Source organism: Chlamydotis macqueenii, chromosome 2 (genome assembly GCF_036417535.1).
Source record: "Chlamydotis macqueenii isolate bChlMac1 chromosome 2, bChlMac1.mat, whole genome shotgun sequence".
Lineage (NCBI taxonomy): Eukaryota > Metazoa > Chordata > Aves > Otidiformes > Otididae > Chlamydotis > Chlamydotis macqueenii.
This window is the reverse complement of record NC_141557.1, coordinates 17970026-18546741: the sequence shown is the minus strand read 5'-3', so window position 1 is coordinate 18546741 and position 576716 is coordinate 17970026. Positions and strand designations below refer to the sequence as shown.

Genomic DNA, 576716 nt, shown 5'->3' with positions numbered 1-576716 from the left:
GTGACAAGATCCATGTTGTAGCAGTAGGGCATGTGTGTCCGAGCAGTCACAATCTTCTTGTTAATGATGGGTAGAAAGCAGAAATTCGCTGCTGTTCTTTAATCATCCAGAACTGGAGAATCTAACCAGACCTTCGTATCACTGGGATAGATAATAAAATGATAGTTACCGTTTGTCATGGGGCCTTGTAAGAGGTTCAGCCAAATCCTTTGGCAGCTTCCCCAAGCTTATTGAGATGTGGGGTTTGGGTAAGTAGTGAGGCCATTAAAGCAGCTGGCTCTAGTAAATAGCCTTGGATTGAGTCCTCACAAGTTAAAATGAAAGGAAAGATAAGTACAAACATGCATGTAAGTAAAGGTTTGGGATTGGAAAGGACAGACTACATTAATCTGATTCTTTAGTTTATCTAAGTCTGCTGGGTTGTGCTGCTCTTATATAGTGGCTTAAATATAGAAGTATTTTCTTTTTTTCTTCCCCCCCCCCCCCCCGCCACCCCCCCCCAAATTAGAAATAGTACATATCTGGAATGCATATCTGAAGCCAAGGGAGACATTTTGGAGAACAAAGCATTGTATTTGAGTGACATTTTAAAATAGAAATTAAAAAGAACAACTCAAAAAAAAATATTGGAGGATGAGTTTCCAATATTGGAATGAGAGTTTCAAGAGCAAAAACCATAAGTGCTTTTAATATGGAACTCTGCAAATTAATTAAAAGGAGCTAAATACGGTGCTGGAGATAAACAGCATACTGGGCTTGTTTAGTGAGTTGTGCTTTATCCAGTTGCCATAATTGTCTTGATGCTGTGGCACCCTCAAGACTTGCCCGGGCATCAGCAAAGCAAATCACATTGAGATACAGTTTTGTGTTCGGTCAGAATGGAAATTGGTCCTGTAGTCTACACCTGGACTGGGAAGCAGGACCAGGGCATGGGTGTGAACACCAGCAGCTGATCAGGGCTCAGTATGGCCTGGAACAACCTGTGGCTGACCAGTTGTTCCCAGTCAGCAAGAGGTCACCCTGTTTGGAAGATAAAGGGGCCAGACCTGCGGGTGCAGGGCTCCACCAGCTGCAGAGAGAGCAGATGGGCCCTGCCCCAGACTGGTGCAGAGAGAAGAAATTTGGTGTGGGGCTGCTGCCCCGGTCCACGGGCTGGGTCAGGTCTGCTGGCATGATGCACGTACATGCTCCAGACTAACGCTGCACGATTCTGCTGGTGCTTCCCTTCTGTGTCAGCCGTATTCCTGTGGGTATGTTTTTCTCTTAATGTATGCAAGAATTAATTAAGTCAATGATTTCATTAGCATTAATTGATTTTAAGTGTCTATATCTTCTCATAACATACTGTGTGTATTCTGATGGTATAGGAAGAAGGAAATGTTGTAGCATAATATTTTGAGATAATTAAATCCTTCCTAGAGTAACATATGTAAGATTTTTAAAAACTGATTTTTAATACTTCTGTCTACAGCTCTATTTAGTCTGCTCCCTGTGTACTACTCTCTTAGGCTTCTCCTCCTCATGTTGCACCAAGCTGTATTACATCTCTCCTGGCTGTCTCTTCCCTCCCAGTCACTGAATCTCCTATGTATCATGTAATCACTGTAATAATCTCTTTTTCTATTCTCAGAGTGTCTTTTAACTCTTATCCGAAGATCTATTCACCCAGCAGTCCTGCGCTCTCTAATGCTGCTCATGTGCCAGTTCAGTGTTTGTTCTGGGTTGGAGGTTGTCTTCTGCTTTTGCTTCAGCCATGGTGACAGGGTTTGACCCTAGAAAGATGCAGTTCCTACTACATGGGTAGTTTAAAGGCAGATCAAAGGTTACCCTGTGAGGCCATCTTACCTCTCTTTTTTTTTTTTTTTTTTTTTTAAATCACATGATTTTTTAGAAATAGAAATGCATCTACTTTTTTTTTTTTTTTTTCCCCCCCCCCCCACAGGCAAACGTCTGTCCATTTTTTAGGGATAACTGTAGTTAACTGAAGCTAAAGGACCAGTGGTCACACAGGCAGAGTTGACCCTGGAAACCTTTGTGTAGGCAGAATAGTAAGAAGTTTGCTGTAATTGGTGTCCCTGTGAAGGACAGTAAGAGTCAGGGACATAGGGACAGAGCCCTTTAGAGGGCTGAATATTGGCCTGGATAGAAGCAAGGACAAGTCAAACTTGATATATGATGTAGAGTACCATGAGGAGGGTAAAAGTAGTGTTTGCTATTCCTGAATATCCCTGTTAGCACTCTTTAGAACAGGAGTGGCATCTGTGGCTCCCACTTGTGGGTAATCTTTTAGGATGCTCTTCTCATAGCCAGTGCCTAACAGCGGCGTGACACAATCCCACGCAACAGGAGAACAGTGGTTTGGGTACCGTCACTGATGACTACATCAGAACCTCTTGAGGTAGATATCGATGATGCTTGCAGTAATGCAAAACCAGTTTATTATGAAATTGCTTTTTTGCCTCTCCATCCCCCTTTCTTCCCCCTTCTTGGAAAGTTACTTGTAATAATGATTTATGAGAGTACTATGCATACTCTTCCCACGGGGCTTCTGTTGAAGCAGGATAAACAAGTAGCTTGTGTTTTCCTCTCAGCTACCTGTTTTACAATAGTTCATTCTAAAAATATATAAAATCATGAACTCTAGACAGTTGTTGATAAGAACTCCTGATAAAGTAATTCTGTGCATCTGTTGCCAGATAGTCTGGCTCCAAAAGTATCGCCGTCATGTATGTGAACTTTTAAAAATAAAGCTGAATGACCTCTTAATTTGAGTCTGTAACTGACTTACTTGGCATTGAGTTATAAAGTAATAATGACATACCTTCAAATGTAGCTCCCAAATAATTTTAAAATATGAAGCTGTTACCAAATTCCCAAGGAACTGCTCGCTAATGATGGGCACTTCACTGAGGAAGTTGCAAGGGAAGAAGTAACCATCTGAGAAGGGAAAAAGCGGAGCTTGGAAGACTCTCAAGAGCAAGATAGTTGGGAAGTTAAGGGAAATAAGAAGGAGAAGAGGAAGAGCTCCAACTGAAAAGAAAAAACCCAAGAACAGGGGCAGTAACAGGAGAGGATACTGTGAGAGTAACTTTCTTAACTGTTCTTCCGTAGAAAGTGGTAGTGAATTAGTTTAATTGTGAGGAAATATTTCCTACTGATAATTAAGAAAGGTGGAAAGGGTTCTGTTACCATCGTGAGTATAAGGTAATGATATTTTTCTTGTGTTCTTAAAATAGAAAATAGCCAAATGTTTGTGTAATTCACAGTAATATGGAATTCAGTATTGTCTCTGCGCTTTCAAGTTTGGAAGGAATAACTGTAGTTTGTAACTGAAAGCTACAGTTCAGAGGTAATATAATGAATTATCAGTCTTATGTAGTAGTCTGTTAAATCACCCTAATAATATTTTCAGTGTGGTAATATAGGAATATTCAACCTTCGATTTTTTTTTTTTTTTTTAAATTTTGTTTTCTTTTGTCAGCTTTAAGCTGTATTTAATTGAACTCTTTTCTTCTTCTTCTTTTTCTTCTGACCTTTTTTACCTTATACTGCTATCATTTGTTTGTGAAGTGGGGAAGACGATACGTTTTTAAATAATTGTGCTTGTTCCAGTATTCATTTTATCTTGTGTTGTAACTTGTATGACACAAGTCACATGGATTTACTAGTTTTTGTTTAAACTTTGATGCAGTCTTTATGGTAATTTTTTTTATTAAAGAGTAATTAATATCATAATTGTCAAGAGCTGGAAAGATGTTTTAAAATGTCTGTCCTTACAGTACTTTCTTGTTCTGTTTTTTTTCCACTTGCTTTCAGTGTTTTTTTTCTTGTTGGATACAGTTCTGCCTCTTCTTTGTTTTCTTCCTTTTTTTCCTGATCTTTTTACTTGATCATTACTGGCTATCTTCTGAGCAATCCTATCTTCTGGCTATCTTTTCATCCTCAGCTGGTTATGTCTTCCTTTTCAGTTTTACTGTGAATTTAATTTTATATCTGGAATATTGGAAAGAAAATGATAGGCTTTCCAGGAGAACTGAGAACTTGGGTTTTATGAACGGTCAGATGTCCGTGAGGCTGTGATGAGAGAATGGGAGCTCAGTATCCCCATACACTTATCTTTTATGGGAAAAACCACTATTTGTTAGCCATCTGTGTGCAGAAGGGGAATTTGGTGGCAGCAAGTCAGTTAGTTAAATGGGAGCTTCTTGCAGCAGCACGTTTTGGAGTGGACTGTCCTTGTAACTGGCTGTAATTCAGAAGCTGGCTGTAAGAGGTGAAGCTAAATTAAAAAAAAAAAAAATCCTCCCCTACTCATTCAAAGCCATAACTGTTTTGCTTTGCCTGATTGTGGATGGGACCATCAATATCTCTTGGAAAGCAATACAGCTGCTCTATGTGTGGGGCTCTCCCCAGCAAAAGAGCCTGGCTCCAGTTTGTTGGGCTTTCCATGCCACTCCGGAGAGCTTTCTCCTGGGTCAGCCCTAGAAGGTCTCCAGGTCCTCTCTGCTTCACTGGTCCTCCCCCCTCCCTTCCTTCTTGCACCAGATTTTCTATTTCAGCTGTGGGCCATGTGGACTTCTCAGTTTCTCCCTGTGCTGTAGAACATGCTCAGTAGTACTTTATGGTGTAGTATTTTGTGCCACTTTTAATTTATTCAGTTGTTTCTGTTTATTAGTCAGTGGGGAATTAATCTTTTTCTGATTTAGATCATGTGTACTTGCTTCAAATTTTTTCAACAGTCTATAGACTTAACATGCTATTCAGCACTGAAAAGTGCCTAAAAATGTCAGTAGGATTTAATGGCTGTTGTCTTAATGCTTTCTATTTTAATATGTGCCTAGATTAAAAATAAGTGAGGATTATGTTTTTTTTAATTATTATTATTATTTATTCCAGACTCCACAAGTTCATTCAGTGATCCAAGAGTCAAGCTGAGTTCGTTCCTTCTCACTTAATAATGCAAACTTTTCTGAAGAAATTATGTCTTAATTAACAATTGTGTTGTACATGAGCCTTATCAAGTCCTCAGCGATAACTGTGTAGATCTTCTGAGGCTAATTCTTACAAAAGAATAAGTGTTGAAATTTGTGTAGCAATTCTGATAATTAATTTCCTTCCCTCTTCCCCAGCTCACGTCGCCATGGCTCTGGGGAGAGGGATGGAGTGCTGTGTTGTGCCCATGAAATGGGACTGATCAAACCCTAGGGTTTTTTGCATTCTTTTGTGCTTCCCAGGTTTTTCTTTTTTGTTTTTCTTTTTTTTTTTTTTTTTTTTTTTAGCTGAAGTAATAAACTAGCATGCTTAATTTTTAAGGCCATTCAGTGGATAATGGGATTGCAGTGTTACTGTGCTTGTCCTCCTGGAGAACTAGCATGCACACATCCTGGGTTAAACTAGTGCTCTGTAAGGCATGCATTTTGGTTTTTCTGTAAACGAATTCTTTCTGTTGGAAGGGAAGAGAATTGCAACTGAAACTCAGGGAAATACTATTTACAGAATGTATATTTACTAATAATCTAGAGAGTTCCATGTTCCGCACCATCTAGTGGAAACTCCTTGTGTCAGCAGTGTGAGGTCAAGGATCTGAAGGAATCTGGAAATTTGAGAGTGGGAGAGACTGTGGAGATGGTGAATCTGCTTTCCCTCAGCTGCTATATAAAAAGTGCCACAGGGATTAATGATGGATTTTTACTCCACTTCCTTGAAAAACACTTCTGATGGCTCATAAGAGGGAACCTACTGACGAATATTTATCGTTAACATTAAACAGATCCTTATTGGAGCCTTTGTGGACAAATGTAAACTGGAAAAGATAGGAGTTGGGAGAGCAGCCAGGCAAGAGGTTAGAGCCTGTGGTCTTTAAAACCCTGTGAATGTTGGGTGGGGATTGGCTGTGCTGTATCTTCTGATATCCCGTGATAGTTCTTACAAAGTATTCAAACACTTTTTATTACACAAGAGGAGTGCTGACATGTGTATACTGCAGTAGCTGTGTAGATGCCTACTGCTGCCTGGCAATCCGTGCGAACGCTCAGGTGTAGCAGCGCAGGACAGCTGGCAACGTGCGGCATGGTGTTTTCTCACAGAAATCCTTAGGTGAGTATTATTTCATCAGGAATAATAAACCAGGTGATTTTTATGAAACTATCGCTGGGTTTCTGGCTCAAAGCAATAGCAAAGTACTGTGCAGTATGTAGGCTTTTCAATGTGGATTTTGCCTTAGCAGTCACATCGTTTACTCTGTAGTGCAGAGAGCAGAAGTTGAGGATTTTTTCATTACATCACATTTAGCAGAATGTCCTGCCATATGGATAGCTATGTTACTATGAATTAGAAAGGAAATCACATTTTCTTAGGTAATGGAATTTTTTTTTTGTTAGTAATTTAAAAAAAAAATAAAAGAATTAACATTCTGAATTTTGTGATGCATTTCTGATATGCATCAGGTGAAGTCTGGTTTTTTCAGTCTATGTTGCTGTCAGAATTGAGATGACAGGCTGCGTACTGTAAAACCTGCAAATACTTTATTCCCTCACATCCTCCTGAAAGGCGGATCCTCCTGCCACTTTGAGGCAGAAGTGGAACTATAGTTTGACTTCAGATTATTTTCTGAAAACTTCATTTTTCTGTGAGCAGTATATGGAGACAAAAATATGATGTCCCCAGTTTGTGTTAAGAAGGGGACTGACTGGATCTGGACTGCCCTACTTTGTGCAACACAGGAGATGCAGGAAAGGCAGTTGCTTGTAGATCTGTGATACCCTGATCCATGCTGCTGTAGCACTATAGTTTCTCTTCATGTACCTTCAACTCCTTCACTCATGTAAAGTTTCTTCCTTCAAAACAATTAAAGTAAGTGCACAGAGATGTTAGTGGTCTGGAGAGTAGCTTACGTATCTGTTGCTACCTTTACATACAGATTTATTTCTTTTGATGACAGTATATGTGTGCTTTATTAGCTAAGTGTTATGAAAGAATGCTTTGGATAACTGCAAGTGAATTTTGGCCAAATAAGGAGGACATATCGGTATCACCGTTCCCTGACAAATGCCAGAAATCTGAAAAGAGCTGACCCAGCTGAAATGAAGTTGTCGTCCTGCTTGTATGTACTGCGTAGCTGCAGCATTTTCTCTCTTGCTTTGTGCCAAGGCAGGACCCTGATGCAAATGTGCAATGCAATGACCTCAGCCTTCTGGCTTGAGAAGACGCGTAGCCCCTGGAGGCGTCTAGGAGTTACTGTGTTGGACCACTCTCTGACCAGCTCTGTCCTGCACTTTGTCCCAGAGCAGGAGACAGAAGTGCTTTTGCTTTGCCAGCTGCAGCTAACTAGTGTCGTGGCATTGGTTAGAAAGGGGCAACTCCTGAGAAAGCTTTTTGGATGGTTTCTGATTCTAGCATAGAGCCTCTGGCCAGAAGCAGCAGTGGCCCTTCACACCTGACCTCAGGATTGTCACTTCTCTGTTGAATAGTCACTTTCTCATCTTGGATGTTGTGCTACTACTGTGTAATGGTTGCAAACTTACACAGACAGTGGCACTGAGCTGCAGTTGCAAAAGAAGTATTGATAGCTGATAGCTGGCTTTATATGGAGAAAAAGGAGGAACAGTGAAACTTAGACAGAGTTTAAGATTGACTGGATGTTATCATCTAGGAATGACTTTCTGGTTTTTGAATTTACTTTATCGTGCTTTGGAATGTGCATTATGATCTAACATTTAATATCACCTGAGCATTTTAACTTAAGAAATTCTCTGCTGTTCTGGTAACACTCTTCGTTGGTGATGCCTTTGGCGGTTCTTCCTGATCGTTGTAACTTAGACTTGTGGCATTTTGTGTCATAGGTCCTGGGTCTGGCATAGTTGTGTGTGTGCTTTGAGTTCGGTGTGTGAGTAGATGGTTTCTGACCTTATCTGGGCTGGACGCATGGGCTGCTTTGTGGGGACTCAGTAACACAAGCAGCCTCTTCTGATGTCTTATTGGACTCCAGCATGGCATTGTTCTTAAGTCTGAACTTTATATACCTTGGTGTGTGCAGTTCAGAGGAAGATGAACCTTCTTCTATATAGCTCTATATTAGAAAGCCTATTTTCTTGTATGACTGGCGTGAAGGTGAGCCATATGGAGAAAACCAAGAAAAGAAAAACCGTAATTCAACAGTGAAGCAGTTAGCTACTTACAAACTATGAAATACAATTTATTGAGCAGGGTTTTTATGCTGCCTCTGAGACTAAGAGATTCCGTTTTAATAAACTCTAAGCCAAACACATGTGATGGCAAGCAGTGCTGGCTTTTGGAGTCTGCAGGTTGGAGTCTGCCAGCTCTTATTTGAAGTTGCAACTTCTTGCTATAAAGGGAGGAGACACCAGCTTGCAAGAAGGGCAGTCACTGGAAAGTAGTTGCTGAAATGGAGACCTACCTGAGGTGCTGGAGGCTGCAGTAAGTATAATCTGCTGGACGTACCTGGATACTTCTTTCCGAGTGCTGTGTGCTACTGTTAAAAAAAATAATAGTGAGAACTCACACGTGTGCATATCACAGTGCTTGGTACCCATCCTCAAATCTGGATTTTGTTTTGGAGAAGAGTTCTTTCTGCTCTGAACAGCTTGAGCTGAGACTGGAAGGAGAAATAGAAAAAATAAAGTGATAGTTGCAACTTGGTTGTGTGTAGAGAATAGCTTGAAGAAAAGGAAGTGGTTTAGGTTAGGAAGGAATCTTGTGCAGACTGGCTGTGGTCAAAAATCTGTAGGTCACTGCAGTGAAAACACTGATGTTAGGATTGAGGGATGTGAGGACAACAATGGAGAGAGAAACTTGCACTTATACTATGACATCTTTCTTGTTTCTGAGATGGAAAAATAATTTTATGCCTTTTTTTTTTTCCTGTCTAAATTAAAGGATTTTGAGTCCTGTAACCAGGAGAAAGAAAAACACTGAATGTAGATTTCAAAAATGTTAGCTTTAAAATATATATATGTATATATGTGTGTGTGTGTGTATATGTATAAAAATCACCTGGCAGCATGTCTGTGGACTACATTTTCTTTCTTCAAATAAGAATTGTACTTCCAAGAGACTTTTCTGTTTTACCATATATTTTCTGTGCAGAAGTTCCTGAAAAAAAATTGTGTTGGGAAAAAATGTGCCAACCACAGGCTTCAAAATGAAACAGCGCAGTGGAAATGAAGTTTCCTGTACTTTGATTTCCATACCTGGGTGATTGAGGGGGTGAGAACATGGAGGAAGGCGTTTCTTTTTCATGTTTCTTCCTTTTAGAAACATAGCTTAGTTCCTGAGAGTTATAAATCTCATTCCTTACAAAATAAGCATAGGTTTTATCCCATGGATTTTCTAAGCATGGCTTATGTTTTCCTCTTATAATGTTGACAGCAGACCTTCGATTTAATGTTTGTAATGGTGAGCTAAGGTGTGTTTTGCTCTGTGCTACCTATGTCTTCTGTTATGAAACAGAGATGAAGATCTGTTTCTTTTTTGAATAAGTTGATGGTATCACTATATGGAGCTTTTTTCTGACTTGCGTCAAAATCTCAGCAAACTGCTTTTCAAGAGATTTTATTTTGCTTGTTCCTGTTTCTCTCAAATCACTGTCACATGAAGCCAAGTGTAAACATTTTTACATTTATAAACATTTTGTAGCATTCATAAAAACATGGCATGTTCCGCCTCATGCAACCATCTGCCGTTCTCAGTTGAAGGCTAAATTAATCTCTGCTTTGCATACTGTGGTGTCTCGAAGTCTATCGTGAGCATCTGCAGGATGGAAGAGGTCTGTCAAAAAACGTGGAGCAGTTTGATCTCAAAAGGCTCAAAGCTTTCTGCCTCCAGTGTGTTCTTCTGGTAATGCATTCGTCGAGGCTGGCCATGGCTGCACGGCCCAGACTGCTGGCAGCGAGCTGGGCTGTGCTCTGGGGCTTTTAATCTGGTGTCAGAAAGTGCTTGTTTAAAACAGTCACGTTTTTCAGCATTTATTAGTTCCTTCTGAAGACATAATAATAAACTCACCTCTTGCTAGAGATATAAAATTACTTAATTTCTGAAATTGTCACCTGAGTTTGAAGCTGAGCGTGTTACTTTCCTGTGGCGACGACAATTTCTAGCCGAGGTCCAGCTGCTGTAACCTGCGACTCTGCTGGCTGCAGTGTCTGTTCATTAAATTCCAGAACATCCAAGTGGGGGTTTCCCAGTGCCTGGTGGGCCGCTACTGGCCTGGGGAACTGTGAAAAGCTCTGTTTGGCTGTCTCCAGACTGGCAAAGCCTTGAGACCTGCGTGTTTTAGCAGTCCCAGCCAGTGAGATTTGTTGTTAATATGGACATTCATGGAAGAGCTCTTTCACTCAATAGCTACTTTTGTTTCTTAATAAACCGCAGTTAAAAAGTCAGTGTTTAGTGATGAAAGAGGGAAGAGTTTGACAGTATGAAGTCCTTCTGAAGGTGAGTATCTGACTGTCTCTGTTAATAGCCACAGTTTTAGACTGATTTCCAAATTCAATTTACGTTACCTCAAAACATATCATGCCTTTCTGCCACTTCAGGGAATACACGCATTGTGAATCTGTAGATACTGATTTATGGGGAGCGAATGCTCTGTGTTTGTGGTACAACCTTGGCGTCTCACACATTCATCTACGGAGTGAAAAGCAATTGACTTCTCATTTCCTGTGTTTCATATTATTTTATGAAGCAGAAAGAAGCTTATGATGAACTATTACAACATCTTGTTTAATACATATATAAAATCATTATGCTGAAAGTTTAGCCCAGTAAATGTTTCAAGGATGGTTAGCTGCAAGGTGTGTCGGCATCAGACAGTAGCTCTGTGGCAAGCAGAAATGTTTTTGACCTCAGTGATAGGCATAAGAAACTTTACCATTATTTTAACTTTCTGAGCTTTTTTAGCAGATTTGCTATTTGTTTGGAAGCTGATCAATCTGCGCAGGACCACTAATGAATGAAAGTAGAAGATTGCTTTCCTGGAGAGAGGTATTTATACATGGAGGTATGGCTGCTCCTCAGCTTGCTCAGATTGGATTACTTGTTGGATGACTCTGGCTCTGCAAAACAAATTTGTGGGAGGTCAAGATGGGTGAGAGTGATTTACTGTATGTGGGGAGTGAAGGTGATCTATGTTGTCTGTTCTCCACGTAGCAGCTTGGGTCGTGCCTGGCAACTCCACTGCCCATAATAGCTGGGGGCTGTACTTGTATTCTTTGCAGGATCATTTCTCCCAGTTCTGTTTTCACATGATTTCTCTGCAGGAGGGGCACCGAAGAAAAGATTTCTAAGTGAGTTAATATGTTGCATAGATATCTGAAATTAAATCCTTTGTTGTAAAGCCTGTTTGTTGTTGTTGTTCTCTTCCTCTCACCCTGCCTTTGATATGTCTAATAGATCTTTGCCTTGTTTAGGCCTGAGCAAATATAGATTTAAATTATGTTGAGGATTTAGTTATATTCATGTATTATTATTATTTTTTTTTTTTGGTGCCTGTAAGCCCAAGTGTGCCACCTCCTTGGCATGAATTGAACCTCTTGGTTAAAGGATGTCTTGTAGTGAACTTGGTGAGGAACATACATTTTATATGAGAAGTTGTCTGTTGGATATTTTAAATACTTAATGGGCAGGAAGATTGCTGAGAAGGGCTGTGTGTGCTGGTGATTAGAGCAGGCATAGGAGACCCAGGGATCCTCGCTCCCTGGGTTGGGAAGGGAAATGAGTTGGAGTTTCCTGCAGAGCCCAAGAGTGCTGCAGCCACTGAGCAGCCATCTGCAAAGGAGGGAGACAGGGCAAGTGGGACAATGTTGCTCTAGTCTTTTGTTTGCTGCTGCTTTGGGACCAGAAGTCCAATGATGAACTTGACAATGCCTTCTGGGGGGGACCCTGCAGGGAAGGTTATGAAGCCAGTCTCCATTTGGGAATTTCTCCTGCACTTAGGAGAGGTCTCTGAGCAGCTCCGCAGCTGGGAGGCTGTCCTGGTGATTGAGCTAAATGCTGAGGGGCCTTCACTTCTCTGCTTGTCTGTAATTATTTACCTATGGCTTTCATTGCTGGCCAGTGTTAATTATTTTTGTACTGGAGCTCCATGTCAGTCAATACTTTCCTCACTGGGTATTCTCCAGCAGCCTTTTTAACAGTTGCAGTTTGTTTTCTTTTTCTTCTTTCCATTCATTCAGTAGTTTGAGCTAAAATATAAATAAATCAATATATGTAGTTAATCAACTGCTAGATCATTGTTAACATTTAATATTTACATGGAAGATAGAAATATATATCCCTCTGCTAACAGGAAAGAAATTGATCTCCCGCTGTGAAACAAATAAATAACTAGGGAGAAAAATGTTAAAGCTTACTAGTCATAGTAATTAGGTCAAAGAATCCTCCTGTAGTGCATTAAGCTATCTGTTACCTTCTAAATAGAATTTCATGTGAAAGAGTTTAAGAGCAGGAAGCATTAGAATCTTCTGCCAAAATCCCATTCAAATAGGTAAGAAAACAAATCTGGATGTAACAAATTAGTTTGGAGAAGTTTAATTTAATCTCTAATCTTACGAAAAGAAGCCACACCATTCTGGTAGTTATGATGCAAATAATAGTGGATTTCTGTTTCAGGAGAATATTTTATTATTATTTATATAAAAATATTTTGTAAGCATTAATGTTTTGTTTCTAGCTTTGTGATCTTCTGATTGCATTACACAACTACATTAATATTTAATCAATGTCCACTTCAAATCAACTATATATTTTAATGGAGAAATGATTCTACTACATAAATGAAAATAAAACTAAATTTCATAATTTAATTTTCAGAACTAAATACTTAACTCTTGAGTGATGTTAGCTGTAGCTACTTCTGGTGTATAGTCAAGAACAGTAACCTGACTTGAGGAAAATAATAAACTAAAGCATGAAGTGTAGAAATACCTAATTTGTCTTATTACCAGGTCTCTGTATTACTCAGCCTATCTTCTACTAAATATGATACATTATTACTAAATTTGTAAGAATATAATTTATTTTATTCCTACAGTTTACCTCAGTTTTATTAACTTAAATGTGCTAGAAGTAATCTTACGTGGGAAAAATTGTAACTGTCTAGGGCTAGAATCCGTATTTCATTTTTCATTTTGTTTACTGTGTTTTGTTATTTATCTTTCCTAAAACCAGAAAATATAAATTGAAGTGTGATTGTGCACTGTAGCTGAAAAACTAGTAATTCTTGCTTAGTGATTTTATTGACCTTAGTGGGCTTAAAAAATGTGAAAAAGGATGTGTTTTAGCCTTGCAAATCAAACTTGTCTATGGAATTCTATTCATTACTGTAGTATAATCTGAAATTTATAGATTGAAACTACACAGATGCTCTTTGGAGCTAGATGTGATCTTGGATGTTAATTGGGTTTGTGACTGAGTGGAATCTAGCTCAGTCTTCTGGTTTGTCACATTACAAACTTATAAAAACATCTTTTTCATCAACATAAGTGGATAAACACAGGAAACAGATTTGTTGACTGGGAAGTTGCCGTGTGTGTTGCTGGGTTTTGGAGAAGAACAGGTATTATCACTTATGCAGGATTTCTGTTTGTGGGCTTCACGGCAACGCTAGTTATAATCAGGTCTTCTGCCTGACTCCAACTTTGAGCAGTTTTTCCAGGACAGCACCAACCCCTGCTTGCTGCAAAGAGGACCTCCATGCCAGCTACCCAGAGGCAGTAACTCAGAACCCACTCAGAAAAATGAGTGCTAACCCTTGTCTGAAGAGGCTGCTCTTGTGGGAGCTTGAGCAAGTCTTTCAGATCAGGCACCACACAAGCTGCAATATGGGCTTGAATAGATTTCTTCTGTTACCTTGAATGACCTCTGTTGGCACGATCATCTTATGACATATTCAGGCTTTATATCAATAGAGAAGGTTTAAGTATTTGATGGTCATACACTGACATAAAAGCGTAAGAGCCAGAAGTGTGGTCCTGGATGCAAGTGGGTGCTACATAATCCCACTGATATAACCAACAAGTAGACAAGAGCACCTGTAACTGGAGATGTATTTCAAAGCACTTTCTTAATTTCTGCTACAATTGTAACCCCAAATTGTCTCTTGATTGTAATTTTTCAATAATTTTATAGATCTTAATCATGGTCCTGTGCTAGTGAGACTCTCCCAGGTACACCAAGTTTGACCAACAGTTGTGGTTCACCCTGTTCTTTAGAAAGAAATATGCAAGTTCAGTCAAAAGCAGGAGCCAGTTTTCTTTCTTTTTTTTTTTAGTGTGCCTGTACAATATGTCAATGAAGCAATCCCTATTTTTTATCAGTTTGTAAAGAAGATAAAAATGAAGGCAAAATAACCTTGCTCAACTACTTGTACTACATTAAAACATCCAGTTCCCATTGCTCAGATGTTCAGAGTTATTCTGCAGTGCATTTTCAAGAAGGGGGAAAAAAAAGTACAGAATCATATCATAGAATCATAACATAGTCTGAGTTGCAGGGGACATTAAAGATCATCTAGTTCCAACCTCCCTGCTATGGGTAAGAACACCTTCCCCTAGAGCAGGTCACTCCAAAGCCCCATCCAACCTGACCTTGAACATTTTCAGGCATGTGGCCACCACAGCTTCTCTGGGTGACCTGTTCCAGTGCCCCACCAAGAAGAATTTCTTCGTTATATCTCATCTAAATCTACCCTCTTCAGTTTAAAGCCATTACCCCTTGTCTTGTCACTCCATCCCCTTGTCAATTGTCCCTCCTCAGTTTTCTTGTAGCTTCCCTTTAGGTACTGGAAGGCCGCTGTAAGGTCTCCCTGGAGCCTTCTCATATCCAGGCTGAACAACCCCAACTCTCTCAGCCTGTCCTCATAGGAGAGGTACTCCAGCCTCATCTTTGTGGCCCTCCTCTGGACTCACTCCCAACAGGTTCACGTCCTTCTTATGCTGGGGGCTCCAGAGCTGGATGCAATACAGCAGGTGGGGTCTCAGGAGAGTGGAATAGAGGGGCAAAATCACCTTCCTCGACCTGCTGGCCACACTCCTCTTGATGCAGCCCAGGATGCGGTTGGCTCTCTGGGCTGCAAGTGCACATTGCTGGCTCATGTTGAGCTTCTCATCAACCAACACCCCCAAGTCCTTCTCCTCAGGGCTGCTCTCAGTCCGTAGCTCTTCTAAGCTTGCAGATTTCCTCCCTGTACTGAAACAATGAGAGATGTAATGGCTGTCATTTTTAATAAGATGATGCTGAATAAGAGTGAAATAAATTGAAAAAAAAAAACAACTCTAAAACTTGAAATCATTTTATAATTAATGTGACAAAATGTCTCTCCTTTTTTTTTTTTTTTTTTTCATTTCTGAGATGTTTTACAATAATCTTGTAAAATTTAGTGGAGGTAGTGTTAGAAAGTTTAAGTATAAAAACGGAGAAGAGCCTTCCTAACAGCAATTTAGGGAGTGCTTAGGGAAAAAAAGTGTTCAGTGGAAGATATGAAATTAATGATAGAACATTTTGAGAAGATACAAAAGAGACAATTAAAAAAATACTGGCTTTCTGCAAATGAAAATGGGCACTGACTTTGTTAGTTTTGGGAAATACATGGTGGAAAGGTAACACCAAATTAAAATAGTAAAAGTACTTCCCCCCCATTGATATTAAGCACCCAAATAACTAGGAAAAATCTTTAAGAGCCTCAAAGGAGCGCTGTAGATAACATTTAAACCTTGCTTAGCCCTATCCCTGGAGACTTGTCGGGATAATGACACCGTTTAGGAAACTGCCTGAGGACGTGTTAGGAAATTACAGGCATTCAGTTGTAAACTAAGCTGTTAAAAACCATTTTAACATGTCAAGTGGGAGAACACTTAGGCACCCACAGCTGTGTGAAGTGTGGGTAGTGCTGGTTAGGGAAAAGAAGCGGTGTTTCAGCCAGGGGCAGGGAGGTGGAAGAGGAGATGCTAATTGATTGGGACTTGAATTTTAAGAAAATATTATCTACTTCTGTAGGAAATATGCACGGCAGCCTCAGAATTATTGGGAAGTTTTCAAGATACCAGAACAGCCCTGTGATTTCTTTTAAGATATTCCAGTTGACTTTTGCTTTTCTTAGGAAATTACACCTGCCAAAATTGTCAGATAGCTGAACCGTTTACAGTAGGAATCTGGGCACAGGAAAACTGCTCAGTTTTCCTTCCCCGAAGCAGAAACCTGGAGCAGGTGTACAGAAAAAGCCCATTTTTATCTGCTTGTCAACTGTTCTTGAAGCTTTTACTGCTCTGAAAAGCAGAGATGCTGTGTTTATGATTGACAGAAATCACTTACAAATAGATGAATGAGGGTTTAATAAATACTTAATGTGGGAAAATTGCTAACAGGAATATAGTTACAGATTAGAATTCTAATCAAAAGATGTTGGATGTGTTTTGTCCTCTCATAGTTCATGGCCAACTGCTAAATAAAGTGAGGGGAGGCACCACTGGTAGCTTTTTTGAAGGGTAGAGATGTTATTTAAAGGATGACAGTGAACTTGAAAGGTAATTGTTTTTAGAAAAGCAGTTAGAAGCAAAGATTAACAGTCTTCATGTGTCTGAGTCTTGTTGTCTATTTTGAGTTTGTAATAATGTTTTATTGATATCTATATATGTGTGTGTATTTTTTCTATATCAAAATATTTCGCCATCAGTAGAGGAAAGTACAAGTGTTTTGCATACTGAGGGTATTTAGTAAGGAAATGTGCATGATGTCCAGTTTACAGCATAAAAATGCCAAATTCATTAAAAAAAAAGGAAGAAAAACTACATCAATTCCAGTGATCCCTGAAGTCTAACTTTTGAATATTCAAGCAGATTGGATATTGTGAAGAGCTGTCAGTACTTCACAGCTATGGATGCCAAAGCAATTATGTTTGCAAACCTTGAGATGCATCAGCCTGGTTTTTCACCCTCTGACTTGGAAGCAGGGAAGCAATTTGGCTGAGTATTTAGGCAATTAATGCTGGAATTAGCTGCAACTTTTGAATTTTAAGGAGTTTGTAAAACTGTAACGAGATATAAATGAACTTTGTAGCACTTTTGAAAGAATCCCATTTTCCGACTCAGACGTTATCTTCAAATCAGCAAAGGTTGGACTTTAAAATGTGGGTGGAGGTAAGAGCAGGGCTCAGCTCAGAGCTGTTGCAAGACATGGAGGTGCTGGAGCTTCAGCCTCGATGTCTTGCTGACAGAACCTGGGACCTTGCAGCTTAGGGACAAAGTGAGTGACAGCGACCAGGGAAGATGACTTGGGAGTTGAAAGTTTTCTGACCTATATTCATTCTGCTTCCTACTCTCCCCTCCCTTTGGAAAGAAGATGCTGTCTCCTAGGTGGCTTTTCCAATGTTGACACGGCCTGTCTTGAGGTAAAGTTTTGTAGGAGCATCCCATTGGTTGGCCTCCTTTCCCCTCTGGAAAGTGGGATCAACTGCCAGGCTGGCTACGAACTGTATCTCACTGGAGAGGGGAGGTGACAAGGCATGACTATGGGGAGGGATTTGTGTTCAGTCACGTCAAAATACTGCTAGTGTTTTATTTTGAGAAGGCAAGTGAAGGTTTGTAAAGGTTCAAGTCTGCCAGAACCTAGAAGGAAATGTCACAACGTGACAGAAGATGCACATCTAAAGTCAAGGCTTTGTTATTGCTGAATTTTGAGGCCCTACTGCAGGCAGCAGAGAGGCAGAGTCTTTAGGGAAAGGTTAAAATATTTGTGTAGGCAGAATTTTAAGCAAATAAAAAATACGCGAGTTGCTACTTGTTCTGGCTTTACTGATAAGTGATGTCAATGGTGAGGTCATGTGAGGGTGTCTCCATGAATTCTCTAATTATAAATTGCATTCTCAGTTTTTTTTCAGTATAGTGGTGAACTGATGTCCAGGAACAATGAAAAAATAAGTACTGTGACATTAAAAACGGAATCCATTTGATAGATTTCCTGTCAGTTACGGCAAGGAGCTATTGCATGAATACGGAAGATAAAGACCTTATCTGAATGATTATTACTCTCTAAGTTTTAGATTCCGTATTATTAAAAAGATGCTCCCCTTCGCTTCAGGTTGTTAAGCTGGAAATGCTTGAAGGCTTTATTCAACACTTGCTCACCTAACGTTTGCCTTAGGAATGACTGCATGGCAAGAGGAACCTTTAGTAAGGCTGCTCGGGAGTTTGTTGTAGGTGTAGGCTGCCGTAGATGTGCAGCAGACTGGATGTGAGTAGGCTGAGGTTGATGGAAAGCAGCTTAATTCAAGTGCCATCTCTAACTTCCACAGAAATGAGAAGACTGTAAGTGGGAGTAATTTGCATGTACAGGAGCTGGGGAGAGTAGAAAGAAGAAAATTTACTGAGCTCAGACGAATCCTCACACTCATTTTCCTCCTAGCATCAACTGAAGTGTGGTGTTTAAGATTGTCACAAACAGCAATTTATATGTCAGCCTTGAGTCATGTAGCCAAGATGGTCAGCGAGTCCTGGGAGGAACTGCGGGGCAGGTCAGACTCCTACAGCAACACCCAGCCGGGCTGGCAGGCAAAGCCTTGAGCTCTCTTAGGACACCTCTGGTGTGCTCCGGACCACCCAAGGTTTGGGAATGTGTTCGCCCAAAACCAGAAAGGAATGTTTGTCTTAAGTAGCATTCCTAAAGTATAATCTTGATATGTGCATTAAATTTGCTTTATAGTGTCCTGTAAACAGTAATTCACATTTCCTTGTATCGGCTTTAAAGATTGTGAGTTAGATTTTAATGTATCAGTGCTAAAGGCCTGATAGGTGAGCAAGTGGGTCTGTGTCAAAGGTATTAAGTGTCATTTGATTGCAGAGCTCACTACTATTAAATACATGCTTTATGGTTTAGCTATTTCGGAGTTTATAGATGTTCTTAGAAATAATTTCAAATCTTTTTATTTCTAATAGTAATGTCTCTTTTTATCATTTAGATAGATCTGAACGACTGCAATATTTTCACCGCAAAGACTGATCACACTGCTTTCAAGTATGTGTAGTCCCTGGGACAAATCCTTGTTTTGATTTTGTTTGTTTTCTAAATAGAACTAAACCAGTGCAGCACAAGTCTTACTTGTCTGCTGGCTCTTTCAGTTTAGGAGCTCACGAAATATGGTTGTGAGTTGTTTGCAATTATATGGAGATCTTTTGACATTGATCAGCAAGGAAGGGACTAATACCATCACATTTATTATCATCAGTGACACTAAGGAAGATCTCAGTCTGGTCGTTTGGGCTTAAACAAGCCCTGCAGGAGCCACTGTCCTTTCTGTTCCTCTCTCATAGCTGGTTCCTAAGGTGACTCAAAAAGGTGATGATCCTCATATGCGAAACAGAGAAGATATTTCTGCTTTTCTACTCAGCCTTGCAAATCACTTAGCGAGAATCAGTGAGACATTCCAGCACAGAGAAGCCATTCATAATTTTTGAGAGATGAAGATTTACACGGTTGAAGTTTACATTGTTTTAACATCCTGTGCAACACTGGTGAAGGTGAAGACAAATGCCATTTATTTATTGTTCTGCTTTTTCCATTATGTCATGGCCAGAGTAAACCACAGGCTCTTGTGGCCAATATGTTATTTCCTCAGTATTAGAGTTGTAAGTCCCAGGCAAACTTTTTATGTGGATATGAAATGATCTTCTAAGATGCCCAAGTGAGTTGTTCCATTTAGTTGATTTATTTTTTTTCTTTTAATCTCATTAGAGGCTTTTTGTTTGAAAGTGGGGCACATGGAGCTAAAATGAACCAGGCATCAATACTAGACTTGGACTTCGTAGAGTTAGAGGCTGGTATGTTTGACTTGACTTTCAAGGATGGAGAAAATTTCAGATAAATTTTGAATACAGGTTTTGAAAGAAGTACTTCAAAATGTAAAGAATTTTGGACCTGTTTTAGAGAAGAGTATTATTATATCACAACTCCGAAGAAAATTTTTATATGTAATTATTAATATATAAGCTGTCAATATTAGCAAAATAGGCATACAGCTGCAAGTAAATTAATCATAATTTATGCAGTATGCAACTATACTTTTCTGATGGATTATGACAGCTGTTTTATTTAAATTTTTCTTTCCAAATTCAAGAGAGTAGAAGTTTGATTTTTTTTTTTTAAATATTTTTTTTTTGTGTGTGTGTGCATAAGCAGCCTTTGGTGACTTAAGATTAGATTCCCATTTATGCCAGGCACTTCCTGCATAACCTTAGGAAAGTCTTCATCATTGTGTGATTCAGTTCCTTACTCAATTCTTAAGGGTAGTAATGTGAAACCTGTAGCTGATACTCTAGCTACTTTGCCTGTAGATGCCTATATCTAATAATAAATTAATTATGCAACAGAAAAATAAATGTCCACTTTGGCAAAAAACCCTTCGTGAAGAACAACAGTCTATATGTGTCTCATAGTTTTATGTGATGATGTATAATGGTATAAGTAACTTGACTGTATTTATGAGAAATATTGTGAGGGGGTGTGTGTGAGGTGCTTTTATTTAAATAGAAGAATTTTTACTAATCCTCATCATTGGTGATATAAATTGTATGTAGAATTTGACAGTGTTGCAAGCAAAATACAGCCTATAATGAATTTTAGTATTATAGTAATTCCAAAATATCTGTGATCTACCTGACTATAAGCTTAGAAAAATATAATTAATTTTAATCAAGGAGTAAGGAGAAATTTCTTTTGCAATGTTTGGCTTTATACAGTGAGTGGGCAAAAATTCCTCTGAAATCTAAGACACTGTGATTGATGTGAAGCAAGAAAGAGTAACATACTGAATACTGTTACATCGAGAGATATTAATAATGCATGGAAATCGCTTGCTATTTTCCAAAGGCTGAATTCCTTTCCTTCCCTAGGAGAAGGGAAGAAACAGAGGTGTGCAGTGTTGACAGGAGTAAGTGGAGGATGATGCTTGCAGAACCCTGCTCCGAGTGGAGTTGCACAGATGATGGATTTTTGCTAGTTCTAGATTTTGGGCCGATTCTGTTGCATGCTAGGAACTGATCTTAAAGAAGAAAAGGGAGCTGATCTCTACACAGAGGAGTACCTGGATAGAGCTGTATGGAGCTTCAGGAGCACAAAAACACATACAGAAGCACAGATTGGTGCATGTGGCTCTGTCACTTTGAACTTTTTCTGTTACTGTCCAAAAGTTCCCTTTGAGCCTCAGAAGTGAGATGATGTATTACATGGCAAAGAGACACCGTAAGAAGTCATAGACCAGGGGAGGGAGGGCTGTTAGGGCTGCCTGGTGGTGCAAATATAATCTGCACAGATTTTTAGTATTATCTGAATACTGTTAGTCTCCCTACACGCTGCTGGTGATTTCCAAGTGATCTGTAATTTGTCACTGGCCGAAATTTCTGTCATCCCCATCACTCACTATAGCCCGGTTCTGCAGAGTGCTGTATTGCAGTGGTCCCTGCAGACATCTCTCCCGGGGGGTGGTGTTTTTAGTTTCTGTGTCTTCTCAGTCCGTTTCATGTGGGGAAAAAAAAAAAGCAAGGATGAGGATTTTGGTGGCGCAGGAGGCCAGGGTGGCATCCTGGCCTGGCAGAGGTCAGGAGAAGGGTTTCCATATCTTGCTGTATGCAGTGAGGTAGGAACTGAGTTTACCTCCTTAGTTTCTGAAACTGAATCAATGATATAAGTATAGTATTGTTGAGCTAAAAAGCTGTCTTCACAATTGTCTTAAAATGACTTATACTAATTCTGATTTCTGAATCAGTTGACTTAGACTAATTAAAATCTCTATTTAACCAAATCTGGTTATAAAGAATTCATGACAATCAAGAGATGGGAATTTTTTTTTTTAAAGGCGTTGTGTGTGTGGATTCCCTGTAAAGAATTTTCTGTCACTCCATATAAACTCTTTTTTTTTATTTTTCTGCTCCTGATTTAAGCTTAAATTTTCTTTTTGCAAGTAGTTTGAATATGTATGATTCTAATGATTGTTTCAGGAAAAAATTGTTGTAAACCAGCCATGCATTACTAGTGCATATTTATGGCGTACAGGAGGCTTGAATGCCTGGAGAGAAAGATTTCTTAGTTCTATGTGCATTATGTTTTATTTAGATCTGTGTAACAACAAAAACCCCATGCACTGTATGTTTTCTGATCATATGTATTATTTAAAAAAAATATATATAAGCGTGTTGCCACAACAGATGCATATGACGTGTCTTTAATTTCCTGACATACTCATCAAGGCACAAACCAGTTTGGTGAAGGGGCTGGGTTGCAGTTGCTGGAAGTTGCTCCATCCTGGTAAGGCAAGAAGCAGCGTCTCCGCTTCCTTCCCTAACGTGCCGGTACACGCTTCATCCTGTTGTTGTTCTCTCCCTCCTTTGAATCCTAGCTGATAAGAGCTGTGGAGTTTCTCCTAGGGTTTCTCCGAGGGTAACATTTGAAAAGCTACGGTAAGTGCATGGCATGTTTGAGCATATTGATGGTTAAGGTTATTTTTATCTTCTGAAATGCCAGTGGTGGTTGGTAGCTATCTGGGACAATTAGGTACTCTTAGCGATAAAAGTAGGCAAGGGTGGTGAAGACATTTTCTGCCTGCTTTAAATTGTTGATAGGCAACAAAACTACCTGGAACTCCTCTTATTTCCTGTAAGGCTCTGGTGATAGTATTGTGCAGAGCAGGAGACTTATATTGCCAGGGAAACGTGCAACTTTGTACCAGAACAGATTTCTCCTGGCTTGCTTAAAATACAGAAGGAGCTGTATATGGAGAAATCCATTTGACTGACCTTTTAAAATCAGAAGAGATACAGAGATTTATCTGCACCAGATAAGCTGTTGCTGCTACAGCACAAATACCTGAATAATAGTGGCTTTGTGGTGAGAAGGAACTGCAGTATTGGGATTATTCCTTCTGCGGTAGCAGGTGACTTCTGAGGTTTTGAGCTAGCTCAGGATTTCAGGCTAGAAGAACTCAGGATTTTGAGCCAGCAGAGCTCAGGGTTTTGAGTGGCAGAAGCTGGATTACTGCGGGGCCTGTCACACCGGTTTTAGATGGCAGAGCCCAGGGCTGGCTCGGGATGGACTCTGCACTGGTCCTGGTGGGCAGCAAATGTTTTTCAGTCTGTGGATGTTACTTTTGGCAGGTCTTCCTGGGAGACCTTATAGCGGTCTTCCCGTACCTCAAGGGGGCCTACAAGAAAGATGGAGAGGGACTGTTCAGTAGGGCCTGTTGTGATAGGACAAGGAGTAATGGTTTTAAAATAGAGGGAGGTAGATTTAGATTGGATGTTAGGAAAAAATTTTTTACAATGAGGGCAGTGGAACACTGGAACAGGTTGCCCAGAGAGGTGGTGGATGCCCCATCCCTGGAAACGTTCAAGGCCAGGCTGGATGAGGCTCTGAGCAACCTGATCTAGTTGGGGATCTCCCTGCTCCTTGCAGGGGGGTTGGACTAGGTGACCTTTGAAGGTCCCTTCCAACTCTAACCATTCTATGATTCTATGAATTTGGCTTGTTGTAGTCGAAAAAAATATTTGGGATCCTTGAACAGAGAAACAATAATGGTTCATATGCCAATTTGAAGGGGTTAGATGGAAAGAGAGAATTCCCTCTGCAAATTAATAATCATAATGTTTCCAGATGGCTTAGGTAATTTTGCCCCATTCGGAAGCAGCTGGGAATGAGCTGCTGGGAAGGTAGGTAGCACGCTTTCGTTTTGCTTTAACAGGGGATTTGTTGAAGTGGGAGACAGGGAGTCGAAGATTGTAATAGAGCTGTCTGACAGACAGCATGGCATACCTCTTGCCATTGCCACAGTGGGGACAGCTTTGGAGAAAGCAACAATTAGGTTTTTTTCATGCTGCTGTTTTTCTCCTGGAAAATGCCATTTGGTCAAAGTTATGTTTTGCTGCTGGAGAGGGAGACAGAAACAGTGTCCTGTTACACTGGAAATACCAGTTGCAGGGTAGTATATTTCTATATTTGTATTGACTTTTTTATTTTGAGTGTATGCATCTTGAAGCTAAAATCTCCTGAAATAGAACTACTACATACAGTATTTTAATTTACCTGAAATCCCTTTTAATTGTTCTGATTTTTTTGCCTCAGAAAATCCTGCTCTATGTTAATCCTGATTTGGAAGGTTGTTACTTTAAAAAAAATAAAAGGTGGAATTTTCCACTGAGATGAATCTCAGTTCTTCATCTTCTCTGTGTTGTTCAGGTGTTGAAATAATTAAATGGATGGTTGTTTTATGTCCTTAGTATTATCAGTCTAAGTGCAGACTACAATATCATATCATTATATTCTAATAAGGTAGTAATTATCCTTTTGTATTTGTTCTGATCCCCACCTGGGCTGGGCATGTCAAAATGTTCCATATGGCTATAATGTCACATCTAAGCCACACCCTTCTTGAATTTTGTCTTGTGGACATGTGCTAATTGATTAAACTCATTAATTTTAAAGTTCTTGATTCCTAGTGAAGATATTGGAATTGTGCGTCACGCCAACATCAACTTCATGTCATCAGCTGTTCGAAGGATTTATACTCAGTAGGCTTATTTTGTAGATACACAGTTCTTTATTTGGTGGATCCCTTTAATGGGTCCAGATTAGTAACTTTGGGAGAGGTGCACTATATTCATGACAGCAAGCCCTAACAGTAGTTACTTTGGATAACTTAACTCTTTTGGAGTTAATTGTCTTGAATGCAGAATTCTTGGGATTTGTGGTGGGTTTTTTGGGGATATTTTTTTTTGTTTTTGTCTTTGGAGATTTCTGTGTACTGCCTCAGAGCCTGGCACAACAGTGGGCCTGTGTCCAAACACTGCCATGTTATGTGTGGGGCAATGATTATGGATGGGAGCTTGCTGTAGCAGTTGCAGTCTGGAGTTGAGAAAAATAGATCCTTGGACTTCTAGCCACCCCTTTCATGCTACTGCCTGTCGCTTTCTGCTGGAAATCAGCGTGAGGCTGATGGCCGTGAGGCGCAGATCAGATGTAGAAACACAAAGGACTGGAAAAGAGCTGTGGAAACATAAATGGTTGATATTACAAAAGAGGCCAGAAATACCCTTCTTTTTTTTTCTTTTTTTCTTTTTTTTTTTTTTTTTTTTTCTACTGAGGGATGACAATTGCAAATTCTGCTTGGAACCGAGCTTGCTGCTGAAGTGTGGAATTTGTCTAGTATAGGATTAAGCAATGCATTGTTGCCTTGAGAACAGCACTTTAAAAACTGAAGCACTTTGCTTCAGATGGGAATTCTGAAACTTAGACAACTAAGGTCAAAGCCTGCATGGTGCTAAGCACCTATGACAAAAATGCTGTAACTTGAAACTGGAAATCTTCAACATCTGGTGGAAAGTAATCTGAAATTACCCACCACTCTTCAGAATCAGTGTAACTCTCTCTCTAGTTTTATTTTTAAAGATCGGAGTTCTTAAATTCATGTTAGTAACTCAGTAGTCTTAAGCCAAACTGTTATGCTTTCAAGTCAATGTGCAAGTATAAAAGAGTGATGAAGTCTTGCCAAATAAAACTGGGGCAAACCCCACCAGACCACTACTGAAGTGGCAGTCTCACTGATAGGTGGGTAGGGCTTACGTTCATAAATTGTGTTGCTGTCCGTATCAGAAATTTTGCCAAAGAAAATTTTCTAAGTAAGTTTGGCTCTCTGAAAACTGGTCATAGGCTGTATTTGCATCTGGATGAATTGGGATAAAGAAGTTGTTTGCAGCATATCCTTGGTGTATTTGAAATGTTATCCCTTGAAAATTACTAGGCATATCTAGGCTTTAAGCTTTATTCTTGTTGACTTGTGCAACCAACATTATTTTGTGCACCTCCAGATTCTCCCCTCTCTCTGCCAATTTCCCTTTTCTGTTGATTTTATCTTCTTTTTTACTTCTTCCTTCTCCATCATTGCTGCTTGCACACTTGTTTTCTTTCTAATCTTCGCTTCCCTTTCCATTAGCTCCAGGACACGTGGCTACCTAAACCAACAAAAATCTGATGTTGATGCCCTACTCATTTCAGTTCAGTGATAACCTTGAGTGTCTCCCTCTGGTTGCCTCTCTTCTTTCAAGCCTTAGTAGCAATTTAGACCAATCTTAAGTTTGGGATGGCTGAAACATCGTACCTGTGAACCACAACTGCTGTATGGTGCAGCGACTGGCTGTAGAGCAGGCGGGGCTTGTGCTGCTGAAGCATCCTCCTCCTGTGCAGGCTTCAGTCGACTGGTTTTGCTGTCTTTTCTCCAGAATTTGGCCTAACAGTTTCACACTTTTAACTACTTTCTCTAATAATATTAAAATACTCATTGATAACTGTGAGTGAACATTAGTAGATTTTTCCCTCCTCTCGATGTTTCCCATTTTCATTTAAAGTTGATGATTCACAAATACCTGAGGACAGACACTGGTATATCCTGCATTGGTGCAATGCACAGTGCTCGTGTTCTTGACTTCCACTTGACTGTTGATAAATCCCATTTTCAGTCGGGCCTGTGTGTATTTTTGTTTGTCATTGTGTTTATTTGTCCGTTAGCCTATTGTGACACTGTTTATTTTAAGCAGTAATTTGCTGAGCTTAAATAACCAAGTTTTGAACTTTCTGACCAGTATTATTAAATGGTGACAGGATTGATCAAGGAGAAAAAGACCTGTTCTTGATGAGCTGCCCTAATGCTATTGAACAGGCTAAAATTAGCCCTGGGTAATTATAATTGGCAAAGCCAGCCAAGCTATCTCTCAAATGAGCTGAAGTTTTAATGCATTTTTTTTTTTAATGATTTGCATTTCCCTCTAAGTAAAACAAAGCTAATAAAGATTAAGTTAATGACTGCTTTTTCTTCTAGAGTGTGTCTCAGGTAAACAATGAACTTCTGGTAAATTAAAGGCAAATATTCAAGCAGAATAAAATAATAATAATAAAAAACTGGAGTAGACAGCAAATGCAGCTGAGGCTAAGGAGGGTTGGGTCTAGTCCCACTTCTGATGTTTTGGTTAGTTAAAAGCCGTGATTATGTTCCATATGAACTGCAACTTCATATATGCACTTTGCATTTATTAACTATGTTATGAGGATGATACAGACAGAGACAAAACTGTTATGGAGGATTTGGGATGGAACAAGCATGCTAATAAGCCTATGCAAAAATGTATCTATTAGCCAGATGGTGAGTTACGCTGGCATTAGCTTCTGTTTACCATCTGTTTAATCCTCAGAAAGAGATGAGAAAGAAGCTAGCAGTGGTGCAGAGGAACAGCAAACAGTAATAGTGCAGTAACCTTCACAATATGTCCTGAATGTTGCCTTTCTTAAGTAGAGTGCAATACCCATTTCTTGTATCTGGTGGTGGATACCAAAATGCTGTGAATTCACTAAGTTTTTCGGATGCTCCTCTGCATCCCCAGCATTCCCCTGTTAAAGGAAGACAAGTGGTCCCTCCTCGTGAGCAAGATACTTAACATGGTCCAAAGCAAGTTACAATTAAAAAAAAAGGGGGGCGCGGGGGGCAAAAAAAAGGGGAAAAAAAGCTTTAAACTGCTAAATGGTGGGTATCACTGGGAGGAAAAAGAAAAAAAAAAATAGATTTTCTTTCTGAATTTAGAAAGACCTTAACGTCAACTAGCCCAGTCACCTCCTCAAGATAAATGTTTTTTTGAAAGGCAATTTGCAGTCTTAGGCTTCTCAAATTATGGAGTGACCAAGTCAGGAAAAACAGTTGCCAAAAGTGGTATTGACAGAGGTCTGGTTTTTGGGCTAAAACTGGAAAACGAAATTGATTAACATTATCCTTATGCAAAGGCACTTGGATCTTACAGTTAATTGTTGCTTGTTCACTAGAGGGAAGCAGAGAGAGGGAGCGAGAGCATTTCAGCACAGCTTGTGCTCAGCAGAAATGAGTTCACTTGCCAGCTTCTGTGCTCTTAGAGACACCTGGTGCCCTTCAGGCTCCTTGGCAGAGCAGAAAGGGGACACTTGATGCTGTAAGTGTAAACCAACAGCCTAAAACTTAATGTGACTGGTACTATTCTAAATCATTCCTGGTTACAGCATTGTTAATAATTCTATTTTTTTTAAGCTTATAAATATAAGCATTTTAAAGATGCACGTTTTTCAGGAGGGGTATATAGTGCATAGGGGACACCATCAAATTTATGTAGGCAGATAATTTTAAAATAATACCTTGACCTTAGAAGGTTATTGCTCTTGTAGGCCGTATTTGTATACATTCCACTGAAATAAACACTTGCAGTCCAAAATTTCCTGCTGCTACCACATTAAATACCTGACAAAATAAATCCTTATATTGTATACCAGTAATAGAGACCATGCGGCATGTCTACTGTTACTGCCTGAAAATTCAACAGATTTTAGTATGAGTTGCCTGTGCCCTTTCTGGGGTACAGCTCTCCAGTGGAATCTGAGGAGGACTTCAGAAAGCTGTGCTGAAGTGTGGCCGTCTACTCTTATGGTATTAGTAGACAAGCCAAAAATGTTGCCCTATAGCAGCACACCCCTGCCATCAATATTTATTGCGGTGACTGCTCTCTGGCATTTAAGAAAGATTTTAAAGTTACGCAGTTTTAAGAGGTGTTGTTAAAAGTAATACTTAACTGTCTGAGGCTGATGTTGTTACTATGTTAGAAATCATTCTTTTTTTTTTTCCAAAATAATTCATATTGTGGTTTGTCTTTGTTTGCTTGTGGTGTAGAAAAATGGATCAGAAAAAAAATCTGCAAAATTTTTTTGCCTGTCTTTGTTCTATGTGATCCGTTGGGCATATGATAATAAAAAGGGACATTTCATTAAGTAGTAGGACTGTTTGCCAACAACAGGAACCATTTGAAGTATTGCTCATTTCCCAAATAGCACTGAAAGTCCAAACACCTTTTTGTAATCTGTTTACATTGAGGTTGTAAAAGAACAGCATGGACTGAAAATCTGTGTTCCCTGCCCCCTTCCTGTCCCCATACACATGCAAAGATGAGATGTCCCCTCATGTGCCCGCTGCCCCTTGAAGTTTTTGTGTGTGCCTTTGTGCCAGCCCTGCATTGCAGATGGGAAGGCGGGGGTCGTCTTAGGTGTTGCCCAGCTTGATGTTCCGCCCATCAAGCGGTTTCTGTGGGAAAAAGAAATATTTGGGAATCCTTTGAATGGCTCATCCCTTTGCATTAAAACGTTTCTCAATTTCTACCTCACTTCTGCTCTGAATTCCGCAGAGAGACTGAAATCCATGGAGGGGATTCATAAATGTGCTCCTTATTAAATATTATACAAAACAAAAAGGAAAACATGTTGATGTAGAGAACCGTCCTCCTTGTTTTGCCGATTCAGATGTTTCACGATTAAGCACTTAGAAACCAAAACTGAAATATAAACTCACTTTGTAAGCTATATAAGAAATTAAATATGGTCTTTTTCATCAGATTGAATTACCACATCAGCCTTCAAAGACTTTGAAGGCTTTGGAAGCTTTGTGCAGCAGCACAGCAGACAGATGTCCTGCCTAGGGTTGGAGCTTTATTGTGTTTCACTTGTGTGATGGATCATGTCTGGACTCTGTTCTTTTATCTCTGTTATAGAAGACATTTTGGACTTTGATTCATACTGGGTAGTGTAAATAATGCAATTGGTTCTGATGTGCTCCGGTGAGAGGGAGGCATCAGACGAACAAAGGCCAGATAATACCTCATCTACCTAAAAACTGGATTGGGATTAGCTGCAAAACCAGATATATTGCCCATTTCAATGAGTTTCTTATGCATTTTTTATGAATCCTTTTAAGACAACTTTTAAAACCAAATTTCTAGCAAATTTCTGCACAATTATGAAATTCATTTATATGGATATACCTCTAGATACTTATCTTTACTGCAAAGCTGCTCAGAAGCTGAGATTTGAATAGCAGTTCTGGGACTGTCACTCTACTGCAGCGGTAATTAGTGCAGTCTTAAGCAACTTCTTACTACTCTTTCCTTCATCACAAGAGGCTCACATCTGCTTTTTCCCCATTGCCTTAAGTCTGTGGCTTTCAGCTCCTCCTCCTTCCCCCTTCCAGTCTGCAGATTTCTGTACAGCAATGTGTGGGAGCCTGCTGACAGTGTGCTCGCTTGTCTTCACTGGGGGTGAGAGGAACCCAATATATTCTATATGCACACTTGTTCAAAAAAGCATGTTGAGAAACGTGGGGAATATGAGCAGCTGTGGTGTGTAGGTAATAAGCACTCACTTAGTGGGTGCTCATCTTGAATGGGGTAGGTTTAAGACTTTCCCAGTCCCTGTCTCTGCAGTCATGTGCAGTATTCCAGTTAAAAATAACTGGTTTGAAGTTCATACTTATCCAGGATCCTGTTAGCAGTTGTCAAATGTGTATATGTAAAAACCCTTCTATTCCATGCCCCAAAACAACATGAGCATCAGTCTCTCCTAGTTCCAGGATTTTATCTCAGCCATTTTGGTGTTTGGGGCTGCAGTGATTCAGGGAATCTGTTTGAAATATTACCTCCTGCCTCTGTTTTTGTTTTATGGTCTTTTCTTCCATCCCTTCACCCTGTGCTTTTTGCCCAGAATTGCCTAGAAGATAAGCACCAAGCTGCTGCATTTTGAGTCCTGTCATCTGGGTTCTTAAACCTTTCCAGTAGGCTGAAGCCATCTCCATTTCTTTGGCTCCTGCAGCAGTTTTTCTACACAGAATTATGTATCTACTATTTAAGGACAACTTTTCACCAGAAGAGGCTGAAGAATTCTTTGCCGGTGTCATGCATGCCGTGATAATATCACGGTATGTGACATTAGTACCATTGGACACTGATGCTTTAAACCTCACTGCTCCTGTGGTTTGGGATCTAGCTTTCCACAGTGTCAGCCCTCTAGTGAGCCTGACAGTTTTTCTCCAGCTATTTCCAGCAGATGTTGTCTCAATATGGGGTGAAAAAGGGACCTCACCTTTGTAATCAAAGGGCAGCTTACGTAGATACACAGATCACTCTACTGTGTGTATTAAATAGAATTTACGCAATATCAAAGTACCTAACAGTGATGAAGTAGAAATGTAATGATTTCTCATTATCCCTGCTTATTTATCTCATCTGCTTTTTCCTTCTGTTTTCTCCTTTTTATAGGTCAATGTGTGTATGCTTTTTTTGAGGTTGAGCTTGTCTATTTATGTTTAGAAAATGCTAAAAATTTTATTGATATTGTCACATTGTAAGTAGTAGTAGTGTGATCCAATGTGCATACCATATGCATACCAGTATTTAAGAATTGTATAAATTTTCTTAACACTGTATTAATAAGCCCCTAGAGTATTTTGCATGCATTCAGGCCACTTCAGTTTCTGTGCTTGATGTAATTAAACTGGACTGTTGAATTCTTTTATCTAATCAACCTTGATGACCTCTCATTAATAAATAACTTGTCAAATGCGAAATTTCTGCAAGCATGGACTTATTATTCAAGAAGCTAGAGAAAAAAATAATTTGGAAGTCACAAAGTCATTTACAAATTTACAGTTTATGTAAGGATAGCCTAGATTATGGAGAAGTTTCAGTAGATTGAAATGTTTTGAAAGTAGGATGATCATGCAAAACCACGCAGGGGTGGCAAGTATGCCCATATGCACATTATTTCCATGAGCCATTCAACTAATTTTTGCTCAGTGCCAAACTTTGAATCACTGTTATTTCCACCTTCCAGTTCTTGATGCTGCAAATGTATGTTAACCAGTTGTTACTGGCTTGTTCTTTAGAAAGACCTTTGCCTTCTCCTCTCCCCAGCGCACTGGTGACATGTACACACCACACCTTCCTGTGTATCAGTCCATCTGAGATGTGCGAAGCCTGACAAACAGGCACGATGGATTTCAGCCTCTGTGATACAGTGATAGAACTGATGCCATTTGTTACGTATGTTGGTGCCTGCTCCCAGGATTATCCTCTGTGCCATGGCTGTGCATTTCAGAAGAGGGGGACAGTGGAGGGGTACAGCCAGGATTAATCCTGTCGTGAGGGTGCGCAGCTCCTACTGCTGTCTTCACACCAGTGTGAGGCAGCAGCTCAGTAATGGTGTCCCTTCTCCCGTTTTTTTTTTTTTTTTGTTCCCCTTTCAAATTGTCTTCTGTAAACTTCCTCCATGGCAAGGTGCAAGTTACATTGGTTTGTAAGGAAGAGGAAAAGAGAGCCTTACCTTTCTCAACCTTATCTACTGGAAGCTAAACCAAGTTATTTTAAAAAGATTTTGTATATTTACTTCACAGGGATGGGATCTTGTGTAAATTAGGTTTAATACACAGACATGTGTACGTGGCCATGTGTGTACAGCCTCATGCCTGAAGTGCATGCCTCTGCTCCAGCTTGCTGCAAGCTCCCTTTATTTTGATTCCTTGTTGTGCTGTGACTGAGTAATCTTACTAAAAATTATCCAAAGCACTGCACTTCAAAATAGTCCCATTGCATTGCTTCAGGTGAATGTAGATATCCCCTGCATATGGGAATCCTAGGGAAACTAGGATGATGTACTTCGTCCTTGTGGCATCTAGAAACTGAGTTTGGACACTAAATTGATGTTGATAGTGTAACAGCTTATTTAAATTCTTAATCTTTGAGCATTTTAATAAAAACTGTATATACTGTGATCTGTGAGTGCCTTTATCATTCACTATTAAGACCTTTTTCTGTCTGTCTCCCACTTATGTTTTCAGTTAAGAAGAAATGTGAGTTTTAAATTTAGTAAGTGACTGACTTCATATAGTCTACATAAATGAGAGTTATGAAAGCACGGTGTGTTTAGTGAGGGAAGGCCCGTGCTGACCTTGCCTCCCTGAGGACAAGGAGCATTTTGGATGCCATTCCACAATCTTTCATTTTTATTGGATATTTGGAATATCTTCATTGAGAAGTTACTGGCCTTTGTTACAGATTTTAAGGGTATGACCTATGAGGTATGGAGGCAGCATGGATTGTCTGCAGGGTGCCTGGAGGTTTTAATAATTTAAAATATTTAATATATCTGAGCTGTCAGGAATGTCCAGAGAAGGGAGTGCAGGGGAAGTCACTCTCACTAGCAGTGCTTTCTGTGCAGCAGTGGAAGCCCTTTTTCAGTGGGGATGAGAGAGTATTTTGACTATTTTAATTTTTTAATCTCCCTTGTACTTGTGGGGGAAGTGTATTTGGCACATCGTAAGCACTGATTTTCTCAGTAGGAAAAACAAGACAGCATCAAATGAAGCTGCACAACGGACTCCAATCCCTGGGGTTAGATCAGGAAAGTCCCCTTTATATCTAAGAGGAAGGGGGGTATTTAGGTACAGCCTTGCCTGCTTTGTCTGGGTTGAGCATGCAAACCCGTGGGATTAGCAGATGCAGTTTAAGTGGCCTCACTCTGGAAGTGGGACAATACTTTGTTGGTGCATAACTTGTGTCCGTTGACCTGTTCGCTGGTGCCTCGGTGCTAATGCCCAGACAGAGGAGTCAGCAGTCACTTTCACTGTGTCTGCTTTGCAGGAACAGTCAGGGGAATAAAGCAAATGCCCAGTGGAGATTAAATCTATACACACCGAGTCGTCATTCACAAAGTCCAAATGGTGGTGGTAGAAACAGGAGGGGGAATGACAGGTTTTTAGAGTTACTTGTCCTCTTTTGCTGAGGAAAAAGACGAAATGCAATCTCAGGAAGTTTGTCTGTCACTGGATGGCTTCTCATTCTTGTACGAATCTGGATGATTAATAGGTGGTGCAGGCAGCAACAGCTTTCTGGCGCACCTTCTGTCTGCCGAAGCCCTGACGTGTGAGTACGCAATATGCAGAGCTTCCACATCAGCTCTGGATTTCAGCCGTAATTTGTTTTTGCTGTCTCAAAGTAAAGCTAAATATGTTAATAATTTTATTTTTTCCTGAGTGTTTCTGAATCCAGCCATCTTTTATCTTAATGATTTATCTAACCTCCAGTAAGTTTTTTGAATAACTGTGTAGGCCAGAGAAACCTCAAAAGAAGTAAGGCAGTTGACTTCATTGAAGCTTTATGGAGCTGGAACACATGAGTTATTTATGCTCTTTTGAAAGTCTAATTGGTAGTACTACTTGTTATTTTTCTCTTTTCAAAAGAAGCACAAGAGTAGCTCTGGTAAGTTTTATGTGTTTGGTTTTTTTTTGTGCAAGATACTGTATTGCGTGCATCTCTTCGGGTCTGCTGCTCTGGCTCTACGCTGCAACAAAGAATATGCTTAATAATGTTAATTCCATGTTTTGATCGGAAATTTTTTTTTTTTTTTTTTGTTTTCCAAACAAGAATTAGCTCCTTCCTGTGTTTCTTTGTAGTCTTCTTGTAGCATTACAGGCTCCTTTGTTCTTTTCTGTTCTCGCTGGGGAACTACCCCAGTTTCAGCAGAAGGCAGACTGCTTGCCAAGCTGCCGCCTCCTGAGCCGAGCTCCAGCACCGCAGACCAGCTTTGGGTGTGAGATGAAGGAGCTGCTCTGCAACAGCAGGCAAAGGCACAGCAAGCAGCAGGAGCAATAATGAACTTTTTAAGGCTGTGTTTAAAAATCTGCTATTTGAATGTGCCAACAGACAGGATACATCCAGAGAAGAAGACATTTAAAAGAATATTTTATTTACACTGTCCTTGGCTTTAGCAGATTTTGCTGTATAGACCGTTTTTAGATATTACCTGGTGACAGTATTGTTGACTTTTAGGAATAACTCCAGTGAGGCTAGGGGAAAACTAGTAGTGGTAGGTAAATCATGCACTTTTTTTGGTGTTTTTTTGTAGTAGTGGGTCCTCTCCTCAGCCTTCCTGCTCCCTCCTCAGCACTGCGCAGGCATCCCTGGGCACCGCTGGCAGCAGCGGCAGGGAGGAGCAATGGCTCCCGCCTGCAAAGGGGACGCGGCAGGGCCTTTGATCACAGTCTGGAGGGCATAAGGAAAACATCGAGGAGAAGTATCCAAACAAGGACTTGAAAGAGGTTGCTGGCAGTAAAAAAGAGGTGAGGAGAAGAATTGGAAGAAAATTTCCTCAGAAAAAGAAAGAAACTCAGCCAACTCTGAGCTTAATGTGAGCTTTCCATCTGCAGGTTTTCCTTCTGATTGCGAGGAGGAGATTAAAAAGGAATCAGTGAGTGTGCATGTGTTTTTTGAGGGAGAGAGAGAAATAGAGAGGAATACAACCTGTTTTGTTCTTCCTTGTGTGGAATTTTCTTTGCTCAGACCAATAAAATACTGTAGAACACTGTTCAGTGTCATTAATGCTCTGTGCCTTCAGTAAACCCTCGGGTCATTCAGCAAGACTAATCCACTCTTTTCAGGCTTTAGGCATTCTCACATTTTTGTTCTTAGGAGCTGACCATTCTTCTTGAACAAGCATTGTTTATAACTATTTACATGCACTTTTATTTCTAATGCAAAAGATTAAAACTTACTTGTAAATAAAGTAATAACTTTTTCATTTCTTTTAAGTACAACTCAATATTTCCTATAATTTGTGCAAGGCTTATAGGAAGCAAATACTTGTATCTGTTACATATACGAGTATGAGAAACAATTCAAAAAGTTCAGACAATGGTGTACAACAGCTGCTTTTTGGAGAGAAAGCCTCTGATTAATTGGTATTTTAGAATAAGTCTTTCAAGAAAGCGCAAGTTTTGAAGTTAAAGCAAAGTGCTTTGTACTTCTTTGGAAGTGTTTGACCAGATTTAGTGATCTCATATGATGACTGCTTGGAAGGCTGGGGCTATATGTCTATGTTTGTAACTATATAGTGATAGTGATTAATACCACTTCAACAGCAGAATTCAGTAAAAATTCCTGATGCAATTGTTAAAGATACATTAACATAGTATATAGGGACATATTCAGCAAAGATTAACAGTCTTTCTCTAGCCTACTCTTGAAGTGCTCTTAAGTTTCAGAAAGTACTTCATGACTGGGTTGATATCTAGTTCATGTTATTAATTACTTAATTGGAATATAAATAGTAGCTATTCATGTTTACATCTTGCTGACTTGGTATTGCAAAACAGTTTCAGAAAAATGTCCCTTAAGAAAAAGGAGAGGAAAATACCGTATTGGTTCAATCGTGTGCATTGACTGTAGCAGCCTCTTGTAGTCTATGCCAACAGCCCCCTCCACATAGGCTGCTGCTTCTCTTGTCTCCAGGAAAGGGGAAAATGGCCTAGGATAATTGATGAAAAAATGAAAAATCTTCATGTAAAAAGGCTCCCTAGCAATGGCACAGCTTTTTTAGATGTACTTCAGAAATATTCTGAAAGTATCACCAATGATCTATATTTTGGCACAGTTAACTAAAGCCGGTAGTTTGAGATCCTAGTTGTGCTTTTACTGATGACAGTAACAGTGCTGATAGTAAAGATAGTAAAAATTTTATCAGGCAAGTCCAATTTAGCAAGCTTTAGCTTTCTTTAAAGCTAAGAAAACAATTTTAAACAACCCACTGAATTGGGATTTGGGATATGTTTTACTTTCAAAGTTGGACATCCAGCGTTTAGTGCTCATCTCGTGTACCAGATGTTACCAGTTTCTACGAATCACAAAGACTAGCAATTATTCTGTTACTTTCTGAGGAAAAGCACATAGTATGAAAATATTTGAAACACTACAAAATAATAATTAAAAAATCATATACATTTGAATATGTCTTACCTGATGCTAACCTGCCAATAGGCTAAAATCATGTAGCAGAAGCTGAGGTTGTATGAAGTGTTCACCTATGTGAGGTAAAAGCATACTTAAATTAAAAACATTAAATAATTTTGTGTGTCAGGGACCAAGTGGTTGAAACGTCTCCAAATTTGACTTCTTAAGACCTCTCTGAATTAAGTTCTCATCATTAATCCCTGGGGCTGGTGAGAGTTTTATCAGTGATTTTTAGGTATCTTGGGCACCCTTGGTGTCCTGTGGTGTAGCTGCTTGATGCTGAGCATTTCAGGAGAGCAGAGTTGCAACGATGTGAGCAGTTCCTTGGAAGAGACCCCAATGTTATCTGTGTTAATAAGCAAGATTCACTCTGCTGTCACAAGAAAGGAGAATTTTCTACCCTTTTAACTTTGGATTGTAGCAAAAAATACATGTTTTGATTGAGAACGCTAGGAGGTGAATGCCATTTACTGGATAAAATTACACCTTGCATCTGCCTGTTCAAATATTACCGACATTTTAATTTCCTGAGTCAAATTGCCTGGACCAGACTCCGAGTCTGACAGGTGACATAAATGGAGCTGAGCCAGTCGGTGTCTTTTGAGGATTGATCCTCTATATTTGTCTGTCTTTTAACATAGAAAATAGAGCTGTGCATAAATGGTATTTTCCATTGTTTCTAACAGTGTACTTTAATTACTGTAGCTGTTTGTGTTTGCATTTTCCAGTTCTAGGGTTCTTATTTGTTGTGTTTATGTGTGTATTTAATATAAGGATACAAATATTTGTAATTTATTAGGCTTTAGATTTGAAAAATGTTTGTAAATAAAGTTAAGTAGGTGTAAAAGATTGCAGTATAGAATAAATAAAAAAGGAGTAAAATATATTAACATCCTGCAGTGAGCTTATGCCTCATTGATGCAGCTCCTGAGGCTCGGTGGACCTGCAGTGATTCCTCACTTGCATTAGGGGTATAGAAAGTCTACCAGCAGAGTAAAGGAGATTAAACAGGAGATGAAGCTCATTTTATTTTGTAACAATGTTTTTTAGCAAAAGCCTGCTTTCATCTGTACTTTGGACAAAACTTGCTTTATCTCTCCTTCTTTATGATTTGCTTTCAATAAGATGCAGATAAAGTTGTTACAAATAATTCAATGCATACCATTGGATGGAGAAAATGCTTCCTAGCTTTTTTTTTTTTTTTCTTCAGACAAGACTATTCACTTCAATTTGTGGAATTAGTTGTTTTGTTTTGTTTTGTTTTTTTTAAGGTGTTTTATAAAACAAATGCTAGCAGAAAGTGAAAGCAAGTGCTCTTTCGTCTTGGGTCGATGTTGGAAACCACTAGGTTTGCAGCATCACTCTTCCCTCTCCCTCTCTTGAGGAGTATTTCATTATTTGATGCAGAGTGTATTTAGTTCACCAAGAAACCTTGTCTCAGCATTTCCCGCAGCATGTTGGTGAAACCTTGGTCTGGTTTGTTTGGGCTGTGGGTTCAGGCTGGACCTGGCAGAGGAGGATACTTGAAACTGTCTCTCCTGCCTTCTGCACCACTCGTGGTCTGGGGATTTGTGGTAGCGGAAGGCCATCGTTTCAGGTGTGCACAGGGAAAAGGCTGGTGTAAGCTCCTCCTCTCTCCTCTTGTTTCATGGCTGCTGGCTTAGACTCATCTCCACTGAATATGCTGGTGTCTGCAGGTTCTACCCTTCACACGTTGGGTTTCCTCCCTCACTGTAGTGACCTTAAGCATCTTCAGTAGGTGTGGAGAAGCTGCATGCAGCATGCCCGGTACTGGGATCTCATTCTTCTTTGAAGCTAAATTTAGGCCTAATAGGCACTATGTAATTGTGATTTTCCCAGCAAATGAAGGAGCAGATCTGGACTTCACCTGAAGAAGCATGCGTGAGTTTCTTGTATTTATTGAGTCAAATGGCGAGATTTAAAAAAAAAAAACAAAAACCAAACCAACAACAGGCAACCAACACGCTATTTACTGTTAATAGATTAGTTATTATAATAGCTAATCTTTTTGTAAGTTGTTTTTGATGCTTTAGAGTTTCATGGTAGTTCCTTATTTTAAAAAACCCTATTATTCGGCAGCTGAGTTGCATATGATAAAGGATTTGTGGTTGGCTGCCATGTGAAAGGGGTTGTTAATAAACCATATTCTCTGTCGAGTGTAATTTAGGTACGTGATGAATTAGTTTGTATGGTGATTAAAAGTGAGTTACTTACACACCTCGGCATGTGAACAAAAGGTGAAAAAATTGATAATTTTGGAAAGTGTTTTATTGATTTTTCTTCTTATTTAGATGGGAGTTTTTGTTTGATTTTAAAATCAATCTCAATAAATTACATACTCAACATAAAAACTGAAATTCAGGGATGAAGGCAAGAACTGTTATTTTGATATGACTGCATTACCTCACTAGTCTTCTTACAGATTATGTCCACTAGTAAAACTAAGGGGCTTATTGGAGACAGGGGCAGAGAGCAATGAAATACTAAACAATTTTACTTTCCTCTTCTTATATAATTTTGTAGTTACGTATCTCATTTTTAGTAGAAATTTTAAAATCTCAGTTCAATTAACCAATTACATGCTTTTGTTCAGAAAACTCAATTCAAAATCTGCAGTAAAAAAAGTAATGTTTTATGTTTATGAGATTATTAATTAATATTCTCAATGACCTAGAAAAGAACACAAGCAGTTAGTTTCTGTGGCTAAAGTAGTTGAGGCCCTCAGTTTCATTCTACATTTAATAATATATATTTTTTAAAAATTGAGTTTCCCACAAGTTAGTTATGATATAGCACACATTAATTTTGTGTGAGCATGGATAAATAACACTAACATCTGTTCCAGATGTTAAAATAACTGAAGTTTAAAATATGGATGAGGTGCAGCTATTGTGAGTTGACTTTCTAAGGGGGTGCATGGGCATCCCATGGGATTTAAGGTGTTTGCTGGAGTCTGCATGTCTTGGAGCACAGCTGATCAGCAGATGACTATTTACCATAAGCATATGTATGGGTAATTAAGGTTAATACACAGGGAACTTTTCCTAGAAACATAAGGAGTCACCTATCGAGTTTTAGTGCCTAGAAGGTTAGGTAGTTCCAGATAATGAGTGAATTATGTCCGTCCTACAACTTAAGTAGGTTTTAAGTTTCACCTTCATATTTTATTTCCTTGGCACTTTGTCTTTCTCCTACCTCCGGGCTCCCAAGGGAGCTCTTAGCACGTGGTGACTTTGCAGCTTCCCTCTCTCATCAGCAGGTTACCGGTCATCACTCACAGCTCTTCTGGGTGAAGGCTAAAATACCTGTATACTTCAGCTGGTGCTGTCTAGAGTTTTCTTAAATAGAATCTGCACCCCTCCTTTTTTTTTTTTTCTTTTTTTTTTTAGTGCAGGGGATAGTCAAATGAGGCAGATCTTGGAGGTATTTCTGAGCTGATATTCCTGGCTTCTTTGATATCTATCAAGGAAGGGATTGGTTATGTCTTTTATCTTGGCCTTGTGGGTGTTATCATATGTGTGTGTGGGAAGGAAGGGGAAGGGGAAAATGACAGAATGGGGAAAAAGGGATTTTTCTATCGAGTGAATACCAGCGCTGACAAATTGACATCGCTTGAATTGCACACTGTCTGTTCTCAGCAGTATACACTGAGAGCGTCCAGGAAAAAATCATTGCATTTTCCCATTATTAACTACTTTATTCTCATATGAGGGCAATCTTATGAGGTCTGCCTTGCCCAGGACATGACAAGTAAAGGAGTGACTGGAGCTGGCACATTTCTTTTAGATTGGAAGAAGTCAAGAAGAGAAGCAGCAGCAGAGAGTGGATGTTCCTGCTTTGCAGATGCTTCTCGTTTTCCTGCATTGATGCCCACAGACACTAAAACCAACATCAAAGAGACAAACGAATCAAGTGTGTGTGCCTCCATGCTTGTTCAATAGCCAAGGATGAGTGTAGTACAGTCAATCAGGATTCTGTGATTTTGTGATTCACTGACATAAAATGTAATTTGGTAGTTGGGGGTGACATTAATTTGGTAGTTGGGGGTGACGTTACTTGCTGTAAAATTTCTGCTTCAATTATGAAACACTTATAACATACTGAAGTACACGTATTAGTAAAAGTAGTAGTCTGAGGCATCAGATTTTGAAATGATACTTAGATATTGTGCCCAAAGAGTCACCTGAATTGATAATGTATTAGTTGAAATAGCGGACCCTGGTGTCCAGATCACTCTTAGGATGTGTATTTTTGTATTAGGGTCTGTGAAAAATACGATGTTTTCACTTATTTCCTGAAGTCTCAGCCATAAAATGTCATCATGGTTAATGAAGAATTGTAAAAATTATTTTGACGTTATGATTTGTTTGATCAGTTTTATGTGCTTACTTTTTATAAATAATAATACCTTTTAAAAATAAATGTAAATATTTTGGGAAGTAGTGTAAGAGCAAAGGTAGGATCTGGTTATCATATAATTTTTTAGCTAGATGATATGCTAGAATATCACTCTGACGAGAAGCTAAGTAAAAAAAAAGAGATTTAGTTTGTAGAGATGTGGTTTGCAAGATTTTGTCCATCTCCAAACAAAGAGAGGCCAGATCAAACATCGAGTTTCTTATGATACAGTTTTGTTCAGTTCATTTGCAATCATTTTCCCTTTACAGTAGCTTGGGACTAAAAGGCTTAGGAGAGGAAAGTATTTTTAAGGAAAAGTTTATTTTTCAGCCAAAGTGAGAAACTAGCACATAGGAATTGTGATAGACATGGAGGAAGGAATGAAAGTGGAGGAAGAAAAGGAGAGTGATTTAAAATAATAAAAAATAAGTAAGGGAGACCCACAAAAAATATATCACTTGAAGCAAAATTCTAACTAAATGATTACAGAGGGAGACTGAGAAGGAGGAGTAAAATTGCCACTTTTTTTTTATAATTCAGTTAAGGAAAATAAAATATGTAAATATCCCTAGTAGCATTATTGCCTCTTTAAAACTCACTTGATATGTGCAGTAAAAGAACAATACATAGAATGATTTCCTCACATTGGCCCTTCAGGTGAAGTTTATGGTGTAAACACAATGGGGTGTTACAGAAAACTAGTTTTCTCTTATGCAGTCTTATGTGTGAGCGTATGGAGATTGCAATGATGCTAAAGTAATAATTTCTTAGGTGTTACTCCATCTCCATTTAGATATTGTTGCAATAGTCATCGGCAACTTGTATTGTAAGAACCTTTGAAGGATGACTTGGGTAGGATTGATTGCTGGTACAACAAAGAACAAATGAATTATGTTTAACAAATATTCTAGTATTTCAAAATATAAAAAATGAGTAAACCAGAGAATAAAAAATCTGCTTCACAAACTCTATACTAGAGTTCAGTAAATGAGGTTATTAAGTTAATATTCTGAATTTCTATCTTGATGCTTTCAAACATAGCATCTAGTGAGTCATCCTTTGGACAAACTCTCTTGGTGCTGAAGATTGCTCATTAAGAGCAAACTTCCTGCTTCTGCGCTTCAAAAAGCCAAAGAATTAAGTCATTTGGTTCTGGACAGGGATATTTTTAACTTCACAGACCAGGAACTGTTAGCTTTATTGACAGGCTACAAAAGATGCCCTAGCAGTACTGGAGCACTGTGTATGCGAAGGACGAGACCGTTCCTGTCCAAGCAGTGCAGCAGTAGCATGGGCGGCTTCCCAGGGCTACTGAAGTTATAGGAAAGCTATAGGAAAGATGTGGAGAAACTCTTTAGCAGGGTCTGTTGTGATAGGACCAAGGGGTAATGGTTTTAAACTAGAAGGAAGTAGATTCAGACTGGATATAAGGAAAAATTTTTTTTACAATGAGGGTGGTGGAACACTGGAACAGGTTGCCCAGAGAGGTGGTAGATGCCCCATCCCCGGAAACATTCCAGGCCAGGCTGGATGGGGCTCTGAGCAACCTGATCCAGTTGGAGATGTCCCTGCTCCTTGCAGGGGAATTGGACTAGATGACCTTTAAAGGTCCGTTCGAACCCAAAAGATTCTATGATTCTAACTTCAGCCCTCTTGGCTATTTACTGACATCCTGCTTCGTTGGTCCTGCTGCAGACTTTTTTCTTTAGATACCCTAAATTATATCCACAATTACTTATTCTTCGGACCTATTAGATTATTTTAATTCAAAGTATGAAGGAAATTCCTCAGCAAATAGTGGTCTCCGTTTTGAACTAAATTAAAACTGATAAAATGCTTGTGTAAAAACAACCTTGGAAAAAATTGCCAGCTGCATTAGAATAGAGGATCAGTTGAATTTATTTCCCTGAACACAGTACACTTTGTGGATATTTCCTCCAACCACAACCAACTTGAAAGGAAGAGAAACTTTATTCATGGGAATGTAGGTCAGCCAGCAGTACAAAATCCTTTTTTATCCACAAAGGCCCCATATTTAACAGTCTATATATAATAAATAAGTAATGATTGTGTGTGGACAAAACAAGCTAAACAAGTTATAAAACTTGGAGGAAAACCAGCCAGACAGTCTTGATCTAGTCAGTGCCTCTGATTCACTTTGAGGTGGTCTCCAGAGCCTCCGCCGCAAAAATGAGCTATCGTTCGGCGTGCCTGCAGCATCGGCCCTCGCCTCCCAGGCATGCAGCTGGCTGTCTTGTGTGTCCCAGCCGCCTTCATTCTTGGCACAGAGGAGCATTTTGCTGCTGAGCTGGCCGCTGAGGTGGAAGTCCAGAGGCAGCCAGCTCATGGGGCTGGGAGATGGGGCAGGTGTGCTTGTTTTTGATTTCCCACTTGCGTCTCCATCTCTGAGAAGTAAGTACTTTATCTTAATGAGGATAATGAGGCAAGTCAAAGTATTTGAAGATGGCAGTGGTGTGACCCAAGAGATAGGAGAAGATGAGCTGCAGCATATTTCTTGATGAGGTGTTTCTGTATTGGGGGAGTGAAGGGGGCTGGGAAGGTGAAGGCTGCAGTAATGTGGGGCAAGGCGTGAATGAAGTGTACATGGAAAAGGATCATTAGCTTGTATGAGTATCATAATTCAGCTGGCTAAACTATTTGATGTTGATTCAAAGGTCTGTGTTTGCTCTATTGTGCCTTTCTATGTTCTCCATGATAGATGACTCCATCCCATGAAATCTCCTTCAAGCAGGCTCTTCCAAAGAGTCTCCCTCTGCTGCTTGTGAAACAAGAGATTTACACCCAAAGGATGATGTTTTTGGAAAGGCTTTTTTTTTTTTCTTGTAAAGATACTCTTGTCTTGGCCTAGTTGTTTGTCACTGCATTCAGATCCAATGATTTATCCAACAACAAATAGATATTACTGCTCTGTGAAGTGTGTTGTGGAAAAGGGACCATGTAAACTGATGTGTGTGTGTGTATATATATGTGCATATATATATATGTAAAACTGTCTTGTACTGTAAACTTGAACTCACTCTGGAGTAACTTCCAGACTTAATCTAGCTGGAAAAGAGCTGCTGTTAATAGTTTTGCATAGCATGCTGTACCTTTTTGTGACAGAATATGTATGTGATGAACTGAGATACACCTCTAGGACTGCTGGGCTTTTCCTTAGCAAGTCATGGCAATGTCCTGTGAGCTGATGGACAGCAAATAGATGAGAAAATGTATGAAAATTCTATGGACCCGTAAAGTGACAACTCTGTCCTTGCTACCCCATCTCATATGTAATTCTCTACTTCTACTGATGAATCATGCCAATTTAAAGGGCAGTTTTGTGGTATTAGAAGGATGACAATGTGATGATACCTTCCACTGAAAGCTTTGGTGACAAAATTCTAACGTATCTTCACCCAGTACTCTCCTAATCCCAGGTGTATTATGGTTGGGTTATTCTCTGCTCTTTCATTCTTTCTTTTTTCCCATCAAATTACGTATAAATATTTAAAAAATGCATCATAAACATCATATGTTATGGCCCCAGTATGCGTTCATATATGTTTCAGTGGGTCTGTTCTACTCAAGAGGAGAAATGTAAGTTTCAAAAAGGTGAGCTGAATGAGATGATGAAGGGAAAGAAGACTTATTTATTTACCTTTTGGTTAAGCTTCATCTTCTGAAAAACCTCTGAGTACGTTTGTAAATGCAAGTTTGTGATGCCCAGGTGTTATTGTTGTCAGCATCTAATGTGTTAAGAAACATCTAGTAGAAATTTATTTTTTAATCATGTGCAACTATAATCATAGATTATAATCTATGATCATAAGTGTGATACAACCCTTCTACATTTATGACATTAATTATAGCAACTCTAGTCTTAGCCCATTTAAAATGTTTGAGGCAAGTTGTAGAACCTGACTAAAGAAATTAAAGAAATGAGTAAGTTCTCTTCTCCTCCCTTGAACTTATGTGAAATGATCGCTATGTTCCCTTGCATGCCAGGCAAGGCTTTACAAGTTCTTGTAGACCATAAGTAAATGGATGTGTGGCTGAGATGGTGCCTTGGGGCTAAATGCTCATGTAATGATAAATCTGAACAAGGAACAAAGCAGCCTGTCAAAAACAGCACTCATTGTTAGATGTTCGTGCTTGAAGGCTAGGAGGGATGGGTTGCCTTAGGAATTATAAAAATTATGATGTTTACAAGAAGACATTTTAAGTTGTGTAGAATGACTACATATTTCAATGCAGGAAATCGCACTAATGCAACTTTAAGGTTACACAGTTAAAAATCATAACAATTCAAGGAATATTGAAGTTAAGTGTCCCACAGCAAAATTGGTTCTGGTTCCTGTGTGCCTGTTTCATGGCCCTGCATGCGTTCAGCAGTACAATTACTAGCCTAACCTGCCCTGCATCACGTTACATGCAAGAGCGAAGCAGGAGTGTGAAATTATACAAGAGCGCAGCAGAGATAACGCTGTTTTAGGAATCTTCCTTTATGTTTCTTGGCATAGCAATTAAACCATAAGTGTTCCATTACTACATTAACATAGTTTTAGCTTGTCTAATATCCTGCTTCTTCTAAAGCAAAGGAAAGCAATAGGTGCTTTCGAGAAGGAAGATAATTATTTTTTTTTCAAATAACAAGTGGTTATCTCTGGACAGTGTTCAACCATTACTGCTCCACAGTTACTGATGGTGCTGCAGTACTGTTTGCCTGCCTGCCCCACTCTAAATTTATCTAATGATAGATTCCCTCAACATGTGCACTGCAACTGAGGGGCCTTTCCTCATTTTAGGGGTCTGGACTTGTATCCTTTGCAGTTGTCTCCCTTTCTGTGACAACAAAGGTGGAAAGCAAACCCCGTCTGCCTCTGGCTTTGCTTTCCAGGCTGGGAAGAGCAGTTGGGCCGAGACCTGGGCTTCCATCGCAGCATCGTGACTTGAGGCATGGCAAGGTTCAACCTCTGTCTCCAAAAGACAGAGCAGGAGCCAGGCTTTAACTGGGTCGTGTATTCAAGAGCTTCCAAACTGGAGAACGATCTGTTCTGGTCTTTGAAATACCTGGAAAAATCACTCTCCTGCTGATTCTGGGTAGACTCCTCTGTCATAGCTTGTGCTTGGATCTCCCTCTATCTCTTGTGTGCACCTGCCAACAACCCAAAGCCACATTTTTTTCCCCCTGAAATGTTTCTGTCTATTTTTTGTTTATTTTGAAAGCATTTCACCATTTAAATAAGATATTTCATGTCCTAGAAGGACCTCTGAAGAACTTCATTTGTGTGTCTGCATTTTGGATGATGGAGTAAAGAGGCTCTGTGAAGCCTGTGCTCCATGGGTGAAGTATGGATTGTAGGTGATGTGCAAGTAATTTTCTCTGTACTTTCTAGGTCAACAAACACTTCCAGCCTCAAAGAAGCTTCCCTCAAAGTTCTCGATATTACTAAGATATGTATCTCTCTTGAGTTGTATAAACTGTATATGAACTATGTATAAAAAAAAAAGTTTGATTCTAATTCTTGGAATAGGTTTTGGTAATTGTTGTGCTGAGAGGGAGGGGGTTTTTCGCTTCTATCTGAAGTTTATCAGAAGTAGTCTATAAATGTTTCTTTTTGTACTCAGGTGTTGCGCCTCCAACATACATCACTGTAATTGTAGTTGTTCTAGGGGCAATTGCTTTTGGCAAGACTAGGAATGAGAGGCTCAAAGGTTATATGCCAGGAAGAGGTCTGCTGAGATAAATCGTGGGTGGGTAGGTATGTTAAAACTGGTTCTGCATCTTTGATAAAGAAACCATTGTGCTATTTTGGACTAGAAAGCTCTAAGCAAACACTCTTGGATGTTGAGAGAGACAATCCTGTTGTGATTCTTTTTTTTTTTTTTTTTTTTTTTCCCCTCCTCTCTGCAAGGTTGCTTTGAAACCTGGATACGACCCACATCCCCCCCACCAGCCCCAGAGGGGAGGAGGGCAGCATGGGTGCATGTGGCTGGCAGCTGAGGACAATGGCGTGGTTTCTCTTGGGACAAACATGTTGCATCTTTATTTCTTTTTGATGATTACTTTTACCTGAATCGTGTAAAATTGCAGACACACAAATTCAGATATGGGGGTAAAACTGCGGATTTAATTTTCATTTAGTGGAGAAATAGGGAGGCAAAATTCAACTTCTCTAGAGACTCGATTTTTAGAAAATTACATACAATAATACTTGGTGAAAAGCAACTTTTTCTACAGTATGCTCATTTTCTGATAATATGATGAGGTTTATAGCATGGCTTGAAATTAAGTACTAATTTAATCATTCATTCTTTGTGGCCTATAGCTGAAATGTAGTTTAATTTCAGTGCTAAACTTCAAACTTCTATTTTATCCAAGGTGTCAATTAAGTGGGAGCATTCAGTGAATAGGAAGAAAAGAAATATGAGTGCTTGTCTTCATCTCATTGGTTAATAGATTATTCTGGAAGGTTGATAGATAAAAACAGACTTCTCTGCAGGTTCTGCTTGGAAAGAGACGAAGTGCTGTGGTTGATGATAGGAGCTTCTACAGATTGTCATATCTCTCTGTAACATGTCTTTATGTAGGTTTTTATGCCTGATTGCTTAGAAGATAAACCTTATGTCTCCTGTGAAGAGATCTATTTCACCACTTATGTAATTTCTGAATTTTAATGTCAATACTTGCCCTCCTATACAAATATTTCTTTAGTGCCATTTCTTTTCCCTGGTCTTTGTGTTGTGAATCTGGGTTCTGCTTAATCTTGTACATACCAGAGTGTCTCATGAAAAGTAGCAGGGTAACATTTGGAATTTCCTTTAAATCTTTATCCTCTGATGTAATGCACAGATTTTGTTTTTACTCACCAAAATGCAGGAGGCCCAAACATCATGTTTTGCCAGAATCAGCATGGATTGTTGACCTCCTGCCTGGGATTGCTGTGGATAAACCCTTCTCTGGAATTTTTGGTCCTGTTACCAAGTGGTGCGCAGTTGTGGTTCCAAGCCAAGCATGGAGTTTTGCTCCTGAGGAGCAGTGAGTGGTGAGAGGTCCCAGGTTTACTTGAAGACCGCAGTTTCCCTGGCATTGATCATCCTGGTGATGCCAGTAGGATGGCAGGAAAGGTGCTGCCTTTCACTGCATGGCACTCTTAATCCAGTGAACTCGCTGACTGCTCCATGGTGCTGGATCCTCTTGGGAGAAATGTTGGGTGGCTCTAGTTATAGTAGCAGGAGGTGGTCAGCTCTTTCTTGTTATGTTTGATCTCATATTGTGCCGCAATGTCCAAAGACCTTCTGCAGGTCTGACAAGAAAGTACTGCTGGTTATGGGGCTATCCTTCCAAATGAGAGGCTGCTGCTCAGCCCTGGAGGATCTCCTGCCTCCAGAGTTAGACCTTATGAGTTGAAGAGCTGCAAGGGAAGCTCATTAATAAAGCTGATGAGTTGGAAGGTGAGTGCCAGGTTTCTGGAAGCCCTTCATCAAGTGTGCTTGTCTTCCTAACTAGTGCTTGGAGCAAACATTCCATGAAGGAAGGTTCCGTGAGTATTGCCACCTGACCCCTCGCCTTCCCAGAAGTCCAGAAGAGTGAATCGTTGCAACAGGAGCCTCTGACAATTGGTCTGTCCTGATGTTCTGGGTGCAGAGGGGAGATGCAGCTGTTGAAATGCAGGGAAGCCTGCCAGACATGAGGCTAGCTGATGGTGAGGTGATCCTTTGGCATTTACAGGTTTTGCTATCTAATAGGTGGAATGCAGAGGAGGATGGTTTATCTTAAATGTCACTTCATTAAGACAGTGATTAAAATACTTACGCTGGAAGTGAGATTTTGGTGAAATGCTTTTCTTTTCTTAAGAGAATTTCAACCCACCTCCTCTAAATTAAGTGCTTGAGAAATTAAGTTATTAGGGTACTCAGAAATCAACAGCAGAGTCTTTCTCTGCCGTTCTCTGCTGCCAGGCCTGCTTCTGTACTTTACATTTAATAATTACCAGAGTGCAAGTCCATTCCTTTATCTCACTTCAGGTTCATGAAACTTAGAAGCCAGACAAGCCACAACGTGAGAGGTTTTTAAAATAAGCTAGAAATGTTCATGTACGCTATCCATCTAGATATTAGTGCTATTCATATTGCTATTGTATTGGCGGTTCTGACATCTATGAGTGTTTCTCACAGCTGTGCTTCTCCATTTCATTTCAGCTGAGAAATAATGAAGGTAAGCTTGAAAGTGATGCTGTCCTTAGTGGGCAGGTTTGGAGCCCTTGGTAACGATGAGTTGTCCTTGGGCTGGTGCGAGTGCATTCAGTTGCTTGCATGGATGGGGCCTCCCCAGCCTGGGCAGCAGTTCCAGGATTTATCCCTAAAAGGAGGAGCTTGGCTAGGAGCAGCAGTGAGTTCTGAGGGTTGTTGCAGATGAGTATAAAAGGATTTTGATATTTTATATGCTTAGGTTAACAGATGGCAGATGCAATGCAGTATGCATTAACGTAGAATAAATAATGAATCTTAGAGAAAAGAATCAGAGGAAACATCTGCTGAATTGAAACATGATGTATCATATTGACCGAGAGAAGAAGGGCAAGTTACTATGGAAAAATTCTCAAAATAGGCAATACGAAGAGCAAAAAGCCCTGTTCCTGCAATTTTTTTTGTTGTTGTTAGAACACGATGTGTTCGTCTAGGGGTATATCATTGCTGTACAGGAACATATATATTAATTTACTGGTTTAAAGGGCTTCCCCCACTTGGACACTGAGTTGTAGAACCCGTACAGCCACACCTCACGAGTATTTTTCTGAGAAATGTGCCAGTCATTCAACAGATTCCCATCTGAATTAGCGCTGCAAAAGTGGGATGGTACAAGGGCTCAAGACATACGCAGCTTCATGCTTAGGGGCAGGATCTGGTAGCTCGCTTCATTGAACCCCTTTGCATGAACTCATAAATGAGCCCATTTCTGGCAATGCTGCTTCAAAGTAACTGGGCAGGGACTGATTTAATTATAAGCAAGCTAATAGTTTGAGTCTTGGGTTTGGTGAGAATGTTACTTCCTAGGGAAACAATCTTCTAGTTCCTCCCAGTGCTGATTATTGTTATATACTTGTTGGTTAATTTTAATTCTTTCTTGGTGTTTCTATTTTTAGATTGTGAAATGAAAGGTGGTATTGATATTGTTGACAGATTCAATCCCTCTCTCTTTCCTAGTACTGTATTTAAATACCAGTGCTGTAGATGGCTCTATGCAAGGTAAGTGGAAAAGGGGTCAATTTCCATCCTGTGAATCTTATGAACTAATAACAGAAATACTGGTAAAAAGATTCTTTTAATTTTTGAGCCTTAATTTATTTTGGTTTTGTTTTATGAATGTTAAATCAAAAAAACTTAATACAATCCCAGTTAACATTAAACTTGCATGTTAGCCCAGGGAAGATACATACAAACTCATACGCGCTGCATAGCTGTATATTGCTATACAAATTTCAGTGGAGATTTTGATATTTTAAAGATGTTATTGTAATGTTTCAATTTTAATATTTGTCCAAAAAAACGCAGTCAGTACTTTTAGCCTTTGTATCTAGAAACTGTTCTTATTCGCAGAATAAATGATCCAGAAATCAGTGAGACTGTGGTACACTTATTGTGTGTATTTCATAAAGGTACACTGACAGGGATTCTGAAATTCCTATCTCAGTTTTTCCATTTGAAAAATAAATTGAATAATGTGACATTTGCATTAGTATACCACTAATTATTTCAGTTCAATACTTGGATGCTGCTGAACAAGCACCATAGGATGGACGGGAAATTTCCTGGTTTACTAGGTCCAGTGTGATGCAGTGGAGGACAGCAGCACAGTGGAAGGGTCCACACAGCCTTCACTTTGTGATGCACCATTCCTCGATGACAGGATCAAGAACCTACAAAACTGAATGGTTTTAAGATGACCTCAGTAAGTCAAATGAAAATGTGAAGTTGTCTGGGAAGCTAAAAGTGCCAAATTCTTCTAGGACAGAGCTACTGTCGGCAGCAACCTTTAAAACTGCTCGTTTTAGTGGTTCTTTCCTGCCTGTGGCTTAAAATAAAATCAGGAATTATTTTTTAAAGAAATTAAAAATATCACAACACCACTATAACAGTGGGAGAAATTAATTTCTTGCTGGTGGTGTCCTCTCCAGCCTGCCCTCTTGCACCAGGTCAATGCAGAAACACAATAGTTCAACAAATAATATTCTTATCCCTGCCTCTGCACCTGTTTTTTTTCCTACTGTCAGGCTTGTTTCTGACTGGTTCCCTTATGGTGGAGCAGAATCTGAGTGTTGCAATTCTGATGTCTCTTGTTCTTTCTTGAAAGCTTAATGTGAATTAATGTCTTCATTCAGTGTCCTAACGAAAGAAGTACCACAAGAAGCCGCAAAACTGTGCACTGTTATCTCTGTAATTTTATGGGCCACTTGCAAGTGTGATATCTAATTCAATACATTTCAAAAAAATAGGAACCTGGTACAAAGAATGGAATATGATTTAAAAAAAAAAAAAGAATGAAAATGACTGGAAAACTTGCTGAATCAGTATGTCGTGTTTACTTGTCTGTAAAGTGTCCACTTTAAAAAAAGACCGGCAATCAGGCAAACAACTGTCTGGGATGTCATTCATAATAAACATACATGAGAATTGGATTTAACATTTAAGGAAAGCAGGCACTTTATGGTGTTGGGACAAGAAAATAAATAAAACTAGAGAAGCAGAATCATTGGAGAAAGCCAAACTAACTCTACTAATTCAGTGGAATACTGAAATTTAAAAATAGTGGGCTTCTGTGTATTATTAATGGTATCATGGTTAATAAATACTCTGACAGAAATACTAAAAGGCAATATAAGTTCTGCTGAGAGTTGTGCTGTTTTCTTTGGAAAGCAGGATTTGAAACTCTTTGTGATACAGTAAAAATAAGAATTTTCATGAGTCACTACAGACCCCATAAAACCAGTTTCCACCAAATGTTATTCTGTTTTGAACTGTTAATATCTGTGAATTATTGGCAGCTGTGACCTAACAATTATGCCATCTTTCCTTATTTATACTTCCTGCCTGATGTAAAATCTCAGCAGTTGTTGTGTATCATTTGGCCTTTTCCATACTTTATATTTTTCATCCAAGTCAACAAGAAAAGTATTTAAATTGGCATTACAGAATATTCCTGTAACACATAAAAATGTTTGCTGATTGAATGTACAGAAGAGTGACTAAGACAAAACAGTTGTTTTAAAATATCCCTCCTAATGTGAAAGACATGCATTTACATTTTTCAAACATTATGTTACTTGGGTAATTCAGTTTGACATGTGGCTGTAAATAAGTTAGTTGGAGGCTGAGTTGCTTTTGACATGGTCTGCATGTGTGTGTGTACAAAATGTTTTTGATAAATGTGTATGTCCATGGCAGAAAATGTGAAATATAGTACAAGGTATATGTACTCGTATGGTTTTGGCAACTTCAGTTGCAGTGTTTAGGGCACTAGGCTTATTTTTCACATTCCACGTCTCAGAAGGGCTTCTAAGGCTGCTAATTATAAAACAAGCCAAACCCCTGCTTGCTTTGATAGGTATTTGAGAAATAGCTCTGTGCTCCTTTTCCAGAGGAGAAACCCTATAATTTAAAGTGCTTGAGCTGACGCAGCGGGTTGGCAGCAGACAGTACTGGGGGGTTTGGGCTGCCCCAGTCTCCTGTACCTGAGGCTGGGCTCCCAACTGGGTATGGGCTGCCAGCACAGCCCGCCCTTATGCCCTGGCCTCCGCAGGCATGAACTGCACTGCAGCTAGGATTATTTATTCTGGCAGCAGTGGTTTATTCCCAGTCACTGTCTTCTTCCAGGGATTCTCCCTTGCCCCTTCATCTTCAGTAAATTAAAAAATTTTGTTCATGCGATGGGAGGGGGGCCGTGACTGCCAGAATAAGCTGTGTTGCCTGTGTAAATGAAAAGAGAAACAGGCTTGAATTCAGTAAAACATATCACAATATTTCTGTACAGACATTTTTATCTTTTTTGTTTAGAGGCTCAAAACCATTTGGTAAAATGCAAATAGTCTAATTACCTCTGAATAAGGAGCTGGAGAGTTGCTATCAAAAGTACCTGAGTCATAAGGTAGCTGCTTTATTTTATTGATACTTTACTTAAGTCTACTTAATTAAGGTTTGCTTAAAATTACAAGTGATAAGTATGTAACTATAAATGAAAAAATGTAGGGGTTCCCCCCCCCCCCAGTGCTTTCATTTCCATGATCAACCTGAGAGTTACACTGATGAGTTTTATCTTACACTGGGAAGCTCAGTGTCTCACAAGATCAGATTGTTATTGAACAAATTTATACTTATTTTGCTACCTGGATTTTGAAAGGGGGGAAAAAATTGTAGGAATATTAAGTAGAGTCAGGGAAGAATATTTTTATAGTGACTGAAAAGCATTCCACATGCTTTTTATTATTTTTATGTCCAATGTGACATCTTACCTATTCAACCATTTAAAGACATATTAAATGAAAACTCTCTGAATATGTGCAGTTATAAGGTACTCATAACATTCATATATTTAAATAGTTGGTGTTTTTAATGGATCAAGCTTTGGACAGGGATTAAAGATGCAAGGTCTGCTTTTGGTACTGCTGCTGACCTTCTGTAAGATCTTGACGGTCTCTTGCTCCTGTTCCTTTCATCGCAATTTACAGTCAAATACAAAGGATAACATCTGGGGCAAATGGCCCATCTTCAGCATTCAAAGCAAGTCCAATATAAAACCATCCCAGTCTTGACTGGAACGCCACTGCCCTGTGAAGACGCGCGTTGTTATTAACCCTAGAGTTAATAAAGCTGACTTCAGGTTTAAGAGAGGAAACGGTTGCATAAAATGTCCTCTTGGGAATTACAGGATTGTTGTTTGTAAGCTTTAAAGCTTACAGTGTCTGGCAGTACAATCCCTCATGTTTCAAATAATTAATTAACATGCCTCTTTACTGCATTCTGTGCCCATGTACAGAAGCAGCGCATACCACAGTCCAAGGACTTTAATGACTTTACAATGAAAGTGTCCTTAATCTGATAGGGTGGTTTTACTCAGACGTCCCTTGTAGGAGCTCACTGGGGCTGGCAGTCTCCCGTTGCTCCCTTTGCAGGACCTCTTCCCAGTACTGCTTCAGGGCAAGGCCATGTGCAGCTCCAGAAAGGCCACGAGAGCCCCATGAGAAATGGAGCAGGAAAGGAAGTCCATCACTGAAAAGGTGTGCTGCTTAAAATATGTTTGGAGAGGATAAATTGTGATTTGTGCACATTTTTATAAGGCTGCGAGAACCTGCTTCTGCTTTGGCCTTAGTTGCTTCAGGCTTTGTCCTGAGGACCGTTGTCAATGCTTCAGACAAGTGCGTGCTGTGGAGCGAGTCAAACGAGAAATGGTCCTCAAATTAGCCAGGCCGTGGGTTTTTTGCAGCATGGATAATCAAAATGTTGGATTCTCATCCTAGTAACGAGGCAGTAGTATAATGTGTTTGCATCTGTCACTTCTGCGTTATACTGGTATTTTGGGGGATGATCTCCTGTGTTTCGATTGTGCATCCTCTGCAGGGCAGCAGCCCATCCATCTGTAGACACCCAGCTCAGTGGAGCCAGCTCCCATCCCCTTCTGTTGAAGCCATGGAGACGAATCCCTATGGTTTTGTCTTCCCAGAAAAAAAAATTAGGTAACTTATGTGCATTTTAATCCACTGCTTTGTCATCGTCTACACAAGATGATCACAGGAGTACTGACTTTATTGTTAGGCTGTGGTAATTGTAACTGACTTAAAAATATTTTTTTTTTAAGACCAAGTATTTACTCTGATAACTGTTTCTTTCAGTATCTTAGTTTTGAAGATGTTAGTCTTCATTTTTGACTGCAGAAGATGGTGAGACACAGTTATTTCCCTGTGTTACCTATCTAATTTCAGAACCCCTAGTGGGTTTCTGTCCTGTGAGACATTAGGCTATTTCTTCTTCAGTTGCCCTCTAAACTTCATCTCTGACGTTGCTGGAAAGGCTTTGGGTTCATTTCCATCAGGAGTTTAGATAACACACATTTGGTGGCTGTTCTTTTCAGAGCTGCTGTTAGAAACCTTCACCTGGTAGAGGTTAGAAACTTATTTTGAGAGAGGCAGGCCTGACCTAAAGGCAAAATATAGAAATCAGTAGAGCTCAAAATTGGCTTTGCTGCTTTTGTGAGTTGTCTGCGTGTGCCACAAGCCCCGTGTTACGCACGGACTTATCGCTACCCTGCAAGAGCCTGCTTGTGGGGACGGAAAGGTGTCACTGCAGAGAGGCACAGAAGGACAGCATGAGGCGTGAGCACGGAGCCTGCGCTTTGAATTTGTGGGTTGGCTGCTTGCCTAGCTGATAACCTAGGCCAAGACGACCTCACCTTTGGAGGTATGTGGATTGCATTCCAATTTTGGGGGTACCTGCCTTGCCCTGCTAGCTGACACGTCCCCAGCGCCAGCGGCTGCTCCGATTTGCTGGGTGTCCCTGGGCAGAGGTGCTGCGACAGGCAAACGCTGCCTGATGCTGATGTAAGCTCTTAGCAGACAGCACTCTGTGGCTTGAAGGTGATTACATTTTTGCCAGAAACAGGATGTTTAAGATTAATTTGGAACCCAAACCATTAGTAGTAGTGTTGCAGTGAGATAGTGTTTGTGGGGAAAGTGGCACTTCTCAAAGTTATCGCAGCACTAGATGAAGAGGGAATCACTGGCTTTACTGAGCAGCTCCCAGACTTCAGGCTTTTTTTTTTTTTTTTAAATTGGTTGTGAACATCCTAAGTAGGTCAGTGCATATTTCAAACATTTCACAAAATACTAGAACTCTAAAGCCTGATTAGGAGAGGTTACTAAATGCTTGCTTTCAACATTTACTCCTTCTTTCAATGCGTCTTTTTTAAAGTTAGTATTCTTTGTACTGTAATATTGTTCTGTTACTTGTGGAACAGACTGCAAATTATTTTTCTTAATGATTTTTTAAAATCAGAATAGCTTGGGATTTTTCTGTTTGCTTTGGTTTTTTTTATGCAAAGGTTTTTAATACTTGCCATCATTTTATTACAGAGTGAAGCTTTCTATTGTTTCCTCATTTCTGTTTTCTAATACTTTGTGTCTATTAAAAATGCCCATTGAATATAACGACTTTCCTTTACTTAATCCCTATATTGAACTGCTGAGACTCATGTAATCTTTTCCTTTCCCACTCATGAGTTCTGTTTTCCTTTTTGGACATGGTCTCTCTTAGAATAACATTTTTCCTATCATATAACCTTCTTTGCTCTCTTCTTCATATTGTCTTTTGGAGATGGAGAAGTGGGGACAGCTATTAGCATGCTGTTTTTGTTTGGGTTTGGGGTTTTTTACTCTCATGCTGTGCTTTTATTGCAGCTTTCTTATATGGGATCTTCATAGTGTCCTGCACATGCAATTATTTTAGTTTTTCAATTGCTTTGTTAGGCTTTATTTTAGCTAACTTCCCTAGTTTTATGTAATTCCTCTCTTTAACTAGTCAAACAGGGACAGGCTCAGCACATGGTGACAGGGGCATTTTCTTCAGTGTCATGTTGAACAGCAGCTACTGCAGATGGAGAAGATGACCTGGGCTTGCCAAGTGGAGTGGGAGTGTGCTGTGCAAAGGGGAGCAGGAGCAGAGGGAGGAGGAAGTGGCAGGAAAGGGGCAGTAGCAATACCAAGTTCAAATTATTTAGAAAAATATGGGGTATTTGAGTCCTTATGGGAAAGGAGATAGACCTGTAAAGGAGAGAAATCAAAAGGGGATTTGGAGAAGGGAAAAGTTGTTAAAGACACTGTCTCTCCTATAGTATGGATGCATGCTCTACGGGAGACAATAGGAATATGTTTAGCCGTCCCCGCTGACCCAGAACCACTGATAAGACTTGATAATGCAAACAGTAGGGCTCACCCAGAGCTGTTGTCCCTTGTCCAAGCTTTACATAGTATGTCCGTACGCAACCTTATTTATATTTGTCATGAAGGGAGGAGCAAAAGGTATTTGCATGGCCCAGGTTGGTAAAGGGATCCTTAAACTTGGATTCCCATCCCTGCATGAAATGGTGTTTGTCTGACTTCCAGAGCTGTAGGAACTCGGAGTCCTCTGGTGGTCTGAAAGTCCACATGAGAAAAAATAAATGTGTATAAGTAACATATATACTTTAATAATATTTATACAGCTGTAAGAATTTTACTTTATTTAAAAATTTCAGCAACTGCATGTAATCTAGAAATATTTCCATCAGCCTTTTGAACAACAAACTTAAGGTGTTGTAAGTGGAAGTCCAACTATCTTACCCCAAAGCCCACGCACCTAACACATGTGGCATTGTGAGCTGATAAATCTGGACACCTGTTCCTTATTACTACATTTATTTTTTCTTTCTGAAGAGTATTTACCTTGCTGCCTTAAAACTGATACGATAAGCAGCTCAATAGCATCAATCTGTATTCCTGAAAGGTAGGATAGACATTGTAGCTGCAGATGTTATGAAAGTTTGACAAAATGTATCTGATAACTTCTGTAGTGTTCAAGGTCACAGAACAAAAATTTCTCACGTACTGTAGGAACTTGGTTTTAACCTGCGAGTCATAAAATAGAAGCTGTAAAACAAGTCTGAAATATAGTAGAGGAATATCAGTTGTTTTCAACTGACAATTCATTTTGTAGGTACTGAAGTAGAGTCAGCTGTGTATCGGTTCCTTCCTGGGGAGAGAGAAAGCGTACGGTCAGCACAGACTAATGTCTTTTTATGAGGAAAGGTTTTTATTCCATTAGTACAGTAGGTTGTTGAAATAATAAAATATGTACTCTTCACCTCTTATTTTCATTTCCTGATGTATGATAGCTTGAACTGCTGTTGAGTAAAATTTGCAGCAAATGTTCTTCCTTGTGCTCATTTGATATAGTTCACACTCCATTAACGCCCTGATGGAGAGAAGGACATTACTGCCTAACTTTTTATTTTCCTGTACCTCTGAGATGACTTTGGGGGACACCATACTGTGACTGCAGATGACTGCAGAACATCACACGGGTTTTCGGTAGTGGCAGTGCAGTGGGGTGGATTCTGCAGTGCTGCTGGTAGACTCTTAATAAACTTGCTCATCATATTCTGAATTAATTGTTTTGTTTAATTTTTTTAATCATTAGTTTATAGCTGAATTTATCCTGTTGTGCACACACTTATTGGAGCACTCACGCTGTGAATGCCACTCTGGTTCTGGCTTTAGCTAAGCATATCTGTAGGTCCCCACTTTAAAGCAAATTATTTCACATTGTTAAAAAAAACCCAGCAAAAATCACCTGTCCATGACATTGCAATAGAAAGGTATTTTCTGTAAAAACAGAATTTATTTTGTCTATTTCAGGTCATTTCATGCAATTAAATAGTCCTCATTTTTCAGCTGAAGCATTTTTTTTTGCATGTTTGTCTTTAGTCACTTTTTCAGCAGCAGATTACATAAAGGCAATATTTGTATTTGAAAAATTGTCTCTTATACAGGTAGGACAAAACTAGACTCAGTAAGTCACCTGATGGAGAGGAGATACTGAGTACAAGATTAGTTTGAATACCAACAATTGCTAAAGAGGTAAAGATCTGAAGAGAGATACTAAAGGAGCTGTCTGGCTGGAAAAGAAGGTGACATAGATTACTTTAATGAACATTTCAGCCTAAATTTAAAATTAAAGTGGCTAAACTTGGCACCAAGAAATGCTGAATGCTTTTCATTCTTTTTAACTGAAATGAAAATAGAAACTCCTTTTTTCATCTGGCAGGGTTGTGCTTATCAATCTAAATACATGGCCTGTCAGAAACAATAAGTATTTGCAGATTCCTTTGAGGTCACCGGGAGTTGAGTGTTAAGCAACCTTTCAAATCCAACCTGAGTGTCTGTGACAGAGTGCATGAGCCTTGGGGCTGCTGGCGTCAGGAAAGGGTTAATTAACCAGCTCTCTATAGTGGGGCCCAGCAGCTTATTCTTATCTGAGGATCTGCAGGGATGTTGGGTGGGATCTGTGGGTGTCTGTGACTCTCTCCAGCCTCTGTCAAGTGAAACAGAAGAGAAGGGAGTAAAATGAGGCTGAAAGGAGCCCAGCTCTTACTGGGTACGCTGAACTCCGGGACAGGGTGCCCACATTTAGAAGACCTCATTATTTAACTTTGTCTTTAAATGAGCATCACTCTGTTACAGTAAGAAGGGGATTAGCATCTGCAATAATATGTTCCACTGCATCACATTGGCCAGCGGGCTATAGTTTATTCTTTTGATTTCTTTGTGATTTGGGTACTATAAGATCAGCTGCATGTGCTTAGAGGAGACTTGAACTGGAGCTGCTGTGACCCTCTGCTGTTTTGCCATGGTTTTTTAAACTGAAGTCACAGAGGCTGCAAACCAGTGCCAAACTGGGCTCCTTACCATCTGTTTGATCCCCAGGCAATATGTAGAAAGTGTTTGTTGTCTGCAAAACAAGGCATAGAAAGAGACAAACCCCTTTGTGAGGTACCTGTGCTGTTGTAGTGTTTTGAGTCTGGGTAATACAAGCAGGGTAATACACCCCAGGGTGTGACTTCTGGCAATAGCTCAGCAGTAGCAGCATCGTTGGTCAGAGCTGCTGGCTTCCAAGAAGAGTAAGGAGGGGAAAATAAGGAGGCTGTAAGTTATTTTTTTTTCTTTGCTCATAAATATTTTCATTTCAATTGTTCTTAAAATAATTTTCAAGGATTTGTATATTGAATTCCTAATGTCATTTTACAACCAGCTACTCTTAATCAGATTTGAGAGTCCTGAAAATTAGATACCTGTCTTTTCGGTAGAGAAAACATGAGGTATTTTTCACTTGTGATTTAAGGTGAATTTTGAGTTGATATGTTTGAAGGATGACCTGAGTTAACCCTGGTGGGAATAAGTCAGAAGTTTACGATAGGGGCTTTGGATTAGATTGTGCTCAAGATCATCTAATTGTGTAAATCAGGAGCCTAAGAAGCCTCAGTTCGTGCTAGCAGCTGTCTGAAGAAGAGCTGAGACTGTCTCGACACCTCACAGAGCACCGTAGTCTTTGACAAACTGTTTTCTTGGCTCCTTCGTAAGTCTGTCGGGTGTGAAGCACAGTGCAGGGGGGAGAACATCTCCAACTATTTTCTTGATTGTGTTTCAGTTCCCGTTAGTTCAGAAAATGTCAAGATTTGCAAACTCATGATGTCTTGATCAGGTTTTCATCCTCATTCCTTAAAAAACAGTCAAACAAACTGAGGAGGTATCCCAGCCTCTTACTCATGTGATGTGAAAGCAAAGCCATGTCAATGTATGATGCGTGCCTGAACCATTGTTGAGGAGGGTGTCCTATGCAGTGTCAGGACCATACTCATGAGACTCAGGATAACGAGTTAGAACATACCCAGGATAAGTCACTTGAAAGGCTTTGGAGGCTGGGAAAATAGCCTTTATTTGACTTCAGCTGTTAGATGAGAATCTGGTTTCATCTTGGACTAAAGGTGAGCTGCAATTTTTGTTAATAAACAGAACATTGTGCAAAACTTCTGAAGAAGATAATGGACCCTCCAGACACTTTTAACTGATTTATGGCTTCTTTGTCATTATCTTAGATTTCTGTGTGCCTCATAGGGATAGACAGGAAATAGCAGGTGATGTCCTGATTTTTTAAAAGAAATTTTCTGAGAGATCAGGAGATGTGGCAGACCACCAATCTGGGCTGATTGTATCAAGTAAAAACTGAGTATTTGTTATGCCCAATTTCATTCTGTATATGCAATGATACATTTGCTTTCCTATCTCTGGAAATTTTACTTTTTCATTATTTACCCATGAGGAAAAGTAAATCCATTGGCACTCCTTGACAGCCTCCTGGAGTTTTAACACTTGCATCTAACTTGGAGTTCATGTTTTCTTCATGATTTGAAATGTTTCACATAATTTCTGTTTCCTCACTCTCCTTTTTGTTCTGCCTGTTTGCTGTAGGAAAAATTCTTCCAGTTTTATCTGGTGTGATCTTTTAGGAAGCTTCATTCTCTGGAGTCTTTCTTTAAATTGTTCAGTGATCAAAAAGCATTGCATTGTATTTGGAAGAAAATCCCTTTTCCTCTTAGTTTTGTATAATACATGAATTGCATTTTCACTCCTGGAATTTCTGAAATGTAACAAATATGGTGCTATCTAGAAATGATAGGTATCAAGCAAGCAGGCTCAAAGTAAACAATGCATTTGCTGATACTGCAGGTGTTGGGTCCGTGCTAATGAAATAAGTGCTGTCCTGGGGAGGCATTCCTTTCCTTTCCAGGACAGTCTGTACTTCTTTCTTTTGGAACACCTCAAAAAAATGTAGCCCTTTCTTCTTGCTGTACTATCTCAAGAAATTTCACTTGCTTGAAAATTCTTGCATATTCTGGAAGCTGGCAGGCCCTTAGAGTGTATCTGGTGACACGTTTTTAGTAGTGACGCTGTGTCACAACTCATCCATCCTGCACCACAGCACTGCAGACCAGACTGCCACGCGAGCAGTGTCGCTGGTGGGAATGATGAGCCGATGGCATACGTTCAGTCCCATTTTCATCAGAGTGCTGGAGTCAAAGTAGTGCTAGTTTGGCACAAACTGAACATCACCTGTTTCTCCATCCTTCCCATATGGCATTTATTGTGAAAAAGGGTTTAAATGACCATCTATATAAGATGTTGCTGAGTGGCCACGTGGAATGTGTCAAACCACTAGGAAAATGACCGTTTTTCATAAGATTAATAATGCCGAAAGAAGGAAGTGTAGTCTTTGTGATTGAAGACAGCTGTTTATTGGGGAAACATAAGCCTGGGGCCAGCTTGTAGGAGCCGAGTCTTGCTCTGGTTTGTCAGCATGGCCTCTATGGCAGTTCATTATGGAACAGTGGCGATGTTCTTGCCAAAAGTCGTGATGCTAAACTTGCAGAGTGTCTTTATTGTCAATGTTACTCCTAGTGACCTGGTAAAATAGGAAAAGGGTGCAAATGAAGTACCAAGAAGTGATTGGACACACCAGACGTTGCTGATCTCCTACTGCCCAGGTGGCACAGAAAGCAGTCTGCAAACTGGTGGCAGGAGCCTCATGCCCTTCTCTCTGTCCTGGACTTGCGAGGAGTCCTTTTTGCAGGGCAAGTAAAAAGTGCTGAAGAATTTTGAAGGTACCTGATACCAGAAGAAAACACATGCTTCAGCTCCATACCCCAAAGTACTTGATCTGGCTTATAGATTTACTTACAAGTACAGCATTGTGTATTTTATTGAGGTGACTGGTACGTATGCATTTCAGGCAAAGATCCAGCAGTTCACTTCTGTCTGTCTATTTTTTGCTGACACCTGAAGAATAGAATAAAAATCCCATGGGCACATAGGTTTTGTGCAAAGTTCTGGGTATAATGCAGCAAACTGGATCCAAATTCTGTGGCACTGTACATTTGTGTAAATGTGTGTTGCATAAGAATAAATGAGACAGTGAATTAATACAGTGTTCATAACAATATTTTTATGTTACTTTTGTTGTATGTCTTCCTTGTAGTATTGGATGATCTTCAATGGGGTATGGAGTTTAACTGTCTGGAGAAAGACTAGTGTCTGTGTGGAGACAGCATGTCTGGTTTGTGGCACTCGGTGAGAAAAGAAGTTTAAAAATCACAGTGTAAAGCATTTAATGATTGCTTAAAGGAAACAGACTGATGTTATATCTAATTAGATGAAAGTACAGGCTAAGGAGAAAACAGGGGCCCATTGCTGACTAGGCCCCTTCAGCTTCTCTTGTGTTATATCTAGTGCTCATGTGGATTCAGGGTAAATCAGTTAAACTAGCCATGCGGGTGGGAAGGTGACCACCAAGAGAGGGATCTAATGTTTTATGGCTTGCTTTGAAGGTTAGATGCAAGCTCTTGGTCTGTCTTGGAGGAAGGAGGAAAGCAGATCTCGCTTTTCAGCAGTCAGCGTTTGCACTATGAAGTATGTGTGATGTAAAACTTGATGGTTACAGAAGCAACAGCACACTCATTTATACACCAATTTGCTGTTCAAGTATTACCGTGTGAGTCAGGGGACTATAACCCTCCTTCCTGCCCCAGTGAACCCCATGTCTGGCACGTGGTTGCTCAGCCACCTTTGGTGGTTGTGGTTGGCTCCAAGGTAGGGAATTTGACAATGTATGTCGTGCTTGCAGTTTCATTTGAGAAATAAGTAAATAAGCACCATTTGCTCTTGATTTTTTTCTTCTTTTTTGGTAAACCTTTAATGGTAATCATATCTGACCACATTTTTTAATAATGCCAGATATATACCTATATAGATATGTATGCTTTGAAACCTTCTTGTACTACATAGTTCAACAAGGCATTTGTAAAACTTACACAGTCTAACCACTGAACATACAAAGGTTCAAAGCACTTTTATTTCCATGCTACTGGCAAAATAAGAATACCTCTTGAGTAAATTCTATAAAGAACTACTGTTTTTAAAAAGAGATTCTTGCGGTTCTGTGGAAAAAAAAATCATTCTATGGGATACAGAAACTTTGCTTAAGTTCCACTTTAAGCAAAATATTAACCTTTAAAAAAATCTGCACGTTTTAAGAGTTCTGGGTGATAGCTGTTTCTTTCTCAATGGCAATTTTTTTCCTCACGTTTGTATATAAAACAAGGAAGTCAGAACAGTCTGGACCCTCCAATAACACCAAAGGCACAAACACACAAAACAGTTTGTCATCTGGTATCTGATCCTGGTCTAGGAGAAGTTGTGTAATAGGACTCTTTCCTCTAATAGCAAAGGTCTCATTTTAAAATCTTTTTGAAGTGACTTTAATATGCAATGCATTTAAATAAGTGCATAAATAATGGAAAATTTGATTTCATAAAAATAAAAATGCTGTAATGTAAAATTAGTTTAAGTACATCCTTATTTTATACATGGTTTATCAAATTTTAGTGTTTTTTGTAAACTGTGATTCACTCAATTGGAGTATGCATAAGACTGCCATTTAACACAGACAGAAGTTTATATCAGGTGCTGGACCAAAGAATAAGAAAAAAAGTACTCTCAAATTAATATAGCTAAAGTGGATAACAGATAGTTAATTCTCTTAATATGAAGATTTATGCTTTTTTTTCTTCGTGCTTAAAACTTGCTTCCTCTCTGTCTGTTGACATGTTTAAGTTTAGACTCTAGCCTTGAAATGTCTCTGAAAATACACAATGCCATGTAAAGAGCTGGTCCTGAGTAGTGCTCATTCATTCCTCCTCTCTATCTCTCCTACAGCTTTCATGCCTATTATTGTGATAACTCCATTAAAGACCCATTTCTTGTATTGCCTTTAGTTTAAATTAAAAGGTTTCATAATTGTAACTGAGTCAAATGTCCAAATGAAAAAATAGTCTATCCATATGCTTGTGCCTGCCTATTTCAGAAGTTTTTGTTCAGGTGGAATTTTTGTTCTGCCAAAATCAGTAGTAAAAATGTGCACAAGCTTTTGGAAAAAAAAAACAAAACAAAACAACACAAAACCCTTTGCCTTTTTCATAATTTCTCAATTTTTTTCTTATCTATCTGTCATTACCATGGGAGACATGTTTTTGCTCATTTTGTTATCTTCTGTAGCCAAGTATTTATCCCTGACCAACCCAACTGTTTTCTGTGGCAGAATGACTGGATTTGGGGATGAGCTGTCAACACCTTTATCCTGATGTTAAATGGTCGTTCTATGTGGACTCCCACAGTGTTTTTGTGCTTAAGTTGGGCCATGGCTGGGATGGGCAAAGCAATGGTGGGATGGTAGGGCTCTCGGGGGTGGTGGTTAGTGCTGCACTCTGCCTGGAGACTGGTGACAGGGCAGTCCTGCTAGGGCTCATGTGGGACATGTCATGTTTAATCTGTCCATCAGGACCTAGAGGAGGTGACAGAGGGCACCCTTACTGAGTTTGGAAAGGACACAGCTGGGGCGACCTTAGGGATAGGGCTGCCATCCAGAGGGACCAGGACAGGCCAGAGGGATGGGCCCAAGAGGGACCTCATGAGATTCAACAGCAGCAAATACCAAGTCCTGCCTCTTGGAAAGGAGAGGCCCTTACAGAGCCCCAGGTCCTGGTGTCGGTGAGGGACAGCAATGCCCCAGGTCCCATGGACGAGGGCATGGGCAGGAGATCAAGGGGAGGAATCAACCCTCTCTACTCAGCTCTCATTAAACCTCCTCTAGATACAGATTGGCTGCATGTTGGCAGCACAGACATTCCTGCATAATCTCTGCATGTCTTTCACACTTCACCGTCCCTTTTTTTAAGAAGCTGAGTGGTGTTATGTGTTATCTTAAAAGTTACTGCAAAGCTTTAAAGTGTACAGAGAGTCAATTTAAATGAAGAGGCATGGGGTATTTTCTTATCATTGATTGATGTGTTGCCTTGATACAGCAATGGCATAACTGGCTAAACACAAATAACTTCCACAAACCATCTAATGTGGGGTGCTGCCAACAGTGGTACCATCAGAGACTTGCTGTTGCTTTTTACTAAGCTTGAAGTTAATGAAAAGTTAATGAGTTGTAATTAAGGACTGAAGGAATTGAAGATTCTTTATCAAAGTTCCCAAATTCTGCTTGGTGAATAACAGTAATTGATAAATGCACACTTATTGATTTATCCCTTATCCTAATTGCTATTCTGTGAATAGAATGGGCATTTCCCCCCTAAATTAATAAAAGATTGCTTTTGGGGTTTTAATTAACTGTTCTTTGAATTCTTTGTTCACCTAAAATTGAACTTCTGTGACAATTATGCAACTTTAAAAACATTTCTTCTATGTAACATAAACTACAGAGGCAGACCTTGACTTGGCAGCCTACTCTGAGCTTGCGAGAAGGAAGACGTACGGCTGCAAAACTCCAGCTATACCTGTTGTTTTGCTGAACAAATCACCCTGAAGTGCACCATTGCTCCAGCCTGCCACTCTGTCATTCGTACTGCTAGGCAAGATTTTTTTTCTCATCCATAGTGTGGATTTTTTAGAAATTAGTAAAACCACAGATTTCCCTGAAGTCGAAATGGTATATTTATGATTTTAATAGGGTCTTTGGTAGAATAATGCACTTTGATTTATGAATAATGTTAGCTATAAAGAAAAGTGTCTTTAGTAAGGTTTCAGGGTGGTTTTTAATTTTTGACTTCTCACAGAGCAAATCTGAGATTTGTGCTTTGCAGATTGCATGTGTCCATTAGCACCATGTTGAAATTTGACCTTGTTTTTTCATAATAACCAAAATAAAAAGATTATCCAATTATAAACTTTATGTAAATAATGGATGGTAATCACAGTTGTGGTCAAGAAGGCTTCAGGGATCACATATGTGTGTCACTTGAGCATAGTTTTAAGTGAATTTTGTGCTGACCTCGACTGGTCCTCAGGGTTGTTGAGGGCCACGCTCCACTGGGGATGGAGGGGTGAATGGGGCCTCTTCCCTAACGCTCTGTCAGGCATTTGGAAAGGGGAGAGGGTCGAAGCTGCTGCATGAAGAAAATCCCCAGGGCAGCTCCTTGCATTCATGTCAGAGGGCAGATGGACATCTCTCTCACATTTCCACAGAGCCTGTTTCTGTAACAATTTATCATCCTATATTCTCTCCTACTTGAAAATAGGCCTAATGTGGTACAGCCATGATAATTGGCAGAATTTTTCCCCTCTTTCTTTGCACTTGCAAAGTATAGGATTAAATCCTGAATCTGGACCAGACTCTTGTTATGTGGTTAGGTTCTGCCAAATTAAAATTACCTGTGCAATTACATTTGAGTGTAGAACCTTAAATGGGTGGATTTAACCACTAGAATGAAATTGGTGTTTCTAAGGGATAAGTGACTGTGATCTTATTAGCTGCAGAATAGACCAACAGAGGTTGTTGTTGCCAGTGAAAGGAGATTACTAATTTGTTTGTGCTGTAGAAAATTGTGGAGAAGCTTGGGAGGAAGAGTTTAGGCAGAAAATGTCCCAAACCGTTGTTAATTGAAGAAATGTTTTTCTTTTTTTTTTGTTGTTGTTGTATAATATTGCTCTTCAAAAGTATTAAGATAGGTGTCATGCTACTTGGCAAGTGGCTGAGAATGGGATTATTTTATTCAGTTGAAGACATCGCCATATGTGAAAGATACATTAACTGAAGTCTCATGTTTAGACCTGGAAGAGTTACTTGCTTGAAGCGAGCTTTGTGGTCACTGCCTCCATTTTTACTATATTTTAGGGCTGTTAGCATTGCAGAGTTGTTATAAGTAAAGGAGAAGGCAGTAGTTTTCTTCAAGTTCATGCATTATCTGGGAGCTATTTGAATTCCCAGTCGCAAAAGTTAATGTTGATGTGGGAGTAAAATCATTTACAAACTAGTCTTTAAAGGCCAGTAAAGATGGAAAAGATCCATTTAATTCTAATATTAAATATGGAAGTTACTCAGATCTTATTCTTCCCCCTCAAAGGAGTCTTTATTGAGGTAAGAAACCTGGTTTTCCTGACCCAAGTTATTCTAGACTTCTGCCCATACAGACCTTTTCACTGAAAGGTGTTTTAAGGACTATTAAAATGAGGGACATCATGAAGGGTTGCTCTCAGAATTTATAACATTAATTTTTAATAGCTTCTGAATTATTCTGTTTATTTTATGCTTCATATAATAACATGGTAGATTTGGTGATTGTATTTCAGTGCAGGGAATTCTGGTCTGGCTTGCTGAAGCCTCCCTGGTAACAGAATGGTACCCGTTAATAGCACAGGAGGGCTTATTGGAGAGGAGTTATGGTCCTCCTTCCCATTCTTCTTGCCTATTTCCTTTCTGTCTCTCTTGGTTTGTATGTGTTTTGAAGGACACATGTCTGTCTGCTATTTATGTAGCAGTCCTTTTAGCATCATTTTTATTTTAACCTTTTAAGATCAATCAAGAACTTATTGAAATAAAATTATACTTGATTAAGATATCAGTACAAATGAAATTACTTGAACTAAGACTGTGTATTTTTAGCTATTTTAGTCATTACAGCCAACCAATATAGCATCAAGAAGAGCCAGATCACAAAACACTGCTTGGTAGAGCATAGTAAATAATGTGCACTTTGGGAAATAGAGTACTCATTCAAAACATCGTTTTACCAATTTCCTTCGTAGTTCTAGGCGGAAATACTAGTCATGCAGCTTCCTCTTTATTTTAGCTGGTGTTAACCTGCCTTCACAAATGTCCACTGAGCTTTCTTCCATGGAGATTTTATGTTTCCGTATTGCACTTGGCATGGTCACCAGTTTCGTTTTCCATGCAGAAAATAGTTTTGTAGGCCCTTATGTTTTAATGGTAGGGTTATTGGTTCTTTTCAAGGTTTTTCTTGGCTTGAAAGACTCTTATTTCAGCTTTTATTGCTTCACTGCCATCTACTACTGTCTATTGTTTGATCACTGTATTGCATTTTCCCTTTACGTTCCTGACGAGCAGTACCTAGTGATACAGGCTGGAGAAGCCATCAGAGTAACCTGAACCTCAAATACATACCACAAATAAATAAAACAGCAGTTGCTGCATTCCTGAAGCCTGCTCTGTGCTGCAGTCTTTTCAGACTTAAGTGCTGGTAATTGGGACCATTTGTTGTCATTTATGTAAATAAGGTAATGAATCATCAAATATGCAAAGCAGGATATTAAGTTATTTGCATAAAATCTCCAGATTTCAGAACACTTAGTGTCTACAAGTATGGGTAGATTGAAACCAAGAAATATCTTTCCAGATGGCTTGTGCACGTGAGAATTGCACTGCCTGGGCTTTTTAGGGGAGTAGTGGTAAATTCAGATTACCTGAACTATCATATATAGCTATATAAGCACAAATAAATCGAGTTGCAGATTTCTTTATTGTTGTTTTAACAAATATGTTCATCTCTCCTGAGATGCTCAGACAGCAAGGGGTGGAGCAGCTGCCTATTTGTAGACAATTGACCCATGCAGTCAGCGTTGTGGGGCATTTGATATGGTGCTCTGAGGGCAGCAAGTGACAGAAGGGATTGAATTCAACACTGGTCACTTGCAATTTTGACACAGAAGAGAACCTAATACATCATATATGTTGTATTGAGTTAACTAACACTGTGCAAAAAGTAAAGCTTGCTGTAGTGTGATGATACACGTCTTAAATGGGTCTTAGAGGAAAGATACTGCTTTTGTGGTCAAAACCACATATGCAAAAGTACAGCTCTCACATTTTTTCCCTTTGTCTTAACCCAAATACCCAAAAAGCACAAAAATCACAGAAAACTGATCAGATTAATGAACATTTCAAGAAACTAATACGTCTCAGAAAAAAAAATGCATCTCACAAATAGACAAAAACCTTTTTTTTGTTCTGCTGTTTGTTGGCTAAGTCATCGCTCCCAGGGCTGCTCCTGAGAAAAGGACGCTGGACTGGTATAACACTCCCTTCTGTGCCTCTTTGCAGTTTAGATAGTGGCTCTGGGTAATTAATTTTTTATTTTTTTTTCCCCAAAAAAGCCCCCAAATGAATTCTGCTTTGAGTTGTTATTGAAATACCTGTTTATAAAGAATCCTGTATCTGCTATTTGCCTTCTCACTTCCATGGACCTCTGGAGTTTTTTCTTTACATACAAGATCTATGGTGGAGAAAGACTGACAATCCAGTCAAGAGTGCCAGAGTGAGAGGCTGTTACAGACAGCTGTTCTTTCTTTCTTCAGAGAACAACCATTGTCTTCCCATTGTTCTCCTTCCTTTGCAGTTTGGCTCCTCCTTATGAGAGCATCCACTGCAGCAGCCGTTCCTGAGGGTGCCGTTGATGGGACTTTGCTGGATGGGAAACTGCTAGAACTCTTCATGTGGCATATGAGTGCATTACCTTCACACCTGTAGTCTGTCCTCCTTTCAATCACTTCTTTTTCTTACTTTTCCTATTTTTTTTTGGCCCATATGGATGATGTAGAACTTCAGGCTAAGAGAGGAATATTGAAACAATTAAATCGGATTATCAGTGCATTACTCATAGGGGCAGGATTCTGTCAGTCAAGGATTGCCTTTCTCTCCTGGCTTATCCAGTCTGTTCTTGCTTCCTACCTGTTTCCTTTTTCCTTTGTTCCAAGATTTCATTGAAACCATTGTATGGGCTGATTTCTGTAAGGCATATTTTATCTTCATTAAAACATTAAGCTCTCCATGTATTTTTGATGTTTTAGAGCTCTTCAAAAGGTTATGCTTTTATTAAGAGGTGGTCATTTGAAAATGATGATGCAAAAAGCTGGAGAAGGCTGCAGATACTCTAAAACAAATTAGCAACTAACATTTGAAACTAACATTTTCTCCAGAGTGAAATGTCAGTGCAGTGTTTCATATCGCTCCTCTCCCTCCCCTTTTTACAGTGGTGTTAAAGACCAAGCCAGCCATAGTTTCACTTACATAATTTCAAAAGAGATTTTGAAACTTTGGTGCTTTTCTCTTTCATTAAAAAAACTACTAACACTATAACTTTGACAAAAGATATTTTTGTGCGCATCTTTAAAGTGCTTTAAGAATCTAACGTGAAATAACTGCAGATGTGGAAGGCAATATTCACATGTTATTTAACAATGAAGTAATAATGGTAACGATCCGCTGGGCTTTGTAGCTAAGGGGTATTCCTTTAAGAACGTATTGAGCCTGAATCCTTATTTGATTTGATGAAAACATTAGAACAAGTGAAACAACGTTGAATCAGAATTGTATAAATTTTAGCTCTTTTAGTCGTTACAGCCAAACAGTATAGCACCAAGAACAGCCAAATCATAGAACACTGGTGGAGTTTTGTAATAATTTACATATGGAATGAATCTTTTGATTTTGTATTCTTCTGTGAGTGGTTGATATACAGAAAAAGGTAACATTCTGCAAAAAAAAAAAAAAAATTGTTATGAGGTGCATGGGCAGCTGCTCACAGCTGATTGCTCCTGCTGGAATTGCTTGGTGATTGACATCATCTCATCAGGATAATGTGCCATCACGGTTGGCACCAACTAGAAATCTTAGCAACAGTCTTGGCAAATAGTTCAAACATTACTGGCTGTGCTTGCACACAAATGTCCCAATGCTTTGTTCTTCTGCGCTGCCAGTCCGTGGGTGAATGTGGGTACCTGTGTGCAAGGGGGCTTGGGCTGCTATAACCCTTCAGGTGGGGATGGGAACCAAGTGGGGTTGTCAAAAGGCACCCTGAGAACTGAACACCACCAGATGAGGGATAGTACTGATGTAACTATACTGGTTTAGAAAAACCATAATCATGATATAGTTCAATATGTGTAAACACTTTATTAGTAGGTCACAGACCTGTGTACTCAGGCAAATACAGGACTTCAAAGGTCTTGAACCAAAGCCAAATACAAGATGCAGAAGTGACAGAATAATAAAGAAAATTCGTTCTACCCGTATTGATGGTATTTCTGGTTTTGGAACAGAATAAGGTGTTCAGATTCCACACCTGTAATGTCTTCTGTCTTAAAGAAAGGTTTTGCTGTGGTTTAATTTTCTAAAACTTGAAAAAAAAAAAAAAAGAATTAAACTAGACCTGAAGGATTTTTTTTCTGATTTTGACTTTTTTTTTTTTTTAAAGTCTTGGAGCTGAGATTAAATTTTTATGGCTGAGTAGTAAATCTTTGTAACAGGGTTTTCTGATAGAAATGAGAACTCTGCTTTAATTATAGTGTCTTCTAGGTAGCTATTATATTACAGCAGGACCCTTAACAGACTTTTCTTTTTAAGGCCATATTAAAGAGTAACTGGCCATAATTACAGCTTGCTTTCTGTTGATGGGTTCACCTGTCATAGAATGACTGACTAGGTTCCTTTTGCATGGTTTATTTTTCCAGGAAGAATGTTTTTAGATTTGTGTGAATGTTTAGAAATGGATCTCAATATATTGAACACGAAGCACCTTCTGTATTATGCAGCTATTTCAGAAATCATATATGGAAAAATAAAGCACCGGCACATAGTTCTAAGAAAGCTTTAACATCTGCAAAATTAACTTGTCACTAATTTTGCATGCTTCAGTTACTAGAAAATGTACCTCTCTAAAGCACTAAATTTTTTTTTTTATTACATTACATACCTATCTGTGACTTGGCATCTGAAATTGTTTTCATCACTAATCTTGTTCTTTTGGTGCCTATACATTTATTTCTCATTTCGCGCTGAAAATGTTATGCCATCTGGTTACTTGCTCAATTTTGTAAAGAGAAGACTTCATTAATTTACTGTTTTAACTTCTGCACCTGCAACTTCCATTTATTCGTGTAGCAGTTGTTGCCTCTCAATGGTTTAGAAACAGTCGGCTGGATTTGAAGTATTTGTATATGTAGGCTTCTCTCGTCTTTAGATAGTTGCAGGCCAAAATACGGGAGAGGATTTGGTGAGGCTGAGAAAACACCATGTCCTAAACCGTACGGCATCAGCTACCAATTTTTCCTGATTCGCATGCAAGGGATCCTCTCTCCTCCTCAGCTCTTTATGTGCAAATGTAAACTAGAACTTCATGGGTGCCCGAAAAAGGAAATTTCATGCTTGCAAATGCTTTGTTTGGATTAACAACATCTCTAGTCGTGTTTCCTTTATCCCAGGGGGCACAAACGTTATTTAAGTTAATAGCAGTATAATAACGTATTTAATATGCTATGATAAAAATGCTTTCTACTAGCTAACTCTTATCAAATTCTTCTTGTCATATTTCAGCAGTTATTTATTTTATAGGCAGCGAAGAGGAGACTTGTATTTTGAAACTAATGGACATCATTTTAAACAGCGTATGGAAAGTGTATGGTATTCTAAAAATATTACTTGTTTACATATATGTGATTATTCAAAAGCATAGACTGCGCTGTTGGTCCATTAATATTAATTTCTGCTGTGTGAGGCAGTGACAGAGTTTATTCATTGACCCAAAGCACTAGAAAACTTCCCAAAGCACTTCACGAAAACCTGACAAACTGAACTACTTTTTGCTTAGTGGTATGTTACATCAATATGATGTCGCTACCTAACTGAAGCTGGCTATCTGAAATCAAAGGGAAAAGGGGTTGGGTTTGTTTTGGGCTTTTTTGTTTGTTTGGTTGGTTAGTTTGGGGTTTTTTTTCTTTTGTGGGTTTTTTTTTAAGTTGTTCAAAGGAGTACCTTGGGGCTGAGAGCCCCTGAGAGCTGATGAAAGACTTGCTGCCTCCAGCGCTTCATTGGGAACCTGTGGTGGAGGGGGCGGGATGGTAGGGAGGGACCTGCCCCGCAGCCAGGGTGAGCCCAGGTCTTCAGGGGAGCTGGGGTGGGGAGAGGACCTGTGCTGTTGGGATGCGGGTGATGGGGAGCTGGCAGCCACCCTAGGCCGCGTGCTTTCATGCTGTTTCATGCCATGAGTGACGTGATTTACTATGTCTACATCCAGCCTGAAACACAATCAGTGAAGTGACATGGGCTTATGTTTTGGGGTGGATTTTTTTGGTTGTTTTGAAAGGTGTGATGCTTATTGCTGGAATCACCAGCTTCACATCTCAGAGCCTTTAAAACAAAAAAAAAAAACAAGGCCTTTTTGGGAGACACTGTGATACAGACTGCAAGAGGCTAAAAGGGAGTAATTACCAGAAAGGAAGCAAATCCTCGCAGAAACGGCCATCAGGCATGGGATAGTTTAATTGCTGGGACTTCAGAGAAAGAAGGCTGGGCATCTACTGTTGGGCAGATTTAAAGATATTTAAGCTTCCTTATCATACATAGGCTCTGAATATATTTGATAATACAGAATCACAAAACAATTGGGATGGGAAGGCACTTCTGGAGATCTCCTAGTCCAGCCCCCAGTGAGCCAGTCAGGGCCGTGCCTGGTTGTGTGTTGATTATCTCCAAGGATGGAGGCTTCATGACCGCTCTGGTCAACCTGTGTTGTGTGCTGGTGTTTGACCACCTTCACTGTATAAAAAGCTTTTTCTTACCTTCTTTATGTTTCCTATACTTCTGTTTGTGCCCGTTGCCTCTTGTCCTGTCACTCAGCACTACTGAGAAGAGCCTGACTCCATCCCCTTTCATGCCCACATCAGATGTTTGTGCACATGGATAAGATGCCCCTCGGTCTTCTCTCCCTCAGCCTGAGCAGTCCCAGGTCTCTCATCCTCTCCCCACATGACATAATGCCATTGGGCACCTGATTGCTATTCAGGCACTGAGATATTACTGAAAGTGGTTGGCTTTGACTGGAGTATTCTGGGAATTTCCCGTGTGTGAGAAACATGTTTGACTCGCCCCATTTCTGCATGGCTGTGTCTTTGCTGTGAGACAAAGAGCTTCTTCCTTGTCAAAAAATGGGTGTTGATCAGGATGTTGCTGCTGTCTCACAGTGAAGAAGTGTCACCGGGGTATCCGAATGGACAAGACTTAGGGCCCGTGCTTTTCCTGTCAGAAGCAGATGGATAATGTCTCCTTTTCCCATCTTTCGTGGCTGTGTTGCTATACAGAGGGCCTTAGGAAAAACTTGAATTGATGATGTCCTTGCTTTGCTTAGAAATTAAATTATTTTAAGTTTACTGGTAACATAACTGTCTGGATAGACCCCTGCTTCACAGATAAGGCTCCTCTTTCCAAGAGTACCCAGTGCTAAGGGTGCTCAGTTCTGGTGAATGTGCAATGTGCAGTAATCTCAGTAGGATTTCGCCTTAGCAGTACCGATTTGAAAACCAAAACACCATTGTTTATGTTGTCAGTCAGAGCTGGATTTTACATCACAGTTGTCCTGTGTTTAGGAGAGTTAAAATATGTCTGTGTAGTACCAGAGGCACTATTGTCACTGCTTAAAAATTCTTCTTAAGCACAGAGCTTTTGCGCTTGTTAAAGAAGTTGTAGTAGAAGATCTTCAAAATAACTGTTTATAAAACAGTCCAATATCTTTAGAGGGGATGACGGTCTTCCTTAGGCTCAGTACAACTAAGCTCTCACATACGTGTTGGCTTTCACTTTTTCTCTTCCTTCACTCATTCCTCACTCTGGTTATGTGATTAACTCTCCATTCATCTTGTTTCAGTCCCTTTTCTGTTGTCCATCTTCTTTGTCATGACCTATTGTGCCTGAGCACTGCTGGTCAGCCCAGAGTTACTCTCCTATCTGTCAAGTGCCACCTGGAGAGTTGAAGTCTTCCCACTCACTTAGAGCTCCTACTAGGCTGATAAAATAAGATGCAGAATATTATCAATATCACGGCAAAGCTTGCTGTATTGCACTTAATCTACCCCATTCTTGATGGGGCCACAAAGCAATAGACAATATGTTTTATAAAAGAAGCATAAACAATTACCTCTTTAATGTGGGATTCTTGAAAAAAATATGGAAATCATATGCAAAAATATTTTACTGCATTGCACAATTGCCATATCAGAAAACGAGGAATGTCTGTAATAATTTAGTAATGTTTTCCTGTCTTTTTGCTTGTTTAGCGTTTCTCCTAAATAACTGTTATTACTTAAGCTGTGGTAGTATTGATTTGCTTATGTTTGTTCTAGCTTTGAAATAAAATGGTCCCTCATACTCTGTTATTGATATAGCATACTGGTTGCCTGGGATATTGAAGAATATATTTAAAAATTCAGCATGAAGATTTTACTGTAACTGTAGCTGTGATGTTTTCTCTGGTTTACAGTGTGTTTTTTTTCTTTAGAAGTTGTTTGCAAAATTATGGTGAATAGAATTTTCTTCTCATGGGACCAAAGACTCTGTGTCCTGGCAGCATTCACAAGCACAGGGCTGGCAAAGAAAGTTAGGTGGGCTTTGCCTAGGCATTTTCAAAGAAAAGCACCCAGGAACTGAGGTTTGAAATAACGTAGCCTGAGGTCAAGAATTTTTTCTTGGGAGAGTCAGTAAAGAACATAGTTATCTGTAGTGTGCAAGAAGCCAAGTTTTTTTTTTAGGAGGAAGGTGTAATGGGCCATATTCTGTGCAGTGCAACTTCCTAAGCAATGTCAGTTAATAATGAGTGATTTGGGCCATTTTCTGAAAAGAGATTATATTCTCTGTCAATCCTTGGTTTATTTTGGCACGTTAGAAAATACAGTGATAGGAGAATATGCATCATTTAATCCAGTTCAAGTTCGCACCATGCTTAACTCAAAGACAAACGGATTCTTGACATCAGGCGTTTACCGTGTAGCGATGAGTGGTGTGGTTTTGGCGCAGAGTGAAGAAATCTGCTAAAACAAGAAAGCATTTGTTTGAGAGAGAGGGTTGGGAGAGGAGTGCGAGAAGGTCCCACACGTGGAGGTAACCCCACACTGGGTGGTTTTTCACGTTGTACTTGCGTAGGTGGGGCATTCCCCCTCTGCCCCAGTGCTGCCCAGCGCCTCGTCGGTGCACGCCAGGAGCTGGAGAGAGTCCCTGGGAGAGCATCTGGTCTCCACGGCGCGTTGGGACCCAGTGCCGGAGTGGAGTCATCTGTTTTACCGGAGCACGCGTTTACATTCCACAGGTCCGGGAAGCTGCCTGCGTGACCACCCTACGCTGGGTGTTTAAAACTGATCGGGCTGGCAGCACAGCACTTCACATCCAGCTGCGCTGCGCACGCAAACTCCCCAGCCTCTGTGCTGGAAAGTGAGCTGGGAAGGATTTTTTTTTTTAGAAATTGCTTTTGGAGCAGGTACATTCCTGCACAGGCATAATGTCCAAACCCTCGCGCTTGGCTCGACCTTTGTCAGCTAATACGGCTCCTAAATCGCCTTCGTCTAGGAAAGAAGATTTTAACAGTCGATCACGAAAAATTAGGCTAGGTGAAAGGATTTTGAGAGCTGGCAGTGAAGGAAACCTGATTAAACAGCATCAGCAAGAGCAGGTGGAAATCGCAGAAGGGCTTGTGCCACGGAGGGCTCCTTCCCTGAAAGGTAACCGGTTATTTCGCACTGCAAAAGAAATAATCAAATGCATTTGCAATTACTGCCTATTTAATAAACCCCAAATATCAATTATTGAAGAACAGGGGGTGTGCATGTATGTGTGTCTGTGTGTATTGTTTCTAAATGACAGATTCTGGTTCATGAAACATTTGTTTTGAAAATAAAAGGACTCTAAACATTTTTCTTGCTTGTTTGTGGCTGGGTGCTGTATACAAGCTAAAAATGTTGGTCTGTCTAAGTGGTAAATCACAGTCTTTTGCAGATTGAATGTGACCATGTATCGTGAAGCCTTATTTGAAATGATAATTTAAAATTATTAGCAAGCATGGGAAAGATTAAATAGCATGAGAAAATAGACATCAGCGCAGGCACAGAATCTCGTTCAGCCTTGCAAGTAAAACTCCTGTTGGTGGGTCCTGACAAGGGAGCTGGGAGTTTGTTTCTTGTATAAAAACTAAACACATCAAGTGCATTTAGAAAGGCTTTTATGCTTGCAGAATGCAGACAAATGTGGAGGATAACAGAAGATTACCATCTACTTTCACTGATCTGTTAAGCAGTGGGCTGCAGGGGCACTGCCTTTGCCTCTTTTTAAAATAGTTTTTGTGACAGGACTCCCTAGAACTGCATTTAAAAGTAGCCATTTAATCTGCATGCTGAAAAATGAGGGTAAGTTGCAATTTTATTAGTAAATAAAAGTAGTAGTATTCTAATTGGGCTTTTAATAGGTTTTATGTTTAAATATGAAGCAGGATCCTTTTAATCTAGAGTAGAAATTGCTGCCCCTCCATCCTAACTCCTTAGGAAAAAAGGTGTAAATCTTAGACCTTTGTAACTTGAAGCTGTGTATTTTCATTTCAGACACATGGCATCCAAGCTTACAGTTTTTATTCCTGGCTGAATAAGGTTTAAAAGATTTTTTTTTTTTTTTTCCTGCAGTATGACTTTTATTATTTCACAAAGAAGGGAGAAGTGATGACACCTAATCTTACTCAGGGAGATGGATCATCTGTTTTTTTCTACAAAGGAAACTGGATCTGAAGCACTTTATTAAAGGCAGAAGAGAGCAAATAGAAAAACTGGAGGTGGGAGGGCTTAAACGTCTGGTCTCACTCACAGAACATCTTGCTTATTTAGCGATGTAATGTGGAAACTTATTTTTGATCTTGTGATGTATGCAAGAAATTAAGACCTTTATTTCAAAAGCAAGCAGATGTACATTTATTTCTGCCCTGGTAACCAAGTATTTACTGATGCTATAGTAAATGATGTTTCCCAGTCAAGTTTTTAAAATTTGAATACTTTCATAGAAAACCCTGCAACAGTATGTTTTTCTCTAAGTTAAAGGATTTTAAACAGTAATTTGTCCCCTTTGTGTTCTCTCATTTATCTGGTGCCTTGAGAAAAGGAAGTTATGTGGGATTTGCAGAATAGCAAGTGTGTCCTTTTAAGGGATGTGAGTTTTATGGAGCTCTCGGGGCCTGCTTTTACTCATTTTATTTAAATGTTTTTGGGCTATATACTACTTTGCAACTAAAAACACTGCTTAGTGCTTTAGGTGAGAATTCTCTAAAAGAAAAACCTGGTGGTTATCAGTAGTGCTGCAACCTGGCATGTGCTTTTAGTATTTATTGCATTAAGCTTACTGTTTTCTGGAGCATGAATTAATCCCTGTTATGTACTGGCTTTCTGCATTGGGATGATTTGTGTACATTAGGCAAGATGTTACTGAGAGATGTTGAAGAACAAATATTGGTACTTCTGAAGGAAGCGTATTATAAGGGCGATGGAAACGCAGAGTGCGTCGCCTTTCTCTGAAAATGGGACTGGCTGGATGGCCCCCAGTGGAGTCCAAGCATTGACCAAAGTGATTTGGAAGATGTTTGTGAGAAGCAGGTGCAGAGCTGGATGACGGAGGGGCAGCAGATATGGCAGAAGCCAAAAGAAATGGTGAAGGGTATAGGAGCCACAGAGCAGTGCCCTGGGACGCGGCCAAGTCACAGAAGAGAGCACGAGCAACAACTGAAGGGTGTTCGTGTAGTCTTGAAGGGGAAAAGTGGGAGAGGTGCCCGAGGGCAGGTAACAGACTGAATGTGGTGGCTGAAATAGGGAGCATGGTGAGGGGAGGCTGAGAGCTCCTGTGAGAAGAGAACTGGTGCTTGGAGGAGAAAAAATGGTAAAGGAGGACTGGATTTTAGGAATGTGTGGGTCGGAGGGGCTGGGATGGGGAAGTGGGAGCAGGAGGCTCTGTCAGGTGGGGAGCAGCATCCTTAACAACCTGACGTGGAAGAGGGGGATCTGTTTGGCCAACCTTATCTGTTGGTGTGTAATGTTAGTGAAACCTCATGGCCTTGTGTGTTACCCCTTAAAATCCTGCTCTGTGCACAAGAGATCAAACTGCGACCGCTGGCCAAGTTCCTACTAGTGAGCTTTTCATGTCTTCATGAGCAACATGATGGCATTTCTGGTTTCTTTGAAATTCTTTTAAATTAAAACCAAAGAGATAACATGCATGAATGCTGTCAACAGACAGCAGTCTAGCAAAGCTCAGTGCTTCACAGCTAGGAATCAAAAACTGCAGTTACAATTTTAATGGGACTTTAAATCATGATGAGTCATTTTAATTATGATTATATGTTGGGTTTTTTTTTTCTACAGAATTCCTGCCCTGCATTGTGCATGGGTTGAGTTGCGCTTGACTGCTAAATTGGATTGTATAGGCAGAGGGGCAACTTGGGGCAGAGAGAAAAGTGGTCCTTATAGGTAAAGCCTCCAGCTCCTAAAGGCTGGAGTGGATCTCTCTCTGCCTCTGCCACAGAGGTCTGTGATATCAGATGTACTGCCTCAACTTGCCCAGGGGAATGCTGGCTGTGTGGATTTGCTTTTCATTTTAGTTTTTGGATGTGCAGATCTGAGACCATGGGCCTAATTTGCTGTGCTGAACATACATAACAGTAACTGAAGTCAGTGTCAGCTGTGATTTTGTTACATGAAGTACTGTCTAATACAAAGGACTCAGGAAGGTCATCTTGTACTTATCTGTTACTCTCCACCTGAATTTAATGAACGTCTTTGACCATAATTTCTCTGGATGCCAGCTTCTCATCTCATTAAAAAAGGGAGGAAAGGTAGAACAAGATCCTTACTTTATAGGATTGTGAGAATGGCATTTCACAAATATTTACCTACTTTAGTACAGTAAGGAGGAATACTGAGGCCCTGGCTAAAAAAATTTTTGCTTGGTCTTCAGACTCAAGGTCTGACAAGTAGGCACTACATGAACCCCAAGTCCACATCCAGAATAGTTAAGATGAAGCATTTGACTCTGTGCGTGTGAAATGAGCCCTGTTCATTTTGGGCAGGAACGAGATTATGGCCTGTATCAAGGACGAGGGGTGTGCGGGTAAGGAAAGCAGCACATGTGCACGTGAGGTGGGAAACGGGGTGGCAGAGCCAGTCTGAGTTTTGACATTTCACATCTGGCAAGTGACTATCTTAGCAAACTCAGCATCATTTTAGGATTTGCTGGTTTGAAGAAAAAATGGAGATGGGTAACTCATTTTTCATTCTCTCTTTCAAGACTGAATCAATTAAAAAATGATTTTTTTTCACCTCTGGGATCTGTTACTGATAGGAAAGCTTTATGAATTTCTGTCACCCATCCTTTCCTCCAAGAAAAGCAGAGAATGTACTAATGACCGTCTTTTCAATTTCCTTTCTCTGTCCCATTTTATTGAGTTTTGATATTTGCGTTATTATTTTGCTTCACATAGTTTTATTTTGCTTTATTTTTCACTCTGTTTTTTTTTTTCCATTAGATTTTCCTCCCTGGTTTCTCCTCTGCACTTTACTTTGCAGACTATGGTAACTGGAATGCAAGGCCAATACTTTTAGACTAACGCTCTTGGTATCTCATATTCAGTTGGATCCAAAACTAAACAAAACCTGTTTGTCCCATCCCTAGTTATTAGATAGGGGCCAAAGGACTTTAGGGATATAGTGGGATTCATGTCTATGGGTTCTTCATACAAGCAATAACAGTACCAGAAAAAGTGGAATTAATTATATTTTTCCCATTTTATTTTTTATGGCAAACTCCAACATTACAAGGACTATATAATCCAGATCTGTATTACTAATTATCTCCAAGCTTGTTATGGTTTTTAAATAAAGAGATATTGAATCATGGACAAAGTTTGGAAATTATTCTTTCTGACATTCAAGTAATATCTATGGAATGTTTAAGGCCAAGAACTTTATTTGTCAGGAACTTCCATTTCACAGCATTTCCTGACAGAGATGTACCTACAAATACAGAACACATGTAAGATTAGGGGTTAGCCTTCCAAGGAAGTTCATTATTTAAAGAACAGCAAAGCAAAGAATGTTTGTATTTAGCCTACAGTATTTTTTTTCCCCTGGAACTGTTTAATATTAATCAAGACAGAGAACACAGATCTTATAAGTACTTATATACAAGTGTTCATTATCTCACAAATTTAATGGTAGTTGTCTTCTTTACTGACAGTATTTTTTTTTTCTTTTCAAATGCAGAGTTTTTATTGCAATCTTAAACTAAAAACTCAGAAATTTTACTGTGTTGTACAGTAGTCTGAAAAACTATAGCGAAACTAGGGTTGGTATCAGATCTGTGCATCCTATTACAGCTCAAAATTTTGAGCTTGAGACACATAGCTTTGCAGATTGATAAGGAATGTATTATTTCCTTTTAGTATATTAGTGTTAGAAATGAAGAAATAACACGGACCATTTGATATCAAAACACAAAAGAAAGCTAGATAAAAAGTTTTCAAGGTGGAAAAGAACATTGTTAAAATAACTCTTGGAATTTATAGTTGCTGGGATCAGGTATGAGACAGTAGACATTCTTTCGTTGCCTGTGTATGTTTATTTCTATAGCCATTGGTGTATGACTTCATCTGGAGGATGAATAGGGCAACCAAACATACTTCCTTCCAATAAAGATTATATAGTATATAAACTGGAGTTATGGTTATTGAAAACTGAATGTCTGGACATTTGTTCAGGTAAGGAATGATAGGCCAACCTCTGCTCTTATTTGCTGTGAGATCATGATCCAGACCCAAGCATAAAGTATACTTTAGCTTTTTTTAAAGCATGATTTCCTGCAAAAATGGGTAATGTCAAAACACCCTGGCAGGCTTTCCTTCATTGGTAACCTTTCTACCCATTATCTGAATTTGTGCAATTATGATGGAGAGGTATATGTTTTAAAAATACTGCATTTCTATGATGTACTGTGTGCACTGTATGCTCTATAGGATACTCTGTTCTGTACCTGTCAAACAGTACATGTCTATATTTTTGCTATAATTTTGTGGAAAATTGCTGGCTGGGTGGAGAAGGAAGACCTGATTAATGTCATGTTCAGGGAAAAGCTGCAGTGTGTGCTTAACTCTTCTTACACATCAGAGAGTTCATGTGTGGGTGAGACCCTGGGCAAGCTTGGGTTGTAGCTCACAGCTCAGAGGATTCACCAGAGAAGCAAATTCAGACTGTGGAGGAGATTGCGTGAATTCTCATGGAAACCTTGTGGAGCTGAATGCATGCTGCAGCCTAAGTATAATTCAGTTTATGAAGTCAGTAGTCGATCACAGAAAAAAAAAAAAAAAAAGATGCATTGGAAACCAAGTTACAGTAGTTGCACTGCTTACAGAACTATTTTTCAATTGCAAAAGTCTTATCTGCTTTGAAATCTCTTCCTTTGGGACCTGGCAGGATTGAAAGGAGAGCACTATACATCCCCTTGGGAAGCTCAGGATATTCTGTTTCTTATACTATAAGGGCTAATAATATGAGATGGGAAAAAATTCCACCAGTTCCCTCTACAACTCAAGAAAAGCTTAAACCACCTAGATGAGGGAATTTTGGAGAGGATACAACTTGGGGGAAAATTAGGTATAATTTTTTCTTTAAATTATGTGTCTCTGAAATCAGTCAAAGGTTTTGAAGTTTAGAATAATTTAAGGAAATTAATAGGTGGCACAGATTTTAGGTACTTAAATGTTCATCATTTAGCAGATCCTTGTTGCATAACGTAACTTCAATATTATTTTGCCATATGTAGAATGTAAGTATATATTTCATATACAGTATATAAATTTTTATGTGTGTACAAAATTTATAGTGGTTTAAGAGTGTAGTGCAATACCTAAGTGCCATGGCTGAGTACCACATAAGCCCTGACTGATTTTGCAAAATTTGGATGAGAAGGCTCAGAAGTATTTGTCCGACTGTCAAAACCCCTGCCAGTCTGGTTGTTTCTGCAGAACAGGTTTTTTCAGTCCAGAATTGTCCCTATAAATATAACATGTATAATTTTTGATTGTGTCCTGTTATCAAAACAAGAGCTGGAGTTTTGAATTGAAATAATAACTTTCAGATGTATGCCTTTATTTAATGTTGCGGATATTCTAGTAGATTAAAATGTTACTTGTGTGTTCAGTTTTAGTACGTTTATTTGTATGTTATCAAGACAAGAATTGTTCTACAGTTGAGAGGTTATTGTTTGAAAGTGGAAACAACATCATGCAAGTATGATAAAAAGAAATAGCAATGCCTGTGTATTTAATATCCCTGGTAATTGATATGTTTTTGCATCTTTTTTTTGGTGTATAGACTGTAGTGTTCTTCTATACTGAAAGTGAGATCCTATCTTTTGTTGTTATTCTTGCCTGCTAATTAAGTGATGAGACTGATAGAACTTTCTCTAATGCAAATTCCCAGCATTATTTGAAGCCCCATTGCATGGATTTGAAAACCAATGTGAAAATTGTAGAAGAGACTTCAGTTTAGGGTGCTTGTGGTATGATGGGATTATGGGAGCAGCATGACAACAGTGGATGGCCGTTAGAAATAGGTATCAGGCAGGGTCAGAACTTTTCAGACCTGCTTCTCTAGGAGATGCCAGTTCTCTTTCAGTCAAAGCATTCAATTTGAAACGATCTGAGTTTTCTTTGTATGATCTTTTCCAGAATTTGGATTCTGAGGGATCTCAGAGGGCTCCGAAGTCTTTCAGAACTCTGTATCTATACAGAAATGGATGCTGATGGAAAAGTCAGTATCACTGAGCTCCTGAAGAGTCCCATTGCTACTCTTTGGAGTCATTTAGGTTAGCTCACATCTCCTCTCAAGGATTTTCAAAGCTAGACATGGTACTCCATCACTGAGTGCAGTGGAAAGATTATCTTACATTTCTTGCAGACAAATATTTGTAAATCCTAGTGCAAGTACAATTTTTTTGCACAATGGCATGATAATGTTTTAAGCTTCTGATTAACTCCTAAAGCCATTTTTGCTGTTAATCGTCGTTTAAGTCTTCTAGGCATTTAGAGGGTTTCCCCCTGCCCTGAAAAGATGAAATAATCCTAGCTGATTTTAATTCCTAAATCCTTTCTTGTATTTTAAGGGTAGACACAACATTGGCCTTTTTCCAATCTTCTGGTATTTTACCCATCCTGAATGAATTCAGATAAATATTAAGAACACAGAAATTTTCATTGATTAGTTGTTGGAATGCCCTAGGATGAGATTCATGAAAGCCAGCACACTGTCTGGTTTCATTCCTTCTCTATTTAGATTTTGTCACTGGTATTAATTACGAAAGACGCATGATCACAGCTGACCCTTTTAGTGAAGTTTGATATGAGAAAGGCATTCAAAATTCTTCTTTCCCCATGCCATTTGTTAAAAACTGTCTTTTCCTGTTGAGTAATGGATCCATCTTTTCTTTGCCCTTCTTCTGACTGCTGAGGTGTTTATGCAGTAAGCAGCCATGCAGACCTGCTGCTCATTTTAAGCAAAGGGAGAAGACTCAGGGCTCAGTCATGATTTTACCTTATTTTCTCTCTCTGAAAAAAAATAAAGCAGTTATTAATGCTACTTTAAAAAAAAAAAAAACAAGAAAAGGCAAAGCTGCAAATACATGAAAAATCAAAACATCTGGGATGCACAGCTAGATGGCTAGACATACCCAGGGTATTAATATCCAGATATTTAAAAACAAAGTTGTACTATTACTGGGGAATGTGTGTTTTATGATAGCCATCTCCTGCTGATGTAGACTGTGGTTGTGTCCTGGTTTAGATAACCTTTACCTTGAGCCTGATACTTCGAGTCTGTGAATAGGCTAATGTCTTTGTTACAGCTCAGACATAGGAGAAACTTCATGGGCAGTGAAAACTTAGGTGAAAGAACTTCTCAACTTTCTGTCTTCCAAAACTCAGATTCATCTGCAGCATCTAGATGTGAGTTAGATCATAGAATAGTTTGAGTTGGAAGGGACCTTTAAAGTTCATCTAGTCCAACCCCCCTGCAAGAAGCAGGGACATCTCCAACCAGATCAGGTTGCTCAGAGCCTCATCCAACCTGGCCTTGAATGTTTCCAGGGTGAGGCATCCACCACCTCTCTGGGCAACCTGTTCCAGTGCTTCACCACCTTCTTCGTTAAAGATTTAAGATTAAAAAAAGAAAAAAAAAAGATAGACTTAATTCAATTGTTTTAAATCAAACTTTGCAAGCACCTCTTATTGGAAGACAGAGGAAAGAAGGTTTAGCCAGAGAAGTTGTCACTGCAGCCTCGCTGTGTGAGGTGCAGGCACTGCCTGGCTAACATGCAAGCTTCAGGAAGAGCTGTCCTGCCTGGCTGCATCTTGGCTGTAACCTTGCAGAGCCTGAGCTGGCAGTTAGGACCTGGACCATTCATGGCCTGTTTTTGAGGCTGCAGATTTATCTTTTGGTGATGATGTTCTGCGTGGCTGGAGATGCTCCCTCTCCTGTTACATGTGGTTGTCAGTGCTCGACAATTAGGGCTTGTCTCTCTTTCAAATCTGAATTTTATTAGGGCAGAGGATAAATACCAAGCATAGTACTGGTGTGGGTGATCAAATAGCATATAAAGGGGTTAAAATTAATCCAGCAATTTGAGACTAGTCTAGCCTCCCCTTAAAACGTTTCCAACACAACAAGCCCCGTGGTGCCCTATCAGTTACTATTTTGTGGCACAGATTTCTCAGTGAAGCCACGAGTGCATGATAAATGACCCATCCACATGCTGGACGTTCCAGTGTTAAAATCATGCAAACTCACGTTACACTTGTACATTCTCCAGCCTGCTCATCTCACTGTGCAGTTTGCTGCTGGTGATCCAGTTTAGCTCTGTGCTGATTTACCTCTTATATTACCATTTGATCTCAGTTCAGCTAATTATGCTTCCTTTTCTTAAAGCTGAAATTGCTGAGGTATCACTTTGAATGCCAGTCTTGACCTCTGTGATACTCACTCACCTCTTCCTTCGCAGGGCTCTGTAGCTCACAGCCCCGCATTCGACAATGGTTTCCATTGTCCGCAGTTGGACGAGAGGCTTGGTGTGGGGGGAAGCTGCAGCTTTTGGGCAAATCAGACTGCTACATAGCCTCAGAAGTCCTTCAGAATAAAGGGAATGGTTTAAATTGGACCGCCTTGAATGATGGTTAAAATGGATCACTCTGGGACCAAAACTTCCTTTGTACACCTGTGTGACACTGATGCATGAATACATGGTGTGAAAGTAATTGCCATGTAAACATCAGATTGGAGTTAGCTGGTCAGGAGGTGGCTTTAAGTAGAAAAATGGTATAACTAGAACTTACTTGCTGATGACTAAGCCTGTAAAATACCTAACTGACAATGCAAGTGAGTGCTCCGTGCACTGCTTAAGGAAGTACAGAGAGGAAATCCTTCTCCCGAGTACTTTTAACGTGCGAACAGAATTGATTTTATATATCCACTGAATGCAGATTATCCCAAGCTAAGAGGTATGCAGATTATCCCAAGCTAAGTTTGTATGCAAGCTACATGAGTTATAAGACACAGCTCAGCTTGATTCTTGAGTTGAGTGCAAGACCCACAAAGTCAAAGGATCAGAGGTTGCAGTGAGTTTTCAATCTCCCTTTTTATTCTGCTCCAGAAAGCTTCTGTGATGTTAATTGCCCGTATAACACAACGGAAGTAACAGGTAAATGCAGGACACTGACATAGCTCTGGATCAGAATCCTTAGATATTGAAAGCATTGTTTTCATTATAATCTCAAGTTTTCCAACTAAAAGATAAATATAGAAAGGTTACTATTTTCTTCTTGGAAGTTTGCAGATGGTTGCATACCTAGTCAAATTAACAGGTTTCATTGTATATAGTTAAAGTTAGAACAGCAACTTGGTAATTTCACCTGAAAAATAAAATAATGTTTTCCCATTGCCTGAGAAAATGTATTTAAATGAACCTTATTCTCTTTGTTTTATAGTGTGCTGTTTGTTTACATTTTTTTTATATCATCAATCTGATGTGTATCATTGCATGTAAAGTAAATAGAAGTGCAAATAATACTTGTGCCAAGTAAGCTCGTTCTGTATTTTTGGAGGAGTTCAGAGGCTTATCAATCATACATGTATTCCTCCATAAAAGATATCTCTGTTCAAATGCTGCCATGTCCTAATACAATCAAAAGCGTAGCAAAGAGAAGTTTAACTTATATTATTTTTTTGTTTGTTTGCTTTCCACACACTTACAAACTAGTCTTTGCTAGAAAATTGTGACACAGTTCTGGAGAGTGATTGCAATGAATCTTCTGCCATGCTTGTGATCACAACTGGTGAAATGAGGGAATAGTCATACTCAGCATCAGGGCAGCTGCTGATAGTTAGCTGTATGGTTTGTAGCAGGCAAAACAATTCCTTCCTGCTTGACTGGCAAGTTATTTTAACACAGTGTAAATGAAGGATTGCAGTGGTGTTCCTAGCTGCATGAAATGCCCTTGGGTGCCTTACTGACATGACCTCCTTGAACGTAACACTGATCTTGTTGCTTGTTCTGGGAGCATTAGGGGTTGCTCTCTTGTCCAGTGTGCCATGGAGCTACTCCCTGAAATCATCTGGGACCTTAATTTAGCAATATCCTCCTCTTTCAAGGATTGGGGGCCAGTGGCAATAGCCTTGATCTCTCCTTTTACTGATGTGCTAAATCTATACTATGCATCCAGACATAAAAATGGTGGCCTGTAGTCATCATCTTTATTTAGTAATTCCTGTTCAGCCTTGCATGAAAACTGCAATTTTTCAAGAAGCTACATTTTTTTTTTTATTTTTCTTTTTTCATTCAGCTAATAACTGAAAATGCAGAAAATAATCTTTGGTCAAAAGAGGGAAGTTTCCACTGGTGCAAAGCCAAAAGCTTTAGGGAGGAAAATGTGGGAGGCTCCAGGCCGCTTCCCTGGTGCACAGTAGACAACATCACTCCATCACAATTGGCCCACAAAGACCCACAGAGGTGAACTACAGTAGTAGTTTAATAATAATTTCTGTATTTTCCTCTCAGTAGCAACACAGAAGTTGAATTTCAAATGGTAAGTTACAACTAAAAGTATCAACTGGAATTTCTTTAGTCTCTTCTCTTTTCTGTCCAAAAGCACAAACCTTATTGCGGATGACAAGCTAGGGATTTTTCTAAGTCCTCTGTGAAAGTATTGGTAGTACATAGCTGGTGCAGCCTTAATTTTCACTTTTGGTCACTGCATGTTTAAGCATGCAGACCTGACACCAGTTGGTCTTTTATCTTCCTCAAAAAGTTGTGTAATGCTTATCAGTACATTGACTGAAGCCATATCCATGACAGCTGGAGCTGTTCTGTGCATGTAACAGCTCATATCTTTATGTCCTGTGTAATCTATATATTTATTACATATAATAATTCTGCTAAAACGTACTATCTCGAGAAGTCTTGTCATGCTACATATTTGAAAGCCAAACCCAACATTTACTGATCATTTTTAAATGGTGCTGATAGGATGTGTGGCCAATGAGCTTATGCATTTGGTAGTTTCTCAGACAGTGTTCTGGAGAGATATGAGAGGAAGTTTGCTCAAGTGTCCTTATCTCTTCAGGAGGTACATCGTATCTCGTAGCAGTAAAGAAGCGCAACCAGCTGATAGGACTAGATATTCTTGCATCATTAAAGAAGCTAATATATGAGATGAAAGATCTCGTAGATTGTGACAGGGCTATTTAAAGAGAGTTTCTTAACCCTTTAAAAAGGTTTTGAGTAAGTTTATTTCTGGTTTTCATCTGTATGCTTGCTTAGAGAACATTAAATGCAGGTATAGATCCACTTACACTTTGAATCATCTTCCACACGTTTGCTGTAGCTGCCGTGAAGATACATGATGAAGGTGGAAGGGGTTGACCTGCAGGCGGTGTCAGTGTGGAACTGCAGTCTGCCCATTGCCAGGTCTGAGGATTCCTGGTCAAAAGATGTGCTTGAAAAATGTGTGCTTTGGTATGTGAAAATATAGACACAACCTGTGTGGACAGAACAGTGAGGACACCCTCACCTTAGCCATGCTCTGGGGTGCCTTCGCGGGGAACAGGACTCCAGCAGTAGCAAGGGCTGGGTGGTAAGTGAAAGGTGCTGTAAAGGAAGAAGACGAGGTGTGTGTTAGGAAACTCTTTAGAAGATTAATTCGGACTGAGTCAGAATTGGTTGCAAAATCTGTGTCTTCATCATGATATATGGTTAAAAATACATGAAGCTTTGTAAAGGATTCTGAAACTTTTAAATGAAAGCTGATATACATGCAGACGACGTTACTGATGCTTTCAGTGGAAAAACTGAATAGAAGTCTGATAACCCTTGTGTTGAAGATGGTCAAAATACTGTAATAAGATGTCTTTTAAATTACCACAAAATTACTCCTGCAGAAATTGATACCAATACCTATTTTGTCTTCAGTGATTTTCTAAAGAATACATTCAGTAACATCGAAACAGGTTCTGATTACTTCAGCTCTAATTTTCTGAATTACGAGAAAAAAATGTTCACTTTTTCCAAGGATTGAAAGAAGTTTGTCTGAGCCTGGGACTTTTCTCTTTTACTTTCTCAGCTCATTGCAACTTGACTTAAAATAGACTTGAAGTAAACAAAGCAAGCACCCTCACCATTTATTATGTTAGGTGATTTTAGCACAGGGAAGCCTTGTAAAATCAGCAGTGTGCTTAAGCCCCTAGGGAGCCTGGTAGCTAGGGAAAGGTAAGCATTATATTTATACTTCTTTTCAGAGAGAGAGTGCTATAAAACTGTCAGAGCTGTTCTCAGTTTCAAAAAGAGCAAAAAATCCAAACAACGAAAGAAAATACTGGTTTTGGATGATGCAGTGTGAATTGCATACTACCTACATTGGTACTAAAAGTTGTTAATTATCAGATGATTTTATTAAACCAAAGCGATGTGTATTCAGCAGTTCTAGTAAGTGGTCATAGTCAATATTCTTAGATAAGTGGATTTCAGTTTTTTTTTGATGTGTAGGCCAACCAATTGTAAGGAGGGGAAGCAGAGTGACTTGCACTAGCTAATTTAAATGGTTACTCAGCTATTCACTGAGAAGATTTTTTGATTCAGTATATAGGCAACACAGAGTCCTCAGGCTTTGTTTTATAGCGAACAAGAATTATGATTTTTCCTAGCCTTAAAAAAATTCTTCTACAGCAGGAGTAGTGCAATTCCTTATTCAACTCTCTGTTTTTGCTCTCACCTTCATCTATTGATAAGAGTTGAGGTACCCTTCATTTGTCACTAGCAGACAGCCTGAGCACCCAGTTGCTGTGTGTATTTAGCACCATTTCAGCCCTCCTGCAAAGTTTGGACCTGGGGAGCACATTGCCTCACCCAAATATCTCCTGATGGCTGCACGTACCCGTTTCACCAGCTGAGGGATGCAAGGGCTCATTTCTCCATTGTGTCCCACGGGCAGCAGTGAGTTATGTTTGCAGCCTGTCCAGCTTGCCAGAGTCTCATCTGGGCAATTGATGAGCTGCAAGGTTGAGCTACGATGAGGACATTGATGCTTTATTGGATGCGGCTGTCTAGCAGGTGTGTACCTAATGATAGTAAATAACATTGACCAGCAACGTATCAGCATGCTCAAAGTGTCACAATAATATAACACACTCTGGCTCAGGGTGTATTTACTGTCTGTACCATCAGTTTTTAAAATTGCAGCTCGATTAATCTAACAGCATAGCTGTATATTATGAGAGATTTCCTCTTAATATGGTAATATGAGTATTACATTTAAAAGATTCTGTTATTTCTTTCACCCTCTTTCCAATATGTTTGACTCCAAATAAAACCTTACAAACTGTTTCTGCAGTTTGTAAAGAAATGTGTCTGCTTATTAAAGCCAGACATGCCATTTATTAAAGGAATTGCATCTTAGAGAATGTTCCTTTCGTCTTTTAAAAACTGCTTCAGCTAAATAACGTGTGTATTCAGCCTCCCTGAGTTCACTTAACCTATGTTGTAATGCTGGCTTTAAAATAAATAGATACTTGGAAGCAGCATGGTCCTCCCTGCTATGCAGAAGCTCTGATATTTTCAGTGTGGTGCAAGAGGTCTTATAAATGTTATAGCTGGACAATTCAGCATCATGCTTCTAAAGACAACTCTTCTGGTTTCTTGAAAGTGTTCTCCTTGTAAATCTCTGCTCCCTGAGAAGTCATTATGGGGGCATCTCCCAGCACCCCTGTAGTCTGATAATATCAAAGTAGCAAAGCAAAAGTTGCAGCTCATTAAATTAAATTAAATTCAACTTTTGTTTAATACCTGTGGAAAGTCATTGTAAGACTTTTGATGAGCGACTTGAGAATAGAGTTTTGCCTTGGAAGGTGATGGGCAGCTTTAATTATGAGCAAAAAACCAATTTTGCTTCAATGAGAAAGTTATACATACCACATACAACAGACAATCAATGTATTTATGTCTTGTGGGCTCTCTGTGGCATTTTCATCCAAAGATAAAATGGTGCTCCTCGGGCCAGCAAGGAGAGCAATATGTTTTCTTTCAGAGCTGCTCCTTGGATTGGAGTGGAGCACTAGAGAAACACATGCTCTGAATGAATACTGCTTCCTTGTTGGATGGGTTGGTTTTACCCTGCCTCTCTCAAAGCTCAAGTGAAAATGAGTAGTGGGAACTATCAAGATTTGCTGAAAGAATATTTGTGGTTGGTCTTACTATATAGTGGTGGAGGCTGCCATGAAGTTTGGATGTGAAGTGTCAGGGTGTCTGGAAGAGGAGCTGATGAGCTGGACTGTTATCATTAAAGTGGATGTTCTCAAACTCTATGCATAGGCACTCACAGCACTTCAGTGTTTTTTAAATCCAGATGCAGCATTAAACCTCCTAAGAATCAAACCGATATTAGACATTGTCTGTGGGCTTCTGTTTAGAAGAGTACAGAAAAAAAAGATGTTTAAAGGAATAGGGAATACTTTTTGAAAGGTCAGTTGAATGGTGGCCCTTATTGTGTATCCCAGGTGAGCAGTTTGTGATTCATCCAAACTTAATTCCTCATCTCTGGAATGGGAGCTTTTCTTCTGACTCTTGCGGGACTCTAAAGGTCTGCCCAAAGCCTGGCATTCAGTGTGGAATGAATCATCTTTAGTAAGGTGTAAATGTCTGGGAATTAAATCAAGGTGGTGTTAAGTTCGGCTTAAACTCACAGTGGCGAAATGTGTGAAACACTGAACTGTTAAGATGTATTTCACAGGAAAATTCAGTGGTTCTAGCAGTGCGCCAGTGAGAGCTACCAATGTAAAATGTTCAAAAGCTATTCATTAGACACACTAAAATTATTAAACTGCTTAAGAATTATAACATTTTTAAAATTGGCTTCTTCATTATTTGTTCTCTCATTTTGAGGTTTTGGTGTTCCTACTTGAGAATACCATACATGTACTTCATACCTGATATCCAGAAACTTACTTTAAAAACATTGGGGGAAAAAAAAAGTTAAATAGTAAAATTAAAAGGAAGCTGATATCTAGTATAAACAAGCTTACAGGTTTAAACTTGAAAATAATGCCATATACTTTAAGGCTTAGGAGGAATCACAGGAAGTTCTACTACTGTTTCAAAGCAAAACTGGAAAATGCATGGCTGCATTCTCTACAATGTTCTACTTGCATCTTGACTGTGCATTTAGCAACTGTCCCATTAAAAAATTCCGGTGGTTCGTAGTTTTGTACTGTTCTGTCTGTATGAGTACATTGGTATAATGTAGATTTTGTCAATGTATTTGAATATAGAACATATTTTAATATAATTGAGTTTATGCCGAAGCCATTGCTCTTAGAACATACCAGCCCAGACAGATGCAAGAATTAGTATTTTTAGTTTAGTTGATCAAAATGGCTTAGAAATCTCAAACGAGTTGTACTTTGGTTAGCAAATAGTAGAAAATGTAACTGTGTCAGAAAAGCTAAAATGATACCTAGAATCAGGCAGTATGTATTTTCTTTCTTAGCCCCAGTTTAAGGAACCTGGAGGGTGAGGCAATAGGATACGTTTGCAAGTGCAACATGAGCTGGATGGTTGTTTTGGGTGATGGAGTAATAGGTAGTTCTGCTGGAAAGTTATACAGGATTATTGAAGAGAATTGCTAAGTAGATAAGGAGGGAAAATACAGGACTTCTAAGAGAATAACTGTAGAAAGAAGCCAAAGATTTCTTAAGGTTTTGGGGGAACAAGAGATGGGAGAAAGCTTTCAAATCTTACAGCTAATTACATCTGATAAAGTGTAGACTATACTGAAGGGATAGTTTGAGATCCGGGTTACTTTGTGACAGTACTGACAAATGACAGTGACTGAACTCGGAGTCGTGATGATGAAAAAGAAGATAGGAATTTTTGGCTGGGCTGTGCATCTGTTGTGATGGTATTGTTAAAGCATTAAAATGTTAAAACTTACTGTATAGTAATAGACACATTGTTTTAAAATTATTCAGTGTTGTTCTCTCCTGTTGCCAGCATTCTAGGTGCATTAAATTACATAAAGAAATTAAACAAAAAATGTGAGCACAGGCATCCAGCTGAGTTCCTGCATGTCAGATGGATGTCTTACACAAATTAAAGCACATGTTGGGTTTAAATTGCAATCATTATGGACTACCTGCATAGTACAGTTGGGAACACCAAAGGGGATCCAGAGAGCAAAAAGTTTGCTGCCTGCAAGGGTGTGAGATACCTGAATCTGAAAAAAAACAACCAGAGAGGAATGGGAAAAGTCCTTACAAGTGCTGTTTTGAGAGATGACTGACTTTGTGAAACTCCTATTGGAGCAGATCAAGAGGGACAGTAAAAAGGTGGGGAGTGGCAGAGGTGAGAGCTGAGATGATCGCCAGTAGATCTGTCAGCCTCTGAAGAAGGAGCATGAAGACATGAGAAGGTTGTGAAATGAACTGTGCCACGAAGAAAGTTTTGGGGCTGTTTCATTATTATACGTCAGTAACAAAATAAGGTTATTGTTAGTAGGTGGACAATATACAGCTTCCTCATTTTATGGGATTGATGAGAATAGTTTTAAACTGATGAAATAGGATACAGGAGAAAGTGCAAGAGACACCCATGTGATGCCTGTACAAGCCTTGAGGGCACAGGGAGATTAAAATCAGATAAATGAGACTATAGAAGTGGGTAAAGGAACAATATTATTCGGTGCTAGCTAGCAAGAAGAAACAAATCCCACTGTTGGTAAAAATTGTGACATGAAGATACAGTTAGTGAAAGGATCCCACCTCATCTGGCTGGGAGTTTGGGTGAGGTCGGTGTGAACTAGGGGAGCATTGGTGCATCAATGTAAGGATCCAGGCAGGTGCATGGAGGTCTGAGGGCTACCTGTGCCGAAGGGAAAAGAGGTGCTATGCAAAAAACAGCAGCCTGTGAAGGAAGGCTTGTATTGGCAAGTGGATTCGGTTGGGTGTCTGTGCCCGTTAAAGGCATAAAGCTTTGAGAAAGGGAAGATGGGATAAAATAGAACCTCCTGGAATAAAAAGAGTTTGGAAGAAAAAGTAAGATAAAAGCTCTGCTGAAGCAGTGTTACAGTAAGCCAAAGGTGGATGGGAATAAGGACAGGGAGAGAATGACTCATAAACTGCCTTAGGTCTGTAAGGTTTACAAAGGACAAATATTTGGGAAGTTCAATAGTTAATTAATCTGAAATAAAAAGTGCAGGGACTACTATTTAAAGCAGGCATAAATGCCATCTTTGGTCAAAGTTTCAAAAAACTGCTGGAATGAATACAAATATACGATTGATATACATCGTAAAGAAATTCCCATATTTCACTGGATAAACAATCATCCTAAAAATAGTATTAAGCATAAACAAGGCGTCTGCAAGGAGTGGAAAGAGGATTGACCAATAAAGAGAACTGTACGTTAAAAATCAGAAAACAAGGAAATGAATTATAACTTTCTAAGAATCCGCCTAACTAAGATTTAACTATTTTTTTAAAAATAAAAATTATTAAAAGTAAAGAAGAATGGAAGTACCGTCAGTGTAAAAAGATGAAAGTTTTGACATTAGCAGTGATTTAGATGTAATAGGTAGCATTCCTCGTATTTTAATGATGCTATCGAACCTGGGACAAATGCAGGACAGCTAATAGGAATGATTATGCAGAAATGGAAATTCTCACCTCCAGGGGGAAGCAAAACTTAAATTATGTAATTGTTTAAATCAGAAGAGACCATATAATCCACATCCAAGAACTTGCACAATATAATTGCAATTCTAACAGCAGTACTTTTTTATAAATATGTCACATCAGGAACTGGTATTACCTAGGGGAATAAATTAAAAATAGTACTTAAATTGGAAAAAATGTCTCAGTTAAAGAGCATTAGTATGATCTCAGTAGTACGCAAAGTCTTTTACAAAAACGTTTTAAGGAAAGAATAAGCAAATGACACAAAACATGATACATGAGTTAAAATACAATGTAGGACCTCCACGAGAAGGTCATATCTGACTAAGCTGATATCTTTAATTGAAAAGATAGCTAAACTAATTCTCTAAAAAAAAAAAAGAGCTAATCATATATCAAATCCATATGGACTTCAAAAAATACTGTTTGTCATCTGCTGCATAGAGATTTGTTAGCACAGGAATTAAGAATGAGTTGCAGGAGAAGAAAGAGGATGAAAAAATTAACTAGAGATAAAACTGGAGCTGGAGGGCTGGATGGAGGTCACCAAAGGAGCTCCCAAGGAGTGATTATGGGATCAGTCTAACATAATGTTTCCATTATTGATTGTACCACAAAACCAATAATATTGCAAAAAACCCAATCTTGATGACACAAGTTACCAGAAGGATTATGCAGAAGACTGGAGTTTCATGGAGAAGAAACGAGATGAACACGTGAAGTGGAAAAATAATGCAAGTGGGATGAAAGGCTGCTGTCCCAAGTGCAGAGTCACGCACTTGGGGGGTTGTACGGAGAGACTGGACAGACACTGGAGTGGTCGGAGGGACACATTAGTGGAAAAAGAACAAACTTGATTGTAACATGGATCATCTGACATTTGGTAGTGCTAGGAAGTATGTTTCCAATGCAAGAAAGCCTTAATGCTGTTTGGTATAAAGTATGTGTGAAGTATAACACAGAAAAATCTGTGCAAATGTGATCGTAAGTACTTAAGAAAAGTAAATTCAAACCAGAATAGGTGCCAAGGCAGGTTTCTAAAATGCCTTGGGGAATGGAGAGACTGTTTTATGAGGGGAGTTAAAATCCTTGCTTTGTCTGACTCTGTAAAAAAGAAAATTGGGAGGAAATACAATTGCTGTCTCATACACAGAAGGATTTGCACATTAAAATATAACATTAGCACAAAACCAAATAATTACATACTGGTCTTGCGAATCTGTGGGGTGAACATTTAGGTGGCTTCCAAATATGACGCACAGTGGGACAAGGCACCTGACTAATTTTTATATGAAGCTGTATTGGTTCATGAAAAAATGGTATATGATGTAGTCCCTACAGGGAGTGAATTTGGTAATAAAGATGATTTCCCAATAAAAAGAGACACTGGGAAGATGGGTAGGGAAGACTGTTTAAAATAGTACTGGTAAAGGTAGTGTGGTGATATTCTTGTAAATTAAGAGAGTAATGTATTTTGGATTCAGAAGGGAGGAAAACCCCATATATTTCTGATGTCTCCAAAAAATACACATCAAAATTGTTTTTTAAACAGAATTTTGCTTTTTTTTTTAGGAGGCTTATCCTAATTTGGCTCCTTTTTACTGTGTGGATACTTTTGTTAAAGGAGAACCTATTTGTATTTCTAAACATTTATTATTTTGAACATTATTTTCTACTTTATTGTAGTAAAAGTTATTTTTACACTGTACATCTGAAAAAAGCAAAACTATGCTGCAGCTGGCATTGTGCTAAATTTTTCACATAAAATCTTGATATGTGCCAAGTGTGACTGTATTTTGCTGTATGTTTATAACAGTAATTATTTTTGATGTTAGCTTTCTGCAGTAAAACAATTTCTTGCAGCTTATGGGAAGCATAAACTTTATGGCTCTCATATTTAGCATAGAGAAGAAAATCTCATAGCAAAAGTGTAGTTAGTGTCTTGTATTAATGTTTCTATGATTAGTATGAGTAGCTGAGCTGATTATTTTTATAGCCTGGTTAAAAAAAAAATAGAATGGTATAAATGGGCTCAGTGCAGTGCGGTATAATGTAATCCTCCTCATGGCAGCAAAGAAGAAGGAAAGGTTTCTGCTGGAAATGGTGTTCGGTCTAGCTCAGTAATGCAGTCTTTCCTTCAATGCACAGAAAATTATTGGCAGCCTTAGGCTATGTTTCGTATAATGTCACTTCAGTTATTCAGGTTTTTTTGGGCTTCCTTTTTCAGCTTGAAGGAATTAAGTCCCCTTGCGATGGAAAAGATCCAAATCTGAAATAGCGTAAATTGTTTGTTGATTTTGTGAAATGTGTAAGTCATAACTGTGTGAACAAAACCAAGTCTTTAACTTTGATGGTGTCCTGTGTGCTTTCTCCCTCTGCCAAAATGTTTGTCCTTGGAGGTGACACATGGTGGAAGCCTTCTAAGGGTAAAGATAATGACACAGCCATGTGTTTCTGGGACCGGAGTGCTGGGTGAAGAATTTTGCTTGTTTGTGTGGTTTTATTCCAGTTTGTTTCAAGTAAACGATGATAATTTACAGACTTAGCAAGTTTGGTGAATAAATGAATGCCAGGAAAATGTTAGTCTGTTGCCTATAGTCTTGTTTAGAAGAGCCAGCATTTTCAGAAAAGCAGGGTGATTCCTGCTGGAGGGCGGCGTTTGTGATGGCTACCATGGGGCAGGAGCCAGCTGTCAGCTCCTTGCCCTGCTCTGTTGCTTTTATCATGGTGTTTTCTCTGCAAACATAGTCCTGTTTCACACATAGTTTTGCCTTTTGGATTTTGGCTATGTCAATGCAATTGCATTGCTTTCAGCACAGTTATGATAGTGTAGCTGAGGTGGGAATCTGGTGTAGGCCCCTGCCAGGGGAAGGATGCTCCCATGTCTGCTGGCTTGGCCCCACGTCCAAGGCAATGCTCGGCCCCTGGAGAGATGCAGAACTTGATCTAGAGTTGTCCTTGATTCACACTGTTCTCTGTCTTTCTGCAAGGTCACCCGCAGAGGTGAGCATGGGGCGAATTTTCTCTAGCAGGCAGTGATGAGTCACCAGTGGAAACCGCTGCAGGTGAGAGACTGCCTATTTCAGGAGTTATAAATTATAAACTAGTTAAGAAATCCAGGTGGAGTAGGAATGGGCCTAATATGAAGCTAGACTAGTTGCAAGTTTGTGATTTCTCAGTGAATCTTTTCCCTCAGTATTTTTGTTTTGAATGTTCAGACATTTCTGTATTTCGTAAGTAAATATGTTGGGGTTTTTTTTGTTATTTCCTGCTTAGACATAACTAGGGCGTGCGGAGGATCTTGGAGGAGATCTAAGATAGCTATCATCTGAGATTTCTATCCTCAATTTGCAGACCATGCTGCGGAACAAGATCTGAATATTCATTTTGAACTTTCGGGGGTTGCTTATCCCAACTATTTGAAATTCGCCAATCATTATCAAAGCTTAAATCTTCTCTTTGCTTCAATTACTGAGAGAGACTGCAAATTCTTATGTGGGAGAGTAGTCAGTATGGGGAGATGTACTACATAGCTCCAACTTTGAAAGTGGGACAGTTCAAGTTACATGTTCTATTTTTCATTTAAAAAGCCCCCTAAAGCAATGGAGAAAGGACATCTAAAGATTTACATTTCCTTTTTGGAATTTAAAAATAGATGCAATCCTGCCTTAGCAAACTGTGCTTTGCTCTTTGCTTGTTTATTTGAGCAATGATGAAGTTACATAACTTTTCTTTAGGTAATACACTCATCGACATAAGCAAAGTGAGTAACTGTCTTTTATATCTGGATTTACAGTTTTCCCATTTTGCCTGCTTCCTATATATTGATTACCTGGGCTCTCTTATGTATGAATGACGTAGTCTTAGCCTGTGAGCAACTGACCCTCGAGAGTAGAATGTGGTATCAGTGGAGCATCCAGTTCAGCATCACCCTGTGAAAACAGGTTTGTACAAGAAAGTTTGTGGTTGCACATGTCACAGACTGTAAAAGTTTGTCTTGTATTCAAGATTCAAAAGTCTTATTTCTATTCACTGTTGTTTTCTTTCCCTTAGCTTTATTTCATCTTACTTTCTCACCGTGCCACTGTCCTCCCTCAGCTTTCTCATCTCTTATTCTCCCCATTGTAAAAGGTTTTTATTTCCCCTTGCTGCAGCACTGCATCTGGCTTCAGGTTTTGCTGTTTCTCCTGTTCTCTATGCATGTTTTTCTTCCTATCATTAATGTTTATCCTGTATTTCTTTCTGGTATGGACACTCTCTGTGTTTAGATGCACTGAGGATGAGTGAACATGGTCCTGGGAGTTAAAAGTTAAAGTTTCTTCGATGGCCAGGTCCATAGCTATAAAGATAATGTAGTCAGGTTGAGTGCTGTGGAGGCCAGAAGACCACATCTTCCTTAAAATAAGAAGCGCAGACGTTTGTCCATTTTTTCCCTGCCATTGCATGGTATAAAGCTGGTTGCTCTTGAGAGCAGTCCAAATGGCTGGATGGATTTTGTCTGTGGCCCTGGTCTGGGCAATCAAGAAGCAGTAGGATACTGGTACAGGATAGCAGAACACGTCCCTTCAGGACAGAAGAGTGGAGCCCTCTTTGGAAGATTTTCCATTGCACTGCACCGCGAATTGAATGGCAGGCAAGGAGAGGTTTTTTCCCCTTGGTTTGTGTAACTGCATTTGAAGGACTGGCCTTTGCATGTAATCTCAACTCTGTGCAAAACATAAGGGAAAGGCATTTAAAAATGAGTCAAAATGAGTGGTAGGACTTTTCTTTGTTTTCAAATGGCCCGGCTGATATTGCAAAGACTAGAAAATGGAAAAAAAACCTCTCCTTAGTATGACAGTGCCTGCAGAAAGCTTTTATTTTTTTTTTTCCCTAAAGAGGAATTGTTTTGTTTACTTTCTAAGATTTCAGCTACGTCAATACGACAGACCATATTACTCTGGTGATTAGAATAATTCCTGCGAGGGGCTGCGTGCAGCTTTCCTTTCACACAAGAGAAATGCTCTCGTATGCCAGAGCAGGCAGTGCCCTTTCTGTTTGCAAAGTGAAACGTGTCGTCTCCAGAAGCAGAAACACATTTGTGATAGGAGGGGAAAAAAAACCCAACATTTTCAAGAATTAATTTTCCAGGTCATGCTTTTGCAAGGTACTGCGTGCGTAAACTGAAGCTGCTTATCTTAGATAAGGATAGGGAGGAAGGACAGATGTCTGTGGACAGGAAAAAGAGAAACAAACAGCTGAGAACAGACTCTAGAAGCAACACAAATATATTTACGTGTTTCTGTAAACTGAAATGTGGTTAGAAAAATGACAAAGTTCCGAATGTGAAAAATGTTAGAAGGTGGAAAATGCCCCTTTGGCCTTAGAGATGGGCATCGCAAAGGGCTGGGGGATGGCACGGCAAGGCAGCGAATGCATCCCTCTGTTGCTGGGCTCGTGCTCTGAATACCTGCGCATGGACATCCCAAGCAAGTCAGTTCCTCACCCCTTGAATCTGTGCCTCCGTGGGGAGGCTGCAGCAGGAAATCCTTTAGCACACGCGACTTCAGAGCCTGTTCCATTTTCCTTCAGATGTCCTCACTCTGCTGTAGTGTAACGTGAGCTAGGTGACAATAAGTGTCACTGGGAGTACAAGGGACCCGTTCAAAGGCACAGGGTGAGTCTGCTAAGTTTTCATTCATTAGAAAGATATATATTTTTAATAAAACCTTTTTTTTAAAGTTATTTTTTAAGCTAGGATGTGATATGATGAGAAATGTAATGTGAAGAACTTAAAAAGATTTCACTACCCCCTACGGAAAAAAAACCTCAATAACTCTTAGGTGCTTTATATTTGTTTACTAACTGGAACTCTGGATTATTTTAACAAGAAAATTGCAAGTGAGCACTTTTTGTTTGGACTTCTGCTACTGTAAATAAAAAGTGAAATACTTTCCTTGTACAGGAAAGAATTGTTTTACTGATTCACTAGTTTATTTGTGTTTTGTATACTGAAACTTATTTTCATCTTTCTGATGATGAAAATGGGTAAGATTCTTCAACCTGTCTATGTACATGTATTCTTATTCTTTTACTAGTAAATTTTTTTTTATGTGGGCTGGAGGCAGGTATCTGAACCAAAATATTTTATTCTGAAGTTCTGTTACACTCATTTATGAGTAATTTTTCTCTTATTTTTAATTAAGTAGGTGATTAGAGGATTAGGCACATACTGAATTATTTTGTCTTACACTAAAATAAAATTCCACTTAAAATGAGAATATTCTTAATGTGTCATTGAATGAGACTATAGCTATCTCAAGGTAATGGTCTAACTTTTACTTGCAGCTGTATCCATCAAACAGAAAGTAGAAAGGCAATATAAAAAATCAGAGTAATAAAAAAGCGGATACTTTGCTTTAGTGAGAGACTGTGTGACCTGCCCTAGTGAACATTAAGAGAAAATTGCCTTCCTGCAACTACTTAACATCAATATGGTGTGCTAGCAGTCATCAGATTGATCCAAAATAACAGATATTTGGGCAAGGTATTTTTTTTAATTACTTTATTATTAATTTATTTTAGTATGACTGTGAACCCATAAATGCATTGTTTTAAGCAAGCCGTCTTTGGTACTGATAGAAAAAAAACTCATGCAATTTTCCAGCTTTTGATTTTCTTGGTGTTCCAGCTCCTGGAATCCTAAAAGTGGATTTAAACCTCTGATGTGAGGAAAAGAAAAAAGAATCTTTACATTAGAGTTACAAAATAAAAATTGTGGAAGTATTACCTTCCTGTAACTTAAATGCTCAAAATCGGAAAAGCAAGTGAAGAGTCCAAAATTTATTTTGAATTTTACTGGGGATGGGGACAGGGATGTGCTAAACTCAAGAACTTCTTAGCTCTTTAGGTTCAAAATACCATGGAATATTTTCAAGAGCTTTTACTCTGTCTCCTCCCCACATCTCCCAATGAGGATGTGGATTTGTAATAAAAGGTTTGTGAAAACTGGCAGAAAAAAATAGGAGTTCTGAGCAGCTTTAACCTGTTCTTTGGATTCATACAAGGCCGCTAGCTATTTGTCATTTCATTTTTCATGTTGTCTTCCTGCCTTCACTAAATACACCGTTGAGCAGCTTCACATCAGATCTAAATGTGAGGAAAACCACAGCCTTTCTTAGAGAAGGTGTCAGTTGTGGCTGAGAGGGTCTGGGGGAGGAGAAGGACCCATCCTGTTGACTTATTTTACCTTGCTTAGCTTCCCTTTCATTTGTCATTGGCTTTGCTTCACACCGTTTGTCTGACACCTGGGGAGGAAGGAGATGCCATCTTCTTCACAAGTTGTCAGGAGATTCTCCCTTGTGCCCGTCACATGTAACACAGCAAAGGCGGGCAGAGCCTGCAGTGTGGTGGGGCTGTGGTCGGCGGTGATGGACGTAGTTTCAGCCCAGCCCCAAGGAGTCCCATCTGAGCCCATCTGAGCTCACTCCTTCAGCAAGGCACCGCAATGCCACTACCCCTGACGGCGGGGATTCGTAAACTATGGGGGGGGTTTGCCCAAGTGGACATTTTCTTCCTATAATAAGAGCAAATTATTTAGTTTAAGTGCTGCCAAATTCAGCCACAATTTCTTGTAGATGCAAAGAAAGGAGACTGAGTTAAGATTTCTGTAAGAGGGAGCTTTTAAGAGAAAAGTTTGACTTCTTCCTTGGCTTCGTGAAACCAACACTCATAGCCAACAATTTTTGGTGATGCTCAGGTTAGGAAGAACAAGACTGCTTCTCCCCTTCTTCCTCATGGGTCCCTCCTGGTGCTGTGCTGTGATGAGATGTGGCAGGGACTGTCCCTGTCCCTCTCCAGGACCCAGATCCCTGGGGCAGAGCAGCAGCTGCAGAGATGCTGGGGACACTACCACCACCTTGGCTCATGGCCCCATTAGGTGGGTTGCCATTACTGAGGGTAAAGGATGTAGGGATGTGCTGGCAAGAAAAAGAGTAGGAAAAGAGTGACATTCCCACTGTGCTAGAGGAGGAATAACTCCACTGAGTTTTCGGCCAGACCCTGTATAGGGAAGAATCGTGGTCCCCACGCCGTAGCCATGTGTGCAAATGGGATTCCAGTGCAGACATGCCGCTGTTGGAGCTGGTTACAGTTGGGGGCTGTCACCCTCCAGCCAGTGACTTGGCATTAGTAAGGTCTAACAGAGAGCTAGTCACTAAAGTATTTATTTCTGTTTTTTTATTACGTCAGTTTTTCACTAGATGGGTTCCTTGAACCAGTTGTCTGGGCAACCACAGAGGTGGATGGGAGTGAGGAGGTGCCAGAAGGGGGCACATGGTGGGCTCACTGATGACATAGGCTCCACTGGGGCAGGAGGGGATGCAGGGATGGTGGGGGCAAAGAAGGTCTGCTGTCCTTGACAAGGGCTTTGCTCCAGCGTGTCCCAAATCCCTCCCCAAAGGTCCTTCCAAGGGGCTGTAAGACCCTCTTATCCTTCAAAAATGTCTTCTCCTCTATGATGCATTGCTCATGCTGCAGTTTTCATAATGTGATCATGCCTGTCACAGATGGAATATTTTATAAAGTATTCTGTCTATAATATAAGAAATATGCTAACCATCACCATTATGCTGCATTTGAAGTGTAGAAATGAAAATATAAGTTGAAAGGTAGAGCTATTGCCTCTACTGGGTTTATAGCATGCTGCCAATGTGAGCTGTTAACCCTAAAACCTCCCGTGAGCTGCTCGTTCACTGTGGGGAGAATGTGGGAATAGAATTAAGGGTTAATAAAATGTAACAAATTGAATTTTTCACAGCTATAGCTGACCATTATTTGCAAGTTCTGTGTTAAATGGTTTAACGTAGAACTGTAGCACAAACTGTTGCAAAAATAAATCTGCGTGTTAAATCCCACTTTTGTTTTGATTGAGGCAGAGTCAGTTATTAACTGCATGATCAGAGCGCAGACGCTGAGTCCTATTCTTTCCTTAATTGAGAATTGCTGTTACAGATACTTGACAGTGGTTCATAGTGGCAATAATCCCTTTTGAAAATGGTTGTTATTCTAACTCATAAGTAGCTTGCCAGGGCACTAACCCCAGCTTCACGTCTGATGGTTAGGAAAAGAATCTGGTCGGTAGCTGGTGGTGATGTTTAGTGATTTCCTACTAGATGATTGCAGAAGTAACAATGCAAGAAAGCAGAACTTTTAAACTATTTCACATTACCTTTGGTTAGAAGGAAGGTGTAGGCTGTGAAAAATACTGTAACTCTCATTGTTCAAAATGAAAATCCGTTGCTTACTGAGAGTGCTGACTTAAAAATTTTTGCACGTCTTTTGTTGATCTTGCATGCTGATGCACACGACCTGCTAATGCGATGCTTGGCTCTCCATACAGAGCCATTCATCCATGTTATATGTGAATGGAGCTTCCTGGTTTGTACATGTGCTGTGTCACATTCCTCTGGTTTTCTAACAAAGCTTTTAATTGGTATGCTGTGACTAATGAGCATGAAGTCCCAGAGGAAATGGAGCAGAATTTTCCATTATCCACCAAGATGAGCTTCAAGCACATAGATTATCAGGGCTTGAACTCCAGGGTAAACTAGGGTCAAAGGCTCCAAGTATAATGGAAACTTGTAGCTGAATATTTTGCTTCCATAACATAAAATTAGTAGTTTCTCAGCAAAACTGCATTGTCTGTCTGATGACATTGCGCAAACTATAACTGGCATTTTGCTTGGACATCAGATTGAATTCCTGACCCTTCACCATTGAAGTTCCCATAACACTTGAGTGCTGATGTCCTGCCTTCGTTCCAGTTTGGGTAATGATGTGTTGCATACTTTTGTGGGATAAATCTCTCTTCAGTTTCAAGTGGAGAGCTTGCTCTTCATTCTTCTTCTGAAAAGCTATTGTACAGTGTTGCTGACACAGGATTGCTGCCATGTGGTACACCAGAAGTGTTTGCATTTTTGTGGGGAGCTCTGACTCAGACTTGAGCGTGTTCAGGACCACTTTGCTTTTGAGATGAGACAGGATTGGATGTAGTGAGACCAGCATACCTATAGGCTACATCTGCCAAGTACAGCAAAGTGATTATCTTCTGTGCCTTACATTCAGCACACCTAATAGGTGTCCTTAATAGGTGCAATATCAAAGAAAATTTAAATTAGCTTAAAAGCATAAAAAGATATTCATATTGCCACTGGAACTGGTGGAGAAAATTACAGTTAGCTTTGCAATGAAGTATACAGAAAAATGTTTTTACCAAAGCAGTATTTTAGAATTTAACCCAATTTACAACTAACTCTTTTCTCACAGAATCTCAGTGTGAGTTATCTTTTACAGTGAAACCACCAACCTAGGGGGGGGGAAAATAAATTAATTTTGTGAGTTTTTTAAAGAAGGTTTCTTTTCAGCAGGGTCAGTTCCCTCACCTGTGACAGGTCACTGTGGCTGTACAGATATTTGTGGGAGTGAGCTCACTGGGAGTGAGCAGCTGAGGGAAGAAGGGATGTCTTCTTCTAGTGACATTCCCACCTCAAGCCAGGTTAAAGTTCATGAACTTCTGGGCTTATGTCTTGGGAGCCTGGAATGTAAAAAAAAAATTAGAAATCTAATGTACCTTCCATGTTGAAACTCCTCCATTGCAGAAAAATACCAGGGTGGGAACAAGCTGTGTGGGGAACGTCAGTCCTTCTCATGCACGTGGCTCCTGGCCTCCTCAGCAGCTACAGCTGCACGAATGCAGCCTCTGGTTTCCTGAGGCCTCCTCTCTTAGGCAGCTGTTTGCTTCATTTCTTACCTCTGGGAAAGTGGTTGCCTTTTGGTGGGCCCTTGTACACCTTCTCCGTTCTCATCTCGGGAGGGAGTTGCCAGGGGTGCCATCAGCCGGAGCTGTCACCTCTCGTGCTCGGCACGCATGTGCCCAGTTTCCCTGGGCAGTGGATGCGTGCATTGCACTGTCTGAAACGCAGTGGGGCAGCACGCAAGGAGTTCTGGACCTGTTTTTGAGAAATAGTAAGGGATTTGATGCTCTGGCAGTATCTTGTCCAGTTGTTTCGCAATACAGAATTGTTTTCTTTTCTCTGTTTATTAAAGAAAAAGAAAGGAAATTGTATATAAGCACTCTATTAATAGAATATTAATGTTGTATTATTAGATTCAAAGATTAACAAATGCAAATGCCAAGAGCAATAAGTACATTGTGTATTCAGATTGTGATATATTGCCTTTTTATCCTGTGAGGAGATGGGGTTTATGCTTCCTCTGTAATCAGGAGTTCTGTGTGTGCCATTAACTGTGGATAGCTGTAAATAATTGCCTGTCCTTTTCTTACTGTTACGTACACCAAGGGGACAACCTAACTGTGCACCAAAGCATGGTACCTGTTTTTGCTTTTACACCTAAAGAGAAGGGAAGGCGGAGTGGAGTGTAAAGGTTTTGGATACATTTGCAATGCAGGTAGGAGGGCACAGCTGATGTACTCCGGTGTGGCATGGAGTCCCTGCATTTACTTGTCCAGGTCACTGTACTGAAAAGGACGTAAAACCAAGGGAGTTGCTGTGAAGGTCAGTCCTGCCTTTCATTTTCATTTGACAGATTCTGTGAAACTCAGAGCACTAACCACTGTTACGCTGCGGGTTTTATTTGGTGACACCAGTGGTACTGAGCTTTCATCTGTAGAGCACCGCCTGACGCGCAGCGAGGCTGAGGGCCTGGCAGGCCTGGGCCGGTTGCTCAGCTGCAGCCCTTCTGGGCTGGTAAGGGGGGACGGTGCGGGGGCTGCTGGAGCCCCCCAGCCCACGCGCCTGGCCTTAGGGCTGCTCTGGAGTTCTGGCATCCTGATTTTGTTTAGGAGTGTGCAGCTGGAGGAGGATTCGTGTGTCCAGTCCAAACCTCTTGTTGTCCCAGATGGCAGCAGTATGGAATCACACTCACAGATTTGCCAGTTTCCAACTCAAAAACCAGCTTGGTTTTCATACTTACGGAGCATATTGGAAAGCTGTTTGGTCCATCAGTCCTTTCCTTAGCCAGAAATGTAACATTCTTGTAGTGCTAAGAGTGTTTACCCCTTACCACTTGAAACACCTCCTGCACTGCAAGGGTGGAAATGGTTATGGTCAGCCTGTTTCTCTGTTTAGGGAAATGTCTGGGAATATCATCCTCCTATCCTCCTCTGTTTTTTTGACCCCAGGCGCTATCATAACAATCTGTAGAAGTCACTTGTGTGTTTGTATTTTCATGATGGTGAGAGGGAAGTGATTAAAAAGAATGGTTTGGGACCCATCCCTTGATGTCCCACGTGAAAAGCATTCCTCAGCAAAAGCTCCAGCCTTCTGCTTGTGAAAAACAAACGTGTTTTCCCATCAGGTAGCCAAACACACAAAAGAATTGTCAGGCAACAGCAAGGATCTCAAAAATTGCTCTTCACAGATCCCACAGCTGTATTTCCCATAAAATTAAAAACAAGTCTTACACTTTTTTGCAGATCGGATTTTGGCAGCTGTATAGAACTTATCGTTTCCCAGTCAGTAGTTCAGCTGTTCATAGAGAGGTGTGTATGCGGTAGTATCGGTTCTTAAAATAATAAATGCTAATATATGCTAGATGACGGATATTTTCACATTTGTATTGTTTTTTAAATTATTTTAATTAAAAGCCCTAAAACTTTCTTCTGAATTTAAACTTAAGTTTCAAGGAACTATAAAGCCAAAACCTTTAAGATTCTTACCTGCTTTGCAAAATTAGGGTAACGGTGTTTGCTTTTTTTTAGTGCTTTGAGAGGTATCCATATCCTAGTAAAATATACCACACTAGTTAATCTGGAGCTTCACTAAGCAAATTTAAAAGTCAAACTTTTTTTCATTTTTAACATCTCTCTGAAATGAGATGCCAACTACTACTTTTTAGTGCTTGGTTTGTTGGAAAGACCAGAAGTACAACCCTTATTGACTTAGTCCTGTGCTGAGAGTAAATTCACACAAAGAAGAGCAATTTAACATGTGACTGACTTTTCACAGTGCGAAATGAAGAAATGCACTGTTAAAGTTACCGGAGTGTGGCAGGATGTTTAATCAGCTTCTTTGCTTTAAAGAACAGTAGGAAGGAGATGATGTATTAAAGATGATAGCTTCTTGTAGATTTTAACTCGTAATGCCAGGATCTGAGTACAATAGCAGATTAAATCTCTGTAGGGGAACTTCCTACTGGACTTTCTATTTTTAGATGTTTATGGCTGCTTCTTCCTTCACTTCTCACTAGTTGGCTTTTGCTCCCTGGAAGACTTGAGTTACTTTCTCTGAGATCTGCTTCCAAACTCTAATAATGTATTTCTGTTTAGAGCAATTCTTTTTTTTCCCCTCAGTTTTGTAGTAAAAGGCAAAAGAAGACAGCATAAATCGAGCTATGCATTTTCCAATTGTATTTTAGTGCACACATGAGTTAAATGCACAGCTTTGAGCACTAAATATTTGCAAAACTCTTATCATGTGTGCAACAGCACTGCAGTCTTCCATGTAATTATAATAAATCAACCTGAATTTACTTTTGCAGCTCGGTGGGTAGGATAGTCCTGTGTCCAGCACATTCAGCCTGTCCCTCATGTCTGAAAACTCCCAGTAGTTGTGAGTGCCTCCTGCGAAGCACGCAGATGTAAGTCAGATGGCTTCAGCTGGCTGTCTTTTCTCTCTGGCCAACACTGACTGGCTCCAGAATAGCTCTGTATTTTAGGAACTGCAGCCTTTTTTTCTACCAAGCTCTGTGCCCTTTCTTGAGAAGTTAATTTACAGTAGGAGTCCTGATTGTAATCTATCTCAGACTTGGCACATCTGCAGTTATGATATTAATTTTAGTTGCAATTAGACATTCTATCTCTTCTTCACTCTTCATCCTCAGGATGTTGCAGTTCTGTGCATCAACATTCCCCTCCCCCCCCCCCCCTTTCTATTATGTCTTCAGGGGTCACATCTCCTGTATTTCACTGTCTTTCAAAGGTCCATTTTTGTGTTCATTCTACCTTTCTATTCTAATTCAGGTGATGTGTATGCATTTTCTGGAAGTTTTAGTAATGATTTCTTCATCTGTAATTTGTATTTTTGGATCGTACGTTTACTACTGAGCTTCATTCTTATGCTAGTCAATGTTCCTTATTTTTAATAAAGTATATTAATGTGGTAAAACAATTGTACTATTACAGAAATATCTTCTAATAGTCTTGTACCTGTAGGAGGATGCGCTTCTTTTTCACTGTAATGAATTTTTGGTTTATTGGTTTTTATTTATTTGTTATTTAGTTATTTTGTATTATTGTTTTTTAGTGGATCAGCTTCCCAGTCTCATGTCTCTCTGATGTTTTGTTCTTCTTCAGCTGTCACCAGTCTAAAGCAGCCTTTGGCTTTTGCTTGCCCTTGAACCCACTGATGGAGTTCTCTTTATTCTATTCTAGTAGGCTCTTAACTTACAGGTTTTTTACTTCCTTACTTTGAAAAAAGTACACAAAGTACAGTGCAGCTCTTGTGCCAGTTAACAGTGGCTATGTTTTGTCCTTGTTCGTGATGGGGACACAGCCAGAACAGAGCAAGAATTTAAGTCAAATGACTCTTAAAAGCTTGTAATCTTAGAAAACTCCTTTTGAGGACACAGGAGTGAATGTTGTCACGGACATTCAGCAGCCTTTGTTACACTGAGTCTGTAGCTCTGAGTAATGCCCATGTCTTCAGCATCAGATCCACAGCCTGCCTCTTGTGATGCCAAAGAGTCGTTGGGCCACCACAGCTGGAAGTGCACAGGCCAGAGGTCCAAGAGCCGATGAAGCACGAGGAAGAGTGGTGGGATTGCTGTGCGTTGGATATGGGAAAGCTTCTTCCCTCCTCTAGCTCCTAGGCATCTTTTGGGGTCCCTCTTGGATGTGGACTGGGTTGCCTGGAAGATGGAATTAAATCTGTATAAAAATGTTGCTCTCTGTGTCATAAGCATTGTCAAAAACAGAAATATCAGCATTAATTTATTAGTTTTAAGAATGATGTAACTGAGGTAAAAGCATTAGCTGCATCATTGAAACAAGTCTTATGATGTGTTATGGAGGGTTATTTAAGGGACTGTTCTTGAGGAGTGCAATCTTATGTCTTCAAAGGATATTTCTGTAGCAGCTGTGGCAATACATGCATGCACAGCCATAGCAGGTTACATCAGGTTACATCAGTACTCTGTGGAAGGGAAATAAGGCAAAACAGGGACACACCAAGTTTTTGGAAGAAGTGGGATGACGCTTCTGAGTCTCCATTTGAGCTGTGGTCTATGAGCCTTGCAGCAGCAGCTTCTCCCCGCCTGCGTCCTAGCTGTATCCAGGATGACTCTGACAGAGGAGGCTACAGTCAGTAATGGTTTTCATTAAAATATAATAAAGTATTAGCAGCAGAAAAAAATCCTTCTGTGACTTCATAGTCAGAGATAACATGATGAGAAAAATTAGGATCTGATAAAGAGCGTTATAGAAAGTTCATTCACTGCTAAATAACAACTTTATGCAAACTGTTGATGCAGCCCATCACTGGGTATGGCCACTACACTCCTTCTATCTCTCTTCCAAGAAGGGTCAAAGTCCATGGGCATAGGAAGGATAACTGCACTCTACTCCTCACGGATTCTTTCAGGGCATTGTAAAATGAGATTTCAATTTTGCAGAGCTCTTGAGTAACCTACGGCAGGCCCCGTAGAGCTTGGGACCCTACTGTGGAAAATGCTGTCTTGGATTTTAAATGTGAAATCAAGCTAGCATCTGTTAGCATTTAGTCTGGTATTCAGAGAAACCTGGGTTTTGGTACAGAACTCTGATTAGTGTGAGACAGCACTCCTTTTTCTTGTATGAAATAAAAATCATCATCAACTGAATAGATCTGTAACAAATTTTATGGACGTTTTGGGAGGTGCAAGGATTGCCAGTGTTAATTAAAGTATTGTCACATGCTTTCCCCGGGCAGGATTTCAGTATATTGGTGTGTTTTCATACCTTCTGCCTATATGGTAGGAGCACTCACTGCTAATCAGATGGCAGGTAGCCATGAGTTATCAAACGCCTCTCTCTATTTCTCCCAGAAGCATGCTCAGTTTTATTTCCCTGCTTCCTAATGAAGGATTTCTTTGCCAGATAACTTGTGGAAATATATTTCCTGTATTTCTTCATACTTTTCCCAATAGTATCTTTCAATTTCAGCTCTTTTACTTTGTCACGTTGACCCCAATGCAGTTCTTTCTGGATTTCCTGGACACTTTGTTTTTCCAAGTTTCTGTTTTCAGTTTGCGATCATTCTTTTGCACTGATGGAGCATCTGCCCATAATTTGCATTTTTCTATTGTGAAAAGTCATTTTGTTACATTGAGGCTTTGAGTTAGGGATGAATTCCAGTTTAGCCTGTTATTCTCAAAGATGGCTTTTGGACATCTAACTTCAATGCCTGAATAAGCAGCCTGGCCTCCTGATACAGCAAATAAAACCTCCATAGAGAAGTCCAGATCAGGTCTTCCTGATCACGGATCAGATTGTCCTAAGTTGATCAGGGGTGGGGGAAGGTACATCCTCAGGAATAACTTTCTTGTCTCTTGCTTTTTATGGAAAGTGATGATGCTCTTGTGCTGTTAAAACTCTACTGTCTCACTTATAAATATTAAAAGGCTAGATCATGGTTTCTCTGTTTCTCAAGTGTATAGCAAAGTTGAAAAAAATAAGAGTAAGGGCTTGGTAAATGTGGCAATCTAGGAGTAAATCTATTGAAGATGCCTGTGATTACCTATCCAATGCTACTGAAAATCTTACGGGGAACTTTTTTTTTATCAACACAGTCTCCACAGAAGAGTCCTAGGAAGGTTATGTCGAGGCTGAAGTGCTCATAGCACAGCAGAGCTTTCAAGCTTCATTATCAGATCCCAGGGCAAAGGCATGAGCTACACAGGGACGATTCTGGCTTCCATCCTTCTTAAGATTACCAGTGATGCTGAGGTTTCTTTAGCTGGGGCTGCAGCACCGGCCTCTCTTTGCCAAAATCCCTTAATGATACCAAGGGATCTTTAAGAGGGAGTCTCACAAGCAGTTGGGCAAAGCCCCCCTTCCTCAGCCTCTAAGAGAGGAAGGGATCTGGTCCAGGCTGAGGAAGTGAAGAAGAAACAGATAACATTGTGTCTTTAAAAAAAACCAAAGCCCAAACAAACTAAAAGAACCAAAGAACCCTCTATTTTCTCTGTTGCTGAACACAGCAGTCTGACAAGTGGGCTAACGCCCACCTTTCATCGTTGCTGTAGACAATGCTGATCTCAAAGCCTAGCATATGGTTTAGCTATTGATTTGGCTTCCATTTAATTGAGATCTTCAAAACGAGATTGTTTCGTGCTGTGCAGTGCGCATTTATACAGCCACTTGGTAAACATTTTGCCTTTTCCTTGCCTATTAATGATAGCTGCTTGGAGTAAAATTGTCAGGACGCTGATATCACCTGAGCCTTTTTGTTGTTGTTGTTGTTGTTGTTTGTTTTCTGACTGTTGGCCCTTGTATGGGGTGAATTCCCAGATCTTGCCAGGCTATGTAGAAATTTTCATTTAACATTCACAGCAAAGGCAATCTGTCCCCTGTTGCCCTCCATAAAGTATCACTGGTTTATTTACAAGATTGGCTTATAAAAATACACATACAGAGTGAGTGAAAACTTGTTTCCTTGCTGTAAGTGATCTTAACAAAAAGCTTTCCGGACTTGAAAGGCAAGGCAAATAAGCATTATGCTATGATTTAGATTTCTGCACTAGGAAGTCTTTTAAAAAAGCTCATAGAGATCTTCTTTCTTATGTCAATCTTTAATAAAGTGGCAGCCAAAATTTTGGGAGGTGGGTTGTTTGTTGGTGGGGTTTTTTTTTTGTTTTGTTTTGGTTTTGGTTTTTTTTTTTGGTTTTTTTTTTAGTTCATGAGGTTGTTCCTGCCTGTAGATTGAGAGTCGCTTCCTTTTGCTGTTGAAGGCTGAGGTTGGAAAGGAAGACTTGCTGCAATCTATTTCAAGAATAGTCTGAGGAGGAGGAAATTCCCTTCTTGTTGCTAATAGCTCGTTCAGAACACTCTGCTGGAGGAGGAGAATAGTTCAGTAAGTTAAAAAATTAATATGAAGTTTTCATTTCATGCATCTTGTTACTAGCTATAAATTCCATTGTCTGTATGGCAAATGTAGTATGTTTTATCTTCTTTGTTAGGAGGTGGGGGAGTTGTGGGTATTGCGTATAGCTTTGAACTCAATAGATACTAATTTGGTGATATAGGGTGAAATGTTCAGTGAGAAAACAGTAGCAGATCAGCTACAACTTGTATGACAAAGCATCAGCCTAAGCTGACGAGGTACCTCTGAGAGACAGTAGCAGTGTGTTTCATTATCCAGGAGCTTGGATTAAGAGAGAGAGGTAATTTTGCCCATCCAGGCATCTGTACTGTTTTTATCATTTCAGATGTTTCATGTTGCTTTAGGGTACTCCCATCAACAGTTCAGAATCAAGGGCTCTGTTTAAATGTCAATAGCAGGGCAACCCAGACCTCCCTCAAAAAAGAGCTAGATATCCCAGGTGAGCATGTTAGAATGAGAGTGTTTGTCAAGATGCATTTCTCTTTCTCTTTAATCGAAAGCAGAGAGGTGTTAAAAGGAATACCTAATTCTGTACTTCATCCAGAAGTGTGGGCTGTCATGCAGGAAGCAGATGGCTCTGCAGGTTGTGGGCAGCAGACCAGGGTACAGAGGGGAGATGGAAGCCCTTGTGCTCCTCCATTGAGCAATGAAGGTGCTTGCATTCCTGAAGTCCCTTTGCCCCCTGCCCATCTGGCACGGGGCTGGCTCAGGGAGGAGGCTGCATGGGTGAAGCAAAGCAAAGCCCACGATCTCAGCCAGGTCTGGCTGGCGTGATCCCTGCCTGCTCCTCAGCTGTGGGTACGAAATCTGTCTCCATCCCAGTGGCTGGGAATCCACTGCTGCTCATGGGCCCCTTGTAGAAGCTGCTGGACAAATGCCAAAGAGGCTCTGCACCCCAAAGCTCTTAAACTGTGGAGAATTCACATTTGTTCTCCTTTTGCTGCCCCTTGGAGCTGAGGTTTGGTAAGCAAATGAAGGTCTTTCTTAAACTTTCACACAGTAGAACTCAAAAGAAAATAATTAATTAAAGAAAAAAAAGAAGAAACTGGAGATGGAAGAAACATCTTCCACCAGATAATTTATCAAGGTATTCTCTGCAAGCCCTTTCAAGACAAAAATGTTGCTGCAGGTGTGAAGTTAGTTTCCTCATGAAGCTGCTTGTGTACCCAGGTGTGCCACCCTCACACACCGTCCCTGTCAGGTACGTGCTAGCCTTCAAGAAGAGACACATTCCAGGGTTGAGTGTCTCATCCCATCCCATGTTCTGCTTTGGGACTTGGCCAGGTGGGACTTGTTGTCACTTCTATCTGCCACAGACAGTATCACCTGCTTTGGATTTCATAAAGATCTCTGTCAGATGTGTGTGCCAAAATGAGAGACTATTAATGCTCGTTTCATTTATGTATGTGTTTAAGAAGATTATTACTACTTTTAAGTTAAAATTAAATATTTAACTGAGAGAATATTTCTGTAATCCATTTAAAAGTGTCATTTATTATATTATGAGTAGTAGCCTGAAACCCACACCAGAATTCACTGGACGTTACACCACATGCTGTACAGGAAATTATTATGCCTCTTGATACAGTTCATAATTCAATCCATGATGAGCAATATAGAGAGGAAGAGATCTGCTGTGAAACATACAGGTTCATGTGTTTGTGCATACAGGTGTGTATATGGGATATTTCAAAGTTTAATCATGAATAAATTGAGAATGTCAGATTGTCTTCAAGCCTATCTATATGAATTTATAAATTTTTTGAAAAATGTCTAATAACTACAGGTTGCAACATTTTATTAGTTCACTTTTCTTACATCACTTTGTTTTCCTGTAACTTTGGGTCTTTTTATTTCTTACAGTTGAAAGCCCAGATTTCAACTTTTAAACTATATCTTAGACAAAATTCACGTGCCTTACTTCCATTTTTATCCTGCTATTGGAAATCCTGAAAATTAGTAATTTGTCTGTAGAACATGTTGTGTGCTTTTAGTGTGTTTCAGGTATTCAGAGATTTTACAATTATTTCTTCCTTTTAGTAGAACTACATCCCTTGTCATTCCAAGTGCTGAGAAGTGGCGTTGTAAGGCAATTCTTTTTGTACTCGTAAAGAAGCTTCCATATGACACTAGTTTGAAAATGTTTTTTAAATTGTGCAACATCTGTGTCTGATGTTAAAAGCATTAAAAAAGAGCCAAAAAACAAGCCCTCCTACCAGCCTCAAAATGCAGAATATGTATACACCATATATATTCATAACTGCATATCTTTAATTTAAATAGCAAACATGAACCATAAATGTCTCCCTTAATGTTCCTCCGCAAGCTCTGCTGCTTTATAGACTTCTCTGCCAAACTTTTTTGTTCTTGCTTATTGTTTCCCTGTCTGGGCAGAGACAGTTCTTCCCTTCCACGCTCTGACCAGAGTTGTTTGGATGTCACCGTGTCTGCAGGCTGACACCACAAAATACTCGTGCCGCTTGCTGCGAAGCCTGGAGCACCCGGTGGCCCACACCTTTGCATCTTCTTTAGCTGACCCTTGCCACCCCTCGCCAGGGCTGGCACAGGGCTGCGGAGGTACGGCGGTGCTGCAGAAAGAGCCACAGCAGCCGAACCCCACCTGTCTGTGGTGCAAGGACATTGGGTTGAATTTAGTGTTGGAGAAGCAGCGCAGATGGGGGTGAACCGTTGCTGCAGTCTGTGAGCGGGGTCTGCAGACCGTCTTTGGGGAGCAAGCTGATCACATGGCTACGCGGCGGTGAAGGAGCAGAAATCACGACTCGGCACCCAGACTGAGCAGTGGTGGGTTTGTGTGGGGCATGTGACATTGTGAAAGGACTTGCACACTGGATTTGTGTGAGACGGGCAGAAGCTGTTCAGGGCCAGCAGCTGAGTACTGGTAAATTAAGCCTCTGGCAGGCAGAGAGAGACTGGGTCAGCAGAGCAATACTGGTTTAAAACTTGAATAAGTGCACAGGGTTCATTAAAAAAGAAACCTTAATTACATTTTCCTTTTTTTTTTTAAACCTACTATGTGTTTAGAAGTATTGTATAATGTGTAAGTAAATTATGATATCTTATTAGGACACAATAAGGCCTCATATGTTTATGAAATAGAAGTTAAAATGCATTAGTAAAGTTATGTATATGTGGGAACCACCTTGTGCAGATGCTACCAAGCTGCATTAAATTTTGCCTTGACAGTTTAGCTTTGCCCAAAAAACTTAATGTATTAGGTTTTCAGGGGGTTTAAGTCAAAGTTAACAGAATTTTTAGGTTGTAATTTTGCAGCAAATTGTGATTTTTAGACAGACTGGTGAGGCTCAGCATGGTTAAGAGGAAATTAATCCATAGTTGGAAACCATGTGAAAATGAGTTTTACTTACTGTTTGGATTTAAACCTTTTCTCTTTTTATTTCTGTGCTTATTGATTAATTTAAAGTATAGGAATAAAAATTACAAGGTTATATTACAATGGCTAAATCTTGACAATAGTTCTGTAGGAAACAGACCATGTAAATGGAAAATCAGAATGGTGTGTTTTCCTGCAGTGGTACCATATGTTAGTTGATTAACAAGTTGTAGGGCTATTAGAAGATCTTGGCTGCTGGTAAGAAGCAGCATCTGTTTTCTAAGTCTTTTATCTAATATGTGTAAAGACTTTGCCAAGTCAAGTTTAAGCTTTTTTTTTTCTTTCTTTCTTTCTTTCTTTCTTTTTTTTCTATTTGGTGTATCAGCTATAAATTCCTTGGGTATTTTTCTTTCCACAAGCAACACTAATGCATTCTTGGGGTTTAAATCTAACCCCATCCCTGTGACGAAAAGGCAGTAATGTCAAGAAGTAATGCAGAGTGTCCCATGTGCGAGAATTTTATATGAGCAGTTCAAAATTCTTCCAGCATCGCAGCTTGTATTTAGTGTAAACTTTATGTTTTGTTTTATTTTTATCTTCAACCAGACATTAACCGCTGTAACTAAAGAGCAATTACAAAAGTTGGATTTTCCTTCAGAATGTAGCAGTTCACATCGGTGGCATTGCAGTGAGCGTGCAAAGTGCCAAATGTGCATGTCTGCATGCATTGTCAGCACATCGACAAAAACGAGTGCCATGAGTTTTTACGGAGTAAAATGTGCCATCTTTCACTTAAGACCTATTTTGAGATCTTAAGTAGAGTTTAAGTGGTGAATGGGTGTTATTATGCTGGCTTGCAGCAGATCTTGTGGTCTAGCCAGTTTTGGGGCTGTGGTGAGAGCTAGCAGTCTGAGCCATTCACTCGGAAAACAAATGAGGTCTTCGAGAACAACCGGAGGTTTTAAGTTGTCTTGTGCCTGCCTTACAGAGAACTTCTACTCCTCTTTGTTCAAGAAGATCACAGTTTGAGGTTTCCTAAACACAGCATCTAAGAATAACTTTAACTTTTCTTACCCAGGCCTGATAAAGTTTTTGGACTTTTCTCTCAGATGGGGATCTTACCTTCGCAATCTGCTTTGATGTGACTTCAGGCTTGGGTTTGTGCCCTGCAGTTTGCTCAGAGCCACCTGGGAGGAGAAGGCAGGAGCTGGCTGGTCATTAGATGCTGTAGGCCTGCAAGGGCAGGTCGTATAAACCCTCTAGAGCTGCGCTGGCTCCCTGTCTGCTGAGTCCTATGGTGTCTCTGGTTTATGCAGTGCTGCATGTCATCATGTCATCCTGTGTGGTTGGGTTTGTTCCAGTGGACAAAAGCAGTAGTTGAGGTTAGATAAGGTTTCAAAAGCCTCAGATTTAAATATCAAGAGACTTCTGGTCTGAGGGAACCTGAGCACGGTTGACCCATCAGAGCCGGTGCAAGCCTTCTGTACAAGGAGCAAGGACATCAAAGAAATAATTTCTCTCAACACGTTTTCAGTGGGAGACTCAGGTTTATGGAGTATAACTCTGTTTTGGATCCAGATGTAAACTGGCTGGGAATGTTTCTGTTTTGTTTGTCTATCTGTTTTTAATTTCATTGTGTATCCGCTGCCATGGGAGAGATGTCTTACAAATGCAGCCGGAGGGAGCTCTCTAGGAGCAGTCCGCCTCTGTTCAGCATCGCTCCCTCTCCCCTTTGGCTCTCCCGCCGTTTCTGCTGGCCACAGTGCTCGCGCGTGGGTCCTTGCCGCTGGAATAACTTCACCCTCGGTGAGAATTTCAGGAGCTGCGTAGTAACGGCTGAGCCGGGGCAGAGCCCTTGCTCCCCTTTTTCTTTCCATCCCTTCAGAAAACGCCGCGCACCGCATCTCAGAAATACACGACAGGTCCTGCGTGGCCCTGACCCGCGTGGGCGCTGCGGCGGGCGGGGCTGCCCGGCAGGGGGCAGCAGCGCACCGGCTGCCGCCCCCCGCCCCCGCCCTGCGCTGCCCCCCTGCCCCACCGCCCCGGGCACGGCCCCCGCCGTCACCGGCCGCAGGGAACACCGAGGACGTCCTTCTGTGTGAGTCCTTTGGGGCTCCTTTTCTTTCGGTGAGGATGAGAGGCAAATGAAATTTAAAAAAAAAAAAAAAAAAGAAGTTTTGCGTGTTGTTAATATCTCTGTTGGCAAAGTCTGATTTATCTGTTCATCTGGTTTCCCCGGACTTTCAGTAGAAGGCTGTAATTTGAAGCTGCGAAGGAAGTTTTGAAACAGACAATGGGTGGAGAGCAACCTTATTTTCTCAGTGCTTTGGGACTTTCCAGGGTAGGAAGCTGTTTGTTTAGTTTTGCGAAAATTGCGTGTATTTCATTGGCAGGACGTTGAGCATAGCCATGTGATGACCACAGTGAGAAGCTAGGACAAGTCTTAAGGTGAAGTGGCAAGACAGGGAGCGATTTCCCTCTCCTTCTGCTGGGCTGTGTGCTCTAAGGGACGGCAGCGTCAAGGCCTGCTGGAGGTGGGTGCTGGCTTTCCTTGTCACTGGTCACGCTGATGCTCAGCAGCCTTCAGCTGTTGTGAACCCCCAGCCCAGCTCGCTGCCTCTCACCAGTTCAACTTTACATTCTATCCAACAGCTTTGAAATCTCAGCCTTTTAACTATGCCTTCATCTCTACATAACTGCCATAGCTTTCCTTCATGTGTTTTGCGGGGAGGGCGGGGGGGGCTATATGGGGCAAAGTAAGATATGTTGTCAGCAAAATATGTTGTGGACGATGAGCCAAGAGATGAGAGAAGAAACAGCTAAGCAGGCAGTCGCAGTGCGTGTGTGTGAGTTTGTGTGAGGAAGAAGCGTTACCTGTGTGATGTGGTGCCATATGCTGCACAGACCTGGGATCCCGGCGCTCCTGGTGTGGATGCTGCGGTGTGTCTACATGGCTTGGGGTCAAAGTGTAGAAGGAAGTGCTGTTTGCAACTCTTCTGGCACAGCCACAGCAACTGCTGGTGAAGTGTGACGGACAGAAGTTTAAGAGCAGGCTTCATGCTTCGGTTTTCAAAGCTTGGCCAGGAGTCATGCAACAACTCCATCTGGTATGGGATTGCAAACAGAAATGTAGTGCAAGGCAAAGAAAGACAGTCCTCAGCCTTGTAAAACAGCATTTTATGATGGTGAGAGTCTCCTTAGAATATGCTCTGGGTTAGATTGTTTTGTTTCAAGAGAAAAGTGTTTAAGAAACTGATTGTCTAGCCTGCTGGCAGCAAAACAGTATGACAAAAAGCGTTGGGCGAAAATAGAAATAGGAAAGTCTTCATAGAGAGAATCTGGAACATGAGTCTGAAATTTAGGATTAAGTACATACTTGGCTTTTGAGTAAAATAGTCTACATGGGAATCACCCACTGTCTAATATATTGTGGAAATGTTAAAAAGAGTATTAGAAGCCATTTCCTTGTAAAGACAATACGTGTTTTTCCAAATAAAAAATTAATTCTATTTTATTCTTAGAACTATTTAAGGAAGTGTGATACCATCCAGAAAGCCATATGTGCAGATGCTTTCAAGAGACCACCACTACCTCCAATGGAGAGCTGCCCACTGAACAATCAGTGCTCTGCTCTGCCTGTGTGTGTGAGTCACCTCCTGTGACATTGGCCCTATACGTGTTGGGTATGTAGCGTAATGAGCGTGCTGCTCTACACTCATGGAGAGATGTCTCAGGAGACTAATTCAGCCTGTCCTAAAATAGATGTCTAGAATGAGTGGGATGAGTAACCTTCAGCAGGTTCCTGCTTCACCCTTGGGGTTTACTAGGTGAACACCTTACACTAGTTGCTTGTATTTTTGATGGCTGAGACTAGGTGAGGTGCAGCAGGTTGGCTTCCCTTCAGAGGCAGGAAGCTGTGGGATTCTTTGGTGGTATCTAAGGAGAAGTCCCATCAGCTAGAAAATCACACTCCGATTTTCTCTTATTTTCTCTTATTTTCTTTTCTCAATATCAGTATTGCAGATGGGTGTAAACCAGCTCTAGAGCAACCAGTGCTTCTGCCAGCCTGCAGCTGCCTTTGCAGGTCCGTATGCAGGGTTCTGGTCTCCAACAGAGGACAAATTTGGCTGCTCTGTCCAAACAGCAGTGTGCAAAGTTTGCTTATGCAAGGTGGTGTGAACTGTGTGTGCTCCACACCCATGAAGCTTTTGTGTTTGTTTGGTTTTTTTGTTTTTTTTTTTAACCACTTCAGATTTTCTGGGTCAGGAGTTACTGGGATGCATCATTATATATCGTGTCATACGCGCATCACTTTGCAAAACAGTATTTGATCATGCAAATAAAATGAAGAGTCTTCTCCAACATATCCCAGCAGCTCCCTATTACTGCAGTAGCTTCAAGTGCATGACACTGCTTACTAGTCTGATACGTTTCTGCAGTTAACGCAGAAGTACATAATCTCAGGTATGAAACTGCCGTTGCTTTGCTGCAAGTTTGATAATTCAGTAAGAGCAGCTTTCTAAAGTACTTGAAAATCTAATGAGATTCTGGATAGGCCTCTGTCAAGTCAGCCAGTCGTAACATTCCTTGAGAAATTGCTAGTAAAAAGTTTCTTACTGTGCATAGCTGCTTAATAAAAGGTGTATTATTCTTTGCCCTTGAAAAATCTCCTGACTAACTAGAAAGAAAGAAAAAAAAAAGCTCTCCTGTTTGCTTGGAACAGGAAAGCAGAGAGGTGGCTAGACATCTCAATAAAGGAAATAGTAAAAGCAAATTTTCAAAGAACTACAGGGACAAAATTTCTGATGCCTTCATGGAGAGGTGGTGTGCAGTAGTGTGGGCAAATACTCAGATTTCATGCTTCTAAATGAGCAAATTGTCCATGATGCTACTGCTACCAGACCCCAGCACTGTGCTGTGGTGTACTGTGCGCTGAGTGCGCAGCCATGCCTGCCGTTATGCCGGGGTCCCATGTCCCAGAAAGGTGGGGAAGGGTGAGGGGTCTTGGTGCCACCCCATGCTTCAGCCTGAGTCATGGCTCCTGAAGTCCTCCAGAGCGGCCTCTTGTAGTGGGGAGTTAATGAGGGAGAAAAGGTGATCTCAGCCCCGCTGCAAAGCTGTACAGGTCTCTTGTTCAAAGATTTAATAGTGTTCTGACACTTGGTGGTAGCCAGAGCTTCGGATGCTGATGCTGTGTAAGATTTACCCTGCGTTGTCTGCCACCTCTGTGGCATAGCTGAAGCACTGCAAATTCATTCTCTAGCTTCCACTACATTAACTTTCCTGTGTAGACAAATGTTTAAGGCCATTTTTGTAACAGCTGAGATGATGTGACTGAACGTATTGTATGCCATTCATTCTCTCCCATATCCTCGCTCCAGGACGAGATTTCCATACAATTCTCACTTCGCAGCAGTGTTTTGATTAGGTCTGGGGTTATTATTTTTCTATTGTAATGTAAATGCTTCTATTTCTTTATGTTTAGTACATATGAGAAAGCGTTACTGTCAGCATTAGGGCTTCTTGTACCTTGTCAAGTGTAAGAGCAGTTGCAGCAGGTCAGACCAGAGCTCCAGCCCGACAACCTGTCTCAAATGGTGATGGTTTCCTGGGGAAGAATACAGGATCAAGGACAGTACATAGTGATACTTCTGGAATATCCTCCCAGCTTCCACAAATATATAATTAGAAATCACTTGAAAGAAACCACAGATTATGTCCTTTTTTTTTTTTAACAATGTTCAATGGAAAATTTTTCCATTAACTTGTTTTTTTAAATTTTTTTAAGCTCTTGTCAACTCAGCAACTGCAGTGTCCTACAGCAAGAAGTTCCCCAGCTTACCAGCACATAGTGCTCTGTGAAATTAATATTCACATCTATGTATTTTTTAATCATTAGCTTACTGACTTCATCTGGTGGTCCTACAGTCTGTATTGAGAGAGACAATGAGCAGTCTTTCCTTATTGAGGCTTCTCTCTGCCACTTATGTTTATAGAACTCAAACAGATGTTTGAGTCATCTGTTTCCGGAATGGAGACTCCTACATAATTTAGTTGTTCCTTGTTCAGAAACTGTTCCATAACTTTGATCATCCATGCTGCCTTTTTCTCAACATTTCTATTTCTGCTATATCTTTTTTGACCTGTAGTGAATTAAAACTGCATGCAATATTCAACATGTGGGTAGGCTGTGGATTTGTACAGTAGCATAATGATATTATCTGTCTTGTTCGCTATTCTTTTCCTAGCATTTTCTAACATCTATTTGGTTTTTTAATCACTAATGAGCACTGAGCTGAAATTTTCATAACATGGTTATAACCTCAGACTCTCTTTTTGAGTGGTAATAGTCTGTTCAAAGTCAATGTGCATCACTTCATATTCATCTACACGGGATTTCAGCTGTCACTTTACTGCTTAGTCAGTGAATCTTGTGAAGTCTCTTCTTCATCATCAGCCCTTGTCTTCACTGAATATTGTAATGTTCTCAGCAAGCTCTGCCACCTCACTTATACCCACTTTTCCAGTTCACTAATGTTGAGAGCTGCCTGGACCAGTGCATTCTCTGTGATGCCATCGGTAATCTCTGTCCCCTGGGAAATTTGCCTTTTGTTCCTGTGGGGTCTTCCCTATCTTTCTTCATTTTTTTTTTTGATCGGTGAGAGGATCTTCTCTCTTTGTTTCTTTACCAAGGGGTGTTGTTGCATGCCCTGTGGAAATCTGAGGGAAACATATCTGCTGGCTATCATGTGTCTGGTCTCTCACTGGGTTGGGAAATGGAAATGCAGTTCCTGCTTCTGCTTTCGTCAACCCATATGATCTTGTGTTTCAGGTTTCTCTCTGCAACATAAAATAATTAATTTCACAGGATGACATTGGAGTTTTGCTACTTGCCTAACACATTGTCCACATGCAATGTGTCAAGAGTCCTATCGGGGAGTGACATACGCTGCTTTCTGAAGGCGGGGGGAAGTGTTTATGGTTCTTATTTTAGCTCCATCAGCAAAAGAAAATTACGAGTGATAGTGCCTCTGTGGCTGAATTTGTGGTTTATTGAAAACTGTGGCAGAGCCCACAAGATGAGGAGAGAAAATAATGTCTGATTTAAATTTCAGCTGTTGGCTGCAGCTGCAGCTGCAGCTTTCAGAAAGCTTTTCAGCCTGGTTCCTGCCCCATTTTCTGCTAGCTTCCTTTTACTGCAAAAGGAAGCTGAATTGCAATACTGAACACTCCATGACTTTTAGGTTATTTAGTACGCAAATAACTGAGACTTTAAATGGCATGGCTTTGAGCCTAGGTATTATCTATGCTCATTATTTAATGCTGAGATACAAAAATTTTTAATTCATTTTTTAAAGTCTAGATGTGTAGCAATGTCTTAGATGGTTGGGTTTTTTTAAATAGAAGGTGAATGATTTAAGCTGTCTGCAAGGGGCTGAGTTTTTATGATTATATTTTATTGAGATGTCACTCCCTCAATGAACTAATAGCCTCAGAATTCATAGTTACTTATCATGTACCGAATAAAGCTGCTATATTCTTACAACTGGTGACAACTTCTGCAAGATGAAGGGGAATTAGTCTTTAACCAAATAAAGAATCCCTGCAGCATGGCAGTCCCATGCTGATGAAGACAGCTGAGAAACAGAAAACATGCTACCTTTCAACAACTGAGGCTTTATTCATGTCTTGGAAACACTCCTGAGATTTGCATGGAGCTATGAGGAAAAAGTATTTAGTGATGATTTGCAAAGCACTGCCACAGTCTTAATGTCTGTGACTAAAATCAAGCACAGTGTAAGACAGTGTTGAAAAAGGACCTCATGCTGCCCAGCAGGCTCAGCGTGGCCTTGCCCCTCCGGAGGAGTATTTCTCAGCATCTTGAAGTCAGAAGACCACCCAGTCTTTTCCTTGCAGGATGGAGAAAACAAGCAAATTACCTTCTTTGATGGTTGGGAAAAGAAAGTGATTGATAATTATTGCCTCTAGCATTTTACCCCCTAATTGTGGTATTCAGCCTGTATTTTCTGGCTGCGTTTAGGCACTTCTTTAGAAAACTTTTCAGATTTGATTTAGGTTTTTCGAGTAATGTCAGACCTGTAAAGCCCTCTGTCCTAATTTCCGTTCCACAGACCATCTTCTGCACTTAGGCTTATTCCCATAATCCTGGATAGAGGATAGCTCTGGATAGAGCTTCTCTACCAGGATCCAGGTATTCTTGATCTGCAAGACTTCCTGCAAAAAAAGCAGTCTAAAAGCATTGAATGCATACTAGTCATGGGTTACAAACTCATCCTTCGCTTACCCAGCGCCCTCTTCCAAGGGCATTCCTGCATTACTCTCTGCTGTGAGAGAGGATTTATAGGAGCTTATAAAACTGAAATGGGGGCATGTAAGTAATATTGTCATCTTGTCTCAAAGAGATTTTGATACTTCTTTCCTTCCAGCACTTTGCCCAGAATTTTCTCCAACTTGTAAAAGGATTTAGGTATAATTCCAGCTGCAGTCTTGAAGTACTATCTTTTAATGGCAGTTGTAGAGGAAAAAAAGCAGAAGAGGAAAAAAGTATGACTTTGTCACTTCCCTGGACCTTGTAATGTTAATTATGAAAGATTAAGGCAATAGTATGGAAAATCATAAATAAAAGGGAGTAAATCACAAAGTTATACTTTTGCAGATGAGTCTTGGAAATCAGAGTTTTGGAGTATGTGAGTATGAAGTAAAAGCTGAATATGTTACCAATTAGTATTTAATAACTTTTTCATTTGGAGTGCAGAAAACCCGTCGTTGTCACTGTTTACTGACTGTTCCCCATTCTCAGCTATGCTGCATGCAAAGGCGTATGCTATATTATGAGAAATATTTGTGTATCTCAGTGCAGTTTGTAAAGGGAGATAACTAATACAATGTCATGTTGTCAGTGGAGAGCTCACCTGTGAGTCATCATATTGTTTGAAAAGTTTTTGTAAGAAATACAAACCAGTTGGAATTAAATGGTCTTGGGTTATGTATTTATTCATGAGAAAGACAGAGGCTCTCCCTCTGAATCAGCTTAAACCTTGTATGACACCTTTCTGTGCTGACGTTGCTTATTCTTGCCTTCACCCCAGGCAGTTCTGTGCGCTTCTTGGAGCCTGATGAGATGGGTCATTGTTACTTTTTCTCCCTTTTTATCTTCTGCAAAAGTGTTGCACAGAAGGAGCAGACTTCCCCTTGTAGAAGAAATAGGATATGACACCAGTCATGTCAGTGCAGGTCACTCGGTGCTTGGATGTTTTGCCCTTGCCAAACCCAAAGCATGCTCTCCGTTTTTGGGAGGAGGTGGCTGTGGCCACGGGCTCCCTGTCCCAGCTGGGGAGAGTGCTCAAGCCTCACACCCCTTTCCCTGAGGGCTCTGTGCTGTCTTGCAGAATCCAGAACCGGTGTTTTCAGAGGTAAACTTAGGCCACGTACCCCTGTGTGTATGTTAAGTTCAGAAGAACGGGCTCTGATATCCCTGCTGGCTGTACTGCAGGGAGAAGATGGGAATACTAGAAAGGGAAGAGAGGCAAAGACTTGTTTTTCTAAGATGAAAACTGAGACTGAGGTACAGTGTGAGTCCTCAGGAGCTCAGCTGCTGCGAGTGATTGAGGAGGAGGCTGTGAGGGGGCTTTCTCACTGAGCACGGGGCCTGCAGCACTGGTGGGTCTGGCTGACAAACAGGGAGTAAGTCTGATGGCTGCAAACTGAAGTTAAGTCAACTTTACCCTGAAGAAATAGGAAGTGGTTTTTTAGCACTGAGGGTAATTAAACATCAGTCAATTAAATATAACATAGTCTGTGAAATGAGAATGCGCATATTTGCCAAGCCATGTTGGCTCAGGTGCAGCGAGAAAGGCCATCTTTATGGGGTGGTTGTTGTAGGGTGGAAGGTTGTGGTGGTCCTGCTGCTGCTGGACGTGGTGTGCCTGAGCCATCAGCTCCATCGGCCACCTTCCTGAAACACCCTCAAATCACATCATGTGGCACCGGCAGCTCTGTATTAAAGACAGTGATTATAATCAACTGTCGCACTTCAGCCTTTCAGCCGATAATGGGCAGCGTTCAGGAGGATTTGCCCCCTTCCACGTACATCAGGATAGGTATGTTTCGAGATGCTTTTCTTTTTTTCCTTCAGGTTTTTTTTCCAGAATAAGAGACTGACTGTACTGGAGACTGACTGGATGTGTGTATCACAGCTTTGAGGTTAGGATAGTTTGGGTTTTTTTTTAAGGTGGATGTCTGATCTGGGAAATGAAATGTAGAGGAAAGAACTTTCCTCAGGGTTAAGTCAGTTGGGAGCTCGATGTCCTTCACTTTCTTATGCTGATCATGTGGGTAGATCTCATCACGTGTGTGGTGGGGTTTGAAACAAACGCTAGTGCAGATGCACCATTGGGCTCCTGAGATCAGTAATGTCTTCTTCATCTCATTTAAGTGTTTGGCCTTCGTGTGAGGACCTCACATAAAATCTAATGGCTTGTGATAGATGGGAGGTCAGACAAGATAATAAAATGGTCCCTGTTGCCCTAAAGCTATGAAATCCTAAATACTGAAGAGTGAATTAGTAAGCATGTGTCCCAGCAGAACAGATTGGGCAGGCCTGAGAAAGAACAGGAGTGCCACAGCTGTCAGCTCTGACTGCTCTCTTACTAATCAGCTGTCTTAATTACAGCATCAGCATGGTCTGGGAAGGTCAGAGAGGCACTTTGAAGGAAGGGGATGTACATACTATTGGAGAGGTCGTTGATAACATTTACAGGCTGGAACTTCTACACTAGCCCGCTGCTCTTACATCTCCCTTCAGGAGCTGGTGCTCTACAAGGAGCAGAAACAACAGCTTTACAAACTGCAACCTGTGACCATGCACACTGGGTTAGAAATCAAAGCCGCACAGAAACAAAGCTGTAAGAATCAATTCTGCTTGTCTTTATCTCTTTTGAGACATTCAGATTGTCATTTGCTGTGCAGTACTGCCTTTGTGGCAGGAGACAGAGAGAAACTCTAGTGAGAACAATTAATAATGCCCAAATCATTAAGTCACAGTGGCGCTGACCTCTCCCATGATTTTAGTCTGAGTCTCTGAAAAAAATCTAGTTCTTGACAGGGACATTGTGGAGAAAAGACAAATATATGATTTGGTACAGCCCAGAGATGAGCAAAATGAATAGTGTTCCCAAAAAAATGACTTTTCAAGATCATAATCGTGAATTGTGTGAATGCTGTGGGTTGGCAATACTGGTACTGCTGTGTTAATTTCTAATAATTATTTGCTAATTATTTTATTTAAACCATTCTTTTGTGGTAGAATAGTTATTATAAGTGTAAGTAAGTAGTTATGGTAATCACAATGTAACTTGAACGTGAATTATAGTCTTTCTGGATCCAGGCTTCATCAAAGTACACTTTGTATTTCCTATTAATTCAAGCAGTCACCTGACAGTCTTACAAACTCTATGTGTATTTGGTAAGAGCTGAAATAAAGGGTCTCTCGTGATTCTTTTAAATTATAATTGTACTTTGTGGAGAGCAACTGTCAATACCTTTGATCACTAAAGGATGCCGCCTCATACCTTTACAACCAGATCCTGCAGACATTTGTGAAAGCAGCAATAGTCAGTGTTCCAGGTGCTAAGTCTAGTCTTCTGGCACTGCTGAAAGGTTGGATCAGTTTGCATCCACAGTCTCACCAGAGCTCTGTTTGAGTGAATTAATCCAAAAGAGAACTTATCAAAACCAAAATGCTTTACACTGGGGAGAAATAGAATTTGAATGTAGAGCAGATGGACTTAAAAGTGACCTTCTCCCCTCCCTTTCTTCCACCTCCCTCAGAAACAATTCCCTACACTGTTCCTTCCCACCCACATATTGCTTTTTATTTGATTAAACTCTAGTGATTGAAATTTCCGCGATGTAAGGCACATTTTGCTTGCACAGAGTTATTTATTTGGTACCCTACAAAAACAGATGTTCATATTTTCTATTTCTGTGTTTGCAGGCTGATCTCATCTCTTACCATAGGTGATCCTGTCTAGGAAATGTGATGCGTGAAGGGCTGGACAGGCTGGCAGGCGCGAGGAGGAGCTGTGTGCCAGGGTCTTCAGTTCAAAGTTGGCTGTGCTGGTGGCAATGTACTACTATTAATGTTAGCTTGGTAGGGTAGGATGATAGCAGTGGCGGGGGTAAAAAGTCTGAAATAAGATGTTGCATAACACAAGTCAGAAACATGCATACTGTAATTACGCTCATTTAGCTCTGTACCATGTTACCTTGGGCAGTGGGAAGGGAAGTCATGTTAAAATGTATCTAGAGTTAGCTTTGTTGGGATTGTCCCAAAGTAGAGAGTGAGATAAAGTTATGGATGAAAGAGAAGAATCACCTTTTTTTTTCCCCTCCTCACTTGAATGTTAGTACTTCTCTGTGATGACCACAGTCCTTTTTCTCAGTTTGATTCAGGGCATGCACAAAGCAAGTGTTTGCTGCTTTCAGATATTTTCCTTTATTTAAAAAATCAGAGGAGGAGAATAGAACTTGCAAAACAAGAATAGAACTTGGAAAACAAGAACAGAACTTGGAAAACAGAAGACCTAACCTATTTAACATGATGTAGGTGTCCAGGTGTGAGAGTTGTGAGCTTGAGCAAAATGTCTTTTGGAGTGAATGAAGGATGCTCTGTTACTTGGGGATGCATAAGGCACTTAACAGCACAGTGCTTATTGGTGGGAGGTGGGCTGGGACACTGCATCCTTGGACACTGCATCCTTCTTCGTACCTGAGAGCTCGGTGATACCAAGTGGCAGGTGATTATAGCTGCTCCCCAGAGCTCCATCTGAAATGGCATTTGAAAGATGAATGTACCTTCTGCCTGAATATCTCATCTTCAACCTTTTAGTGACTCTTCTTTGTAGTTGTTCAAGTGATTAAGGCTGGTTGTGGCACTTGGCACCACTGTCAATCTCTGAGCTTCTCTGAAGAGCTGAGACCTGTAGGTCTAATAAGACACAATGAAATTCTGTTGTGGAGATGGGCAGAGAAGCTGATATTCAATTTTCTTTTCTTTTTTTTTTTTTTGCTTCAGCTAGAGTGTTACCATTTCACTCCTTTGGCTAATTTTTCCTCACAAGTGTGAGAGTTCTTAACAGAGCTGGAATGTACAGAGTGTAAGTACAGAAATTCTCCACAGATTTTTTAACAGCAAAGGTAATTTAATGATAAATAATCCCAGAGGTTGCATTAGATTGTTTGTCATCATAAATTTTAAAATCAAGTTCAGATGTTTTCCTTTGATTTAACTCCTGAATAGTTTAACCACTATCCTTGCATTAGAAATAGGACCCAGTTCACTGAAATCCCTTACTAAGCAAATGAGACTAAATAATCATAAAGCTCCCTCCACCATCTTAAAAATCTGTGATTTCTCATTGTACAATACCAGATCAGTAGACAATTAATTTTAAAATAGCGTAAACCTTTTTCCTCCCCTAGATCTACTTGTGTGGATTCGTATCAATAGACCTCAGATATTTTTTTTCATTTAGCTAGTGGCTAGCATTGCATCATCTTTCATAATGTACTCTCTGAACATAGTCCTTTTCTTTTAGGAGTGAGTCTGTTTCAGTTTGAAGCACTGAGAGCCCACACCGAGGACTGCAGTGAACTCGCTGAGCACAAACCGTCATCGAGATGTGCTCAGGTGAATTGCAGCACTGAAGCTGCTCTCTGCTGGCCAAGGTGGAAATCAGAGTTTTGCCATCCTCAGTGATGTTTTTCCATAGTTAAAGTTAATTTCTCCATTTCAAATCTGACCGGTTGGTAGCAAATGGCCACCTGCAACTCTGTGGCAGGGAGGGGAGGTTTCCTGACCCTCTGGAGCATCCTCTTGATGCTCCCCTCCTCCAGGGAAGGCCCAAGAGATCTCTGGCTTTGTAATGGCTTTGAGAGGTGCAGCAGTGTGACCTGCTTGAGTGCTCCTAATTCCTCCCAGACTTTGCCTCACCACTCCAGGTCTAGTATTTGTTTTGTTTCTAGACTGTAGTAGGCTACACAATGTCAGGCTGGTTCCTGCGGAGAGCATCCATGACGTTTTTCTCAGTGGTTACATGATTTCACGTGCACATTGAGGCAGGTCTTTAATTATGGGATGCTTCTTCTGATTTAACTATTAGTAATTAACTTCCCAGTTTTTTAGTTGTGGATAATTGCTAGACCCATGGAGGAGTTGTTGTATATTATAAGTTTGAGTAATTGAGCACAGCCAGTATTTGTTAATTGTTCCTTTTATGCACATGCTAAACCCAGAAGTGTTTAGTCGCTCTGGGACATTAATTTTAAAAGCAATTAAAACAGCATAACCTGTTAGCAATTATTCTCCCTGCATTGTTTTGATATTGATGGGTCCAGATCTGAGCACAGTAATTAAAAGGAACCACTGTTATTGTTGATCCTACAGATAAACAAATGCTGATTGCGTGCTGTGAACTGGTTAATCAAGTTTATTTAACTTGTTGTTAGTGATTCATCCCAGTGACTATGCTGGGGAGCTCTTTGTTTGAGCCAAACAGTATAATGGTTCTGGCTGTCTCCAGTTTCTCAGCTGCTGAAGGAGTTTCACTAATTCTTTTAAACAGACTTAAGTAGCATCTTAAGGAGTGGCATTGTTACATATATTAATTAAATCCAGTTTGGTAGCAAGGACTTTTCCCTTAAAGTGAGGACATGCTTTGAGACCTTCCTATCCCAGCTGTCCCCTGTCCTGAGCAGCAGCAGAGGCGATAATGTTTCCTCTGAGACTTGGCAGGCTCTTTTGTTTTGTTTGATTTTGAGGATACTGAAGCGTGCATGTTTAGTCTCACATTTTGCCAATGCTCTTTAATCCTGTTCTGCGGCTGCAGAAGTTCTCCTAACATGACACCCAGTTTTCAAGTCACAACCAAATAAGCAGTCACTCGTAGATGATCTCTGCATTGTGGAGGTCCATGTTGCTCAGGCCCCATAGCAGCATCAGCAATACCGTTTACTGTCAGTCTCAGCAGTGGGGGCATCTTGCTGTGGCCACAGTTTCAGACCAGGCGCCGTCCCAAGGGGCACCTGGCTGCTCTCTTGGATATGTCCGTGGGGGAGTCAAGAGACCAACTCTCTGTCTTGTAATGGTGCTGGCTAAAAGTAGGTATTTCAATTTTAATGACCTTTTTTTTTTTAACTCTTACACTGAATTTCTAGGGTTTTTTTCCCCACTGTGGATGGAGGTAAAGCCTCCTAAGGAGCTAGAGTGCATTGATTTTGATCTTATTACAGCTCTTGGTATGAACTGTACTGATCTCCAGAGCTAACCCTGCTTTTGTACAAGGCTGCAAAAGCACCTTCCTTTTTTTGTGGGCAAGTATGTTTTGTGCTTTCCATTGCATTATTTCAGGATAAGGTCTTTTAAAACGTCCTTAGTTTCCTAACTCTCAGTTTCTGAGCCCTGTGTACAGGTAATGTCTTGGTACAGCTTTGATGTTGCTACTCCAGGCAACTGCACTGGCTCTCTTTTCCCATCAGAGGTTTCCGAGTTATTTTATATTTTTTGAAGTTGGTGGTGTTCAGTGATCACTATTCCTGTAAGAGCCCTCTTCTCCTTCCAGCTGGCTGTGAATATAAGTTGCAGGAGGCTCGTGACACTTGTCCAGACTCTGGAAAACCTCAGTGTTAAAGGCACATTCCTCCGTATCACAAAAGGCAACGTCAGATAAGTGGGATGGATGGTCATCACTTCTCCTCCTAAAATAGTCCACAGTCAGAATGAGCAGGAGTAACCCAAGGCCAGTAAAAACACTACTCTAAGTACAAGGTGTATCACAGTGTTTTCTTTACATTGCAGGGCATCCATGGGAGTGTTCTGTTGGGAGCACTGCACTGCAGACCTTAAATAGCAGTGCTAATGTTTAGATTGTATTTTCATCTTTTCAGTGTTTTCTGTGCCAGATTTCTGGGACCTTTGCCAGGTTCCAAGACCATATAGAAATAATTGTTAAAAAGGAAAATAAGTATTTCTTAAGTGCTAGAGAATATGTATATCTGATCTAATGAACAATAGTTCTGTTCATTTATCAATTGTTAATTGTTATTTACTCAAGTGGTTTTTCTGTCTGGAAGGGGGAGGATTGGGGCAGGAAGAGAGTGATTCTCCTTGAGCTTCTGTGTTGAATTTACATATACACAAAACATTTCTGCATTCAGTAATCTAAGTAAACAGGATGACATTTCTGCCAGATAGAGATGTAGAAGGAAACATAGGGGAGTTTTCCTAACCTGTCCAGACTGGGTGGTTGACAGGTCATTGCAAGCAATTTAGCTGATGTTATACTGAAGCCAGAGCTGAAGAAAGCTTGGAAGACCAGATGATGCTAGGTCTGTTTAAAAAGACATCCAGACTACTAACTGTTATCTGGTGTTGCAGTATGAGGTTGATTTAAATGAGAAATTGCATATTTTTATCAATATCTCAGTTATGCTTTGTTCTTAACCTAATTCAGAAGTTGTCCGTGGGTAAGCTTTCTGGTCTTGATACTGTAACTCAGCCCTCAGTTTGTTCCACCATCTCTGGCTCTACGTTATGATTTTGATAGACTAATGCGGTCCGATGTTCACCACTAAATCAACACATACGGCATCTGGTGGAATCTGTGGGATTTGATCTCATCCTTCTCAGCCACATTATTTTTTTGCCTCGCAGCCGGGTGGATCTATTGATTCTCATGCAGGCTTCCTACCTCTGATCTGCCAAAAGAGAATTAGTTGTATGTTTCTACATGCTTTGCTACTGAGGCTTCAAAATCCCACTTAACCAAAGTCCCTGCTTACATATTGCTACCCTTCATTTTTATTGGCTTCACTAAAGTTGAATTCCTGTATCTTGATTTTTCCCCTAATTCATTCTCTGAGCAGCCTGAAAGAATCCAACAGAAAACAAAACCTCAAAGCGCTTATATAATGAATTACTTTTAAACTAGAGGCTAAAAAGGACAGAGGAGCATTTATCAGGAATGTTTGTGGGCTCGGTGGTTACAAGCTTTAAAAAAAATATTCTGTGGAAAGGCTTTTGTCCCATGACAGAGATTTAAAAGGCTACGGATTCGGATTCCAGCAGAGACTGGGGCCTGTAATCGTGTTGGAAATGTTCCCTTCCCCAAGGCTGGGCGGCGGGAAGCGGGCCGGCTAGGGGCTGGCCTGCGGGAAAGCCCCTCACCTGGGGGGGCCAGGCTTTGGGGGAACCCCGGCATCGCGGGCGTGTGCGGGGCGCTTCGCAGGGGGGTGGAATTCGGCAGCCGGGAGAGGAGAATTCCCGTCCTCCTCCCCGGGGCCGGCGCGGACAGTCCGGGCGCCGCCGCTTCCCGGTTGGAGGGGGGCGAGCCGGGGCGGTAGGCAGGGACAATGGAGGAAGAGGAGAGCCAGAAACTGGAGCCGTGCCCGGCTTGCTCGACAGACAGCAGGGAGATGAAGGGTAAGTAAGGGAGTCAGGCAAAGATGGAGTTACATTTCAGCGTGCCCCGCGCTGCTGCGTTCTGTAACGGGAGGCAGGCTGCGTGGGGGAAACGGGCACGTCTGTCTGGCTTGTGGTAACGGCGCTGCGGAGTTCCCCGGTGCTCCGACTTCGCGAGGTTTAACTTTCCCCTCAGAGCGGTTTCTGCCTGTCCATGGGGAGCGTGCTGCGTGGCTGTGACAGCCCACGGGACTGCTCCCGCCCGCGGGGGGGGGGGGGGGGGGGGGGGGGGGGGGCAGAAATAATGTCGCGTCCCCTTTAAATCCTCCCCGCGCCTCACCTATGGCAGAGATACCGCTCCTCTCCCCCCCCAAAGTAGGTTTAGCTTTTTTTTTTTTTTTTCTTTCTTCTTCTTCTTCTTCCCCTCGGGGTGCCTTTCAGCAGAGGGGGCTGGCGGCGGGCTGTCACAGGGTTGCGTGTGACAGCGGTTGGGTTTGCACTGGAGCGAAGCCGTGCGGGTTGTACGCGTGGGTTTCACGGCGGGTCAGCTGCGGTGCCTTCGCACCGTCACGCTTGCACCATTATATTCCGTCTAAAAGCGAACGGAAAACTCATTCCTAGTGAGTTCTACGTGGGCTGTTCCGCGTGGAGCATAACGTTGAGGTAGCATGACACATGCCTAATCGATACCTGTTACAGTGTTTGCGGAGCACCTGTGAGCGTTCCCGCTGCGTGTGTGTCGCATTCCTCGCAGGCACTTCAGAAAAAGTTGTGTTTCTGTGCTTCTGTGGAACAAACAACGCGTGGTCAGCTACGTGCGGTTTAAAAAAAAAAAATCACACGAGTTTACAAATATTTAATACCAGAAAATAGTGTATAAAGAACTTAGGAGAAAAAAAATACCCTTGATATTATACTACTTGATGCTCTCTTGAATAATTTTTTAAGTTAAAATACTGGGCAGTGCAAGTCACATGCATCTGTGTCTGTATATGTTTATGTTTAGTGGGGTGGAAATCTTCACTTAAAGGATGTGTCTGAATAGCAAAAAAAAAAAATCACCCTTCAGTCACATATTTCTTCTATATGGGTTGTATGAAGCTGCCTGAGATACACGTGGAGCTAGAAAAACAGAGGTCTGACCACGCTGATCCTCTGATTCCCCAAAATTTTGAATGCTGGAAGTTCATAACCAAATTTAGTAGTTCTGGCCCATATCCAAAAGTTGCATTTGAAAGCTCCTTGGAAACAGAGCTAATTGTAAAGACACTGGAATAAATTAGAAAACTTCCAGATAATCTCAGATTTACTGCTAGCATAAATATAACGGAGGTGGTTTTGACTTGCGCTGTTAAAACTCTATTCTTTTTTAAACTTTAAATGTTGAATGTGGTTTGCCTCAAGGCTCAGTTTCATAGTGTGGGTCGGGTCCAGACTTGTTGCTTTCTGAAATTATGCTGAAAATGTTCTGTCCTGTCACCTGGATTGCAAAATAGGACTATTAAAATCTTCACAACATTTAAAGTAATGAAGCACAGTGACTTTCCTGACCTTTGTAGACTTTGTGGAGGGTGTGACTTGGAAGAATTGTATACCAGGACGGTTGAAGGACTTATTTTTTTTTGTTTTAATTTCCAGCTCTCAGCAATTAATCCTTCGTGATTGTGTTCCTAATAGCCATAGGCATACAGCTTCTAGGCTGGAGACCTGGACCTTTCCTGTAGTTACATCCACTGTAGTAACGGATGACATTAAGAAATCTTGAAATTTGTTTTCAGATCAGAGAAGCAACTCAAGCGTAAGGGTTACCCAAGCCTTTGGGTAACCAAGGCCCTCACCTGTCAATCAGCAAGTCTTGCTTTTTTTGTTGCCCTCTAGACTTGCTACTTTATTGAACCTAAAGACCTTCAGCTTTTAGCTTTTGAGTATGAGGGAGGGAGAGAGGGAGACAAGCTTATCTCACACCTCTGTGTTTTCCATTGCCTTCTCTTTACTCCTTTTTCCAGGAGGATACTTGCATGATTTATCCTTTCCTTACTCTTGGCTCTCTTCTGGGAACCATCACATGATCCTTCACACATTTTGCCGTTATCTGTGGGGATTGATTTTCTAGGCCTATTATCTTCACTTGGAAGATACGGAAAGTTTGCCCACGCTGTTATTGAGCAACTCCAGGATCCAGAAAACTTCACTCGGTTTCTCCTCCCAGTAGCACTGGGGCCCACACAGCAGCTGTGGAGCTCATGTGCCCGGAGGTACACAGGGCAGGTTTCACCGTCCCAGCTTTCAACCTTGCCATCAAAATCACTTGTCCCTACCAAAGAAATGGCCAAGGAAGATTTTTTCTTTTTTTTTTTTTTTTCCCAGCAATTGCTAGAGGAGAGACCAGTATTCAAACACAACAGAGTGTTCGGTTTGAAAAAGAGTCACGTGCTGCTGTGGGCTGTAACGCTGCGGGAGCGTGCTGAATGCCCAGGTCAGCTTGCTGGCAAGGCTAGCAATTAGTTTGCATAGTTTACATTCCTTTCTTTTCACTGGTATTTATACAGTATTTTCCAAATATATGAAAGAAAAATTAAGAGAATTTGTTGATCTTTCTAATATAGTATAAGGAAAATATGTTATTTTTGATTCCTTCTCAAGGTTTCACCCAATAACAAATTGCGGTAAAATGCTTTACTTGATATGTCTCTTTATATTCCAATAATTCGCTTTTTCTTAAACTATTGAAATGACTGAAGTGCAGAGGAGGAAAACGCTTTGCAGGAGAGAGATTTAGGACCCAAAACACACATTCATGAGCACTTGGTTTTGTTTGTCAGTGTAGGTTTACCTGCCTTCTTGAGGAAGTGCCTGCCACCAATTCAGTGATGGAAACTGCTGCTGTGACCATACTTTAAGGGTTTATACCAAATTGCTGCACTCAGTCACCCACGCTCAGGCTGACTCCCTCGAGCTCCAAGGAAATCCCTTATTTATGTCTGCTGCCTTTGTTCCAACAACCTCAGGGATATAACTTCTGGGCTCCTGGTGGAACAAATTAAAGATGGTAAATTCCAGCCAGCCCCGTCACACCTCTTTTTTTTTTTCTGTAAAATCCGTAAAAAGGACTGTACAGCTTTCAGAAACTATTTTGACCAAGCGTATCTGGAGTAGCCATGCTTACTTCTTGCAAGCAAAACTCTTCTTTTTGTCACTTTTCTCAAGCAAGCCGAGCTTACCTGGAGGTCGGTGCTCTGAATTTCCAGTAGTCAGTGAGGCTGGATGTTTTTCAGTTGAGTTGTGCTTGGAAGAGTCGAGTGTGTGAATGTGTGTGTGTGTACACATCCAGGAGTGTGCTTCTAAAAACGTCTTAGAAGGTACTGTGAACATCAGAGATGGCATTTTGAATCTGTGTGAGAGCAAAACTTCTGTGTGAAACCTGTTTCCAAAGTAGTGCCTGGTTCTGTGCTCGTCAAAGCATAGTGCTGCCTGCAATCTGAGCTCCTGTGTCAGGTCCTGCTTTTGGGATAGGTTTCCATGGATGTGAATGAGAGGGTTTTGTTGATATTTTGGAGTCCTTGAGCATTATAGGGAGCTTACAGAAACATGCACAGTCTTTGAGGACCTTCCAGGGCCCAGCCCTGTTGTGAAAGGCAAGGGAATTGATTCCCCGTGTGCATTGGTGGGGCATCACTGCAGCAGCGGCTCCACCGATAGAGAATTTACTTTATTACCAGGGCTTGATGTTACGTGGGACATGGCAGGCAATTGACAGCGCACACCAGAAAGCTGAAAAATCATCAACATAAAATCCTGAGGCAAGTGGCAGGCAGGGTGTCAAACTGACTGACTGAACTGTAAAAAGAAGGGAGTAGGAGCCTGTTTCCGAACAGCAGTGCTGTATAAATGGCAGCACGCGGGGAAGACGGTCGCTGGGAGGATAAAGGGCTCCGAGGCAAAAAGTGTCAGATGGAAAGAAATAGAGATGTATTAAAAACAGGTAGAGGAAGGAGTTTCCAGCTCTTGGGAGGTGCTGTAAAGGGTTAACTCTCACTGGAACTCTGAGGCTGGATGGGGAAGGCCACATCAGACTTGGCCGGGCCTTTTCAATGCTTCTGGTATTTTGGTTTGTTTTTTTTTTTTTTTTTCCTTCACTGACAAAGGAGCAAGGGATTTTTCAAAGGTATTGGATAACAAGGCTCCAGACTACACTTTTTTCATGCACCAGAGGGTTCGTGTTACACAGTTACCTGAAGATAAGCCAGCACTTACATACCCTCTGTGTCTGCCTGTCTCTTTACGAACCTCGTCATGGTCTTTGGACTTAAAGTAGATTTTAAAGTTGTAAAATTTATCTGAGTTTTTTTTTTCCTTTTTATATCACACAAAACTTGCTTTTATTCTCTTTCTTAAGAAATGGTTTATTGAAAAAGTGATGTAGTATTTTCCAGCCCGCTGTCCAGAGACGTATAAAATCCAAGAGAGATCAGTGAAATTTAAAACCAGACCACAGTCAGAAATCAGGAAAAAAAGCCTCCAAAACCCTCTTATTATTTCATAGGTGTTTCAGAGCATGTTGAAAACACACTGAAAAAAAGATGTAGGATTTCAAATCTGCTTTGTCAAAGGAATTTTATCAGTTGGTACCCTTAAGGGTACTGGTTACGGGGCCATTACGTGAACTGGAGCCTATTAAAGAAACCCATTTCTTCTCCTGGAAAGCATCCTGTAGATTTTAAAGGTTAAGGAATAAGGGCCCTGTCAGATCTTCTTTTCAAGTCACACAGTGGTAAAGATGATATAAAAGCAACATCTACTTTAATGATGTCCACTTTTCTGGGAGGCAATGCTGCAGATGTGTGTTAAAAGTACATAAGTACTGTGCATAGCTTATATAAGTGATTATTTCTGGGCTGCTTCACGCCACGTATGTATGCCTAATGATGCGGAACACTACTGGACTTTTAAATGAACCTAGCTTTTATATTGATTATTTTCTTTTTCTTATTAATGTTGGGATTAAGTTCTTAAAATATTCTGATTTTGGATTTTTGGGTTTTGGGGTTTTTTTTTCAGACCAGGCAAAAACCAGTTTGCATGTAACATCACTAGACGATGCAGAATGTCTCCGATCTAGAGAGCTCCTTTCGACCCCGAACAGTCACGCTTCTTCTAATTCAAAGTCCACCCGCAACATCCCTCGAAGACATACAGTAGGTGGCCCTCGCAGTTCCAAAGAAATACTGGGAATGCAAACCTCGGAAATGGACAGGAAGAGAGAGGCTTTTCTTGAGCATCTGAAACAGAAATATCCCCATCATGCTACGGCAATAATGGGACACCAGGAGAGACTGAGAGATCAGGTATGAAAGTCAAATTAATATCTTGCTTTTTGTTAAACAGTCCTTATAACTCCTACAAAATTGAATATTACCTCATTACAAAAGGTGAGAATGTAACAAAGCATTAAACGTATTTTCTTTTACATAGGCTGAGGTTCAGTTGCTGCCTTGAAATTCAAAGAAACAATAATAAAAATTAAACTATTCAATATCACCTTGGAATAGTTTGTTGAAACTGACATTTTTTACTAGCTTTTCATTTTTTTTAGAATATACACGGAGAAAAAGATGAAGGTGAGACTCTTGATCTTAGTATATGGTTCTCCATCTACGTTTCACAGCTGAAGGGAAAATATGGAACAGCTGTTAACTTCTGTTACACTTTCAGTATTGGCACTGCTGCCCAGGAGAAAAGAAAATATCCGTAGAGTGTGTCTGTGTGCTTTAGCTGGCTCTGTTACCCTTTCATTTACTTTCTTTTTTTTGGAGTCTTTTAATACAAACAAAACAAACCTATCCACAGGTATCTGCATCCTCCAAGCTGTTTTGACATCCAGGCTGCTCTGTCAGCAGCATACCTTAAGGTGGTTTGCTTCTCGCCTGCCTGCAATTGCTTTTCAACAGGGAACAGTAGATGTGGGGTCAGAGGAGACATGACACACTGATGTATTTCTCAGAGCAGGTGGGGGCCACCGTCATGCCAATCTTCTGAATTCAGGGAATGCCGTGCAAGGATCTCCTCACAGCCTAACTCTGGGCTCTGGTTTTGGGTGCAATGTTGGAGTTTAATCCTTCAGCTTTACAGAAAATCTACCTTCTATTCCATAACTCATTTTTTTTCAGTCAACCAGCAGAATTTAGAGTTGAGGCTCAAAAATCTGCAATTCATTATTCTCAGTTTAAGAAGTGATTGACAGCAAACCTTTAATAAAAGGGTTTTTTCTTAGTGTTTGATAGGTATTTCAGCACTAACAGCAAATTAATTGTAAGTAAGGAGTAAAAACAAATTGCAAAAATATTATACTATGTTGTGGGAGTTCTAACTGAATTCCTAGCCTCTTTTGAAGCCTTCCAAACCTTTGGAGATCAGACTGTTATTAGAGGTTTGGAAAGATTGTCATTTGGTAATTCCCCCGTACAACTTCTTTTTGATAGGGTCTCTAGAGATCCCAGGTGCTAGCACTGCCTCGGAACACAACTCCTAGAATCCATATGTATCCACCTAAAATTGCTGCAAGATTTCAGCTCTAATGAGGGTGATTCTATTCCTTATTTCTAAACAACTTCCCTCCTTTCCTTTGAAAGTCTTGATTTTTAATTTTTTTTTTCTCCCCAGTTATCTCTTCCATGAACTTTAGTGACTGTGTGGAATGTGCTGGGTGGTGGATAAAGATAGCATACAAATTAAATAAAGGGGGTGGGAGAGGGGTGAAATTCAGAGATTAGATCTTTTGGAGTCATGTAAATATTTAGTTCCAGTGTTGCAGACACTGCAAACCCAGTTTGAACAGCCTACAGCATTACGCCCTACACATTTTGTAATTTGAAGCCTTTTCTGAAGGCAATAAATTACAGAAGGAATGCAGTAACTGTTCCTGCTATTTGTTTAAAATGTGTCATCCTTGCTAATTTATTGAGGGTAAAATCCATGTGAATGTCTCCTGCTTCTATTTTTTGATAACTAGACGTATGTATTGTGTGTAACGAGTGTGAATTCTAAAACCAAGTAACTTAAAAATTACTATTAGAGGATCAAACTGTCTTTCTTGGGAATGGGAAAGACTGAAAAATCCATCCATTCAGCATAACTTAAAAAAAAAAAACCCAAAAGGTAAACTGAACAGAAGCCACATTAAAACATGCAGAAATAAGTTACACCAGTTGATCATAAGAAATTTGCTTAGTTGAAATGTATTAAGAGACTGGCTCATCAGATGAAGTGACAGATTATTATTGTCATGGCATTACAGTTCAGAGGGGTTTTTTCTCACCTGTTGTGTATACGCCTGCACACACATGTATCTGTGTGTTTTGTGTGTGTGTGTGTTTGTATATGTGTATATATGTGTATCTCTGTGTATAGATACACACATGGGTATGTGTATATATGTACATAGCCATATATGTGTATCTGTAATGCACGTTTACTTAGCTGCTCTGTGGATAAGACCATAATATAATTTTGCTTCAGAGGGTCTGTTTAGTTTACATGTTCCCCCCCTAACCCCCCTTGTATATATATGTGTGTAGCAGTGGTATAGAAGACAAACTCCCTGCACATGTAGTAGTTCTGTGTATGTAACGTACATGCATCGCATACAAAATCTGTAAGATAATATGGGTAGACATGAATTACAATGTCACCATTTATTTTCTAATTTATCTTTCCTCCCTTCTTACTTCTCCAGCTGCTCCAGTATCTGGGAAGTGGCAACTCTATCCATAGTGGGAACTTCCACTTCTATCAAGGATAGAAGCCAATGCAACACCATTTTCTAATCTCTGTGTCAAATGGTGCAGCTGGAATATAAAACATCCCAATATTTACAGTCAGGAGGTCGTCCCTTGGATATTATATAATTTTTCCTCCAGGTTGCTCTAAACCCTATCAGATCCATAGCCAACAAAAATGAGACAGAAAATCAAGATTGGTTAATTGTCTCTTTTTTTGTGGACTTTCTTCTCTTGTCCGTTTTGACCGTCAGTAGCTCAGTATGGCAAACTGACCCCTGGTTTGCTGAAAATAAACATCAGGAAAAAAATGTTTGATGTTGTCAGGTCATACTGTATCACCTCCACCAGCAAGGTCTGCTCTGAATGTTGTCCATATCTTCTACTAGGTATTAATGGTTTCCTCCAGGCTTCGTTTATTCAGATAAATCCCTCCCTAGATGTGCCTCCTGAGAACCCGTTTCTATTCTTGATAACCTGCCACAAATCAGGAGTACAATCGCAGCTAGGTAAAATGCCAGCGGGGATTACTGATGGTTAGCTAATGTGGTGACCTGAAACCTCACAGCTGTGCACACAGATCATCCCTCCTCCACCCCACAGGTTGGTTGCCCTGTTTGCGATACCTTCTTCTGGGAAGGAAAGCTCACAGAGACGGGGGCTGTGTGTATTTGCACAAGGGCCTTGGGATGCAGCCGCAAGGCGCGAAACCTGCAGCTGGGCTGGTCTTCCTGGTGAACTGGGGCATGAGTTTGCAGCAGCTGGGGGTCGCAGGGGTGCCATGCCTTGTGTGCCCCAAAACACCTGCAGGGGAATGCAGCAGCCCACGGCCACAGCTCTGTGCCCCACGCTCTGCTTGCCCTCATGCTGCAGTTTGTTCCCTGGTAAGACAGCCCCTCAGCCAAGCACCAGAGCTCCCTCCACCTGGAAGCGTGCAAAGCCAAGGAACAAAATCTTTCTTTAGAGGTAATGCAAGCTTCTGGAAGAGCTCTGAATATGTTGCCTCTGCCAAGGCTGTTTCGTCTGCGTTAATGAAAGCAAGGCGCTAATGTAATCCCCAGGAAAGTTAGAAAGAAAAATGAGAAAGGAAGGAGGAAAACCATCTTGGCCTTCTAAAGTCTGAGATGGTGTGGATCATCTGCTGCTGAGCTCCTGGCAGGATGTGGTCACTGCTTTGGTGGGGTTGGCTCCGGTCGGCAGAGAAGGAAAGAGCAGAAGCAAGTGTTAAGAGATGGGCCAGCAGCTGCGAGGATGAAAAAGAGTTTGCAATTAAGAGGTTAAAAATGCTAACCTGGCCATGGGAGGGGGGTAATACCTGCTGTGAACCTGTTTTACAAGTCACCTCGCTAAAAAAAAAAAACAAACTTTCTGAGGGACAGAGAGCAAAAATGAGTGTGTAGAAGTTTTTCAGAGGGCGAACTTTTGAGCGTGCCTCTAGAAAATGAGCTGGGAAATGTTTGCCACAGCTTGCTTTTGTTGTTGTTTGACTAGGAAATACACTGGGAGATGTGGAAGGGTCGGGAACAGCTCTAGCCTTTCAGCCAGTGCTCTGTGAAGAATAAATTTATTGGCAAACGAAATTAGATTTCCATCAACTTAAAAAAAACCCCAAAAACTCTTCTGGTGCCTGTGCAAGCCTGAGTACCTAGAAAATGGTGGTTGAGGTTTTTTTTTTGTTGTGTTCAGTGAGGTCTGAACATGACAGGTAACTCTGGCATCTGGGCAGGTGTGGTTGAGGTCACCATGGAGATGGGTGATGTCATGCTTGATAGAGCATGTCAAGACAGCTAATCTAACATGTAGATGTTCAAAAAGTCCCATAGGCCAGAACGAAGGTTTATGCAAATAACAAAGTTACGCTGCAAAAGGGTGAAAGAAAATACGGCTGAGATATGGCGTGCGTTTTACCTGGCAGCTTGAAAGGATTATTACAGGCTTCATCATGAACAAAAACTTTTGGAACTAAAGGAAGAGAATTTCAGATCGTCTCTGGCCTCACCTGTGGAATCTCACATTTCGGTAAATAAGCCTCTTTCTCTCTCTGCACTTGCTTAAAAAAAAAGCTTTTGAAATCACGGAGTTTGCTTCACCGCGTTGTTCCTCCTGGCAGCAGGGCTGTGTCAATAAAGCAAGTTTTCTGCATGGCGTGTTCCCTTTTCTCTTTTGAAAATGAGTTCTTTATTGAATGAACTGAGAATTCTGAATTATTTGAAAGGCATTGTAATGTATTATGTTGATTATATGAATCATGCTGCAAAAATGTCCTAGGTAGTGTTTTGGAGGAGAAACTAAGAATTGAGACACTGTATTTATTTGTAGATTATTGCCAGATGTCTCTCCTTTAACTGTTAAAATAGAACCCTAGAATTACAACAGCGTTTATTCCAGTATTTGATACCTGCAAACATACTGAGGCTTTAATTTTTAATGGATTATAGTATCAGTTGGTTAAACAGGCTTTGCGTTTATGCTTTGATATCACAGGGAAATGCTGGGGCATTTCTTAATAGATTTTTTTTTTCTTCGGTAAAAGTACGTTAGTGAAGGGTGAACATATTTAGAGGTAGAAGTCCAGCAGCAGAAATGCTATTGGGACTTTTCGGTTTTAGGTATAAACAAAAGGGGATATTTTCCGTCCCTCTGGAGAGGCAGTAAAATCTCTGGGTTCTTGGCTGCACCCACTTTTGTGCTTCCATGAATCACGAGAGATGAGGTAAAGATCAGCAGGTGAGGGGCAGCCCCCCCTCTGGCACTGCTGTGAGAGGGTAAGGGGAAGCAGGTTTAGGGCTGCAAAGTTTAGTTGGTTCAGGTAGCTCGGTTTGAGAGGGGTTAGATGTAGGTGGGAAGGGGTGGGGGCTTGCAGTCGTTAATGGCTGAGCTTAAAAATGTGAGAGGAGAAAAATCGTGGTTCTGCCTAAAGACACCTGAGAAATGTAAACTTGAGAGAAACTTCAGTTCAGTGTAAATCTTTGGTGGGATTTAGAGAATGAGGAGGCTGTAGAATACGGTAAGCACGTTATCTAATTCCAGGTGAAAAAACAGAGTGTAAAGGATTTCTGATGTTCTGCCTTGCTTGATCAAGCAAGGTTAAATATTTTTTTTTTTTTAACATATATTGATTATTAAAGTGGATGGATTTGAAAGGAGTACAAAGCGAAGAAGTCACTAACTTTTTTGGTCACAGCTCTTTTGCTTTTACAGTCCTAGTTATGTCTTGAAACTATGCCAATAATGGCAATATTATAGAATTAATTTCAATTTAACCTTTCTCCCAAAGTCTGAGTGTTAATTATTTGTTACTAGAATATGTACAAATTCCAATGTGTCAAATGAACTACTATATTTTACATTCATTACACTGTCGCTGATTGATGCCATGGAATTGGGTAGAGAGAAATTGATTCAGTGTTAGTGTTGTGGGAATACTTTTCTGGTCTGTACCAGTTAAAAACCAGAGTTAAAAAATTACATTTGATTTTAAAATGTACAGAGTGTCTGTAAAGAGTGTGATTTTAATCTGGATATATGTTGCTGCAGATTTTTCTAGTTGACAAAACCTATTTTATTGTATTACTGCTTGGTTCACGTACTGCTGTATATAATGTGTCATCAAAAAAATGCCTGTTTTTATCTGAGAGGTCAATGTCATACAGCTAGAACTTGCTGTTGTGCTGGCACAGGCTGTAGGTATTTGTTCAGGGAAAAAAAAGTTTCAGAAGTTGTTTCAGGAGACTTCTGTGAGTTCCTGCCTCCTCTCCACCGGTGGGTGCTACCTCCCAGCCCAAATGAGCCGGCGGTTCCCCCTCCTCCCTGAATGGTCTTTGTGAGCCCAACGGAGCACAGTGCACATTTGGGAAGGGGGGACCCTCTGCAGCATCCACACGTGTCCCCTGTCTCAGGTACTACTGGTACAATAATTCTATCTGGTACAATAATTTATTGCTTTCCAGTGCTGCTGTATGTTAAGGGCAACTGCTCTTGTTTCGCATTGTTAAAAGCACCTAAGGAAAGCTATGAAATGGAGCATGTGAAACATGATTACAGGCTTAAATCTCTGCTGGAATTGGAGTCCTTAGCTTTTGTTTGTGGAAGGACATGAGGTGACATGTCCATTTGTTTTGAGTTGAAACATGCTCCTTAGTCCCCAGATAATGCCATGATTGTGAGATATTTATAAATAGCTTGATAGATAAATGAACAAAGAGCTAGTTCATTAGGAAAGTAAGGTGGATTTACTTTCTACTGACTGTCAGTGAAAATGTTGAGGAAGAAGAATATTCCTAGCAGAATGTCTCAGTGGAAAGTCTTTCAATTTTACTCTTTACTTTAAAAAAGTAAGGCAACATACTAAAGTACATATTAAACTAGTAGCCCTAAGGTATCTCTGGAAGTAAGTGGAGTTTAACTAGAGTGATAATATGTGCTTTGATAAACGTAAATTTCTTCATTTATATCTATCAGTTAAAAGTAATTTTTAAAAGCTGTTATTTTGAAAAAGCAAACAAAACCAAGCTACAAAAAGGCTAATAAAGCAATTCCTTTTCTTTTTCCTTCCCTCCCCCATGCAAACCATACATCAGTGGAGTTACTTTGCTCCAACAGGATTAGTAACTTTTCTTCTCTGGCAACGCCTCTGCATTTTCAATAGCGTGTATTGTTTGTAACTCAGAAGTCCCAGGTAGTTGTTATATCCTTAACCTTTTTTCATGTGTGTTTTGTATGTGTGTTTTTTTAGCCTAATTTTCTGACGAAGAAAAGTATTTTTAGAATGCTTTATATTCAGCTGCCTGAATAAATGCCTGCAGTAATCTGGTTTCTGTACTTATGGTTAGATCCAATAGAGAATCTAGGACTTTGTTATCCCTTAAAGCAGAGTTCAGGCAGCTGCATTCAAGGGAGTTGCCCATGGAAACCTCCCCCAGTTACTGTAGGCACCTGAGATTCCTTAGGTTTCAGAAACTCAAGCTTTTCTGGCGAAAAATATCCTGAGGCATTTATAGATGTGTTTTTGCACATACTCAGTTTAGTCCTGGTGCTTTTTGTGTTGCTTCTGTAGATGACTACCAAAAACTGCACAGAAGCAATGAGCAAGGCCTCGTTTGCTGGGTGGGTTCAGCAGTGGTGGAGGGGAAGCTTGCGTCCTGCACAGTGGCCTGGCAGTGACCACCCCCATGGCAGAGGCACTTCCTGTGTCCTCTGAACCTGTGCCTGATGCCCTCCTTCCTCTGGGGATGCTTGGAGGTCTTTGGGATAGGCAAACCTTACATTTTCCCCTTTTGAAGCTGAGCTACTGGGCAATGATGCATTAGAAGGTTTGGCCTCCATAGCCTTGTGGTTAGGCCCTCAGGCTGGCCGCTGAATGAACCTCATCACGGGACGGCAGAATTGAGCTCCTCTCTTCACGCTCTCCCTGATCATGAGGACCTTGTGCTCCTTTCTTCTCAGCAACAGAGTTTCAGGAGCCTCAGCCCCATGTTGCTGTAGCCTGGTTACCAAGGTCCTCTGCCCAGAGATGGAGACGTGGCTGTTGAACATCCTTCAGGCTCAGGCAATCCAAAAGCCAGATCTTCCCCTCCTGCTTTACATTTCCTGCAGAAGTAGATTCATCTATGAAGGATGCCTTCCTCTGCCAACTCTCCTTTTAAACCAAAGTGCCTCAGATTGCTGTGCTTCATGCTCAGCTCACGGGTGAACAGCAGGGGAGGTGTCCTCAGAGCACCATTCTAGGTGGGGCTTCTCAGTGACCCCAAAGTTCATTTCAAGCCCCTTATTTGCTTAGGAGAGCACAAGAAGTTTGTGACAGAAGAGAAAATGTGGCCCTGGTCTACAGACAACTTTGGGTATGCTGTTTTCAGGCAGGCTTTCTCTCTCATCTGTAGTGCTGGGCCACTTATTTGGTAAATGAGGAGAATTGCAGATAGGCGAAGGTGACAGCTGAGGGCAACAGACCATGCTGGTGGTAGAGCTGAGGTTACAGCATAGCTTCCCTTGTCATCAGTCAGGGGTTCCTTCTGTGGCCTGTGATTAGCCTCAATGTTTATGAATATTTTCTGTGTCTCAAGATCATTTCCCTGCAAATGGTTGGAATGTGCTTTGGTTGGTCTCTTTGCAGCTGAATAGTCCTGTTAGCTTCCCACTGGGAACATTTTTGTGCACTTTGCACTTTGTCAGTTGGGAGAGGAGCACATATTTATGTCAGTCATTAGCAAAGTAAATGCACCTCTGGACCATTGCTGCTGCATTACAGCATTTTTCAGTTGATTTTCTAACAAAGGCAGATTACACCGAAGTCACCTGATTAGCTGGCTTGGTTTAACCATAATCCCCAGGATTTAAATCTCCTTTCTGGGCTCAAGTAACAGAACAAGAGTAAATAAGGCAAGCAAATCTTTTATGAACATATAGTCCAATTTCCTTGCTCTTCAAACGAGTTGAGTACACCAGGAGAAACAGTGCTGCTGTTAAAGCTGCAGCCAACACCTGTGACTCTGACAGCAGCCGCTGAGGTGTGCGATTTCAACATTCACCCAGTATAGTAATCGTGCAGTTCGGTAAATTGAGAATCTGATGGTATGAAGTTTTTCGTCTTGACACATCAAGCCAATGCAGGGACATTTTGGTTAATTAGTACCTTTGGTACTGCTGCATTTTGTGTGGTCTCTTGTGTTGTGGATTGCAGTGATTCCATTCATTCACTAGGAGATTTCTGCCTTAGTAAACACTGAGCATTGACAATTGTTTAAGTTTAGGAAAGGTTTTCACTGGCTGATTAGTACACTGAAATAGGTGCACTTCACTTAAAAAAAAAATTAACCTAAAATCCAAATTAGTTGTTAAAGAAAGGAATAGACAAGCTATTCTCTTAGGTTATATCTGAAATCCAGGAAGGCTAGTAATATATTTTTCACCATGGTTTCTACCATGGTTTCTTAACGAGGGTCTAACAACCTCTCAGGAGGTGAATCTTGGGTAATCGGCTACACACATCATGTATACTCTGGTCTTTAGTAGTTGCAGATTGCTTTGTCCCACATCTTGGGATTTATTTTATCTTCCAAAATTATGTTCTTGTTGGTTGTAAAACCAGATCTTCTTGATGCCTGCATGAACGTCCAGTTCTGTTTGGATTGCTAAATTCTTGACTGTGTTAATGTCTCATGACTGTAAATTCCAAAACTCAACTAAGTTTTAAGAATATTTCAGCCTTTAAGGGGTTTACATTTCTTAGCTATACATTAAATAGAGTGTCTCCATGCTCTTGCATTGATTTAATTCAAAATAGAAAAACTAATTGTAATTGAATTTCAATCAAAGTCTAGAGGGAGACATCTGTCTTCCTCTTGCTGCCTTCCTCCCTCCTTGGAAGAAGTAAACAGTGACAAACCAAAGAGTTAAAATGTTTTTTTGTATTTGAAAGAAGTTGAGTCTGATTTTAAATTTTAATGATGCATTCATTTCCAGATACACTTACTGCCAGATGAATAAGCAGAGGCTTTTCGAATTTGCACCTATTTTGTGGGTATGTGGGTGTCTAAAGTCTGGAAACAGACCTGCTGTCAGTGTCTGTATATGAGCTTTCTTTCACTGTGCTTTGAAAACATAAATTTAGCTGCATTTGTGCATTTGTAGCTCTATTTTTAGTAACACAAAATACCATACATCAGACTGTTGTAATTAGTAATAAATTGCTCACAGAAGGAACAAATATTTGACTTTGATTAGAATAAGTAAGAAGAAATGTCACTTATTTCCCATTGGCTGAATAAAGAAATAATTGAATTACATTGATTGGTTGATTTAAATAACAGTAAGTGTTGTTTGGAAGGAAGAAGAATTATTTAGCATAATATACAAAAAGAATTTAAATCTATACATGTAATATGTACACTTCAATTAAAAATGTGTGCCTGAAAAGCTAGGACATTTATACAATTTCCTATAGATCTTAATAAACTGTATGATTTCCTTTTTTTTTTTTTTTTTTTAAACAGACAAGATCATTTTAGTAAATTATTGATGTAGGTTATATTTTTCCATAGAAGTCTTTAAAAAAAAAAACGCTCCAAAACCTTGCAGATGTGTGCTAATTTCACTCTTTTATTATCCATATCGTGCATTCTTTATTTTTTTTAAAAAAAGCTATTTCATGTTGAAATCACTAAATAGCTTTGCATTAAAAAGACAACATTATGTCAACATCTATTATGCAGGGATTTGATATTCCTCTGTTCTCAGACGGGAATCAGCGTGGCATCGCAGGTACGGTGATTTGGCAGTAACTGCTGGCAGTATTTTGGGTTTTTAACTGAGAATCGCTATTGTTTCAATTAGTTGAAATTAGCTACGGTCTTTTTGGTTAATGCTAGATCCAGGCAGGATGGAGCATTCTGCCCCTAGCATGCTCCTGTGCGGGCGAGCGGGGCGAGAAGGATTTCTGCACTACGCAGCCCGGGGACTCTCTCTGTTTTACCACAGGCAATTACGATGGTGTCTGTCACTGGAGGATTTAAATTAAAACATCTGATAGAAACATCATCAGAAGGTTTCTGGAAATCAGTGGGAACTTCTCCCTTCTGAACATCGCAGAAGGGTGGGGTGGAGTGAGGAGGTGCAGATCACAGAATGTTTTTCTTGGCCCTCATGGTGCTGGTATTGATGTCAAACAAAAATGTTCCTGCTGACCGGAGTACAGCTGGCCCAGACCCCTAGCAGGTTGTCTGATCCAAGTGCTCTTCCTCTGGTATCAGATACAAGCATTTAATTTCTGGCTCATGTGTACTTCCCTTCTATTTTATTTTTACCCAGAGTTTTCCGCACCGGACGCTGTGGCAGGCGCCTTCCCGCGTGGGCAGGTCCTCAGGCACCTGCTGTTCCCTGGCATGCCACGCTCCAGTGGCTCCCTCGCACCAGGCAGCTGATGGGCACTGCTGCGAAGGCTGGGCTCCCAGTCACAGTTTTCTAATCCCGTCCTGAACAACTGGGTTAATCCCATACTGAGCCTGGGACCCTACTGCGAGTAGGAATCGGGTTTCTTCCCAAGGCCAGTGAATAGCTTTCAGTAACACAGGACCATTGCAGAGGTCATGTGTGATACTTGGTTGTTGCTGTAGCTTACTTCCACAAAAGATTTCACCATAGCATTAAGCATTTGTATTACCTTGATGGCGCTTTTTGCGTATGTCTTTTTGCTGTGCATGTTTTACCTTCTTTTTTCATTGCTGAGTCGTGACCTCCTGGTCTCGGGTATTAATCCTGTCACAAAAGGGTAGTTCTAGCTCATGTGCATATGTGTGTTTGTTCAATCCCCACCCGTATGCAAGCATGCAACCAAGAGAAACCAGTATTTTTTTATATATGAGTCATTAATACACCCGGATGTGTAACAAAATTTCACATCAGATGAGGCTCTGCTGCATGCGCACACCTATAGAAAGTCTGCACTGGAAGGAAGGGGGATTCATGCTGCTCCTGCTTCTGTTGCTCTGTGCTGGCAGCAGTCTGCTGCCGAGGGGATGGATTTTGAGGAGGAGGTAGCTACTGGTGCTCCTGTGGCACAGCCAAGAAGAAAAAGGAGCCTCTCAGCTCTTTGCTGCTCCTCTGGTGCCTCTTCTGCCAGCCAGGTACAGCTCTGACAAAGAGCCAGGGCTTTCACCCGTGAGGCTTGTGTAAGAGTTAATGGAAGCTTTTGGATAGATAATTTTTTTTCAAAGACTGCTCCCTGTAAGAAGGAATGTCCTCAAGTGTTCATTATTATTATTCTATTGTCTATACATGTTTCTAGGTTGATTTTGAAGGGCACAAAAAAATTGTAGGTTACTGGAGCAGTCAGTGGGCATTTTCGAGAGGGAGACTGACAGTCTATGGAAGAAAGGCTTCCTTTGAACCGTGTTAAAATGCAATTTGATTTAATCTCATGGCTTCAGAATTTGTCTTATGCTGTCCAAAAACTGAGATGCTTTCTTCTCTAGTTATAGAGAGTGTTTATACATAAGGTTTAATCTATTGATTGGAAGTCTTCTAGGACTCTGGAGTAACTGCTACTTTGTGGGCCTCTTCTGAATTAAAGGGGTTATAAAACAGTAGACTTCTACTCCGAAGATACTTGGACAGTCAAAATGAGTGAGCTACTTTTTTTTTACCATGTCTTGTCTTACTTCTGCTGTAATGTTTTGGGTTTGAGATATCTTTTTTCCTCATGCTGTGACAGCAGCTATTGCTTTGTTTTAAAGAAACTGTGAACTCACAAGTTCAGTCTTTTTTCTGCATGACTTAAACCTGTCTCGGAGATCTTATTTTGCCAAGAATAGTTCCACTTATAATATGTTACACAGATTTCTTTGTGACTGTGTTATACAGGCAGAGGCAGCTTGGAATTTGGGGAAATTTTTAATGGTTTATTAAAGGAGAACTGAGGAAATAAAAAGTTCACAAGTATTCAAACAGGTACTTGCGAGATCGTTCTCATGTTGAGTTGGGGTTTTTTTAATGTACTTTTGTGGATTTCTCACAATACCTATTAGCAATGTATTACTAGAAAGAGGAGGAGTTGGGCTTTTTGTGATATATCACAGCTATATGATTTTTGTTGTAGAAACTGGGGCAAATAATTCTGAATTGATACCAAAAAGATTTTCTGTTGAAGGTGATTGTTCTCTGTGAAGACTGTTTTTCCTTAGAAGATGTATAACCTTTAGATTTACTTGCTGTGTAGCATTTTAAACACACCAGACTAAAATTCATGTGAGGTAAAACCTACAGATGTATTGAGTCACCTGGCAAAACGAGCAGCTTAGATAACCATTCAGTAGCTTATTATGGTAAGATAAACACGGAATTCCAGGTATTTTCTACAATAAAGGAATCTATGTGTTCTTTTGATCTGTGCTTTCTGCTGCTGCTTGTCAGACTCCTTGGATACTGCCAAAATGTCTAGGCTTTTGTCGTTGTCTTTCTCTTTTTTAAAAAAAAATTAGTATCATGCTATTAGATTTTGAGAGCAGAACAGCTTTTCTGACTTCTAACTTCCTCTGAAAAAAGCAGCCAGACAAAAGTTATCAAGCCTTTCAAGTGAGGTTTGTCTAGCCATTGCCGCTTTGTTTGTGGCTTATCTTCCCTGTGGTTTGAAAACTTTCTTGAATGTCTGGGTTCTGTGACCTTTCAGAGGTCTTTTAAAATACAGTCATCGTTTCAAAATGTTCACTCTGCCTTCAAGTAGTTTCAGTGGAGATGAGAGTGATGAGCTAGTTTTACTTACCTCAATATAGGGGCGTTTGTAAACATAAGCTTACGTATCATTTGACTGCTCATTTCACTAGTACAGCCAGCCTGATTTCCTACTGGCATCTCTGCCAGCTCACAAAATCACCTGCATTTGTTCACCCAGCTTTAGCAAAGTAGCCGAGTCTGGCAGCGCCCTGTTGCGATAGGCAGATTTAAGTTATTTTATCTGAAATATAAGAGGGAGGGAAAGTTGAGTAAGAGTTATGTGGGGAAGAAAAGCCTTGATTAGCCATGGAAAATGTTTTGTATTTTAAATCTGAGGCTAGTAGTGTAGGAGCCTTTTCTGATGGCAAGTGTGGCAGCAGCACACGTTGAGTCAGTTCTAGGTATGTTGGGTGTTGCACGTAAGAGCAGAACCATTCAAATCCTTTTGAAAACTAATGACTGCCACAGACTGCTGGTTTACCAGTGTATTGTGATACTATATTAAAAAAAAAAAAACCACATAGTTTGTCTTTTACATGACTAGACTGCCTTGGTTCACAAATAAAGGGAGAATTTCCAATTTTTGTGTTAATAACTGAGACAGGTAAGCAGTCATACCCATAGCTCTGTTATTTGACCATTTGAAATTTCAGACACTGAGAAGTATTGCAAAGATCAAATCTGCCCAGCCCCACAACCCATGTGATATCTCTTATCTCTCCTGTCACTTTGTTCTCAGCTAAGAGGAGGATCAGCCAGTTGTTTCTCATCTAAGCCCCTGCTTGAGACACAAGTTAGGCATGATGCTCAAATATCCCCCATGGAAGTGAAGCTGGTTATCAGCAGTGTAGTAAAGGCGCCCTTTTTCCCCCCTGTTCCTAAAAGCTCCATGTACATATGTGACGAGGCAGATGGTGTCTACTAACCAAGCTCTTCCTATTGGAAGATCTCAATAAACATGAATATACAAACATCAAACTGACCTCACCATCCCAGCTGGATGTTTGGTTTAGCTGTTATTCATTGTACATGATTTCAGAAGCATCTGATTAAATTGTTAATACAACTGCTGTTTTTCATCAGTACTTTTTGACTGATAATATGATGGCAATTTGCTTCTGTGAGTCCAAAGTGCACTGATTAAAAGAAAAGTGATGCTGAGATCTGGAGACACTGTGGGAGTTGTACTTCTTTTGCTCAGTCTAATCCAAAACCGCAATCGAAATGAGTTAATAATTCATCATATTGGAAAATGTCTTAAATAAATACTGTACTGCGAGCTCTGTTTGACTTGAAGGAGAGCAGCTACTGTACCTTCACTTAAAAGAGAGGGAGATATTCCTTCTTATCAGTAGGGTTATTTTTTTTCCTGCCAGGTTGTGCCAGTCAGAAAGGATAAGGGATAAGAGCACAGGCCGTGTAACAGGGACTTTCCCCTTTTTCATAATTAGCAGTCTGAGTCAACAGGACAAAACCTGTATTTGTTTCTCTGACACATTACTCTGCTACTTCACATGAAAGCAGTGCAGTCTTAATCTAAGCAGTTTTATACAATTTGAATTAATCCAACCGTTAAGAACAGGCTCATTGTTTGAAGATTTGCAGATATTGTTTCACAGGCCAAGAAACTTCTCAGAGTTTTGTTCAGCCGCAGTATTAGATAAACAAAAGGCAAGCAAACCATGATGCAGTTGTGTTGCTTTTTCTTTCTTTCGCAGGGTATTTGTTTGTCTTCCGTCCTGCGTTACAGGCTGCCACAAGTCATTTGTAGAGTACAGTGACCTTTGCAGAACGACTAGTAGTAGCAAGTGCTTAGGGATCACTGTCTTGATAGCTGGAGAGAGCTTATTGTAGCATGCAGGAAATTATGTAAAGGATGAAATATCAAAAAAGATACAGATTCTTCCTGACCTCAACCCCATGTAGAGGGGCCAGAGGTGTCTTAGCCTCCGTCACAGCTGGACCGTTGGAACAAGTAATCTGGCACAGTTTTAGTCCTGGGAAATAGCTGGTCGATGATATCAGCATAGCTTCCACTCTTCCTCCTGGAAAACTGAAATCAAGAATGTGATTTACCTGCAGACACAGGCAGGGAAAGGCCATCATCTGGATGTTTCCCCACGGATGTTTTAAGGAGAATGATCAGGGTGCTTCAAGGCTTGCTGCCTCTTGGGACTAGCAGAGGGAGAAGCAGGTGACATCTAACATTTGAAGAAATCCATGGATTGCTCTAAAGGTCGGTGATAAAGTGCTCTTCTCCTGATTACCAGCTTGAGTTTAACAGAACTTTGAGTTTGGTTTCTCAACTTTATTTTATATATTTTTTTGTAAATTTGTGGTGAAATGAGTTCATTTGGGAGGATGTAAATACGGCTAGAAGTTAAAATTTTCCATATAGAAGGATGTTAAATGTGGTCACCTCTTGAAACAGTTGTTGGGAATACGTTAAAAGGCAACTTTCATAGAAATGTGGTGTTTTGCTAGGATCTGGACCTTGGTGAAGACATTCACCCTGCTTAGGCTGCCAAACTATGGCATTACAGTCTTTTGCCATAGGAGTTTGACATATTGTCATATGAGATACACAGTATCTTGTTACAAAATCAGAGTGTGTTGTAACCTCAGTGTATTTTAATGTGAGATTATCTTTTCTTTCCTGAATACTTCATCATTAAAATATACAAAAAGGATTGGCAAGCAATTCTTTAAAGATGTGAAGAGAGACAAGTGTTAGGATGGTCCTTTTACAAACAAAATTACAAATGAAACTGGTGAGGAAAGATTTTAGTCAGACGTGTAAACATATCCTTTCGGCTGAGCGATAAAGCCAGAGGTAATGTGAACTGTCAGACCCAAGTAACCATGTTCAGAAACGTGCGCACCTGTTTGTGCACGGACAAGCATACGCCCCGCACACAGGTCCTGTGCGGCCCAATCTGCTGCTGGTAATGAAGACCACGCAGCTGCCTGTCGCATCACTTTTTGGTGGTAAGGAGTAGAGCCAATTAATGATTACGAGCATGGTGTAAATACGTGGTGTATCACTATACTGCAATGGGTCGAAGTTTTCACACAAAAGAGCTTAGAAGAAGATACTGGATTGCTGTGGAGAGAACTAGCAGCGGCATTACAAACCTACAAGACCAAATGACTTTGTAAACTTTTGCCTTAGCTTTTGAATACTTTTACATAGAATGAATTAACTGCATTTGAGCAAGCGTGTGATCATGTGTCATAGCAAAGCCTAAGTTGGAAAGGACCTCTGGACAGCATCTGAACTGCTGTAGAAAGCAGAGACTTAGGTTAGGTTACCCACACCCTGTCAAGCCGAGTCTGGAATATTCCCAGTGAAGGAGATTCCACCAGTTCTCTGTGCAATGTGCTGCAGTTTTTTATTGTTGTCATGGTGAAGTTTGTTTTTCTTTCCTTATAGCCAGATGGAATTTCCAGAACGGGGTAAGCTGTACCCTGGAAAACTAAGTCTGGAAGGGATGTAAGGGTCTTTTAACTGCAAGTTCACAAGAATTCCTGGTGTGATGCTATCGTAAAAGGAGAAAGAGTTATTTTCCAGGAAGAGAGTGATTAGGACTCAAGAGCAGCCGTACTTCTGGAGGCGCACTGTGACAAGAATGCGTGCTGTAGTTTCAGACTCAATATTGTTGAAGGGATATTGAACCGTGGGGGCATTGCAGAAGAAAGTAACTCAAAATTTGGTTTGAGATTTGTTGAAACTGTTTCTGTTTGAGGACCATTATTTGTTTTGTTCAGTGACTATATCAAAGTAGAGAGCCTCCTTGATTAAGAAATGTAAATCTTGAAGCAGGAGAAAATATACTGGGTTTATATTGGCTCTTTAGAACAGCAGTGGAAATCATAACACTGAACATAGCTGAAGAGTTGGGCAGATTCAGATCAGGAAAAATGCACAACATTTTTCACAGTAGAAATGATTCATTATTCTGACAAATTATCAAGGAAAGCGAGAGGTTCTTCATCTCTCTAAATCTTCGAACTATGACAGGTTGCTTTTCTAGTTGATAGGCTCTAGTCAAACAAAAGTTACTGATGAATAGGGCTAACTGGCAGAGATTTATTGGCTCCACCTTGGCCTTGGTTATGCAACTGAGGCTCTTGGCTATTCATGCAATCTTAATCTTTCAAGGACTGTTCATAAGGAACTGAGGTTGACCCAGCTGCTTTTGAATACAGCACTGTAACAAGAATGAGCTATTTCAGAAATAAAAAAAATGCTTTAGTATTTAGAAATTTAGGTTATTTGAAAATTTAAGATACCAATAAGAGTTGTAAGTGAAATATTACAAGAAAAAGAATCAGAGTGAATAAAATTAGGGTAGAGTTAGGGTAAATATAATTTACCATTTATAATTAGAATAATAATATATATTTTCTTAGCATCCCAGTCAGGGTGCCAATATATAGCTATTATAGAGAAGCACAAGAAAGGCCTGTGTGATCACTGCCTCAAAAACTTCCCAAACTTAAGATCCCCTTAATTCAGAGGAATTTTCTACTTTGACCGAAACTTTTAATTTTTCCTCAGCTATTCCTTGGGAAAATTCTTGCTTACATCAAGAAAAGTTTTGGCAATGTTAGAGATCTCAGAATTGGTACACCCTGAAGCTGTTACTTTGTAAGGGACCACCAAAGTCCCCCATTGCTGTCTCTTGTGAGTGATGGATCTGGTTACAGTGAATTTTTCTGAGCATGGACGGAACTACAATACACCTTAAAGCAATCAAGCAGTAACCCTCAACGAAATTATTTTGGGGCATAGTGGGATACGGAAGAGACAAAAAAACCCTTCGCTGGAGCAATGTTCAACAGCGCATAGAAGTATACATGAAAATGGGACACTGCACCGTGTGACAGTTATCTGCTATATCTGGTAGTTATTCTGTCTATCAGAATGAGAAGTGGGAGTCTGTCTAGAGGAAGAAGGTGACAGAAATCAGAATGAGTTTTCCGAGGGAGAATGAGAATGAAGTGACAGAGTCCACAATTAGGAACTCCTGTTAGGAGTCGGGCCGGAAACAAGAAAGGAGCAAATGCTATGTTTGATAAAGTAATATGGGAAATCTCTAGGCAGAAAATAATTCTTTATATGCTATTGTAATTGTAGCAGTATGTGAAAAAAGGAAGCAAAGCAATGTATTGAGTATGCAGTGTTGTAGGCTCGAGGCATAGCATGCTGAAAGGCATGCACAGTTTCGGAAGGGGTTAAGGGAACTCCTGCTGCACTGCAGAGCTGATGGCAGCAGTAGCAGAACCTTGTGAACCCAATGACTGAGACCAGTGCTGCACAAAGCTGCAGGTGCTGGGGAGCCGAATGCTGGTAGCTGGGAAGGGTGCGCTGAGTGGTGTACGAGGAGGTCTGTGTGGCTGTGCCTGGGGAAATGAGGCTTGGATTTGGTTGTATGTAGCCCAGCTGGAGGTTGGTGTGGGCATCTTCACTCCACTGGATGGATACTTGGGGTGTGGTTCCAGAGACCATCTGAACCGTTTCTACTTTAAAATACATTTACATGTGAATATATAATTCTCTTTTAAGTTTCCTGTTGAAACCATCAGCAAAATTTAAAGTTTTTGTAATTTCCAATCATGTGAGGGATAAATTGGTAGTATTGTGAGTTGCAAAGTTATTATCCAGCTCTACTTTCTTTCTGTAATTTCTGTCTTTCCTTCTTCCTTCTTAGACCTTAATTCTGTTTTGAACAAAACCAGATTTGTAATAAGAAGTGATAACAGCCTGAGTTGAAAACTAACAAACAAACAGAAAGTTGTCTCTATCCAGTTTGCACTTAGCCTAGTCTAGACAGTCTGCATTCACAAATACCCTGTTATGGCATTGAACGTGGCAGGCTTGGCAGTAACAGGCATGAGAATTAAAGTTTCCCCGTGCCCCCAGTGGTGGACCTTCCAAATTTGTGTGGGTACCCCCACAGAGGTTTGCAGTCTCTCTGTCGACTGCATTGGCTGTGCAAAATAAGCAGGGAGGTTAATCTCCAGTGTGTGCTGGTGTTTAAATGCAGGGGACATGAATTTTCAAAAAAGAAACACTCTTACTGAGAGTTTAGACACATATTTTCCTGGGTTTTTTTTTCCTGAAATTTCAGCCTGAGTGAATCAATTCAATTAAGAATAAAAATCAATCTCAACTTTGTCCCAGCCACAGCATGCATCTTTTTTTAACTTTAATTTGCTGGGTTTTTTTAATTTAAAAAAAAAAAGTCTCTATTTTAATTGCACATCCTGGTTTTGAAGCAAAATTTCTGAAATGCTGTGGGCGAATTTTCTCCTCAGCCAAAAGCAGGAGTGCTGGAGTGCTTTGAAAGTGCGTCTTTTCATGAGGAATACCTACTTTAATGTACAGACTGTGCAAATTTGTATCAATTTCAGATTAAAAATGAGTCATCTTTAAAAAGAAGAGTCGAGCACTAAGGCTGTGAACCTCGGGATTCATTCACTGGCATCGTAAATACTTCGTTAAACTAAGACTTCAGCTCTGCTACCAAAACATCATTTCTTAGGCCTTCCCTAAAAGAAGCACCTTTGAATGGAAATTTTGTGAAGAATAGAAATTTTTTTCCTGTTTTCCAGATAATTGTGATCTAAAACATTTCTTCTTATGAGAGTGTGTCAAATTTCCTGAAAAGTTCATTTCTACCAGTAGTTCCTCCCTTTTAAAAGGAATTAATGTTTTGTTATATTTGTTTTATTAGAAGTGTTTTAATTCTACATCTGACATGAAATAAATAATTTAAAGGAAAACAAAGCATCCAGAGAAAGTTCTAATGAGTCAACTATATAGTCACTCTTTATTAGAGTTCCTGGTGAGGGTAAATATTGTTTGGCACAGGCTTTTTGAGCTTTGCCAACAACTGCAGCACAGCTTTAGGATGTGGGTGATGGAGTCATCCGATTAATTACTCAAAAAAGACCCAAACCCAACACCAAAATGGCACCTTGCCACGTGTTACAGAGTCCTGGGTTTCTCTCTGTACTCTTCCTGACCTGGGGCCTTGTTCTCAATGAAGTCTCCAGGCTGTGTGCAGAGCTTTCCAGCTGATGAGAAACATGTTTCCAGTGTTATATACCTGGGTCATCGTCGTTTCTACCTGCAAAGTGATGCATCCTGTTCTCAGGCTGCGGATTGCTAGTGTGGTATAAATACTGTGAGTAACACTGAGCTTATGGAAGACCTTTAAAATGACATGTTAACCAGCATGAGACAGAGGGACTGAGGTTGTAAAGCTCCTTGAAAATCATGCTGGAGCACAAAATTGTTTTTTTTTCCTCTGTACCCTTGACTCTCTTGCTACAGACCCAGCACAATCTCACTACGCATCCTCTCCACAAATACCCACCCTGTGCTTTGTTCCACCACTTGGTGAAGCCTCAGTTTCATAATCTCAGGAGGCTTCTGTCCATTTCTCCATGGTCTGAATGGCTCAACGTTGAGTGCGGTGCACCCTTTCTTTCCAGGACCTCTGCTTGGCTTGCATGGCTCTATCCTGCCATGGAACACTGAATTGAGGCTGACACTTGAATGCATGCTGCCATATTTTTCTCTGAAATGCAAGCACATTGCATATTTGAATTAACACTATCTCATTTCCACATAGAAATGGTACTTAAAAGCTTTTTCCTTCATAGAATTTCAAAAGATTGCTGCCTGTCCTCGCTGTGTGAGGCTGGAGAGCGTGGGGAGGGGAGGGATGGCTGTGAGAGCACAGATGAGCCAGGCGAAGTGGCAGGGGCAGCCCACAGCCCTGTGCCTTCAGCCAAGTGTGGCTGGGCAGCAGTGACCTTCGGCGTCCCTCAGCCATCCCATGCCGGCGGCCAGGCTCAGTGGTATCACCGTGTGACCTTTCCCAGGGGAAAGCTTTCTCCCACGACATATTTGTGGAGGTCTCTTGCATACAGGCTTGGAGAGGCAGAGAATTTTCCCCTCTATTTATGCTAAGGGAGCATATTTATGTTTACTGCCAGCAAAGCATTTTGCACAGCATAATGTTATTTGGAGAATAAGATGCTGAGATGAGGGCCTCAGAGTTCATACCACTTCTAAAGTTCATGTAATTCTTTAAAATACTGAAAATCTTACTTGAAGGAATGTCCGTGTGCTGTTGTGTTGCAAGCGTAAAACAATAGCAAGTTTTACTTCAGACTTTTAAAATATTTTCCTCTTTCTAATAAGTCTGAAATAGCTTTCCAGTCACTTGCCTGGAGAGTCGGCAAGAGACTGAAGAGCAGTTATAAAGTTTTACTATCTAAGTTAACTTATGTGATCATGTTTGTACCTGAGTGGAGAGGCATTTATTTACACAACTGTGCAGAAGGGAAATCTCAACTGTGGGAAACAAATCTTACAATGTGTTTACTTTTAATTATTTTCTTTGCTGAAAGTGGAGGAAACTCAAGAGCCCTGAATTAAAATGAATATCAAAACATGACTCAATATCTTTAAAAAAATAAAAAGCCAAGTCATATTCCACCACACCTACAACTGGGGGAGAATTTTACAGAGGTCTGTATTATAATATGTGGTGTTTGTTTATTAACAAGGCAACCATTGTTTTAGAAAAACATAAGCAAATACTAAAATAAATTTTCTACCTTGGTTTGCAGGCCATGCATATCCAAAAGTTAGGGCTTTAAGTCGTACAAATCACAGATAATTTGACATTGTCAGACAAAGATTTTAATAGCATTTTTATGTTCCTTAAAAGTGGTGACCAGCTTTGTATTCAGTTTCAAATATGCAGGAACCGTAGCATCATTACAGATACTATTTTAAGCTTTGTGAAATGAGCTAGTACTCATTTAGCTGATAGGCCATGGCATGGAGACTTCATCTGCAAAATAAAAGGAAAAATAGACCAAAATCTCATGCACATAGAAGAACTGAGTCAAAGGTGGATGTTCAGGGCTATGAGCACAACAGGGACACATTTGGATAGGAAGAAGGACATCCACCTGCCAGCTTCAAACACTTATTGTCCCCAGGAAAGACAATTTTTGTCTTAGCTCTTCATCCAAGATCAGTAGGTAAGTCTTCAAAGTGTGTACAGCAATGCTTGTGCAGTGAGGGTTAAAGGCAGTGTCCAAGCAGCCTTCACAGCACCCACGTGAGCGAAGCATCACAGGTGGGATTTTGACTCATTCCTCTGATGGTGCAGATAAGCCATAAGCCATGACTAGACGGCAGGAATTTCTCCAGTGAGAGGAAATTGCCAGGTGGTTTGAAGCCTGTATGTCCAACTCTACCCAATTTCCTTGTGGTGGTACTGCAGGATGAGGTGGAGGGGTCATGGCCAGTGCTGTTTGGTGGTCCATGGCTGCCAGCAGTTTCCTGGAGACAGCAGTAGCCTGTGGGTTACTGGGTGAAGAGTTTATTGCAGGAGCACAGAGGTAGTTACCTCCCCACTCAGCTCCCTAAATTCAGCCAGATCTGTGGTTTGCGTAAGTTTGGTCATGGTAATTTCAATAATACCTGAAGAGCTCCAATACTGGTTCACTGAGGCAGAGTAGTTACATTTGACAGGCACCCAAATAAAATGGGGTACAAGCAGTGTAAAAACCTTGAACCTAACAGATCTGAAAATATCCTTCAGGATTTCTGCCGAAAGCAGAAGAAAAAAAAAGGGTGATTTTGCTTTTTTATTAAAAAACAGCAGACAAAACAGATGGGAGACATCTCACATTTGTGTCTTCCTAATGTGAAGCACCAAAGGGTATTTTTTCTGTTTTTCATTTTGAACATGGGGGTGGAGATAGATTAATGGGTTTTATTTTAGCCTCCAGTTCTTACATGTCTTGCACTTGAAAACAGTGTTTTTCTCCTTCTTTATGCCAGATGTTACACTCTGGAGAATAATTTCTTAGTATTTTCCAAGTTCAGTGAACTGCCTTGTATTTTAATTATGTTAGTTAGGAAATGTACCAATTCATAACCGATGGTGTACCTAAGGCTGTTTATAGACTGCAGTATGGGATCCATCACAACTGACATGGCTTAGGAAGATGAAACTTGATCCTTTTGGACAGCTGTGTACTTGCACTGAGGAGGGACAGTCAAAAGAGGAAGGATGACACTGATTTTTTACATGATGAGAAGTTGGAGAGTTTGCAGTTATTTGAACAATCCTTCAACATCAAGCAGTTGATGACTTGCTTAAGCTGAGTGTGTTAAGGTAATTTAGATAATGTTTGTCAGCATTTTTTTTTTCTTTTGCAGGGATGGCTTAGTGAATAGGAATAATTTCCTGATGAATTGCTTTTGTCTTCTCTTTGTGGACAGGGTGTAGCACTAGGCATTTCTCTGAAATTCTCAGTTCCATTTCCAAGTATTATTTCCAGCAAGCTAATACTGAGAGATCATTTACTGTTACTGACTCCATTAAACTTTTTCCTTTGTTTTGCAACATGTTTCTCTGCTTGCTTCTTTCACTTTCTTTTATGCACACGTTAAGCCCTGAACAAGCTGCTTGAATAAGCTTGTCCTTTAAGATTTTCTGCCTTTAAATCCCTCTTGCAGACTGGCACATTCCTCTGTGAAATCTGTGCGTACCATGGCATCTTTGTGGACTGACCTGGTGCAGCTGCATGGCTAGTTAGTGCAAGCAATCTTGCTAATTAATAGAGGCTCCCGGTAGGGAGTGGAATCGACAATTGAGTGCTCTCCCTGAAGGAGTTATCTAAAGTGGATCAGATGACATACATCTTAAAAATGCCCACAGTTTTTTAATGGAACCCAGAGTGACAAGCTCAGCTGTGGGAATCTGTGATGTAGATGTCCCGGGTTAGGGAAGATCAGCGTTTGAATAATTTTGTCTTCTAAAAAATTTTAATTAGTGGCATTAGTGCATTGCTGTCCTTTACTTGTTTTTCTTAAAGTTTGAGCTCTGTGGGGAAGACACCATCTAACTTCTTGTTTGCCCAGTACTTAATGGATAGTGGATTCTGTCATGATGTTAGTTAATTAAGGTAATAATTTTTAGAACTTGAGGTCAAGTCTGACAAAACCACAGTTGTTACAGAGCAACACAAGGGCTGCAAAACTCAGTTCAAAATTCAGAATTCTTACTGCAGTGTCCTGTCCTGTTTCATTAAAAATATTGAGATATCTGAGGATCTTTTAGATAAGTTACAGTTTTTAAACAGCTGCATCAATCAGGTTACAAATGGAAAGCATAAAGCACTGTGGAATGGTACGTTTCCTTTAAATAGTGACACCGTGGTGGCAGTAGTTAAAAAAACAGTAGAAGGAAGAAACAAAATATGGTTGGGTGGTTCAGATATAAGGATATATAAAATGTGACACACAGCATCGAATCAAATAGTAGCTGGGAAGGATGCCAGAAAGACTTATGGTTTCAGTTCAGAAGTGCTTTTAGTTACATGTCTTTTTTTTTTTTTTTTTTTTTGAATTAAAGTACCATTTTTTTTCTCCTATGGCCTTTCCTTCAAGGGCTTCTCATGTAGTTGTTTATTAGTAAACAGCTGCTTGCAATGAAAGCCAATTACTTTATAGCCTTAGTGGTTTCTGCTAGATGTGTTTGTTGATTGGGGGCTGCTTGCACTTCTGCTTGTTCTAATATAATCCAGATAAGAATATGTAAGTATTCTTAAAATGAGCGGATAACTCACAGAAAAGCTACATAAAGACCAGATAATAACCGTGATTGTACATAGAACTTTTGACCTTTGGAAATGCTTAAAGTAAAATAACTCATTAAAGTGTACTAAATACACATGCTCATATGAAGGCTTTTATATATATGTTATATATGTAATTATTATCTCTGTATTATCTGCCTACGTATTATATGCCTGTATATATATATGTCAAAGTAAAGATTATCACAAACATATTTATTGAGCTCTCCCTGTGAGGCACGTGCTTGAGAACACTGTGAAGGTAAGATACTTGCTTGGTATTTAGGTACAACAGTATCAGAATTGCTGGTGTTGTCAGTTGATGTCCTGTTTGTTCAAAGTGTTTAAAAGATGGGATTTTTTGGAGATTGGAGTCTATAAGATTCAAATAATTAAAAAATCTATATATAAAAATATCATTCAAAATAAAAATAAATTCATTAAATTGCAGTTACGTAATAACCACTCTCTTGTCAAAAATTTGTGGCTAGGTAATTGTAGTTGAGTACCTGATATAAATTAATCTTTCAATTGGGATGGTTTTGTCCAGTGTGGATTCGAAAGGGGATTGAAATCTGGGCACTTAACATTTTGTATAGACTTGGAGCTTGCTAAACAGATTAAAGATGCACTGAGCTGAGCATTACCACTCAGGAATAAGATGTGGAAGTTATTATGGATCCATAGAAATGTCAGTGCAGTGTTCAGTAACAATCAAAAAAGGAGATCTGATGTTTGCAGATATTAGGAAAAGAGAACAGAGAATAAGACAGACAGTATCACCTGCCACTATAAATTCATGGGGCATCTGTAGTGTGTGCAGTTGAGGTGTCTCCAACACCAAAAAGGTGCAATAAAACTGGGGGACAAGGTTTGGAGAAGGACACCAGTGATCAAAGTTAGGGAGCAGCTCCAGGGACAAGTCAGCACAGTGAGAAATGAGATGACTGAGTGTGATATGATGGAGGGGAGGAAGAATAGACAAGTCGCAGAGCTGCAAATTTCTAGGGAGCCGGAGAGAGTTTTGGGGAAGCATCACTATTTGCATCCCTGTTCTTAACCTGTTCCCTGGGTATCTACTTCAAGCTGGTGGTGGAAACAGGCTACTGGAGTAGGTGGGCCTTTGGTCTGGTCCTTTTTATTCCTGAAATAGTCTCTAGGCCACAGTAAACCCTGGGTGGCTTGGATGAAGCACAGCATAACACCAGCAGAAGCACCAGGCTTGAGGAGAAAAGGGAAGACGCTGCCATATGAGTATCCTGCTTCAAGTAGTTTTTCTTCTCCCCAGAAGACTGCTTTTTTCATGTCAGTATTTGCTCCCCTGGCATGCTATTGTTAGAACTGTTTCTTGAGGGCGCTTTGACCATCTGTTTCCGTGACTTAGACAAGAAGTTTTTCCTTTTTTTTTTTTTTTTTCAGTAGCTGGTCTGTGACACAAATGAAAGCCTGTTTGCATGCAGGCAGCTTGCTCTGTTCCAAGTATGAAAGTCAGAGGAGTGGGAGGCAGGAGTGTACTGTTGAAAATTTTCCAGCCCCATCCATACTTCTGTCACACAAAGTTAAACTCTCACCTACTTAGAGACATGCAGCTTATATCATCTTACATATGAGCTTTGACTAAATTGAGCTTGAGCTTGTGGGACTTAAATGTCAGAAGGCTAGAGCAGGTCAGAGCAGCAGAAGAGCAGAAGTTAAAGTTGGCCATGCTATTAAATTTGTGCTTTACTACACATAGCTGCTGTTGCCTTTGAGGAAACACTATTGACTAAGAATTTGCACTTTGTCTTGAAAAAATTGAGCAAATGATAAATGAAGTCATTAGACAGAAGGCTTAGAGAAAGATTTCCCTTTTATTTCAGCTTATTTATCCTCTTTCTGACATTTGTTGTACATTCGGTCAATGCTTCATCTCTTGTTTGGTTTGCGGGTTTGTTTTTTTTTTCCAGAAGAAAACATGACGGTCAATCCACAGCAGTAATAGGCAACACAGTGGTCTTAAACTACTTTTCCTTTGGTGATATCTTTTGAAAGAGAAAGTGTCTTGGTACTGATTTAGAGAGGGGCCTGTATTTGCCTAAGTAATTACAAATTAGAGTAAGTTAACATTACTCCATATACATTTGTGATGCTAATAGGATTCGATGGTCTGACTTCTGTTTGTCCCCTAAGAATGCATACATATGCAATAGGAAACTAATTTTGTAATATATTCTAAATACTCTGATTGTTCAGTAAGATTGTTATTCACACACAAGCTATGTATACTTTTGGATAGTTGTTTATGGGGGTAAAGTAGAGACCTTTGCTTTTAGGATAGGCTCTTGGTGCCTCTCTACTGATTTTCAGCACTTTGTCACTGTATGTTGTTTTGATCGCAGAAGATGACTGAAACCCAAATGAACGGGGTAGCGAATTTGGTTGTGACCTGTGATCTCTTTCTTTCTATGGGCTTACTCGTGAACTAAATCTTCCTTTGACAGTGGTTGGTAAGAGTAGCATATGGAATATAAATCCTTAAAAATCATTCTAGCTAAAGAGCATAAAGAATACATGCATGTTTTATGGCCTGCTTACTCATGAATAACTTTGAAATATCTGATTTGTAAACCTGGAGAACAAGGAAGAGGAGTGTGTCTGAGCTGCTTTTGAGGTTTTGTGGCCAAGTGCCTTTCTGATTCCCTTTCCTGGAGGTTTTGTGGCCAGCAGGGAGTAAGTAGGGATTTTGGCCCTCAGTGATCAAGAACATTGTGTCAAACCTTAAAAAAGATGAAAATATATAAAATTGACAGTAGTCTGGTATATAGTTTAATTTAGTCATAATTCTGGCTCTTATTTTACATGTAATTGCATCCAGAAGTGGAATTTTCAACTGTATTTAAATTGTTCCTTGCTACTTGAATGTAATAAGCTACATGCAAAGTTGATTCTTAGTGTGATACTCACATGATTTCTTCAAATTCCAACTTGAAAACGGAGTCTGTTGTTAAGCACACTTGGTGTACCTCTCTTGTCTGCATGAGGCTCTTGAACTGATACTTTCTAACTCCAGAGCTGCTTTTTCCTGAGATTGCCTCTGAAGAAGTCTCAACCAAAGAAGGCTTTAGTGAGATTTTTCGAGGAGGTGCAGTGAGATGTAAGGGAGAAAGAAAATAATTCATTATTTTTCAAAAATAAAAATAATCCATTCCTATTCTGGGTCTTGGAAATCTTGTCCAGGCTCTTACGAATGTCTCTAAGTGTACTGGCCATGCATGCATGCATGCAGCATCCTATTTCCAGCACTGTTTAATCACCAACACTAAAGCTCCAGTCTCACTCCTGGGACAAGTAGCATCCTTCTGCCTAGCTTTTATTAGATTAACAGAAAGAAGGAAGACTTACTAGTCATGTCTGTGACGATGCAGTGGTATTTCCCGTTTCTAGAACACAATGAAAGAAGCACATTCCTCTCCTTGTTTTTTTGCAAGGCCCTTTGGGGCCTTGTGGATCTGCTGCTTCCTCCTTCAGCAGTGGCTGCACCCTTCCACTGCATGGCCTGCCTGAGCCATCGCTCACGTCAACACACCTCTCCCACTACGTAAACCATAAAGCTCATCATAGAAGCAAGAGCTAAGCTAGATAAAGTTTAGCAGTGCCATGAAGTGAGGTGTGTTTTGGGCAGGAATGGAAAGAAACCCAGGTTTAAAACTGCGCTCTTCCTCCTGTCCTGAGAGCAAAGGTGCCCTGTGAGCAGCTGTTTGTGGCTCAGTCGTCCTGAATAGGTCCTCTGGAAGAAAGAGAGGAGCAGAGAGCAGGGACAGGCTGCCTTGCTTGGGTCCTTGTTAAGACAGCAAAGTTCAAACCAGTCCCTTGGCCACATAACATTGCTGGAGGAGTATGTCTGTGGGGAACAAGTCTTGGGAAAAAAAGCACAAGAAATAGATGTAATTGATACATTAAATTGTATAGAGAGGGAGTTATAGAGGTTTTTAACCTTTTTAACAGACTTTATTCATTGTAAAGTCTTTCTAATAAAGAAAATAAGCAGAGGATGCAGCTTAGACTGTGATACTTCACTGCACAAAGGAAAATTCCTCCTCTGTGCTGTAGGAAATGCCATAAATGCATTCCCTGTGAGGTGGAACCATTGTACACAGCAAATACAAAACCGAACTTTTTAGGAAAAACATGAGCCTTCAAATAGACCCTGTGGTTAAATAAGTTAAATATAATCCTTTTCTAGCAGCAGAAGAAACACAGCCTGGCTGCACTGTTTGGGTCACTGGCAGGTTCCTCAGGCAGCTCCCGAAGGCGTTTTGTCTTTGTCCTTGTACCTTTGAGCATTTGCAAGGTGAAATCGCACTGTGTCCTGTGGCTTTGCTAGCTTTGCGGTTTGCAAGGTGTAGATATGAAGTGAGATGATTTGATTGAGAAAGAGAGGCTTGGACATACTTCTGCATATTGCTGTGATCCAGGGTGAAGCGACTAAACCTCTTCATTTTCTGCTAATGGTGGAAACAGAAATGTAGTAGCTGCAGGGTGGAAATAAAAGGCGAGTCAGAAGCTGAGTTACGCATCTGTATTGTCTCCCTGGCTGCCTTTGGTGCAGTGCTGAGCAGTGGTTATGAAACCGTGCCCCGCATTTACTCATGTCACATCTGATTTACAAACCTGGTGGCTGAGTGGCAGGCCAGTGCCTCCCCACCCCGGCATGAACACCCCTGTTCCCTCTCCTCTGCAGCTGCTGCCGGCAGCCTTCCCAGAGCGTGCCTTCATCTGAGGAAGGGCGTGGGCACCGAAGTGACAATCTGTGCTGCAGAAGTAAAAATGGGGGTGATTTAACACAGCGGGCAGGCAAGCTCTGTCACTTAGGCCTGTGACAGGGAACTTAACTTTTCCCTTTCTTCAAGAAACTTAGATCTCGTGGAAGTGGCTGTATGTGACACTGCTGCATTGGCTGGTTCTGTCCTCCTGTTTGTTTGCGTATCTCATCCTGGCATGGATATTCCTTAGTCTGGGAAAGTATTGGGTTTTTAAAGAGGAAATTTGGTATCTCATCTCTTCTGAAGTGTTTGTAAAGAAGGACAGTATTGCTGAGTGAGAATCAAGCATCTTGGTTGCCAGTTTCACAGAGATGCTCCAGTGCTGATGCAGACCTGAGGGAAGGCACTCTCGCTTGCCAGAAAGGTCGCTGGAAAGATTTGGAAATTGATCTCACTCTCTCTCTCTCTCTCTCTCACGGGTAGTGTTCAAGATGTGCTGTCCTGGCCCTGGTGTTTAGATTTGAAGATCTACTGTTCTTTTGTAGCCATGTTTGATATAGCTGATCTGCATAGCAGTTGAGTCTACTATGTGTCTGAGATGGTGATGTGAGGTTTGCAAGGATGCTAGACCGAGAACACAAGGTTGCTTCCTCCTCTTTTGGGGTTCTTGTTTGCTAAAAGATCACAGGATTGGCTTGAATGTGCGTCTCATGAAGCATGTGGAAATGAAGAGGAATACCAGAACACTGACAGTGTTAGGTGGTTCTTATTCACAGTGTCCTTCAGAAATTGAAGTGCAACTTGAATTTTAAGACCTTAACTTAAGTCTAACAAGTAAATCTGTATTAACAGAATAAAAATAAGCCATCACTTACCAGTGATCTTGTAAGCAGGTAGAACGAAGGAGGGGGTTCTGCCTTCAAACTAGGCAAATCCTCAAACACGTTGGCATCTGATGGCCACTGAGAAGCTAGCCCACTGTGTCTTAGGCTGCTCCACACTAGCTAGAAATACATCTCGCCTATTTCCCCCGGGCCATTTCATTCAGATCTCCCCAGAGTGTCCTCTTTAGCCAAATTTAAGAAGCTAACTCAGCTTGAAAGAATCCCAGGAGAAGCATGAATCACCTGTAATCCACTCTTAAAAAATGCAGAGACAAAGACCAGGCAGTTTGTGGACTTGCCTAAGGACTCTGAGGGAGCGGCAGCAAAGGCAGGAGCTGGGCCTGCTCCACAACCCAGGGGAGCATGATGACTTGAGCAGAGCTGACTCTGTGGGACCATCACCTCCAGGGGCATGGAGAGTCCTCTCCATCTCCTGCTGCTGTGTCCATCTCACCAGACGGACCACACAGTCTGGGAGCAAGACCCAAAGTAAACCTGGGGTTTCTGTCTGAGCAGGGCCAGTCCAGGGCAAGGAAGAGTCCTGACCTTGCCTGGTCAGCCTTGTCACGGCCCTTTCAGGTCTTACACAAAGGCTTGTAATTACATTTGGGTTGGATTTAAATAATACAGGAAAAGCCAAGCCTATGATCGTGCGTTTAAATACAGCAGCTACTCTGCTTTTCTGGTTTTGTGAGGATTGTGTGAATCAAAAATACCTTACTCATCTGCAAAAAGGCTTAGTCCCAGCAAATCATGGCTTTAATTACAGGAAATAATCATAAACTACTTTATATGCAATTAAAGACACTTTCTTTTGGAGATATTTTTGTAATTTGTATTTTTTTCTTAAAACCAATTATCCAAAATATTATACTTTTTCATGCCTGCAGTACAACTTCGACTTGCATATAAATTGATTTTTTAAAATGAAACTTGAGACTATTTTACCTTTATCTAGGTAATTGATTAATAAGTCAGATTACAGCTCCTGGTTAGTAGTAGCAGCTAACAGTTTTATGCTACAGTTTGCTTGTTTAGATAATTGTATTAGCTTAGAATGTGAAGTGACATAATTACAATGGCATTTTTAAAAATGTCAACAACTTTTATGTTAATGTCTAATCAGCCTTTAATCAAATGCTGAAACTGTTTAAAACAGAAAATACTTTTCACATTGAAATTTAATATAATGCTGGTCCAGAGCTCTTTAGTCTTGTGGGAAGACCAATGTTGTCTTTGAACCATGCACATAATTTTATTGATCTATGGAAACAGAATAAAAATGTTCAAATTCAGACTGAATGGTGGTGTGGCCCAGAGCTTTCCCAAGTAGCCACAAGTGAGTAATGGAGTATTTTGTGGCAGTGGTAGACTTGAAGGCTAGGGAAAAAGTGTCTGGAAGAATGTGTCCCACTATGGTAGCCCATGACATGAGAAAAAGAGAAAGGAAGGAATTTTATCTTATTCTCAAAGGTGACAATTCAGGAAAGGTCCTTCACCTATAATAAATATCTATGAGTTAGGAACAGAAACTAAGCAAACATCTATCTAGGAAAACATCAGCGTGATCCTTTCTGCTTAGCAGCCAGCATGAGGAGTCGTGCTGCTTTCAGTCCAGGTGTAGGCCAGGGCCCTGCTGACATCCTGCCGCTGGCAGAGGGCTTATGTCCCTCATGGGCCATAGGTCACATTTCCTAACTTACAGCTGTCTGTTTTAGGAGAGGTCGCCCCAAAGAGAGAAGGTCATGGAGGCCATCTTGTGAACCTGTGGGCTGAGGGGTAGCAAGCAGCACATCTTGAAAAAATGGTATCCCTTCCTGGAGAGCTTTGATATTGGAGGTGTTTGATTGTTCTCTGTAAATTTGTTAGGTGGATGAAAAAGAGAGACACAAAGGACCTAGTTAAAATAAAAAAGAGTGCTGGTGTAAGGCCAGCTGGTATGCATTGGCTTGTGTGAATTTAGGCAAGAGACTCTTGCTGCCGAGATAGCTGGAACACCATTCTGGAGCAGTGCGAGCAAAGAGGTTGCTTCCAAAAATCAGTCATCTCCTATGCTTGATTGCCTGCAAGGAATGGACGTGATAATCCAGCAAAAGTCGTTATGCCTGCGTGCTCTCATGGCCGTTACAGCTGAGCCGTCCTGGTGCCATCCTCCTTAGTAAATACGCGACTGGATTATGGAGGGGATATGGCTGGATGATGCAAAAGCCGTCATAGTTTTCTAGAGGCTGCCTTGGGAAACTTTCTCCCTCAAAACCCTGTCTGCTTGTGAAGCGAATTTCATGGGCCTGCGTAGTACCACCAGCCAGTGCCACCGCCGGAGCATTGGCGTCAGCACGGGGCTCGGCCGCCTGAGCAAGACAGGAGTTCACACACCTCTGTGAGTACTGCTTGTGCTTTTGATCAGTCCTGATCTGAAGCGCAATCTTGGGAATTTACAGAATCTTTTAATTCAGCTGACAAAACTAAGCAAACTTAATTATAGGCTGGATTTGACGTAAAAGCTTAGACACAGTGTTTTCCCTCAGCATTTGTGTTTGCTGTTGGAAATGCTTCAGCCCATATATCTGTGCAGATAATGTTGATAGGGAAAATCACTATCAAAACATAGTTTTACAGGTGGTTTTAGGTGAATTTTCCATCAACTTTATGTGTCTGTACCATATCATTATATTCTTTTATAAGCCATTAACTTCTGCTGCGAAGCATGAGATACTGGATTCCTTTTGGCTTTATTGTTTGCATCTGTCACCCTTGTGCACGTGCCTGGGTAACGTGCCTTGGTCTGCGGGGTGCCCTGCAGCCCCCGGATAGGGTGCAGACATAGGGGTCCCTGCGATGAGGAGCGGAGGTCCCTACAGAGGCCAGGGTAGAAGCGAACATGGGGGTTCAGGGCAAGCCAGAGGCTGTAGCTGGAAGAGCCGACAGACGGCTTCTGGTGGCTCTGTCTATACTTGATACTTGAGGAATACTGTGAATGCTGGTGGTAATGGCATCTAGTAAAGGAAATGAGAGCTCTCTGGATTTTACTTTCTTAAAGGCAAATGGCTATGAAAATGTATCAGTTGAAAGGAGAAAGGCACAGGCTTCACTGGAGCATGTAAATGCCAGCTGAGAGATGAGGGTGTCTAGGACCACTGGATTCCTCTTTTGTGACCTTGGGCAAGCCGTTTATCCAGTAAGCATAAATCAGCTGTTTCCATTAATTTTTACTGCAGCAAGGCTAACTTAGGGTAAAATTGCACATTGTGGCTATACTGATCTAACAACCCACTATGCTTTTTCTCTTTTCCCACACACTGGTTAAAGACTCACGGAAACAGGAGAAAATTAACCTTGGTGTTGAGGAATGAGAGGAGAAGGCAAATTGTTTCACCTTACCCATAGGGAAGGAGATGGGGATGTGTGGTTGGGATGGGGGCAGGAGAATGGAGGAGGAGTCCCCCTGCTTCCAGCTGCACTGGGATCTTGGATCAGCTGAGCCATAAATATGTGTCTTTAGCCTGAGATTAGTTCAAGGCGTAATCCTTCATCTTTGCTCTTCCCAAGGAGTCACTGCTGAAGCTCTTTTACTAATAGCAAAAATATTTATTCAGATACAAGTATAACCATTTGTTTAACTTGTCCCTCCAGAGACACTTGAGTAGATCCCATTTAAGTAAATTAGAGTGCTGCATACCTAATTAGAGACAGAGTTAAGCCCGGGGTCCTGTGCCAAAATGCTACATCATGAACTAAAATTCATGGAAATTTAATACAGAGTCACAATTTATTTGCTATATTTAAATCAGACTTTAAAAATTAAATGAAAGCCAATACACCAAATAAAACCCTGTAATCCAGGCTATAATAATAAATCACATACTGGGATCCTAGTGCAGATGAGGGTGAAATTCTAAGTGCATTGACATTAATGTCATAGTGCCTCTTGACTTCAGTAGATTCAGGATTTCCTTGGTAATGTGCTTAGTCTTAATTTACTAGCAAAGACAGTCGTTTGGGATTTCTTGTGTCCCCCACAGCCAGTGATGATGTGATCAGCTCCTGGGACAATACTAAAATAGCTGGATTTCTCTGTCGGCATCACTTGCCTGCTTTTCTCATCTGCCTCCCAAAGCCACTCCTCTGTTTCTTGCTGGCCTGTCTGCAGTACGCAGCCTCGTCGGGTGCACTGGCTTATTTGGCTTTGAGACTCATTTCCTAAGAGGAGCAAGCTTATACAATTAAATATGTGTCTTTTTGTCTGCAAAACCATCTTGAACAATTTTATTAACGTTTGGAAGGAGAATAGCTATCCTAAAGGTCACTTGGCAGAGGAGGCAACCCCAAGTGAGCTCCCTGCGCTGCCCCAAGCCCACCTTGGAAGCGAGGCAGCGCCGCAGGCAGCGGACTGCAGGCGGCACGTGCGTTACCCCAGTCTAACCATGGCAAGGGTCTTTCCTTCCTCAGCGGGGATGGTGGAGGGAGCGTGGTGTGTAGGTGAGGAGAGGTTAGGGGACAAAGGACATGAACAAAAGGCAAAACAAGCTTCAGAGTTGTGTGCTTTGCAGGACTCTTTTTCCCCTCTAACCAACAGTTTTGTTTCATGTGACTTCAACTCCTTCCATTGATTGGTGGCAACATTATGATCTTTGCCGAAGTGTCTGGTTACTTACACTTAAGAGGTGTCTAGTGGTGGCAAATCAATAACAATGACTTTTTTCGTGCTTTGCAAAAGGCATGTGAGTTTAATTTACACTAGTTGATGGAAGCAAGTGAAGAGGAAATAGTTCATAAGTAATAATTATGAGTATACAGCAATAAGCTTATAAGACTTATTTCTTGAAGAAAATGAATTTCTATTATTACATATTACATTAGCATACATAAATGGTAATTCATTTAATGTCCTTGGAGATATAAAACAATATGGAAACTTGCATAAGTACTCCAAATATATAATTTTAACAGCTTTTGTGCTCAATTATTGCCATTGGATTGATGTGGAATATCTAGTATTGTGTTGGTTTAGCTGTAGCTTAAAGCTGGGAAAACTGTAGCTTATTAACTGGGAAAGAGGTAAGGTGTATGTTCTGTCTGTACCTTCTTTTATTCCCTGTGTACCCATATTCTCATTGCCTTCAAATGTATTTGCAGATGTGCAAGAGGCACAAGACTGGCTACTAATGTGCTGGCTACTCCCTGTTATTGTTTTGAAGGGTTTAGCAACTCCTTTTTATATAAAGACTTTTTCATTCATTCTACATGTTTTCCTGGTCTTACCTAAAGATTTCATTTCGCAGGCTCCTGTTTGTCTTAAAATGCACCAGTATTATAGTCCTACTGATATAAGGCAGGTTTTTTGAAGTTAAGCATATGTGTGTTTCTGCAGAGTTTAAGGAGAGACAGGGAGACATTGAGCTGACTTCTGAATAACAAATACCTTCATTTTCAGTAGAGGTGAGAAGTGAAATGTTCCTTAGAAGGTTGCATACAGGTTTCATGGACAGCAAATGTACTGGGGACTGATCTATGAGCACCTTTTGTCTGCTAGTTCAGAGCATAAATATGTTTATTCTGATATATCACAATAATGAGGGCAGTGCAGTGGCAAGCAGGAGCAGATTGAAAGAGTGAGGAGAATATTCATAATTCTTCTTTGATCTTGTAAACCAAGCTTATGGTTCTAGTGTGCCTGAAATTAGGGTAGGAAAAAAGGATCTGCTTGGAGTAATAAGAAATTAGATTGTAGTGGTATGTTAGTGATGAAAAGGGGAATTAAGTTAAAATGTTTATACCCTTATTATTTATTTTCTTTTCTATAAGGGAGTCTTTCTCTACTGTTCAGTGGGTAGGATTCATCTGTAGCCTGGTTTGCTTATCCCACCCCACTCTTCCAGTCTGTGTGTGTCAGGAGAAGGGTCCTACACACAATTGTTCCCAAGCAAAGTCTTTGCTGCCTGCACAATGATGGAGAGAGTCATTTAGCGCTTATACAGTGCCTCCTCTAGATACAAGCTCCTGCCTCTAAAATGTTCCTTCCTGTTCATTTTTTAATACTCATCTTATTTTGGGCACCAAAAAAAAAAACCCAAAGAGAAATTAGCACTATTCTCCACATCAACCTTTTCTGCCCTGCAGATACGAGAGGAATAGTTTCTTTTCCACAGGAAGAGTAGCCGGGGGCCTTTTAGCCAATTACTGCAGTGATGTGCAGACCACAGCAAGAGGGATTACTTCTGCCTTCCGTAGTGAACATTTAACCACTGCTCTGCTACACAAATGGACCTTTTGTATTTTATCTACTTTGATATTCTAAGGAAATGAGAAGTCTTGAAATGACAAAGCCCTAGTAATAATGAGGTGGGTTATAGCCATATGGTTATTATCAAGAACATTTTATACTAATGTGTGTTAGAGAAGAGTCACGTCCCTTGTTTGCCTTGGAAGGAAAACCATTCAAGTTTACTCTTGTCAGATTTCTGGGAAGAGTAAAAACAGTGTTATTGTTTGTGAAAGAAAGGTGATCCAGTTGAACCTGGCCCACCAGTTGTCTTCCTGGAAGCTGCGCGTGGCTGTGGCTCTTGTAATGTCTGAGGGTTGTTTAATTCCGTCTTCAGCTCCTCATTGGGTTCAGCTGCTGGTGCTGGCAGTCAGTTCTGTATTGGTTATCTCCAGTAAAGTTACCTTATTTGCAATGAATCAAACAGTGTAAAAAAATGTTGGCATTTTGTGACCCATATAGACATTACCTGTAAGGCAGGAATTCATTTGACAATGAACTGCAGCATTTCTTCTGTAGAAGCTGATTAACCTGGAAGTGAAATACACTATTTAGCACCCACTTACGTCCCTGGGGTAAGGTTATTTTAAAGTGTATCGCTGCTTATGGCCTGATTTCCTTCATGCCATACTTGGAGTAGACTGACCATAGACAGAAGCTGATGTGGATACAATTAATTGCTAATAGACCATATACTTAAATTTTTTAAGATAACAGCTGTAGAGGGAGTTTGTAAATCACTGTTGACTGTGACTGCTGCATTAATCTCGTTTTCATGCAAAACCCTGTAATGTTTTGTGCTTCAGTCAGTGAGTTTTCACTGAAAACAGCCAGATGCGTAAGGACCTTTGTGGTAGGGCTGTGCTTTCAGGGTCACTCACACAAGCATGGAGACATCTGTTTGAAGACTCTTGCAACCTCTTTGTTGAATTTCAAGCATGAAACTATGTTTGTGTCCAGTGAAACTGTGGAGCAAACCAACTAGAGCCTTTGCGGTGTTGCACTGTAGTGTACACTTACAGTGTAGTGTTACATTAAAAAGTAGTGTTACGCTACTGTTTTGTAGAGTCAGCATACTGAAAAACTACTCACAGTGTATAAATTAACATATGAGCTTTCCAGAATTGGATATGGTGGGTTTTAGTTTAAACTTATTTAACAACAAGGATAAGGTGACATAACCTATTTAAATATCTACGTAACTTTGTCCCTGTCTACTTTTAAAATGGGTGCTCTCAAATGCTTGTGAATGCCATGTATAAAGCTTTTATGTATGACAGGACTTATATTAAGCATCTCAGTATGCCCAGCAGCCTTTACAACAAGCAAGAAGTACCTAATTGAAAATAAGAAACTTCTTAATCTCTGATAAGAGATTGTTTGATTTTTTTTTTTCAGAGAAAAAAGACAAATTCCTAAGAAGTTTGTGCCACTTTTAAGCCTAGCAAAGTAACACATCTGGATTCTAAAGCTAATTGGAAAGCAGATTTTAGTAATTGTTTCTGCATCAAGATCAAAGGCACTTAAGAATTGACAAAAAAAGAGAGTTCAAAAAACTTTGGAAAGCTTTACAAAAGCTTTATAAAAGTAGACCAGATAGTGCATAGCTGGATATGCTACCATAAAGGATCTCAAAGAACTACAGAAGTAGAAGCTCTGGGATTCTTCCAGACATGTGAAGTAACGCCTTGCATTGTTATGTGGGCAAGGCTGTTTTTCTTGGCCGTAATTTAGGAAGAATTTTCTATGTTGTCATCAATGAATTAGAACTTGAATAACAAATCTTGGATATAATCAGTGTAGTCTGTTCCTCTTGGGGAGAGACAGAAGGAAAAAAAAAAGCTTATTGTAAAATAGTATAAATCTGTTTGATGAAAAGATATGTATAACTTATTTGCTTAGAATAGCTCACCATTTAGGCAGATTTTTTTCTGTTGAGTGATTCATAATCATCTAGTCTGCTTTAAGAATTCCTAACTCAATCATACAGCAGTAGTGAGCTCTTTGTACTGTACTGCTTGGTACCTTGTGTCTGCTTTGAGTTCCATACTGAAATGGAGTAACTGAACATGTCAGACTGTCCCATAAAACAAAAATGAATAAAGTAAAATTGATTGCATTGTGTTCTCCATATTGTGTACCTGCCTTGAGAAATTGGTCTTTATAGGTCTTTGGAACACAGTGTAAATGCAGCTCATGTGCATTCCTGTATTTGCTTATGTCCATTTGTGTATTGTTTGTTACATGTGTCAATCAGAATGTACCTTCCTCTAGCCCTGTGATTGTAAGTATTCTTTGGAGGTGTGTATGTGAGCGTGTCAGGTACTGACACCTTGTCAAACCTTCAGGCACTCATGCTGGATGGGGTTTGTTAGTTTTCAGTTTAGGAATCTGAAAGGTGGAGCATCTTTCAAACAATGAAGTGGATAAGCTGGAAGTTTTGCAGAAAAACTACTTTTGCCTTGTCTAGATAAAAACTGAGAAGAAAGTAAATTTCTAGTATGTGCTGATGAAAGAAATGCAAATTTGTGAGCAAGACGGATAAGATGGGTATAAGTATTCTCATTTCTGATATAAGGAATATCAAATACAGTAAGAATTATTCTGTTTCTTTGCTTGCTTTTTTTTCTTTCTTTCTTTTTTTTTTTTTTTAAGGAAAAGACAGCATTTAAGTGAAGACTATTACATGAACTAAAACCTTTTTGTTTATTTTATCACACAGATATCCCACTGTCCAAGTAGACTAATTCCTTGGTTTCCCAGCAGTTTACAATTTCTAACCAATGACTCCACTTGCATCCATTTTTTTCCCAGTTGCACTTAAACAAAAAATCTGCATTCTGATTTGGTAGCATTTTTGATAACTTAAAAAATGTTAATATATTGGTTTGGAGGAATAAAGTAGCTTGTTGAAACTTCTTTTAGATGGCTGATGTTATATAACACAGTCATTAGAAAGACATCCAGCAAATTTGTTGGTCTTAAAGGAGTTTCTTAGTGCATGAAGGTTTTGTGGGGCACAGTGCTGTGGGATTGTTCCATAATTGCTTTCATTTACCCACTTTTGGTCAACTGCATTTTACATTCACAAGTATTTACATTGTTCTGCTGTGAATCATAGTGCTTCGTTGAGACATTTGCACTGACAGTTACGGGAGAGTTGTACTGAAAGTCCCTAGGCTACATCAACGTTTCAAACTCCCACATGCTTCTTCCCATTTTTATTAGGATCTCCTCAAAGTTGGTTACACACCCTCTTTCAGACTGTTCCGTATAACTCAGGTCTATCATGTCGCCTGTACAATACTCACGAGTGACTGGGCAGCTGGTATGCTAATAGCTACCTTACTGACCTGACCTTAATGGTATGTGGGGTTTTTTTTGTTCTTGCAACCTTTCTGTATATTCGTGTTTTGTCTTTGAGCACACATTTCATTTTTTGTTGCTTTCAAGTGGGTTTTGTTGACTTCCTCAAGCTTTGCGGTGTCTGTGTACAGCACCTTGCACTGTGAGACCTAATCCCCAGCTGGGGACCGTTCCTAACAGTGCAGTACAAATATATTATATTTCAATATTTTTTTGTTGTATTTTGTCTTCATTCAAAAGAGGGGAGAGTTTGCCATTTCTCCATTCCTATTTGACATACTAGTTTTACAGTGATTTTTCTGGCTATTTTAAGCAGCTTTTTTGGGGGAAACACAATTCAATGTTTTACAAATAAGCCACTATACACCATAGGAAACAAATCCCTGTATATTAGGATTAGGGAGTTTATTTGTGGCATGTCTCTGTACATAGTACGCACTAATCTACTTGAAAGGTAAGACATGTGAATTGTTGCATATCTTAACTTTGCAAAACATGTAATGGAAGAGCTGGGCTAGTCTGCTTGTTTGCTTTCCCATGTTGAAGTGTACCATTACTGTATCTTATTGTGTTTAGAAAAAAAGAGACGAGAACATTTTTGCTACTCTGTATGCCTTGCGTAGCAGGAAAAGTAAGATATCATTTAAAGTGGCTATTGTGCAGGAGGTTTCTGGAATGTTTGGCACTGCGTGTTCAACTTTGGCATTTTGTCATCAAAAACTGGAGCAGAGCACAGGCTCTCAAATATGCAGTCGGGCCTCTTGAGCTCCTGTAAAAATAAGCTGGCAAACAAACCCCTCTAATAAAATGCTGATGCTGGAAAAGATACGCAGTCATCACTTCGTTATGCTACTTTTCTCAGCATGTCTCATTTATTTTTGAAAGCAAAAGAGAGAGATTATTAGCAGATAAGCACGAGTCGTGATGAAGTGAAATCCTGGCCTCACTGAGACAGGGGACAGCTCAACCGCGGGATCGACCTTTGAGCCGTGAAATGTCCCAGTGACCTGGCCAGGTCACTGGTTTCCATGGCCATTGACTTGCCTTTTAGCTAAGGCAATTGCTTTCTCCCCATTTGTGCTCTTATGATATCCATTGTTCAGTGGTGTATATGGGGCCTATGATTTTTAGTTTGGGATTTTAATTACTCTGTAGCCAGTCAAAAAGCCTCCCCCCAGAGCCCCCTAGGGCTGGAGTGCAGTAGGGAGGCGAGAGGGGGTTTCTGGCAATAGGAGCATTTGGCATTGCGCTGCTGTTGATAACCTGGGCAGTGACGGTGGTGACAGGGCTGCAGAAAGAGTCTGAGGATTTTCTGCTTACTGGTACTGTTGTTTTTCCTAGTTATTTTTCTCAGGATGGTTGTAATTTTTGACTCAATTTATTTCTTGATTCCAAATCTATATAGCTACTAGCTATACTTGCAGCATTTTCATTATTACCCTGCGCTCTTGTCTCCAAAAGGAACTGTGTGTTTTTAATATGTACTGTGTGGGATGCCTGTATGGGATAGTTGAAGGAGGAAACAGGAATAAGGACAGTCTGGAAAAATAAAGTAACAGAATATTTAGTTATTTAATTAATAAATTACAGTTCTAGTTAAAAAATTGGGTTCTCCTGTTAGACTCTTTAGAGTGTATGTATCACAGTGTGCTAATAGTGGCAGTAGAACCTTCTTGAATACAAATAAAAGGTGAGGGAAGAGAAACTTCTGAAACAAACACTTTGGCCATGCTGAAAATGGTAACTTCAGTGATGTTACAGAAATTGCAGTATCTTTCCTGTCGTACCACACTGGCACATGGGAGACTGGAATAACAAAAATATTGACTTGAGAATCAAAATAATTTGGTGGAGAGTGAGTCCACGGGGAGACCATTTCTGGCAGATCAGATGCACTAACAACGGTATCGTCCAATTACTCTTGTGTGTGATAGTGATCAATTGTGTGCAAAATAAAAAAAAAAGCAAGCTTTGATGAAATCACTTTGTTTAAGAAGGTACTTATCCTACTTTCTGTGTTTCAATGAAGCGCTGTTGTAGTGCCCTCCCGCCGCTCTGGCCAGCTCTGCCAGGCGCTCGCTGCTGCCTGGGAAGAAGCCGACGTGCACCTGGCAGACTGAGGATGTTGAATGAAGGCTAGACTTAAATAATAGTTGTCTTTCCTCATCAAGAGAGTAGTACTTGTTAAACTGCATGGCTTTAAATAAGGAGGAAACAGTACTTCCGATCATCTGTAGTTACAATCAGTCTTATCTTTTTCTTTTTGCTGTTCAAGTATTGGGGAAATATTTAACCATAAGCGGCTTACATGTTTCTGAAGCAACTCTCTTTGATCCTGTGTTGTTTTGCTTCTTTGGTTTTGAAAATCTAAAAATAAAGCAAGCAGTCTGCCAGGAAAATACTATTGTTGGGTCTCTAATCAGTAATGTGTTCTCTGTGGAGATCAGCTACATCAGTTGTTTTTGGCTTCTTTCTTGCTAAATTCAGTAGCTGTTGTCTGCCAGGGCATTGAGCAGCATGGTTTGCATGTGGTCTCTGCTGCTCATTTAAGCAGCTCCAGGGATTTTGTAAACCAGTATCTTTTTTAAGGTCCTTGAGCCTGGCTATCTTGAGATCAGCAGAGTACAGCATGTCATGTGTGCTGCATTCTCATCATCAAGTCTCAGAATTGCTCTGGGAGCAAATAGAAGCCTCCTCTCTCACCTCTCATGGCTTCTCCAGTGCAAGCTAGTTTTTGCAGCCAGCTTTCCTCCTCCTGTCTTCTGGAACAGCCTCTAGCCTTGGAGCAGGGACCAAAACTCAAATCTACAAAGCTCTACTAAGTGAAATTTCCAGTGGGCATCCAAATATTGTGACTCTGTATTTGTGGTCATGGCCAGATGTTACCCTTAATCCTCAGTAGACAAGATTCCCGGTATTCCAGCTGTGTTTGCAGAATTGGGGGAGCCATGGACCCCTCTATGGGTCTCAAAACTTCATGAGAGGGAAGAAGTCTCTTGTGAAGCTTCAGTTTGCTGAACATGAACTGCCATTGGAACATTTTTAGGGGACTGTAAAAAGAAATTCCTCAAGTTAGACAGTTTCAAAACTCAAATAGAGTGGTTTTGGCTTGTTAGCAATGGGTGAGATGAAACACAGAAATTTCTAACATTTTCACGCCCTTTATCCTCTCTGTAGGAGCCCAGCAGGCAGGATGTACAGTGATTTGGAAATTTCTGCGTTCAGTTCTTAGAACAGCTGAGTCAGCTTCAGGGTTTCTCATGGCTGGGTTTTTAGCTGTCTGTTACATAGATGGCGATGGGACTGTGGATTGCCAGTGATGATAAAAACAAATAGATATTTGTGGCAATTAGACATTGATGTATCTGGAGCTAAGCTGTACTGTTGTTGGCAGGATTACAAGAGCTGGGTTGCTTGGAGATTTAATGTTGCTTGGAGATTTAATGTTCTCATTGTGGCTGTTGTAGAGCAAGACTGAAAGGTCATAAAACTGAAGGCAAGGCATATCAACAGACCAATTAAACACAGCGCGTATCATGGATACAAATGTTTGTGAGCTATACTGCTTACACAGTGATCATTATTTTTGACCTTTCAGCGTGAACTCTGTTGATTCCCCATCACTTTTTCAAGCAGGATAGTCTGCTAGAGAAAACACTATCAGACATGACTTCATACAGTCCCTGTTTTTAGTTGGACTTCTGTAGTCCTACTGATTTAAACCAACTCAGTTTTACTGAACTGATGTAGGGGATAGAACAAGCCAAGTTTTCCTTTCTGTGGTTTTCGCTATGTAGGTAATTTAAAAAGATGAAAATGTGGTTTTCCCAGCAAGCATCCTTTTTCTCTTCAGTTTCGTTACTGAAGTGGAGTTTGGGTGGATGATTATTGTGTCCAGTTGAGTGGCATTTGCTTTAATTACATATTTGCAAGTTGCACTGTCTTTTTTTACCAGGAGATAGGGGAAGGTGTAAGGGTTTTTTCTGTTACTGACACAGCAACTGGAACAGCAGCAAAATAACTCAACTTGTTAAAACTCAGATAACTTTGGACATCTACATTCAAAACAAATTTCTCTCTGCTCATCCGTTCCTGACCCATTTCTAATAAAATGAAGCTTTAACTCTTATTTTGTTCGGTTTGTGTAGAGGCTTGTTTGCATGGTGCAGAAGGAAATACCTGTTCAGCTTCACTTTGACATTTCCATTAAGATTAGACTTAGTATAATCTTGCATCACAAAAACTGTTTCAAACCTAAGCAGGGCCTTATTTTGTGGTAGAAAGCTGCTAAGCCCAACTGATGAGGAGTGTTCTTATTTGCAGTGAATTGAAAAGGAAAATGCACAAATTTGGGGCTTTTGTTGAATCTTTTTTTTATTGTGTCACTGGTTCTCACGAAACCAAACTCAGCCAGAAAGGTGATGCCCTGCTGTCAATTGAGAAGGTCAGTGTGGTCCTGCGTACTGTCTTTTGGTCAAATCATAATTGTGACAAAAACAAAATACTGGCCAACTGGCAGCTGACCTAGCATCCTTCTTTACAATGTATTTTCTCTCTGATTGTACTCAGTGGAATATGCAGCTTATACGTTACTGAAAGCGTTTGGTCAAGTACCTTTAAATGGCATTGAACAAGGTTCTTGAAAAACACAAATTATTTGTTGGACTTTCCTCCATTTCTCTTGCTAAACCTCTTAGTTAAAATGTTGCAAGCCACTATTTCCTGTGCATTTTCCATTATAATTTTATTTTTTTTAATACCACGGCAACCAGACCTAGTAATAAGTAACAAAGAAAGGTATGATGGGCAAATTTCAGTTCTTAAAGCTCTCTTTAATAATATGAATGAAAGCTAATCCTGTCCCTCAGATTTTTGTCCTGCTGAAGTCGTGACTCTTTCCATCAACTAAAATCAGGGTTTCACCTCCAGAAACATAATCTAATATTTTAAAATTTACATCTGTACATTGGAGGACCAAACTGATTACTGTAACAGCTTTTTTCCTGTCTCATGTACTTTTTTGTTCTGAATTAAAGTATACTTTTCTATCAGATATTTGTTGTAGGTACCCATATTACATGATCAAGTAACTTTTTCATATTCTTTTTGATGTGACCTCCAGGGAGAACTTATCTGGCATCTCCCATAATTCAGAATTTTATAGCTCTTTTCTGAATGTGCTGAAGTTTTTTTAATATTACTTTTGAAATATACACACCAGAACTAACCTTGCATTATTTTATGGTCCTGTCAGAGCCATATAGAGGAGTAATGCTGCTTTCCTACTGTTCTTTGAATTCTCCTCATATATCTAGAGGTTGTATTCATTGGTCACAGCACAGCATTGGGACTTCATGCTGTGTTGTTGTTTTGGTTTTTTAAACCATTACCTTAGAGATTGTCATTTGTCAGTGGCAGGCCCAGCAAAGGTCTCCCAAATTTCTTGAACTTAATTATGACAGGTGAGAAAAAATTCAACTAATTTAGTCTTTGTTTAGCTTTTTAATTAACTCTTTACACTGCTAAAGCTGTTTACCTTACTAAGCAAAACTTTTAACTGTTGGAAAGGTATATCAATAATCATATAATCAGTAATGTAATTTATTATTTCCCTAAGGATTTTTACAGTTGTCATGGCCAATAAATAATTGCAGTCCTACAATATCTCTGTAGAGTGAGGAAGTGCTGTTTAATTTTGAAGTGGGGAAACTGAGGCAGAAATTTGTCAATGATCAGAGTGTTGATATAGCTGTACTGAACCCAGTTCTGCTGAGTCCATGGCCTATTAGTTCATCCTTCTTGGGCTGCTTAGGAGAATAAACATTTATGTTTAACGCCACTCTGATCATGATGTTATTCTGAAAGTGCTTCCTTATGTGTGGGGGGTCATACATGTTTTTAGGACAGTCCTGGGCAGGTTAGTGGTCTTATCAGAGTGTGAAAAGGACTGTGGCAGCATTAATTCCATTGTGCCACAGATCTTCATTCCTTGGCACATGGAGCAGGATAATACTGCTGGTGTCCAGGCCTACTGTTTTCATAGTCCCATGTTTCCTCTCTGATAGCTTATAAGGCAAATGTTTAAGTGCTTTTTGTTATGTATTCCCCTTTTATCTCATTATTTATAGAGCAACTGTTAGCTAGGGTTGTGAAACTATCATTTTTTTTTCCTTTCTGAAAAATAAGATCAAGCAGCAGAAGATGAAGACTTCCAAGTGTGCACTTACGAGTTTGTTCCCAGTGACTGTTTTGTCTCCTGTGGTTCACTGCTGGCACTCTTTCAACTTAGTGTCCCCTGATCAGGAGAGCCTGCTGTGCTCCAGTGCCTGCACTCCTACAACACCTCGATGTCCTCACTGGGAATTGTTAGACCCTGGTAGATAGATGCTCTCTAACCCTTAGAAGTCTGTCAAGTATACTAAAGCATCTTTTGATTTTTATGGTGGAGAACACAGACACTAAGTGCTTCACAGGACTTGCTTCGTCCTTTCTTGCAGCTCCTTTTTCTCTTTGCTGTAAAGATATGGACTCAGGTCAAGTTTCAGCATGGGATCTGCATCATGGAAACTTTTGTACTAGAAGGAAATGCTCACCTAGTGGTTACACTAAAAGAATAACTATTTTAGGAATTTCAGGTACTTTTGTTGGGCCAGATGATGTGTATCTCCTGGGGAGCAGGTTGTCCTCTTTGCAGTATGTGTGTTTTGCTGCCTTTTGTACCTGCAGAGGGTTTTTGCTTCAGTGTACTCAATGCTTTTACCTTTCCTGGTCACCCAGCTGTGGCAAAGGACTCCTTGGGATGTTCTTTGTTCTGCTTGGGAGACTGGTTGTTTCACTGACCACAGGTGATTCCTTGGAGCCCACTTTGGAATGCAAGCCCTCGTCTTGCCTGGGATTAATCCCTTTCTCCCCTTCCTGATCCCCTGTGGACAGCCAGATTTAACTTGCAGAGGTTGGTCCTCTGTGCCTGCCCTGTCTGGAGAAAAAAGGAGGAGATGGCTGAAGCTGTTCAGGCAGCTGGAGCTGGAAAGATGCTTGTGCTGGTCTTGGAGAAGCTGAAGGGACTCTGGTCTGAGAGGCCTTCCTCTGACCTGCAGTTCCAGCCCTTCTGCTTGCCCCACTGCTGCTTCCCCAGTGCAAGGCAGAGGTGTCCTGCTGCCTGCCCCCACCATGCGGCATGGCCTGCAGCGGCCAAAGGGCACAGCCAAAGGTTTTCTGCAGCTCAGGGAAGTGTGGGAGAATCCGACACGGCCTCCCCGAGTCCAGCTGCCTGCCTCCTCTGCTGCCCATGCCAACCCCCTGCTCCAGGGCAGGCCTTGCGATCTTGTGCAGCCCCCAGACTGCATTTTCCAACGTCCCGTTTGCTAAGAGAAGGGAAGAGGCTTTTTAAATTCTTATTTTGGGGCTGTTTTTCTTTTTCTTCAGAACATACCTCAGTCTCTAGAAGTCTAGAAACCAGGGTCCCATCCAAAATCTTAAATTGCTGCTCTGACCAAGCCTGCGTCCTCGCCCAGTGGTCAGGCCCTTGGCTTGACAGGACTGGTGTGAAATACAGTGCCTGGGTTGGGTGCCGGGTCGGGATCCTGCCTTCTGCCATCCACGGGGCTGGTGATCCACCACTACAAGAGACTGCTAAAGAAGACAGTAATATGCATTTTGGCTAGGGAGTGTTCATTTACCCTGCCCTCCTGCAGGGTAGTGACCATGCATGATCATAAGGTTCCTAAATTTTTTTCATTTTTAAGTGTAATTAACAGAGTTGTTCTAAGGCATCTTCTCTTCGGAAGATGCCTGAGCATTTGCAGACAGGAAGGCCGCTTGCTGTGTGGCCCTTTCATGCTTGTAGTCACTGCCACGCTACCGTGTCATTACCCTGTGTTTATTTTAAATGTCTGAAGTCCAGAGCTATGCCGGTATGTTAACCCACCACCTTTGTGTAGTCTGGAAATGTTAAAACTATAAATTATTATAAACAAAGTGCCTTTAGAGGAGCTTATGTGTTGTGGTTATTTAAGTAGTTCTATAGATTTCTGCCTTGTGTAGTGCTCATAGAATGTATACATGATAGAGAAATACTCCACAGTTCACTGAAGACATTGGTATATTTAACAGAAGATGTATTTCTACTGAATATATGCTTTTTTAATTAGGATTTTAACTTCAAAAAATAATTTCAACTTGCTTCATCTGCTCTCCATATGTCGGTGTTTCAGTTAAAACACATCACTAAAGCTTTAATTGAATCAGTGCCATAGTATAAATACATAATTTATGTATATGTACATTTCTTATTTTGATAGCTTCCAAAAGATAGCTAAGTGACCATTAGAATAATTTAACAATAAAAGTATTTTTAAGTGGTTTATGAGACGTAAGTTCTCCTACATAAAGTACAGCATGCTGGAATTAATTTTCATTGCATGTTTATAGTTAATGGTCAGAAATTTTCAGTCTGTGTGGAACCATTTCTATACCACTGACCTTGTCTTGAATAATACATGATATTGGGTCATTGAGGAGGAACTCCCACAGTCCAGTGTATACTCAGTGCATCCCTGAAATGTTTAGTCCTTGAGTTTGAAAGGTTCAGTGCCGCATTCTTTGGGCATCTTTAGCCCTCATTATTTTGCCAGAATAGATAAAGTGCATGCCAAGTAAACTGCTGTAGTTTCCAACCACAGCCATGAGGAACAAAGTGAATTAAGGATGGAGCCTAGAATTTCTAGGCAGAAGTAATAAAGCTTCTCTTTGTTGAGGTTTTAGATGCTGCTTTGTTCTCGTATGCCCTGGTGAAAAAAAATGTGTGTTTTTTAAAAATATATTTTACAGACACTTAATCTTGGTTGTGTCTAATGCCTTTCAATATTTTTAAAAGAAATTCCAAGTGGATGAGTTATTTATGTGTTTAGCTTTTATTTTCCATTATGTCTTTTAATAGATTCCAGATCTCATCCATATTGTAATGGCTTCTGTGTTACGGAACAACACAATTTACTGGTTAAATATCCATTTTTCTTGCCTCTCTGACATGAAAGTGTGATAGACCTATACTATAAATTGTTAACACATTTGTGAGCTTGAAAGTCCATACTGTCACCCTCACTGTCTGCATGCAGGCTCTGCCAGACAGGAGGAGACCCCAGCGCACTTCAGCACACCTGGAAGCATCATGCTATTCCTAGGATTCAGGTTAACGTACTTGGAAGACATGATGATTAAAGGCTGCAAATGGAGAAGTGTTCAGGCTTGAATCCTTTGTAAACTCGCTTGCCTAAGCCAACATGTTGAAGCACATGTAGAGGGTAATTTTATAGATTTGTCTGAGACCTGGGGTATGGAGATGGAATATGTGAGGTGATGGAAAAAAGAAAAGATAACTCAAACTGCTGTGTTTGCCTCTCCCCTCCCCATCCTCTCTTCCCCAGGCATTTCTTGCTTTCCTTTTTTTTCTTACTTTCCTTTTTTTTTCCTTATGGCTAGGTTTATTTGAGTTTCAGGGGCAAGCAGGTGGTAGGGAACAGAGCAGCACAGGGAGTGGGTTTGAGCTTTTAGCGTCTTGGAATTGCCAGCACAGATCCCTGCTTTTTTTGTTGGTTTTTTTTTTTTTTTTTTCCCCTGTTCTCTGAGAGTATAAGCTCCAGGAATTGAAATATAGCGTTCTGCACTCAGGAATTATTCCATAGAAAATGTGAGGGAGCCTATAATTAAACACTTGTGCACAGATAGCAGTATTGGAAGAATAAATTTGGTGCCTGTCTCTCCAAAAGTAGTTGAAAACCATAAATCATGTATAGAATAGATAATCACAGATATAACAAACTGTAGCTGCATCTGCTGATTATTTTCTTCTCAACCCCTTGTGTACGATTAAGAATTCAGATTTAACAGCTGGGAATGATTTTCAAATGTTGATCTGAAGCAGAAAGTTCTATTCAGAAACTTTCAGCAGTTCTTTTATCTTCCCCGTTCATTATTTTTTTTTCTGAAATAGGTTAAAAAAGATAGTGTCTGACCTGCTCTGCATTGAGATAGAGCGTTATAAACTCAGATATGGATTTATGCTTAATGATCCATCTTCTCATGTGGCTGAGTTCAACAGGAGACAGACTGAATATCTGTCAACAGGCTAAACTTTCTTTGGTCAGGAAACTTTGTCTGTTAATATTTTATTTTCTTAGTTCAGTGGGGAGAGATTTTTCAAGTTTTTTTTGTTGATAGTTGTGGCAGAAAAGGTATAAAGCTCAAAGTGAGTGCCTGTCAAACTAAAGTTAGAGATGATACACAAGTGAAAACTATTAAAAAATGGAGTGTAGATAATAATGCAATCACACATTGTTATATACACTGATTAGTATGGAGTTCTGTGTATAAATGTACCCGTGTGCTGAACGGATAGGTCTGTGGGAACCATGTCTACATACAAGATTTCCATAGGAAGGTCTCACCTCTGTCACTGTGCTCTGCATGCATGTGAATTCGAAGCATTTGGCATTTAGGGAGTCAAAAGGAGCTGTTCAGCTTTAGGACTGTGGGTTTATATGTTTATGTTTTGTCAGTGTTTTTGTATTCTGCCAGTAAAACCTCTGTCTTTAATAGGCCAACAAGCAGGTACTGGATCTATTATCTGACTATGTGTGCATGGGCACTTACACTCTTTCTTTATGACAACAGATACTCAGAGATCTCTCCTTAGTCTAGTAATGTGAATTGTGCTTCTTTGTTGATCTGGTAGAGGATTGTTGTGATGAAGCTAATTAATTAATTAGTCCCTCCAGAAATGCAAAAAAAAAAAAAAATTTTGGTAGAGATATGGATACTGCAGGAGTAAATTCTGATAGATTTATTCTTATTAAACACCTAGAGTAGTGGTGTACATGTTACCTCCAAATGTTTTCTCCTCTGTTATCTGTTCTCTTGGTTTGGGCATTTCCAGTTCCTTTGCAGTGAAACAACAGATTTTTATTTTTTAATGAACTTGCAAGGCTTACCATATTGTTTGCATCTCAGGTCTGGGAAACATGTCTGAAGTTTGATCACCCTAAACATTTTGAGATTGGGATTGGGATTAGAAAATGTGTCATATTTTGCATTTTTGAAACATAAACTGCTTTATCAGCCCAAGAACCATTATTCTTTAGAGCCAATATTCTACTATTTATTTATCTACTTTTTTTTGATTGGTTAGATTGTTAGATTTTAAAAATTTTATTACAGCAGTATGCCCAGACCTAAATTGTTTGGGTTTTTTTCTTCTGTTTTTAAGGGACAGAATTACATCCCTCTTCTCTAAATTGGTGTTTTACTCATGGTATCTGGTCTGAGGAGTTTACAGGCTGCTGTTCAGGTTAGGGAGTTTTCTTACTACAGTCCTTGTGATTTGGGTTTTTTAATGATAGAGACAACAATTTTATACTTGAACTTCTTTTACTGAACACTGAGAATAAAAGAACCGATTCAGTATTAGTTGAAACATCCAGTATTCCAGAAAATTTGCACAGAATGGAGGAGGTGTGGTCAACTCCACTTCGTTTTCTAGGCTGGTGACACTACTTTTCAATGCACCCAGTAATTATGAGAAGTTTTGCTTGTGATAGCCTGTGATCTTTACTGGGATTTCAGCTGGAAAAAAAACCCAGTAAAATCAGCTAGTGGGGAAAGTTTGCAGATGGTACAAGATGGGAAAATAGTCAACAATGAAAAGGTTTTTAGTATGAAATGATCTGGATCAACTGATTAACTCAACTCAAAGCAATAATGCGATTTTCAGTGCAGCTAGATGTCAAGATGTACATCCAAGAGCAAAGAAGATGGGCCATGCAAAATGCTGAGGACTTGGGCCTGCAAAGCACTGACTTCAGAGAGAGCTGTTGTCAGATGTTCAACCAGTTGTGACCTCCCAATATGACTTGGAGTGTGAGAGCCTTCCTGGCCTTGGGACTTGTAGGAGCAGGGGACTCTTGACTAATGCTAGGAAGACTACTTACCCAACTGGAATTGAAGCAATTACTCCTGAAATGTTTTTTCTAGTTCTGCTTTCTGCAGTTCAAAAAGAGTGTTGAAAGATGGTGAAGACCAAGAAGAGACTTCTCAGGACTAGCCTGGGGAGATTGTTCATCAGAGTAAGCAGGAGTTCCCAACTTTAGTCAAGATCCAAACAGCTGGAAGCCAAGACAAGATGTGTGCTGTTTGGAGTCTGTGTTTTTATATAAGGAAAACTGTCCACTGGCATAGCTAGCTAAGGGTGTGAGGAGTTGTCTAGCACTATTATCTTCTTTTTTTTTTTTTTTTTTTTTTAATTAGGATGATTTTTTTTTTGTAAGATGTACTTTATTCTAACAGAAATTAGTTTGGATTAGCCACATTGCCTGGGTTCAGACTAATGGGTTCCTCTTAACTTGATCTTGGTTTGTGTGTTTTAATTTTCAGGAGGAATGTGAGCATTTCTAATTTTCACCTCTTTAAATACTTAGAAAATTTATAATCACAGTTTGTGAGATACTAGTTTTTTTGCTTTTCTGTCATACTTAGAGATGAAAACTTCACAATAATAGGGTAGCAGACTGGAGAAATAGCCTTATGAACAAAGAGCTATTGAACCCTTTGAGTTAAAATAAAAGCAGTGTTACTCTCTACCTTAATCAATAGCAGGGACTGTTTGGGCCATAGGGTTTTTATATTTCTTTTTTGTTTACAGATTTAGAAAGAGAATTTTCAGAAGTTGTCTTCAGGTCTTCCTTCAGAGTGCAGCTGCAATGTAATTGTCAGTTATATGTTGGAGAAGAGGGAGCATGGAAAGATAGCAGTGATGATGGTTTTCAAATAATATATTTTTGTACAGCAGGAAGAAAGTGATTATTGAAAGGTTAGCCCAGATTATTATTCATGAGTTTTCAGAGCTTTTAAACAAATTGTTGTGCAAATGTTCATAACCTCATCATTTTCTCTCTCTCAGAAGGTGCTCAGATCCCCACATGTGCGATAGATCAAGCATACTTCCAAAAATAGGCGCGTTGTTTGTGCTTGCAATTCCAGATGATCCTGTTATGGCAACAGAGTCTCTGCAAGGAGTTATCTGTCGGCTGTGTGGATCTTTTTTCACACAGTTCCTCTTACATCTGGGAGCTGCTACTGTACTGCAGAACAGCCCTCTCCTTTTTGGGTGCAGCACTTTGGTTTCAAAGCCAAATGCAATTAAGCAATCCTGATTAGATCATTAGAGCCTTCAGTGAAATCTGTTCAGTAACATGCCTGAACTTTCGCTGTAGTTCCAAGTGAATAATTTTTTGGTATTTGACTTTGCTTTGAAATGTGGAGCGCTCTTGGCCTGAAGGTGTATCTGGTTTTGTATAAACATGGAAGGTTTCAGACCATTTGAAGGGCACGGTGCAGAATAATTCAGCCGTGCTAAAGATCTGAAGTATTTCAGCAATATTATTAACAGTGTGTTCTGTATCTGCTTCATCTTTTGAAAATTTTACAAATCAGGGGGCCTCCTCACAAACACGTCTGGTAGAGCTTGCCTGGCAGAGCGAGCTGAGGTCACTCCTTCCTGTCTAACCACTTTATGTGACCCCGTGGTGGCAGGTTCACCACTGGGCATAAAGTTTTTAGGAGCATCTCCCTCCCCAGACGCTTGCTTCTGTGGTACGCTGTGTGCCATCAGAGTCGTAACTGAGAGCTGCAAAGCATTGAACATCGGGTATTGAATATTGCCAGGGTGAAAGCTGGCACAGAGGAATAATTTACCGGCAAAGGTGAATCCTTGGAGAAAATGGCAATTTGCTTTGAAAATCAGGGTCACTGTCACGTGCCGGGTGCCACTGAGCTACTTGCTGTGGCAGGCTTCTCCCCTTATTGCAGTGATCTGTGGGAACGGATGGCTTCCAGACGCACGTGATGGTCTTACTTTGCATGTCTTCACAGTATTGTAGGGGCAAGATGTGGCCCTAGGAATCACGGCTGAAGAAGACACAGGGAGGAGTATGAAGGTAACAATGAATGATGAAAATACAGATATAAAACTGTGGAGACAAAATATACAGAAGAAATCCCCTAAACATCTGACACCACCAGCTGTGCCTCCACCTACTTGAAAGTAGTTGGATGATTTCTTGTGAGCACTCTGACTTTGTTTTTGTTTGTTTGTTTTCAATGCTAGAAATTCAGAGAGATTTACTGTGGGATTAATCACTGCTCAACAGGAGTTAGGCTAGCAAAAATTGACTGCTTAACAGTATTTGAAAACCAAAACATGTGTCTGTTTGAGTTCATGTACATTGTTGTCACTGCCTAGTCTCCAGTTTAGTAAATAGTAAGCAGTTGGTTTTTTCTTCTCTAAAATCTGAATATTTATTGACAGATTGGGCCTGTCTTGTTTGGTCCTGGATAAGGCAAGCAGTTACAGATGAAGCGTAAATAGTGTGATGGGATCTATGTGCTTTATTTAGCAAGTAAATCAAAGTATATTAGTGTAAGACCATTTTGTCAGAAACAAAACAGCCACTGAAAATTCAAAGTAAAAGCCAGTAATAGCCTTGCAAACACAGTATTTCTTTTATTTCTCATGGCATCAAACTAATAATTGATCGCTAACATCATTTTGGTGAGCCAGACTGTTAAAGCTACTTTATTTGGAGAGTTCCAAGCTTTTGTTTGCAGTTTACAGAAATACAACATTTACATTTTACCTCAGCTCTGTGCTGCTGAATTCAACTATACGAATAGCTGATTTCTTCCTTCCAGCAAAATGTGTACTTCAGAGCAAGCCTTTTTCTGTGGTTTTCTGAACCACTCCAGTTAACATAAGAAAATCAAGAAAAGGAGCGATAGCCTGAAACATAGTTGGCAAACATTTTATATTTTAATGCTGAATTGTGTTTCTTTTGACAGTAAGTTTACTAAAATTCCATTTCTTTGAAACTACAGTGCCTTAAGAAAGCTGTAGTACTTGCTAGGAAGGTCATATTTATTAACTAGAAAATAGTAATTGGAAAAGAGATGAAGCATGATCTGTTGCTTTAGAAATTATTCTTTGAATTGGCCAATTTTCAACTGTAAGGAAGTCTAGAAGGATTTTATCCCATTTCTGCCTCCTAGCTTTTTTTTTCCCAAGAGCACACTTATAAAAGGTTTCTTGTGAGGCTTCTATTTTTCCAATAGATAGAGGAAATCTAAATTGCCTCTGGGCTTTTTCTTAGTTCTAATGAGTTAAGCCTGGTCCGGAAAGAATAAGCACAAAATGGAGAGATACAATTTGGAAATGTGTTTTGCTGTTAATACAGGATGTTGTGAAATAGCAGATTCAGGCATTAGGAATGCAGCACTTTGAGGTGGTAGGTTGTGACTGTACTTGCAGCAATTTGCATAGCATTTTCTGCAGGTCTTTATCAGTTTACTTTTATTGCTATTTCATTTCCCATGACAAAGAAGTGGAAGACCCCCTTCTGGCAAAGAAAATAGTCTTTGCAAATGATGCTGCCCAAAAGAAGAGTTTGCCTTCCTGATCCCACTGTTCCATACCCACTATAACGATTTTTCAGTTTACACAATTACTGATTTTCCCTTCTTTGTGCTGCCATCAGTTTTCACTATGGAAGAGATGCACTTCATCTTATCCAAAAAGAGCAGATACTTTGAAGAATTTCTCAAGGTCTATAATACATTGTGACTGCACTTTTAAAGTACTACTTTATTACTCCTTTTAGCCCAAAAGGCAAATATTAAAAACACTCAGGAAGTACCAGATAGTTTATAAGGCATATGTGAAGGCTAGGTATGGTCTGTCAGATGTTTTTAGCTGTGGCCCATGGATGGTTTGTGGCAGTCTAGAAAGAGAGAGACCTGGCTCTTCACATGTGACTGACTTTTCTTCTTGCATGTGAATTGAGTGAAGCTAAATTTACTCCATATATTGCCATATAGTATTTCCCCATATAAGCAATTGCAACCTTTGATGCAAGCAACACATGCAAGCGCCTTTGAGGAGATGCCATCACAGGGACTGTGACTGGAAGAGCTGCTGTGCTGTGAGCTGGAGGTCCTTGTTTCTCTTGATGATCTGCCCAGCACCAATGTGAATCAAGTAGCTTGAGAGCTAGCAGAAATTGCTGCTTGGAGATTTGCTACAGATTTGAACATATGGAGCTCTGTAGGCAGGTGAGGGGTGTATTCCTGTGTTTCCACAGTGCTCGTAGCCTACTTCAAACTTCCTGGTGCTGCATAACTTAGGAGAGCTCTGTAACCACCCTAGGTTATCTAAGCCGTAACATGGCTTTTATGGCCTCAGCTTCGAGGAGCTGAGGTCATTCAAAGTCACTGATATCTCCTTGCCTTTGTCATCCCTGCAGCTTATTCCAGCGTATGCCATTTAGTAATGTGCAGTCTGGAGTTTGAGAGCTCATCTGAAAAGTGGTTTGTTCACTTTGTGAAGATTAACATTTGGTAGAGTTTTTTTTTGTTTGTTTGCTTACTTAGGGTATATATTTGACAAAGTAACAGGAGTTTGCAAACTGTTTTACCTGTTACTTGGACCACATTGTTAACACGCCTTTCTCAGTCCTCGCACAGTAAGTGCTGTAGCTGGTGTTGCAAACTTTAATAAGCTGGTATCTGTCGTAGATCCTCAGAGGAAAGTTCTCAAAGGGTAAGTACTGTTTTGTTCACCTCCCCTATTTTAAATGCTATCTAATAAGGATTCATTCTAGACCATATGTTATCGTTATTTGTCTAGTATTTACTAAGGCATAAAGAGAGGGTTGCCTACTTTTGGAATAGTTTTTGTTCCAAGTTTCCAAAAGTATTTCATGTAAACAGGACGTGTAGGCTGTATTAACTAGATTGAAAGGGTTCATGATGGGAGAGTGTCTTTCGAAATTAGCATTGTCTACAAAATGCTTTGAAAGACATATGTAGTTTTTTGTACTCTTAGGCCACACAAAATGTTTTTTAGGCAAGAAAAAAGAAGACTAGCTAATTTAGAAACATACTTTTCTGGATGTTCTTCACTTATTTTTTTTTCTCCATATTATTCTCCTTTTTTTCTCATTCCTCTTGGTAGAACAATTTCAATTTTCCTTCTACATCTTTGTGTTCTGAAATTCAGCAAATGCTGTCCTAACAATTATTAACATTTAGAACCTAAAACTCCTCCATGAGAATTTTCCTAAAAGCTTTCAATTTTCCAGACAGGCAGAATTAGATGAAATTTATAAAAGGTAATAGATATTAGGAAGGAATCTAAACCATTATTTATAAAATGAACAAACAGTCCCTCAGTTCACATCCCAAAGGGATCTGTGGAATCATAAATTTCTTGAATTACACCAGTGAATCAGAAGAGCCAACTAGGTATTGCTGCTACAGGGTCCTTTTGCTATGCCCTACTTTCTTCTCCTCTTAGAACTCTGGCAGAAAGGTGTATGACAGGAGAATATTTATTAATAGCTTCTGAAATAATAAAATCATTGTTTCTTTTTAGAATTCAGTATTTCTTCAGAAAAATGAAACTTAAATTTATTTCTCTCAGCAGTGTTGTACAACTTAGCCCCTTGCTTTATTGGATACTATCAAAATTACTAGCCATTTATTCAGTTCCTGAGATAAGCAGAACTGAAAGCTCAGTCAATGCATGTCAGAGTCGATACGATTATCCACTACGTTTTTTTTCCACTTGGCTTCCTTATGCTACCTAACCTTCAGTGAACTCCCTTTAACATCTGCTTTCACAGAATTCTCCTTAATCCACCTTCATTGTCAGATTGGATTTTGTGTTTGAATTTTAGAAATAGAGAAATAATGATGCTTCTGGGAATTTCAATAACTAGAGAAAATGACTGATGATGGGAACTTGTTTAAGAGGGTTAAAGGGATATTAGGGTAACGCAATCAATGTGAATAGAGGCCTGGAGTATCTTCTTGTCTTCATAAGAACTTAGTATTCCCTCTTGAGTTACTCAGCTCAGATTATTGCTTCAGTTTTTGAATTATTTTTGCCTAGAATCTTCAGGATTTAAAAAAAAAAAGAAAAAGAAAAAAAAAAGAGTTCCTCAGTCCCTCATCTGCAGCAATCTGCTGAAAGATCCTGTGATATGTAATATTTGTCATACACCTACTGTCTGGAACATAAAGCATCTTTGCATCTTCTTTCTGTGTGGATGGGAATAAGAGCTGTGTTTCCTAGCTTGTCAGCCTGGAAGTTATTCCTGAGACCAGCTATGCCTGTGTCATCATTTTGTGTTGTGAATAAACTGAGTAATATAGCACTGCTGAATATTTCTGATACATTTCTATCCAACAAAACCAGACAAATCATAATGAGGAACAAAGACCAAAAAAAGCGTGTAAGTATTGTTTAACACCAAGATAGCACCAAGACAGAGCAGACAAAAACTGCCATAGAATGTCTATCAACACATTTATTTTCACAAGGTTAGGCATCTTCACCTATGTTCAGACACGTGTAAAAAGGACCACTGCCAGCATGTTTTGCTTTATAAGTAATTTCCTACAGAAATCACCTGTTGGAAAGTGAATATTCTCAGAAAATTCCTGAAAGAGCAATATATAAGAACCCATTTTTTCTTCACTTTGAATCTTTCAAATCCATTTCTAAGGCTTAGAGACACTAAAAGAAGGTTGCAGTGTAGCGATGAAATCCTAGCCCTCTTTCAATGCCTGTAGCAAAACACATTCCATGAGCTTCAGCAGAGGCAGGATTCCTTTTGTCTGCATACCTCTACATCATGAGACACATGTGCTCGCGGTTTCAGTAACAAGGCAAATGGATGGTGCTCAGGTACAAACCTACATAATGTTCTGGCTACGGTATTTATTGGCTAGGGAACACTGCCATGTAGTTAGAAAAGACTGAGACACAGCTTTTTCAAATATTTATCTTTTTTTTTTTTGTTTGAACAGATAACATTGTCCTTTGCTGAATTTAGGGGAGGGGAGGCACTGAGGAATATGAGGTCATTGAATGTTCACGCAAGAGCAGAAGAAACTGTACTGCTCATCTGGTTTTGTCTACTAAATGTTACTTCATTTCAAGGTTTCAGCCTTTGGTTTGGTAAATTTTCAGCAATTCTAAGAATACTAATGCATATGTGCTACAAGAAAAGTAAATCAGCAAAGAGAAAATTCAGATGTACATACTCTTTTCGTTGTATCTCCCTCTAGTATCCAGAAAATGTATCTGTTTGTTCATGTTAGGCTTGCTTTCTCTTAATTTTTGATACTTTGTCATTTACGAGTGGTGCTAGCACTGTAGCTATAAAGAAGGCTTTTTAATGAACAACAATGTTAAAAAGGAAATATCCCAATGTGGGAAATATTTAAGCATTCAAAGAGAGGACATGTGTAGTACAAGGAGGCGAGATTTTAGAAAGACACCTCCCTTTGTAGCACATAAGAGTATGGAATTGCGCATTCCTTTCTGCATGAATGTGTTGTATCTCCTCCCCTGTTTTCTCCTCTGAAAAACCCTAAGCTGTATTGTGAATTATTATCCACTGGCGCGGGGCTTGGACCCCTTACAAGTTGGAAACCATTTTATATGCTGTAGATTCTTTTCCGTTTTAAAGCCCTGTGTTGGCTTATGAACAATGATGACATCAGCTCTTGAAATCCAACTCTAGCTCTATTCGTCTGTAAGTCTCGTAAAGCCAGTAGCATCCATCTATTGTTTCCAAATGGGATATATTTGAACTGACATTTCTGATTAATAAGCTGACGTTATGGTTTGTTTATTGCTGGTTTTTCATTGTATACCCTAAATATGAGTAGATAATTTTAAGAAGTAGGTTTTGCAATATGTAATAAAACATATTGCAATAAGGACATTTGAACAATATACATTTGGATATATATATATATATTAAAAAAACCCTGAAATTGACATTCATATTTAAATTTCCTAAGCACTGAAAACTTACAGCGTTGTTTTGCAATAGTCACGTCGAGATCATTTTCCATAAGCTAATGTTGGCTGGTATTAATTAGCCCCTAGTGTCACAGCAGTAATATCTGATTGTATCAAAACCAGGATTCACTCAGGATCTTGCAGAGTCTCACTGTTTGTGTAGAGCATTATCTGTTCTTAATATTTATCTCACTAATGTGAGATAACTGATATTATGAGATAATAAGACTGACTTATTCAGTTGGATTCCACTCTAATTACTCTAATTCAAGTGTAAGCTGGTATATGCTGCACAAAGGCATTTCTGAGCTCATATGTCTCTTGTAATTGTGTAGATGACAGGTATGTGTTTAAGAAAGGGTGGAAGGTAATAAATTCAGTTAATAATAAGACATGTAGGCTTTTTATGTTTGATGTTGCAGTTCAAAGTTTTAGGCATTCTAAGAGAAAATCTCAGAGACTGGTTAACAAAGCCTCACTACTGTGCTGACTCTTTGTGATCCTTACAAGAGGTTAAGAGCAAATGTGGTGTAAATGTGATAGTTTTGTATAACAGTTTTCCCTGCAGAGTACTGGAAACTCTCATGAGTTAATTCTTGCAGAAGCCTTATAAGGCAGATAGGTATTGTGAATTCTGTTGCATATGGTAGGCCAAGGACAGGAAAAGTGGTTTTGTAAGGACTGAAATGGGAACCAAAGCTTGATAACTCTTGGACCATAGAAAGCTATGATTGGACATCTTTGCGAGCCTACTTAAACAAGAATTTTTTATTTTTTAATTTTTTTTAAATATTGCATTTTTAGGGGGGAGAGGATTAGAGCACCTTTGGAAGATTACTGCTGTATGCAGTTTAAAGTTAACATAACCAAATTTATTCACCTTAAAGATCATCTAGTTCCAACCTCCCTGCCGTGGGTCAGGATACCTTCCACTACATCAGGTTGCTTAAAGCCCCATCCAACCTGGCCTTGAACACTTCCAGAGCTGGGGCTTCCACTGCTTCTCTGGGCAGCCTGTTCCAGTGCCTCACCACCCTCAGTGTGAACAATTTATTCCTTATATCTCATCTAAATCCACCCTTTTCAGTGTAAAGCCATTACCCCTTGTCCTGTCACTACATGCCCTTGACAAATGTCCCTCTCCAGCCTTCTTGTAGATCCCCTTTACGTACTGGAAGGTATTGCTATGAGGTCTCCCCAGAGCCTTCTCTTCTGCAGGCTGAACAGCCTCAACTCTCTCAGCCTGTCCTCATAGGAGAGGTGCTTCAGCCCTCTGATCATCATTGTAGCCCTCCTCTGGACTCACTCCAACAGGTCCATGTCCTTCTTATGTTGGGGCCTCCAGAGCTGGACACAGTACAGCAGGTGCGGTCTCACGAGAGCAGAGTAGAGGGGCAGAATCACCTCCCTCAACCTGCTGGCCAAGCTTCTTTTGATGCAGCCCAGGATGGGGCTGGCTTTGTGGGCTGCAAGGGCACATTGTTGGCTCACGTTGAACTTCTCATCCACTAGCACACCCAAGTCCTTCTCCTCAGGGCTGCTCTCAGTCCATTCACTGTCCAGACTGTATCTGTGCTTGGGATTGCCCCGACCCACGTGCAGGACCTTGCACTTGGCCTTGTTTAACTTCATGAGGTTTGCACAGGCCCACCTCTCCAACCTGTCAAGGTCCCTCTGGATGGCATCCCTTCCCTCCAGCTTGTCGACGGCACCACACAACAAAGATATGAAACAGCGCCAGTCCCAATACCAACCCCTGAGGAATGCCACTCATCACTGGTCTCCACTTGGACATCAAGCCATTGGCTGCAATTCTTTGACTGCAACCATCCAGCCAGTTCCTTGACCACCGAGTGGTCCATCCATCAAATCTGTGTCTCTCCAATTTAGAGATAAGGATGTTGTGCAAGACAGTGTAAAATGGTTCGCACAGGTCCAGGTAGGTGACATCAGTTGCTCTTTCCTTATCCATCAGCACTATAACCCCACTATAGAAGGCCACCAAATTGGTCAGGCGTGAAGCCATTAGGCCCCTTGAAGCACATAAATGAAGTAGTTTATGGCTTTCCATAAGAACTGAGCACAAAAGCAGGCTACTGGGTGCAGTTCCCTAGCATCCTGACATAGGCAGGTCCTATACTGCATGAACTCTTTCCTAAAATTATCAAGGGTGGTAGTTAAAATGGTAGTTCTTGGCAGAGATCTGCAGTTTCCATCATTTGAAGTTGTGGGGTTTAAGTTGTTGGAAAACCTCTCCGTTAATGTTGTTTTGTCTTATGGAGGAACATAGCAGAAAGGTGGAACAAAATGTGTGTACAGCCACATTTTTATTTATACTGTCTTCTGAGTAATTACCGTGCAATTTTATGTTTTTTCTTTTGAACAGGAAACAACTCCTGTAACCTTATCATTTTGAATAGGAAATAATCCAGATTTTGATCACTTTGAGGAGGTTTTTTAAGGTTTAATTGGATGGGCTGGCTGCAACCTAAGAAAGAAGGTACATTTAATCAATAGTGAAGACAAAATGAATTCTGAAAGAAAGAACTTTAAAAAGAGATATTACAATTAAATCTGGGCGATGGAAAATGACAAGGCCATGCGTTTTTCTGCATTTCAGAGGATATTGTTCTCTGTAGACCATCAGTTGTCATTGCATACACCATACTGTGCTTTTCAGTGATGGTTATTGTATGAGTAACCAGGTCAGCCAGTTGTTTAAATAAAGTTGAGAGAAAAATACCACAGAAAAATGACAGAGAGGAACAGCTATGTTCTTTAAACATCATCTTTTCTCTATTATTCTTACTTATTTTTCAAAATACTGGAGACAGCACATGAAAATCTTTTCCTTCTTAGGTCATTATTGTTTCTTTATTCCTTTATAAAGATTCAGAATAGTTTTTTGTTGTTTACCTTCAGCAATGTATTGTGATTCCAAAAAGAGATAATAACAATAGCAGGAAGGGAATGAATAATTGGAGAGAGAGATTATTGGAAACAAAGATACTGTCTTTGTCTAATTGTCCCCATTTCTAACTGTGGGACAGATAAAGAAAAATGGTAGACAATATTCTTGCCACTTAAGTTAGTAAAGTTTGGTATCTGAATCCATATTTAAACTGCCAGGTATCTCAGATATTACATGTCAGTGGCTGAAAACCCCTAACTGAACCGCTAAATCAAAATTGCTCTGCTACCTGTGAATATTAGCAGAATTAGTAGGAGGCACAGTGAAGTACCTCCTTATAAACTCATGCACATCATTAGGCAACCAGCTTGGAGATCTTCAGCCAATGTTTTTCCCATTTTCCATGTCAGTACAATGTAGGCTTTTCACATACAGGATTTTGCATCACAGAAGGGTGGTGCAGATTCAGATTCACATGTTCAAATCAAGTTCAAATTACCTTAGAGAAACTAGACCCAACCATCATTTTTTTTCCAGGCTGTACCAACCAATCTGGCTTCACATGGGGCATTGCACAGTGATACTTAAATACAGTAGCAGGGGACAGACAAATCAGAAATACAGGAATAACTTGGTTTGTTCTCTTGGGTGCTTTTGAGTGAAACATGGAAAGCGAAGAGTCTGATGAGCACTCACCACTATAGGTGTTAGGGCCCAAGAACAACTAATTATTCGTTCATGACTAACTTTGTTCATTAAAATAGTCTCATGGACTTCTTACATGATTATTCTTAATTATGTGCTTAATTATATACTTTTAAGCATAAATCCATGACAGAGCCAAGACTAAAACATACATTACGCTGCAGGATCTTGTTTAAAACCCCCTAATCTTAGAAATTATCTAAGAGCCACAAAAAGTTATGTTTTTCCTTGATATTACACATAAACTGGAGTAGAGATACAATACTATATTTCTGTTGAGACAGTGCAAAAGTATGAAGTTTCAACATAGCATCTCAACATGGATGGAGGGACAGCAAAAGACCCCGGAGAACTTCTGAACCTCTTGAATACCAGACTGATTTTTACTTTGAAGGTGTAACTATTTTATATCTCTAAGAATGATTTGGAATGTGATCAGGAGTCCCTTGAGATATTTTGAAATTTGTCTAGTTCTAGTTGTTTGATTTTAATGTCTATTAAGTATTATATGAAAATATATAAAATATTATCTTAGCTTTAATCCTCACTAAAATTAAATGAAAAACAAGGTTTTAGGAAATTTTTTTTTTTGTCAAAAAAAAACTGAGAAAAAGACAAAAACAACAATGAAGAGGAGACTCTTCTTTACCTTTTTTTTCTTTAGAAATTAAAAAAAAAATAGTTTCCCAAGTTAACTTGTCATTTTCAGCTGTAATGATTGAAGCCAAAGAACATACACAGTCTGAGGGATGATGTAGATGTGGAGTGTGCTGGAAAATCTTGAAACATAAGAATTCCTAATGTTTTCTGCAGATCTCTTCCTTTGTTTTTATCTCTCTGACTGCATTCCTGGTTTACATTTCACTGGTCTTTTTGTTTCCGTGCTTCCTTTTGAGCCATTTGTCATTGGCCATCTCCGTTTTTTTCCTGCAGATGGCTTGCAGTTGATCCTGTACTTTGACTCTGTATTTTCATGTGATAAAAGACTTCACCCTTTCCCTTCTTTGGCAGATACTTTGTGCACTTAACATTTCTGTTGGAAGAGCCTCTTTGGCCTGAACCCAGCTGAGTTACCATCCTGACTTTTTCCCATCCCAGCATTGTTGAGAAATCCCACTTTCTCGCACCCTCCCCACAAAACCATTGTGCACAGGAAATAGGCAGTTGATCCTCATTTCCTTCCTTCAGTTTCAAGCTGCTTAAGAGGACTTATGAGTCAGCATCTCGTTTAGTTGTATATCATCATCTACATACTCATCTTTAGCCCTTTGTGTTTTCATTATTGTTTCCTTCCAGTGCCAGCTGATGGCATGTCTTGGCAGGATCTCACCCAGAATCTGTAAACCTAGGGAACACTAATTGACGTTGTAATGTCCTGGCTAACCCAGCTTTGCTTCACACCATACCTGCACACTTCTCTGATTTTAGCCACATCTCTTCGCAGCAGCTGTGTCATCTTCCTGAGTGACCCACGATAAACGTAACGTTTAATGTATTTTGCTTTTGTAAGGACTTCCCTTTTGAAATCCATCAGAAGCATAAATCCGAGGGCATGTAAGACTGAAAAAAAAGGAGAAAGCTTAATGTGCTCCTCAATTTCTCCACTTTTGCAACACTGCCAGTACCTCAATGAAAGGCACTTGGGCTTGTATCATCACTGCCAGCAGGAACAGCAGTGCTGCATTCCCGTGGTGGGAGCACATCGCACTCCTAACACCCTTCTGTGACATTATTTCAGACTGACTCAGGGGGACAGATGTCTCCTACTAAATCATCAACACAAGTGTCTCAAGCATCTGTGTTTTCCTTTGCAGACTTAGCATTTCCAGTGTTCAACAGGCCTGATCCTGCTTAAAATAGTGAATACTTTCCTTTGATCTGCTTAGCAAGCAGATCCCACAAGGCAGACTTCGTTCGTTCACCCTTTTTTTGAAGTCCCTGGGATAATGACTAATACAATCCGTTCAGCCCCAAGATATTAATCCTTGTCCTCCCTACGTTACTGCATGCTAATCCTTTGAGTACTACTTTACAAGTGCTATTCACCAGACTTTTCTTACGACTTTGTTTGATGACATTCGGCACATTCCTGGCATCTTTGCTTTCCTTCTATGACTCTTAGCTTTCTACACCTTTTTCCGGGGCCACCACTCACTCTGTTGAGGTTTAAAGTTCAAAAGTAACATGTTTGTCAGCTGTTTCCTTTGCTCCTGGTACCTTTCTCATTACAATAATTAGTTGTTCCACTGAAATTAGTTTTTCTCCATGTAACACTCTGTTCTGCTCATACTTGCTGTTAACGAGGCTCTGCAACCATTCCATTAGCTGCACACCATGTCCCAGCCTTGATTTCCACTCTCCTCCTTGGCTTCTAACATTTTCCACTTTTTTCCAGAGGAGATTACTTATGCTTTTTTATTGATTTTCTCAATATTACCTTTATATGTCTGCCTGCCTGTATTAATCTGTTTCTTTGTATGCCAATGCAACATGTACAGTAGTTGGTATCTCTTGTGTTCTGGCTCTTTGCTTTCATGACTCATGAAGACTTTACACTAGTTTCAACAGAAGCCCCTCTGCTCTGAGAGTCTTTGGTGACAGATGGTGGAAATCCCTATCATTTTCTTCCAGCTTACTGGGGCAGGACCACCTTCTATAGGCTGTCCTCGTGCTGTTAAAGCTGCTCAAGTAATGTTCATTTAAACCAGCTAAGGATCTGCGCTCTCATATATGGGAATGAAGTCATAGGCTCTGTACAACTCTGTTGATCAGAGGGCTGGAGCACCTCTCCTATGAGGACAGGCTGAGAGAGTTGGGGCTGTTCAGCCTGGAGAAGAGAAGGCTCTGGGGAGATCTTGCAGCTGCCTTCCAGTACCTCAAGGGGGCCTACAGGAAAGATGGGGAGAAACTCTTCAGCAGGGCCTGTTGTGATAGGATGAGGGGTAATGGTTTTAAAATAGAGGGAGGTAAATTCAGACTGGATATAAGGAAAAAAACTTTTCACAATGAGGGTGGTGGAACACTGGCACAGGTTGCCCAGAGAGGTGGTGGATGCCCCATCCCTGGAAACATTCCAGGCCAGGTTGGATGGGGCTCTGAGCAACCTGATCCAGTTGGAGATGTTCCTGCTTCTTGCAGGGCGGTTGGACTAGATGATATTTAAAGGTCCCTTCCAATCCAAACTATTCAATTATTCTGTGATTTAAGAGGAGGCATGGGATCCTATCTACTGGCCAGCAGAGGTTGCTCAGAGCACAGTAGTTGAGTGTTTTGTGCTCTACAGCTCTTTATTTCTTAGTAAGTCAAGTCCGGGGTTTTTTAATCTCCTGTGGGATTTTCTTCAACATCCTGTTTCTCCTCTCTCATGGTGAATATTTGCTGTGATGCCTCACCTCTTTGGAACGATGGCGGAGTTGGTGAGGGAAGCAGGAGATGAGGGATTGTGTCAGGAACCTGCCCCTGGGCTGGACAAGATTGCAACCCTTGCTGCATTTGGAAATTGCAAAGCTCTCCTTGAATTCATTTCCCATCATTGTGGACTATTTATATCCACATGCATGCCCACAGATGGAAAAAAAATAATATTCCCCTACAATCTAGGAGGAAAGGAAGAAATAGATCATTATTGTTTTCCCTCTTTAAATACCCTTCAGGTCATCAGAGTGCTGATGAAGGCATCAGTGTGGTATTGAGTTTGGAAAAGAATATAGAAAGTTAAGAAATATTTTGGAAAGTTCCAAAGGAAGCTATGCTTCAGGTTTGGATTCAGACCCAAATGTCTTCAAATTTCATTTATAATAAGGTCTTTACGTGGGCTGTAGTAATGGTCTTGATTATATTTCTCCCATATTGGCATGTCTGGACCTTCTTTATGTGATCTGAAGTCTGCTATATAACACTATGGAGGCCTCATTTGCCTTGTGGTACCTCATGCAGTAATCAATTAAGCTTGCTGCTGCACTGCTGATGTGGTTCTGTATTTGTGTGTGGTTCATTTTTTCCTGCCAGACTGTATTTATTCAGCAAACGCAAACTCTTAATCCTACATCACATCCATATGATTTCACATCAGTTCCTGTAAGAGGACGGAGAGACTTCTGGATCTTGGTGGACTAGTTTTATATATTTTAACTGCAAATGCTCAACTTTCTAACTTGCTTTAAAATTAAAATAAATACCATGTTCTATGATAAGAGGAGGGGGAGAGGTAAGGATATAGACAACATTTTCCCTGGATTGAGGGTGCAAATTGTTGCTGGTATTGTCAAGCATCCTCATTTCCTTACCTGCCCTTAGGTCAGAATTGATGTTTCACTTCCTTTGGGAGTAGGAAAGTCTAGAGAAATGGGACACAGTTGTAATTCCCCATGAGGTGACAGGGTTTGAAGAAAGTAAGTAACTTGAGTTGATCCTACGCAATGTCTTTAGGGAGGACGACTCCCTAAAGGGCTGCATTCTGTAAATGCTGCCATTGTGCAGAGTAATGTCCCTTCCAAACTGTGGTCTTGATGTGTGATGACGCCTGAATGTCAAGCAAACATGCAGCATGAATTTTTCCTTTGGAGGTCTCATGTATTTGGTGTTTAGATGGGATTTAGTCCTTGGAGAATCAGTAACTTTTTTCTTCTTAATCAGGAGAATAGTTTAATTAAAGGGCAAACAGAATTTCTCAGCTTTGCATGTGTGGGGTGGTGGCATTATAAAAACATGAAAAACCCTAATACAGTTTCAGTATTACTGAGACATTAGCAACAGACTGTTTTGTCTTTGTGGTTTGGAATTGGAATTTATCCAGTTGTTGCCGGAAGGCTATGTTTAATTTGTACTGTGTTTGCATAAATAGCATATTTGTAGAAATGGCTTTTTACGTGAACAATTCTACATGATGCATTTATCATAGGAAGAAAAATGATCTATTGTTCTCTTTAAATGAAATAGTACTGCCCTTCCAAAGTATCCAATCGACAAAAACATGAAAAGTCACAGCATGCTTGTATGTTGCTTATCTCATCCCCGGAATCAGCTTTCATATGCTCATATCCCCTGCTCTCTTAATTATGATGTTGGCATTATAATTCTTGCTAAATAAGATTATTTAAACAATGACGTCCTTGTTAATCAAAGCAGTTGCATTTCTTTGCCTGGTATGAATAGCTGCATGCTCTGAACAGGGCAGCAGCACTTGTGGTGGGAGTCTGACTGGCTGAAGGAGGAATCGATTGCTCAGAGGTGGTTTAGAGCACTGTCCGAGGTAAAACTACCTGTTTTACCTCTACCCCACAGGCAAACGAAGATTAAGGAAAATATAGCACCTCCACCTATAAGAACTCAAACAGCAGTAGGCAATTTCCTCTGCAATTTGCATCTCATTCATGTGTTGGAGGGAAAAAATGTTTGGGGTTTTTTGGCCCTTAAACTCCTTTTAGCATATTTTCACCTTCCGTGTGCTTTAAGATCAGATGTAGAATAGTAAAGAGAGATGAGATTGGAGAATACTCTTCCATCATACCATAGTTTATCTTTTATTCTTTTTAAAGTTGGGGTTAATCAAGAGTAATACAGTATTTCTAAGTTCTGCTTGAAGGATTCCTTGTCTCTGTAGTAAGTGTGAAACCAACACAGAAGTATAATGACTGCTGCTAACTCCTGCCAAAAGTTGTATCATTTCTTAGGAAGAATGCATATTTTGCTATTTCTTGTCAGATATGGTTGCTAGATACATATTTTAATCTGTGTGGCTCAACTCTCTGCTATTAACTTTTTTATTAGAAGAACATTTTCCACTTCTTTGACACACCACCACGTGTAGCGCATCTGAACTGAGTCCAGCAAGGGTCCTGAGAATATTGCATGTTAAGAAATGGTAGACTATATTGTTCCCTGGTACATTATTATCTTTCAATGCTTCTTCCCCTTCCTCTCCCTCTCCCCTTCCTCTCCCTCTCCCCCTCCTCTCCCTCTCCCCCTCCTCTCCCTCTCCCCCTCCTCTCCCTCTCCCCCTCCTCTCCCTCTCCCCCTCCTCTCCCTCTCCCCCTCCTCTCCCTCTCCCCCTCCCTCTCCCTCTCCCCTCCCTCTCCCTCTCCCCTCCCTCTCCCCTTCCCCTCCCTCTCCCCTTCCCCTCCCTCTCCCCTTCCCCTCCCTCTCCCCTTCCCCTCCCTCTCCCCTTCCCCTCCCTCTCCCCTTCCCCTCCCTCTCCCCTTCCCCTCCCTCTCCCCTTCCCCTCCCTCTCCCCTTCCCCTCCCTCTCCCCTTCCCCTCCCTCTCCCCTTCCCCTCCCTCTCCCCTTCCCCTCCCTCTCCCCTTCCCCTCCCTCTCCCCTCCCTCTCCCTCTCCCTCTCCCTCTCCCTCTCCCTCTCCCTCTCCCTCTCCCTCTCCCTCTCCCTCTCCCTCTCCCTCTCCCTCTCCCTCTCCCTCTCCCTCTCCCTCTCCCTCTCCCTCTCCCTCTCCCTCTCCTCTTCCTCTCCCTCCTCCTCTTCCTCTCCCTCCTCCTCTTCCTCTCCCTCCTCCTCTTCCTCCTCTTCTCTTCCTCTTCTCAGTACATACAGGTTATTCTCTTTTAATTTCTATTGTTTTCCTTTTTCTTTTCCTGTTAACAATTATCTCTCCTTCTTTTCTCTCCCCTTCTTTTCTCTCTTTGATCCACAGGTTTTGCAGTGCATGTTGATCTCCCTTCATTCAGAACTTGATATTCAAAGGTACTTGATGAAAATTGAATCCTCTCAGAGAGTTAGTACTGTACTTTCTTTTTTCTGCACTCTGCTGTGGATTGAGTTTGTTACCCTTTAACTGTGTGTTGCTTCACAACTAGCGTTGTCAAATAAATACAGATCTGCATGCTTTTCCCCTCTTTATTTCACACTACTGGAGATTCATTCATATAGGTTAATTGCATATGGGAGTGTGATGCATGTGCATCCTTTGACAATTTTGAAATTCTGACTTTTCCTTTAATGGCATGATAGACGTTAAGTCCACACTCTTGTCTTAGATGCTTTAAAATCCACCAAAATTCAGTGCGAGGTCCTAGATGAATAAGTGATCCCTACCAACTGTCCCAATTCTAACTTACTTTATGTATTTATAGACATACTTTAACTGGCTTCAGGGGTAAAATCTTGCTGCAAAGTTATGGACAGCTCTGTGGGCACAGGAATGAATATTTTTGTATTTGACATGCAAAAAGACTTAGTTCTGCAACTTGCAAAATGTTCTTGTACGTACACTGTGCACCTGTGAAGTCATCTGTATCTCACCTTTCTTCCTATTGAGCCATTTCTATATGGCTTGTAACGCCGTATAGAATGGATGTCTACTATAGTTACTTTTTTTTCCCCCACCATGTGCACATGCCTTGTAGATACAGACATAAGAGCTGCCTCTGCTGCCTACTGCAGTCAAAGCACAATCACAAAAGTGCCAAGCACATGCGTGCTGCAAGCGAGGGGTGAGGCCTTGGAGCATGCAGTCTGCACAGCAGCTGGTTTGCACCTGATTTGTCGCTTCTGACTTGTTTTGTTTCCACTTAGAGGATTTAAGTAGGCCAATAACTATGCTGACCACAGGGGTGGGTGGGAGAGGCAGAGGTGTGGGGAGCAGTAGGGCTGCTCCCTCCTTTGCCAGGGAGGTGGCCTCCAGGGAGGGAAAAAGGGCACGGTGACAAATTGAGCTTCTGCTCCTCTCTTCCACAGCATCACTCTGGCAGCAGCCCCTTAAGTCTCCCCAAGTGCCAGAGCAACAACCTCTGATAAATGCTTCATCACATGTTTACTTCCATGAGCAGAGGCTAAAAATAGGTCACCGGCATGAGTGTGCTGCTGCCTCCCGCTTGCTTTTCCCGGGCGTTTGTTCTTGCTGGAGGCTGGCAGCACCCATGGGCTGCCGGGACGGCCCACCCAGAGGGCCGGTCACACCCTGCCCCGAAGAGCTCGCTCCCACTCGCCAGCCTTCATGGTGATGGCTCTTCTTTCAGTTATTTTTAAAATAGTGTGTTAATTAAGAACTCCTTTTTAGCTTGTAGAAAGACAGGTTCTTCCAGGACTGCTGCATCGTGTTCCTTTGCTTTGGGAAACAGACGCCACAAAAACAGACCCCCCTCCTATTTTCCTTAGGGATATGTGTGGGAGAACAGGGATGGGTAGATAATCATTTTCTTGAATCAGAACACACTATCCCCTAGGTACGTTTAAGCATCTGGTATATATTCTTTTTTTTTTTTTTCCCCGCCCTTTTTGCATGTGGTTTTAAGCATGTAAGGATATTTCTCCTTTAATCAGCATAATGACAGTTTTTGTTTAAACCATCCCTTTTAATCTTCAGAGTTCTCATGACGGTTTTGGGGTTTGTGTAGGTAGGAGTTACCTCACCCACCGCTGATGAAACACAGCCATCTCCCAGCTGGAACAAGGGGTCATGCTGGCTCATGAATACTTCACAGTAGGGTTTTTAGGAGGGAAAAGAGAAATAGCTTCCAACTGAAACTGCCATAAGATTTTAATTAAGACAAATGTTGATGTCCAGGCTGGAATTTATGGATAACTTATTTAAACAAAGTAATAATAAACTGAAGCTGTGATGCAAGAGTATGACAGAGACTGTGAAAGAACAGATTTTGCCGTAAGCAAAACTGATGGAGCCACAGAAGCCTTTGTGGGGAAAAATAGTGAGATGATCAGTCACTTTTAAAATTTTTCTATCACATATAAATAAATACTTAACGTCACAAAGCATTAGAATAAAACACAGTTATACAATTCTATTTTTAAATTAAAGATTTCTTTCATTCAGTGTGATTTTGCTTATTACTAATGGGTGACTATTAGTTTTGTATGTCATTTTACTTCAATTTCTACCCTAAAATCTCAGGCCAGCATTTATAGAAAGAGAAAACCTTGGATTTGGACAGAAACATACCAAGAAATATTTTTACACTTTCATGTGGATGACTTGAGTTTTTCTGATATTTCATGTATTCCAAAGAGATGCCACAGCATGTTGCATATTTCAGTCTGGACTTGTCTGGACCAATTAAGCTGCTCTTAGACGGGCTGCTGAGCTCCTTAGGGCAACATTTTCAAATGCAAGTTCCTCCAATTAAACATCTGAATAAGAGGTCTGGCAGTGTAAGTGCTGAGGACCTACAGCTTTTATTGCTTCTAATGAATATCTTTACTGTAAACACACAGCTTTCCTGAAAAACAGGCTTCAATTTATCTAGGCGCTTAAAGTTAGAAACCAAAGCTTGAAAATCTTGCTTCATGTCAGTCATTTGTAAGAGTTTCATGAAAAACTTTCTGTGCTAACTCTGAGCATCATCCTGCTGAAGAGTGAGCCGTGGTCCTGCGGAGGGCGAGCAGGAGTCGGCAGCCTGTGGATGTCCTGCTCGGTGATTCACAACACTCAGGATTAAAAGAAATGGGTTTTGGCGGCTTGCCACAGCAGGGAGCGTGCAGCTGGCCACCAGCAGGAGCTAGCAAGGCTCCTGGGAAAATGTACAGATTTTTAGGATGATTTGAATGTCATTCCAACCTAAAAATACAGCAGATAAATTGTGACATGTCATTAAACATGTTTTTTTCCAAGTTTTAATGCAGCACCTTCCTGTGGCAGCTGGTGCCATTGGCTGAGTTGTCTTCCCCTCTTTCGTGTTCATGTTGAGACGGAAGGGGAATGATTTCTTTTACCTTACTTGGGAAAATTCTTCTGGGTCTGTTTCCTCCCATCCTCAGAGCATGAAAAGATCTGCACCAGGGCTGCACCTCGGGTTCACGTACAATGAATTCATTGCTTTGCTTAATTACCATGCTGCAGGCGACATGGGGAGGGCTGTGATTTTTGCTCTGCCTGAGTTACTCCTGCAGTGAGGATGGTGAGCACAGGCTTTCCTTGGGACCAGCGGCAGCAGAAGGAGGTTGGTGGTGCTGCAGCCAAGGGGGAGCTTGGGCAGCATCCAACGCAGAACATGTCTCAAAGTCAGGGAGGTGCAGGCAACTGGGGTCCTTGGTTCAGTGCTAGGGATGGTGGGCAACCATGGCTTGGGCACTGTCTCTCTCCTTATCAAGGAGGAAAGACTTCAGGCCATCCATACCATAGAAATTAATATTGCCACCAAACTGAGAGTGCTTGTGAGCAAGGACCAGCTTTGTAACTCATTGTCGTTGATTCAACAGAAAACAGTGAAACGTTTGTGTTCAGAATACACAAATAAAAGCCAGAGACATCCGCTAGCCCATAAGCAGGCACCAGTGTAGAGAACGCCTACAGAGTCTGCATGGTGTTGAGTGGGCAGTTACCCTCCTGCTCTTTTCAGTTCTCAGTCCTGACATGATTGTGTCTGAAAGAAACATGCCATGGATTTTTCCATCTCATAATGGTGAAATAACACACAGAGAAAAGTGAGTTTGTAATGAAAGATGGTTTTATGTTGCATTCAGCTGCTGAATCACCTCCCTGCCCCCAGTTCCCCCAGTGACAGAGTGTATCCGAATCATCTATTGCATAGATGTAATGTGAACTTTAGTTTATATAGACGTGTATATGCATTTAACTTTTCTGAGAAAGTGCTATGGAAAACATTGTTACCATAAATGCTTAAAAATAAGAACATGTAGGTAGTATTCACTTTCTCTCCAACAGAAATGTGTCACTAATCACATGTCCAGACAAGAAAACCCTGCAGTGGTGATAATATGGGACCCTAAAGAGTCTCTATCTTTGGAAAAAGCAGATCCTTTCTTCAGACAACTATAATGTGGATCTGACACAAATGTGAGGAAGAAATATTATTGTTGCAATAATAAGAGCTCATGTGCTGTGACAATATTTCAGAGTTAATAAACTCATAATACATTAAACACAACCTGTTCATATGCATATTGCAGTCTGTAATGTATCCTGTAGCCATCTTCAGCACAAGGCAGAGGACAAACAGTTTACTTGAAGGTCAAGAAAAGCACGTTTCCATTTTTCTTTTTGTTTTTCTTCTTTATTTTAAATGTCAAAAAGACATTCAAATGTTTTGGGTTTTTTTTTTTTGTTGCCTATTCTAAGTGTGTTCTTTAGAGCACATGATTGGAAAGAGTTATTTTAATAGCACAGTATTTTTTTTAATGTCTTTGTTTATGTGGTGGTTTAACCAAGTCAGCAACCAAGCATCACTCTTGAGCCGCTCGCTCATCCTCCCCCTCCTCAGCAGATTGGGGAGAGAATCAGAAGGAATGGAAAACTCGTGGGTTGAGATGAAGACAGTTTACTAGGATGGCAAAAGAAGATATACTAATTCTCTCTATATAACAATAATAGTAACAATAATAATAGAATATACAAAATGCACAATGCACAATTTCTCACCACCTGATGACCTGGCGACCAATACAGCCCATCCCGAGCAGTGATCACAGAATGGAACTGAGAGCAATCTCAGAATGATCCTGACAGAGAAAGAGCAAGAGATTTGCCCACCAGCCAACCCCCCTTATATACTGAACATGATATCTGTGGTATGGAATACTTCCTTTCGCCAGTTTGAGTCAGTTCCACTGGCTATACTCCTCCCAGCTTCTTGCACCTGCACATTAGCAAAACCTGGGAAGCTGAGAAAAGTCCTTGATGTCTCAGCAACAACTAATAACATCAGTGTATTAACATTCTTCACATACCAAATCCCATAATAAATCCAAAGCACAGCAGCTACTGGGAAGAAAATTATCTCCATCCCAGCCAAAACCAGGACAATTTACCATTTGTATACTGCCAGGATTACTAGCAACTTTGAAGATGTGTATGATAAGTTTCTTCTCCTGAAGAGATAAGTTTCTGTCAAGATAAAGGCTAAGTAAGTTCCTGGAGACAGGAAATAAAAAGTGTGAATTGATCAAGAGATGAAATTAAATTCTTCAGGCCATGGGAATTTTCCTTAGTTCTTTTTTGTCTGTGAAAATGTGTGAAGCAAATTGGCAGGAGAGATGTTTTAAAAGGAAAAGAAGGAAAAAAGGTTTCAGTTACATAGATTAGTATGGAAAAAAAACCTGGAAATGTGCATGGAAGGATATTATTAAGAGGAGAGCCATAAAACTAGGTAGAACAAAAAGGTAGGAGGATTAGTGGGGGCAAATGTACACAGAAGACCAGAGGCAGAAGTATGCATGGCACTTGGAGAACATCTCTGGAAAGTGCTGGTGTTTCCTTGGTTTTGTGTGCCTGTGCAAAGTATCTGTTTATGAATGTCTTAATTTTGGATAGTGCTACTCCTTAGTGGGCTGGTTTTCCCAAGAAGTGCTGTCTAGGAATACACACGAGTGTTAAGTAGCATCAAGCCTAGTGCTCATTGCCAGCAATAAAAATGCTTACCTGTCAAATATACACTCATATCTCTCAGTTATGTGAATAGCCACTGTTGTTGCTGCATTTGAGGGGTTTTTTTTATAATCTGTTTAAAGTTCAGAATTACTCCTGAAATGCGTAGTTTACACAAGTTGAGCATGACAAAAAACTTGAAGCCTTTCATAAACAGCATGTGTATATGTGGTGGATCTCATTAATAGCTTTCACTGGTTTTACATTTGTTTTACTGCACTTACTAAAGTGGAACTACTATGGATTTGCACTGGTGTTTGTTAAGAGGAGGACTGGGCTTCACGTCTGAGCAGAACGCGTATGTGCCTCTGCCTTGCTTTGGAAGGCTCCAGTACGCCTCTTGGGACTGCAGTATTTGGGCTTTTTTAGTCACAGTAATGCTGGCATCATCATTGAGGGCGATCTAAGATGCTGTATGTTAGGTCCTGATGAATTGCCCCAGGGACAACCAAAGAAACCCAGCATTGCTGAGGTTGGCTCCATCTGCACATTGACTGGACACGCTGGGCAACTGCACAGCTGAAACTGCCTATTGCTTCTGGTAATGAATCCCCTTACTGCTTCAGTCTGCACCTGTTCATATGTGTCAGTACGCTGTATGTGTGCAACTGCATGTCTCAAATGACATCTGGGAATTCAAATGAGAGAGAAACCAAAATAAGCAAAAGCAAAGCAAAGTAAGCTTGATTCATATTATCAGAATTTTTTTTTTCTTAAAGGAACAAAAGCAATTCCCTTCCCAACAAACTCTGAAGTTGAATCCTTTTGGAGGTTGATTTTGTTGCTTTTTCTTTTGTATTCTGTTTTATTTTTAGTTAGAGTTTTCTAGAAGGTGAGAATTATGTGCTTTCTAGCTCCCTGTTAATGGATACCTACAGATAAGTTATTAATCAGTACAAGAACCTACAAAGCTGTAATGACTTGGCTTGGTAGTACTCTTGTAATATGCCTGTGTAAATAAAATACTTCAGCAGTTCCCAAGCCGTTTTGGAAAGCTGAATGAAGGAGTACTGACTAATCAAATTCTTTCTCTGTGTTTGCAGGTCACTTGGCACCTCGGTAAATTTTCAGGCACAAGTACCTGTATTTACAACTTGCAGTCTAGTGCTGACCATGTCTGAGGCACTTTAAAGTATACTTCAGTTTGCTGAGAACAAATGTTGTTAGATCCAAGGCCTGCAAAAATTCTATACTCTTGAAGAATTTCACTGCAGGACATTGGATAATACCTAATATTTTAATATTAACATTTCGAAAGTGAAAAGTTCTGAAGGATTTAGCTTTCTTGTGTGGTATTTCTAATTTATTGTAGTTTGTGAGCAACTACCCAACTTGGCAACAACAGGCTTCTATAACCAGCTAATGAAAATCTAATAAAAGTTAAAGTTCTTCATACTTTCAAGGTCACATAGGGAATATTATGTAATGCATGCTGTTGCTGAAGCAAGCTCACCTCATTTCACTTGAAAAACCACTGAAGGAACCAGATGTCAGCAAGATAAGTCATCTTGGTTTTTCAGAAAGAAGCAGAAGCTTTTCTGGATCTCGACAGCATCTTCAAACCTAGAGTTGAAGCTGATTTTAATACAGAGGATTTTTAATGTACTAGCATCTGACCTTTAATGACAGGGAAGAGGAAAGCTTAACTATTTTGAGACATCTTGTGCCTGGTGCTGATTATAGGCCTTGATAAAGTTTGTATTTACATACTGGTTTTGGGACAGAGTAAGCTTGCTTTGCTTTGAATTTCTGCTTGTACAGTGTCTGTTCTAGTTTGTTGTGATATAGAGTTTGCTTGAGGGACTGGAAAATTATTCTGCCAGAGTAATAGTAACATGTGGTTAAGGGTGTTTCACTAAACAGTATTGAGTATGCTTCTTGAAGCAGCCCCTCTTTGGCAAAAGTACTTACAATGTCACTTATAGTTAGCAAAAAAAAAATGTTCAGGACGTTGTGTCTCCTGTGAAGTGTAGTTTTATTAGGCAGATCTTACAACAAAGAGTCAGAAGAAGTGCATAAATGAAACAATCTCCTGAGAGAGTCGGCTTTTTCCAGGTACTGTTTATAGCAATTTACTGGTATGATTGCCCATAGAAATCATATTTAATTTGATCAGTTAATAAAGACATTTCTGATTTATGCTGATGCAACAGAAAGCAAAATAATTGTTTATGATTTCAGCTAGAAATGTTATATGGCTATTTTGGCCTTGCTGCGTGACGTGTACCTTTCATAGATGGCACAGCAGAATATACTGAGATTGACAGCTTACAACTACATCACAGTAATTCTTTTCAGAGGACTTTTCTTAGTAGACTTGTCAACATAAGTGTGTGTGTGGACAGGCCTGTGCTATCATCGTTGTTTGAGCAGCAAGGAATGGCATTACCATACCTCAGCATATGTCTTATCCTCAGGGCCTTGTTAGCAACAACATTTGCAATGTGGATGTACAACCATAAAAACCGTAGCAGAATACCGCACTGTTTTCCTGAATAACCTACACAGAAGTGACCTTCAGCTTACCAGTATTTGAAGAAGTTTGGACTTCTTCCTTCTTCTCTTTTTTTTTCCCCCCATATTCCAGTTTCAGTAGACCAATAATGAAATGCTCTGTTTTGCAGACGAGAAGCCCAAAGCCATCCCAGAGCCCGCAGCCCAATTTGGGTGACCAGACAGAACACCTCTCTGAAGCGTCTGCAGATTCCTTAGAGGCCATGTCCGAGGGCGATTCTCCAACCCCCTTTTCAAGGGGTAGCCGCACACGGGCAAGCCTTCCTGTGGTGCGGTCGGCAAACCAAACAAAGGAAAGATCACTGGGTAAGACCCTGCTTCAGTCCTTCTCCTCTCTGCTCTTAGCCTGTGTTTTCCCTTTGTGCATTTAAAATAGTTTTTAAGAGTTTGGGGTTAAAAAAGTAAAGACTTTGGTAGCACATTATTTTAATGTCAGCTTGTTCTTTGGAAACGAGCTCAGTATGGGGTACAGGGTAACTTGGGAGAATGGTGAAATTATTTTTGCAAGATCAGAAAGTGTGCTGGCAACATGGTGGACGAGGAGAAAGATGCAGACCCTGACGTGAAATGCTGACTAACGGTTAAAATTTAATATTGCAAATACTTTTTGCCAAGCCTGCACACTATGTGGCAGTGAACTTCGTACAAAAGTGCACCCTCCTTTTCAGACAGGAGACACAAGGGTTTTACTTTTGTCATCTCTTCAAAGCCAGACCTGGTTGAAAGAAACCGAGAGATACTATTATTGCCTGACAGATCCAGCTCGTAGTGAAAAGACTTGGTATTTGCATGGCAGGAGCTTTCCAGGCAGAGGGTTTGAATGGATGTGCTGACAGGGATGCCCTTTATTTCGGGGCAGTGCCCTTCCATCTGCATGATGACACAGCTGATATGTTAGCGCAGGTGGACAGCTCTGCTTCCCGCATTCTTCCCATATCTCTGGGTTGGATTAAGCCCAGCTGTGAACCAGATCTCCTTTTGTAAGAGTGGATTTTGTCCCCGAGACTGCTCTCAGCTGATGGATGGTATGAGTAAAGGCTGTTTTTTTGAGGGAGGACACCAGAGGGCAGTTAAACTGCTGCAAGAAGGCAGCATTAACTTGCATGTGGATGGCTGAGGAAGGCAGGTTTTTGCTCAGAGGTAATAAACTGAAACTCATCTCCCAACGTACAGAGTGACATAAAATGAAGACTGGGCTGTAAATCATACCATGCTTGTAAAGCTTGTCACGATGGTTTACTTGTTCCTCAACAATCTAAGACAGCTTCTGTCAAGAGTATTACGATATCTGGCAGACCCAACAAATGAGGGGAAAACAGGGCTGGAAGCAGTCCCTGCCACTCCCAGAGCTGGCAAGTACAGAGCAGTGCAGACGGGGACGAGGGGCTGATCCCTGTCCAGTCAGCTCATGGAGCAGCACTGCTGCTCTCCCAAAGCCCACTGGGCCACCAGTATGTCAGGCTCTTTGGGGAGACATTTTGAAGGCTTCAACCTGGACAAGACTTTTTGGTTTAGAGGTGTTTTTAAGAGCAAGCATGTAACACATGTATGTTTACTATACATGCAGAGGATTCATCTCTGCCTGTATGTCACTGCTGGCTAGCGTGTCCTCGGAATGGCTTGCTTCAACCTGAGATTTTCTGGAAAACGTGTTTACTTCAGTGTGATGACAAGTGTATTGGGCCTGTGCAGGTGGTCCCTGTGCGACTCACAGTCCAGCCTCACACATGGGTTTCTGCTGGCATTCAGCAATTAACCCAGGCTGGGTAGGGTATCTCAGCTCTGAACTTCTTTTTCGGATGTGAGCTGAGAAGTGACAGACAGCTTTTGGGAAGCTTTTTGTTGCCATCAAAGAGGACGGCCTGCTGTGCACCAGTGCTTTGTGCAGTGTTTTCTCCCCCAACAGCTGAGCTAAAAACAGCTTTCTTTGTCAGTGTGTACATCTGAAAAGAACACAACAGCCCTGTTTCTGGAAAAGACTTAAGTTCTCATCACTATGAATAAACCTGGTAGTTTATAGGAAGGGCTGTGCTGGTTTAGACCGAGTCCACCTGGCCCAGTGTTCTGTCCCCGGGAGGGACCAGAGGCAGCTAGTCTAGGCAAGCATATGAACAGGGTAAGTATGTGTGTGTATGATCCTTCCTCTGAGTATTCTCTCAGCCTCAAGCTATCTTCAGCTTCGGGGTTTTGTGGTTATGGTTTCTGCCTGTGTAATGACCCTCAAGAGATGTCTCCTCCAGGTATTTGTTCAGCCTCCTTTTGAACCCATGTAAATTTATCGCATCTGCAACAGTGCAGCTGTGACTTTGGCAGCAAGTTTTGTTGGTTTGCTGCCCAACCATCGCTCTTCTCTTGCTTTGTTTTGTATTTGCTTATCTGCTCTAAGTCAGTGCTGTGCCCCCTTGTCCTTGTGTTGGAAGTGACAGCAAACATTGGATCGCTATCTGCTTCCCCTGGGCCATCTCTGATTTTGTAGGCCTATTATTTCCCTCAGGTCATCTCTTCTCCAGGCTGAGAAGTGCTGCTGTAATCACTTGTTCCTCACCCGGAAACCATCCCAGACGTTTGGTTATCGTTGTTGCCCTTTGTACTTTTTCCAGTTCGACAGTATCTTTGCTGAGATGAGAGGAGCAGAGCTGCAGAAGCACACTGTTCAAGTAGTCCATTCTTAAACTCTTTTTTTTAGCATCTCTTGCATATACTGAAATGTGTTGTCCAAGTCCTAACAGAGGATGGTCACATGAAGATGAACCATTTTATTTAATGGCCAGGATTTCAGACCTTGCAAGGCACCCTATCTCAGCCCGTCTTTTGTGTACTAGAGAAAAGAACCTGACTTATCCCAGCGTGAACAGGCAAAATGCAGGGAGCAAAGGAAAAAAAAAAAGGAAGGAATGTAATATGAAGCATTTGAATTGAGAGTTTTTAGATTTGAAACTGGAGCAAAATAAGCCTTTTGCTACTTGCATTGCAGGAGGGGTCACAGCTATGTGTGTGGCTGAAAGGATCATCATACTAGCCAAATAGGAGGTAATATATTGTCACCACCCCACAATCTGTTATTTTCAAGTTGTTCCAGGAACTATTAATAGCAAATAGTTTGTTTTAAAAGATAGTCTAAAATGACTCTAAAATAGTTCAATTTTAGATCATTATTCTTCAATGCATTTATTTTACTATAATGTCCTTTACAGGCTTTTCTGCCAATATGTTCTAACACCACCGTGAGCAATGTTCTGAAATTTTAATTTTGAGACTCTTTGCAGACTGGGGCCCTGTTAGGATTGTTTTTACTTCCAGCAGTACAAGGGGAGTGTTTATTTTTAAAAACAGGAAACTGTTTATAACTTCAATTTTAAAAGCATCATTAAAATATTTCTGTTCACATGATTTTTAACAAGCTGTATTTAATCACCTCCCTTTCCATCTCTGTTAATTTTTAAATTTTATCTAATTTTACATACAAATTATATTTTGATCCTCAGCCAACATAATTTCAGTGGGGAAAATGACCAACTTTTGTGAAATGTTATTAATTTTACATTTAATATTTCAGTGCTGTTATTTTAAAAACCTGGTGTTTTCTTTTTGAAATTCTAATTCTTCTATAGGTTCTTTATTAACTACATATGAGTCTGTTTGTTTTTGAATTGTGGTCTGAATTAACACGGAGCCTGAGAAGGAATAGCGGTAATGCATTTTGGCTACCCCAGCATTGTGGCTTTGTCAGTCAGGACCGATCTAACAGGACATGGTATTCCGACATGCGAGGCTTTCACGTGCTATGTGGAGCTGACCCAGAAAACATCATTCCGATTGTGGGCCCGTTTAAAATTTCAGCCACAGCTTTCGAAATGAAGGCCTTTCTTGGCTAAGAGGTCCGTCAGAAATCGGCACTTGTCTCATCAATCTGCAGTCTGGAGACAAAATGAGATATTAAAACAAATTAATTCACTGTGCAAGAGAAAATTAAATGTGTTTTTAAATATCTATTTGAAAGCTGGGAGTTTTTCCAGTGCAATAACTGTGGGAAAAAAATTATCTAGCAAAACTGTCAGAGCGAGAATCAGCTGAAACCTGGAAAGTGCTCAAAAGCTTTCAACAAACTTCACTTGCAATTTGCCTGGAGGAAGCAGAACCTGACAAGCGCCCAGCGAGGTTATACACCAGCAGCCAGCCTGTGCCCGTGCTGCAGCTCGCTGCTGCTCCCACTCTGATGCCTCTGCAACCAAATGAAGACTGATAAATGTTTTCACTTCTACTCTCTCTGGTGGCACGTCTGTACAAACGACGGGCCTGATCCTTTGTAAGGGCAGGTGCTGGCATCTTCTGTGGTGACTGAGCGATTGGGGCTGTTGACGCGGTCAGGATGGTTGAGCGATCGGTCGCGGCCCCCAAGGGCAGGGTGTGATTACAAGCTCCAATGGCAGTAACAGCTGTAGGTGCTCCTGCGGGATTAGGCCGTACCTGCAGGGTTAGATTAAGGAAGAATACGGTATTAGGAGGGATTTCCGTAAATGTGCAAGTATTTGAGTTTGAGAAGTCACCGAGGAGGATGAAGCTTTATGGCTTGCGGGCTGCAGGCGCTGTCTCTGGGTGTCCCGGCCAGGGTGCCTGGCTGCTCTGGTCCCAATGAATGAGACGCAGAGAAAAACTGGGCTCCTTGCTGACAAACCTGTGCTTAAAATTACACGGCATTGAAAAGTCTCTGCAGAAATGTCTGATTCTGCCAACGTTTACATTTTATTTGCCTTCAGAGGGATTACTCACAGGAGTAAAATTACACAGCCACTTAAGGATTGGCACAGGGATGGTCTTAAACAATCATGGAATATTCTGAATATTATTTCTTAGCCTCTCAACCCCAAGTTAGCAGGCACAGATTTTAGTGTCTGATTAATTAGTTTGCTGCCATCTTCTATGGAAATGCTATTACTATAACAGCATAGTGACACCTGGATCTTTTGTAGCATTTCTTGCAGGTGTTTCTCAAAGCCTATTAAGAGAGTCAGGGCTGCAGTTAAAATTTTCTGCACAGGAAAACTGTTGCAGAGAGAGGAATAGTGACTTGTTCCTGTCACCTGACTGTAGATGTAACTCTCTATACATGCGTATACAATGTACTGTAAGACTTACACAGAAAAATATAAATGCTAAAGGTAGACTTATATATTATATTGGCTGTAATTAGTTGTTATTTACTAGAGCTAGAAATTAAAATAGGCATGTTAAATCAGGCAGAAGATGTGTGAATGGCCATAGATTTTATATGAGAAGTCTGTGATTTGTTAGCAGTGGCACTGCCCTCTCAGAGTCCTTAGGGCATGGTTCAAGCCTAATGAAGTCAGCAGGATCTTCATGGGAGAGAAATTCCTTGGGAACTGCATTTCAAGTTAAGGCTGAGTATAGCTTTAATGTATTCAGTAATCTTAAAGAAATTTTCCCTGTCTTGTCTTATTACAGTGTATGCAAAGCAGCTAACGTGCAAAAAAGTCATGTAAATATTTGATGTCATGGTCAGATACATTAACATGAACTGTCAGGTCTATAGGAAAAAAAGCCTGAAGCAACTAGTTGCAAAACACAACCTGGAAAATTAAAATATTCCACGGTAAGTGTAGTTTTTCTGTGCAACTTTTCTAGACATTATCTTCTTTCATATTTCTTCAAATTATAGCTGAAGTTTTTGGACTTGGAAAGAAAAAAAACCCAACATGTCTTTCCTGAAATATTTTGCTTCAAAAGAGCAAAAGAAGGTAAACAATCATATTGACATATCATACTGCCGGGAGTTTTTTCTGTTTCATTTATTGTCCTTACATGATTTATGAAAGACAGCTATATGGAAGAGTGAAATATGGGCCTTCCCAGGCTAGCACTCGCACACTCAATTAATGTTTACTTAACACATTCTTCCTCCTGTAAGAGAATGTCTTATGTGTACATGAAAAGAAATGCTTCCAAGAAGCAAGATCTTACTTAGTGTACATACTGTTTCAACAGAAGTGCGTTCTGTCTGCCACTAAGCAGTACATTTTAGATGCTATGTCACACTGGAGCTGAATTTGACTCCCTGCAACAGGCTGTATCAGCATGGATGCAATGGGTTCGTTTCAGTGATACTGGAGTAAGTTGTGCACTGTGTTAAATTAAACCATTAGCTATGCAAGTCTGTGTCTGCCACTGCTATATCTGTTCAATGTTTTTGAGTGCAATCTTTATTATTTATTTGCACTGCAGTAATACTAAAGGACCTCGAGTGAAAATGGGACCTCACCATGTTGGGTAATACATATAGTGAGAAAATACTCCTATTGCAAGACCTTGCAACATGAATAAACCAGAATGAAAAGTGGTTGTCCTGGTTCTGGTTAGGATTGAGTTCATTTTCACCTGAGCTGGGAGTGGAACTGGAGCTGATGACACCTATGGCTGGGTACACAGCTAGGATAGTTTACTAGTTAGCAAACAGCTGGGATAGTTTACCCAAATTAGCCAAAGGGCCATTCCATACCATGGAACATCATGCTCAGTATATAAGTGAGAAGAGTGCTGAGGGGAGCTTCCTGATACTTGGGAGGAAGCTGGGTATCAGGCTCCACTGTGAGCTGGTCTACTGTAAATTACATGCTTAAGTATTTTCTGTTACTGTTTTGTCTGGTTTTTTTTTCCATCTCTATTTTCTTTTCTTCTGTTATTTTCTTAATTTTTTTTTTTTTTTTTTTAATCTCAACCCACGAGTTTTGCTGCCTTTTCTTTACCAGTTCTCCTCCCTGTCCCACTGGAGGGTTGGAGGAGTGAGTGAGAGACTGCGTAGCTTGGTCCTGAGCATGATAGTGGTGAAGATAAAGGGAGAGGTAGAGTAATTAGAGTCCAAACTGATCAACTGAACAAAGCTATGTCAAGGTGGTAGTGGCTTTCCTCTTTGCCCCAAATCATGCCTGCACAAAAGATGCGATGTCTTCATCCTGCTCTACCATCAGTTCTTGTTCTGGTTTAGCAGCAGCAATTTGGGCTTTCAGTATTTAGTATCTGCTGGAAGAGGGATTTGGCAGCTGGAGTAGCTTGTACAGGCCAAACTACCCTTCAGAGGAAAGGAAGGAGGCCAGATGGAGCTGTCCCATGGGTGGTATCAGGCACAGGAGCTATCACTTGGACAAATTTGATCTAATTTTCAAGTTAGGCAGAACTTGTAAGTCTACCCCTAATACAGTAAGTTGCAGAACATCAGTCCCTTCCATTTCCACAAAGGCTTGCAAAGAAAAAAGTGTATTACAATTCCATGCTTTGCAGGATGTGTGAGATTTTGGCCAAGCAGAGGAGAATAGTACTAGCCTGTCCCTCAGCACAGTGTATTTAGGATTTGCTGCCAGTGCTGACAACATGTCCCTGAATGAGGACAGCTCTTGGATTTGGTTGTTGGTCCCAATACTGTTTATATATCCAGGTAATGATTCTAATGCATAGTTACTATGCTGGGCCTGAGTTCAGGTTTCTGTTCTCAAAGGGAAATACTGTCATCTCTATGTTATCATGTTACTCTATCTCTTGTTTTTGTTCTTATTCTCTCTTTTTTGCATTTTTTTTTTGCTATAGAGTAGGCCGATTTAAACAGGGTAAGAGGATAATTGCTGCATCAGAGGCTTGTTGATAGCCTACTGATTAGGGTACTCTCCTGGGATATTAGGGGCAACTCTCAAGAAGGGAGCCCTTCTGGATAAATTTTTAACTACTCAACTGTTTCATAAAAGACAAGTACTTGGTACCATTGCTTCTACGCAATTACCTTCTCTGATGAATAGACCAGCTGTGGGGATGAGGGCTGAGCAGTGGATGTTGTTTATCTTGGCTTTAACGAGGCTTTTCACGTGTCTGTCATAGCATCGTTGTAGCCACACAGAGGAGATACAGGTGGCTTCAAGGTGAGTAGGGCTTAATGCTTTAAAGTCTAACTGGTAGCTAGTTTTCAGTGGTCTTCCTCAGGGGCAGGCTCTGGGGCCAGTACTTTTTTACATCAACAACCTGGCTGTTGGGATGGAATGAACCATCAGCAGGGTCAATTCTGACACTGAGTTTGGGAGAGCTTTTGTTGTGCTGGAGGGCCAGCCAGCCCCTCACTGGGACCCCAGTGAGCCAGAGGAGTGGGCTAGCAGGAACTTGAAGCTCCACAGAGGCAAATGAAGTCTTTCAGCAGGGACAGAATAGCCCTGTGTGACAAAATTGTCAGGGACAGACTGGCTTGGGAACAGCTTTGCAGAAAGGACTTAGGGTCTAACGAGCAGCAGGTTGAGGAAGGTGGTTACTCCCATCCTAACAGCATTTATGAGGTTGCACATACAATATTATGACCAGTACAAAAGAGATAATGATAAACTGTAGAGAACGCAGCAAATGACCTCTTGATGTTCTCCTTAACCACACTGAATAAGCTCATGGGTCCAAGAGGCTGTTTAATGTGGGCCTTAACAACTTAACAAAAAGTAAAGCTGCTTGTTAGAGCACATGCAGGTGGATTTCTGGTGTGACGCTGTAACCAACATGTGCTTTTGCATGCCAGAGGCTCAACCTCTAAACTTGCTACTGACAGCAGTGAATCTGTAGAAGTGAAAAACTTGGGAAGTATTGAAGAGAATTCCTACACTAAATACAGAAAATTGCATAGATGCAGCAAAACTAGCAAGTCATGCATGGCCTACGTGACTTTTAACACTTCATGACTATGGACTGTTAAAATGGTCGCATTCTGCTCTTGACCACATCGCTTTGACATGAGTTAGTACTAAAAATCAGAGCTTATAAAAAGAGTCACCACTGAAGTAATGTGTGTTTGATACAGCTGATTTATATAGCAAGGAAGTGCAATTGGATGGAATCTCTTGCTCTTTGTGTTTATTCAAGAGGAAGAACACATATTCCAAGAAATTTAATTTTTTTTTTTTTGTCTTTTTTTTTTTGCTATTACCCCTTTAGAAGTTGCTAACAAGAATGTCCCTATGTAAAATACTTGCTTACAGTGTCCATAAATGCTTAACATATCTACTAGTCTTTGGCAGATCCATCCTCTGAAGTTGTACTTGCCAGCTTACTACCTTTGGCTGGGAGCCGACTGGCCGTGGCTTACTGGCTCCTTCAGAGGTCAGGGGCTCAGCTGCTGGTGGGCAAAAGCAGTGGAGCTGTGAGAGCCTGCGTTGGCTTGTCCCGTGTGTCTGTATGTGTGTGTTTCTCACGGTTTACTGTGCCAAATTGGTGAATGTGAACTGGAGTAAATGCAGCATGGCAGGGCCTATGGGCCCTCTGAAAAATAGCTCTGGTACACATGAAATTTCTAGTTCATCTCACTGAGTTGTTCAGTTGTCTTTTTTTTTTTAATATTTTGTCATTAAGTATCACAGGATTTTTGTGTTCTTCTGCATTTACTGGCATTGTTTTATCAGTTAGGGATATGAAAAAGTTGTGTTGCCTGTCAGTTTGACTATTCTAGCAAGAGCAAGGGTATAAATGCAATTATTGTCCAGAAGCCATCGTGCCAGACCGTTGTTTCCAACTGGGGAATTGGGTTTAACGGAAATGTTCCCTCAAACTCTCTTGGTGATGGAAGTAACTGTGTAGACTTGATGGACTCACTGACATGGCTATATGGACATAATCATCTTTTGGCAATAGGCTATTTAACAAGCTTTGTCTACAATCAGATAGGACAAATACCAGTTTTTCTTTAGCTAAAAAAATTTGTCTTTTTTTTTTGCTTTCTCTTCTTAGCCAGCTAAATGTCTGCGTTTGTAGAAAAGCACTAGTATTTGACTGACAGTTAAAAAATCTTTATTTCTCGTAACACTTTGCTAGAAATCTTATGTGACTACTGAATTTTCCATGTGGTTTTTGTTAGGTAACAAATCTATTGCAGAATTACAGCTTTCACTGTAAATGGCAGTAAAGGATGAAATAGCAGCCAGAAGTAGTACTCGAGTAAATTAAACAGTTTCTGTTTTTATTGAAATTGTTACCAAATAGCTTAATACCTTCAGCAAAACTCTTCAGGCTAGTCTAGAAGAAAATTATATAAAATAAGTAATTAGTTTTAGTTCATTAAAAGATCTACTTTTTGATTCTCCTAGTACCTGAAGACAGCTAAGGGTAGTTACAGACATTTTCTGAAAGTGGAGGACAGATCACCGGCAGGGAGTAGCTAATGGAAACTAGTACAAGAGCTTCAGACTCAAAATACCACAAGGATCATGGCAGTGACCTCAGACTGGTTGAAAGCGTGTGTGGTGAAATATGAGAGAGAAGTCTTAAGGGTATGGAAAGTAAGAACTGCATATTGAGGAATTTCTTCCACACTGCAAGAGTTGTTACTGTAATAAACTTGTGTAAGTTTTGCAAAATTTGGTGATAAGGACACCAACAATGTGTTATTTCAGTTTATCTAGCTGGGGGTGGAGGGGCAAGGGGTGGAGAACAATACAGCTTGTGCCACCCTTACAGTCTTATATATTACAGTTTTGTCAAATAAAAATAAAAGAAAAACTGGAAGGATCTTGGCATTTTGTTAAAAAAAACCAACCCATAAACCTGTAAACTGGATTTTGAGGAAATGCATGGCAGTTTTTGTGATGACCTCTGGATTGTGCTGAAGTATCCCAACAAAAATAGCTATTGAGATTTTAAGTTATCCAAGTTTTTAAAACTGATGCAACTAATGATTTGACATAAATATGAGGAAGAAACCTGGGTGCATTTTCTCACTTTTGCTTGTTGGCATTGCTGCTGACTGCAGTGTGAGGAAACGTGCAGACAGAGCTGGTGACTCAATAGACGTATGGTGGAAGATCAAGCTAAACCAGCATGAAAAGACAAAGACTGTCCATCATCTCAAAAAGATGTGGTTAACTGATGGTTGAGTGAAGAGTGAAACAAATCTAATGACAACCTCTGCGTCAACGTTGTGTTATTTAATTTGCTTTATAAAACAAGGTTTGTTTGGTTTCTGGCAGTTCTCACTGCTTTTCCTCACTGTATATTCCATATTTCTTCACTTTAAGGCACAGCTCTCTTTGGTAGTTTATCTAACTTTCCATTCCATATATATTCTGTACTAACTCCTGATATACTAATATACTTTTTTGATGTTATTATTCACCCAATGAGATCTGGAGGCCTCCAGTACGAATTGCCCCCAGCCCATTTTAGTTATACCTAGCTTTGCACCCTTGATTAAAGAAATTCCAGAGCTCCCAATGTATCTAGGTTTTGATTGCTGTAGTCCAGCCAGCTTTACTAATTATTTGAAATTTTCAAATTGGAAACAATTTTCAGAGGATACATAGAGTGACTGGGTCAGAAGACAGTAGCAATGCCTTTGTTTACACCAGTGATTTCTGGTTCTGTGGGAAGGTTTCAGTGCTCTAGCACCCAAGCACCCAACATCAGCCAAATACAGATATTATCATCAGTTAATATTTCTCCTCAGACAGGACTCCATGGATTAAGGTGTTCATAAATGTCAGTGAGACTTTTTCAGTGCAGAAATTTGCAAGATGCCTTGCCTACACAGCGGATGTCCTGTAGCTTCACAGGAAGGAAATTCATAAGCTCCAATTTAAGCTTTGACTGTATTTTATTTCATAACACTGAGGAGTTATTTAACTCTGCCTCAGTTTTCTCTTCTTCATTATGAGAAGAGAGTTAGGAGACGATTATGTGAGTACCAGTATTTTTCCATTTAAAATGGAGAATGAACTGATCGTGTTTGTTAACTTAATTCTTGATTTATCAGGTATTTAACTTTGCCATTGTGTACTACATGTTTTTCTCTCTTAAATAACCAGTTTGTAAGGATAATTCCCATTCTGTAAATAAAAGTGAGTTGTGATTAAAGTTCTTCTAAGCATCTAAGCTGCCCAGAAGTGAGGTCATTGTTAGCAATATAACCATGAAATGTGTTGCTTAGTCAGGGTTAGGTCAGCACCATGTGTTAGATGGATGTGCTGAGAGATGTGAGCTGGGTGGTGTCATGCTGCCTGCATAACATTAACTTTTGCCCTAAGGAGTAAACCTTTACCAGTTGTAACTAAGGAGTTATGATCTTACCGGTATGGGCACAGTGCTGAGCCATTTTGGTTATGCTCCTTGTTCTAAACCCGTGAGTTCAGGTACAGCCCACCGTTAGATCCCATTGGCGTGCCCTCAGCTGCCGGGTGGGTTTCACGGCCCAGCAGCAGTGTTTGAGCTGAGCACCTTGCCATGCGCCTGGTGTGTCTGGGCGAGCTGCGGCTGTGGCACCAGCAGTCCCTGGAGATGTGCTGAAGGTGCAGGATGGCTGCTCCAGGCACCCTCTAAACCCAGCGCTGACGGGTTCAGCTTGTGCAGGAGGCCCTGCCTATCATAATTGGGTTAACGGTGCATCTTTCGTTGCACTGTGTTGCCTTTCATGTAGATAATCTGTGAGAGAAATGATGAAATATTTTGCAGGTCCTTCTGTCCTTCTGCCCCTTGGTAAATTGGGAGCAGCAAGTCTTTTGTTTTTGAAAGAGCTCTGTATGCAGGGAAGGAAAGGGTGATCATGTGGTGTGTTCTCATGATCATCATCAGATCTGGGTTTTAAGCTTGTAAACCTTTCTTTGAACATGTCCTTTCACCTCTCAGGTGTTTAATTTCCCCTACTATAAAACATACCTTTCTGTTGACAGGAATGTTGTGAAGCAATTTGTAAAGAGATTTAAGTTTCTAAGGCCTGGCTTACACATAAATGTTTTCTGCTATGGCCTGTGTTTAATGCCTGGCCTGTTGCCCGTAGGGTAGAATGATCAGAAATTCTGCAGGTATTTCTGAAATGAAGTTATACCAGCACGATGAAGGGGAAAGCTTAACACTGCAGTTTGCCTTGTAGCTGTAGGAAGGCCCAGGGCTGGCGGGACCCAGGAGCACCTAGAAGTGGTACCCACAGTGTTGTCTGACTTGGAATTTCAAAACAGTTGCATGGTGTAGTTTCCTCATCCACACTGAACTTCATACCCGTCTTCCTAGTGTAGCAGGGCCTTTTGCAGTCCTGTTTGGTTTGTGTTTTATAAAACTCGGCACAATCTTCGTGTTTCAGGTAAATCCATTGTAACAGAAGCATAAGTGCAAGAGGGACTTCAGGGTACATAGAGACATTAACATCCATTGTGTTTCTTTCCAGCAGCTTTGCTGGCATATGTGCTGTGCCCTAACAAAAGCCATGCCTGAGTTATGTTCCATTTCTTTCTGGTTTAATTCTCCATGGGAGTAATTTTTTTAGCTGAAGGTAAAACAAACCTCAGAGCTCCAGCAGCTTCTGTGACGTTGGACCTGTGGGTATTGCTGGTGTTCAGAGTTTCAGCCCAGCAATGTATGGGAGAAAAATAACATCAATGACTTAAAATATTGCATTTTGAGTCTCTTTATTCTGTCATGCTGAAATGTGATTTTTAGAAGTGAGTAGTTAGTTTTGTCAAATAGGAAATGCCCTAAAGCATTGCTATATCATGATACAGATCAGACAACTCAAGAGGAAAGGTAGTAGGTTTTTTTTTTAAAGGCATGTGATTTAAGGGGGAATAAGGAAAAAAGAATTGATTATGCCTTTGAAAATGTCTTTTCCCCCTACAGTGAGATTGTGGCCAAAACATTTCTCTGAGTTGTATGTTAAAGCTGTCTATTTTAAGGTATGATCTTTTTGGATAACATGCATGTTTACTTTGAAAATCCAAGTTCCAAAGACAACTGTAATTTTGTTTTGGATCAATATTTGTGGGAGTATTAGAGGACAGGCAGAGTCAAGACTGTTCTGAAATGATTTGGAGTTGTATATATGGAAGATTTTTCAACTCCACCATTTCTTTTGTGTTGATGGTTTCAGTAGCTCAATAGTCAGCATGTTTTTAGCGGCCTGAAATGCAAAAAACAGCACTAACTTCTAAACGGGGCAGAAAAGAGAGTCACACACAACTGCACAGCTGATATGCAAAGTCTGTATTTTTAGCCAAAAAAAAAATCATTTTTTGACATTTAATCCAAGAAAGTTTCAAATGCCAAAATATAGAAGGTTCCTTATGTTCTTTCTAAGAACTGAAAGCTATCAACAAAAACGAATATGTTTATGCACATCTTGGAACAGTGAAATAAATGCAGTCTTTAAAAACATGTGTACTTAGTTTTTTTTTTTTACAAACAGTTAGTTTCTGAATTCTAAAGAATGTTTAGCTGCATAGAATATTTGAATGAGCACTAAAAAGCCAATTTTACCTAAAAGGACAGAAATAAACGGTGTCTTAAATTAAAATGAAAAAAAGGAAAAATAGTTTAATAACTCATTACGTACTAGCATTAAAAATAAAATTATCAGGAAAATTCACCTCTCTCTTTGAAAGAAAACTAGTTACTTTTCAGTCTGAAACAATTTTTCCAGCCAAAGGAAAATTGAAGTTTGTAGTAGGATTCATAAAGGGTCTGATTGCAATCTTAATGAAAGAAAAAGTATCAGCTCTTGATAAGAGTAGGAAAATGATGTTAAAAAATCCATTTTATAAAAGCAGCCTAATACTAAATAATGGTTAGGTTGAGTAGTCTGTTTAATATTCAGAAAAATTAACATCTTCCTTCCCTAAGAGTAAGCACAATTATCTACCCACTGATTGTAGGAACATCTGACTATGTATGTGTTCATTCCTCTGCAGCAATTATGGACAACATAGGGATAAAAATACTAAAGACTACGGGAAAAGAGGGCTCATCTTAGATAAAAATGCCTTCTCCTCTTTTAGTTAAATGCCTTTATATTCTAAGTCCTTAGCTTTTTCCCACTGCTTTTGCTCAGTGTTTGTATCTCAGTACCATAAATTGCCCATCGCATTGCTGATGACTTTCAAGTGAGAATCACTGAGTTGCCATCTGAGTTTTGTGATTTGCTGAATGCTGTCCTACCATTTTGTCACTAGCAACATCCAAACTGAGTGGTGTAAAACTGCCTAGATTATGTATCTACATGAGCTGCAGTGAATTCCATGTAGATGTTTCTGTGATCACCTATTCTTGAGCAGATCTAATATTGTTTTCATTTTCCAAATACTTTCCAAAGGCTAAATAGCTTTTGAGCCGTTTACAAAGGATTTATCTGTGGCACTGCCTCGAAACTTACTATCTTTTCTACATTTTTTTCCTCCTCCATCTCATTCTGGGCTGCTAAATGTCTGCAAAATGGGTGCACCAATATGCCTTGTGGGCCACCCAGCTGGAAAGCAGTTTGGCAGAAAAGTATCTGAGGATCCTGGCGGACACCAAGCTGAACGTGAACCAGCAATGTGCCCTTGTGGCAAAGGCAGCCAGTGGTATCCTGGGCTGTATTACACAAAGTATTGCCAGCAAGTCAAAGGAGGTGATCCTTTCCCTCTACTCAGCTCTGGTGAGACCATACCTGGAGTGCTGTGTCCAGTTCTGAACTCCTTGGTACAAGAGAGACATGAATATACGGGAGAGAGTCCAACAAAGGGTGACAAGGATGATTAACTCAATTGGAGCATCTCTGCTATGAGGAGAGGCTGAGAGAGCTGGGACTGTTCAGCCTAGAGAAGAGAAGGCTCAAGGGGAGTGATCTCATCAAGGTATAAAAGTGCCTGAAGAGAGGATGCAAAGAAGACAGAGCCAGGCTCTTTTCAGTGATGCCCTGCCCCCCACCCCTCCCCCAGTGGCAGGACCAGAGGCAGTGGGCACCAAAATGTGAGGTTCCCTCTGAATATCAGGAAACACTCCTTCACTGTGAGGGTGACGAGGCACTGTCGCAGGTTTCCCAGAGTCTCCCTCCTTGGAGATACTCAAAAGCTGTCTGGACACAGTCCTGGGCAAGTGGCTGTAGGTGTCCCTGCTTGAGTGGGGGGATTGGACTAGATGACCTCCAGAGGTGCCTTCCAACCTCAGCCATTCTGTGATTCTGTGATCTAACATTTTATTGTCTTTTTACACCACTGCAGAAGCTATACCTGTTCCATCTCTTACAGATATCAAGAGACAGAGTAAAGGTATTTCTTCCTGGCACAACGCAGTGTTGTACAGAGACACCTGAGATGGCTCAGAAAGAGCACAGTGTGCTTTCAGTGATCCATGCTCAGGCAGGATATCTGTGCCTTGAGTATAAACCAGACATGTATGCTCAGCTGGGCTTTCCGGTTCCTGTTTCCTTTGTATCCAAAGTAGTTTGGCTGAGCATTTGCTTCTGCATCTACTACCCAGTGATGTGGATCCCAGGAAGCTTCTTCGTTTGATTGCAGTCCTGTGGCAGCCTGTTTTCTGCTGCGCAGATCCTAGTAAGCCTTCCCATATGAGAGATGCTGATGATGAGAAGACCTTTCTACTGTGTCGTAGTTCAGCCCCGATGGGGATCAGACTACGCAGTCTCTCTCTCGTTCCCCCCACCCTCTGAGAGAATAGAGGGAGATGATATAGGAAAAACGGCTCATGGTTTGAGATAAGGACGGGGAGAAATCCTTAAAGTTACCGTCACGGGCAAAACAGACTCCACTTGGGGAAAAATACTCATTTATTTCTAAAACTAGCAGGAGAATGAGACAGGGAACAAGATACTCTCCCCCTACCCCTCCCTCTTCCCGGGCTTAACAATATCTCTACTACCTTCCCCCCCACCTCCCCCGAAGTGGCATAGGGCGAGAGGGAATGGGGGTTGCAGTCAGTTCATCACGTGTTGTTTTACACCGCTGCGTCATCGTCGGGGGAAGAACTCCTCACATTCCTCCTCTGCTCCATCGTGGGGTCCCTCCCATGGGCCACAGTCCTTCGTGAAACTGCTCTGGCGTGGGTCATTTCTTCCACGGGGTGCAGTCCCTCTAGAACAGGTACTCCAGCGGGCCTTCCACAGGCCACAGCCTCCTTCAGGCCTCCACGGGGTGCAGGTGGATCTCTGCTCCTACGTGGACCTCCATGGGCTGCAGCGGACAATCTGTTCCACCATGGTCTTCACCACAGGCTGCAGGGGAATCTTGGCCAGGGGCCGCATTACTCCTCCCCCTCCTTCTTCACTGACCTTGACATCTGCAGCCGTTCCTCACAACAGGCTGACAGATGCCTCTCAAGATCCTTTTTACATCTTACTCACTTCTCATCTCCTCTCCACTTCTTGCAGCCAGGCCGGGCCGTGTTGGGCTCAGTCGACCTCCTGGCGGGAGGCCAGAGATTGAGGCCTGCAAGGCCCACAAGGCTCGTACTTCCCCCTCTCTGCCCCCGCTCAGCTGCTTCACATCTTCTTCTCCTTCCCTTTTTTTTTATGTTTTCCCCTACTTAAATATGTTATTGCAGAGGCATTATCACGGAACATTCTGCTACCAGTTGGCTCAGCCTTGGCCAGCAGCGGGTCCACCCTAGGCCCGGCCAAGCCCACTGAACAAAGGGGAGCAACTTCTAGCAGTTTCCTACAGAAGCTACCACCTTAGGCCCCCCCTCACTAAACAAAACCAGAACGTATCGTCTTTAGGAGCCAGGCCCAGTATGGTCAGGGCTAATCAACCCATCAAATCCAGTCTGATTTCTGCTGTTGTTTGAGATGGCTCTTCTCAATGCTTCAATCCGTGGAGGGCTTTGTAGTTTGGGATGGTGTGGGACTGGCCGTAGCAAAGCTAATGAGTCACACTCGTTGTGCAGTAGTGGCCACTGGAGTACAGGTACCGCTGGTTATGCAGGAGTCAGCATAGCCCTGGCAGGGCCAACACAGGCATTGTGGAAGCCTTACTTAGTATCCCTTCACTGAGTGCCTGGTCTCTATTATTCATGTTTTTTACATTATTGATCATCTCATAGCCTCCCATTCTCTGAAAATAGTGTTAGCTATATATCAGAATGGTCTTACAGTGTTCTTTTTGTCTTGAGTGAATACGAATGTCCATTTTTGCAATTCAGCATCTAAGATTACTCATGTTTCTCCCTGAGTGCTAAGGATGACTATTAATACTGCTGTGAAATTGAAAGGACCTGACATGGCTCTTGGTTTTGTGTGAGACCTCAGTTTTACTCCTGCTAGGAGTTTCACCTAGGGCTTTATACTATATAATGCCAGGAAATTGATTTGTGAATATAAAATTAGTAGTGCTAAAATAGAAATCTGATTTTGGGGGATTTTGTTGGGTAAGCATGAGGCTAAAATGCAAAATTTATGTTTAAGGGAAACCAGGTGATGTAAAAGGGTAAAATTCTTCCTGCTTTAAAAAAAAAGTACCTTGTGATTTACCAACACCTTCCACCACAGAGCAGACTTGGTGTGTTTGGGATTTTCTGTTATCCTTCTTAAGGTAATCTTCTGATTTATGTAACTGAAGAACAGTAAAAATAGGCTTCTTAGCAAAGTGCAGTACTGCAGCAAGCATATTTACGAAGGTACAACCATAACAGTGTTCTATGCTCTATTCCAATAGCGTGTTGAAAGGGAAAATGTTATATGTGTTTTATGAGTAAGGAGTGTGAGTTGATTTTTCTCTACTCATTATGGGCTTGGTCTGTGTTCCCCATGGACTTTGAAGCCCAGATCATTTCTGTCCACTTAACAATATGTAACTTGCTATTATATTTTTCTTCTAGGTGTTTTATATCTTCAGTATGGAGATGAAACAAAGCAGTTGAGGATGCCAAATGAAATCACAAGCACAGACACAATTCGCGCCCTTTTTGTAAGTGCCTTCCCCCAGCAGCTGACAATGAAAATGCTAGAGTCCCCCAGTGTGGCCATTTACATCAAGGATGAGAGCAGAAACATATACTATGAATTGTGTGATGTGAGGTAAGTAAACTTGGAATTACAACTGTTGGGTTTGATTTTCTTTTTTTTTGGTAGTGCACTTACAAAATAAGGAGTGGAGTTGATAAGTATCTGACAGATGGTGGCCTGACACATAAAGGCATGTTCAGTGGTGAATGAGTAATATGGGAGGTTTGGTCTGACACTGCCTTCAGTTGCAGGTGCAATATCTGTTGCACAAGCCATTGATAAATGGTGTACCTTGTTCAAATATTCATGTAACACATGCAGGTTCACTTATTCAATATTTTATTGAATTTTAGCTGATGCATAAATATTTTAAATATGGAACACAAAATAAACATTTACAGAAAACCTGTTGTTTTCTTTGCTTTGCAAGCCTGATCCTTGTGAGCCTGAAGTTATAAATATGAATGTCACTGATGTCCTTTTAACAGCACCAATTATTCATCATCTAACACTGACAAAGATCAGGGGCACTGGTGACTGCTGCTGCAGCAGCCCCACCACTTTCCTATTTTATGTCAGGATGCAGCAACTGATGCAGTCACTTCCCTTCACTAATTCAGAGCTTGGTCAATAAATAATCTGACATCTGGGTGTATCTTTCTGTTCTTTATTTTGTGGGAGTGCTGCTGCTTAATTAACCATGTTCCTTCAGTCCTGATGTCTGTGCTCATCAAGCAGAAGGGCCAGGTTCTCAGGGTCCCTAGAAAGTCCCAAATCATGGAGCACAAAGCTCTAAGGCACACCTCAAACATGTTATACTCTATAAAACTGTGCAAGGAGTATGGTGGGCCTTTGTGCCATTCTTTACATAAGAAGTTACATGATAAAAAGAATGGATGGAGGAGCATAAGAAGATGAAAGAGAAAGGAAACGTCTTTTCTGCTTTCTGCCAGTCTACCACTAGTGCAGGAAAATGATGTGAAAGCAAGAGAGGTGTACTGTCCACTGCCTTGTTTCTTCTGGAAATCCTTGGCTCAGGTGCTTCTCCGTATCATATTGTAGTTAAAAGAGCAAGTTGGAGCTTTACCAGCCTTGCCACTTCCAATTCCCCCATTTCTCTTCTTAGTCTTTGAACAGCACCGCACTCCATTTTCTCTCCTCTGTCTTGCTGTCCTCAGACTGTCTATCTGGTGTCTTGTCATTAGCCAGTCTCTTGGATTTCAGTTTCTGGTTTTTTTTATCTTCCTTGCTTTGCAGACTCCCACACATCTGTTTGGCCACTGTAATGCCTTTGTTAAGACCCACCTGATTTTTTGCGTCATCATTCATCATGTGCTCAAGTTTCTTACGCATCAAACAGTCCATTCACAAGATTGGATCAACTGATTAAATCAAGATATGGGTTACCATGTCTCTGTTGCCAAGTGCATTATTGCAAACCATCATCTGGCCCATCGGCTCCTTCTCTCTCACTTTATCCCTCTGTCTTCCCTTGAATTTCAGACTAACAGTTTGTGACTTCATCTCCTCCCTGCCCTCAAGAATGTGTTTGCTGATTATCTTAATACTCCACCTTTTTTTCCCTTGCTCCCATTGCAGGCGTCACTCTGCCAACCTCAGGCCTAGCTCAATCCCAACATCTGCTTCCTCTGTTCCTGTGTCTGTATTGTAGAGCATTCCTAGAGGAAACCCCATGACCCAACTGACTTCCTCCATAACAAAATTCCCTCCTTCAGTTCTGCCACCGTCTCACTAAGGAAACCTCAGCAATTCCAGCTTAATAGAGTCCAAAACATGCACTACTAGCTGCATTTTCACCACTTTTGAATAATTTCCACAACAATTTCTCCATTTCTGTTCATTACACTTCACAAGATCTCACCAGTGTCTCCCCTCAGAGAACAGATGAAATGAAGTATAGTTTTTCTCTCCTTTGTTTGCAGTGTCTTTCTTCAATTCTCTTCTTTCTTCCTTGTCTTAAACACAGGTGTTTCAGTCAACTCTTTAAGCTCTCCACCTCCTTTGGAGGCTGTCTCACGTTCCTCTGTGCCTCACATCCCTTGCTTTGTCTTTTTATTAACTTATTACTCTATTGAAGTGCCTACTGTTACATTGCTAACGTGTTTCTGTGCCTCCCAACAAAACTGTCCCTGAACACAACATACACTTCCACTTGCCACTCCATCACCTTTCTCTCTTGCACGTTTTACTCTTCTAATTCTGTCCTAGACCCATTTCCAACCTGTCTGGTGTTTTATTTTTGTAATTCCAACTTGTCTTTTGTTCCCTACTCTTCCATTGCAATTGTCAGAGTGAACAAATGGCCAGCTTTTGTGAAAACCCTTTTTCTTTCAGATCTGTCATGTACTTTTAATGTTTTGGTTTTGAAACTTTGATCTCCCTTTGTTTCAATGGCTGTTCTTTCCTGATTTCTTCCTGTCTCTCACCTCTTCTTTCAAGTATCATTTGAGAGGTCCTCTTCTCAAACATTGGTTTTCTGTTGTGTTTTTTCAGGGCTTTGTCCTCTTTCCTTTTGCTTGTCTGTACCTGTCTCCATCGTCTTATCCCTGTGGATTAGTTGACTTACCATACCTACCTGTGTGATTCCCCCATTTATTTTTCTGTCTTTCCTTTAAGATGGGATTTGTCAGACCAAATGGAGATTTTTACATCCACATTCTGAGCTGATTGTGATTAATCCTATAAAATTGTCTGATAAATTATACATGCCAGAGAACTTAGCTGTTGATGTCTTCCCTGTGAATGTCTGTAGTTGGATGACATGAATCCTACTTCTTCCATCCAAATGAAAATCTTGATATTCTCTTTTAATACAGTCTCATGGGCTATTAGTTTCAGCCTAGCTTATATTCTCCTTTATTAGGCCATCACACTCCTTCCCCTTTTCTTTCTTTTTTTTTTTAAAAAAAAAAAAAATCAGTGGGGACAAAGCACTGTGTTCTGTTTTTTTTTTAGTGAGGGGGGGCCTAAGGTGGTAGCTTTTGTAGGAAACTGCTAGAAGTTACTCCCCTTTGTTCAGTGGGCTCGGCTGGGCCTACGGCGGACCCGCTGCTGGCCAAGACTCAGCCAATTGGTAGCAGGATGTTCCATGATAATGCCTCTGCAATAATGTATTTAAGAAGGGGATAACTGAAAAAAAAAAAAAAGGAAGAGAACATGTGAAGCAGCTGAGCGGGGGCAGAGAGGGGGAAGTACGAGCCTTGTGGGCCTTGCAGACCTCCTGCCAGGCAGCCAACTGGGCCTGGCTTGGCTCGGCTTGGCTCGGCCTGGCTGCAAGAAGTGGAGAGGAGATGAGAAGCGAATAAGATGTAAAAAGGATCCTGAGAGGCCTCTGCCAGCGTGTTGTGAGGAATAGCTGCAGACGCCAAGGTCAGTGAAGAAGGAGGGGGAGGAGTAATGTGGCTCCTGGCCAAGATTCCCCTGCAGCCTCTGGTGATAACCATGGTGGAGCGGGTTGTCCCCCTGCAGCCCATGGAGGTCCACGGAGGGGCAGAGATCCACCTGCAGCCTGTGCAGGACCCCACGCTAGTGCAGGCGGATGCCTGAAGGAGGCTGCGGCCTGTGGAGGGCCCACTGGGGCAGCTGTTCTGGAGGGACTGCACCCCGTGGAAGAGATGACCCACGCCAGAGCAGTTTCACGAAGGACTGTGGCCTGTGGGAGGGACCCCATGCCGGAGCAGAGGAGGAATGCGAGGAGTTCTTCCCCTGATGTCGAAGCAGCGGCATGAAACAACGCATGATGAACTGACCACGACCTCCATTCCTTCTTCCCCCCTGTGCCGCTCGGGGCGGGGAAGGTAGTAGAGATAATGTTAAGCCTAGGAAGAGGGAGGCGTGGGGGGAGGTTATCTTGTTCCCCGTCTCATTCTCCTGCTAGTTTTAGAAATAAATGAGTATTTTTCCCCAAGTGGAGTCTGTTTTGCCCAGAATGGTAACTAAGGATTTCTCCCCATCCTTATCTCAAACCTTGAGCTGTTTTTCTTATATCATCTCCCCCTATTCTCTCGGAGGGTGGGGGAAGTGAGAGAGAGACTGCGTAGTCTGGTCCCGATTGGGGCTGAACTACGACACACGGTCTTTCTGCTGAAGCCCATAATCTGGTTCTTTTCTTAAAGTGATTCAGGGCTCTGCATCCAGTGTAGATTTCAGATTTTTTCTGCATAATATCCCTATGATGCAGCCTTTCCTTTCCCACCATGTAGTGAAAAAACACTCAGCTAATTCATCAGCTTTTTAATAGCAACTGCTGTAATGGTCCTTTCTCAGCAGTTGACACAGGTAACCTTGTTCACTTTTACCCGTGCAAATGAAGCAACAAAGATCATTCTCCTAGTGTGACAAGAAAACTGTTTCACATGCATTTTTTTCATTTGTCCTCTGGCTGTATCTTTTCCATCTCATTAAATATAAACTACTTGTCTTCATTATGAGGGCTCCTCCAAGCCCACTTCAATGCTACTTTTCATTTCTTGTTCAGTACCAAGTGCCATCTGCTTCCACTTGGTGAATAATGCCAACTTTCATTCTACGTGTCTTTAATTTTCAAACAAGTGCTTTCATGCTTTCTCTCGGGCAGCCCTCTAATGTGCTTGGAAGGCGTCCTCCGCAGACATCTGCAAAGCCGCTGCATTGGTCTCCTTCCTGCTCTCGCTGTTGCACTGCCTGCTCAGAGCGTGCCCGTGGTCCCAGGATCTGTTTATTGCTCGTCTGGCTGGAGAGACTATGGTCCTCTCATTTCCTTTTGTTCCCTTATATTTCTGCAGCTATCTTCTTGTCTTGTCATGTCTTCTATTCACCTTGTAATCTGGTGAAGAGGTTGTATTCCTGGGGTGTTTATACAGCACACACAGATCAATGAGGCCTTTCAAAATGCCATGGGCATCTAGGAGCTACAGTAATGCAAGTACTAGTAATAATAAAAGTACAGTAATATATACCTGTTATCAGTAATGTTTATCTTAGAACAGCAACATGAGGTGAAATGGAATTCACTTCAGAGATCAAATGCTTGGTATTTTGGTGCTTTGCCTTGCAGCAATGTTTTACTTTAAAGTGTCATGTTTCTAGAAGAAATATTTATGGAGAATGCTTTTAAAACAAACTGCAGTTAGCTGAGGTACCAACTTATAGCCATCAGACAGAAAAGAGAGCAGATAAAATTTATTTAAATGAATGATATACTGCTTCTTGAACTGCAGATGAGAGAGCTTGCTTTGTATCGAAAATAACGTATTTCCAAGTCGGAGGCAGAAAATGACAACTGAGACTCCCAGTGCAAGTCTCAAAGCAAAAGGGTCACATTTGCAAGATGGAAAACAGTTTATGTTACCATAAATAATTGAAGAACTTGAACTTGCCGCAAGGTAGCTATTTTCCTATGCGGTCTACAAGTAAACACTCATAAATACTAAACTTCTCATCAGCCCTGCAGTTCTTAAACAGAAGGCACTGATCTGTCTCTTAAGCTATGGGATTTCTTTAATAACTACTTGTCATCTACAACAGCAGCGCAAGTTCTGACTAGCAACCCATTCAAAGCAATCGCTGATTGTAAAATGACATTGTAAGAAAGAAATTGGACCTGCCCAAGAATCCTTTTATTTATTTTTAAATGATAATCCCAGTGATTAAGATCAGCTCACTAGACTTGTAGCTGCACCTGGAGGAAAGGAATTCAGTCACATGTGTAAGTAAATTCTCTAGAGATCACTACTGGGAAGTGAAAGAGATCGCAGCTTTGAAAGGGTGTAAGTAAGTGAGCGTAGATTTGGAGGCTTTGCTGCTGATTGAATGTGAGCAAGAGATCAGCAGAACTCAGTGCAAGTGTCTAAGTCATAGAAGTATCGGAAGGTAGGTTTTGAAAAAAATAGAAGACTGATGTCATCTAACTCTTTCCTAAAAGTAGCCTTTTAAAGTGGATTAATGAATAACAAAGTGTTGGGTCCTTATTAAACAAAAATATTCTCTCTGGGCTTTCCAACTAAACCGTTTGTATGGCAGCTTTCATGAACAATTTTGATTGTTCATTTGTTTTTGTAGTTCCTATTTTTTTACTTAAAAACCTTTATCTTTATTACAGATAAAGTTTAGAGGAAGGATTTCTCTGCCACTGAATTTTTAGCTTTTGTGGATTTTTTTTCAGGTTTGTGAACAAGCTGATAATTAGAATTACCTCAAGAATAACTACAGTTAGACTGCTTTTCTTTTGATATTCTTGCTTCTTAGAATAGAAAAAATTTACGTGGGCTGAGTACACAATAAAACATGTAAATATTAACTAAATCCTTTTGAGTGCCATGTAAATATTGAAGCTCTATTGTCTTCAAAGTGTTTTCACTATATGGCAGGATCTTGAAAGAAACTTAACATTATCTAATTTTTATGGGTGTGGAGTTGTAGCAAAAGAATGATACTTCCCATGGGAAAGAGAATCAAAGTAGGCTTTTGTTTGTTTGTGTGTGTCTAATTTATGGCATTTAGGTTTTTCTTATAGGTCAGCTGCAGACCTACTATGTTTGTCTGTTACCTGAAACTTTCAGGCAACAAAGTAAATAAAACTACTTTCATCTGTTATCATCGCTGATTCTTTTGGTTCCAGGAATATTCAAGACCGATCTTTCCTTAAAGTTTACAACAAAGATCCAGCACACGCATTTAATCACACTTCCAGAGCTGTGAATGGAGATATAAGGGTAAGTACTGGTGCTGCATTTATACTCCTCTTTCCTCCAGCTTTTATGTTAAATGTTTAAATTCTTAACTATGTTGTGTACACAACAATGCATAAAATTGAGGGTATAGTGTGACACATATACAGAAGACTGAATTGATAACGCTTACTGTGATATTTATTAATTGCTTTGCTTTTTTCCAATTACTTGCCCTGAGCATTAACTGTTTTTTTTTTTTTGTTCTTGTTTACTAGCATTAAAGCACGTGAATCAAAGCATAGCCTTTAATTACTTATTTCAGGACACGCGTAGTGCTCAGAGTTCATACAACTTATTTCGTGTTTCCAAAGCCTTTACAGCAAGGTGTTAGATCACTCCAGTAAGGCTTCAGTACTGGTTTGCAGTAGCTGAGCGGATGTACCTAGCTTGAAGTCTATTGAAACACTTTTTAAATTACCATTTCAAATAAGAAATTCTGATAAATACCTGTTGCGTTGTAAATGGTTTTGTCTTTTTCTAAAATTTTCTACCTTTACTGAACAAGGACTAGTATATTTGCATTTTCAAGTTAACATTTCATATTGGGAAACTATAACGAAGGCATTTGAAACTTACTTGATTTCTCTCTGTTACTGTCTCCATCTTTTGCTGGGGTGTAATCTCCCACCTTGATGCCAAGAGGACAGGAGATGCTGCTGTGCGGCACCTCTTCCACCATGTTACCCACAGGTAACATTGCACCAGGGGGTGGTGGTGGTGAGATGGCACAACCTCATCTCCTCCCCACCCATCCCACGTCTGTCCACAGGAAAAGGTACAACCAAATGAGCTCGATGGGGCCAGAAGGGAATGCCACAGCTGTCCTACCTACTTTGTGGCTTTTATGTGTGCTCCAAAGCCGATTCAACTGTGTGGAAAATTTCCTGTGAAGTGATTTGCTTAACTGTACGTTTGCTTCTTGGTTTCATTATAAATTCTGAGCATATCTCACTGCTTTGTTATTAACATTTCATGTAAATACTTCTGCTGTTTCAACAGTTTAGGGCCTCATTATTTTAGAAAGATTGCAATAGTTTATTTACAGGCACTATTCTCAACCACCTCTCATTTACGTACTTCAATTATAGAATGGTCCTTTTGATAGGTCAGAAATCTAATTACTTGATTATTCACACAGCTGCACACACAACATGAGAGAGTAAATAGATGTGCTTCATAAGGTTGATGTGATAGTTTTTAGTGTCTTCTTTAAGGTCCTGAAATTCTTTAATTCTAGTTATATTCCTGTAGCAGTAACTGGATGTATCCAACACGTCTCATTCGTATTTGAAGACATGACATATTATCATTGTGCATTATGACATTAACTCATGTAACAATTTCACTGTGGATTTATAAAGTTATGCTATACTGTTCTTGTTCCATGTGCAGTGAATGCTGGATTTATCTACTGTAGCTTTATTTGTGTGCTCTAGGCCTGTTTTCAGATATGGTTAGCTACATTCAAAAGTAAAGATTACTTCTTTGGTCCTCTTCCAGGCATTTACTGCCTAGCAGAGTTATTTTGAACACAGGTGCTGCCTCTGTGCAAAAAAAAAACCAACTGTAATAATTTGTATTGCTTGTTTTAAAACACTGTGCTGTACAACAGATATGCATACCTGACATCTCCTGATTATGTCTGAGTGATCTTCCTGTGGCCATAGCTCAAAAATAATGATGACCTTTGCAGAAGGTAGAATACTGTATTTTGTTCTGCTGAAATGCCAAAGATGCCATTTTGAAATTCTGTTCATCCAACAAAACAGCTATTTTCTCATTTGGCTTTTCCTTTGCATTGGCAAATTTCTTGTTTTTCTGGTCTGAGAGGTGAAGATAGAGCCAGGATGTTCACAGGGGCTTTGTGGAGAAACATGCAAAAAGTCTTCCCTTTGATCTATGTGAACTTCTGCACTTCAAAGTTATGAGCATGGAAACAAGCAATTTCTTGAGCTCTGGAAATCATGAAACCTGTTTGTCTAAGGATGTGTGTCTTCTGGTTGGGTTCTTCCTCATGCAGCAACACTCAGATTCTAACTGAGGCTTTTCCCAAAGTAGAGGGTTATACTAATGCTCACTCTGATGCTCATCCTCCGGAATCTCAGAAGCTGGAGCACACTGCAACTTTTCCTCTATTCAACAGAAGTACTGTAGGATCTTCTTGCAGATCTCTAATTTGGCAAAATTTGTAGGGACATAGTAGCCTAATGGTTTCTACCCTTTGGTTACATCTGGTTGAAATTTGCCTGCAGATTCTCAGTTTATGAGGTGAGGGGAGACAACCACCCATAAGCAGATGGATTATGTATCCCTCTTTCCTTAGCAAACCAGATTAGAGAGGGTGGAAATGTGGGAGGACTAAGTGAGAAACATGTACATTTTTATGGTACCCAAAAAGTTTTTAGAAAAACATTGCTTCTCATCCTTCCTTTTGTGTTTGTGCATCTTTGCATTGGGTTAATTGACGTTCTTGAATTTCAGGTGATATGTGAGTGCTAAATTCACTACAGTGAATGCTCAGCAGCATGGTTAACTGTTTCAAAAAACCTACAGAAAAGCAGCTTATTGTCAGACCAGTTGAAAGAACAGTGTTTACAATATAATGAATTAGCTGTTTTAAGTACATTTTTCCATGGCGATACTCTGAGTGTGGTTGTATCTCCGGCCATATGTGAGTTAAAGCTTTTTTTTTTTGAGGTTTGGGAAAGTTTTGCCTTTACAGATTTTTCTACTGTTTACCTTCTTGTCCCTTTGGAACATTTATCCCTGGGTTTGATGATGTTCAGGCTTCTAGTCATGTGATTTATAATAATTTCTATGTAACAGACTGAAAATAATCTCAGAAAATAATGTTAGCTACCAGCCTGGACACCTGTTTTAACTACCAAACAGATGTGAAGCCTGTGTAAGAACTGGCAGTAACACTTGAAGTATTAAGTATTATCCATATGGACAACAAGAGTCAGAATGTGGGGTCTGTGAGTTTCAGATCTCCTATCAAACCACTCAGCTTTCATCTCCATTAATTCTAATTTTCCTGGTCGTCTTTCTGTTTCCTGCATTTTTCTGAATGGGTTGTATTTGAGAAAAGGGATTTTACTTGGGGTCTAAGCAAGGTCTAAAGGACACTTTCTCTTGAAATCCTTCAGAGTGCCTTACTTGCTTATGGATACTGTGCCCTGGCTGTTTACATCTTGCAGAGCATGGTTTGTTTGACAGGTCTGCCACGTTGAATGTTATTCAAGCAAGAGGTAGCCACATACTGATGTCTCACTGAATATTTGCATTTGTGCTGTTCCTTTTTTTTATTATTCCTTCCTCAAAATGTATGCTGAAAATCTGTAGCAACTGTTTTCTTTGGAAAAATGTATCTTCACATGGCTGCATTTCATTCATTTATTCCTTCACCTGAGCTTGTAGTGTTTATCAGCACTTTCTAGCTCTCTGTGCAACAATACTTTCTTTTGAAATAATAAGTATTGTCTCGGGTCCCAGTGTTTAGATGATCTTTTTATTCTCTCTGGCATTGTTTTGAATTCCAGTGGGAATGCGTGTGAACAGCCGTGCTGGTCTGTGCCGTTAGAATGAACGTTTGTGATTTGCATAGATTTGAAGGGGAAAATACTTCCTCAAACTCACCAGGTGTAGGGTCCAGGTTGCCTCTCGTTTCACATTCAGCAGTGGTGTATAGATTGAACATCAGTAGATGACACTAAAGAACTGACAGCAGGTTTTCCTATGTTGCTGAACAAATTGAGTTTCTGTGAAAGTGTCACTGCTCCTCTTATCCTGGGTTGTTACTGTGGGCCACTCGTGACTCCGAGTGGAAGTGATTCCCCCACTGAATGTGTATAGCGTATTTTCTGTCCTCATTCCCTACACCCTCCTTTTATGGAGGGGCTAAAAGGGCAAGAATGCTAAATTATAATCTCTCCCTTCTGTCATTGCAACTTGTCTGCATTTCTGGTGGCACAGTTGGACACTAATAATATTGGTTTATGCAGTGGTTTGTTTGGGCTTCATCTGTCTCCCAGTTTTGAGAATCTGGAGGGAATTTTTTTGTTCATAACAAACCAGTGGCTATTTTGCTTGGCAGTCTTTCTCTTCCCAACCACCTGCCTTGAAGTCTGTAGGTTACACTTTATTTTAAAATGTTTTTGCTTAATACCTTGATTTACACAAGACCTTAGCAGGTCAGCGCTTTATCCCAGATCTCTGCTGAGTGGGTGAGGCCGGAATACCCAAAGAATGCTTCTTTGTGGTTGTTGTTGTAGCAAGGTACACTTTCAGGTGTTATGGTTTTTTTTTTTTAGAGATTGTTTCTCCAAGAAAGAACAATTAGGGCAAGCTGAGTCAGAGCTAAGCTGAGGGAGCAGGAGATACCTGGAAACTCCACATCTTCTGTGAGTTAGAATGGCAAAAAGGTGATGAGGTTCCTGGCAGTGATGGGGGTTTGGACTGCCAAGGTGAGAAGGGATGAGTTAAAATGTGTTATACAGTAAAATGAGACAGGCATTTGGTAACTTGGATAAACTGTTGTGCTGAATAGCTTTTGTTGCTGAAATTGCGCAACAGCAACTTTTAATTTTTCCCATGAAAGTGCCTGGCTAGCAGGTTGCTAGCATTTGAACTCTCTGGACTTCAATGCAATTTGTGAACTTAAAAGGAACACTGCAAGTGCTAAAAACCCTTAAACAAGTACTCAAGAATTTAAAGCATTAAAGGAGCCTGAGTGCTGGTTTGCAGGGAAGATAGAGAGATGATAAAAGCAGGATCATCCTTCTGTGTTCTTAAGGTACTTGTAAACATACATCCAGCCTCTTTGAGAGGTTTGACTTCTTTCCGTTGGCTTGTTTGTGGTCTTAACATCAATAAACATAAAAGCTGCAAATGCTGCCAAAATTACATTTGCCCATTGCATACTATGGCTAAAAAAAATAACAGCTCCTTGAACTACATAGAGGTATTTAGAACAAAAGTATTTATTGGAAAAGAATTCAAGCAATAAATTGGGTGAATGATTTTAGTGCTACGATGCCTATAGGACAGCTTTTATATAAGTTGCCATGTGTTTGCCTTACTGATCCTATTACTATAAAACTTTGTTTTCTTTTGGGAAGAAAAAGAAAAAAGAAAAAGCAAACACTAATACCTCTATTATCTGATAGAGACCTTCCAAATGACACAAATCTCATCTTTCCTGCTGTTTTGCTGTCTGCTTTTTCTAATGCTCTTTTTGTCATTCAGAGGTTATGACAACACGAGCCGTATTGTATTTATAAACATCACGTGTTTCCTTGATATGACTTGCAGTGTCTGCCAAACAGAACACATGGAAGAAACATTTCTCATTAGCTCAGCATTGGTTTTGGTTATACTGATTTCCGGGACAGGAAAAATGCCTTCCTTACTCAGATTTAACTTTCATACAGTAGAAAGAAAGTCTCTGAGTGTCCATGAAATCGCTTGAACAGAGGCACTGCAGCTCTTTTAGCCTGCATACTTTGTCTGAGGAAAAGAGAAAAAGCAGTTTATTTTAAAGGGAAGATGTAATGGAATGTATTGCTGAAACTAATTCTGAATTTAAATACCTGCCAAAGTCACCTAGAAACGGAACTCACCAAGAGATGTAAGGTAAGATGGTGCTTATAAATAATGAAAGATATCTTAATTATTTTTCTTTCTTTTTTTTTCCTTTTCAAACTAAAAGATATTTTTGGAGTAACTGGGAATTTAAATCAGAACAATGAAAACTGTTTTTCTTCCTTGAGCCGTATGAGTAAATGTTTAATTGCTCTCTAAATCACCAAACTCTACTCTCAGGTTTTATATCTGTTTTCAAACCTACATATTAAACATAAATAGTTATTTTCCAACTTGCTATTACTAATCTTGCTGACATTTGAACAAAATATGTAAAAGAAATCTCTGATGTTCTGGATTTTGTTTTTTACTGGTATGGATTTTACTACTTTGCTTTGAATGGGTTGTCAGTAGTTGCCCATTATTTATGCAACTGCAGAGTTGCAGACACTGAGAAGTAGCTGCATCAAATCAGACTGTGATGAAAGACTGTAACCTGTTCTCTTTCATTCCTGTGTCCTTTGATATTTAATACCTATTGCTGTATAAAGCCTAAGTTAGTGGGAATGTGAAGAGAATTTTAAGGGAATTTTTTCTTTTTTAATCTTAGTTAAACATAAAACAATATATAAATCTCAAATTTATCTTGCAAAAAGTCAGTCTGTTTAAAAATACAAATCCTGCGTTATAGTTTGATGGATACTGGATTGTGGCTTTTTTAATATATGTTTTGGTGTATTATATTTATTTCACAAACATTGTGTGTAAGGAATATAACCATGTACGATACTATTACTGTACCAACATTTTAAAAGATATATTTTTTTAAAAAATTAAATAATGAGGATGGATTTTAAGTTTACATCAAGCTGATCGTTGAAAGAAAAGTGTCATGTTCTTAATATTAAACTGTTCAAGGAACATGAACTTGCCGCACCCATCCGGTAATCTTCCAGTTAGTCTAAGAGGAGTGTCATATGGTGGATATCACAAACCGGTTACCTGGAAACTCCCAGAGAGTTTCATCTGTGGAAACAGATCAACTTGCAACCACAATACAGTTGTTTTAATGGAATTTTTAGTGGGAGAGTTCTTTACTTCCCACTAAAGGCCCGTTTTCAAGCTAGCCTGCCTTTCATGTTGAGGTTTGCTTAAAGCTTGCCCTGGAGCTGATGAAATCACTTAATGACAACATATGATCTGTCTTGTGTGAAGGTCTCTTCAGCCCTTCATTAAAATTAGAAGTCTTATCTCACGTAAGTCTGAGGTTCTCAGGCAGAACCTCCACTGCCTTTGCTGGGAGCTTGCCCTGAATAAAAATATAAGGATTGTATTTGAGTCCATTTTTATTGTCTCCTAATTTCTGGTTTTATTCTTGCTCCACCTCTTTTTACATAATGTTTTCTTGTTCCAATTCTTTAGATGTTTTACTCTCTATTTTCCACTGGCCTTGCTTTCAGTAGAACAATTTGCACTAATCTGGCTGTTTGTTTACTTGAAATTCCTAAGTAGCTGGCAGTCAGATGTTGCCAAGGCTCCCTAAACATGCTGGCAGATGATAAAAGTGCTCATGGCTGTGACCTCCCATATTAGGAGGGGAGGTTCTCCTTTACCTCCTTTGTAAAGCAGGTAGCTTATCTGAGTTACTGGAGTCCCATAAGCCAAAGTCCAGCCAAGCTTTATGACTTCCAGTTAGCTTTCCAAATGAGCTGTTACTCAAACAGGGATTAAAACTCACTTTGTCGAGCTGGATATTTTGGTACAACGGTTCCTAGAACCCAAGTAAAGTTAGAAGCAATGTTTTTTCTTTTTTAAACCTGCCATTTACTTGTCATTCGGGACCTTAGCTTTCCCAGTAAGATTTTCACAAATCCAAAATGTGATACTTCATGATCATGACCCAAATTCTCTGCTTTCCACTGAGTGTTCACTTCAGTATATTGTTAGTTACCTGCCTCTAGATAAGCCTAACGAATACTAACAAGAATCAATTCTGTCCCTATCTTACTTTTAACAAAGAGGAGTTAACCAGTACCTGGTGTCTAGGAGAACACAGCTACGTATCTGAGGAGCTTGATTCTTCCCCTTGTTGGGTTGTACTTTTTCTAATAAGGGTTCTAGAAAACTAATCAGACTTCTGAAAATATGAGCAGTAAAAATGTCTTTTCTTGGATACATGTTAAGATCTAGGGTTAAAAAAAGCCTCAGCTGGCAAAAGCGAGGCAGTTGCAAATATCAGCAGGCAACAGGACTCCATGAGAAATGATGTGATGCTGAAATTATTTTTTTTGTGTGAATATATGCCTTTCTTACATCATTGCAAATTAGAACTCCGTGTGACTAAGTGAAAAGACCAAAAGGGTGTGTTGGGTAAAGGGCTAGTCCCTCAGTCACTTAATATTTACTATAGATAGCTTGCCCTTAGGATAAACTGGGTTGTTTACTTCAGTCATGCTGACCAATTTCTACATTTTTTTTGGATAGAAGGAACTAAAATGAAAAGAAAATGTAGGGCTCAAACAGTGTAAGAATAAGGTTGTGATCTAAGAAGATTCTTAATTGAGGCACTGATAGCACCTCTAACATTGGATGTACTTACAAATGCCGCCAGCAAATGCCGCTGGACCTTATAGGTATGAGACGCAGTGCAGCTTGGACACTTACATTGCAAAATCCAGTTGTATATAAGGCTTCCATGACCATTTATTCTGCCAATAGTGCTGACTCCAAAATTCAGCACAGCAACTTACTACTTCTGATTTCCTGTGTTCTTAAGTTGGAAGAAATAGATGGCTACAGGTGTAAACATGCTGCTTAGGTCTTTTAACTATCAGCTTTTATAACATTTTTATATTATTTATGTCCTAACCTATTCCATATATCTGTGGTAGAAATTGTGTTTGGGCTCAGTTGTTTGGTAGTGCCAAATGAGACCAAGGGTTATGCTTTCCTTTACGTTCATTTAACCATATCAAGTTGTTCAGTTTTATTTGGTTTCAGTGCAGTGAGAAGAAATACAAATATGGAACAAAAATAAGAGCTGAGTCGTTAGTACAGCAAGTCAGAAAGCCATGCATTTATTTTGATTTATGAGTGCAGTTACTAACAGTATTTCTTTTTTTAAAGAGCAGAAATCTGATATACAGCATATTTAAACCAAATAAAAATGCTGATCTATAGCAGAACTGTACATGTTTGAAACTATTCCTTTTTTGGGAAAAAAAGGGATGACCCCATGAATTCAGTGGTGCCCTGAGGAAGTGCTGAAATTGAGACTGGTCTGAAGGGTTTGGCTCCCTGTGTTGGCGGTGGCTGTCTATGTTATGTACATGATGTGCTTGATCTCTTCACGGAGAAAGGGAGGGGGGAGGAAGTGCTTGCTACATCTTCACAAATTGCATGACTCCTGTTTGTTCTCAGAATATTCTACCAAAAAGCAACTCTGGAAAAGCTAAAGAAACAAGCGGTTTGAAAGCAAAAGAAACAGTTTGTTTGAATGCAGCACTAGTTATGAGGGGTGTCATAATGTTAACTTTAAAAAAAACAAATCAGTAACAGCTTTTATATGTTCAGTCCAAACAGTCTAATAGCTTATGGGGTGGGTGGGCCATGCTATACTGATGAGATAAATGTGGATATTGGCAAACCAGTGATGTAATTATGTAAATCCAACCTTTTTAGGATTGAAATGTGTTATGTTTCAGTGTGTTTATATTTTCGTCGTTTGTGATAACACCCTGAAAAATCTTGGCTGAAATACTAAGAGGTTTCTTAGTGTACTCACCGCACTGTTCTGTCTGAAAAGTACACTAAGGAAGCAAAGGAAAATCAAACATGAGAGATTTATTAACTTCTCTCTGCTTAATTGGATAACTTCAACTTTTTTTTTTTTTTAACTTACATTCCATTTGTTTGTAGGAAATGAAATACACTTGTAAATATGCAGAAATGAGTGCCTGCTAGGTTCTGATCAGGGTGTTTGTCTTGCTGATCAGGAGTAAAGTAATGCAGACTGGTAGCAGGGAAATAGCTCAATGAATGAAAAGTTGCTGGGGGAATAAACGTCCACACAGAGAGGCATGTGATTTCAGTCAGGCCAATGCAAAAATGTGCTGCATCTCATGCATCATTTTGCTCTGATTGCCTAAAGCGTAGCTAGAGTGGAAGCCCTCATGGGACTGCTCTGGGTCAGGCTCTACATGGCCTTGTGCTCCCTTCCCTTACGAGCAGAGTTCACCCAGCGTGTCGCCAAAGTTGTCCCACTGACAGCTGATCTGTGACAATGTCAGTAAGAGAGTGTCAACAGGCTTAGTACAGGTGTAACCAGGCTAGTCCAAGTATAGAGCCTGCTCCTCTAGCTAGATTTAAGGTGATGCACACTGTAAGCTAGCTCAACATTTTATAGCAAGAAGTGGAATATTACTTTCCCTTTATCTTTCTGTTGGATTCTTGTTTTACACTTGAAAAAAAGGTGCTCTTAGTCTGGGAATGGGAAGGACTGTTGGATGGCCAAAGAGCTCTTGATGTCCAGGTGTGCTTGGAGTCATAAGTCTGTGCGGCCAGGGGGCTGGTAACACGATGGAACTGATACAGGAAAAAGTCTTCTGAAAGGTAAAGGCTGCGTGCACGCATATACGACGTGTATCACCACTTGTCAGAGCTTGGTGGTGATTTCATCAAAGCAGAATTTCTGTTGACCCCCTCTAATGACTGGACATGTACAAAGGGCAAGAGCCACCTTGACATTATCTCTCAGCACTCGGTCCCACTGCACATTGTGTCTCGGAGATGCTGCACTAAGGCCTGACTTGTAGAGACCTGTTATTTTCTACCATGTCTGAAAGAGATGAAGCTGTTTTGAACCGTAACTGCATCTTCAGTGGGAATGGCTAAACTAAGTGCTAGGTTTCAAAAGCCATTTGTAACTTTAAAGTGCATCTCAAATGTCTTTACTTTGAGAGTGGATTGCAAAGGCAAGTGATGGCTGTAGCTTCTTTGTCCATGTTCTCAAGTTGGTCGCTCCAGCTGGCATTTACCTGGAGTGCCCTACTCACTTCTTTCCTAAAAACCACCCTCATGCTTTGACCACCCCTGCCAAAAAATCCACAAAATCTCAGAATATTCACCCAAACTGAAGATGTTTATGTTGGATATATTTTCTTCTTTCTTTTTCCTCTTCTTCCTTTCTTCCTCCCATGCCTGCTATCCTAGGCTACAGCTTTGTAATAACAAAAACTAATGCAAGATCTTCTAGCCTTGAAGAAAATTTGCGTTAGTTCATGTTTTTCCACTCTTATTCTGTTTTCTCATTCTTTCATTGAATTTTTTTTGTTGCATTTCCCTTCATTACACTATAGTGTCTAACTCTTTTTCTCATCAGTTCCTCACCTCCTAGCTTAAGTCTCCTATTTTTGTTTCTTTGTTATTTATTATCCCTTTCTTGTTTACCTATTTAGTTCTCAGCACTCCATCTCCAGTGTTACCCTCTTTTATCTCTGGCCTCTTTCACAAACTCCTATTACTGTCTTTCACCCTGTCTCATTCCCTTTTTGTTTTGTCTTTTTTCCTCTTTCTTTTGTAGTTTTACACTCAGAGTTCCCCATTACCTTCCCATATAATTCTTTTTTGCCTACTCTATCTCTTCTCAGTGTCACAGAATCGCAGAATCATTTAGGTTGGAAAAGACCTTTAAGATCATTGAGTCCAAGTCATGAGTATGTATTAGTTAAATGTTAGTAGCATATGACTTCTGCTATTTTTATTAATATTTTGCATTACATATGGACTAAGTAGGAAAAAATTCATGCTATAGACTCAGTCCTATACATTTAAGCTTTAAAAACTTCAGGCATAAGTAAACGTGCTAATGGTAGGACAGAAGAGAAGGACAATGAGAGTGGAGTTGCATCTACATCTGTTGATAAACAAATAATGTTTATTACCAGCTTCAGGCTGGATACCCTTAGTTCTTAGCTCACTCAAATAGGAACTACAGGCCAGGTAGGATCCACCAAGGTTGATCACAACGAAGTCCATTGCTTGGACAAGTGAGCAGCAGCGGGAATGAAGCTGCCATTTTCCCCTTTGGTTATGGAATCTCAGCTTGACTTATAAAGAAGAAAAAAAAGGAAAAAAATAGGATGAGGAACAGAGCAGAGAGTCAGCTAAATGAAAAGACATCTGGACAGGCTCACTATAGACAGATAATTAGGAGAAAAAGCCTAATCCTTAGGGTAGAAACTTCTGCCCACTGCAGTCGGTGGCTAGAGGCAGGGAATGCCAACGGGCAGCTGGTGCCACCCAGCTGCAGGGGGAATGGACTGACTCTGCAGGCTGCTGGGCTGACTGTCTTCTAATGCAACAATAGGTGAGACAAATCCTCAACACAGAGCAACTAATAGTGCTGTCTTAACTTTTGAGAGGTGCTTAATGCGTATACGTCTGTGATACATACTGTGATACTTTCCTATAGCTAGGAAAGTGTCTTTGTTTAAGTCGGTACAGAAATGAGGGGAAAGCATGAGGTTTAAATTACAGGGTAGAGAGACAGACTGCAGACCTGACGTAATAGTTCAGTTTTGCAGAACCTTCTTCATGCGGCTCCAGTGAGAGTTGGCTATATTTGCTCTAGTAAACTTAAAATAAATGTTGAGAGGCTCATAGAGTTTCCAGCACAGGATTTCCCACTTGTACTTGCTTGCCTTTAATTTTTTTAATCCCTAAAAATCTAAAATTCCTGATTATGTTGATCTGCTGTTACCAAAGCATAGGCAAAAAATGTACTGCTGATATGCAAAACATTATGTATGTATACGTGATGTTAATATACATGTTAAAATGAAGCACTGCTCTTTTGGAACTGAGCTGCTCGCTTGTGTGCTGGTTCAAAGGCTTCCTGGCCGGATTGCTCCACATTGCAAGCACAACTGTTCTAGCGAGCCTGCTGCTTTGCCAGCAGTGAAGCTGTAGGGCTGCCTATCCCCTTTATAGTGGTTCCTTCTAGTTAGTAGTGATGTGCTCTGTGGTGTGGGAGGGCTGTTTGCTTGCGTTTTTTTTTTAAGAACTAGGGAGTTTAGAATAAGAGAACTTTACAGTACTTGTGTGTACCCCAAGGCATATCTGTTCCACTGCGTGCCTTCCGAATCAGTAAACAGAGGGAATAACAAATAATATGTATGTTTAGGGGAAGATAGTGTAGTCTGTACGTAATCACAAATCCAGTATGTGTCAGGCAGCCAGAACTGTTCTGTTCCCTCCCCGTTTGTTTAGCTTGGCCTCTCAAATTCAAAGAGCTTCTGTAGGATTTTCAGTCTTCAGGGAAACACCACGCATATCCTTGTGGGTATAAATAGGGGCAGTGGGCTGGAGAGCTGGTGTGGGAAAGTTGAGGTCAATTTGAAAGAATTATGCAGGGCCACAGAGAGCAGTGTGGAGAGCAGGGTGGCACCAGCACAGCCTGGCTTGGCTGGGTGCCGGGCTGGGTGCCGGGCTGGGTGTCACCTCGGCACCTTGGTGAAGGACAGCAAATTGGGAGGCTGTGTTCTGCTCCCCCATTTTTGCTGTGGGGAAGCAGCTGAGACAGATTATTAGATACAACCACTTTTTTCTTCCTCTGTTGAACGTTTGGAGGCAAAGCTAGGGGTTGATCCTCCCTCCTTTCATTGCAGAAAGCGGAGAACCACACAGAGGGGTTTCTGTCATGGTGCTTGCCTATGCAGAGGGAAGGAAGATGCTGATGGCGGCTCTCCAGCTGCCTTCAAGAGTCTTCTGTATCAGGGGCTGCAGATTTAGGAGATCCTGCAGACAACTCCATACGTAGGTCTTTGTCCTCCTACATTATTGGTTTCTTGAATCAGAATTAGAAACTAGGTGGGATATATGACTGGTGAGGTGACATGAGACCTTAGTTTGCAAAAAAAAAAAACACCCCCAGAAAACCCAAACTCAGCCCCCAAAAAACAGGAGAAAATAATGCTTCTTTTGTAATAGAGCTGTAAAAGCCACCATCAGCAAACTGTCTTCCCATTTGGATTCTGCTGGACTGAACTAACTTGTTGCCTTTAAGCAAAACCCGATTGGCTCCGTCACGAGCTTTGCTCCAGAGTGCTGAGAACGAAACCAAGTCCTGAGTTAGTGACGAGCAATCCAGCCTGTAAGTGCTTCCCTGTTTTCTGTCAAAGAAATGATTGTTTACAGCCATACAAGGCATTAACTGCTTAATTATTTCCATCCATTAAAGCATTATTAAAGGAATAGGAACCAAAAGAGCTGTTACCAGGATCAGAACAAACTTTGATCAGCAGTCAAGCAATAAGTTACATCTACGTCACATATGTATACCTCACAGTAGTCTTCAAAACATTCTCTGGCTTTATAATTGTGTATTTTACTGATGTTGTGTCTCTAACATTTTTTACTTAAAAATGAGGGAAGCAAACAAAATAAATTAATGTGATAGGCAAATTTATGGAAAGGTCCAACAGACCAACATTCTTAATAACACAGAAGAAGGAGTGACTGGCAATTTAGGTCAGTGGTAAGTTGAGTCTGTCATTAACGTAGATGTTAACACTGATTTTAAAGTAATAAGCTGAGCTAAACTTCCAGGCATAGGGTGTTGTGCCTCTTAAGGGCATGCCCTCTGTTTATACATGGGGTTAAACTGAAAAGGAGCTCTTGTTCTATACAGTACATTATGAACAACTATATGGCAAGTAATTAAACACGGAATAATACATGGCAAGTTAGACAAGGCTTGAGGGCTCTGATAAAGTAATTGAAATGGAAAGTGATGCTTGAACGGTTTGTATGCATTGTTAGAACCTACAAATTAAATTACAGCCTTGGTAATGATATATCTGTGCAATATTTTTATGTTGTGCCTGATATATTTTAAAGTTAAAAGAAGATTCATTCCTCTCATGAAAAACTTTTTGCATGCATCAGACGTAATGAAGACTCTTGCATATAGTGTCAGATGTATGAAGAACTAGTTACAGTATGTCTGATGGTCTGGGATATACTTTATCCTGCTAGACTCCAGTTACTGAAAATGTGCATCCTACCAGCTTGCAATTCATTGCAGAGAAACTCTAGTGAAATATAGTGGTCTTTTTTATCCTGCATATTAGCATAATAATGTGATTTCTCACTGCAGGTTTGTTAGTCTGTAAGGAAGAACATGGATGGAAGAATATACCCTGCGACTGCTGGAAAGCATGTATGGCATAGAAGTGTACTAGGATAATTTGCTTGTGTTTTTTACTCCTGATGTTTTTAAGTCTGATTGGTCAGCAGCTTTTTAACTAGGTCAAGTATATACATCCATTCATTAAAAGGGGACGCTTGACTGGTTAGTTAAACCTGCCAAATATAAACCAGATGCTTCAATGGTAAATACTGCTTTACTCCTATACTGAATGAAACAAGCCTTGACTTGATTAAATTTGAAATAAAAATGAAACATTGTTTCTGTGCATAATAATACTTTATTATAGTTCTAGTGTGAATATTTAATAAAAATAATATTTTAAAATATTTTACAGTGAGACTGAAAACTAAACATTTAAGACAAAGTGAATATTTTTTACATTTCTGAAAAGACAGTTTATATTACACTACATATAAATTTTGTGAAGTTCTGGTCAAGACCAATAATGGCAATAAAGATTTGCAATGTACATTACAAATCAGAAAACACAGCAGCTGTATACAAAGATGGAGGACTTCTCTGCTGTTGGACTGGGTGAGTAAGGGGTGCAACACTTGGATTTTTAGTTGGCTACCAGATCTGCTCTGATCTTTGTTCTGTTACTTAAATGCTTTGTGACAGATTGCCCTTTTGTAGCAGAAATTAATGATGCCTCTCTTCACTAATGGCTGAGAGACTCAGAGCAGTACTGTGAAACAGGAATGTTACTCCAGTAAGGTCCCGTTATAAATGGTTCTTTACAGCAATATTAGCTCATGGTCATGTGCTTAAATTGTATTTTGGTTCTTTTGAATGTCAGTCATTATGATATAGGCATTTTTATTTACTTGCATAAAAACAAAAACAAGCAAAAAAAAAACCCCACCAAACCAACAGCAAAAAAAACCAACGCCCCAGACCAGAAGATAACTACAGGACAGGGAACTGCTCATGGAATGAGGTTTCCTCCTATAATATTTAAGCACCCTCTCTTTTGGACTGTAAATACTGTATTTTTAAGAAGATATTTTCTATATTCTGTGGTCTTTTGGGATTGAGGGGATGGATGGGAGGAAAGTATTCTTTCTATTCCAATTTTTTTTTTACGTTTGCCTTCTCTATTTTGCCCTTTTTTAAAAAAAAAAAATCAAACTACTATTCATAGTGGCTAGTGTGGTGTGCTGCAGAGATAACAATGAGATTGATTTATGGGGGCCCCAAAGTTCAAGTTAGCCGAGCGGCTCAGGTACCTGGTTAATGAGTAGACAGCCTCCTCCACAGGAGGGGCTTGCACTTCTGTCTGCCAAATGTCACTACCGATCTGAGTATGTGAAAAGCTTCTAAGGTTTATAACTCCTGTATTTTTTCTAGAATTGTATCTACTGGGTTTGCTAAATAATTGGAGACCTTCACCTGTTGGAGAATTAATATGTGCGCATTTCATATTGTTGCCTTTGAAATGCACTCTCTTGCCTAAGTGGAGGTTACTCACTCTTTTATTTATGGCTTTCCCCTTTGTGAGTCTCTCTGGTGCTTCATTCCATAATGTTAGTCTCTTTCTATACATCTTATAGGCACACATTAAAAAATGGTTGAGCGATTGAATCACATAGTGTTGCACAGTTTGTGACTGGGTGACATGCCAAGGAGGTTATTTAGTGACTAATTTCGAAGGGGAGGAGAAATTGCAAGCTTGTCATGTGGAAAAGTACTTCAGTCTATCGAAGCAGCATTACTTCAATGACCGGGTAAAGCGAGATGGCCTGCCCCTGTTGTGTGCAGAGGGAATGAGGAACATTTTTACTGTTTCAAAACCTTTTCCCAGAAGGCATGGATACACAAAATATTATACCATAGACTGAGGATTTAGATTCAAGGCTGAAAACAAAAAGTGCTTTATTAGAAGAAGTGGAACCAAATGTTCATCTTGCTGCTGTAGCCATGCAGGTGATTTCCTAAGTTACAGTAAGTGGCTTTAATTATTTCAGAGCAAAAGTCTTATCAAAGTTTGTTTTATTTGTCGGTAGGTAACAGTGTTGTCTAGGAGTGTAATAAGAAAGCTACTGTTTTTAATTGTAGAAACAAATACTCAGAGTAGCATCGGGATAGCTGAAGAAGTTATGCATGAAAGAGCAGACTGTGTAGGATCTGGTCTGAAACTTTCCCTTCTGCTTGTTTGCATGATCCATCTTCAGCATGCACATTGACTTAAAGGCAAGGTGAAACAATCAAACGTTATTTTTTATATTACCATTAAATTTGTTTTGTGGTTAGCTCAGAATTTTATGAATGCGTTTTACATTCAGTAAGAAGGGAACTAGGTATTCTTTGTTTTCCCCGTGGGAGCTTTACGATATGGTATGAATTAAGTTTATATGTAGTCAGGGATATAAAAGGACATGCTGAGACATGTAAAATACCTTGAGGTAAAACACTTGGATCGCTGTAGGGACTGGGTTCATGCAGAAGTGTGATTAAAGCTATAGGTATAAAATAAGGGACAATAATGTTAAGAATGTGTTTGATGCTCTATGGCATAGGAAGGGAAGTGATGCTGTGTCTGAGCTTCAGGCCAGTTTATGGGCAGTTACAATGTGTTATCCTAAAAATTCTGCTCTTGAAGATGAAATAGTGCTTATGCCATAACCTTTGCGTACACCTGCACAACTGGCAGAAAGGAATGGAGACTGGATGTCACAGTGATATTGAGTAGTATGGTGATGACATCTGATTAAGGTTAACTCAGGATGCCTTGTTTCAGGAGGATCATGTTTATGTGCTCTAAATTCCACCTCCTAGAATAGTGAACATCATCTTCTGACTCTCCTATTTTGTTCATGTCAGCTTCTAGTCAGCTGAACCTGTCAAAAAAAAAAAGTCTATGAACATAGAAACTGGAGGACTGGGTGAACTCACCATCACTTACCATTACAGGCTCATCCTAAGAAACATCTTATATTGCCTGATTGCAGTGTTTATACTGGCTGATCAAGGGAAAGAAAAACCATGGAATTAGGAGCACAAATTGAAGAAGAAAAACCCAGTTATTCTCTTGCCATATCCACATATGTCCAATTAAGTATTCTGTTCTGGTGTAATCAGTCGCTAGAACCAGAAGATTACAGTTTCATAGAAGTTCTGAGTTTTTAACTAAACTCTTCTTTCACTGTAATAGAGATTTTACAGCTGGGCATATACCAAAACTGTGTGAAAGGAGCTAAAGAACTGAAACCTAAATGCATGCTGAGAATGGGAAGTTAATTATAATAAATGCTGAGATTTCTCAGGGGGTTCTGCAACTCCTTGTCTGGAAAATTATCCATGAAAAAAACAATGGAAATATGTGGGACATGTTAAGAACAGCTAGCTGGGTCTTGGAGTTCCCCATTCATGGGAAGTCTGAGCATTCAAAACCAGTTTTATTTTACCAGCATGTGGTTCCCATAATGACAAACAATTGTGAACCCTGGCAGCTCCTAGAGCCTTGTACTGTGGGGCCAGACTTGGCTGAGGCCAGGTCTCCAACTTAGCCTAGGTCATCTGTTTCATGGTCTGAACATTCTTTTGGGCATCAGGGGGCCCATTCTTAGCCAAAATTGACAAATAAACTTCCAGTCTGGAAGCACTGCTGAGGAGTGATGGACATTTAAACCCCTGGCATGTCTTATTACTTAGTTTAGAAGATCACCCCAAAACTACAAAGTACTCGCTCTGCTGAAGAGACCATGGAAGAGCTAGTGTCAGAGCTCTGACCGCGTTGCCCTGGGTCTATGAATCTGGAAAGCCAAAGCTCTAGCACACTCCATGGATGTCTGATAAGAAATAATGTCAGTGTTTGACTGAAATCTACTGGGTATTTTTTTCCCAACTTTTGTCTCTACTGATGTTTTTACCAAATGTTTCAGCTCTTTTGGATTAGCATTGTTTCCTGGAAGTATTTTTCATTGGAAAGTTCCTGACCAGAAAAAGCTAAAACTTATGCTGATATGTTTGCAGTTTTCAAGTATGGCATCGGGCAGCTGGAGGAACCCATAGCTGCAGCCAGCCTGTTTTTCTTCTGTAACGACCCAATAGAATGGGAAAATTTACAGGAATGAAAAGGTGTGTTATGAGAAGGCAAGAACAGGCAAGTGTGACAACCTTTCAGTGAGACCTGACAGCATAGGCTTCAGACAGATAGTCATGGTACAGATACTTTAAAAACTTCATTTTCAATCTGTTTACCAATCCTGTAATTTTCAAGTGTGCTATTTCTTAATGTAAATTATATTATTTTAGAAATATTAAAACTGTATATAAAATGGTTTTATGCAAAAGCAGATTTGTGCTTTCAGCTGTCCAAACCCAACCTGACATGACCTGTGCAAACCCCAGTCATGACAGAAATAGTATTGTATAAACTATTGAGTAAACTGAAGGTTTTGAACAACTAGTACAGTAAAGCTGTCAATTTATTTTTATGTGGAAAGAACAAACTAATGGATTGTATTGTTGTTGGATTGGCATTCTTTAATTAAGTCTTTCCTGATTAGAAAAGTGAAGGATTGCCTCACTTTTTAGAGGATTTTCTTCTGGTGAGCAATTTACATAAAAGGTCTCTTTACAGACGTGAATGTATCAGTATTTTATCAGTACTTAGCATTTCTCTAGCTTTTTCTTCAAAAACTCTCCAAGCTGTCGATAAATTCTCTGCAGGTGTCCTCTGTTTACTGTTGGGTGAGCCAGCTTGAGGAGCATAAGTGCAGTTTTCTTAGGGTGTCAACGGGAGAGTAAGAAAAGTAATAGCTTCACATACCTGAGAGGTGATTAATGGAGTCTGCTGGGAACTCCAAGTGTCTCCAAGAGGGCGTATGGATAAGCTCCATCTAGGGAACATGCTCCATGTAGGTATTTTGGCAGGCTGAAATCCTTGGGGCAAAGCCAGTTGCTGTGTTCTCTGTTGATGTAGACAAGACCTGGGAGAGCAACGAGAAGGGCTGCCAGGTCAGAAACTCTGGCCTACTTTTCCTTTTGCCCATGTTTTGCTATGAGATGTTAGCAGATAATGGTGTAAGTCAGGCTATACCTCTGGTATCCAGCTGTGTGGTGAGGTGAAGGGTTGGCCTGGTGACGATGAATCAGTGGCTCAGTGCTTAGCACTAGCTGGCATTGCCTTGGTGTGTGTGCAGGCATGGCTCCGTGTGCCCTGTCTAACGTGTGCTACAAGTGCGGATGATGTGTTGAGGCAGCTGGAGAGACAGAAGTAAGGATAGTCTCTTCGTTGTGAAATGTCCATGTTGGGACAGACCACAACAGTGACCAATCAGACAGGACAACCCTAGCAAATGTAGAATAAAGACCAGCAGAGTGTTGTGTTGGTCCTGATGGACAACAAGACAGACTGAATTGTACTGCAGAAATCACCAGCTGTTGAAACACTGAATAGGACAACTCTTTGCTATCCACAAGGTTTATGATAGCACTACTCTGTCCTTCTCTCAGGGGAGCTATGCTATTTGAGAGGCCAGGAGCTGCCACAAGCTTTGTATTCTGCTGTATGCAGAGATGCAGGGTCTGCCCGCCCTTTATGTGAGCTACCAGGAGCAAGACTCTATAAAGTCATCCTTTTGGGTGGATGGATAGCTGGTTTGCTACATTTCTGCATATAGTCCTGTTCAAAATACAGCAAGTTACTGAGTATGCTGACTAGTTTTGAAATAAAGAACATAACTGGTTTCACATGATGTTTGCTTTTCAGTGTTGATTCTTAGTGATGCCTTTTCCCCTCAATGTTTTAAGCAGGAGTTGTTGCTAGCCATCTGCCATATTTTACCCGAAGGATTGACAAAGCAAGTTTCTATTTCAAGGACGTAAAGTCTACAGGCAGTATGAACAAGGAAGAGCTACGTGCTAAAGAAAACCACACCCTCAGGCAAACGTGTTACATGGCTGCGGTCGAAAAGCACATGATCCTGTACTTGCACTAAAAAATCTTCTTCCTTTTGTCCTCAAAGCCGTTGGCTGTGATAGCACATAGTATTTAGAGACTCAGATAAGCCCAATATCCTCTTTCTCTGTCCCTGAGTCATGCAGTTGAAGTCCAAGAACACGTGGCTCAAGACAGCCTGCATACTAGAGTACGTGTTTTCATTGAGCAACATGGGGGTTTTGTGGTGGAGGACAGAAGAAAAACAGCCCAGAAAGTGGAGTATACGTAAAAGAGTAGTGTGCTTTGAATATAACCCAAAAGATGTGTTAGATGAGAAGCAAGAAGAGACTATCATTCACATTTTTAAAGTTGCCATTAGCAAAGAATCTGGAGATTTTGGAGAAGAGAGGAAGAAAATATCAACCAGGTGCTAGAAGACTCTGTAATCCAGCTGGTAAGGCTGCCTGGCTCCTGGTCACCAGCTCATGTCCCTGCCCAGCCCACATGCCCCGGTGCACCTGCCCTGGGCACCCTGGACTCTTTGGCCCCAAATGCTCTCCCATTCTGCCTGCTCCACCCAGGGGCTGAGTCATGGCTTAAAATAGAAAGTGAACTTTTTAGGAAGGCGTTGTGCAGACATTAGTGCCCTGCCTGGCCCGATGGAGTCTTGATACAGACTATGTACTCTAAGTGCTATTTTAAAGCAAAAGTAAATATCATTATATACGTCAGTACTCAGACATGGGGTTTTGAGCAATTGTTCAGCTCTGTATCTGAACTCCTCATTTCCATCTTAAAGTATGGCAATACATTAAGGTGGAAAAATAGGAATTTTTCTTTGACAGATTTCTTTGAGTTATGAGACATGAATAAGCATATACAATAGTATGAAGTCCAGACATTAGGGGAAATTAAACCCGTTGCTTTCAGATCTTCCCATGGAAATTTTCTCATCTCTACAAGGTAACGTTGGAATTTTTCTCTCACTGCAACCCAGCACATTCCAGTGTCTATGGTGTCTGTGCCAGATACTATTGCACCTGTTGTAGCTTTTGCTAAAGCAACGAAATAGGGCATGGTATAGCTTGTACAGCAGAAACTAAGAAGGATTTTCTTTCTCTGGGCTCTTCTCTCAGTGCAAAACTCCTCTGGCTGCCTATCCCTGGAGAAATGATTCCAAAGCTGCTAAAGTCAGGAGGAATCTTTTTGTTCAGCTGGCCCAAGTCCAGAGTCTGAACGCATGATACAGCTCAGTATGTTGCAGTGTTTCTTCAAGCTGATAGAAAACTATGTTGAGTGCCCACTGATAATTTTATTAGTACTGTTTAGTTATATTTTATTTTAAATTCCAGACTATAGTGATTCTCCATGCAAATGAAAAAATTATCCCATGTTCCTCTTAGTCTCGATGACTTATGTCTTGCTCTTTTATGACCCATCCCAGCACGCTCCTTTGTTCTGTTACGCTTATTTATTATTGCTGCTGCCACAATCAGGTTATCTCCTTTCTTCTTTCTGATACCTGATACTCCAGACTTTTGATCTCTGGCCCTGGGGAACGTAATTTGTAATTCCCAAGTGTGGAGCCTGCTGTGATGAGAACATCTATTGTTTATATAGCGCCATCACAATTCCTTTACCAGTGGAAAAACCTGTGGTGAGGCAGGGATAGAATACAATTTCTTACTTCGTCAGCTGTGGATGACTGTAACTGCAATGGATCCAGTCACAATGTCAAAGCAAGGAGTGAGAGGGGAGAAAAATGGTGAAGATTTCAGATCAGCAACTTCTACTGCATGTTAATGTGTGTTCTGTAACTTTAGGAACATGTAGTCAGGCTTGGTTATGCTCAGTTTTCTACAACCCCTTGGAAGTGCTGGAGAGAGAAGCTGAAATTGGCAACACAAATTTTAGAAGCTGTAATTTTTTTTCTTATCTAGTTGGTGGAGCCCAAATGACTTTTTCATCTCCCTGTTTACCTGCTTTACCCTAAGACCATCAGAGCAGGCACATAGTGCTTGCTAGAGGGAGAATTTCTCCTGTATCTGTCATTGACAGTGTTCAGCCATCTAGAGAGGTCATTGCTAGGTAGATTGAGATGCTACAGTCTCAGAAGCACCTATATCCGTTACAGATTTTTGCCAAGGCCTCTGTTAACAAAGCACTAACACTAACACGTCGGTATGGAAGTTTTCCCTATCTTTTCCTTGCTTGCTCATTCGTTACTGCTGGCAGTTACTGCTGCTGCTTACAAAAGTATGATAAAATGTTTGGTGACTTTCTGAGTGTGCACTCCACAAACTCTCTGAAGCACTATCATCTTTGCAATGAGGAAAACCCATGGCACATGTTTTATAGGGTCAAACTGTCTTCCTGCAACTTGACTGTGTTACACTCAATAAATGTTTGCCTGTTTTGTTCTCCTATGCTTTCTGTATCCTTTGTGTAATAAAGACCACATCAATTTATTAGCAAAAGACTGAATCCTGCACTGAAGGAAATGGCCAGTTAGTTGCAATATTTATTTTTCTTGTCTAAGGACTTCAGATCTATTTGTGATGCCAGAGCATCAGCATTTTCTTCCTGGTTTTGAATCAGTGAACTCTAGCCGGTGTCTGTGATCAATAAACTGTTTAAGTCTGTCGCTGGCTGCGTGTACTTAGAACGCCTGGCACTGAAACCCCTGATTTCAGCTTTGGTAGCTGTGAATATCAGATTAGGGTACGATAGTATTTGCCTAAGTAAAAGCATTTTAAAAACTCTCATACTCCTTTAACATGCAGCCCATTTTATTGCTGTTTATAGGTGTTATTTTCTTTATGCACTGAGGTCCCGAAGTGCTTTATTTATGCAGATGACAAATTATTTGGTGTTCAAGGTTTGTTTGTTTTTTTTTATGTAGATATCAAGGTCATCACAACCCACATCAGTAATTTTATATTTTATATGTTTTACCTTTTCTTTCCAGATGCAGAGGGAAATTGCCTATATGGGCCGAGATGGCCCAAGTGCTTCCCGCCCTGGATCTGCCATGCACCCTCCACACGCGATGCCCAGTTCTCCACCCTCCACCCCGGTACCCCATTCCATGCCTCCCTCTCCGTCCAGGATTCCCTACGGCGGGGGCCGGCCCATGGGTGTGCCAGGCAATGCCACCATCCCCAGGGACCGACTCTCCAGCGTGCCAGCCTCACGCTCAATATCGCCCAGCCCAAGCGCCATTTTGGAGAGACGGGACGTGAAACCAGATGAGGACATGAGCAACAAAAACCTTGCCCTGATCCGAAATGAAGGTCTGTACGGTGACCCCTACTTGTTTCACGAGGGAAGGATGAGTGTGGCTGCACCCCACTCCGGACACCCTCTTGATGTCCCTGATCACATTGTAGCCTACCATCGCAGTGCCATGAGGTCATCAAGCACTTACTGCAACCCCTCTATGCAGCCTGAAATGCTGGAGCAGTCCTTGTACAGACAAAAGTCACGAAAGTACCCGGAAAGCCACTTGCCCACTCTCAGCTCCAAAACGCCTCCTGCCTCACCCCACAGAGTGGCTGACATGAGAATGATCGATATTCATCCTCACCATAGCGCTCACATTCCCCCCCACACCATCCAGCCTGACAGGTCTTCCCCCAGCCGCCAGTCCTTCAAAAAGGAGCCGGGACCACCTGTGTTTGTGGACGCGAAAGCACGGAGCGCCCTTGGCCTCCCGGGCATGGCCGAGGTGGTGCCCACCCCAGTCGACAAGCAGGCTTTTGGCTACGGGTCACCTGTGATGCCCAAGGACAAGGAGACAAGGTAAGGCAGAGCCAGGGTTTAATTTATGCAAGTGAGAAATGTTCCTAATCTGCACATCTTGTGTCATTTAACACGCAGGGGACGATGTAATGTGTAGGAGGCTGCTGCACTGGGCTGCAGTGTTTATTAGCTGTCTGTCAAGGTAGTTAGTAATTTAGAGGAGGTGCGACACCACCCATTATTAATCCAAAGGCATTGTCAAGCCATGATGAATCCCTGGTTATTTTCATTTGTGTAAATTTCAGTCATTGGAAAAAATATAATAAAATAAAATGATTAACTGGGATTTTTCTTTCCAGACAACCAGATCGTGTTACAGGAACAAATGATGTTCTGTTCCTGCTAATAAGGGAATATATTTCACCCCCGTTAAGAATGACACTCTGATATTACAATTTTGGTTCTTTATGGAGTGGAGTTTTTCTCATCTAGGGTTAGGAAATGGGAAGAATTTATCATTGCTGTCTTATCTCCTGTAAAACATGAATTTGCATAAAAATAGGGCAGTTGTTTATAATAATGTTCCTCGAGGGGAAACTGCTGAGAAGAGCAAGTCTGTCCCAGGGAAGAAATTGAAACAAGAATGCTGTTCCCAATGATTTTTCCAGCATCACAAATAGCTGATGACCTGACTGTTGTTAACTTTTGTGAGCTGACAATGATGACAATGATCTCTCCTGTCTTTTTAAGGACCAGATTTACTCAAAGGTCTGTGAAGGCTTCTCCTGCCGTAGGGCCTGCCCTAGGAGAGAAAAATCATTACACTGCCAGTCATTTGCTGTGTATTTGTATGAGTTGTGCTAATCTGTAGCGTATTGTTTGTGCTGCTAACTTTTATGGAGCTCTTTAGGGTAGTGAAGATGAATAGCTGGAAAATGCTGAGCTCACAGAGGCCAAAGGTAACTGCTAGCTGCCTTAGCCATGGGAGATATGGAGCTTTGTATAGCCCCAAAACTTCCCTTCCACGTGAGCAACGTGCTCAAGAATTAGCTGCCTCTGACCATGCTTGGTCAGAAAAAAGAATGTGTTGTGAGATCCATTGGTGGTAAGAAATGGAGGACAGAAGAAAATCAGCCATCCACAAAAATTAGAGGCTCATAGCTTGGTAGTTATGTTGACACAACGATATGAGTTAGGGCATGTTACAATCTAGGGTCAGTGAAACCTGATTTGTATCTATTTATGTCCAAGAAAAAGATGCAGGTACCTGAAACTTCATTTCAAGATTCCATTATTACAACTAGGAAATAATTTGAACTGTATTTGCCAATTCTAATCCAAGAGAGAGTTTTCAGATAAAAAAATTTACAGGGTTCATATTAGGGGGTTGAAAATAAGGGAAGACACTCTTATTGTGCAACTTTCCAGTCTGTGGAACTTTCTCTCTCCCCTCTGGGCATCTTGTCTGTTTACTCAGCTACACAGGCTGTGTGTTTTTGAATGTATAAAGGGCAACTGTACAGATAGTTCTCCAGCTCCTTAAGGGGTGCCTTGCACCAGGAGTTTTAGTCCTGGTCCCAGAATATATTTACAGTGATGAAAACAGCATTTGCATAATTACACTTCCAAATAAATACATGAGCTTAAAATTCAGTATTAATTTTATGACACTGAAAAAGTCATTCTAAGAGCTGCCCTTATGGGTTGTGGGTTTTTTAACCTTGATAAAGTGTGACTTCTTAAAAAATAATTGTAAATACCAAAAGCAATTAATGCACATTGGTGTGTTTTCTAACCATTACAATATTAAGAATTAGTTTTAGTTCTACAGCTACATAATGCTCTAAGCCTTATTTTAGCTTTATAGTAATTTCATAAACTTTGAAAGCAAACACTGTTGAGATGGTACTAAACTAAACAAGGAACACTAGGGAAATCCAGGCAGACACGCACTTTTCCTGTTTCAGCAGGGGCTGAATTGTTACAAGGTTGTTAGGAAAACCTGAAGGGTGATAAATATAATGGCAGAAAAGTATCCTGTACCTTCTTCTGTAGGACTTAACCGTAAGCGGTACAGTTGGGCTTGCTTCTCTGAGTAAGAATATTTTGGGATTGGAGAGATGGGGCTGAATTCATCCTCTTCTAGGCATGGTGAAAATTAGGTGTATGCTGCTCTGTCATGCCCATTTTCCAGTTACTGGTGACTGTGCAAAGAGCCTAAAAGCCAGGCCATAGACAGCGAATGGTGGTGTGTTCGGTCAGCCTGCGTGCAGACGGTGTCAGGTGTGGGGTACCAGCAAAAGGGCAGATTGAGTATCTGTTAGCCTTGGGGATACTGAGGAGAGAGGTCTTGCATTTGTGCACTGTGACAAGAGAGACTCCCCATCCTGGCTCTTCCAGGAGTGGGTTGAGGACCCTGCAAGCATCAAACCCATCATCTCAGCACTGTTGTTCCTTCAGTCCCTAGTGGAGTGTGCTGACAACAAAGAAAACATCTCTTGTGCCATCTCTTGTTGTGGAAATTACCTTGAAGTAGCACTGTTGCAACCTCAGGACAATGCATAGTTTCAGTATAAGTCGGAGAAAAGATTAAAAGGGATAGTGACAATGCCAGAAGTTAAATTGAATCTCTTTTCCTCTGTTAATTCTCCTTCAGTTTTTCCAGTCGGGGGCTGAAGTGGGATATGCATGTACTTTATCAGAATACATTGAGTACTTACAGCAGATCAGACCTCTCATTACCTGTATCCTGGTTAAGTTGAAGAAAATGGGTCCCGTTACCTTTGGAAAGTTAACCGCAGCAGATTTGGGTCTACAAAGGATGAAAACCGGTATTTCCCATCTCTTCTTTTGGAGCTTACCATTTTAGTTTTGCGTGGTGGAAGCCAGTCGTGTCAAGCCAGTTATTTAAGCCAGAGTTGAGGGGGATTTAATTACTTCATGTAATTCTTTCTTGTATGTTTTACCTCAGGTATTTTCAAGGTAGCTACTTCTGCAGTATAAAGCATTGAACAAATTCTCATGGTAATTCATTTACCAGAAGAGTTCCATATAAAGCTCTTGCATAACAGTGAGAGGAAACAGGTTAATGGAGATTTAAAAAAAAATACATTAGTATTCAAATACACAAAAATATTAGAAGTTGTAAGAGGTTGCAACAGTTCATCTTTGAGGGATCATCATCCTTTAAATCTGAAGTTTACAGGAAGAATGAGTAAATTTTTGTGAGTGAGCATGAGTTGTTTAAACAGTGAGTTGTTATTATATTATTGAATGACCTTTTTGTGTCACTTCTGGTGGACAGTTCTGGAAGTTACTACAGGCAAAGCAGATGTTTAAGTGCTCATAAATTGGAAAATAAGCTGTTTACAAAAAGGTGCATTAAATTAAATGCCATTTAACTTACATTCTTTGCATTTAAAACACACGTTCTGTTGCAAAATTCTAGGTTATTTGATAGTGCTGAGTATATATATATAGATAAAAAATAAATGCTACTTCTCACTAGAATCTAATCCTTAGAATAGCAAGATAGCTCTATACAACAGTTTTCCTCCAAAAGCATTTCAGGAGTGTGCTGTGGTTCTCTTCTGCCTGAACACAACATTTGTCCTCTTCTTTTTATGCCACGTTAGTGAGAAAAGATGATGAGCAAAAAATGTGACCACATTCACAGCTCGTGGCTTGCAGTTCAAGACTAAAGTGTAATGGCTACATGTAGGTCATTGGATATTGTTCCCATCACAAAACCACTTTATTGTTTGATATGTTAAAGTATGAATGGACTCTCTATGCACTAAGAAAAAATTATTATGCTCTGTAAAGCCATGGACAGTGGGAGACTCCATCAACAGTGCACTGAGAACTGTATAAAAGAGGTGGACTTTGGAGATATACCCTGTCAGACACTTTCCACAGGGCTAAAATTGTGTCTTCATGTCTGAAAGATGTTGAATAGCCACAGAGAAAAAGATGCATGCAGGTGACCAACAGAGGATGGAGGAAAGGTAAACTGTACTTTAGCTTCCTTCTATTGGAGGAACTACTCGTGGGAAGACGGAATTCAGAATCTTGGATAAGTTGAATAGTATCACAGCTGGCAGTGCTTCAGACCTTCCCTTTTCCCTTTAGCTTCAAGCTGTAGGAAGTCTGTGTTCAACCTTATTCTTAGAAGATTGAAATATTCACCTATGTATATCTTTCCCTTGGGAGGAGAACAGAGTACAGAAGAGTTCTGCTGCTCTTTGCTTCACACCTTTACAGGATATCCACTCTGCTCTTTTGGGGGGACTTTGGGGTAAAGTCTGACTGTGCCACTTTCGCTGGATTCTAGGGAAGCCATTGGGAAAGACAGCCTACTCCCGTTTCCTTTTTTTGCCCAGTAAGATGAAAAAAAATTCTTACAAAATGTTTCTCTCATAGGGTAATATAGAAAGAAATTTAGTTTTCCCTGTCTCTGACCCTTTTTTTTTTTTGATTACTATACAGACTTCACTCAGAGTTTAACTATAAAATACGAAGTCACTGAAAATCTTTCTCCAAGATAGTGTGCCAGTTAGTTCATGGTGTCAGATGTGGTATTTGAGTATGTCTGGATGATGCGCTGCACAGCCTAGGGTCGGACAGGAACGTGAATAAACAGTTCCACAGCCTAGTTCTAGTTTGTGTTTCTATGAAGTATCTTCTTAGTGATGTGAATATTAAAGATATCCCTAGGAAAGGGAAAGAATGTGCAAGTCATGCTTAAATAGCATCACAATGAGAAGTGGGTACCAATTCAGCAATATGTTGTACCCTGCTTAGGATTACTTCCAGTTAGTTGAAGTAGAGGGAATGACATGAAACCTCCATGAAGCTGTAAGGAAGAAATCTGGTGATGAAACCTGATGTCTCAGTGCACAGATCTATGAGAAACAAGGACTTGTTTTGCCTTTGCTGAATCTAGAGAGGGAGATGCTGAGGCAGAGCATCAGCCATCCAGGCAGAGCAGTGCCTGGATGTCGCTAGCACCAGGACTGTGGATCAGGCTGCCAGGAGAACAAAGCTGGTGAGCAGCTCATGCCCTTTTTGCTGGCTCGGGTCTCTGACAAGCCAAAGCCAAGTCTGACTGAGAGGCCTGTTAGAGCTGGGAGTTGCTTCTGACCTTGTTCCCTCCTTTCCTGCCCCCCTGTGCTACCACCTCTGACTCTCCCAGCATTCACAGGAAAACAATGCAAAACAATGCCCTTCTGTGCTCAGGCTGATAAAATAGCCATTTCTTTCCCAACTGCTGTAGAAGGACCCTCCCTGCTCTTCCTGGGTGGTAGAGAGATGCAGTTTTATCTGGGAAATTAATCTGGGAACGGAGATGGGGTTTGTCCTTCTCGAGCTACTGCTGCCGCCAAAGAGGCACCGCTGTGTTTTGTTCTGCCTGGCCCTCTCTGCCAGGGCTCCGCATCCCGGCGTGCCCTGTCCACGGGCCCCGGCCTGCCCTGTCCATGGGACCCTGGCCTGCCCAGTGCAGGAAGGGGTGGCGAAGCAGGCTGTTCCCCAAACCTTCCCTCTCCACAGCAGGGAGCATAGCAGGAGGTAGAGAATATAATGTTGAGAACCAAAAATGTACAACTGTCATGACAGGGCCGACATCCCAGATAGACTCTGGCCTGGCAGAGGCAAGCATTCATTTTCTCCCTCTGGAGCTGAGGTTGCTCCAGCCCTGGAAGCTGGAGGGGAAGGGGAAAACTGAGGAGACCATCCTTGCTCTTGTGGGCCGTGCAGCAGTCGGCAGGACTGGGTCACTGGCCCTCCAGCCACATCAGCCCAGGGCACGGCCCTGCCGCTGGGCCAGCCGCGTCCCTCCCTGCCCGCGCTGAAGCATGCTGCCTCCCACAGCCCTCAGTCAGACTGCTAGGTCTCCGAAAGTCAGGTCCTTTTACTTAATGCCTAAAAGGCGCCTCCTTTCAGACACCTGTTTTTGAAATGTTTGGTGCTGATGGCCATAACAACTCTGGGTATTACAGTGAAATGATTACAGGAAAAATCTTGCCTTGTCTTTAACAGAGTAACTCCAGAGCACATGTAGATTCTTCGCATTCTTAATGCTTTTACCATATGAAAAACAACGTGCTCCATGCAATTGATTCCAGTATTTCGTTCGGTTTTCATCATCCCCTATCTCTGGAACATCCCTCTCCCTCATAACAACATATTTTCCTAGATTTCATGGCAAAGGACAAGATCAGCTTTGTGTTACCATAATCTCTTTTGAAGCAGAAAATTATTTCCAGATTATTGAATGTGGGATGGAAAAAACATCATATTTATGAATTGGTAAAACAGATAGACTTCCAATTGAGTTTAGTTCCAGGAAGGGTTTGTGATGATTATCTGGGAAAAAAAAAATGTTTTCATTATTAAGTGTCAAAAATGCTGCATTAAAATTTGTTAGAATATATTTATCCTAGGCTTTTAGGACTTGTTTCTGTTCCAAAGGTTACTGTAGCCTGAACCAGTTTCTTATTTTAAAACTTATAATAGTGGAAATTCTGTAACGTATTTCTTGGTTTGAAATGAATTAGGTCACATTACTAGTCTTCTCATCACCATTCGAAATACCTTTCAACATGAAGACAGAAAAGTAAGACGCGCACGTTGTATTAAATTGCAGTAAGAACACATCTGCTGGCTGGGGACTGACGGAGCGCTCTCTTCTTCCCTCCTTGTGTCTGTTAGCATCTCATAACTTGTTTTGCTGCCCTGTATTCTCCATGTCTGGGTGTATTGGAGTCTCTCCTGGCTGTGGTATCTGCTGCTATCCCAGCAAACCTCTATTTCATTCCTTGAGTGTGAACGAAATAATTAGTCTGGATAATCTGGCTGCAAACTGGGCTGGTTACTTGCTTTGTATCGTGTCAGCTTGCTTTTGCCTGGTATTGATACCTACATTTGAGTTTATATGGCCCTTATCAATTGGCATTATTGCTTTGGCCACCAAATGGCAACTGGAGCTGAGGGTGGCAGGAGCTTGGCAGCTCCCACATGCCCAGGATGCTGCATGGTGATGGATGGCCCATACAGCAGGCTGAGTCTGGGGCTGCATGTGTTTGTCCCATCTTCTTTCCTCAGTCATCACTGCTGGTCTTGGTAACTTGCTTTTTGAGAAGTTTTGTGCCCAGTCATCTTCTAAAATCACAATCTGCTGTTAGCATCTGCTGTTGCGTGTCTCCCCAGTCACTTAACTGCTGGCATACAGGGATGCATTTTCAGAAGGTCCTGTCTGAGGTGCCATGTTGATGTGTGTCTATGTTGTGGTGTGTCATTGACGTACTGGCATGTGAAAGTAAGCGTCTTTGTGGGCAAAAGGCTGTTTTGGAGCCCACCGAGGAAGTCACCTGGTGCCTGACTAATATATGGATTTATGTGAAAAAATAAACACACAAATGTTATCCTTCCTGTCCAAAAAGTCATTTCTTAGTGGCCTTTGCTACCCATGAAAAACACTGACCATACTTATTATGGTTCTTTTTCTCTTGTCGTCTGCTTTTTAGGAATTTCTCAGGATATGTGCATGAAAGCAAATCTGTATTACGATAATGTTGCTGTACGGTCTGCATTTGGTGTCCTGTGCCTGTTTGTCACATTGCTGTCCTTTCAAAGCAGACAGTTGCGATGTCAGGTGCAAAGGATTTGGGTTGGGAAGTAGTCAGCTTGGGCAGATTAAATGCTTCGCAGACAAAAATCCTGGGTTTGGGGAAAGTAAAAATAGTAACAAGAAGTAGTGTAAAGTCTTTAATCCTGAAACTTTATATACAGGCAAAACTATTAGCCCAGTGCAGGTAAAAGATAAAATATATATAATGCTGAAAAAAATTCTTTTCACTGGTTCCAAAAGGTATTAACTGGTTATTTTAGGTGCCTGTCTCGTGAGGTTATTAGAAGTTTATTATCTGGGTAGTTGGTTGTTTTGATCTTTTTTAACCAAGCAGATGTCTTTTTTTTTTTTATTGTCTGTTACCATGCAAAAGCTGTCCAAACCAAGATGCGGTAAGCTGCTGCAACAAGGTATATGCAAACTGGTACCCGGGAGCCTTTGCACGAACTCTGTAGTGTCTTTCCAATCCTGTGGTAATCATTCACCTAGAAAAACACGTCTGAAAGCAAATATATCTGGCTTTAACAAACGGTTCTCTTGTCTTACAGAGAGAGGATACAAGCCATGGAGAAACAGATTGCCAGTTTAACTGGTCTTGTTCAGTCTGCGCTTTTTAAAGGGCCAAATACAAGTAATAGCAAAGATGCTTCTAGGTAAAAAAAGAATTCATTAAATCTGTTTCTCTGTAATGATTTTAGTAATCAATCAACAAAAATATTATTTGAATGTAATAGTAAAAGACCCTGAATGCTCAATCATTTTTAACTATTTTTATCATCCCCATGAGAATGCTAGGCAGAGAGGAAGAATATGCCAAATGATAGATGGAGATTAACTGCATTACTCTTCATGTTAAAAAGAATTAATGTAGCTACATCTCTATGCTTTCTGCTGCTTATACTCCATTTCTTGCTTAACTTGTATTAAAAGCTGATTTTAAAAGAAACAACTGACAAGATACTGGTGATTTAAATTAAAAAGATATATGCAAGACAAGGCCATCTGATTTGCTGATTATAAACTTCACTACAGTTTTATTGTTAGTAAGTTAAAATTATGATTTTTCTTTTTATTACTTAGTGAGAAGATGATGTTGAAAATTGTATCCAGCAAGAGCAGCATTGACACTGCAGGTAAGATAATTCACTTTCAATTTACAGATTATTCAAGTATATTAATAGCTCTAACATTGCTACCATCCCAACTTATGGAAATGTTAAATTTACTTAAATTCCCATAGCTGTAGTGTCAGAACTGAAGTTTAAGTTCAGGGTATGGGACTGGGTTGCATCATTGTCAAGAGAGGAATTTCTGACAGGTTGAGGTGTTCTTTGGAATGAATTTCACATCTCTGCTGGATAGTTTAAGTTGCATACAGAGTCTCTGCATATGGTGAATTTTCCAGTCACTCATCCCCTCTATAGTATATATCTGTCTCTAACCCCAGGTGTATCCAAATTGCTGTAGAAGGCTAAATATTTCATTACTGTTCTGAACATTTCTGTAAGGTTCTTCTGTCAGTAGGATACTATGGATGTATTGACACTGAGGAATTTAGCAGTCAGCAAGATAACACTTTCCCTGATTAGGCTGTATTGATCTCTTTCTAATTATTAGTGTGTGCCTAAACTGTTCTGAGCAAGCATCAATTATAAAGCCAATAAGAGCTGGTCTTATTTTGGCTTCCCACTTGGAGAGCTGTTAAGTGTTTAGAAGATGGAGTTAAGGCTGTTGTGAAAGAAGATCTCTATGTGATTGGAGCTCTTTGTGTATGGGCTGCTGCTGGAGATGTCTGCAGGGTCCGTGTGTTTATATGCCTCCTCTTCACCCTTTGTCATGCACTGGATGCAAATAAAGGCAGTTCCCTACTTCCTGGTAATGCTGTTCCCACAGGGAGATCTGTGCTCCAGCAGGTAGTAAACCACACGCGTTTATTAGCAAATCTGTTATGCTTTTAACTGCCCTTTCTGTTGGAGCTGTTAGTTCACGTTCAGGATTCCTGTTTATCTGGAATTGCAGTATGTTCTCCGAATCAACAGAAATCAACCCTGACCTGGAAACTATCAAGCATATGCAAGAGTGAGGGAGCTGAAGTCCTGGTGCTGGAGCTTTGCTCCCAAACCACTCTCTGGTCCGCTTCCAACTCTTCCCTTCCCTTCCCTTCTCCCTGGATAGGGAGAGTGATATTTAGGGCTGTGAAGAAATAAGTTGTAATTTATCAGTTTCAGACAACTTATTGAAAAGTCCATCTTTTTTTTCAAAACAGCTGCAAAATGCTCTTAGGCTTTTCCTTATTTCAGTGTCATTATACACTGAGAATTTATGATATTTCCCACATGCACCAGGGAAATACAAATCATACAAAGCACCTATGAAACTATCAAAATCTGCACACACGTTGCCTTGTTTTCCTCTTTATATTGTATTGCTGTTTGACCTTTCCACTGTCCCTGTCTTTGTAATAATTCAGATAAGTGCTTTGGGGGGGGGCACCGAGTTGGAGATCCTGATCTAAGCGGGCTCTGCATTGAGTGGGAGTTTGGCTAAGGTGACCCCCAGAGGTCCCTTTCAAGAGCCCTAAACAGCCATACACAAAGTGAAAGTGGGGATTCCTTGGTGTGGAAGTCATGCCCACCAGAATAGCATGGTGCATCTGACCAGCAGCTGTTTCCTGCCACTGTTGTTCCCAAACACTTCTCGCTACCTTGTCGTATGACTGAACGCATATCCCTGAAATGGCAAAATTACATATAGCAGCTGCACGTCTAAGCGTGGGGAGGGCACATGTAGTTTCCTGTCAAAAGACCAGATCAGTGTCTGTCACGTACTGACAGAAACATCAACTTTGTCACACAGCCATGCCCATATCCAGCATGTGAGTAAGGACACCAGCATTCGGGTTGTGCAATAGATGCCCTTCTGATCACTCAGGAGATGGGGACAGGGCAGTGGGGCAGCCACGCAGCCAGCCGTCTGCAAGGATCCCTATCCATGCTCTATAGTTGTAACTCCAGCATCTGCATCCCTAAATCCTGTCCTTCCAGCATGACTCAGCCACAAAATTAAACTGTAGCAGGTATGGGACACAAGGTGTGATGCTGCCCCCATTATACTACAGTATTGTAACCCACAACAGCTATTATCCAAGACTGCTGTATAATAGAATAGTCCTGTATAATAGAATATTTTGCTTTTGCACCTGCTTTTGAAATCGAGCGTGACAGGGTCTAATAAGTCAATACAGTCCCTGCTTACTTGAAAATTAGACAATCTACCAGAATATGCTACAGAATATTTCTCCTTTTTGTAAATATGCTTGGGTTTAAACAGGCCAGCAACATCTAGAAACACTTTTGCTGACCTCTGTTTTGTTCTTCATTTCACCCCAATCCTTATTAAATATAGCCGTTTAGACAGTCGACGCTGTTAGTATACAATTCCACTTGACAGCTGTGCAGTGAGATACTGGTTTTAGCAATTTCAAAGTCTGTTTAAAAGAAAAAGTGGTATAAAATGTTGATGGAGCAGTCCTTTCTAGAGCACTAGTAAGCAGAAATGTGAATTGCTTCCCATCCTGAACAATAAAACATCTGTGCAGGATAAAATTGGCTCATCGATGTTGAACAAACATTGTATTTTATAGTATGTGTTCCAATGATGGGAGACTTTAATGCAAAAAATAGAGAACTAGCTCCCTTGGGAAGGGAAGGAAACCGTATTTTCTAAATCCTAGATAACTTTATATAGCTAGATTGTGACTACTCTGATATTTCATATAAACCAAATTCTTGTATTTAACATGTTTTTGCTTTGCCAGTCTGTAGCAGATTCTTTAGCCTCAAATATTGAAGAGCCTAAATAAAAATGCTTTTTCACTCAGGAAAATGAGCCAGTAATGATCATGCTTGTCTGCATTTCTTATGTTTTATTGCTTTAGGCTCAGTTCTTTCATTGAGGGTGGGTTCAAAGAGCAGTAACCTTCCACAAACTGACTATGTCTCTTCTACTAATATTAGGAGAAATCCCATGACTGAATCTGTATAACCTTCTTCAGTTCATCAAAAGTGAATAGCCTCAAGGAACTCTTAACTTAGGAGCATGTGACTCTAACAACAAACCATACTAGAAAGAGTATTCTTCAGATTACCAACAAATAGGCTGAGAAATGCTCACCTACTCTCTTTTCTGTCACATTTTGTTAATTGAGTGGTGAGATTGATAGATTAAATCCTGGGTTAATTGATTAAATGGAGATTAATTGTATCATGGATTACAAAAAAAAAAGCAATAGTTCTTTGCTAGTTGCTGCTGTGTTGGAAGAGGAAGAAGGACATTTCTGTATATCCTGAAAAGGGATCAAAGAGTCTTTCTGCACTACCACCACCAGTACAAACCAAGGGAGGGAGATGGCAGAAGGGAGGAGTGTTACACATGTAGGGCTCGGATTTGGTTCCTCACTCTTTGTGAACTGTCTTATCATCTGTGCATGTCTGTGTGTCTTTTTCACATGCATGACTCTTGCTTTGATGATCTGCAAATTAAGATTATCAGTCAATATCTGCTTGCTTGTCTCAGATTCAAAGATAGATCATGCCAGTCTTTGAAGTCTGTCAGCATTTGCAGGTAAAACATGATCCTGGATTCATTCTGGATCGATGGAGTGAAGTTGCGCACAAATATACATAGAAAATCCTACTCTTTTGAGGGTGCTTTAGTGCCTGGCCATAACAGCTTGTTAATGGTGGAATTGCAACCTTAACATTGCTTTTTTCTGTTTGTTTGGTGGATTCTAACTGGGTGGTAAGAGAACTAATTGCCATGTTTCTGCCCAGATGATTCTTGAAAATGTGGCTCTTTAGTAAGGAGATGAGTAATTTGTTAAGAAACATTTCTGTGTGTCTTCTGATGGTCTTTTTTATAGCCTGCTTCAAAACAAAATCTTAACATTTTAGAAAGAAAAATAAAATCTGGAAAATGAAAGGAGAATGGTGTCTTTGCAACCGTAGCAAAGGTCAAGTGTCGGAGAGCGGGAGCTGTGTTCCTTACCTTCCTGAGCCTGGGCAAACAGCAAACCTTTCCCCTTTCTGCACATCAGTTCTCTTTGTACTTTAAAAATGGCAGCTTAGTTCATTAGTCTTTGTAAAAAAAAAAAAAAGTTAACATTTGGTTTTTTGTCCAGAGTATAGGGAATTATGGAGGGTTTTTGCATTCAGACCCCCTTTCCTTGCTCCAGCAAGGGTTTATTTAAAAAGCTGAAAGTCAATGCTGTTTCTTTCCCTTCGATCCATCTGGCCCTACATCTCATCACGAAGCTACAGCCTGGGATTATTTCCAAAAGCAAGCTATACTCCCTAGATGAAGGAGCCCCTCATTCAGCTGCCCTTTTATTCCATTTTGATGAAGATATGTATCTCAGATAAACTAGTCACTGATCCTTACTGCTCTCCCACGCTCACTCAGTGTCTGTGGCTGTGTTTCGCACCCTTGGAGTCCCATGTTGTGCTTCACAGGCTCCGAGCACGCTGTGGAGCAGGGACAGTGTGGCAGCGGAGAGTCCCTAATGGGGAGAAGAGGTGGCTGAGGCAGCAGAGGAGGAGGAGGAGGGCTGCTTTCTAGGAAGTGGGAGACATTTATTGTTTACAGAAGCAGATAACAGTCCATCTACACTAAAAGGAAAGCAGACACCCCTTCCTGAGAAAATATGTGAATTGACTGGGGTCCAGCATGGGGGGAGAGACTGACGGGGTCTGATTCATGCCTTGGCTGCATCATCACAGGGTTGGGGGCTGAGGTTTTGGAGCTTTTCTTGAGGCAAAGAATAGCAGAAAGGTAGATGTGCTTTCAAAAATAGTCCAGATTTGTGGCTAGGGGTCAGAACTCTTGGAGGCTTATCCACATTTTTCAGACTCTCTGGTGGTTTCTGTCTGTAGGGTTTGTGAACTAAATACACTTTTCTTAAAAAAAAAAAAAAGAAAAAAATAGTGCATGTGGGAGGGAAATAGATGCTTGACTGTAGGAAAAACTGCAGCGCACATGTGGACAGATAAGTATTAGCATATATTAGACTGAAGCATAGAGTGGATACAGAATGTCATGAACAAGGACTGTTTATTTCTTGAGTGTTGCTTTCTGTTAAACAGCTCTTTGAAAGTCAAGAGAGCATTGAATCATACTGGAGCATAGCAAAAATGTGCAGCAGCTTGCTCAGAGGTGAAATGAAAAGTGCCATTGTTGAAGCACCAAGCAGATCTAGCTGAGCACGTTTAGGTAAGGTATAGCATTACAACGGCCAGCACCAGGCTAGAACAGCTTTTTGTTTGAGAATGTCTCCCGAAGCCTATGGCATGGCACACCCGATATAGCATGGCTGCAGCTGGAGGGGCCTGGTTCTTTACTGACAGGAATTGCAAATGTAGATGAAGCAAGAAATACGATTCTTCTGAAACTTTTTAGCGTATTTTAAAATAAAAATAGTGTGATGTAATTTCCATCCTTTAAAAATGCTGCGTTTGAGGTATCCGCACCGTTGGCAAAGGAATAACAATTTGTTGTTATGCTGAGCTGTACTTGCTCAGGCCCATTTGGAGGCTTTACTAATTGCAAAAACTACTGGAGATGAGAGGGTGGGGATAAAACTTACTGCTCTTGTGTTCCGGCCATAAAAACATGCCATGCCCTTTGGTACACTGAAAATTTGCCTTCAACAGGCAAAGAAAAGCATGCAACGCTAGTTTCCGCTTGATTTCATTGGACTTGATAGAATGTGTGCTAGTGGGAACAAATGATGACCAAAGTCCCTGTGCAGATACATTGATGAGTTATTTTCTTTTTCCTCAGAATTTTTCTTTTATTTATAGAGAAGGAAGAAAATCAAGTGGGGAATGACATAATGCAGTAGTTCAGGGAGCAGCAGCCATCTGAGCTATCTGAGCCCAAGGGACAAGGTGGATCTGGCACTGTGATTAGAAGAGTATGCAGGGCTACAGAGTGCTGCACTTAGAAAACTGAATGTGCCCTACTGACAGCTGGTCATTTTGCCTGTTGGCAGTGAGGAGGGGAAGGAACACATTAGAAAGAAAATTTGAAGAATATGGGTGTGTAAGTCCGAATTGCCAGAAGAAGCTGTAACATGACTGTTAGCTGATGAGCTGGAATTTGCTTGTACCCTGTAAATAAAGCTTCTTCCCAGGTACTTAAGACTAAAAGGACAAGCTTGACATTAGTGCTGTGTAGAGGAACAGTGTTATTTAACAAAGAAAGTCTTGTGAGGACGCTGACAATTATTCTCAGAGTGTGGCTCAGCTCACTTCCTTGCGTTATTCCCTTGTAAACACGGTCTTGCATAAATGACAGACTGACGGGGCGTGGGTGGATGCAGCATGGCTGGAGAGCAGCAGCGTGGCTGGAGAGCAGTTCTCTGCCACACCATTATTTTGTTTCTCTTCTTCTGATTTTATATGTTACTTGTTGGAGACACCTGATAGAAATAATGCAATTGTACTTTAAGCAGTAAAGCAAGATTCCCTATAGAAACCTTTTGCTCACACTTGGCAGTTTGACTGAATTTCTCTCCAGTGATAATTAATCAACAAATATGGAGTTCATGAGTCCTGTGAATTTGCATCATCTTGATCTCAGATGGCTCCTGGGAGGACAATCCCAAAGCTACTTTAAGCACCAATTTGATTTGCTGCTGTTCTGTGTAATCTGCACTTATAGCTTATTATCCTGTCTCCACTACATGTGGTAGGAAGCAGTCTTGTGGTAATGCAGTGCTTTGATATGGCTGAGGTTCCAGATGCACTGATATTGTACAGTCTTCCCTCAAAATATATTGAATAAGGAGGTGCCAGCCTCCTGTTAATTCTGAGCATTGGCAGCTGTAATTTTCCTTGTCCACCTGTGTGGAATATGTGCGCATTCAGTGGGCAGAAGAAGGATCATGTTTGCACCTTCTCTACTGGTGAGCTCAACCTGTGCTGCTGCTTGTTGCAGGCGCTGCAAACATGTCTGGGGGGAAGAACGCGGTGGCAACTGCGGAGTCAGCCGTCATCCATCACACCGCTGGAGCCCCATCGATGCAAGTCAGCCTACATGGTATGAAACGCAACGTGTCAGATCTGCGGCTGCAGCTGCATCAGATGAAGCAGCTACAGGTATGCTTACCTGGGTAGTGCTGGGAAAGTGGATTGTCAGCAAATGTCCTTTTCCTTGCTTGCTCTGTTTCTCTCAGTCTCTTTTGCCTTCTGTAGTAGAGTGATTCTCAGTAGCAGAGTTCTAGCAAAGAGAAGACCCAAGTATTACAGACGCAAAAGTATATTCTACTCTAGCATATGCCACTCGCCTAGTCCTAGAGGTATGAGAATTAGCTCAGTTTAACTAGCAGCAGCTCAGCTATTGAGAAATAACTTCATTTCTAGCTCTGTTTGATGACTCTAGACATTAAAGCAATGTTTATATTACAATCATATGAAGGCTGTGATTACAGTTTGGACACTGCTATGCTATGTGCTGTATAAATATGTTGGAAGAGCCATGTTCCTGCTCCGTACTGTTTACAGTTGAGACAATTTTTAAGTTCCTGAATAAACAACTTTGATGTCAGGAAACCCAAATGTAGCTGGGGATCGCTAGATATGCGTTAAGCCAGAGTTTGAGTCCTGTATTTACAGAATTCGTAAGAATAGCCAACTTGAGCAGCAAGGAAAGAAGATATTTCGACATTGCTGCAAAGGTTTTTTGTGCCCTGCTTACACTCCCTTACACTTACACTTTACCAGTACGTCCCTAACACGCACTAACACCTCAAAATGTGCAAGAAACAATAAGAACAATGAAGAGTCAAACAAAACATTCTATTGACACATACTGTCATGCTGCAAATGTAAATATATGCCATTAATCTCAAACACTGTGAAAATAAGCTTATGCAGCTGTACAAGTCTTCAGCCCTTCACTTGATTGGAACCTGAAGAGCACTGCATATTGTCTCAGAAGATGTAAAAGGAGGTAAAGCAATTTCTTGTAAGACAAAGTGGACAGCAGGGAAAGCTTTGATACTCTGCCAGTCCTCCTTGCCTGGAAAGTGACATCACATGTTTAGTATTGTAAGGCTGCATCTACTGCTATTATGAACTGGGTAGTTTTGAAGACAGGAATGGTACTATGTCAATTGATTTACTGATTAATTTTAGAACAGAATAATGGTAATACAGATGAGAACTCAGAACACATTTTGCCTTCACTTCCTTAACTAAAGGAAATTGAATTGTGAACCAGTCATAGGGCAAGGGAGCAGAAGGGTGAGGTAAACGTCAGGGTAAAGAATACGTGTCCAAGACTGAAGGTGCTGTGACAAGGTCCTGTGCTCAGTTTGCTGGTAATGAAGAGATGGCAGAAGGTATTTGAAGCAAACAGTTGTGTCAGCCAGGTGACCTGTGCCTGTGATACAGCACCCATGTATTTGCATTTTCAGTTTAGGATGAATATGTTCCTATAGCAAATGTATCTTTTAAAAGCAGTTCCCAGCAGTGCTGCCTACATGCTGGCCATCATGGTCCCCATCTAATTTCAAGACTCTGGCTTGGGGTCTCTACCCTGGCACGTTATGTATAAGTGCATATTCTTCCCCATTTATGCTGCAAACCACTGCAGCTCCTCTGTCTTTCTGTAACCCCATGTGCCAAATGCAGCTCTTGGCAAACTCCTACAGTCTGGCCACCAGCTGTGCTGAGCATGAGGCCTTGTAAACTGGGATGGAGGTTGCAGTGCTGCGCTAGAGGCAGTGAGCACATCGTTCTCTCAGGACCTGCTCACTGAGGAGATGGCATTTTCTCCAGCCCTGCCTGGGGGGGTAACCTTGCTTTTGATCAGATATAGCATTCTGGCACACAGGAGTGAAGAAACTCCTACCATCTGCACAAATCAATGCTGCCAAAGAAGTCTTGAGAAGGAAAAAAGGACATATCCCGAGTGTGTTCATTAACTCTGTCTGGCTTCCCTTATTTCAAAAGTGGTAGCAAATTCAGTACATTGTGCCAGTAGGAAGTGGGCAGATTTGTAATAGTCAGGTGGAAGAATGTATAGCTCAAGGGACACTTCAGCATATTGTATATAAGTTACATTCATGAGAGTGAGTTTTTGTCATGGCTTTCCTAAATGGGTGGAATTACTTTGAAAAAGAGCTCACAGTTTGTAGGGCAGCAAGTGAAACAGGTAGTGTTTTAAACTGAAGAGTGTTGAAATATCACATTTCTAATGCAAAAATTTTGCACTAAGTTTTTTGGGAAATAATTCTTAAGTTAAAGGGAAAAGTGTTTTTCTGTTTTTCCAGCTTGTTTGCCTAATATGTTTGACAGTACTTCATATTTTTCGCTTTCAGTGTTTCTCCTGGGTTGGCAGTCAGTTTGTTCCTGTTTTCGTGAATTTTTTGTACAGTGACAGACTAAAAGAAACACTTCCAAAGAACTGAAAAAGATGGTTACACAGGCACAAAAGATGGCAAGATAACTCAGTAACAGGACATAAAACTATATTTAATACAGTCCATGGTTCAATTTTCAGTTCGTTATATCACTGTAAGTTCTTACTCATTTGCTTAATAGAATCAGAGAAACACATGATGGAAAAGACCCATTAATTCATGTCATCTTTGTCTGTGCTGGCAAAATCCTCTTTTTAAAACATTTCCAGCAGCAATTGATCCAGATGTATTGATTCACACACTAGTTAAATGTATATGTTACCAGATGCAACTAAAAAGTTAAGACTGTTTCAGTCTGTGGTTGGATTTTAACGAGAAATTCTTGAAATAAAGACATTTGTGTCATGGCTGTTGCTAGAGACTAGATAAACTTCTTGCTACTACTAGCATCTTCCTTAAGTGCTCTGATTTTCAGAGATACTCAAGAAGGACTAGTTTCATGGTGCCATGGAGTTTTCCTTATTGGCAGAGATAGGCTATAACCCAGTCTGTGTCCCGGGTGCATTTGTTGTTGGTGGGACTGGAGTTTAGTGGCATTGTTCATTCTGTGCTCACAGATAATGAGAACTCTTAGTGGCAGTTTTGAAGTAAGCCTTAGAGTACATATTCATGGTATGTATCATTATCTTATTTGTACATTGGATTTTTTTTTGTCTATTCCTTCCTTTCTTTAATTGAACACATTTTAAGGGAAAGTAGCTAGATATGATTAAGGTTCAGCATTAGGAATGTGTATGCATGCATGCTTTTCCTTCAGTCATTGCATTATTTGCAGGGAAATGAGTGCTGCAGAAAGGATAGAAAATGTAATAATAATGCTGTCATAGATGCTATATGATACTCAGTCTCACAACTGTAACTTTGAATTAGAAATTCAAATATGTTTTGAGCTGCATTCTGGAATTGGTGAGACTATGTTTAATCTATGTTTGGTAACAAACTTTAGGGATTAGATAATTAGATTCTGCAGAGATCCTGATCTGCAGGCAGTGAGTCCCTGTTTATGGCTGTGTGCTGTGGTGTGTGGGGAGGTCCAGAAGCCTCTCCCAGCACGGCCTGGCAGGCTCCCACTGGACAGGTCATGCTTGTCTCCTAATGAGAATCAGGGCTGTGAACTGATACTTGGTTTTCCAGTTACCTGTCTCATAGATAATAATTGGTTCAAAGTGAACTAAACTGGTTGTCAAATTATTCTTGGAGTGGATGCCAGAGGCAATGCTGGGGTGCTTGTGTGAGAGCAGTGATAGATAATGGCTGGAGCAGTAGCTGAAGAAGCGGGAGAAATTAGGTATATAGAGAGTTTGATGAGGCTGGGAGTGAGAACTGAGGGTATGAATGTAGGAGAGGTTCCTAGAATTCTAAAAGAAACATGTTAAATTTATTTCTTTTTGCTGCTTGCAGTTATAAGTCCAGTTAAGGATATTTAGCAAGAATTGCCATTTGATGGTGACAGGAAGGCCTGCATTGCATTTCCTTACCTTTGGGCACTTGACTTTAGAACTTGGACACTGTTTTAACAAAGTTTCTTTTCAAGTGTAAATGTCTAAGGTTATTTATTTGGCTTATTTTCAAGCAAACTTAAAGTACAAAAAGTTCTGCTCTGTGGAATGAGAATAACTTTGGCAGATCCATAAAACTTCTTCCAGTTGAGGGAGTGGAGTAACTGGCAGAGGTGATCTGAGGGACAAGTGGGGTGTGCACTTAGCCTGGGAGTCTCAGATCTGATACCTGGCAGAAGAAAGGTAAGAATCAAGTTCAGTTCCGGAACATGGAGGTAAATGTGCTGCAGTGGCCAGAAACTGCCTCCTCCTCCTCACCTTCAGCTCTTCTCCTTTGCTCCTGCTTGCCCTGCCTCATGTTGTCCTTTGGCTGGTGACTATCCTGCTTAAACCCACAATTATTCCTGTCCCCTGGTTCCATCTCTTCTCTCTCTGTACCCATCTGTACCTCTCCTTTCTCATCTTCTGTCCCTGATCCCCAAGCATGAACAAACCAGGTTCTCCAGAATATGGATTTTCATAGAAATGGCAAAAACATCACTTTGATACCAAAATGAGTAATTTCCAAGACTTAAAGAGCTCACTCCAAACATTAAGGTTTGGGAATCCTCAACATACAAGTTTTTTTAAATGTTGCTGAGTTGTACTTTTGTTCCCTAATCTTGTTGTCGGAAATGGATAAACTTTTAGGACCGAAACTTTCTAATACTCTTTAAGCACTGCATAAATGGAAGTGACAAGCACCTTAGATGCAGGTGTCACTATGATAAATATATATCCCCTATATAGCCCTGTAACAGGAAAAAAAAAGTGTTCCTGCCGTTGCACAACCTCACACACACTTGATTTTTGTAGTACTGGGAGTCATAGTTACCAGCTGAGGAACATAGAGGACTTAAATTATGGACACCTGAGACTTAAGTCTGACTCTGTTACTGACCTTCTCACTGAGCTTGGATCAGTTGTTTCACATTTCCCAAGTCACTTCCCTGTGTCAAATTTCCCTGCTTTTTAAAGAGCTATGAATAAACTGTATGACTGAAGTGTTACATGCTCATTCACTCATTTATTCATTCATTTGTGTTTTTCTTCTTGAAAATATGACATAGTGAAAGAGATGTGTGTCTCAGCTATGCTGGCTTTGCTGTAAGAGGTTTTAATTTATCAAACCCAAACGTTAATCCCGTAGTGGGGAAAAATACACATATGCACTGTCTTCAAAAGAATCCAGTCTGGTATAAAGCAGCTGACAATGTTTATAAATCTGTGCTGTTTAAAATGTTTTCCAGCTTCATTTTTTTTCCCTAACTGCTAACACTTATCTTCAGCTGAGTTTTGAGCTAACAGCTCCTGCTTGTCACAGCTCGGACCCTCCTGCACACTTTTCAGTGAAGTGTTACCCTCCCTCTCATCACAGTTGTGTCACTGGAGAAGGCAGAGTCGGGCACAAGGACTGAAGAGCTGGAAGGGGAGAGCTGAGTTAGTTTGTTCCTCTAGATCCTATACTGATTGGAAAGAATGACCTGAACAAAGCCTTTTTTTTTTTCTTTTTTTTTTTTCCCTTCCTTTGATTCCCATGAATTCTCTTAAATCAACCTTAAAAATAAGTCTTTTTGCCTTACACTGTCTTCTGGGTAACCCATTTTCTGTGATTCTTCCTATTAGGCAGTGGTTTTACTTCGTGTGTTAAGTGTGGTTTGGCTGTTAAACCTGGATGTTTAGAAGACAGTTGAAGGTTTGATGCTAGTTTTAAAACTGGAACTTCGTCTCCCAAGTGACCTAAGTGTTTTTAAAAATCTTTCAGTATGAGATGGCTGCTAGGCTAACAGAGTTGTGTTCATGTTGCCTGTATCCCAAAGCTGTGACTAAGTGGAGTCCTGCTTATCCCTTTGAATCTTAGGATTTGCTTAAGAGTCTTAAACAGGTTTGGTGTGTGTGAGTGTGGAGCGCAGCTGCTGTAGGGCTACCCACAGAAGACTACAGTCTAGTTTGCTTTCTTAGCTGTATTTTGCTCTGCGAACTTAATATCAGTAAGAAAATTACTGCTTTAGGTACTTAACATAAGGTTAAGATAAGAAAGAAGGTATGAATTTTACAGTTCTCAGAAAATTACCGTATTTTAAAGGAGTTTTTTTAGTGGGTGAAGGAGGTATTATGTATTGCAGATGAGCTGTATGTCCGTCACCAGATTACACCAAATGGGACGATCCTTCCTCTGACGCTTGAGAGACTGAAAAATTCCATTCTGAGAACAGCCGTGCATTCCAACCTTGTCATTAATGTGTGGGATTATCCACCAGGCATGGATGGGCAGCGCGATGCATAAGCTTACAAGATATGCGCAAAGTGGAAGTCAAACTTCCGGCATCTTCATGAGGCATAATTAATTCTTGATTTGTGCTGGACTGAGAGGAATATTGGGCCACAATCCTTGCAGAAGTTATGCACTGAAGGTGGCATACTGATCCCGACATCTTTTGAGATCTGTGGATTAGAAGTTAATCAGACTTAGGCTTTTCTCACCCCCAACACTTCTTCACGGAATAATGTTTATAGGTAAAGTTAAAGAGGGAAAGAAGGCAAAAACTCTCTTTCGCTGTAGGGCTGTGTTTATCCCAACGTGTTTCTGAGCTCTGCAATGTATTCTGTTGCCAGGGATGTCAGTCAAGCAGGAAAAATTGAAGTTGATTTCTTTTGTGCAACAGCTGCAGAACCAGGAGATGCTGAGGGCAATGGTGAAGAAAGCGGAGCTGGAAATCAGTGGCAAAGTGATTGAAACGGTGAAGAGGCTTGAGGATCCTGTGCAGCGGCAGCGCAGCCTGGTGGAGCAAGAGAGGCAGAAATACCTCAACGAGGAAGAAAAGATTGTAAAGAAGTTGTGGTAGGTTGAGAAACTCCTTAGAATTTGTTGCTTTTGCCTGGCCTTTTCTGCCATACAGTAGTAGCTTTCACCACTGTCTTCAGTGAAATTGCGCTTGTGTATGCTATTTTAGCTACGTTTCCTTGCACTCATGTTGGCTTTAAAACTGCGTCTGTGTCCTAACTGGGAGTCATTCTTAGCACACAGCCCACTGGGTAAGTCCCACCAGTACAATGTGTTTCATCCTGTTCAGAAGTCCCCTGTAAAGGGACAGATGACTGTAAGGAACGTGACCGGCTCCTTCTGAAAGCCTCCTCCTACCCTCGTTCTCACCTTCAGCTTTAAGTATTATGTTTTAGGGAAGGAGGAAGGAATTTCCTAAAGAACAAATGAATGCAAAGGAAGGTAATGCATTTGGCTTTAATTATGAAAATCAACTTTCAATAGTAAGTGCTTTGGCTATTTCATGGGAGATGTACAGGAAGCTCATAAATAGGTGATTTAAGTTTAATTGTGATTAGCAATGCCAGTGTCCATCTAATATTTCTTCATTAGGATTTCCTTACACTAAACTGCAGTGAAAAAAAATACTTCTTTTTTGTTGTTGTGTAAAGGCTCTTTGTAAGACTGGTTTTTTCCCCAAAACTTTGGCTTACCAGGACGGTCCAGTTTTTTTGTTTAGTCCATGTTCAGAGTCAGCAGGAGGCAAGATGAAGCTAAAATCGATGAATAGTTTAGCTAGTTCTGACACTCACATTGGTAAGATGCTGTATAACTACTTATTTCTCATTACTGCATTTAGTTCACACCTAAAGAATTGCTCCATAATAGAGTGAAACTTTATAGTCAGCTTGTCATTGGAAATTATGATTGAAGAGCCATAGGAATGCAGTTATTGACAGCTAAAGAGAGTAAATCTTTGATGTTGATCAATGTGTTGTCAGATGAGTAAGACTTGTGGTAAAAATGGTGCATCTGTGAAGACAAAGTAGAATGTTAAGGAGTGTATGTTTTCTGTGAAGAAAAGTTGAATGTGTAATAGTAGTCCATGCTGGTGTATATAATCCTCTCAGCTAGATTGTAGCTGTAAATAACATTGTGTTGTAGTCTTAAGTAATTACTCTCCTGTTCATCACTTTATTCCTGTGTTGCTCATTGCCTACTTTCTGGATTGTTTGTTCTCTGTGGAAAGAACAATTAGTGTGATGGCTGTTGATCGCATTGCCTCATAAAATGGATATTGAGCGAGGTCAAGTGCAAATGGCATTAGTTGTTACAGCTATTCATGTAGGATATGGCTTGGATTGCATTATGGTTCTGTTTTATCAATGTTTGCATTTTTTTTCTATACACAAGAGTTTCTGCTGCTTCTGAGCTACTTCATTTGTTAATGTTATAGGAAAGTGTCTTACTTAGATGATTCATATGCTATAAATGTTAATTCAACCCTTTTAGAGATAGGGTAGAAAAAAAGGTTAAACAAACAGTTATTTTTTTATCAGCTATGACCAGTGAGATATCTTTGTCATGTATTTGCACATTTGCAGGATCAGAGCCCAAAAGAAAAAGCACATGTGACAACAATGCTTTAAGTTCAACAACTAATGGCTGTTAGTAATGAAGAGCATCTATCACAAAATTGCACATCAAATGTCACTGGTAGTATTCAAAAGAAGGTTAACATTCTAGATAGGCACTTTCAATTAAGCTGATCCCAGTGCAGATGTATAAACAAATGCGAAGCAACAGGGCAGAAAAATTACCATTTCTTAGTCTTTCAACTGTTGCCCTCTTGACCTTTTGTAAATCTTCAGACTAAATCAGTAGACTGACTTCATACAAGACAAGGAGCTTAAGGATTTCTGCAATACTTAGGAAAGTGTGTTTACTACTCTGAAGAGGTAAAGCTCAGCTTAAAAAGCTCTCCATTCTGCAATTCTGAAGATTACTGCTGGGAAATAAAGAAATAAAAATATTGGTAATTTCATGTTGTAAACAGCAGAAATGTTGGTGTACATTTCAAGTTTTCTGTTGAGCAGCTATTCATGACAGCGCCTACAGAAGTGTGCCCATGTGTGTCACAGCTGTAGCAGGATTACAGTTCCGAGACATCTAATGATGTCTAAGGAACGTTAAACGTAGTGTTTATGCACACTTGTAACAGTGAAATACACATTCAGAATGAACTGGGTAGGGTTTTTTTTCTATCTAGGCTTTTGATTCAACATTAGAGATCTCGTATGTGACGTTTCTGGGGTTGTAGATAGTAGCCTTAAAATTTACTAGACCAAGGACAAATTATGATGATAGGACACATTGATGTTGTGAGGAGCATGTTACAGGTATGACTACTATGTGTTGTAGATTATTATAAGCACTTTAATAGAGGGGTTTTTATAAGCACAGGATTTAAATTATAGCCCCAGCTAATCTGTCTAGTTGGATATGATTTATAGTAAGTTACAGTCTCTGTTTTTGTTAGGAAAAGTATCTTACTTTTTAGTAAGAATAACCTTGCTCAGTAAAAACAAAACTCCACTTAGCAGTCTTGGAGAGCCACTAGTAGCAGATACTTGGAAAAGGATATAAGAACATGGCAAAATGCTCAGAACACATCTCCTTGCTTTTAATGACTTGTAGCTCAGGGATTTTCCAAGTCAGAGATGGTATCTTCATATGCAAAAGCTCTGCATGGATTGTTTACTTTTTGTGAACTTATGCATTTTTTAAAATGTTTGTAAACTTTGTTGTGTGCAACATCTAAGCACAATGAATTCTATAGAGAAATTCTTTTTTTTTGCGTAGAAAGAACCTCTTTTTGTTTGTTTTTTAATCTTTCATCTGTCAATCAATCCCCAAACTCTTAAATTATGCACAGCAGAACATTCACCCTTGCCATGCTAGTCGTGATGTTATATATGCTCCCCGACTCCCTTTCCTCATCGTGCCTTTTCCAGCCTGAGACGTCCTAGTCTGCTTAGTTACTCCTCTTGTATAAGCCTTTCTATACATGTTGTCATCCTGTTGCTTTTCTCTATGCACTTTCTAACTGTAGTGTATGTCTGTGAGATGGGGCTGGGGAGAGAGGAGAGCCCTGCAGTAGCTATATAGAATGTGGGCACACCATGAATTCATGCAGTGGCATGGTGATGGTGTCCCTGTCCTCACGTTCCACATGAGCTTTCCGTTACAAATCCAACAACTCACTCACAATGGATGATTATCCATTCAAAGTTCATTACTGTGTATAAAAACTTAGGGTTTGAGAAGTTGTTTGTTTTAGGTGGGGTCGGTTTTGTTTTTATTTCTCCTCTTCTCACAAGCATTACTTTACATTTATTAGGAATTAATTTAATCTTTGGTTTTTTCCTGGTCAATTAGTATCAGGTGGTCTGTCTGCAGTCCTCTGCTCTCCTTTCATTTTTATTCCCCTGAACAATTTAATATCCTTTTGAGTTTGTTTTTTTTTTTTTTACTATACTATTAATCCTCTTTTCTAAATAATTTATAATATGTTGAAAAGCACCAGCCCTAGCACTAGTCCCTGTGAAACCCACAAGCAAACTACATTAGTTGAGTAAGTTGTTCATTGAGCCGTTCTCTTTATTTCCAGTACTTTATCCATGACAGAATTTCCTCTCTTGTCCCATGGCAACTTTGCTTTCTTAAAAGCTTTTGCTCAAATACCTTGCTGAAAGCCTTTTGGGCTATTCCTTGTCCCCATGCTTTTGTTGTTTCCTTCTGGATTTGTGAGACTTACCTTCTGTTTACACAAATCACATTAATTCCTCTCTAACACAGCGTATTTAGCCATTGGTCTACTAATTCTTTATTTTTTATTTTGGTATCTATCAATTACACCAGTCTCAGTGTCAGTCTCATCAGAGTACAATTCCCTGAATATACCCATCCCCTTTTAAAAAAATTATTTGTGTCATGTATGACACTTTCTACTACTCTGATGCCAAAGCAATTTTAATCAAGAAGTTAGATGCTTAGCATTAATAGTTCAACTGTTTCACCCCTGACTTGCTATTGAACTCAGGGCAAATACCATCTGGCCTGGGTGATTTGTTACTATTAATTTTTTTCAGTTTGTTTTGTAACCTGGTCTACTGATACAGCAATCTGAGACAGATCCTCTGATGCTTTTTTGCCTAAAGAAAGATCTCAGCATAAGAGTTTGCCTTGGCTCCCATGCGTAAAACATAGATGCAGAAAAATCGTTTGTATTCTATTAGCCTTCTAAAATGGCATTAATGTGAGTGTCTTGTCAATTGGATTTGCTCAGTCCAATCTATAAAGCCAAGTTGTTTCCCCAGTTATGGAAAATAAATGATGAAGACCGCTGAATCTTTTTCAAGCTTTGGCTCCTGAGGGCTGACGTTTCTTTTCCCTTGTAGTTAGCAACATGAAGCAGTGTAATATGGTATACCCTGAGTAATTTCAGGATCGGTTGTCTTGTTTGATAGTATGACTGTATGGAATCAAAGGGGTCTGTGATGACTCTTCTATTTCTGCTCAAAGAACAAAGGGGAAAGAAAGCCATTGTCAGCTACCTAGAAGTCTTTCCTTTATCCCTGCATTTCCAACAATCATAAACCTACTAAAGCATTTTAACGTTGTTCTGTGTTTTAAAATCATAGAATAGTTTGGATTGGAAGGGACCTTTAAAGGTCATCTAGTCCAACCCCCCTGCAAGGAGCAGGGACGTCTCCAACCAGATCAGGTTGCTCAGAGCCCCATCCAACCTGGCCTGGAATGTTTCCAGGGATGGGACATCAACCACCTCTCTGGGCAACCTGTTCCAGTGCTCCACCACCCTCAGTGTAAAAAAAAATCTGTTCCTCTTTCCACCCATGAACAAATTTAAGCTTCTACCCTTATCTTTTTTGTTGCCTGGTGGATGCAAATATCTGAGCAGCTGATTTTCCAATGCTCATGTACAAAAGGGAAGGAAGGGGGTACCCTGTGATTCCCAAAGTAGCACTGCCTAGTCCTGAGTGGCGGTATCAGGCATTAAGAGTAGGGAGGATGCATGCCTGTAGAGCCCCGTTCTGGGGGGGGCCTTTGCATCGGAGTGAGTGACAGAAAGCTGAATTCTTTCTTTTTTTCCAGCTCCTTCCTAGACTGTGTCTGTGCCCTTTATTGCAAAGGCAGACACAGAGACAGGAGATAGCTGCGTTATTTTAGCCTCTTTCAACCCGAGAAACGTTCCCTTGCTGCCATCGTGTGGTCCCTTGGATTGCTTCCTGCAACTACGCTTCTGCTGGTGTGGAAATTGTGACTCCCCTGGGCTTTCTTAAGGCAGAATGTTTGGGAGAAATGGTCTTAAAATGGGAGCAGGATCATTTACCTCCACTTTTATTTTTTTATTATCTGTTCAGAAGAAATCTGTGACTCTTAATTCAAAATTGTTTTAGTTTCTAAAGTTCTTTGTCTTTGGATTGAAATGGACTCTTTGATGTTCAGATCCTGATACTATTTCTCTGTGTGTCAGAAGTACTATTGTGTTGCCATTTATTGTTCCATATGACTGTGCTTCCACTTAAATTGACCTAAATGCAGAATGGTGCTCCAAGGGATTTTCTCTTTTTTATCCTTTACTGGCCAGCTAGGACTCTCTTTTCCTCATGTTGCCTATCCACAGAGATGGATCTAGGAAATGACCTGTCTGAAAATGAATAACTTTCTGCTGGATTTGCATGGCAGTGCTGGCACAAGGGAAGTGTGTGGAAATTAAAGACCTGTGGTTGGTGCAGAAGGCCGTCTTCCCCTACCCCTTTTCAGGCAATCAGCCCATATCTTGGTTCTCTTGCAGCAATTGCAAAACTGCTGCCTGAGTGGATGCGAGAAATGAGGCCTAAAATAAGGTTAAAATGAGTAGCCAGTTTGTCAGTTCAGAGTTTGCTTTGCATTGTTTTCTGCCATGCAATTAAACTGCTGCTCAGAATATTCGTGTTAGTAAATTTGGTATCTTAATAGAGGCAGATTTCTCTTAGAATAAATATTCAAGAGATGATCCTTTTAAGTTGTTTGCATGGGTGTTTGTATAGTTGCACATAATGCATTTCAGGGGTTTTTTTACAAATTTTTAAGCTTCTGTGTGGAAACTTCAGCTAAAGCAATGTGGGCTCAACCTTAAAAGGAAATAAAGTGACTCCTCCCAAAACAAAAATAAAGTTTATGTGTCTAAAGGATTGTGAAAATTTGTATGAAGTATGGAAGCACTTGAAAAAATATTGTGAAAGGTGATGAGGAAGCAGCACATGGAGCCAGAGGAAACACAGGACAGCACTGGTTGGAAAAAAAACATCTGAAGTGATTCATTCTTGAATCCAAATGCTGAGTGAGAGCTGCACGCTTGCTGTTTCAGTCTGGCTATTTGTGGAAACAGGACCCTGTATCCTGTCTGGCAGGACCTGGCAGATAAACAGGATTGCATCAAGGGGCCATTAGTGCCAGTTTTGGGGTTATTTCTTCACTGTTGGGCATTCCTTTGCATGTTACCAACAGTGAGAAAATGCAAGGTGCAAACCAGTACTGGACAGAGTGGTACAGCGTGCCTGTACCCTTCTAGGATTTGCATCCCCAGAGGGCTGGCTGTTAGCTGTGTTTCACCACCCCACCTGCCCTTTGTAGCACAGCTGCCCTGAGGTCAGTATGCTCTGCACATCTGCCGCCTGTCAGAGAAGTCAGTGACTTGGGCTAGTTTTAAGCCCGTTCCTATGCTGTGAGTGTGTGTCCAGCATCCTCACCTCCCCTCATGGGACCCTGCTGTTTTTTCAGCCTGTGATGTCAGATTTAAAGATGTCACAGTTGAGGTATCTGATTTAGTTTAGTCCATTCATTTACATATATTTGATTGTAATGCGGAAGTCCTGCTTACGTTTTATGTCCACTTTGTTTGTTTTGCCAGTGAGCTGGAGGCATTTGTTGAAGACCTAAAGGGGGACTCCACTGCTTCCAGCAAGACAGTTACACTGAAAGATGTTGAAGATGGAGCCTTTCTTTTGCGTCAAGTGGGAGAGGCTGTTGCCACTCTGAAAGGTATGTACTTTTCCTTTTTTCCTTTTGATTCTTTTCTTTTAACCACAGTAACTGAGAACAGTTGTGCCTTTGATCTGGGTGAATTAACGTTCACTTCCAAAAAGATTTAAAGTTGGGATTAAGGAGCTTGTTGCATGGCCCCTGGAGAGAGGTGGACACTCAACTATTTAACATTCAGCTCATTATCCATTTCTTCGCAGACCTTTTGTCATTTCCTCTTGAGCTTCATGGTTGTTGTTTTTACAGGGGAATTCCCGATATTGCAGAATAAAATGCGTGCGATTCTCCGGATTGAGGTAGAAGCCGTGAGGTTCCTAAAGGAAGAACCACACAAGCTAGACAGCTTGCTGAAACGTGTGCGCAGCATGACCGATATCCTTACCATGCTCAGGAGGTGATGATTTATTTTTCTCTCTTCAAAACTAACGAATTTCCTCAAGCAGGGCTAGAACGGCTTTCAGTTGTGGGTTCTCCCCCTCTCCCCAGGCAATTTTCAGAAATGCAACTTGTTTGCAGTATTTTATAAATCCTTCCTCGAGCCCTCTCAAGGGAAATCAAATTAGCCTTTCGTGTGCTTTGTGCAGTGGTTCTGTTCTGACCAACAGCCCAGTTGTCAAGATCCTGTGACTGAAACTAGTTCACTCTGAACTCAGCACTTCCAGATTTGGGAAGTACCTGGATGAAAAAGCTTACAGAGTGGCATCAGTCCCATATCTGAGCTAATTAAATGTAGGCGTTAACAGCAATCTAAGCTAATAGAAAAATTCTCTGATAATGAAAGTGGATCCCCGAAAGTGTAGCTGTGAGAAATAAAACAGGGAAAGATTCTAAGTCGATAAAGATATCATAAACTTTTAGAAAGAAAGAAATATTTTTCAAGGTGCTTATGAATTTGTGCAAATTCTTTATTCTGTTCTTTGTGAGGAAGATGCATTAGAGAAAGTTGAAATATTAGATAAAGTTTGTGTCCACTAAGTGCCAGTGTTCAACTGTGTTTGTTGGAATGTATAAGCAGCAAATGACTGATTTACGTGAGGCAATAGGCATTGGATTTAATTCCTACTCAAAGCCAGTGAATCAGGCCGAACTGTCAGTGGTGGTGGTCTCAATTTTACTTCAAATATAAGAAAATGTAAGTCATAAGCCTGTTGTTGCTGCCTTTAGTCTAAGGAATGTAGGGTTGTCATTGTTTCCATATATCCTGGAGCATATGTAAAATGGATTTGCCAGCTCTGGCAGATGGATGAAATGGTTTATGTAGCAGGTCTTCCAAGAGCCATCACTTATTTTTCCATGTAGATAAACATCTATATCCTTTCATATTAGTTTCCTTTTCTTAAAAATGACTACAGTTATTTCTTGTCTCACCCTGTTTGGGAAAAAAAAAAAAAAAGACAAACAATAAGCTATGCATGCCAAAGTTTTACCAAAAGTAGTATTTTGCAGTGAAATTACGTATTAAGCCTCATGAAGAGTGCTTCAGTAATGGAAAACTGATAGCATTTGATGGCTAGCTACACTCTGAAACTTAGCTGTTTCACAGCTAGCTGCCAGAAATCTTTACATCCTCAGCTCATTCTACTTCAAACTCTTGACAGACAAGACCTTTGTGAAGTATCACTTGAAGGCTTTGTTTTGGCTATTTGCTAGGCTGCTACCTCACATGCTGTGGAGCTGCCACTTTCCGTGCTAACAATCCACGAAGATCTTGTTTGGCTAGATACAGTGTATAAAATTTAAGTAAACTGATTTCCACTCTCCCTCTAAAATCAACCCACCGTAACTCATGGTTCAGTCAAAAAAGTGCCAGTACTTTGTGCCAGAAGGTTTGTAAACATTCTTAAAGGGAAAAACATCCTAATTAGAGTGGCCTCTTTAAAACTCTGAGTCCCTGACTGAGAGAAAGCTATAAAGTCACACAACTGAGAGCATCAGGAAGGAAAAACACCATTTTTATGTTTTTGCTGTAGATGCTTTTCCCTTGCAAAAGTTTGTTAAGTCTTGCTCGTTATTGTTCATGACTTGCCTGTATGCTAACCATGTGCTGCACTGTTGTGTTCAATCTGGCTGGGCAGACATGTTACAGAAGGACTCCTAAGGGGTGTGGATCCATCCCAAGGCATGCAATACTCTGCTATGGAAAAGGCCACTACAGCTGACACTTTGAAAAACCAGGAGGAGCTCAAGCATACCCAGGGACATGCACAGCAAAACCTCACAGCGATGGCATCAGAGTCCCAGGTGTCATCAGTCAAGTCAGAAGTCGTCCCCTTCTCGACAATGACGGTCCATCACGCGCAGAGCTCGCCTGTTGTCATCCATCAGTCTCAGCACTCGTCAGCCCTGGTCAACCATGCCCAGGGTTCACCCACTGCTGCCAGCCACAGCGAAGGTGCGCCGGCAAGTGGCAACCTCTCGGCCACCCCACCAGCCCCCCAGCAAGAGCCTGCAACAGTATCCCAGCCCACGCAAGCCACGCCAGCACCACAGGTCTCTGTCAATGGCACCACCATGCAAAGTCTTTTCATTGAGGAAATTCACAGTGCTAGTACGAGAAACCGAGCTGTATCAATTGAGGTATGGTGTATTCTACTCAACCAGTTGTCCTCTCTTTGGGTCTGAGCTCCCAGCCTCACTCTTAAGACCGCAGGTGGGATTTTTCAAATGCATTTTGGGGATTTATATGCTTAATCCCTAACTACTCCATGCACTGCTGAACGTACTCTCTGATTTTAAATGCAACAGGATAGTAACATGTAACCAAAATGAGTTACTGTGTAACTTTTAGTAAAAAAAAAAAAGTAAAAATTATTTTTTTAGAATACCATATTTTTGAACAATAACATACGATTCTTTGGCAACACTTCCATCAGTGGGTTTAATTCACTCTTTAAATCTCCATATCCTTCATTGTGGAGAGGTAGAATTGAAAGAGTGTGAAGTTCTAGTGGTTTCATACAAACATATTGAGAAAACCCACAAGTGAACTGATGTCTGATTACAGACATGCACTTTAAGCACCAGTGTGATATAATAAGGCAGTGACTGAGACTTAGATTTTGCCTTTGTTCCTTTAGTGAGCAGTGGCCACTGTCAGTCTGTCGTGTGTTTGTGCCATATCTAGCACAATGAAAGTCAGAACCAGTGTACAATTAGTGTTAATATATTTCCTCTAGTTGCTGACTAGAATGGAAAGAATCTATCCATATTGACCTATAATGTTTACACATGGATTTTTTTTTTAAAGCGATCATAACAGAAATCAGAGAAATAAGTAGGTGCTTTACTTTTTTGTCTAGAAAGCTGAAAAGAAATGGGAAGAGAAAAGACAAAACCTCGATCACTATAATGGAAAGGAATTTGAAAAGCTCTTGGAAGAGGCCCAGGCCAATATAATGAAGTCAATTCCTAACCTGGAGATGCCTCCCCAGCCAGCAGCCCTGCCTAGAGGGGATGCAGTGGAAAAGCTAGAAGTCTCAGGTAAGGTTTGCTGGAGTAAATGGTGCTAAAGAATTGCATATCTGGAAAAGAGAGGTTATTTTTCCTACTTTTTAGAATAGTTTCAGTTTAGATTTCTGTGTTCTTGATCATACCTGTGAGGTATGTCCCTGAGGTCCTGTGGATAGGATGCAGTGATTTTGGAGATGCCAGTGTGAGTAACCAGATTAATATGAATTTCCCCGTATTGCAACTGAGAGAGTGAGTTTGTCCTCTGGAGATAAAGAGTCCTCAGGAGCAGGAGAGTAAGAATACACCTTTCTTTTGACAGAGATGAGAGTATCTGTATACTATACTGTATCTGTATCTGGGATACTGTGTTCAGTTTTGCACTTAAAAGTTTAGCATTACAGAGAGCTCTTGAAAGAACCACAAAGAATTTGAGCACAAATGATCTTATCATCAGAAATCTAAAAAGCTCTTTTTGTAGACGTATTTGTTATCAAAAGAAGATCAAGACGTGCCTGAGGTTTCTGAGGGTAAGGAGGCCTTTTAACTTTTCAGAACATGTTCTGACAAGTTCCAGCAATTGGAAGCTGAAGCTAGAAAAAGCCACATTAAAAATTAGCTGTCAAATTTTAACATTTAGAGTAACTGATCACTGAAGTTTAATTATGAACATACAGGATTCTCTGCCACTTCAGATCTTTAAGCAATATTGTGTGTGTTTCTGAAAGGCTGCTCAGGCACAAGCTCTGTGCGTGATGCAAGAGCTACTTAAAGAAATCCTTGAACCTATGTTAAGTGGAAAGTCAGACTATTTGATCTTAATGATCCTTGCTAACTTAATAATCTTAAGCTACAAATACAGCCAGTGTTTTAGGTGAGTCCCTCGGAGGTCTGAATATGACCTGTGATGCAACGTACCTGAGTTGTCTTAGGGAAGTCGATAGATATGTAGGAATGAATGAGAATAACTTTCACAGTAAGCATTCTGGCTTTCCACAGCTGTGATATAGGTATACCGAGTTTCAAGCTGAACATGAGTCAGTCTGTGACCTTGTAGCAAAAAAGGCAAAGATCGTAATGAGATGAACAGGAATATATACAAGACACATGAATCTGCCCAGCAGTGGTGAGCTCTTAGGTAGAAATTACAAGACTCAATGTTTTAGACTTCAAGGAAGACTGAACAAATAGGAAGGAGTCAAGAGGACTGTGAAGATAATGACCAGAGCTCTAAAAAACGTGATCTCTGGGGAACAAAAGTGAAAGAAATGGTTTTGTTTAGCATGAGGAAGCAAAGGCTGAGGAAGGACAAAGCAATCTCTGAATACATAAAAATCTGCTTAAAAATAAAAGACCAACTTGCTTTGTGTGGGAAGGACAGCACTAGAAGCTGGCAATTGCAACCAGGAAGGTCCAAGTTAGCTATTAGGAGAAAACCTCATAATGATAAGGAAAGCAAGGCACTGAAGAAGGCTGTATGAGGCAGTGAGGAAGATGTAAGATCCCCATTGTTGCAGAGAATGGCTTAGACTATTATTGCTCAAGAATTACATAGGTAGACTTACTTTGTGCTAGCAGCATGATGGGGCGTCCTTCCAATCCTATTTCTTTTGCAATTTAACGTACAAATCTGTGTCCGAATTTCTTCAAAGTTCAAGGAGCAAAGAAGATACCTCAGCCAAACCTTCGATTTACCTTATTAGCCAGACATGAGTCAGGCAATGGGAGATACTGTCTGTGGGCAGCACAGTGGGCAGCCACTTTCTGCAGTATGCTAGCACTCACCTGGCACCTCTGATCGATATTAGGGGGAATATCTCAGTCTCCCCCTTTTCATATTCATTATGGACCTTTTATCCAGTAATTCCTCTGTACCTGCTTATACTATTTGAATCACCACTGCTGCGAGAGCAAGCTCCAGGAGCTCACTCCCCATCCCATGAAGGCGCATTCCTTCATCTGTTTTAAAATTATCTTGTACCGGCTTCACCAAGTTCCCCATAGTTCTAATATTCTCTGATTTGGAAACAACAGCTCTGCATTCCCTTTATAAAATTGTGAAGGCTGTGGTTAAACGTTGATCGTATCCTGGACTTCTCAGCCTGCCCTGTGGGCTCCAGACCACAAGCTTGCAGCCTTTGTGGTCTCTGCACCTAGGCCAGCTGCTCCCTCCCCAGGCTTGTTTCAGTTGCCCTTGTCTAACTCCACTGTGTCCTCCTGGAGCTGTGGACACCAGAACTGCGTCCTGCACTCAAGGTGTTGGCATACCCGGGTTGTAGATAGCTGCAAAATGATCCCCTGGGGCTTGTGTACACAAACTCAGAGAGAATTTGGGAAGAGTGTTTTCAGATCCAGCATTTTGTTCTGGGTGCACCTTTAGCCCTGACAAGTTCTGTCTCCTTGGATATTTCACAACATACATGTTTAACATAAATTCTCATAAAACCTCATAAAATAATTTTAGAATTCTGTCACCGTTCAGTGAGCTTACTGGCTATCATATAATGTGTGGCATAAATAGAAAATGTCAGTGAAAATGAATACTGTATGGGTGCAGTGAGCTGTGACATCTTAGAAACTGCAGAACACAATAGCAGAGAAGTTTTGTAACTCACATACTTAACTAATCCACTTCCAGAATACAATTTTGCACAGTGTGTAGCCAGCAGATTTAAGGAGAAATTTGATGAGATTGAGACATTTGCCTTCTGTTGTGCATAATGAATCCTATAATAGTAACATAAATAAGGAAACAGCAAAACATTTCTGATTAAATATCTTATATGCCACCCAACTCTTGAATGATTCAAGATGAAAATTTCAATATCAGTCTGCTATAGACTGGAAAACTGAGCCACATCAGAAAAGAGAGACCACCTACCTACTAATACAGTGCGTAAGACATTTTGGCCATAAATTAGCAAATTCCTCTGTTGGCTTTGCTGCAGAAGCCAGATAGATCACGTTCCTGGAATATGTTGTCTCAGCCATTCTCCACACAGAACCCAATTAAGACACTCTTTTTTTATTTTCCCCCTTGCAAAACACAAAACAAAGTAAAATTACACACTTCACGCAATTTTGCAGATGACTCTGTAAATACTTCTTTAATGTCTTGACTCTAACTCATGCTATCAGGATTGTTCAGTGAAAAATATGGGGAATGTCTCTAGAGTGTACATTAGAAGCTGGGCTCCTTCATCTCTCTTTGTGCCTTCATATGTGAGAATGTCCTGGTTTTTGCATGTGCTGAGAGATTAGTAGCTTCCATTAAAGATAACTTGCTTATTTGACTACAGAGTCTGCCTGAGGCAGGCATTATTATTTTGAGATTGTTTTAAGACATTTTGGATTTCTTTTTGGTGCTAGCAGAAATTTGTATTAATTCCAGTCTGGAATGCTGTGTTTTTTGAAGAATGCTTCAGTTCAGTGAATTGGATGGTGATGTACAACTCCCATTTTCTTCACAGAAGTGCTGAGCCCATTGGCACCAAAGAATGTTCCATACAGTAGCAGTTTTGATCATCATTAGTCTCCAACTGAGTGAATTGTACTTGTCCATTTACTTCTCCCTCTGTAAATATGCTAGAAGAACTCAGCCATGGGGAAAAAAAAAGTATTAGAATAAAGTCTTTTCCTCATTTTTTTTTCTCCAAAGTTTTTTTTTTTCCTTCCTATTTAGATTGGGGAAATAAAATTGTTTAGTAAAGAAAATAAAAATCCAGCTTTGAAGTTTTACCTCTTGCCCAGTGCTCTTGCATTGGCTGTGAGCAAACCCCATCACAACCTCTCCCTAATAACTCCAGTTAAGGGATGTGAGGGGATTAGCCTTGGATGGCCTGTGCATCTGCCACTCACTGACAATTTCTCTTGCCTGTGTTTTTCCTTTTTATTTCCCATTTTGAAGATGGAGATGGATGAATGTCTCACAGATGTGAAAGAGCTGGTAGGAATCACTCTTTGTGCCTTCCATGTCTCTCATCCAGCTTTGCTCTTATTAAGAGTGAGAAAAACTTTGGTGTTCTTGCAGTCAGAGCTGTTACCAGTTTGAGGGTGATGGGTAGAGCCCTTTAAAAGGAGTAGGGATTTGCACAGACTCCACATCATAGTCTGCTAAACACCATCTTAGAGAATTACTCTGATTTTACAGCAACAGTACATCTGATGTCACAAAAAACTTAGTGGTGCATACTGACCAAAGAAGCAGTCTAATGTAAAGTGCATCTGGAAATTCACTCTTGTTGCAAGCCTGCGAATGAGTGCCAGATAAGCAGGGAGGGAGATAATAGAACAGAGCATTTCGTTAAGCTTAAGGATTCTCAAAGAACATTTGAGCTAAGAAGGGAACAAAGATGAGGCTGGGTCAGGCAAGGGCTCTGCCCAGCCCCAGGGGCCAGCTGGCACATCAGAGGAGCCTGACAGAGCCCCAGGAGTGGGGAGTTATGCAATAACTTGCCCAGAGGGAACACTTAGCCCTAAACAGCTGGGTAATCCCAAAAGCAGGAGGTTTTATCTTTCTAGGTTATATTTATTCCAGCTGTTTATATAACACTGAGTAGCTGCTGCAGAAAGGTCGTTCTCTCACTCTTGAAAACAAATGTTGTAGACAGCCATGTGAACGTGGTGGCTGTTGCCATGTATGATGCTTAGGCTATGACCCGAAAAACACGGGGACAGATCGCAAGCAATGTTATGGTGCTTCTGGAAAAAATGCCATTCAGTGACAGCGGGGAAGGGGAAGTAGCAGCTGGATGGGGAAGTATTGTGGTGGGGAAATACCAGTTTGAGAAACTGGTCTTCTCTTTGAAGATTCTCCTTGGAAAGCAAGCGCTGGCTCTGCTCAGCTATTGGATTTAGTATTTGAGTCTTTGTGGGTTAGCAAAATACACTTATAGGGCTCTTATATGCAAAATTGTGCATTCCAGGAATAGTTAGTAGTGAGTAAAGTAAAAACAAATGCTATCTTAGAAGAGAAGCGAGTGCAGTTGCCCTTGGTGCTCACCTGCCCTGCTCAGGAGCAAGAGGACTCATTGAACTGGAGAGGTGGCATCTTCAGAGCAGTGTTTACATTTTCCCTCTCAGCCTTCGTGTGAACTTAGCTAGTTTTGTCCAACTATAAGATGGACGAAACTCTTCAGCTCCTCTCCGGGGCCAGCAGCACCTCCCAGGCAGAACAGAAATGTGTGCTGGTTACTTCAGAATTGCTGAGAACAACAAGAAGCCTCCCAGTTTGGTGTCTTGCTAGTAGTCACGTCAGTGGCCACACTTTCAAAGAGGCTAGAGGAGCACTATCTATAACCAGGTACCCAGCTGAACCTGCACCTTATATGCTTCTTTACAAGTGATTGCTTTGCAGAAGTGTGCTGTGCTGTCACACTTGTACACCAAGGGCTGAAACCCAGACACAGTGATGTGGGGGGTAAGTTCTGCTGAGAATTTCTGGGTGAAGTGACATGTTATTTCTGTGCAAGTACAGCACTGTCTGCTTTTGATCAAGGCATTTCCACTTGAATCCCAAAGTTGTTTCTGTTCATACATACTCAGCAGCAGGACCTTTTAAGACATATTTTCCCTTTCCGCTTGATGCAGGGATGTAAATACTTTTTTCCTTCCTTCACTTGTGCTCACTTTGTGCTGCTCTGTGTACTTGCAGAAGAAGTTCCTGATGGCGAACAGGATACTGACAAACTGACCAAGTCTCCACCTCCTCCACCTCCGCGGCGCAGTTACCTGCCAGGTTCAGGACTAACCACAACGAGATCAGGAGATGTCATCTATGCAGCCAGAAAAGAGGCTGCTGCTGTCAAGGTTTGCTGATTCAGACTCTAGGCAATCAGACTGTTGATGAGTGACTGGCACAGAGAAACATTCCCAGGCTTGGGCTGTGTCTATAAACCACAAAATACGTTGAGACAGAGCTACGTCCTGGAGAGCTACTGAAACTGCTTACCAGGAAACACTACTGTAAGGCCAAATGAATAAGTAAGGTTTGATCAGTTCTGTTTACAGGCGTCTTGCTGCTCTTATCTTCTAGCAATGTAGACAGCAAGTTGCAGGCTGCTTTTGTTTAGAATGGTAAGAAGATCAAAAATAAAAAAGCACGCCTTACACGGATAGGAAGATCAGCTCTGATTTTAGACCATTTTTACAGAAACATTGCAAATTAGGTTCTCTTCCCTGAAGGAAGTGGAGGGAAGTCCATGTTAGGAAGCTTTTTAATCTATGAACGTGCTGTCACATCAGCAATATTGGTTGCTTTTGAACTGATGAAGAAGCAGTCTCCTTAAAAAGGAAGAGGGACCTTGCAGTAGGGTTGGATTTTCTGTGTTTGCTTTGCATCAGGAGGTCTCCAACTGTATTGTCTGTCTGTGCTTTCTCACCCCCTTGTAGGAATGCAGTGAAGATGCTGGGCAAATAGCACAATCCAAAGCCCCTAAAGAGGATCAGGCATTGTCTCGGAGCACAGGGCCTGCTGTAGCATCAGCTGCAAAAGATGAAGAGGAAGAGGAAGGAGATAAAATAATGGCAGAATTACAGGTAGGTCCTTTGGGTTGCATATGAAGACACCTGTGCCCAATATCACTTGTCGGGCCTCAGCACGATTTCTAGCTCAGAGCATGAAGGAAAGTAGGTGTGCCAGTCTCACCTGGTCCCACTTTATTGCAATAGGTGGTACGCATTTTGTAAGCACCACCCAAATTTTGTTCAAGAGGTCTGGAGCTGAGAGAGTGGTCAAAAATGCAGGGGTTACCACTGGAGAATCTTACACACATAGATGGGACAAGTGAAATATTGGTGTGCATTAGGTGTGGTTGTCCCTGGCCTAGCATTTCTCACTTAGTACGAGACTGGCAAGGTGCTGAGAGCCCGTTATTCGTGTTAACACTGGTGGGAACAGAGAATATGGGGTCTGCTCCTGGCAGCTTGCACTCACTTGTTCTGTTCCATGGTCCAATGTTTCCTGCAGTGTTTGAATATTGAAACATTTGCTGTTCCCTGTTGTGTGAACTGGTACGTTACTCTCCCAGCGCCGTAGGAGTAGTGCTCTCTTGCTGGTCATTTACTTGATAGCACATGGGCTGCTTTCGTTCAGTGATGGCGATGCTGCAGTAAAAGTTAACTATTCCAGCCACCATGAGTGAGTTCCAGCTTCCCAGGGGCACCCTCTGTCCTTGTCCATGCCCACATGAGGAAAGGAGACATGGATCAGCTTAACTGTCTGTAACTTCTGTTGTTGGGGTGTTTCAGAGCACTTGTCATGAAATGAGATGATGCTGCTGTCCACCTGCAGAAAGGTGGATTTTGGTGCTGCCCAGGGAATGTTTGCAGCGCAGGAGATGTGGATATTAAGCAGCAACTGTTACATGTGGTGGGTGCACCCTGTTCACCTCTTACCTACCAGTGCTTCAAACAGCTAGTTTGCAGGTTTACCTGCAGTGGTTTACCCTTGTTCCCTGTTTGTGTGCTGATTGCTAGTGCGACAGGAACACTGAGACCAGTGAAACTGTCACATTGTCTCCAGTCTCCAGGAAAGCAACCCAACTGCTTTGTGACTGATGACAATGAAATGGAGGTTCAGGTCTGGAAAGAGGGGCTGAGGGGAGCTAAGGAAGACAAATAGACGTGGTAGCTCAGCAGGGAATGAGCTACATTTTTAGAAAGTGCAAACTGCTTGACCCAGGAGTTACAGGCTTGTTAGTGTGATATCATTCATAGGCAGAATGATGGAAAATCAGGTACAAGATTCAGTCAGTGAAGAACTAAAGGACAGATGTAAACAGTTATGCTAATAAACACAATGTAATGGAACACAGATCTGTCAAAACAAACAACACTTTTTACTCACCTAGCAGGTTTTGCTGCTGAAACTGAGTTGTCTACCTGTAAACATTTTTGTAAGTCATTTGATCAAACATCATACAACATTCTGATAAAAACCTGGCACCATGGAGTATACAAAAAAAAACCCCAAAATCATAGGACAGTTGAAAGCTGTTTGGGTCTGAAAGCTTTGTCTTTGAAGCAGGTGTTTACAGTCAGGTCCCACAGAAACCAGCTGCGAGCCAGTGCCACTCTGTATTTTCATCAATGGCCTGGAAATGCATTTAAAATCCTTACTGTTTAAATCAGCTTAATCAAAACTGAAATATAAAGTCCACATGAAGAATGACAAATAATAGGCCAGACCACAACTGCATGTCTTGGAAAGCAAGAGGAGTTGTGGTAACAAGTTGATGGGAGGTCCCAGGTCAGTGGTGTTGCCATAAAGTTAGTGTCTGCTTTGGGTGCAGATGTGACAACAGGGAGTGTTTTTATCTCTGTACAGGATCAATGAGTTCAGCACTGGGTTGCTGCATCCATGACTGAAGTGTCCATGTGTCCCCTATTTGAAAAGGCTGTTAAGAATATGAAGGTTCAGGAGAGACTTGAGTACAATGTGGAGGTACCTTCATGGGAGGTACCTTTTTAATCTAGCAAAAAAAAAAAGGCATACTAATATCAGCTGCTATAGAACAAAATGTATTTGGGCACTGTTGTAGGTATTTCAGAGCAAAAGTGATAAATAAATACATTACCAAGGGAAATAGTGTCTTCTTCATCACTTAAAGTCTGAAGGACTTTGAGGATGGTTTTGTAGATGGTATGCCTCACTCAAAACCCCATCACGGATCTCACAAATGGGAAGCTGGGGAAAGTCCATACCGTGTGTTATGAGGAGTGAGACTACTTGTTCTAATAGTTTCAGATCATCTTAGGTACTCTGGTCTGTACACACATAAAATGGGATGTGATGGAAAACCAGAAGAAACTCTACGCCTTGATTTTTGCACTGGATTTTTTTCATTATTATTATTACTTTTCTGATTTTGCATAAAATACAATACATATGAGGAGTACAATATTTAAAGAACAGGCTTGGTTCTAGTGTGTAATCAAGGCTATTAATTTCATGAGAGTTGCCAGGAATTAAATAATTTCCCTTATACATGGTATACAAATACAATCTTGCATGTCACAGTGTGTTTGACTCCTGGAAGCACTCCTCCCTCATTCCCCTGGCTGGCAGAGATGTCCTGCCTGTACATCTCACCCATGGCAGACTGTGCCATTAGAGTCCTGCAGAAATCCTGGTGGCGCACACTTGGAGCCAGCACTGCGCAGTGGTGGCAGTGATGGTTCTGCTCCTCTGGATCTGGGAGCCAGATGAAAACTCCAGGCCATGCCCTGGGGTACATGCAGTGGGAGGCCAGTGGCTCACAAGCCCATATATTGGGGTGTTTCCAGACCAGGAGGAACCTGAAGTGGACTGTCACCATCTGGAGCATTAGTGAGGGCTGTGGCAAAGACACATTTCCAAGTTTTAATAGCCATTTCTGTGGGGAGAAGTGGGGTTACATAGCTCTTGCATGATGTGAGATAGACAAATCTGGGAGCTGGGTAGACAGCAAGGGATGGGGAAGAGATACTAGATGCCACCTTCTCTCATTTACTGGATGTGTAAGGCCTACTGCTCTCACCTCTTCCTCACATTTCTGCAGGCAATGTATAGATTGCTTCCAGATGAGAACGTCTGGGAAAGAAAATCTCTCTTTCCTCTCTGCTTGTCCTATCCAGGGAAACAGCAACCTCCTGCTAATACTCACTGGGAACGGAGATGAGAAGGCATAAGGGAAGCAGAGGAGAAGTGTTTGGGGACAGTAATGGAGTAAAGAGAGCTGAGCTTTGGGATTCATTTATTTTAACACATAAGACCTTAGGTTTAGTTACTAAGTGATGTGTGGTCAAGGCCAAAATAAATCTGGTGGGGATTTTGAGGAGATACCAAACACTAGGAAGTAGGTACTATCACAAGCCCAAAGTTTGTTATGGGCTTCATGCTTAAGTTTGGATAGTTTGCAGCACCTCTGTGTGCCCTCGTCTCCCCAGGTGTAGAACCAAAAATCAAGTTTGTCTTGCTGCAGGGGACATTGGGGTCAGTGTGATGAATTAGAGTGCGGTCTTGGCAGATTGGAGGATATGCCCTATTTGTCTTAGTCTGATAGTCTAAAAATCTCTGTTATCTCATCAGCTTGTAAATAATACTGTTGAACTGTGAATGTTGAAAACAAATGCTCTCTTTGTAGTAGGTCATCTCCAGACATTTCTGTAAAACAGCTACTTTGGTCTCCTGATAACCTGCAGTATTTATTTCCTAGGCTTTCCAGAAGTGCTCTTTTATGGATGTAAACTCAAACAGTCATGCTGAACAGTCCAGAAATGATACACATGTTAAAGACATAAGGCCTGGGACTTTAATGCATCACAAGGAAAAGAAGGTAACAAGTGGCATTTGTAAACATGCCACTCAGTCTTGGCCTAACCTTCTTTCCTTCAAAACTAATCTTATATCTTGTGTCCTGTTCTCTTTAACCCCCACCCACCACTGCCCAGTGGTTTCTTTCCTTTTGTCTCAGTATGGCTCAGAAACACTCATATGGAACGTTATATCAATCTATATTATGTGTCTCATCAGTAATTATACAAGGGTTGCAGGAAGTTTTGTGATTCTGTGAAATCAAAATTAAAAGAGGATCCATCAGTTTCTGCTAAGGAGATGTTCATACTCCTCGGAACATCCTGGCAGTGCTGGTCTGGCAATGGATGGTGAAAGGCATCGCTCCTAGCTTTGTTCTTACTTTGAGGAGAAAGAGTGATTTCTCTCAGTCTCAAGAGCCACTTTAGAGAATTTCTGCTTTATTTTGATTCATTTGTTGGTCCTAGAAATAGTTATTAAATATGCAGAAATGCCATTCATTTTGTGGGAAGATAGAGTCAAGGTGGATGGGCTGAATTTGCCCTTGTTCTGAAAGTTAATGCCCAGGATTCACTGCTGGGTGATGGGACTTAGAGGAGATGCCATGTGTCTGGGGCCATCGCCAAACTGGGGTGAATTTCACAGCTGTGTCTGGACTGGGGTTGCCATTTGAGTTGATTGGCCTGAGTGGGCAGCCAATGTGCAGGAGGAAGAAAAGGACAAGTATTTCTGCTTTTGCAGACCTCTTTTTAAGGTTTAAGAATAATGAATTTAGTCATTGCTGGGTTTAGGGAATCACGCAGGCATAGAAGCTTGTCAGCCATGTGCCAGTTTGCAATGAAGGGGTTATGGCTCTCAGCCCAGCATTTCAACTTTGGCATTTTGTGTGTGTATGCAAATTGGAAATAGCAGCAATGCCTTCTCTGATGTGGCATCATAAGTTGCTCCTCAGTGATTTTATGGCAGACATTGCACTTCAACTTAATTTAACAGAAACTGAGACAGGGAGAGAGAAAATGACTTTGCCAGGTCCCTCAGGCAGAGGAGAACCCAGCTGCCCTAACCACAGTGAGCTGCATCTGCATAGGGCACTGCAGCTGTGAAGCACAAGGTGACAGCTAGATGGTGGTCTCTGATGTATTAGTAGCATCAAAATCCATATGTCCCCCAGAAGGTACTGCTGGCAGGTCAGGGTTTTGCACACAAGGACTTGGCTTGGAGCTGCCCAAACAGCAGCTCTGGTCTAAAGCTGCAAACACCTGGCTGAGTGAAAGTGCAGGTTCACAGGTATGAGTAAAAGGGAAAAATTGCTGTATTGTGGAGCGTGTGATAGTGTTACACTAAAAAAAAAGTGTGAATGTATCTCTGTTTGTCCTCATCACTGCTGGTGTTGGAATGAGAAGATCATCATACTGTTGCACGAAAACCTGGGTCACCACTAAGACAGTGCACATCCTGTAGCACAAATGTTTCTTTGAAAGGTGCTGCCAAGTAGTTGCCATAAACTGCTATTTGTTGGAATAACACAGAGCCCAGGAAATTAGGGGTAATGAGATCTGGTTTTGTCATCTGACAGGAAAGAATGTTTATTGGCTTTAAATATGGAGCCTTATGGTCATGATAAACTCATAGAGGAAATTAAGTTTGTTTTGGTTTTATTTTAGTAGAAAGGCAGCAGTTCCTAAAATGGTGATATATTGTACCATGACACCACGAGATGTTGCACTGATGCTTGGAACAAGACATGGAATTTGCTAAAAAAGATACAGAGAAATGGGGATTCAGGCACTGAGTCAGCATATCCACAGGCAACCAATGCCATTAGATGGCCTGACCTGATTCTGGGGGCTCTGACACGTAATGGGACTGGAAGGCGCCTACCACTTAGCAAGTCTGGGCTGGAGGTGACCGTGAGCCCTGGTGTTGTTCTGATACCAGCTCTCAGCAGCGAGTGCGGACAGCGTCAGCCTGCTCACTGATGCCTCACGGGCTGTGACTGGTTTAGCGTGGCCAGCAGGTAGAGGGAGGTGATTCTCCCCCTCTGCTCTGCCCTGGTGAGACCCCACCTGCAGTACTGTGTCCAGCTCTGGAGCCCCTAACATAAGAGGGACGTGGACCAGCTGGAGAAGGTCCAGAGGAGGGCTGCAAAGATGATCAGAGGGCTGGAGCACCTCTCCTATGAGAACAGACTGAGAGAGTTGGGGCTGTTCAGCCTGCAGAAGAGGAGGCTCCGGGGAGACCTTATAGAGGTCTTCCAGTACCTCAAGGGGGCCTACAAGAAAGATGGGGAGAGGCTGTTCAGTAGGGCTTGTTGTGATAGGACGAGGGGTAATGGTTTTAAAATAGAGGGAGGTAGATTTAGATTGGATGTTAGGAAAAAATTTTTTACAATGCGAGTTGCAGAACACTGAAACAGGTTGCCCAGAGAGGCAGTTGATGCCCCATCCCTGGAAACATTCAAGGCCAGGCTGGATGAGGCTCTGAGCAACCTGATCTAGTCGGGGATGTCCCTGCTCCTTGCAGGGGGGTTGGACTAGATGACCTTTGAAGGTCCCTTCCAACCCTAACCATTCTATGATTCTGTGATTCTATGGTTTGTCTCTTCGCTCCTCCTGATTTAGAAATATGAGGGATGTCAAGGTGTCCGTGGAGCAGCTGCACAGCCTTGTAAGCCTTTGTAGACATGTGGTGATTGTGTGTAAAGTTTTTCTGTGTAAAATCCTCAGACAGTATGTAAGAAAATACCACATGAGATGTAGAAACTATACCTCGTGAACCTCTGTATGCATGGAGAGTACATGCCCTAGCCAGCCCGTGGATTTCTGTACCATCACTCATTCACCTCAGCTGGGAGAGTATCCTGACTGATCTCCTGCACCTCTGGGTGCTCATATAAGTACAATCTGCCCTTCTGGTGTGTTAGGAGTCAGCTTCTAGTCTCAGGCAGTATCGGCAGTAATGCTTTTGGCTCGCTACCTTCAGGCACTTGAGGCCAGATCCATTTCCTTCTTGGTGAGCCAGCTTTTGACTGTAGATTTCTCTCTTGCTTGTTTGTAGGCATGCTGTCTCTTCAGGTTATTTCCTCACCCTGATGATTAATGTTTATCCTAAGCTGTCACTAGCACTTAGGAAACCACACCCCAAAGAAAAGCCTGGTATTATGAAACAGCATCTCCAGGGGATCTTATTTGAGAAAGAAAAAGGTCCCCTTAAATTTACATTGCTGGGAATATACTACTTTTGAGCTAGTGGATGACCCCTCTGTGCTGTTCGGAGTTGCTTCTGTAAATGAATGTAGCTCAAGGTTTCATTCTGTACTTCCGTGGGCACTGCAAGGTGCCACTGGTAATTTTGAAGGAGTACTTTTAAGCTGCAACAGGGATTTAGAAATGCTTAAACTGTGATCATATTAACTGTGATGGAACAGTGCTGCTCAGTTGTGAGCAATGTCAGAAGCAGCAAAATGTTGTAGTTTGAGAATCAGCTTTTACCTGTACAGAACTTCCCTTCAAGGCTCGCCGGACCCTCGCATTTGGGGCTCTGGTGAGCTAGCAAGCCGCAGCGCCCTGCTGTCAGCCCTCCACATCAATCTCTCATTGATACATCCCAGCAGAACTTAATCAGATACTGTGAATCTTTTCAATTTCAATCTTACACAAATGAGGGACTTTTTAAACTGGAAAGGAAGTGGGTCAAGGTAACTCTGTGCTGGAAATAAGATAACAAGTGTGCTTTTGCATACTCTGGAGGCCTTGATGAGACAGGGGCACTAGGTAACGACCCATGCTGGCCACCTGCATGGCACAGAGCAGTGCTGGAATCAGATGACAACTTCAGACATGGCTTTGCAGCAGTAAACAGAGTGGTGAGTTCGTGAGGTCTGCACTTCCCCTGAGAATATAATGATTTATTTTGGGGGAAAAGAAAGAGTCCTGTAAAGGTAACGGCCCTGAATAACTAAGTAATCCAACTTTCCCCCTTAGGTGTATGGGGCTACAACAGGATCTCCCACAGATAGTGACCATCCTAAAGAGAAGAGGGAAGGGAAAACTGAAGAAGAATTGGGTTCTGATTCATCCAGCACAGCTGACAGTAAAATTGGCTTTTCAATGAATGACAGTGCTACATTTAGCAAGGGTTTGTTTGTAGACAGTAGAGACTATTCTAAGAAAAACCTCCAGAATATGAGCACAGACGTGTCTGTTGTCAGTTTGACAGAGGATGACAAACGAAGAGGTGCTCAAGATATTTTAGGATCCCATTTGCCAGCTGTTGAAACTGGAAAACAAAAGCCAAACTATGGACTCCCACGAGATGCTCACCAGGGCCTGCTGCAGGGTGAAGCCTTGCAGAGCACGGGCAAGCATATCCCCATCAGCAGCGTTGCACCTCTCGTGAGGCACGCGCAGGAGGCTACGGTGCCTCAACCTTCCTTGCAGGAGCAAGAAGCTTCTGCAGCCAACTACAATCAGGTTGTGCTGAGACCCAAAGTGTCCAAAAGTAACGGTGTGAACAGCATGGAAGAGACAGACTCTCTGGCTAGCTCTCCAAGTGACGACAACCCACCCACAGAGAACATTGCCTTCATGATTACTAAAACAGCTGTCCAGGTCCTCTCAAGCGGGGAAGTTCATGATATAGTCAGCCGTAAAGGTGGAGATGTGCAAACAGTGAACATTGACGCAAAGAAGGACGTGGCATCAGAGAAGGGTATCCCAGAAAATACAGACAGCGAAGAGCCAGTGGTGTGTCTGGACAAAAAACCTGTCATCATCATTTTTGATGAACCCATGGATATTAGGTCAGCTTACAAGCGGCTTTCTACAATTTTTGAGGAATGTGATGAGGAGTTGGAGAAAATGATGACAGAGGAAAAGATAGAAGAGGAAGAGGAGGAGGAAGAAAATGAAGCACAGGAAGTCTCTGAGAGCCAGAAGGAAGAGCCACCGGTAGTTAATGACAGAAAAGCCATCACAGAGTATTCAGCAGCTCACGGTCTCAACGAGCAGTACGTATTTGACCTTCAGCCTTCCTCTGACCCCGTAGAAACCAGACTTCCTGCAGAGGAGGAAAGCACAAAGACGAATTTTAACAAATATCGTCAGATCTATGGGCTAAACACAGATGCAAGCTTGGACTCTACCAATCAGTTTGGAAACAGGCAGGATTCCAAGAAAAAATTTAAGTTCAAATTCCCTAAAAAGCAGCTGGCTGCTCTGACACAGGCGATACGGACAGGAACCAAGACCGGGAAGAAGACCTTGCAGGTTGTGGTCTATGAAGAGGAGGAGGAAGATGGGACCCTAAAGCAGCACAAGGAAGCAAAGAGATTTGAAATCACCAGGTCTCAGCCCGAGGACAGTGACAAAAGTCCTTCTGGGAAGCAAGAGGGACCCTCTGGAGCTGCAGTGTCCCTGTCCAGGACTGATGAAATTCGACAGAGCACATACCGAACGCTAGACAGCCTTGAGCAGACTATAAAGCAGCTGGAAAACACCATCAGTGAAATGAGTCCAAAATCTCTCCCTGAAAGCACATACAGCTCTGAGGGAAGCACTGTCCCCTTCTCTGCCCAGATAGTACCAGAGACCCCACCCCAAGAGCTTGTAGTGCTGGATGAGAGCCTTGCTGGCGTAGAGCCCCCTCCGTCAGTCCCAGCCACGTCACGTAAGGTACCTTAGCCCAAGAAATCAAACCTCCAGCTGCTTTCTAAAATCTGCAATAATCACCATTAAACAGGAGGGTCTTGTGATTTGTTTGCTTCCTTTCAGGTGGCTTGTTTGGGCTACCACGAGGTGTCTAACAGCTAATAGACCGTTGGGGTTTTTTGTTTTGTTTTTTAATCTTTGCTGCTGATTGGTGATGGGCAAATGCAGGGGAGCTGGGTCGAATAATCCGCTGTGTGAAATGACAAGCGTCACTGACATGGAATCCAGGCTGATCGGTAGCTGAGCAGTTTTCTCCATTTGATTCTGGAAATTAACACCTGCGGTGTGAAGCTCCTGAACTTTCCCTGCATGTGGTACTGTGGCTTTTTTTTTTTTTTTTTTTTTTTTTTTTTTGGCGCATGGTGTGCAGCCTCCTCTTCAAGCACACAGGTACTGATCACATCTTCTCCTTGTCTCCCCTCCCTGCCCCTTCACTCGTTTCCGCAGGGCTCCAGCGCTGCCTCCCAGACAAGCCGGATGCCAGTCCCCATGGCTTCAAAAACTAGACAAGGAACAATGGAGAAAGCAGGCAAACAGCACAAGCTGCAGGATCCACGCCAATACAGACAGGTAGTTTTACCCTAAGCCTGGTGTTTGGATGGACATTCCGTGTTGTTTGTTATTTAAAAACTCCAGTAACTGACTGAGATTATACCAAATAACAGCTGCCTGTCTTTCGAGTGAGTTCTAACTGGACGTCCTGGATCCTGGGGGCATGATAGTATCTACTGATCTTCTCACCATGCTTGTGCATGCATGTCTGCAATAAAACACCTGCTGCTTTTTTTTGTTGTTGTTGTTGTGGTTTGGTTTGGTTTTTTTGTTTGGTTGGTTTTTTTTTTGTTTGTTTTTTTAAACTTTGGTATTCAGCTGTGATTTTAAGATGTCAACTACCTGTTTACTTTCCCTTTGGTAAATGTGGCGGTTCCTTAGAAAAGCGGGGAATGCTTATGTTCAGAGAGTCTTTACAGGAAGCCTTGGACACTAACCTGTTGTTGTCATAGATGCACATTAACTCTCCGGCCAGACATGTCTGTTCACACATTAATAACCCAGAAGCATGGCCAATGTAGCAACTGGTCTGTAACCCACACACTGCGCCTTCTTACGGAAGCTTGTGGCTCTTTCTCTTTCTCTCTATGCACTCTTCGTTGGGCACTTTGGGGTTCCTACCAGGTCCAGTCCATGGCTGCAAGACTTAGGCCTCGAACTGTTAATTCTTGTTCTCTGTAGGGCTATTTTCCCAGGTCCTGTTGGTTTATCATGTTACTGGCTTTCTGACAAACTGTCTCCTGCCGTCTTTATTTGCAGGCTAATGGAAGTGCTAAGAAAGCTGGTGGGGACTATAAGGCTACTTCCCCTACCCTACCTGCTTCTAAGATCCCAGCCTTTTCTCCCACTTCTGGGAAAAGCTGCTCAGCACCTCCTTCTAGCGGTGACAGCTCTAACCCTCTTAATCCACCCACTAAAACCTCCATTCCTTCCTCTAACCTTCTCAGTCCTCAGGCAGGTCGCATAACTTACTCTACCTCCCTCATCCCCTCTGTCTCTAACGGCTCCTCCAAGTTTCAGAGCCCCACTTACCCAGGGAAAGGTCACCATCTCTCGTTCTCACTACAGACTCAAAACGGCCGGCCACTCCCTCCTTCCTCCTCTACTTCCCCCCCCTCCTCTACCTCTCCCACCTCACTGAACCAAGGTATGAAGAGCATCAGGACAATCCACACACCTAGCTTCACCAGCTACAAGGCGCAGAACGGAAATGCCGGCAAGCCCACCCCATCCACGGCCAAGGAGCCATCCTAAAGGCTGAGCACAGCACGCGCGCAAGTTCACCAAGGCTTTTCTTGTTCATTTTCAAAGAATCTGCAGCCAATATTTTAACAAGGGAACGTAACCATTTTGCTGTATTGCTGGAGGCTTAATACTAATCACGTGCTAAATACTGAGTTACTACACTAGGTTAGAGTGAAGCTTTTTTGTAAACCTGTTGCTGGTGTAATGATAAAAGCGTTTTCTTCCTTTAGGCAGCACCTCTTACAAAAAATGTGTGAAGGTGTGTGAGTGAACTCAAGTGCGTGTGCACAGTGGTGTACTGAGCATGGGAAAATGTGTGGTTAAAACTTTAGTAAGTTGTTTTGTATAAAGCTATTTTTCATTATGGGGACTAGAAGTGAACAGAGATATACTAAAGTGTGATTATACACAACTGTAAAACTGAAACTAAAATATTTTTCTTTTATTTTGGTGTTATTTAGCTTTGTTACAGATTTCTATTTTTGTCAACAAATGTCATGGTTCCTTTCGAGATCTTTTTGCCAAAACATTTTGATACTATTGTAATGTACATTTGAAAGTAGTATGCTGGACAGTAAACCTCTACACCAGAAACAGGACAAGACTGGTCTCAGTGTGTATGAGGCAACTCAATCTATTGCACTGCCATTCAGATTGTATTTAAGAATTTGCCAAGCCAAGAAAAAAAAGAATTAATTGTTTTACACATATAGGTAGTTGCTGATTACTTTTTTCTTAGCTAAATCCACTCTTTTCCTTCAGTTTTATTTTACTGATACTGGTAACCCATTAATGTATTGCATTGTGGATTTTAAAATGTACACTTCTGTACTGTTCTGTATACTGGCAAACTTCTGTACATATCTATAAATATATATAAATAAATAAATAAATACTGTATGTGGCTGGGCACATAGAGTAGTTTTACCACACCAAAGTTAATTTTTATGCATGCTTATAAACATATATGGGGACGGGTTGAAGAAGATGGATATCACCCAACTAGGGAAGGAAGAAAAAAAAAAAGGCAAAAAGCTTGCATAGCTCATGGTTTTGTAAATAAATTTATTTGTATAACACCATAATGTAATATACAGAACTATGATAAGCAAAGATCTTTACAAAAATAAAGGGCTGCATGCTTATATAGTTGTACTTTGTCACTAGTAACTTTTATAACGGTCTCCATTAGCTGTTAAGCCGTTTGCCTGAGAGCGTTAAACCATCCGGACAAAAACTGACTTAATTTTCCCCAGATTAAAGCCATAAGTAAGTAGTAATTTCAAAATGGGGTCTTTCAGATTTACCTGGACAAAAGCTAATTGCTGGAACTCCAGGTCAGAAAACTAGGAAGAAAAAAAAAAAAACAGCCACTATTTGACTGATTGACCAACGTATAATCTTTTCTGCCTTTATGTAATTTTTTTTTTTATTCTTCTTTGTGAAACAGGAAGTTCATGAAAAGTGTGATTTCAAGGCTGAGCCCTCAGATGGTGCATCCCTTGCAGTGAGAGTAATTAAAGAAGATCATAACCATTAACATGTGCCTCGCAAGCACAACAGCCAGGCTTGTCCCAGCAGTGCTCATGCTAGGTGCCATTCTCTGCTGGCCTCGCAAGTGAAGGCGCCAGGTGCCTGCAGAATGCAGGAGCTTCAGTGTCAGACAGAGCAGCCAGCCTGCGCAGCCCCAAAGCCAAGGTGAAGCGCAAGGCGCAGCTCAGAGTGCTTGCACTGAACCACCGGAGCAAGGCCAGTTCCCTTCCAGCCCGTACAGAAAAGTGGGGGCTCCAGGCTTGTTCTGGGAGCAGCTGAAGAACCTTTAAAAAAAAAAAGATTTGTGTGACACTGCACCATGCGCTTTCCAAGGGTGTCTGCTACCTTGTCAAGAGTTGAGCACTTTACATCCTCCCTCTGAAGGGAGTGACCCTGATTCGATTCCTTAGCTTGTTGCCAGGTAGGGCTGGTGCATGTCCCCACACAACAGACAGCAAATACAGAGAGCACCAGGAGGCTGGATACCACACGTCTCCCTCATGGTACACACCAACAAAAAAAAAAAAAAAAAAAGAAAGAAAGACACCAAAACAAAAAAATACAAGTTCAAGCTATACGGGTATGCTGGGTTTTTTTTGTTAAGCTGTTTGTTGGTCTGATATCCTCCAAGGAGCCAATGCTGTATCTTGAAAAACAGTAACTTCCTAACACCTGGTCCTCCACGAGCAGAGTTCCCCACAAGCCAGTGCCCAGCCAGGCAGGCTTTGGCCCAGCACACGCACCCATGGGCAGCACCTCTGGCACTGCTCCTGCTGCTGCTGCTCATGGCCTCTTTGGGCAAGGGGCTCCCGCAGCACGTTCTCCAATATCTGTTTTAATTTAGACACTGGCAGTAGTTGTATAAATAACCAAAGGTGCCTGCACCATTGCTGGGCATGCAGTTGGCAGTAAAGCAGCACTGTACCCAATGGGTCATTATTGCCGGTGGTGGTGAATGTGGAAATTGTCATCAGGGACTAAACACAACACTCACTCGTGGTCTCAGCTACGCTGTGACCTGCACGTCTCCCAGCACCTGCCACATCTTGTGCGCCTTCCTGTCTCACCCTCAGTGCTGTGGTGCAGCACCTGCAGGACCCCAACCCTGGGCTCAGGCAGCACATAACCCGCTGCGCAGGCACTGCTGCCGGGACCATCGGGAGTCAGGCAGTGTTTAGTTGTTCCCCATCCTACTTGTACAGCGACGACGTTTGACTTTCATAAATGCAGGCAGGGAAGGGCTGCACCCAGGCTGTAGCTCAGCACCAGGAATCCTTTTGAGTGCTGGGCTGAGTATTTAGAAAAATTACTTGAGCACAGAAGGAAACAGCACAGGCTAGTGATTTAAAAAGTCATGTTTCTCACTGCAAACCAGTTTTTGGTGGAGATGACTGCAGCCAGTTAGGGACAAGAGCCACAGGGCAGCTACCACTCCAACAGCGTGCTCAGCCCTGACAGAGCAGCCGCCAGCACCCAGTAGGTGAGAGCCTGAGTTCCCCACTGCCCGCTGCCGTTCAAAAAGGGAATGTGCAAAAAACACAGCCTTGCTGCTCCTTGCTGTCAACAGGACGCTCTGGCGCACACAATTACAGATCAAGTTCTCACCAGCTCTTGGGCAGTTTAAAAAGATGACAGAGGCTCTTCAGAGAAAAAAACCCAACCCAAGAGGGTACGAGACCAGCAGTTGTGTTTGTTTGTAGCACAAGTCTTCTGTGAGCAGCCATCAAGTTTTGGTTTGCAGCAATCCCCTGGGTTCAGATGCGACAGATGGGTCCCTGCACACTTAAAAGACTCACGGGTTCAGTAACAAACCTTTAATGCAGATTTTTATGGTCTCGTGACTGTGAACCAAAGGTACATGCACCCCTTCGATGGCAGGTCTGTTTTAAGTCATTTGGCCTCCAAGTCACACATCAAACTATGCCCTTCTTTCTGCAGGCTGGCACAATTAATTGTTTGATTACTGTCTAAATGGGGACTGTGGCTTTAAATGGCTTTAAAAACAGGAACACAGGGTGCTGTAGCTGATGAGGCCACACTTCACTTCCTCCTGTCTGGATGAAGTGGGGAGAGGTTCTCCTCAGATTGCTGCAGCCGGGAAGAGATGCTTACATGCAGCACAAAGGATTTTCCTTCAGCACTGCAGCAGAGTGAAAGAAGTTAAGAAACCTTCTGGATTGTGGCCATGTCTTAATTCCACATTATCAGTGCTGTGAGCAATACTAATGGAGACCATAACAGTTCTTCGGAGAGGCTTTAAGAGCTGGAAAGTGCTGTATGATTGCTACCAGCTCCCAGAAAAACGATTTCAAACTAAAACATGGATCCCTGCCAAAACAGGAGCTGCTGTTCAGAACCATTTAAAAAACCCAAATGCTGTTACTACCACCAGACTTCATCCTTTTGTACTTCCCCATCAGATCTCAGCTTAGACCTGCTCCTAACAACTTGCAGCTACACAGCTCCAGGCAGTCCTCAGACCAAAAGTACTTTCCAAGTCAGTTTGAATCCTGACTGTTATAAAAACAGAAAATAGGCACAAACTGAAATACAAGAAATTCTGCTTAAACATAAAAAAGCCCCTTTTTACTGTAAGTGTGATCGGACACTGGCACAGGTTGCCCAGGGAGGCTGTGGAGTCTCCATCCTTGGAGATCCTCAAAATCCAACCAGCCCCAGCCCTGAGGAACATGCTCTGGCCGCACCTGCCCAAGCCAAGGCTGAGCTCCACCATCCTCAGAGCACCCTGCCCACCTCAGCAGCTCTGGAGCCCCATGAAACTGCCCACCCTGCGGAATCCGGCTCCCAGAGGCAATACTGGCACTAACAGTATTCACTACAGGGCAGGTTATTGCACACATGTCCCTTCCTGTGTCAGTCTTGACTGTCACCCTTCTCTTTCAGAGCAGGAGGGAGGAAAAAGAAAAAAAACAAAACCACAACAAAAACAACCCAAAGGAACAAGGAAAAAAAAAAAGAAAAAAAAAAAAAAAAAGGAAGAAAAAAGCACCACAGGTCAAGGTCTGACATAGCTGCTGTTATGAACAGGGCATGGCAATGGCCCCTAAAAATGTGTCATCTCAATTCCCACACTGGCCAGAATTTGAAATGGTCCCAAATCCTGGCAGTCTTCAAAGAGCAGAAAAGGCAGCAGTGTTTTCCCAGCCTCAGATACGCTGCCATATGCAACTTTCTTGAGGTGGAGCTCAGTCATCACCTCCTCATGATGCAGCTAACAGATTGCTCCCTGCATTTCCCCTTCAACTGCTTCCCCAGCTCCCCTCACTCCCACGCTGCCTGCCAGGGTATCTCCTCCAAGACCTGATTTACATGGAAAGGGCAAGGCAGCGGTGGTCCAAACTGCCACAATCCTTTTCTTACACCCCCCCAGATAGCCCTGACTTTTGTCCAAGCTCCTTCTGCAACTCCTCTGGATCCTCCATGCAGCCAGCGCAGCAGCAGAAGATACTGCAGAGACTGCTGAGGCCTTAAATTAGCATTGTCAGCCAATACAATTCCTGTTTTGTGGGTGGTGTTTTTAAGTTCCTAATTTTTCAAAAGATCTTGTGCTCTATTCCAGCCAATACAATACATGTTCTGTGTTCTCGAGCACAAGAGTTGGCAGCCATACAGCGAGGCTCAGGAGTCAAAATCATTGGTTATCTATACATACCTCAGAATCAGATTATCTATATAAAGATGAAAATATTTAACCAGCTGAACCCCTCTCTTACATGCCAGCCTCCACAGTCTTGTCCCACAAATGAGACCTTAAAGGGCCCTTCATCCAGGAGCATCTGCAGGTCTTGTGATCCTGAGGGCAGCTGCCGACTGCAACTTGTAAAACATGACATTTTAAAACTGCTCATTAAAATGAATTCACATCACACAAAAAGTCACCAAAACAATTTTATTTCCAGTGTTTAAGTGGGTATGCACACAGGCATGATACAGGTTTGGATTCATTAGGTCTTCATGCAGAATTATATTCTCAATAAAAGAAACCAGTTCCATCCAGTATCCACTATCTACACGCCTATGTTACAACATTTATATCAAATCTGGTATCTGAAGAAAAGATACACATGTAATATGTACAGTTAAGTTACTTATTTTACAGAAAGATTAAAAATTCAAGTCACATAAAACTCAAAATCTGTATTAAAATTGGAAATATAAAACTCCAATATTTACTGGAATGCCTAAGGAATGGAAGCTCTGTAGCCACCTGTGTTAACATTTGTAAAATGTCATGAAACTCGTTAACAGTAAAATGCATTCATTTGTTTGCAATAAGTTTCTCTAATTTAACAATATGGCACCCTAACAAACCAAATGAATTTATGATGAGGCACTTGTTAGTGACTAAACCAAAAGAACAATTTTTCTGCATACTAATGTCAGGCCAACTCTCAGTCAGAAAACCATGTATACACTACACAGCATGTTGCATCAGATGCTCCTTTCAACATTTGTATGCAGCCATCAAATATACTTTTTCTTAAAATATATATATATACTTTAAACTTTAGTGTTCTTCTGGCTGTGGTAATGCACTGTGAAGACGTTCCACAGAGCATATTGATGAAACCAGCCCAAATGAAGGCTGCATAACAACAACAGTACAGGAAAAATATATATATATATACACACACACACACACACACAGTTACTGGGAAGTGTAACAGTAAGTTAATGAATTGCTGTAGTGGACATATCTCCCCATTTCAGAGATACTGGTAGAATCGAGATCTGACCACTTGGGTCCCAGACAGTTTATGAGGATGGGCATCAACTGCTGGGCTAAAGTTGTTTTTGTTCATATTCTGATAATTTTCACCATTGACCTGATCTGGTGGCTGAAATGGTCCCGAAGGTGGTGTTCTATTAATTAAAGTCATGCTGCTGGAAGAGCTGCCTTCATCTGCCTGCATCTCTGCAGATAAAGGCAGATCTACCTTTGATACGTCTGCTAAGCTAGTGTTCTCAAGTCTGGGCTTTCCAGTTTCACCCGTATTAAGGTCAGTTGTGCTAGTGCGTAAACGTTCTCGTGCAAGCCAGTCTGAGATCGAGAGGTCCTGTGCTGGACATTTCGGCTTCAACCGATTCACAGCTGAAAGCTCAGATTCTCTCTCTCTATTTTGACTTGGCTCTTGAGCTTTCCAAGCATTCAGGACACTTATTTCAGCGAAATCCCTCTGTCCTCCAAGTGTATGCCTTCGCCTGATATTTTTTCTCTTTGCAGTTTCTGCAGAGTTAGCTTTTTGATTCCCCACTCCAAACATGTCATCTGCAGATGATTTGAGTCGCAGCTTTAACCTATCTGTAATCTTAAGTCTCCACGTAGGTTCCTGTTTGTCAGCCTCACTTCTGGCTGATGTAGCTAAACTGCTTGTCGATCTTCCTTTTTTCATTATGTCAAACATTTTGGTCACAGTAGGCAAGTCCTTCTCACTCTTCGCATCCCCTGAACCCTCACTGTCCGTTTTGTGCCGTGCAGACTTTCTCCTAGACAGTGTATCACATTCAATCAGTTTGTGTGAACTAAAAAGTCTGCGACTCTCTAACTTTGGCGTTGAACTTCCCTCAGTACAACTTACTTCGCTTTCTTCGGAGTTCCTCCGACTGGTCTTTACCACTTCCGAAACCTTCCCCTTGGACAGCCTTTCAGCAGCAGCACTGGTGGCAAAGACAGGGAAGTCACTTTCACTGTCTGTCTCCACGGGACGCCCTTCGCTGATCAATTCACTTCTTTCGTCATCCGCATCTTCTCCCTTGCTCTCTGTCACTGACTGCACCTCAGGGCTCAGCATACTGGAATCTAAACCAGTCAGATACATAGTAGATGAAGTAGTTGAATAATCTGAGGTGATGGAACTGACATCAGTTGCTAAAAACTCATTGTGTTTAATTTCAGGGCTGGTTACTTTTTTGCATGAGTATTTGTGCTGGGAAGCCTGGGAGGAAGTGCTAAGCATAGTGCCGGAGTCAGACACTGTCTCCTCAACCTGGGAAGAAGACTGCGAAACAGTCATTTTTGGGTCATTCTTCTGCATGGTTTGCACACAGCTGAGATTCGGTGATTTTGTACATTTTTCATGGTAAGGCAGTGAAGATTCCTCTGAAAGGATACTTTCTTTCTTTAATGTCTTCTTTTCATCCTTTACAACATTCACATCTTTTTTACTGCTGTTCTCTTTTTCCTTCAGGACAAACATCCTCTGTTTTCTCCCTACGTCTCTCTCTCTTTCAAATTCCCCTTTAGCTATGTCCTCTTTTGTTGTGTCACCACGAGACTGTTCTGCAAGCTCCTTCTTGAAAAACACATTATCCAACTCATCCTCTGAACTGCTTGGTTGTGGTTTCTCTTTTGTTTTTTTCCGCTTGCGACTAGCTGCTGCAAAAATGGAGGACACAAGCAGTTCCTTGCTATACTGATCCTTTCCAGAACCCCAAGAACCCTGTTAAAAAAAACAAAAGGGAGAGGGGGTGGTTAGAAATCACAAGGAAACATTCGTTAGCCTTGAGACTTTTCAAAAACATATCCCAGGCTTCAGAGCAGAAAGCCTATCTTTATTCAGGGAATACTCCCATGCTCTTTCTGTAGTCTACATGACATTGCCCAAGAAGTCAACTTTCATCCTGAGAATTCCACTTTTCATCTGAATCCCTTTAACTTGACAAAGTCTAGTTTGTATATACAGCTACTTAGGCTTTGATAGACTAATAAAAGACTAAAGAAAGCTAGAATATACTTCCTAAAAGGACCATCTAGCAATTCCAGATGCCTAAGTAAGAGAATAAGCTTAAGGACAAGGGGAAAGCGAATGCACATCAGTCATCATCTAACTACTCAGCTGTTGCCAACAGGATACTTCTCTGCTCCATAAAAACAAAATCACAGCCCCCATGCGACAGCGAACTGCCTACTACTGTAGCATAAACGCACCAACCATACGAAGCAAAGCACTGAGCAGATACAGTGCATTTAATATTTTTGCTCAAACAACTTTTTCTTGGTGCAAACTTTATTCCTATTCGCTACGTCCTCAGAAATTAAAGAGGTGCTCGAAACAGTGAAAACTGCCACTGTATGACTTCACAAACCAGAGTCCAACAGCCAGACAATCATATAGCGGCTATATTGACCACGACAGCCTCAGCAAAAGTGCACCGATTTGTTTACGTGAACATGGAGAGGGAAAAGTTGGGAAAAACTTCTACTCAACCGACAGTAACAAAAATACTCATGGTTATCCAGAACCTCCTGCTGCATGACAAAGACCATCCTGTGATCTTGATGCAGAGCTCAGAGATCAGGACAGGGTCGGCATTAAGTGTTGCTGAGAGCCGCCAGGAAAACAAGCACCTGAGAAGCCTGTGCAGTGAGTACCTACAGTGACTGCCTGGCCTTCTGGACAGCAGGTGACAGCTCTGAACTGCTGTGCCAGCAGACAAGCGTCAATCCAAAACTGACTGGCAATGGAGCACTGGGTGTTGGGGCCTACCATTTGCCAAATGACCAGAGGAATTCTTCTCACTACTCAAATGGCGCTCTTGCATTAGCTACTGTCCACATAAAGGATGAGTGAGCTCCACACACTCTTCGTCACGCGTTGGGAACAGGTGCATGTCCTTCCCACAAAGAAGGATATCGAGCAACGCAGCCAGCTGGAGCTCCACTTGGAACATGTCTTGCTGCAAGGGCTGGCTGAGCTGTAAGCAGGCTCCTGGCCCAGGCAACGTGCATGCATCCTACGCTGCTGCTCACAGGCCCATGACTATGGCCTGACCGATGCTGCTGTTCTGTGGCGCTCGCAGGTGGTGTCAGTGAGATGCAATCTGCAACAGTGCACTGTCCTGGCCCAGGCAATGTGACATGGTGTCCTGTAAATTGGGCTTTTTTAAGAAAGTGACTGAGCCACCAAGCATCCTCACAAAGCAACTGGGCTGGCACCTCAACAATGAACCAGGAGGATGCATTAAGCCCTGTTCTCAGCTCAAGGAGGGGCATCAGTGATACACCTAGAATGCACACCAGCAAAAAATGGTGCACACCATCATGCGCTCACAGTGGACTGAGGTCAAGTGCCTGCTGCTGTATCACCCAGTGTTACAGACATCTCCAGTGTGAGCAACTATTGAACAACAGCCCAAGAGACTGAAAGATTTGTCCATGGGTCAGACAAGAACTCTGGTGTTAAACTGAGGATGGGACTATTGCCCATGTTCCAGTCGTATACCCCCCAATCTACTAGGCTGTCCTCCCCAGCACAGCAACGCTTCCCAGGGAGATTTTTCATAGCAACCTTTAACCACAATCTTTGGCTTCCTGTAAGAGGAGCAGCTATTACGTTCTGAGTAAGAAAGGCTAAATTCTATGTACACTTTTCTCAACGAAACAGGGAAACAAATACTGTCTGGGAGTAAGTAGTATGCCAACAATGACAGGGAACGTACTATATACATTTACCTCCACTAAATGAGATGCAAAAAGGAGGTAAGCACTCACAGGTACAAGAGTTTGGAACAAAGCTGTTTACGTGTGCAGCTGAACACTTCGGCAGATACAGCTAACTGCAAACGAGTTACACTTTTCCAATGCAAATTTTAAAATTATTTGATCAGAAAACAGTATTACCATTACTAAAAAAATTCTATATAAGCTCTATAGTATATCTTCATATAAGCGTTTTAATAAAGCAAGCAAATCAGATTTCAGAATCTTATAACTACATCATTTCACAAAATGATTTACCTTAGATTTTGCTGAGTCACTAGTAGCTGAATCTGTGGAAAAATTAAAAAAAAAAAACAATTCTGCTCAGTTCTGTGCAATTTTTTGTTGTTACTACAGACAATGCTGGACTTATGAAAAAAGACAAGCACAGAACAAAATGTGAAGCAAATAAAAACCAGAACAGAGTGAATAGTCAGAGCTCACAAAGATGCAAGCTGCACCACAGAAAGCCACCGCCATGAAAGGATGCTGTGAATTGTAGGCAGAACCAGCTCAATGATAGGAATGGCAAAGGAGCCCTGTTCTTCTAAATAAAAAACAGAAATACTAATGTTTATTCAATGTCTTAAATATACAGCCCCTGCAAAACCGCAGCTGAGACACCTTTTCAGGATCGTACTGTGTACTCTCCTGAGATTCAGAACACACAAAGCAAAATTGAATGCCTTAGTACTGTTGGTTGTCCTAGGTACAAATCATGGTTCATGTAGTCATTCTTTTTGTGAGGTTTTAAAGGAAATGACTTATTTTGTGTGTAAAACCCCAATTACACATCTCCCTTCACCTCTGACTACGTATAGGTAAAATATTATTTTTAAATCGGCTAGATTTCAGCAGCTACCAGTTTTGTACCTTTCTATAACAAGCGCTATTATGAAATGAAAAATGGACACCATAGTTTTACCGTCTCACAAAACCCAAGATTATACAATTACAAAGGGGGTAGGAAGGGGCTAGCACAATGACTAAAAATATGAACTTGGATGCGTTCCAGCTTTAGGGACTTTCTCCCTAGGAAGAAAGAGCTGAGCCCCCTGCCACACCCCTTTTTGACACATGGCTAAATGCTTTATGACTAGAAAGACTGGTAGACCATACCATGCTATTTCTCCTCAGGGTCTGCTTCAGAGATAACAAGAAACAGCAGAAAAACTTTTAAAAAGTAGCATTGATCTGTTTAAAATACTCTTAAAAAGAAAATTTACAGTACAGATCAACTTTTTTTTTTTTTTTTCCATTTACAAGAAACGGGGATTTCTGCAGACAAGGCAGCTACAGTGTGGGCAACAGTCCTCCTTCTTCCTACAGTTCCAGCTGTCCATCAGTGACATCACAGAATCCACTAATGACATCACCGTGTGATAGACTCCTCCCACTTCACCTGTTACAACATTAGTATGAAGTGACTGTTTCAGTAAGTGCTGAACAACCCTTTGAAAACTGAAACAAAAGCTAGAGACGAAGCGATACATTTGTGGGGTACAACATGCTGGGTTAGTGCAATAGCATAGTGAAGGGAGGAGGGAAAAAGTCACCAAAAAAGAGCCTGCAATGCTCGTCCTTAGCCACAAAAGAGGATGGCATTTATAAACAGAAGGAAATCAGCTTTAGTATAGACATACTGCAACATACTTAAAGTGTCCATCACTTGACAAGAAAACATAACTCAACTTTTTGCATTCCTAACATGGGAAGGAGCAATATTAGAACACCACTGAAGATCAGTCTTTCTGCCATCACTACAAACCACTTTACAGCAGCATATCTGCTTCACCTCACGATGATGATTGCATGGGTTACTGTGAATAAATAAAATAGTATGTGCAAGCCTCATCTTTTAATGATTATATTCCTGTTAGACAACAAAGTTTTCCAAATTATATCATGCATGATTATCAACAATTCAAGTCTTTAAGAAGTATTAATGATCTTTTGGAAAAGAGAAAAACAGTTTATTAGTAAAAGAAAATAGGAAGAGAGAGTTACAGTGAGTTAACAGAGTAGGTTATTCTAGCCTATGGACTAACACTGTCCGGGCAAGAGTTACCTGATACGTCTCCAGGAGATACTCCCGTTCTTCCAATGTTGGTGAGTAAATGATCTATGTTTGGCACTGGCTGAGATTCTACAGTGTTTTCCTCCTGAACTGTTGTCTATAGTTAATAAACAAAGATCTCTTCATCATCGTTTCACAAATAGTTCATTACGATTCAACAGCATTTAGAAAACTCCATTATTCACCTGAGAACACGATTTCCTCATGTGTTCTTATTTTCCCATTTTGCTTTATTCTTTTAAAACAAATGCATGGCTTTTTTTTTTTTTTAAATCATTACTGCAAGAACACTGGAGAGCTAAAAAGGTGCCTCTGAAGAGTAAACCATATAGTGATATAATAAGAAAGACACAGACATTCTAGAGGCAGCAGAAGCAGATTCTAAACTACGATAATTAGAACACATATTTATGACACAATACTTACAAAAGGTTCTTCAGCATCATCTTCTGTGAAAAACCAGTCATGCTACAATTCAAAATAAAAAAGGTGAAAACCCCACAGGAAACAGAAACGCAAATGTGGAACAATCAAACATGGACATTACTGAAACCGATATCCTGAAGTTCGAAGGATAAATACTAGGCCCAAACTGGCCTAATAAGAGAAAAGCTGGTCGATCTGTGTATGATCTTATTTATTCAATAATGAAATGCATCCACTTACTTTTTGGATGAGTGTTTCTACAATTTTATATTGGTCTGGCATGTGCGTAACCATGTGTGTCATATTATCATCAGATGTCCTCACAAGTGTTGGACCAAATACTATTGCCAGGTTTCTTGGTTCCATCTAAGAAATGAAATATTTCCACATCATACATTTATAATGAGAAAATACAATATTATGGGCCAAGTACATGAATAAAACACTATTAGCATCTGAGAACTATTTCAAATAAGAACAAAAGGTTTTTAAAAACACATTACTGACTTAGGTAGGATGTTACACTACACAAACTCTCCTATACACAGCTGTAATAAATGCATCCAACATTTCTGCAATTCAGAATTCAACCTTCCTTAACCCACTTCAAATAAACAGCTCCACAAGCACAGAAAATTCAAGAACTCTGATACTTTCTTCACATTTTCAGGGGGATTTTTTTCCTCCAATAGAGACTATTTTGTTTTGAAACAATTATGTCGTTATTTATTTATTTATTTAAATGAAAAGGCATTGGTAGTTTCCTGGTTTTTTTTTTCCCCTGAAAATGTTTATATGACACATGAAACAATTAAGTTGGTAATCAAATACTGTATTATGCGTACTGACAAAGAGCTCATTCAATTTGCAACTACTTTGGAGTAGGCAGCAGCAATCAACATCATAGACCCAACACATCTATTCATAAGACAGACTCAGTTATCCAATCATGTCACATTAATCATCCATTTGATTTACTTTTAATGTTACATCTCTGACAAATAATTCCAATAAAGTAGCAGCAGAATACTTACCTTCTATTTTTACTTACTTCTCTGACTTACAGTATACTGTTGTGACACAGAATAGACCAATACTACATAGGAGGCAAGGTCCTTGTGCTTACCAGAAGGAACTTGGAAACACAAAGACATAAGCCCCTAATGCTCACTTTGACTTGTATTGTGGCCTTTGACAAGTTCTACTATGATAGTATCACCTCACTCATCTAGCCTTATAAATTCTATAATATTAACATCATTCATACAGCGCACCAAAACCATAAAAGGACAAATAAAGGTTTACTTTAGGCATTGCACTTTAAAATGACATTTACTATCATAATACTATCATTATAATGCCAGTAAAGCTTGTAAGTTCTTACGTATTTTTAATAAACACACATACATACTTATCTTTCATATTTAACTGAAGGTATTACTTGAAGAACTGATGTTGGAATCTACCATATTCATTAGAACAGAGTCATTTTCTGATCTTTGAAGTGACTTAAGATTGGCCACAGATTCCTCTGCATAACGTCAATCACATCCATTTTCTCCCTGTACCCTGCACATTGGTAGCCAAGGAACAAGCCACCGTGTTACCTGCCCTGAGGTACTTATCCGTAAGCACATCCATATTGTGCACAGCTTTGGATGCAGCTACCCCTCCCCAAGAGGTCAGAAAAAGGGATATTATTATTTGCATTTACTGTAGGATTGCAGCATGCACAGAAGCTCTTAATGCAAACTAACTCTTCCCCATCCCATGGAAATGACAAAAAGCTATTCTTAGTTGTGGACTAAGACCTTGCAGTGGTGAACCACCACCCTTCACATTATGAATTTTCTTTCTTAAAACCAGTCAAACCAGCATCTACAGGGTCATCAAACATTCAAGTAATTAGAGCAAGTCCTAGTTTTAAGAATTACTCAAGTGTCCAGGAAACCAGGCTTCACACAAAGCTGGTGTGACAGCCTTTGTCAACAGGTTCATTCAGGCCACAGACATCCACCTGTACCCTGCCCAGGCACATTCTTATTGGCATCTAGATAGGATTATGTGAAATTTACAGACCTGGGATAAATTTAAGATGTAAGCAGTTATTCCCACAATAATCAGCATCAGTTTGAATAAACTTAATTCACACTAAACAGGTGCATATTTTGCAGGAGTCCTTAGTCTAATCCAAAAATCTTCTCAACATAGTAAACGTCTTAATTTTATATACCATAATTGATTATCACCTTAATAGAAATAATCCTGCACAAAAATTGCACTTAATGAATGAAACAAACCAAAATACATTATACTTGTCTATGTTTCTGATACCTTGTTCTTTTCCGAGTTCTCTGCTACAGTCTTCAGATGTGCAGAAAGAAACTTAAGAGTCTCATAATGATGTTCAGGTAAATCATGAATCTGAAATTAACAATCACTATTCAGAATATTAAACATTTAACACTAATTTTGTAGTGCATCTACAACACATCTGATTTCAGCTTACCAGTCTCTTCAGTGTTTTCAGACGTTCAACAGGATCTTCTTTTCTATTGGCATCTATAAAATCTGCGTATTTGTCTGTTAAAAAAAGCAGAAATTTCTCTCACATATACGAGTCTGCATATATATGTATACTATATATACACACTTACACACACACCCCTCTCAGCCCCCAGGCCCATCCTCTCCCTCTGTGAATACAGGTAACACTAATATATACATATATATACACACACACACACACACATATATATATATAAAATGAATGACCATTTGAAGTCTTAAATTAGCTCATTATATTGCACATCATATAGTAAGACGGCAGTAGGGAAAAAAAGAGCTTTCACAGAATACTGCAATAGTAAAATTGCAAATTATATTTTTTCCTGCAAATTCATAATTCCTTCACCATCAGAAAAATTCTATTTACAGCTCTCATTCTTAAGCTCTATGATCAGGACTCCCTGCTCTTTAAGGAAGAAAGAGTATTTATTACAGAGTTCGAACGGTTCCACTGGATTTTCTCTCGAATAATCTGAAAGACGCAACACAACTGTTCAACAGTATTCCTAAAGACAAAATCATAACGTTAACAACTTACCATTAGTAAAAAGGGGTTCTGGGAGCTTTCTGAAGAAGGATTTCAGCAAACTGCTTATCACATTCAAGTCTCGCCATTTCTACACATTTAGAAGAAAAGGACAAACATGCTTTATATTTCTATAATCACAACACAACCAGAAGCTTTGGGGAGTTCAACCTGGAAATAGTGTGATGGGAGACTTACATCGTCATGAACATCAATGTCAGTCATTCCTTTGTTGAGCTCTTCTTGCATACTTGAAATGGCAGCGTTATTTCCAGGAACTCTGTAAATACCTGTGTACTCAAGACCTCTTTCTTCAACCAGTTTGCAGCATATATCAACAATCAGTGGAATATACTGAAGAAAAAGTAAAGTTTATATATACACTTTAAAGTGATTCATACAAAAAGTATTTTAAACTCACAATGGAAAGAAAAATTGTCCTTCCATACTTTGTTAGTATGAGCTGGAGGGCAGTCATCTAGTCTAACACCAAATGTTCCTACAGCAGATGGCTTCTTTTCAAACGTCTTCCTCATAATGCTTGGAATGCCTTTTCTCCATGTCCCCTTGTCTTTTGGTGGGCTCGTCTCATCTTTTTGTTGTTAGCATAATGCAAACAAGGAAACAGAGAAGAAAAATAAGATCTTTTAAGTCACAAAAAACCATTGTGAATACAGGTAACAGATTTGCAAAGATCAACTGACACCTACTGCATTTTTACCTTTTACTGGCCCAGCTTCTCGCAATAACTCACTGAACATTAGTCTGTCTTAAATATACCTTCTTTTCCTCTTCCGTCATTCAAAAGATACATTTGAACATACTCACACTCCAGATTTAGAAAAGCAAGTAACTGAATGGTACTGTAGAAAAGCAAGCAGCCGAATGGTACTGTGGCATTTCATCATTTTAAGACTAAAGGTACATACATTGCATTTAAAAAACTAAAATCTACTTTTAGTAAAACTAGATTAAGTCTCTCTACTGAACACAGTGCTGCACAAAGTACCTATTAAACTATACAGCCATGCTCACACTTGTGCAGACCTACTCACTCTTTCAAAAATTACCGGATTTTATTCACTCCTAAGTCATTCCAAACAGGACTCAAATGCTTACAAGTATTATTTATCCAAAAATCAGATTTAAAGTTCAGTTGCTCTGTTTACCTCTCCTATACAATTCATGTAGCAAATCAGAATTCCCATTTATCCTGTACTGCCAGTTGCCTAATACAATAGCACTTCCTTCTTATTCAAGTATTTCTGGAAATATTCTTTCAGCAGATTTGACATTTTCTTAATATCTGCAATTTAGTTACATAATCCGTAGCACAGTAGGAGCAAAAGGATATCTGTGGGTAACAAACCAGAATTCACTCACAGCTTAAATTCAAGACAAAATTGTTCAAAAATGGTTGCTCAAAAGTGACTGCTCAGCCAGTTGCCTGAATTTGTATACAACATCCTTACAAGCACAGTCTGATCAGAAATATGATACATTCTGAAAAAAAAAAAAGTAGCTTGTGACATTATTTGATGGAGTTCAGTTACTGATTTAAGTTGCAGTGCCAGAATTCAGCAGGCATTAATTTTGCTCTGGAAAAAATACAGTTTCACTCCTGTATTTTAAAGTCTGAAACAAAAAAAGAGTAGTTCTCTACTTCTGAAACATTTCAGTGGGAAACTATGGTTTCTTAACAGTATATTTAAAATATAAATTTACCTTGCTATTTCTGAGTCAGTTGGAGAGAGAAGTACAAGTTACACATAAAATTATGTCCAAAGCTTGGCAAAATTTTGGTTACAAGAAGTGTAACACCTGTATTTTACTACTACATGGAGCTGTAGGAAAAAAAACCAAAATCCTCTTGAGAGAGGACTGGAATAAAAAGTTTCAGAGATCTGAGAAGACCTGTAGTATATATAAGATAACATTTAAATGAAGTAGTTACAAGAAATGAGCAATTGTAGCTGCTGCTTAATAAAATACCTGGTTAATAACTGGTCTGCATCTGTATACTCTATCTGTCCCATACCTGGAGATGTTCATTGTCAGGCTGGACAGGGCTCTGAGCTACCTGATCTAGTTGAAAGTGTCCCTGCTCCTTACAGGGGGGTTGGACTTGACGGCCTTTAAAGGTCCCTCCAATCCAAACCATTCTATGATTCTATTCATGAGTGTGAAAACCCAGAGTAAGGCACCTCGATGGTCTCACACTGGGGCTACAATGAACTAAAGAAATACACAAAATACACAGACCTTTAGTAAGAAGCTTCCTTTCAGACTCATCCTTAGGTGAATGTGGACTTTGGGTCCTCTGTTCTGCTTTAGTTCCAAGCAGAGTCTGTCTGATACTTAGACTCTGGCGAGGAGTTTTGGGAGATGGCTCTGTTTTGCTGCTTGAAGAACTGAAACAAGATACATTACTTCAGTAAAAATAAGCTAGATAAGACGTCTACAAAAACTACTGGCAGGATGTAATTCACCTACCTCATCATTGTGCTGTATTCTTTAATCCTTCGACTAATTAGATCTCGACTAGTGACACCAGTATCCTATAAAATAAATACAACCTTATAAATACATTTTTTTACTTTAATAGTACGATTAACTCTTCCTATCAACAGACCGCATATAAAAAAATTAACATTTCAGTACAGTTAAAAAAAAATAAAATCTAACAGGCAGTCCTTGAGAACAGTAAGGATAGAATATTTTAAAACCATGAGGAAAACTAAAGTTAGTAACTACAAATGAAATGCTGCTATTTAGACTTTTTTTCCACAGCAATACAATCTGATTAAATCCTGTTAAATTGAAAGTAACTTTAATTAAAAAAAATATGCAAGTCAACATACCCTACTACTCTGAAAAATCCAAGACTATGTGCACACAGTACTTATATTACTACTACACATATAGCTGGAAGAATCATGAATTCAAATGTCCATTATCATCTGCCTAATAATATTTATTAACCGATTTTCCTTTGGATAATTACTTCAAATCTGAGTAGATGTGCATGACCACAGACATGAATATTCCTCTGTTGCTCATCACTGAAATAAAAATGCACTGAGGACAATACTGGGACAGGTATCGATATGTTGCGTACAATACTATATGTTTGCCTTTTGTAATTAGCACTAACATTTAATTCATAGAAGCATCAACATCTAATCAGAAAACACACATCCTTCAAAGTTTCACTTTTTAACTACTGAGAAGCTCATCCCATTGTACCACTGCACACACCACTTTGCAATGCAAGTCTGAAGACAGAACACACTGGTTCTAATGCTACAATTTTATTTTTAAAAAGATTAGGGATTTTTGACAGATCAGTTTAATATAAAGTGTCTCTTTAGTTAAATCAGCAATGACATTAATTCATTTATTTCAAAAGCCTGCTCTCTCATTATGAGTATATCAGGCTTTTTAAAACTCAATTTATGTACTCAGTTACCTTGCATGTTCCTGTATAAGTTTTGGTCTACTGTTTAATGGAAAATTATTTCTTCTGTTGAAGTATTAATTACAAAAAATATAATAAATTTTTAATTAAGAGACAAGAACTACGGCTTCTGCATTATATATTATATGATTACCTCATCATTTAAGTTGCTGTTGTCCTGTATTGCTTTAATCCATGCTAACATATTGTCTCTGTCCTCAGCTTGAAACAGATACTCGCAGTCGGATGTGGTGAGTCTAAATACATTTTTCCTCTTGGTTTCGCAGTATGAGATGTCTATCAAACAAGCATTGATGCTTATAGGTTGTTCTTCTTCAGATGGGGTCACTTGTTCCTTTTTATCCTTGTATAAATACAGTGAATGACCTCGAAGAACAACGTACAACTGCTTCCATGGCCGAATGCTCCCACCAACTCGCTGGAAAACATCAACTGATGTTAGTTTGCTTATTTGTTACAATGCTGAATGCTACTGGATTAAAAAAAAACAAACAAACAAACAAACAAAAAAAACCCACCCCAAAAAACTCCCACTACTTCCAGAAGTTTTAAAAAGAAGGACTAACCACTTACCTTTACCATTCTTAAGACTGGCCTGTGGAAAGACTACACAAAAGAACACGAATTGCTCTCCATTAGAGGAGTAAAATGCTTGATAGTCTGCCCTTCCTGATCACTCAACTAAGCGTGGGTCTGCATATGACAGCAGCAAAAACCAGAATGTGACTAGAATTTCCAAAAGGTATTAATACAAATACAGTAAAAAAATACCTAGTGGACTCCTGTCCATGCCTTTTCAGCTTCATTCAAGCCAGACTCACATTTACACACCACTGCAATTCCAGACTCCCTATTTTCCTTTAGCGTTAGTCTACACTTGTGCAGAAGGTTAATCTGAACCCAACTCCACAACGTTCCTGAAAACTACAGCTGTTTTCAAACTACAATTGCCAAGGGACTGAGTCTTACTACTTAGTCATTAGAAACAAGTTTACTTCACAGACGCTTTGAAATGTAAAATCAAAATCACAGAATCATTTAGATTGGAAAAGACCCTTAAGATCACCGAGTCCAACCATAAACCTAACACTGTCAACTTCACCACTAAACCACGTCCCTAAGCACCACATCTACACGTCTTAAGTATTTCCAGGGATGATGACTCAACCACTTTCTTGGGCAGCCTGTTCCAGTTCGTGATAATCCATTCAGTGAAGAAATTTCTTCCTAATATCCAATCTACACCTCTGCTGGCACAACTTGAGGCCATTTCCTCTCATCCTATCAGTCAGAAGTTCAGAATACAGTTCAGAAAGCAGTCTGTAAAAGAAGCTGAAGAATTCACTAAAGTCAATGTTCTAACAGGTCTAAAATTTTGTCAGTCTTACTGATGCTCATATCCCAAAAAAATTCATTAAAAAAAGCAAAATGGGGAGGCTTTCAGTTTCTTATCTTAGGTTTCCACAAGCTTAATATTCGTGCTAGGTTAAAAAACCAAACATGACAGGGTACCTTTCCCTTGTCTGTAACAAGCTGACGAAAATGGAGCCATCCTTCCTTGGAGGCATCACCAAAGACCTCAGAAGAAGAATCTTTTCGGGAACCAGAGTCTTCTGAAGATTTCTGGCTGTCTGAGACCTAAAGAAAACATCACAGAAATAACTCCACAGAGTACTTCTAAATATGTTTCTGTACAATATCTACATTCAAGATGTTTCTCTCTTTAAAAGCTCACACTTCATTCAGCAAAAAGCCCCTAAGAATATCCCCCTGGGAAAACATAATTTCTGAAGTTCCCATACAACAATAGTGACCTTACACATCCCAAGAATACTGTGAGAAACCGCAGGAGTCTCAGACTCTTATTAGTAAGTTTTTACAAAAGCACGCCATAGATATGCTTTGTTTACAGAAGCTGAGGAAAATGAAAAAAATCAAGGACCATGTGGAGAACCTAAAAAAAAAAGAGACCATGTTTACTTATATGATGCCTATAGCACCAATTGGGGAAAAATAATAGAATCTATTTAAATATCAAAACAAATCAAAATTAAGAACAATCTGATGAATAGTAATTGCAATAAATTTCATGTCTGTGTTTAACACATCACTTTGTATAACTGAGTTGTATAATTCATACAACTTGTCACAGTAGTATGTGTAATTCTTAGGAGCTCTTATATACATATGTACCTACCTTAATCCCCTTTAAACTAGATACATGCTTAATGGACCTGTTGGGAGAAAAACAATTGTTAAAATTAGATTGTCTACAATCAAAATAAAAAGATCTTCAAATTAACTGATCTCTTTAACGAGCTTACGATTTCCCCTCTTCTCTGTAGTCATCCAGTCCTTCATCATATGACTTTGATCTTTCAGTTTTTGCAGCAGGCTGGCTATCCAGGACACTTGGCCGGATGGATTCTACACCAAATAGAAATTTTTGAGTATGTGAGAACCTGAATCACATTTTTGCAATTTATTTCAAGCAATAAAGAGTTTACAATTTTTCACTCCTGCTCTCAAGAGTGTAAAAGGAAAAAGCTGCATGAGGGAAATAAAAAAAAAAGGGAAATCAATACTCACCATGATCATGTGAAAGCTGTCGCCGAATTAAAGGGATAGATGTGGGACTGGGAGGAACAGTTGTAATAGCTGGTGCTTGAGAAGCAGACGCAGAAATAACAGCGGAAGCAGGAATGTGTGCAATATCATGGTCAATACTAGGACTAGTCGGTTCATCTACAAAGGTAACGTGTCATATATTAGCATATTATATACATTCATCAAATGCCCAAACCAAACAGCTGCCTGATCTTCTCATTATTGGGATAATCTGATTAAGTACCTTACACTTGCAGTCTTTCAAACAAACAAGAGGGTCCAATTAATTCACACTGTCAAATGTACTTTTCTTTGCTTGTTTTTAAGAAAGAGGAGCCTGTTGTATCCCGTAAGAATGTTAATTGTACATCAGAGATAAGGACAAAGAATATCATACTCCATTATAGATTCTGCTGTGAGTGAATGAAACAGGAATTATTTGCTAAACTCTTGCAATATTATTTTAAAGTAGGCTATTTTTGTTTAGGTGCATAAGTGAAAAACACACATTGTATCAGTAAGTCTAAACTTAAGAGACGGATAAGGATGATTTCCTACAATAAATTATGGGTATTTTATTAATTACCCATATTAAACCCATTTGGTTTAAATGAGTGTTCAAATAATAAAGCCAAGCTACAAGTAAACAAAAAAGCATTTTAAACAGATTTCCAGCATCCAAAGAACCAATCCCCCCATCCTCCACATATTCAAATAAAAAAAGCAAGTATTCATATTTTTAAAAGATGGCACTGCTACATACCAATTAGTTCTTCCACTAATTGTTCATACAAACGATTGCATGCTGTACACGTCCAGCACCTCACAGTCTCAATAGCCACAAGGGTCATCATGAAAGATTCCAAAAAGCTTTAAGTATTTCTAGTATTTAACATGTTTCTTACAAGATGGAAGCAGCCAAAAGATGCATTTTCAATCACGCTGAGAAAAGAGCCGTAACATCTTCTAGAACACATTACTAGGACTAGAAAAATAATTCTACTTGACGCTCCGGCAGAAGAAGGGATGAGGGGAAGAAAAAAAAAATAAAATAATCAAGTCACGAGTAGGGGCTGAACTGTACTGCTATAATGAATATGAATGTATTCTAGGTGCTAAGAATTGTAATATGCAGAGCTACTGAAAAGGCTATTGAAAGCAATGAACACTCACAGACAGAGGTTTATTCTTCGCTTTGTGCGAATACAACTGCGTGTACTGCATTGTGCTTTTCCAACAGTCACTAACAGTTCTGTTAAGGCAGCACTTGTACCATCAAAACTTGGCAATGTAAGTTAAAATAAGGCAATAAACAATTAAAGTATAGGAAGGTTTAGCAATAACAGCCCTCTAAACTGTCTGGAGCAGAAAATAGAGTAATTTTTGAAGCTACAGGTTAAAAGTAGCCCTCTAAATTTTTTTGACTGGAAAATATAACAATTTTTGAAGTTATATGTTAAAAAGTATACCCCCAAAAAACCTAGCTGCAAACTAGAAACATTAATAAAGACAGAAAGCAAAAGAATGGACAGCAAACCTGTGATACTAGGATTTTCAAAAATTTTAAGTTTTACTTGCATCCACAGTAATAAATTAGAGCATTTACAGACATCATCTCTACAGCAACTAGGAGATAGGAAGAACCTCAGCTACACTTCCATTTCAAAACTACAGCAGCTCACTGTTCTTTAGCCTTTTTTCATCTGCTTAGCTTCCCCACAGCGAACCTCAAGAGAAGCACGATAACGTTGACTATGTATAACCACGATAACCACGCACTGAACAATTAATTAGTCCATAGCATGCAAACTGGAAGTGCTTGGCTTTAAGTTACTTATGTTACAGACTTATCTCAAAGTGTACCAGCCTCTAGTCCTGAAAGCTACAAAAATGCTGGTGCTTGAAATAAATCTTCACAAGCTGTGAATATGGAAGGGTTAGGCACCACTACACAATTTCCCACAACACTTAAATCCAAGAATTCAGCTGAGGAAACCCAGTTTCTAAGTCCTTAAAAGCAACAATAATTATGCAAATTATTATTACTTCAGAGTGGATCTAATCCCTAGATGAATCAAAATTAAAGTGGATTTAGAAATAGGCAAGCTTTAAAGAAATTGCAAATGATACTGGTACAGGAGGGAAATGACTCTGTTCAATCCCTGAAGAGGCTGAAGGTCAGCTAATGGCAAGCTTTTACATAACGTAAAGTGATTACAGAACAAGCCATGACATTCACCATATGAGTTACCACCTACTAATTTAATGTACTGGCAAACTCCATCGCTGTTGTCTAATAAAAAAAAAAAAAAAAACAACCCAAAACCAAAACCCAAACAACTCTCTATACATCCCTTGCATTTTGACTTTCCTCTTTAGTGCTTGCAGTATTTGTCTGCCTTTTCAATTTCCTTACTAATCGGTGTATTTGCACCCCAAAACTCCCCGCACAGCACACAAAGGGATGTGTTCAGCTTGTCAATCAATGAAAACGACTGCGTCTGAAACGCAGAGAAGCTTACAGAACAAACAAGCCAGACGAGAAGCCACACACAACAATTCTCTTTCAGTTCGTCATCGCACAGATTACTGGTGTCACTTTAAACACTCGTGACAAAAAGGTCAGAGACTCCGGAACTACTTGAAGTTTTACTTTTCATTCGAGAAAAGGATTCAAATACAATTTGTTCTGCACTCTCATCTGTGGAGCAACCCAAGAGATTAGTCATTGGAAAATGAGCCAGCATCGTGACAGAGCATCTCTGGCAAAGGAGAAGACGCTACTTGTCACCTCTGAGCACGTGCATGCAACTGGTTAACTAATGATTTTCAGGAAGAATCTTTCGATGCAAAGATATTTACAGGGGATAAAACGCTGAAAACTTCTAAAACCAGGCAACACAGCTCCAACCACAGTTAACTGGCATTAACCGATTTGCTAGCTGAAGCAGAGAGAAATTAATGTATCAAAGTACATTTCTATGGCAGTGCAGCTGGAGATCGGGGACCTACAAAGACACAAATTTACAGTGAATGGGCTCAGCTGCAGAACGAGATATTTCAAAACTGAGGATTACATGGGTGAGAAAGCATGACCAAGAGGAGGTACTATCCCCATTCTGTGGATAAGGGGCTAAGGAACAAGTATTAACTGATTTTCCAATGATTCAAAGGCAAGAACACCAAAAAAAATCACTGAAAAAAAAAAGACGCACAGATCTGTCTCATACCCTAGTATGCTGTTACAATACAATTTAATCATGATTAATATAATATTTAATGTCTTTGTTTACACCTGAATCTCCTTGAAGAGTCTGTCAGGATTACACATGAAGTAATATGTGAAGTAACAACCCGAACACTTGAGCACAAGAGGGGCCACATTTTGAGAATGTTAAAGATAATTTAAACGAATCACAGAATTATTCAGGTGGGAGTGAACCTCGGAAGGTCCCCTAGCCCAGCCTCCTCCTCCTTAATTCAGACCACATTGCTCAGGGCTTTTCTCCAACAAGTGCCAAACAGAGGAGAACAATCTCTTCCCTCAATATTCCGGCTGTGCTCTGATCAATGCAGGCTCGTACGGTGTTAGTCTCCACCACCCTCAAGGCGCCTGTACCACTGCAGGTTAGCCTATTCCTTGAGCAGGACTTAGCATTTGTCCTTGAATTCCAAGAGGTTCCTATCAAACCACCCCTCTGAACGTGACTTTGCACGTACTGACCGCATTTGGTGTTATCTGCAAATTTGATGAGCGTATTCCACGTCCTCTCCAGGTCTCCAATAAAGGTATTAAAAGACAGACATTGAAGGACATCACTCATAACCAGCCTCCAGGTGGAGTATGATCTCTTAGTCACTACCCCTTTTTATCTGACAATCCAGTTTTCCTACCTATCCAGCAGCACACCCATCACAGACTATGACACAAGGATGGTGCCGCAGAAAAGGCCAAAAGCCTTGCTAAAGTCAAGGTTGGTGACCCACTTGTGTTCTCTCATTCACAGATCTAGTCATCTCAGTATAAAAGGCAATCACTTTAGTCAAGCACTACTGACCCTTGGTAAATCCACGCTATTCCCAATCACCTTCTCCTTCATGTGCCTAGAAATAAGTTCCAAGAGGACCAACTCCATGATTTTCCTAAGGACTGAGATAAGGCTGATTGACTGCCTTCCCCGGATTGTCCTTCTCAACCATTTTCAAGATGGGTACACAATTTGTTTTTTTTCCAGTCAACAGGGACCTCCCTCTGTCCTCATGATCCTTCAAAGATAACAGACAATATCTCTACAATGTCATCAGCCAACTCTCTCAGCAGCTTCAGATGCATTTCACTGGGTCAGATGTAGATGTATGGGTTGAGCTGGACTGGAGCTGTCTTAAGAGTTCCCTGTTTATCCAAGTTCCTTATGATTGTGGGTTCTGTTTGTTCTTGCTGGAAAGGTGGTTTTTTTGTGTATTTGTTTGTTTTTAAGGAAATGGTTTAGTTAGCTGAACTGTAACATACAAATGTGAAGTGCAAATTCACAGACCAACTTCAGTCCAGAGAGGCTAACCATCAAGGATGAGTTAGCCTCATCATCTCATCAAGGAAGAGGCACCAGTGAGAAGAATGCAGGAAGAAAGGAGAGAGGACAGACAGGATACCAGAGGTAGAAAGATGATCATCATCCACACATAGGCAATGAATTTTAAAAAAGGTCTATCAGAGGGTCCTCATCTCCAAGAAACCTCAAAAGAAGCTGAATTTAAGGTAAAGACAGACATAATAATATAGACCATTTTCCCCAAAAGCCTGTCAGGAAGACAAATAAGACAACCACGTACACAGTGAAATAATCAATAAAAATGAATTAATCAAAAATAAACTATATGCTAACTAACCCTGCTATCACACAAGATAGCACAAAGGACTAATGAAAACCCCAAAACAGTGATTTTTTGTTAGAGATCTTGAAGTACAAGTTGCTGCATCTTATACTTCAACTTGCAAGGGTAAAAGCTCAAAAATTTAAAGACTTCCAAGCCTAAACCACATGGTTTGGAAACACACATCATGAATCGCTACCTCATTTTTCAAAAAAAGAACCTTTAAAAAGATGGGGGGTTTTGTTTGTTAGTTCTTAAGTATTTCCAGCACTGTTTGTCTTTACAAAGAACCTCTTCATACATCTACTTTATATAACTACCATCATGTAGCCAAAGGAATGTAAATAGGTCTGCGTGCTGAACACATTCACTTCTGTGAGCCACAGAAACACAGGACTGGGACAAGCCTCCTGAATCATCAAATCCGTTTTTCTGCTAATGTGCTTATGTAAATAATATGTTTATTATACTGACTAGGTTTCACACAAACAGAAAAAGGCTTCCCAGAGTTATTCTTCATGTGAGACTATTCTGAAAAACCTTATCTATGACAGTCTGTTGCTTATTGCAGTGTTAAACAAACAAACATTTAAGTATCTTCCTATGCAAAGTAATACAAAGCAATTCTAAAGGTTCCTGTTCACAGTATCACCCCACCAGATATAAAAAAAAGAGTACAATTCTTAATACAGTTTTTTTTTTGGCCCAGAATCCTGACAGTATTCCTTTATTACCTGTAATTATTATTTTAAGTTACAAAGATATACTAAGGATGATTTATGCTTCAAAAACATTACCCGTTACCAAACAAATCTGATGCTTCTACTCAATTAGAACGCTCCTAGATGTTACAAATTATTTACTTCAAATTTTAAGTTTTAATTAAAAAAGGATTTTTGAGTTACAGAAGCACTTACACAGTATTTAAAATTCTAATTTGTAGTTTTGTGTTTTGGCTGTTATACTTCAGAATAGCACAATGATTTAAAAATTGTTCCTTGGATACGAAACACTGAAATGTTCAGCCTGGAGCAATAGCAATTTGGCAGGCCACGCTGCAAAACCCTGAAAAAAACCCAGAAGGACTGATGCTTATCATAGAAACACTGATGACATGTTAAAAGCTGTGCCAATGCTATTGCTAAAATAATGGAAGCAGTAGCCCCTCAAAAATGAACATCTGTCAGCTCTTATTTCTATTGCAGTTACATTGGATGTTTTCATAGTTTGGAATAGCTAGGCAGTAACTTGTAGGAAAAAAAATATCACAATGGCTGAAAATTTTCCTATTCATCTTATTGCTAACAGTTTTTGCTAAAATTAAACTTTCCTTAGAACATGCCACATCAGCCGTCTGTATTTCAGCCACCACTTGCCCTAAAGCTATCCATGTATTTTTGGGTTGACAAGCCATGATCTCTGCTGCTGAAGTTTGAGGTTCTGAATTTCTCTCTTCCTGATGCTCATCACTTCTCACAAGGAGAAAACAGAACATGTGCATACTCTCATTTCTTCATTGCATGTGAGAACATTGCTAGTAATTTCTCCTAACCTTTCCCTAGTCCTATCGTCATAAACCTTTTCATAGTGTATTGTGCAAGTGCATACATTTATTTTCTAGTTTCAAGAATATAACTACATTCAGTATGTTTGGATTTACATTGTTATCTTCTGTACCAGAGCCTAAACAGCCTGCAGAGAGGAGTATAAAGATGTAGGGGGAGGACAGGAGAGGAATGGCACATATTTCACTAAAAAAAGTCAGCAAACTCATTACACTTTCAAAAAATTATCTGGAGTTATGTACACGGCTTATCACTTAAAGGTAGGTGCTGGGAAAGGTAAACCCTATACACCTCTACTTCTAGCATTACAGAAGAACGCCATCACATGTACAATAAAGATATCTGAAAATTTTAACTAATGTCACAATGTTTTAGAACGTTTCATTGCCTAATTCCTTAATTTACTTTTTAAAAAAGTAATTGGTAACAACAACAACAACAAAAGAATTAAAACGAAGGTTGAGCAGAACTCACTAGAAGTCAGCTAAATTCATCTTATCTGTTAGTCAACAAGTACCCAAATACTTTTATTATGACAGAAATTTATAGAAAAATAGATACTGGAACATAATTAAAAAAACAAAACAACTTTTTAAACGTTTTGTTTTTCAAAACTAGCATGAAGACCAGTTCTTAAAGCAGGGTATAAAGTAAGACTCTGCCTGATTACTTGCACAGAAACCATGATGGTGGTTTCCCTGCACTAAGGGAAGAAGCAGTCAAGAGAAAACCATGAGTGGTGTGGAAAGGGTGAATCAAGATTAGCAGTCTACTGGTCAGTCTTACAACATTTCTATCAGAAATTCAGCTAACAGGAGACAGGTTTAAAAAAAAAAAAAACTAAACAAACAAACAAAAAAATCCCACCACAAACCACACAGACATAAAAGGGGGGGGAAGGAAATACCATGAATACCATGTAATTAAAGCTGTGAAACTCCTGACCAATCTTTATTTAAATCAATACAGGGTATTGGATAGTAAAATTTTACTATAGTACGAAAGAGAATGGAGAAATGTATGGACCACTTAAAATCACATTTGGCTCAGGAATGTTGTAAAGTGCAAACGGTTGGAGAATACAAAGTACCAACATTAAGTATCGTATATCCTTGTTCTGTTCTTACACCTTTCCTTAGCTATCAATTCTTACAACACTTCAGTGTTATCAAAGTCTGGTCAAATATTTTTATCTGGCTACTTTTTTCTCAAGTTATTCATAAATTAATAGTGGAATGAAGTGATCTAAAATTTTTCTAGGGTAAGGATGTACTAGATATTTTCAAAAATGGGATCACACCTCTGAGGAAAAGTCATCGTACTTACCTGACGCTACTGCAGGCCTGAAAGAAAAGCTCTGTAACAGGATGACTATAAACTTGTTTCATTTGCAAAAAAAAAAATCGTAAACTTTAAGAGTATGTTTATTTAGACTAAGTATTTTAAAACATACCCATTTAAAATTTCATGCCAACAACTCACTGTGAAGTTGAAAAGGACATTCACCCAGTAGTAATGACCAAAGCACTGAACGGCACTGGCAGCTAGAGATACTGCAATCAGGTTGATTATTGAAAAAGTTCCTCTATTTCACTCATACAGGTAGTTAATTCAACTTGATCTGGGGGCTGGATTATCCTTTTTTTAAATTGCTTTCTGTTCTACAGTAAATGGTGTAATAAGGAAAAAAAATAGTTTCAAGCTAGCTGCAAATCTCAGACATGCACACTAGACATCTATGTCTAAGAAATGTATCAAAATAACTATATTCTGCATCATCCTTTGACAGTTACAAAAATGTTAAGTAGCATTCTAATTTCCATCCCAGTACAGGTTAATACATCCAAAATTACCCAGTAGATCAGAAATTTATCATTTGCAGTTCTCTAACAGAGAAATTGTGTACAAGTTACAAGTCTGAAAACATGTACATGAAACACCAGAACTGCTAATACAGTCAGTGATAGAGATAAGGGTATTTTTCCTAGTCTAGAGAACAGGTGAGTGTTCCTGGGTGAAAGAAACAAACTTTTGTTAGACTAACTGGCATAGTGTGTAACTATAGAGAGCGCTTCAAGAACTGAGCCTGGACCTGAAATAGAACCTGCAGCTTTCCAAGCTAACCACCATACCCTGCACTTGGTAGCACATGGGAAGTACTGAAGCCTGCAGTATCAGGGTATGTCTTTCTGTAAAACTAGCAGCTTCCACATCCCCCATGAGCACCTCCTTACCTGAAGAAGGGTTTGAGCACATAATATTTTCACTAATTTTTTCAAATAAATCGGTTTCTAATATAAAAGATAGTAGTACATCTACCTACACTAGCTTTGCTCAGAAAAAAACCTCTCTCATTTCTATTAGCAAATACAAAACGAAATTTTTTCTTCCTGCTTCACAATAGCATTTTGCGAAATAAGTAGTGTCAAAAAGCAGTTCTTCAGCAACCCACCATAATAACTGCAAGAATCTGTCACAAGCAAGCTTGACAGAAACTCTGCTTTAATTTGTTTGTGGTGCAAGGCGATGTGCTACACACAAAGAGATACTCTAAAATCATCCTGATGTTGTGCCGTTTTCAAGAGCAGGTTAGTCACAAAATACTGCTGCAGAAGCCAACTGTTCCTCCCCTTGAATTTCTACCAAAATATAATCTGGCCATATCTACTACTATCACTACAGCAGAAAGTGTTAACAAAAATAAACACACCATGAAATATTTAAAATGGCAATAATAACGGCAATAATATGTAACCTTGGAGGGTTATTCATATAAATACTGGAATATTTATTCCCCTCAAATTTACATTTTTGTACTACTCCAAAGATCAACTGTACAAATAACTTCAGTATGTGCATTTATGAAACAAATCATATCTAATAAAACTTAATATTGCAAAAAAAAACCCCCAATTATGTTGATGTAAACATAAGGGAAGCAGAGAGGTTGCCAACACCAAAGTACATCTTTACTCAAAGTAACACTCTTCTCAATCATCAGAAAGAAGAGGGGGAAAAAAACAAACCAAAACAACACAAATCAGAAAAATCCAAGTGATTTTCCTTCAGAAGAGTTAAATAGCCTTTAACTGAGTTTCAAAGTAGATCTAGGGTTTTAACTGCCTGATTAAGTAAGGCTTTTAACAAGTGAAGCTTTAATTAGGCATAATGATAGTGGAACAAGCTAAGTTAGAATCATACATATTAATTCTAACTTTGGAAGATGCCCACTCTTAATAGCATTTGATGTTTTTCCTATTCAGAAAGGGTTACTTCATCTTCAATGTGCTGGAGCCGTGGTGGAAATTTTCCACAGCACCTGTACCGGAATAAGAATTTCTTGCTAGAAGACAGCCACAAGTACTGTGTTGGCTCAGTCTGTACCCACACTCTATCAACACCACTTTTAAATATTTCTGGAGTATTCAGGAGGTTTCAGTCCAAGAGGCTAAGGAACTCACAAGAATTCACACAATCCTATGTGGTGTTATGCCAAGAGGCTACAACGGAGAGTTACAACTTTGTTTTTTTCTGCTCAGCTCCTACCAGAATGCAGTACAATTGCCATGTTTAAGGCTTTTTTGAACTTTAACCATCACATTTCTCTAAAATCTAGAAGCAAGTCACATGAGTAAGAGTTCATGGTAAATCAAGGTAGGAGATTGTCAAAATCAAGCCCAACCTTTTCTACACAATCTCTATCTTTTACACGACATTTAAATTGTCTGAGATTAGAGAACTCCCAGCAAGCATTCCCAAGTACAAACACTGCACATAACTTAAATCAAGTGTCCAACATTGATTTTAGGCACAGTCTTAAAAAATTCTGCACAAAGACATCTAAGACATGCCTCACAAACTTGTACTAATCCTTAAAGAAAGATCATCAGGGTCTAAAGAAGAATCCAAATTTACACTGTATAGTGATACATCCAGTTATCAAAAAAAAAAAATCTACAGAACTCCCAATATAAGTAATCTACTAGCTAAGAAAGCATTTTTGTTACGTCTTAATGAAATTCTGTCAGAAGAATAGAATTACTCTATCTTTTGTATGATTTCCATTCTTCAGTGCACATAAAGCTTCTTCGCTATTTTTCGTTATTTACTTTAAGCTAATAGAAGATATTATAGACAATTCTAGGGAGAAAAAATCACTGCTGCAGATCCACAATAGCAAACAATTCTGTTAAGACAACATATCTGTAATTCCCTTAACCTAAAATTTTTTTTTTTTACAATGAGGGTTGTAGAACACTGGAACAGGTTGCCCAGAGAAGTGGTGGATGCCCCATCTCTGGAAACGTTCAAGGCCAGGCTGGATGAGGCTCTGAGCAACCTGATCTAGTCAGGGATGTCCCTGCTCCTTGCAGGGGGGTTGGACTAGATGACCTTTGAAGGTCTCTTCCAACCCTAACCATTCTATTATTCTATGATTTTAATCTGCAAAAGAAAAAACTGAAGAGTATTAAGAAGAGTTGTTTTTCACATACATGAGTTTGAGAATCAAAATTCAGTATTTTCTAAATACTACTTACTCTAAATTAAAAAACATACGTAGGTATAAATCAACCTGTGTGGACAATAGTCTGCAGATCTAGACTCCAAAGAATTAAACCAGCCACAACAGAAGAAAACCCAACTCAACAAGAACAGCAGGGCAAAGACAACACAGGCACTAAGAACCTGAGTAGGACAGAAATGATCTGCCACTGAAACTCTCTTCAACAGATGACTCCCACTTCTCACATATCCAAAACTGGATTTGTTTTTTTCTACAACTTCAAATCCTTCCCGAGTTCCTCTTTTCTTCCAAATTATCTCAAAAGTACTCAGCCCCCTTCCTACAAGCTCCCTGTAATTCCAACCCCGTTTGTGTGACAGCCCACAGGCAAATCTTTGTGCCTTCTCACATTCTGCTTCCACAAACTCTTTAGTTCATATCCACATTAGCATCTTCAGTTGCAAAGTCACTTCAGTTTATCACTATCCTTTCACCTGAAACAGCTTTCCTCTATCCCCTATCTGTCTCAGAAAGGTTTCACCTTACCTATTCAGTTGACAAACTTTTTCACAAATCACTCATATTGATTTGCATCCGTATTTTCTTTTTACTGGATTACAAATATATTTTATGCTAGAGAGAGAAAAAGTTTTGAAAGGTGCTGCAAATGCTAGTTGTCCATACACAGAACAGAGTATTATGCAGACTGATAACCAGATGTGGTTACATAACACAGACTTCTCCAGGGAGTTAAGGAAAATTCTAGAAAAATATTAAATCACTGTGGCCTTTTTTAACACTGTTCCTCCAGGACTCCAAACAAAACAGAACGATTTTTGCCTCCACTGAGGAACAGTTTTACTTTTACCAATCAAATATTACCCTAGATGAGAAAAGAGCCCCCATGCCCCTCAACCTCAGGCTTTACAGTAACAGCAGTCACCTGCCTGGCATGGGGCTCTCCATCTTCTTTAGCAAAGCATTTGATGTACAGTGCAACAGTTTTAACTCACCAATAAACGGAATAGAAGCCAAGGAGTCACCAGGTGGACTGGAACCTGATGCCTTCCTTTCTTCTATTCTTTTTATGTGGACTTCTCTCCGAGCATCATTAGGTAACCAACAGGTAGTGTCCGAGGCTGCCTCTTGGTCATTTACAGCAAGAATGTAGGACTGATGCCTCAAAGGCTGTGGAGTTTGGTGGCCAGAAGGTGATTTGTCCCGCATAACCACTGTGTCTTTGTCATTCTCCTGAACATCCGTTTGCAGAATTTCAGGCTCACGGACATCTGCCCTTTCAAAATCATGAATCTTTTGTCTGATGGAACCATCCACTTTGTCAGAGGTAGTTGAACTCTCACTTGCTGGCTGAACAAGTTTAGTGGAAGCTGGAGACAGAGAGGAGGGTTGGATGATTCTGCCAGTTTCTGTTTTGTGATCTGGGGCGTCTTCTGTTCGGATCCTTGACTGTTGGTTTAACAGACCACTCTGATGCAAGTGATTTACTGTTCTTTGGTCTTTGCCGGCAATCGCATCCAGGCCCTGGTTAAGGGGAAACGATGGTTTTGCTGCATAGGGAGCAGAGTTCTTCAAAGAGCTACTTTTAGAACTTCTGGCTGGTGTGAGAGACAATCTCTCTTGTGAAACACTTGTAGGTTTTGAAACTCCCCCTGGAGTCTGCAAATCTCGAGAAGGCTGCAACGCTTTTATATCTGGTGGAACTTTCTGAAAATGAGAACCAGGCAGAGAAGCTCTACTACCTGTTCTTCTGTTGTCTGAAATATAACCACTCGGAGCCATAGAAAAATTTTGACCTCGAAGGGACATATGAAATGCATGCTGTCTAGATCTCTCATAAATGCCTCGTCGATCATCTTGTTCAGTAAACCCTGTCCACCTGTAAGTCTTTCTCCTATCTCCACTAGTATCTGCAATCAGATTATCAGAATGAAAATTTTCTAGCACTTCACCCTGTTTGCTGAGATAATCCCATGACTGAGCCCTGTGATTCCTAGCATTAACTGAAGGTGAAGTTAGAGTATCTTGTGAAGCACTTCGTGGCCACTCTTTCATCAACACAGGATCTTCAAGTCTTTCCTGGGATACACTTCTCTGCCGGATCTGAACAGACTGTGGAACCCTGTCGTGAGAGGTGCTCCTGCGCCGCACCTGTGAAGCAGTGCGATTTGGCACCACTTGATTATAATCAGTTGTATTCTGAGAAGCTGCTCTTAAACTGTCTAACCTCTCCTGTATTGTTCGGGAACCATACATGTGCATGCGCCTATTATCAATGTACTCTTTGTAAGTTTTGTAGGTCTTCCAGTCTATATGCTGGTGGGACGTTGGAGAACTGTAATGATTAGTAGAGACTGAGGGCGAGTCTGTGGCTTGAGCAGGTCTAGTGCTTGGCATTCCTTCTGGACATACCACATAATTTGAAGCTTTACTTAGTGTTCCAGTTGGATCAACTGGCCTTGTTATTGCAGTCTGAGGAAGTACAATGGCAGTGGACACTGAAGATGGTGGTGAGGTGGTCCGTGTTTTTAGACTGGTTTGATCTTTTAAGCCGTATCTTACTTCCTCTGTCCTGTGTGATGGACCAGCATGATTATTTCTACAAGATGGCAAATCTACAGCCTTCTCAGAAGGCACAATAACAGTCCTTACAGTTTCATTGCAAACACACACAGCTGTATTTGATTTTGCAATGTCTGTGGGTGATGGAGGCACTTGTATTTCCATTCTGTAGGCCCTCTCTGGCTGTGTCAATGCCCGTATTGATCTACTAACTTGCTGCTTCCCCAGTGAGAAATCAGAAGATAGCTTGTCACCAGCTTGTGCCGTAACTGAAGTTGTGGATGTCAGGCGTGGGTAACATATTGGCGGTGGTTCGGGTATGTTGTGGGCATTACCACTGTAGGCTTCGTTGCCTTTCAGGTAGGCATCTTGGGAATAAGCCTGCGGAGAGAAGATTGAGTGAGTATTCAGTAGTGAGGGAGACGGAAGAGTTCACCATCTAGCATTTGCACAATCAAGCTTCTAGAGAGGGAACACAAGTACAAAATTCACACTTTCTATAATCTTAGATAAAATGTTAGTTAAAAAGAAACAAATAGCATTCCATCTCTTTAGTGAGCAGAAACAGAACAAGCAAAATCATTACACACGTTCCCTCCCCCAACAATTAAAATCTGAACCGATGACCAATTCTAGGAATATTGCTGAGAGGGCACTGAGGCAGGTTTGCCAAAATCCAAGAGCACAAAATACAGTATTTTTCTACCCCTTAATCTTGCTTTCTATCATGATCCTTCCTTCCCGCTTAAGCTTCAGACTGCTGGAAACAAGAATTTCACAGCAATTGACAGGTTAAAATGCTGCATAATAAATTCAACTAGCACTAGAAAATTCTCTGTTCACCTAGTGTATAAAAGAACTCTGTTCACTTAATGTAGCACATATGAAAAGTACACACAAATATACAAACACACACTCCTCTAATATGTCTTCTACATAAAAGCTACTGTTCCTAAGCATAAAAAGAATACATTTAGGCAGTAACATCTTTGTTGTGAGCCAACACCCTATAAGTAATGTTACATTTTACAGGAGACAGTCAGTACACAGCACACAAATCTTACTGCAAAAATATTAATATGTAACATTTTTAACTTCAAGGTACAAACAGTATGAGAATTCATACATATCCACTACTGTCCACATACTATTAAAACACAAACTAGATTTTCTTACTGCATTTATTTGTACCTTTATGTTTAAGAGTCTGCTCTTGAAAAAAACTGGTTATATTACACTTAGTATTTTTCTGTAGCCTTCCAGAAAAGCAGCATTTATTATTGTGAAATTAACAGAATATTAAAAATAATAAATCAATGAGAAGCATACAGCATACTTAAACAATATCCTATTATTGAAAAACTTTAGCATGACTTCGTTCAGTTTAAACATAATGAAATAAAGAGCCAACACAGAGCCTGCCAATGCAACAGAAGATTAAAATGATTTCTCAGGGCTTTTACACGCTTAGGTGTGGTTTCATATCACAGCATTTCCTGTCCAAATCATAACATGCTCAATCGCAGAATATCAACGTGCCCTGTCCTAACACTAGACAGGTTATAAAAGCCCAAGTGCAGCCATAAAATTAATACAGAGCAAAGTACAGAGGAGGGCGAGGCATTACAATACTGCTGCAATAAATGTTACACCGAGCATTAGAAGTGCAAAATATTAAAGCATATCAAGAGAAAACTGACCAAATAACACAGGCACAAACCACAAATTAAGAGATTAGCATTATGAAGAAAATTAAGCTCAGACTATCTAGCTCATTTCCAACAAACTTGCTGTTTCATATTCTTGCTTCTCACAAATCATTAAGAAAAACATGCCTTACAAAACCATCACAGAAATGGCTACTGTATGTTTCTTACCAGTGCTGTGCCATCCTTTGTAAACTGCAGCTGGCAGAAAACAGGAAAACATAGTAAAAGCCGCTTACAGATGTAAAGACAGAATTATGTTGTCATATTGATGTTGGATACAGCAAGCTAAAAATACAACTACACTGATTTCACTGGAAGGTACCAACAGAGGTAAAGGGCAGTAGAGCATAAAAAATAACTTCACCCTCCTTGTGAGCACGTCCATCTCGGGCTTTTATCTGCTCCTCGCATTTATCCTCTACCCTTACAGAAAGCAAAATACATCCGTGCCATTTTGCCTTGGTGCATCCCCACAGCTGCCTGCAGAGAGCTCCGGCTCTGTGCAACAAGACTTCCCTTCCACTACAGCAACATTACCGTCTCTCATTTCCCCCGGGCTGCTACCATCCCTGCTTCCTGGTGACGAAACAACGGCTTTATTATGCATTTGAAACAGCACGCCCCTTCCCCACATATATCTGAACATGACCACAAGCTGTCAGCTGACTGCAGCTGCTTTCATGCTGTACCTCTGAAATTAGAGGAATGATGCTGCAGAAACACTCTACTCATGTGATTCGGGTTTTTCTTCCCTCCACTCATAGTAAAAATCAAGCCAGGTTTCCACTGGCACTGTGGAGGGAAGGAACATACAGAGAGACGTATTTCAAAATTTTTAAATAAAAGGCCATTGAAGATCTTGACAGGCTGTAAGAATGGGGAGGTGGGGGGGGAGGGGGAAGGAAATTGGAAAAGATGTTGAAGACCCAGAAAACAGCCACAGCTAGAGACTACTGGCATGCAAGACAAAAAAAAAAAAAAATAAATAAAAAAAATCACACCCCCCCTAATCAGAGAACAATTATTACTTTATACGACTGATAAAACATTTGAAACCTAGGATACACACATCTTACACCAATATAAAACAGACTGCATTTATATTTTTGTAAAACATGCCCATGAGAAACAATGACTTTGACAGCAGAAAGGCCAAATTCCAAAACTGGTGTGTGATCTGATCATAGCTGAAGAGTACAAGTGAATATAAAAATCAGTTCTCAGCTCTTGACGAAAATTATCACAGATATTAAAACAACATCTTCAAAAGACTGCATTCTCACAGAGTCAAAAAATGAGCTCATTTAGGCTTTCTCCCCTCCTCCCCCAGTAAAGGTACATCTGGACAGACAGACTGCCAGTTCTCAGTGTGACAGCTACTGGGGGGGAAAAAAAAAAAAAAAAAGAAAGGGTTTGATGAGGGAAAGTGTAGTTCTCCTTTCAACTTCATTCCACTCACTTTCCCAAGAAATCACTGAAACAAAGTTGAACTTTCTTCCAAGAAAGAAGTAGTTTATAAATACAGGCTGTGACACTTGCACAAAGGAATATTGAATACCTTTGTTTCACAATTCTGACTAAGGGCCTACCGAGAAATACGGAAACTTAGAGAAATGCACAGAGCCACTCTGAATAATGTCTTGCTGACTGTTGCATTATCAGCCTTTTTACTAAGAAATATTTTAAATGCTTTAACCAGAAGGTGATGGTTAAATTTTCAGAAGAGGTTTACAGATTAAAAAACGTGAAGTACTCCAATACCCTTATTATTGATACCTAACGTATTTTGCAACTATATATGAAACATTTTGAGTATTACTCTCCTCTTCCTTTAGTTCCTCAAACAACACAGTACGTGGACATACTATGTTAACCTCTAAGTGACTGCAATAGAGAATACCCTAATGGGTTTTTTAATGAGTGTATGTCTTAAAATTAAGTCTTTAAAAAGCCTTAAAAATAAAAAAAGCCCCCTAAATAAAAAAAAAAAGATTTTTTTTTAAACATATCTAGATCAGTGATGTTTCTAGATCAGTCACCAGTCAAAGCCACTTGAATTCCTACAGGAGCTGAGTACTCAGCAGTTATTCAGAAGTTCTAACAGGATAAAAAAAAAAACACCACACAAAAAAACCCCCACAAACCAGTCTTGATGTTTTACAACCTCTTTCCCACCTCCTCAAAACAACGGCAGTTATGGAAAGCTTACTATACAAATACACCAATTTAGAGTGACATTAACAGCTTTGATGGATAACAGCTCTGCAACAGTTACTAGAAGAAAACTGCTGCGCTTTCTGTAAGAACTCAGCATGTTTCCAGTTACTGGGTACAATTTCTTCCCTACCTTGCAATCTGGTTTTGTTTGCACGAAGTTTGCAAACTCCTATGGCAAAGAATTAATTTCTTACTGTGAACTTGTATAACCATTAGCACATTAAGGGTTTAACTGGTAAGGCAATACACTCATGCCATATGACAGGCAAAATAAATTTTAAGCAAATAAAGCATTCTATGAGATATTTTATTAACCCTCAAATTCAGCTGAATGGTTTTGCTCACATTTTTTCCCCACTTGATTTTATGCCACTCGGTGTTAGAATAACGTGAACCGACAGACAAGGATTCCTCTAAGTAAGAATCACGGCGAAATCCTGTACTATCAAGAGCTTGAGTCAACCATGCCCTACACTCCGCAGTCCAAATCCATAAACGCACGTGGGCATATGCTTCACTGAGGATGAGTATGCTTCACTACACTTCACTAAAGGATGAACAACATCAACGATTTCAACTGAACTACTCGCAAAACTGGAGATAAGCGTTGTGATGAAGCAGAAGTTGATGTGCCCAGCACCTTACAGGACTAAGCGTGAGGCATTATTCCTTCCTTCTCCAACCAGTTTGGCTTCAAATTACGTTTCTTCACTACTAAATTCTTCTCTTCCCCAGTCCTGACTTATTCTCACATTTAGCATGAGTACAGGAACTGCACATCAGAATAGGTTTTCAGCTGTCTTAAAGGAAGCATTTTCCAGTTAAATTTGCTCTGTCAAGAATGCTAGTAATACAGCTGAAGCGGCTTCATTTTACTCCGAGGCAGCCAGCAAACGCTACAGTCAGATAACCTTATTTGAAAAAACTCACACATCCTTTCCTCTGAATTGCAGTGAAATTCTAGTATACACATTTTAACGTCTTAAGCCCTAGAAATTTAATTTCCAAACACAAGCTGTATAAGACACTTTCTGTAAATATTAGTCTAAATCAAGGTGAGGAGACTTGATGCAAATGGTGTTTTCTAACATACGCGATGTTAGATAACAAGGTTTAAGTCTCCTCTTCTAGGTCACTACGTCTTCACACCACACCCCTCCTTCCCTTCTACTTGCTGCCAGAGCTTTAATATTAACCTCTGTGCACATTAGTAACCGCATCAGTACAAAATCTGAAAGTAAACAAATGCTCTAAGACTCTGGACTAAATGCAGCTGCTTATGAAAACATCTCTATTTAACAAAACAAATGAAAATATTTCACAGTTTGCCAATGAAACAGCCATGTTGCTCCATTAGGTCTGATGCAACTGAATGGTCTCAGGAAAAAAAACAGTATTGTTGAAGCTGACTGTGGGAAGAAGTAGTCAGAGGCATGAGGTTACTCAGGCATGTAAAACTCTAGAATAACTTCTTATGTAAGTTACTTTTCTTTTTTTCTTATTTTTTTTTTCATACAGGTGCATCACTGGCAATTTCAGGGAACTAAAATGCCTTGAGACCTGCCAAATTCCACAAAAAATGTGTCAGAAATGACAAAACAGCAAACTCTCCTTTTCTGCCCAGGTCTCCCAATAGACTGAAAACTTCCATATCTACTGACTAGAAAGAGTTAAAAAATAAAAGATATGCTCCAATTGACTTCCACTCACTTTCCTCGTCATTCCCATCTAGGATTTTTTGTGACAAGAGAAATATTTCTGTTCAAATGTGGTCAACTTTCAGTTATCAATGCACAGGTTTGATGGTCTGTAATTTTAAGGAAATATGTAAATCAAAAGATACGCAAGAGGGAACTAACCACATCCAAAACATATAGTAGTAAACAGCCCTCTTATTTCCACATTTACCATTATTTACAGAATGTCCAAGAAAATCTTTTTGCAAATGAAGTTACAAAGATCTTTCTGGAATGCTAAGGTATGTTTCAACAGATTTGTAGACTACTAAAATTTAATGGTGATGACACCTAGGACTAGAGGTAACCTGCTACCTTCTGGGGCAATTCCTATAAGGAAATTATTTTTTAAAATGTATTCAAAACGAAACTGTTGGAGATAGGATAAAAGTTATGGAAGATGAACTTTTGAGTGGGTAGTGAGGGAAGTGCCAGAAAATGAAAGATGGATAATGAGGGTAACTTACCTACAGCGTGTATGTGTTTATATACACATAGTAGATGTAGGTATTTATTAATATCTACATATAATTACATATAATAAACTCTATATAGAAATATTAATATACTACATATGAAATAACCTTCCAAATGAACAGCTCCAATGTAGATAATATTTAAGATGCATCTTTAAAAAGAGTGATACTTTGAAGTGCATGATACTTAAAAAATTCAGTGACTTGTAAGCTGTATTCTTGACATACACAAGGAATGATTAGCAAACAAGCAAATTCCAACATGAACATACCTCAAAAACGTAATTCAAAAATCCTGCATACTAAGGACATCCTAACATATACATGCTAGACATTACAAAGTCTGTTGGCTGATCTGTAAGCAGGCATAGCAATTTCAACTTTGTCTCTCTAGGGAGCACCTTTACTTTATTTTCTGTGTAGGACAAAAAACTTTTGAACAACTGAGAAGTGTCACAATTTGAACAACTTTTTAGTATTAAATTTGTTATAAAGCAGCTACAAAACAGCAACAATTCCATTAAATACACTTGAGAAAAGGAACTATTTGTAGTCGACCTAAATGTGTCTTCCCATTCGTATGAAGTCTGTGGTACTAACATCTACAAGATGCCAAAATTCTGTCAAAAGAGGTTGAGAATGCTACAGAAATTGCATATAGATACATCAAATTTGAAACACTAAGTATAATAATAATAGCCACCATCCTCCTCATGCTCTCAAAATGGTTATACACCTACAAACGTTTAAAAATTATCAAGAGATATTATTTTAAGTAAACTAATCTCAGATTTGAGGAGGAGCATGAAGAACCCCAACACATTCGTAGCTGCCAAGAGTTCAATGCTTTGTCATGGATAGAGATGTTTTAAATATCCTTTCCCCCTTCCCCAAAGTGACAATTCCAAGATCACGCCAGCGAACGAACATGGCTGACACTGACTGCATTAATGGCAGGATTTCACATGGGATTCCCTTTTCAGTAAGAACTCTGCACATGCCAGAGAGGGCAATGACCTCTGGATTGGACCACTTCATTGTTACTTTTGATGAATGGATTTAAAACCCTGTTTCAGGAAATTCAATATACCAAGAGCTTCATAGACATATAGTCTGAAGACTAAACTCAAGGTTTATATAAATAGCAATCTAAGGACAGAAACAAGCAACTGCATTCTTTATGCAGTTAATCCAGCAATCAGTCATCATCACATGAAGTAGACGGTATACCAAGTACTATAAAACTTACCACAACCAGTATCATTCCTGAATATAACACAACTATTTCATGTTCATTACACTAGATAAACCTTTCATTAGCTCCTACTACAATATCCAGTAGTGCTTTTGAATTTTACTATTTTTACAGCATATTAGTGTTTAACATCAGCAGATTACAATGAGTGATACCATCTGAAGATATTTACAGTGATATTTGACATGTGTCAAAGAAAACAACTAAATTCTTTAACATACTATAATAACTTACATGACACAACTTCAGTGACTAAAGTGTTACGTTTTTCCTCTATTAATAAGGATACTGTACCATACCCGTTATTGTTCACTTTGCACTTGTACTGACACTACCACTACAGATGTTATTGCTATCACTTACTTACATGAACTGTACTTCATTCAGGAGTAAGATTTTGCTATGAGATTTATATTTTATTTAGACACAACACTTTCACAAAAGCTAATACACCATTAATCACAAATACAAAAATAGAAAACCAAAACAAACAATATGCAGTTTCTCAGCTGAAAACAAAAAGTTACTATCTTTTCACAGGGAGTGAAAGGAATAAGATTCTATGTTGTTACTCTGAAAATACTTTAAACATGAGTGTTCAGCTTTGAGTACAGTAAAGTTCTCAACCAAATCTTCTCATGAGAGCAGGAGACCCTAACATCTAAAGGCTGAATATTAATAATCACCATCTTCAGAGAAATTGCATAGATTTTTCATTTGACTGAAGTTACAGTGCTGCACTGTGTCTCAAAAGACTGCTGATTATTATTTTAGAAGTAATAAGATTTTTCCTCCTCTATGGTGGTCTAACAGGAAGAAACTTACAGGCTGTAACTGACAACTTCTGTTGTATGATGCAATTCATTTCTATCATCTCTATCTCACATGTTGCAACTCTACCAGAGACTAACACCTGAAAACAAATATACTAAAATACAGACCATAATAGAACTGCATGAACAAACTGCAGATATCTGAAGTCTTTTCCAACAGGCCCGAGAACACACAATGCTCAGTCTTGCTGCCTACAGAAAACATCTCTCTCTTCATGGCTTTCCTCTGGCAGGTGCTATGTGGAACAGAGTTCTCAAGACAAGCCCACTTTTACCCAAACAAATGCATCACAGCAAACCGGAGCATAAACTCCTTCATGTTGTACCACAGCCACATACTAACCCAACACAGTCACAAACAAACAATTGTCAGAAGGAACTCACACAAGCTACAGACACAATGCAAAGCTTTTTTTTTTTCTTTTTCTCCTTTCTTCAAAACGACGACTCCACCTCTCAAACCTAATCCTCCTCCTATCTTCAAAAATACAGCTTGGAATACAAAATTCACAACTCTACCACATCTTTTAACTCAAAAGAAACTTTTTTGTTAAACGATACGTGGAAATTATTCCCACACATATCTCAAGTTTTTTTCCTACAGCTCTCACAGGCAGATTTTTTTCTCCTCTTTCCTTTACCCCTTAATCTCCTCCAGGAGAATGACCTTATTTTCTTTTTACTAATATCTTTCTCTAGCCTAAAGGCAACACTAGTCTGTCTTTCTTCCTCTGCCCTCGTTATCTCATTCGTTGATATAACAAGTTAAATTCCAGTCAACTGTTTTTCATCTATACTTCACCTGAAGCTTGCACTCCGTGTTTCAACAGTAGAGTGAAGATTTGCCTAGCAGCTTGTCACCCAGCCAAATACAAAGGTTTAAGTTTAAATACACACATCCTGCCTTCCCTAGATCCTTAGATTGTTATGATTACAAGACTGCATTAAATGCATATGGCCATTCAGATAAGTTGGAACTATTCCTGCATTTCTACATAGTCACAGTTCCAATTAAAAACAAACAAATCAACCAACTCACCCTAGCTTTCCCCTCCCACTTATCCATGGAATCAAAACTCACTCCCTTTCCCCAACATTTTCTACACTGGATCACTGAAAAATTTCTTTATCAAAGCTTCTCAAAATATCACGAGCTGAGTTCCTATACTAGCCTCTGTCTTCACCTTCAGCTCCGAACAGAGTTGCTTGTTTTTTTTTCTTTACCCATTACTTTGTCCTTTAATACCAGAACACAGCTACTGAAACCCACTGGTTTTTCTTAACTGTTAAAGTCAAGTCTTACTATTCATGTGTGGATTAGAAAATACAGTTTTCCAACTACTAACCAGAAAGTCTAACCTGCTTGTCATCCTCTCCTTCCAATTAAAAATAAAACTAGAGCATATTAATATATTAGATGTTCTTCTAATTCTTCACAATATGCACTTACACATCACATTTTATTCACAGCTCTTTCAGACTTAGAGACACTAAAGGGAGATGAACTATCTGACTATATATGCAGGACCTCAGTTCAAATTGAGAACATACAGGCGGTAGTGTAACAAAATATTTAGAGTAGTTACCATTAAAGAATTTGCTAATAACCTTCAGCACATTCATCACCTTGCTTCTTTCCTGGAAATCCACCGACAAATGGTGAATTATTAACAAAAAGTACTTTAAAACACCATATGCTGTTCTTTTGAATTCAAATTTGGTAATGACTCCCAACTTCTTTACAATTAAGACAACCTAAGTAAAGAAAGCAATCCAGTTCATAAATTCTAACATAAGGAAACTAATTCAAAATATAATAAAATATAAACCCTATTCTAAGGATTTTTTTTTTAACAAGAGGCTAGAAATACCCTGTGAAAAAGGTATTCTCCCCTATATTTCGATTCCTCTGAAATTTCAGGGTTGGTAAGCAAACAGGAGCGTATCTAAGGAGTGACAGAGATAAATGCATTTAACTCTTTAATTAATTCCTGGTAGCACAGTTTAAAGACTTCATAACCAACAGCAAGATATTTTTCTTTAGTCCACATACTGTCTGAATTTAAGCTTCATAAACATACCAATTGAAGGATGTCCTCATCTTTTGGCATAACACTAAGTTCCAATATGCTGTCACTGAAACAAATAGAAAAAAAACAACGCACATGAACTTTCAGAAAAGATTATCAATTCACATTACAAAGACAATCCATTAACTTCCATAGACCAAAACCATTCAAAAACTCCCACAACTCAGCTATTCTGTTAAATTACTTTACACAACAAAAATAAACACTGATTTCGATTAGAGTCTTAGCAAATAAGAGCAGAACAGAAATCTGATTGAGGAGTACATCTGTATTCTCAGCAAAAACAGTGTGTTAACCCAATATGTGTCTTTGGCACCTTTGGGTTTGTCTTTTTTATTTTCTCCCTTTGAGTCCTAAGGTACATTAGTTGTTTGGAGCTTCTCAGGCAAAACAAGATGGCTAATCTGTGAATACAAGTTAAAACTTCTCTCTTTCTTCCATTTAAAACCAAAGTCTGTTAGCACTCTAAAATTGCTGGGGAAAAGCCACAACCACCACATCCCATTAAAAGTGGGGCAACAGCAAGATGAGCACTGACTTGCACCTTTCTACTCCAATCACCTCCTAGCAGAATCAACTTAAACATATTTAGTCAGTCAAATGACATCTGAAATACAGATGAAAAATGCTTGTTATTTCTAAGTGCAGAGTTTGTCAGTCTGAATTGCTGAAACCAAAAGCAGCAGCAGCACGAAGACCCAGGAACCCAAACAGTTCCATCAATATAATTTAAAGAGAGGCAAAATCAGGACACTGAATGTACAATGTATTGGTTCTCCAGAGTCAAATACTGTAAAACAGTGAAACCCACAGTTAGTATCTATGACAGAGAAGTATTTTCACAGCAAGAGAGAAGTATCTGGTTGTAATATTGAGTGCAGAACAGCTGAGCTCATTATCTCATCTCAGATACAGGAATACTCTGTTCACATTCATTAAACATAAACTGAAACAGGTACAGGGAGGGGCTACAAAAGAGATGGCTTGTACAGACTATTTAAACTAGGCTCAAAAACAAGCAAATGAAGTCATTATGACTGTTATTTAGAAACCTCACATTACAGGTCACAAGAAGAAAGGCTCTTTAAGCAAACCAACCAATAGCAGCACAAGGAGAAAAGCGTGCAACCTAACGGGATGCATCAGATCAGAAATGAGCTTATCTGCTCTGGTCAGTACAGCACATTTGCTGAGAAAACACAAAATTAGCACAAAGACTAAGCAAGCAAATTCAGGGCACAGAGTAGTCTATAAAAGCACTAGGAAGGACCTCAGTTTCTTCCTTCTGCAGAAAGGAAAGTCATCTTCTCAAATACGTAATGTGTGATTTATTATGCTTTCTTATATGAAAAATGTTTTTATTTTGTGGTTCCTTTTTCATTTGCTAGTGACCGCAGACATAAGGCTGCATTCCAAAATAGCAGAGTAAGGGCATTTGGTTTCACAATGTTCTTAAACCATTATTCATTTTGAAAAAAGTGTTCTCCAAGCAGTATAAATTACTTTGGTTTTAAAACCAAAGACCAGTAGTGATAGACTTAAAGTTTTAAGTCTACGCACAGCTAGGAAAAAAAATAAGTCTTCAAAAGCCATTTAAAAACTTTTAAGAATATTGCATTTTAAGAAACACAAGAGTATTGACTACTTTATGTGCATTTCCCATTTTGACTGAATGCATAAACAGTAAAACTCTAAAATGATTCTTTAAAAGTAGTGTTATCACAGCAGCTTACTTTGCCTAAACTCCTTTGTATGGATATTAAACTATTTATCAGTTGTAAAACAAAAAGAGACTACGAAAGATATACCACAGCTCAAGGCATTTCCAATGAAGTGTTCAAATTTCATTTCTATCTGTGGGTAGCACGTATGTATAAATTCTATTAGGCAACTTACAGTTTGATAATAATCAATGCTTATTTGCAGGACGAAGACTTTGGAAGTCAAAAACATGATAAATAGCATTGCTAGTCTTCAACTACTTTTTATATAAAGGAATATAATTTGACACAGAACAAGCCATTCTTATATACAAATATTTTGTGCCTTTTTAAATTATTATTTTTTGAAGAAAGGATTAAATCCATTTACATAGTCTAACACCTTTTTAAGGAGTCAACCAAAAGAGGTAAGGGTTCCATTCAGGAACAATGTTTTACATATCATCCAGATAACTACTTAACTATTCTATTCCAGTTTGCTCGCAGAACCTTCCGGAGACAATCTGGATCTTCCCACTTTATATTTTGTGAAGTGCTCTCACAATGTTTTTCAATTCTCATATCAGAAACAAAAAAGTATTAAGGAATACTTTTGGTATATTGTACTATATAATGTGCATGCAAATTGTGAATTAGTAAGTGCTAATAAGAACCACCACACAGAAAGTATCAATTTACACTAAAATACTAGACATAGCATTGTGAATTCTCAGAAATATCTATCATGCAAAAGACTTTCATTAAACATTTTGAGAGTTAAATTTAAATTTATTGACTCAGAGTCAAACTAAAGCCCTAATGTTAAAGACTATCTTTTGATGCATTTTGTTTTAATCAAACAAATTCAGTAGCTAAACTCTGTACATTTCTGAGTATTCCCAACACTTTCACGAAGAATTTGCAAAGAGAAACAAGCAGAATAAACTTAATTTGAATTTCTCACAGTTAAAAAAAAAAAAAGCTGCGAATCATAATCTGTTTCTTGTTTTATTTAGAACCATAAATAATTTAGAGTTCATATTAGTAATCAACATATCTCCAAGTTGATTATGTAAACAGAAGAGAATAAATTCTTCATGGACCAAACTAAGAACCAGCAGTAAAGAGTAGGAAACCTGTAATTAAAAGTGATCTCATGACTCATCTTACAGGACATAGTTACTTCTAGTAACTCTTTTGAGGTGTGCCCTTCCCTTCACCTTCTACAGGGAATAACCAGTGCAGGTTTAGCTCTGCTGTCTTCAACTAGGGCAAAGCAGGCAACATTCTAGACACAGGCTGAAACTTTTCTGAGAACCATACAAAACATGGCTGAATTATATCTCATTCATAAGTCCCACTGGAATTCACGGGGATCATTTAATTTCAGGCAGCTAAGTTCTGATGCCTGCAACATTATATAATAAGGACAAACAGCTGCAGCTCCGTAACTTTCTAGAAAAATAATGAGCAGTTATGGAAGTGGAGCTGCAGGAGGAATCTAATTCAAAAATCAGCAAGTCCAAACTGAGTTTCATTGACAAAACAGCTGAAAAGTGGGTGTGGAGGGGGGAACACTCTCTACAGACGTAAGAGAATAAAGTGCGTTGTATGCTTAAAAACTGCTCTGAAGATGAACAGAAAAATTACAAAAGAATAAGCATTTCCAGTCAGTTTAATATAAATTAAATTGTCTTTAGCCATGAATAAAGGTGATTTCAACTGACAAGTTTGCCTTTCAAAAAGCCTTTCAGCAAAAGGCCTTTCAGCACAAAGCCTACTAAAACCAAGGTGTGCTGAATGAAAGATTGGCTAAGACACAAAACAGAGCAAGGACTGTGTCACTGGGTATTTTTAATATGAAGAGTTTAAGTACATTCAAAAGTGAACTTGTGCAAGACCAACCTATCAAGAGCTATTAAATCAAGTGATGCAGTTAAAACCTTTAGTTCAGCAAGTTCCTAAACCAGGGATTTCTGGAAAGTGGCTTAGTATTATCTGACCAAATATCACTCTATAGTTTCAGTTTCCGTAGTCTTCTTCTAAGAATCCATTACTGGGTATTATTAGAGATGATACTGACATAAATAGACCATCAGTCTGACCCAGGATGGCTATGCTGATGCAAGAACAGCATGTTAAAGCACCATAAATGTAATTTTACTTGCCATGAAATGGCAGCACAAGAAATAAAGTACTTTATGTGCAGAACAAACTACTCTGAGCTAAAAAAAAATTACTATTTTCAAGCAAAGAATTAGTGAGAGTTCATTCTTTAGTCACATGAGAAGCATTGCCTGTAAGCTACAAGGAAGCGACAACTGATCTGGAGTCTGAGCTCTTTTTATGGATCAAAAATAATATTTATCTATTTTATCTTCAAAGGTTCAGCTGAAGACTTCCTGATAGTTATATTTTCTGTATAAAACACTCAAGGATACACAAGACCTTTTGTTATTATCTTCTGTGATGTACACATCTGGCTCAAGACAACAAATTGTTCTCCTCTCCTAACTAACAATAGCACCCCTTCATCTTCTCTGCACTCATGGAAATTAGGAGGACAGATGCAGCAGTGCACTATACCATTTCTGGTTGCACTAGATAATCACTGATGAGGCATTCTAGTTCATGCATCCCTGGTTTATCCACAGTTGGCAGGGGCTGCATTCTGCTGTGACTGTTCACTACCTACACTCACAAGGCCGAAAAATAAAACTTGATTCACAGTTAGATCTAGAGTTTAGAGTCTCTGGCCGCATAGGTCACTGGAAGATGTGACTGATCTCTTTCTTTTTTGGATTAAGAGAAGATATTTAATTGACTGATGTAAAATAATGTCCCGTCTCTTGGGCATACACTATTGTACAATATTGCTGTCTGTACAAGCACAAAATTAAAAAAGATAAATGGCTAGTGTTATCTCCAGTAAAGGTTATAGAAAAAGAAAGACTATCTTTCCAGCTCTTGTATAGAAAGTACTAATGACACAAAATGCATTTCAGTCTACCTTGTCTGTCATACCTTTGGATACAGAGTTTGTCGTTTCAAAACCAACGCACCTGGGATGTTTGTATTTTGAATGAAATCTTGAATGAATATTTCACTGAAATAGGAAGATCGGGTTCTTATTTTTCCTACTGTTAAGTGTAAGAATAACTAAGTCTTAACGCATGCAGAGTCGTTAAAGATAATGTGACATGTGAGATGTATTTAGAAAATATTCTTCCATGTGATTCTAATACATCTTTTTTTCCCACGTAACTCATTATTATGTTAGAAACTTGTTGCTGTAATAGAAATTGACACCAAGAAAACTGTAAAAATGGAGGCAGATTATAGACATGAAAATGAGTATTAGATTCACACGTGGACACAATTTAACAAGCCCTTGTGAGATGCAGGAGCAGTAAATATTACTATTTCCTCAACTCTGTGCAAGACTCTTAACTTGCTGCAAGATGTACTGCAGATGTTTTGCATGTGTGTATTAGCATGAATTTTTTCCTTTACCAGATAGGCTGATTTCTAGTTATCAGATCTCGTAAGCAAGGTAGATTTTTCTGATCATCTTTTTAAATTGACACATGGTGTATATATACCTAATCCATCAAATATTTTAAGTTTAGACAAACTATAGTAGTCAGTGTGATTTGCTAACAAAGGACAAATACTGACATAAAATGTCTGTGGCACAATTCCGCACACCAATTCTCAAACCCTTCTCAGCATTCAGTAAATACACAAAAACAGAAATAGTAAAACTGTGCATATACTAACAAAAATTTAAAAACATCATTATGACTTTTTCAGAACCATCGTAAGTGGTCATTTCCTGCTTAGTCTAAAAAACAAAACAAGTGTGGCACATAATTAAATAATAGTATCTTACCTGTTCTGTATTAAAGCAATGACTTGAGAATATGTCTTCCCAATAACACTTTCTCCATTGACTTTTATAATTCTGTCACCTGAAAAGGGAAAAGTTTACCTTAAATTAATTTGTCTAGACTTTTTTGATAATTTTTATTTAGTACTTCCATACCTTACAATAATGAAGATCACAAATATGTTAAATTCAAAGTTAGTCTTCTTTAAAAGAAAAAAAAAAAAAAAAAGAAGAAGAAAATAAAAGATGCACACTATACTACATACATCCATATACAGGATGTCAAGTTTCTACTCTTTTCCCAGAACATTTTCAGATACGATACCTTATTCTAAGCTTCCAAATGAATCACCTAGAAACTCACAGGAAGAAAATCATGGGCAGGCGTAAGTTATACCACAGGCTCACTTAAGTATCCCATCTTCAAATTAAAGCTTTTGATGTATGGTAACACATACTGACAACTCTGCGAAATTCTTCAGCAAATGATAAGTAGACATTGTATTCCAGCACTCAACATCAAAACAAACCCAAACTAACTCAGACCACTGTTAGGTGTAGCTGTACACATCTTTAATAGCAGCAAATACTGCAATTTTGTACTACTTCTGTCTGAGAAACAAAGAAAGAATATTTCAAGAGGCTCCAGTTTCCTCCTTCCTCAGAATAATCCGGGTTGTTTCCAAGACATTACTGTCTCTTCAATGCATCTTGGACAGTGTAAGGGGTTATTTCTTATCCATATTGATCCATCTTTAGACTTAACATCACTTTTATCAGATTTCTCCAAATAGTTTCTTGCATCTTCCTCATCAAGAACACACACTGTGATAAATTAAGCGGCTATTTTCAGCTTTTGATAAAAAATTTATCCCATTCCTTCACCAAAAATGCTATTTACGTAATCTCCGATCAGAAGAGCAGAATATCTTGAATTTACTAGTGAGGAGAAAATGGCCTAAGGGTTACAGGTAAGGAGCTTTGGAAAGCTGCTGGAGAAAGAACTGAAATAAAGGATTCATGCAAAGTGAGCCAAAGGAAATGGCTTTTTCAACACTGCTTCAGAAACCGAAAGCCCTTTTTGTGTTTCTGGTGTGATCAAATCAAAGTAAGAAGAAAGCTGTTCACTCTGAAGATTCAGCCTGACTTGGTGGCAATAACGCTTTAAATGCTCCTGCTCTGCGCAAGTTCCCTATACGGAGCCCAGGGATTTCCAGACTTACCACGTGGATCTGCTGACTCTTTTCAATTTGGCCTGCACACACAACGTAACAGAATGCAAATAAATTGGCGTAATATTTCAACTTTATAAACATTTATTTACAACCTGTTATCAGATGGTTACTGCCCTTTTTCTCACCTGAAAGAACTCTGAATTTTGTCTCTCGCTTCCTAAGCGATGAAAGAAAGGTTGGTGGCAACATTTAATGGCTGCTAGTAATCCACATGACTGATAGGCATCTGTGATGGATGGCAAACCCTGTCCCACTGTTGCGCACACACACACACCTTAAGTAACCAGACTTTCATGAAAACAAAGCTCATTTTGAAGTGCTCAGTATCACACCAAAATAAATCCTTTCAAAAAGCTGCCGGAAAAAGAAATGTTAGTTTGTGGCAAAAAAAGACTCCTATTTACAAGTTCTGAACCCTGTCCTGCTAGATCACATGGCAAGACTTCCACAGAACACATCAGTTCCTTCTCTAAACTTAAAACTGGCTTTTTCCAGGCTGTTTCAGAACTTGCCCACAAATGCAGATCTTTGCTCAGTATTCCCACTAAAACCTGTAATTAGGAATATCTTTAAAGTAGGTCATATCATCTTATCTGTTCTTGTGCAGTTTTTATCTTTCCATGGAACAGACTAGGTTACGCAGAGCAGTGCAACAAGTCTACCTGAAGCATGCATCCAATGAACCTGCCAAAAAACTCAGGTGGGACACACTGCAGAGCTGGTTACATGAAGGAAGTGGGCACAGGCAACTCTGCAAAATACAACTTTGCTCGGTTTCAGGTACATATAAAAGGGGAAGGCCAGTGCCTGTAGTGCAAAAAAAACCATACACAAGCATGAAGACTTTTTCTAATAGCTCTCTATCAGTACGGTTGACCTTTGATCAATCTACAAATTAAGCACTTAAACCATCTCCCTTCCCATATATTTTCTTGTTCTTTATATTCTTGCATATGCATAAATGACAGCATGAAAATCAAGACATGGGAAACATGGATCTGTTTTGGCTGTCTATATTTCAGTATTTCTAAAATATTTATGTTTGGAACTTCTATTAAAAAAGTTCTTTTTTAATGAAATGCCTTGGAGGTTAAGTATGATCTTTCTAACTCTACCAAAGAGAATTTTACAGGAGTATTCAAAAATACTCAGAATGAACTGTGTAACGTTTAAGGTATTGTAATCTATTCCTCACACTTGGCAAGAGTATTCCAAGCTTTCCGGTGAGTAGCAGCCAGGTAAGCTCCTGAAACAGAGCTCACTGATTCTGGGTAATGAAGCTTGTACTGAGACTTTCACTATTACAAAAGACCCTGCAGTAGTGAAATAAGCACTAACAAACAAATGTAACAACCTAAACTCATATTAGATTTTAGAGTATTTTATTCCATTACTGTGACGATGAAACAAAGTGAAGTTGAATTAAAAAAAAAAAAAAAAAAAAAGATAGAGATGGTTCTACAAAATAAGAAATGTATACAGTCTCTGTATCAATGGTAAAGCAATCTACCAGGCTGATCATTCCCTGAGTGTTTTATAATACAATTTCAAGATAGAGATATAGTAATATATTTCACCCTGAAGTTCTAAACAAGAAATAGTGGCATGATCTAATTAGATATAACTGCTATCAGCAGTATTTTTAAGAAGAATATTCTGCTCATTTTAAAATTTATTTTCTCATTTATTTTCTGTTCTTTATTTTGGCCACCTAAAAATCTCTTCTACACCTGAAATCTGCAGAGAATATTTTATTTTTGTCTCTTTCAATTTGGCAAACACTGACCAGAGTAGAAATTAACATGGTTCCTCTGTACAACTTCAACATATGCTGTACTTTATCAATCCAAAACATTTCTTTATATAATAGCATTAAAATAATGCCAAAGTACCCCTTCCCTGAATAACTACTTAAGGAGGAGTTAAAGAAAAATGCCTCATGCTGTACAAGTAGGAGCTAGTACTGTTCTTAAATTGCTGATGATTCTAGCATCTTTGTATTTCTTTAGGAAGTAACTTACAGAAATTATTCTATTCCAGTCAATGCAGGTACATAACTGTTTCCAAAAGAAAGTATCAATGTCCCACTACCAACACAAACACAATCCCTTCACAGAACATGTCTGCTGCATTATTTTTAAGAACAGAAACCTGTGTTTGTAGCGATATCCACCTTCGTAACTTATTATTTTATCACTTATAAGACTTCCCATTCTAACATTGCTTTTCTTTTCCCCCTTTGACACTTAAGTAATGGTGTGACAAATTACCTGGCACTTCACAAAAACAAAAAAACCAAACATTTTCTGCTCTCTAGTTTAATTCAAGCAACTGAACAAAATTTTAAAAGGAGAGACAGACTTAGATTGTTCCCATTTAATTTAAAGGAGGAGGAATATTTTCATTTAAAGGACAAAAACCTGAATATTCTGAGGTTATCAGTTTGTCACAAAGCAAAAGAAATAGGAGCTTACAGTTGTCATTTTCCTTCCCTTTCTCTTCCTCCTCACATATTTTATCATAAACTTGTTCTTACTTTTTAAGAAGATAATAAACCACAGAACTAAGACTTTAATGCCTTAACATATTTTATATAGCACTTCCTGAGAGAACTCAACGATGCTTTTGAGATGAAACACAATGAAGGACAATTTAAAAGAGAGCTTTCAAACTTCTGAAGGAAAGAACAAGGTTTAAATGGAAGCTAGAACTATATGTAGACATTTAAATCATATATATTTTACATCATGTACACAAACAACAGTACCTGTGCACAGTCCAGCTTCAAAAGCAGGTCCACCCTCTTTAACTTGTTTAACAAATATGGTATCCATTGGCTCCAGTCTATTTCTTTGTTTTCCTGAGGAAGAAACAATACTTCTTAAAAGCATATAATTATACTGCATTACAATGCTCCTTCTTTAATAATTACTTTGAAACGTAATCCTGCCATGTTCATAATTACATTAAATACTCAGGTTTAATTTGGGGTGAGGGAAGGAAGAGACTAGGAGTCCTAAAGACAGCATTTTGTTTGGCTACACTAAAGATCTTTTAGGTGTCTGGGGAAAAAAGGGGTGGGGGATGGGAGCAGAGATGTATCTCAAATTTAAACTTGTGAATATTTCCCAGTAAGCGGTATTTTTCAGGTTCATGTCATCATCTTATTGCTACATCATCCTCATGCTGATGTCTACACTATTCAGTAAGAATTATCCCTTCCTCTTCTAAATTGCTATCTGACGTACAATATAAAGCCAGACAAATTGTAAGAATTAGTAGTACAGACTGAAAAAAAAAAAAAATTTCCTTAGAAGGAAAAAAACATAACATTATTTACAGTCCTCACAGAATTGTTAACACTGATTTTCTAACAATGTTTTTCAGGTGCTCCAAGATGAGTCTAAAGTTTTCTTGAAGAATTATCAAAATTCAAAAAGCAATGTATAATTCAAAGTAAATTACCGTGTCTTCACGTGCTGTACATATCCATCTATAAATTAGTGTAGAACTTAAAGTTTCTAACAACTGTAGGTTAACACCTGTACCTTCTTGCATTCTCAGTATACACTTAATTTCTATGCTTCCAGCTTTTACCTGCATGCCACCAAATCTAAGCAGTTAATTAGTTGAAGTAGCTACTGCTTCTGAATATCGGGGCAAGGGGAGCAGTAAAAAAAAAAAAAAAAAAAAAAAAAAAAGGCAACAAAAAACCACACCAACAAAATAAACAAACAAACAAAAAAAAAGCAAAACCAAAACCCAACAAAAAACCCCACCCAAAACCCAAAAAAAACCCACAACCACAAACCAACCACACACAACCAAAAAACCCAATACAAACAAAACCACAACACAAAACCTTCAGTTACACTGCAGGCTAAAATACAGTGATGCTGTCCTGAGCTACATCTGTGCGTAGCTGGAATAAGCCATTTTACAGCTTCTACACAGCTTCACTAGTGTAATGCCAGGTAGCTAAAGAAAACTAAAAAACCCAAACAAAAAAAAAACCACCTACAAATAAAATTTCAACCTTTAAGTTCAGTGCAGTCTTCTGGCAGACTGAAAATAATCTGTTCTACAGCGTTATTGGTCTCTCCTAGCATCTCTGTCTTCACATGGTGCAAAACACGAGTGCTCACACAACCGGTGGCAGAACCTCAAAACACCCCTGTACCACGCTCACAACTGGGGAAACACCACCCCACATGATAAGCCAGCCTGGGGAACTGACACCAATTGAAAATAAGCTGGGTCTGGGTTCCAGCCTAGCAGGAAACCTTAGCACAGTGGAGAGGGCTGTATAAACTGCAGAAACAGTTGTATAAAATCAGAACAGCAGGACAGAATAAAGGGATTGCTTAAAACCGGCACTGTTGATAAAAGAAAGACTCCTTGAAAGTTAAGTATGAAGTTCTAATCACTTCTTCAATGACTAACCTTTGACGTAGGCACAAATGGCACTGCTTTTTTGGAAGTGTTTTTGCCACAGCTTTAAATGTCCCACCTGGCCATGTTTACTAAGCCACAGCATTATTTACTGACTATCAATAAGGTTTCCCCCCAACTCCATTTTTTTGTTCAGTTTCCATATGGGAAAAGCTTATTATTTGAAAAATTTTAATAAACTGCATGAAACTAGACTTCCCTCTGACTCTGATTCACATTTTTCAAATATAAGTTTTAGCCTAATGCTTTCATTCTGCAGACTTTCGGTGTCCTGCCATTTTACCACACAACAGTTGGACAAAATGGCTTACTCATACGGCTCTAAATGACCTTCTCAAAGTAACTCCAGATTGGTAGAGAATTGGTAGAGAATAAAAAGTTGATTTGATAGAATCAGATAACTACTATATACAAAGCAAATGAATTATAAATCAAGAAACTCCAGCTGGCAGCTCAGTCCCTGAATACTTCAAAATTTGATTAGCAGGACACAGCTACGAGATATACAAAATGCTCTTTGTGAGCCCAGCTAGTACTTGTCATTTTTAATCTGCTGATTTAAATAGACACTGAACACATGACGGGTCTCGTCCTTTAAGAGGCAGTAACATTTCAGCAAGTTTAGACAAGCTCCAAGAATAATTTACTGAGATGCCATGAACAAAGTGGCACTTCAGCCACTTATGAGAGTGAAGTTAAAGTATGGCCTTTCATAGGACCACCAAACACCCTTTCCAGTGTTGTCACTTAATCTTTTACTGAAGATACATAATCCCAAAAGAGTTACAAGAAAAATAAAAATAATGGAGCTCCCATGGCACATTTAGTTTGTAACAGTTAATATCTCGTACTTGCAACCCAACACCAAGCAGCCACCACTGCTTCCTTCACAAAGCGCTCACCAAGAAATGACAGTGACCTACTGCCAGACTGCTTAGCAGTCAAATGCTACTTTATGCCTTGTCCACACCTGAACACACAAAGCAAGAGGTCAAACAGATCAGGTTACTCCCATTCAATATTCAACACAGAATACCTTTAATACACTTCCCACTTCTGAGTTAGAAGGGAAAACTGTACCAGTTTATGAAGACCAAAGACTGAAGGCTTCCCGGAACATCTGATTTTTGACTGACCCGTCAGCTACACTGAGAGGTTCTTCAACACTACAGGCACTCACTTCAAGTTTTCACAGCTATTTTATGGACCAATTCACAAAGCTGATTAGTCGTTAAACTCAGTTCTTTGTCCTACATGTGGAAGAAGGCTGCATTGAACAGTCATTCTTCCTAAAAAGGTGAACCACTACCCTAAAGATCGATTTAGGGGTAAAAAATTAGGATAAAAGGTTTGAAGTGTTGTTTACATTTGCAAGTTCCTTTTACAGCTCAGTATTATCCAAATACAAGTAAAAATGAGAAGAAAACCCAGGACTCCCAAGCTTTCATAGATGAATACACACTCTTCATTTCTCCTTGGTCTTTTACATACTTGGATACAAACCAAAACTTCTCTCCATCAGAAACATAGAAATTAACATCCTTGAATATGTAGTCTCAAAGCGCATGTTTCTATTCTGAGCCTGAAACTCAAGCAAAGCTAAACAATATTTTCTGACAGCAGGAGCTAAAGATACTTTGTCCAAATCAACTAAGGGGGAATAGATCTTGTAAATGTGCACTCAATCATTAGAGAAATAAATTCCAAGTTAAAATGGGTAATCTAATAACTTACCTTATGTCTCAAAATTTAACAGTCACTACACGTCAGTTTAATTGTGCCTAAATCTCCAGTGGGTCCTGTCTGCACCCAATCATCAAGCAAAAGCAAGATGCTGTCCAAAATGCAAGCCTAAACTTCCCTCCTTCCAAAGTCCACCATCTAGAGTACGTTACCACAGTGGAACTTTTACGCTAAGTTCTCCAGCTCTGCACCACATAGTGTCAGACCGGATTCACAATTTTCCGTTCTAATATCAAAATGTGTAATTTTTTGGAGCATGCCAGCAATTCCTCCCAAGGTGATACAGCAAAGCACAGTAAAGCAGCTCACATTACTAGTCTGTCAGACATCTAGCCTTACTGTACCCTTGCCAGGCAAGCCTACAAATTGGGAGAGGAGTGGCTGGAGAGCTGCCCTGCAGAAAGGGATCAGAAAAGGCTCAGTAGCAGTCAGCAGTGCGCCCTGGCAGCCAAGGGGGCAAACCGCATCTCGGGGTGCATCAAACACAGCATAAACAGTCAATCAAAAGAGGTGATTATCCTGCTGTACTCAGCGTTGGTGCAGCCTCACCTTGAGTACTCTGTGCAGTTCTGGGCCCCACAATTTAAGAAGGGTGTGAGGGTCCTTGAACACATCCAGAGCAGGGCAACAAAGCTGGTGAAAGGGCTGGAAGGCACATCCTACAAGGAGTGGATAAGGACTTCAGGCTTGCCTAGTTTGGAGGACAGGAGGCTGAGGGGCAATCTCATTGCTCTCTACTCTTCCTGAGGAGGGGAAGTGGAGAAAGAGGTGCTCGATCTCTTCTCCCTGGCATGCAGTCATAGGACATTTGGGAATAGTTCAAAGCTGTGCCAGGGGAGGTTTAGATTGGACATTAGGAAGCATTTTTTAAGTGAAAGGGTGGTCAAGGACTGGAACAGGCTTCCTAGAGAGCAGATCAATACCCCGAGCTTGTCAGTGTGTAAGAGGCATTTGGATAATGCCTGTAACAATGTGCTTTTAACTTTTGGTCAGACAGTTGGACTAGATGATCATTGTAGGTCCCTTCCAACTGAACCATTCCATTCTATTTGCCAGTGCTTTTCCAGCGCTCATTACTGCACACTATTTTGCCTCACCTCTCCCTCTCCATACTTCCATAAACAACTTCATAATTAAGCATTATGTTGCAGGCTACCAGCAAATAAGACCGTTTCTCCCAAATCTTCAGCTGCAAGTGAAAAACAAGACATCATGTGCACACAAAGAACAGGTGAAAGTATGAGCTGCCAGGAACACACTCAAACAAAGTGGCGCAGATGAGAAGCACAACTTCTGTGAAAAAGAATGTCATATTTACTTAATTTCTCCACAGTGCAGCTATAAACAGAGGTGCAGTCTTATGTAAGGGCTATAAAAGAAACAGAAACATATAAAGTTGCTAAGTGCACAAGTTAGCTGACCAGAAACTGAAAAAACAGTCCATATAGATGAAGTTGTCCTCTCCTTTATCAGTCTTGCAAGCACACAGAAATCTCCAGCACGAGTAAATGGTCAGTCAGGATAAATTAAAACTCAAGTTACTGCCCAGATAGTAATGCAGTTTTACTGACAGGGCAACTAAAATATTCCCTACAGTGCAACAACTCCCTTAAGTGATACTCTTCAAATGAAAACGTAACTTTAGAGAAGGCAAACTGATGTCTGAACTTTTACTTCAGAGATTCAGCATCATCAGAAATAAGGAAATTAAAATCATAGAATCATAGAATGTTTAGGGTTGGAAGGGACCTTCAAAGGTCATCGAGTCCAACTCCCCTGCAAGGAGCAGGGACATCCCTGACTAGGTCAGGTTGCTCAGAGCCTCATCCAACCTGGCCTTGAACGTTCCCAGGGATGGGGCATCCACCACTTCTCTGGGCAACCTGTTCATTGCTCTACAACCCTCATTGTAAAAAATTTTTTCCTAATATCCAATCTAAATCTACCTCCCTCTATTTTAAAACCATTACCCCTAGTCCTGTCACAACAGGCCCTGCTGAAGAGTTCTTCCCCATCTTTCTTGTAGGCCCCCTTGAGGTACTGGAACACTGGTCTCCCCAGAGCCTCCTCTTCTCCAGGCTGAACAGCCCCAACTCTCTCAGCCTGTTCTCATAGGAGAAGTGCTCCAGCCCTCTTATCTTTGTGCCCCTCCTCTGGACCCTCTCCAGCTGGTCCATGTCTTTCTTATGTCGGGGATATGAAATCACCAAGTACATAAAAAGCTCAAGGCAAAAATTCAGTGGCTTAAACAAAGATAGTAAGGAACCAGGAGAGTCTTTATAAATTAGGTCCTTAATCTAAACAGTCAAAGTTAAGTAGTCTGAAGATGCACAAACACCTGTAATCAAATGCAAGACAAACAGAAAAGCAGTTTATTGCAACAAGATTTTTGCCAGCCAACATATACATTTTTCATAATTGTATGAAATCTTCTAATTAGTCAGCGATTTTCAACCAAAAAATACTAACTGCTACCTTCAATAACCAGTAAGATCAAAGCAGAATCTACAGAATCAAGGGTAGTATCTTGTTTCAACTGTTGTTTAAATTAATGTCAAATAAAATTAATGGCTTTCTTCATAATACCTATATTTAGATTGGATATTAGGAAAAAAATTTTTACAGTGAGGGTTGTAGAACACTGGAACAAGTTGCCCAGAGAGGCAGTTGATGCCCCATCCCTGGGAACGTTCAAGGCCAGGCTGGGTGAGGCTCTGCGCAACCTGATCTAGTCGGGGATGTCCCTGCTCCTTGCAGGGGGGTTGGACTAGATGACCTTTGAAGGTCCCTTCCAACCCTAACCATTCTGTGATTCCATGATTCTATGATTTACCATAATTTATGATCAAACATTTATACTACCTGGATCTGTGACCACCTCCACAGTCTGACATGGGAAAGAAAGCTTCCCATAGTAAAGTTACAAGGACAAATGTTTGAGATGCCATAAGTGGCAGAGGGGATACATTGCACTAGCACAGCCATTTGTTTTACAAAATAATAAAATTCTAATATGCTCTTTCTCCCTGATAAAAGGGAATATTAAGAAAAATTACTATTAAACAGAACAGTAAAAGAGTTGTTAAAATTTATAATCTACTTAAATTTTGGGAGGGGTCACATACAGCAAAACTTCTAACTCCCCTAAACTTGTCATAGAAGTTAATTTTATCCAGGTGCCAATTCTAGCTTAATCCCCTAAAATGCTAGTTTGGAATACAGCTGCTACAAGGAACATAAGTAGTATTATATCAAATGTGGTAAACTTGAGTTAGTTTTTAAGCTACTCTTTGCAGACCAGATAATACTGCTATACTGCTCTGCAATTCATCTGGAAAACAAAATGACATAGCATAAGTTATTTTATCAAATCTACCAACATATTACAAGATCATCACTTCTCTGCAGTCATTAACCTTCCAATTAAAACAGTCAGATAGAAACATCTGAGTCACAAAGACTACACAAAAGGACACCTCTCTGACAAACAGCCTTTACATTTTAAAGAGGAACAAAAACCCAAAAGAAACTAAAAAACCCACACCAAAGTGCTACTGCTGACATAGCTCTTCCGTTCTTTTTGACCTGCAGAGCACAAACCTGCAAGTTTTGGGACACAGTAGAATACATATTTTCTTAAAGTATCTCCTAAGAATCTACTGCTTAAAAACATGCCATTTCTCCTCTTCCTTGAGAAAAAAAAAAAAAAAAAAAAAAAAAAAATCTTTTCCTCAGGGCAGCTGAGCCATGCTGAATCCTCATAACAGGAACTGAACAAAGGCTAAAGAATTTTGTTAATCTTATGCAGAATATTTTTACTCCTGGCCCTAGGCTCAGCAGACAGCATTGGCAACTCATTTTTATTCTAAAGAATGACCAGGCCTGTACAACGTCTCAAATTCTTAAATCAAGACAGGCTTTCATACATCTTTCTCTGACTCAAGAGGGAAGAACATTCCTCTTGAACGTGAAGATCTGTAAGTATGCTTTCGGATATGCAAGGAATTTGCACTCCGTTGGTTCAATAATGCCAGTGGCAACGATTCTTGGGACTCCTTTCAGGCAAGAGAGAAGTAGTATGTACAGCTACAGTGGGACAAACAATTCCAAATGATTACTGAATCAAAACCCTGCTAATCATTTCCCAAGCTACTCAAAAAGAGATTGCTGAAAGTACAGCAAAATTTACTTTTATTTTTTAACAGAAATTTCATTTAGTTAAATATAAATTAAACTGTCAGGATTACATTTAACTGAGTTCAACTAAAGACAATTCTAGATTTTATAATCTGCAAACTTAAGTTCACACACAGTAAGCATTTCTCCACTAGCAATCCATTGGAGAAATGGAGCCCAAAGGTCCCAGTCCAGCCCCAACAGAGCTTATTTCACCCACTGTTGATCACAAATTAACTCAACTGAAAAACAGTAAGCAAAATACAGTGCCAAGGATGAGCCTCTAAAAGAGGAGGATAACAAGTAAAATAGTGCTGTTGAGTCATTTAGCTGAGAAACACCTGGCATTCAACTCCGTGATACAGGAAAAATACATTCTGTTATTACTCAAAGCACCTCTGGCATTTTGATTAGGCAACTCAAAGATGATATTTTTTTTCTTTTGCTTACTCTTCTCTTAAACTGTTTGACTAATACAGCCTCAACTCCATCTTCATAGGGGCGGGGGAGAAGGAGAGAAAATAGAATCATAGAATCGTTAGGGTTGGAAGGGACCTTTAAAGGTCAGAATCTGGCATTGTTATGGAAAACATATAACACAGTTTCAACTTAAATATAAACTCTCCAAAACTATGTTTTCCCATAGCATTATTTGCCAATATTATGACAATTTTTAAAAATTCTCTCAAATCTAAAATGAAATCTTTTCAAGATAAAAATTTAACCTATGATTAAATGGTCTAGAGGATTTACTTTAGTTCTTAGACAAGCACAGAACCATTCAATTTATATCTGTTGTAGTGAAACTACAGATTCTCCCCTAAATCCACGGAAATTACACTTACACAGTGCAGTATTTTTATTATAAGTCAAAGATGATTTGAACTCAGTAGTCACTGAGAAACACTACATATGCCAAGTTGGAAGGCCCCTCTGCTGGACATTCTGGACGTACTTTACAGGAACAAGGAATCACCTGGCTCTGGTCTCAGTGGAAAACTAAGCAAGTCCTCTTTCAGCATTCTCAACGTTTAGTGTTAAAAAAAAAAAAGTTGGATTAAAAATCCAGAAAAAAAGGACAATTTACTGTGGCGCTATCCTAAAGCATTAGTATTATATACCTCTTGTCTCTTACTCCTATTCCACTGCCATACACCTTAGATTACATCATCCCAACAGTCTACAACCTTTCCAAATAATTGCTTTCACGTTCATTCTCTTGTTCCTTTACCTACCTTGTTCCCATCATCACACGCACAATTAGTTTATTTCATAACAGACTGAGCTGATAGACAATGATGTTAGAAAACATGGGATTAATTTAAATCCTGGGAGAATACAAACTATATTACAGAAATCAGTCTGTTTAAAGAAATAAAACATAAAAAAAATTCAAGGCATTATGTAAGTAGCAGTAAGGAATAAAAAGCCTTTCCTGCGTTTTTTCTCCCCTTCCCCCAAAGGCTCTACAACATCAAATCAGACTTGCATAGAGCTGAAGGAGCTCAGGTAATAAATGGGAACTATTTAGCTTAGAAAACTGAAGGGTAGAAATTTTAATCCATAGTTAGTTACATTAAAAAAATTGTCTGGTGACCACAATTTAACGATCTAGAAGTCTCAGTGAAAACAGACGTCTACAGGCTCATTAGGAAGTGAACACTCAGTCTTTACAGAAAAAGACACGGAGCAATATACCTAACCTGCCTTTCATTTTTATGGGGAAATAAGCTGCTAGTTGCTATAGATACTGCTACATAGGAGATAAAGTAGGAAAAGTGAGATCATATTAAAAAAAAAAAATGACACTGGATTATAATGATACTAGATTTCCAGGCCCTGTATTAAACATTCAACAGCTTAGTTCTCATACGAAAGACTAAATTCCTTTCAGACTATTTCCATAGGCTTATCACTGCTCATTTTAATCGTGATCCACAAGTCAAACATTTTTGAAGAAAAGCATGCTTTAGGACAAGATACAAGAAAGTACTAACCCAAAACTTGCATTTTGCCAACTACAGCTTCAAGGAGTCTTTGAAGGACAACAACATAATTGCCATATTAAGTGCACAATGAACTGACATGGAGACAGCACGGCAATAGAGATGGTTTTCTCCAGCACCACTTACCATGTGTTGATAGTGCAAATTTTTACTATAAAATACTACTATTTTTAGTAGGTGTAGGTATTTTTCAGCTTATCTTCAACTATTCCTACAATACTCTCCTGGGAGACTTCTGCCTGTGAGATCTCTCTTAAATAAAAGTTTGAAATAGGGCAACTCCAGAAAACAGGAAGAATACTGATTGTATACCATCTTCAAACACATGAAAGAAATACTTTAATACAGGCTGGTCAGTATAACAGGAATTCTCAAGAAAACAGTAGAAGTTGATACAAGTTTCCAGTCAGTGACCAAGGAAGCCATCGAGAAAGATCTGCATCTTCTAATAAAGTGCACCTGTTAAAAATGCATTTTAATAGCTTAGCTTAAGGTCACAACCTGGAGCAGTAAAAGTAGGAAAGACCTGAAATCTTTCAAGTAATAACTACTAAATATTTAGGGTAAATCTGCTCTGATGCCCTTCCAGCAGATAACAGGGTGCTAAAGTCCCCCATAAGTGCTAGGACTTGTACACATGAGGCTTCCACTAGTTGTCCAAAGAAAGCCTCCTCTACTTTTTCCCTGATCAGGTAGGCTGTAGCAGACACCCACTGAAACATGCACATCTGCCTGCAAATCTGAACCATAAGCTTAAGTTGGCTCTCCATCCATCTTACTACTTGACAACAAAGGCAACTCGACCTCTGTGCCCTCCCGAAGTGCCTGTACCCAGCCCCTGCAGCACTCCTGCCCACTCCTGTGAGCTATGCCACCACGAGTCTATTACCCCAATGAGATCTTAGCCCTGCATCTGCAGACTTCCAATTCCTCCTTGCTTGTTCTCCATGCTGCAGGCGTAAGTGCACAAGGGCTTCAGAGAGGCCCTCAAAAAAAAAGGCACGAGAGTTCTCTCTATCGTACTTGCCTGAAGGAATTCTCTTACTTATGTGCATACATTTGAGGTGGTCCTCTTCTGTCCCAATTGTTGATCATGAGGGGTCTCCTGTCCACAGCATCCTAACCCCTTTGCTTGATAACCCGATCCACCACTTCCTCAGTTGCTTCTTGGCCATCATCTCCCTCTTGTATCATTTTTAGTTTAGAGCACTCCTGGACAAATTTGCATTATCTTTTATTCTAAATGCTTTGAAATCTTACTGATTAGCAAAAGCAAGACTAATGCAAGCCAGCAGCATGATCAAAATGTATACTAGCAAAAGTTGCATTAAAATTCTATACCAGAACATAAAACCATATGAAAACCTGGTACCCTAGTAGATGCTTTTATCTTCTGCCCTCTAGACTTAATTAGGTACTCAGCTCCTTTGGAAAAAATATTCAAGTGCTTTCAGCAAAAGGCAGTAGTAATATAAATGCTTCTCTCTCCACTGACCTAGTCAAAACTGTAAATGCTAAACCTGACAAAAACATCAGCTTTTAAAGGTAAGTTTAACCTGTGAAAAGGGCAAAGCAGAAAGTGCAGGTAAGTAGAAATCTTCACTCAAAATCAATTAAAGAAAAAAAAAAAAAAGACAATTTTGCACTGGCACACACTGCTTCACAAAAATGAAAAGCTTGAATCCCCTAAGATTAATCTTTGAGAGAGGAAAGCTCAAGTGAATTAAGTGAATCACCGTCTAGAGACTTCAAAACAAAAACGTTTATCATTATGATATTTTCATTCTTAAGACAAAGCTTCACAGAGGGAAGTTTTCCAATTAAGTTTGAGGGAAAATACCTGACATTGCCACTAGATGGCTCCTCCGCACGACACAACGCACTGCAGCCAGGCCGGCATCCGGCTCTTCCTCAGGCTGTTGAAGCACCCGGTGCTTGAGCAGCAAGCGATCCCCACAGCAAGCAGCCAAACACACAGCAAGAAGCTCCAAGGTAGCTCGGCTTAATTTTCCAATGTTAATTACTTTAAGAATCCTTCTGATAATCCCTCACAGAATTTCTGGCATACCTGCTTTGGCTATATTAACATGATGGTTGTGAAAATGAAAAATGAGAGACGTTTTCTTGATTTTTCTCCTCACAAGCTACCTATTCACCTCAATTGGGAACAGGAACTACTCATAGCAATGTAAATAAACTGTTTCATCCTCCCGTCTCCCAAGATCACATTAAATGCTGGAGAAAAACGTCTTATGTGCTTTGTCCCATTTTCTTGTTTTTAAATGTATCACGCACAAAACTGGCAAGTTAAGTTCTACTGACACCTACAACCTCCACCTCACAGTGATCTCTTCTTTCTTTTCAGAAGGAGCACAAGTCCGACCTTCTCCTGCTAATGAGAATACTGTTATCTTTCCAGAGCACTTTGTGCCCTTTGATCTATATTTCAAGGTACACAATGTACTATATTGCTATAAATATGCAATAGTTGAGCTATGATTCATAGTTTAAGTAGCTACACAAAAATTTCCAGAAAGTAATCTTGTTCCCACCTGCACAGGTCTCGCAGTGAACCAAACAAGTGTTTGTTTACTGCTGTTCCTCCACTGAAAAACAGATCTCAAATAACACGTGATCTAAAGACCCACATTTGCACCTTTAGCCAATCCAGTTTGCCCTGTGAGAAGAATACTGCACAACGCCTTTCTCTATACCACAAGTATAGAAAAAAAAAAAAAACATGCTGGTTTGGCACAGAAAATTGACTCCTTTCCTTTCCTAAAGGAATCTGCCTTTCCTTGCTGTATGCCAAAATGGATAAAGGAGGTCAAAAGTCTGGGGGGTGGGTAGGGATGACGAGGAACAGAAGAGATTGACTTTTCACTATTTAACAAGCAGGTGACAACAGCTGAGTAAGACTGGGAGGATTAAATGGATTAATTCATCTGCTTCCAAGACAAAAGTAAGAAAGTTCAAGTAAATTTGTATTTCCTAGAATGCTTCTAATATATCACGGTTACACAGAAAACCTGAAACAGAAGTTCAGGTATGTTCTCTGTCTTCCAACTAAATAACATTTCTAAAAGTACATTGAAACTGGGTACCATCCTCTGATACGGTGTAAAGCAAACTGTAACCCACCAGCAAAACAAGCATTCAGCCTATGCTGGCTCTGAGCAAAGGTACTTGCCTTTCAACAGCCCTGTCCTCAACAAGCTGCAGTGCATTGCCAGATGAAGCACAAACTGAAGCCCTGCACATTACATTCGCAATGTAGCTAACACCACCTCCTCTGCATATCTTCCCATCATGACAGACTTGGAAAAACAAAAAGCGGGACTGGGTGCTCAACCTGAAAACCCAATTTCCTTACCTAGTTAATACACTTTTCACCCTTTTAAGGAAACAATAAGATATCCACAAAAAGGGGAGCATGGATGAGAAAACAGTTAAAACACCACAGAGAAATTAAAATTAAGAGGGACTGAGATGTAGCACCAATTACAAAAATAAGTTAACTGATTAATTAAAAAACAGAGCAGACACAGACAATATGAGAGGAAGAAAGCTATGAAAATTACGGGGAACTAACAGGCATAACCTAGAAATAAGTGATTTTTCTATCCCTCCTAAATCAAGAGTGAGATTTTTATTTACATATCTTATCTGTGCAAAGCATGTTTCATGATATCTTAAAATGTACATAAGAGTACCAAAACTTATGAAAGAAGTTAGATCAGTACTATTAAAGACTGAAGAAAGTATCACAAAACTAACAGGAATAACATTTATATCTTGTTTTGAAAACAGCTGTATACCACTTTTGTGGCTTATTTTTACCGTCACTACCAACACCAGGTTTATATACTTCTGTCTTGCTTTTATTAGAGGAAGTTGCAACAAAATTCAAGTTTCATACTGGCTATTCTTAGACACACTGTACCAGCACATTTTAATAAAAAAATGCATGCATATAAATACATCAAATGAGGCTCAAACACTTCATAGTAGTACTTCACACAGGTAACTGTGGGTCTTACATGCAGATCAAAATAAGAGAATGTGAAACTTTGGCACCAAAAAGGTTAACACAGCTGGTTTATCATCTTTTTGTCGTATACAGGACAAGGTGGTATACACAGCACAGAAGGGATACAGCATGTATTTTAATTAACTTAGTTGCTACACAAACACCTACACTAAATAAGTGAAGCTAAAAGACAGATATTTTCTTTCTTTTGCTCTAATGCTATGACATTCAATGAGGTTAATGGTCACACTGAAGTGATCTTACATTTCAAACTCTTTGGCAGCTATTGAAGTGTATTATACAACTGAAAAGAAACGTTCAATATATTGATCTGTGAAAGAATAAAAACAAGACATACCTTGTCTATTCCCATTCTCTTCATCCTAAGGAAAAAGAAACCGTGTATATTAAAAATTCAATAAATGGAAAAAATGCACAGGCATCTATAAGCTACTAAGACTTGAAGCAAACTTGAAGGACTAAGTCTGCATTCTGATACCTCATACTTTTTCACAAATATTCAACTCTATAGAATTAGGGCTTTAATTCTGAGAACGTTTAAAAAAAAAAAAAACAAAAAAAAAAAACCCAAACAACTGAACACAGTTCCATGAAAAAAATCCCTACAGAAATAATATGAACAGCATTATCTAAAAAACAAATGTACCAAAACCCCCAAAACACCACCATGGAGCCTGATACTGTGTGTTGTTGCAAACATGTTTTCACCCTGAAAGCCAGGCAGGTGAGGCTATACTTAATCATCTAAGGATTCAAAGCTAAATAATATGCAAGAGATTAAAAATATTTTTCAAGTAAGCTCTGACTGCTTCCTGAAATCTGAAATATCAAGTTTGTTTTTCCTTCAGTACTACTGCCTAGAGAAAAATATCTACCCCAAACACTATTTAGCAACAACCACAAAGATTCTCTTTCTGCTCATTGCACTATATATACACAGTCATAACTACCAGGTATCATTGACAGCCCTTAAAAAAAAAAAGAAATGACACAACTGGAATGTACTGAGGGAGAATGGCATGTTTAAAATAGAATCATGGAATGGTTTGGGTTGGAAGGGACCATTAAAGGTCATCTAGTCTAACACCCCTGCAAGAAGCAGGGACATCTCCAACCAGATCAGGTTGCTCAGAGCCTCATCCAACCTGGCCTGGAATGTTTCCAGGGATGGGGCATCCACCACCCCTCTGGGCAACCTGTTGCAGTGTTCTACCACCCTCATTGTAAAAAATTTGCTCCTGAGGTTTAGTCTGAATCTGCCTCCTATTTTAAAACCATTACCCCTTGCCTTATCACAACCGGCCCTGTTGAAGAGTTCTTCCCCATCTTTCTTATAAGCCCCCTTTAAGTACTGAAAGGCTGCTATAAGGTCTCCCCAGAGCCTTCTCTTCTCCACGCTGAACAGCCCGAACTCTCTCAGCCTGTCCTCATAGGAGAGGTGCTCCAGCCCTCTGAACATCTTTGCAACCCTTCTCCAGACTCTCTCCAACAGGTCCATAAGCTTATTGTTGGGGGCTCCAGACCTAGATGTAGTACTCCAGGTGAGGTCTCACCAGAGCAGAGTAGTGGGGCAGAACACCTCCCTCAACCTGGTGGCCATGCTTCTTTTGATGCAGCCCAGGATGTGGTTGGCTTCCTGAGCAAACTATTCGAGAGGGGAAGACTTGAAGAAAGAGACATGGATATGAACACTTATAACGATGAGGATGAGACAAGTCCCTCCTAGGTGCAGTACATTTCTTGTGAGACATACAGGAGCTCTGCTGGAGCTTCGTAAGATACTACAGAAAGATAACTTTACAAAAGAAAAAAAAGAGCCAACACGAGAAACCCCAAAAAAACCCCAAAACACTGAGTTAACAGAGATCTGGTACTCATTCTACTTTTAAAAAGCCACAGTAATTATCATTACCACTCCAACTCTGGGAACAGCAAACAGTATACCCTTAAGCTGGACAGTCTTGCCTGTTTTGTACTTTAACAAAAATACCACACTAGTAGATGAGTACTGTTAAAATTTATCATTATCTCTCTTGAAGCCCTGTAACAGACAGTTGGTTTTGGACTACAAACACGCAGAACAACAGCAGCAAAGAATTAGACAAGGCTAACATCTGCACATCTCTAGTTTCCACCCAATTTGTCAAGTGAATAAACAACTCTACGACTTTGAATATAAGAGCTCCTAGTGTCTGGAAAAAAAAAATGGATCACATGCAGGGGAGGCTACCTGGTTTGATGTTATAAGACAAAAAAATTACGGAAGTGAACTAATAGCTAATACAGAATTGTCATAATTTATGACAAACTGCAGCGGGTTTGTCAGTTTGTCACCGGGTATGCAAAGCTCTGCTATAAAAGACAGCTGCAAAACATCGGTTTTTCATGGTATCAAGCCAATGAGCTCAGGCCTTTAAAAATGGAATGCTTTATAACGCAAATATTTTGGAATTAGCTTTCCCTCCTAGATTTACCTCTGACACACCGCAATATGTTAATACATGCTGCTTCCATACCTCAAGAGAAGGATTTCTTTTATTACATGCCTGCTTCTCAGACTGCTTGAGCTTTCAGAAGCAACTTCACATACCAAAAAAAAGTATGTTGCTGACTAACAAATCCTAATAAACATCTGTTGTTAAAAGTATAATTTAACATACGCTTTTTGCAATGCTAGCTTAAGAAATCTTCCACACATTCCCTATTCACTTTCTTAAGGTAAAGGAGGCATGGGAAGCAAGGAGGATACATAAAGGGTTATATTACTGAATGTGCAGTTATTCCCAGTTTGGTGTGTGGACCCACGCAAACACAGCCAAGTACTTCTGTCAAAATGAAACATGTTAAATCACAATCGCAGATTCCAAGATCATCTTTCACACCATTCTTCACACAGGGCCGTCCCTCCTAACACACATATCAAACAATACATTCTTCCATAACCTTTCTCTGCTATAATGTTTATAAATTAGTTTATTAATACCAATTACAATGAGAAAGAGTCCCTTGATTTCTAGTTAATTAGCTGTTTTGTGCAGGAACCATTAAAAGATTACAATATCCTGACTTTGACCTAGACCTGCAGTACTATGGACACACTGAATGTTAAACAAAATAAGTTAAATATTGTCGTAGTTCAGCCCCGATCGGGACCAGACTACGCAGTCTCTCTCTCGCTCCCCCCACCCTCCAAGAGAATAGGAGGAGATGATATAAGAAAAACGGCTCAAGGTTTGAGATAAGGTCGGTGAGAAATCCTTAAAGTTACCGTCACGGGCAAAACAGACTCGACTTGGGGAAAACTATTCATTTATTTTCTAAAATTAGCAGGAGAATGAGACAGGGAACAAGATAACCTCCCCCCACCCCTCCCTCTTCCCGGGCTTAACATTATCTGTACTACCTCCCCTCCCGAGCGGCACGGGGGGGGAAAAGGGAATGGGGGTTGCGGTCAGTTCATCACGCGTTGTTTTATGCCACTGTATCATCGTCGGGGGAAGAACTCCTTGCATTCCTCCTCTGCTCCAGCGTGGGGTCCCTCCCACGGGCCGCAGTCCTTCATGAAACTGCTCCGGCGTGGGTCATCTCTTCCACGGGGTGCAGTCCCTCTAGAACAGCTGTCCCAGCGGGCCCCTCCACGGGCCACAGCCTCCTTCAGGCCTCCATCTGCTCCGGCGTGGGGTCCTCCACGGGCTGCAGGTGGATCTCTGCCCCTCCGTGGACCTCCATGGGCTGCAGGGGGACAACCTGCTCCACCATGGTCTTCACCACGAGTTGCAGAGGAATCTTGGCCAGGAGCCGTGTTACTCCTCCCCTCCTTCTTCACTGACCTTGGCGTCTGCAGCCGTTCCTCACAACAGGCTGGCAGACGTCTCTCAGGATCCTTTTTACATCTTGTTCACTTCTTATCTCCTCTCCACTTCTTGCAGCCAGGCCGGGCAGAGTTGGGCCCAGTTGGCTGCCCGGTGGGAGGCCAGAGGGTGAGGCCTGCAAGGCCCACGAGGCCTGCGCCTCCCCCTCTCTGCCCCCCACTCAGCTGCTTCACATCTTCTCCTTTTTTTCTGTTTTCCCCTACTTAAATATGTTATCGCAGAGGCATTATCACGGGACATTCTGCTACCAATCGGCTCGGCCTTGGCCAGTAGCAGGTCCGCCCTAGGCCCGGCCGAGTCCACTAAACAAAGGGGAGCAACTTCTAGCAGTTTCCTACAGAAGCTACCACCTTAGGCCCCTCCTCAGTAACAAAACCAGAACAAATATAAAAATATAATATGTATATAAATAATATAAATTAAATATAACATACTGGTATTCAGTATTAAATAATGCAGAGATACTTCCCTGAATTAATTATAACCAATCATGTTCAATCATGTTCAATGACAGCAGGAAGGCTTGTTTTCCAGTCAGATGTAAATGGAGAACATTAAGCTTTACAGATGTCCCTCACATGCAGTTATCCAGGTCACCGTCACCTTGTCCCTAAGGTATCAAGTTTTATTCTTGCAAATCACCCTGCTTATTCAGGTGTTACACATCTAATTCAGGTGGCCTACAGTGCCAGTTAGAGCACTGGTCTAGTTACCCCACCAGGAATGTTTCACATTGATGACAGTGGAAGTCTATCAAAGGCAGACATCAGCTTTGTACATGTAAGGCTAGAAATATCTGCAACTAGAGTTTACCCTCATCAAACCCTAAGTCACTTGTTTAACAAGACTCCATCTACTTTAATTAGGTTTCAAACAATTCTTTCAAGAAAAAAATCAACAGCATCATTAAAAATAAAATGCAAGTTTAGCACTGTTGAGTTTTTCTGACCAGCAATGAAACAAAAGAAACCTTTGTAGAAGTCCTGCAATATTCAGAGACATCCGTAAGATGGACCAGATAGCTAGAATTTCATGTGCTTGACAGTAATCTGGATTTTGTTTCTGCACAAAAGTGATCCCCATTCTGCTAAAATGGTGCTCCGCACTTCTGAGTAACAGGAGGAGAATCCTCACAGCTCCCTCCTTATTGAATAGCAAGTGTAAGGTGTGCTTCCAGTCTGTGAAATATTAAGGGAAGGTGTCACCAAAAAGAAAAATAATCATTGAAGAACTGAAGGCAACTCAAGGCAGGTTCTACTAGGTGCTAATATATTAAGACAAGTGTGTTTTGGGACTCCTAGTCAGCCAGAACTTTGAGGCAGACCTGCCTAGACCTCCTCCTTGTAGCAAGCTCCCTAAAAAAAAAAAAAAAAAAAAAAAAAAAAGGCTTAAGGGCTTTTCAACTGAACAAAGGTATTACTAGACTAACCACTGGAACGCTACACTTAAAATTTAAATAAAAACCCAACATCTCAAATGCACCTAGGTAGAAAACAGATTATTAAAGATTTTCAGAAAATAACACACATTCTTCTCTCCTTTCAATACATCCTTTGGAGTAGAGTTCTCTGCTGCCAAGAAAATTCACCTCAGTGGCTTTCCAAGTTGCAGCCTTCTCTGGCCTGTAGGAAGCTTTTCTTCCCATTCCCATGGAATATCCAGCTGTGGTGTGACCTTTACCACACCCTGCAGCCTAGGAGCATTACACTCTCTGTCCTAGAGATGACCGCTGTTCCCCCCATGTGAGGAGCCTTGTCCTCTTATCCAACTGACATGTCAATAGCTTTTCAGACACACACTAACTGCAAGCAACAGGAGAAGAACTTTTAATGGAGAAATTTTGACTAGATATTTCTGAATTGGAAACAAAAAGTGGGTAATGAAGAAAAAAAAAAATCCACAAAGAATGTGGAAAGACTGATTGAAGTGAAACTCTTTAGATTTTTCTTGTCTTCACTGCCTCTATCAGTTTATGTTGACTTGCAGTGAAATTTAGAGATCCCGAAATCTCTAGGTAGGCAAGCAACCTCTTTCAAGATTGCTTGCCTACCCTGAAAACAGAGGAGCTAGAACACAAAGACTTCCCTGCGGTAAAAAAAGACCTCTGCACTGATTTGGAGGGAAAGTGACAGCATCAGGTTAACACTTGTAGCTCCGAGAAACAAGTAGAGGATTGAGTAACTCTAGCTCTTACATCAACAGCATCTCTAACTTCTGGCTGTAACCTCTATCTTATGTCAGAGGTAACTGTATGCATTCTCAAGTGTGAAGAGACACGGCTACTAGCTTTAAGACAGTGAGAAAATAAAATCATAGTTACCATTACTATATTACACCCCTAAGGTGTGCAAAACAAAACATCTTCACCAAGGCCCTTAGAATTTTGATCAATGAGGAAAGAGAGAAGAATGATACTTGAGCTTAGAGTCAGTGACAGATACTGTAATTAGTTGGTAAACAATATGATCTTTGGTCAAATAAGAATGGCAGATAAATAAGATCTGCCTCATATTAGGATCAGGCTGACAACAGGTGATTTTCATTCTTTAGTACCATAACTTAGGTACACAGACTTCCATAATAGCTTATGAAGACCCCAGAGTAATAGTTTTGAAGATCTCTTCTTTTTATTCTACCACCTCATGGACATCAAAAGGAAGAAAAAGAGAATATAATAGTCCAACTTCATTTACAGAGTATTGACCAGGACTCTCTCCAAACAAACCTTAAAATGGTTAGATGTAACTGAATCCCTGAATAAAGGTATTACAACTATCCAACAATTGCATTATTTCCTTTTCAAAAAAGACAGAAATGGAAATGAATTAATCAGGTTCTGGAATATCAGGGCGGGGGGGGGGGGGTGATAAGAGCACCCTTGCAAAAAGAAAAAAAAAAAGGAGGTAGAATTTCAAGACACATCTAGATATTTACATGTATCAGGCTCACTGCGTACTGCTGGGGTCTCTCTCAGAAACTATCAGATGTGAATGAGAGGGCAAAGGCTGACATCTTTTTTCTTTTTTATATTGCTTGCCCTTTTCCTTGTGCTTATCTTCTTCTGCATATGATAAGGATATCGTCCTCAGTGGGATCTAGTGATACATTCACAAAGCAACCTATCCAGTCACTTCTTAGTTAAGGAAATTCATTCTGCTCATGCTGTTTATGTTTTCATCCTCAACATGAACAGCAGTTGTTGTTAGGAGATGCTAACAAGTGCACGTAATTTGTTCTGCTCAGCTAAGGCTTCTCCACCCTCTTTCCTCTGTTTCACATTAGAAAGTCAGCTAAAAGCAGTATCTGGGTGAATTCCATAGCCTGTGTTGAAGGACAGAAATGTTTGGATCACCTGATACTGCTAATAGGCTCACTCCCAGTAAGCTTCAGTGACTCCTTGTCCAGGGGACAAAATTTGGGCACTCAAGTGCAGGCTGAATAGCTGAAGTTCACTGAAAAATGTGTCCACTTTCTCCTGAAAAGCTTTTTGTACTTCAGAAGAGATCTCATAGCCACCTAGCACAGGTGAAAAACAACAACTTGAACAAAGACGCCTGCGAGACACACGAGTCAACTAGCTGTCCGGAAAGGGTATGAAGCTTTTATACCCATTCTCCATCTCTATTAACAGGAAAAGCAAGAGCAAAAACGAGAGGTGGCATGGATTATGAGAACTTGCATACTTGATGACTTCAAAATGAGCAAATGTTATTTGAACTCAGTAGGAAAAATCCTCTCTCAATATTCAAATTTCTATCACCATTAAACGGACTTTTTCTCAACACCAGCAACTTTCAAAAGGTTCAGTCACATAGGAAGAATACATACACCCTTCAAGCAAAGCAGACTCAATTAACTACCTTAAAATATTTTACAGGTTTTTTATTTAAAGAAAGTGGTCCTTTAACGTAGGTTTGTATGTATTTGTCTCTTGACTAATTGCAAATTGTTGTTCTTTACAGCAGAAAGCACTTAATACAGAAATACAACCCATCTTTCTAATGAACATTCATTTTAGGATACTCAGAAATTATGCTAAACTAATGTTTTTCCAGGCTATTCTCTTTGTATGATGGTATGACAAATTTCACGGGGGGGACACGACGGGACAGGACACAGGACGACAGGGACCATCAACAACAACAACAAAAAACAAACAACAACAAAACCCCAAGCCTCCCACCCTTGAAGTCTACACTTTAAAAGGTGTACAGACTAATCACACTGGGTTTGGATAAAAAAATTCTGTACAGAGAAATATTTCCATATTCTGCAATAGCCACTGGTCTTACCCATGACGATAAATATTTTTAATTCAGGTGAGCTCATATCCAGTCAATTCCATTTTCTTGGAATAGATCAGTGCACCATTATCAAAAAATGCAGTAAGTGAGCCCACTCACCTTTCGGACAAGGGATCTTTCATCTGTATAAGATATCTCTACATATATTTACTTTCAATTAAACTGGATTTTTGACCCAAGAAAGTACAGTAAAGCTATATAGTTTCACTTACTTTAAAAGAAAACTGAACTGCAGATTCTGGAGGGTAAACTATGAAGTGCCTTAAGGTGAAGCCAAAACCCTGAGATGTCCTCCTTAGCACAACAGTTTTGGGACCAGGCCAAGAAAAAGTTTCTTCTTCCTCTGATGGTGATACAGTTTCACTCTGCTCTTTTCCATCTTTATTTTTTGATGCCTAAAACAAAAAAGACACAGACAGATTTCATAATTCAGATAATTTAAAAAAAAAAAAAACAAAAACCCCAAGCCAACATCACTGTGCACTTGAAAACATAATTTCTCACCTCATAACCAAATAACTGGGTAACTAATATTTTCAAAACTACGTGTATTGTAAAGCAGCATCCCTTACAGCATTACACTGCTGGTCATATCACATAATTGATCTTAAATTTTAAATCAAGTCAGATGTCAAGAAAGTCAACATACAACAGTGAAAGGCTCAAACAAACCACAAGAAACATGTACAGTTTGCTGATTTTATTTGCTTTTTACTTTACTTTGGTACAAACACTTGTCTTCTGGGACCCCATTTCTGGGTGCACATCACTCTCACACATGTACAAAAACAAATCCTCTTTTCCTTGCTTACAAAGCAAGCACTGTTTTCTCAACTAGTATCTCGTTACTTAAAACAAGTAAAACAGAATTGAAGAACATATGCAATTCGTTAGGCTTCTTCAGCAAGACACACTTTTCCTCCAGTCATACGTTTTAATTCACCTTTGTTTTTTCCACCCTTAGCTGCTTTCTTTGAACATTTCACTATGCAAATTCTACATGCACAGTTTCTACATACAGTTTCCTTTTACAGTCCTACTGCAATTCCTCCTCTCATGCAGAAATAAGATATCATAGGGGCTTTTTTAGGGGTTATTTTATATGCTTACGACTCAAGAAACATTATAAAAGTATTTATCTTCTCAGTCTTACGTGAAATTTTCCATTTCAATTTTCAAAGTGAGTGCCACACCACACGTAACATTTCAAATCAAAGGCAGAAGACATACAAAGAAAGCATGCTTTCTATGACCCTCCTCTAAATATTCTTGTTCAACGATGCGTGAAACAAATTTAGATACCAGAGCCTATAGTCTATTCAAAGGGCATTCAAATAGAAATAATAGTCATCTTGTCCTTCTGAAGCTCTGCTGCTGCGGCTCAGCAACTGCCTGATACGTGTCAGAATTCATTGCTTGGTTTTCTTCCTAGGCTGCTCCAAAATAATCCCTTTTGATTCAGAGTTGCAGCTGGGATCTCAAACTGCAGTACTTATCGGCAAGGTAGGCCCAGCCAACTCCAGTCGACATCTACAGAGAAGACAAAGCATTTCCATTCTAACCACAGTGACAGCAACACATATTACTGTAAGAAAAATGCTGCAGCTGCTTGGCAAGATAGTTAACTCACCAGAACAATATTCTGTATTCAGGTATGTAAAACACCATGCATTTCTATACAGATGCTATGGTTTTTCCTCAGAAATCCACATCTTGGTATATCAAACAGGAAGGACAAGGAAATACTAGCCAGTGCTTCAAAGATCAGCCTCCCAACCTCCAACAACTCTGTTCTTCAGCAAGGAAAAACATACAAAAGGGTCTTGGTGCTACTGCCAAGACAAGAAATGGAGCCACTTCTGGAACCAGAAAACACAGAGAATCCAGAGCTGCCGACAGGACTCTGCTCCTCTGAAAAGCCTGGAAGGATTACGAGCAGATTTTGGAAAGAACAGTAAGAAATATTAAGGACTCGATCTCAGCCTAGTCTGTCCTCATCTATCATCTTAATTCACATTTTAAAGTGTTAGTGTGAATCTGAAAAGACTGCACAATTAAGACTACTAACGAATGAAAAATTAGTGAGGACTGTGGAACTGCCAAGGTGAGTGGCTTTTGTTTAAAGTTCAAGCAATGCAAAGATTAAATTTAAAGTTACATAATCCTTTAGCCTAAGGGTGGGGTTTGTTATTGAGGTGCTTGCCACCAATCTGTTCAGCTTCTGAACATGACAGCATTTCTTCAGTTCTGCACAAACAAATGTCCCTTCTCAGCCTTTCAGTCTCATGACATGAGCAGAAATCAAAACCACTAAGAACATTTTGATTCTAGTAAATTGGCAGAATAAATAGCTTCTAATTAAAAAAAAAAAAATAGAAGGAAAAAAAAAAGAAAACCAACACTGGCCTCTAGAAAGCGACAGTCATTTCTTCCATTAGGTGACAGGCAGCAATCCATCTATTTAATCTTATCCTGCAATTTCTGTTTTTCCTCTCAAATTTTTATAGATAACACTTGATGCAGAAGTTTTGAACTATCATAAACAAAACTGCAGGTATCACATACAGTCAGATTTTAATAAGCAAATACCTTTCATTATGGATACATAGACAGTAAGCATAAATGTAGTACTGAAAAACAGATGTCTACAATATACTTGCATCTTTTTTTCTGACAAAAACCTCCCTAATTAGCCTAAAGGTAATTTTAATACGTATGACAACTGATCACCAAGGTTTACGTATAGAAATACGAGCTCAAAATACAGCCATACAAAGAACTTCACCAGGTCTGAGAAATGGGAGATGCAGTATTTGATTATAGTGAGAAGAGAACCTTTAATTTCCGCATAATTTCATGTAAACTTTTAGCATTCAGGGAAGTGAACCAACAGCTATTTGTAAACAATGGTACTCCCTAGTCAAATAATTATTTCTTCAAAGAGTCTGCCAGAAATTGAAGGTTATCTTCACATCATTGTTGGACCCCCTGCAAAGTCTGTAAATAGGGCAACAGAAAAAGCCAATATTATTAATAAGTGTGAGATATGTGCAGTAACAGCAACTTTCAGCCACCACTATGAACAAGGGAATCCGAATCATAAAGAAAAGAAGGTCAATGTCTGTAACTCCCTCCTCACTAAATAAAACCAGGACAGTCACCCTGTGATACGTCCAGCCACATCACACCCAGCAGAATATCCCTTGCCAGAGAAGGCTTTAAAAAGCAACAAGAAAAGTCTTCCAAAATACAAACAAAGCAAGACAGCAAGCAAGACACAGATGATGTTTAGTATTTGCAAGAATATGTTACTGAAGGCAGAGTTCCTACACAGGTTTCCTTGCAAGCCAAAAAATTGACAGTAATCAAGTTACAAAGACACAAATACCTCATATTCTTAAGGTGATTTGTCTTTGGGTAGACTCATTTACATTTCAAGAGAATGAAAAAATGAATGCTTTGTTTTATATTAATTTCATATAAAATCTAACAAATCAAAGATTATTTTGTCATATTCCATACTGAAGATCTGTATGTTTGCTTCTCTATAGATTCAATGCTCAAAATTGAAGTCAGAATTCATGCAATCAAGTTCAAGGACTGAAGAATCCCAGGCTACTAAAAATGATTCAAGCATCATTTCCCTCAGGGTTTCTTCATACGAGGTTTCTGCATAAAGTATCTCAAAGCACCATTTCCTGTTATATGCAATTACAAGGACATACAACAGATGCTTAAGTGCATTGTAAAATGCATACTTTGTTTTTAATATTGTGTTTAACCCTTTTTTTCTGAGCAATGAAAGCATCCATGAAAAATCAGATGGAGTCTTAAAGAGCTACATGAATCACTGTGACTTAATGTACAATAACAGAATTATGTAAAATCAGTAAATAGCATTGATGTTTTAAAATCATACTATTTTCAATTAAAATTAAATCTTAAGTCAATAGTTTCCCACTATATCAGCCTAAAAAAAAAAAAGTCTTAAAAGGTAAACACACCCAACTTGCATGCTCTCCAAAACCCCTCTTAAACTTCTGAACAGTTTACAGACAGACCTATATTGAGCACTGCTAAAAACCTTTAAGTGACAGTCATAGGTTACTGCAATACAAGCTATCAATAAAGAACTGTCTTCTTGACCATCTATGCAGGTAAATAGGTATAGTCTGACTTCTGAACACTGTCTTCATAGATGAATAACAGTGAACACAAGAAATAATTTATACATTGCACTATCAATCCTTGGGCGGGGGGGAACATTTAAGGCATTTTAAAGTTGGTGTGAGCAATCAATTTTCATAATCAATTTTCATCTGTATTTCATCTTTGTGTTCAGTACACTAGTAGACAATTATTTCTAAAAACACTTGGGACTGACATCCAGGTTTGTGCTACAGTGTTTTTTAAACTTGTTTTGTTTCCACATAGAAGACTTCACAAATAAATTAAATAAAAGTCTCACTGTTATTGTTACTCAAACTACATATTCTGGTGTCTAAATCTATATTTAAAAAAAGAAAAACCCACTCGACCAACCAGAGGACTTGGCTATCAACCTATCAACACCTCAATAAGAGCATGGAGAGAGCCTGTGCTAAGCAGGGCCTGCTTCAGCTGCATTTAATAGTGTCCAACCTTTTGCTAGTCTACCAAGAAATGTGGTATCTGAAATAGCAACTCAGCTGGATGGATACATGCTGAACAGAAAAATGGGCTGATGTCACATCATTTAACTGATTCAACCACCATCATACAGTTCTTAGGTTTTTAGTCACTACTGACAAAAGCCAGAGCAAAATGGATCTTGAATGTAGTTATTAATCCCCAAAATCATCCCAAGATAGGATATTCTAAATGTTGTAATAAGTGCTAGGCTTGCTTGAAAACAGTGATATTTCTTGTATCAGGTCACTTATTTGCCCCTAATTTCTGTACCCAAACAGCTATCACTTAGTTAACTGCCCTGACAAATCTGCAATTTCACAGGAGGGGCGGGGGGGGAAGGTTTTTCTAGAACAGTTTGATCTTATTTCATGTGACAAAGTATAAAGTGCTTTAAAAAGCCAACACAGGGGAAAAAAAAAAAAAAAAAAAAAAAAAAAAGGTCTTTTCTGGCCGAGGCTACAGAATAGGAGAAAAAAAAACCTCTGCCTATATAGGCAAGAAAATGTTACCCACACAACAATGGCAGATTTCATTGCAAGTCAGCCTTTGTTTTTTTAATAATCAGGTTCTTCCACTGATGTTTTTTAAATAAAATTATAATAAGTCACTGGCCCTTTTAGTCTCAATCATATAGAGAATTTAAAATTGCTTTGCTAGAAGTTGACAAAAAGTCAAATGAAGCAATAATATATAGATCTAAAAAAAAAAAAAAAAAAAAAAAAACAAACCCCAACAAAAAAACCTTATCAGATAGGTATACCAAAAAACAGAGAAGGTTAAGAAATGATGAAGCAAAGAAATGTATCATGTCTAGAGGACAACACGTCCCCTCGACTCTTATCATTTTATCCTCTTGTCACAGACACGGACTCCTGCACACAAGGGAACTCTGACAGAGTAAAAGTTCAATCCACTGGAGAACATGCAGTTCCCTGGTCCTTAAATGTGACAGAAAACAACCAGAAATCCTCCCTAACACACAGCTCCTGTGTTCTTAAAACACATAACACTTCCTCTAAGAAAAATATGAGACAGACAGACATTTAAGACAGCCAAATAAAAGGTTATACAACTTCTGAGATACATTATCTCTATCCTCATTTACAGTATAAGGAGCTATACCCAGCACCCAGAGAAAGTCAATGTTTTATCTCAGTAGCACCTCAAAAGAAGGATTCATACAAGGTGCAAAATGACTCTTTACATTTCAGTTCTCCTCGAGCTCATAAATCAAAGATTTCAAGGGACAGGGGTCACATTTATAAAGATAAATTCAATGACCACATACTGAAACACTCTGAAGTGGTGGCAAGATAAGTGTCTTTAAACCAGACTGGAAGGTACAAATAGCATCTTATACAGAAGGAAGTCATTCCCAGTCAGAGAAAAGTAATTGCTGACACAAAGGTGACAGCTTAAGCAAATTCATCCTCCAGGTATCCAGGACACAGCTTTGTCTTCAAAACAAACTGTGCCATCACTCTCAGCCTCAGCAACATGTTCATCTCTCACTAAAAAAAAATCCCTGCAAAGAGACCAGTAGGAAACCTGCAACACAGAAAACCCAAAACTTACAGAATAATTTTAGGGCTCCATGTCAAATATCCATTTGTCTAAACTTCTGACTTTCATGCTCAACATAATCCTGTCGCCTTCCCCTAAACAGGTAGAAAGGACGTTGCGAAGGATGGAAGATCAGGCAGGAAATATAACCTGGCAGTGTATGTACTGATAGTGTCCTTCCCTCAAAGAAATCTTCCATCATTTTCTGCTCCTGCAAGGTAGCTACAATGTGTAACCATCAGTATCTCCAAAGACACTTTGATGGTCAGAAATTAGTCTACCAAATTGTTGGGATAAAAGGAAACCTTCAAAAATCCTAGATGTATGATCTTGGGTGCTAGCTGACACCATTTAAAAAAAAAAAAAAAAGTCATCTAGAATTTGCAAAAAAGGAAGAGAGGGGAAAAAAAAAAGAAGATAAAAACATAGAATCATAGAATGGTTAGGGTTGGAAGGGACCTCAACTCAGTCTTTAACAGCTACACTGCTAGACTTGTTAAGAAACTTTAAGCTACACTCCAAAGGTATCTGCAGCAGTGCATGCATAACACCAGTCACTGAAAGAAGTTACCCCTTCTTTACTAACACTGAAGTTAGACTGTACAGTTATTAACAAATCATCCCAAACATTTCAGTATTTTGTGTCAAACTACAGCGTTCATTTTGCATGCTACTCCAAAGCCACCCTTCACACTAAACAAACAACAACTCAAAAATATATATAATTACTAATTACTGCTCAATTTATGTACAGATTTAAGCTTAGGGCAGATACATAATAAATATGAAATAGATGCATCTACCTACACAGTCTACCATCTCCACAGGACTTCTCTTGCACTGTCTCTCCCTCCACATAATAAGACATTATGCAGCACTGAGACTGTAAAGATGTCTGTATGCAAAGCCTCTGCCTTTTCCAAAAAGTAATTTTGTTTTGAGAGTCTGCCTATGTAATCTCTGACTCCCTTGTGTATATACTCTCCTCTAAAACTAAATTCTCATCATGTTCAAACCCTGCCATTAAGCATTCCTGTGAGTTCTAATTTAATAAGAAAGTAATCTTTTTTTCTTGTCTACCTTTTAGAAATACAAACATTACCTAGGCACAGCTAAGTGTAATCATCTCCTGGTTGTATGTCAAACTGAACTATGCCAAGTAGAAATAAATTACTATAGCGCCAAAAATAAAAGCTTCCCTCTATCCGATGAGTTCAACACTCAATACACAGCTCACATGCTATACAAATTCACAGTACAATATATACACAACAGTATATACAATATATTTATGTAATTGCTGACATTTACTATGTGCTGACATGTACTTTTTATTAACAGCGCTTCACTAAAGCTAAATATGACCACAACGTAGCAGATTGGAATGAAAGTAGTTCAGTATGAATGAGCCTTCATCTATGGAGTGACACCATAAGAGCATTCCCTGAACAGAAGACATGGGCAGTCCAAGACACAGAGACATACTGAAGCACAGAAGAGGGAAGCATTTCCTACCCCAGAACATCCCTAAGTATTCCTCCATTCTTTTGCAGAACAGGTCACAGGGAAATTGATCATACCCAGTAGACCGTGCTAGACCTAGAGATTGGTAGAAAGATCCTCAGAGCATGAGATGGAAAGTATCTGCCTCCATCTTGTTCACTTCGGTGTTACGTAAGAAATCTGCAGGAAGGACTGGGTTGCTCAATGCTAGTAACTGCCGAGCCTGTTTTCAGTAGGTATCAAGAGAAGGCTGCCTTGCCATGAAGCTCCTGAAACTGGAAACGGAGATGTAAACAAGCCCTCAAAGCTCAAAAGATCAAACAGTTGCAGAACTGCTCTCACCACAAGAGAAAGCTGAGATGTGGAGATAAATGGAACGTGAGTCCTCACACATACAACAATCAGTAGATAGCATTCACTGAGACAGATAAAACTGGTCCAGCCAGGGCCCTCTCTCTGGAGCTATTGCTAACAGCAGAAGACAGTCTGCTTTTGGAACTGGGGTGAAGCACAGCTCTTCTTCCATGCAGGAGCCTTGCATGAAAGCAAGGGGAAAAAAAGAAAAAAGAAAAAAAAAAAAAGAAAGAAAGAAAAAGCTGTCTTCAGATGAAGATTTCTCCAACTCCAAAACTGGGGAAAGTGTCAGCTCTCAAAGTCACTGAGGGCCCCATTCATCTCTTACACGATATGCAGACATGGAGTGTAGGATATTTGCTGAGAACCCCCAACACTGACATTTCTGAGTTACAGCTGAGGGGGATGCAGTAACTGGAAAGTATTAATAAAGACAAACTGAAGAACTCTATAGCTGTCCAGAAGAAGATCCAAACCCTTTATGACTCCAGATGGAGAGGAAGTTACTGGAGTGAATGGTTTCAATATCAAACAACAGGAAAACACAAATAAATTATTAGTAATTGCCCTAAGACTAAGGGCAGGGATGGGCAATGACCATTTCTCATGTTTGCTGCTCACCTTGGCTGTGCAGGCGGGCCCTGAGCAGCCACCAGCAGCAGTGAGGCAGTCTCTGCCAGCAGCTCTTCCTTACTCAGCCCTCTAATGGGTCTTGCTGAGTCGTAACCAGCTGAGATATTTCAGAGCAAGGGCAAGGCAACAAAGACATGAATTTCACTCAATGGAGTGACCGCAGATCTAGGTGTCTCCCTCACAGGAGCCCACCTTTTATCATCTTAATGCACTGTTACGGCACTAAGCCCAGGTGGCCAGAGGAACAGGTCCTTTTGGGGGACTAACCAAAGTTTTAATCCAGGTATCTGCTAAGAGGTGGTCCTGGCAGCAAACCTGCCACTTTCTTTTAGGATTGCAAATCCCAACCAGATGGAATACAAGTCTGGAATATTCTTTTACTTCAATAACGAAGGCAGTGGCTGCCTGCCTGCAGCAGAGATCAGTGAGGACACCAATGCACGCTTTGAAATGCCTCTCAGAACTGAATAACCCAATTCAATAAAATACATAAATGATGCCCTCAAACCAAGCCCAGGTAAGGAGAAAGGCTTAACAAAGTGATGCAGGACTACTCCAAATGTATGAAGTAAGTGGGAAATCTGCAACCTTTCGAAAACAAGGCATCTGTGCCAGCACGGCAGATGGCTGGGAGGCAGAGGGAAGGAGACACGCATTGCTGCCATGCACCGTGCAGGCTACAGACCTGGCTTGGGGGTGGAAGAAGGACAGAGGAAGATGTGTTTCTCTGTACTTTTCTAACTACTATTGTAGTAAATACTTTTTTTTCCTTTTGAATGATTGTATTTACAAGATTAAGGATTTCAGTTCTCAAGAAGGTCAAGGCGCACACAGAAAAATAAAACCATCCACACATGCAGCTTATTACACAGCTTAAACTTTCCTTACTGTGCTTTGTTTATGAAAGGCTGCTTTGTAAAGCCCAGCAGTTGGTGCTCATCTCAGTCTCATCACTACTCCGTAAGACCTGAAAAGCAAAGCTGAAGGCTATCTACAGCAACCTTTACTTTCCTCCTTTAAAATGCTCACACATTTGTACCACATCTCTCCTCTCAAACTCAAATACAGAAAAGCAAGAAGGGTTAGAGGAAGCCTATACCTGAAAAACTCCACCCTCTTGATAGGAAATCAAATTCTTCCACCACCACACAAATAACTAGCTTTACACTGGCAAACCACTCAAGGATTTAGCGACAGTGTGAAAAAGGATTATCTCAAAAATGTTGCTTCCATGTGCCAATTTTCAACTGAAAATTGTTCATTTTACCCGACTGTGGATTAAACATAGTGACACCAGCTGGCTCTATAAAGTGAGCCCAGTTGGACATACTTGCTTGACTGAAAAAAGCATGCAGTTTCTCAGGCCAGGGGAGATTCAGAAAGATTTTTTTCTACTTTGAAGCAGGGAGAACCCCAACCTACTAAGTCTGGCCAGACTTGAAATAGCTTTTTACACAGAGCAAGCCCTAGTTTTCCTATACTACAGTTCTGATACCTAAACTTTTTGCACTCCACCAAGAGCAAAATCAGGTCTAGCACAATCAGATCTGTGCTCCACCACAGCTCAAACAGGACTTCTCCAGAGTTAGAACCCAATCCTCAAATTATTCAGATGTATAAACAAACTTACAAGATTTAAACACCAGATACTAGCAAGTTTAGCATACTTCAACTCATTAAAATAATCCTAGTCTACCGTATAAATGTGTATTAGATATTCATACACACAGAAAAGTATAGTATATTTTGTGTGTGTGCACATGTATACACATTTATTTGTAGTAGCTTGTCCATATCCAAAAACTGTACTACTTTACTGAGATTCTTTTCAAAGTTAATTAAGTGCACTTCAGTTTAGATGGTGCCTTATAATTCCACAAAGTAAAATTTCAAGCAACAGCACCAACAAACAGAGTAAAAAGTACAGGGACTTCACAGGATAGAGATGCAAACTATTTTCACCATGTTGTTTGTTTATACCTTGCATTTGGTACTTACAATAAAACACACACAGTTCATAGTATTAAATTTAGTCAGAAAAACATTAAAAACAAAGAAATTGAGAGCTTCCTTGTTTTCTTATAGGCTCATTAGCAAAAGTCTCCCCTCTTAACAGCTACATCCTTAAACCAAAAAGAAAGGAAACATCTGCAGGGCTGGTAGCATAACAGCAAAGTGTCATGTGATCTTAATTTAGCAAAAATCAAGCTTTTCCTTCACTGCTTGTTCTGTCGTTGGTTGTTAAGAATAGGAAATGCTTTGTCCTCACCTTACAGTCTAATCTGGAAATATCAGAGACAGGAGACAAAAAAAAGTATGCTTCTACCTCTCAGCAATGAAGCAATGTTTGAGGTTACTCCATGCATGATAAAAGCACCTTCTCAGCAGTCTGACAGAAGTGATTAAGAGTGGTGTGCACAGAGTCACCGCCTGTCAAGGGCTGCCTCACATCGCTTCTTCCAGCCTACGGGAACTTTTTGATAGACCCAAGAATATGACCCACTCTGCTTCCTACAAATTGGGAGAGAACAGTAAGAAACACTACCAATGTCCCCAGCTCAAGTACACTACAGCAAAAGCAAGACTGAGTTTCAATTAAGTTTATACTCTCATGCTTTCTAGAGTAACACGGACTTTATCAAACACACAACATGTCAGCAAACTTCCACTACACTTTTACCAGGCTATTATAACACATCTATTTATGTAAGTGAAGTAGTTTTGCAGAAGTCATGAAGAAAAACAAAATCACAACACAGTGTAAAACCTGACCTGTGCAGACCCCATTTCAATAACCAGATCACGACAGCTTTAAACTAGTGTCAGCTCCAAAACCACCCGTACAATTCCTTCAGTTCATACTGTTTCTCTCCACTGTAGCCAGATGCTGTGTCTTGCTTCAAAAAAAAAAAAAAAAAAAATCAGCAGCTCTGCAAGGGACACAGTTTAAGTTGGACAAACCACCCAAGGCAGCACCCACTCTTTCGGTCTCTGTCCCGACGGCAAACCTCTGTGCTTGAACTAGGCTACTCCATGATGCAGCTACAACGCTGAGTAAGAGCTTTACTTTGCTGGCTCAGCAGTAGGACAAATACACCTTACAGCTACTCTTATCGAATGCAGGTATGAGGCTGATTGTCTCTTAATGAAGCTACTGAACTTTTCAACATAAGCAGAACATACTCATTCCTGTTCTAAAAACAAGAAAATGAAATCATTTAGAGACTAGTCACACCACTTTGTCTGCATAAATACATCATATCTGATGATTGATGCTGTAAAGGCTTAAAATCATTAAATCCTGCAGTGCTGCAGCTTTACTTAAGATTTTATTTCATGTAGAAGTGTCTCTGACCTGCCCAGAGCCAAAAGAAAGCATTTGGAAGATCAGGAAATTGACCCTCAATGTCAAAATCCAAACTGTCACCCTGAAAACCTGGTTATTGCAAGTGAGTTCTTATTCCTAAGTCTGACTCTGATTGCAAGTGAGTTCGTATTCCCAAGTCTGACCCTGGCTGCAGAAAATTTACCTAAATACATGGGGAGAGTTTTAAGAACAACTGACTTGAGAGTAGAACTATTCGTATCAAGCCTGAACTTCTTAGGAAGTTAAACGCAGAGAACATGGCTCAAAACACCACAAAACTTGCAAGACAAACGTGTCAAGATTCTTTACATCCCCACATACTCAGCTTCCCTTCTCAAAAATAACCTCTAAATATACAGCTCAAGCTACTCAGTGTTAAAGCTTTCTAATACAGAGACTATTAATAAACTCCTGCAGACAAATTCACCACTTAAATATAATCCTGGTCCCATGTTTCAAGATATTTAATTTGCACACACTATAACGCACTGTAAGTTTTAAAAGCCTTAAACTTAGAAGTGAAAAGGTTTGGGTTTTGTACAAAAAAAAGGTATTAGCATACATATGTTAGCATATATATATCCAAACACCCAAGTTAAATTGTATTTGTAATCAATTGTGTATATACAACAGAGGAAGAAAAGCAGCTTTTTCAGTGAAGAACTTAATTTACAAAGATAATGCATAAGAACATGCCTAAAAAGGACTGCAGTCACCCACTGGAGGGGGGAGGGAAAAAAACAAAAAACAAAAAACAAAATCTTAAATCTTTATGCCCAAAGATGAGCTATCACTAAAGAGGACAGAGAGGAGAAATCTGTCCACAGGATTTTCAGGTCAGCTGCAAATCCAGCTTTTGAACATCGACTTACAAGGGGATCATAAATGGCCTGCCTATCTTCTCACAGTTTGCATTGACTACATCAGTAAGAATGATTGACACAGATGACTAAATCTACATTTGTATCTCTGTCTGGAGGTTGGGGTGGGGGGGGAGAGAAGAAATCTATTTTAACACAAATCTATTTGCTTATTTAAGAACTACTTGTCTTTGCACGTCTATTACTATGGCTTGAATTGCTCACTGTTGCTGAGTTACTTCCCTGTACCAGCAATGTGAATTCCCACAATGAGTAAAGTCACCAGCTATTTCCTGCGATGATTTTGCACCTTTTACTCAATAAAACTGAAAACATTACACCCTGCATTGCTATGAGACAAGATTTTTATCATCTTCCCTGCCTCCCTGAGGCAGCAGATAAGCAAAAATAAGAGCACAGTAAGATAACATAGATATTACATTTCAAAACTATTATCAGTTGCAAATATCTCAGAAGGAATGCAGCCACCTTTGTTATTTCATCCTCCAAGTGACACATTTGGAAGACTGAAAAGCTTTAGTGTTATCGGAGATTCTCTGAAGGAAAAGAAAGAAATAGCTGCAGTGCAGCAGCTGCTGCAGCACTGCTGTGTTTGGAGGCTGTGGGCTCACACCGCAGCATCTCATGCTTACATAGTGCTTCACCGAAAATGTAACCTGAAATAATGAATTAAAAAAAAAATAGAAATAAGAGAACTTGGCTACTCTAACATCACAATATACTAACGTACTGTCGTGTACATCAGTATAGTTTTTTTGATGAGCAGGTTCCTCCAAGCCCAACAGCTTTAATGGTCAGGCCCAGCCTGTGCAAAGAGATATGACCAACTGTAAGCTTACAGAACTTTGCAGAACATCTGACTCTGCATGAGAAACCCAAGATTTAAGTATTTACATGGCTGAAAGAACATTACTGGTACTTTTAGAGGTCAGGATACACAAGATAAAAAAATAGAAGCCAGATGTTGTTCAGCAAAGAACCAATGAGAACAGCACATAAGATCCACTCTCCCCAAACTAATAAAAGGCTGCTTAGAGCAGAGTGATGACCTATGCTCTTTGCTGGTAAGAAGACAACCTACATTCAACTTGTGGTCTGCTGTTCCCTATCTAACACTTGAAAGTAAGGTATTCGTGATGCAAGAAGAAAAAAAAAATGTTGTATCATGTATTTTGTATTATCTACCAGTAATTCTTCCAACCATCTGGAAAAGTGATATTTTTTGTTTTAGACGTACTTGTTCTAATACATCCCACCATAGCCACAAGGTGACTAGATGGACCAAGCGTCTCAGTTTACCCACGTGCCAACAGCTGATAAAGGATGTCCTTGAAATGACAGAGCGGGTAGGTCCTTCCGCATCTTACTGAAGATAAGCCTAGTTGTTATGTTACTGAGTAAAAATATTACTCAGCACTTTCACACATTTGTTGAAGAACTCCTCTTACGTGGAACACAGCTTAGCTTTAAGATACTTACTTTTAAAAAAAAAAAAAAAAAAAAAGGATAAAGCATTGAAAATTTATTGTTTACCAAGACCAAACTATATTAATAACAGGACTAATCATCTACGACACTACTGTGGCAGTCTGGGTTAAGCACAGACACAAATCTGCACCTAAATCTATTTACAGTGGTCTCCCACCGGATACAAGCTTTTTAGCTGCTATTCTCCTTCACTAATCCTACATTTGCAATCACGTTTAAGTTCTAAATTGCCCATAAGACTCCCACACTTGAATCTATCCCATGTTCCACAAGACAACAGCCACATACAATACAAAAAAAAAGAAGCAAGACACTTCTGTACTTTGCAATAACTCATTTTAAGAAAGATTAGAAGATAGGTAAGGAAGCTAGGGAAAATGCAGGCCCCCTCCGAAAGGGAACTGGTGTCCTGGTTACCCAGGACATAGAGAAGGCTGAGGTTCTCAATGACTTTTTTGCCTCAGTCTTCACTGACAAGAGTTCCTGTCCCACCACCCAAGCTGTAGAAGGTGCAACAGGGACTGCGAGGATGAAGAACTGCCCATTGTACTCGACGAGCAGGTCTGGGATCATCTGAGGAACCTAAAGGTGCACAAGTCCATGGGACCTGATGAGATCCATCCGTGGGTCCTGAGGGGAACTGGCTATCGTATTTGAGAAGTCGTGGTGGTCTAATGAGGTCCCCGATGACTGGAAGAGAGGGAACATAACCCCAATTTTTAAAAAGGGGAACAAGGAAGACCCGGGTAACTACAGGCCGGTCAGCCTCACCTCTGTGCCTGGCAAGGTCATGGAGCAGATTCTCCTGGAAACCATGCTAAGGCACATGGAGAGCAAGGAGGTGGTTGGTGACAGCCAACATGGCTTCACCAAGGGCAGATCGTGCCTGACCAATTTGGGGGCCTTCTATGATGGGGTGACGGCATCGGTGGACAAGGGACGAGCAACTGACATCATCTACCTGGACTTGTGCAAAGCTTTTGACACTGTCCCGCACGACATCCTCTCTCTAAACTAGAGAGACATGGGTTTGATGGATGGACCACTCGGTGGATAAGGAGTTGGCTGGGTGGCCGCACTCAGAGAGTGGTGGTCAACGGCTCAATGTCCAGGTGGAGACCGGTCACGAGTGGCGTCCCTCAGGGGTCCGTGCTGGGCCCGGCCCTGTTCAACATCTTTGTCGGCGACATGGACAGTGGGATAGAGTGCACCCTCAGCAAGTTCGCCGACGACACCAAGTTGTGTGGTGCCGTCGACACGCTGGAAGGGAGGGATGCCATCCAGAGGGACCTTGACAGGCTGGAGAGGTGGGCCCGTGCCAACCTCATGAAGTTCAACCAGGCCAAGTGCAAGGTCCTGCACCTGGGTCATGGCAATCCCAGGCACAAATACAGGCTGGGCAGGGAATGGATTGAGAGCAGCCCTGAGGAGAAGGACTTGGGAGTGCTGGTGGATGAGAAGCTCAACATGAGCAGGCAATGCGCCCTTGCCGCCCAGAAGGCCAACCGCATCCTGGGCTGCATCAAGAGGAGCGTGGCCAGCAGATCGAGGGAGGTGATTCTCCCCCTCTATTCTGCCCTGGTGAGACCCCACCTGGAGTACTGGGTCCAGCTCTGGAGCCCCCAACATAAGAAGGACATGGACCAGCTGGAGAAGGTCCAGAGGAGGGCCACGAAGATGATAAAAGGACTGGAGCACCTCTCTTATGAGGACAGGCTGAGAGAGTTGGGGCTGTTCAGCCTGGAGAAGAGGAGGCTCCGGGGAGACCTGATAGCGGTCTTCCAGTACCTCAAGGGGGCCTACAAGAAAGATGGGGAAAGGCTGTTTAGTAGGGCCTGTTGCAATAGGACAAGGGGTAATGGTTTTAAAATAGAGGGGGGTAGATTTAGATTGGATATTAGGAAAAAATTTTTTACGATGCGGGTTATAGAACACTGGAACAGGTTGCACAGAAAGGTGGTGGAGGCCCCATCTCTGAAAACGTTCAAGGCCAGGCTGGATGAGGCTCTGAGCAACCTGACCTAGTCAGGGATGTCCCTGCTCCTTGCAGGGGGGTTGGACTAGATGACCTTTGAAGGTCCCTTCCAACCCTAACCATTCTATTATTCTATGATTCTATCCCATGAACAAAGAGTGAAGGATTTAAAACTGCAAGCACTTTGGTTTATTTTTGTACTCTTAGATTATCACAGAAGGCTTCTGAGCAATTATTCATGGATCACCACATGAGAGCTATCAACCCTATCCAACGTTTCAACTAAAAACTGTAATTCATTGATGTCAACAGAATTACACTGATTTGAATCATCAAATAATTGGATTTTAGAGGTTTCTGTTCCAGTACGAAACACTGCATATCCTTTGAAAACATTCTAATATGCACAACAGCTTGCTGTATCAGAGTGCAAAGGGCAGCTATCTCCAGTCACAGTAACTTTCATGCCGCACTGTGAAAGTACTTTTTGTAAAATCTAAATTATCATGGTAGACAGAAGAAAATACTCGTGCCTATTTTGTACTTGTTCGTTTCCTGTTTTAAAAACCAAACTTTCAGAAATTTATGCTGGGGCACAGGGGAGTGAGCAATAAAAACAAAAGAAATCCTTAGAATGATTCCATAACCTGATTTGAGAAATTTTTATTAACACATACAGACAATTAAGTAGGTTTGTACTTTCTTCTTGAGTATATATTTCTGATGACTCTTTAGAAGAAAACTTGTTTTCCTGTAAGGCAAGCCTTCAACTTAGCTCTCGGATCACAAGCAGTAATTCATCCCCTAATGTTTTACTGGGGTCAGGATGGATGGAAATTGCCAAAAAAGCTGCATAACTTCTGCTAATTTAAGGATATAATGAACCAAACCAGAGTAGTGCTTTGAGGTTACACTTGAGAAAGAGCTGTCAGTCTCAGACTTCACAGGTCACCCATCAGCCTGCTTGGACACTGCTAGGTGGGGAACACGTAGAGTAACACTGCTACACGAGGTGGTGTGGATCTCTCACCAGGCCTGACAGCTTCCACTTCTGCCATGGCATTTCAATGCAGCAGGGAGACAGTAGCTGCACTGTAATATCTCATAAATGATCTTCCAGCTTCATTTTGAAGAAAAATATCTGCAGTAACTCATTAAATGTATAGTTTACAGGGTCTTTACTTCAGGAGGGAAAAACAAAAACCAAAACCACACCACCACAAAAACACAAAACAAAAACCAAAACACAGCAGTTGCATATTCTACTTAAATAATAAGATCTGAACCATATCTGGGAAGGGGTGTGGGAGGGTGGTGTTTGGCTGATGGGGGGGGGGTGGGGGTGGTTTTTTGTGGGTTTTTTTTTTGTTTAAAAAAAAAAAAACAACTTTTCACTTCAATCTGTTAAAAAAAAAAAAGCCTCTTTCCCTTTCCTCTAGTTATATCAAGCTCATTTCTAGTTACATCAAACTCATTTCAAAACTTCATAGGACTGTCCACATCACAAGCCAAGCTTTTTCTTATTTCTTCTCGATTTCTCTGAAGTATGGGAAGCAATTATCATCTTGAATTTGCCTATACAGGTGAATTCTTACATATATGTAGGCAAATTAGATCAAACTTAGTGAAAAAGTTAAGCATCTGTGAAAATTAAGACTCTTAAGAGAATGCCTCTAGTTTCCTCTGGTTTTTTTTCAAATTCAACAGAAGAGACTTCTTTAACCTGTAACATTAAGATGACTCAAAAAACCCAGACATAGTGAATCAGCTTTTGCATCATTAAAGAAAAAAAAAAAAAACCCACCACCAAACAACAACAAAAAACCCCCACATAGCCACGTATTTCCCTGATAAAGAAGCTTCAGTACAGACATGATATACAGGGGTCTAATTTTAAAACATTTCTATTCAAAATCCAGGCAGGTGGTTTTTTATCCTCCAGTTCTGCAGTCAGTCATTTAAGACTTAAATCTGTCCATATTAAGAACTGAATAACATCCTGTGGAAATTTATTTTATCCTGTATGTTTTTAAAAAAAAAAAAAAAGCACATAACAACCTCCCCTCATACTACTTTTTTAAATAATATTCATGATCAAGTATTTTGAAATAGCCAAGATATTTGAGTCCTTTTAAAGCAGGAAAACAAATCAGCTTTATATTTATTAACAATGCAGTTTACCCTGGCATATATCCCCTTTTCCCTGTATGTGACATTCATCTTTTTCTGCAATTCATGAAGTAAAACCCCTCAAAGATTAAGACTCTGAGAGAACAATCTGAAGTGTTTAAAAAAGCAATTACATAGTCAAACCATGCTTTGTATGCTTAATAACTCTAGATAACTCCTTAGTAAATGGCAACATTCCTAACACTACATCCTCAATAGGATTGGGGGTGGGGAAAAGAGATCAACTGGAGTGTTGTCGTCCCCCCCCCTCCCCCCACTAAATTATATAATCATATTAAAATGCATAAAGATAAACAAACAACAAACCTGACCACTCCACGCACAATACAGGTTACATATGAAACTCCACTTGTGATTGATCATGCAGTCCAAAATCCGGAACTGGGCCACATCTTGCCCTAGCGCAGACTGCTGCTGTGCTCTGTCTGACTCAGCTTTTGTCCGGGCGATCCTCGAGGATATGAGAGCTATGCAGTAATGACATTCAGGAACAAGGACCTTCCTTCCTGTTCTGTCTCCTTTCCCACCCCAACCATGTGTCAACTCAACAAGATAAACTGACAGCACTGCGTAATATTCTTCAAAATAATACTTCTGAGGCTGCCAAATTATGCATTCCTGGAAAAAAAATAGGAAATAAGAACAACCTAAGGAATCTCACTAAAGCAAACACAGAAAGGCACTCTCAAGCTATGCTTGTTCCTCCCCTGCTATTGAATTCCTGCTACTGCTGAAATCAGTCTGAATGTGAATAATTTAGAGTAATCATTTCTATCACATGAATCTTAAACTTGCTTAGGCATAGTTGTGATGGTGGCTTCTTTTTATGGGGTCCAACAGCTTATGGCTCCTATTTTAAACACAGCACAATATGAGCAACTTTTCAAAGTCAAGAGATTTCACAATTTGTATAAAAAATTACATAGATTTCTCTACTTTGAGTTCTTAAATGGCAGGCTCCCTTTTAAACCCAGAGTACTGTTAGCATGGCAGAGAAACACCATCTGCCTTTTGCAACAAGGGATGACTGCCTTATTGATAGGGAAATGAAAGATTAGTGGGATCCTGAGAAACTGCAGAAATACTGGAAAAGTAAGTTTATTCCTTTACCTATTTATTTTTTGCAGTCTCAGAACAACCACCCTATTTCAGCATGCACCTCGTCTTCTGTGTCTTGACTGTCTACCTTGTATCCCGCCTTCCCTTTCAAAGGTGAGATTCAGAAATACAGGCAACGTGTTTCCACAGAAACATACACATTTTATCTGATGATTACATGAACTATTAGACTAGCCCCAGAAACAACTTAAAATAACCTGCAGTTTAAACACCCCAATTACCCAAGAAACACTTCAGAAACAACCAGGCATGGTTTTATCTACCAGTTGTAGCTCAAAATAACTTAAAACTAGAACATGCTATTTGTTGCAGGTGTTAAAGAGATCCCAAACATCTCTCCAGTGACACAAGAAGGGACCCAAACATTCTGACCTGAAGCCAAGGAAGGAGTAGAGACCACCTCACTGTAAATAGGGCCTGAAAGGTCTCCCTCATTCCCAGGCTCAGTCACTCTATCAGTAAGAGAAGGATAAAGATAGCACAGGAGACAAGAGAAGGGCAGTGTTCTGTTGGCATCAGCACTCATGCTCTACCTCAACGAAGAACATCTGTGAGATGCAAAAGGCTTTTCTATCTTGAGCAGGTACAGAGGAACAGCTACAAGAACAGGTGGCCAATTCACCCTTTGGTTCAGTAACAGCCAAATGACTGAAAAGTACTTCGGATGTAAAAGAAAATCTGTACTACAGAAACAGCCTGGAAATCAAACAAACTTGTATATGAGGGTCAAACAAATGGTGTGGCCAAAGAGCAGCTTGAAACTTCAAGACAGTTAGAAAAATAAGGCCTCCTTTGTTTTAACCAAACCAAACCAAAGAAAAACCTTACTCTAGTTTCTCATCCCAAGGGCCCTGGGAATTAATGCCAGAGTGCAAGCTAACCTCTTCCCTTCTCACCAATGTGAGCAGTCTGCAAGCTTCCAAGACACAGCTGCATACAACAAATCTATTCTAGCTCATTTTAAGATGTACACGGCAGAGATCCTCTGTTATCCTTACAACAATCTAATTACAAAAAAAAGGGAGAACAGTACGGCACAAAATGAAAGTGGACTCAGAAAGAGCTTAAAGAAGGGGATTAAAGAGCTCAAGATACTAAAACAATAAAATCTGCTCATACAAGTTAAATGGTCTGCACTGAAGCAGCCTGTGCTGACAAGGGGCTAGAAGAAACGTCCTGCTTAGCAACTATTACTAGGTGGAACAGACACACTTCCTCACAATAAACGTCGTAACTATCCAAGCCTGAGAAATCTTGGAGAGAGAAAATGTCCAGGATGGTCTTCAGGAGCAGGGGGTTACTGCAGAGCTGCTGGAGCAGAATGAGGCAGTGGAGTCACCAGGACAGGAACGCTGGAATGAGGAAGGACCCGGCACCCTGCAGGACCAACAGCCGGGATGCTGGCAGAATGCGTGGGGCAGCCTACACACGGCTGAAAAAATGGCTTGCTGCACGTAGTTGCACTGTGGAAAAATGCTGTCACCAACTACATAAGGTGGAGGGAAGAAGGGAAAGGAGACCTGAAAAATTAAGAGAAGATTGCGGTTTTGTACTAAAATGAACATCAACCGGGTTCGTCTTAAACAGTATTTTAGTGCAAATCCACAGTGATTGGTCTCATTATCAATGATCTACTTTAAGATCCATAAAGTATTACTCAGTATTTATTCCTTATGAAGTACTCAAACTCCTAATAAAGTATTCAATATAGTATATTAAAAGTCTTCTACAGCTCAGTAGGATATAAACACCAAAAAAACCTGAGTCAGTTAGCTTTCTGAAACCAAAAACACAGCTCATGCCAACAGAAAAGAGGTTTCCATATCTTAATGACTCCAGATACTTTTTGTACATGAGCAAACACGCAGGCTGTCCACAGGGGTCAACCACATCATCAGCACATACCGAAGCATGTCCCAAAAACATGGCATTCAGAACTTAGAGCACCAAGTTCTTTGAGAAGGTAAACCCCTTACTAGAGAACACTTCATTTTCCATTAAGCTCATTCTAGTCGAGCTATCATTAGAGAATGTGCCTGTGTAAGAAGGCACTGTGAATCTTTACATATGATAATGCATGAAAATTACTCTCTAGTGTTACTTTTTAAGAGTCAGACACGGAAAATGTACTTCAGTAAAGGATGACTGGACTGAGCACACAAGTGAACTGAGAAAGTCCCATTACAAGCAAACCTAGTTATTTCTTCATCTATCCATTTAAGATATCAGCATGCCAGGAGTCAGTAACAGGAATTTCAGTGGCACTACTGTCCAATATAACAAAAGTTTTCCTGCACTCTACACCAAGCCAACTAATATTTTTTTCCTTGTACTGATATTTTAATGACTTCAAAAATAAAACAAAGCATGCACACACACAAGCAACAAATAGCATCTTCACTAGTTCCTCCCTTCTTCCACATCAGATAACATGTTTTTCAAACATGGAAAGCAACTATTTTCCACCAGAAGTTACAAGCTCCAATGAAGGGCAAGACTTTGTTCACCCTTGTTGTCCCAAATATAGAAGAGATAGAAGTCATTCACAGCACCTCTCAATCCCCCTTTGCTATCATTAATTATAGTTGTACACAGTGATTACTTAACAAGAATGTCAAAAGTAACTGAAATACATTTCAGAGGTTACCAACAAGGTGTAGACTGATAATGATGATGGTGAAGCTCCAGTGGAATCTAGCTTGTTTTAGTAAATGAAATTGAGAAGTGCAGAAGAAGAAAAAGGAAAAGCATGTCTCAAAAAACACAGAATATTTCCATTGCTCGGCTCACAAGACTGACAATGAGAAAAGTTCCTACAAACCAAGTCAAGGGCAGGAAGAGGTTGAAATATGACTTCCATTCTGAATTCTTTCCTATCACTGGAATTGTTACAAAAAGCTAGGAACATTAAAAAAGGAAAAAACAGCAAATAAAAACATCTCTCCATATTAAAAAAAAAAAAAAATCTGGAGTGTTTCCTTCCCCCTGTATTAACTACTCTTAAAGATGTTAATAGAACTAGAAACACAACAGATATCCTTAGGGGAAAAAAAATGCAACTCTAACAGCTGGCACAGTACCATTTCAGGCTGTTTAACACGTTTGTACCAGTCTGCCACAACTCTCATAAGTAGTCCAGGTATTGAAAAACCAAGGAAGTACAAAAGACTTGCCACTGTTCCACCAGAAACTAAAGGCAAAAGAAAATAACAGATTAGCATAACTGCCATTTTTCTTCTGTACTAATGCAACTTATTTTTTAATCAACATACCAGCTCATTAAATGAATCAATGTATTTTGCGATTAATTTTGTGAACACACACATACACCTCCCACAAACAACTTCAAAATGTCTAAATCGTATAAAGAGTTGTTCTAGTAACATTTTAAACACTCATGCAGAGTGAGGTACTCATCAGTTTGGCTCCCTAACTCCTCAAAAATCCTCCTGCCTCCACCTTCAGACGACCTCGCTATCATCCTGTTTGCTTCCAAGAAGGATATGGGATAGCAATACTAATCTGTCAAGACTTGGTTTGAGTCATAACAGAGAGAAAACTCCTTTTCTCTTCAGCTACTAGTTCACCAGTTAAGCTGAAGTACTGCCCACTTCCTTGGATTTTAGCCTCAGTCATTTTCAGTGGAATAGTCTGGTGTTTCCTTATTCTAACCAACTTCTGTTTACGATGTAATACAAGATGAGTTTTCTCTTCCCCTTTATCTGGCCTACTCAGTTACAGATTTATTCCTCTGTGTCAGAGAGCTATCAGGAATCCAAATAAGAATTGACTTTTTACTAACTTCAGCTACAGGAAAGTATCATTTTTAATGTTATTCCACAAAAATTAATATACTGGAGAAAAAACAGCATACAAGTCCCCAAACTGAACTCTAGTAAGGCAGCTGACAATCTTTAGAAACTGGAAGTAAGCTTCTACCACTGTTCTATTTAAGAGACGCACAGACAAATTTAGTGGAGACTAAGAAATACAAGCAGTACATCCTTTTATGCAAAGTATGCTTCTGCAATACCATTAAGCACTTCGGTAACATTGACAACGTTAACCAGATCAAACTCATGAGAATGCAGGAGTTCTCAGGCTATCACCACTATTACCTACAGCTCAACATCTCACAACAGCAGATCACTTGCTTTCCACCTGCAAGCGCCTGGACAACAAGGAAAGACAGTAGGCTCCTGTCGAAATTCCCATTTGTCTAATCCAGTGTTCGTGTAACTGTATCTCTTTTGTTTCAGTGTTCACTTACAATCACTATCCTTAGTTTTACCTGTCAGCAGAGGATGAAAAAGCAAAATCAAGAAAAAACTAAAAGACAAGTGTATTTGTTAATCGCATTAAAAAAAAAAAAAAAAAATCACGTTAGTACTATTCACCTGGTTATTTTACATCATCTCCACTCCAAGAAGAAACACAACATGACTTAACTTGAACTTTGGTAATTTTTTCATGTCCAATCAAAACATGAAGAAATACTCCAATGCTTATTGCTACCATACTGTACCACCACCACCGCATTTGTCCTCACGAAAACAACTATAAGCTACATTACTACTTGTGTCTATACTACATGTGTGTCTCTAGAAGACATACTATACACAGCAGTGCAGCCATGACCAGGTCAGAGAGCAGGGAGGTTTTCTCCCTCTCCCTCCAGGAACGATGGTTAAGGCATCTAAATTACCAAAGGCATTAAATTGGATGTGATGTATCAACAGGACACACTTTCTTTCAAAGAAGGTTTTCTATTTACAGTACTAGTGATCCTGTCTGAACACACATGGGTCCACAACCGGCCTGAGTCCCACCACAGGGGTAATTCTAACAGGTACTTCCTGTTGTCTCCATATTCTTCACTATGCTGCAGAGTGCTGGGTGATCAGCTCTGCTGTGTTCTGATCCAAGCCCAAGTGAGTTACTTGCCTGCCCAAGATTGGCTTTGAGATTCTTAAAACTTCCATTTTGAGATGTGCATATACATTAGTGTACATAGAGATATATAGGAAAATATAGCGCTAGCTCTGGTGATTATAAAGAAATCCTTTCAATGTACTGGGACACCTATTTACACAGCAAATCTGTTATAATATAGTTAAATCTTCCCTATAATCTAGCAATCTCTAAATAGAAGATTTGGATAAAGCTAATCACCAAGCGTGACCACATGGAAGCACCTTAATTTACAGCCCAATATCCTCTTATTGATGCTCAGAAGGCTGAACTGTTTGCATGCAGAGAACTGCCTCAGCTTCCTGCAAGATGATCCCAGAAAGCAACACTTATGTCCTGCTGCATAGGAAGACACTCTGCTAGCCTGATCAGAACAAAGGTGTATTCTTGCTTTCTCTGAACTAAGACTATAAGAAGATAATCAAAATTAAAAATTACTGTTGGTAAATACAAGAGCTATTTGACACTAAGACATTTTCAAATAAATATTCATATTTGAGTTAGTATGGTGGGTTCTCAAGACTTCACTAGATGGTCTACTTCAAAATACAACTGTGACATTCTACAGTGGATAACAGCAGACTATCCTTCAACACAAAGTACAGATTTTGAAGTTAAGAAGGCCTCACTTAATAGGCCACTAGAGTAGCTGAGCTCCTCCTGAAGCCAACTAAAATGAGGAAATAAAATCTTCATTAAAATAAAATTACTAGACCACTTGTGAAGCAACTCCAGCTTCTCAGCTAGCAAAATATCACCTCCTTTGCTCCCTCGCCTCCCTTTTCCCTCAGCTGGGCAGACCACTGCTGGAGCAAGAAAGGGACCATACAGACCTGTCCGTCAGAAAGGTGAGCTCCAACAGAAAGCTGAAGTCTAATCTTAACTACAGTTAAGAATTTCCTAATATTTCTTTCACTTAACTAATACCACTGACTGAACCAGGGGGAAAAAAAAAAAAACCACCAAAAAAAACCCAACCTCTGAAAATCAGTTTTGGCATGCTGGAAAACATGCTACACAGTATTTATTTTATTTTTCATAGAACATCTTTATTTTGCTATGCTAAACATACAGGTTTTTTTCAATCAATGTACTGGAGTAACAAAAACATGTTTATGTGAAATAACTTACTCTTGCAGATGGTAAATTGCTATAGAATTTTAAGCTTTGCCATCTGCACTATCAGACCACTATTTTTAACGATGCTTAGTTCAAAAAGTACCTTTGCAGTGTTTATCTACAGTCTTACCCTTCCCTGTATCTTTACAGTAATCTATCATTTTAATTTCCTTTGTTGCTGCAATGCAGCCACATAGGAAAAAAACAAATAATGAAAAAGGCAGAAGAAGAGAGTGGAATTTTAGTGCTGTAACGATTAAGTATACACCATTTTCATGTTGAGAAATAAAAGACATGACGACATGTCCATTTCGCTTCCATTCCAACAAAGAACACCACCTGAGTCAGAAAAGACTCAAACACAAGCGCACAACTTCACAGTGAGCATCAGTTCTTAAAGGTGTTAAGGTTTCAGAATGAAAATGTACATTTGTCTTAAATAGCTCTTGAAAACCAGGTAACGATCAGAGTCACGGAACACATATCCTAAAAACTCTAGAAAAAAAAGCTGTAAGTGAACATCACACACCGTCAGTGGGTACATTCTTTAATACCCCCCTAGAAGTTCCCCGTAGCAGCAGGAGCTCCAAGCTCTTACAGCAAACTCCTTGAAGGCAGCTACGCTCCAGCTGGTGAGACCCGGGCATGCTGAATGCCCTCCTTGGCCCCTTCTTCTCCATACCAAAAGAGACCTCAAAACACTCTTCAAGGTAGCCTTTCCAAATGCCTTTCTCCCGTTTCCACCTGTGGCCTCATTAATTTAAGGCTTGAGTACAACTTGCACATTTTTAGTGTTATGCAAATGCTACAGAGAAAGGCGCCACTTGGAAGCACTATTAGCACTGAATTACTCACGGCAGTTTGAAGCCTAACGTTAAATATTACAGCAGCAACCCTGCTTTCAAGCAAATTTAAAAAACATGACATTTAAAAATTATCATTCTCTCTATATAGGGAATATATAAAAACAGAGTCCTTGGAGAACACCATTGACTGGAAACCTGCAGCTTGTCGAGGAGGAAACAAGAGTCACTCGTTAGCACGCTTTTTCCTGTAGATGTATGCACAGGGGACGTAGATGCCAAGACATCAGATTACTAATGAGCAACATTCTTCACATCCGCACTTCTAATTTTATTTTGTAGGGCGATAAAATGTAACTATAGTAGCTAACATATGCTACCAAATAAAACTACTATGGGTTAGATTTTCAAACCTGTCAATTTGTTGTATCGATTACAGTCAACATAATGCAGTACAGAGAACTCCCATCACACTCTAGCTACAGAACCCAGCAGATAAACAAATATCACCACTTGTCACTCCTAAGTGAAAACGAGTTAAATAGAAACAGCTTGTTAACTAATACAGCTTGGTGACTGTTAGGTCTGGCTTTCTCTTCTGACTGCTCCCAAATTTTAATAAGTTGCACTGTGCTAGAGGCTAGTCTGACAAATTTGGATGGAATTTATCATCATAAACCACTTCAGATGAAGCTGGGGTACCTCAAACAAACAACAAAATCAAACACCCCTGTACATCAAGTTTACAAATAAAATTTTGGTTTAGACCTTATAACCTTGCTTCCATATGCTATGTTTTTAGAGGGTCAAACTCTAGCCTTTACTTTTAAAAAAGAACTCAAAGATTAAGCTCTAGAAAAAGCTATCTATTGACCTCTCCAGGCAGTTAGGCAATTGGAAAAAAAAAAAAAAAAAAAAAAAAAATCAAAAATCCAGATTTTCCTTCAGTTTCTCCATCATTTTTTCCATGTACACCAAGGCCAGTTTTAGACTAACAGTGTTACCAGATCAGTCATCTGACATGTTCTGAAACTAACCTTAATCACTTCCAGTATTTTTTGTTGTATAAAATACACCCACCTGATCAAAGCTCTGCCCTACCATTGTGCAAGTTTCCGTCCTTTCACTGAACCCTTCATTCATCCAAAGGTGGGCTGACTTGGAAAAAAATACCCTTTAAATGAAGTTAACATTTTCCAGTGAGCTTTAGAATTCTAAGAAGGTTTAAGGCTTATTTTAGAAACAAATTAAATGTATCAGGTTGCTACATGAGTAGTAGAACTCATACAATCCCCCTCCTTCTTCCTTCCTCCCGTCAAGAACAAGGTTTTCGGCTAGACAGCAGTCCTGCATGTGCAGACTGGCCACCTGAGCTCCTCCATCTCACCTTCAGTGCAAAGCACTAACCTGGGCTTCTCTTCCATCTAGCTGCTACTACTGAGTTGCTCCAAACTTCCAGACACTTCATTATCTCAAAGACCTTTTTCCTGCCTTGAAATTTGACCAAAATTGGCCAATGAGCTCAAGAGCAACTGTAGAGGAACTAACAGTCGGGCAGACTGATGGCAGGCACAAAAGAAATCAGATTCAAGAATTTTTACTTCTTCACTCCGTTACATCACTTGCTTCCTACCATATCTTTTGCCTGAAGAACCTGGGCCCTGCATTTTCAACCTACTGCCTTCGACTCCTTCAGCATGCAGTTATTATTGCACAAGGTACATTCCATAGGTTTTTTTCCATAATCCCTGTAGTATTATCATTTTCAAGTTGTCCTACGGAAATGCAGAGATCATTATCTTCTCATCAGAAGTACAAAAGAAAGTTGCAGAACCGTAGGCTAGTGCTTTTAATACATTTCAATCCTATCATGCTCACATGAACTCTTTAGGAAAAAAACACAGACAATGAAAATTATGAAGTCAGAAAAGGCCTACAGCCGTATTCTCATCAAAAAATTGTACAAGTACAGATGGAACAATAAACTATTTTTTCTTATCAACATTTCTTTTCCAATAGGTTAAATTCTACTTTCTCCATTTTCTATATGTCTATAACGATGAACAACAAAAGATCTAAAGAAAGCATGCTTTTCTAGAAAGCAAAAGCTCAAATTCATGAAACATAGGCACAAAAGTGGTGTTGCACTTCACTTCAATGGGCACGGCTCCTGCAGTGGCATTTACAATGTGAGGAGCTCAGGTTCCTGTCTCAGCAACAGGTAGATCTAAGCATCAAGTAAGGAAATTCAAAACAGCAAAGTACTGACTAGGCAGATGCTAAGAGCAGCAGCATGTTATGCTGAAGAAAGGAGCACATCCAGAATCCCACTTATTTCTAGAGTTGAGACCACTGAACGTATTTTTAGACAGAATGTGAAAAGCACTATGTAAAATTAAGCATTACTGTAATGTGTGTCTAAATGATCAAAGCCACAGAAGGCAGGTGTCTAAATTTGTTCTTACGTAACAGGCAATTACTTGTGGCACAAAAAAGACTTGACATGATACTTAATTGTTTCATACATTGGAATTCAAAACCTTTTTATTTTTTAACCACAGGGTAAAAAACTTTTTATGACAAAAACAAGCAGTATGCAAAATACTACTGTAGCACTGGCAAAGACCTGGTTTTCTTCAGCAAGAAGCACTGCCCCATTACATTTATAGAGGAAGTCAATGGCTTCACCCTCTGGCCTCAAAATTTCAATTGCACTGTGAACCCAGGGTAAATTTTAGTGGTTAGCACTAAAGGGAAATACACTGATTGCAAAAAACCACAGACTTGACACACTTCACTCCGCAGGGATGGTATCTAAGTAGATCTCAGTAATAACGAGTCGCCACTTTGCTGGTGGCACAATTCATGCTTCCAAAACTCTCTTTTTTTTTTTTTAAAAAAAAAAAAAAAAAAAAGAAAATCAGCACATCCTCTGAAAGGCAAGACAAATAGAATGCTGTACCCTCCCTCAGTGTAGGAAAGTGTTAAAGTAGACAGTATCCTAAAAAAATGAGAAGTTTACTCATATTAGCATGATAGCTAATAACAGCTTAAAAAAAAAAAAATTATTTCCTAAGCAAGTTTTACTTTCCAAATGATCTCTCAAGTCTACATGAAAAGCCTACAAGACATTTTCAGAAGTGATAAGCTTGGCCAACCTAACAACTTGCTGCTGGACCCCTCAGTGAACCAGTTCAGCCCTGCAAAAGATGGGGCTCTCTGGAAAGGAAGATCTGAGCATGCATGCTCTGTCAGAGAAAGTATGCTGCAGTGTACTTTTTTAAATAAAGCATAGCAACAAAGTGGGAAGCCCACAAGTCACTAACAGCCAGAAACTGCTAAGAACACCACCAGAAACACAGCCAGGCCTTAGAGGAGATGGAAGTAAAACTTCTTCGGGACTAGAGGAAACTGGTTTCTGAGTGATAGTGAACTCGGTTCAATTCATAAAAATGAGTAAATAAAAAGTCTCATCTGAAGTTAATTCTGCAAGCAAGGACTTACTCTGTCCCAGTCAGTAGAGATGTATTCCCTTAACTTCTAACTCAATCTAATAATTTTGTTTTCCTGTCAACTTTCTATATAGGAGAAATTTGTGCAAAATCTTACTTTTTTTTTAGCTTAAAAATATTTTGAGGTGCTCACTATTATGAAAGGTTACAGGTAGAGCCGTACCAGAACTCTAGCCAACAGAGTTCTACCTCATCAAGTTGAGAGCTATTCACAAGCCCATCTCCAACCCTGCACACAAACATGCATGTAGCTTCGATGTTATTTTGAAACTAATAATAGTATTCATTAAAGTAACCTCACTAATAAATTAAGGACAAGCATGGTATTTGTGGTACGATGGCCTACACTATAACTCCCACCATTGCGAACAAGATTTATCATTCTCAGAAGCACGCTGATCTCAGATCCATCTCTCCTACTACTAATTCCTGAAATCTTGACAGAAGAGAATGTTTGACACTAAAAAGTTAAAGCACAGTGACAGAAACACAAAGGGCTTCCAAGAACTTATTTTAAAATAATAAAATTTCCGGAATTCCCCAATGTAAGGACAAGCTAAGAAACAAACCTCTAGAAAGCAGACTTGCACATTCACTTTACCTGAGCACTGATCCTGCAAAAAGGTAGTTAATACAGGAGCCACATAGACAAGATAGCTCCTGACAAAGTCAACCTGATTCTAATTTTCTTCTTCTAATGGTAAGGAACCAAAACTTCATCTGCTGAAGTAAGGTGATAAAGAGGAACCATAAATTTGACCTAATCATCACCCTAGTCAAAACACATGCTGGATGATGAAAAGCCATCTCCTCTTCAGACATCACACTGAAGTTGTCGAGACGGACTTAAGATCAAGATGAGTTATCTGTTATTTTTTTCTTATCCCTGAAACACGTTCATCTCTAAAACAGACACAAAATAGCACAATTCTGATGAGCTTTAGGTTATATTGAAAATTTTATCTTCATGAAGTACTATACAGATGAGCCTCAGGGGAAAAGAAAAAAAAATATCAGAGAGCAATAGAGAATTCAGTGTTTTACAGTGAATTTAATTCACTTTTCCCATTTTTTTTTTTTTTAAAAAAAAAAAAAAAACTCTACAGGCTCAGATAGATGTCCTTTCCTGGCATAAATATATTAAGAATTGCCTCTTGTTTTTATTAAAAAGCACATGCCAATATGGTTTTTACAACATAACAAAACAGAAGGTTATTTAGAGAGAGAACAACACCCAGCCGTAATCACTGTCACTGGAGACTACTGATAAAAAGGCTGCTGAGGTATTTGCCCAGCCAAGTCCTGATAGTCTCCAAAGAGGAAGGTTTCAGGACCTCCCACAACCTGTTCCAGTGCTCAACCAACCTCAAGGAGATTTTTTTTGTCTCCTTGTATTCAGCTAGATTTCCCCTTACTGCAACTGCTCCCTCTTGTCCTTTCACTTTCAAGTGGCTGAAGACCCCAGCCAACTGCTTCCTCAGACCTCCCTGCTCCAGGCTGAGCAAAGCTGGTGCCATTGGCCTCCTCTCCAGCCAGGCAATCCAGCCCCTGAATGTCTTCACTCTCCCCAGTTTGTCCTGTCCTGCAGGGAGGGCCAAAAACTGGACACGCTCTTCTGGGAGGAACCTCAATAGCACCAAACACATGGGGAATGACACCAACATGTTTTGAAGACGATGGAATGCAAATGTTGTGAACAATAATTATGACCAACTATATTGCTATGCTACACGCACACAGAAACAACAATTACACCACCAGCATTACTCACAGTAGTAATAAGTATTAATTTTTTTCTTCATTGACTTGTTTGAGCCATACCCTCCAGAGCTGCAAAACCAGCAGGTAATTAATTCCATGGCCTTTCTCAGGTCTTCTACTCACTAAAGGAGAAAGTCTTTGCTACACACTAAATAACAGAAAGAAACCCGAAACAATGGAGGTGGTAACAGTTCAGCAAGGAGAAGACAGTACAAGTTGGGAGAGAGAAGATGTTACATGGTCTTCATTTTTAGGCTGCATAGCACAAGTGGTGGCCAAAGTACAAAGGCAACCACACAGTTACTAGAACATAAATTATCAAATCTCTAATTTTTGTCACACGTTAAAAACTCTCCCTCTATACTGAATACAAAAGCCAAAATATGTTATAAATAACAGACTCCCTTTCTGCAAAAGCTAGATAGAGGTAAGGGTCAAAAGGATTTTTATTATTTTATTTTTTTAACTGAAAAGTTCAGAGCTACAACGCAAAACAAATTAAAAAGGTAAAAAAAATCCCAGTCTTCAAGGCCTCCAGCAAATATGAAATAAATACGCTAGCATTTTAAATCTCAAAGAAACTTCTAATAATTAAAGATTCAATCTAAGATTTTCTTTCTGAGATTTCTAAGACAGAAATCCAGGTGCACAAACCCAGGAAACAGCACATAAAACAACCTGAACCAGTATACTTCAACATACTTAAAAGCTGTTCACTCACCAACAATTTTTCTGTATGTTAAGGAAAACACCATGCAAAATCGTATCAAAAAGTTCCACACAGTCTATAGGAGCTATATTCAAAGCCTGAAATTAATGTGTCAGTGAAACCTCATGAAATTACAGTTTCAAGAAAAACACACCATCTTAGCAAGTAAGTCCTAAATCAATCATGATTTATCAGATACGATACTTCTGTCAGTGCTTGGGGGAGTACTTACTGCTGTCAAAAAAAAATCCTACAAATTAAGTTATTGAAAACGCCAACATTCAAAAAGAAATTAAAGAAAACCAAGCATGGCTGAATGTGTGGAATGGGGGGGGGGGGGGGGGGGGGTTATGGAAGAAACACACAAAAAAATCACACCAGCAGGAACCAAGAAAGAAGGAGGAGGTTTATCAGTGGAAGACTACAGGTTTGACTCTGTAACAAACAGCAACTCACATGAATCAAATTCAGAGTTGCGTATGTTTCAGCAGAAAGTCTGCCTTGTATCACCACAACCTTCTTTCAGTCAACGGCAGGTTTTGATCCTTAATAAAAAATTCACTTAGTGTCATATTAAGTTTCCAGTATATCTTTGGAATGTTTTTTACCAGTCTTGTTCCAAGAGCGAGTACGCACATTGTGACCTATCAATCACGAAACTCTACTACGCACATGCCAAGCTCTTCATTACGTAAGTGACAGTAATAGGACTATGCAAAAATAGCTGGTACTAGAGAAGCGGCTCTCTTCTGGAAGTTTTTGTTTTCATTTTTCACTATGTCTGTAAAAGGACAATGTATTTTCTAATCTTGTCTTTCAAGATTGAAATTATTTTAAAAAATCACCACACTGCAACTTCAGATCAAACGGCAGAAGTTCCAAGATCTAAAAAACACATGAGGTCTTTGCACAAAATACCGTACGTCAAATAATGACACGAGTCACGCACATCACTAATGCGTAGCAAGACATGAAGATGGTGTGTTTTGGATTTTGTGTGTGAAGAATGTTGAATATGCAACAGACATGAAACAGTAACTAAAAGCTACTGAACAGCAGGAATGCAAGCTGTTGTTTCAGTTTTATCAAACAGTCCTTTACCAAACCTGTTCACTGGTTTTCTTACTAGCTTTACATCCTGGCCTTTAAGTTCTGTTGTATGATGAAACAAGATTAATCCTCTAATGAAACTTCCTCTTCTCTGCATTTAATTCCCCTGTACAAGTTCCTGGCCTACAGCTTGTGAGGGCAGTTCCTATTTTACCTGGTACAAAAACAACTCAAAGTATTCACAAAAAATGTATGTAATAAAAATATTATTTTTAATAATTTTATTAACATCACAGCAGGACTTGGGCAATCCAGTAGGTTTCTGGAATGTGCTGACAGTTACTTCCTGACACGGGCAACTGAGGATCCAAAAAGGAAGCAGCAATCTGCTGGACCTCATACTGTTGGAAGGAAAAACTGTTGTGGATGTGAAGTTCAGGGGCAACCTTGCCTACAGTGACCATGGACAGTAGTGTTCACGACCCCGAGAGAAGGGAACAAAGCCAGATAGCAGCATCATAGCCCTGGACTTCAGAAGAACAGGACTGTTCGGGGATCTGGTTGAAAGAATGCCATCCCACAGGAGAGTGTCCTGGAGAGAAGAGGGTCCAGGAGAGCTAGTTGCTTTTCACGGATCTCCTCCTCCAAGCAGTTCACACCAGTGTGCAGAAAATCAAGCAGAAGTGGCAGGAAGCCTCTGTGGATGAACAAGAAACTTCTGACTGAACTCAAATGTAAAAAGGAAGCAGACAAGGATTGCAAGCAAGACCCAGGTGATCCAGGAGGAACAGAGACACTGTCTGAGCAGGCAACAATGAGATTAGGAAAGCCAAAGTCCAGCTCTATTTCAATGTGAGAAGGGACATGAAAGGCAACAAGAAAGTATTCCAAACACACAAAGGAGAAGAAGGTGGATTTATGAAGAGGAAAACATGCTTAATCAACCTGACAGCCATTTGTAAAGAGACGACTGGCTGCTGGATAAGAGAAGAGCAGCAGATGTTTACCTTGACATCAGGAGAGCTTTTGACAGTGTCTCCCGTAATGTCTTTACTGACAAGCTGATGAAGTATGGACTACATAAACGGACAGTGAACTCCACTGGAAACTGGTTGAATTGCCAGGCTGAAAGGGTTATGACCAACAGCAAGAGGTCCAGCTGAAGGCCAGCCACTTGGTGATGTGCCCCAGAGGTCTGTACTGGGGCCAAGACTAACTTCTTCACTGACAACCTGTACAATTGGGCAGAATACACCCTCAGCAAGTCCGCAGATGATACAAAACTGGGAGAAATGGTTGGTATACCAGATGGGCATGCTACCATTCAGGCAGACATTGACAGACTGGAGAAAGGGACAAACTGGAACCTCATGAAATTCAAAGGGAAATGTCAAGTCCTGCACCTGAGAAGGAATAACCCCAAGCACCAGAACAGGCTTTGGGCTAACCGTCTGGAAAGCAGCTTTGCATAAAAGGCCCTAGGGTACCTATATGGACAACAGGTTGAACATGATCCACAAAAGTGGCCTTACAGCAAGGAAAGTCAACAGCCTGCTGGCCTTGATTAAATAGAACACAGCCAGCAGGCTGAGGAAGGGGACCCTTCCCTTCTACTCAGCAACGGCGAGACCGTATCTGGAGCAATGTGTCCAGTTGTTCGGTCCCCAGCTAGGACAGACGTGGACATACTGAAGCAAGCCCAGTGAGGGGCCACAAAGATGATTAAAGGACTGAAACATGCATCACATGAGGAAAGGCTTATAGAGCTGGGACTGGTTTAGCCTGCAGAGGCCTGGTGGGGCAGGGAAGAAACTTATCCATGTGTACAAACACCTGATGGGGGGGATACAGGGTGAGAGGCAAAGAATAAGGTGCTAGACTCTCTTGGTGCCAAAAATGAAATGACAAGAGGCAATGGACACAAACCGAAATAGACAAAATCCCATTTAAACATTGAAAAACCCTTTCACTCTAAGCGTGATCAAACACTGGAAGAGGTTGCCCAGAGCAGCTACTGAGTCTCCAACCTTAGAGCCAAAACCAGCCTGAACACAGTTCTAGGCAGCCTGCTCCAGCCCCCAGCTGGTTGAACTAAACGGTCTCCAGAAGTCTCTTGCAACCTCAATAATTCACTGATTCTGTGAAAACTGTTTTTAATTCCGTGCCTTATTTTTGATGGTGAGAATGCATTATACAGCAGCTACACAAACGGTAGCTGCAGACAAATCAGGTTGACTGTTTTTTGGCACAGTATTACATTCTAGCTCAAATTCCTAACATTCCCTAACTGTTCCTGTCCAATATAGCCTGGCAGTACTCCCTGCTAACATGTGCACAAGCCTTTAGAGGTAAGTGCAAAGGTGTAGCCATTCCTTCTCTGTCATCCTCATCTAATTTTACTGAAACTGTTATTCATGCAACTGTCATTCTTTTCTCAAACTTCTGGCTTCAGCAACCACTTGCAGGATCTACAATTACAACATATAATCACACGCACATTTGGAAGGGAGGAGGAAACAGAAGAACAAATTCACCTTGATACTGATCTCAGAGAGCCAGAAACTCTTGAGTCACAGAAAGATCCAATACCAAAGACTAACTGCAGCAGGTATAGTAGTGGTTTCCAGGCTCCACATGAAATCCTGTGAATACTACAGAAAAGCTTTTACTTTGTAACACAGGTAGTTGTCACGTACCAGCTGATCTCTATATTTTGCCATTGTGGGCAGTCAGAAGACTCTCTCTTAATTCAAGTTCAGGCTACACAAAAATCTACTTGTCAAATCTATAACTATGTTCTTTAATAAGGTGTATTTTCACATTAATCTATCTCATTACCCAAAGCTCAACAGGAGGCAGGAAAAAAAAATGCTTCAGATATTCACAGCTGACTATAAAGAGTTGCAAAAGAAACACATTGAAGGACATACAAAATTCAATTGCAATAAAAAACCCTACGAGCAATGTTTCTTAACAGAGCATTAGTATGTTCTTACTACTTTCCTAGATCAGTGCTTCAGTAGTACATTTAACCATCCTGTTATATCCTGCGAGAGATACTGAGATACCTATGCCCTTCGTACATAAGGCTTATAGAAGCTTTATTTCACCAAGATTAGAATCTTGGTTTCATAAAGTTGCAAAAAAATAGGAAGAGATAATTCTCTTAAAAGAGGCAGACTTTGTTAATGCTGGAAGGAGACACTAGATGAAGTGTAATTATACTTCAGTTCATGACTCCCTATGGAAAGATGCTCAAGAATTTCTTTTGTTGTTTGTTTTTTTTTTTTTTTTTTTTAATTAAATTTACAGCTTGTAAATTCGCAATTTGTACTATGTTTACAGCAAGCAGTCTTATTTGCCTGGTTTTGGAGAAGTATCTACAACACTTTCAAGTTGCAGACATTCAAAAGGGCAGTCCTTATACTTCCTAGATTTCCTTTAAAGAGAGAAGACTTTACTCCCCCTAAATTTGGCTAAAAATAGAAGAGTTATCAACTTGTCACTCCTGAAACAAACATATCCACTTCACCATGCGTTTAACTAATTTCAAAATACTGTTATTTTTACATTCTTCCTATTTTCATGTTGTGACTTCATACAGAACAGCATGTCAGGGTTTAGATATAGTTTTGCATTATAAAAAGAAATAGAACTTGTATTTGTAGGCTTTTAAATACTTGACAAAAATGTTAGTTGCTTGGGGTATCTGTGCTTAAACCTGGCACCAAGTCCTCCAAAAGAAAGTTTGCAGAAAGTATACGAAGCAAGTTATTTACTTATATTCTAGCTCATAACACAAAAAGCAGTCAGCTTTATTTAAAGAACACTAATAGAACAGGCACAACTGGTTTTCACAAGAATTAAAGGCTTTTTTTCAGAAGCTCATTTATTAGAACCACTGATCCAAAGCCTACTGAAGTCCATGAGAATCTTCAGCTGAAAGGACTTATACAGGTTATTTTATGAAGCAGGAACTGTGTAATTTTTCCCCTGTTCCAGTATTTTAAATTAAACTGTGAATACTTTTTTTGTACTTATAAAATAAATTTTTATTAAAATAAGCCATCATAAGATGTCTTCCTACACATATATTTTTAAAAATAATTTCTGAAATCATCTATCCTAAATCTGCACTTAAGAATAAAATAGTAGTTTGGACTGCAATCATTTAAAGCAATAAATACAATGGAACTCCTAGGAAACAAGCGGAACTCACAACATAATGGAACAGTAAAGTCTCTACTACCTCTTCGTAACAGCAATATGTAAAATAAGGTAATAGTGAAAAAAAAAAAATAGACTTGTGAAAGAAAGCACAGCTATCCCAGAAAGCCTTTACTAAGGTGCAAGAATTACTTAGAAGATCCCTCTGCAGTGAGTCATTCTAAAACGCAACTAGTCCTACTCCTCTCCAGAATGAGAAGAGTCTCTAGAAGGAAGAAACCAAGTTCCTCCAAAAACAACCACATCGTGGGATAAAGATTAGAGAGGAAGAACCACCACTGCTCCTCACTGGTTGACAAGGCTACTAATACTCAGTTGAGGACATAGTCTTGTAATCCCTGCTTTCTCACTTACCAAAGTGAGGGAAGACTACAAGACTTTTCCAAGGAATGAAAGCTCATACATCTTGGGTCCTAAGCAGCAAAGAGAAATCTGCCAGGCCAGATTATCTAAGTGGGGGAAGTGACCAAAGTATTAACTGAACTTAAGGTCAAATCACTCCCACAAATCCTGTTCTTAATCTCACACATAATAATCTCAACTCATCCGGTGGCATTAATGGCTTGAATTTAAAAAAAAAAAACAAAAAAAAAACCTGAAACAAACAAAAAAAACCAAACACACACACAAAAACACAACAAACAACAGACCAAACAACCAAAAACCACCAAACCAAAAAAAAAAAAAACAACAAACCACTAAACACTCAAGTATCCCCCCAGCATCCTTCCCAAATACTCAAAAATCCCAAAACCACCCCCCCCAAAAAATATTACAATTCACTCTCCTAGCACTATCAAAAATGAGACAGATTATTGCAGTGTTTGTGCTTCACCTCCCTCATAGCAGACACAGAACATAATACATAGATAAAATTCTGTTTCCAAACGTCAGGAACCATTGTGAGCTGCGAGGAAGCCTACAGACAGCCGTTACATCACGGGCTGATGTTGCATCCTCCACAATTTAAGCCACTGACAACTGGCTACAAAATGGATAAAGGTGCTGAGGGAGTTGTGGAAGGAGAATCTTTTTCCCCAAATAAACTCATATCGGGTAGTGGGAAAAACAGGCATCACTGAATTCTAAGCAGTAAGTCTTAAACTGAATGCAGTATTTCTTCCATAAGTTTACACAACTCCCCAGTTTAAATGAAATAAGGAAAAAATGATTCTCTACATACAAAACTGTTTACCCTGAACACACCTTGCTGAGTAACTGTCTAATATGATCACTGTCTCTACTCACTCACCTTAAAGAATTTCATTTCTCAGGGTCATGAATCACGGATTACAAGAGCAAAAACTATCTTAGCCAAAGATAGAATCATAAAATAGTTTGGGTTGGAAGAGACCTTTAAAGATCATCTAGTCCAACCCTCCTGCAAGAAGCAGGGACATCCCCAACCGGATCAGGTTGCTCAGAGCCCCATCCAACCTGGCCTTGAACGTTTCCAGGGATGGGGCATCAACCACCTCTCTGGGCAACCTGTGGCAGTGTTCCACCACCCCCATAGTTTTTTGGGGGTTTTTTTTTGTTTGCTTGTTTGTTTTTTTCTCTGATGTCCAGTCTGAATCTACCTCCCTATCACAAATTTAAGACCTCACCCATTAGCTCCTAGTTAATCATTACGTCTCAGTATTTTACGTCACATATTACTTGCCATTTATGCACTGAGTTTTCAGTTTCTTTTTTATCAACTAATGCTGAATATCAAAAGGTCCTTCTGCATTTCTTCACAGACAACTCATCTTTACTAACCTGAATATTTGCATGCTGATGCTGTTACTCTGTACCAAGAAATATAGAAAAATATGCACTTTTCCTCTTCATTGCCATTTAACTCATGAAATTTAACTCATGGATGAGACCCCACCTGGAGTACTGGGTCCAGCTCTGGAGCCCCCAACATAAGAAGGACATGGACCAGTTGGAGAAGGTCCGTGGAGGAAGGCCACGAAGATGATCAGAGGGCTGGAGCACCTCTCCTATGAGGACAGGCTGAGAGAGTTGGGGCTGTTCAGCCTGCAGAAGAGGAGGCTCCGGGGAGACCTGATAGCGGTCTTCCAGTACCTCAAGGGGGGCTACAAGAAAGATGGGGAAAGGCTGTTCAGTAGGGCCTGTTGTGACAGGACAAGGGGCAATGGTTTTAAAATAGAGGGAGGTAGATTTAGATTGGATATTAGGAAAAAATTTTTTACACTGAGGGTTGTAGAGCACTGGAACAGGTTGCCCAGAGAGGTGGTGGAAGCCCCATCCCCGGAAACATTCAAGGCCAGGCTGGATGAGGCTCTGCGCAACCTGATCTAGTTGGGGATCTCCCTGCTCCTTGCAGGGGGGTTGGACTAGGTGACCTTTGAAGGTCCCTTCTAACTCTAACCATTCTATGATTCTAAAACAGCAGAAAGCTATCAGACCTATTTACAAATACTGCTGAATCATATTCTCAGTCACAGTGTAAACAGAGAGAAAATTACTCAAAACCATCTCTAAGTCAGTTGTGAGAAACAACACCTCATGGGCACAGCTATGAAATGCTACCCATACTGGCCTGCATCCATTATACAACATCATGTTCGTAACACTTGCATACAGAAAAATCCTTTCTACCACAAACTCAGCTACAAGGACTATTTTGATCAGGTATTCAGTATTTTTTAAAAAGCAGTAATACTACTACTGATTTCTAAAAAATTAAAATGCTAACAAAAGAGATGCCATTAATGAGCTGAAATATTACTTCCATGACATCAGGATCATAACACCAGCTTGCCAAACTCTTTATGGCTACTGAGTTACCCCAGCATCTGAATCAGGTGCACAGATTGTGAAAAACATTGAAGTCTACTCATGACTTGTTAATATGAAAGTTTGAAGAGTGAAACATTAACTTGGCAAGATGGGATACTTTAATACCCCAAGAGCAGTACACAAGCCTTCTTTCTTCCTTAAGACAAGAAAGGAGATCATGTTCAAATCCCACCTCATAGGCAGCTTCAAAACAACTTATCCAACAAATTTAAAAAAAAACAAAAAAACAAAAAAAAAACCAAAAAAAAACTTAAAGTGAAGAGAAAATGCAAGACCCATACGAAATCAACGGAAGTACACAGAATGAAGCAGAAGGCCTGTAAAACTGCCATGAAAATTGATTATTCTGGGCAAAGTTTACTTACTCACCTTTTACCATGATGATTGAGGATAATAAAATTTTAAAATGCACATAAGAAGGAACAGGTACGATCTTACAACCACTGACAAATAAGAAATGTTTGTGGCTACACATGGGAATATTTTTCACCAAAGTCACAGGCTCCCTATTAAAGGTGCACCAAAGCTGGAGATCTGAGAACAGCACAGCAACAATAACAAAGCATGAACTGCAATGGGATGGCTGGCTACACGAAAACTGGGGTGTTCCTTTCAGAGATAACCCTAACCAGATCTTTACCTTACAAAAACAGGTCAGAACCCACAGGTAGCAAGAGCCACCTGCTTGAGGTGCACATACTAGATCTGCTGCTTCTTTTCTTGGCCAAAAACAACACAAGTTTTTGGTTCTCGATTTTTACATCACAAGGAAATTTTGACAATTTTACATACTCCTGCAAGCACCAACTGAACTCTGACCCTCTTAAACATTATGAAACTGAGGACATATGAGTTTGAACATGTCTAAAACTATAATATACTTAAAGTTTAATTAAAGGATTGTATTTAAACATCAGTCAAGTTTCTTAGGAAATCAACCATTTCCACATTCCATTACAAAAGGGCAGTCCTTGGGCAAGTTAAAATGTGTTTTCCTCAAAACTAACTGGGACTGTCTTATGGTTTTGAAATCCACATGACTTCAGCTCCATAGTTTTTGAACAATGTCTTTCCTTATGAAGTCTTCCAGTACAAAAATGCAACTTAAGTTGTAGATTTAATTAATTTTTTTTCCCTCAAAATTCAGAAGTTCACTCCAATGCCATGAACATATCACTGGGTAGACTGTTGATCTCTCACAAGCCAAATGATCTGGAAGGGATTTCTGAGAACTTAAATATTCTCTTTTAATTCATCCCATAGTCAGAACAGGTAGTACTCAAGAAATCTATTCACTTCGAAGTGTTAAAATCACATCACAAGAAAGTATTTTTTTTTTTAGCCTTTTCTGCCCTCACACTTAGAATAAAAAAAGTACACAGATATTTGAAGTGGAGAATATCTATATATTCAACACCAACATTAAAGCAGCTGATGCAGTTTTGGGTTTTACTTTTTTTTAATTACAGGTGTGTTAATTCTCTTCAGAGAATGATTTAACATGAAAAGTCCCATATATTTAGATGAAAAAGTAAAATCTAAGACAATAGAATAAAATAGTCTCTTAAAGAGTGATTGTAATTAAATTTCAGTCAGAAACACTACTCCATTAGAGTACACAAAGAAGTATATACAGATACAAGTAGGAGGGCATAGCACACTACCATTTCTACCAGTAAAAATACAAGATCACCTCAGAAACAGGCTCAGGTTTTTCTTTTCAACTGATTTGTATCAACTGCAACCATTACTCAGAAGTGTTTAAAATCTCTCTTAGTAAGAACTAAAGGTTTCTATTTTATTTCTGCTCCCTGGCCCTCCAAACAAAAAAAAAAAACAAACCTCAAAATTAAAAATAACTGTCATCCAGCCAGTCTAGTGATGCCAGCGCAAGATTATTCCCCACAGTGTATCTGCTAGCACTTAATGCAGGCCATACTGTGTGTCCTAACACATTATGCAAATGACACACACATAAAAGAAAATGTCTGTCTCAAAGTGCACCCCTCCACCAACAGCCGATCTGTAATTAGCCATGTCCTCTAAGGAGGCACCTCATTCACTCTCAGCAAAGCAGCAGCTGCTGGCAAATGGAAATAAAGAAATTTAGAATAAAAATAAGCCTACTACCTACACTCCCAAAGGTGTATGCTCACAGTTGCAAGCCAGATTCAAAATCTAAACAGCTGTTTCTATTTTTCCAGAATGCTCACACAGAACCTCTCATGCCCAGTGCCAAGTATTTACTAACATGATTTGTATCAGGTATTTTCAAACATCATACTCTTCAAAAAGCTGTAGCAACAGCTCCCAATGTTTCACTCAAATACTCTCTGAACTACAAGTTTTCAATGCAAAAGTCAAGAACAGAAAATAGAAAGCAGCAACACTTCCTGCTGAACACAGTTCACTGATGATACACAAAACGACAACAGGGTACACCAACTCAGAAAGATGCAGCAGTTCTAACCCGATATAAACACAGAGATTCAGACTGCAACATGTATAGCTGAGCCTAGTTTTTACTTTCCTATTCCCAAGAGATCCAATATCTAAACTCTAGTGTCATCTCCCCAGAAGAGTTCTCTTCAAATCTAACAGTAACCACAAAAAAGGTAGATTCAGAAAACTGTTACACCATTACTAATGAAAGACGGTAAACAACAATTCAGGGAGTGAGTAGAGTTCCCATGTAACTGGAGTAAAGAAAAAAAAAAATAGTAATTTACTCTGGTTTAAAAAAACCAAAACAACAAAAAAAAAAAAAAAAAGAAACCAAAAAAACCCCCAAACAACCCAAACCAGAAAAATACAAGAGGAAGCCTTCCCATTAAATAATCTTTACATATTTAAGAACTGTATACGCAAAACCACTGCACCTTGCAACTGCTAAGATTAGGCACTTTCACGTTGACAAGAAGTGTCAAGCCTCTGATGTGAGCAAAAAGCCTGTTTGCTGTCACTGTTCCCACCCATCAGCTGCATTTACACTTCTACTGTATGTACCTACTACCAGGTGACAGGGAAAAAATATCACAGAAGTGTCTTCGCAAAAATATTTTAAATGACAAAACGTAAGAAAGATCTGGACAGGAAAAATACAGAGTGTTTAGATTAATCTACATTCTGTATAACAAACAGGCAAAGTTTGGCATGATTATCCCCTTTCATCCACCAATCTGACCAGACAGTGTAACTCTCATCCACCGTTTATCTACTATGCTTGGCACAACATATTATTTAGTATACATACGTATATTACCTGTTATGGTAGGCAGACAAACACTCCTCTGTAGTAAGGCCCTATATTCAAGGATTTTATGAGATCAAAGGACCTGATGGCTTCTACAACCATGGAGTTACACCTAGCAGCTCAGACTGACTTCTGGAGGGCTGTCTAGTCAGACTGTTTCAACACCGATTTAGAAGCCTCACCATTTATATTAGGGCTAGCTCACACTTTTTAAAAACAATGACCCCTGTTAACTCCAGGAAATAAATCTCTTTTCCTTTAACACAATTTCCTAATTTTTTTAATCTGCTTTCTATCCTATGCAATTTAATATACAAACAACTGCAAGGAAGAACAACACACGACTTCTGAATGCTAGAAAACCTTAACTTTTCCTTCAGTTGTCATCAGAGGAAAAAAAAAAAAAACAAACCACATCAGCCACAAAGCACCAGTATATATTGCTAACAGGTTAGTCTATCACTGCTACATAGACTTCCTCAGGAAGAGATACAGAAGGTTTTTCTTTTAATAAGGCTCACATGCTGCACATGTTTATATTCTAACCTTTATCTACACAGCAGCTTATGTACGTATTCACAAAATTAAAAAAAAATTTAAAAAAACCAAAACCAAATAGCTTTTAGTCTTTTCAGAGCCCATACTGTTCTGCTGAACTACGATTTCATTATGAACCTACAGGAAGACACTTTCATACATTCAAGAGGGAAAAGATCACAAATGCATTTCATCTTACACATCACACTGAATATCTTCTCCAATTGTTCTCTCAATTTTTTTGGTGTATGCAAGTAAATAAAACAGACAAAAAATAATAAGTCTGAAGTGGCAGATATGTCATTTTGACATTTTAATAGAAATCATTAAAAACAGCATACAGAAGGAAAAAAGTCAACTGAGTGCTTTGATGTTTGTTAAACGTGTTAAAGAAAAAAGTTCACTCCTATAATGCATACACCGCATGCAATAAATGTAATTATTTTGTACTGACACAGTTCAAAATATTCTTCAGTTCACCAGGTTTTTCTTCCAAAAATTGGGCTTTTTTTTTCCAGACAACCACCAAAGTGGCACAATCAACAAAGGTGTATTTTGGGGAAGCAAAAAGTCACTTTAAAACCCATCAGATGCATCTACATTTGAAAGCAAATCCCTTCCTTTTCTTTAAGGAACTATTTGCTGCTTTATGTTGTCGCTTATCAAATACGTAATATTTCCTCATGGAAGAGGTCCGTGTTCTGTCAAATTATCTTATGCTTACTCAGATATAAATGAGAACAGAAGTCAGTGTTACGCTTGCATGATTGAACAGGATTGGACTCAAGCTGTTTGAATAGCAACTCCTGGTAATGCTGGTATTTATTCTGAATTTATTCTTCCTTGATGCAAGGTTTTGAAGAACTCTCTATCACCATAAGCAATACATACTGCTAGCTGCTAGTTTTGGTTTTGGTATTTGTGTATTATTTGACATACAAAATCTTAGAAACCCATTTCTCTAATTCTGATTTTTAACACTACGGTTAAACCTTACAGCCTCTAAACATCAGGCATAGAAAAAGCACTGATATCCAACAATACAGAGTTCCAGAACAGCTTACATGTTTACAGGCATAATTACATAAAGATTTAAATGCAGAATCAAAATACAGCCCTTCAGTGCTTGTGCTTCTGTAGTAGACACATAAGACCTGGGAGTCACCACTCAGTTTACCAATGTCATCCCAACCAGTTTGTTAAAACAGTAAACAATCTATTAATTATTGTTAGTGAGAACACCAATCATTTTCTATTTTTAGTGTCATCACTGCCCTTCTCTGGTTCCTGACCATTCCAGCACAAGCTTCTCTTCAGTTTACACAGTTGTGCTCGCTCTGATAAGGTGTGGGACAGAGAATATTGTGGGGTTTTCTCCCCCTTTCTGAAACTGAATATTTGTGGTTACAAAGCAAGTACTACATAACCTCTGACTTTTCTTTTACAGAAGTCTTTGGAAATATATTTCCTAATTATTGCCAAATACAGAAACTCCCAGGAATCTCTAAAGACAGTCAACTATTCGTAGCAACTCAGCTGCTAAGCAAAAAAAAAAAAAAAACCAAAAAAAAAAACCAAACCCCAAAACCACAAAACAAACCCCACATCCCGCACTTAATGCAAACTTGCAGTAAAGTACTAGAAATTTTCAATAAATATCTAAATGTATGTGTGCTCTAATGAGTTCCAACAGAAAAATATCAAACACTCTAAAATGACTGGATAAAGTATTTTTGGTATTCATAAACTGAGGAAACTATTATTTACAATTAAAAATTGGCTTTTTAAAGCCATACACACTGTAGCTAGTATTTTTTCATCCTACATTTAACATTTTGAATTTAATCTTAATACAGATTAATGGATTTAGCAATTCTTTTAAAGTAAACGCAAAATAGTGGGAACAGAAAGGCAAAAAAGCACCTTTTGTTGTGCCTTTCTAAGCAGAGGAAGGGAGATTAAATGTACGCTAAGGAAGAAGCCAGCTCCAGCCTTGAATGTGGACAGGCCTGTAGAAGGGCTGTTGTGACTGAAGTAGCACTGCCTGTACCTCAGCAGGGCCTGATCACTCCAGCAAAACACTGCTACAACCTGATGAAACAGAGATAGCCTATGCCTATTAATCTAAAAGCCAGAAAGAACACGCTCTCACTTATCTGTCCTTATGAAAATAAGCTCAGCAACCCTTGCACCCATTTACAAATGTGTCAGATTTCAAACAGAACGGCAAACAGCCCTGAGAGTCCTTGGCCCTCTCTGCCAGCTCCCCCAAGAGCCCAGAATACGCTATCTGTCCCTTTGAACAGGCGCTCTATGTTCAGACGGGAGCCTGCAAGCTTGAATGTGCAATCTTTGTTCTCAACAATCGTTTCAGTGAAGGGGCTCTGAAGTGAGAAAGACCACCAGGTACAGTGTAAAAGTGGCAGGGGGGTGGGGGAGAAGAAGCAAAAATAAAAATCATAGCAAGGCATGATCAAATGGAACATAATATCAGAGTATACAGCCATCCAAACCAAAAAACAATTGTCAATCAACACATGCATTACCTAAAGGAGTCAAATCACGTGTCCTCAATTCTCCCACCTATGAATGCAAAGACACACAGAAGCACCAGCTTCTCACACATTCCTTTTCTTCGTCTGACCACTGATCTTGGAGCCAGAAGACAAGTTTCTCAGTTCTTAATCAAACCACTTCCAAAACCTTTAACTGGCTGAAAAATTGTAATTTCTGGTGCAGCTCCCTTGCCCATGATGCACATGGGCTATGCTTTGAGCCTTCCTCATGACAACCTGCTGTGCATATAGGTCTACAGCCAAACATTAAGCGTAGATGAGTTAATACTGCATTACAGTGCGAACACCATATGGCATACAGTGTCCCCAAAACATAATTTCCCAAAATTGCTAATACCTTGCATGGCAGTATTAGCACACTATAAAACCCTGCAACTGCAGCAACTTTTTTCCAAACTTACAATCCCTTTTTTTATAGTAATCGTGTTTCATTAGAGATGTTTTCTATTTTTTTTCCACAGAAAAGCAGTTCTTACTGTTGAATACAAGTAAGATTTCAATTAAAGCGATCTGTTTATATATAGTGTATCAAGCACTGTACACAGTAACTGTTCCATCAGCTGAACTGAGACAGCAGATCGCAAGCCACAAATCCTCATTCTTGGCATTTTACATGAATCTATGAAAAAATTTACAAGAAAATAAGCTGAACTTTAAGCCATACAGCAATACATATAATAAAGTAACTGAGAAAGCATGGCAACCTTGATCAGGCAATCATGAGTGCTATCTACGTTCAAGCAAAGATCATGTCAGGCCTGCTGTAATTAATGCAATCATCAGTGTAAGTGCATGTTTTCTAGCAGTTACACTTTACCAGTTACACTTTAACTGCAACATATAAGTATCAGACAAAACAACAGGCAGAGCAGTCCATTTTGCAATTCCACACCTATTAGCAGTCCCCAATTAGACAACTTTAACATGATGAGCTCCAAAAGTACCACAGGCCTTGTTAGGGCTTACCACTGTAGGGATAGGGGGATTATGACAGTGCCAAAACACCAGCAGTCTCAATACAATAGAATCAAAAAGTAGATTTTCATTTTTACACTTCGACATTTGGTTTCCCCTCCTCTTCCCACGCTATTTGAACAGTATTAAAGGACATGTTCTCCAAAAACAGCCTTGTTTTCAGTTAAATTTTTTAAAAGGACATCAACAAGAACAACACGATTAAATCTACGTACAAGAATTATAATTTAGCACAAAGTCTTGAATTTTAACATCGTCTGCTTTCTCACTTAAGGCTCACATTTTGTCCTCACCTGCTTTAAGAGCCTGTGTGAATCTCTTAATTGAGGTGATGGCAGTAAGGAAAATCTTACAATACCATATGTGCCAGTTCAAAACCACGGCAAAAAGGTGACTTGAGGATAACAGTAAATGAAAACCTGGTGTCTTAAAAAAAAAAAAACAGACGAAAACAAAGCAAAACACTAAACAAAAAAAAACCCCACGTGCACTTTCTGTAGGTTTAAAATCACTCTATGTTTCAGTTTGAACGAACAAAAGACAAACATCTATATAAAAAGCATCTATTTCACAGCTCTACATAGGTTTAAGTCAGTTTTCTGTCTTTAGCACATGCCCTAACTTTGAGAAATACAAAAGCAAATTTGTGTTTGTAAATAAAGTTCAAGACGGATCTTAAAAAACTCCACTGAAGCTGTCATATATGTTTTGTTGGATCTGAACTTACAGCTGTTTCACAGACATTTATCACTATTAATAGGGAGCACTGAAGGAAGCATCAGACACGATCCTGCGTTAAAAGCTCTGTCTTGCGAGTCCAAACATGCAATGGTGCCACCACAGGGCATGCTATGAAGTTTTTAAACTAAACAGACAGATGACCAACAAACGCTTTGGATAGAACTATGTTCAGTATAAGCCGCTGTGTACAAGCAGCAGGGAGGCACGTCCCGGCTGCAAGGAGACAGAGGCCAGGCCCGCGTTTCTACAAAGAAGCACCAGGATTTGAGTGTGACGGGGCGGGGGGGGTGGGCGAAGCCGTACCCCGGTGCCGCCCAGTGAAACGCTCCGGTCCCTCGGGGCCAGGGCAGACAGGAGGACACGGAGAGGCTGAGCGCGGGGGCCGACCCACCGCGAGTTGACCAGGGGCTGGGGTGAGGCGGTACGAGGGGACCCCACGGAAACCGGCCGCCCCGAGGGAGAGGACGGCGGCCACTCGGCGAGGCGGGAAGCGGAGCCGCCGCCCGGCCCGTCAGGCAGCGGAGGCGCCCCCGCCTCCCGGCCCAGGAGCGACGCCCCGGCGGCGAGGCGAGCCCTCGGCCGGGCCGGCAGCCTCCCCTCCCGTGGCCGGGCAGCCGCACGCCCGCACCGCTCCCAGCGTCCAACTCCCAGCAACTCCGGGGCGGGCGAGCAGGAAGAGAGAGAGAGGGAGAGAGGAAAGGAGGGAGAGAGGGGGCGGCCATTAAGCCCGCTCCAGCCAAGCCGTTCCCCGCGGCGGGAGGCAGCCGCCCGGCCCGGCCCTGCCCGCCGCTACGTACGCGCAGACTGTGCCCCGCCCGCCCCCGCCGCTCCTACCTGGCCGCCGGCGCCGTTGCTGCCGCCCGGGGGGGGGTCGTTGTCTCCATCTCCGCCGGGTGGCCCCGTTGCCCACCGGGTCGCCATTATTTCATTCCCGGTTACAAAGGAGGTGCAAATCCTCTGGAGCCCACATCAGGGAAAGGGAAAGGAGGGGAGAGGGGAACCAGCGCCAGAGCCGTTCGACGAGGCCAGCCCAGCCCCGCCGCCGGGGGAGGGGGGGCTCGGCCCCTTCACGCAGCTGCCATAGAGAAGAGAGGCGGGACGGTCCTGGGCTTCAGCTGCGCTCCCCGGCTTCTGCCTTCATAGCTGGAGGAAAGAGAGAGCAGATGTGTCAGTCCTCGGCGCGGGACCGCTGCCGCCGCCTCCGCCACCCGTCCCTTGTTAGGCTAATTACAGCAGCTCGTCATCTTCCTCTTCCTCCGGCTCCTCCTATCCAGAGTCCCAGCCACGGGGAGGAGACGGCAGGCGGAGGGAAGCGGGAGGCGCCCACTCCCTCCTACTTCGCTGCACACAGGCGTTCGTGCGGCGGGGGGGAGCGGGGACGGCGGAGCGCTGCCCCGGGCCGCGCAGGGAGAGAGGGCGGGAGCGAGCCACGGTTGGCGGGGACGGTGGGACGGTAGGCCGGTCGCTCCTCGCCTTGGATCAACTGGTGGAGGACAGGGCAGGGAGCGGCGGAGCCAGCCGCTCCTTCCCCGAGCCGGGCGGAAGCCGCCGCCTGTTCGCCGCCCTCGCCTCGGCCGTCACCAGCAGTGTGATCGGGCGGGGGGGGGCGGCGGAAAACGCACAAACTCCGGTTACGAAACGGCAACAAAAGAGCCCTCCCGGCAGCAGCGAGGCCGAGCCCCTCACTCAGCGAAGCCGGGCTTTTGTCTCTCAGGCGAGCCGACCCCACTCGCAGGCGGCTCCCTCCCCCCCACCCCCCGCCGTCTACGTAGCCGGAGCCGTTGGCGATCAGACCACCGCGCCCCGCCCGCCGCCCCTCCCGCCTGTCTCTGCTCAGCCGCGCCGGTTCGGCCCGGCAGTGGCAGCAGGCGGGTGCTCCGTGCCGTCCCTGCCCTACCCCCCGTCCGTCCCCCTCCCGCTGCCAGCTCCCCGCCGCCAATTAGGGCGTCTGGGCGCTGGGGGCCATCGCGCCGCGCCAGCTGCGCCCGCCGCGCTTCGCCGGCCACCTGGGCACCGGCCTCGCCCACTGCCACGGGCAGGGGCCGCTCGCTGCGTTCTCGCCTGGGCTCGGCGTGAGGGGGAGCCGCGGGCGCGCCGAGGAGCCTCAGCCAGCGCCCTCCTGAACGCGCGGGGTTTTGCGCGGCTTAACCTCCTGCCCCGCCCTGGTGACCACGATCTCTCCCCGGCCCAGCGCAGCACCTCCTCCTTGTCCGCGGCCTCTGCGGCCGAGCACGGCCCCGCTTTACCCCCGCCCCAGGAAGGCTCCGGATCCGCCCGAGGGCCTGACGGCGGCCCCCGCCCTGACAGGAGCAGGGGCGGCCAACGCCCCCAGCCCGCCGAGTCCAGGCCCCGTTGGCCCACACGCTGGTCTTCTCTTACTCGGCGGCCCGCAGCTCCCGCAGCCTCCTCCGGTGGGGAGCCAGTCCCTGTCCCCTTCCCCCGCCTCCAGGCTGGCGGCTTCTGTTCCCTCCAAAAATCCACCCACCTCCTTAGACGACACGGCGAGGGTAGGAACTAGCTCCCGGCTGCCTTCCAGGGCACCCGCCCTGCGGCCGGGGAGCACCGGGCCCGCGCCCCGCCGCCGTCCCACGCCCGCCCTGAGGCGGCAGGCCTTGGCGTTTCCTTCTCCCTAAGAGCGTTTTCGGGGGGCGGCGGTCCGCACAGGAATAATCTCAGTTTTTCCACCCTAAATCAGGACTTAACGGTTCTGTCGCCAGCTCCGACCTGCGCCCGGCTTCGTGAGGGCTCCCAGGTGGGACGGCGGCGGTCAGGGCCTTAAGTCCTGCGGCCCTCCCTCGGCATGTGGGGTGGGGGGAGCTTGGGGTTGTCTTCTTCTCGAAGGTGGTAAGCATAAACATCTCTGCTTCATCTGTTGCTATCGGAGTGTGTGATTTATTTTTTTTTCTCTTTTCTAGAATGGTGATTTTTCAGCATAGAGGCTGAGCAAGCAAGGTCTCTGAAAGGGAACAAAGACAAACAAAGCATTTGTAAGAAATAGTAAAGATGTTGTGTAAAATGAAAGGTCATGTCTTGTTTGTGCTCTCAGAACAGTGTTTTGGGTTGTGGTGGTTTTTTTACTACACTGCTTGTAAGCAATCTCTGAAATAGAGGTGACGGGCCTGGTTCTTGCATCGGCCCCAGACAAAAGTATTGGTATCCAGAGAACTGAGGAAAGAGCTTACATCCAGTAACTGGAGGAAAAATCTCAAGGTCCAAATGATGATTCTTATCAACAAAGGTGACATCTGCTGAGTTTAAAAGGATATTATACCTCAAGGTCTGTCGCACTGATTAAGGTGCTAACCGACAATTCTGTGTGCTGCTGTGGATTTCATTAGGTGTATATACAGTTAAAAACCTTTAAGAGTTTCTGAAAAAAAATTACTTTCTCATAAATTTCTTATGTTAAAGACTACTTTGTGGCTGAACCTGACCTGGACCAGAGATTATATATACATATTTTAAATGAGCACGCTGCTGGCAATCCACAGGATGGTTCTCTCCAGTTCTTTAATTGTTTCTCACCATTATACAACATTTAAAGATTTATTTGCCATCCAGCCCCTGAGCAAACTGTTCTAATATAGTCCAGTCCATGGTTGTAAAGAAGTTGAAAAGACCAGAATTCCAATCAGTTAAGATTTTTGAAGGGTGGAGAAAGGGAACAGTCACAGCACTTTTCCTGTTTAGAAGCTGTTATCAAACAGAACCCAGAGGCGTAGCGGTGTGCTCAGCTGCATGCTGCTCTCTGCACTGTAGTCATCGTGTCAATCTGCAGAACATCATCAAAAATCTGTGATGTATATAAAGTCAGTTCCATGTATTCATAATAATAACTTTTTCTATAGGAGCCACAGAACTGACTCCAAATCTAAATTAGCATTGTAACTAATATCCATGTAGAAACTTGTTGGATTTACAGAATGTCTCACAGAGATTAAACCACAAGTAGCCTCTGAGTGATCATTTAGTATCTATCAAGTCTCTATTTATATCAGCACAGCTACATCAGTACAGTGACAAATCTTCCGGTTTTACTTTCCTTGCATTGCCAATCAATTTCTCTAGCTTTGGCTTTCAAACTATACCAGGAGACGGAAATATCACAGAGGAAAATATGATCCTAGAATCACAAATTACTCCGTAGCTAGGCTGAGGAAATAGATCTTATTATTAACTCTGACAAGGTTATATTTGTGTAATTATCAAAAGAATATTTACACTAGCAAATCTTTATTAAACTGTGTGCTTCATTTTCTTTCTCTTAATCACAGGGTTCTATTCAGATGTTTTTGTTTGAGACACTGGGGTGTTTTTAGGACTTTTATGTTTAGTGCTATGCTGCTGTAATTTTTCATTCTAAATATGGTGTCATAGTTACAACAGAAAAACTTGAAGGAGGCAAGCTTTCAGAAGCATGCTCGTTATCTGGGATTCATAACACGCAAGCAAAACCTCAGAGTCCCTTAACCACCCTTGAAAGTAATTTAATAAAAGAGGTCGCAAAAGCAGAATTAGGGTAACTGAAAGCTATAATTTCACTTTCTCACCTTCCAGTCTGAAGGTGTTGACACATATTCACTTAGCAGACAGCTGCAGCAGCTTAAAGTGTTAGCACCATCCTACTGTTTATTATCACTCCTGGCTAAAGAGCATCATCCCCACAGGAGAGCTAGTGCAGATATCTTTGAGCGCATCTCAGCCGCTTCAGTGCAAAGTCTAGCAGCTGAATGTAAGTTGCCGAGGTAGGCAGAGTTAAGCCTGCACTGCAGTCCAGGGGCTGAGGTGTGCTCAGTCGTTCTATTCTGCCTGCTCTGCTGGGTCAGTGGTGGCACAGTTATGGGGCTCTATCTTCTTAACCTATCATTTGCTGAATGAACATCTTGACACCTTGAGAATATAGAAATTCTAGAGGCTAAATTGCAGACATACTTGTCCAGACTGGAGGACTGAAATTCATTACATTAAATATGTTTTAGGTACCTGCCTCCTTCCTGCATGGTCCTTAACATCTGCCTCTAGCAGGGCCTGGAGGTATGCATTTCTTTCTAAACATGTCTTTAGACATCTAGCCTGCACTCAGCCCACTGTGAAGCAACTCACTTCCCAAGCAGTTATGTTGTCCCTGGCATCCACAAGGCCCTCTCTTTTCTCACCACCTGCAGCTCACCATTATATGTCAAACCTGAGGTGCCACGAGCAGTGAGGAGTCTCAGCCATAGCTGGTCCCAAATGTTCTGCCTTAGAGAACAACACCAGTGAAGAGAAACAGAAGTTGAAGTGAGAGCAGGTTTCTTGCAGGACTTTTTAGATTAGATGAGTGTGGAGTACCTGGGTAGGGTAGATCAGATAGGCAGTAGTGGGAGATAGCAGTAAATCTTGGGTGTTTTGTACTGGATAAGGAGAAGACTAGAAAGTCTGAAAAGTTAAGTAGGAAAAGGTTTGAGTTTACCAAGGCCTGCATTTGGGGATGAAAGGAAGAGCGAGTGGGAGGAGATGCGCCTCTAAGCAAGAAGATGTTTGTTCTGACATTTACTGTCAGAAATTGTCACTGCTGCAGTAATGATCATTCTGAAAAGACTTCCCATCGTAGACTCCAGCTGCTTAAATCTCACGGTCAGGGCCTGCTTTGAGAGGTTCAGCCTGAACATGGACACCTCTGCAGTCTCCTCTGTTTTGGAAGTAATAAATGCTACTACCTCCCTGGAAGTGTTTGTGAGCACCGCTGTGAGCATCCTGGCTGCAGACTTTACAGCACATGGCATCGATTGCCAACAGCTTCCCCGCTCCCGAGGATGTTGACAGGTACCCTGCGTGAGAACGATTCATTAGATTCTCCCTGGAATGGAACATTGAGAGGTGAATGACGCACGCTAATTCATTAATTGGTATTTCCAAGATGATGCAGCTAGTAGACAGTCCCTCCTTAGACATGTAACAGCCACAAAATCATGACTAGAGCTATACAGTAATAGAACTGTTGTCTGCAGCTGTAGTTGCTTTACAGATTTCTGCGTTGAGATTCCTGTGATTCAGTCATGATGCAGGCATCTGTTTCCTGTCCTGCACTGGTACAGTATTCATCCTAGACATCAAGTGTGATGGCTGTTTTTTTTGTTAACTGTTCCATAATATTCCCCTCTCACTCTACGGACATTCCTATCACCTGCCTTCTGGCAACAGAAATAAATGTCGCTGCCATGCCTATGTCTTGGCTCCCATGTTTACACTGAACTCTGACCAAAGTGTCTCCTTTCTTTTATTTCAATCTTCTCTTCACAGGAGATCACACCTACCTCACTTGGCCTGGGTTGCTGATGCTTTTCAAGTGCTCCAGAGCACTGCCAAAGAGAACTGCAGCCAGACCTGCCACTGGGTCCATAGTAAGAGAGGATTTTGGCATCCTGAAGCTTCAGTCATACTGTCTCCTCCAGTCACAGGGTGCTAGGCAATGTCTCCTAGAAGTAACACCATTTTAAGCACATACAGTATTCTGCAGCACTGAGCCCTTAGGGAAAATCTCTGCCTATCTAAAGATGAGGTGGGAAGGAGGCATTGCCTACTGGAAAGCCAATGAGGATGCTTAAGATGTGTGGTGGGGTGCACATCTTTAGAGTGTTAAGGCATCATCTATGAGCTGGAACAGTGGCGAGCTTAGGACCACTGATCAGAGACGTCCAAAGATCCTATGAATACAGAGGCGGCAACAGAAAGTAGCACACCTGGCAAGAGGTGATCATCAAGGCACAAGAAAGAAGATAGAACATGAGAAAACTGGACTTACTTCAGACATCCAGAGAAGGATTAACTGTTTGGAACAAAATTCAGGTGGATAAAGTCAAAAGAAAATTGATATAATACAAAAAGAAGAATTTATTGAAGGCATGGAAAAAATGTGTAGCAGGGGCTGCAGCCTGAGACACGAGATTGATTGCCAGCAGTGCCCATGAATAACGAGATGTACAGAGCAGGTACAGGGCAAGCCTGCAGGCAAGTGTTGGGTTTGAACAAAGGGGAAACAGTCTCCTGTGAGTGCTTGGGCACTGAAGCGAACCAGAGCCAGCATCACCAGGCTTGCTGAATACGGGTGAGGAGGAGAGAAAGAGATTCTCTCTAAGATCAGAAGTGTGTCACTGATGACTCATATGTCATTAAAATATCCTCCAGCAGTAAGCTAACCAGTCTAATGGGCAATGCGACCTCTTGCCTTCCCCTATGATCCTTCTTCTTGCCATAGCTGTAAATGACTTGAGGCAATGAGGCAGCTCGAGTGTGACGTTGCGTAAATGCATGGCAGGTCCAGGACCATGAGGTGAAGATCACTACTGGGTGTGCTCAGTGAAGTTGTGAGGGCTATTTCTGGCTATGCTCTCAGACTAAAACCCAAGGTTTGGAAGGGGAGACAATGAACTGCATACTCTCAAAATACTTTTGTGTTTGAGGGTACCAGCAGAGAGTAACATGATAGCTTGGGTGGACGTCTGGGCATCTAGTCCTTATCCTGCTGGATTTTAGGGAGAAAGGAGCCATTTGGCTTCTGGCAGTTGTCTGCTTTTGGGAACCATCTCGCCCTATGAAAACCAATGTCTCAGCTGATGTGTCATCCACTCTTCAGTTTAGTCTTCTCGGATAACAAAGCCGAGGTCGGAAGAGAGAGCTGTCTCTGTCAGGATGCTTCTCATGCTGTCTGGGTGACAATGTCCAAGGCACAAAGAGAAGCCAGGAGCTGGCAGCAAGATGACTGTTCCTCCTGGCCAGGACCGCTGATCCGTCGCCAAACAGAGAGGAAGCTGTGTTTGGGTAAGAGACTCGTGGTACTTCGTTTCCCCTCAGAGCAAGCATGACCAAGGTAGGTTAAGTTATTCTGCCATGAGAAATGTGTCCAAAACAGAGATGGTGAAAAGTTTCTGATGTTTTGTAAATTCACAGCCTAACTTGGTGCTTATTAATGCTCTTGTGCATGCCTGCATGTAGTCTCCCTTAACTGGACCCAGAGGGGTTTGTGTGAGGCTGCCGATGTGTGCCGAGGAAGGATGATGCACAACTTTTACAGCAATAAGCCTTAGTTGTTCACACCAACCATCCTTGCTATTCAGAGCCTGGAGTTTGATACATTTTGGTGGGTTTAGGCCATTAGTGTTTCAGCTCCTACAGCAGACTTGGTACTCTGTAAAGAAATAGGAAATTGTTCAAGCCTGCAGGAATTTACCATCATCCAGCCAGAGACAAAAACAATTTCAAATATAATTCAGTGAGCCCAGGGGAATGAGTTGCAGTGTCAAATTTGAGCAAGCAAGATTATGGCTAGCAGGAGCCCAGCAGAGCTCACTTTACTTTTAACTTGGGTTCCTAGCAATGAAAATCTACTGAAACACTCTGAAACCATAAGCAAAGCAAAAGTCTTGGTTTTCTTTTTTTTTTTTTTTTTGCTGTTGGAAACTGTCGCTGTGGAATAACAACTTGTTTCTGAAAATTCCATGCCTGTTGTTTATAGCAAGATTTCCTAATTTCGTAAAGGTCTAGGGGAAAAATAATATCACTCCCATCTCTTCTGCATTCACTTAAACTATCTACATTTTTTCATTTGTTTTAAATTAGAGGAGCCAGAGCCTAACAGATAAAGTCATCAGCCTCAGTTCTGCTGAGCATTTATTCACGTTAGGTCAAACAATGTTAACTTGTTTTAGAAAGCCAGTAGGGACTATTAGATGTGCAGCCTTTTCCCTTAGAAACCTTCCCCTCCCACACACGCACAGCTTAGGAGAGTTCAACACAATATATATCCAATCTATTTAAAATTAGCCATGACGGAAAAGGTTTAAGTGGCAGAGAAAAGTGAAGTGGCAATTTGGGTTACCTTAGCTTCTTTACTGAAATAACACCTGTCTGGTTCTGTGCTGTCAACTGGGAAGTGATAAATCAGCCCTATTTTGTGAAATGTTTAGTTTAACTACTGAACTGACGATTTAGGTGGAAGTAGCTGGTGACAAATTGACAGCAGTGTTATCACTCTCTCCTCTCTTTATCACATAATCAGCAGCTTGATCCGCTGATTAGTGAGACCTTGCTTTAGTAGCACAGAGATGCTAACAGCCGTCTCCAAAATTCAGGCTACCCATCTTGTATTTCTTCTGACTGTCTACAGCTTCCGGCTGGATAGGCAAAGTGTGACAGCTTTCTTTGAGCCCTGCCATTTAACAGATCTTCCTCTATAGGTGGGGCTTGGTCAAGATAGCTTTCAGGCATTGAGAAAAAGCTCAGGAGTAAAAATGATAGATTTATAGCATACAAATATATTGATCTCATCAGAACCCTCCCTCCTTCCAAGAGTACTCCACCCAAAGGCAATGTATCAGTTGCTGCTTTCTTATTTTGCCTACTCTTCCAAAGGGCTTTTACTTCACTTTGAGATCATCAGCACCTCACTACCAGACACCGTGTAGAAACCAGGCACTTGACTCTTACTGGCTTCTAAACCTGACTCCATGTGCTGCTACTTGTGCTGACCGACCACTGCTCAGCTCTCCTTTCACTGGAGAGAGGGACACGAGATGCTCTCTGGGACAGCAGGAGCCATCTAAAGGCCAGAAGGTCTCTAAACCTGTAAGCTGATTACTATTTATGGGGACTAGGCTCTGAAAGTGATATTACACTGTTGTTTGTTGTCTGGGTTTTTTTTTCCACTGCTTTCCCACCACTCATCTTCCTGCTCTGGCTTTTAAAAAGTGAGATAAAAAATGGGGAGATGGTGTCCAGGAAAGCATGACCCACCTGCCACCCACAAACCTCCAGTGTGTGAGGCAAGCTGTATTGTATTTATGTCTGTATGGTATGAACTTTCCAGAAGAGGCTGGATTAAGAATATGTTTGGTATTTTAACAGAGCTAAACTGTCACCATAGCTTCCGGGAATTATATTATAGTACAAGTATTACAAATTCCCCAGCAAGCTACATCCAGAGAAAGGATAATCCACAAATGCTGCTTTCAAGGAGAAGGAAATACTGGATTCATTCTCTTTCAGTGTTTTACAAACCCTTTGAACAAATGTAAAATGCTACAGAAGATGCTCGCTGATTGGAGTTAGATATATTATCTCATGAGTGATTCTGCTCTAGTCTTAGGGACTGAGAGAGACAACTGTGGGAATTAGGGACACCTGGGGCTGGGTTCAGGTTCCAAGTGACTCGTCTGCCTATATGGAAAAAGAAACCATAGAAACTCATCCATGTAAATTATTTCAACTAATGGACAGAAACACTCATTAATTTTCTGCAAGCAGGCTGTGTTGACTGCCTATGAAACTGTAGTGTATAAAGAAGAAACATGCTTTTGAACTCACTGGAGAAAGCATTGAATAGAACATGTTTCTAGTGTGACTAAATTCTTTGTCAGCACCCTCCACCAGTTTGTCCCTGTTTGGCAATGGACTTCTTAGAGTTGCAAATCTAGACAAAAATCAATCCAGAAATCTGATCAGCAATAACATAGTGCTGGGAGAAGTCGAAACGAAAGTAATGAGCTAAGGAAGAAAGCCACGTTTGCAGAGTATTTTCAGCCCAGTCTTCTGCAGAGACACCCTCAGATGTTCATTTCAGAACTGCTTTCCCAGAAGAAAGCAGCAGCCAAATATTTTAACTCATTAGATACACTTGAACTCTCCGCTGCACTGTTGTGCTGTTTCGCATGCACCAGGCTCCAAATGGCTCCATGTGGATGCAAAGTATGTCCACACAAAGGTCATCTGCAGGATTAGACCAAAGCGTTGTGATGGAGGCAAGGGCAAATAGTCCAAGTTAATTTAATTCTCAAGGCGGTCCTTAAGCTCTGAGCAAAAAGCAAAACAAACTCTGAGCCCAGCAAGGCAAAGCATTTTTCCCCAAAGTCTGAGGATAGAGCTTAATCTTTTTGATACAGTGAGAGTGCTCTTTCCTTTTGGTCGGGTGGGGATGGACTATTAGATTTCAGGACTATACAACTGCCTGAGGTGAGAGCCACAAGTGTTCTATAACTTCTATAAAGGTAATTAACCTTAATAAGTGCGTCTGATTAGTATAAAAAAGAAATCTGAAGGGAAAACCCTCCTCCTTGGTATGCTGTGTTCCTGTTTGCTCTCTCATTCCCAGACCTGCAGGACCAGCTGCAGGAGCAACAGGTTCCGTTCCATTTGTGATGTGTCAAGCTCCTCTTTTGGAGACATCCTTAGGTTTTAGAGAAATCTTGATGAAAGCCAGAGAAAAAGCAAAAATTTGCACCAGTTGCCATTTGTCAGACTTCTCTGTTCACTAAGACTTTTTTTGCGCTGTTGATAGCTTCTATGTTTATTTAATCTGCTTTCCCTTATTTATTGCGTTTCTTTTACAAAGAAACAGTTGTTAAAACACTACCAGCACAATAATTTTCTTAAAATTTAGTCGTATTGCCTTTTGAAGTGTGTGATACTCCCGAAGCACCAAAGAGTTAAAGAAAAAATAAACATATTACTGCAACTTTCTGCATTTCAAAACAGAGGTAAATAACAGCTGTGCAGAGCTCAAGTCCCCTTCCAATAGTTAGCTGCTTTAGCAAAGGGGATGAACTGAGTGGAAACACTGCAGCAGTCATCTTTTGGCTTTTCTTCCTGCAGGATGTTTTCTGACTCTGGCTCGGAGGATTGTGCTCTTCTTGATCATGACAATATTGCTCTTATAAGAACAAAGATGAGGGCAGAGAGTGAGGCACACTCCCTGGATCATGGGGAAAGCATGGTCCGTGTTAGCATCTCTTGAAGACAGCTACCTCAAACAGCTGCCTATTTTAGCTGCACCTAGAGCCAAATGGTTATTTCACAGACTGCTGGACTAGTGAAGTACCGCCCCACCTTTTGTACCGCTTGGCGTTGAAAGAGGGTATAGAAACAACTGACCCAGCCGGCGGATATACTGGCTGTAGGGAGACTGGTGCTTCTGGGCAAGGGGATTGTGCTGGTCCATGATGCTGCTCCTTGCAGCATCCTCTGCAGACGTGTTGCTGGAACACCTTCTTACTGTCAAATGTGGCTCTCGGCACAGAGCAGACTGGCAGGCTGCTCTAAACTGTGTTGGGACCCACTTGCCACTCTTCAAAAGACAGCAGGTCCGCTTGGTAGCTAAATATTTTGGTTCTTCTCTGATAAATGCCAGAGCCTTGTTCTTGTAATCTGTGGTCTAGACTATTGTAGTCTTTGCTCATTTTGCATTAGCTTCCTCCAAGCCTTTTCAGCCTCTGCTGATGCAATTTCCATTGGCTATGCATAAGATGCGTGCAAAATCTAAACATTCCTTAGCGTATTGGCTGGAAATGTTTTAATTAAATGGATCTCATACTCCCTCTCTCCTTCTGGCTTTTAATGAAAAGACTTGCTTTTGGTTCCAATTCAGAGCAGGAGCTCTGCTGAAATACTGAAAACATTAATGGATTAATTAATGCTGGAGCACCTCTCCTGTGAGGACAGGCTGAGAGATTTGGGGCTGTTCAGCCTGGAGAAGAGGAGGCTCCGGGGAGACCTTATAGCGATCTTCCAGTACCTAAGGGGGGCCTACAGGAAAGACAAGGAGAAGCTCTTCAGCAGGGCCTGTTGTGATAGGACAAGGGGTAATGGTTTTAAAACAGAGGGAGGTAGATTCAGACTGAATATAAGGAAGAAATTTTTTACATTACGGGTGGTGTAACACTGGCCCAGGTTGCCCAGAGAGGTGGTGGATGCCCCATCCTTGGAAGCATTCAAGGCCAGGTTGGATGGGGCTCTGAGCAACCTGATCTGGTTGAAAGTGTCCCTGCTCCTTGCAGGGGACTTGGACTAGATGACCTTTAAAAGTCCCTTCCAACCCTAACCATTCTATGATTCCATGATTAGCGTAGTGTATGCTGGGTACTCTCTTTTGAAAATATGAATGTCTTATTCACCTTTAATTTAGCTCACTATAAGGAGAAGAATGAGGGGCTCTTGTTCTGGATAAAGATGTTCCAGCTTGGCCACTGTAGCTAACTCCAGGTGCACACAAATCCTTGCAAAACTGACTGCAATAGGACTCTTTTCTTGTCAAACAGGGAGTCTAATAACACAAACCCCCTATCAAAGGAAATTTTCTGCCTGTCTTGTGCTCTCCAAGTACACTAGACACTGAGGGTGGTATTCATGACACCTGGTTTTACCCATCTATAAATTATTCATTTGATCTGAGTTAATTGGCTAGGCTCTCTCAATAGTCAATGAAGAGACACAGAAGCTGACCAGACGCGTTCATACCGCTATTTAAGGTGGCTTGCGTCAGCTTCTTAGGGTTCTTGCTTCTCTTCACTGACTTGTGGGAGAGTCCAGACTACTGTAACTGTAAAGATGTATTATTAGCCCGTTTCCTTTTTGTCCACCCTCATATTGTGAGATTTACAATAGAAGCAACACGTTATTCCTGTGTAAGAAACAGCCTCCCTTCGATGACTAGCAGGGGACAGCTGTGTAATTCTACTCTGTATAACCACACATGTACAAGTATTAATTATTTCTATATTAAGAAAAAAGTATGACATGAGTTAGCAGTAAGGCTTTCATCCAAGTGTGTAGGGGGAATTTTCTCCTGGTAGCGTTGCTGTTAACCAAGTATATTAACTGAGACATTTCAATTATGTTAATTAGTTATTTCCTAATTCTTTGGCTTATCACTTTATAAATTGTCATGCCATTTTGTGGGGTGAGAGCAACAGTGTGACTGTGCTGCAGGATCTGTATTGCTGGAGGTTTGCTTTTAGTAAGAAAGGGTTTTTCACTCTGAGCAAGGCACCAGGACTTGTATTTTGAAAGCTTCTGTAAAAGAAAATATTGATTTTCAGTTTAATTTCTTTCATCATGTTACAAAACTTAGCAATCCATCTGTCACAGGCTATACCAGGAATTGTTGTGACCCTGGAAACAATATGCCTAGTACACGTCATTTTTATTGACATAGAAATTGCGTCCATTTAATAGTAATAAAGAATTGAGTGGTGGTGTCCACTATCATAAGAAATTATTAGAAGATCTGTTTCACAACTGACTTGTGTATAAGTCCAGAGAAAAGTAAAATATTGAGACATGATATAATGGACCTCTATTGAGGTGAGGAGTTAAGCATCATATACTATGTGCCAAACGCATTAAAACTAAATTCAAATCTTGTCTTTTCACAGTATACACTCTCACAAGGGTTGGGTTTTTTTTCCTCATTGGAGGTCACGCTGAGAACTAAAGCCTCTCTGCAGCAGGTTATTTTTCAGTCCGTGTGGCTGTAAAGACAGCCTTCAGTGTGTGACTTTAACTGAGACCACTGCAGTTATTCTCCTGATGCTGCCAGCAAACAGCATGAAACAATAACTTTGTTATCCAAGAGCTGCCGCATTTGTCACAGCTGGGATGTTAATTCAGAAAGCAAATACAACTGAGGGTTTTACCAGTATGTCTGCCTTAAGGTTGAGTGTATGGGAAGGTACGTCAGAGGTCAAAGGTGCTGTTGAATACAGTTGTGCATTAAAGGGGAAGAAAAGAAGTTTTGGAAAGGAGATGCCAGTGTGATCAAAAATACTTAGTTTTGTGAGCCTTAGCACTGCAGAAACTATGATTCAGGGACCCATCTAAGACACGCAAAAAGCATTTGGTAGTGAGAAAGGCCTTCAGGAGAAAGCGTAGTATTTCAGAAGGTGCCAGAACGCCTAACTAGCTGGGTATGGCCTCTGTGGATCGCCTGGTAGCAGCTCCTGCAAAGTACTCCAAAGCCTGTGCCTCTCTCACTGTTCTCCTTTATCTTCTTGCCTTTGGTGCCAAGAAAGAGACTCCCACAACTTCCTGAGTACCAAAATTACAGCTACCCACTCTCATTATACAACCCTCCCCACTCTCTCATGATAAAGCCCTCTAGTCCTGCTGCGACAGGCGTTGGAATGGAGCGGTGCAGGGGGAGAGTCCGCAGCCTGCCGACAGACGAGAAGTACGAAGGCAGCGTGAGGACAGAAGGATAATCTGTACTGGGTATTGATCGTTGTTTCAACATATTGTATATGTGAAATAATGAATATAATATTGAATATACTGTTTATTTTCCTTCTTAATTGTACAAAACCCCTTTTGCAGCTTTCTTTGAGGTTGGCATCAAAATGCTACTGTGTCACAGGACCTGCTAACCCCACATTTTCTTTTTTTAAGACACTTCATCTAGATTAGCAGGATTTCCAGTAGAATAACTATCTCAGTGAAGTCAAACAAAGAAGCCATCTCACACACTCTTGTATTAGCCTGGGAGCAGATCAGGCCTCATTACTCCTTTCAGGGAGCTATAGCGGTCTGATCACCGTTACAAAGGCCTGAGGGCCTTTGGGATGGATATTGGTAGCACGTTAGATATCCTCCCCTGTGTTCGTTATGAACGTCAGAGTTTTTTTGCTGTTTTCCTTTTCTATGGAGAAATCCTTACAAATGTCGGATCCAATTTCTCATCACCTAACTGGTCATACAGGTAACCCATAATTACAGGATTTGTATTCAGTGAGCGACACCCACAGTGTTTATTCTGCCCACTGTATAACTGGATGGAAGTACATGGCTCCGTACTTATTTCAGGCTAAAAGCATGCAAGTGTTTAGCACTGAACCAGAAGAATATCTTCTCCTGGTTTACCTCCAAAGTAGTTCTGTTATGAAGATCTATTCCTAAACTAGCACATAGATGTCACTTAGAGACAGGTTGTAATGGGAAACATTTGCTTTTTGGCTAGATTAGTGCTTTTAAATGGATCAATGATGAGATGCAGCTGTAGGGTGGAGGCTCTTTAAAAGCTGCACTTCTCAGTGCCAAATATAATGAAATACGGATGACTTCCAGCTAACTTATTGTTGATCTTTATGTGAAGGGAAATTTTGCAACGTGAGTGTTTGATACTGTGAAGCTGTGCTGTGGAAAATCAATGAAGATATACGGGAATTATAAAGATAAGTCAGATAAAAGGAGGAAGCAAAAGCTGACAAAATAGGTAAAGTAAACATGAAATAAGCTGGAGACAATCAAAGATGAACAAGAAATTAGAAATGGTAAAACTCTTAGGAAGAAAGAGATGAAAATAATGGAAAGTGTAACAGATAGAAGGAGCCTCAAGGAAACTGATCAGTAAAGGAATGGGTGCAAGCAATCAGAATAACCGTGATACAAAGAAGAAAATTTTTTTAGGGAATGAACTGTGAAGCTGTACAAATTCAGAGCTAAGAAGGTTAGCACGATTCCGAACTGATGACTTGCCAACACAGGTAAAATAATGTATATTTTTACTATGCTCTTCTCACAACTCTTGATTTGGATTGCATTACTTACCTAAACTTACATGCTCAAATATGTAAGAAGAGGAGACTCTTGGAATAATTCAGATCGATCTTCTTACTTCACAAGTAATTTCCTTTTTCCCCTCTATATATCTACCACTGCCATTATCAGTTTGTTTACGTTATCTCTGACTGTAAGATGGGAAGCTCTTAGGCATCTCATGCCAATCCAACAATAGTTAAAAAAAAATAAAGTCTTTTGCCAGCTGAGAAGTGCAGCACACCACGTGGAGCTGCTCAGCTGAAAAAGAAATAACACACAAAAAAAAGCACCTGACCTGTTGTCTTCTTCTTCAAAGTGTACAAAATGAAAATTGTTCTGGAGCTAACAGAAGTAATTTTTTATCAGATCCTTGAATTTGCAGAAAGTTATGTGTATCATTTCAAAAGAAATCTTCAAAATGTGACCCAGTTTGTGTTCAGCTTTCTTCAGCACTTTTTAATCCAAAAATATGCATTGCAGTAAAATTCAATTAGTAGGAAAAACATCTGTGTGTGGACAGAAGGAAAAACTGTGTGGACTAGCACTGCTAATGGGATAACCTGGAGTTTTGTGTCACAGAAGGCTTGAAAAGTGTAAATGGACAAGAAGGTCACTTGTAGTGTCTCTGAACTTGCCTCGTCACTGTATCAAAGCTGGGGTTTGTTGTTTTTTTTTATTTTAAGTCGGTGTAGCTGGACCACGAGGCTTTGCTAAAGACACAACCATAGAGGAACCGTTTTCTTGGCCTGCTGTTTTTGAGAACTGGCAACTTGAGTCGGTTATGGGAAAAAAAATCCTTTTGGGGCCAAGTCCTAACTGCATTAACTGTATGTGGAGCTGGACCGTCTCTCGCATGCAGCAAAGAGCAAACCATGACAACAGAAGCTGTTTCTAGTGAGTAGCTCTTGAGAAATTAGAGGGCTGTCTATGGCAGGCCCTGTTACAGCAGGGCTGCAGAATGCATTTTGCATTTCAGATTGCTTCAGCTCTGCCATCTAGGGGAGCTCGGCCCAACAGGGTACGTGGGAGAGGAAATAACGAGGAATCGTCCGAAACAAAGGAGCATTTTAGCAGAAAAATCCTATGACAGTCCCCAACCAGGTCTGCCACGCGGGGAGGAGGAGGGCCTGTGGGGGACGGGACTCCTCTGGTTACGCTAGCAGGCTTGAGCTGTAACGTTACCACAACACAGAAAAATGATCAGTTAGAGTCACGTCGACGTCTCAACCTGGCCGTAATGAGGAGAACACAGCGCAGCTGCAGGTTTGGCAGTCCTGCATGAGCAGACCCTGAACAAGGCATGGTATTTAATTTCAGAATAAGAGAAACTGAGACTAAAACCATCTTTCAAAATGGCCTAGTTCATCCCCTCCCAATTCCAACTGGGTTGTTCCCAGCCCTCTGCTTTTTACTGATTTATCTGGTCTAATTTTAAATGACTCAAGAGATGGAGTTTCCACCACTTCCCGTGGGAAATTAGTCCATGGTCTGATAGACACGGCCAGGATATTTTCCTGATGTTCAACCTTCAGTGGTTTTCTTTTGTTCAGTTTAATCTCATTACTCCCAGTTATTCCCCATCGGTCAGCGCTAAGCTCTCAGCCCCTCTCTTTTGTGTTTACACCTTCCCAGTTGGATACAGTTGTCTTTAGAAAAATCTGGTAGGCCTGATTGTGTATTATTCACCTTTTCAAATGCAGAGATAACACAGAAAATATGAGCAAAGGATAGTACAAGTTAGTCTTAAAGGATGTTTTCAGGACTTAATCTACTTCCATTCACCAAACCTGCTCACATTTTTTAGGATACAGTGACTGGTGACCCCACACAAACCTACCACCTCTTTCCTACCCATATCAGAACTATGAGAACACAGGTTGTACAAAGTGGGAGTAATGGATGTGGGAAACCAAAATCAAGTTTCTATAATAAGAGGACACAGAATCTAAAGACAGGCAAGAAAATGTGTTTAGTGGAGTGGCATTAAAAAAGATTACCAAATGTATCTCAATGTGGGTGCTGCGCTAGCTCAGCTTAGGAAATACCAGACAGTAGTGTGGCAATTAATGCCAGAGAGACAAGTCAAAATTTTAACTTAAGAAAAAATGTGACAAATCTAAAGTAGAAACCGTGGTGAATCATAAGCATGGAGAAAGCTGCTGAAATGGTATTTATGGTGAAATCCTTAGGAGGCAAAGTACAGAGAGGGAACAAGAGGTGACTAAAAGCAGCTATTTCTTGAATTTGCAGAAAATCCTGAAAAGAGAACGAGGATCCCTTGACACTTTGTAAGAAAGATTAAAGATGCAGAAGCTGAAAGAGAATTGTGGAAGCCAAATGAAAGCATGAAGAGTAACCTGAGAAAATCCCTTGAAAGTAGGAGACAGATCAGAGGAGGGAGCAGTAGTATTAGCTGGAAATAAGTCAATAGAGGCTTTTTTTGGGATCCTAACTGGGCTTTCCAGAAGCTTGGGCTGAAATGCAGTGTCATTAAGGCAGTCTGTTCCTTGTTAGCCTTCATGGTAAGGAAGCTGTTGAGATGCACTATTCCTTCTCCTTCTCCCACGAGCTCCTGTCTTTAAAATACCAGAATTTTAGAAGTAAGAGTTTAAAATGTTTTTAAAGTAAGAGTTTAATATTAAAATGGAAGACTTGTCTTTCTCCACTTCTGAAATTTTTGGTAGTCATGAGCTAACCCCACTGATTCGGGGGAGCACGGGTGGCAGAAGCCAAATCAGGGAAGATCTATGTCAGAACTCAAGATGATGATGAGCAACCATTGTAGATGTGCTGCAAGGAGGAGAGAGCACTCAGATGGGCAACTGGAATCAAGGACAGGTTTCTTAAGGTGGGAGAGACTGAAGTATCCTTGGGAAGCATTGCTCCTTGCACCTGCTAATAGGCTCTTTCCTCTTTCACAGTGAATCCACTGAGGAGGCAGTGAGAGAACATCACTTTTACCAGGGATAATGACTGTAACTCCGTGGCACTGACATTACCAAGGGATGCTCAGATAGCATGTGCACAAGCTCCAGACTCTTGTCCTTTGCACACAGCTGAAAACATAAAATACATTCAGATACCAAGTAGGACAAAAAATCCAGTTGTTACGGGCTCAGAGGTGGCTACTCTGGGACAGTGCATTGCCTTCCAGCCCATCTGGACTGCGGCGAGGTGCAGAAGAAGAATCTCTGGCGTATCTTCATGAGCTAAGTGTGAAGTTGTTGTTGTTGTGTGGTGGGCTAGTGATAGAAACTGGATGAACTCGTCTGGAGACAACAGAATCTCCTTTCAACTAGCTCAATTCAGATAACGCCAAATAGAGACAGACCCTAGCCAGAGACGTCCAAGCCCAGAGATATGTTTTTAAAATGCGTAAGACATTTGAATTTTGAATTTTAGATGTTTAAATATTATATCCTCTCTTGCTGTAGATAACCTTCTATAATATATGCTTAAAAATAAATTTCTCTGTGATCTCTTGCTTTCGTTCCTTATGGGTTTTTTCTCATTGGACAGATTCTAAGGTTTAGGAGGGTGCCTTTGCAGTTTGATTTCCTACAGCATAGAGCAAGCTGCAGCACCTTGCTGCTGGCCGGCACTGCCAGCACTCCAGTTCTCAGGCAGGAGTGAAGAAAGGCTGCAAAATGGCAAACGATCTCGGGCTGAACTTTTTGAAAAGGAAAATGAATATGGGGTTATGGTGATAGATAAGATGTAGGAAGAGTCTAAACACTGTCTTAGGAGTTGTCAGGCTGTGTCATTTTTATTTCATCTGGAAAGCAATAGTACAAATATAAAAACATTGTATAGGCCAAAAGCTAGTGATCTTTTCTAATTCTGCATTTTGCAGTGACTCCACCTAAGCCATTTGGCCAGATATTAGTTGGCTGGGCTGTAGCAGTGTGGTATGCAATTTTGCTTTGTTATCCAATTTAAGGATCAGCCTTCAACTCAGAAAGATAAGAGAAATGTCAGGACAGAAAGCAAGAATCTGTGAATCACAAGATATCACATGCTTCAGTTTCTTGACTGAAATTTCTGAAATGAGAACCACCTGCTGCTGGTAGTAATGCAGCATCTCTTATTGGAAAGTCAAACAGCTATTTCAGTAGAGGCAGGGGGAAAAAAAAAAAAGCTACAAGAAGAAATTCTGCCAGAAGCTTCAGCAGCAATCCTGTGAGACCAGAAAGGAAGTACAGCAGATCCTTCAGTCTGAGAGCCCAGCAGAAGGCTGTTGGTTCCAGGGAAATTAAGACAAAGCAGAATTAAAAATACAACAAAAGATGAAGGAAGACAGTAAAAGAAATGCAGCAAGGGAAAAAGGGGGTGGTATTAGGGGGAGGCCAAGGTGCAGCAAGCAGAGTATGATATAGCAGTTGACCTACTGGGCTTGAGTAGCTGGGTTGACTAGCTAAACCCTGCTGCAACTGGCCGTTGCCGTGACAAGGGCGTCCCCTCAAGATGCTGTGGTTAGATAGGACACTTTGCAGGGCCACTGCTGGATGTGAAGAAGCATTGATATCACAGCTCCTGCAGCAGCTTGCTTCCATTTGTTGCGGCACACTCCTTAATTGCTTGAAAGTAGAGCTGATCTGTATCTGTAAAATCTGGACTGTAAGGCCTCAATTTTCAAAAACAGAAAATCTAAGACTGTGTGCTTGCCTACATCTCGTATTTAGGTTGTGAAAGCCAGCTTCAAAATGTCTGCAAAGGGCCAGCTTGTAACGCTCTTATCTAAAGTAGCACTTTGCTCTTGATGTCACTACACTTGGCTGGCCACTCAATTAGATGAACTTCCACTTTTTTTCAAGAGCTATTTGAAAATATGAATAATAGAAGGGAAGATGACATCCAGAAAGAGGGAGAGGGGTAGAATCTGGCCTCGAGTGATACACAGTATTTGGGTGGGAGGTGCTGAAAGCATACAACTATTGCTTTCTATTTTAATTGCAATGGAATTTAAAGGAATTGTAACTAATATGACATGAAAGCTCAGATGGAGTGGCCTGGCATAAACCAAGCCTGTGGTTAGTTTAAACATCTATCACGCTGACCTCTCGTAAATCAGGGTCAGGAAACAATGCGAGGGCAGGCGAGTGTTTGCGCTGTTGTTTGCTGACTGGCTGTGCAAAGGAATGCTGGAAGAATGTGCCAAGAATCTGGCTTCGTCAGGAAAATAAGTTCTTGTTTTTGAAGACTGACAGATATCTAGAGACAAAGAGGAGCAAGCTGGGGCACAGGTGAGTAAGACTAAAACCAGAAGCAGGACTTCTAGAAGTTTCTCCAGGTGTTGCAAATATTAAAAATAGTGGGAGAGGCAGGGGCATCGGGCTGTAACTCTCCTGTACGCTGCTCCTGTGTGCGAAACATGCACGGAGGGTGGGAGCAAGGTGGGGGTTACGGCACCTTGGCACCGTGTAAGGCTTGTGCGGGAGCCTGCCCAGCTCAGAGCCAGGGACAGCAAACCCGGGGCTGCTGAGGGGACTGTCGCTCGCAATGCACTGGGAAAAGCCGAGTATAGCTGCAGTTCGGCACGCTCTTGCATTGACAGGGAAATCTGGGCCAGGAGCTAAGATGAGACCCAGCGTGTATTTTACGCTACTGTCATGGCCAGAAGGGCTCGTACGATGAAGGGTATTCCTCTAAAGCCAGTTATTCCCAGTTTACGGCTGCCTTATTGTACCATAAAATGTCATTGGAGCAAGAGACAACAATTTCCTGGTTGCTGAAATCATTCAACATTTAAGTGGCAGCACTGCAATGCACTAGCAACACACGTAAGATGTATCGGAAGAAATCAGGCGAGTGGATGTGCTGCGGAAAGCACAAGGAAGGGCAAGAAGAAATTTAATTTGGGTGAGCAATCTGGACGCTACCTTTGAAACATACTGCTTGGAAGGAGGGAAAGTGAGCACCCTTAGTTAAAACCAGACTCGTGAGGGTTCCCTTAACTGTAATTTCTAAGGTCAATAAAGTAGAGCTAACGAAGGACACTCAACAGGCAATCAAACAGGAATTCTGTGACTGACTTAAAACACTGAACACAGAAGTTCTGGTAGAGCTCTCGAAAATAACTGAGAATGGGATAGAAAGAAAAATGTCTTTTAGCTGCGACTTTATTAAAAACAGGTATAAAAATACTGATTTTTATTTTGAGCTGTTTTTCTATGTCCACATTTCTGCTAACAATCGTTATTATAGGAATATTATACATAAACAAAATCTACGTTTTGTCTTTCACAAAGCAATTAATGCAGATGATGAATGATTAATTGCAAATTTTAATGCAAATGAATGCTTAATTGCATATTTAAAAACTAACTTTTAGAGCGATTTTGGTATGATGACTTTGCATTGAATTGACACAGAAGAGTGATGGAAACTTCCCAGGATTTTTCACCTTAGATGAACCTATAGACAAAAGATGAAATCTTAAATGTTTGTGTTCCTGGAATGACTAATTAGAAGACTTTTGAAAATATGCCGGCAAAGGGCTTTTGCAAAGTGTGTCAGGGCAGAGGAAAATTAAAGCCCAAACCCCTTCAAGCCTGAAGTTCTTAAATAATTGTTTACAGGTTTGCAGCTCTTTGTCAGCTGTTAGTTGTGTTATGGATAAATACATTGCTGTCTACTGGGACACAGCATTTCCCTATATTTCAAAACTGTCTGCGGGAGTGAAGGCAGCAGCGCCTTTCAACAGCAGCAGAGGATGTTAGCCAGGCCTTGTTGCCTTACCATTTCACATATCTTGGTACTGTCATTTTGATTAAACCTAAACATGGAAATCACCCACTTCCTTGATTTTCAAAATACTTCCCACCCACTCAATTATTTCAGTTGGAGCCGTGGGCTGGCGAGGGAGCGGTAAATCAGGAACGGTAAGTCAGGAACGGTATTTTTGGCTTGTAAAATGCACATGTCTGGAGCAGGCTGGGGGCAAGAGCGAGAGCCAGCACAGGATGAGAAAAACTGGTTCTGGGAAGAAGCTGAATAAAGGCAGCACTGGCAGTCAAGGAGGGCGGCACAAACTCCGAGGAGAAGGACAGGGATGTTTAAAGAAGTTAACTTTATGACATTTTTTATTTAGAGCTTGTTCTTGGTGAAAAGCTAACTCCTACACCTTTGCAGTTTTAGACTGTGATCCCATCTGCTCTAACATTGAGAGCTGAGCTTGGAAAACACGAGGACACCTCGCAGGATGCTGGAGCTGACGTTGGCAGCTGCGTCGCCGTCTCTTCTCTGCCACGAGTCCTGGGGGAGCACTGTGCGTCTGGCGAGGTGCTTTGGCTGCTGCTTAAGCCAGAGACTGTGACAGTCCTTCCCATCCTCCCAACCCTTCCAAAAACAGCAGGGTAAAACACCGCTATCCCTGTCCCCGTTCAACCTAAGTTCATAGGCTTAGCTGATACCTTGTACTCTGTGGCCACTCCTGCAATACATACAGTAATTTTACATCTCTAAGCACCTCAGCAGGGGAAGGGTTTCTCTTAGCAAACCAAGGTGGATGATGTAGAGGTCCTGTCTGCTCTGTCAGGATAACAGATGCGTTCAGACATGGGTGAAACTTTGGCTTTAGGCAGGCCAGGCTTGGCTCTGAGAAGCCTCCAGGAAGAGAGCTCTGGCATTTTTGAGCAGGTGAACTACACAGCAGATAAAAGCAGATATGCTCCATGTTGATGGTTATGATTTATAAACAAGAGTTTATATTCCACTCTTTTTTTCTTACTAGAAATGGGACTTGTAAGTTTTTGTTATGAGCTTTGGAAAGTCTACGTAATGATGGCTGAGAACAGCTATGACGTGCCTTTATCTCCTCAGGGAATGATGATTTACCTCAATGGCCGTGACTCCACATTGGTGAATGAACATTTGTTGAGCCTTACCACAAACTGCATGACAGCATTTCCATGCTGTTTAGCAATGTATTAAATGTTGTACCACAAATTAAATTCTTGTAGTGAACAATAGTACGAGCATTCCTATTTGTAGGCCGATGCCATTATACTAAAGGAGCCTAAAGGACTGTTTGGAATAACATCCACATTGAAAATGGTACTATTTTCACGTGTACACCTATACTAACAAAAAACTGGGGCTCCCATCTTGCTAAGGCTCGGTAGGGGCTTAACTCGGGGCATGTGAGCAGTTGTGTTCAGTTGGTCTGTGCTTCTCTGTGGGAATGGGACCTGTACACTATGGCGTTAGGTTGCTATTCAAATACAGAGAACACACACTCCTTCTTCTTGAGAAGCTTTGTGTACAGTTTTCACAGCCTATTTTGACTACACAGAACACTGTTGTCCTTCTGCATAAAATAATTTACGTCTCAGAGACTGCTGAAGTTGAGACAGTCTAAACACAGTTTAAGGGACAGAAAATAGCCCCGGTAAGTCTGCGCCTGACCAAAGACTTCAGATGAGCCTGGGGCAGTGCCGTGACGTGCTTTGACTTCCTTCTTCCCTTCTGCACAGGAAATGTGTTCTTATATTTGACTCTTTTTCTACAAATAAAGGGAACTTAATCAGGAAAACACTTTGGACTCCAGTTTGCGACTTGTGTGGGGAAAACATCAAAATATTTTGAGGCGTATTTTGACTAGGCTGCTGCAAGATATGGCTGAGGCCTGACAGAATGAACTGCATGCCAGACCTGGCCTGGATAAACCCTCTGTGCTTGTCTGAGTACTGGAGCCAGAAATAACTGCAGCAAAGCAGAGTGTTTGTTGTGCTGATTTGTGTCTCAAAAGCCCGGTTCCTCCTCCAGCCGCAGCCTCTGCCTGAGCTCTGGGAGCAAACAAAACCACCTTGGGCGATGCTGGTGGCACATGGAGTCGTCTCTCCCTGCCTCGCACGCAAGCCAGCTAGCTTCTCCACTGTGATACTTTTGGCTGCAAACCAGACATTTTTTTCCCCTTAAATGAAGTATTTGCTACTTTTCTTAAAATCTCTCCTGAAAGACCAGTGACTGACACTCGGTAGGGTGTCTCAGCAGTTAATGGGGTTTGTTTTCTCTAAGGGTTGTGAACTGACCGGTGTTTATGCCATGTCTCCAGGTCATCCTTCACCTTGCTCCTGGGACCTGCTGAGCTTGTAAATTGGTTTCTGCCCAACATGAACTAAGAGGAATTGGGAGAAATGGAAATAAAGATCTAAGGAATAGGTGAGATGGGAAGACTCAAAAACCTCAGAAAATAAGAGAGAGAGACTGTTAGTAACAACACTGAGATCTATTCAGATGGAGTAACATAGCTGTCTAATGTGGTTGATTAAATTTAAGACATAGAGATAGTCCGCTTGACTTTACAGAGCTGAGACTGCCTCATACATAGCTTAGGCAAAATAGTACCAGAAGCATAAACTGGATGTTTGTAGTTAAAAGCTTGAATGCAGTTAATAGCATCATGCTATTATGTGAAATGCCTTCTGGAGGAAGATAAACAATTTCAGTTTATTATGGTTTTCTTTCCCATACGGCACAAATGGGCCCAGGACCAAACTGGCTCTCAGCAGAAAGCTTTCCATCTCCGCACTCATTCAGCAGGTCATATTTAACCGATTTTTAATATCCTTCCTGTACACTCACTGGTGGATCCATTCCAGTCAATACTCTACAGTTAAAGTTTTAAATGACACTTAATTTTTTGTCCTCCTTGACTCTTCTGCTCATGCTACTGTTAATATTCCTTTGCATCTGGGCTGCTTTTTCTCTCTCTGCGCTAGTGTTTATGCTGAGCTATTATTTCCAAAAGCTAAATTTTGAGCACTCTCACCTAATTCCAAATTTCCTAAGGAAAAGCAGAAACGTTACTACGATCATTCTCATGAAAACCCAAACAAATAAATCCCAACGCTTGCACGATTCAGAAGGACAAAGAGATATTTATGCCCACGTGAAAGAGTGACACAGTTGTACTTGCCTCTCCCTTTTATTCTGGTACCTTCTTTTTTAATTCCAGGTTATATTATGGCGTGTTTTCCCAGTCTATCCAGATTAGGCAAGAAACGTATTTCAAAGATAAACAATCACTGAAGGATGCAGCTAGGCGCCACCCCCAAGCAGGTGAAATCCCATAAAATTTTCTTGGATGCTTAAGCATCTTAAAAAAAATCTGCCCCTGAATGTTTCAGAACAAGGGCTTATCTTTCCTGGAAAACACCAAAAGTTTGTGAGTGTCATTAAAAACTATGGGACTGGCAAGATTTTGGTTAAAAGACACCAGAATAGAACACAGCATAAAAATAGTGTGACTGGAGAAAAGCAATCTGAAGAAAAGATATTAATACTTCTTATAGGTCAGGAAAACGGAAAATTACTGAGAAAAGGCACTTCAAGATAACTCGGTTTTCTGGCATTGCTTCCAAACCATCTTAGCTAAATTCCAATGTTTTTTGGGGCAAATTCAATAGCTATGAAGGCGTAACATATATCTTCCAGCAATAGAGTTGTCCCTTGTATAACCTCACGACTTAACAGTGCTGACATATGTACACAGCATGGATTTTGGAACATGTGTCGTGATGATTTAATGTTATCAAATTTTACATCGTGGGTAGAAATGAGATTTTCTTACCATTATCAGAGGCCCAGTCATGCAGGTCTGAGAGAGCCTTCTAGATCACAGTACTACAGGTAATTTTTGCCTGTTTCTGCTACAGAAAAAAAAAGGGAGCTCTTTCATGCCACTCCTGAAACAAACTAAAGGTCAGCCTTTGAATGGTATCCAAACCTTTTTCTCTCTTAGTGTTACACATAAATTGCTGTACTGGTTTGTCAGTAGGTTGCTGCTCCGTGCAGCAGCAGACAGAACAAGGCATGACGGCAAAGTATTTAACTAATTGAGCCTAAGTTTTGGGAGATTTGGAACGTCCTTTTTGTTCCAAAGCAACCACTGGCAACAGTGACAAGTTCAGCTGCGGATACACGTGTTCCTGTGAAGGTACAAAGAAACCAAGCACTGGTTTATCAACAGAAAGGAAGGTGGTGTCAGCCAGCACATCATAGTAGCACAAATCTGCCTGAACGACAGCTGACAACCTTCAGGGGGCTTGCAGAGCCTCACCCAGGACTGATGTCCCCTTTTTCCCTTCTGAAAAATATTGGGTGTTCTCCATCTTCCTGCAAAATAAATGACAACCTTTCTCCAATATGGTAGCCCTCCCTTCTCTATTTCAGTTTTCTTTCCCCTCTTGTAATTTATGATAAGTGCGGAATATTGCTCCTTCTTAACAAAGAATTCTCCTTTTAGCACCATAAAGCGGTCCCACAGTATAGTTTATGGCTTGTGATCAATCTTTCCTAGACTGTGTGTTCTCACTGCTCTGAATATCCCTGGCGAACACAGAGTCATTCCCTGATGGTACAAACACTCTCAGGTCAGATACTGGGACAGCCCTATGGGGCTGACTTCCCGAAGGAAAGCACATAGCATTAAATGAATTAAATGAATATTTATGAAAGGTGTATGAAATTAGGATGAAAGCTTTTTTTTTCCCTCCACTTTATTTTCTTTATTTTTTTTTTTTTGAGAGGATGGGTAAAGTACCCGATACTCTGCTTCTCTCACCTGTGAGGTTTCAAATGGGGACCAACAGAAAGACGTTGGCTCATTCTCTTTAGTTACCTGAACTAACGAGGAGGAGAATTAAAGCTGCCTTTCACAGTACGCTTAGATGCTGCATTCATCTCAGATCTTTGTATGTAGACTATCAGAGTTTTTGGAAAACATTTAAAAAAGTAAAAGAAGGGAAAAGCATCCCCAAATTTGATGGTTTTACAAAAGGGAAAGGATGCCTCTATCTCTTGCTATGCTGCCCTGTATTTTTTTTCTTTTGAGATTCTCATCTTATTTTTAACCGAAACTGAGAATTAAAGTTTATTAAGTAGCTAAAGTACAGTCTGCATGTGTACAAGTTTGATTACAATAGGAGTTTTTACTGCTATTGTATCCAGAGAAAATCAAAATGCAAGCATACGCAGAGAAGCTGATTTGGCCTTTAATTTCTTCAGAATAAAGAAATATTAAAAACTAAACTCCAATATTTTTATTGAAATAAATATTTTTCTCACCACAGAGCAATAATGATGACTCATGTCACAAGTACCTCTCCAAGTTAAGCATTTTATTGTGTATAAACTGTGATGATTTGACTCTTTCACAGATCAGAAACTGTTCTGCAGCTATCACAAACTGTTAGCACTGTATTTTTGGGAAAATGTGGAAATGGATGTTATACAAATTTAATAATAAAACTTTGAGGATTAACATAATAGGTGCAGGAAATATAACACTAATAGTAAGCAAGCAAGAAAACAGACGCTATTTTCTACTTTGTTCAACTATAAAGACAAGAACACAGCAGCAAATGAAATTGAAAAAATATTTTAATTACAGATATTTTAGATTATTTAAGTTCTATTTTTTTTAAGCAGAAACTAATAGATATGCAGATCATATCTATAGTTTGTAACATGAAATCCGAAATGACATGCAGTTAACCAAGCTGCAGGAATTATCTTCCTCCTTTGGCTTTCTCTCCAGAAAATCACTTTCAGATATTTTGGAACTGGACCAGCTGTAAGCATGAATGAACTGAATAAAGTCCAAAACCTGATGACTGCTAAACATTTTTGTAACTTTAAAACAAATTACTGCCCATGTCAATTTGTATTCAATGGGTAGGGAAAGGATGTGGGTGTTAGAGTGCATGAGAAGAAAAACTGAGAGGAAAATGGATTCCTGCCAAATACATAAACCCAATGTCCAGAAAAATAACGGATTGTAAAGAACATCCTCTCCTCTTTGGTAACAGATGTTACTGAACCGATTTAAAAAAAAAAACACAAACATTGCTTTGCGGGTCACAGGGTGCAAGCACAACTGAAAAAATGTTTAATGGCCTTTTAGTCAAAGTACATTGTGACACAGGGCATCAACACTATTGTGGAACTGGGAGACAGCTGCAGAAAAAGCGTATGATTTTTTAAAAAACTATCTGAACACACTGAAGAAACGAGACCAAATATTGATCAGACATCTATGCATAATCACCTATGTGTAACCTTGGTTACATTAATGATATTTTGGAATCAGATTATCAAAGTAACTGAAAACTAATTTTTCACATGGAAGCAAAGAGTAATGGGGAATGGCAACTGAGAAATCTGGACATACTCAGATATGTAAAGGTACAAAATCCAAGTATGACATTAGAAGACAAAAGCACCTCTTATTCACAGTATAACTGCACATGGAAATTCACTAGTGAACTCTGTATAGTGCTTTTTCACAACCTTAAATATATGATGGCAGGAGGAAATAAAATGAATTTAAAGAAACATTCCAGTTCTTCTTTTCCATAACCCTGTCTTTTGTATTTAGAATGTAGATTCTAATAATCTGAATCTTCCAATGAAACATCTTTAACACAGTCTGAATTATGTGCATCTACAGTACTTCATATTTTCACACTAATTTCACACAAATTCACTTGTTACATTTTTGTTGTTGTTGTTGCTGAAGGCAAATTGGATTGTGCCTTTTGTAGAAGAGAGGAAAAAAAGGAAATAACCTAGTGGATCTCCTGGACTAAGCCTAAGCCTAAGCATGTCTGCCTACACAGTGTGCCAATACTACTAAATCCATAGAAACCGAAGCATTAAGAAAAACTTTAACAGGCTCATAAAAGAAAAAGAGATTAAACTCTTTTCACCAGCTTCTCCCAGGGGCTGTACAGGTGTGCTTTCTTCTCTATAACAGAAGAAAGTTATTCTATGAGGGAAAGCTTTTCAACAGAACTCTTTAAAAACACAGGTTAAATGAGTAAAGAAGAGAGGGGCTAAAGCACTTTTCCAGAACTATAATAATTCTTTGATCTTACTTCTTCATGTCATTAGTATCACAGATTTTATCCAAACAACAGTTGCTTATGAGCCACAGGATACATACATACGGTATGTTTAGATTATCAGTTAAATGCATTTTTTTTTAAGAGCTTTTACGGGATGTGCAAAATATGCTGAAGCAGGAAAACAAACAACTGTGGAATGTAACAAGTGTTCTCACTGTTTCTTTATTAGTTTAAAGGAACCTGACGCTAACAACAATCTGCCTCTTACAGTTCAAAGCTATTGATACGCAGCTACTTTGCACTGGCTTCCCTCGGGAAGTTGTGGAGAACAGTTACATACAGTACAGAATTACATCTCACACTTAATACAGCACGTAAATGAACAAACTGCTTCAAACACAATGTATAAGGGAAGGAAGGAATCTCTGGAGTCAACAGTATTTGTGGGTTATCTTGTTTTCTATGTTTTCCTATGCATTTTTTTTCTTTCGTTATACAAGTCTTCTCCAACACTGTCAGATCTGGATTAAAGATGACCAATGGTTACAAAAAGTCTCAACTCAGACATGCTACAAACGTAACTGAATAGTTGTCTGATTAGCATTAAAATTTTGTGCTTAATGAGTTTTAATGAAGAATACACACACAGGAGTATAGTATGCTATTTTTTTTACTTGTTTGTGTCCTATAGAAGTAAAAGGATACCATGCAGAAATTGAAACCTGCCTGGCATTGTTTTCTCTTGATTGAAATTCAGCACATTAAACACGTCAGATCTATGGCTACATGACATACCAAAACCATAACATCTTCCAATTTCTGATCAACAGTGTCTTGCAAAGCTTCGTTTTGTACCAGCACTAATTCAGCACATTCTGAGTGTTAAAACTCGGAAGAGCGGTAATGGACTGCTAGAAAGGTACTATCATGGAACACGTAGCTTCAGCTGAAACTTTTGAATTGTGAAATTAAAAAAAAATAATGCTTTCAATTTGGCAGCAGCATATCTGACCAAGACTAAATGGATGCTGAAGTCAATAAAATCCTGTAAAATAATCTTCACACACAGAATGGTACTTCTGAATTATATCATGCAACACAGTGCAGCACATGAATTGCAATAGGCAGAATGACGGACTGAGCCAAGAAAAGATGCACTCACAATGAGACTTGCGGCAGACAAATTACTAGTCAAAAGGCATCTTATGCGGTAATTTTAATACTTAAAAAAGGTAATAACTTTAAAAGCCCTCTAGTTCACATTTTAGATAAGAGCTCTCACTTCTGTAAATATTAATCAGTATCTCTAGAGTAAATCTCTTATTATACTGAGTTGAAAGAAACACAAGTCAGTCAAAATGCTCTTCTGGGAGATGCTTGAGGGAGTGTAGTCAAATTCCAGCTTCACTGAGCTTACAGGTCTTCAGGAGAAGATGTTACTGCTTCAGACTCTGTATTTTGCTTTGCCATGATCATTGATAACACATATATGCTGAAAAAAAATATAACATTGACTGCAACAATATAGTTTATTACTTTATTCATTATTTTAAAATTATTCAGAAATACTTCCGCTTGACCGATCTAGTGCTCTTCAGAAACCTGTAATTGAATTCTGATTTCACCTTCTAGCTACAGCAAGTTTTTCCACTTGCAATTCCCAGCTTTCAGGTCCACCCCTGGAGTACCACAGGAAGAAAAGGCAAGGCTTGCACCTTTTTTCCATCATTATCCCACAGAGAAAAGGGGCCGGCAACACAGCAGTAAAGGTCCAAAGCTGTCTCAACTGTAGTTGTGTTTCACTTTTTACTGCTGTCTCTGCACATACTGGGAATGATGGACCTCTGGAGCCCAGACTGTAGCAGAAGATGGAAGTGTAGCAGAAGTTACGACTTCTGCTCTTAGGAGGAAGAGATGGGAAGGAACTGTTCACAGTGCTGAGCAGTTACTCCTTTGGATTACTTGAGGTTTTGCAGGGAGCTCTACACTCATTGAAAGGATTCCAACCACGACATTAAGGCCCCAGGGAGAAGGCAAATTATGGGCTCTTTAAGACATCTTGGAAAAGTAAAATAGTGATTTTACAAATGTTTTTTAAAGAAACTTACGTTTAGATCTCTGAAGTGCTCATTGTAGTCTAACGCATAACCTACCACAAATAAATCTGGAATTTCAAATCCGTAATCTGTATTGAGACAAATAAAGAACATCATCAATACAAGATAGAGGGTTATTATGTAGCCCTTAAATTAATGTGTTGGTTCTCTGACAAGCATATTTTATATATATATATAGTACTCACTTCAGGTTATGTTACTTTTGACTTTGAGACATCAAGGTCATCAGTAGCCCTATAGACAGTTCCTGCTCATAGACGATGTGTGACAGGCATGTGAGTAATCAGTGGAGGGCAGGAGAGTCGTGTACAGTTATCACTGGCCCAACAGACACACTGCGGAAGGATGCCAAAATCAGAGCTAAAAGTTTACGCCTACGCTTGGAAGTCCCATTGGTATATGTGAGTGATAACAACTGTCCAGTATCACACTAATGCTGAAAAATAGTATCATTTTAATTCAGAAGTAACTTTCAGAGTTTTATCTATTTTCTTCTGAAAGCAGAAAAAAATATTTTGCATATTATGGAACCAAAACATGTCAAATGCTTCTTACATTAAAGCCTCAACCTTATGAAGACTCACGAACGTGCTTAACGAAGTAAATGCATGCAGTGTAGCTGAATCATACAACTCACACTCTTCAGGCTAAGCATAGGCACGCATCTTTTTGAGTGTGAAGTTTTGTGCAGTATCAGCACTATATAAAACAAGTTAGACTCCTTCCATATGCTCACTAAGTAACTAGAGAAAAACACAACTTTACGGACACAAAACCAGGTCAGCATAAAAAGTCTTACAGGTATTCAAGTAAGGAATTTATGCAATTGTTAAAAATTGTGGGTCATAGACACTTTGGAATTATAAAGTTGGGTAAGTGAGGAAATGACAGCACTGTCAGTGAGTGATCACTGATGTTTTACAAAATTAATGACAGTATGAATAAACAAGGATAAAACTTGTTTCATTTTATAAATTATTACATAAAAATATTAAGCTACCCTTCACAAAGTAATTTTACTGTGTTTTTATATGTTTTATATTAGTGAATCTAGTCAAACATATACTTTAATTTACTGGATTAAATTCTAAATGTTAAACATACCACTGTATAAAAAGTTGTACAACAAAATGTTTGGGTCACAGTTCAGATTGTTGGGCTAAAACCGCAGGGCCATGCCCAACAATGAGTAACTTTTTCTTCATAAAGTTTCCCTCTCTTCCACATCCCAAGTCAAAACCCTTCATGCTGCCTCCTGATACTCACCTGCCTACTCTCCTTCTACCCTCCTCCCAGCACAGCCCACCACAGTCTTCTTCAGTAGCAAATAGTGGCCCATCTCTTCTAGATGGATCTATTCTTTTTGGTATTTGGCCACATACCTGTTATTACATCATTTATTCTAATAAGTCTAAAATAGCTTGGTGTAGCTCCGTACAAGTACCAATAATTCAGAGAAGTGGTGCCTGTGTGACACAGAGCAGAAGGAGGAAGTTTAAAAAGTCCAATTTATCTTTTGCTTTTTGAGGGGTGGGATTTAATTATAATATAATTGTTTACCATTTAAACAAAAATACTTTTCAAAAAATAATTTAAAATGTTATTCTATTACAAAAATGTAAAACTTGTAAATACCTAGGTCCAATAAAACACCTTTCATGTTCAGATGGAATTCTGCAGCTCCTCCAAAGAGATGCAATGAGGAAGGAAAAGGAAGAAATGGACTTTCTCTTCTATATAGTTTGTCAGAGACAGAAGATAAAACACTCACCTTTCATGGATAAAATTAAACCATTTCATAACTTCCCTATAAAGTTAGCACTCTGCAGAAAACATCGGACTATAAGGAGACTAGGATCTCCAAACCACAATTATACAAATCCTTGCATTGCATCCCATAGTCTCATTGACAACTGATATTTTACAACGCTTCTAGCAGTCCATAGAATGATATGAAAGGCAAGTGGTAGAATAGTGGTAGTTTCTTGTACTGTCATGTACAGATTTTCACAACAACACTTACAATCTGGTCTGTACCCATCAGGCCGAGATGTTCTTTTCACCAACAAACTGTAATTAAAAACAAAATAAAACCCATGTAAATCTGTACCTGAATACATGCATAAAAACTATTCCCTTTATCAAAAAACTTCTGAGCCATGTGAATCACTGTTCTCATTTTGCTTCTCCTCCTGACAGCGTCCTGATGGCAGGGAAGAGATGGGCGTGTTCCCCTTCAAAGTCCATCAGTGCCAGTCTTGAGACTGGCTGAAGGGTCATTGCCACTGCAGAACGATACAAAAGCGTTTCTCCTCCTTTCCTCCACCCTCCTCTTAGTGACTCAGGCAGCTCCTCTGCAGAGCTCCCATGCGATACTGCGGTGTCAAATTAAAGCAGGACCTCAGAATGGGAACCTCCACTGCAAAACATGTTGGGCTAGACTAATTAACTATTAAGTTTTGTAAACATTTTACTCACCTTGCCACTTTAATCATTTTTGGCTTGTATTTTTCTATATTATTAAGCAGAACCTTCATAGTCCTTCCAGTTCCAACAATATCCTTACAAAACATGAAAAATAGAATGAGTAAAAACAAAGGAAAGCTAAAAAGAGGAAATCCGGACAATGACTGAGCAGTTCCACTGTCTTATTTTGTGGAAATTATGTATTTTTCCCAGTATATTGTGAGCCACATCCAAAAAAAGGTTACAACTGAGCTCACACTCGTTGAAGCAAGCACTTTCTACTCATAAAATAATCAGTTAAAGGACCGTCCACTTCCTCTTGAAAATAGCTATGTTCCTAGCACTTCGGATGTAACACGGGACTGGAGATGACTTTACTGGGCACTGCAAGGATGCAGGGATCAGACTTTTCATATTATGCTTGAGAATAGAGTATGTCAACATCTCTCCATGTCAGGGCTAAATTGTTGTTTTATTGGTCCAGCACAAATGAGCATTCCCCAGAGCTGGTGTAACCTGACCAGAATGAGATCAGTAGATACCTGGCTACAAAACTCACCATGACATGGAGAGCAGCTGTTGATCCTGAACTCTGTGGATGTGGATTTTTCATTAGCAACACCTTGTTTCTGCTTCCCCGCTATATAATAGCATTAACAAGATCTGCTGTGGATGTTTTTCATTTCTGTTACGGCACTCAGCATTAGCAAATATGGAGCTCCTAGCAGCTATTCAGGTAACCAGCCATCTCTGTGGCTGATAACTTTTTTTTCCCTTCCTTTGCTAAGAAAAGACGTTCCAACATTTATACATTTCCTTCATTACACCGTCCAGCTTACTTCCCACACAAGTAGACTGGGCCTGAAATGCCAGTCAGATCCTGACGTGCTCTTTAACTGTCCCAGTTGCTTTTCCAACATTTTAAAAGAGATCCACCTACATTAATTAGAAAAAATTTGCCGCACCAGTGAGATGACACATTCTTTTCCTCTACAACTGAACACTGTTGATTTACATCAGCAGCATATCTGTGATGGGCCCTCCCCAGGGCACTGCAGGATGCAATGCTAACGAGCAGGAGTCACGGGGACTTGAGAGAATGACTGACATTCTCAACTAGCGTGTGAACAACCCTGAAGTTGTAAAACATGTGCTGGGCTATGCTACTGTTTCAAAGTCATGCAACTAAGAAGTGCAGGGCATCATTGCAGTTGATTCATTATCCTCCAAGGAACAGAACAACTTGCAGAACTTTTTTTTTTGATGAAACCATAGAAGGAACAAATCAAATGACGCAGAAACAAAGATTCCTGGGTATCACAAAGCAAAGTCCAAATTAGAGTGGCAGCAATGTAGTTTGATCCCTCATGCAACTGCAGAAAGACTGAGAGGTCATTAAGCAAATCAACCTCTCTCCTTCTTCACCACTTCCCAGCTGAAGAAGTGTTACCACAGACAGGTTTTAGAAGCTGAACACACAATCACGACTTGACTATGTGACTTTATCTAAGTACAACACAACATAAGCACCCAACTTACCTCCACAATTAGAACATTCTGAAAGAAACAAACAGAAAGGAATGCAATTAGACAATATTCACAAACTAAAAGAAACAAATGTTTGAAAAAGTGAAATGAAGATAGGTCCATGTGCATACATACAACATGCTAGGACACAAGGAGTTTCTTGTTTCATTTCTGTGCCCCGAAAAAAAGCCAACCATAAGAGCAAGCCCTGCAGTCAGGGGCTACGACTTTATTCAGCTCTGTTTAAATTACCCTCTTTGCACATGAACAGATGTAGCTTCAGAAAATAAAATTAGATGGAAGAAATTCAAATGAGACAAGCTTTACTTCATTCCAGTGTGTCTAGCCATGTACTACAGTGTACTCTATAGTTCACTAAAATACTATTTCCAATGTTAATAGGAGACTACAGCAATAATAGTCTTACTCTGAAATAAATGCTCTTCCTTTCTCCCCTCGCCCCTTAGAAACCTTACAGTAAAGGATTACTGGCCAAGTTGTACCATCCGTTCTCATACTGTGAAGCACTCTCTTTCTCTTCAGATACTGCTGCTGAAATCAGTAGCATTACTTGAAGAGAAGGGCGAGTGGTCCAGCCATGAGCAGTGATGTCAAGCCTTATGACAGCATGATCACACGGACTGATCTTTTTGCTAAAATGGTCCGTCACTGTTCCAGGGATCACAATATCTAAGGTGATTTCTGTTCTTCTATTAAAAGCAATAATAATAAGTATTAGAAAAAAAAATGTAGTAGTGGGCATGTTCAAAAGGATGGAGTCTTACATTCCTGCATTAAGATCTACTTTCTGAGGTGAAACCTGCAATAGCAAGAGGAAAGTTCTTTCACGAATACCTGTATCTAGCCATCTGTCTATGTATACATCTTACATACATGTGCACATTGTATGTCCCGCAAAACCTTGAGACAGATAAGGTTCATATCCACGCGCTATTCACCAGGCTACCTTACATGGCATTTCCTCTCTATCAGGCTTGTTGGCTTTGATACCTGCGTAACGTGGACACTGTCTAACTTCCTTTTCCATCACAGTATGCCAAGGTTGAGAAAGACTCAAACACCATGGAGAAGGAGTGTATGAAGGGAGGGTGCTCATAAACAGCACACCTTTGACAGCTTCATTAACTGATCTGTAAATATTTTCACATCTTCAAACCAGACATGATTAATATAGATTATCCATATTTATATTCATACTGCAGTTCCTCCTAACAATCACAGTGCTTGGCAGGGAGACATAGCATGCTTCATGCATCAACCACTGCAGAAACATGTTACCGCACACTGTATTGTACCTGGGTGCTTCTGAAATGGCAAAACACTTGGTAAAGGTGTGGAGGGAACTCCCGGTAGTAGTTCAGCAGATGTCAGCAATGGAGATACCACTCAAGAAAGCCACTAATTTAGACTGAGCTCCAGTGCAATGTGTATTAATCTTGGAGGGTGGCTCCTTTTTGGTGTTTTCATAACAGGTTTCACTGGTGGTTATCCTGCTTGATACTCCTGACTGTCAACCTCTCAGCTGCTGACATAAACAACTCTGGATCTGAAAGACCTAGTCCTGTGGAGGTGAAAAGTCAAAGGCCTCTTAACAACAAAAGTCCAAAGACGCCCTGCCTCTAGAAATTTCTTCCTTCAAGAAAGAATGGGAGTATGTCAGTCCTCTAGATAAGATGAAGAGACCAGAACCATGTTCAGGAGAAGCTTATGACAGGCGTACAGGGACACATTTTCTTGAAGGAAGCCATTTGGATCCAAAAAAGGTTTGGCTCTCATCTGGCTTCCTGGATGAAGTCATGACTAGGAAAAGCACTTCCAAAGACTAGCCAAGGACACCTGGGCCTGAGGCATAAGCAAATCACTTGATTCAATCAGTGGACACCTGAAGATTATATGCAGGAGTAATGGTTTAACTTGCACAGCTGGTGATACATGTAAATATTTATGTGTATACACACACACACACACATATATATATTTATATGATATAGGGAGAGAGCAGAAGAGTTGACAAGGAAAGAACCTCACCAGAACTAAAGATGGAAATGAATTCCTTTAGTACCAGCAAACAGTCCAGGATGACTGCAAGTGGCACCTGGTAAGAGAGGCTGACCTGACACCAGCCTGACATCCTGACCCATTCTACCAGTTTCGTGCATCTCTTGCTGCTCTTCATACTGTTGACAAGAACTTTCCTCCCAAAGAAAAAGCATAGATCTTCTCATGACAAGACCTATCCAGCAGCTATGGCATCAGATGGGACATACCAAAACTGACACGGTCAGGGCTGCGAAGTCTGCACTAGCAGACTTTGTCAGGGTGCAGCAAAGGCTGGTTGCACCCTGAGTGAAGGGTAGCCATGAGCTGAGTGCAATAACACAGCTGGAAGTGCAGGGGTCTCGGCAGCCAAGGCCCAATCCCACAGTGCCCCAGTGAGGCAAGCAGGCACACCCAAGACTTGTTCAACCAAAAGTGCGTATCATCAGGTGAGTTCATGATGGGGAGGCAGATCCGAGGTCAAGCTGGGATGTCTATCCACAGGCTGGGATCAGGTCCAGTGAGAGTAACCATGATGAAACACAGCCCACTAATCTCCAGCAGGTCCATAGTGATGAGACAGGTCCCAGGTTAAACTGGGAAGTCATTCTGTGAGTTAGAGTCTGGATCAACGTCTGTAGTAATGTACGGGCATGGCTGTAGCTGAGCTGAAGATCAGTGCCCTGACCTTATTCAGGCTTGCACTAAAAGCCCAAGGTTGAGCTGAACAGAGGCTCCTGTGCGCACAGGTGTGGGTTGGGGCCCCAAGTGACACAGGTCACATCCATGAAAGGTCATCAAGACTATTTTGTTGGTCCAAAGAATCAACTTAAAACTATCCCTCACATATATCTGATTTACCTGTTCTTGAACGTGATGAGGACTTCAGAACTTCCCCAGGCAATGTGTCTCAGTGCCTTATTATCTAAGAGCAAAAATACAGTTAGAAAACTTCTGTTGTTATTTGACCTGAACTTGGTTTGCAGTGGACATAGAAAAAGCTTTAATTTCTTCTCTTTTTAACTACTTCTATATTTGAAGACAGATGTATTTCCACCGTTTCCTCTCCTTCAGATTAAACAACCCTTATTTATTCAATATTTTTCTCAAGAGTTATATTTTCTAGCTTTCTGGTAATTCTTTTGTTGTCCTCTGGAACCTGTCCAGTTGGTCAGAATCCTTCTCCAGTTGTGGTGCCCCAAACTAGAGAGAAGCCTTTTCCAGTGTCCACTTTGTATGCTTTACAAATAATCCTCCTTTCTATAAATTCCAGTACAACAGTTACATCTTTTACAAAGGTACACTGTTGTCTCATGTGCAACTTGTGATCCACATATCATCTCCAGTTCAGAACTATTGCTTAGTCATTCCTTCCTCACTTGTATTTATGCAAAAGATTACTTCTGTATAAGCACAGAAGTTAGTATTCATCTTTATTGTCATTACATGTCATTCTTTGAACCAAATTCTTAAAAGAATTTAATAAGATCATAATACTATCTTGTAGTATTTTTCCAGGTAGTATCACTAGCATTAAATGCTAATTCCATCTTTTAAATCATGAATTAAATATTGTATAGTCTCTGGAGAAGATGCTTTAGTGCATCCAGTCTGACAGTGAAGCATGATTAACTGTTTCCTGAGAACAGCTTTCCAACCAGTTAATAGAAATTTAATCTTGTCTACATTTCCTTATCACAAATGACTCATATAAAGGAAAGAAAATTAACACGGATCCAGACGTGCCTAAAGGGTTTGTCTGGCCACATGAGTGATAGTCACCTGCACATGACTTCAGCTGAACTGTAAGATCTCAAATTTCTTAACTAACTTGAGAAGGAAGGATATTGGTGGACCATGAAGTTGTCCAACCAGCATTCTCACCATCCTCAGAGTCAAGGAGTCCAACAGGTGCAAATGATACGCATTGGGAGATCTGGTCCTTTGAAAGTCCCTTTAATCAGGCAGTTGTCTAGGTCAGGAAACACAGATTGTTTTGTATTTTGCACGTTCTCATTATTTCCAAAAGATTGATGAGGATTTTCTGTGCTATGGAGAAATCCTGTATGTAAGGACTTTGTAGTGGAAAAGCCACTATAAAATATTTAGAAATGAAAACATTTTGTATATATAAATAAGCAGGCATCCTGGTCGTTGAGAGTGATACATTAATTCCCGTTTTGATCAGGCAGGGTTACTGTGACTAAAGTCATTATACTTAACTTTTCCTTGTGACTGAGGGCATTCAAAATGGTTTGTCATCCTCGGGTACCAGAAAGCATCTCCTACAAAATGACATGCTTTGCTGGGAAACTGCCTGTATTGCTGCTTATCTCCTACCTTTCTCCTGTTGAAGCAGGCTACTGATAGAAAGATTCCAGAAAAGAGATGGCATAGCAGAGTAGCAGAGGAACAAACTGCCAAGAAATGTTTTGATATACAGTATCCAAGACTAGATAGTGGTGATGTGTAACTAAAACTGGTTGAAATAAATTAGCTTATCCTTCAGCAGATGGATAGAAGAAGATAAAAGAAGAATACAATGGATACAATGAGTCGCTACATTATCAGTAATGTCACCATCATCCTAAATGCACAGCTGGCTGCATCGAGAATATCTTGCAAAAGGTCACAGTTATGTGAAAGACCTTATTCAGCTTCACCATGAAATCCATCTGTGAGCTGGTGGGCAAGAGACTGGTGAAAACTCATCAGTTTGCGGTGCTACAGCAGTAACTGATAGCTGGACAAATGACAGGAAGTTAAAAGACGCTGAAGGAAAGATCTTTCAAGTATACGTGTTTGAAGCTCCTATACCACATACATCAAGACTGTTTTGTCCGTTCAGATACATCTGAGGCAACTGCAGAGGAGGAAACCACATGAAAAGAAAAGTAATCCGGCCTTCTGGATGCATTTGATATTTTCTGTCTATTTTTGGAGCTTGGAGAATGGGAAATAGGAATATTTACTAACATGTTGACTATACTGAAGATGGCTTAATTTCTGAGTGGAGCCATCTTCACCAATACAATCTGTGAAGTACGTCCAGAAATCTAATAATGGTGCTAATATATCTTACACAGAGGACAGTCAGTTTTTTAAAATATGTCCTGGAAAGATTTCTTATATAGTCATTTATATATAAAAATAAAGAAGGGGTAGTCAGAGATTGAAACGCCTTTCTACTGAGTCACTGCAAGAGAATCAGCAGCTTTCATTGCTGATGGATCAGAGGGATGGTTGGGAGCAGATAGATAAGGATGTCTGTGACTCATCCTGTGTTTACAGCTGTTTCTACCAGGTAGCTGGCAGGAAGAAAGCTGGTGCAATACAGAACCACAGAATCATCTCAGGTTAGAAGGGACCCATAAGGATCATCAAGTCCAACTCCCTGCTCCTTGCAGGACTACGTAAAACTAAACCATATGACTAAGAGCATTGCCCAGATGCTCCTTGAACTCTGACAGGCTTGGTGACTACTTCCCTGGGGAGTCCGCTGCAGTGACCGACCACCCTCTCATTGAAGAACCTTTTCCTAATGTCCAATCTGAACTTCCCCTCATGTAGCTTCATTCCAGTTCCTCGCGTCCTATTGCTGGTCACCATAGGGAGGAGATCAGCACCCCTGACTCTGCGGCCCGCCTTGAGGAAGTTGTAGACTGTGATGACATCACCCCTCAGCCTTCTCTTCTCCAAACTGAACAAACCAAATGACCTCAGTCACCCCTTTTAAGTCTTGCCCTTGAGATCTTTCACCATCTTGGTTGCCCTCCTCTGGACACACTTTAATGGTTTTATGTTGCCCTCCTCTGGACACACTTTAATGGTTTTATGTCCTTCTTATATTGAGGTGCCCAAAACTGCACACAGTGCTTGAGGTGGGGCTGCACCAGTGCACTGTACAGTGGGATAATGACCTCCATTGACTGCCTAGCTATGCTGCGCTTGATGCACCCCAGGACACGGTTGGCCCTTTTGGCTGCCAGGGCATACTGCTGATTCATGTTCAACTTGCCATCGACTCAAACCCCCAGATCTCTTTCTGCAAAGCTGCTCTCCAGACTTTTGCTCCTGAATTCGTACATATAATCAGGATTACTCCATTCCAGGTGGAGAACCTGGCACTTGCTCTTGGAGAACTTGGCACTTGGTCTTGTTAAATTTCATAAGGTTGGTGATTTCTCAGCTCTCTAGCCTATCCAGATCTCTCTGTAAGACCTCTCTACCCTTGAGGGAGTCCATCGCTCCTCCTGGTTTAGTGTCATTGGCAAACTTACTTCACGTACATCTGATTCCTGCATCCAGATAATTTATAAAAACATTAAAGAGCACTGGCCCTAAAATTGTACTCTGTGTTTTTAAATGTAAAGGGGTGCTGTGAAGTTTAAAATTTTCCAGTTTTGAGTGATCAGAGTGCACACAACTTGTGACTCTGCACATGGACATTTGCAACTTAGTAGAAATAGTATTTGTGGTGTGAACTGGATCTACACAAAATTAAAATTTATGCTTATATCCTTTTTTAAGCAGTAGTAGGAATGGTTCACAGCAGCATGTTTCGGGATATCTGGAAAAAGCAGGAGCTTTTTGACAATATTAGTACTATGTAAAATGAAGAAGAAATAATTTCTAATGCCTGCATTCCATGTGAACTTGTCTCTCATGTTAAAGAGACACATTTTCACTTTTAGAATAAATTTCAATGTACCTATGAATTTTAATTTTTTTAATAATGGACTGGAAACCTGCAAAAATTGAAAATCTGTAGTTTACTGCTTTTCAAAGCCGCATGAGCTTATATACAGCAAGAAAGTAGGTTGTTATTATAATACATGTAAGAAAAATCCTGACTTGCAATAAGCTGAAAAATACTCCGGCAGTCAGTCAATACATTTCTATTGTTTACCTTCCCACAGGTCACTAATAAATGGAACAATGTCAGCTAACAAGAGCAAGCAGAGTAATGAGATCATGTACGCCTCCTGCCTGACCGTAGTAACTGCTATGGAAACTATTTTTCACCTTCCTGGAAAAGAATAACAATTTTTTCTAGATTTTGAATTTATGTTCCATTTAGAAGACTGATTTAAAAGGAAAAATTGCTATGAAATAGCAGTGCTTTGAAATTAGCACTGAATAAGAGTTTGAGGGAAAGGCTGTCTTTGAATTCACGTAAAATGTAAATTTTTAACAAGGTAAAATGCTAAGTTGCAAATTTAAAAAGGAGGAGTATTTCCTGGAAAGCAATCAAATAAACAAGCATACTTAATGCAATACAACAGCTAAGAGGACAAACACAGCCCTTGCATGTTTAGAAAGAAAATGAGGTAGGTACACAAAGAGGGTCTTTTCTCCTTAAATGTTTCAGCATAAAACAGTAGAATAACATGCACACACATTTTTTTTAAAAAAAGAAAAGCTGTTAAAAAAACCACACCAAAAACCAGCAAGAACTTAAGACTGAGAAAAGTAGAATGATTTGAGTCCTGGAAAAAACACCTTACAGTGAAGTAAGGTTTGTAGCAGGAAGTAATAGCTTTTATTTCATTAACAGCCCAGTTCCCAGTGGGAGAACATTTTTCACAAAAGAACTTTGACCTTTCAGCCCACAACCTCAAAGAGACCACAAAATACCTTCAACAGCTGAGCCTGGGAACAAAAATTCAGAACTGCTGTATGCACTAGAAATCCTGGACTCAATAAAATACTGGCTTTGCAGCACACTATAATCTTCCACTGCAGCTGACCTCCAAATCATTTTGTCAGTGCTCCACAGCTGATAATTTGCTCTCTTATTTTAGCTCAGAGGAATTCTTAACATTTTCATCTGCCTCTTTGGTCACAGGGCAGGTGATCATGTGGGACAATCACTTTTTTCTCCCCAATTGTCTGATTACCACATTAGGTTAAAATTAGGAGTTTCTCCCAGTCTGTACATCACTTGAAGTTTGCTGATTCTGTTCAGACCAACAGAATGATCTGCATGCTTGCAATTTTTTTTTTGTCCAGCTATATCAATTACTTAGTATTAATTTCCTGTTATTAATTCTACCTTTAAACCTTGTCTCATTTACTTCCTGTAGTACACCAGTACTTTACAGTAGGCTCCTGGTGTATTAGTTTATCTAAAAGAAGCTTAAGTAATGACTGGATGATAGGCAAATATGTAACCATATAGCAATATAAATTTGATAATGGCAAACTGCTCAATCTAGTAGGCAAAGGTATTAAAAAAGGCAAGAGTAAAAGGCAAAAAGCTATCCAAATTCAGAAGACCACCATTAGGTTCACCATTTTAGCAGTGATGACAGTTGACTGTTGGTAAAATGTGCCTGAAGTATGGAGGCATCTCCATCAAGTCTTTAAATCAAAATAGTTGGTAGCTCAAAAGAGAAACTGTAGGCACAGTGAAGAAATTATCATTTGGGACTCTTCAATCTAAATTACCCAGAAGTTCAGATAGGAATATAAGAGTGCTTTTGGATTTTAAAATACAGGAATCTCTAAACAAAGCTCTGTTTGTGATCAGGCTAAATAACAGTACTGGAAAAAAAAAAAAAAAGAAAAGGACCCTTAATGTGGCAAGATTTGCAGATTTTTTTTTCTGCAAAGGAAAGGTAGCAATTAAAAAAGGCAGATTTACCTAAGTCTTGTAAAGCTCATTGAAGGTAAGCAGGTAGCAAGCTTAAAAGAAAGATGCTACTTAAACACGAAACTTTGCTATAGGATCTTCAGGGACTAGAGGCATCACTGGAGTTACATGGACATGGATAACAGTTCTAGCACTGGATGTGTTTAAAGTGATAGTCCACGTGTAACTTGGACTTTGGAAGTCTCTGTTCTTGCTGTGTTTCATATATCCTTTCCCTAATAAAATTCCAGTTGTCTGCTGCTAAAGACATGATATAAGCCTAGACAGACCTTTCAGCCTATTTAATATGGTGGTAATGGTGGTCTTACACGTGGAGAAAATATATGGAAATTGGGAACGGTGGAAATACTTTTATTGTCAAGTCCCCATTGGTATCCTGAGTTCCTTCCTCTCTCCTTCTTGGAAAGAACTATTCTTAAACTATTTGGGGATACATGTAATGTATTGCCAGTTATATCAGCTTATAAAGTATGCATGAATACACAGGTGCTGGAAAAGGTGAGTTCTTTTATACATCCATTTCCACAGATGAAGGCATATCTGCCTTTTGCTGTGGAAAAAGTAGTTAAGGATAGCAACTGTCAGAAGAATAGATAGTATAAAATCTAATTAAGAAAAAATTCAGAACAACAAAAGTCACTAAAGATGGCAGTTGAGTAAAGGCACTGAAGATGTGGAATGTTCAAGACACATAAAATCAACCTTTTAAAAGACGAAAAAGGCAAAGCTGCAGGTCTAATAGGAATATAGTAAGATGTAGAGATGACTGGGGGGACGTGGCTATTGCAGAAGTGTATAGTGGATATTGTATACCTTTACAATCATACAAATAGTCTCTCATGCACATAATGTTCTAAAGAGAATGCCATTATTTTTTTCTGCAAAGTTATAAGCATTATGCATAAAAGAATGCATATAGGGAGAGAAAGCACAACATAAGTCAAGGCAGTGAATACTGAGGGAGAAAAAATAAAAAGTATAGAATTCTGAGAAACAAACTTGTAATGGTGAAGGAGAGGATAATATGTATTTTATATCTAGAGAATAAAACTTTGTGTTACACAGGTGCCACGTATCATTTATTGAATACTGAAATGCTAACATATTTAGGAGAATGCTAGAAGAACAGCTCTTAGAACTGTTGTTAGAACCCATGAATGTAGAAAAAATGGTTCAGTAAAATAAGAGAGGAAATGAAAGGCACAAGGAAAGAGAGATTGCACTATGCTCCTGGAACACCTTCCCACATGACAAGTGGGGCAAGAAAATGGTAGACTGGATAAATTGATTTAGGTAAGACATATAAAGGAAGTTTGGAGAGTTTATAGCACAAATCCTGCCAGAAGGAAGTGAGGAGTGCTGCATGGTGGATATCTTCCTCTGAATGAAACCTCTTTGATATGAGCTGATCAGTAGTGATGGAGTGCTCAAACTAATGCAATTAAGTGCAGAGAGACTACAAGACATTCACTTTCTTTTTTTCTTGATCGCTATTTATTATCTTCTTAATTTCTCCAACAATGCCAAAACCACAGGCTGTCAACAAGATGTACTTAATATGAACAGGGGGAAGAGTCCTTCCTAAAGAACGTAAGTATTGATCCATATTACAGACAGATGGAATATCAGAAATTCACTGGCTCCATAATTGTATCATACTAACTACATAAGTACTTTGTTTTAATTAGAAGCTCTTATTAACCTAACAAATAAGACTGATTAATTTTGTTCATATTTTCTGTTATGTAGAATTAATGGTAATGACAAAAATATATGGATGTAATTTGACATTAAACACATTATACAATTGTAATAAGTATTTAATTGCAAAATGATATAAAATAACTTTTTGATTTTGTATTTAAAATAGGGTATGATTTTTTACAGTATTATACAGTATGATTACAGTATTAATACCAGAGTCATACTGTTTTTCTTTCACTTCATCTACATAAATTTTCATAGACATCTTGCTTTGAAGCACTGCCTCTAGTTTTCTGGACAGTTATTAATTATCTCCCATTTTCAAAATCTATTCCTCTTTACAAACATTAATGATAATTTTTACCTAAATGAGCACTTCAGCTTTAAAGTAACTGAAAACTAAGCAGCTACTTAACTATGAAATCAGCTACTGGGAAATTTTATGTTCACCACTTACATAATTAAAGGAGGGATTTTGAAATTATTTTTTTTCTGCATAGAAATTAATAGTTGCAAAGCATTAGAGTCTTAAGCTATATCAGGATTAATTCTCCAAGTATCCTTATTAATGATTCATGCCATGGAAATCTTCATTCTTGCCTCTGTGGCATTCTTCACAGAAGAAGAATTTCAAATTGTGGATTATTTTATTCAGGTAACAGTTTGAGTCTCTATGCTAATTCTCCTCTCCCAAAATATTTCTTTTTGATGGTTTAGGTCATTACACATTTTTCCCAGGCTTATAATATTTTTATAAACAAAAGTATATTGTAGAGGAGTGCAGAGCAGACATTCTTCCTTCTGAAGAGATATTATACTTAACAGCCTCTTTTTAATTAGCTTTTAGATTTTTTTTTGCTTTCTTCAAGCTCTCAGAAAAAACAATTGTTATAGAACAGCATGTTCATTAATATACTCAGTAATCTTTTTTTCCCAATAATAAGTAACGCACGGAAATGATTTAGTTGTTCACTAAGATTATAGGCTAGCTCAGGTTCCAGGTGTTATTACTTAATGAAGAGCACTTTAAGATCAAAATCTCAGAATCTTTTGTCTGCAGGTTTCAAAACTGTTTACATTATTGATGCTTTTCAACTTTACAGAAACTTAATGGACCTTACATTCCGAACCCATGCTGGCACTTTTGAAAACACCTTCCATGATCATTAAGTTAATGGAACTTAACCGGGCATTTTAATTTTTCAATATAATTACAATATTTTCTTAATAGGTACTCCAAGCAGGCAGAAGAAGCTCTCAGCTTGCTTAAAAGCAGGGAAGCTGAGTTCTATCAGTAAATCTTCCACTAATTCACTCAGTGACTTAGAATGGTTACTAAAGCGAGCAGTTTAAAAAGCCAGTAGCTAAACTAAGGTACTAAAAAACACTTCAAGCAAAGATTTACATTGACTGTAGGAGGCTCTGAATCAGTCTGCAAATGGCTGATTAGTAAAATGTGCTGAATACTTGCATTAATTGCTTAAGTCAACAACAGATGGAGGAGTTGGCATCCATGGACATAAGGCCACTCCTTCATATATCCAACTTTAGATGTGTAAGTAAGAACATTTGAGCTCAAGCTTTGTGTCCCAGCTTTTCAATCAGTAAAATAAGACTTCAGGAAACCCCATTCTTACGTGTTATAGTGAAAATGCTATTCAATTATTCATACATTAGCTGTGTCACAGACACACATACAAACAACTGCCGGCCACGTCCTTTCAGCGAGTCTGCTCCCCTGGCAGTCCCAGCCCTCCCTTCCTGCTCTGCTTCAGCCTCTCCACACCCAGCTTCCAGCACTGGGCTCCCTTCCTGATCAGCAACCGCCTTCGCTCCCAAACCAGCGCCTTCACGCCTACCCAAGATTCCAGCCTCCTTACCCAGCAATCTTAAACTATATTGCTGTTCAGTCTTCTCCCCAAGTATCTCCTAGCCTCCCAACAGCCAAATTTTATGTGCTGTTCCATACCTGGGAACAGGACGGCTGTGCCAATGAGAAGAAGGTCATCGGGATTTTCAGTGTAAGAAAACAACTTACTTAATTCTGGGAAAGAGCAGAACTACTTGGGGTGAAATTTTCCATCTCTCTCATATGCATGTGGACACATACAGATACACAAAAGTCCCATGAAAGAAAATAATGATTTGCCCCAGTGAATTCAAATGATACTAGAAAGATTATATCTGGAAAAGATACTAACAACTGAAACCATTCAGGGAGAACATTAGGGCTTGGAAGATGAGGAAGGGAACTGGGCTTGAAAGCTTAGAAAGTGTTTGGACTGTCTGGGAAAGTGACATTTAGATGTAAGATGAATGGGTGCACTACCAGTTCTGCCTGTGAGGCAGAGAAACATATGCAAAATCATCATAGAAAAACAGGTAAATCCAGTGTTTGAATATAAGAAAGTAGCAAATGAATTATTATTTTCCAAGAACATGATTAATGCTCTAGTGATAATTTGGAAAAAACACCCAGCAGGTGTATTTAGAAGTGCAAATTGAGGACATACGTATCACCAAAATATTCTGAGCATAACAGTATTTTTTTCACCTAAGTTCTAGTTGCACCAAAACCTATTTAATGAAATAGAATCATAGAATCATAGAATCATAGAATGGTTAGGGTTGGAAGGGACCTTCAAAGGTCATCTAGTCCAACCCCCCTGCAAGGAGCAGGGACATCCCTGACTAGATCAGGTTGCTCAGAGCCTCATCCAGCCTGGCCTTGAACGCTTCCAGAGATGGGGCCTCCACCACCTTTCTGTGCAACCTGTTCCAGTGTTCTATAACCCGCATCGTAAAAAATTTTTTCCTAATTTCTAATCTAAATCTACCCCCCTCTATTTTAAAACCATTACGTCTCGTTCTATCGCAACAGGCCCTACTAAACAGCCTATCCCCATCTTTCTTGTAGGCCCCCTTGAGGTACTGGAATATTTAAAATATTTAAAGTTAAGTTTTTATCTTCTTTTTCTGGTGCTATAGTACAACAAAACAGATGAGTTTGCTAGTGCTACATTTGAGTACTTTGAAGAAACTGATATTATTTAGTGTCAGCTAATAGAAGAGTAACTGCACGTACAGTACCAATAACAAGATAAGTATTATGTTGCCTTAATGCATAAGTAAAGAATCCATTTCTGACCATTTTCCACACAGACCATTTGCCTAATGAAATCAGCCTTCCTTCCTCTTCAAAGTACTGCTTTGTATTACCATGCTTGGATGAAAATAGCCTTTTCAGTGACTCAAACCACTCTTTCATCACACAACGTTCAAGCATAGTGCAAACCAAATTCAGTCATATAGCCAGCCTGATGTTGAAATTTAAAAAATTCCATTTGATTATCTGAGTGAAAGGTTTCACAGCTGAACTTGGTACAGTGGGCAAAATTGTATTAAACTCCTCATACGCTGAATTCAACAGGGATATTCAATGTGCAGTTTGCTTGCGTGCGCTCACAGAGGGCAGAAAAAACCAAGGCTCTGAGACATAAACAAGCTCAGGGGAAGCATTCCAGCACAAATTTTGCTCACAATCTCACTGATGGTATGTGTATAACTATTGGGAAATCCCTACACTAGGATGGAGGGGCTACATTCTGACCTTTTTGGGCATCTGCAATCTGAAAGCAATGGTATTACAGCAACTTACTAGAGATTCATAGATTTCTTTGATTTCAGTATTAGTATATAACAGTTCATGTGCAAAATTATACAGCTTTTTTAGTAAATAAAAATATTTAGAAATATTTTCTTTATTTAATTTAAAATTAACAAACCTTCCCAGTCAGCTTTGAAAGATCATCTGCTCCCATTATCTGCATATCTTGCATAGACTGATCATTCTGAAAGAAGAAAGACAAAAATTTGAAATTGGATATAACTGTATAGAATAGTAGTATAAACATGTTCTTTTTTTTACTAGACTCTCACTTGTTCCTGTGGCTTCTATCGTCTCCTGCTTGTATTTAACCTAACATCAAGCTCCAGGCTTTCCTGAACTAGAAAAAGTTGTCTCTTTCTTTTTAAAATAAACAATGTTCCCTTGCTTGCTATTCCTTAATGTGATAAGTGTTGAGTAATGTATTTGTCCCTTACACAAAAGAAAGACAGGAGCATCCCAACACTTGACCAAACACCTGTAAGCACATTGGATTTTTTGGAACAGTCTTTAGAAACAGAGGCAAAATGTGCTTACATCTGTCACTCACACTGAGAACTCACCTATTTTTGAAGAAATTCACTCAGTATTTTTTGCAGGGGAAAAAAGTTTTGCAAAAATTATCACCTGTTATCAAGAATAGTTTCAGTGTGCCATAGAGGTTCAAGAGTTTTGGTTTTGCTTTTTCAACTAACTCAAAGATAAAATCCTTGAGGTCAATTCTGTAAAATAAAATACTGATAATAAGGCTGAACTAAACGCAACAGAACAGTATGCTTTGATCTTTCCCATTAGAAAAAGGTATTTTAAAAAAAAAAATTTTTTTTAAAATGAATTTGTTTTACAGACATTTCTAACTGACATTTGTTCTGATGGAAAATTCTCAACCAGCTCTAGTTCAAATGCATTACCAGCAGCATGCAAAGTTAAGATCACATAAGGGAGACATACAGAAGCCCTACATTAAGGGAAGACAAAAGAGGCCTTAAAGAAGGAAGCAAATTAAAAAAATATAGTCATGGCCAGGCTATATGAACTTTCCAGGGACAGCAAGAGCAAAACTAAATATAGTTAATGTGAGGTTTTTATCAAATTGGTGCACGTGCTAATTTAATCTCCCTACCTACAGGAAGACAGCGTTAGTCCAATTTTAAGAATAGCTGCAGTACCACAATGTGACACTGTGGTTCACTACTAACATCAGGAAGCTTTAGAATTACAAACAACTGACAAAAATGCAGTCTTTGAATACTTTGCTTTTACTTCATACCTCCAGTGCTCTGAAGTCAAATGTTTTTCCACAAATAAATAATAGGGCAGCAGGACTTACAAGGTAGGTGAGGATTTACTGGGCTAAGGGGTTTATAGCTCTTCTTCTTCCCCTCCAAAAGCAGCAGCAGCTGAGGTAACACGCTTGCGCCGGCCATGTGGCATGGTTACAGATGCACGTCTGTGCAGACGGAAGTGGCATCTGCCCATGCTCACAGCCCAGGTGGGAAGAAGTCCAGGGACTTCCATGACACCTTTGCAGCCACTTGATCACAAACAATCTGACAACCCCAGGAACTATTTGTGGTCCTCATGGGAATGGATTGTCTAAATTAACACAGCCTTCCTGAGTAACTGTAAGTAAAGGTTGCAGAATTGCCCAGACGACAATTTCTCAAGGTTTGCACACTGCAGACTCACCAAAAGGCTCCCTTTTTACTCAGACTCCACTCCTCAAAAAACGCTGACTCCACAGCTTTGTAAGAGGTCCTTAGCAGTCATTGCCTTAAAAGACAGGTTTTAGACCTGCCTTCACTTTTTCTGCACCAGACCTAGAAGCTTTAGATCCTTTTCTTGCTGCTCTGATGTGTTTCCTGGGAAACAAAGCTAGAGCATCAATGAAGGTTACATCCCGTAAGTTTTCAAATATAAGTTTCAACAATTCTCTTATTTTTGTAAAGAAAAACAGAAAGAAAAAACCAAAGCAAGCAACTGATTCTTCAGAAGATTATTTTAAAACTAAATAAAAAGTTAAGATAGAGAAGATTTTACGTTTAGGCTTAAAAGCATAAGCCTTTTGTTGTAGCGCAAGACAGCTCACTTCAAAAGTCAGGGACACATTCAAGTCAAAACTATAAAAAGCAAATAGTTTCTAATATCTATCACAGCACGTGTAACCCAGGCAGTGACAGAATATTTCTTTCATTTCCAAATGAGAAAGACTAGAATTTCAGTAACAATCAACACACAAGAATTACTAAAGGGGCAGTTTGCCCTTAGTTACTAGTTGAAAAAGAAAGAAAAAAAAAACAGTAACAGTGAGGTGCAGTGATTAATGAATTTATTTATTTTTAACAACAAAAAAAAATCTTTCAGCAGTCTTCACAGCAGCACTGTTTCCTTTGCATTTGTTATTTCTGGCTCCAGCTGAAAGGAAGATGCTGAAATAGTATATTCATCGCTGGCAAGCAATTAAGCAAACACAAAAGCCATTGAGAACCAGGGGATCAGAGTATCCCGTCAATCTGCGGGATTGGCTGTTGTGACACAACTGCACACAATTAAGAAAATCCTTGTGTTCTGACTGGAGAATGATTGTATCAGAGGACAGGGCTGAATATTCACTGTGCCTAAAAAGCATATAGAAAAATGCAGCTCAGAACCCTTCGCCGAAAGTGCTTTCAAGAAATTTAAAGATATTTCTTGCATGACACATTAGAGCAATTCTATTGCCAAAAAAACTTTCAGACCATTGATTTTAATGCCATTTATAACTATCTCTATGTTCACCAATTAACTCATATTGTAAAATACATACCTGCCAAACAGCAAGACTCGGTACCACCATGTCACATTACCGTAATCATAACGTTCATATAGATAATGTGCACACTATGGTTACCATAGGAACCTCTCAATGCTTTTTTCTGACTTCTCACTTTATAATCGCAAAATAACACTGCATTGAATGGTAAGAATAAAGTACAATATATGTCAGGGGAAAAAAAATCAGTACTGTTTCATTCAGTACTAATTACTGTCAATTCAGAACTTTTTGTTTAAATTTCATGCTCTCAAGTCATTCAGAGCTTCTTTTTTCCTTTGGGAGTTGTTCCATACCTTGACAAAACTGATACGACTGAGTCACTAAGACTTCTTATGAATGCAGAGATGGGAATTAAAGGTTCAATTTCCGTCTCCCGAAGTTCCTCAATACTTGCTTTCTAACATCCCTAGACCCTATCAACACTATTTTTGCTGTTAAATGCTTGACACTAAATATGTCCCAGATAGAGACACATAAAAATCACACTATGTTTTGGTTAATGCTGCACAAAATTTATTGCAGCTGTTTCTAACAAGACATGATGCATTTTGTAGCATTCTAAACTATATTTAATACTGCATTTCTGATATTTTTCTGTGTTTAATAAATCTGCATTTTCCAGGATAAATCTCAATTTCTTTGGTTTTACTTGCTATGTTGTGCTTTTTCACCTGTTCATCTTTGTTTTCTAATTTTATTCCGTTCAGATCTTGTCAATATACATCTACAAATCGAATGAAAGCAAGAATGTTGCTATTTCCACCTCTATTTTTCATGGCATGCAAGATAAAACTTTGACTTTCTATGTTGATTGGAAGTATAGATATTTAAATTCCATCTATACTAAGTCATGTCTTTTGAACTGGGTGGGGCACAGAATTCTTACTTCTCTTTTACGTCTCCTGAGATCAACACTTGGACATAGTTCAAGTTACAAGTGAAATGAGTTGGGTGGTCTCAAGAAAATTTATTATAAACAGCATTGCTCATCTGAAAATTGCACCAAACTGTGAACATCTGTTACTCTTTTAAAGAAACAGAATCTGGAGTACACTAATACTGGGCTCACTGAAACAAAGATTCTTTAATCATGGCAAAAAAAAAGTAGCTCTAATATAACAGTTTAAATGCATACATTTGGAAAATTAATTTTCAAATTATTTTTATTTTTATTTCAAATTATTTTATTATCATTTTAAAATTATTACATATGGACACTAGGTCATTAGCTCACATTTAGTTACTATAGTCTGCACAGTTCCTATGGAATTTCCTGGAAAAAAATGTGATTACCCTTTTCTCCTGAAATTCATCAGGGAAACCCTTAATAAAGAAGGATGTCACCATCAGACCTGTTGTACTTTGCTTTCTGTCACTTGGATGATACAGCAGATCTGCTAACCTGAGGGTTCCCATAAGAATAGGGCTCTCACTTTGCACCATCATCCCATCTCCTACAACTAGGTTTTCCAGGAAGGTTTTGACCAAAAAGAGGTGATTGACAGACCATCACTTTCAGTTGTCCCTTGGAACTTTAGGCCATTGAATACAGAGCGTCTCTAAGGCTTCCCTTATCCTTCCCTTATGGCCAAGTGAAACGGCTAGGACAGAATTACTGCCTATGAGGGTTCTGACTTACACCCACAATTGGCAGAGTTTGAAAAGCAAGAGTCAAGCACTGCTTCAACGATAGGTTTGGTACAATATGTCCAGTAAAGCAGAGTAGAGTTCAGTCTCCACATTTGCTTTGGCTTTACCTTTTAATTTTCCATTAAGACTGTCATTAACTGCATGTGATCTATGCTGCTTCTGTTCTCATAGGGTGACCCATGACTTTGAAATGTCTTCATTAAAGACATGATTACTCTGTTCCTAATTTAGAGATCTGAAAGTTAAGCATCTAAATCTATGCATCCTGGGCTTTCCTCATAAACAATGGAGAAAACAAGATAGATCACATAAATAATCTATTTCACCATACGGGAAATCTATAGCATCTAGATATCTAACTGTGAGAAATCTGAAATTAGGTGAGATGAATCCCAGCTTAAGAGATGAGATCAGTATTTTCTTCCTAAGAACCTCACTGAGCACTCAGAAAGAAATTACTTTCAGTCGCGTTTACCACAGGCACATAAGAAGCAATGATCTTGACTACTTTCCATTAGTAGCATCCTGAACTATCCACTTAGGCTCTATCTCACACAAACGTTTAACACAATTCCCCTTGGTACCACTCCAGAATAATTTGCTTGCATGTTTACTCAAAGGTTTCATTTTAATCTAGGTGAGATATATTTAAGAAGAGATTTCAAAGACACAATCAATCTAATATTTCTTCCAACTTATGTCACAAAAAAAAAAATATTGGCAACCAGTCTTTGCAGATTTTTTTTCAAAAACGTCACACTGGATGATTAATAGGGCTCTACACTCTGAAGTTCTTGGAGCAGAAATACAAATTTACCTATAGGGTTTACCCACTGAATAATGAAAACAATTGGATTTCATGTGTGTGGGGTTCATGATCATCAAGAATGGAGTCTTAAGGAGCCTCAATAAAAAATAACTTGCATTTGATACTGGAGGAAGGATAGCAACTAGGTTGGCTACACTAACAGTAACTTTGAGGGTGATCTGAACAGCTACATTTTGAATGGCACTGAGGGAACAAGGTGGATGGTATTAAAGCCAAAGAGGAGATGACAGTTACCAAGGTAATGAATGATGAGGATTTGAACAAAATTCTTGGTAGTTCATACAGTAAAGAAAAGAGACTTTGAAACATCACATGGACACAACTTACTTACGAAATGAGTATATGTTTTTAGATACACAGCTACAATACACTGCTGCAACAGAAATTGAAAATGACAGAAAACCCAAGCAGAACTGTGTACTCTGGCACGCAAATTAACACATATTACAGATACAGTTTTCATTTGAGAAAAAAACATAATGCTCAGATGAAAGCAGAGCAGATATGACAAGAAATATGAGTGGCATCCAGGGGATCAGGCCCAGCCAGCATGGGTTCACGAAAGGCAGGTCGTGCTTGACCAACCTCATTTCCTTTTACGACTGGGTGACCAGACTGGTGGATGAGGGAAAGGCTGTTGATGTGGTCTACCTGGACTTCAGCAAAGCCTTTGACATGGTCTCTCACAGTATTCTCCTAGGGAAACTGGCTGCCCGTGGACTGGGTAGGTATACCCTTCTTTGGATAAAGAACTGGCTAGGGAGCCGTGCCCAGCGGGTAGTAGTTAATGGAGTCAAGTCCAGCTGGCAGCCTGTTACAAGTGGTGTCCCCCAGGGGTCGGTACTTGGGCCCATCTTGTTCAATATATTTATTGATGACCTAGACGAGGGGATTGAGTGTACCCTCAGTAAGTGTGCAGATGACACCAAGTTGGGTGGCGGTGTTGATCTGCCTGAGGGCAGGGAGGCCCTTCAGAGGGATCTGGATAGGCTGGATCGCTGGGCTGAGCTGAATGGGATGAGGTTCAACAAGGCCAAGTGTCAGGTCCTGCACTTTGGTCACAATAACCCCATGCAGCGCTATAGGCTTGGAGCTGAGTGGCTGGAGGACTGTGAAGAGGAAAGGGACCTGGGGGTGTTGGTTGATGCTCAGCTGAACATGAGCTGACAGTGTGCCCAGGTGGCCAAGAGGGCCAACGGCATCCTGGCCTGCATTAGAAATAGTGTGGCCAGCAGGAGCAGGGAGGTAATCATCCCCCTGTATTCGGCGCTGGTGAGGCCGCACCTTGAGTATTGTGTTCAGTTTTGGGCTCCTCACTACAAGAAAGACATTGAAGCCCTGGAACGTGTCCAGAGAAGGGCAACAAAGCTGGTGAGGGGTCTGGAGCACAAGTCTTATGAGGAGCATCTGAGAGAGTTGGGATTGTTTAGTCTGGAGAAGAGGAGGCTCAGGGGAGATCTCATTGCACTCTATAGCTTCCTGAAGGCAGGTTGTGATGAGCAGGGGTTTGGCCTCTTCTCCCAGGCAACAAGCAGGACCCAAGGAAATGGCCACAAGTTGTACCAGAGGAGGTTTAGATTGGATGTGAGGAAAAACTTTTTCTCCCAAAGAGTGGTCAGGCACTGGAATGGCCTGCCCAGGGAGGTGGTGGAGTCGCCGTCCCTGGCATGTTCAAGAGGCGGCTTGATGAGAAGCTACAAGATATTGTTTAGTAGCTGTGGCAGCAATGGTAGTGGGAAGACGGTTGGACTAGATGATCTTATAGGTTCCATCCAATCATGTGATTCTATGATGATTCTATGATGATTCTATGATGATGAAATCACTTTTCAGTTAATAGCTTTCAGAAATGAAACCACAGAAGTAATGTCTGTCATACAACTTTTAAATAGAAAATTATTACTTCTATGTGACTTAGCTGCAGCAAACTGATTCATAATAAAATCCAAGTTTTTGGCATTTTAAATAATAGCACTGCCAAAATTAATTGCAGGTATTGGCAGAGTTTGGATAGATGTATCTGCAATTATAAAGACTTCTGCTTTGAAATTATATACTGTTCAATAATTATACTATCTTTTGCTACATGGCCATGCTCTACCATCTCAGTCATGGACATAATAATTAAAATGGAAATTCTGATGTTCCAGTTTGGATGCTGACATCCTAGTATGAAACTTACTTGCTCTGCAGCCTGCCTCCTGAGAAGTACTTCAATATATGAATATGTTGGTTGGGGAAGTGTTAGTTTGGCTAATAGTTAACCTATTTTGACTACTAGGTAAAGTCAAATTGACATATGAAGTATAGGTTATGACATTATCCTCAGTGTATCAGCAGAAGTAAGAAGAACATCTGTGGAGTGGTAATATGTGAGATGCTGCACTTACAAGCAACATACACCTGAACTGATACCATTTGGGGTTTCTTCTCTAATGAACAACAGCTAAGAACAAAGGATCTCAAGAGTGTAGGTCAGAATATGGACTGTCATGGTTTTCATAGCAGGCAACTAGAAGGACTATCCCGGCTTAAGTAGCAACATTCAGAGGCCAGTAAGTATTGTTAAGCTGGAGACTTGTGCAAGTGAGTGGGAATGAAATGGATTGCTTCCCAGTAAAGACTGGAAAGCATACCTTCCCTTCCCCAGAATCAAACGTATATCAAAGGGCAGACTGCAACCTCTGGGGGCACACCCACATTCAAAATAATCAAGTGCCAGGTTACTGATGTATTTGTAGGAGGTGCTTTGAGTACTTGGCAAACAAGCCAAGAATGCTGAACCAACTGGAAATCAAATACAGTAAACTGGCATACACCCACTGTCAGATCACCTGTCCTGCAAGGAGAGTAAAGGTACAGTTGCACTGAAGCACTGATGGTTTCATGTATCTCTGTTAGCTTTAAAGTTGAGGCTACAGTGCCTTCCTGAGCTGCTTAGTAACCACACCACCAACTACGATGGGCTGAGATCTCTCTTATTGCTATTGTCAGTGTAACCCGAGATAGTAAATTTTAAAGTGGTATAGGTTATATCTATCTGAGCTCCAGTTACTACAGTGTAAGACACACTTTACATCTCTATGGTTAGATCTATAACTAACTTAAAAGATTCCACTTATTTTTTATTCTTTTTCTTCCTTGTTGTTATTCCTTAAGAAACAACTCAATCACACAGGTTGGGAAGTGCTTCAAATTCATGCTAGTCTATCCAGTTCCAGGGAAGGCCAGAGTTCTGCAATGAGGAAGTTGGCTTTGGACAGAGAAACACAAACAATGAACTTACTGACAGCAAGGTACTCCTTATCAGCTGACCTGTGATAACACATGTGTATGTTTCTTCCCTGCTGCAAAAGCAAGGCAGATCGTTCATTTTAACTCTCAGGGCAACAGTAAGTTATTAAACTTAATAAATGAAATTGTTTACTATCATCTGTTCACACATTCAGTAATTTCTTGCGTATCAGGAGTCCTGCATGCCTTCTCTGTGTTTAATTCAAAGAAGGTAAGGTAAGGTGTTTTGAAAGAGATATTAGAAAATTCATCCCTTATGGGAGTTGCTTCCATGGGTTTCTCTGGTATCTAATGAAGCATAAACTGCCATTAAAGCTCTTCCATTCCCGATCAAGGTATTTGGAATTGATCTCTTGTGTGCCTACTCTCAGACATCCATAAAGGTGAACTCGCATGCAATGTTAATGCAGTTAAAAACTAAGTACTAAAACCCCGGTCCCTTGGGGGATTCTGAAAGCACAAGAGAAAACAGCTTTCTCTAGACTAAGCACGAAGTACTAACCTTCTGACCCTGACTATCAGCAGTTCCTAGGATTTGGTGATAAAAGGAAGATAGGAGAAGAATCCTCAAATTTGTAAAATGGCCACAGGCTGAGAAAACAGATAGATAGGTGGAAGCAAATTTACAAAAGATCAGACTGATAAAAACCTCAAATGCTTAGTCCCTTCCAGCAATCTGGAGTCTGGTGCATCGACTCTTACAACTCAGTAGCGCTGTTTTTCATACCACTATGTTTAGTCCCTTGGCTAGTGACAACTTGGAAACTTTTGACCACACACATATCCTTTGTGAGTTTCATTGCAAGGTTATTTTACAGTATTCCTTACCTATTTAAATATTCTAACTTCTGTCTATCAAATGAGGAGGGGAAATAATTTTGTATCTGTCACACAGATAAGCACCGCAATAATACAGTACTTGTTGTTATTGCTGTATTCCTTTAAAGTAACCTTTTTAGTTCATGCCTTACAGCACCCCTGGGGTGTGGTGCTGCATGAACATTGCACATGCTGTGATCTGTTTTAAGAAACAGCATTTAAGAGATGCCAGTAAAAGAGTCATAGAATTCCTTGGGAAAATTAGAACCCTCTGGCTTCTTTTAATTAATTTTTCCCCATTTCAGATCTTAATATAAAAACCACATATTACATGGCATTATTAGCATCCAAATAAGTAATCAAGCTGATATTTTTCCAATGCATAAACATGTCACAATACTTTCAAGCTCATCAGATCTTATTTGTACAATAGGATTAGCAAGCATTATGTTCTGGACCTTTCTTCTACGTAAGAGCCTATCTCCCTGCTACTGTAAAATGTGAATCAGACTGAAAATAGGGACTATCGTCTCTCCTAATGATGACATATAGTATTGCTGCAATGTCCTAATTTAGTAGTAGCTTGCTGTATTTTTGGCAGAATACGAAACATAATATTTTACTAAGACTAAACTTCAATTTTTTAGGCTTCGTAACAAACCAGTGCTTTACAACAAATATTGTATCCAGGGGAACTTTAGAATCTAACTCTTTGAAAAGATGACCTCCTGAATGCTTTTAATGAAATCCCTTGATGCTTTGAAGCTGTTCTAAAACTGACCAATTTTAAAAACATTCACTGTCTCAAATGTTAAGATGTTCCAGAAACCTGGATTGCTTAACAATACCAAAGATTTAAGCTCACAAAAAAATTTTTTTAAATCTTAAGAAAAAAGAACTTCAGATCTAAAACTTCATTTATACGTAGTAGTTGTACCGTCCGTCACATACTGTAATCTAAAGCATTTATTTAAAATTGGGAAACATTTTTCAAAATAAAACACTACAGTTTGTTAGAAAAATGTGACCCTTGGGGAGACAAATTTCTCCAGAAAGATTAGAAAATTCCTCTTGTGGAGTTAGATCTGAAGTCCAGAATAACAGAGTATCAACCCACAGGTAGAAAAAAGAATTCCACAGCTAAAAAATCACAGATCAGTATAAAGGAAGTAATACTAAGATATACAGGGAACAACAGATAAAAATGAAAAGTATCTTGACAAGGCAAGTAATTACTTGCTTTAATATGCCCCATAAATGCCTTAAAACAATATTTTGATATTGCTGGATAGCTGTAGCACAGCTCAGTGCCACTCTGCCTTCACTCTCACATCTGTTCTCGTTCTGTCCCCATGGCAATCAGGCCGCTTCCTACTCAGTTCTCCCCCAGCTGAGCTGTTTGGTTCCCCCAAATCTTTTATATGTGAGTCACTGAAACACTTACTCATACTTAAAAAAAAATCACTGAGAATTCAGATGGTGCTAACATATTTAAGTGGTGTGTAGGTGTGTTATCTGATGCATACAGTTACAGAGATCATACCTCTATGAGTAAGTTTTACATTACAGATAAACTTGATAAACTGACTGTATGACAGGCTTATTATGACCTTTCCTGAACTATGCCCACAAATTAATGCCTACTTATATTATTAATAACACTTCAAGCCCCTAAGGGGTCTCCAACAGGAAAATACCGTATGTTTTAATTAAATAACTTAACTCAGAAGCACTATCTTCCTCCTTACACTCAAGACAGCCTTGAGCGAGTGATGCATTTAAGCTCTCATATCTCACAACTCTGCCATCACATTAAACGGAAGCTGTAGATGCCTAGAAAGGAGAGCATCTGCCTCCAGACCTGGGAAGTTCTGTGACACTGAATTTTAAGGTTGCATTTTATTACACACAGTACAGGCTTCTTCAGTTTGCCTCAGAACACTACAAAAAGTAGGTTGGTTCTCAAAAATAATTTGGGTTGAAATATCCATGCTCCTTCTGGCACCTCTGAGGAGCATCTCTTACATAAAGAAGAGGGGGGTCTGAGGCTTGCCATGCTGCACCCTTGGTGACAAGGATCCCATCACTATGGGCAGACTTCTTTTTCCAGCAAGACCTGTGCTGACTAAAGAAGTTAAAGCTGTCCCCAGCTGCTTATAACTCTCCCTCTGGCAGGGGCTACTGGCAGGCTGAGATGCATGCGTGCATCTGGGTCACAAAAAATGAATCCAGCAAGCTGAAGCCATTCAACTGGGAAGTCTCTGGCAACCCGGTCTCATCTGGGCTGAGACAGGTTAAGAAGTGCTCAGAAGCAGCTGAGCTGGCAAGTGTGACTGGCAGGGGGGCACTGCAATTGCTGAGGAATGAACCAGAGACTGTCATCGTTCCAGCCAGTGCACATGCATTCAGAAGAGAGACCCATTTCCAGTATCTTGGTTTTCACACCAAACTGCTACCTGTACCTGATGTATAGATGAATCTGGCAGGAGAGTTTATTCTCAAAGTTGCCTGAATCATGCTGTTACTTTAAGAACACCAGCCACAATTTATCCAGTGAGGCCGTTCTTCTCATTATTTTTTTTTTGCAAATTTCTTTAAAAAAATTCATCAGCTAGTTGCAAGAATAAGCTTTTGAGACAACTTCCACTACTAACACATTTTCAGCTGTTTCTCCGAAAAGCGTTAGTGTCTCTGAGGCTGACATTTTGCAATAAGACACTGCTGCATGTAGAAGTAATTTTGTTTCTTTCATGAAAAATATTCAATTTTTAAACAAGTCTTAACACTTGGAAAATTAACATTTGGACACAATTAGGAGGACTGTGAATTGTAGCATCTCCAAATATTCTATCCACGATTTTCTGTTTCCACTGTTTCTCACCTTCTTAACCATCTCAGGTCTTATTAATTTTTGGGAAATAACTGAAGCAGCAGAGAAGCAGAAATAGCATCAGGGCCAGCTTAAGATTTGGAGTATCTCTGGCTTGGAACGATAAAGGACCTTTTTACTCACTTGTTTTAGCAGGTTTGAGCATTTCACAGAGCTTTCACTCAAGAAGATATTACTACTCTAAGATTCAAACACCATTTTATCCATTCATAGACATGGAAAAGTACACAGAAATAAAATCCCCTTGGCAATTCTAGGAGTAGATTTCTAGTCCCAAATCTCTCCTGTTTAGCTTGCCCTTAAGACATCTATTCGGCAGCATCGCCTACAATCACTAGAACACATTTCCCAGAATAGCAACAACTTTAAGGTCTAGGTCCTTGAAACTGGTAGCTTCTGTGGACTAAATTAATGTCCTATTTTTGTTGCCCATTAGCTCCTAGAAGTATAAAATGCTGCAAAATTCTCTGTACAGGTGTTCACTGTCTACAGTGCTAACTGTAAGCCATGCATCTGAAAAAGGTTAAAAAGAGTCCATTTTAGTTTTTGAATATCTAGTACAAGCACAACCTCTCTCCAAATTTTGCCTACAGTGAAGCTATTTATTTGCATCTCAAACTGATAATTTGGAGATAATTTGGAGTTCAATCCTGTGAAATTATTATAAAATTTGGCCTTAAAATTGATAAGAATTCACTCAACCAGGTAGGCTCCAATTTGTAATTCTTCCATGGCTACTCAGCGTTAAGAAGATGACACAGTCATCAGCTAAACTGTGGATGAAGCAAAATAAAGGGAACTCACAACCTGCCCAAGAGAAAACCTGTGAGGACAAAAGGTAAGGTGGATTCTCTGTCATCTCAGGATGTACGTTACTCAGAAGATAAGCTTCGTTTTCATGGCAGACAGGCAGGGACATAAACAATCATTGTAACACTGCTGTAGAGTCTGGATATAGATACAAATCATTAAATGCAAGCAATACACTTACTTGTTTCTTTTGTGTTGTTAAATTAATAAAATTATTTTGATATTACTTGCTTTTCAGGTTCAGGATTACATATTGTTTTCAGATGTAAAGTTCATACTGATGTTAAAAAAAACAAGTTCCATATAGTAAAATTATACTGAATAAGTGCAGGAATGTACATTTTACTCTGTTCTCTGCTCTGATTATAGTCTGATGCCTTGTGCTGTTGTTTTTTTTTATGATGTAAGTATTTAGTAAAGGTGTATGAGAAGTAAAGCTACATGGCAGAAAAATAAATTATTTTACTACATTTATCAACCAGCTTTCAACTTACTCATTATAAAATCCCTCTGTTTCCTTACTCCTACAGTAGAGAGATTTAGCAAAATTATTTACTGAGATGGCTTCGTATAGCAAAAACATTCAGATTTCCACTAAACAGTGCTTGTTTTGTTGCTTGTTTTTGGAATTTTGCAGCACTAATGGTCTTGTTTATGCCAAGATTAATAACCAACAGTTGTAAATACATTTCAAACAACTGGAGGCTGAAGAGGAAACAGATCATATCATTGGAACTGTTTGTGAACAGACATCAATGCAACCATTGTGCATGGATTACAATTCAGAGGTCATGTTTTTTTATTAGTTATGTTCTGGAAACCATAAATACTGTATTCATTTTAAATAATTTCAGGAATTGACCCAATCCACACAATCCTCTAGAATTTTCCTCTAAGGGACTTGCAAGCAACATTCCTCTGAAGTTCATTCATATTTTTCAGGATGATTTTCAATAATATCTTCATGAAACCAGAAGATGAAAAATGCACTTCTAGAATCTGCAATCCAGATACTATATGGAAAACAGATCAATATTCTGTAATAACCTGTGCTAAAGATGGAATTAACAACTATGATGTATAATCTGATTATCAACAATTAATCTACAGTCCTCTTTCAGAAGTGCATTGCACAATTTCAAAATAACAGCGATGACTGGTCTTCTGTCACTTTAGTCCACACAGGAATAACAAAGAAATCACAAAAGTCTTAAGGAAAAGTATGAATCTTACTCCTAGTTTAGCTCACCAATGTTTTCACTGAAAAAAAGCTACGCCACCAAGATTCACTTGTCCTTCTCCAAAACATGAGGTTTTCTATCTTACTTACTTTGTAAAATATAATAATTAAGAGAACTAAATAGACAGCTATAGATAATGATACACGAATACTAAACTTTTCACAAGAACAGGCAGCAATGCATGTAGAAAGCACGATGGTCTGCCTAACAAAAGTAGGTGATGTTTTTAACCTCTCTTCCAGCAGCCCCCACCACCAGTTTCAACAATGACTCTTAGCATGATTCTTTCAATTTTTAGCTTCCATCATCTGTCCACTAAAGAAGTCTTAATTCACACGCACTTACTTTCTCTTCTACTGACAGGTTGCTGAGAACTTCTCAGGAAAGTCTACAGACTCTGCATACTTCCTCTACTTCTCCACTTAATTTTTCCAATTCTGTTTCAAAATGGAGTGGGCCTGTTGCAACAGGACAAGGGGTAATGGTTTTAAACTAAAAGAGGGTAGATTTAGACTAGATATAAGGAAGAAATTTTTACAGTGAAGGTGGTGGAACACTAGAACAGGTTGCCCAGAGAGGTGGTAGATGCCCCATCCCTGGAAACATTCCAGGCCAGGTTCAACAGGGCTCTGAGCAACCTGATCTGGTTGGAGATGTCCCTACTCCTTGCAGGAGGGTTGGACTAGATGGCCTTTAAAGTTCCCTTCCAACCCAAACTATTCTATGATTCTATGAAAATTGAGCTTTGGTTTAAAGACCACATTCAGCATACCCATGGAACAGGATTAGGTTATATTGTTGCATCTATCACCAGGGGATTAGACTTGATGAGCCAGAACCTCCTCTTCTGCCTCAAGCTCTAATTCAACCTTTACCTTTCTCAGCCTGTCCTAAATTGTCTTTTCCACACTGAACAAAGAGAAGCTCCCATTATTGCTCATGAACAGTCTACTGTTCTAGTATGGTTCTCAAGATCTGATTTTTTTTACTAAAACATGCCATTCAGCCCCTCTTTTCATGACATTGATGTCCTTCTATTCCTTTGTTCACCCTCTATTTTCATTCGTCCTTAAACTTTCTTTCTACCCATTAATTTGTAAACACCCTAGTAAAACACCCTCCTGCTTCCTCTGTTGTACTTCCCTCTGGATTCTTCCAAATTAATTCTCTAATCTGCTGAAGTGATCAGTATCACAAATCACTATAACGTATTAAAGAATTTCTGGATCCACGTTTCTTACCTCTCCTGCTGGTGTCATATTCTCCTTGGACAGCATTCCCAAGCCCACCTTCCTCCATTACTTTTCATCCTTGCCTTCAACCTATCACACTTCTGAAAATAATTTTGAATTCTTCTATCAATCTGAAACTCTCACCTCTCTTCAACTTCAGAGCTCTGATTCCCTGTGGAGGAGCTCAGGAAAAAATTTAAAACTCAGGAAAAAATTCAACATGGTGAAAATTGAATACATTAAATTTTATTAATCCAGTTTTAAACTCAAAAGTCTCTGCAGTCATTTCCACAGTTCCTAACTTAAATTACATTAAAATCCAACGTCTTAGAACTTAATATCTAAGAAGTTGCCAAATTCTGTCAGTTCTTATGCTGAAGAATACATTGTTTTCCCCTAAAACTTGGCCTGTAGGTTTCCATTTCATATGAGGACTGTTCTACTGGTTCCTTGTCTGTCCACTATACTTACTGCCTCACTACTATTGAGTTAATTCAAAAAAGTGTATGCCTCTTAAAACTCAGAGCTGCTGATTCTCATTCAGATTTAAATAATCAGAATTTCTTTTCCTCTCCATCTACTTCCAGATTCTTATCCTTAAGTCTACATGATACTTCCATATCTCTTTATTTCTGAAATCATAATATCTAACTCCCACCTTAAGTCTTCTAATGTGCTTACTCTGCTAGAAGCTTGTAAAGTCACCATACAGCCTCTTACCAAATCCCCACTTAAACAATCTCCTTATTTAGAGCTCATTTAAATATATAAAATTAAAATGAGAACAACTATATCATATCACCTGTAAGTCTACAAGAAACAGCATTCTTCAAAGAGTTTATCGTATTTCTATGGAGGAAAACTATCCACATATCTTCCAACAACCATTCTTTTCATAATTATTTATAGTATCATTCTTACTGATTAAGAATCCTTCAAAATCTGAGTTATAACAATGTTAACAAATGTTTCTTTGTAAATCATATATTTATGGATTTACAGATATAAACTTCATTTACAATTAAGCACATCTTTTTTTTTTATTTATTGATCTACACCTAAGCCTAGAAGTTTCTGTCCATGTGTGTAAACTTCTCAGTTTTCTCTACTGTATCATTTTAGCATTCTAGTGAAAAAAAAAAAGAAAAGTAATGGAAAAACATAGTTTGACTTCTAGAGGAAGTAAAAACCTGCTTTCAGACAAGGCTGCACTTCCAGTTTCAGTTGCAGGAATTCTATTGAAGATCTAAGAACTAATACTAAGTATAGTATAGTATAGTATAAACAGTATAACCACATAATTTTTAAGCTACAGTTTCCTAAGTTGGATTCCACTTTCTTTCCTCTGAAAACAATAAAAAATGGTATTTTCCCACTTCACCTGTATATATACTGAATTCAGTAATCTGACATGCTAATTTGAGATAATGAAACTAAGACACCACTTGAAAAACACAGAAGTTTTTCTTATAAAAATATCCAGGCTTAGCCACATATGTCAATACTTTGCAAACCAGATAAAACCATCCTGATTCTGGAAGTACCAGCAGCTCCTCATTTCATTAATATTCAGAGAATCTAAATGTATTATCCTTTTTTAAAAAATCAGTTAATTTGTATGAATAAGTCTAAAAAAGGACTTATATGCCCAACTTTTAAATACTTAATATGAAAGCAGATCTTAACATCTTAATTAAGTGTCTAAATTCTGGAATATGATAACAGGTTTGAAAAGCAAAGAGCCATGTAAAGCTGGTCATATTCGCAATCTCCTTTTATTTGAAAGAGAATCATGTCCATATGCCAGACATCAAAATACACCATTCTCTCCTGATACTTTACAGTAAAGATGCACTTTCACTGATGTGCTGACTTTGGGTCACAATTACAGCCCATTTTTGCTACATGATTAAACTAAGAATTCCCACTTTAAATTACAACCTTTAAAACTTGACTAACCTTTCATTTAGAGAACCTGAAGGAAGTATATTGAAAGCAGCAGGACTCCCTTTAAGAGAGAAACAAAGAACAGTTAGTAAAAGGAAGCAGGCTAAATAATGTGAGAAGAACAGTGTCTGTAAAATGGAAAAGGGATTAAAAGAGAGAAAAAGTGTTTGAGAGCAGTAGTTAAGTTTTAATTGAAAGTGTAACAGAAAAGGTAAAGGGAAGCAAATAAGTCTTACCTCTAAAACTGTGATTATTTGCCTCTGATTAAAGTGTAAAACACTGAAAGAGGTACATTATTACAGAATAAACTGACATGGGGGATTTGGGAGTCTCATACAAGGCTGGGATAAAGAGTCACTCAAATGAGTAACAACTAGTTCCTCAAGTGTTCTGACCATGGCTATGTTGACAAGGGCACATTCTCTGAAACCTGCGATTGGAGAGGACACAACAATAAAGCAAAACGCAAATGATGGCAGGTAGTGGTGCTGGTACTTTAGTCAGCATTACATTTACTTATATGTCATGGAATGAATCTACCAATATTAATTTCATTTCAAATTTATACTGCAGTGTTGTTCAGCTTCTCAAGACCAGTCAGACGTCAAGCACTGTTCCAAACACTAAATCAAGCATAGCTTCAGGTTCTACATACATGACACCTGTTTGGAAGCACTCATAAGAAAAAAAAGGATTTATTTTCTAAAAACTAGATGTAAGCACTAGTTCTAGGGAAGGCGCTACCTCCCTGCTAAAGCATGAGGCTAAGATCCAAAATACGCACATCCACCAAATTCTAGGATCATCTAGGACTTAAGTCTTGATAATTGCATCCTTGCTTAACAAAATTTGTATTGCAATTTCAGCTTGATATAACATACTTTTATTTTATTTCCTAAGCAATAATATGAAGATTTCCACACTCTTGTGGTATACATCTCCTGCCACTCATTGGTTATGGGTTAGTATGGCTAATAGGAGTTGATTTGTCACCAAAGAAAGAAATTTTAGAACCAGACTACCTTAATACTGGATAAGAGAGAAACCAATAGGAAAAGCACGTGCATTACCTATATGCCAAGTGCAAAATAAAAACCATTTAAAGTAATTGAACTATTTGCCAAGCAGTATTATTGAAGTGCTATCATTACTACGCAAAAAAAAACCCTGAGTATAATTTCCATGTGCCTTTATGTGAGACAAACATTTTACTTTATTAGTTCTGTAATACTCATAAATAGCTAGGAATTGTATAATATTAGTGTTGCACATAGACCACATCCTTCATAGACCTGACTAATTCTTGAAAGGGAAGTCCCAGGACCAAATCCTAATCAAACGGCTACAAAAGGCTCTCATCCACTTCTCTTCCATGATGAAAATAAATCACATTGGATTTATGAAAGTTAGGAAAAGTTTATGGTAGCTGGGGCTAGAGCAAAATGCCAACCAACCTCTGTCTATAGAAAGGACGTAGAGTTATTGTGGGAACTACTTGACTCAGCAAGCTGCATTTGTGCTCAGAGAGAAACTGTATTATCACTCCAGCTATTCAGTGTACTTCCTCAGGTATTTCTAGGACAACTTACTTCTAGAAATGCTCCCTCACTATGAAGTGTGCACTACAAAGTGGAATATAAATTTATAGCTTATGCAAATAGAAACTGTAATCCCACATTCTAGAAGAAGGCCAGTCGTCTTACTATCATTGTCTCACTGAAACAAATGAATCATTACTGCATAATTTCCTCTGAAAATAACAGGAAGTTTTGATCCTTGCTTCAACACTGGATTTGGTTCAATGGCTTATTTAATTTTCTTATAAAACACTATCATCATCTAGTGGTATATTCTGCTACTATGTAAACTGCATGTTATGAAGATGAAAGCATTTCGTTTACTTAGCATTAAACATTTAGAATAAGACACAGAGTTATCATCTTGTAGTTATGCCAAACTATGTGGCAGTGGGGGTGGAAAATGAAGTAACATGAAATAAACTTCAGAGAACTGTTGAGGATTTTGAGAACAAAAAACATGCTGACATGTGACATGACCAAAATTTGAATAATTTTCTGTCCAAAGGTGAAGACAGACTAAATAAAAAAATACAGCTTGAGGATGCTTCATATCCTCAAACATACTATCCATAAAGTATTAAGAGACATGAGCAAATATTTTGAAAGAAAACCTCACAGATTTTTCAAACAAAAGTATTTTTCACACTGTTTTTCTTATAATTTGGGGGAAAAAATAAAATTTGCCATTTACAGAAGTCCACTATTTATTATGAACATACAACCATAATCTACATAAATAAGCTGTTGACTTACGTGGTAACTTTTCAGTCTAACAAAATCAACTTTCATGGAGATGAACCTTTCTGAATTTCTGCTGAGATTTTTAATGTGCTCCACTAGGTCAGCACAGAACTTGTAGCCACCTTTGAGGACACAGAGAACCACAATATCATTGTCTCCAATGTCTTGCATAATATCTTTGGCCAATCGTTCTGTCCTGGGGCAAAAAAAAAATGAAGGATAAAATAACATTAGATGCAGATTCTTTAAGTTCATGGTATGCTTTCCACGCGGTTACAAGAAACACTATGGTGAGTATATAGCTTGACTGACAGTCTGTTTAAGTGTCTTGATTTGACTTGACTGGGTTTGGACCAATTTCACAGTAGGCAGATGCAGAGTGATGGATGCAAGATGCAAAGCAAGTGAATCGAACTGGTTAACCTTAAATGTACAAATTCCTCAGTTACAGAAAATGGAGTAACACATCTCAGCATATGTTGAATTCATAAGCATTTCAGAAACTTCAGAGTAAAGAATGCAACTTAGCCTTCAATTTCACCTCACAGGAAACATCAATATAAAATATTCCTGCATAATCCCCTAGCTTGTTATATTAGTTACTATTCAAGAACAATAACTCAAGTGAAAGGTAGGGAAGAGAATTATTAGAAATATTTCACACTGATAGGCCTTGGAAGATGCTACCTCTACAATTTTAATAAAAATATACACAAATACTACAAATAAATATAGCATCAAACAAAATTTTATAAAGAGTGTACATTATCACTATTTCATACAGCAAAAAAGAAGGGTGCAAAGAGCTTAAGTATGACTCAAGGTCATACACATGAGAACAATCAAGGTTATGCTCCAATGAACCCAGAATTGCAGGGCTCTCATATCTGTCTTCTCTTTGACAATTCTGCATTGCAAACACACTGTAGCAGATGATTGAAACCAAAAGATACGCATTTCTGCCACACAATAGTACAGAAATTTTCAGGATAAAAATAATAAACATCAATGCTTATCTTAACTAGCTTTGCTTTCTAAAGAACAAGGTAGATGGCATTTCTAGATGTAAAGCATGGTACCAGGTAATTTCTGGATGTAAAGCAGGTATCAACAGAAAACCGAACAATGTTGTTTGATGTTTTGAGGAAAAAACAGCTCAGTGAATTATTTTCTGTAAACTACTTTCACTGGAAAGTTCTTTGATAGCTCTCTGAATTAGACTAATAGTTTCAATGAGAATGGTCTTCTGGTCAGGATGCAATGATTAAATACTCCTTCCACATCTTTCATGATTACATTTTTTGTATGTCCTTTTTCTCTGTCCACTATAATATGGGAATCCATTTGCTACTACATAAATACATTGAACTTTAGTAAAATCTACATGTGTGCATGAACTAGAGAATAATAAGCTCTAAATTGAAGATAGTGTACTAGTTATGAGCAAAAGCTGTCACTTCATCTTCACATCTTTGTATTTGTAATGCTCAAGTAAATTTCATATAGCAGTAATTAATATTTTTTAGATTTGAAAAACAGAAGAAATCATTAGATCATCTTGTTTGACCTCAAATATATAATTCATTTTACTGATATAAGAATGAAGATCAGTAAAAGTCTTTCACTTACTTTACTGAAGATTAGTAAAATAGTGTTTTAGCATCCTTTATCAAATCTAAGAATAGAATCATAGAATAGTTTGGGTTGGAAGGGACCTTTAAAGGCCATCTACTCCAAACCCCTCTGCAAGGAGCAGGAACATCTCCAACTCAATCAGGTTGCTCAGAGCCCCATCCAACCTGGCCTTGAATGTTTCCAGAGATGGGGCATCTACCATGTCTCTGGGCAACCTGTTCCAGTGTTCCACCGCCCTCATTGTAAAAAAAGTCTTCTTTATATCCAGTCTGAATCTACTTCCCTCTACTTTAAAACCATTACCCCTTGTCCTATCACAACAGGCCCTGCTAAAGAGTTTCTCCACATCTTTCTTATAAGCCCCCTTTAGGCACTGGAAGGCTACTATAAGGTCTCCTCAGAGCCTCCTCTTCTGCAGGCTGAACAGCCCCAACTCTCAGCCTGTCCTCACAGGAGAGGTGCTCCAGCCCTCTATCATCTTTGTGGCCCTCCTCTGGACCTTCTCCAACTGGTCCATGTCCTTCTCATGTTGGGGGCTCCAGAGCTGGATGCAGTACTGCAGGTGGGTCTCAGGAGAGCAGAGCAGAGGGGGAGAATCACCTCCCTCGACCTGCTGGCCATGCTTCTTTTGATGCAGCCCAGGATGCGGTTGGCTTTCTGGGCTGCAAGCACACATTGCTGGCTCAAAGAGAATAAATAAATAATATATAATAAATAATTAAAATAATAATGAAGAAAACCTCTTATTAAAAAGAAGATGATTTTCATTTCTTTTATATTCTTCCTCAGATTGTTTGAGGAGCTGAAATTTCAAAAAATGCCAAAGATTACTTTGTATTTTAAAAGAGTATGAACTTCAGCATAGACAAAAATGTAGTCATTTCAATTGCTAAATAAAAACATATCAGTTTTTTAACCTATATTTAATTGCTACCAACTGACAGGAGAATTTTCTCAAGTGCTGAGCCTTCTTCCTACCCCAAAATTTTGCATAATCACAATATACTCAGTTCTGCATCCTTTTCCATTAGAACAAATCAGTCTTTTCTGCTGGAGTAAGAAAAAAACAGTGGAGTTCATTCTGCTGGATTTCAAAAACAACAGTAGAGTTCAGTGCTTACTTCAAACAAATTTATATTGAATTCTATGAGAACTTTAGTTGTAACATATTTCTTTTAAAAAGAGGAATTAAAAGGCAATTGATTCTAACCAAAAGAGATTAAAAATTCAACACAGTGGTAACTGAAAAGGCAATGAAAGAAAGCTTATGTTTAAAAACAAACACAGGAGTCATAACTCTTCCTTACTATGGCTGTCTACAATCTTCTTTCAAGGAGTTCTAACAATTTCAGTACTTGCAGTCGGCTGTTTAAATGTGGTAGGTAGAAAGCTGCTGGCTGAAAATGTCCCATGAAATTCCATTCAGATATTCCCAATAAATACGCTGTTGAAAATTATCATTTCCAGTTTGTAACTTTTTAATAAGATTTTTAACAGCATGTCAAAATAGTATCTGAGCATGAACACTGGGCTAGACTACCACAAATATAAAGCATCAGCAAGTGCCTACACTGAGAGCACATGGGAACCACTACAAGGTAAGGAATGAGGGACGATCAAGCTTTCCCACTGCCACCCTCCAAACTTAGCATCTGGACCCAAACAGTCCAAGACACAATTTTCGGTTGAACTGAATGGCACAAGTCAATGGTGCAGTCATGAACCATTAGGTTAACTGGCATTAATAATTTCTGCTAGGGTGTTGCCAAAGTTGTACATAATCAAATGTATTTTTTTTTCCTTTTTATATTAAAAACACAGGATGGTTAGAGTTCAAGTGAGACACTCAAATATAGTGATATACAAAGCTTTGTACCTGTCCTTTCACGTTCAGTTCAGCTCTCCTGTAATTTACATTCCAATGCCAATTTCATTGTATGATCACACTCACCTTTTTGTGGGACCCCTGTCTCACTCGACACCCAAATCAGAAATTAGGTGAAAGAAATTAGACAGGGAGTTGCAAAGGGAATGAAAAGTCTAGCGTTTCCTAACCTTCAAGCATTTTTACTTTCCAAATTAAATAAATAAAAGTATTTTTATAATTGCTAATATAATATTTTAGGACAAATGTTATCTACACACCATCTGTGAATACTACTACTAACCAAAGAATTTATTTGGTAACATACAAACTACACATACCTGTCAACAATAATGCCGTGAGGTATGAGCACATATTCCAGATCTCCATAGTAGTGCTGAGGATAAGTGAACAAATCCAGACTGTATCCGGGCCAGTTGTCTGAAATCTGAATATCAAATAGTAGTGTTACGAATACTTCATGGCTTTTGACAACATGCAACCGATACAAAATCGGTGTTCTAGTATAATCTATTGGCTGAATTAATCGTATGACATACTGTCTTCCAGTTATAATTTACTATTTCACTTTTCCTATTAAATGTTTTGCTTCTCAGTATATCTCAGAAACCAAATGCTACAGTTTTTTCTCCACACAATGTGGGAAATTTCAATTGAAATTACAAACAACTAGACAGAAAGAGGAAATACTTAATACTAAACTAGTGGCAAGTCTAAGTTTGCTACTACTTTCAAACTTGAAATGCAAGATTACCAGTAAGAAGGGATTCTCCAATGGGGGATATTCTAGTGGGATTAAAAGTCATAAAATCATACCTTAAAATTATACAGTTCTGGATTAGAGGTATTTTAAAGTCACACATAAATAAATAAATATTCTACAGATGGAACAGCACCAAATTATGTGGTTCATGGAGGGTATCTGCACAAATTAGCGGAAGACTGTACTTGCCAAAGGTGAGGCTCTTAATTTAGATAAGTCATCAAAGAGAACGATTACAAAATTTTCGCATCTCACCTCACTATCAGCTAGTCTCTAAATCCATACATTTATAGAAAAAAATATTTTACAGATTTAATATACATTATTTTCGTAAGTATCAGAATACAACAACTAGGAGATCCCACAGCATATAATGGCAATAGACACTGAGTAGCACAAAAGTCATCCAACAGGTAAAGGCTCCAGAAATCTATGGAGAGGCAAAGTCATCAGCACAAGAACTAAAGAAACTCCAAACCAACAATTTTCACAATTCCTTATGAAAGACAAGACCTGCAGGTTCACATGATATCTTGGAATCAGTACAAAGCTTTGCTTCAATATTGGTTCAGGATAAAAAGCGACAGCTAATAGGTTTTCTTTACAATCGTGTTCCTCAAGTCACACATCGTCTGTCTTCTTTCTATAGCTTGGCCACGAGCCTTGAGTAGAAGGATAAATGGTGAGAAACTTGCCTTTGTGAAATGCACATATTGATGGTATTTCTGCTAAATACAGGTTTTAAAGAACCATCACTGAAACTAACCTCTGCTTATGATTTCATGCAGTAGAGCAATAAACCATTTCTCAAAAATATCTAGGCTAACATCATATTTGATGGTGAGCTGTTCCTCCACATCTAGCCTTCTTGAACTTAGGCATAGCCCTGCCTCACGCTGGGGCTGAAACAGTGTTCTGCCTCAATTATTTTTGTTTAGTTGGCAGGTTTTTTTGCATATTCATTGACAGCTACAGATGCCTTGACTGTCATGTTTTCTTAACTCCACCCAAGAGTTTCTGTATCAAAAAAAAGTTATTTGTTGGTAACTACTACTGAATATTTGCCCATAAAGAGCATGACTTGGAGATCACTGGAACCAATGAAAGCTTTTTCCCTGACTTAGACAAGCCTTGAAATGAGACAAAAGAAAAAAGTTAGTTAGTTATGTTCCTCATTTCCATAGAAACAGGAGATTATAAATATTCTCCTTGGCAAGGTTTTTAATTGGAGGCAAATCTTGCTCCAAAAACACTGCTGCAGAAGGCCTGGGAAGCCTATTTTCCTGTCTTCATTTTCAGTACACAGGGGAAGCTGACACTTTTTAAACATTTTGTAGCAATGAACTGTCTAGCATGCTTTTTGTTCAAAAGCATTTTAACATAAAATGAAACAATTTAAGATAGTGCTTTAAATTGCTTAAGTACTACAAACACCCACTAAGAACCCTTGTCAGTATTCCTTACTTAGGCATTTTTGCCAAATTGCATGTTTTTAGTGTGATGCAGAAGATCAAACTAAATGGATGGAAACTGCTTCAGAATTCATACAAACCAATAGCTTTTACTTAGGTTACAGTGAGTTCTTTCGGAAACAGGATCAGGATGAAATTTTGATTCTCCTATCTATCCTTCTGATTCTCTTGAATAAAAGAACATAAACTGCATCACTGTGGAATAATATAGGAGTTCTCACTCACAAGTGCTTGCTGTCATTTGACAAATGATATTAAATGCACATGTACTTTCTAATTAATTATTTTTCTAATGTAATAAGCCTATTTCATAGTCTTCTTTCTTTTAAACAGGCACTTCACAACAATGAGGCTTAGAAATTCTCATTTATCCTAAAGCTATTTGCAGCGTTATGCTCTAGGACAGACTACAAGTAACTGTAAACTTTTATGGCTATTCTGCTTGTGAATTTTAAAAAAAATAAGTGCCATTATCCTCAGTTTAACAGCTAAACATCAAAAAATATCCACCCCAAATTAAACTCAACTTATATTTACTTCTGGCTTTAGCCTTTAAAAATATGAAGGAAATACCCGTCATTCTTTCAATAAAAAGACAGTATTCAACTGGATAAATAAATATACATACTAAATATACTGGTACACAAGTGTGTAAAAAAAGTTCTACAGTGAAAAAAAAAGAGCTATTTTTAAAGTTCAGACTTGGCATTTTCAAACAGCCCAGCAGAAATTCTTCAGTAGGTCTTTAAAATTTGATGTGAGTGTATACAAAAAGGAATACAAATACACGGCAATACCCAAAAGCATTCCCTCGAGGTGTGAGAGAGAAGCTGGAGAGATTCTGCTGCAACACTTTTGGAAGAACACTGCTAGTTTTCGGCGAAGTGGGTACACATGGGGTTCAAGCACAGTTCATTCACATTCTCTTCAAAGCAACAACGATCTGGATTCTGCTTTGGTATAAAATAAGGGAATGAGCATCAAGCAAAGTCCAGCTTTCGTAAACTTAAATCAAAAGTAATGCATTGGCCTTACTTTTTATTAGTTTTTTGAAGGGTTCGGGAGTGCACATTTGTGTGTAGCAAGCAAATGAAATGAAGTCAGTACAGCAGAACATGTTTATGAGCATTCATCTGCTCCTTTGCAGTAGGTTCATGTTGCTTTAGTGTTAAACACAGTCACCCACTTAAAAGTGTCATTTATTTCAGAGATGTCAGGAGAGGCGGTTGATACATGGTGGTTTCAGACAGAGCACAAACATACAGGGACGGGTTTCTTTGGGAGGGGGACGGATGGGACGCTGGGGTGGACAGGGCGTAAGGGCTGCCCACACAGAGCCCTCAGCCCTGGGCCACGATCTGGGCAGCTTCTCTGCAACTCGGTTAAAATCCCAACGCTACAAGAAAGTTAGCACATACCTAAGGCGGTGGCAGTGATGGTATTTGTTTCACAGGAGAATCTGGTTCGTCCCTCAGAATAACAAGCACATTTGTCTACCTTTGCATAATTACTCAGCTGCACAGGTACTCAAAACTCACTGTCAAAGTTTGGGCTCTTTCTCACCACAGAAGAACAATGAGCAGCCCAAGAATGTGCTTTCAGAGCACTCCCGGGCACTCGAAGGCCTCTAAGCATTTCGGTGGGAGCCAGACATCCCGGGATCCCTGTGGCTCCTGATCTCAGCTTCTCCAGCAACCTGGCGAAACGCGCTGCCACGGTTCAGCCGCCGCTCGGGATCATTCAGGGCCCTGTTTTCACGCTGGAAGCCAACAGCCCGGTGAAGCCCGGGGAGGCCAACAATCATCCTCCCGCCCCAGCCCGCCGGCCGGGCCAGGCACCGTTCCCCTCCGGCAGCCCCAGCCGGGCCGCGGACAGCGGGCGCGGAGATGAGAGCAGGGCGAGGGGACGCGGCCCAAGTGCCCCGGAGCAAACGGGGACACTCGCAGGGCCGCTCCGGGGGCGGGAAGGGCGTGAGGGGACAGGCGGGGGCCGGGCAGAGGGGCACGGCAGGGAGCGGAGCGCTGCCAGGGACCAGCAGGGAAGGGCCGGGCAGGCGGCGGAGACGGGGGCAAATACAAAGCGCCGGAGGAGCCGCGCTAAGGGGCGGGTAGCGCGGGGTCTGCGGCAGCGCATGACGGCCGAGGGCGGGAAGGGGCAACCGGGGTGTGGGGGGGAAAGCTCTGCATTTACCACAACGCCGCGGCCACCACCGCCTCCTCCTCCTCCTCCTGCACCGCTCCGCGCCTTCGCGCTGCTTCCGCCTTGCCCGGCCATCTTCCTCCGCGCCCGCCCGAGGGGCTGCGGCGGGGCGGGGCCGGGCCGGGCTGGCTAGGGGAGCAGGGCAGGAGCCGTGGGGGGCCGGGCTGCGCCGGCGGCTGCTCCCCGGCGGAGGGACATGGCGGGGCGCCTGGCCCCCGCCGAGCTGTGGGGTGCCTGAGGGGGCTGGCAGCTGGGGGAGTGGCTGTTCCCCCACGTTGGCCTCGTCTGGAAATGGGGTGCGAGATGGGAGCAGCTCCCGGCGCCCCTGCGGCCTGACGTTGCCAACCCCAGCGGCCGGGTGGCGGGAAGGGGTGGGAGGCCTGGGCAGAATGAGTTAGTGGGTAGGATTAGGCTGGTGTGGTTTAAGCCGGCGCTTTAACAGGTTCTTCCTTATACTCTAGGGAAAAAAAAAAAAGGATGCCAGAAAGCAGACTTCTAACAGTTCGTAAATCTTGCTTTCCATCCTTGATGACTTCTGAACTGGTGTTCCATCTTCTTTACCACTGTGCGTACTGGAGCAAGCTATGTCTTCCCAGTGCCTTCAGCCCAGCACCATATTGCTCATGCTGTCTGTCCTGTAGAAGGAAAACAGATCAGGAGCCACACAGCCTTCTGCCATCCCTCTTCCAATTCTGTCAAAATTGTTACTAATATTTTGCTTCACAGCCTCATAGATGAGGAAGAGCTTGTTTCTTCTCTTGAGTTGCTCTCATCATTGTCTACCTTTACATTCCTGTATTATAAGAAGTTCAAATGTGGACTTGCTCTATCCTTTTGGATCCTGTCTTTCAGGAAAAATGTTAACAATCTCTCCATCCACTGTTGGTAAAATTACAGCTTTTCACTTTCTTAAAAGTGAAAGTTGGTTATGATTTCTGGTATTCATCTGTTAAACATACAGCTGGTAGAATTCTGCGATTCCTAGAGCAGAAATTATTAAAGGAAGAAAAAGTTGCTTTTAGGGGACGCTTGGGCATAATTAAACATGCTTAGTGATCCCTGAGGGGCACTTACTGACCCAGTAGGAAGACATTTCAATTTGGTACACTGCTTTTCTAGAATGTGGTCATTGAGACTTGTAGGTTCCAAGTTGTAATGGATGAATCCAGAGAACACTATGGGTGTGTCTGCACTAGGAGTTTGGTGTCCAGCATGGGCTGGTTTTTAGGTGTGCCCTGTTAGTGCACTTACAGTAGAACTGATAGGACGATTAATAACTTCGGAATCTGGTGTTAAGAAGGCTTCTATAAATGAATCACCAATTAAAGTCTGGCTAAGTACTAAAGCAATGGAAAATTATTGTGATAAATGCCTTGTTTCTTATATGAAGCCAGATCTGTTTGGTTTTTGGTGGATCAAGGAACTGTTCTTAGAAGAACTAAGACCTACTGCTACAATGGACAACATGTCTGAAAGAACAGAAAACCAGGTTTACAAAGTAACAGAGGCCAAGTCCAGAACATGTCTGCCTCGAAAGTGATGCCTGTGTATGAAGACGGAGATATGCCAGCAAAAATAGTTCCTGTTCACAGTGCTTTAAAATAAACTTAATGGAAAGTAGTGAATTTGATAAACAGCATATATAGACTTGTACAAACCTAGATAAAGTAAATAAAAATGTTTTTATAAAATACGTAGGAGATTTTCATAATGGGCAAAATCGCTAAATACTTTTTACATTTCAATTGCATGTCAACATTTCATACAATTGTTGAGAAAGAAACGACAATGTTTCATCTGAACTTTGGGATTAAATGCTACTGATTTGTACCCACAATCACTTTTTGAGATTTGACAGAAGCTTAACAATTTGAAAAAGATTAACATGAACAGGATACTAAAAAGCAAATTCCTCTGGCATTGTGCTAAAAAACTTAAGCAGGAAATGTTTGTTCTTCCTGTCAAGGTTGGATGACTGTGTTTTGTCAAGTCTTCCTTTTGGTATTCTTCTCTTCCAACAATTTTACAGGGCTCACTTAAGAAGTGTAATGAAGTGTCGTGTCTTGCTAATAGCAATAAATAAGAGTGTGGAAATGAAAAACTAGATAAATTTTGATGGGATGTAGTTTGAAGGGTTGTGCTGATATCAGGAGCAACCAGTCCAATCCACAAAGTTGCTCTTCTCCATGTAAGATTTTTTCATTGGCATAAAAAAATGTAATACTTTTTTTTTTTTTTTAGTTTTGTTGCAAATGAGACAAATTCATGGTTTTGTAAATCCACAGAATTAATGAGGTTCTTTGTCTATGATGGAAATGAAGCTGCTAAGGATTTTGCTATGGAGGTATATGTACTTACTGAATGTTTACATTGGTTTTTTTACAGTATGAACTGGTGTAAAATGAATGAATTGACAGTAGATTTTCAAAACTTTTTTTTTATTGGGGCCAGAATATGATTATTTAAAGCATTATAATAAGGCTTTAACTGTGAAGAAGACTGTAAGCATTCTGAAGAATGTTCCTATTATCTTTGTTTAGCTGTTTGTTTATAAACTAAAAATAGGAGGAAAAGGATAAACACTTTTAGATGTACAACCATGGGAAATGATCAAAGGGGGAAAGAACAAAGAAAATAGGGTATATCATACTAACAAGTAGGTCTGGGTAGGTCTGGACACATAGCCAAAAGACATAAAGGAACAGATGGAAGAAGCGACACACAGAGAAACAAAGCAGAGTTAAGACTTATATGCAAATCCCTTGTGAATGTATTTATATCTTGGGCCTTCACAGAGTGAACTTTATAATTTCAGTTACACATCTTTTCCTCTCTTACTCTGTTAGTGATAAAAGCAGGACATGTTGTATCCACCCTTTCACAACTCTGATGTAAAGAAATACTGACAATATAAACTTCGGAGCAGGGATGTACAAAGAAAGCAGTCCAAGGACAAACATTATCATGGAGTTACTTTTGGGACTTCATTATATATTCTCCTCCCAAGAGGTTATAACAAACATTGGATAACTCAATTTAGTATGTAAACACCAAAAATAGACAAGAAAAGCATGAAAATCTTGAATATTTCAAGGGGTATGGCTTACCTAGGTAGAAGCTTGCAAATTAGGGGATGAAGTAAGAACTCTTATTCTGGTTCTGCCTGTTGCCACAGCTGTTATGAGAACAGCAGAACTGTAAACAATCTTACCAAGTGTAAACCTGCATTTCTTAGTGACCCCCCCAGTTGTTGCAGAGAAAAGACATTTTTGGGTAAAATGGTCACTGAAGAGAATATTAAAAATGAAAGTATAGCATATACAGTACTTCAGGGCATGTTGAAAGCATCTCTAAATTACTTTCATATCCAGTTTTAATATATTCCGGAATTTCGAGTTCTTTTGCATTACCTGAGGCAGTTACCCAGTCCATAGGGTGGCTGCTAAAGACCTTGAGTGCAGCAGACAGTTTTTGCCAGACAGTGTTACAGACATCTGGGAGAACATGAAGCAGTATTTCAAACTGTTCGCCTCCATTCTCGAACCTAGGGAGACTAGACAAGCTGTCCAATTAGGCAGGACTGGTAGCATCCTACGATGTACAGTAGTATAGATGCTATACTTCCTCTTTGTGACTACTGTACTACAGCAGGTGATGGACTGGCACTGCAAGCTGGAATCTAGATTCTGTCCACCGTCAACTTCAGCAGAATTAGCACCTTGAGGAACTGGAAAGTTCAGCTTTAAAGCAATTGCAGCATCTGAGCTCCACAAGGGAAGCTTAGAGCATTTAGCTATCACAGTTAACCTGTGCTGGTGCTGAGACTACGAGACTGACTTAGGCTTTGAAAATTAATCACAATAACTTTGATATCAAGAAAATGGCTAAAAGCTGCCATTTAAGATGTTAGTCTGTGTTTTAATTTTTTAATGACTTTTAAATCAGTGTTAGGCACTCCTTGACAGAAGTCTGGGCTTTGATTTATTTGGTCTATGATAAACATCTTTAATACAAAACTACATTTTTGTTTGTTATTAATCTCACTGTGCCAGACTAGTGCAGCAAGAGCTTCACTTTGCAATTTCCTGGCTCCTGAAGATACTCTTCCTGCTTTTCAGGGTCATGTTATTAATATAGAGTTCTTTATAGCTGAAATAAATGTAAACAAAAATTTCCTCTTGTCCTTTAATACTAGAACAAACTTCATTTCCCTCATATTATGCAAATATTTCCCCTAACCAGCTATTGAGAAGTATTGATGCTTGAATAATAAAGCATTCTTTTCAAGAAATGCTGCTCACATCATATCCTATGACAAATTCATCACACATGGCCATGAAAACTAGTAAGGAAATTGTAAATATATAGTGGGTGACACCCAGTATAATGAATTTAACTGTTAGAGTTTGTTTTCTTTTTAAAGGAGGTTGTTCACTTGGTTTCATCCTTCTTTTTTCTTTTTTTTTAATAAACTACAGCAAATTTGGGAAAATCTGTGAAACAAAAGAATTCTGAGTGTTTTTAGAAAGTAAACATTTTAAGGACTTTTCCTCCAAAACAGCTCAGTTGTCTTTGATGTATTTTTGTATACTTCACAGCTTGCCTAGAATAAATAGTGCAGTAACAAAAGTGTACTGAAAAGCAGAATCTGGTCCAGCAAGTTCTCCTGTAGCGCAGGCACACTAAATCTTCATGGCTGAGGCCAACCCCTCAGCTCTGTTGCTGCACAGGATGACCCGCTCCCTAAGGGTGCTGGCATGCTGGATTTAGACCATTTGCTAATTTTGTTGTTTATGTAAAAGACAAACCATTCCTCCTGAGCAAACAGCAAAACGTGGTTGTTTCTTCATTGTGCAGTGCTTGAGGCCACATCTTGAACACTACTGAATTTTTTTTTCTCTGAAGAGATTATTATTATTATCTTGCTTCCTCAGCTTTAATAGAGCCCTTGAAGCAATACGGGAACAGTTCTAGAGGTACTTGTCTATCTTTACAGCAGCTCTGGGAATTTGAGTATTGACTCACCTGAATTTTCCATATGGGGGCTCTTACCTAGCCAGAGTAAATGAAACATTAATTTCATTAGTTCTGAGAGACCAGTTTGAGACAATAGCTTTCAAACTCTTACATAGTGCTGTCTAGGTTCAAAGCATAGCTTCTAACTTTAGGCACGCATATCCTGTATTTAAAACATACAGGCTCAAATTGCAGAAGTCAGGAACCCCCAAAATGAGAAATGCAGTATGGATGGCCACCAGTGAAAAAGCCAGGTATAAGTCATTTACCTTTGCATTTCAAAAACATTCTGTGACATGAATAAATCATATTGCTCCAGGGAATATGTTAAGTGCTTTAAATCTCATTTATCTTCCTTCAACTCCTGCTTTCCAGTTGCTGAAACAAATGAGATGAGGGTTCTTGGAAAACAGACCCTTTTAGTCAACAACTTGAATCCGTTCCCTTTATTGCATGGTCTTAATTCATCCCCAGATGATCTTCGTTATTATTATTATTGTAAGCACGTAGGAGCTCTACTTACAGACAAACATTTTATTGTATCAGACACTAAGCAAAGAGAGGAAAAAGATGATCTACACGACAGATAGCTTACAATCTAAGCCTAAGACAAGAAACAACTGGCTACAGTGCCAGGGAGTTCAAGGAAACTGCACAGGACAGCGAGATAAGCCCTCATCTCAGCTCACCAGCAGCCCAGCTGTGAAATTTTTGGTAGGCACCATTGCAAAGAACATTTGAGGAAGGATTTGAAGACAAAGTTATACCAGTGTTTGCATGTTTGTGTGAATTTCTGTGTGCTGTGCAGTCAATGTGGAGGCAGCCATGGAATAATGAATTAACAAAACAGGCTAGTACTGTCACTGAACGGAAGTTCATCTTCATAGCAGCATCAACAAGAGCAGCTGACATGAATGTAGTCTACTATTTGGCTATGCCTGCTCATCTACAACCATTTCTTGGAGGTACAGTCTAGAAAAAAAAATAAGTTATGTTTTTTATAACTTGGTGAAATGGAAGTCACATTTAGTTCAGCACCCTATAAACAGCATAGAAAAAAAAACACAAACAAGAAATTCAGCTCACCTTAGATTCCTACCATAATACCACTACTTAGCTTGGAGGATGAAAACCCCGAATTTACTCATATTTTATTTACATAACTTTACATAATGAAAAGGAGCTGGAGTAAGATTGAGACAGAAAAAAAACCCAACAATCTAGGAGTCCAGCAGTCAAGTATACATCACTACCTTGAATGTCCACTCATGGGGAGAAATGGCCAGTCCTCCTTAGCTTGGTCAGGCTCAATACACCTCTAGTTACTGGAGTGGACGATCTCAATGAGCTACAGGGCTCAGCAGTTGGGTTCCTCAACTATGGGAAATGTCAGGCAACCTTAATAATAGGTTTTGCCATCTGTCTCTCCTGTAATTATATTATTAATATTATAAGCATCATAAAGTCAAGGATGAAAGCGTTTACTAGGACTAGCATTTATCTAGGACTCCCACTAATCTGCATATATGTGAAATTTTCTTATCTGAAAGATGCCTGCCTTCATTAAGGCTGAAATTGTTAGATATGTTGTTTTCCCTGAAACATATGCCAGTGAAAGGACTAAGTTTTAGCTTTGTGGTAGAGCGATCACAGCAGGAGTTTGTAATGCCAGTTTTTCACAAAAATATACAAAGGGCCAGAACATGCCCACCTACAGTAAAACCCAGCTACAGAGACTAAGGAAAAGGAAATCAGTGAGGAATTTGTCCAATATTATTTCTCCCACAGAATTTTTCCTTTACTGTTTTGTGAGGGGAATGAGGTTACCCCTCTGCAAGGATGATTTTGGGGAACTGTCCCAGACTTAGGCCCCAGGAATGCATGCAGAGCCCAAGAAACCACAGCGCTTTGAGACCAGCCACATGGAGCCCATATGCTTCTGTCAGATCTGATGCTTGCTCGGGGCAGCTCTGCTGGAGCTATACAATCAGGAACTCCCTGTGTTTGTGACGGTGCCATATCTGATCCCTTCCTTCCTGAATATAAACAGTTTCATTCTGAAGAACAGTCAGTGAGATATTTATCATAATTTCATGTTGCTATTTTTAAAAAATAGATACACAGTTTTGTCATGCACAACTTCCAACAGGAAATATTTTCAGTTTGTGGCAACATAATTCTTACTGACCAATACAGCATTCATACCTCATTTAGCATATGTTTTGTAATGGTTATCCAATTTATTAGGGACCATTTAAAAATGCCATTTTGATAATTATGAAGTACTAGAAGCATTTTGATTATTTTCTTTATTTCATTGATTATCAGTAATTGACTAGTGAATTTAGAGAACCTTTCAACTGGTAATGCTACTTTTTAGCCTGTGGACAGACTTGTTTCCGTTAATATTTAGTATCTTCTATGAATGAACAATTCCATCAGAACAATTGAGTTTACTCACCTTTTTGCTTTAGTTATACTGATGGTACATATTAGTTGATTCAGGAACATTACACCTTCGATTATTGGCATTTCCTGAACATAGAAATGCAGTTACATTCTTTGGATTCTGTAAATTTATTTTGTCAAACTTCCCAGAGAGAGTTAAAGGGTAAAATGTTATCCTTCTGTGTGTATTTTCAAAGGTTTTCGGTATATTTTTTCCATAACGAGAAGTGTTGGTAGGTCACATGGAATACACATCAAAATAGATGGAAGGAGTTATAAACTCTCCATAGGGTGGCAGAAGCTATTAATATGTATCAAGAGGGGAACATCCTGCGTGGCAGCTGAGCTACCTGCAAAGCGCTATGTAAGGTCTATGCAAAAAAAAATCCACAATACTGTTGAAGGACACTAGTGACAGCCCACCCAACTACAGAAGTGCACTGGCTTTAGTCTCTCCCTCTCCTGTTAAGCAGGAATACTTTTGCATCCCGTCCTGTTCCCTTCATAACTTCCCAATAATATACTAATATGCTTCTGACAATTTTAAAAAGCAGGCATTATTACTGGGGAATGATGAATGATGAATGATGAATCCCAAATTTTGGGACAGGCTATCATGTACTTTGCATTTCCATACAGTTAGCACTGAAGATAAATGGAAAAACCAAATCCAGATCTCAGCCTAACTCAGCCAAATGGTCCATGTGTAACTAAAAGCTGAGAGTGAGGCAGTGGGAATGCACACTGTTTGGAGTCTAGTTTTTTATTTTAAGCCACAAAAAACAGCCACATTTTGATTATATTGTGTTTCTTAAGAAAGGCACCTTGTACTTCACTAGGAGATAATGTGGCATGTTATTAAGTGCTTATAATTGGTGTGGCTTTGTTAATATATACAGTATAAATAATTATTTTGAGTAAACAGTAAATGAAATTCATATTTTACAAAACCACAACTTTCTTCCAGCTTATGTCTTTCAAAAATAAACATGATTGCTTAACCATAAGTTACAAAGAACAAAATACACATTCCTGCTCACCCATGCTTTCCTAGTGTATGTCATCATAAACAAGTTTAAGATGCACAAGAAACATAGCCTAGAATCACTGTGAAGTCTTCAAAGGCATTCCCTGACAAATTTATGAAAGGAACTTGTAAAGGAACTTAATGCATGTGAAAATTTTCTTTTAATAGTTCATTTGAAATTTTTTACTTCATCCTCTTCTGATGTCAGATAATATGATGTCACAACAGCTGCTGGTGGTAATAATTGATACCATCCAGAAAAAGCTGTGTTCTGAAGCAAATGTTAGGCAGTAGGAAAGAAAAACAATTCTTCTTCTTAGGCAAATAATTGCAGTATAGTGTGCTGATAAAATTTCTGCCTAGGTCTTGACTCACATGCTAGTATATTGCTTTCATTCTAACATTACACACGTAATAGCAATCAAACCACATTTTTCTACTTTAGTTGTAAATTTACTAAATTATTACAGAATTATTTATATATAAGCGCACACAACAAGCTACATGTGGTATCTCTATTGCATGAAGTCTATATTATTATGGGCTTCCGCTATAAAAAGAAGTTTTGGTAACAAAACATGAGTACACAAAATGTTATGCAGAAGCCAAGCTGTTTAGAAATACAATTGCTCAAACTTATAAATAAAGTGCAACAGCTATTTAATAACTAATCCAGAAGCCATCCCACTCTGAAGTTGTATTTACCAAGCTGTCTTCAGCAGCCAATTATTTCACTTTGTTTTGGCTATGCATGGAAAGAAGTGCTTCAAAAAGATGAAACTATTTTTTATGCTTGTTGTATGATGTTTATAGAAATATTAGTAGTTAATAAAATTATAAATAATAATAGATTAAATTAATGTATTTATGCTTAAAGTTTAATTAATAATTTTATTTCAAAACATTTTGTGAATTATACAGATGAGAGCTATATGTAACAACTTTTCTAAGAAGCTACATACTTATATTCACTGCATATTTGCTTCTGAATAGTTGGCAGTTCAATTTCTTCTGAGAATTTAGGGGAGCACTTCTTGGAGATGTAGCAATAGAGAAAAAGAAAAGATGGAGAGTCAATATCTGAAAAACAGTCCTTACTCATTTGCAATGTAGATAACTTTGTGCTTCTCAATTACTTCTATGTCATGCTCCAGTTGTTTCATCTGTGATTCCAGCTTTTCTTTATACAATTTCTTGGGTATGGTGTCTATTTCTACTGGAAGACCCTGAAATTCACGATACACTTCTTCCCAGTTCTTTTTCAGCCCCTAGTGCCATTACACAAAAGGAAATATATGAGAAAAACTTCAGTAAGAATAATATGCATATAAACTACTTAGGGTTTTTTGTTAATATTGCGTTTGATAAGTGTCACTACAATGTTAAAATAATAGATAAATATATGGATAATGTTTAATTATCTTAATTGCACCAAATTAATTAAATGCTTGAAAGTCAACTTAGTTGCAACAGAGGTAATTTTGACTCATTCTGATGCAATATAAGGAATGGTCTATAAAAAACCCTGTGCCTTGGAGAGAAAATAATTACAATCTTTAAGAGGCAACAAAACAGTAATTAAATTGGCCAATGAAGGACGAGCTACAAAAATGCTAAACTGAAAAAAAGTAGGCCAATGTGACTAATAGTCAACGCTGTAGCCTACCAGGAACTCATACATTTCATTTCCAGTCCTCATATCTTCAAGAAAAACTGCAGAAGCTGAATAAAGAGTGACTCTTCCTTATTCCATGTAAGAGACTTCCTATGCTTTCAATGATCTACAGGTAGGCAACTTTGCTCCATTGTATCTAATGCTAATATCCTCACTGAGGAATTACTAGGATTCATAAAATCTGCCTCAAAACTTATATCACTGAAATGCCTTATTTTCTCCAAAATGCAACAGGAATTATCTTATAAATTGCACTACAGAAACCACTTCCTCATAAGCGGCAAGCTGGTTACCACAGGTAGTACCACTTCACACACAGTGGTGTTAGCTACCTTAAGTAATCACAGGACTACCCGCACTTGGAACTCCAGCCAAAATTTAGCATCAGTTTCAGTTCATCTCACCACCAGCTTCATTTTCCATAGTTGTGACATTGCTCACACCATGGACACCAAACTGATCCCACAATATTTTAATTTCTGTGAACTACTTTGAAAAAGCTCCAAATAATTGCATTGCCTCCCTAATCTACATTTACAATAACATCTATAGGCAACTTACTTATCATCTAGACTGAAAAACCTAGCTGTCACTGACCCTATCAAAAATAATTTCAATAACTGCTACCTCTCTTGAATGCTACTACGCAAAATATTACCTTACTAGATAAAGTGAACCGTATCTTCCATATATAAAAGCCCAAGACTACAACCTTGCCTAAAAAACCCATGCAATCATCTGAAATGTACTCCTAAACCTGTTAATTCAACATCAGACAAACTCTTATCCACCAATATATGCTGAATGGAACCAGATTGTGATAAAATAAAATTTAAAACTTGTCTTTACATCCTCATAATTACTGCAACAATTGCTCTTACTTTCTCTCCTCAAGAGGATAATAAACATCTATACATCCTATACGTGATGCATATATGAGGATTTAGTAGAGCTTATTCAGTGCATGGAACGTCCTCATGAAAACTATATGGGTGAACTTAATAATCACACACATTCATACAGCAATCTGTTAATAATACAATATGGCTATCAGTGAGAAAACACTTTTCCAAAATGTTTTTGGCTCTCAGTTCTGTTTCCTTAGAGGAGATAACAAAGTCTCTTCAGAAATGAAGAACTGAGGTTACCTCTTGGGAACTAAAGTTTTCAACTCTCCTCTATAACTGAAACCAGATTCAGCTGACACACTGATTTTATGGCACATTGTGATTTCCAGCCTCATGTCCTTCTTCTCCACTATTATTAAGCACCTTTTCCCCTAGATTGGCTAATTGATTAACATACCGAAATTAAATTTAGAGGAATTACTCTTAAAATGCATTTAGCTTTGAAGATCATTGCTTCTGTTTCAGAACTCAAGGACTCTTGTGCTTCAAACTAAGCATCTAAGTGTTGTCCATAAAGGTTATTCCAACAGTCTTCATATACAAATATCTATATACATTTAAAAACCCTGCCTCAATGCGTGAAACTTAGAGCAACAAGGCTATTTATTTACTGTCTTGTAATGCTACTTATCTTTGCAATCCAAGGCTGTGAAGTACTTAAATAAAGCTATATAACAAATACGTAGTCAGAAAATAAATACCATATTTCCAAAACTTTCATAGAAGAGTCATTCATAGCTTCTTTTAAATAATTCTTCTTTGTGTACATTAGTAAAAACTAGCTTGCAATAATTGAAACAGTGAATTTTAAAACACATTAGAGCACATACTCATCACAATTTACTCTATCCCTACAGAGTGGAGAGACCAAAAGCAGATCATGATCCCTTCATAAAAAACTCCCTCACAGCTCCTCCAACAGCAATGCATTATGCTGACCACCATTGCGTTGGGCTAGATCACAAACTGAATATCTGACTCTATATAAGGAATTCTAATAAATGCTGGATCAGTGAGAAATATGTACTGCGTTTATCAACATTCACTTTTATTATCATAAAATCCCAACCAAAATAAACATAATGGAGAGTTAAAAAAAAAGTTGGCACAAATTATTTCCCTTTATTTTTGTGAGTTCATGAGGCCTGATTTTGTTCTCAGACATGTATTGCCACGTATTCTTTCAAATCAGATAGTGCACATATGTTCACTAGGGATGTCAATTATTTTAAAAGATGGGAATTCCCATATGTCTACAGCTGAGCACTGGGTAGAAGCCACATACTCTGAGGACACTAATTCCTCCTGACAATATAACTGTATAAGTAATCCGGTCCATAAGAGAGCAAACTTTTTTGAAAAATTTAAAAGAAAATACGGAGGAAACAAAAACAATCTAAAAACTTTTTAATTAAAAATATTTCTGTGCACTTATTTTTAAAAATATAGAACATAATTATAATCAAACTAAATGCAGAACCCTGAGCAACTGAACTCACATGCCTTTTTGCACATATATTTTTGCTGCATAGCTAACTTGCTGGACCATCAGCTTCTCCCATGCCTTTCCCACCATAAAAATATCTTAATCTTTACCCTTGCTGTTATGTTTTTTTTATATCACTGTTAATGCAATACCGTCGGCTCCAATACTCCTTCCTAGCTTCTGCTACTTGCTGCATAAGCAAGAGACACCATTGTGCTAGCTATTTTGGATCTTACTGATTAATCACTTAAACCTTGCAAGTCACTTAGACACTGTGTTTTCTGTCTAGATATTCTGCTAGCTTTTTTTTTTTTTTTTTTTGTGGGATTTCATTATCTTGGAGATGTCCTTCCATCTCCTAATTTGTTTCAAGTGGCTGCTAAGATAAAGTTATTAAGGGTCAGGCTGATAAACAGATATCACATAATGTAAGCCTCATTTTCATAGGAAATTTGGTTAAAATGTGGTAATAAGAAATTCCAGTTCAAAGATGGGATATACTTCTAAAATGTCTCTTTTCTGCTCTACTCCTTTTATGGTATTATTTCTCTTTAGAAAATCTTGTGCAATAAAACCAGTTTGAAAGACAGCATCCTAAACAGCTTGACAAAGTATAATTTTCCCAGACATAATTCTATGTCTATATTGCAATTTAATTCTGTATTCTGGTTTTTGCCAGATTTTAAAGCATGACCTTATGCTTTAGTCAGTGAGGTCACAATGTGAAGATAGAAACTGCAAATAGAAGTGGCAATGTTATGCATCAGGGAAAAAAAAAAGGCAGTTTGTATTTTTCCATGATTCACAAGTAGAGAGACAGAACTGTTACTAAAACCATATAGGTGATCTGCATTCCTTTGAAGATTCACTGAAATTCCAAGTAATGTAGGGGGATAGGAATCTAACAGAATTGAAGTACTTGCAAAACTGGAGTAAAACTGTAGCTGGATCAACCCTCTTCAATTCAGTTTACAACTGTTCTACAGCTCCACCTAGTGAAAAAGTAGCTAACTCATTTGCCTCGCTTAAAAAATCTCGTATGCTTGTATTATTTATATAGACTTACATTACCTTATTTAATCTTTTCTACATGTTAATAATTACACTGAATCAAAATACGCACCTGCAGAAGATTTATCCTTTCTTCATCGGATAGCCGTTTCATGGCTCTTTTCTTGAGATGCTGCAAGATACTAGCCTCATATTCTTTCTGAGCTCTCTTCATTTCTTCATTTCTCCGTATTATATATTTTGGTGTAACACCATAATCCTATAAGAGTAAGGAAAAAGTTTCTTATATGTGCTTTTAAGAAACAAACAAAGACATACCTATCATCTACTGTATATTACATTTGCAAAGACATCTTGAAGTGGAATTTTGTGTCACTGAGCAAAAAAAATCTTAAATAACTGTGTTCTTGGAAGTATCAAACGTGATTGTCTTTGTAGCCTGAGCAAAAATGTATAAACAATTCCTTTCAATTTTTTTTTTTTGCAACCTTGGAAAACAACAGAATCCAGAAACCAAAACGTCTATTTATAAGAACTGATGATAGAGTGAGGAATTTGAAACCTGTTAATGACAGCAAGCTATTTTACATTTTAATATGGTGTCAGATTCTACATTCTGAAGCACATTCCTTAGATACTTTCCTTGAAAGGTCTTCTTGTATCCTGACTTTTGCTGAACATTGCATGCCACAGAGAAAGTGAATAGTGTTAACACATACATGAAAATTGGGCTAGTTAGGAATGATAAATTATCCCATACTGGATGTGGCAGAATGGTGCTTCTGGGAGGAAAAATAATTTCTGAATATTCCAGATGTGCTTGAGGGAACACGTCTATTTTGCCTTATCCTGTCTGCCTGTATCCTATGTAGCTCTGCCAGAAGCTACCAGAGTCTACCTTCTTTCTACCAAATGCAAAATGATTCACAAATCTTTTCGTGTTGGGTGGCACTATGACTAGCATGATTTATAGATATGTTTAGCCATGCAAAGGAACTGCAAGGGCTGCAGGTTCACTTTTTTGCATCTTCTCTGTCATGAGTTATGACATATGTCCTGTCTCTTTTTGCATAATACTCTGTCATGAGTAACCTGTTTAGATTAGCCAGACTCCTGATACATCTTGTTTTCCTGAGTAGTGGAATGGACTGTTCTTGTGCTTGGAGCAGGTTGTCCTTAAAGGCATGCCAGCTGTCTCAAGCTCCTTTGCTTTTCAGAGCTGTCTCCCATGGGGTCCTGCCTACTAGTTACCTGAATGAACTGATGTTTGCTCTCCCGAAGTATAGGGTCTGTACACCATCTCTTGCCTCTCCGAGGAGGAGAGGACCTAGAACTACTTCATGGCCTATGCGGCCAAGACTACTATTGATTATCACACCTCTGACCAGTTCTTCCTCACTTGTAAGTAGCAGAAGCAGAAGAGCATGACCACTGGTTGGCTCGTCCACAATCTGTGTTAAGAAGGTGTTGCTGACATGCTCCAGGAACCTTTTTGGATTGCTTTTATCCCATTGTTTTGTCCTTTCAGCAGACACTAAGGAGGGTGAAGTCTTCTATAAGAAGCTGCACTGTGATCTGAAGATTTCCTCAAGTTGCTTAAAGTTATTTAATCCAGTTCCTCACCTGATTTGATGGTCCATAACACTTTTGATATTTACTGGCCTTTCTTCTGATCCTAACCCACAAGTCAATTCCATAGAAGAGCCCCATATATTTGAACAGTTCCTTCATCCAAAAGGCAACCCCTCCTCTTCTTCCCTGTCTGTCTTTCCTAAAGAGTCAGCACTCATTCATTCATTCATTCATCACATTCATCACTCCATTAGATATTCTCTGGGTTCCAAATGCAACACATATGCTATTGCTTTAGCAGCATGATTCTGCCAATTTTTCTCTGACAGCATAAGCAAGTGAATACAGAGTGAAGGCAAGGCACAACTCTAGTGCTAGCAATTTCTCGTTGATGAATTTCAAAGCTCTACCAAAAACAGCAGTGGTATCTAAACATCTCAAAAAGACTCATAAACATTTCATAGGAAAATGCAATAGAAAACCTAAAATAGGCATTGCTACTAGTATTTCCACTATAATTTAATAAAACTTACCTTTTTTTTAATATATTTTGGAACAAGTCCTGAAGTTTCAAGCAGATATTTATCTCCCTGTCTTGTATCAACATTAATAGGTTGAGGCTTTTTAGGCAATCCTGTGATAGCAGCAACTGCATTTGTATTTATAAAATTCTTTTTACTCTGAATTCCCATAACTGGGTGATCTGTCCTCCGTGGCACTGATAATACAGGCAATTTCTTACTATCCTGTTCTTTTTTTCCTGTGAATTGAGCATGTAAACATTCTGAGCAATAACCATGAAGAGCTTTGCAATTTAATGTTATTACATTTTTCAAAAGGGAAAAAATATGTTAAAAGTTACATAAAATAGAAACCAACTGTATCTACAATGAAAGAATTTAGTGGGAATGTGCTACGATGAAAATGAGTATGTTTGTTTGGAACAACAGAAGTTTCATAACCTAGGAAATACCATGTTGTTTTAGATGGGGTTTCCTTACAACATACCAGTCATTTCCTCTTAACTGCAGTAGTACAGGACATTTTTTCAAATTTAATTAAAACTACTTTTGCTAGAGATGGTTGTTGTCAGGGCCCTTAGGCATTAATGGCCCGTCCCAGTCGGGACTGTTTTCAGTGCTAAAGCCATTTGTGTGTGCCATGCAAATTTGGGTGCTGGACTCCTATATTCTCTGAGAGCTTTTCTTTTTTTAATATATATCCTGTACGTTAAGCTCTTCTATTTTTCTAGGCTAGAACCAATTTTAAGATAAAACTTTATAACTCAATTACAAATTTTGACAGCAATTTACTTAGAACTCCAGCAAAACTAAGAAGCTCGCTCCACCCTTGCAGAACTAGCCATGAGGCTGAACATTAGAGCTGTCAACTCCTTATACCCAGAATTATGGTTTGTGCCCAAAGCTAGGATGCATTTTACATCAGAATATTCCAATTTTCTTATTTCTGTAACATGCTGGTCTCCAAAAAATCCTATGCTTTGAACACTGCCAGCCAATTTAATGTTATGGGATTAAGAGCCAACAATGAGTGCTGAAGAGTAAGAGTTGTATGTTGCTTATAACATCAAGAAAGGCACACATACTTTTCCCATATCTCTTCATGTATTAAAACCAATTAGTTGACTTTTAATACCCACATTCATATTATTTACTTTAATATTAATGATCACTTGCAGAAAAGAATAACGTAAAAATCTAAACTATATAATTACAACTTGAAATAACAGCAGGATAGAACAGGATATCAGCACCTCTTCAAGATCTAAACAGCTGCAGCCAGAAGAGATCTAATTTTTCTTTGCATTTCAGCTGGTTTTGTGCCACAACAGTAAATACTTACTGTATTTTCTAATCACATATCTAATCTCCTTGTTGCTTTTCTCAGTATTTTACATAATAAGAAATTTTTTTTTAAAATAGAGAAATAATTTTGCTATCATGGATACTATAAAAAGAACAATGGAAACTGCTCCAACAAAAAAAAAATATTCTCCATCACATTATTTCAACATTAATATTATACATTTTATTTTTTTTAAATACCTTATATTTCATCTATTTCATGTCTACACTTACTTGCTGGTAGCTTGGGTTCCTTTGAATGTTTCTGCAGAAAATTTTTTGGAGATGGCAGTGCAACTTTTGCTGGTCCCATAGTTTTCCACTGAGCTTTATTTTTTTCTGCTTCACGTTTCACAGATGGTCTAAATGTGGATATATACCTTAGACATTAAAAAATAGCAATAAAACAGTTGAACGTTAGAAAAATAGTTACAATACTTCTTCAAAGAATATACATTTTCTTAGTAGCCTATGCCAAAAGCCTAAGCTATTTTGTGTCTCCCAAATAAAGGCCATCATTCATACAACTTCCATACTAAGGCTAAGCCCAGCACTGCACCAACAAGTTGTTTTCCTGATTCTGAACTTAGCTCGCTTTTCCTTCTTCTCTTCCGTCTCCAAGGTCAGTGTTATCACACGTTGGGAAATGGTTCCTGTATGCACTGTTCATATAAATACTGAACACAGGTATTTTGAAACTCAACAAACCCTGAATTTTGGAAATAAACTGCTTTGAGTATTGCTTGCATGAATTCATTATTTTAATGCGATCGTGCGTTACACACTTTGGTCTTTATTTTTTTTAATTAACTCCATTTTGATTAGTTTTTTAATGTGGATATTTGTTTTGTTCAAAAATGCATGCAAAATATGCAGCTGTTGTGCATCTACAGGAAAATAGTAATCATGAACCTACTTTGCTAGATTTTCTATATTTGAAAGCTTGTAGTATGATAAAGATGCAAATGCCAATGTATCTTGGCTGTTTCAGAAGCTGCAGTTGCAATACATTGTAGGGCCTTACACAGCAATTGAAGACATCTAAGGAAGAGCTTAGTTGGCTTCAAAAAAGATGAGATCTGTGTTGATAATGAGAACATTCACTGCTTCATTCTATGGCATGAAACATATTTCAGAGGTGTGTAAAACCTCGTGCTTCAGAAAACACGTCAAACGTAGCTTAGAATTGGACAGAATGTCCTTGATCATCAGTCTATCTTATTACTGTCCACTGTATCATTGTCTCAATGTTCCTGTCAAGCCGTCTGTTACAGACCATTATAAGAGATTAGACAAAATGGATGACTGCTCCAAAATAGCACAGCAAACCATATATTTCTTATATTACACAGATCTGAACTATGATCCTGAACTATTGTAATCACTGTAACTAACTGAAACAGCTGATGTGAAAGGGCTGAGACATAAAAAGCTGTATGCATACGGTATGCACACACTGCTGTTTCGGTGTAATGTTGCATATGGCACTGTAACTTCTGCTTTAATCAAAAGTATGCAAACATGTTCCCCAAAATAAGCTGAATGCTGATCATTAGCTGATTAGAAGCATCTTGCCTCTATGTGGAGGATTGAGCTGTCACAGATGTTTTCCTGAGGGAGCAGAACTCCCTGCTCTTGAAGCCAAGGCTACCTCATTGTACCTTTTAAAATCTGTCCATCGTTAGGAAACATGTCATATTTATTTATGGTAGACAAAAGCTGATGAACAGTTTCACTATTCTTTCCCAGAAAAAAAAAAACTTTGTGTTTGTGAAAAAAACATGTTCATGAAAAAAAACGATACTATGTTTTCAGGTAAGGAAAAAAAGAACAAAAAAGATTACATATAATGCGCCCTTTTTAATGGAAATACTGAAGCAGTATGAAAGAAATTATGTCATGTGGGGCCAGTGAATGGGAATCATAGTAGCAACACTGATAAAAGCTTTTTTATGTGAGCTGCAAACATCCAATACATGTATTTTTACTTGATCATAACATTAGAACACATAAGAGGACTTCATTAAAAATGTGGAGTTATTTTGTCTTCTGAAGATTAGGTCTCCAAAATCAGAAAGAGGATTATGTACGTAAGAGTATATATAATTTTGGAAACACCTCTAATATTAAGGAATGAGGATTTATTTATTTTTTTTTCTGTTAAATTAATGGCAAACAGGCATAGACAAACCCACTACATCCATAAATAATTGCGTTCTTCACCATTTTCTAGGAGTGGCATTGTAGCCACACAGTGGAGAAAGGTAGAGACTTTATGAGGAATTTGTCCTCGTAGGTTGCACACAGTCTTGGAATGTGAAAATGAATGAGAAGGTATTGTGTTTATTACATATTGGCATAAGGTAAAGATATCTTTTGTAGATAGGTATAAGCATTGGACAAAGAGATGTGGCAGTTTTATCTTTTCAGTGACTTTTCAGGCCAAGTAAGTGGCTTAATGCTATCATAAACCAATTTCATAGGGTTAGAGAGGATTACAAGGAAGAAAACATGGTTATGGGGGACTTCAGAATCTTAATCCGTTCATCACTTGGCAAGGGGAAAAAAGACAATACGTTCGTAAGCAGACAGTTAGTATTCCTTAGGTGTCATCTTGGGACATCAAAGTTGGGGAAAATAAGGATGCTTGCCCTGGTGTCATGAGTAGTACCTGCTCAGCTGAGAATGAAATATGTATGATTTCATTTGAAAATAAAAGACCCTAGATTTTGTATGCATTAGTTAAAACTGGTCAGATCATGCTGTTAACCACGTTCAACACCATTGTCACCAGCTAGGTATTCGGCCCATTGCGCACCAAAGCAGGAAGTGGGGTGACAACAGAAGTCAAGGAGATCAAAAGGGGATTTAGTCAGATTACATTGAACCTAAGGAATCCCTTGCCTAAACTGAACCCCGTGGTCATGCAGGATCCAAATCCCTGAATGGTATTAAGCCAGGAATGGATTTAGTGTGCTGCATGCCTTGCCATACTGTCATTTCACTTTCCTCTGTCTCCAGAAGTATCTTTCATTCACACTGGAAACAAAAAAAAAGGTGTATGTTCTGTTTTTACATGGCAAAGGTTCAGAACTAGGAATCTCACAAGTCTGAACCCTTTTACCTGAAAAGGGATAACTATCTTTGTTCTGATGAGTGTCACTGATATTTATACTCATTATAAAGCTAGCTGTTGTGACCTACGTTAACTTTTCACTGAAAGTGCTAACTTAACAGCTCTCTCTCATATAAAGTAATAGGGACTTGAAAAAACAACATATGTTTGCATAATTATCAAATAAGGATTTTACAAAAACTCTCAAAGGAATTAATAGTAGGGGAGCAAAAGGTAAGGTTTTTAAGGTAAGGGGTGAGACAAAGAAGCAAAAAACCAATGTCAGAAAACACACCTCACACATGAAAAGAATGGAAGTGTGGCACTGAGAAAAAATTTTTAAAACCCCAACTTTTCAGCTGCTCAGTGAAAAACTGTTGTAAGTGTGAATAACAAAAGACGTCATGTAATTTCTCTGTGTGGAAAGAGTGCTTTCTAAGTTCTTTGTCAATGAACAAGATGGCAGTGAAGATATCAAACTGATATCTCATGGAGCAGGCTGTAAACCCTCAGATGTTACTTAGTGACTCATTAGGAGTCACTAGATTTATTTTTTTAATACCTGTTACCCGTAAGATGCATTGCCTTGCCAGAACCAGTCACCGTGCCTGCAGGTGGTACTGTCGCACCCACGTACCTGGGAGGTTTGACAGGCTTCTCATCCGGGCGGGGCAGGAGGTTATAGATGCTCTCCTGAGCACACTGCGTCGTCATCCTCCGGCCGAGGACGGACCTCAAGGGGAAGGGCCCACCCCGCTGAGGGACCCGGGAGACGGGGAAGCGACCACCTCGCTGAGAGGGCCTCGCGTTTCCTTCCTCCTCGCCCCTGGCCCACTTCAGCGACCGGCTCCTTCCCGCCGCTGAGCCCCTCGCCCGCCCCCTCAGGCCCCCGCCGCCGAGGCAGGCCGCGCCGGCACACTGTTGTGTCCGCCGTTACTGGGGAAACGCGTTGCTAGGTAACAGCGCCACGAGGGGGCGGAACCTACGCCACCCCGCTTCCACCCCCCTCCGGCGGAAGGCAGCTGTCGGCAGGCGCTAAGGCCAAGAGCGGCAGCGCAGACGCAATCGCTTCAAGCAACGCTCGGAATTGCGCAGGCGCACTTCGCGGAGCTGAAGCCGGCAGGGCCGAGTCAGGGCGCGCCGGACTGCTTGACTGCGCCTGCGTGGCGGCTCTCGGGCGGTGTCGCGAGGGGGCGGGGTCGCGCAGGTGGCTGCGCGTGCGCGGCGGCAGGGGTGTGTAGGTGAAGTTGGGGGCGCGTGCCCTACCCGTGGCAGCTGTCCGCGCCCCCGCCGGTACGTGCGCGTGCGCTGCCCCCCCCGAGGCGCCTGAGGGCGACGGGACCTGCGGCCGGCCCAGCCCCGCCCAGCCCAGCCCAGCCCAGCCCAGCCCAGCCCAGCCGCCGGGACAGGGCAGGGGCGGGCAGGGGCGCCGCCGCTCCCGAGGGGAGGTGGGAGCCCGGAGCTGCGCTGATCGGGTGGGTGGGGGCGACTGACCCGGCTCTGCGGTGTCATAGTGCCCCGGTGCGGTGCTGTGCGGCCTGGCCGGCCTCCTCCTCCCACCCGCGCCTTGACACCTTCCGGGCGTCGAAACGGTGAGGCGGGAACCTTTGCAGGGCCTTGGTCTGTGGGGTGGTCGCAAGAAGGTTGACACTGAGTACTTTACTTTGGGATTTTTTTTTTTTTTTTTTTTTTTGCATGAAACTTCCGAGAAAAGTCAAATGGACGTTGTCCTGTGTTAACAGTTTTGAAATATAATTATCAGTCTTCACTGACGTTGAGGTCTCTAACGGCTGCAAACTGCCACTGACTTGTTTGGTTACTGGATTTTAACCGTATGTTATGATGTTGCAAACTTTATGTCTATACCAGTAACAAAGTTCAGTTTTCGCTGTAAGCCCTGTCATTGGCAATGGATTGCTGAATTGTGATTGAGTTACACTGGAAGAGATAAAACCAATTGAGCAGCTGAATAAAGAGATTCCCTGCATTTTTTCTTTTTTTTTTTGCACCAGATTAACCAAGTTGATTTCAAATGATACCATAGACTGCTTATAACTTCATGTAAATGTGGTAAGCTTATAAATAGGAACTAGACCCAGATTTCTCTTTCTTGTCTACACCTGTAATTTTGGGGGTATTTAAGTCCCAATGGCCTAGGTTCATAAAGCAATCCAGATGTTATGCCCAGCAGCTGTGTAGTGTGTACTGAGTGCGTGCACCTCAAAGTGAAGCTGTAGTGCAACTAAACATGGTAGGCAGCCACTATACTTGGTGTGGTTTGGACTCCCTTAGTTCATATATAACGCTTGAAGTGATTCTTACATTCAGGAAATAAAATTGCTAAAATATTGCATCTAATTTTTTAAAAATAGTGAACGTAACTTATTTACATCTGGCTGCTTAATGCAAGTGCCTCTTTCTGGCTCTGTAGCTCCATATGTTTGTATTCACTAGAGTGCACTACTAGTATGGTACAGCTTTATAATGATACTGAGTATTACAAGTACTCTTCACAGATTGTTTTTTCTTTTTAATAAGTATTAAAACCTTATATGGCATCTACACATCACCATTCCCTTCTACTTGACAAGGACTGGGAAAAACTTGTACAGTATGGTATGTCCATCTTTACTGTGGTCTGTCCCTTGTAATCTCAGCACTGGGGGCAAACACAGGGACTTACTGTTTCAAAGCTCATCTCTCCACCCAGAAGTGAGCAAATGCAAAGATTTAAATTCTTAGAAGTGTTTTGACTTTGTAATATATGCTAATAGTGTGGTAAGGAAAGCAGAGTGTAAAAGACAGACCAGGAAACACGGAGCAGAATCTAGAGCAAGGAGCATCTAGAAATGGAGATTCGTCTTTTTTTTGTGGTTTGCTCTTACAAAACTTGAGCTTCTGTGTTGGTTTTTAAGTTTGTAACCTGTGTCTCTGGAGTCATTTGATATTCTGCACACTGATGAGGAACAGCAGGGTCTTAAAGGACTGGTGTGATAACTGTAGATGTGAGTTAATCGTGAGTAGGTCTTTGGAAGATGGTGCAGTTCCCATTTGGTGCTCACCTATCTTCTACTGCAGTTCCAGGTCTCCTCCTGCTCTCTACAGTGATAAAAGGCCGTTGGACTGGAGAGCATCTAGATAAAAGGCAATAAACAATTAAAGGATTTGGAAACTTAGTGTTTAGTGGATTCCTTTAATTGTTTTAATTAATTTGTCTTGATTAATCAGTGATTTTTTTTTCCACTGGTAAAAGAAGCTGTTGTATAAACTAAAACAAACAAACAAACAAACAAACCTGTTGCAAAGCAAATGCTAGGTGCTAGCAGCTTGATTGAGTATTTAAAATGTAGTTATTCAAAGTTGCTGATTGCCATTTTGGTTACGTGTTACAGTGCTAGGAGGAAAAAAAAAAGTACAACTTGCAGCTTAGTCAGCCATCTCTTTGTACTGCATACTATAGCAACTAAAAGTAATAATTTCTAAAAAATGCTGATTTTATATATATTGCAAATATATATATATATTTAGAATTAATGAGTAAGCACTGACTTGCATTTTTACATCTAAAATTAAATTAGTTTCCTAAAAGGAAGTTCAGTATTGCTTTTCTTTAAGCACTTTTAATCATGAACAATGAATAAATAGCAGTAACAGAATTATACTTGTTTGCCTACCTGAAATGAAAAATGACTGTGTAGGGATTTTCTTTGCCAATTTGTGCTGATTTATGCCCCTTACTCCCTTTTATAGAGATTTTGAGAGTCCTTCCCCCTTTGCCCTAAATATTATACACAAATCATATGCTGCAATTCATGCTGATACTGGTGTTGATTTCTCTAAGCAAACAAAATACTGTGTTGAGAGATTCTTACTTAATCTTTGGAGATACAACTGTCCTAGTGACTTTTTTTTTTTTTTCTCAGAGTAGAGTGTCCTCATGACGTGTTCTTTCTCTCTCTCACTTTATGCAAACTGCACTCAGTACAATTCCCTTATAGGAGTTCTTCACAAATCACTTGCTTGGTTTTCCACCCCTTCGGAAGAGAACTGGATGCAACTCTTCCAGCCTTGCTGTTGCACAAGTCTGTGAGTCTTCTTTGTATTTAAGTCAATCTTGCATTTGCTTTTGTTAGAAAGAAAATATAAGAAATCAAATGCATCTTGGGAGGTAGCAAACACATGCATATTTTGTTAACATTTTGATTACATGAAGGTAATTTAGTTAATCTTCATTATTTGTAAATGTGTACTTAAAAGTAACTCTACTAGAGGAAAAGAAAATTGATTTTGAATTCTTATAAACGATATTATTTGCTAATAATATGGTAGAGTTAGCTTTGGATATCTTTGTTTACCCTGAGAGCGTGGACTGTTTGAAGTTGGATTTCTCACTGGAAGCGACCTGGAGCTATGCAGTCGTAACTGGATTTGTGTTTGAATTCTTGTTGTTCTGAATGTCATATCCTTTAGGTTTTTTCCTAGATGTTTGCTGAAGGACTAATAACTATTTTTTTTTCTTTTTGAAGCAGTTAAGTGGATTGTCAAGTTGGCTTGGAAAAAAACCCAACCAAAACAACCCAGCAGAAGATGTTTCACATGGTTCAGTATTGGCCTTTAAGACTAATAACCCAAACCAGTCTTTCTAGCAGGTGTTTAAAACCCATGCTTACAAGACCTGTTGCATTTGCACAGATATGGAAGTCATGGTTCTCAAACCATTCTCTTGTTGGAAACAAAAATATTATCCTGATGGGACCTCCGGGTGCTGGGAAAACAACAGTTGGGAGAATAGTAGGTCAGAAACTAGATTGCCCTGTCATAGACATAGATGACGATGTCCTTGAAACAACCTGGAATATGAGTGTGTCAGAAAAACTGCAGGATGTTGGTAATGAGCAATTTTTAGAGGAGGAAGGAAAAGCCCTGTTGCAGTTTTCAGCATCTGGAAGTGTCATTTCCCTTACTGGGTCCAATCCAATGCATGCTGCTGGCATGCAGCATATGAAGAAAAATGGAATTGTTGTATATCTGGATGTGCCCACAACAGTCATTATGAGCAGGCTGAAATCAATGAAAGTGGATCGCATCGTGGGCCAGTCTCCTGGTATTTCTCTCAAGGACATACTTCAGTTTAGGAAGCAGTTCTACAAAAGGTGGTATGACATCCGTGTTCTTTGTGGAGGGGATATTGCAGCAGAGGTTGTAGCAGAAAAGGTACTTGATGCTGTGAAGAGATACCAAAACTCAGAACTGGAAACTTTCATTTCAACTAGGTCTAGTAGGGCTGGAAGGAGTATGGAAAAAGACTCTCATAAATATTTCAGTGATGTTGTTACTGAGGGCCTAGCCCCTGATGGAGGACTCTTTGTTCCTGAGAGAGGACTTCCAAAATTCACTGCTGGAGAATGGCAAAGCCTAATAGAAGCAGCTTACACTGAAAGAGCCCAGGTGATACTAGAAAGATGCATACATCCTGCTGATATTCCTGTTTCTAAGCTGGCAGAAATTATTGGAACTGCTTATGGAGAAAACTTTACTTGTTCTAAAATTGCCCCAGTTAGGCATCTAGCAGGCAATCAGTTTCTCCTTGAATTATTTCATGGACCAACAGCATCATTTAAAGATTTTGCATTACAGATGGTGCCACATATATTTGCCTATTGCATTCCCAGAAGCTGCAATTACTTGGTTCTGGTGGCTACTTCTGGTGACACAGGGAGTGCTGTCCTAGATGGCTTTAGTCGTCTCCATGACACTGACAAACAGAGAATTGCTGTGATGAATTTTTTTCCTGAGGATGGAGTAAGCCCAATTCAAAAATCACAGATGATTGGCTGTCAGAAAGAAAATGCCTGGTCAGTAGGTGTCAAATCTGATTTTGATTTCTGCCAGACCGCTATAAAGCAAATCTTTACTAATTCTGATTATACTGGCTTTCTTACAGTCGAATATGGAACAGCTTTAGCTGCAGCAAACTCCATAAACTGGGCACGGCTGCTTCCTCAGATAATTTATCATGCCTCTGCATACCTTGATCTTGTTCATCAAGATATTATTCCTTTTGGAAGCCCTGTAGACGTTTGCATTCCTACAGGAAACTTTGGCAACATATTATCTGCTTTGTATGCTAAAATGATGGGAATTCCTATCAGATGGTGTATTTGTGCTTCCAATGAAAACAATGTTTTGACTGACTTTATAAGAACAGGTGTTTATGATTTGAGGGGAAGAAAATTAATTCCCACTTTTTCACCAGCAGTAGATATTTTGAAGTCCTCCAATCTTGAGCGATATTTGCACCTGATTGCTAATGAGGATGGACAACTGGTGGCACAATTATATAACCAGCTGGAAAATCAGGGCCACTTCCAGCTACGGAAAGATCTACTTGAAAAGCTTCAGCGGGACTTGGTGGCTGGATGGTGCTCTGAGGAGGACTGTCTAGCTGCCATTCACTCTGTGTACAGCACTACAGGATATATTTTGGATACACACACAGCTGTTGCTAAAGTAGTTGCAGATCGATTACAAGATAGAACTTGCCCAATTATTATTTCATCTACGGCTCATTATTCTAAGTTTGCACCTGCTATCTTGAGGGCCTTGAGGATTGCGGAAATAAAACAGAATCCATTAAGTCAGCTTCACTTGCTGAGTTCTTACAGCCCTCTGCCTCCAGTCCACTGGGGCCTATTAGAGACCCTGAAAAAGAAGGGGAATGAGGATCACCAGGTCTGTGCTGCTGATATGAGTGTGCTGATGTCTCATATAGAAACCTTAATTCAGAACCATTTTATGAAAGTTTTCTGAGACACCAGTCACATGTCCACCGTGTCAATTGCGATACCTTCTTAAGAAGCTGCATGTTTTAATAAAGTCATGGTTGTGACTGACACAAAGCCTGTGTCCAGTGCACAGCATAATGTCCGCAGCTTTATACTCAGTTGTCGAGTTTTCAACAGTATTTGTAATTAATGTGTGTGAGATTTCTAGTAGTGGTGAAAGGTTGTGAATTGAGATTGTAAAAGATTGGAATACATTTTTGGCAGGACATACATAGCAGAGGCGGCAGTAGTGCTGGCTTTCCTTGGCGGTGCTGTCTCCTTCACAAGCCTGAAGCATTCTCAATGGAAGGAGGAAGATAATGAAGTCTGACCTTTCTGAAACTATTAGCTCTTGTTTTGTTGCAAGAATGATGTGATTGTTTGGTCAGTGGGTGATTAGTTAAACTTTAACTTGCTTCACTTAGGTCACTGAAACATAAGATGATACTGTAATGATGTTCATAAGTTACTAATGAGGGTTGATTTCACTACAAAGATTCAAGTGTACTTGTACTGTTAATCCTTGAACCGTTCAATTTGGTGGTATGTTATCTTCATGTATAATGTTTGTTATGTATTGTAAAGCCAACATTTATGTAAAAATGTCTGATTATTTTGTTTTTCAAGTGTGTTTTTCCTCCCAGATATTTTCCTGTGTAAAATAGAATCCTCAATTTGATATTTTTAATAATTTTTGAGATGTGACTCTTCCTCCGATGTGTTGTAGTCTCTTTCCTGGATCTTTTCTATTTGAACTTTCAACTTTAGAATATTTTTTTAATGATGTAGAAGAATTTGCTAGTAGTAGCAGCAGTCTCCTTAAATAAGAACCAGACTTCACCATTTATTTACATTTATTTCTTGCATTCTAAGTTTTTAGAATGTAAGTTTTGTCTTAGACATCATTATAGCTTTCTTATTCTAATTACTTCTGTTTTCATATTTTTCTTAAATTAATTTCATTTACATTCTATTCTATTCATACTTTACATGAGTCAGTGTAAGAAAGAAGCTTCCCAAAGTGCTTAGCATCTCATCAAGGAAAGTAAAGGATGAATTCCAGTGTCTGGAAAGTGTGATAGCATCAGAGATATTAATTGTATAACATAAAATAGATCTATGTTAGCAACCTGTTTTTGCTAATGGCAGGTGCTTTACTGTTTTTGTTGTTGTTTTTTTAAATCAGAAAAACATAGAACAGGTTGCGCTAAGAGATCGTGTGGTTGTGGACAAATTTATTCTGCTAAGTGTAGATTATATTTGGCAAGGGTGTAAAATATAACTACATTTGACACTAAAAGAAATAAGAAAAGGGAGAAACTCTTTAGCAGGGCCTGTTGCAATAGGACAAGGGATGACAAAGGGTAATGGTTTTACGACAGAGGGAGGTAGATTCAGATGGGACATAAGGAAAACGCTTTTTATAATGGGGGTGGTGATACATTGGAACAAACTACCCAGAGAAGTGGTAGATGCCCCATTCTGGAAACACTCAAGGCCAGATTGGACGGGGCTCTGAGCAACCTAATGGAGTTGGAGATGTCCCTGCTCCTTGCAGGGAGTTGGACTAGATGACCTTTAAAGGTCCCTTCCAACCCAAACTATTCTATGAGTCTATGTATTGGCAAGTTTTGGATGGCGTGCAGTTACAACAGGTAAGAGCTAAGAGTCATCAGTTGTGAGGATGTATAGCTATGGGAGGTTGTGGTTCCCATGAAGATTTGAATAGGCAAAGTATTGGCAAGAGAGATGATAATTGATAATGTTTTTTTGCCTCTTTGAGAGGCAACATCTGCTAGATGTCAGGACTAATTTGGAGCTTTGAACTGTTGCCATCTCCCCCAGCTTCATCTGTGTGTCTGCTTGTACTTTCTGATGCTTTAGAGGTAAAGAAGACACCATCTAGCAAACTATTAAAAAAAAAAATTTCTTCCAGTGTAAGGTAAAAGACCAAAGCATGATATGCGTTTGCCACAGTGAATATGTTATACAGTAAAATTAAATGTAGTTGATAACAAAGGTGCGACACAACAGCTTTCTAGGTTCTGCCATTCTTGGATGCCTTTTTAGGACCTTTCTAGTTCTTTCCTCTGCTCAGTCCTCATTCACTATTCTTGCAGTAACTTTGGAAAATATTTATTTATTTTTATTTTCACAGAATTGTAGAACAGCCCAGGTTGGAAGAGACCTCAGAACATCATCTGGACCAACGTTTTGTGGGAAAAGGAGCCTAGATGAGATTATCTAGTACCCTGCCTAGTCACATCTTAAAAATCTCCAACCATGGGGACTCTACCACGTCCCTGGGGAGGTTGCTCCAGTGATTGAGTGTTCCCACTGTAAAAATTTATTTCTTATAGAAAGATGAAGATGAAGCTTCTCCTGGTGCAACTTGTACCCATTGCTCCTTGTGAAGAGAGAGCCTCTGTCCTCTTTCTAGTTGCCATTTAAGTAATGGAAAACTCTGATGAGGTGCCCCCTGAGCCTCCTCCAGGGAGAGAAGCCTAATTCATTCTGTCTCTTCTCATAGGGCAGAGGAATTTTTGTCATTTTCCAGACACAACATGAAAAAGACTATAAATATGTAATTAAAAAAAATAATCCAAGTGCTGTAAGAAAAAGTTGCATAAGTGTGTTGCCAAAAAAGAAGCGTTGCTTGTGTAGATGGTTAACTGCACATCCACCGTGTATTTCTGTATATTTCAGTCTGATTCTCATGGTAATTCCCAGTGGAAAAAAAAATGCAATGCTTTCACTGGATGTGCTCAGTACAAAACTAGAATTCTAAATCCTAAAAAAAAAGCTCCAAAAACCCAAATAAACCCAACTGTCTCGATTGGATTACTGGAATGGGAATTAGTTTCAGCATAAGGACTCTCAAAATCCTGCACTACCTGGTTTCATGGGGTTTAATGCTTTTTGACATCATAGGGCAATTTGTAACACACTGTTACAAAATGTTACAGAAGTGTCTACAAAGAAGAGCTTGTTTTCATAGAAAGTACCTAAAAGAGAAAAGCTGAGATTCTAAACAAGGTTAGGCTAGAAGCCAACATCCTACCTTGAGTTAGCTGGTAAAAGAGAACTAAACTAACAGAGGATTTATTTTGGCATGACTCAAAGGAATATTTCAAAGTTCATGGCAGTAACTCAAGTTTGATTTGAAGGAGAAAGTATTAGTAAAATTCCTAGTTACTACGTTCATATCACATGAGCCATTATAACAGTTGATATGAATTGAATAAGTGAAAAAATGAGCAATAGTACTTACGGGCTTTCAGCACGAATTTAAGGTGTATAAAGGCAGTGGTTAAAGAACACGTATGGTATTAGTACATTTCTCAGAATTTCTAAAGGCTTTTACAGGACAGTATTTACTAATTTTTAAAAACAGTGAGTTAATTTTTGGACTTTGTTGTAACTTCAGTGAACTGATTTTGTGCACCACATCTGTGGATTCTAGTAATGGGCCCTATAAAATGCTGCAGTAGTGCCGTGATCGTGGACTTACACAGTGTTTGTGACCTAGTGCTGGTGCGGTGTGGTGGTAGCTGTGGTGTACAGTCTTCTGGCTTGCCTTGTTGCGCTGGGCCTGGAGGGGTGGAAGAGAAGAAACTTCCAATGTAGTCGTTGCTGTAGCTGGCTATGGGGGGGATAGGATAGTGAGGGAAGCAATCCTTCTGCCTCCCCAGCCCAGCTTTCCTAAATGTCAGTCAGCAAAATCCTGTGGTTCAACAAACAGTGTGCTACTGTTGCTGCACTTTTTTTTCCTGCTATCAGTATTACGAAAGATTCAAAGGGCATTAATGATTAAGAGTGGTTGTGCTGGTTTTTGTCTTTTGCAGACATTGCACACATGAATGTTGCAATGCAATATTTTCTGTTAACTTCTTAAGGCAAAAATGGTGCACTAATGACGCACAAAAGTGAGTCTACCTTCTGATGCTTAGCAGGATTCTTTAAACCATTTAGGCCTGGTGATACAGAGTTTGCTCCTATTTGTCTGAAGATAGGATGTGCAGGCTAAATCAATATGAGCCAGGTTTACAGGGAGTGTGAGCATGCGTATATACATATTTCCACTAGCTTTGTTAACCTGGACTAATAGCACAGCTTTAGTTAAGCCATTGTTTTGTATAGATAAATCTTTGCTGCACACTGAACTACATGAAAAGCTTTAAGGGCAAGTGTAACAAAATGTAAGGACAAATGTGATGTCTGTATTTACCCTTTTTATTTTAAGAATGTTTATGTGGAAAATACTTTGTTTTGCTTACAGACTTAGCAGCTGCTCCTTACTTGCCTTTAGTCACAGTTCTGCTTCTCAGGGTGACAGAGACTGATTTGAGGTAAAGGGTGCATAGAGCAGATAGGGATGACTTCAGAAGGTAATTGTTTTCTTAGTGTCTTATGATTTAGAAAGAATTGCTATTTATGTTTTTGAGGTGATGGAATATTTTAGCAGATGGAACTCTGATGGGAAGATTCTTGTTTTTCAAAAGGTCAACTTTGCTCTTCAAGGACATCAAGAACACATTGTTATTAAGTGTATCATGTTTGGCATGCCTGAAATATGCATTAGTAATTTGTGTCCACTATATTTTTTCTAAGTAAATACGACAGGATATACTCCGTAGCATTTTCATGGCAAATATGTTCCTAAATCGTTAATAATGTGATGTAAAGAAAATCCAGTAAAATAAGTGATTTTGGAATATGATATTCTTAAATATTGAAAAACATGTTCCATCCTGTGTTTACTTTAAAGTTCAATATATAGTAAATGATCTAGTAATTCACTTTGCTGAGATTGACAAGATGTTAATGAGATAATTTGCATCATTCTGGAAGGAAAGTATGTATTAAAAAAATAAAACCATATCAAAAATAGCAAATATCTAAACAGTCTTATCTAAACACTCTTTTTACGCTGCACCACAGCCTTATCTGGTGCTGCATGGAAAGCCTGTATTCTGATAAATTAATATGGAAAAGGAAATCTATGACCGTTTAATCTTTCTTCTTCACACTTAGTTCAGTGGAGGGATGAACTGGTTGTCTGTTAACAGTTGCGGAGCAATTTTGATTCACTTGGAATGTGATTTCAGGATGGTGGACTTAAAAATTACTTGAATGGTTAAAACAGCAATAAGAAATGAGTAGTTAATTTCAGTGAATTAATTAATGTGAACAAGCAGTTAATTTCTCTCTAGGAGCAGAAGTTTGGGGACATACGTACCAAGTGGAGCAATTTGCTGTAGGAAATACTGACTGAACAGTGTCTGGAAGTGATGGGCATGCTCATCCGAACATGAATTTTCAGCATGCCTTGTGGCCAAAGGGCCAGTAAGATCGTCAGGTTTAGAAATGGAAATACTGTCAGAGAAGTAATATTGCTGTGTGTGTTTGACTTTGGCGTAACCTTTTAGAAGAATGCTATGTCCAACTCCAATATTTATAATTTCCAGTAATACTGGAAATTTTGACAGAAAAGAGTCATGACAGCAATAAGCAGAATATACTTAGTTTAGTGAAAGGAGAGGTAGCCTAGAAGAACCATCTTTGGAGCAAAAATTTGAGAATAAAAGGTCTGTTCCATCTAGCAGAGAAAGAGTGATCCAGCAATTTTAAGTAGAAGTTGGACACATTGCAAGAAGGGATCAAGACATGTAACAGAATGGTAAAGGTTTCTCTAGTCTGGATGTGCTACATGATTTCCTGAAAAGACGTGGTATGATACAATTCAGGCAAGTCAGACCCGTGTTATGCAAGAGGTCCAACTAAATAATCACAGCAGTTTATTTTGGCTGCCCCAGGAGTAACCTGCAGTATTTCAGAGAGGTTTGAGTGCCAGAGACTGTGAACTCATTTCAGTTCTGCTGTAGTGATACCAGGACACAGAACAAGTTGTGTGCTAAATAGGCTACTGGATATGTTTAGCCCTGTTTTTTTCTGTCTCTAGAGAATTGCAAATGGACTACTAATGCGCACCCTGACTTGACTCAGGGCTATTAGGATATGGCTCATTAGTTTTAAATTTCATTATACAATATGTGTTGTGATGGTTTGGGCAATTTATACTTTCATTATGAAAATAAGGTGAACATACATAGTAGGAAAGTGCCTATGCAGATGTCAGCTGTATTGAATGTAGCTAATTATTATTTATTTTTCTAAGCTTTTAAAAGTTAGAGATCTTTCAAAGTTTATTAGGTTTGGACCTCTTCTTTCCATTCTTGTTTACCTGTCATTTCTCTCTGCTTTCGTGAGGAAGTTGCAATCCCGTGGCTATTCATTTTCAACTCATGATAAGATCTATGTAAGATAAATTGAAAAGTCCAATGTTTCCTTTCTACAGTTAAACTTGACCTTTTATATACCAACCAAAGATGCTTCCGAAAATTTAGAGAAGCTAAAGTGTGCTTGCTCATAAGGTTCTGCTTTAGAAACATATTTTGAGGAAAATGTGTGTATTTTCTAGACATTTCAGACCAATTCTCTAATTTATATCTAAATAGACTAAGCATTTAGTGGACTTTTCTACTAAGTACATGTGGCAATCTGGTTCTGTTTAAAATGCTAATACATGCATCCCATCTCCTAATGAAACTCATGCTCCCTGCATAATTAATTAGTATTGTATACAGATGAGGACGGGAAAGCCATATTCACAGTCGTTTTCATCCAGAATGGTTAATAAACAAATACTATACAGTTCTGAAAGATCATACATGAATAGCTCATTTCTGCAAAAACGGTATTTTGCAAGTAAAAATTTAGTTATAATACCTCCTGTCGTTGTTATATACAGCTTGTAACCACAAGATGGCATTCCTAACAGAAGTTTGCTAGACATGGTAATTTCTTGCAGTTTTTGAAGGGCTTGAAATGAAAGGCTGTCGTAAGCATTTGTAATGTTATATAAGCTTTTTATATTTTATTTTTTTATAAAATGTAATTAACAGAAATTTAAGTAAGAAACCTTAATGATAATTAGGTTAATGCTCATTGGTACGTGGAGTACCCAGAAATACGTGATGGTTCTACGTCAGAGGAACACCACATTTATTCATGGCATTATATGCTACTAGAGACTTTTCAACTGTAAATCGTGAATCAATTTTGCTTTAATATAAGAATCTAAAATGTAAGCCCCCCTCAATTTTTTAATATTTAAATCAAGAGCACAAATAATACCATGGTCTTACATGCAAAACCCAAGTATTTGGGGTTTTAAATACGATGTAGCATATGGAGCTTGTAGTGAGTTTTGGGATAAAGAAGAGCAGATAACAGTATTCTCAGGAAAAAAAAACAGGATAAATAATATGTTTTGCTGTACAGATGAGAATTTTTCCTACCTTAATGTTAAAATGACCAAGTAACATATTTTCAAACGTCTGTCATCCAGGTTGATAGCAGAGCTCACAGGCTGCCCTGCTTTCTTTCAGGCTTTGTCTTTTTCAGTTTCTTGTAATCTTTTCATGCTCAATTCGCATACCTTGTTTATTCTTTTTCCTTAAATACAAGCATAATGCAACCTACTAAACCAATACGAGTGCACTAGGTTTTATATAGCAGAGACATACATATTATACTTGCTTTTATTTTTCTCCGGGTTTAGGTCCTGATCTTACTTTGCTTATTTTTGCTGACTCTGTAAGATCAGACCTGAGTTAGGTAATCATTTATATTTCCATTTTAGCAAGTGCATTTTGGTTTGGAAACAAAGATATTACCTTAAGTTTGTGCTTAAACTGGAATCCAATGTAAGTTGTGGAATTTTTTTCAAGTCTATTTCAAGCCAACAGAAAGGATTATGATAGGCTTATTTTCTTTCTTTTTTTCTTTTTTTTTTTTTTTTTATAATTTTGTGGTAGTGAAACTTGTATGGCATCTTTTCTAATGCATGTGTACTAATCCTTCTGCTCCATGTGCCACCACCTGCCGATGCCTCAGCCCTCTGGTTTTGGTTCCTTATCATTTAACGCAGCTGAGAGGACAGAGTAGTGGCTGCACCCACCACTGACACTAATGACAGTCTTTGCCGTGTGAGTGGGTATTACTTTGACATTAAGCAGATGTTCTTTTTTCCTAACATGCTGTTATACCTCTATGATCTTGCATAGGTGACTATGCAAAACAGAATATGATTTTTTTTTGTGCACTGAAAACAATTGTCAGTCGAAAAAACACTTTCAGAATGATCAGGTTGGTAGAACCTACCTGCTGGTTGAATCTGGCACAAGGACTGCAGAGGCAAAGTTGAGCTATTAGTATCTTGTGTCAGCTACCAGTAAAATCTGAGAGCCTGAACATCTCCCACTCGCTGTAAATTTTAAAGAAATGCGGTGAAGTGAAAATTACTATTTCAAGGATGTGGAAATGGCAGTACAAAGAAAGTTATACATAGTAATTATGAAATGTTGATGAGGAAGTAAATGATTTGTTGCTGTTACTTTTCAAGTTAACTTGCACGCTGGATTTTCTTTGTAGTAATTAGGCACAGATCTAGGTGAGTAGATGGGGACGAGATTCCACTGAGAAAAGCAAGAAGTCTGTCCCATGGAGCAGATTTAAAAAAAAGGAAAAACAAATGTACTGAGGAAAGAAATATTCTCTAATCTCAGGGGCTGATGGCTGGCGTGTGGAGAGGTCTTATCCTGGACGATAGTCTGTGAGCAGAAATATACACACCTGAGCAAGTGAAACAGGTTAGCCGAGGCAATGGCAGTGTTCAGGGTCCCCCAAAATGGCATAATGAGTAGATGCAATGGACACCACCAGTGGAAATCAGTGGTCTCAACCATTGCTGATGTTGCTTCTGGGACATCTCATGATGTCGAACCAGGTGAATATGTACTCCACCTCCCAGAAATGGGAGGAATAAATAGCACTGGATTTGTCCTTTTGCCTGATGGTCTCTCAGTTACATGACAGCTGCTGTAAGTTCACATAACCAAGCCCTTGCAGGTAACACTGTCAGAAAAAATTGGCCATACTGACTGCTGACAAATAACAGTGCTGATACTTCATGACGGATCTGCAAATTGCTTTGCTAGAACAAAGCACATCAGGGGCTAATTTGATGCTGATTATTGTTTGCAAGAAGTAGATTATAAATATTTGGAATTGCATCTTATGTAACTGCTTCTGGATAAGCATAGCTATGAGTAGGTGTGAACTGGGAAAGGAAAATATGATACTGGGAACTGTAACCACAAGTATTATCACTTCCCATATGTAACGAACGTGCCTAGGGCAAGCAAGCACAATTACCAAAAGAAGCTGTGTTTGTTCATGCAAGTGATTTTATTGTTCTAAATGATTTGTCACTCTGGATTATGTTTTCTGATGAAAGACTTTTCTGGAATAATCTCTTCCAAAGGAAATGAGTTGTTTACCTTCAGTAGATGACCAGGTTTGCCTACTGAAAAGAAGTTAGTTTTATAAAACACTTCCATGAGGCTTTTAAATAAGTGGCATACAAAGGGTCATTATGCAACATGGAGATTTGATTCCCCAAGCTAGTAACATAATTAGTCTCTTTCACTCTCTTCCTTTCATTTCCTCAGTCTCAGAAATCTAGAAATATGCATTTTAGAAAAATATCAGATACTTAAATATTGAATATACTTCCAAATTGTATGGCTGTACTTTATCTGTGATCAAAACAGTATGTTGGGTTCTCTGGATTATATTGGATGCTGAAGGTACACTGGTGATTGCTGAAAACAGAAAACCTGCTCTCACTTCCTTTATGAAAAGCAAAAAAATGTTACATTTTCAAACTGTTAAAATTAGCTTTTAAGTCCAGATTCCAGGATGAATGCAGTACCTGAATTGGCAACATCTCTGTTCCTTGTGCTCTTAAGTCACTGATGATAAAGCTCTTACTTTAGTATTCATTATATTATTGTGAAAATAAATGGTTGTAAGTACAGGTCCCTTCCTTCTCAAAGGCATCTGAATATAAACCAAACACAATTATCCACTGTGTTCCTTTTGCCTGACACTGGAATCACTTTACTAAGATGAATTAAATCTAATACACAGTCAACTCCTTTTCAAAATGCAGAGTGACAAAGCTGAGCCGGAAGATCTTGAGTGCAAAGTGAACTTTCTGACTTTGTATAGAGGCAGTATGAAAGCTAGATGGGAAACTACTTGTCAAACTACTAAGATCTCTGTAGTGCCCAACATCACAGATTGTTACTCATTTCCGCAAGGCACAGCTGACAGCTGACAGGGGGAAATGAAAAAATACAAACTGCATTTCTTTTTTTTTTTTTTTTTTTAAATCCATCCAAAATAAAACTTGCCTTCTGTGAGCACTTAGCTTATTGTGCTGAGCCTACGGGGTGAGGAGTGGATCTCCCACCTCCCACAGTGGTGGCTGTTCAGTCAGTTCAGGGGCAGCAGAAGCAGCATCTCCTTTAGTAATGAGTTTTTGTTGCATGATCTGCTTCATAAATCAAATTATGTATAAACGGAGCAGCTTAAAAATAATTGTGCAGCTGAGAAGCTAATGAGTTATTGTGCCTTATAGGTACTGTGGCTGTGTGGATAAGGACCAAAGAGACAAAAATTGGTCTCTTTAACCTCCAATGTCCCTTAACTTTCCCCCGATGATTTTCCTGTCACTTTAATTTAAGATGGTTTTTTGATCAACTTATGAAAGCAATTTTATTATGCGATTATCTCCAATTCCCCAGAAACAATTGCGCAGTCCCATGTTCCTAAATACCCTTCTGTATGCACCATGTTTCCTTTGCCTTTCCTTTTTTGACAGCTGCAATAGATGTTGTTAGTGATGATATGGGGTAAACAGAAGAAATAAGGCACGTAACAGTAGCATCCGGACTGTCATCGAGACCACCTTGGTAATTTTTTTTGGTTTGCAAAGCAGATGTCTGTGTAATGCACTCAAGGGCTTCAGCATCACCCATTATCATAAAGTCATTTTTTGTTTTTTCTTTTTCTAATTCTTTTCACAGGAGAATTTAAAATCAGTCTTTGTAGAGTAAATTTAACTCTATATTACAACTCAAAATACCAGAATTGTAAAATTAAAATAATAATGATCTTGTAATAAGCATTTTGTAGTAATATAATTAAGTTCCTTTCAGGCTGATGCTTGGACTGCAAATCAATTATTTCCCTTCTGCAATCAGGTACCCTTTGAAATGTTCATACTTAAGTTCTGTGAATATGTTGTCATTAACGCTACTTCTGACGGCTATCAGGCAGCAGGATTTTATGAATTGCTATGAGTTCTGAACGGAAGGAAAAGTGTATGTATGCAACAATTTTCAGTGGAGAGGAAAACCAGGAGATGTAGTTTTGTTATTATAACTTGACCTAAGAGGTGAAGAGGTGTATACACATGAGTGTGCTGATATGTGATAAGCTAATATCTTTCTCAAAAAGCTTTAAAGTGATGATTTTTGGAACATTTCTTTTTGTTCAAATTGATTAGGGGATGTTGGGTTTGTTTTTTTTTTTCCTTCCTCCTCCCTAGATTTATAAATGAATGGGACAAAAATGAAGGGCTATTTTTAAAATCAGATTTCAATATGTAGAAAGTAAAAAAAAAAAAGGCAGAAAACACCAGCAAAAATGAGATCCAGTGAATAGTCAGAAGCTGGACACAATTCTGCCGAGTATCTGTGAATTAATAATGCCTGAGACTGAAATTCTGACCCCTTAAATAATTCCTTTAAGTATGGCCATGACTAAAACAGGCCACCTCTAGCCTTAAATTCTTACTATAAACATGGAGCTGTGGTTTTCTTGAGAGATTTGTTTAAAGTCCTGCTTCAGTGAGGCTAGATACCAGGGAAACAGCTTTTTTTGGGGTGGGCCAGGGCAGGGCGGGGGCAGGTTCTAGGTTTTATCTGGCAATAATTCTGAGGTAAAGGAAGAAGAAAGCGTTGAATTTTTTTTAAAACCTTGTGGTTTTGGTTGTGGTTAACATGGGATAAGCATTTATACTTCAGCAATCTGTTTGACTAAAGCTGTATGACGTATTCCTGATTGTGAAGGTTCCCAGGGTATCTTGCTCAGTTTACTGCACATTTTGAGACACAGAAAACGTGAGAGAATTTGCATTTCATATATGCACATGTATATATAAAGTATATGCATATAGATTGTATATGTATTTCACTTTATTGTATGCACAGAATATCATGCTCATAGGATCATTGTGAAAGTCATCTTGACTGATGCATCTCCAGTCATGTGTAGAAAGAGATGTGCATCCCTATGGGTACCAATCTGCTGCATCAGCAGGTCCAGGTGGAATCTGGCCCATGCAGTTGTCCCTCCTACGCAATGCGTGTGAGATGTTGCAGAGGGACCACACGATCTTCCCGAGCCATGCAGTCAGGCTCAGGAACACAGCGTGGTCCGCAGCCCAGGACTCCAGCTGGCCGTGACCCTTGGCTGGTTTTGTGCAGCGTCGCCGCCTGACCTTGGTTCACTGTTGCTGAGAAAGCCGTCGCTGAGCTCTGAGAGCATGTAAAATGAAACCATGCAAGATAAGAAGAGTCAAACCAGGCAGAACTGAAAGTGCTGAGCTGGTAAGAGTGTCTCAGGGATTGGGGACAAAATACTGACATGGAATCTATAAAACCTGAGGGAGAAAGCAGAGACTTAGAAGATGGCATCTCTGGAACTGTGAGGACATGTACTGGTTTACTGGGGTATTTTGACATGATGGACATACTGTTCTTATGAAATACAAAGTCTGCAACACTAATAAAAAGCAACAGAACACACCTCATGTGCTTTTCTCTTCTTTCCCCCTCTCCCTTTTCCACTTTTTTTTTTTTGGCTATATTCCTCATTTCCTCGTCTGCTCCCTCCTGACCTGTCTGAGCAATTCTTGTCCAATCAGCCTCTGGTCAAAAGTGCCTCTTGATGCCCTTTACCTCTTTGCTCTCATTTCACTCAGTGAAATCACTTAAATCACATAACTCCCAAGGCTCACTTGGCTTGTGGTACCGTGCTTCCACTGCTCCTGACCCCGCTGTCTGTGCTGGCACGATATGGTCGCCCTGGAGCGCTGCAGTGACCAGCCAGCCTTTGTGGACACCCAGATTGAGGAGCAAGAACAACATTCCTGGTCCAGATGTGGGTATCCAAGGTTGGGGTAGGGACTAAGGGCAAAAAATGGCTCTGCACTATTGCTTATGCAAGCGCCCAGTTGAAAATAACTGTTTTCCGTTTGCAGGGATCACTGGGTTGCTGGACCCTTGCAGAAGTCCCCCCTTCCTGCCTGCTTTGGCCACAGCCAAAGCCCGCAGCTGTCTCCAGAAGCACACCATGTTTCATATATGGCAGAAGTAGACTTTCAACTGCCTTTGGATCCCTCTAATTAAAGAAATAATCTGATTTTGGGAGTGTTTAGTAGTCTCTATAAGCTTAATGTTTGGATGTACTCTGCGTATAAATAGATGACATTCAAATGCAGCAAAGCCTTTTGGAACTTGTGTTGGTTTTCACTTGGTTCAGGCGTGGAAGAAATGTGTGTGCCATCTGGCACGTGCTCTGCAGCTCCTCAAACCTAACTGGAGATGACGTGTCTCCCCATCTCTGCATGTCTTTCCTAACAGCCTCATTCCTGCCAGCACCGTATTTCTTGTTGCAAATCTCTTCATCTCACTTCTCACACCAGGTGATTAAGCAAGCAGAAGGGCATTGGACTAACAGGAACTACCTGAATAATTGTAGCTGGACCATAAGTATGCATTGGTTCCATCCATTTTCATTTTTGGGGTTTTTAATTTGTTTTGTTTTGTTTTTATTTGGGTGTTTGTTTTTTTTTCTTTTTAATGAAGATGCAAAACCAAAATGGTTGGCAATTTAGCTCCCCTGAAATGTCAGTTCTGAGGACTAGGTATGAAATGGGATTTATCTTTGATTTTGCTTAGAGTGTCCATTTTGGCATATAGTGAAAGTTACATTTGATTCACTAATTTCAATCAGAACAATCGATACATTTTTATTAAGTATATAATAACATTGTGTGGATTTCAGCTATAACTTCAAATGCATGAATGATGCTTGCTACTTGCCAACTGATGTTTAAAGAAAAACCTTAAAGGTTGGAAAATAGAAACATTCAGGGAAATTAGAGATGCGAATTGGTACTTGAGGTGGTTAAGAAATTCCTTCAGCATATTCTTAACTAAAGAGAAAAATAAACAAGTGATGGAAAATCAACCAAGAGGCAGGGGCAGAAGACGGAAAAGTGACTGTAGTATTAGGAAGAAAGGTAATAATCCATTAATGTAGTGGAATTGTTTGAAGATATTCATGTTATGGTGTACAAGGGGAGGCAATAGCTTTTTAGAGCATTTGGCAAAATTTCAGATCAGAATACAATGTCTGTGATGCAGAGTAATGGAATAAGTGGAAAGCTGGCTCGTTAGGTTGATAATTGGGCAAAAAAGCAGGAAACAAAAGGTAACCATAAAAAGGAGCTTTTTTACCTGGGAAGAAATTAGGCAGTCATGTTGGAAGGCTGTTGATTAGAGAGAAAGATGTGACCTCAGTTTGGCCTGTAAGCTTTGATCTTGGATGATTTCACCTCTGCAGCCATACAGCAAAAACCCATGAACGTTAACTGCGAAGTGATGGAGAGATGTGATATTGGTGAGAGGTCTCCAGAGCTACAAAGTAAGAACTAGGTTTAGGCAAAACATGGGAAAATGTATCCCATTAACTAACCTGCCAACTTGATTACATCACTCACGAACCTGGAGAAGTGGGACTTCATATGGCAGGAAGATGAAGGCGCTCAGGAGGAACGGCTTCCTAGCTGCACTGTGAGCTCCTGCTCTGAGGCAGCTGCTGCTGCCCAAGCTCCTCTAAGCAAAGAAGTCTGTATTTGGCATAAGCTGAAGCCAGGAATGTTGTTGCACAGCGTACAACAGCATTTACTTTGGGGCATTTGTTACACAGGCAAAAGGCACATTTTGGAGAGACTTGAGCAGTCTAGCAACTGGAAAATAAATGATCCTCCTCTGCAGCCCACTCCAGTATACCCTGCTGTCCTTAGTTGCCTTCTCTGAACTTGGATTCACTAGATTTCCAGACACATCTGCCCTTGGAGAACACATTAAGTAGCACAAGGGAGTGCAGGTGGTCCTGTGCAGCCCTCTGCATTCAGCCCAGTCCAAGAGATTGGCTTTTGGAGGAGGGGCAGGGATCTAGGGGCATATATGCAATTCATCATCAGCATTTTCAGCTGACTAGGAGAAATGGCTACACCTGCTGCTCTGCTTCAGATGGGCTTTGAAATAGAGGCAGGCTGAAGGACATATGGGTTTTTCTTTCATGATAACAAAAATAAGCACTTTCTTCTGGTATCTGTAAAGTTAAGGCAGTTTTCTACAAGCAATGATATGCAAAAGCAGTTTCTGCCTTGCGATTGATACATAAATGAGAGGAGTATTTTTGGAAATGCTGGTTGCTTTTACTATTAAAAAAAAAAAAAGAAAATCACTGCTAATTTTCAGTTTGCTGAGTCTTTTAGTACATAATTTCCAACAGAAACACTTTGAGTTATCAGACAAAGGGGAAATAACTCATTGCAGTGAGAGAAAATCAACAGTCCCTAGGACAGAGTAACTCAGAAATCTGCCTCTTGCCCTTGGAAGGAGCCCAGGTGCCTTTATGCCACAAGAAGTCCAAACAATGTTCAGCTGGGAACCAGGACCCAGAACAATGATGCAAAGCAAATGCCCATTGCTTTATACAGCCTGTCCAAGGGGAACAAGAGTGTGTTAGACAGCTGGGAATATGCCTGAAACTAAACTGCTGGTATGGGTGGGAAGAAGACCCAAGAAGGAGTAGCCTGGAGGTTGTGTTGGAAGATGCAGCTGTGAATGCACTTTCTGTGTTTGCCAGGCACTTTTAGAAGAAACTGGGAAGATTAACTCCCAATTCATCAAAGGGTTTTGCAAATCTGCAGATGCTGAACCTGACTTTGAGGACCAGGAGAGGCCACGTGCCACCCATAGAGACAGTTGCAGCAGCAGAACTTATGTGGCCTCCTCAGAGCATCGCTGATGCATGAATTGGGGAACCTCCCTGCCCTGCCCTGAGGAGCAGGTGGGTATCAATCACACCTGGGGTGAGCACAGGGCTGGGTCCTGCTTCCCAGGGCTGCCAGTGCTTGCCATCCCATCCCGGCACCCTTCACCCTTTCCCATTCCTGCCGTACCACAGGTGCCCAGCGCCACTGTCCTTCTCCGCAGTGAGTGGTTTTACCTGCACTGCTGAGAGCTCTTGGGCTAATTTGGGTGTTTAGGGAAGACATATCCTAACAGTTAATAGATAAGGTAATATTTTATTTTGGAATATATATTTGGAATACGGTTTTCAAACTGCATTTAAAAATGGATTGTAAGAAGAAGCTGAATTTCTCTTGTAAGTAATAAAAAATGATAAGTTATCCATTGGAAATACAATCTGTAGCTTCACTGAAGCTTGTTTATTTAAGCAGGTTATGAATTATTCTTTTCTTGACCATCAGCTGACTATCTGGGTGTCTTTGTGCAACATCAGCATCTACATCTGTATAATGGGAGTAACAGTACAATGCATGTTTGGAGAAAATGATGGAATTTCAGAATAAAGGGTTTATTTAGGTGCTGGATTTTACCTTACACGATAGCTCGGCAGCCTGATTAATCTAAAGTAAATCACAAAATTACTATGGACTTCAATGGGAACAAGATTGAGTTATTGCAAAATGCAGACTGGAAATTAATTACATATTTATTAACTTTAAAGTAATTGTTAACGCTTTCATTATTGTTTTGCACAGGCTAAAAACCAGATACCCCAACAAGTGACTCCATATAAATTTGGGCATGAACAGAACATCATTCTTTCCAAAGCAATTAAAAATCTCATTCACTTTTTCCATCTCCCTCATGCTTGCCGTGTGTAATGAAGCTGAAAGACAACAAGGACATGGTCACTGGAGATACTTGTCAAGTCTGTGACTGAAGCTACTGAAGTTCCCTATTAATATGACAAGTGAAAATTTGGGTAAAGAAATGCTACAGTTCCAAGGTCAAACATTCAGCTGCTAGAAAATAGCCAAGTCAGGCAGCCTTTGCTCTGTTTCTCCATATGTATATATTGTTTATAATAGGCTATTTAATTATATTGTCACAGATAATTTCCTCCTGAAATTTCCTCCTACTATGTATTCTGAGCATACTTGTATTTATGTAGCCCTATAAGCTGGGTCTTCATGTCTTGCAGAGAGCATTGCATTAGAACCCAGCAGAGATATATTTGATCTAAACTCTTGGTTTTCCTACAGTTTCAAAGGCAAAGTCAACCTGGCATGACAGCCCTGGGTGAGGACAGCCGTGGGGGCCCTCTGAGGAGAGAGTGGAGCCATGTGTCTGTTTGTCCCATCCACTTCTCCCTTATGTTTCACGGGAGATTATGGCCCAGTGCATCTCCAGCGATATTGTCCCACCGCTCACTGATTAACCGAAGCACCTTGCCCGGTTGCAAGAGCTCATGCTTGCTCGAGAGACAGAAAAAATGCAGTGTTGTTTTAAATCCTGTCAGAGGAAGGGTACGTAGAAGGTGGCCAAACATGCTAAGGAGGGTGTTGGACTTGGGCCATGGCTGGTCTGAGACTAGGTGGCATAAGGAAATACCTTGCAAATCGCTGGGAACGAGAGTGGCTTGAGCAGCTCTGCAAGGCTCCCTTTTCCTTTTTGGCTCATTAGTCTCCGCGTAGGGAATAGGTTCCTGGTGAAAAGCAAAGCCCTGCACTGGCGGTTACCAAGCAATTATTCATGTCTGCCTCTGGGACAGCAGCTACTTTCTTATTTGAGAGACATAGGAGATGACTTTCCGTTAAGCAGTCAGCCTTGTTTACAGGAAAATGCACAAATAAATAATAGAAATAATCTACCAAGGCAAAATTGCACCTTTTTAATTTTTAAGTGAAAAAACTGAGGAAAGCCACTGATGTAGAAAACACTGAAGAGATTTGGCTATACCTAGGAAAATGAAAAGGAAAGAACCCAATAGTTTAAAGCCTTTTCTGTAAAAGATTTACCTTCTGTTTTCAAAAAATGATAACCTCTCCAAGTAGGTAGAAAAATGTCACTACACACAAGTTTGCAGGGGAAACAAAGAGTTTGCTTATCTTTCCTTTCAAACATTTAATTGCTTTCAAGTGTTCCAGTTCCCAGTTATTTCAAAGGGAAAGTTGGAAAGGATTGGATGTGTCTGTCTGAGGTCCAGGTGATATTCAGGGTGGCCCTGGCTGCATGTGCTGGCTCGGGGCTGATGAAGACCTACATTTGAGGCCACATCAATAGCAGTGAGGTTGCACATTCAGCATCACACAGAGCCTTTCACAGTTTAACCGGCATTTCTTTATCTGGATATAAGCACTGTACGTGTGTAGGTCTCTATTATGCTCAATTTGGGGGTTTCGTGCAGGAGATTGGTTTATAAAAAGCTGGTTAGAAATAATGAACAGGATCAAATGGAAACGAACAGTGTGGTGGTGAGAGGATCTGGCCTTTTAACAAGCCGTGGCAGTAACAGATGAAGCAAACTGGCCTTCCCTGGCTCCGCAGCTTGGCTGGGAAATTGCTCTCACGAGGGGGCCGAGCCCACAATAGCCTGGCAGCACAATCACTTGAAAAACTGAAAATGCTGCTTTCCTGGAGGGCTTGCATGGCACATCATGGTGCAGAGCTGGGGAAATAATGTGCACATCGCTCTTTCAGCCTTACAATGAAATTAGTATTCTTTTACATGAGTTTTACTGACTTAGTGTAGCATGCTTTTTTAGCCTAAAGCAGGATCAAGGCCACGAAGATGCGGTGGCAACCTGCGTCCTGCTCGGAAGAGCAAAGACACCTCTGGTGCTCACACTGCCCGGGGTGGGAGAGCTCCCGCGGCACGCCGGGCTTGGGACAGAGTGGCGATGAGTCTGTCATTAAGAGATCAGCTGTGCTCGGGGGAACGCTCTTTTCATTCCTGGTTTTCTGGACAGAAAGGCATCCCCAGCAGCCATCTGCCGGCCCCTGCCCCTGGCCCAGCTGGGGGCAGTGGCTCCTGGGGGAAGCATCTGACTCATTTACCCTGGGCTAATAACATATTGCAGATATTTTGCAAAAGACAGCTGAGCTTTTTGATGCCCCCTGATGCCTGAAGAGCGTTTTGTTCCTTTTGCCTTCACTGTACACGCCAGTTCCTCCACTGTGTTTTTGAGGGCAGAACCTGTCATCCCACAAGATATTGCTTGCTTTTGTACATCTGCCTCATCTGAGAGAACTGGGCTGTTGGTCCTTCTGAAGACATCAGAAAATAGTCTTTTAAAGGGACACTGTTGGTTAAAGAAGTTACTGTTTATCTAAGAGTGCATGACCTGCTATAGGTGTTCGTAAAATTTAGGATTAAATGCCTTAAAATTGGTACCATTATTTTATTGTAGTTTTATTCTATTCTAGTCTAGTCTATTATTTTATTTAGTTCTGTTATTTTACTTTAGTATTTATTCTTCAGCTTGCTCTTTTTGCTCCGACATAACTCTTATGTACACATGTTACTATTAGGATATCAGGATCAAAGAAAGAAAGAAAGAAAGAAACTCTTGCTGTATCTTCTCATCCTCCGTTGAGGATGCTGCGATTTGGTCTCTAATCTGGAAGACACTGTCATTGGGAGCGATGCCAAGTCCTTTTTTCATGGCATGTATGAGGCTGAAATTGCTCATTAAAATTCTTTCCCACCTTAGAGCACAGTGTTTGCTGTGGGCTGCTCTGTTCTTTGACTGTCTGTGTCGATACCGCCTGGCCACTCAGCATCTCCAGCCTGGGAGGGCCCCAGTGTCCCTTTCTGACCCTGCCTCAGAATACTTGCAGGATTGTATTCCAGTGCCTTCCAAGTTTTAGCATCTTCCCTTTATGGATTTAATGGCCTCACCAGTTTTATCTGCTTCATTTTTTTTTTTTCAGCTCATTTATTTTAGTTACATTTAGTTAATTGAGACTAATGTTTTGTTGAAAAATATCTCTCTCAGTCCCCAAGCTGAGCTTTTGAAGTGAATAGATTTGGGTAAAAAATTGTAAATGAGTTATTAATATCACCACCCACCACCCGCTCTCTTCACCCATCACTTCCACATTGGCCTGGAGGGGATTCCGTTTCCTGAACTGATAGTCAGATAGTTGCCAGCATCACTTTCCCCTCTCGGTACAGCTGGGGCCTTGTGTCTGTAAGCCTGATCTACGTCTGACTGCCGTACTAGAGCAGTCTCGCTTCTGAAGATGAGACTGTCTTACATTAGATTTTATTCCAAAAGAGGCAAAAATATATCTTTTCTCTCTGACTTCTTAATATAATTCTATAAATGAATCTGAATCCTTATCTGGCTCTTAGGTTTGGGTATCACCAGATACAGTTTGGGGGCAGAAGGCAGAAGTAGTTATGCACGTTAAACCAAAACCACCCTCATTTGCATTATGTAGGAATATGTGAAACCGTGGTGAGCTACTTGACAGATCCCCATCAGTGCAGCCACAGATCAACTGAGCAACCAGTTCAGCAACACGGAAGAGCCTCGTAGTCTTTATGAAACTTTTCTGTCCTCTTGCTTATAAAAGGATCTCCAGTTTTCTCATGTTTATGGGGCTAATGTTACAAAGCACATTAAGATGCACCCTTCTTTTTTTTTTTTGCTAGGAATAGTTTTTGGCATTCCTTCTAAGTGGGGTGAGCCTGGGTTTCTCTTGACTCTAGATTCCTCTGGCTGAGGATGCCTCCACTGCCTCCCTCTCCAGCCTGAGTGCTGTGATATGCCCTGTGCCAGGTCGCTGTGGTCCAGGCATCACGAGGTTTGGCTGTTCGGCTGCTCTACAGCTGCAGCACTCCACTGTCCAGCTGGAGAAATGCCATTTGTACCAGCTGAAGGTCTTCCTCAAATCTTTAGGGGCCATGTCTTTCACAGCTCCTGCCTGTTTTCTGCTTCCTGAATGATGTCTGAATGAGTGATTGGATAAAAGTAGCAAGATGTTTGGAAAAAGTTGGAAGAAAGAAGGAAGAAAAATGTCATAACGTTTGGCCTTGCATTTGATTGAGTAGCTGGTCAAACTGTCAGAGTTACAGTTCAAGTTCAAAACCATATCCTCTAATTTCCTGAACTTGTAAGAGAACTTGAAAGACAGCTTCATCTTAAACCAATAGGTAATTTTATTAGGGAAGAACCATGAGATAGAGCCAGTCCAGGAGAAGAACAAGCTCCTCCATGCATCCATGCCCCAGCACTGCTGGGGCAAGCAGGAGCAGAGGCCTTGGGGATGCACAAGTCTCTCCCAGGCTGGGAAGCAGGAGTTATGGCAGCATTGTGGTCCTGAGCAGGGGAGGCAGATGCTATTTTTTCTGCCAAGTGGGGATGGGAGTATGCCACCTCTGAATTCCCGGCCTGCGTTTCGTCAGACTGCAGAGGTTAGTGCCACGTCCAGGGACCAGAATCCAAACTGCCACAACAAGACGGAACTGCACCTTAAACCACCTCCTCTCAAGGCAAGAAAATTACGTAAGAGTGACCAGACTGGAGGTGAGTTTTCCCCTCCTCATGCTTTTTTCCTCTGCACAGATACTTTAGCTGGCAGACTGTGATACTTTTATCATGACTTGTTATCACGGCTGCTTTCTGCAGGATATTCCCAGCCTCACAGTCCACTCAACATTTATAGCAGCTATCACCAAAATGACTGCAGTATGTCTTCAGTCCCTCAGTCTGCTCCAGGATGGGTGGGACGTAGAGGTCTTCAGCAGTGAAGCAGGGAAGGTGAGGGTGTTTCTCCTGGAGACCATAGTCTACTGCGGCAGTTTAGCATGTGCTGAAACCAGACACACAGGTCGTATAGTTTAAAAGGAATATTCCCAAGCGGAGAGGTAAACACAAGCTTCAGAGTAAGGCTAGGTGGGGGGCTAAATAAACATCCCTGACACTAAGGGGAGTTTAATGCAAAATGTTAATTGTCTTACAGAGGAGTCAGATTTGGCAAGATAAAAAGGAATAGCCAGCATTTCTAGGTCCTGGAGGCAAGTTGATAACAGATATTGTACTCTGTTATAATCCACAAATTATAATCTAATGACATCAAATTACTCCTAATAATGCTGACCAGTGGTGCAGAGTTCAAGAATGCTGCGTTGTGCATGTGTGTACAGCAGAAGTGCAAGCCAGTGACTGCTGCAGGACTTGTGCTGAACGGGGCGGTTAACACCGCGCATGCTGGCACAGGTGAAAAGTGTTCAGGATGGCAGAACATTGTTCTTTTCCTTTGGAAAGTGTTTTCTCCAAAAGCACTGCTTTGCCTTAAAGCAAGAAAATGGACTTCATGTTGCTATGAGGAGATGCTGAATGAACAAGATGGGATAACCACGTTATTATTGGGATGTACTGGTATGATATTTAAAAAGTAAGATTATATCATATTAGTCCTGAGAAAGCTCAAGTTGCTGCTCCCTGGTCTTGCGTTCACAGTTGTGGAACAAAGTAATCCTATGAATAACACATGAAAGAAAATACATCTCAATATTTCCATAAGTAACTTGTGTTCTGAAATAGATTTACTTTTTGGCACCCAAAATTAGACATCACAGAGAGACTGATTTTTTAGAAATTGTTGATCATATTCCAGCTCTGAACATAAAGGCTCCTGGCAATTCAGCCATGGTGAGCATGTACAGCTCTATATTTAGGTACCTGAATGTGAAAACCCTGGCCGTGATCTCCAAGCTGACTTCATGAAAGCACGCAGAGCTGCTGTAGCTCAGCTCATCCTTGCTATTTTCACAACCTTTCGTGCTCTGTAGGTGTATTTCTGATGACTAAAGGGAAACAGCCCTCTTTTATGAGAATCTCAGGAATGAGATAGCATTTCTTGAGTATGTTTTTGGTTTTTTTTAATATAAAGCTGAACAGTGCGTCGAAGCTTTTGGCCTCCACAAATATAATAAAGTGCTTAAACACGGAAACATTTTCACTCTTGGCTCATTACTTGGGGCTTTCAGCACTGTGCTTGAAGAGGAGCTATTTATGGTCTATCAAACAATGGGCTGGGAGAAAGGAATTTAAAGAATGTCCTTGAGTGCTTTGGGGAGCTTTGCAGAATAGGAACAACACAAGCTTGTGCCAACCCTTGGTGTGTGCTGGTGAGGCTGCCGCGTGTGTGGGATCTCCCCCCCACGCAATGACATGGGGACAGGTTACAGGAATGGGGTCACTGCATTGCTCTGCAGATGGCACGGGTCTGTACTGTGGGGAAGGAACAGTCACAAAGCTCTACAGTGCAGGTTTAATTGGGGTGGTTTCTACATAGGAGGGCCTAAACAATCAGTAGAAGGTGTCCCAGGAGGACAGAAATAATGTCAGAGCCCCTGCATTTTTTCTTCATACTGGGACAATATGCACTGAGGTTTAAAGCACGTTACCTAAGTATTTGTAGGAACCTCTTCTAAACGTAGCACACTTTGTAGATGACAACGGCAATGAGGAGAAATCATGATAGAAAACTCACTCTTTTCTTACAGTTAAGTTTAGCGATGGGCTGAAGGAAGCCACCGTGCAGGCTCACCTGCCCCATCCTGACCTTCGTTTGCCTCCTGCTCTCTTTGCTTTTACATCTGGGCAACTTCAACAGGGAGACCCAGGAAGCTTTGTCCCGTTGGCGTGGGCTGGAGAGCAAGGATGCTCTGCCGTTCGAGGGATGATGGCGTGGGCTTCTTGCAGAGCCCTGTCAGCAATCTCAGGGCCATGTCCAGCCTGCGGAGGGGTTGCCAGTGTCCTGTGTGGCTGCAGGACAAGTCCAGCAAACCACTGTCCCCGCCTGCCAATGCACCAAAGGGGAAACACTGTAGAAGAGACCCATCTATTGAAAGGATGGTATCAGCCCACAAACCAGCATGTGGAGAGGACATAGACTGTATCTAGATCACAAAGTTTCTACCCGCCTAGACAGTGAGATTTTGCAATAAGACCTTCAAGCTATTCACAGAGTAAATGCTTTGCTATTTTGCCCAAGACAAGTGTCCGGCTGGCGTCTGGAAGGGATGACATGATCTGGGCTATGTGACAGCAGGGGATAGGACTTAGTGACCTGGCTGTCAGCTCTAGATCTCTGCTCTTCTCTACCTTCAAGCAGAGCTTCGGTCTCTGCCCCCCTCCAGTAACGCACAGCTCTATATTTGGTTTATTTCAAATACTCAGCATTTCCAAACTTGCTTATCCTCAAGTTAGTGTAAATCCTACACTATCTGTATAACAAGCACAACCATTATCCTCATCAAAACCAAATAAATTAGCACAGCACCCTAAACTCTGACTTAGACAGTTGTTGTTTATGTTATCTTGGCCCAGGATCCCGTGCTTTGAAGATGCTCGGTTGTGCCTCAGGGACACATTTCCCACCTCAGGCTCCTCCATGCCCTGGATGATCACTTGTGGGCAGCTGGGAAAGCAGTAGCTGAGGACAGAAATCAGCTCTCCAAGCCCCTAAGTACTGCTGTAGAGAAATCCTGCCAGGCTGAGGAGACAGGTGGGCTGTTTCTTTAAGGGCATAAAAAGATCAGGGGCTAAAAGAACAGATCTCCTGACTCTATGGGATGACATTTGCTGTACAACATTATGTGAACTTTAAGATAATTAAGTGTGAGGTCTCCACTTGGCTTTTACTCTTCCTCAGCACGGCTGTTGTTCAGGTCTCTCTGGTTGGACGGGAGGAGCACTGCCGGGGTGCGCTCACAGCTGTCAAAAGTCATCAGCATTTTCCAGGTTTCCTTCCTTAAACTAACCTGAATTTATTACCTGACAATCTCAGCAGCAAAATCTAGTTTTTATCTGTCACAGAGCAGACGGTGGGGGAAATGAAGGTTCATTACTTTCTCCATGGGACCGCAGGAGCCGCTCTCTGCTTCACCTGCTGATTGCTGGCCGACGGACTGGTTTCTCTGTCTGCATAGCTGACAAGGGTTGTTGCAGGCACTGTCTCATCATGGATTCGATCACATCGAGATGAGAGAGGATGTGGTTTTGAAACCTTGAACGCCCTTCACTCCCAGACTGCTCTGTCATCCAGCGGCTGCCGTGCAGCGTGGGCCCTTCCGTTGTCTCCTGGATTAAACGATCTCATTAGGTGATTTCAAAGAGCTGGATGGAGCAGAGCCACCTGCTTTCTCAGAAAGAGTCTCATCAGCTTTCCCGGAATTGATAAAGCATATGTGAAAGGGATGTCTGCATCCCCTCATAAACCGTACTTTAAAGACGTAGCTCTAAGATTTCTTAGTTTGGAGAGCAGTTAAACAAACCAGCCCTTTGCCTTGTCTCCTTCCCTTTCTCTCTCCCTTCTCCAGGCTTTTTTGTTTCCATTATACTTTCAAACAGCTTAGGGTTATTTACCAGTCACCAATATGTTTATTCTAATACACGTAAGTCAATACGGGTGCACGAGTATAAATCCCCATGGGGAAACCCCACCTCTGGAATAACAGGGGAGTTTTGATTTCGAGTCCACCGTGGTAAAGTTAAGAAAAAACACCTTGATCCTGGAACAAGACTACGTCTGGGGGAGTTTTCCTGACACAGCTGTAATGGTTTGTCATGCTGGGTTAGCGGGTGCTGGTACAGCTCTTCCAGCTACGCGAGCTGCTGTCTGGGTGGAAGCGCTGCCCTGGGACCCCAGGAAGGCAAAGGCCTCTGCCTGCTGAGTGGCACAGGGACGGCACCTCGGCAGCATGCCCTGGGCATCCACATCCTTGCCTTTCCGTGCGCTGGGCAGAAGGGCCATTTCTGGGAAGGGACGGAGGCCCAGGACTGAACTGTCTGCCTCCGGTAAGAAAGATGATAGCTTTGATGATGATTTTTCTAATGGGAGTATCTACTGCCTCCAAAAGTGGGGTGCTATTACCGGCTCATCTCATACAGGTCATTATGTAGCTACCTAATCCGCCCTGAAATGGTGGCCTGCCTGGTTTTGTGTTTCAGGACCACCTTCCAATCCTCCTTCTGTCCTGTAAAACAAGCAGTATTAGAGCATAACTGTAGCTATCAATTGTGGGATGGCCTATTATCTTTTTAATAAATGTCATAGACTATTTTCTTGGCTTACAGTTGACATTTTTTCATCCTAGTTCTTTTAAACATAAACTGTATGCTGGAAAGCCAGGCTGGGTTTCTACGATGCGTGTACATCGGTAGCTGAAA

General features: G+C 40.1%; 5 protein-coding genes across 22 annotated transcripts; 2 read left to right on the top strand and 3 right to left on the bottom strand.

Moving 5' to 3' along the window:
- The first annotated feature begins 134484 nt into the window (after nucleotides 1-134484).
- On the top strand, nucleotides 134485-320782 carry KIAA1217 (KIAA1217 ortholog). 5 transcript variants are annotated; one of them, XM_086742161.1, is made up of 20 exons: nucleotides 134485-134606; nucleotides 139644-139930; nucleotides 219007-219202; nucleotides 237494-237692; nucleotides 244240-244333; nucleotides 268001-268833; nucleotides 276952-277056; nucleotides 277484-277536; nucleotides 284399-284559; nucleotides 291091-291266; nucleotides 298165-298295; nucleotides 298542-298689; nucleotides 300371-300872; nucleotides 301595-301775; nucleotides 307396-307550; nucleotides 308133-308279; nucleotides 311939-312058; nucleotides 316020-317708; nucleotides 318192-318314; nucleotides 319056-320782. In XM_086742161.1, exons 1-20 carry the CDS (start codon nucleotides 134537-134539, stop codon nucleotides 319548-319550), a joined length of 5865 nt encoding a protein of 1954 aa, XP_086598287.1. In that variant the 5' UTR covers nucleotides 134485-134536; the 3' UTR covers nucleotides 319551-320782. The 5 variants fall into 5 exon arrangements, with proteins under 5 accessions (XP_086598287.1, XP_086598282.1, XP_086598283.1 ...); XM_086742156.1 differs by lacking the exon at nucleotides 316020-317708 and having other exon boundaries at nucleotides 319056-320693; XM_086742157.1 differs by lacking the exons at nucleotides 276952-277056; nucleotides 316020-317708 and having other exon boundaries at nucleotides 319056-320693.
- Nucleotides 320783-324970: 4188 nt separating this feature from the next.
- ARHGAP21 (Rho GTPase activating protein 21) lies at nucleotides 324971-447684 on the bottom strand. 4 transcript variants are annotated; one of them, XM_086742145.1, is made up of 25 exons: nucleotides 447557-447684; nucleotides 446145-446453; nucleotides 396734-396916; nucleotides 388683-388707; nucleotides 374685-374777; nucleotides 370686-370764; nucleotides 365085-365139; nucleotides 353211-355158; nucleotides 341239-341394; nucleotides 340974-341076; nucleotides 340847-340883; nucleotides 340162-340287; nucleotides 338783-339067; nucleotides 337665-337729; nucleotides 337434-337582; nucleotides 335621-335763; nucleotides 335370-335525; nucleotides 335184-335262; nucleotides 334587-334660; nucleotides 334412-334501; nucleotides 332318-332443; nucleotides 332078-332119; nucleotides 331643-331748; nucleotides 329833-329864; nucleotides 324971-327535 (listed from the first exon to the last, which is right to left on the bottom strand). In XM_086742145.1, the coding sequence occupies exons 2-25, from the start codon at nucleotides 446229-446231 to the stop codon at nucleotides 325802-325804; spliced, it is 5973 nt and encodes a 1990-aa protein (XP_086598271.1). In that variant the 5' UTR covers nucleotides 446232-446453; nucleotides 447557-447684; the 3' UTR covers nucleotides 324971-325801. The 4 variants fall into 4 exon arrangements, with proteins under 4 accessions (XP_086598271.1, XP_086598270.1, XP_086598272.1 ...); XM_086742144.1 differs by lacking the exon at nucleotides 447557-447684 and adding an exon at nucleotides 447317-447445; XM_086742146.1 differs by lacking the exon at nucleotides 447557-447684 and adding an exon at nucleotides 446542-446673.
- Nucleotides 447685-448018: 334 nt separating this feature from the next.
- THNSL1 (threonine synthase like 1) lies at nucleotides 448019-567383 on the top strand. Of its 11 annotated transcripts, XR_015257828.1 has the most exons (5): nucleotides 545126-545212; nucleotides 545633-545690; nucleotides 547619-547706; nucleotides 566427-566566; nucleotides 567285-567383. XR_015257828.1 is itself a non-coding variant. In XM_086742150.1 (4 exons), exon 4 carries the CDS (start codon nucleotides 548208-548210, stop codon nucleotides 550428-550430), a length of 2223 nt encoding a protein of 740 aa, XP_086598276.1. In that variant the 5' UTR covers nucleotides 544873-544913; nucleotides 545633-545690; nucleotides 547619-547706; nucleotides 548147-548207; the 3' UTR covers nucleotides 550431-551161. The 11 variants fall into 11 exon arrangements, 6 of the variants coding, with proteins under 6 accessions (XP_086598280.1, XP_086598276.1, XP_086598278.1 ...); XM_086742150.1 differs by lacking the exons at nucleotides 545126-545212; nucleotides 566427-566566; nucleotides 567285-567383 and adding exons at nucleotides 544873-544913; nucleotides 548147-551161; XM_086742152.1 differs by lacking the exons at nucleotides 545126-545212; nucleotides 566427-566566; nucleotides 567285-567383 and adding exons at nucleotides 544876-544913; nucleotides 548147-551161 and having other exon boundaries at nucleotides 547603-547706.
- On the bottom strand, nucleotides 475699-523572 carry PRTFDC1 (phosphoribosyl transferase domain containing 1). Its single transcript, XM_086740186.1, has 9 exons — nucleotides 523489-523572; nucleotides 519384-519490; nucleotides 515556-515739; nucleotides 495814-495879; nucleotides 481624-481641; nucleotides 480097-480179; nucleotides 479642-479688; nucleotides 477610-477686; nucleotides 475699-476993 (listed from the first exon to the last, which is right to left on the bottom strand). Exons 1-9 carry the CDS (start codon nucleotides 523570-523572, stop codon nucleotides 476946-476948), a joined length of 714 nt encoding a protein of 237 aa, XP_086596312.1. The 3' UTR covers nucleotides 475699-476945.
- Nucleotides 532259-544422, bottom strand: ENKUR (enkurin, TRPC channel interacting protein). The gene is made up of 5 exons (XM_010127924.2): nucleotides 544258-544422; nucleotides 540740-540885; nucleotides 539174-539400; nucleotides 537181-537327; nucleotides 532259-533256 (listed from the first exon to the last, which is right to left on the bottom strand). The coding sequence occupies exons 1-5, from the start codon at nucleotides 544332-544334 to the stop codon at nucleotides 533083-533085; spliced, it is 771 nt and encodes a 256-aa protein (XP_010126226.2). The 5' UTR covers nucleotides 544335-544422; the 3' UTR covers nucleotides 532259-533082.
- Nucleotides 567384-576716: the final 9333 nt, after the last annotated feature.

What these genes read in the sequence shown, in the direction of transcription:
- KIAA1217 (XM_086742161.1), top strand. Translation starts at nt 134,537, where the DNA reads ATGGAGGAAGAGGAGAGCCAGAAACTGGAGCCGTGCCCGGCTTGCTCG. An exon ending in GAGCAGCATTGACACTGCAG is followed by an intron (nt 277,537 to 284,398) that starts GTAAGATAATTC and finishes TGCTTGTTGCAG; the next exon opens with GCGCTGCAAACATGTCTGGG. An exon ending in ATCCTTACCATGCTCAGGAG is followed by an intron (nt 298,690 to 300,370) that starts GTGATGATTTAT and finishes CTGGCTGGGCAG; the next exon opens with ACATGTTACAGAAGGACTCC.
- ARHGAP21 (XM_086742145.1), bottom strand. Translation starts at nt 446,231, where the DNA reads ATGGCGACCCGGTGGGCAACGGGGCCACCCGGCGGAGATGGAGACAAC. An exon ending in ATGAGGACATCCTTCAATTG is followed by an intron (nt 355,159 to 365,084) that starts GTATGTTTATGA and finishes TTCTCTCCGCAG; the next exon opens with GCTTATTCCCAAGATGCCTA. An exon ending in TACAGAGAAGAGGGGAAATC is followed by an intron (nt 340,884 to 340,973) that starts GTAAGCTCGTTA and finishes TTCTCCCAACAG; the next exon opens with GTCCATTAAGCATGTATCTA.
- PRTFDC1 (XM_086740186.1), bottom strand. Translation starts at nt 523,572, where the DNA reads ATGGCCGGGCAAGGCGGAAGCAGCGCGAAGGCGCGGAGCGGTGCAGGA. An exon ending in GTGGTGGCCGCGGCGTTGTG is followed by an intron (nt 519,491 to 523,488) that starts GTAAATGCAGAG and finishes TTTGATATTCAG; the next exon opens with ATTTCAGACAACTGGCCCGG. An exon ending in AAAATGATTAAAGTGGCAAG is followed by an intron (nt 479,689 to 480,096) that starts GTGAGTAAAATG and finishes TTTTAATTACAG; the next exon opens with TTTGTTGGTGAAAAGAACAT.
- ENKUR (XM_010127924.2), bottom strand. Translation starts at nt 544,334, where the DNA reads ATGACGACGCAGTGTGCTCAGGAGAGCATCTATAACCTCCTGCCCCGC. An exon ending in GGAACCCAAGCTACCAGCAA is followed by an intron (nt 539,401 to 540,739) that starts GTAAGTGTAGAC and finishes CTCAATTCACAG; the next exon opens with GAAAAAAAGAACAGGATAGT. An exon ending in CAAAATATATTAAAAAAAAG is followed by an intron (nt 537,328 to 539,173) that starts GTAAGTTTTATT and finishes TTACTCTTATAG; the next exon opens with GATTATGGTGTTACACCAAA.
- THNSL1 (XM_086742154.1), top strand. Translation starts at nt 548,208, where the DNA reads ATGTTTCACATGGTTCAGTATTGGCCTTTAAGACTAATAACCCAAACC.